This window comes from Grampus griseus (genome assembly GCF_964374135.1).
Source record: "Grampus griseus genome assembly, chromosome: 12".
Classification (NCBI taxonomy): domain Eukaryota; kingdom Metazoa; phylum Chordata; class Mammalia; order Artiodactyla; family Delphinidae; genus Grampus; species Grampus griseus.
In genome coordinates, this window is record NC_139006.1 from 28590702 (window position 1) to 29167417 (window position 576716).

Here is a 576716-nt window from a genome sequence, read left to right on the forward strand (position 1 = left end):
AGCATTAATTTAGAGTAGAAGGTTAGGAGATTAGTCCAAAGTGTTTCCATAAGTCTGGTTGATTTCTCATTTTACATGATCTGACTCTAAAAAGCCCTACCGTGCTTCACATGACATATTTTTAAACATCCTTGCTCTTGAAAACATTTCATAGCCCTTCCTTAGAGTTTGAAGCACACAGTTCTCTAAGGATAACCAATGTGGAGGATGAGTTTGCTGCTCTACCTTAGTGCCTCGAATCAAAGGAAAATGAACATGACTAGGTTGGAGCAGATAACTTGTAGGATTCCCTCCAAGCTTTAATGTTCAATGATTTCTACAGTGCACAAAGAGGAAAAATTTCAGTGCTTTAATATCTTGTCTTTTTTTATTGAAGTATAGTTGATTTACAATGTTGTGTTAGTTTCAGGGGTACAGCAAAGTGATTCAGTTATATATATATATTCTTTTTTATATTCTTTTCCATTATGATTTATTACAGGATGTTGACTATACTTCCCTGTGCTATATACAGTAGGTCCTTGTTGGTTATCTCTTTCATATATAGTAGTCTGTATCTGTTAATCCCAAACTCAAAATTTGTCTGTCCCTCCCCCCTCCCCTTCCCCTTTGGTAACCATAAGTTTGTTTCCTATGTCTGTGAGTCTCTTTCTGTTTTGTAAATAAGTTCATTTGTATCATTTTTTAGATTCCACATATAAATGATATCATACGATATTTGCCTTTCTCTGTCTGACTTACTTCACTTAGTATGATAATCTCCAGGTCCATCCCCATTGCTGCAAATGACATTATTTCATTCTTTTTTATGGCTGAGTAATATTCCATTGTGTGTGTGTGTGTGTGTGTGTGTGTGTGTGTGTGTGTACCACATCTTCTTTATCCATTCATCTGTTGATAGGCACTTAGGTTGCTTCCATGTCTTGGCAATTGTAAATAGTGCTGCTATGAACACTGGGGTGCATGTATCTTTTTGAATTAGAGTTTATTAATATCTTTTCTTATTCCCCTTACACAGTCTCATTTTATTTGTCCTTTTCAATATTCTAAGACTCAGAGATCTTAAGTCATTATGGCACATGTGATACCCATAATATCCTTCCAAATCACCTGACTCCATTCTCTTCCTATGAACAAGGGTCTGTGCTGACGGCACACGAAGAGTGAGGCCGACAAGGTCCCTGACATCCGGCAGTCTAGTGGGAGAAAAGGCACGTGATAAACAATGACAAATAATCAATGATTTTGTGCATGATGGGAAAGCACATTCACTTCTCATTTATGAATCAATCTTTCAGCTAAATATTTCTCAGGCTCCTGCCAGGAGGAGACTTGCCTCTTCTTCTTAGGACTTCCCCAGCCCTAAGAAGCATCTCAGCAATGAGTCCCTCCCCACCTCCTCCAGAATGGGAGAGTCACCCCAGAGGGAGCTTGGCGCCCCTTGGATTTCGTACCCAGGCTCTTGAGCGAGAGGCTGAGGAGGTGTGGGGTTAGTTTTTTCCCTAATAGCCTAGATTGGAACCTAAAGCTACTTGTTCCAGAAATATTGTTTTGAATTGGTGGTTAGATTTTGAATTGCGGTAATTTAGTTGTATAATGGATTGACATATCCTGAATGAATTGGCTTATTTATTGCTGTACCTGTAACCCACCTCTTCCAATTCTGGATTTTAAGCACAAATAACTAAAATATAATTAAACTTTTGGAACACATGTAATTTTGCTAATTTGCATTCTTCTCTCAGATGCTTGAAAAAGATTATTCTCAAGGAGAATATTATCACTGATAGAACCGATGTGTTAGTAAATGGATGGATTTATTGTCACGATGGATTTATTGTCATGTCACTGTGATGAAGTGATATTTATTGTCACTTTTAGAATTATGAAAGACCTTTGACATCTTATTTCTCTTTTAAAGCAAAGCGTATACTATGAACGCCTATAAATGTAGCAATATCCCTATTAAATTACTCCTGTGTTTGAAATGGATTCTTCAATGTAATTGACAAAGACTCTGTTCCTTGAAAATGAATTTGTTTTTCTATCATTGAGTAAGTCTGGATGAAAAATGAGCCCCAAATGATCTTTAAAATGTTTGATTTCTTTCTTTTCTGAGTCACATTTAAAGTAAACTCAAAAAGAAACGAGAGCTTGAGAGTCTGCTGCCGTGAACTCTGCCGGGCTCAACAAAGAAGGTCTGTGTGCACGCGGGAGGGGTCTCAGCCCCCCTCCCCATGCCCGCAGCCTTTGGTGGCAGTGACTTATGGGCTTTGAGGTGTTGTGCCCCAAACAAACCAGAAAACTGCTGAGAGCTTGACAGGGCCATCAATCAGGGTGCCCACTCAGTTTGGCACCCTGTTGAGTCACCAGCCTGGATTTAAGCATTGGGTTTTGTTGCCTGTTTTATGGGACTGAGCCAGAAACTTAGTTGTGGGTTTCTTGCTCATAAAGCCTGGGGCCAACTCATGCCCTCGTGGCTTCTACAGTTCCTCTCTCTCTCTCTCTTTCTCCCTCTCTCTCCCATTTGCTCTAAAGCCACAAATGTTGTGACATGAAGATTTTATTTCACAGGTAACGCAGCCCTTCTCTCTTTGTAACTATTCCCTAGAAGGAGAGAAGTGAGGTTTTCAAATGAAAAAAAAAAAAAAAAAAGCAGATTGCCCAATTCCCTCAAAAAGAGAGGGTCTTTTTTAAATCTGCAATCTCTTCCTGTGTCTGTCAGGTTCTGCTGTTAGGGAGGCCCCACAGATTGTTGTCTGGACCGCCCCCCACCAGCACCTCCAGCATCCTCTCACGTTCCAAGTTTGCTCTGCAGGATCCGTCTACACTGCAGTCCCGGTAGGAGCAGCCGTGTGCCCTCATGCAGCAGGCAGGCTGTGCTGGAGCCGGTCCCACCCCCATGGCAGCTGGCTTGACTCCAAAACCCCTTCTCTGGCCTCAGCTGGTACCCAACTGTAGGCGTCTACGCTGCCCCCAATCTGGATGGGAGCTCTAAATGGTGTTTGCGGAGCACCCTGGGTTCCAGTGGACGGGAGGGGGTATTGCCCACCCCTTGCTGATCTGAGCGGCCCACCTGCAGGGCAGCGGGGCAGTTCTGGAAGGCCACCAGCTCCTGGATGCACAGAAAAGGCTGCCTTGAACCGGGTCTGTTTTCTCTGCTCTGTATTGAGGGCCACCTTAGCCAAAGCCTGTCTCCTTCTCACACTCCAAACCCCAGATAAGCACTTATTCTATCAAACCCCCTAAATTTAAGACTCCATCAGTAACATGCACCATGTCACTGTTCACCCACCAACCTTGCCATCGGGGACAGGGGCTGTGGTCCTCACTGAACCTGGCTCTACACCTCTTCCTGTGTGCTCTGATGGTTTCTTGGGGTTAATTCAGCTGGAGGGACCCCTGACGCAGTGGAAAGGGACAAGCAATCAGTGTCAGGAAGCAGGGAGCTCAGGAGCCAGGATTTCATCAGGGATACTGCAGCCACGAGCTGGAGGGGCTGTGGCATAGCCCGGCCCCGTCCTCTGACCCATAACCTGGACGAGAAGGTCCAGGGTAAACACACACCAGCTCATTCTTCAAAAACGGTACCCCACCATGTTACTTTATTTACTCGAGTCCCCTGCAAGTGACCTCTCCACTGCCTCACCCAAGCCCCTCCTTTCCTGCCCTTCAGCCCCCTATTCATTCAGTTTTCACCAAAATCTGGTCCGTGTCCCCTCTCCAGGACCAGCCCGCTCCATCCTGCTGCTGGATTGTCCCACTGACCCCCAGCTGGGGGTGAGCCTGCCTGCCTGCTCTGCATCTTTCTGATGATGACCTGATGCCAGATGCCCCACTACCTCCCTTGGTCCCTCACCATCAGCCTGGATGTGCCTCACCCTCCCCTTCCACGTCCCAACAGCACTGAATCCACAGCAGCCTCGAGGCAGACTGAGTGAGGGGTCACGCCGGCTGCGGGTCACCCATGCCTTCCCTCGGGGAGTCCTAGGTTCCTGGGGGAAAGGGGATGTCTTTGGCACCAGAGACGGATGCTCAAATCGTGGCCATGCCCAGTTACCTGCCCCCTTCCCCTGGGTCACCTCGTCTGTAACCCAGGGGTGGTGGCTCCTTCCCTGCAGAGCTGTCGTTGGGACTAAAATAAGTGACGTAATGCATTTCTGAACATGCGGCTGATACACAGCAAGAGCTCAAAACAGACTGGTCTAACCTTCTATTCCAACAGAGAGCTGACAAGCCCCCCACCAGTGGTCATTCACTCAGCAACTCTTCACTGAGTGCCCACTGTGTGCTGAGCACCCTACTACCTGCTGAGTGCACAGCATCACATAAGACACAGTCTGTCCCCTTGAAGGAGTTTAGGACTGAGTGTGTGTAGGGGCAGGTACAGTCGTATGTAAGAAGGTACACAGTGCAGCTCACAGCGGGGGGGGGGGGGCAGATGGGGGAGGAGGAGGCTGCCCAGCCCACAGTAGGAGCTCAGGGAACATCTCTGAACACAGTGCATGTTACTGATGTGTCTGATTAAAGGAGCAGGATGGGACGCAGGGGGCACCTTGTCTGAGGCTTTGCGGCATTGCTCCCTTAGTGTCTTTTGGGTTCCTTCTTGGGAGCAGCCCAGGTTTTCTATTTTTCAGGCTGGAATGCCTGTTTGATGCTTCCAGGGGGAGTTGCCTGACCTAGACATGGACGAGGTTATTTTAGGACTGATGTTCCAGGGAAAAGGCATCATCACCTGATGGTTCTCTGGAGTTTTATTCAACCTCGCACTGACTTCTGATGGTTTTTGCAGGAGATGTGGGACCGTGGATGGTCTGAGTCATACGGAATCTCTTCAGCTGGCAATCCTGCGAGGCCCATGGAGGAAGGAGGTGAGTAAACTCTGCCAGAACATCCTGAAATGTGCCAAGTGGCATAACCTGAGAAACACAAGCCTTCCAAGAGACACTTAGTATCAACTGTCCTGGATTAGGGAGCACGTTCCAGGGCGTGTCTGGGCCTGGTTTACAAATCCTAAGTTGCTATTACAGGTGTAGTATGTTATGAAGACCATCTGTGTTCCAAGCGCTGAACTTAAAGACGCCCGAAACTCTACGTGATGGAATTTAAGGCTGTTTGGGCGCCCTGCCGCTCTCCCTTGTGGCTCACAGGCCTATAGAGAGGTGTTTGCTTTACATGGGAGTCACCGTGTGATTTTAAAGGCAAGAACAGGCCCAGTGGTGACTACGGAGTTTCCTTTACTTTGCAGATCACTTTAATCCTAGTCAATCAACTTACGTACGACTTTCCATATAAAACATCAGTTGAAGATGGGGTTAGTGTATCAGAGATTAGTGTCTATAGTTGGAATAGATTGAGTGTAGCTATGCTGCATATAGCGCACCCAAGAGATGTTTTCTAGGCATTTCAGTTTTGAAGATTTCTTCCCGCCTCTCTTCCTTCAGCTGGTCACTCATACACCTTCCGAATGTGTCTAGGGCCTTTGGGCGTGAAAGAAGCCAGAGAAGGCATGGGCTGAGAGTCTAGTATCACGATGTACTATAAGGCACATGTGGCTGCACCTTGAACTGAAAGTGGCAGTGGGGTTGGAAGGAGGGAGGTACGGAGGGGTGGACGTACAGAAGGAGAGGCGAGAGCATTGGGCGAAGGGCTGCCCTCTAAGTGAAAAGTACAAGTGGGCCACGCGGCCGGGGATTCAGTGGCCAGCGAGCTGGTGCTTGCTGATTTCTGCGTCTCCTGAGATTTGTTTGTCTTCGATTCCCCCAGAATTTTTCCTTCTGTCATCTTTTCTCATGGCGCAGTCTCCGCCACTTTTGTCCACCCCATCCCTGTGTTTGAAGATGCTCCAGGGAGACTGAATTTGAACTTGATAGTGAGAGCTGTGACTTGGGAAGAGGGAGGTAGGGAGAGAGAGAATACGGGGGGCAGGGGGCGGGGGGAAGAAAAAGGGGATGGAGAATTATGTGAGCATTTTGTAGCCAGGGAACTTCAAAGCTCGGAAGAGCTACTATATATATTCATTGAATTTGCAAATTCATCTGAATTTAATACAATCGTCTCATTGTCATGGTACCGTTTCTCTTTTCTTTGGGAAAAAGTGGGATGAAAATGGTTTGCTGCTTTTCTTTTTGGCTGCGGAAGAGCACAAGACAAACTGCAAAAATATGATGTTAAATACCATAGCTCTGTAATTACCAAACCAAAATCCTAGGTGCCTTCCAAGCTGTGCTGTCACAAAATTGCTGCACAGTTCTCACAAACTCCATAAAAGCTCTTAAGATAATTTTAATCCTTTTAACTTTTTAAAGTTGTGAAAGTCAGAACAAGCTTTCCTTTAGTTATAGACGAGACGTGAAAAGTCTTAAATGTTAGAATCACTTTTAAAATATGGAATATGAAAAGACACAAGCTGTTTAAAAATTAAACGACATTTTGCTTTCACAGCTATTTAAGGGCTAAAAATTCATGGGACATATTTGTCTCCAAGTCTAATCCTATGAGTGGTTTGTCACTTGCACTCAGTGACATTAAAAGGGAATAGCCTGAAATCAGCAAAGCTTTATAAGCATTTTCTTTTTGATGAAAACCATTGTTTTTTCTCTTGTTCTAGAATTATTTACTACTTAAAAAAGATACTTAAAATTTTCACCAACTTTTCAAAAATTTTAAACACAGAAAAAGTTGAAAGGAAAATACAATAAATGCTTACATATATATTACATATATATATAGATAGATACACACACACACACATATATATAGTTGTTATTGTTGCTATTAACCATTTGAAAATATAGATATATGTATTTTGATAATAACCATTTGAAAATAAACTGTAGACATGATGAAACTTCACTCCTAAATAGTTTATCAGGCATCTCCTAAGACCCTCCTTCTACAATATCATTATTGTATCTAACAGAAAAACCTATAATTTAAAAATATTGTCCAATATCCAATCCATATTCAAATTTCCCCCCAAACCCCCAAAATGTCTTTTATAGCTTTTTTTTTAGCAGCGTCTGATCAAAGTTCATGCGTTGCATTTGGTGGTTATGCCTCCCCTTTGTCTTGTAAAATGTTCCACCCACATTTTGAAGGTTCTAGATTTTTGGTCTGAGCACCTAGGTTCCTCATGGTACCACGTAACTCATCCATGCTATCCCTTGAATGTCCTTTAAACTGGAACTCTCGAGGCTTCATTACACTCAGTTTAAACACTTCAAAGCTGACGTTGGGTCCTTCATAGAGCATCACATCAAGAGGCCCATGATGCCAGGGCCTCCCACTGGTGAAATGAAATGTGATGACATGTTTAAGGTGACAGATCATTCCATTTTCCTTCAGCAACTGGCGAATAATCTGCCAGGTGAGGTTCTACAAACATACTGTTTGCCAACAACTTCCTTTCCTCCTTCCACTTAATGGTTTTAGATCCCATTAATGATTCCTGCTCAGATCTCTGCGTGTGTTGCGTGTATGTGCATCAAATTCCATCATTTCTTCTTTATTATTATTTGTATGTTATTATATATAAAGAAACGTGTTCTCTCTAGCCCCCACTTTTTAAATATTAGTATGGACTCATTTATTTATTCAGTGTGTGAAAATCCATTATCGTGATGATTTTTACCAATGCCCAGAATTCCCCAAGTTGACCAGGAAGGGTGTCTTCAAACTGTCTCCGGGGTCATTTTGGCCAGTCCCGTCTTCTGGGAGCCTTTGCTTTCCAGCTCACTTTGCACTTTGCTTATCTCAGACCTGGGCTCAGCCATTTCTTCTCTGAGCCAGGATTCCTTCCAGAGGGAAATGGTTCTTAGAAAGTCAAATATGGACCTAGGGATGCTAACTGCTACAGGGACGTCCTTGTTTCCTGAACTTTTCAGGGGACAAAGCTGTAAAGATGTATTTTTAAAATCATGAGTAAATATGGAGGTTTCCAATTCAAGTTCAGTGTTACTGTTTTTTCTTAAATCATTTTGTATTTGAACCTCTTTTTTTCTTACACAAAACCCCTGATTCCTATGAACATATTCATTCTTTTGGTTTTATCTTTTTATTTATAAGCATAAAATAGTTTCAAGATTACAATACCAATATTGCTGTTAACAATTGCCCACTGAAAAAGTGTGCAGAAATTATAGTTGGAATATTGTGTTTGAGGATTTCTTAAAATGTTCTCTCTCTGTAATTAAGATGTCAATGTAATATAGAATTCAGTTCACTTGTGTTTCAGTGGTAGGATTTTATTTTTATATCTTTTTATGTAATTTTACTTTTTAAGTATAGAAAATATGTACATGTTCCATTTATATATCAAAATTATATTAAAATGTACACTCAGAGAACTCTTGCTCCAATCCAAGCCCGCAGTCTCTGGTTATCCATCCTTTTTTTTTTTACATAAATAAGCAAACACACACACTCACTCAAACACAGACACACACACTTCCTCTCCTCTCTTTCACAAAAGACAGGACACTAAATTAACTGTTCTACCCCCTGTGTTTTTCACTTCACTGTATATACTCTCACCCGTTGTTAAACTGAACTACAGTCTTCTAGAATTGTTTACTAAAATCCAATCTTAAATACAACTTTGAAATACAAATTTAAACAATTTTGGTCTTGTAGAAATTATTTATGTGATAAGTTTGTGTGGTGAAGAATCCAAACAATATAAAATTGATATGTTGAGAATTCCCATTCCCACCCTGTTCTTTCCACCTCCCCTCACACACTTACAGGGACCTTTTATTTGTCCCTGTGAATCATTTTGTTTATTTTATTGTAAATATGACTCTACGTTATTATTTGACTCACTTCTATACACAGAATGGACCATTCTCTGTGTACATCTGCCCTTTGTTTTTTCACTTAACAATATGCATGAGATCCTCCGGATCAGTACATGGAACTCATCCTTATTCTTTTCTTGCAAGTGCATGGTGTTCTTCCTAATATGTATGGGTGACATCAAAACCAAGGTGCAAGCTGGGCTCTATGAGTCCCCAGCCTTCCTCAGATCTTCCCCCCTGCCCACCTGCTTCCCTCCCCTGCCCCCTCCTCCTGAGAGCCCCCCTCGGCCAAGCTCTTGCAGCATAAACCACCCCCCCACAACCCCAACCCCAAGTCTCTGCTCAGCGGGGCCATCATTCTTCCGACAGGCTCTTCTCTCTGCCTGCCCAGGCTCATGCCTGGCTGGAGGTGCATTTCCCAGAGTCCGTGAGTCTGGGGACCTCATGTTTACCTCCTTATCCTTGTGCCAAAACCAACTGTCAAGGGGGACATTCCCTCTAGAAACTGCCTTGCTAATGGGACCAGATATTGATGGTGTATTGATTGAGTCTCCTTTTCTACGGCACGGTGTTTATCTGGTCACAGGGGTGGACTGCTCTGCACTTTCCATACGTTTCTATTCCGTTTAACTAGCACGCTCTTTAGATCTGTTAGCGTCTTCAATCAGGGTAGTGAGGTCATGTTGATTGCGGCTTATCTTGTATATTTAGGGTGACTGCATGTTTCCGGCCTCATCACTTTGGGGTTGATTTTACAGTTAGTTCAAAGGGCAATCGTGCTCCCATCACGGCCAGGCGCCGGGGGAGGATGCTTACATTTGCAGGGACACAGTACCTGGGCGTGAATGTCCCGTCCCACTTCTGGGAGCAAAACTCCATAAACACTTTCATTATCAAGAAATCAGGGAGGAAGACTTTTGTTACAGTACTTACCTTCTGGAAGGTGTGTGTTATTTTCATCTGCTCGTTTACCTACCCCATGTGTGATTTGAGTAATAGTGTTTCTATGCCCAGGAGGTGTGTCTACTTGCAGAGAGGACCTTTCAATCTTTGGCTCTAAGTAAAGAGGCAAGCTAGAAACTTGTCTGGATTCCTTTCTACCTAACTCCCAGGAATGATTTGCAAATTCATGAGATAATGTCTCAGAAGCACTCTGAGCTCTTAAGAAAAAGGAACCAGAGAATGCCACGTATCATCCTTATAGCCGCTGGGTCTGGGGTAACTCCCATGTTTCTGGGAAACAGGCTGAACTGCTCTTTCTTTCCAGCCGTCCTTTGCCCAAGTGGCCAGATCCTCATTTTCCACACAGAAGGTGAGGTGACCGTCCTCTCTGTCCACACTTCACCTTCATTATTTTAACAGAAACAAAAACACACCATTTTAAGTAACTGTCCTGGGTGTTGCAGCTTCCAAGTGCACAAGGTGGGATTTGAAGGTAGATCTATTTAACTTCAAATCCCCTCCACCACCGCACAACACACACTCTTGTTTCTTTTACTGTGGAGGTAAGAGGGGGCTTCCCGGACCGACCCCCTGCTTCCACTGGAAGGAAGGAGGATGGAGACTCTAGAGGAGAGGGGAGGGCTGCAGCGCTGGTTGGCAGTCCCCGCGCTGGCAGGTGTGCTCACCTGTGCTCTGGCTGGGGGCAGGGCGACTTCACTGCACAATGTAGGTTCTGTCCTTCGTGACGATTCTCGGGGCCGGTTGAAGCCCTGCATCCCTGCGCTGCTGGGCGGGTCCAGGATGCGCAGACCATGCGGTGCTGCGGTCCCTGCCAGACCCGAGCCCCGCGGGGGGCGAACCCACGCCTGCACCCTGTGCTCCACCACGAGGGGCCACGCGCCACCGTCCTGGAGAAGACCCGGGTCCTGACTCTGCCCCTCGCTCGCCGTGACACCCGGAGCGGGTCCCACCTGCTCGCAGCCCAGGTGCCACGTGAGCCGGGAAGGGGGATGAAAAGCCCACTTTGGAGGCAAAGGAAAGGGAGGCAGTCACGACCTTCTTACCTGCGCTTCCCCTCAAACGCACAGGGGCACACAGATTGAGAGTATTCGACTCGCTTGCTGGCCAGGGGTTTCTTCTTCCAGCCTCCTCCCGAGCTGCTTTCCAGGTTTCCATCTTATGAGTGGTTGGAACTTGGAACAGAGTTAGATGTCGGGTGAGCCAACACTGAGGACGACACTTGGACACACAGCTGGAGGGAGGGGCTGGGTGGGGGGCCATGGAGGGATGCCCACTCCATGGGGCAGCTATGGGAGGCCCCGCCCGGCAGGGCGCAGCCACTCCCCGCCTCTACTCTCATCCCACTGGAGGACCCGGCACTTGGCGTGATGCTCTGGCTGGACACGTTCGATACTTTTATCTTTGACCTTGTGTTTGGCAAGTGACATCACAGGACAAGCGCGTCATGAGCAGAGGAGGTACACATAATACTCATGTCCACCTGTCCACTGCTCCATTGGCCTTTGACGTTCCTAGTGCCCACGAGCCCCGAATTCCAGCGGACCCCCATGCATGGGAGTGCAAGGTGGGAGTGTTACCTGTGGCCCAGGAAGGGGTGGAGCCTTGGCAGTCCCCAGAGGACATGCTTACAATTTGAACAAGAATCTGTTTCGAAAGAAGGGAGAAGAAAATGACATTGAAAGAACCACCACCCCATCCGTCATACCCTTTCTCACTCATGTCCTTTCCCTGGTTAGCCAAAGCCTTAGGCATAAAGTGATGACACAGAGAGAAAGAGAACAAAGACAAACCTTAGTTCCTTTTCCTCTTGGTCCTTTCTTATCAGCAAATGGAATGCAGAGAGTGTTGGTAGCACGTGAGTGTACCAAGACGTGAAATAAAAGCAGTTGAATTAGTTTTGTGTAGCATGTCAACCGTTTCTCTAAGAACAAAATACAAATGCATATGTAAGCTACAAAATACGAATTGTGTGGCTTCAGTGATTCTGTGTATGAGTTACACGCTTATTTGCATTCAAAGCTGGCACTGCAGAGTACAAAGATTTATGGTTAAATTTGTGCCAATAATGTAAATTGAAATTTTTCTTCACATAAAACTTAAATGGCAAATTAAAACCTGCTATAGCAATTTGAGAGAAAAACCATGGAAGAAAGAGAAAAACTTTATATTTTAGTAACTTAGGAGCACTTTTTTCCTGCTTTTTGAGAAAGAAGTACACATTTTATTTTGCATTGCAACTAGCAACTTGTGTAGCTGGCCCTGGACTCATCCAAGGTGGGTGATCAGTTATCTCGGGGCATCTCAGAAATTGTCCTGTTTTGAGATGTATAACATCAGAAACTTGTATTTTAGAAAAGACATTTTATACCATTTGTGGTTTGTTCCTCTTTAATTTTGTAGCATGTTTGTTTTTAAAATGTCTACTTTTCTCAAGTTTTTTAACAGAATATCAAAAAAGGCATTTTCTCCCCCATTAGGAAGGGAAGGAAAGTCAAACCCTAGGGTAGCTCTGGGGCAGGGGGAGTGAAGACTCCTCTCCACTGAGGAATTCTGACCTGGAAACAAAATCCCTTCGGACTGGGGGAAAGGAGACTGGTGTCTTTTATTTATTTTCGTAAGACGGGCCATTTCCTCATGTCAAAAACAAACAAGCAAAACACTTGTTGGAAGGACCTCAAAGAACCTTGGAAAAACTCATGACGTTTACCGGATCTTTGGACAAGCCAGAGACACTTTCACACTGACCCATGGAGAAACGTGATTGGGCTTTTCAGAGCCAACAACATCCGCTTTGCTTGTTGGCTCACAACCCCCGATGCAGTCCCCCTGCTGAAAAGTCATGGAAAACACGGATAAATCCGGGCCTAAAGAACAGCCTCTTGTGGGCTACAGTATTGCCACAGCCCAGAGAACACATGTAAATATGCTCTTTCTGTATTAAAATTTAAAGGAAGGTAGATTAAACACACACACACCACAAAGTGGGGAAAACCAGGAAGGTCAAGAGGTTGCCCGAGCTGCAAGGACCCAGATCTGGAGAACCCTTGTATTGATTTCCGGGGGCTGCAGTGGACCCACGCGCCCCAGGTTTCGGTGGCTGCTGTCCTTAGCTCTGTAACATGCCTGGGTGTGTCTGTTACTCCATGTGTGCTTAATAAGTGCTTATGACTGTTTCAATTGAATTAAAAAGAAGATAGAAAGGATCTGGATTGGAAACCATGTGATCTCATTAAGCTGCAGAAGCCCCCCCAGGGGATGCAATGAACAGAACAAAGTTCCTGCCTTCACGATGCTTACATTGCGCAGAATCCACAGTCATCCTTCAAAGTGTAACAAGCATCACCTTCTGGAGGAATCTGTGCTCAAACTCCCTGTAAGTGAGCAACGTTCGCCATCACACTCTCCCGTAAGTACCTAATTCTTCTGCTTAGTCCTCTGCACTCGGGCCTGGTTTACTTAATTATTTACAATTATTGATTCATGTCTGTCTTTACCGGATGGTCACTTCATGAAGGCAGCAGCTGTGTTGCTTCTGCACCGCTGTGTTTTTGAGTCTATCAGCATATTGTTGGCTGCAAGAGACATTTGTTTTTGTTTTTAAATTTTTTTTATTCAGCAGGTTCTTATTAGTTATCTATTTTATACATATTAGTGTATATATGTCAATCCCAATCTCCCAATTCATCCCACCACCACCCTACCTCTCTGCTTTCCCCCCTTGGTATCCATACGTTTGTTCTCAAGAGACATTTGTTGATTGTGCCTAATTGCTTGCATTAGGTACTCAATATACTTTTAGCCGAAAGGTGGCACTGCAGGAGAATAAGTGAAGGAGGCTGCAAACTCGCTGACTCAACTGAATGGGATGGGAGAGTCCCAGTCATAGGCTAATGTTAATAACTAGAAAGAGCCAATCCTCAAACTTGTACACATCCCATGCAAATACACATCCGAACGCTCTTAAGAGCAATGAATGAAAATCTCCTAGACTCACCAAGAATATTCATATTTCTAAGACCATTTAAGAGGTCCTGGTGAAGTTCCAAGAAATACAACTGAAATCCAAATCATTCTGAAATGTGGGTTTATTAACTAATAAATGTCTATAGGATACAGACAGGGAGGCTTTTCCTATTTCAGTGGCTCTAGGTAAAGAAAAAAACTTGTGATTTTTTTGTTTAGTAACTTGCTTTGAATGACCACATTTCACTGCTAACCTGTGACCAGAATTCCTGTCCCCTTCTTAAAACTCTTCCCAGAGTTTAAGTGTTTCAGCCTCTTCAAAGGCTTCAGGAGAAACTCTAAAGAAAGCAGCTAGACAACCCCTTGATAAAAAAAATCTGCTCGTGGTGTCAGCTGTGAATAATGCATGGTGATTTCTATGTTTTAGTGTCAGCCATCTGGGCACCTGTGCCCCAGGCAAGTCACCAACCTCCACAGAGCACCTTTCCCATGAATTCATACTCTCTTCCTTTATGTGTGTCTTACAAAAAACAAATAAAACTGTACATGCTCCTTTATTTTCATATGAGATTTTTCTTACGCAGTAATAAATATTTGTGTGTGTGTGTGTATGTGCATATGTGTGTGTGTGTGTGAATAATGGAGCCAAATAAACAGAATACAATTCATTTGGAAACAAGGTTTTGCTATATGGCCTGCTTTACAGTTCGCATTATACACGAAATTTTGTCCATGCCCTGAAAGCCTAGAATCTGATTGAAAAAATAAGGCACACATATAGGTCTGTTGGCTGATTTTTCAAAGTTCTTGATCAACAGACACAAATTCAGCAGTCTGCCTCAGATTCTGAATCCATACGACAGCTCACAAATTGTACTTCGGGCCAAGGTGTAAACTGTCTGTACACTCAGCAGGAAGATGACAGGTAAGGACCAGATGTCACAGATGGTGAAGTGTGGGTACATAGGGATTTCTTGCATTTTCGCTGGAGATGACTGGGGGAAACCGTCTGGGGGAGAACCTCTTTGGCAGAAGTATAGCACGATGATGTCTCCTACAAATTAGTAGAAGTTGTCCAGGTTTTTGGAATTTGGAGACCTTGAAAATACTTCTGCTGTAAACATCAAACTGACAGCTTATAAAAAGGGTAACCACAGAATATATTAGCAAAAAGAAGAAAGGCTTTCATTCTGCTTCCAAGTTTTTCAAGTAAAAGTGCCAAAAACCACGTGGCTCCTAACTAAAATCACTTCTAGACGAATACTGTGACTTATAAATGAAAACACAGAAACGTGTACCTCTGAAAGTATTAACTGAGTACATGTGTAAGGAGAACACGTTACCTATGGGAGAGGACGTCCTCAAGTTGGCGAGAGGCATCACGTTCTCTGCAGGCTCGATGGTGTCTATGGATTTTGGCAGATTTCACTGGGAGTGTCAACTGCCAAGTTGACAACTTTTATATTCCTCTGGGAAACACTGTTTGGTAAAGTTACCAGTTGAGACTGAAAAAGGTTATTAACTCTGTGTTTGCATATTGAGCACGTTAGAGAAAATTAGCATTTGGGACAAGGATGGTGTTTCTGAATGATTTTGTCAATTGGGGTAGCATTAAACCAAGTTCAGAAAAGATAAAAGCTAAAGAGGTGAGATGAAACCCACATAAGCCACAAAGTGACATATTCTTTGCAGCTAAAACTCAAACACTTGTGAGAATGTCTATCACTCGACTGTAGGGCAGTTTTTAAACATGTTACTAAGGGTCAGGGCATCTGACTATCAGAGCAGCTACCGTGTTTCAGCATAACAGCTTCAGAAATGCAGGAACAGTCCTTGTTTTCCAATAATAGCAATAGCAATAGTAATAATTATACTAATAATAGCCACTACTGCTCATTGGATGATGCCTGTGCTCCAGGTTTCTCTGGGTGTTATCTCCATCTGCATAGCACTCCACATGAGGTAGTGTGTATTACTTTCTTCAACTTACAGAAGAGGAATCTGTGGCATTAAAGTCTCAATAATGACCCGAGGAAGCCATTGATTTCCATGTAGATGCAGAGACACCTGGAGTGACCAATGCTTGATCCATCATGTGTGCAAAAGTTGGGGTCATATGCTTTAGGTGCTCATTAAATATCAAAACAATATGTTTATGAGTATTCAATGTAGTTGATTTTCTCCCCAAACCATTTTTATACCTCACGCCAGGTTTCAGGCAAGATCATGCTCAGATGGGGGACAAAGGTGGCTGGCCAAGCAGGGCTCCGACCAAGGGGATCAGTATCCTGTGGGCTGGAAAATCCTTCAAAATCAGCCTGTCTAGATAACAGCTACTGCTTTTCAGATTGGGGAAATTTTAGGGTAAAACAGCCCTTGTAAAGACAATGCCACTGACTATTGCTGTGCAGACCTGTGTAACCCCAGTGTGAAAACACAGCTCCAGAAAGGTGGCTTTGCTTGGGCAATACTAGTTTTGAAAATTAGTGGCCTGTTTCCTGAGTTCTGATGTGTGAATCAGGATGGTGGTTCTCTCCTCCGACTGCCCACCTGAGAACCACCTGACAGCTTTCCCAAGCTCACAGCTTTCCCTGGCTCACAGGCCAGGATCAAGTCAGAATCTCTGCACGTGGAGACCAAGCAGTTTAATTTAATGAAAAGATCCCAGGTGCCTGTAACCTGCAGCCAGAGGGAGCACCCCTTCTAGGTACGATGTAGACAATGGAAACCCCTGGAGCCTATGTGTTCATAGACGAAGAAGTGGGATCCAGGTCTTAGAATCTCTAAAAATCAAACAGCCAAACTGGCACACAGAGTGGCAGAAGAAGCAGGAGGTGGATCAGGTAAGATCACGCATCTCCTAGCCAGGCATCTAAGACAGCGATTTTGAAGACATCTAGACAGTTGTTAGTATGGGAAACCTACAAGGAAAATGACAAAATATTTAGAGTAAACTGAGGATTCATGTGGTGACACAGTGTTACGTAAAATTCAGGAGGGCTTTTGACCTCTTAACTAGGTCCCAAGAACAAGTCGTACCAGAGAGAGCGAGAGAGAGGGAGAGACAGAGGGACAGAGATGACACCACCTAGGAACATCACAGTGCTAGCCCTGACCCTAACTTGGAAAATAGGGGCAGACTGACATCAGGCTTCTACAAAACACAAAGCACCTCCTGGCAGTAGTCACTGATTTGCTGATAATTTAAGTTCCTGTTATCTTCTCTTGCCCTAGTGTGGGGCACGCTGTTTGAGGTTCCGAGGTCCAGGCTTCTCCAGGGCTCCAGGGCACACAGATGGTCTAAATTTCTGGGTGTCTTCACAAGATTTGACTGCTTTGTGGCTTCATAAAAAGGTAATGGTTTGCAGTGTATTTGTCATTCTCAGCAAATTTGTGAAGACACCTGAGCTCAGAACGTAAGCTTACTGTATCTCAAAAAAGGGAGACCTGGTTGATTAACACAGAGAACCAAGGTTTGCATAATTGCCATCAGCAGACTTTTCCATCATGTAAAACCAATTCAAGCCCAGAAGGCTGCTGCGCCGTGGAAGTCAAGTTTTTCCCTCTCTGTCCTCCTGATGAAAATGCCAGTTCTGAACTGTCCTCCCTACGGATCAGATCACCTACTTCAGGTCCCCAGGATTCCCACAGTGCTGAAGCGGGTCTCCCCCACTGCTGGATAATCGAGAGATGTGGGACTCAGACACGCTGTCGTCTCCAAGCTAGAACCAGATCTCTCTAGATCTTACCTAGAGAATGAGAAAAAGGGAGGTTATGAGGAGAGAAGGGAAGCAGTATACTCTCTTCCCAGGGGCCATGAAAAGCAATAAACAAATCCGAGGCGAAAACAAGACTTCTTCAAAATATACAGAGCGGGCGCGCATCTGACCCCTATGCCCATTCTTGGAAAGACTCAGGATTTCCCGGAGCCCAGTCAGAGCTGACACTTCTCAGCAGGTTCTATATGGGCAGGACACTGGTCTGCATTAATTCTGTTTCTACTCAATCCGTGCTAGTGGGCACGCGTGGGCCTGGCACACGTGACAGTCTCACAAAATTGTTCTGTTCTCATGTCGCCCGCGCATGATTCCTGAGCCTTAAAGGACTCCCTCGGCTAGGCTGAGCTCAGGGGCGCGCCCTGTGGACACGATGCTAGGATGGTTCCTTCTGTCTGCAGGACAGGACCCAGAAGTGCTGCGAGTCTGGGGAGCGAGCGCTCCAAGTTCCCCTCTCGGAAGCTCGGGCTCGCCAACACCGGGTTCCGGAGACCCGACCCTGCTCCGGCCTCCAGCCGCCCGGGGGCGGGACCCCGCGCAGCTCCGAGCCGCCCTCCCATTGGCTGGCGCGCACGCCCGTCCGCGAGCGCGGCTTCGAAAGTTTCATTGAAGGTGGAGAAGTGCGCGCCCGCCGGGAGCCCGGGCTGCGCCGCCAGGGCGAGGCTGCGCTACGCGGGGCGGGGGCGCGCTGGCCGCCGGGAGGCGTTCGGTTTTCATTTTATTCGTTTAAGTCGAGGCCGCCGAGGAGCCAGTGGAGCCTGAGCCTCTCGCGCGCTTTCGTCTCGACTTCTGCCCCCACTTGCGTCCCACAGAGGACCCGTCAGCGAGCCCCGCGCTGTCGGGGATGGTTCCTTGCGCCGGGCCGCTCGCGCCCAGCTGTCTCCAGCCCGAAGCCCGGGGGCGCAGAGGCTGAGTCGCGCGCCACTGGGGGAGACGCCGCGGGGCCGCTCGGGGCCGGGGCCGCTCTGGGAGCCCAGGCCGAGGGCCGGGCCGGGCCGGCAGCCCAGGCAACTCGCTTCGGAGGAGGCTCGGTGGAGAAGACTGTCTCCCACCCCCGAGCGACAACCTAGGAGCCGACAGAAGGACAGCACGCCCTTCTCGCCCCTTTCCTCGCCGCACCGCCTCGCGGGACCCTCCTGAAGTGCCCCGTACCCCGCCCCGCTCCGGCCTCCGCCACCCGCTGCAGAAGCCCCCGGCGCCGGATCGGGGAGTCCACACCGGATGGGCCGGCCGTGCGGGGTCGGGCGCCCGGCGAGTGGGCTTCCTAAGGCCTGCTGAGCGGCGGCCGGGAGAGCGGAGAGGGGCGGCCGGGAGTGGAGAACGCGCCCTCGGGGCGCACAGCGCGGCGGCTCTCGCAGAGACGATGCCCGGGCGGCTGGGAGCCGCCGGCCGCAGGTCTTAGGCGGGCATGGGCTTGGCAGCCCAGTCCTAGCGACCCTCTGCTCCGACTCGCCGGACGGACGCGATGGCCTCGGAAGTGGTGTGCGGGCTCATCTTCAGGCTGCTGCTCCCCGTCTGCCTGGCAGTAGGTGAGTGTTTTCCGCTCTCCGAGATTCCAGGGTGAGGGGGCGGGCTTCGGAGCAAACCCGGGTCACTGGCTCGAGTGCCCGGAACCCGGTTCGGAGAACCCGCGCCGCAGTCCCGGTGCCACAGCAGGGCACTGGCACTTTCCGCGTCGGAGCGCACGAGCGGGGTCTCCACGAGCGGGGTCCCTCTCAACGGTCCAGCTGCAGAGTCCGGGCGACCGGGCCCGGCCTGTGCTGGAGACTGTTGAATGTAGTTACACGTGGAATTTTTTTGTGGAGTACTGACTCGTGCACAAAGGATGCGAATCTGGCTGGAAGGCAGTTGTAGACCCCCTTCCCAGGATCGTACAAGAGTCCCCCTCCGCCTGTCCCTAGACGCAGGGCGCACGGTGAACCAGTCAGTTCCTAGGCCACCTCTCCCCTATCCAATATCCCAGCCATTGTGACGGAAGAAGGGAAGGACTCAGGTCGTTCTAAAAAGAACAGGAGGGCGCCAGGAAGCAGTGCCCCGAAGTTGCTTACTTTCTTTTTCTCTCAAAAAAGCCGCTACAACAAAAGTGCTGGTCGCGGAGGCTGCAGACACCAAAACCCATCCCCCACTCCGGCGCCGTCCAGACAGATCTGTCGCCGGTTAGAGAGTCGCACTGGGACTCCGAGACTTAAGGGAGGGCCAGAAGGGAGCCTCGCCAACTCCCAGGCAAGGATCTCACTATTTCTACGCGGTTGGCAGGGCGTGAAAAGCCACTGGGTGTCAGGGCCAAAGACACGGGCCCGGCGGTGGGCTTGGAGTGAGAGTTGCCAAGTTTCTCCTCTAGTAGACCGCGTCTGCTACACTGAACCCCACTCCTAAGGTGACTGTGGGCGCTTAGCTCTCCCCTGTCCCCATCAGAGCTAGAAAAGAGAACACTTCTTACCAAGTAGCAATTGCATTTATAAAGAGAGCCTGACCTGTGCAGAAAAAGCTACCGTTTTCCATTTTGCCAGAGGTGGAGGAATCAAGATCACACCTGTGCTAACTGTTTTCTTTGAGCAGGTAATCGAAAGGGGGCCCTGGAGGGGTTCCTGAGGGTTGATCCCAGCTCCCGGGGGGGATTTTGTAGTCGAGTATTAACACGCAAGACACCTCCGCGGAAAACCGAGAAGGCTTGCGGAGTGGAAACAGCTGGAGGCGAGAGGCCTGATCCTCGGGCAGGAGGAGGGACCAGCACGGATGCCAGCCTCGGCCTCTTTGCCACTTGAATTTCAGGGCAGGACCGTTTTGCAGGGATCTTTGTCCTTGATCATCGCTCCTCTAGGTGAGGAGCGCAGCTCCCACGAAGCTGCTGAGGGCCACTCTCCCCGCCAGTTTGCTTGAGTTTGAAAAGAAAAAAGCCTTTGGGAAAGCGATCTGGGGAAATAGCGCGGCTGCTTCACAGGTCGCGTCCTGTCTGGGGGCCCGCTGACGCTGTGCCTGGCTCATTCCCTATTTGCCGACTGGACGCTGGAGCCAGGGTTAACCAGGGGCTTTCGGTGTGGGGTCGACTCGCGGTTGTCAGTGAGGTGGGGAGTGGCTCCCCCGTCTCGGCGGGGTGGCAGCTCCCGGGGACTGTCGGAAGAGTCAGGCGGATGGTTTCCTGCGGCGCACACCTAGCGGAGCGAAAGGACAGCAGGGATTACCAGCTGATGGCCAGGGACCTCGTGCTGAGTTTGGCGCTCGCAGGACCCAGCTCGCTTGCCCCGATGGTCCGCGGCCGCCGGAGTGGGGGCCGTCTCATTCCGACTCATCATGGGGGTCTACACCGTAAAGTCCTTCTGCAGGATTGTTGAGCTCTGCCCTCCCGAGGGCCGGGGCGCGGCACACTCCCAGGGGCTCCGGGAGGAGCGGCGACCACGGTCGCGTGGTGGGATCCCGCCACCGCCCGGCCCCTTTGCCCCTCCCCCTGGCCTCCTCCCCGCACCCCCGGGCCCCGCGATGTGGTCACCGCCCGAGGAGCGCTGGGTCCCAGCCAGGCTCGCCCGGGGGCGGGATGCGCACGTGCGCCCAGTGGGCCCCCCCACCCCCCGACCTTCCCGGCGGGAGGGCGGCGTCCGGGGACAGAGGAGGGCCGCGTCGCCCGCCGCCCTGCACCGCCTTCCCTTCCAGCTCGTTCCTCTGGATTCCCCCCGCCTTCCGGGTTCAGGGAGGCTAACCTGTGTGTGTGTGAGTGTGTGTGGAAGGGTGCGCGCGGGGTGGGCCGTATCATGTTAGCTCCTGTGGCTCCCCACTCCCGAGAGGAGGAAGGGGAAGGGCTTGGACCTCGGACCTAGCCCCCTGCCTGGATGAGAGCAGAGCTCCTGGCAGGACCAGAGCTCTGACCCCCGACTGACCCCTCACTGGTCGGTGAGGAAAGACAACCCACTTCCGAGGGCTAACTCGCCTTCTAATCTTCGTACTTGACTTGCAGGACGAAGGCGGCTGGGTGGGTGTCGCCTGATTCGGGCATGCAATTCTCTTCTATAGGAAGTGGATGTTTTCAAGGTTATTGGAGGGTTTTCAGGTCCGCCTGCTCCCAAGGTGCTACTAAATCAAATATTCAGGTTTCCCTAATATCCTGGGCATGGAAGAGTGCAGTGATCCGCTTGCCATTAGAATCGATTTTTACGTTTTAGCCGTCTATTTTTATATCTGGCTAAGGCAGCCTTCAAAGCCAAGCATTTGCAGAAGCTCATGCATTTCTCTTTAAAACCACTCCTCCAACATCATTTCAATGGACTGTTGAAATGTTTCTGCACATGGATGCCCTAGTCTCTTCACCTAAGGATGGATGCTAAAAATTAACTGCCATTGTGTTTAATTCGATGTTTGAGTTCTTTCTTTTTCTGTAAAAGAAATTTACAGAGAAATGATAAGTGAAATCAGGCCTCTTTTACACAGGTTAGGTGGCTGTTAAGTGTTTAAAGCAGAACAAAACTGTAGTATAATATAATATAATATGATGTCATATATCACATGATATGATATATATGATATGATATAATATGTTGTTTATCATCCAAAGTGGACATCCAGTGGCAGGTTTTCCTATATCAATAGAGACTGAAAATTTTAAAGATCTCCAAAATTGTCTATGAGTACTTGGGTAGCCACCCTGATTTTTTTTTTCTTTAAACCTTACATGAAAGAGAACCTAGACAAAATCTTCCATAATATTGTGCAATCTTTAATAATTATAATAGTATCTGGTCACTGTTGAGCACTTCGGAAATATTTTTACATTTATTTTCTTTTGGCTTGACTCTACTGTCCCACCCAACTTTAAGTATATGGTTTGAGTCCATTCCTGGGTTGGGAACCAGTTGGCATATTTTTATTCACACGCTGCTGACCGTTCATTTCATCTTGCCTGCTGTTGCTTGGAGTCTCCTAATGTCTTTCCTGGAAGAGCTGACTTATTGTTATTTTGCGGGGAGGAGAGGGGAGCCTGGCTTGGACAGAACAGATTGGTCCAGGAGGGGAAGGAGTCACAAGGCATCGCGAGTTTATGCTTCCCCTAAATGAGGTGACCAGAGCCGAACAGGAGACTGTGTAGATTATGAAAAGAATCAGCCAACCAGCTAGTGCTCTGAGGGCAAGTCACACTTGGATAGTATTGCAAATCCACCAAGAATCTCTAAAATTCCCTTTAGAGATAGCTGGATTAAAATGAGCAAAACTTTGGAGTCACTTTTGGAATATGTACGAGTAAGGCTATATCTAAACGTAATTTCCTCTCTATTGTGTAATGTATTTACCCCTGTAACGCGTGTCATTTTGTAATAACACTTACACGTACTCCAAGAATTACCAATGAGCAGGGCCTAGAGTCTCCCCGGCCTCTGCTGTAGCTGTCAGAGATAGGCAGTCTCAGCTGCTGAAGGATGCATTGGCAGCTTCAATAGCACTTTCTTTTCCATCACACCTTCTCAGCCTTGGACAGGTGTATACTATTTATCACTTTCAGAAAGGACAAGAGTACTAGGGAAAAGGACTGGGAATTTATAGCTTAAATCTAAAATAAACTATTTCGTAAACAGACAGGCAAGATCATTTTGTCACTTGGGCAGTAAAAGCTGGAGCCATGTGTCCACCTCATAGTTTGTCACTGGGTCTGTCCCCCTACAGGCCATGTGTGCCTGCTCATCATTTGGGGAGGAGGGTGCAGTGACTGGGCAATTTAAGAGACCTCCATTCACATCCTGGCTCTGATTGCAGAGTTGGTTTGGCTTGTTTGCTTCTCTTCCTGCACGTTGGAGATATTAATACCTCCTTCCTGCACACCTTGGGTAATGCCTGACACGCAGCAGGTACTCTTAAAGGGAGGGATTATGACTGCTTTTGTGAGTATAGTGGCAGGAAGGCTTGAGGAAAGTCTGTGTAGAAGTTAACAGACTAGCAGGTGGTGACATGAGTCGTAAGGAGCCTGAGTTGAGTAGATGGGATTCGTATGAAAGCAGTTTAGTACTGAAATCTAGAGCTGAATTATGCGATTGAAAGTTGGTTTGTGTGTGGCAGGAGGATTTTTAATGATCAGGATTTTTCTCGACATTTTATTCAATATTCTATGTATCTGCATTGCATTCTAATTAAATAATAGATTCTCCCTAGAACTATACTGACAATGTTTACTTTTGTCTTCCTGACGCTATGCCATCATTTTCATAGTTTTTAATATGATCTTATTTTTCAATTTCTCTGTGTTTATTACATGGATATTTCCCTTTCAGATCCTATGCTACTAATTGTTAATTGTTTATAACGTTGCATAGTTACAGTATAATATTATAATTTTTTCCATAAATGTCCAGGAGAACTTAGAATAATGTAAGTGTAGCTGCATATTTAAGAGCGGTTGATTGAAGAATCATATGATGATACGATGTATAGAATATAAAACAGTAAATTTTGTAAGATTTGTAGATTTACACAGTTGTTTTGAGGACATGCCGTCAGATCAACAAAATAAAGCCAATATCTGATTGAATGGAGGCTAAACACAAGGTTGAATTGGAAAACACTGAAACAATATTTGGCTGTAAGAGATAAACCTTAGAGGAAGCTTATCGCATTCACCAGCCCCTCACTTGGCCTCTTAGACCCATTAGGACATGGCAGGATCAAGAAAATGAGGAGACCCCACGCTAAATATCTGTTCAGAGAGCACATCAGACACAGTTTGTAGCAATTTCATAATTTTTGAACTGTCCAATAACTAGCCAATAGGAATTCAAGAGTGATAACATACAAATTTGCATTTTTCCTATTTATTGATAGATTAAAAAAACTATACATACTATCAATTTAAAAATGTTTTTCCAGGCTCCTGCAGAGCATACAATTTTGGTTTGCTTGTTTTCATCATATGGAATGGTGATGTCTCCTGATTCATAACCTGCTATTTTTGAATTCTTCTTTTCAGCTTTACTGGTAGACACACGTTAGCATTAAACTAGGATATTATGGGGGAATATTTCAACTTTTTTCTATGTGAATTTCAAACTTTCCACACATTTCATAACAAAGAATGGACTGGGTGTATCCGTGTGGTTAGTTCTGTGACAATTTCACCTGTCACCAGGGCGGTGAAGGTTTTGCTGAGACTTTCAGTGCTGTCTTAGGGAGTTATTTTCTCTATGACCCAAACTCAGAGGATTCTCCCCTGGGCACTTTTTCCCTCTCTGAACTGCCCCCCCCCACCGCCACCACCCCCCACCCCCTAAACTTGACTCCATCTATGTCAGGCGTCCTGTCCTCGCCCTGAGCCACCTCCCGTGTGCTCAGAGCAAGCTTTCCTTCCACTCCTGAACCTGCACATTTCTGATGAGACGGTTAGTACCACTGCCCGCAGGTTGGTACCACTGCCCGCAGGTTGGTACCACTGTCCAGGTCACGCCCCGTGTTCATAGATGTCCCCTAGGTTTGTCTTTGCTCTTTGGCCTTGGCTGGCAGAAGTGTTGCCTGGGTTCACATCCTGTGTGTCCTACAGTCTTGGAGGGGCCTCAAACTTCCGTCTTGGACTCTTGGCCTCTGTCCATCCTACCTGTCCGCTGAGCCATGTGCCTTCCCCAGCTTGAAGCCCCTTCCAGAATCTACTCTGCGGTGAGGAGAACGTGGCCCTTCTGCCCATCACATCCCAGCCTCCCCACAGCAAATCTGGGGGAGCCATGTGGCCACGCCCACCTCCACCACGGGGCGTAGCCTCAGCCAGGCAAATGTGCAATCCTGGCCTGGGAGTGAGGAGATTCTTTTCTTTGGGTGACAGATGGCCCTTTCAGCCCGTTCTAAGCAAAGACGAGTCCCCTTTTCAGTGTATGTTCTCAGGGTAATGAGGCTGAGATGAGACGAACTTTATTTCCCTCACGTGGCAGTCGGGTTGCAGTGCGCATGCTCACTGCGCTCTGGGAGGTGGTCCAACGGGGCCGTCAGAGCTCTGCTGTCCCGCCGGAGTTGCATCCATCCCTGTGGCTCAAGTTCGCCGTTCCCACGTCCACGTCCAGCTGGAGGATGGACGGAGGATACACAGAGGGACCCCCTTCCTCACCATCCCAGGACACAACCTGGAGGTCACATGACTCACTCCTACTCACATCCCATTAGCCTGACTTGGATAATGTCATTTACCTACCTGACTGCAAGGGAGGCTGGGAATGTCATCTTCATTTCAGCTGGTCATGGGCTTCTGCTGCAGTGATGAGAATAGAGAAGGGATACTCGTGTACAAATCTCCGTCTGTGTCTCCTGTAGGTGAGGGTGACTTATGTGCCTTGCAGACACCTCTGATTTTTCTACCCCGCCATCCGCCCTTGGCTTCTAGACCCAGGACCAGACTCAAGTCCCAGCAGCTCCCGAATGTGAGGTGCAGAATGTGAGTCTGGAGGAGGTGCACTACCCTCCAGAGAGCTGCCGGAGTTTCCCGATTTATACCGACATCTGAGGACTGTGTAGGAATGGGTGCTGGGGGTGTGGGATAATGTGGAAGAAGCATGAAGCTGGCTCTGGTCGAGCTTATTGTTGTGGAGCCACCAAGCAGCGCTTGTGGATTCTGGACGTGAGGAAAGCCGCAGGCTCAGCTCACCACAGAGCAGCCCACCCTGAGGAGGGACCCCTGTGCTGCCAGCTATGCCTTCTTCTCACTTTTCCCACCACATTTCCTTGAGCCACAGGTCTCTTCATCTAAAGTGTAAATATCTGTGGAAAAATAAGAGGACGGTTTCTCATCCTTGTCCTTGTATAAGTTGGTTCAAATAGCTTGCTTCCCTACTATTGCTTAGTTGGCGCAGGATGGGCAACCAAGCTGAATGGGGGGAGCAGTGTGGGATGGTGGATGTGGAGAAGGTCTAGATGCCAGGGGTATCTTAAGAGGCCAGACTACCACTGAGCATTTAGGGGTTTACTAAGAAGAGTTCTGCTACGAAAAGTAGCACATCTTTCCTAGGACTAGCTCCTTACACAGGAAACAGAACACAAACATTCTTTCTCTTCCTCCTTCTTTTGTTTGTAGTGTATGGTTTCTGACATCCAAGGGGAAATATGCCTCAGCTCTAAAGCCTGGTTGTTTAGATCCCCATCTTGGCCTGTCATACTAGCTGTGTGATGTTGATCAAGGTGCTTAACCTCTCTGTTCTTCAGTGGTTTCACTTGTAAAACGAGTTGTTAGTAATGGTACCTAGCTCAGAGGGCTGCTGATGGTGCTTGGAAAGCCCTTGGTGCAGTGCCTAGCCTGTGGTAAATACTTAATAAAACTTAGGTCTCCTTATGAGTTGAAAACTCAGAATTTAGGCATTATTATTAGTCTGAGGTGAGTCTGAGGACCTGCTCCTTTGGGGCAAGGTAGTTTCCACGGGCAGATAATTTGCAGTTGCAATAACTTCCAAGGAAGCTTCAGAACAAGACCTGATTTGAAGACAGTCTGTGTCCCCCGCCCCCCAACCCCCTAGTCGGACAGGCAGGGAGGCCTCTGTGCCACTGCTCGTTGTTACCTTTGAAACCATGGGACGTCTGCTCACCTTTAATTCTCCTTCCTAGGCAGGCTGAATGGCTTCCTCTGTGTTCACCCGGCACTTTGCTTCATATAATCACGGACTTTTAAATTTTTTTATTGAAGTATAGTTGATTTACAATATTGTGCCAATCTCTGCTGTACAGCAGAGTGACTCAGTTTTACACATATATACATTCTTTTTTTAATATTCTTTTCCATTATGTTTTATCCCAGGAGATTGGATATAGTTCCTCGTGCTATACAGTAGGACCTTGTTGTTTATCCATCCTAAATGTAATAGTTGCATCTGCCAACCCCAAATTCCCAGTCCATCCCTCTCCCTCCCTCTCCCCCTTGGCAACCACAAGTCTGATCTCTATGTCGGAACCACAGAGTTTTGTACTAAGTTATGTGATCCCACTCTTCCTTTCCACATGCCTGCAAGTTCAGGGACCCCATGTGATCCTTTGTCACATCCCCAGCACTAAACTTACTGCATAACACACAGTAGGTAGTAAATAGATATTTCTAGGGTTTTTTAAAACTGTAAAAATTGTATCCCATCATTACCGTTCAGCTGTCCAGGCAGGGCTGTGACCCACAGTGAACACCAAAGAAATATTGCCAGCTGATTGATTAATGAAATCAAGGGCTAAATTTTTTCCCTTGAATATTTCAGAAGTCTGAAAAAAGAGTTAAGTCTAGCGTCTTATAACTATGGGTTTTTACATCTTTGAAAATAAAATTCATGACGGTCTAATTTGAATGTTCTGCAACTTTCCTAAATGTGAATTTTCTCAGTAGGACAATTAATACCTTTTACTTGCTTTGCAGTGAATAGAGAAAGAAAAACCTGCTTGACAGTGGTAAAGCTTGCCCAGAGCATCATCGTTGAAATGCATATGATTTTTTAAAATGTTTTTAGCTCTCCTTGAACCACACAAATCGATCTGTTTTCTGTTGCGGTTCAATTCCCGGAGTCAGCAGTTTTGGCCACAGGTGCAGAAAAGGAGGAGGGATGGAGGACCGTAGCAACTGAGAAGCTGGAGCAGAGCGCCATGGAAACGGGTTATAGATCCACGCAGACCCGAGTTCTTCCTCCTCCTGCTGTCCTGGGACTGTGCCCGCCTGCTGGCAGGTGCTGCTCTGGCATCTTGGCGAGAACACGTCCCCTGCTTGGGGATCCAGGCAGCACGTATTTTCGGAGGCACCCTGGTCTGAAGGTCTAAAGACCAAGTCTCCATCCTGTTAATAGCGAGCTATGGGACTTTGCCAATTCATGGAAACGCTCTGTTCCTCAATTACACTATCTAGAAAATGAGGTGTTAGAGGCTAAGGAATATTTTCCTGATTCTCCAGTAATATTTCTGCACATACTTTCCTTCAGTATTAGAAGGGATGACTAGAAAGCAGTACTTTTTAGCCAACACATCAGAATTCTTTCATCTAAATTGTTCTGGTTTCTTAATAACCATCAGACTTAACGTATTTCACACTCGATCTGTAAGAATTGTTAGGAATTGCTAAGGAAAATAATTTTCTATCATGTTAGGTATTCGATGGAGCATTTTTTAGAACAGTTGGTTATGAAGGAGACACACTCAAGCTGAGGTTTTGCAATCCTCACTTTTTGGTGGTTTTCCCTCACTTGCTGCCAGCACGGTATCACATAGAGCACACACCCTCTGTGATGGTAACAGCGAGAACTCCAAACTGTGTGGTCAAGTGTGCTGTAGAATCGGCTGTGTGTGGCTTTGCAGAAATAAAAGAATTTTACCACCTGCAGTTTATGATCAGACATGTCTATAAAGAAAATCAAACCACATGGAGTTACCAACCGAACTGAAATGAAATTGTCAGGGCGTAGAACTGTATAGACAAGATTTGAATCAGAGAAAGATATTTTGAGTAAAATACTGAATTTTATCACAAAGCATAACGTTTCAGTGACCTCACAGACCTTCTGAGATCTTAGCTGGGCAGTTCTGTTACCCAGAAAAGGAAATGGGAGGTGGCACAAAAATCTCAGGTGTGTGTAGGACAGGTGAGAGTCACAGGTGCTTCTTGCCCTTCAGAGCCTCCCCCTTCCTATTCCTTCCCCTCCTTCCCTCCTCCTCCTACTTGACTCTTGGCCTTGGGGCCTGAACTCAGAGTGGCAGGTGAGCAGTGAAGCATCCTCAGGTAGAGCCAGACCCCCCAACCCTGTTCCCGACAGAGCAGCTGCAGCTCAGGCCTGGGCCGGACCATTTTCAGTCCGGGAAGAGAAGATGAAAGGTCAGATGACGAGGCTGGGGGGAGAGGGATTGCCATAAAATGGGGTTTATTTCTGGAGAGCCAGCATTTTCCAGAAGCCTCCGGCTCCCTAAAACTTCTCATTAACAACCACAAACCCCTTCAGCAGTAATTTTCGAAGCGTCATCACTTTTGCAGTTGCATCACTTTGGAGTCACAGTGCAGCTCTGACCCGCGGTGGCAGGGTTGGCCTGACAACCCTCACCTCCTGCACTGGGCTCAGCTTATAATTACTCTGGGTTATTTTCAAACCTGAAAACCACCCTCAACAATTTCCCACCATCGAGGTTATTAAAAGGGATGTGGCAGCGGCCCCAAACGAATTTCTTAAATTGGGTACCTAAGTACTTTGAGCAGTTATCTTTAGAATAAGGGTATATCTTCCCAAAGTTACTACCTCTAAGGGAACAAATCTCAGATGTTACTTTATCCTTGGGACAGTGATCGGTTACTTATTCCAATATGTCTAGACTCAGGTTTACCTTTTACATCTAGTCCTGGAGAGTGTATTTTAAATGTACTGCTGATCTTCCAAAGAGGGAAAAGATGCTAGTCAAGCAAACTCTGTTTAGAATAACTATGCAACATAATCACATTTTATACATTTGAATATGTATATAATGCATCTTCTTTAAAAAAAGGTATTTGAAGTGTGGTTTTAATGTTCCATTGGTGACTGTGTTTCTTCCCATCACTCTTTAAAATATTCATCTGATTTTGGCCGACTTTTCTTGCCCCTACCCTGTTGTCCATTTCCCAGACTCACTAGAACTCGCAGTGATCCAGGTCTGTCCACGTGCCCAGGCCTTTCTGTCTGAAGGCAGCACTGGCTCTGGTTTACCCCAGTGTCAAAGGAAGCTCATATCTGGTTTTCTGTGGATTTGTGTCTTGTGATCACTTCTGACGTGCTTGCTTTCTAGGTTTCTTTATTGGCTGTTGCCCAAGAGGAGCTTGACAATGTTTAAAAGTCTTATCTTGAAGTTCTCTGAACATCAACATTTACATTTTCCCACCTGTGAATTCCTGGTTCAGCTATCGGCACTTTGTCCATCTCAATTTTCAATAAAAACATAAGATATTCTTTTGTTACCTAATTTCTTCTTTCTACTTAAAAATTAAGCAACACGGGAGGCAAACATAAGAGAGAGATTTTCAGGTTATCTGTGCGGTCTGCAGCTTGGAGCTGTCTGGTCACTAGTTTTCATTCTCCCACCCTCACTAGATCCCTCTGTACCCACTGCGGGTGGTGTGAGGGCCTCAGCCCCTTGGGTTCTTGTTTCCAGGGTGACAACAAGCTACTAGGTGTTCATTCAGGGTCCTTGTGGTTTATTCACTCATTCTCAGTGTGTACTTCACTGTGGTTGCTTCGTAAACACACCCACCATTTAGCATCACTGTTCTTGTGTCTTCTTGGTATTTGTTCCACGATGAACATATGTTTACTTCCTTTTCAACGTTTCTCTCTAGAGGGCATCACAGGTACCCATCTGACAAGTGGCTACGTAAATATAAAGAGTGGCTGTCTCTCGCCAGGTGGAGGTTCAAACTTCATAGACTCTCAGATGTGAGGTACCCCAGACATAGCTCAGCACCCCGCCCCCCACTGTTACCCAGCCAAACCTGGGTCTGCTTGCCCCACATGCAGCAAAGCCGATCTGCTGACACGGTTGTGGTGAAGGAAAGTATAGTGTTTATTGCAGGTGCCGAGCAAAGAGCACGGGCAGCTCGGGCCTAAAAGATCCAAAATCCCCACTCCCCCACATGGCTTTCAGGGAAGGGAGTTTAAAAGCAACGTTAAGGGTGAGGGTCACAGGGTGTGTGATCAGCTCGTGGACCTTCTTCTGATTGGTTGGTTGTGAGGTAACGGGGTGATGTTTTGGGAATCTCAACCTTCTGGTTCCAACCAGTCTGGGGTCTGCATGCTTGTGGTCAGTGTGTAGTCACCATCCTCCACCTGGTGGGGGTCTTAGTTTCTACAGAACATCTTAAAGATATGCATCAGGTTATAACAACCTATATCCCTTCAGGAGGAACTAGGATCATAAGGTGACTTTATTCTCCTAATAATGAACTCCTTGAGCCTGCTCTTTGGAACTTGGGAAACACCAAACAAGAAGTAGGGGACGTTGAGGGGCTGGTACCCAGGAAGAACCCTGCAGGGTTCTGTTTCAGTTTCAGTCCCCCCTTTTCTTTGATTCTCCTCAATCCTTAGGGGAACAGGGATGGGACATAAAGGGAATGAGGTTTTGGACAGATTCATCACACAGTCGTCAGGGGACTCGGTTTTAGGGGGACTCGTTTTCACTCCCCCTCATCTTCCCTCAGTAATAACCAAGTCCTCTCCTCTTCTCCTTCCTCCAGCTTCCAGAACTTTTCCAGGGACATGGGCTTCTAGTCATAGGGCCGGGTCCAGCCTTTGCTGACCTCACTTGTCACTGGTGATGAAGACAAATTTAGGGAATTTCCTGGTGGTCCAGTGGTTAGTACTTGGCGCTTTCACTGCCGACGACTCGGGTTCAATCCCTGTTCGGGAAATTAAGATCCTGCAAGCTGTGAGGTGTGGCCAAAAAAAAAGAGACAAGTTTCAAGGTGGGTGGCTTCCCTGAGCCTCCATTTCCCCATCTGAAAAATGGCAGAACTCACATCTATCTCAAAATGACAGAAAGAAGTAAATGAAATGATGTCAGCCAGGCCCCTGGCTGCACCTGGCTGACAAATTGAGGGCCAACCCACTGCCCTGCCGCTTTTCCTTTCTCTCCCACGTGTGTCTGGGCCTCTCCCCACCGCCTGCCCTCTGAGCACTGTGCGCTGACATTGTCTTGGCTACTCTGACTCAGAGCCTTGAGGATTGGAATGCCTCCCAGGGTACCTGGTGTGAACTGGGCAAAAACCTGTTACCAAAAGGAGGGTGATTCTGAGCGCGGGGATTCAATGACTGATGAGGATAAAATACATCAGTTCTGTTTCCAGCCAGGGTGCTAAAGTACGTTTTCTGAGGAGCTCGTGGTGTTTTAAATTCAGTTATAATTCTTTAAAGTGATCTCTTAGTAAAATACACAAAGTGTAGGAAGGAGGGTGGATTCGTCTTCAACAGCGGTCTGTGTGGACAAAGGTTACTGAGCAGTGAACTGTCTCAGGTTTGCTCTGTGGTGATACAGGTGATAAACTTGTTTTCATTCTTATTAGATTTCAGAGCTGTACAGCGAACTCTGTATTTCTCGGTTGATTTTTTTTTCTTATTGTTATTTCAGACACAGAACTTAATGATCCTAAAATGTCTTATATTTTAAGTTGTGGAAATCTTAACTTTCCTACTGAATTGTGATTTTTGCAATATTTGAATTCTGTGAACATTTTCCCAGTTTGAGATTTAATTGATAACAACCAGATAATTTCATAAGAAATGAGGTGGAGTTGAATGATCTCCTTTGCCCTTAGGACATGGTTCAAGTTGAGTATGTTAGGTGTCAAACTCGGCTCCAAAGTGCAGGTTTTGAGGATTCTTTGAGGATGGCTTACTTAGTTGGATAGATATAACAATTATGGTTTCTTGATTTGAACATTTTTTAAGAATGAAGTAAGGATGAATGATTTTCTGCTAGTTGTTAAGTGAGCCAAGTAGTGAGAATTCAAAAGTGGTACAAGAGACTATCCTATTTTGTGCAATGAAAAAAAATCCCAAAACATGATACAAATGTGAGTCTCTGTGCTTATCTGTAATATAAAAATTAATAATTTTGTAATAAGTGGAAAGACATTAAGCAGAGTAAATAAATACTTTTCAGTGTTTAATTAATTATTTAATCTGATGTCTGAGGATATTCAAAATTCCTTGAGGGTGTTGAGAAAATTTTCATGTAATAATGCCAAAATTCCTGCTCAGAAGAACGTTTTCAATTATGTGTCATGTAAATTTCTAGTACCTTGGGCAGTGGGCTGTGCTATTTTAGCCTGACTCCTGATACAGTTAGAATGAGTTTATGATCATGAGTTATATGAAGTTCTGATTTAATTGCCCCGAGGTTTGAAGCTACCTTTGCAGTTCCACTAGTGTCTTATACAACATATTATGATTTCCACGGCAGAACTTGCAGGCATATTACAAATGTAGGATCCTACTAATTTCTAGGAAGGGATGTTAAGGGATCATAAGCATCAGAGATCTCCTGTGATGTAGCAAAATCCGTGGAAAACTTCCCAAGGGCAGAGTTTGTTCTGAATTTGTTTATTAACATTGGTATATGTGATGGTTATCTACCTGATGTTGGCCAGTTTCCCAACGTGGGGAAGTCACGAGCAAATAAACGAAGTAGAGCTTTGGATGTTTTGTCAGTGTGGGAAACAGCGATTTGTTAATTTAGACCTGATGCCTTCATTATAGTAAGTGATTGACACAACCAGGAAACTCAGAACACCCTTGCAGAAATCATCCATGTCTATCTCGTCATGGCCGTTTCTCTGGATGGTTCCACGGGGAGTCAGCCAAGGCAGTCACCATGTAATGGCTGCTGAGCATCTGCTTCAGAGCTGACCTCGTCTGATCCCAGCTGTGCAGCCTGGATTCTGGGTGACGCTGAGGTGCCCTCTGCACCCCATTTCTCCCCTACACAAAACGCGGTGATTAGAGGACCCATCTAATTGGCCTGCTAAGAGGATTACAATATGCCTGGCATATTTTAAACCTAAATATGTAAAATATCTAGAATTTATTTTATATCTTTTCTGTGAAAAACTTGAAGTACCTGAAATATGGAAAATTCTCCAGAATAGTTGATTGATTTATTCAATTTTTAATAAAATGTAATAAATGACTGCTTTGTGCCCCTGGCTGGGCTGGTAACCCAGGATGCAGAAGAAGCAAGTAGGACCCCTGGTCCCCCATCCCAGGCACCCTGCACTCTCTGCTCCTTGTACTTACAGCTCCCCAAAGTACGTGTTGAATCTTATTTTTTGGAGGAAAATGCTTCCCATGCCTCTGGACAGTCCCTTCCCCACATGCCGGCCACACTGATCGCTTTAACACTTAGATCAGATGTCACTCCTCCGCTTAAAACCTCCAGCACTTTCTTGCTTAGAAAACAAACGCTAAATCCCTAATGCAGCCAGTGGAGCTGTGGCCCCTGCATCTCTGACTGCACTGGGATTATTTTATTTCTCGATGCAGCTGTTTTTGCTATCAGGCCTTTGCCCTGGCTGTTTGCTCCAAGGCACAGCCTTCCCCCAGGGTCCAGCCTAAATGTCACCTGTCAGGTGGCACCTAGACACCCCCCTCCCCCCACTCACTGACACGTCACACCTCCTCATGGTCTCCCCGGTACTTGGCGCTGGCTGGTTCCTTTCACGGCAGTGAGTTTGCCTCTCACCTCCTCAGTTCCCTGCCCCCCGCACCCCGATGCTCCGACTTCAGCATCTCCAGCGGGGCCCTGCCTGTGGCCAGCACACGAGTTCAGTTCATTACGGTAACGCGTACACAACAATGGAAACGGCGTCACACACTCATCCACTCCATCTATGTCTGTCTCAGTTTCCTTACCTGTAAAGTGGAGGGAGGGAGTACCTCCCTCATAGGGTGATTGGAGAATTTTTTTTAAAATTAATGTATTTAAAGTGCTGCTAACATAGTATTTGACACATAGTAAGCGTTTAATAAATAGAATTGTGATGACGTGGATCTCTCATTGGTTCATTCAACAGTCATTGATTGGTCAACCAATACGGCTAGATTCTGGGAAGACAAAACATGAATGAGGCATGGTACCCGCCCTTGGGAACCTCCTTGAACTCTAGGTAGCCCAGATTCGCTGTCTTATGAGGATGACCCACGGAAACATGCTAACTGTGCCCATCAGGTTGTGTACGTTGAGTGATGGGGGAGGGGACCAAGAAACTGACCCCAATGTAGGAAAGTTAGTCCCCAGTGTGTGGACGCGGCTTCTGATAGGCCCCGAGGACACTGAGATGAGTCCCTGCCAGCTGGGAGCCCACGGTCTGCTGCAGGCCAGTGAGATGAGCCTGGGGTGTGTTCAAGGCCGAGGAGAACAAGGTTGCAGGGATCAGCCTGGCTCATAACAGCCCACCCCTTACCACCAAGTCCCACTTTCAGAAAATGATGTAATAAAACTGTGACTGAAGAACACTTTTGTTGACACTTCTGGGAATGTTTACCTTAAAGCAACGGGACAAGGACTTGAGCCAAAGAGACAAATGTCGAGCGTGGAGGTTGAGGGTGGGTGACCTGCTGGAGGCTGCTGTGGGCTTGGATGGAGACGGGGCCTCCAGCCTCTCCTGAGGGCCTCAGGGCAGGGTGGCCGCAGATCCTGGGTGAGTACAGGTGGAAAGCTGGCGTATTGAGGGAATAACTAGAGTCACACATCCTTTAATTTGGGGTGAGGACAGCACCCCATGGGTAAGACCAGATGCACTTCCTGTCAGCTGCATCTTCCCTCTGAAATTGTGTCGTTGCCCTGGAGGTTGAAGCAGCAGCAGATGTGACTTGCTCTGTTCATATCGCTCTTGGCTTATCTTATCTTAGACGAGGCTGGCCGCTTCGTCCAGTCAAGTCGATGAAAAGCCAGTGCTGGCAAAGACATCTAAACACTTCAGAAAATCTGCTCAGAGAAAGGACCCAAAGTTGCTGCCAGCCGGAGCTGGAAGGCTGTCCTTTCCGGAGCTGGCGTCTCTTTTTCTGGCCTAGCGCTTAATCCCAGTGTTGAAGTTTCTTTCTTTCTTTCCTTGTGGTTACAAGAGGACTTTGTAACACCAGAAGGCTCTTTCCTGAAGGGTGGTTCTGTATGTAGGATGGAGCGTGTTATGGTTTCCTCAGACGTCGGGAGGAAATGATGCAGCCCCTTAATGAGCTGTGCTGGCCTTTCAGCTTTAAACACGTGCCTTGTCAGCTAACAGAGCCATCACTGTCTATGTGATGGGAATGACTTATTTCCTTCCTCAAGTATCTTGAAGTAATGGGAGAAGTTGGATTTTAAAAGTATTGAAATGTCAAATTCATCTTGCAAGCGCTGTGGTGATGCTGATGCCTGATAACCATGTTTCTTATCTACAGACATGTCACATTTTATAAAACCATTTCATACACTTTTACACTGTAAGCCCAAGAAAGGCAGGGACTGTGGTTTCCTTTGTCACACAGTGTTCCACCCCCTGGAGCTCTGGGTGCCTGGCAGGTGGAAGACTCACTGTGTGCCTGTGTGGACGGGCCTGTAGGTGTGAATATATGCATGGAAGCAGTCTTTCTCTCTTTTAATACTTGCAAGTGCTCTGTGAAATAGATAGTACTACGTTGATGGTATATATATATGTGTGTGTGTACACACACACACACACACACACTGGAATACTACTCAGCCATAAAAAAAATGAAATAATGGCATTTGCAGAAACATGGATGGACCTAGAGATTGTCATATTAAGTGAAGTAAGCCAGAGAGAGAAAGACAAATATTTAACGTATGATATCACTTATATGTGGAATCTAAAAAAAAAAAAAGATACTAATGAACTTATTTCCAAAAGAGAAAGAGATTCACGGACATAGAAAACAAATTTATGGTTACTGAAGGGGAAAGGGGGAGGGATAAATTAGGAGGTTGGGATTAACATATACATACTACAATATATAAAATAGATAATCAACAAGGACCTACTATATAGCACAGGGAACTATACTCAATATTTTGTAATAACCTATAAGGGAAGACAATCTGAAGAAGAATATATCAATATATATAAATACATATCTATGTATAACTGAATCTCTGTGCTGTACACCTGAAACTAACACGATATTGTAAATGCACTATACTTCAATAACAGAAGAATATTTTAAAAAGAATATGAAAAAGAATATATATATGTATAACTGAATCACTTTGCTTTACACCAGAAACCAACACACCATTGTAAATCAACTATACTCCAATAAAATAAATTTAAAAAAAAGAAATACATGTTACTACATTGAATTGACACTCGAGGAAATGGAAGGCGGAAATAGCTTTTGTGTGAGAAAATGACAACTCAGAAAAATTAAGTAACTTTTGTTGTGTGGTCCAGTGGAGGCCCTCTGTGAAGTGTTAAGTCTAGTCCACACAAAAGTGATTCTCAGTGAGTACTGACTCGCATAAATGCTCCCAGTCTGGATTTTTCCTCCTATTTTCTCCATTTCTGCCAGAGCGATGACCTTTTTAAACTGGACACTGACCGAGTGCAGCCCAGTGCATAAATCGTAGCATTGTTTTTGGATTCAAGGGTGTCATTTATTCTGAGGGGGTGGGTGAAAGGGTGGCTTCCCTGCTGGATTTTCCCGACTCTGCCAACAGGAAGGACTGTGCTGTCACGCCCCTGAGGGTCTCATCCCGGGGACCTGCCCCGAGTCAGTCTTCTGCTGACACCCTGGTGCTCATCCTGGCTGCGGTCGAGAGGGGCCGGTGGAGAGAGGTCCTTGAATCAAGGAGCGAGGTGGAGCTTCCTTGATTCCCCGTCTGCTCTGGAACCCTTGTCCTTAGCTGCTAAGGTGTGAGGCGTCCAGCATTCTGCCCGTTTCATCATGGGACATCTGTGCACCAAGGTGTGTCCTGCAGGTGTTTTCAGTGAGCATTTTTGGATTGTTTTTTTCTATTGCACAGAATTCTAGAATGTTATATTCTGTTGCTGTTCTCTTTCTAGGGCCTGACCCCATAAATGATAACTTGAGTCTCAGAAAATGCAGAGAGGAACTAGGGAGGGAATTCATTAATTCCTTGTCTTCATTTATGCTGGGTCCTCAGGTGGCAGCCTTCATGATCCTCCAGGAATAGAAAGTTGCCGAGTGATCTGGTCCCACGTGTAGGCGAGTGTTGGGGTCTTTCACATGATCCCCTGCAGTCACCCGGAAATGTCCCCATCCGTTTATGCCACAGATACGTGGTGGAGATGCCCACTGTCTGCCAGGCACAGTGCTTGTTTCCTGTGCTAACCTGCGATGATGTGTTTATCTTTACAGTAAAGGAGGTTGCAGGTCTCTGCCTTGTGTAGAGGTGAACCTAAATCAGTTTACATTCTGGAAAATGAAGGGATTCATTCCTCGGCATTCAGTAGTCAGGCTTTAAGCTGATAAGAAGGGGTCTCTACTAATTCACCTCATTTAGTGAAATTTTACTTATCTAGAAATCAAAAAGCTAGAGGCAGATTTTTCTCTCCTGGAATTAGCAAGTCTTCATCTCATTGGAAAGTGTTCATGATGGAAGCACCTCTCTCTCCTGCTCTAAGTTCGTTAGCATTTATTGGATGGGAAAACCAAGTGTCTCAATGAAAGACTGATACTGTGTGTGCTTGCTTTTAAAAAACCCCCACACATTTTATATATTGATCAACTTTAATTTTCAGGAAATTAAATGATTAAGACTTATCTTGTTTGTTTTAAAACTCCAGTATCTAAAGATTTTACAAAAATAAACCACCAGTTTATTAGAATGAGCCTTCTGGCTGCTCTTGGATGAAAAAAATTTTATGCAAGGATCTTGTGGACAAATCTTGCTGAATTCAGGGACAAGCTCTTTGCGGCTTTTCCCTCCTCATTTATGTCACTGATGAGTTTCACCTCATTATTTTTATTAATAGAAAAATCTACTTGTGAATAATTAGTTTGAAAAATTTATTTCAGAACTTGGGTTTGTTTTCTATGCAGTACTGCTCCTAATTCCCATGCTGCTTGTTCTAAGATCAAAGGGGCAGCCATATGAGATGGGAGGTGTGTGTGAATCGTTGTTCTTGGGCTGGAATTTAGAGGAAGGAAAATTATAATTTTAGTTTTTCAGATAAAATTTGTGAAATAAAATTCTCAGTGGTGGCATTCGTTTCCATTTCATGTGGGCTGTAGGAGGCTACCAAACGATTCTTGGCTAATTAAGTCGCGACTTTTAGAAGGTAAATCTTGATAATATCTGTCCAGGGCGCTGCAAAAGTTACAAAAACCTTAAGTGAGACTGAAAGAAGTCTTCTCATTTGATGCATGATTTTATAGTGAAGTTTGTACATTCAATTCACATTATACTTGAGATGGGTGATTGAAGAGAATGAGAATTTATCTACAGATCAATGAGATGGCACCCATGTTTTGGTCGCGGGAATCTACAGAAATGTCCTCTCATTGCTGGATCTAAGGCTGTAATGGAGATGGTGTTTCCTGCTTCACCACATATGGTATCAGAGAAGACTTTGACCTTTCAGTCTGTAAAATCTTCTGGAATGCAAAGGAAAGACCATCCAAGAGAAGTCTGAGAAAGTTTGGGGAAGCAGGAACAGTCACTGAGGAACCCGAATTCCTCAGACCTGTGAGAATGAAACCATCCTCCATCAGCTTTACTGATTCAGGGAAAAAGTAGAGTTGACGTGATGTTTTGCTGAATTTTGTGTGCTTAATATAACTTTATATTTCTTCATAAAGGTGATTTGTTAATTAAATGATTTAATTTGCAAGTATTTGTCATTTAAAAAATATGCAGGTAAATCATGAACAGAAAAGATATATTCTCTCTCTGACCACAGGTCCCCAAGCTATAGATGCCATAGAAATAGGAACATGGCCTTGCAGAGGTAGGTGCTTGATTCATGTTTCCGTGAGTGTCTTCAGAGCCCTGCCGTAGATGATAATGATACAGCATTAGATTTAGGTTTGATTTGGACATCTAGAATTTACGTAAGGTGCTGATAGTTCTTTGAAGCTTTCTTTTTTAAAAAAATTTATTCTTTTTAAGGTTTGGAGTCACAGGCTGCTTGGCAGTCTTTTAAATCGTTGGTGGGGGGAATCAGCTATTTATTTTCCTACCTGGTGATCCTCTCTGCCCTCCTTCCCCCCCCCCCCACTCCCCGCCCCTTCCCCAGCCCAGAGCATCTAGCCTAGTAGGTGCTCAATAAAACGTTTTGTTTTCTTTCTGCTGATTTCCCAGGAGGGAATCATTTGGCATTTCTGGCACTTTCCTGGGTGGGGCAAGCGTTTGTCCTGTTTAAATGGTGAGGGGCCTGGCTTCCCTCAGGATGTGGAGCATGCAGGGAAGAACGTTTAGCTAACAGTGTAAAGCAACAAAACATGTCTTTTCGAGGAGAACCCGTTTTGTGGTAAATATTTTTCATTAAGAGGATGCACTGAACCTGCACTTGGGTTGTGGAGGTGTGGTCTCGTTGGTGCTTTGTAAAAGATGTGAAGTTTAAAAGAGGCTGGGTTATTTAGTAACCAGGTGTGACTTGGTGTAATTCTGGCTCCGTGGTTGACCAGGGATGGGTCTGGACTGCTGACCGTCATGACCCCGATGATGGGGAGATTTAGTGCCCTGTGCACTTCTGACTGGTTCTGTTGGATGTAGTCTGATTATCCTGATTCCAAATTAGAATATGGAGCAAACCTGACCTCCAGACTTACATTTTGATTACCAAAACCACCCCAATTCTATGAAGTATCAACTTGTTAGTAATTTCAGGTCGTGGTTGATTTTTCATTGCATTCAATTTCATACAATTGTTTATTTACTGTTGGAAACTCTGAGATTTTAGTATCTTTTAAGTTATAGACAGGAAGGTTGTTTTGAAACAGTCACCTGCTACATTTACTCCCCCGGCTTGATCTGGAGCCGGCAGGACAAGAGGCAGTGTTCAGTGTGTCTGGCATGGAGAGCTGGGTTCAGCTACACTCAGGTGGTCCAAATGCTGCATTGATGTTCGAGAACCAAGTTCTTATTTTCTGCCTATTCTGCAACTCTGCTACCTTCATATTTCATTGTTAATATAACCCACAGAGGCCAAATTAGCTTTTAGTAGAGAAAGTTGCAAACACAGTTCTTTCAAAACATAATTAGGCAAAGAGAGTCATCAGTTGATGATTTTTTAATTGAGCCGTAACAACTTGGTTTTATTTGTAATCACATGCTAATGTTTGTTCTATTGCTTCCCCCCTACCCCATCCACCCAAATAACTATTCTTTTCATCTTTTTAGTATTGTTATAAATCACTCTCCTGGCTTCCTCCTCACTCCCAGTTAACAGGCTCTACAAGGCAAACTGCAGTTATGTAACTATGTGACATGATACAAGTTTCCCTAGGGATAGATTTATATGGTTCATTTGTGGTCAAGGTGAAGAGTTAAAAATCCTCCTGTAGATCACTGTGTTTCTTGCCCTGGGTCTCACTCTGCCTGCAGTGATATCTATTGATAAGATACTTACTTGAACTGCAGATTCTTCCAACAGAGTTGGATGCTAAAGTCTCTTCTTGATCTGATGGGTGAGTGGTTTTTATTTGACTAATTCTTTTTCTTTTGACTAATTCTTTGTGTTCAAGACTCACTGTGAAACAATGTACCCAGCCTGAATTTGTATCAGTGATTCATCCTTAAGGAACCGTCTTACAATAAAATGAGGGAATGTAAGACATCTGTCATACCTCTCATTCTGATTCTTGATGGTATTTTTTTTTCTTTTTACATTATTTCTGTTATGCAACATTCTGGTGTTGTTTGGCATTTGAATGAGATCCAAAGGTTAGGTGCAATCGATCGCATCTTACTATTTTGTCTGATGTTCTAATGCTGTTTGGGAGAGTTTGTTCTCATCTCAGTCCAACTGGAGATGAATGATGCTACCAAATCTTGGGGTTCTTGCTCCGGCATCTCAATCAATTGTACAGTGAAATAAAAAGGGAACAGGTGTGGAAGAGGACAAGCCTTGGACAGTACCTGCACCCCAGAACCCTAGAGAGGCGGGTTGGACAGTAGTTAAGATTGTGAACTGGGGACCAGAGCATTTGGGTTCATGTCTGGCTGGGTGACGTGGGTACACCTTGCCTCAGATGTGCCCGTTTGCAGTGATGACAGTGCCTGGAGAAATAATTTATACAAGTAGGACGAGCAGACGATGCACTCGCAGAGGTAAAAGGAAATGTCAGTTCTGTGAAATGTGTCAAGAAGTTTATGGGGATTGAAGGAAATATAAAAATTGTTACATGTGTGCTGACAACATAAACTTTTAGCCATGCAGCTGGGAAATAAACAGAAAGCTTAGTATTCTGGGTCAAAGGAGGAGGAGCTGAGATGCTGCTCTTGGGAAAGTCTTTGATTGCAGGCTCTGTATCCCTTGGCGTTGGGGCAGCGGTGTTGAGCACGGATTGCCTGTGGAATTCAGTCTTTTGAAAGCAGAGGCACTGACTTCATGTTCCTCTTGGACCTGGTGATGCTCCTTCTCATGAATACTGACACCTGAAGAAGAAGCCCATTGATCCCACAAACCCTTCCCACCCTTTTTGAAAGGTTAGTTGGGTCTTTCAAGTAGATGCCATGTTTTGATCTCATAGACAAATATCCAAAGGGAAATTTTCTTTCTGTCTCAACTAGAAATACTTAAATTCTTAGACCTTGGAAGCAATTTTAAGACTTAGTGACGTAGGTGATGAGTAAAATGTAGGGAAAGCATTGTAAACAAAACTTGTATTGTTGGAGGATTCCCAAAGATTAAAATGTGCGCTCACCAACCAGGCAGACAAATCCTTTGCGTTGGCTCTTTACAGATCACCCTGTGGACTGGAATAATTATTTGTGGTGCCCTTAGATGGTAACGTGCTCAATACAATCATTAACTCATCTAACTTCAACCAGGTTGAGTCTTTAGGTCAACTTAGCTGATCAGCACCTGTTTCCTCTTGAATTCTCTTGAATTCTGAAGATGTTCACATTTGAAGACCTCCTTGGCTTTTGACCAGAACTCCTTTAACTTTAGGTATCATGTTTTCTTCCACACGGAAAATAATTTGTGATCCAGTACCACGGGGTTGGAAAAGAAGTTTGCAAATTTTATTCATGCACACCCAAGGAACAAGTCAATCAAGCATTACAGATGTGCATTTTCATGCTTTCTGGAAACTGCCTTCTTGAAGTTTCTCTGTACATCCTCTACCAGCGTCTCTGAGGCTCAGAGGAACTTGGCCCTCATGGGAGCCCCACACTCTTGGAAGTTTCTAAAATTGGATACTAAATAGGACACGGAAGGCCACATTGAAGGCATTGCCATACTCTGGACACTAGTCATTTTTTCACTTTCATAATTCTTTTAAAATCTGTTATGATAAATGTTGGAAAATAGCAGTTATTACAGACAGCTGCTGTATTTTCTTTTTTTTTTTTTCGGTATGCGGGCCTCTCACTGTTGTGGCCTCTCCCCGTTGCGGAGCACAGGCTCCGGACGCGCAGGCTCAGCGGCCATGGCTCACGGGCCCAGCCGCTCTGCGGCACGTGGGATCTTCCCGGACCGGGGCACGAACCCGTGTCCCCTGCATCGGCAGGCAGACTCTCAACCACTGTGGCACCAGGGAAGCCCCCAGCTGCTGTATTTTTATAAGGTGCTTTCTTAAGCTTATTATGTTTATTATTCAGCTCTAAGCACAGTGAAAATACTTTTCCTTTCAACCAATCATGTTTCCTCCTAATATAGTTCTGAGAAGTTCATCCCAAACCAATGACAAAGTGAAAATATCTATTGACAGTGCACTCCTTAAAGTATTTTGGAGAGTTACCGGTGGTGTTCTTCATATTCATGTATTTTGTGCATAACTGTGACATAATATGTATGTAAATTTTGCATTCTCCTGTTAGTCTCACATCATAATATATCTATTTTGTCACTTAGTCTTCATAATTATTATTTGGATGTCTGTTTACTGTCATCATGAGTTAAATACCAAGCTTATTTAACATTTCCTTATTTTGGACATTTAGAATGTCTTTAACTATTTTTCACTTAGAACAGTGACAGAAAGCCTTTTTTTTTTTTTTTTTTTTTTTTTTGCGGTACGTGGGCCTCCCGCTGCTGTGGCCTTTCCCGCCGCGGAGCAATAGGCTCCGGACGCGCAGGCTCAGCGTCCATGGCTCACGGGCGCAGCCGCTCCGCAGCATGTGGGATCGTCCCGGACCGGGGCACGAACCCGCGTGCCCTAGTATCGGCAGGCAGACTCCCAACCACTGCGCCACCAGGGAAGCCCTTTCTTTTTTGACCTTAAAGGGGTTTAGGAAGTGCAGCATGGGTAGAGATAAACATAAACAAGGATTCTCATTCTTCTGGGACATTTCCTTAACTTACTCTGTAGACTGATCTAAGCTTAGGAAGCACTTACAGAACTTAATTATCAATTACCAAGTGTGTAATAAGTGAACATACTTTAAAAAATTTCAAACATTTTAAACATGAGCATTTATTTCTGAGTTCCATGTCCTGAAAAGTGCTCATTCAACGGACTGTCAATCTTAAATAACCCAAAACTTCAAAGCCCTTAACCGTTATGTAGAAAACAATTGATGTTTAACCTGGAGAACATTCTCTTTTGTGAGAGACAGAAGGATAAGAGGAAAAGAAGCTGTCTTGATAGTTATGAATTTTTATGTTTACCCATATCAATAACTACATGTAGGTGATATCAAGACTCCTGACCTATTTAGCTCAAGGTCAAGCTAATTGCACCTCTGTTGTTGATTAAATAGCTAAGTCCAAGTTCTGACAGATTTAGAAATGGCCTGTGAGCTTCTTTGAGCTTCTAGCCTTATCTTACTCTTGGTGATAATTTGTGATAATCTGTGAACATTTTTTATGTTCAGTAGGGAACAGTACAGCCCCGTTGTTGGTGGTGGCCAACTTCCTTTTACAGCTAAGTGGAAAAAAAAATAACAACCCCGTTTTGATTGACATTGGACAAAAAACAGACAACGCTGAAGTGGAATGAACCTATTTTAACCAACTGAAGCTACCATGACGAATTGTAACAGGATTTTATTTTATTTCATACAATTTTATATATATATATATATATATATATACACACATACCTATATATACACATAAAATATATATGTATATACATGTACAATATATACATACAATATAAAAATATATATATGTATGTACATGTATGTGTATATATACATACACACACACTTCAGAATTTTGCTGAAGTATTCAACTCAGAATTTTGCTGCTTCAAATATTTTAAAAAGCTCTTGGAGGGGCTTCCCTGGTGGCGCAGTGGTTGAGAGTCCGCCTGCCGATGCAGGGGACACGGGTTCGTGCCCCGGTCCGGGAAGATCCCACATGCCGCGGAGCGGCTAGGCCCGTGAGCCATGGCCGCTGAGCCTGCGCGTCCGGAGCCTGTGCTCCGCAATGGGAGAGGCCACAACAGTGAGAGGCCCGCGTACCGCAAAAAAAAAAAAAAAAAAAAAAAGCTCTTGGAGTTTCTTGACATTTATGAAGACAGCGGGTCTTGACTTTTGAAGCAGCACCATCAGCATCATCTCAGATTTGCTAGAAATGCAAATTCCAAGCCCCGCCTTGGACCCACAGGTCAGAACCTCTGAGGTAGACACCTGAGATTTGCCAAGTGCTCCAGGTGATTTGAGAACCATTGCACTAAGGTAAGCATGGCCAAAGTTTTCTTATGCCAATTGGGAACTTTTAAGATGAGAAAAATTCTTTTTTAAAAAATTGAGATATAATTGACATGTAACATTATGTTTGTTTCAGGTGTACAACATGATGATTTGATATTTGTATATATTTTGAAATGATTGCCACAGTAAGTCTAGTTAACATCCATCACCTCACTTAGTTGCACATTTTTTTCAGGTGATGAGAACTTTTAAGATCCACTTTCTCAACAACTTTCAAATATGCAATACAGTATCATTAACTATGGTCACCATGCTGTGCATTCCAGCCTCAGGACTTATTTTTGTTATAACTGGAAGTTTGCACCTTTTGACTCTCTTTGTCCATTTCACCCACCCCCAGCCCCGCCTCTGGGAACCACCAATCCATTCTCTGTATTGCTTTTTTAAAAATAAATTTATTTATTTTATTTTTGGCTGTGTTGGGTCTTTGTTGCTGCACGTGGGCTTTCTCTAGTTGTGGCGAGCAGGGGCTATTCTTCGTTGCAGTGTGCAGGCTTCTCATTGTGGTGGCTTCTCTTGTTGCGGAGCACGGGCTCTAGGTGTGTGGGCTTCAGTAGTTGCAGCACACGGGCTCAGTAGTTGTGGCTCGTGGGCTCTAGAGCGCAGGCTCAGTAGTTGTGGCGCATGGCCTTAGTTGCTCTCCAGCATGTGGGATCTTCCTGGACCAAGGCTCGAACCCGTGTACCCTGCATTGGCAGGTGGATTCTTAACCACTGCGCCACCAGGGAAGCCCCATTCTCTGTATTGTTAGTTCCTTCTTGTTTTTGTTTTAACTTCCACATATACATGAGGCCATAAGGTATTTTTCTGAGAAAAATGCTTCTAAAGTCATTAGTGTTTCACAATTTCATCAGGGTAAGAGCATTCAGAAACCGTTACTTTAACATGAGATGAGGAAGGAATTTGTGGGAGGCATGCACATAGTTGAGATGGAGTAACAGTAGACAGGGCATTTTTTTCTCACAGAATCTCAGACTCTATGACTTTGGGCACAAAACGCTAATGGGAGGTGATTTGATGTCTATTTAGATACCTATTTTTTGTAATAGTAATAAAAAAATTTCCTTTTAGGGCTTCCCTGGGGGCGCAGTGGTTGAGAGTCCGCCTGCCGATGCAGGGGACGCGGGCTCGTGCCCCGGTCCGGGAAGATCCCACGTGCCGCGGAGAGGCTGGGCCCGTGAGCCATGGCCGCTGAGCCTGCGCGTCCGGAGTCTGTGCTCCGCAACGGGAGAGGCCACAGCAGTGAGAGGCCCGCATACCGCAAAAAAAAAAAAAAAAAAAAAAATTTCCTTTTAACTAGACTTTATTTTTTAGAGCAGTTATAGGTTCACAGCAGAGTTGAGCAGAAAATATGGAGATTTTCCCATGTATCCCTGTCCCCCTACTGTCAGCATCTGGTACTCAAGTGGTACATTTGCTGCAGTTGGGGGACCTACATTGACACATCATTATCACCTAAAGTCCATAGTTTACGTTAGGTCACATTTTAAGAAACTAAATCATATATTAATTGTTAGAATGACTCTTTCTCTATTGTTACTGTATAACATGGTTTTCTAGATAAACTGTACATATTTCCCCCAAGAGAACTCATTTAATCACGTTTTTGTAAAAATTGTTTAGAAAGTAAATCTTCTGAGACCATATAAATTTTGGTAAACTTACCCTCCCCAGCTACAAAAGTTCAATGTGAAAACATCTTTACACCAGTTAGAATATTTTTAGGTCTAAAATATGACTTGGATTTCAGTTTGATAGGAGAGGGATCTGAGGAGCTGGGGTTGTCATGATGCAGTTTGATTTATTTGCCCAACTTTATAAGCAAAAGGTTTGAGTTGTCTATCTCTTACTAGGATTCAATAAAATTTTTATTAATTAATTGGAAACAGTGCTCTGATATATTTCTGTGCCATGTATTTAGAAGGATTAAGTTTTCTGAAATACATTCCAACCACATGTTAAATATTTTCCTGTGCTTCTATGAAAATTCATTTTAATAGTGAATTTTAGAATGAAGTCATTTTATTCCCAATTTAACTTAGTTTTTTCCAATATCAATAGGCCATTTAGTCATTTCATTTTTTTCTCATGGAATTTATGAAGAATAATTAAATGCTTTAATCAGAAACTGAGCCTTCATTCAACACATGAAGTCATAACTTGATAGCATTTCATATTGTGTGGGAGGGTAACTGCATATTTACTAGAATGCCTTTTTCTTTCCAGAGTGTTTTTATAGCATGTTTTTTTTCAATTCCAGATTACTTCAGCAGTACAAAATATTTCTGTCTTGATGTGCTTTTCTTCTCAACAGCCTTCCCTTTTCATAACGTTTCGTATACATTGGCCACCTGCAGTATTTTCTTTTTGATTTCTAGCTATTCTTGTTTATAATGTTGAAAATGTGCTATTATAGAGGCTGCTTTGCATCCTTTTGGGAGGAAGGCAAGGTGCATCTAAACGAACAATAAAAAGACAAGACTAGAGAGGGTAAGCTCAGGGAGCTCTGTACCCGAAGGTCAAGGAGGGGAGCCCTGGGGCTGGAGGAATCAGAGATGCGGTTCCTGCTTCCCTTAGCGTCTGGGCAGATTTAGGGTGGAAAGCAAGGCAGGCACAGGGGAGCTGACTCCGTGATTGCTTCTTAGAAAGAACCCCTGGGATGTGTTTTCTGCCCGTTCCTTTTGAGTGAAACCAACCCCACAGCCCTATCTGAGGAACCAGATCATGATTCCTTCCTGAGCCAAAGACGGTGGTCCACAGGCTGCAACAAAGAGTGAAAAGGGCCCGAGGTGCCCAGGCAGAGTAGGGGTTGGGAGAGAAGCTCCAGAGGGGATGAGCTGGTGACGGTCTGACCTGAAGATGCCCTCTCTTTGGGGGTTTCTGTGAGCTGCACAGAGAGAGGAGGGTCACGTAGTAACAGGTGGCATTCTGAGGGAAGCTGAACTGTGTTTCTGGGTTTTTCACGAGGGCTTCTGGCCTTGGACTCGAGTGTCTGTGGCTCAGATGATCCCTTGTATGCTCTCATATTCTCTGGTAGTTTTAGGAAAATCCCTGGTGCTGGAGATAGTTGCTCATGCCTCTTGGTAATTGTGAGGGGTCCTGGAGTAACACAACTAGGGTGGTTGGCAGATAAGCCTGGAAAGTAGATTGAAAGGAGGTTTGGGTGTCTTGAGTGCAGGCTGAGGGATTTGGACTTTATGTAGAGGAGGAGCCATCACGTTAGTGATAGAATCTCCCTCATCCTAAACATCTTCAGGTGGTATTTTAAGGCCATGTAATGCAGCCAGATGTGTGTAATGACTTATCCAAAGAGGCCCATACTTTGGAAGATTATCAACCTGGGATGGTGTCTGGTTACCTAGTGAAGCCCTTACATTAATGTAGCCGAATCCACTGTATGTCCGCAAAATTGTCATGGACTTGCCTTTGCTGGAGCTGTTGAACCACGTGAATATCTCACAAGAGTCAGGGGAATGGGGTGGTAAATATTGAAAGAGGACGAGGCTAAGAAGTTATGTCTGAGAGGGTTGTGTGGTCGGGAACTCAGCAAGGAAGGCAGGACAACACCCAGCCTCCTGGGCTCTGTCCACTTCAGGCCTTGGGAGCAGGTCAGAGGGGGTGGTCCCAGAAAATGTGCTAAGGACATAACCTGTTTGCTAATATTTGAGTAGATTCTTCAGTGAAATACAAAACCCAATTCAAATTTCAGTAAGGAGAGACGTTATCCCAAGGATGATTGCAGTAGGGAGGATGCTCTGGCCATGAGACCTGCTAGCGTCTCAAAGATCAGGAAGGAAGGGCTTTGCTTTCATAGGGGGTAAACAAATAAGTGGGATGCAGGGCGCAATGGGACAGCCCATCGGTTTTCCCTGAGGTCAGTTTGCTCTCTGGAGCCTCTTAGGGAGGACTGTCCTGCTCCCAGGTGTCATGTCCAGGGCCCCGTGAGGAGGCTGTGACTACAGTTTGGTCAAGTCATGTCAGTGGGTATTTTGTCCTGATTGGTCAATGGGGACAATCAGTTCACTAATAATTTATGAGACAAAGAATAGGAGCGTGGAGGGTCCATGTCTGGCCTTGTCCAAGGTAAACAAGGGGGCAGCCCTGAATCTCATCAAGTACCAGGGAGAGAAGTCTTCTTTGCAGTGAGCTGTTTCCTGGAACACAAAAGGGGGCAGGTTCCCTTCTTTCTTTTCTTCCTTCCTTCCTTCCTTCCTTCCTTCCTTCCTTCCTTCCTTCCTTCCTTCCTTCCTTTCCCTTTCTTTCTTTTCTTTTCTTTTCTTCCTTCCTTCCTTCCTTCCTTCCTTCCTTCTTTCCTTCTTTCTTTCTTTCTTTCTCTTTCTTTCTTTCTTTCTTTCTTTCTTTCTTTCTTTCTTTCTTTCTTTCTTTCTTTCTTTCTTTCTTTCTTTCTTTCCTTCTTTCTTTCCTTCTTTCTTTTATTTTGATAATACAGCTATTTTAATAACATTGCTTTTGACATCTATTTGTACATGTATTTAAAAGTAACTTTCAATCCTGGTGCCATAACAGTTGGGTATTAAACCGACCTGCCAGGAAGTGAGCAAAGCTGTTAACAGCAAACAGCCTACAATCAAAGCTTATTTTACTCATTTTAAAATGGAAAAATGGGAAAAATAACTAAGCGTTTAAATTTTTCATTGGACACCTGTGGATTGGTTTAGATTGAATGGGCTCAAATGAAACAAATACGGAGAGATTTCCTGTATACAGATATTCTACCGTGATAGGTACATCATATCTATTGTGAAAGGATAAAATTATAAAGTTTGACTTTGCGTGCATGACCCGGATCTCTTTCTCATGCCCTTAATCCTGGAGGGTGACCAGGCTCTCAGCACCCTCTCGGGGGTGGTGGTTCCTAACCAGGGCTGTGCTCCAGGGGCTCAGGGCTCAGGTGAAGCTCAGTGCGACCAAAGGTGCGTTTCCGGGATGCCGTGAATCAGCTCTGTCAACAGGTTTTGGTACCTGCGCTGTGCCGGGCACTGGGTTTGGGAGACAAAATGAATGAAGAAAGCATGGTCTCTACGTCCAGATCTGAACCTGGGCATCAGAATGACTCTGTGCAAACCCTGGGGAGACCCAGAGATACAGGGGACCCACAGACAGTGTTGGAGAGGACCCAAGCCCCAGGCCGTTTGAGCCCTGCCTGTCCCCTGTCCTCTGTGGTCCCCTTTCTTCCTGTATGTGCACTGGCTACAGAGGGAGAGCTGGGAAGCTGAATAGGGACCGTGGTGGCTGAACGGTCACGGGGGTGGCCTGTGGATGAACACAGCTGCATGTGAGTTTGGGCCTAAAGCAGTATTTTTCAGATACGTGTAGGCAGATGATCAAAAGACATTTTAAAAGCGTGTTCGTGGTTGACTTTTCCTCCCATGTGCTAAAAAATGAAGCTTGAGCTTTTCACATAACCCAGGCTTTCGGTGCTTTGGAGAAGGACCTCGTGGGTCAGCTGTTCAGGAACACATGTAGTTCATTAGGGGCCCCGGCCCTTCCCGCTGAATCTCACATGGAGGGAGGATCCGTCCAAATGTGTTGCTGGTTGTTGTCCAACATAATTTTGCTTATGTTTTATAACACGGTTTTTATGCAGTTAGGGAGCTTTACAGTCAAACCTCAAGAAGCGCTGGCATTCAGTGAAACGTCCTCCAGCTCGGGCTGCCGCAGGCCCCTCGATGTTGTCATGCCGCTTGCGGCTGCCTTCGGAGCTCTGTGGGATCCTGCGGTAAGACCCAAGCCCTGTGTGGACCGTTATGTCCATTTTGTTCAAACCTCACCCCTAAAGCTTCCTCGGCTTCTGTGAAGCTGAAGAGATGGAGATAAACCAGGCTAGAGAGACTTGCCAAGTGGTGGCTGAAGTGTGGAAGCGTGTTGCTGGGAAGATGTCAAGAGGTAGAACGAGTCTCTGAGTCATTTATTACCTGTCCCTGGAAACACTTTACAGATGGGGCATCTTCTCATTAATTCGAAGAGCTTCGTTTCTGTCTGGTCCACAGGCTAGAGGAAGAACTCTGATCTTCCAGTTTCCTTGTCTCTAGACACTGACTGTCAGACAGGGGATGTGAGTCTATTTTGGTTTGCAGTGTTTTGGCTCAGAGCTATAGTTTTTGGTTGCAAGTTCTGGCAACAAAACAGAATCTTGATTAGAGAAAGTGGGTGATTTATTGACACTTCCTCAATCACGGCAAGGCCTGGGATCCAAATCTCACTTCTTTTTCTCTGTTTCCTGGCCCTGCTTTCTTCTGAATTGGTGTCCTTCTTAGTCAGGCTGCTCTTGCCAAATGATGGCAAATGGTATTTCAACCTAATAAACTAATAAACTTGGCTAATAAACTAATAAACTTGGCTAATAAACTTGGAACTGCTGATCCCCATGAAAGGAACATCTCTGGGATCTTGGCAGGTGAGGAGCTGTCTGGGGAAGGGAAGGTAGCCATGCACGGGGAAGACGGTGAGTGTTGTCTCCAGACCTCTGAAGGCCTCATAACCAAGACGCAGTGGACGTGCCTCCAGAGACACAAATGTGAGACAGAATTAGGAGCAGGTGATTGGAAGAGGGCCAAAGAATTCTGGTTCATAAGAGGAGGAACGTCTTACCATTGAAAGCTCTTCTCAGATGGAATGTTATCTTGGATGATCCGAAGTTCCCTCTTCCCAGTCTGGGGTGTGGAGGGGTTCAGGAATAGGCAGGAAGTTAAGCCAGGGGCCTTTAGGGACCCTTCCATGCTGAGAACGTTGTCTCGCTCGGATCCACGGCAATAGATTAATTACTCAGCTCTATGAATACCTGCCAGGACTTTGCAAGGCTGAAAAAAGCACTTGTATAATGCGTGCCAGGTACAGTACTCTGAAGTCTGTTTCCTGTGACTTGGGCAGCTTATACTCACCAGTGAGCTCGTATTCCAGAGTTTTCTTCCTGGAGCTCCTCTGATGTGGGTCCTGAGAGCCTCCTGTTACAGAAGGAAAGGTGAGAGGATGGGGGACCTGGCATTTTCTGTGACAGGTTGATTGGATTCAGAGCAGTTATATGACTCCAAGTCACAAACCCAGCATGAGTGTTTGGTTTACTTAGATTTTTCTTTTCAATATCCAGAAACATCGTGGGTCACTGATCTCAGAAAATGAGTGTTTGAGGAAAGGGAATCCTGTAACTAGGTGTTGTGGGGGCAGTTACCTGGAGGTTACCTGTTCAGATTTGCATATTGTAGATTGGGGCACAGAGGCTCAGAAGTGAAGAGGCCCACCGGGTTCACCAGCTGGTGGTTCCGGAGTCAAACTGAACTCTCAGCCACCTACAGCCATTGCTGTTCTAACGCCCTGCCCCCGTCATCCGCAAGTAACCACTTAGAGATGTTGCTTCTGGGTCTACTTTCTAAATGACCACGTTGAAAATGACCTCTTTTCACTACTTACCGTTTTGAATCTTAATTACACGTATAGTTCAATGGAAGTGTTTTAGATGTCTCTAGACTGGTGAGGTCATCATGCATATCATTTAAACCCAATTCCCCCTCACTGTTTAGAATAAGAAGACTCTAGGGTTTCATTTTGTCCCACCAGCCCACAGGGATCCTCCTGGTTCTGAGTCACAGCTGTCTAATGCACACTACTTGAGACAAAGAGAAGAAAGTTCTGGAACGTTTGTGTGATTGCAGGAAGATCAGGAATACAGCGGGCATCGGCAGAGTTGGGGCCAGGAATTCCAGTGCCACCAGGATTCCACTTCCACTTTGTGTTGCCCTGGGACCCATCCTCCTTGGCTGGGCCAAGTTGTACTAGGATCGGGGCAGTTACCAGGAAGACACGTTTGGCGAGGGGGCTGAGACGATATTCCCCCAAACAAAAGGAGCTGATTCTAGAAGGTGGGAAGGGAGGTGTGGAAACAAACTACCGATTTCCACTGCGTGGTGTCGTGGGATTGCTCAGCTCTGTGATTTTGGATACACAAGCTATAGATTCTGTAAGCTTCACATTGAGTAATCGTTGCTTAAATTGATTAAATGTACAACCCATTATATTCGGTAACTTTTGAAGGCTTTCTAAGTATGATTTCCAGCCTTGAAAACAGCTTTACTTTAAACATCAAAGAGATTTTTATTTGTCAAGAGTGATACAGACATGAGTTGTAAAGTCCTGACTAAGGATCCATCCACGTGCTTCCCCTGCTAAGCCATTTACAGTCTGAAATTTTAAAAAATCATTTTATTAGGAACATTGTTCCATGTGAGCTCGGCCTAAACCAAATGGAGAAAACATACTGGAGAATGAAAAGCTCAACTCATTTATGATTATCCCTTTATAACAACTGACATCTTCACTTTTTACCGAGAGTTTCCAATATGACAATGATCAGGGTAATCTCTCCATCACTTTTGTGCTGTGAACCTAGAAAAAAATTCTGAGCAGAAATAAGGAAAGCAAAGGATGGGTGTCAAGGAATTTAAAAAGAATGTGGCTTTCATTGAAAATGGCAAATGCTTGACCTATTGTTTATTCACTTTCAAAACACCTTGATGTGTGGTATTATGTCGGATCCCCTATGGTTAGGATGCTAAGTGTGAGAGTTTGTGTGTCCTAGAAAATTTGACTGGAGTACGAGGCCCTCTGCCACATACGGAGGAAAAAGACCAACCCAACTGACCTTAAATATTTTAAGACGTTCTTTGTGAGGATATAAGCACTGAACGTGATCATCTTTTTTTTTTTTTTTGGCCACACTGGCAGGTGAGAAATGGAATTTTATGGGGAAATATATTTTTTTCATTAAAAATTTCAACAACTCTGACACGTATACACTGATGTGTATAAAATGGATGACTAATAGAACCTGCTGTATAAAAAAATAAATAAAATTAAATTAAAAAACAATTTCAACAACTCTAATTATAATGTATTTAAAAAATATTTATTTATTTATTTGGCTGCGTTGAGCCTTAGTTGCGGCACACGGGATCTTTGTTGTGGCATGCAGGATCTTTCACTGCGGTGCACGGCCTTCCCTAGTTGCAGCACATGGGCTTCTCTCTAGTTGTGGCGCGCAGGCTCAGTAGTTGCGGTGCGTGGGCTTAGTTGTCCTGTGGCATGAGGGATCTTAGTTCCCTGACCAGGGATTGAACCTGCGTCCCCTGCATTGGAAGACCACCAGGGAAGTCCCTATAATGTATTTTTAAAAATTATCGGCAGCTTTTTTTTCTACTGGTACATAAAATTGATGTTGTGCTTTATAATTGATGGGCTCCAGTATAAATGGTATATGAAAGAGGGGATTTGCTAGAAACAGACACTTTTACATTTTCCTACAACTTTAAAAAGCCACTTCCATTTCTAATACTGGGCCTCTGAGAGGGGTCCGGGCCAGCAAAGGCTGCATTGGAGAGGAGAGGTGCATGCAGCCGCTCCCAGAGCCTCTGGATCGACTCAGCCCAGTCCCCAGCTCTAGAGAGGACTTAGAAGTCTCGAGGAATGTTCCTGATGATCAGGGAAGGTCAGTAGAGGACGTGGGTTGGCTCAGTCCAGAGGAACCTGTTGCCCTGAAACAAATAGATGCCAGATATTTCTGCAGCAAAGATGGGTTTATTGGGGATCAGCAGAGAATTGCAATTCGGGTCAGTGACACTGGAGAGCCCGTGCGAATCCCCACGTGGTAAGGGAAGGAGATGCTTTTACAGAGGGGAGGAGGTGGGGGGAGGGCTGTCATAAACAGATCCATGGCTTTTCATTGGCTGAGTCCTTCTAGGAAAGAAGAGGAGTCTTTCTTCTTCCTGCTGGGCTCTGCTATGGTCACAGGGCTTGAGAGCTACCCCTTCTGGTCTCCCGACTCTATTTAATTGGAGTTTCTGTTTACACAGTATTAATTTTTTAAAAATTGGGCTGGGGTGTGATGACCCTAACGAAGGGTGGGGACTCCATTCAGCCTTGAGGAAGCTTGTGATGAATCTGAACCAAACCCAGACCCTATGGGACTCCTGGATGCCAGGGATGCCAGGATGGATATACAGTCTCTAAACTGAGTGTCCAGCCAGAAGGTTGTCCCATCCCGAGTGAACTCTTGAATTCACCGTGGCCATGGGAGGTTAAGTGGGTCCTTTGTACCTGCCTTTGCGTGACCCCAGGGTTCCCAGGCATTTGTTGGAGAATTACAAACATGACAATATGGTGAGAATCAAACATGGCGTCACGATATTTAAGGAAACGCCTTTCAAGGCAGTGCAAGTTGAAATTCTCAATGGGCGGGAACAGACTTTTAAACTGCTGTTGTCCTCAGCATTTAGGATGGCAGCTGGCTACCGTCCAGCCAGCTAGATCCTCTAAATTATCACTTTAGTCTCAGTGACATTTGACTCTATTACATGAATGTTTTCGTGATAATTAATTCCACTCCTTTTTAAAAAGCATTCAGATGGAAGGAAAAATCAAATGGAGCAATCATTTGAAACTTCAGTTGTTTTAGCAAGACAATCAAATGATTGTGGATTTAGGACAATGGGTGTATTCAGTTAAAAACCTCATTCTTTTTGAATAATTATGGAAACTCTCTTCCAAGTCCAAACCTTTAAATCTTCCCTGCTGAGCAAGACACAATTTCCTGTTCAGGTCAGTGAGGAGAAACGGTCCAGGTACTGAGGCTTCAACTTCCCAGTTTATCCACGTTTATTGAAAGCTTTATATTGATCCATTTAAAGTACCCTTAATTTTCTTAATATAAAATAATAATGAAAAGGTTTTTTTTAATGATGAAAAACTTCATATACAAGGTATAAAGGCAAATGATATCTGGGGAGAAAATGTTTGTAATGTATATAATTAACAAAGGTTTGCTCTCCATGATGTATTAGAGGATGTAATCATTTGGCTGCAATAAGAGAGAGAGCCTCCAAGAAAGATGGAAAATGATATTTATCAACAACTTACAAAAGAAGTACGTATTATCAAAAAGTTATACAAAGATAAAATCAAACTCACTAATAATAAAAATGTTAAATTAAAATGATAACAAGATCCCATACCTCACCTCCCATACCTCCCATACCTCCCATACCTCACCTGTCGAAAAATAAATGGCCAAATAAATGGACTGATTTGGAATTGCTGAAAGTGCATTTAACAAGGAACTCCTAGATGAAGCACATGCTTTTCGACTTCTTTTGGAGGAAAGTATGGTATTAACTATTGAAATCAGAATAGGCCCATTTTTATCTTCCAAAAAGTTGTTAACCTGCAGAAATACTGGCATAGATGAGCAGATATGTGTTTAAGATTGTTGAATGCAGGACTGAATCCCACAGTCCAGTCATGGGGGACTGATTACATAAATCATGGTGATGATGGCAATTATGCGGTCTTTTAAAAAAGGAGCGCAACACATATGTATGTACTGACATAATAAGTACTTACTTGAAAAGGCAGATTATAGAACATAGTCAATAGTATGTTCTTGCTTTTGTGAAAAAGAAACTGGTTGGAAGAAAACACTGAAATTAACAGTGAGTACCTGAGAGTAATGTAGGGGGTGTGGAACTTCCTTTTTATTTTATGGACTTTTTAATGTTGGAAAATTTTATTAAGAGCATTTATTACTTTGTAAGAAAAAACTTAGAAAATTGGAAAATAAAGAAACACAGGAAGGGAAAAAGGTCACCCAAATTTAATCACCTACATATAATCATTATTAACATTTTGGGATAAATACTTTCATATGTACATTTCCACATATGTGTGTATGTACCTTGTTTTCAAATTTTCCCATGATCAATATTTTTGGAAAATCATGTTAATAATAATTTTGTGATATCCCATCCCAAGGCAGTGTCATAATTAATTAATTATTCCACATTATTGGATATTGTCTCTAATTTTTCAGTATTACAAATACTGCCAAGATTACCACCCTGATACATGAAGTCTTGCCCGCATTTCTGATTATTTTCTTAAAATAAATGCCTGGAAGTTTACTGGATTAAACTACATGAACATTTGTTTAACTACTAATTCAGTTTTTATAATATAATTAGTGTATTTTAATTTAAAAAATCATAGACACAAGACTAGGAGGTGAAAAATAAAAGGCTCACATCTTTCCTTTCTCAGGGACATGTAGAATTTTAAATAAGGACAAAGCACAGAGGTGCACAGACGTCTTCAGGAAACAGCCAAGTGGGTAGACTTTCTGACTGAGGAATATTCATCAGCCATAAAACAGGATTTCCAAACAACTAATAACACAATCATCTTTCTAAATGGGAAACAGAGGTGGTCACGCTGCAAGAATAGAGTTAACATATTTAAATTAAAATGAGCTAAGTGGATTTGGGATGAAGCTAAGAAGCAGAGCAGGGAGGTCGGGTGAAGCAGACTAGCTTGCTGGTGGTTAGTCTGTTTCCCTCAAAGGGTAAGCCCGCCCAGGCCGGCCTGTGTGTTCCGTCAGAGGACCTCTCAGCTCAGTGCCTGCTCTGTACTGAATTCTGGACCTGGTCCCTTGCACCTTTTCTGTGAGGGCTGCGTGGTAAATATTCCAGGCTCTGTTGCAAGCACTCCACTCTGCCCTCCTGGCAAAGAAGCAGCTGGGAGAACATCTGAAAGGATGAGCCTGGCTGTGCAGCCATAGAGTTTATTTACGGATGCTGAGATTTGACTTTTACATAACTTTCACGTTTCATGAAATTTTCTTCTTTTGACTTTTTTTCCCCAATCATTGAACAATGTAAAAACCAATCTCAGCTCAGGGCTTGGCACAGAGGATGTAGTTTGCTGACACCTGTTTGCAGGACGTGGAGCAGGAACTATTTCCGAGGAGAGGATGAAGTTGCCTCTTATAAAGAAGTGTCCTGCCCTGGAGACCTAACTCATTAGCTATTTTTGTCTGACAGCGTCCTGGAGGGAAAGCCCTTCTGACTTTAGATGTTAAATCTTTCTTAGATGAAGCAAGTGGAAATCTCTTGGGGTGGGGACGGCGGGGGGCAGGCGGAAGCAGATTTCCAGTTTTGCCGGCCGTGTGCAGCAGGTAGCATGGGAGAATGACTGCTTCTGTGTCAGATGGCTCTTCCTGTGTTAGTGGGTGACCCACTGTCCCTGCTTTTCAGTTTCAGACACACTTTGTTTGAGTGACAAGAGGTGGGGGGGTGACGAGGGGCAGGAAAGAAGCATCGATTTGAGAAATTACATTTTTTTTTTTTTTTTGTGGTACGCGGGACTCTCACTGTTGCGGCCTCTCCCGTTGCAGAGCACAGGCTCCGGATGTGCAGGCTCAGCGGCCATGGCTCACGGGCCCAGCCATTCTGCAGCATGTGGGATCTTCCCGGACTGGGGCACGAACCCATGTCCCCTGCATCGGCAGGTGGAGTCTCAACCACTGTGCCACCAGGGAAGCCCCAAGAATTACATTTTAAAGGTGGTCCACTTCCTGTTTCCCTCTGAAATCCTTGCTGCAAAGAACTGGAAATGGCCACATGGATGGATTAGTAAAGATCTTCATTTTATCCATGAGGAGGGGCAGTGAGGTATGTGTCTATGGTGGTGGAAGCAGGTCTGCAGCTCAGAAGTCAGGCCCCTGGATGCCTGCTCTGGGCCTCTGCCCCCTTGGACGGGGTTCAGCTTTAAAAACCAAGCAAGCATCAAAGAAGCCAGTGAGGTGGGATTAGGTAGCAGGACTGGAGCCTGGATCCTGGAGCCACAGGCTCTGGTGGACATAGGGTGCCGTAGCCCCTCTCTGTGGCAGCATCCCTTATGCCGTGTGTGCCCAGGAAGGCCCTCAGCTGCCCAGCACTTCTTAGAAGACCTGCTGCTACCCAGGTAACTTGGGGGTTAAAACAAGGAACGAGTAGGCTCGCTGGCTTAGAGGGTGCAAACCATCTCAGGACAAGTCCATTTTTTCTGGCCCTTCATCTTTGGATTTGGTGGCGTGTTGTGTCAGAGCTCCATGGCCCAGCGTTCTTTCATTCAGCTCGAAAACAAGAAAGGCTTTTCAGTGTTGGATTTGGAAGGACTGACATTTCTCCCTCACAGCATCTGAGTTTAATTTATGGTCTCCTATTCCAGCTAACTACAAATAAACTGAAGGCCTACTGAGCAGCTGGGCCAGAGTATTATTTTTGGAAGTGGTGGGGACCAGTGAACGGAAAAGGAGGCCAATTCATCCTATCTCGCTCCGAATCTGCTGCAGGGGATTTCAGCGCTGTTTAGACCAAGTCTTCCAAACTGGTTGACGTCCTGACTCGGGATCCAGAAGTCCTACGAAAGGGGGTTCATGTCGAGGTTATTAGCTTTTATTAACCACACAACAGGATATGCCTATTTCTTTCCCACTGCCATTCGATTCTCTCCTGGTATGACTAAAATAATTTTCACTAGTGTTATATGAGTTTGTTATGTTTTCCATATTGTTCAGAAATATCTTTGACCACATACTGAGTTAATTTTAAAAGCGGAAGGGGGAGCAAAGGTGTGGGATGGAGTGAGTAGGGGCTGAGCTGATCTGACCCCTGGGTGTTTTTTTCTAATTTAGCTACGACCTGGGGCAGGTGACTTAGCCTCCCTGGGTGTCAAGTTCCTCACTTTTAAAGTGAAAACCACGTAGTTCAAACACCAGTGATTCCAAAGCACAGAGCCAGGGCATTTCTTTGTAAGTAGCTTGTACCTCCTGTCTGGCAAGGAAGGGGACTATTATTAATATTTTTTTCTCATTAGGCCCCAGGAGAAAACGGGAAGGGGGCCGGTGTCTAGACCTTTGGGGCTGATTAGGTTCATGGTTCATCCTTTAATTTGTGATCCACACCTGGAAGTGGACTGTGGCTCGTCTGCGAGTCTCCGCTGTGCAGCCATTTCAGCATGACCACAGAGAGTTGCTGGAATCTCTCCCATCAGAGGGGGACAAGCATCCCCTTGGCATGAACCAGAAGTCTTCTCCATAGAGGGCTGAGCAAGGGCAGTGGGCAGGGACCAGAGCATCCGTTTCCACCCTCGAATGTGAGGCCACACACTGATGGCCTCAGACCCCCGTCCGGTGGGGAAGAGCTGACAGGGCTCCTGAGACAGCTTCCAGTCAAGCCATCCCTGTGGTGCTTCACGTGACATTTTAAGTGGGTCTAAATTTGCAGACTAATGTTTATAAGGGAGAGACACATCTATGAGAACCGGACAGTGATCCCAGGTAATCTTTGAAGATATTCTATAATTTATATAGAGTGATCGCCTCTTCATCCAACCCCTATTTTTCTTTCCTGTTCAGAATTTGTACCGAAAAATTGAGAAGGAATGTCTTCACTTTATTAAGAGAAGCAAAAATCCAGCCAGAGTTGGGTAGGAAAGATTGGGGTGCCCGTGGGCCGTGGGTGGTGGTGTCTGTTTTCAGACAGTGATGGGCAGGGCTTCTGGGCACCTGCGGAAGTGACTCGCTGTTGCAGAGTTGCTGGGATGGTGTTGTCACCTCCCGGCTCCTGCAACTGTCTGAGACTCTTGCATTTTGCCACTAGGTCTTTAAGAGAATGAAATTGCTTTACCCACTGAGGCAGCTGGAAAATAGTGGAAAATCACCAATTTGGAGTCACTCAATTCACTAGTCTTGTCCTGCTGTACACGTAACATTCTGTCACTTGATACCCATTTACTGAGTGTTTATGGTGCACTAAGCTCTGTGCCAGGGGCTAAGTGTACGGGTTGGAACAAGAAAGATCCATTATTTACCTTCATGGTACTTACAGTCAGAGAAGCCTTTTATTTAGCCCACCATAGCGCTAAAGATGTAAAACTTTAAACGTTTCTTTTAAGGTAGTTTAAGATGTGGAGGGAATAGATTTGATACCAAAGAGAAAGTCATTTGGAGGCATCTACCCAGAATCTGTAAAGGGAGAATTTTGTACAAGAATATCTGGTGCCCTAAACCTGACTGTCATCTGGTTACATCAAAACAACAAGCTTGTTTTCTTCTTGGTGAACTTATATGAAGTCTTAAAGAGATGAACAAAAAAGATTAAACAGTAATCAGTTATTGTTTGTTCGTTAAATTGTGTGCATGAAGGTGAAGTGATTTTAGAACTCTTTCAGGATCTTCCTGTTGTATCAACTGTTCATCACGAAGGGTGTTGGCTGGGAACCAGCCTGAGTGGTAGGGTTGGGCCATTGCTCCAAACGGCCACCCTGCTCTGTGCAGGTTACCCAGGGTTTCTGGAGATGGCAAGTCACCTTCCAAACCAGGAGAAAAGATACAGTTTCCGCCAGGCTGCCCAACAATCTATTCCAGATTATTATTTTTTCAATGTATCACTGGTAAGCAAAGCTACTGAAGTTAGAATGTTTCCGGAAATCCTCTCTGATTTGAAAATATCCTGGACACCACATGGCCCTGACCTCGGACACATTCAGTATTGAAAGCTCTTGGGCTTGTCAGGCCTTAGGGAAAATAAGGATGGTGGGATTTTAAACACTGTGGACACCTATGAAACCAATTTTTCTGAGAACAGGTTTTGATAGGGAAAGGGCAAGAGAAAAATGTGAGATCTCCTTCTCGCTCAGAGGATGGGTGTGTGGGTACAAGGTTGGAAACGGCAGGCAGGGAGCCCCACGCATCGTAATTTTCTTAGTTCTGACGCTAATGACATAGGCTCCGTTGCTGATGGGTCCAGGCTGAACTCATCTGTGACTCTCTTTCCTGGTTTTACAAAACCCTTTTTGTTCAAATTTCTTCAAGATTCCAAGTTGCATCCAGATTGCCCTGCCCAGTTAAGTTTATTCTTGGTTGTGAAAAAATGTGTCTTAGTTTTTTCATGAGAATTAAAAACAACTTTAATAACTTCTTTTCCGTGTTACAAAAATAATCTGTGTCCATTCTAGAAAATGTAAAAACAGACTGAACTCTGTAGATACAGAATACGAATCAATTGTAATTGCATTACTGAGCGATGACTACTCCTGCTGTCTTTTATGTTTCCTTACCTTAGCTTTTATCAAATGAATATTTACATATCACTTCATATGTTATCTTAATTAAATCCTATGCTATACGTGTTTTCTAATTTGCTGTAATTATTTAACAGTCTCTTGGTAAAAATTCATCATCAGCATGATTTCAGGTGGATGAACAGTATTCCATAATATGGACTTTTAAAAATATTTTAAACTGTTTCTTTTTGTTATTCCCAGTTCTTTGCCTCTGTCACGAGATAATGTGTTTTTGATCTTGGACCAGAATATCCTCCATGAATCTCTATGCTCAGATCTCTTTCTACGGTCAAGTTACCAGACAACCTTTTGAAAGCTGACTTTTCAGCCACATGTGTGAGTGAAATTGACCCTGTATCAAAGACAACATCTGCCCCCCTCGCCAAAGAGTCTTTTATTGGAACCCTGGCTGTGTTTCACTAACAAAACATGGAAACCCGCTGGTCTCTCCTCCCTTGAACTGGTGGCGGGACAGGTCGGCTTTAGCGGCTTGTTGAAGTAGAAGAAGGGCGTCTGAGGAGGGACTCTAACCAGGGAGACCTGCTTTGTACTCCTGAGTTGGGGCCGCCACTGGGGACAAGTGTCCAGTTACTAATCCCCGATCGCGAGAGCTGAATCGAGGATTGGCAATGACAAGTCACAAGTGCCGGGGAGATTTCCAACAACAAGAACATGGTGAACAAGACCAGCCCCTTCTGGGCGTGCTCCTGTCCTAGTTCACCTCCCCTGTCACCCCTGAAAGAAGTACCCTTCTTATCTCTATGCTGTAGATGGGATAGTGGAGCCAGAAGGTTCTCACCAGATGAGTTGTTAGATCATTTTTGCCTTGGAATACGTTTTCAATATAAACATCCCTCTTTAATGCCAGGGCTTAAAGCCTGCCAATCTAGTAATTTTTCTCCACTACACTTATATGTTTATTAGGGGATATTTCTTGTTTACTTTTAAACAGAGACCAGAGAGGCAACATTTCACATGTACTAACACAGGGATCCCTGAAGCTGTATGCTCGTGGATTTCTTAACGAATGGACCTTCCCCGTACGAACGTGTGAGGCTGTTTGAAAGACGACTGTGACTTGTGCAGCCCCTCAGAGGAAGCAGGATGTGTGGCTGGGAAACTCTGATTGGAAAGATAAAATGCTTGTGCATCTATTTTTGCCTTGTATTTATACTTTAAGCTTATTGGGCAGTTTGCCTGGAAGTAATTGACTTCCCTTGCCCTCTCCCCCCACCCAGCCTTTTAGGTCCAGAGTGTTTGGTCAGTGCAGTCAGTGGACACCGTGAAGCCCTTCGACCGTGTGGAATTGGTGCGTCCTTGGAGGGGTCTCACATTCACTTCCATTTGCAAGCTTAAAGCCAAATATAAATACTTACGTTTCATTTTGATTTTAAGGGACAGTTTGTGTTTCTCCCTCCCTCCTCCTTCCCTCTCTCTCCTTTGTCTCCTGGCCATTCAATCGGTAGACCCAACTTGGCAGTCAGCTTATCAGAGGTCAGAGGGGACTTCTGTAGTCTGTTCCAGGAAAAGGGCCCTGTGACAGATGCTCCGAAATGGAGAATCAATAGGAAAGAGAAACCTTGGCCAGTTGGGCTGAACGTGAGGCACAGACCGGCAGAATCAGGGCACTGGGGCCGTTGCTTTCCTGCTGTGCCTTTTCCTCTCGGAAGGGTTCTGCCTGGCTGGTCGCTACCTCGAGGCCCGTTTCCGAATTTCCAGTTAAGCCCTTGTGTGCTCGCCTCTTCCCTGGGATGAGAAGAGGGATGGGAAAATGTTTGACGTCTTCTGTCACAATCGTACGATCCCTCCGAGACCAAATCTCATGAGCTCAGTAGGCTTTCTTCGTAGGACCTGCGATGGTCTGGGCTTTTATCAGAGCCTGAGTAGTGGTGGCCGTGAAGGTCTGGCACAGGAAGCAGAACTCAGAGAGGTTTGCGTTTGAAACACTACTCACCTCCTCAGGCCCTGTGGACAGAAAGGAGGGTCTCCTCTTGTCGAGGGCCTCTGTGAAGACTTCTTGATTGGATGGACTATTTGAAGAGGTAGATGGACCGTCCACCTGTCCACACGCTTTGCCATCAGCTCAACGAACCATGTGCCGGTTCGAAAGCTGTGTGATGGAGTTAACAGAGATTGGCCAGCACCCAGCACACAGCTGCTGTTCTGAAATGCTGGACGGTGGTTATTATTCCTTGGATGAGGAAGGATTCCCTCACCCACGCCCATCATTTAACCTGAAATCCTTGTCTCTTAAAACAAATTTTAGCAGTTTGGGCCATCAAATTATTGTACATCCTTTCCTCGTTATTTTCCAAGTCCTGGGATGGGAAGGTGTTTGGGGAGGTTATGGAGGCCGTCGGTAATTCTTTGCAGACTCACCAGCCATCACTCCTCCATAGTCTTATCTCTTGTTGAGGGAATAATTTCTCAAACTCAGTTATGTCTCTTCTGTTGGAGATGCTCCATCACACCTTGTGTTCTCCTGGGTTAGTTCAATCCAAGGACGGGTTTTAAGTCTTACAAGGCAGGTCCTCAATGTACCCTGTCAAGAATTCTATTGTCGAGATGAGTTCAGGGCTTCCCTGGTGGCACAGTGGTTGAGAGTCCGCCTGCCGATGCAGGGGACATGGGTTCGTGCCCCGGTCCGGGAAGATCCCACATGCCACGGAGCGGCTGGGCCCGTGAGCCATGGCCGCTGAGCCTGCGCGTCCGGAGCCTGTGCTCCGCAGCGGGAGAGGCCACAACAGTGAGAGGCCCGCGTACCGCAAAAAAAACCCAAAAACGAACAAAAGAAAAACAAAGATGAGTTCAGATGATTTTAGCTCTGAGAGCTTATAGGGGTGGTTACCAGCCATTTTGCGCATCTAAGTTGCCTGGAATGCTTTGGAAAAATATAATTGTTGAGGCGCTGGGATTTGGACTCATTGGGTGTGGATGGGACTATCCAGAAGGTTGTGACATGCGGCCTATTGTAAGGATACTGACCAGGGGTACACACAGTGTGCATGTCATGAGCACAGGCAGACTGCAATTGCTAGAACTGATTAAACAGTACAGCAGGGGAGCAGTTTCTGTGATAACTAAATAAAACTCAGCGCTCCTTGTACAGTTACCTGGCTAGTTCCCGTAGGCAGTCCTTTTCTCTGCACTTGTTGGTCTTGGGAGCACCAGTCACTGTTGGATATTTTCGGCTTTTGCTCCTCCAGACCACCAGCCACCCTTGTGTGCACTGAGACGGGTGCACGGATTGCATTACGATGCTTTTCTGCCCTTGCGCTTCTGGGTGGGTTTGGCCAAGGAGAGGCGTTGGCAAGAGATGGGAGGGCGGGAGAGGGGTCGGGTGCAAGGTTCTCCCCTCTGTTGGTGGCCCTCTGCTTCTCTGCTGTCCTTTGAACCTTTTTGAACCCAGACTGTACACCTGGATGTAGTCCTTCATCACCCTATTTGACTGTGCCCCCTGTGTTCTCTGGGACCTTGGTTGACAAGGTCTTCTTTATTTGTAGCTAAGAAATGGCACCTATGATGAGGAAAACAATTGCTACATTGATTACGCGTGGGCTCAAGGAACTAAGGAAATCAGACGGCTATGTGCTCTCTTATGGACGTTCCTTGTTTCTGCCCTGTAGACATGCTGGTTAGGCTAGAAAGCCACAGAGAGTTCTCTGGACTTCTCATTTAAGGACATATCAATGCACTTCATTCCGTCGAGGTTTTCTCAATCAGGCAGCTGTTAGAGAAGCATCAGAACGGGATTTCGGCCTCATCCTGATTGACTTGGAATTCTGCTCCCCTGCGTTCATTTCGGGACCTTCTCTGTTGGGCCCTTGGAGATACAGGAATGCATAGGATGTAGCAGATGCCTCCAGGCACTTAAAATTTTGTGGGGGGAAGTGACTTGTGACGGAATAGTCCAGGATTGTGGGTACACCCAGAGATCTGCATAGGCCCTGTGGGAGCACAGCCAAGGAGGTCCCTTCCTCAGCATCCATCGCTCAAGAGACGGCTTCCTGAAGGTGATACTCAAGCCTAGCAAGAAGGAAACACAGGAAGCAGTGGGTTTTAGTACGAAGGTGAAGAGACAACCAGGAAGGAAGAAGCGGGGGGGGGGGGGGCTGCCGGCAGGCGGTTGCACCTGGGATCCTGAACGGGCACAGAAGGCGGCAGGTAGAAGGGCAGGAGCTGCCGGGCACGTGGTCCCGGATGGCATGCGGAGCCCTCTTATTGCCACACCTGTGTCCAGCACGGAGGAGCCGGGGAGGAGGATGAATACCTGACGGAGACAGACAGGAGCACAGCTGAATTCCTGCTGTGGGAGGTCAAGTGCTCTTGCTGAAGAGTTTGGGGACGAGGGAGGAAGCGGGGAGGCCTGGATCGGAGACCAACATTCTTCTCACCGATCACAGGAAGCACCAGGGCGTCCACTTGGCTTCTTCTCCCTGTCCATTGAGCTTACAGACTCCTTGAGCACCAGCCCCGTGTTATTATTTCTTTGCAGAGGAAAAACACTCTCATTGTCTAGAGTCAGAAAAATATATTTAGATTCTAACGAAGAAAGACCAAGGGTATGGCTTGGGAGAGAGATGCTGTGAGCCCAGAGTTCCGCCTGCAGAGAAGGCAGACTGGCCCCGAGCTATCGTCACCCAGGCTCTGCCGGTGCTCAGGGCTGGAGGTGACACTGAAGAGGATGTGGCCGATTTCCTGACAAGCCACAGGCAGGACTTGCCACTCATTTTTATCCAAAACATACAAGACACGTTATTCCAGGAAAAAAACCTTGGGGATGGAGGTGCAGTTTTGAATCGAAAATTCTGTTTTCTCTTAAATATGACATTTTCAGCTCCTTTACCTCTTTCCATTAAAAAAAAAAAACCCTTGGATTATTTATTTGCTTCATTTTTTAAATTGCAAGATATTTTGGTTGGATGAACAGGCCTCCATTCTCACCACATAATAGTGTTTTCACGTCTGTCACTTCCTTCAGGATACTTACCGGCAAATTTGCAAATTGGTTCTTATTGTTCCGGTATTTATAATAACTTCCTTGTCCTCCTGTTTATTTTTTCCACTTACTTATTGGTCTCACTAACCTGTTATTAAGACTTCCATGTTGAATTTTATCACTAGAATAAGCAAGATGATGTTTTTAAAAGTCAGCTTCACATCAATTTTTATGGCAACTAATAATTTTAATATTTCCCACTTTTGACATATTATCAATTTTCAGAAACTGGTGTATATCATCATAAATATTATTTTCTAGTATGTCACGTCAATCCAGTTCAGTACAACATGTATTTAACCATCTCTCACTCTGTGTTGGGACATCGTACTAAATGCTGGGGGTGCAGGGGACGATTTATAGTCTCTGTCCTGGGTGGTTCAGAGGCTTCAGGTCACCACACTCACCATTAGGGTTTTCACTGTGGGAGGTATGCCTCCCCTCCTCCTCCCCTTCCCTCCCTCCCTCCTTCTTTCCTTCCTTCCCTCCTCTCTCTCTCCCTCCCTCCCTCCCTTCCTTCCTTCCGTCCCTCCTTCCTTCCTTCCCAAAGCAGGATTTTTGTGTGCCAGTAAGCATTCCAATTCAAGTCTGCTTTAAAAAAATGGTTTTTTTATACACTGTGGGCTGGACCCCCGGGCTGTGAATCGTGTGGGCCGCCAGCTGGAGTGGGTCCTGGGCCCACCCTGAGTAGGACTACAGAACAGAGGAGGAGATGTGGCCACAGAGGTGGCTTCTGTGACAGACGCTGACACCTCTGATTCCCAACAAGCTACGAATTGGTTCAATTCAGTGTGTTTTGACATTCCTACATCCTGACTTATGTGTTTGATATAATTTGCTAGGACCGAATTGTGCTTTTTTTCCTTTGAAATGGCCCGATTATTGCAGTCTGGAAGAGGCCTCCGGGAGAGGAGTTTTGGGGGCCCCAGGGGTGTATTTCTAAAGAAAATGAGTAAGAAGAAGAAGGCTGGAGTTTGCTGTCCTTTCCTTTCCAGGTTGTATTTCTGGGCAGTCTGCTTCGAAAATTAACATGTTCCAGATGAGAGCTGAGAAAATACAACAACAGCCAACTTTAGTGCTTTTTCTGAGGAAAAAAATGAGAGTTATCTGCTCTTTAGGATTCATTTGTGCCAAGGAAGGGCCAGTCAACTTAGAAATGCAGAATCACCTCAGAATGGTGTCCTTTCCCAAAGAATATTATCAGCACTTGTGATCTCGATTCCCCTTCCTTTGGCTGCTGGCTACCTGTTCATGTGACGTTTTAGTTCTTACTGATGAGATGGGTGGATGTTACTTGGTTGTTGGCCATGATGTTGTGATTTACGCCAGATCGTTGAATTTGGTTTTGAGAGGTTCCTCCCCATTTTTAACTAAAGGAGAAACGGAAGAAAACACTGGAGGTCCTGAGGGCATGTTGGATTTAAAGGGGTCAACTGGAAACCTTTTGCTCCCAGCCCTTTATCTCCAGACCCAAGGGGGCATCTAGCCTCACCCCTAGATCACGCCTGGTTAGTGCTGTCCCAGCTGGGAGCTGTGCCCCGCCAGCGGAGAAGTGGCCCCAGGATGGCTTAGGACGTCTGCAAAATCCTTTCAGCTCATCCCACCTGTTATTTAAGCACTGCTGATTCACCCAGCCTCTGATAACATTAACAACTTACACCTGGCATAATTCCTTTTCTGTGCCGGGAAGTTGAAGCTCCTTGTATTACTGGATTTGTCCAATGCAGCTCTATTGAGATTCACATTTTGATTTCCTCTTAGTTGCCACCAAGGAGGAGTCAGGCTATGAGGTTCAATTTTTGCTAAAGCTGGACACTGAAAGTGTATTTGCTCATTTTCTTTGTGCGGTATATAAGGTTAATAAATGTCTTTTCACTCCCCAAAGCTGCCCAAAGCCTCATAGAGCTTCTTGTGGGGACGTAGAATTTGCATTGAATCCACTTGTAGGGAAAAAGTGGTTAAGACTTGGAGTTTAACTTCATATACCTTTTTCTTCCAAGAGAAGCTCCCTGAAGTGTGACTTCATTGTGACAGAAAAGGTTCATGATTCAGGAAGCTCTCTTGTTTCTTGCCTCTTCCTGGACGCCTAAGCGGAAGTTATTACCCAAATATTATTTTTCCGACAGATACTTTTGTTTCATCCCTTTTGAATATTGTTGTTGTAGCCATGTCATTATGTGAGCCAGATTGAACATTGCAGAGTCATCTGTTTGGTGAAAACCATTGAATATTTACACCCCTAGTCAGATATGACAGCTTTTCTCAGATCCCTCCATCTCTAAGGGCAACGGAAGTCCCGCCTTTCATTCCTTTCTTCATTCTGCACCATTGTCCTGTGATTGTAATGTGAGAGATACTCTACTAGGCACCCAAAGACACAGCGAAGGCACAGCCCTGCTCTTAGGGGGCTTACGGTCCAGTCAAGAAGGTGACATGTTCACAGGGTGAAGTACTACAAGGCCACGTGGAGCCAAGTCATAAGAGTGATGGAGCCAAAATGTGATGGGTGTTCAGAAATGGAAGAGATTGCTATGCCTTAAATTTGATTTTATTTTAAAATACAAAATGTACACCTTTTATAAGAAAATTTAACATTATTAGATAAAAAGCCCCTGTTTTCCCTCCTTCAGTTCCTCTTCCCAGCAGTTAATGGTCTGATATATTCTTCCAGATGTTTTCTGCGTGCAGAGAGGGCTGGCAGAGTGGAGGGGTTAAATGCCAGTTTCGCCTTGACTTTGGACAAATTATATATCCTTTGTGAGCCTTAGTTTCCTGAAAATGGGAATACTGATTGAATATTGTAAATATCAAGCTCGTAGACCTGTCGTATTGTGTACAGTTCTGTAACCTAGGTTTTGACGGATTGTTTGGTGAACATCTTTCAATGTCCGTGCACATGAGCAGCGGCCATTCTTTGTGAATGTGGCACAGAGTTCCTGGTGTGGCAGTCCTTACTGAATTATTCCCTTATTGCTAGACAAGTGTGCTTTTTTATTCAGAGAAGGTTACATTTTATTGGGTGATGAGGGCATTCTGTGGGAGGAGACAGACGTTCGAGTGAGTTTGAAGGATGCTTCGGGATTTGGGAGGCATGGTTGGGCAGAGGACATTACGGGTTGGCGAAGAAAGAGACAGGGATTTAGTTACTCTTTCAGTGAGTATTTATTGACTGCTTACTATGATTAGAAATGGGCATAGAAACTGGAAATAGAGGAATGAACAGGAGGGAGTCTGTGTTCCGACGTGGCTGAACGTGCACTTGGGGAATGGCTAGTGGTGGGTTTGGGTAAAAGCGGGTGTGTGTCTAAGGACATGCATTGTTGTCTGAGCTGTTCCTGGGCACAGGCCAAGAGTGGAAGGGTTCTGCAACCTCCTTGTCCCCGTGAAAACTGACCGAGTGACCTAGCGATGACATTTGTGGAGGTAACCCAGCCTCGACAGAGTTTTGATAGGAACCATCCAGCTTAGCCTCAAAAGGGCTCACGAGTCATGCCTACTTTTTGGAGATAGACTAGGATAGCAAAACAGTCTCACTTTGAGGACTTTGGGGAAAGTTCTGACACATTATGGGTCATCTAGTAAATCCAGGGCATAGGTCAGGAAAGGTCATCTATGCTTGGAAATTTAGGACATCCAAAACTTCTTCATTTATTGACCAAAAATCAAACGCTCTCTCATGGGTCAAGGCCATGAGCTGATGAAAGCACGTATCGTAAGCTTAAACATATTCCTGGAATAATTAATTCTCCCAATAGAACATCCCACTGGTGTTCTTAAATTACCTTAAATTTATGAGGCGGGAGGATGTAGTGTGTATTGAAAAGAAGGGCAGTGAGAGAGATCAGAAGGCAGAGGCAGCTGGGGATGGGATGAAGCTGGGTGGGATGCCCTGAATGTCCCTGTGGTTGGTCCACCACCAGGAGTGTGTGGTGCCCCACTCCATCCTCAGCTACACGTACTTTGAGTGGGATTAGCATTCAGAATGATGAGGAAAGGACTGAATGCAAAGTCAAAGGCTGTGAGTCTGAGTTACAGCCCAAGCAGATCTGGTGGAGAAGCTGATTTTGAGGTGTGAGTCCAATTCCTCGCTATTTTGGACATTGTTCTGGGAGTGAGGATTTCACACTGTGGTCAGAGGCTGCTCTTCATCACTATGATATCAGAAGCATGAACCCCAGACAGAGCTGAGGGCTGAATTCATGCCATAAGAGGTGTGTCTATTTCTCTGGCACCAGAAATATTTGAAGGCAATAGCGCTGGCTCCATATATGTCAGGGAAGAGGGTGTTCCTAGGACGAAGCAGGCTGGATGTCAAAATAAATTTATCAACCTAAAAACAGTCCTTTTTAATCAGTTTTCAGCCATATTAGTTGTTAAACGAGATACTGTGTGAGGCCGCATTGTGTACTAAGGATGGAAGAAATAGGACTTCATGGTCGGCAGCTGAACCGACTTCTTTTCATGCTAATGCACACACCAGTGCAGGGAGGATGCTGCCAAGAATAATATAGAATATTCTGAAGCCTACAGTGAAAGGCTGCAAAAAAAATCTCATTTTACGGAGTACTTGAAAGAAGGAAACTGTGGCAGCCAGTAAATTAATCCTGTTATTAAAAGCCATGCCGCCTACATGAGCCTACGTACACATGTACATACACATATATTCTCCAGCCCTGGTGTCTCCTTTTCTACAGCTGTCTCAGATTGCTCAGGGACCAGCATGTGGGAGGCCCTTGAGCATCAGGGGATAGAATGGCATTGCAGCAGATTTCTCTTATTTCTGAAATGAAAACGACATTTAGTCTCTACTCGTAATGCAGTCCAGTAAGCCAGTCCCAATTTATTTCAGATTGAATGGTATGAACTCCCTAGTATTTGACTGTTTTTCTTCTATGAAGCCATCAAATTCAATGGTTCATCCGAATAGTTTAGACATACTGAGAGTAACGTAAATGGAGGAGTAACTTTCCAAATTTGAAATCTTGCTGCATCTTGTAGATGGTAAACTTGTGAATCGGACTTGGCATGAAAAATCTAAGTAACCAGGGCTTCCCTGGTGGCGCGGTGGTTGAGAGTCCGCCTGCCGATGCAGGGGACGCGGGTTCGTGCCCCGGTCCGGGAGGATCCCACATGCCGCGGAGCGGCTGGGCCCGTGCGCCATGGCCGCTGAGCCTGCGCGTCCGGAGCCTGTGCTCCGCAACGGGAGAGGCCGCAGCGGTGAGAGGCTCACGTACCGCAAAAAAAAAAAAAAAAAAAATCTAAGTAACCAGAAATCCAGTAAGGAGCTTTGCTGTCTTATTAGGGTTCTAAGCACTTCTCTTCAGTTTTTCAGAGGACCAATCATGTAAAAATCCAACTATAATGAATTGGTAGTCCAATAGAATTTGTATATGTTAGGAAGATAAGTTAACTTTTGGGAAAATTACAGAAAAGTAGTGTTAATTAAAAATGAGATAGAATGAATAAAGTGAAGTTAGTATAAAATTAAACATGAGGGATCATCAGCTCTCTTTAAAAATTTTACTGAGGAGAATAAGTTTTAAATTCTTAAAGATTAATAATTTAATGTTTATAGACTAAATAGATATAATCTTGATAGATTAAATCTTAATTGCAATTAATAATTAAAAAATTAAAAGGTGAATCTACATTCTGCTAGTAATAGTAGAGAGGTATAGTGGTCCAGTTATAAATTGTTGAATTACATAAAAGTGAGTTGAGACTACTAAGTTAAAAGGTACCTTTCTCACATGAGAATAAATGTATATATAAAGCATGATGAGTGATATCTGCAGAAATCAATAAATACAGAGACACAGACCTAAGTGACTCTCGGTGTCCCTGTCCACAAACACTAACTCTCCTCTTCAAGAGATTGAAAAAGAGCTACTATGATGGGTAGGTGAAGAAACAGTTTTAATGCTTGACCATTCTCTGCATTCACTTGCCCAGCCTAATTTCTTATTCATCACAGTAGTAAGAGAGCAAGTTTTATTTTGAGGAAGCGTAGGAGCTATGGATTTAAATGCAGGGCTCTTCATACTCAGGGTGAAATAGATCTGATTTCTAATATAAGTGTTCAGAAAGCTTAAGGAGTGATGTATTAGCACAAAAGCTTTATTTCCTCATTGCAATCACGAGAGACAGTCTGTGCTATTACTCTCTGGATCAGGTCGCCAGGTCAAGCTTGAGCATGGGATTTGCATTTTAAATATGACCACTTTCTATGAATACTTTGTAAAATTGTGAATGACGTATTAAAAGATATTTTTAAAGGAGGAAAGAGCACTGTATTCTTTCTTTAAAATTTATTTTCTGCCAAATGTACAATCAATCAGGATGAGTTTACAAAACTCAAACTTTTAATACTGTTAATAATATTCGATCAGGTATATATTAAATTAATTAAAATAGAAAAGAGAATCCTACCCTTTTAAAATAATTAAAAAGGCAACAAAGTTTTAAACTCATGTGGCTAAAAAAAATTCACACTAGGGCTTCCCTGGTGGCACAGTGGTTGAGAGTCCGCCTGCCGATGCAGGGGACACGGGTTCGTGCCCCGGTCCGGGAAGATCCCGCATGCCACGGAGCGGCTGCGCCCGTGAGCCGTGGCCATTGAGCCTGCGCGTCCAGAGCCTGTGCTCCACTATGGGAGAGGCCACAACAGTGAAAGGCCCACATACCGCAAAAAAAAAAAAAAAAATCACACTAAGGTTTTAGTGACCATCTGGTTCAACCCATATTTTACAGATTGTACCCCAGGTTGTTTGGAAAAAAAGTAGAAAACTCAGACCAAAGGCTTTTATCCTCTACAAATAAGATGCTTTCACCTGATTTTTCCTTAGATTCCTTAAAATGTTTAGTAAACTGAGTAATGGTTATGATTTTCTGCTAAAACAGTTTGATTCTAAGTTCTATTCCCTGTAAAAGTCCTGTTTTCCTGGAGGCTTTACTCTAAAATTACATTCTTTTAACTAACTTCTATAATGAAATTAACACCCAATATATATTTTTCCCAGCTTCATTGAGATACAGTTGACATGTAACATTGTGTAAGTTTATGTATTGATTTGACACATCTGTATATTGCAAAATGATTACCTCTGCAGCTTAGCTAACACCTTCACCACATAATTACCGTTTCTTTTATGTGATGAGAGATTTCTGTTTTTTGAAGTGTCAGAAACACGTGACTGATGGATTCAGTGTTGACTGACAGACTCCCTGGAACAAAGTCAGCTTTCATACATCTCTGGATAAAAAAGTAGTGTTAAGATATAGGGACCGTTTCTATATGTGTGTTTCTTATTTGATGAATATTTCTGTTCTCCTCTGTGTCCCACATGTGTGAACACACTCATGTTGGCGTGGGGAGCATAGGGCAGGCGCTTCATGGTAAGAGTGTGTGGGCAGATGTCTGCCTTTCTGAACTGCAGTGGGAGGGACCATCTGGTGTCCTCTTTCTTGAAGAACTAATTTTTGCAACTTTCTGAAGGGAGCATTTGGCATAGGACCTCCACTGGATATGGAGGTCAGAGATAACAGGAAGAAAGAAGGGAGTAATCTTGTCTTGCCTGTCGGCTGCCTAAAGCATCCCCACGTGAAACATATGTAAGTTTCACCGGATGTAAAACACAGGAGTGTGTCCTGGGGGAAATAATTTACACAGACAATGAGTGAGGTGACTTAGCAGGCTTTCCTGTCTCTCATTTCTTTGTTGGTTTTGCTTCCTTAGGAAAAATCTGCAATTGTTGGGGTTTTTTTTTGTTTCGTTTTTTTTCTGCTGCATTGTAAGTATTTTGCAGCTGCTTCTCTTGTTATTACTATTTTTATAAAAATCACCATCCTTTTAAAAACCATTGATTGATTCAGAGCACAGAAGGAAAGTGTAAACACAAAATAATTCTGGAATCACTGAAACTGACTATCTTGTCTCTTGGTACTGAAGTTGCTTATTCTGAATAATGTGTATCTACTGTTCTGGCAACTGTTAAAATAAATAAAGCATTCTGAGGTCATAAAGAGTGTTTAGAATGTACTTAGTTGAAATGGAGGCTCTAAACATTTAAGCTTTGTTTTTTCGCAGGCCATTCATGGTGAGGGGCTCTTTGGCTTTGCTGAACGGTGTGGAGGAAGTGAGGACACGCTTTTGCTAAAATATTCAGCTCTGAGGGCACTTACCTTTAATAACATAATTAAGATTGTTACCTTCAACTATTATGGAAGTTAAAGGGTGCATAAACCTCTTTGTCATCGTGTAATACATGGGAAACTAGTACACGCGTATCGCAACACAAGTATTTTTATAAATGTTATGCGGCCATCTTAAAATTTCCTATTTGCAAGAGATTTTCCCCTTTCTATATTGATTAAACTCTAAGCTGTCAAAGTCACATCAATCGTTTCTCCAACTTGCAGAGTTTTTCCTAAACTGCCCATCAGTTTTCACCTCTAGAAAATGAAATGTGTTAATGAGATCAGTCCAGTTGTTTACGGTTCACATGGCAGCACGTATGTTTATAATGCTCTTCACTTGATGACTTATCTTGCAGTTTCTAATTGTGAGCTCTCTAGTCCTGGCAAGGTCTTTTGGGGAAATTCCTGTTGTCATCCTTTGAGGGAAATTTCCATATAATTTTGGATGGTTAAAACCAGATAGAAATAGTGGAATAGATAGTGCATTCTTGGCTAAAGTGAAGAACCTTTTTCCTTAGAACACCTTGATCTGCACTGTAAAAAAATTGTAGTGTCGACAATAAAATCCTTGAGGCAGGGGACAGAGGTCCAGGAGCCTGGACGGCCCACGAGAGGCATGGGTACCAGCATCTGATAGCTTTTTATGGGAGCAGGGCTGTGCTCTGGGACTCCAGGTCCTAGACCAAGACAACATTACCCTGGATAAAGGAGCATTGCTCTTTGCCTCCTGAGGCTTTTCTAGCTCGAATGTGCCTTATTGACAAGTTCAAAGGCGTATTTTGCTCTAGGTGGGTAATGCACTTAGATATGGCATTCAGAGTCCCCGTAAGCTCGGGTGGCTCCTGGGCAGCAACTTCACACATAAAACAAAGCCGAAAATTCAGCAATTAGGCCACTGTCATCAATCAAACTGGATAATTTTAGACAAAAATAAACGAAGGTGGATTTTTAGAAGTGGCTTGATTTTTGTGTGTGTGTGTGTGAAAGGTTAGTTATTAGTCATCAGTTGCTGCTTACAAATTACCCAAACATTAAGCAGCTTAAAGCAACAAACCCTGCTGCGGAGTTTCTGGGAGTCGGGAATCCGGGGAGGTTCAGCCCGTGCCTCCAGGTCAGGCTCTCACGGGCTGCAGTTAAGGCCGCTCAGGCTGCCGTCTCTGGGGGACTTGCTTGCAGGCTCACTCGTGTGGCCGTTGGCTGGTGCGGGCTGGCTGCTGGCTGGAGACTGCGGCTCCTTCCCTCCGGGCGTCTCCTCGGGACAACTTGTAGCCTGGTGGCTGGCTCCACTCAGGGACCAAGGGGCACCCACGGTAGAAGCCACCAAGAGCTATCCTGCTACTTTCACTGACTCTGGTCACTGGCAGGGAGCCCCTGGGTCCAGCCCACACTCAGGAGCAGGGGATCACACACGGGGACCATTTGGAGGCTCCCTACCACCCTGGGTCGTCCTTGCTTCTCTTTAAGCATTTGTTATAAATAATGGTAACTAAAGGATCTGCCCTGAGAACCCAAGAGTGGTCTCCCTTCTACCCCCTGCAAAGTTAGTCATTGGGAATTTCCTAAGTTTACACATTTCCAGTGTGCATTATATGAAACCTTACAGAACGAAGTTATAAAACTGAAACAGCGACAGGCATCCTGTGGAGAGAAGGTTCTGGCCCCCTGAGCCCCTGACAGTTACCCGGGGACGGGTCAGGCAGGTGAGGCCGCCAGGCTTCCGGACAGAGGCGCAGGCTCAGGACGAGCTCCCAGGCTCCAATCTCAGCCCGGCCACTTGCTGTGCTTCCTACCCCTGCTGCTTTGTCATGTGTAGAGAGAGAGAGTAAAAACAGGGTCTGTGAAAGGAGGGTGGTGAGAGAGCGAGTTAATGCACAGTTAGGGCTTGACCCGGGGCGGTGTTCCTGTGAGCTGATACCGACATGAACTCACAGCGGACACACGCCCTGGGCACACTCTTTAAAGTGATACCATCATACAAGTAAGCTCTAGTTTTCTCTTTACCCAGAAATACACAGAATTAGGTAATTTTGCTGCACGATGTGCATTAACATTAAAAAGCCCAAGGCTAAAATCAAAGCGACACTCCACTTGATGAAATGTTTATTTGGGGCAGAGCCAGTGGTGGTGTTTTGCTGCTATTGGGAAGGCTGTAGCCTTGTTACCCTGGTTTCCTTTTCAGGCACCCTCGTGGCTTTCATTCCATTTCACTCACTTATTCCTGTCTATTCCTTTTGTGAGCCTGAGAACCTCCTGTCCCCCGGGCCCTGGAGGTAACAGAGATGGTCACAGACACATGGACAAATGCCCGTGACCCTGGTTGAGAAGAGCTCTGGGAGAGGTGCCCCCAGCAGAAGGAAGGCACCTGCTTTGGGGGAGGAAACACTGGAGCAGAGCAGGAACAGGCTGGATGCAGGAAGGTGGTCCAGTGCCTTCGAGGCCTTGAGGCCAGAAGCAGCACAGTGCAGGGCTGTTCAGCCGGGCAGCCGCTTGGAAGGGCAGGATGTGTGTCGGTGGGACAGGGAGCCGCAGGCCCAGGCAGGAGCCAGGCTGCAACCTTGACGGAGGGTGAGATCCATCACTTAGTCGATGTCACAGGGTGGACACTGAGTCCTCTGATCCCTCCTAAGGCCCATGTGACCCGGCCCCATCCAGGACTGCCTGGGCCACTGCGGGCCAGGGGTAGTCAGACAGGCTGGGGGCTTTGCTGCCCTGTGGCCTGCTGCTCATGGGGTGGCTGGTCGCCCCCTCACCGCCTCACCTCAGGGCTTGGATCTCACCTCCTGCGGTGCTCCTAGGGGATGCAGCGGCTGCCTCCTCCACCCCACGGCCCTGTCCCCCTTGCCACTCCCCACCCCCGAGTTCTTGTTTACAGGGTGTTCATCTTCCAGCATGGCTTGCAATCTCCTATTGTGCTTATTGTTCACCATACATCTCCCCTCCTGAAAGTGAAGGGATGCTGGTCAGTCTCAAGGACATAGTATGTGCTCAAAAAATACTTAGTGACTGGATGAATAACCAAATGTCTTTTGGGTTGTTAAGGAACATCAACTCTGGATGAGAAGTAAGAGACAGAAAAAAATAGCTAGATAGACAATCCAAGCATGGGTTCTTGCTCTTTTATTTTGCTTCATTTATACATTTTCCTGTCCAGTGATAGTGTGGAAGTTTCTTCCTGCTTTGGGTCTTTCATAAAGGAGGTTGGGAGTGGCCATGGTGGTAAACAAAGCTACCGTCATGTGCACGACCCCTGCGGGATGAAAAAGCACTTCTATTGATGCCTTCCTCCCCCCACAGCATCCCTCACTGTACCCTGCTTGCCTGTCATTGTCCAAAGGAAGCCACCAGCAGCTGGGACCCCATCTCCTAATGCCATGTGCATCCCACTCTGGTCTGTCCCCAGGTCCCAGGCGCTCTGACTCTGCAGGCAGGAGCACCCAGCCCTTGCCCGTGCTGTGTCTCCCCAGCTCAGCCCTCTCTGGCCTTGTGAGCCCCTGCACAGCCTTCTTGTTTCCTGCTCCTGGTGATGTTCCCCTTGTGCTTCCATCTCTCAACTCCCATCCCCCTGCTGGGTCTGCATCCCTTTCTGGAGGCTGTCCTGGACACCCTCACAGATGATCAAATGACCAGCCCCTCTCTCTGTTGTAGTAAACTTATTCCATGAAAACTTTTCTTGTGAAAATGGACTTCCCCGGTTTTTCTCCTATCTGTCCTCAATTTTCTGCTGACTTTTTCTTCCGTACCTGCCCATTTTCCCTTCCCCATCTCACCCCCCTGGCCCCCCATGTAGGCAGCTGCCTCCCCTTGTTGCTGTGGCCTTCAGAGAGTCCATCCCCTCTTGTCCTGCCTGCTCACCCCTCTGCTCAGGGCCCATCTCCACTTCCCTCTGGGGTCACTGAGCAGCGATCCTGCCCACACTGTCCCTTGACTGTTTCCATCAGGGCTGAGTCCCACGGTTGGATTCCGTGCATGTGTCTAAAGGTAAACTTACCACCTTCTCCTTAAATGTCTTATTTTCCTCCACGGCAGGAATCCTTATCACCGCGGTTGCGATCCTTGGAGTCACTTTTTTGTAATTTCTCTTCACATCTCTCCATATTTATTGTACCAAATGCCTTTTTATTTCACGTACTGCTTCTTAAGTTCTGTTGTTTCTGCACCATTTACACCTTGTTGCTGCAACACTGAAGTTTCCCGGCCCACCAGTCCAGCCCACGTGCAGTCTTAGATTACTCTTTCTGAAATGTTTTCTCCGGATCCAGATGGTCAGGGACTAGTTCTTTCAGCTCCACGTTCTCTCCACTTTCTCTCCGACTAACTTTTTTTTTTTTTTTTTTTTTGCGGTACACGGGCCTCTCACTGCTGTGGCCTCTCCCGTTGCGGAGCACAGGCTCCAGACGCGCAGGCTCAGCGGCCATGGCTCACGGGCCCAGCCGCTCCGCGGCATGTGGGATCCTCCCAGACCGGGGCACGAACCCGTGTCCCCTGCATCAGCAGGTGGACTCTCAACCACTGCGCCACCAGGGAAGCCCCTCCGACTAACTTTTGTTCCAACACTTCTCCATCCTGTGAATCCGTAAAACTGATCTCATCCACACATGCATACTTACTCCTTCTCCCTCCCTCAGCCTTTCTTTATTCATCCAATAAGTTTATTTTTAATTGCTATAAGGCGCTCATTTTCTTTCCACATGGATGCCGCACACCACCCTCTCCCTGTCTGGTAACGAGGATCCTCACCACAGTTGCTCGTGTTTTTGAGGGCTTTCTGGGTCCAAGACTCTGGCCAAGTGTTTAAACCTTCACTCCTCGTCGTAAGCCTCTGAGTCAGAGACGGTTATTAGACCCATTTCATAGATGAGGAAGGGGAGCTTGGGGAGGGAAGGAGCACGTCTCCGACCTGCCGTGCGCCCTTTAAGACGAGATACGCAGAGCAAGAAGCGAAGACTTGGGGCCTGAGTTTAGTTTTGTCTCCGTCACCTCCTCGCTGGGAGCACCCAGGGAGTGGGTGAGTCTCTGGGCCTGGGAGCCTTCCTTATCAGAAGGGGACTAATCAGATAACTGGGGACAGGCCTGGCCGCAGAGCATTTGGCAAATATTTTCTTTTCTTTTCTTCCCCTTCAGTCTCACCTCTTCTTCCATCCACAGCCTTAGGCGAACGCCTCAAGCCCTCACAGCCCCATTGCCTATGTTTCCGTAGCAATTTTAGTTTGCCCAGCTTACTTTGTGACGTGTTTCGGGCCTGCCTTCAATCAGGGACGCCGATGCTGCCCTCTTGGTTGGGTTCTAAGAGCAGGGACCGTGCGTTTTAATTCCCGTTTCTCATCACGCTCCAAGTAATGATGGGCACAGAACGGATGCTCCGTTCTTCCTCCCTACTTGAAGATCTGCTCCAGAGATGCCGCCTGATGCCGTGATGCCTAAGGCTGTCCGTCACTAACGCCTCTCACCTCTTCTCCCCCCGCAGCCTGTGCGTTCCGGTACAATGGGCTCTCCTTCGTCTACCTCATCTACCTTCTGCTCATCCCCCTGTTCTCAGAACCAACCAAAGCCACCATGCAAGGTAAGAGACCTTTGCTACTCGGTACCACAGCTGAGTGTGTCTGGGGGCTCCCCGGGGCTGTCGTTACCTGATGGGAGAGATGCCGGTCCAGTGGGGAGCAGGGTCACACGTGTCAGCAGTAGAGCTGTGTGGCACTTGGTGGTGACGTGTTTTTGTCACTCATACAGCTGTCTTCCCCGTACAGCTTCCCTGGCAGGCCTGTATTTGTAGGTTTGCAGACAGTCTGGAAGGGTTTGGCTGATTAAGAGCAACTCAGTGTGCTGTCATTAAAATGAGGCAGACGGGGTGATAACAGTGGCACAGATTTGTGTATTCTGTCTGCCGGGGAGAAGGAGGTGGCAGGCAGAGAAGGGGTCTCTGAGCCCCGGAGCAGGAGACCTGGGGAGGAAGCCGGGTGCGGTCGTGGCTCCTTCACGTGTCAGCTGAGAGCTGTCACGTGTACCTCCATCAAGGACAGAAAGGGAGAGATTCGAGTTCTCGTTTCTCAAGCGTGTTCCTGCAGACCTTTAGATCCCTCCCCCGTTGCTCTCCAAGCACCTGAAGGCATAGAAGGAAATAGTGCCTCTGTTTCCTGAGGCTCTGATGAGGAAGCCTGGTCTGGTTGGTACATTTACGCATTTGAAGTTCTTCCACAACGATAGAAGTTAAACCGCACTGAGTTAACTTAATTGTTTTTCAAAACAGTGCCATTACAAGAAATAAGGACTGTGCCCAGTGCCTTAGTGAGTGTGATGGCCGTATGTTTACAGGAAGGGATGGAAAGTTGGGTTTGACCTGGGGATGGCCATGGCTCCGGGTTGCCAGCTCACGGTGCTGACTCTTCAGGAAAAGCAGTAGAGACTTGGTAGAAACAGAGCCTAAAATCATGACTTTATCTCTCCCATTCTCCCCCTGACTATTATTACATTGATTGTGGGTCTTTTGATCATTCATCCTAATGGTTAGGACTGCAGATGCTATGTTGATTTTCCTGCCTTAAGAAGAATCTAAATAATAGCTCTTCTAAGTCACTTAAGTCCTTAATACACAAAATTAAGAAGGACTAGAGAAATGTGAGTCTATACAAATCCTCATCAAACCAAAAATATGCTGTTCACGGGACCCCACCCACTCCAGCCTGATTCCTAGAGTCCAGCGTAAGCAAAGATGTTTAAACAGAGTAGCTTCTGGCCTCAGAACCAAGTTGATAACATACAGGTGACTCCTATTTCATGGCTGGGAGCTCACGTTTTAAAGAAAGGAGGTTTCGTACATATTTAGCATTAAGTGCTTTAAAAATGAGTACCTGTTTGTACTCCATTAAATGATCTATTGCTTTTCTATCAGGGTGTCCCCTTGTTTTACCTGGAAACCAGGTCAGTGGGATTCCCCTTCATACTTAATGTGATGATGCCTGGCTTTGCCTTCTTCCCAAACTACCCAGCCCTGCTCTGCCCAGTGGTCTCTGTAGGGGTGATGGTGACCTGGGATGTGCGGCTTAGTCCTCGTGTGTGTCAGTGGCCCATTGTCTGTGCCTGGAGCACAGGGAGTCACACGGTCAGGAAACTCATAGGTGAAACGTGAAATCAGAGGCAAAGAGCGGCTCCTGTGTGTGGGGAGAAATATCCTGAATCACCAAAGTGTCACAAGGTCAGAGCACAGACAGCATCACCGTGCGCAGGTGTCTGCCATGTCTCCCTCCCAGGCGCTGAGAGACGAACAGCTCAAAGGGAGCCCGCAGGCATCTTTCCAGTTGGTACCTGGGGGCAGGGCTGGGACTGTGTGTCCTGTCCTTCCGTCCTTCCTGAGGGGTGTGGCTGAGACCTCATAACCTCATTTATTTGCTGTGTCTGAAAACGCACAGGGACTCGAGGGAGGGAGGCCCCCATATGACTTTTGTGAACATGTAGGACTCCCCATCCGGCGTTTCCACATCTGTGATTCGAGGCACCCAGGCCGGGCGTTTGTGGTGGGGTCCAGGGCTTGGGCCATGTGGTCCAGGATGATGCCTGTGTGGTGTCCATGCAGACGGTGATGGGCCTGGAAGGGTGATGGCTGTGTGGCTTTGCAGGGGGCCTTGGGGGGGTCACACACACTCGGCCTTTCAAGTTCCTGTTGATACTCATTTCTCACAAACAGGAAAGTCCAGTGTCACCTGGGAGAACCCAATGGCATCCGCTCTGCCTGGCGGTGTAGGTCCTCTGCCACACATGCACACACACATACACACTTGGTGCACACACACACACACACACACACAGAGTCACAGGCATGCACACTTGGGGCCCGGAGGAGACGCACCTTGAATCTGCCATCAGTCAGTGTGCAATTCCTCCCTCTCTTCTTTCTCCTTGGATTTCTCAGCAAGAGTCAGATGTTGGTGTAGTGCGTCCCACAGTGCCCAGGGGGTCTCAGCGAAGCCCCTGTCCCTGGGCTGGGAGTCTCTCCACCCAGGCAGCTCTCTCGGCTCCTGGGATGCTCTCCTTGGCCCCTCGGCCTTCCAGGGTCTCACCCGAGGCTGAGCCGAGGCCCCACTTTGATACATTTATTCACTGAGTCGCTTCTAATGCACCCCCTTGAAGATGGCTAAGATTTTGCTGTTTTGTTAACTGCTGCATTTCCAGGCTACGAGACAGCATCTGGTGTGTAGCAGGCAGTCAGTAAATATTTATGGAATGAATGAATGAACGCATTCATTTCTAGAGTCTAGAGCTCTAGGAGCATTTAGGAATGCAGCCCTAGTCCTCTGCGTCCCTCAACCTCCACGAGAGCAAACGTCACAGAACAGTTCATCACCTACACCCGTCTGTCCTCTGGGGACAGAAGCTCGGGCAGGGCGATAGGCTATGGGAGTTTGCTATTTTAGATTTATTGGGGATCAGGGGATATGAAGTAATTGAAGAAATCAAAATGTTCTATGCTTTTCCGTACAACGTTAGGCATTTTGTTTAAGCCTGTGATACTGTAGGAAGGGCAGTAAATCTTTGCTTGCTGTTCAGTTAGCAGTGTGCTTTGCATTTAAATTGAGACTTCACTCCATTAAATAGGAACTAATATATAATTAACTTCAGGTGGTCCAAATATTCCAGGTTGATGAGATATTAAATTCTTTAACCAGACGCATGTTAGGTTTCCTATACCTTATGTGTAATGAGTACCCCCATCGGCCAGTATGGTGGGAGGGTTGGTATTTTCTTTGGATGGAATGTAAGTGGTAAATCGTACGAGATGTGGAAGAAGTCCATATACTGTATATACTCATTACGTACTGGCTCATGACAATACGACTGTTATTTTGAGGCACAACGTTATTACTTTGAACGTCAGAGATTTAGAAATCTCGATCTCATGGCTAGTCCTAACCTCAAGATTTTTCCTTGTGCTCTTTAGATATCAGCTAAGAATTGTGTGATTTCCAGCCTTTCTTGTTAAATAATATTTCTATTAAGTAACCAATTACTAGAGAGCCAGTGGCACTGCCTACTAAGTATGTATTATTATTTACAGGCATCAATTAATTTAATTCCTACAATGACCTTTTGAGGGAGCTGCCATTATTATTAAAAACTATTATCAGAAGTCCTCATGTTACAGACAAAGCCTGAGTTCGGGCGGCGTAAGAACAAGCCCCAGGACACGGGCACTGTGTGGGTGGCCACGCTTTTAACCACTGTGTTGTCTGACTCATGCCCAGGATGGAACACCATTCTCAGGATTTGCAAGGGTGGAGGGAAACCCACTCGCTTAATAAATACTTGTTGGCTGATAGATTACCAGGTCCTGGGCACAAGCGTCTGGAGAGATAATATGGGTGTGTTTAAAGGAGACATTTTCCTTTGCATCAGTGCAGATTGATGACGTACGTGTATGTTATATAGAAAATACATCTTATTAAGTGTGATTGTTTATTTCTTTCAACAAATGTTCATTGAGAGACTGCCCTTCACGGAACACTATGTTTGGGTGTGTGGAGGATAAAAATGAGAAGAAAACATGGTTCTTCACTGGCATGGCCTCCCAAACATGCTGGCTCTTATGTATATCATTGAATGGTAGCTCTTTCAAAGAGGTTGTCTTTGGAAGCCATAGATGTATTCCAGTGACGCTGTCATTGGAACTGACCTCAAATTAGTCCTCTGCAGTTGCCTTTAGAGTTTGCCTTCAATAGGCTCAATGGTGGCAAACCGTTGTCCTTTTAAGGAGGGTCTGATCTCATAGTATTTGGAGTCAAGTTTGATGAGGGAAAAACTGGTGATGAAATCAGTCATGTCAATTTTAGAAAAGAAAAAGACAAAACCCAGAGTATTTAGTATAAAACAAAGTGTCTGAAGGTGACTCCTCATGATTGGTGAGGAGGTTTAAGATTTATTGACATGAGAGCACCTGGTTGATACACATGAATGACGAACACATGGAACATCTTTCCATGATGGGTTTGTGTGGATAGACGAGATCTAGGATATCAGGCAAAATGAGATGCGGAAGCGAGAAGGCAACATCCTGAAGGAGGTGTTGATTAGCTTGATCTACAGGGGAATCTGGACCACAAGAGTCAGGCTGCACCTACCTGGCCCAGACCAGAGGCTCAGAGGGAGTATCTGCAGAGATCCGTGAACTGAGGGTACTAATAGTATGTCACATTTCCTATGTACCAGGAACTGTTGTAAGCACTCCCTGTGTGCTAACTCATTTAATTAGAGGTTAGCAAAATCATGCATTGAAAAGGCAGGACCCCCTCCATTCTGGAATGAAAAGAAAACACACTGGGTTATAAATCCACTTAACCAACTAGGAACACTGCACAGTGAGGGGATAGACTGCTCCATTCCCTGCACCTGACCATACTTTATTAGATTTTGATTTTGTAAATGCTCAGAGTCCCAAGTCTTTTTCAGTTGGTTTCAACAGAAATTTTTACATCCTTGCATGCACTTTGGATAAACGACAGCTCTAACTTTATCAATAAAGTGTCCGGGGTCTGGGGTGAGAGACACACATCTGGCTACAGTGTGAAATCTGGGATTTGCTGGAAATCGCTTGCTTGGTCCTGCCTGCAGCTTGTCTTTGTTCACGTGCCCTCCTGCAGGCTGGGGTGGGTAAGAGGATCTTCTCCATTCTTTTTTGGGGAGAGTCATTTACTAATTGGGGGCTGCTTAAAAAGGAATGCTCCAAATGTCAAGACTACAACACTTGCTGGGCAATATTAGCAGTTGACCTACAGCAAAGATATCTTAGAAGCATCATCATCTAATCAGTTCATGTGTGAAATGTTTATGTCACACACACTCACACACACACACACACACACACACACACACACACACATCAAAGGAGCAGAGATGAGTGTTGTCTAAGGAGGGTAATTATTTCTAACAGCAAAGCTGTCTTCTAGTCCAGGGACTCATACTCACTGGGAGCCTTCTCTGAAATCGGATGACATTAGTAGGTGAGAACAGAACTCCCAGTGGTGGAGGAAAGGGAAGGGCTTTGGGTGCTGGGTGGGTCTTTCTTAATTTAAGCCTCCCTGTTCAGTTACGAAGGCCAGGTCCTCCCGGAGCAGGTGAAACACAGATGTGGGTCCAGCCCTCGGCTGAGGCGGTCACGTTGCCAAAGGAAAACAAAAGGGCGAAACTTTCAGGATTTGCCCTCCAAATATTTTTCAATATGGGGTTTCATGAAGATTTTCTCCTCCCTGTTAGGAAAGGAGTGGGTCTCTGAAATATCTTTTTTTTCTAATTAACTTTGCTCTGTTATTTTGAGCAAGGTAGCAGTTCCTTTTCTGTATTTGCTTGTGTTTACAACTCAAAAGTTTTTAAGAAGGTAGTTTTTCTCGTTTTGGGGATCTCTTTCAACATTTGGGAGGGGGTGGATGGAATTAGACGGGCGGTAATCGAGAGGCTTCACTGTGCTTTGAGGACAATTGTGAGCAAGTGAAATTTTAGCAGGTCAAGTTCACTTTTGTAAACTGTTGCCAAAGTTATTCCAAGATGATAGGGAAGAATATTTTCTCTCCATCTCTGAAAAGGAGTCCTAGTTTAAGAGGAAATTGTAATCATCATGGAGTAGAGTGTGTGTGTGTGTGTGTGTGTGTGTATGTGTGTGTAAAATAATCACCAGAGGGCCTTGCCCTGAGGTTCTGACCCAGGGTACACTTTACCAGAATCACTAAAGACTCCCTGAGAAAAGAAAAATGATGTTCCATTTGCCGACATGAAGAGGCAAAGAGGTCTGTAACTTGTAAAGACGTGTTTAGACGTCAGAGAGGAAATAGTAGCAGATATTTTAAACTGCTTGCATCTGGTTTTTGTTGAAAACACTGTTAATCTTTATACTATTATTATTATACCATAATAAACCATCTGGTTTATTATGTCATCATAAAGCAAAAGGCAAGAAAATATTTAATTGAACAAATTCTTTGGGGTAGGTGTTCTATTACCAATATCAGCTCACAACCAAACAGAAGGCTACCAAAATGACTAGATGCTTGTTTCTTGAACTTTTGAATAAATTAGTGATAGGTCTTTTAGGTTTCTTTATCTGTCCTTTTGAGGGGGCGGTGGTTGTTTTGGATTTGGCAAAAACTATTCAGTGACACAGAAGAACTTTGAGGCAACACATATAATTCTCAGCTCAGGAAACATTGGGTCGTATTATTATGACTAAGGAGAGGTTTTCACAAGTCCTAAACTCTGGCTGTGATAAACCAAATCTGCAGTGTGGCCTCACCTGTTATTTAGATGCTGTCTGTCATGACAGGGAAGGGGGTCACCTGGACTGGATGTCAGTTTGCTGATTCACACTTCAAATCACTTTTCTTTTGTTTACTCACTTGATAAACATTTACTTGTGCCTGGTCAACGCCGTCCTGGGTAGTTGGACGCTGTACAGTGAATGGCACAGTCTCTCTGGCCCCAGGATGTGAATTAACAGCACGATCGTGGGCAGGTTCCTTCGGTTCTCAGAGTCCCGCTTTCCTCCTTGTTGAGTCCTGGTGCTGGTCTTGATCAGAACCTTAAGATGTCTGCCAGTGGGATCAAGTTCATGGACACACCTCCCTGTGCTCTGTGCTGAACAATGGTTAAAGAGCCCAGAGAAGGAGATCATCACTCTTCTCTTACTTTAAAAATTTATTTTCCCTTTGAAAGGGTTCAACTGATTTGATTTGCTTCTGTGTGTATTTGAAGTCAATTTATTGCAGTTTTGAAGCTGACTTACTTCAAAGTCTGGACGAGACTAATTTCTGATGGATTCACTTGTTAGAGTCTAGGCTTTACTTTGTGGGTAACTATTTCTCTTAAACAGACCCACGTGTATTTGCACAGATTCATACAAAAGAACCCTTTGAGATGACAACGTACATTTAGCTTTCAAACAGTGCGAATTATTCATTAGAAGAAAAATAAGTAGATAACACATGCTTGCTCTTTGCGGGGCAGCTCCCCCAAGCTTTCTAGACGGCAACTCCCTGAGTCCTTCTAACACTCCTGTAAGATAGGAATTCGTATTGTTCTGATTTTACAGACAAAGAAGCTGAGAAACACACAGAGGTTCATGAATAATTCCTCAAATGAACATTTTAAAAATTTGATCCAGTGAGTGAAAGCTTCTAATATAAATAATTCAGTTACCGACCGAGGCATTTCCCACCTTTGACTGATTTTATTATAAAATTAATACAGAGTGAAAATAAGTGGAGGGATTTTGCATGTAATCCAGCTGCCTTATGACAGTATAAGAGGACAGTTATTGTACTTTAAACCACCTTTTAGGATATTTGCTCAGCATTAAGCAGAGAAGAGAATCCCAAGGATAATTTTTTTTCTGAATGTTTAAAAATTATTCATTTATTATGTATTGACTAAAAGACCATTCACATTTCTTGATCTCATTCAATAGGTTATGTCGTATGATATTGATACACAGTATGTGTTCGATTTCTTTTGTTCACTGAATGAGCATCACTGCGCATCTGTCGTGGGTGGCTGGCTGGGTGCTGGTGCCCCGGGTGACCGTGACACTGCTCCTTGTGAACGCCCAACTCACCGTTTAGCACACCCTCTCCCTCCATTCTCCTCATCCCCTCTCCTTCCTTCCTCCTTTCCATTCTCACTCCATTTACTTTTTAAGTTAGTTTTGCATAAATATATATCCTGCCTTTCAAGTTGCCAATACTCTGTGCACTTAAGGAATATTTGGGGAAGGCCACTCTCCGCCTCCTCTGCTGGCCTGGCGCCCATGATGCTGGTGACACAGGGTGGGCTGGCCTGGAGCCCCGCCCAGAGCCCCAGACCTGCAGGAGGACGGCCTGGAGTCCGGGCATGTGTGTGTCCTGGAGTGGCCTCTTTTTGTCTGTCCCCCTGCAGCCTGGCCACCCATGACCAGGGTTACAGGGTCCATTGGCAATTGGGTGCAAAGGACTGTTCTCTGCTCCATCATATCAGGTTCCTTTGGATATAACGGCCTCTGCAAGAGGAAGATTGCTCTTCTAAGATTCAGGGGTGCCTGGCAAGCTGGTGCTGCTGCCTGGGTGGGGATGTCCCCGTGCCCCCAACACAGACACACACACAGACACACACACACACACACACACACACACACACACACACACACACACACACACACGCCTCTTTAGGATCAAGGCATTGATTCTCTCCATTGTTTGGCATGATGGTGGCCGAGGGCTCACGGCCCTGTCCGTCCATCTCTGAGAACCGTCCCAAGCTGAGAGGGTCTCTCCAGGTGGTAGATGTGGCCCCCATTTTGATGACTGGTTATGGTGGGGTCTCCTTGCCTTGTTCTGGGACAGTCCTGCTGTCTCAGCTCTGGAGCTTCCTGTGGGGTTGTCTGAGCCTCCGCCATCACCGAGTTGCACCCCAGCCTCTCCCTCTCCCCGGCCTTGCTGCCCTCCCTCCCTCCACAGTCTGTGTCCCTGGCCTGAGTGGGTCATCTAAGACCTGCTGACACAGGGCCCTGGCCAGGAGGGCCCGTGAAGGCTGGATTTTGGCCCCTGTTGTGCTGACCAAAACAACAGGATTGTGTGCTTCTGGGGGAAGGGGTCCCTACTCCAGTACAGGATTGTGTGCTTCCAGGGGAAGGCGTCCCATGGGTGAGCGAAGCTAGCAGTGGCCCTGCAAAAAAAAAAAAAAAAAAGGAGGAGAAAGCACATTTTAGAGCAACACACAATTTTCCTGAAGATGAGCCCCATTTACTCAACATGATCCTGTCAATTCCCCTCCTAACTTCCTCAGCATTCTTGAGAAGTGCGCTGAGTAATTACCCGGCAGCTGTTAGTCTGTAAGGTTCCAGCCTCAGCTTCCCCAGAGGGACCTGGCCATGCAGAGGCTGCAAAGATCCATCACTGCTCCTCTCAGTTGAGAGGCAGAAAGCGAGCAGAGGAAGCGGCTAATAGCAAGGCCGGGTCTGGACGGCGGAGTGATGGGCACCGAAGCCGCAGGACCAGCGTCTTCCGGTCACAGAGGCCTTACTGCCTGCCTCTGCTGTTTCTTTGTTCCACAGTTACTCGCTAGCGGACTGCGTGATAGGTGAGGATTAATTATCTGTTTGCTGCCAGGCTCATTCAACGGCCAGCTTATTGGAAGGCATGATCATGCATGCTGGTCGCGGCTGGCTGCTTGTTCATGGAGACAAGTGTTGGGCAAACACTCGTTCATCTGATGAGCTGACAGTGGTGATGGGGGCTGGTGGGCTGCACCTGTCTTTAAATAGCAGTGACGGGCTCTGTCATTCAACCAGATGCTGCTCATCAAATATTCAGCAGCCAGAGCTTTCACAAAGGCCTTTCATCGGCTCACGTGCAAGCAGAAGGGAGAAAGGAGGCCAAGCTTCTGAAAGCTGGGCTGGGCTAGGCTTTTTTGTTTGGAAATGGGGCAGCGGCTAGTTGGAAAGAGGGATGATTAGAGAATGGTTACCCGGGGAATTTAAACATATTTGTGGTCCGGAGTTTTGCTGTTTTTTGGACTTTGTGTGTAACACCCTAACAGAATCTCAATGAACGAGTCCCCTGCATTAATTCCTGGGATAGTCTGTCACAGAAAGATAGACTTACACTGAGTGGGGGACAGGATGAAGTATTGATTGATTGATTCATTCATTCACTCATTCGTGTCACAAATATTTATGAGGCGTTTACTCTTTGCAAATAATATGTTAAGAACTGGTAATACAACAGAAAGCAAAAGTAAACAACATAGCTCTATAATCCAGAAATTTACTCTCCATTTGGTGATACTAAAGGATAAGTTTAACTTTTCAGACTACATTCTAAAGTCTAAATACAGTTGACCCTCATCATTGGCATATTCTGTATTTGTGAATTAAATTTATTTGTGACCCCAAAATAATAATGGTCACACAGCTTTCATGGTCATTGTCAGACCCAAGCAGAGCAGCAGGGGATTGGAGTTGCTGGCCACTCACGTGCAACCGAGGAAGGTCAAGGCGAGGCTCTCCTTCTGGGTTCAGCTCAGACTGTGAACAAGTGTCCTGTTTACAGTCTAGCTAGTGCCATGTGTGCCACGTTTCTGTTCTTTGTGTTGGTGATGTTGCCGTTTAAAATGGCCCCAAGCGTAGTGCTAAGTGCTGTCCTGTGCTTCTAAGTGCAAGAAGGCTGAACGTGTGATCCTGCAATCCCACTCCTGGGTGTAGAACCGGAAAAGATGAAAACTCTAATTCGACAAGATATATGCACCCCTGTGTTCATAGAAGCACTACTTACAATAGCCAAGACACGAAGCAACCTAAGTGTTCATTGACAGATGAATGGATAAAGAAGATGTGGTATATGTATATGATGGCATACTACTCGGCCATAAAAAAGGAGGAAATAGTGCCATTTGCAGCAACGTGGATGGGCCTAGAGATTATCATACTAAGTAAAGTAAGTCAGAGAGAGACAAATATCACTTATATGTGGAATCTAAAAATGAATTTATTTACAAAACAGAAACAGATTCAAAGACATAGAAAGCAAACTTATGGTTACCAAAGGGGAAAGGTGGGGGATAAATTAGGAGTTTGGGATGAACGTATACACCCTACTATATATAAAACAGATAAACAACAAGGACCTACTGTAGGGCACAGGGAACTCTACTCAATATCTTGTAATAACCTATAATGGAAAAGAATCTGAAAAGGAATATCTATCTATATCTATCTATATCAAGATATAACTGAATCACTGCTGTACTGCTGAAACTAACACAACATTGTAAATAAATTATGCTTCAATTTAAAAAAAAATGAGAAGAAAAAGAAGGCTGGGATGTGCCTTATGGAGAAAGTACGTTTATCAGAGAGACCATGTTCAAGCAGGGCTCACGGTACTGTTGGCCGTGAGTTCACTGTTGATGAATCTATTGAATAAGGTGTCTTTAAACAGGTTATGTATTGATCGGCTGATGAACATGTTGTAACCAGAGGCTCCCAGGAACCTGTATTTCCCCGTACTGTCCATTCAGCTCAGGGCAACGTCATAGAGCATCACTAGTGCAAATAACAAGAGTTAACTGTGTACGTTTTGCGCTAGAATTTGGGGCTTAGGGTTCTAGTGACATAGAGCTTGAAGTAGGAGAGGAGAACTGTCATACTGTTTGCAAGGGGTTTCCTAAAATTGTGGCTCGAATTTTCTTTAAGGTATATTAAGACATCTTGGACAATTGTGTGGTTGAGGAGAGCCTCTGTAAAGTTGTCACAACTTCTTTGGTGAAGTGTTCTCTATATTTGATTTGCAATTAGCTGTGTTTTTTCTGCATTTTTTTCTTTAAGGCCTAGAATTTTAAACCTGGGACACAGATCTACCTCTGGATGTGCTGGGTGTTAGTGTCCTTACAGGAATGGTGCAGAGGAGGGCTGTGGAAGAAGCTTGCACTTTTTAAGCTTTCAGTGTTTAAATGACTCATTAATGTAATAATAATGCTATTTATTTTCACATTTCACAAAGACCTTTTACTTTGATTATTTCTTATAATACAATATCCTAAGAGATAGTATTTTCCCACCTTATAAACGAGGAAGAGGTTTAGGTTAATTTGCCAGATGTTTGTCAGTTTTTATATATATATATATATATATGTATATATATATATAAACATATAATTATACATATGTGTATATATATAACTGTCTCCTACATTTTTGTATCCCCAATTATGGCTCTAATGTATCCTAATTATGAAAGCTATGAAAGGATTGTTATCAGAACTCTTGGATAATGTCAGTACCAACATATTGATGAGACAGTTTTCACTTACAGTAGGATTATTAAAAAAATCAGTAAGCTCTCTGTTGACTTCAGGAAGTATATATAGTTTGGGAGAAAGTGGATACTTTTTCCCCATGAATTTCATGAATTTTTCTTATTCTCATGTCTTGTTTAACCTATAGATTTGTTCTCTCTCTCTCTCAACCTCTCTTCTACACAGAGACAAAATCTCTCTGACAAAATGACAATCAAATTATTTACAGTCCATTCATACATATGTATATGTAATAATTGTGATTACTGGAAAAAATAAAGTGTGGCCAATTTAAATTTCAGATAAGTAACAAATAATTTTTTTGTATAATTTTGTCCCCAATTACATGGAACATACTTATTAAAAATTAAATTATTCATTTTTTTTTGAGATTCAAATTGAACTGGATGTCCTGCATTTTTATTTGCTAAAATCTGGCAGCCCTAATAATAATCATACTTGTGTGTGTGTGTGTGTGTGTGTGTGTGTGTGTGTGTGTGTGTCAGGAAGGAACTATTCACCACCTTTTCAGATGAGATCGGGTGCATTCAGGATGTATGGCTGTAGATGCCCCACCTTTTCAAGTCACCATTTGCTTGGCTCAGTTTGCGCTCCAGGAGACAAGCATTTCTAAACTCTGCTTTTCAGTTTCGTGCAAAATGTTGATCTACCCTATCAGCTATTCATTCATACAAATATGGGATGATAACAGCAAAACGTTGGAAATGGGATCAGGCTGGTCTTCGAGTTAGCTGATTAAACTTGTCTCTAGTATATGCCCCTCTTTTGCCAAAACATTTTTCGCTGAGCTGTTTTGGGATTAGAGCCAGCGTGCTGATAAAACTGAAACCAAAAGTTATCAGCAGAAGAATACACTAAAGAAGTATTTTCTGTGTCTCACTTAACTATACATTTGATTCAACTTAGCAGGTTGGTTGTGGTCCCTGAGTCACTAGCTCAAGGTTCCTAGTGATGGTTTACAATGCATGGCAACTGCTGTGGGTTTTATCTCCTGTATCCCTTTCCTGCCTCCCAAAGAGTATGACACTGCAGTGACGCCCCATCAAACACACCCGTCCAGACTGGCCTGAATGAACACACATGTTATAACTCTTGGGGGAGATGGTTACATGGTGACCCGCACTGCGTTCCTCCTGTGGGACAGTGTGTTTCCTGGAGAGAACATTTGGTCTTTAAGGAGTAGTGTGAAATAGATGTATGGACAGGGGATGCTCGCCTACCAGGGGCTCGGAATATGGCCTTCTTGACCAGGACAGTGGGGACGTGGTTAAAATAGGTGCGTAGACACTCTTTCTGCTCAGTTCCAGGTATAAGTCTTGATGTAGCTGCATTTTGCACAAAGTGTCAATATAGATAGTGCCTGCACAGACGTCACTGTCGGAGAATGAGGTGAAGATGAAACAAGTAGATGGGCTCCTTACAGGATGTTTTACTCAGTTTTCCAAATTATATAAAGTTTATATTTTTTACAAGTGGTATTCAAGCAACAATAATTTGTACTATTTTCCCACGTTAAGAAGATCCATACAATTGACGGAGCGGGAAAATGAACAAATTTAGTCTAAACACAAAAGGACCACAGATGCGGGGCGATAATACTGGAAAATAAACAATGAAGAAATCACGGTTTCCTCCAGTTCGAACTATTTAGTTAAAAACCCACTGACCTTTAGGAACAATGAGAGTGAGTGTCTGGAATGCAGGATGGGTTCTATGTGCTGTTTTGCTCTGAAATCACATCTCTGTCCCTCCCTGGGCTGAGGGCCACGCTGCCCAGTATGCCCCTCCTCCGATCTGTGTGGGCCTTTCACAGCCGCTGGGCTTGGTCTGCAATTATTCTTTCTCCTCCTTCCTGGAGCCTTGTGATTGAATTTGGCGAGCGTGTGAGTAGTGTGGCATCATCTAATCTCCAAGTGTCCACGGGTACCTGCACCTCACCGTTCAGGGTCCCCCTGGCCAGTCACCCCAGAGGGTTAGGGGCAATGATGAGAGCAGTTTAATTGAAGACAGGCCATTCAGTGGTTCAGGATTTTTTTTTCTTTTTGCGGTACGTGGGCCTCTCACTGTTGTGGCCTCTCCCGTTGCGGAGCACAGGCTCCGGGCGCGCAGGCTCAGCGGCCATGGCTCACGGGCCCAGCCGCTTCGCAGCATGTGGGATCTTCCCCGACTGGGGCACGACCCGTGTCCCCTGCATTGGCAGGCGGACTCTCGACCACTGCGCCACCAGGGAAGCCCGGTTCAGGCTTTATTTTCCAGTTTTCCCACCTGCCATGGACCATCCAGATACCAACACCAGACTCCTCCTCCTCGTCCTCACACCTTCAGAAGACACCCCAAGTTCTGGGCTGGGTAATGTGACCCGTCCAGAGACAAGTTTCTGTTTGCACCAGAGGGAGCTGCTTTCTCCAAAACAGCTCCAACGGTGGCATTTCAAGGCCTTTTAGACGGTTCCCACTAACCCCATTTACTTGGCCTCATTTATACTTTTTTTTTCTAGAAAAATAAAGATAATTTAAAGTAACCCTTTATTGTGAGTACTGCTGGAGTTTAAGTTATGAAAAAACAAGAATTTGGGGGAAAGGAGGCTGATGGGATCCAATTTCATGGAAATCAAACGTACTGGAAAGGAAAGCAGCACTAGTGCAAGGACTTAATGATGAGACCAAAATACACTCTTCACCCTGACAATGAGGTTCATTATGGTGGCGGGACCAAAGCGTGGGAGAAAAGATTTCAGAAAGGGAAGTGCCCTACCATAAGTATAAAGTCAGAAAGTAACCCTTATATAAATACATAGATAATATTAGACTAAGTGCATAGATAATATTAGGCTATGCATTTTCTATATGAGTGATACAGTCCTGAACATTACAGAGCATCGCAAGCCCAGTCCTTTCATGCTATCGTTCAGGAATGGCAGCAAAACATCCACTTAGGTACCTGATTGTCCCACAGACACGTGATATAGTTATTCTGTCAATAGTGATGATGACAGTTATGTTCTCGTTATATTCTCAGTATACCCATTACCTCTGAGGTCTTTACTGGAGATTTGCCAAGTTAGGACTCAGGATACAAAGAAATGTAAATAAACCAATGTCTCTAAACTGAAGGAGTTTCCAATCTAATTCTGAGATTATACTTGGAAACCTGAGTCAATGTGTAAGTGTAACATCATGTCAATAATAGGAATAACAGCACAAATAACTAAAGTTTGCTACTATGTAAATAATATGTATAAATGTATATCGTATGTTATGTAACTAAAGAGAATGGGGAGGAGCATTTACCGAAAGCTCTGATTTTAGTTGGGCGTCATTAATACGCAGCCCGTCTTTGAGGCTACGTCTGGCCAATAACTCTATATGTTTTTTTTAAAATTTTTATTTATTTATTTATTTATTTATTATGGCTGTGTTGGGTCTTCGTTTCTGTGCGAGGGCTTTCTCTAGTTGCGGCGAGAGGGGGCCACTCTTCATCACAGTGCGCGGGCCTCTCACTATCGCGGCCTCTTGTTGCGGAGCACAGGCTCCAGACGTGCAGGCTCAGTAATTGTGGCTCACGGGCCTAGTTGCTCCGCGGCATGTGGGATCTTCCCAGACCAGGACTCGAACCCGTGTCCCCTGCATTGGCAGGCAGACTCTCAACCACTGCGTCATCAGGGAAGCCCCTCTGTGTGTTTTTTGAGCCTTCTGAAATGTGCAGGTGGGGCCACGTCACCTGTGACTTTCTGCGCGCAGTTTATCTGAAGCTGTTCTGACTTGTACAGCTCTCGGTTAAAGGGTGCGCGTCTGTTTGTGCCTCTGGAGTGGGCAGGGGGGATGCGGAGGTTAAAGCAGCTGGAGGTTAATGCACCTGTTCGTAATAAAGCATCAGGAAGCGATATCCTTGGGGGATCTTAACATATCAAGCGCTTTAGCATGTTTTTACTAATTTTTGATCCTGAGGGTGGTGATGGAAAGGGGAAGAAAACGTGTGTGTGCATGTGTGGGAGTGTGTTCGTGTGCATTTTAAATGGATCCAACTTAAGAAAGGGGTTCCTTAGGTCCAGGGGATGAGAAGAAAGGGGAGAATGAGTTAGGAGAATTCACAGGGTTTGCCTGAATATTTGCAAGGAGAGAATACTGTAAAATAAAGCCAGACGTGGGGCATCACAGAAACCTTCCCCAAAGCAGCCTGGTTTTCAAGAAATCTGTTAAAACGATGTCTCTACCATATTCTGGAACTTGGCACTGCTTTTTTCCCTCTTTCTGCCTATAGAACGTTTCATTTGTCGGGAAGAAGTCCAGTCAGTGCCCGGGTGTTAAATTCTTCAGAGCGTGTGCTCCTGCCACCTAATCATTGCCCAGCACAGCTCTGCCCCCGGGCTGCATGTGTGCAGACCGCACCTTGCTCTTTATGACTCTTAAGTGTCCAAGTGTATTTCCTTCCCACCCCCTTTCTTTCCCCTCCTCCCTTCCCTCTTCCTTTCTTTTTTTTTTTTTTAACATCTTTATTGGAGTATAATTGCTTTACAGTACTGTGTTAGTTTCTGCTTTACAACAAAGTGAATCAGTTATACATATACATATGTTCCCATATCTCTTCCCTCTTTTCATCCTCACTGTGGAAACCTACAGACAGTGTGAATTTTGTTAGGACCAATTTTGTAAATTAGTCATGCTTTAGGCAATGCCCTTGGGTCCCTTATTTTGTGTAAGGACCCATCAGTTACGTATCTGTGGAAACATGGAAAAAATTGGAAAAATTAATCGTTGCCGTTTATAATTTCTTTTTTAATTTAATTTTCCTTTTATATTTATACAGTTGATATATACAGTTGATTCACAGTGTGTTAGTTTCAGGTGTACACATTGATTCAGTTACACATATGCATATATCCATTCTTTTTCAGATTCTTTTCCCATATAGATTATTACAGAATATTGAGTAGAGTTCCCTGTGCTATATAGCAGGTCCTTGTTGATTATCTATTTTATTTATAGCACTGCACGTTTGTCAATCCCAGTCTCCCAATTTATCCTCTCCCCCACCTTTCCCTTTGGTAACCATAAATTTGTTTCTGAAGTCTATAATTTCTAAAAGCATCCTATGTGATCTAATTTGTCTGTCTCAACTATACTTATGGGTTGCATGGAGCTCAATTCATTTCTTTTCTTCTGCATTTTACCAATGAATAAATTGAATTGAAGAGAAGTTGCATAATTCATCAAAAGCCAAGCAAGAAGTGGCAGAGCCAACAGAGGAGAATTCCACAGTTTGGAATTCTGATTCAGGGCTCTTCCCTAACTACCGTGCTGCTTGATGGCTACGGTGCCATGCCTCCCCCAGAGGTGTGACCTGTCCTCACGCAGGAAGTTTGCGTTCAGGGAACCATATCCCAGAGCTCATGGGTGTTGAAAAATGGTGGGGGGTAAAGGAGAACTGGGATTGGACCTAAAACTTTTGGAATGAATGGAGAGTCTTAAATAAGGGCGTTGGCTTACGCTTGCCAGGGGAATGGTTTCCTTTTAATTTCCTGTCATTGAATAAGTTTGGGTTAAAAATTAGGGAAAGAAAATACACCTTAGAAATAATATTGCTCCGCTCAGCAGTTTGAAGGCTTGTGGCTCTTCTTTGCAAGTAATTTACGTTATCCAAATATAATATGATGAATTCTGTGTGAATAGGTGGTATGATTTTGATGGCTATGTTATTTTATAGTAATTCTGGTGAGTGGGATCTGGAGAAGAAGAAATTTATACGGAAGCTAAGATGCTAAAGTAGTGTTAGGGTGTGCTGAGGACCTCTTACAGTATTTGAGCCAGTGAAAACCGTGTGATACTGTCCGTTGTATTCTTACTTCTCACCCAGTTTTATTTATTTATTTACTTAGTAAATTTAAGTATAGTTGATGTACAATATTTTTGGTGTACAGGAAAGTGATCCAGTTTTATATATATATATATATTCAGATTCTTTTCATTATAGGTTATTACAGGATATTGAATATAGTTTCTTGTGCTATACAATAGGACCTTTTCATCTATTTTATATATAGTAGTGTGTATCTGTTCTGTTAATCCCAAATTCCTAATTTATTCCCTCTCCACTTTCCCCTTTGGTAACTTCTGTGTGAGTTTGTAAATAAGTTCATTTGTATCATTTTTTTAGATTCCACATATAAGCCATATCATATGATATTTGTCTTTCTCTGTCTGACTTCACTGAGTATGATAATCTCTAGGTCCATCCACGTTGCTGCAAATGGCATTATTTCATTCTTTTTTATGGCGGAGCAATATTCCACTGTATATGTGTATCACGTCTTCTTTATCTATTCCTCTGTCGATAGACATTTAGGTTGCTTGCATGTCTTGGCTCTAGTAAATAATGCTGCTATGGATACTGGGGTGCATGTACCTTTTCGAATTATGGTTTTCATCTTTCCAGATATATGCCCAGGAGTTTTTTCCATAGTGGCTATCCTGTTTTCCATAGTGGCTGCACCAGTTTATATTCCCACCAACAGTGTAGGAGGGTTCCCTTTCCTCCACACCCTCTCCAGCATTTATTATTTATAGACTTTTAAATGATGGCCATTCTGACCGGTGTGAGGTGATACCTCATTGTAATTTTGATTTGCATTTCTCCAATGATTAGTGATGTTGAGCATCTTTTCATGCGCCTGTTGGCCATCTGTATGTCTTATTTGGAGAAATGTCTATTTAGGTCCTCTGCCCATTTTTTGATTGTTGTTTTTTTTTTTAATATTGAGCTGTACGAGCTGTTTTTATATTTTGGAAATTAATTTTAATGTTACTTTCTCCCAGTGTATTCCACAGGACAAACTTAATAGGACGATGCTGGTTATACTGGTGAAACCAGCCTTCAATAATTCAGTGCCTTCAGGACTGTCAAAAATTCCATACAAAATACTTATATAATTTTTAATTAAATATATTTGATCTTTTATTTATATCTCTCTTTATTCCAAATAGGATGTAAAATGGCTTATTCTATCCGTCTAATAACATATAGCATGATACATAGCATAGAAAATAGATAAACCCAGGGATAAAATTCCCAAGGTTCTGCAGACTTTAGCAGAGGTGGGTTCATAGGAAACTCCAAGCATTTAAGTAGCCAGGTCAAAGAGGGAAGTAGTTAGCTGAAGAATTCCGAGTCCGTGGGATGAAAACCAGTGGGTTTCTCAGAAGTGGAGCAATTCTTCCCGCTTCAGCTTGGAGTTGGTTCCACGTATTCATCCTCAGGAAGAGGAGGCCGTTAGAGGCTGTGAACCCCACTCTGACAATCGCTTCAGTAAATAAAAGAACCACAGCTATTTCCTTTCTTACCTTATTCGCAAGATAAAAATTCAGATTCTCCAAGGCAACAAAGGGATGCATTTGCTTTTGGCCAAGGTTCTCAGTGCCGTGATCATGTAGAATCACCTGGCAAGCTTGTACCTGGGCTTCCAGGTGGCTCCGACTGTCTGCACCAGGGGCTGCTTTTGACTGTTCCCTCACGTCCCCAGCTCTGCCGGGGCCGAGCCTGTGCTCCGAGGCCCACCTCCAGACGCGGAATTCTCGCTCACAGGCAGGGTAGGAAGGACAGATGCTGAGTTTCTGCCTCTGACAAGTGCCTGTAGCACAGATGTTACTGCTGTTCCTTAGGGGAGAACCCATGGGCTTTTAGGTCGGAGTATCAGTGCTTTGTTAGGAGTTCACTTATTTACAGGTGTGTGTTGCACCTGTGTCGTGCATCCTCCCACAGGTACCGAGTTTTGGGGACATTGATTCCTCATCATTATCTTACTTTTTAACCCTCTGTGGGCCTTTTTCAGGGACAAAACGACTTCCTGTTCATATTGGAGGTCTTTGGTATTCTTTCTACTTCCTAATAATTGGCCTGGAACCTCCCCTCTCTGGGCACCTGCCCAGTGCGCTGTGTCCATTCCAGCCGGAGGAGCCCCAAGCAGCCCTTGGCTCCTCCCTAGCTGTACGCTCTGCAGAGTGACTTGTTCTCTCAGATGAATTGGCTTTCCATGCACTTGAGAACCGGGGTGGAGAAGGTCTTGAGTTTTGTCCTGACTCATTCCTGTCGTTGCTGAGAAAGGAACCTGCTCGGCAGTCAGGAAGGTAGAGCTTGGTGAACACATGACACCCGATTTCAGAATGAGGATGTGGGCTGGATACTCCATCCTGGGAGATTTTTCCCAGCACAGGAAAGCCTGTGGGTTTGTTTCAGCTCCCCTAAGGGGTGGTGAGAGGGTGGGCAGGACTGAGCCCAGACGATGCTGAAAAGGTAGCTCATTTAGTTTATAAATGGACTTTACTCCTCCATTTTACATAGAGAAAATAACGTAGCTCCTGTTTAAAAATAACGTAGCTCCTGTTTAAGTCAGAAGAGAGCAAAGTAAAGCTTTGGGGTCAAATATTTCAGAAGAGAAGAGCAGGCAGTACTTACTACCTTTTGCAGAACGAAGAGAGCAGTGTTGTTTCCAGGTCCCCCCAGGAAGTTGTACGCACAGCTCGGGGTGAGGATATCACTTGAGGAAGCCTGGAGTTTCGGCACTTTTACAAAGTATCAAAATTAAAAATCTTAGCTTTTCTCTCCCATTAGTTTCAACTCATCACAACATTAGATTGTTTAAATTTCTCCATTGTTGAGTTATAACCCAGCCCGGGAAAATCTGCAGGTAGTATTTCGGGGGGGATGTTGGGAAAACTGCTACTTGGTTGGCGTGACCTGTCTTTGCGGGCAGCAATGATGCACCTCATTGCATTGAGCAGCCCAGGGCTGGTGGGTCATGTGCTAGTTTTCAGTCAAACTGTGGCTTCTTCGGGAGGGACTGCTGTGAGAGCAGGGCTTGTGCTCTGGGTACGGCGGGTTCACAGGCATAAAGAGCTTTGTTTCTGGCCTGCACCGTGTGCGTCTGACTCTTGTTAGACTGTTTATGTTTTGAGACTGGCTTTTTCAATGCAATGCAGTTATTTTGACATCAGGCATTGAGACAGTTGCCCGGAGTCAAACATTTGTCAAGGACGTGCCCTTCTTGTGTTCGTAGGTAGTGCTGTCAAAAATCTGGCGAAACATGCGTTTCTCTAAGTCAACATCATGCTAACTCTGATGTCCATCACACTCTAAATGCACATGGTAACAGATGGGACGCATGTGCAGACTCCAGACCACGTCTGTGTTTGGTTGGCGGGAGGGAGGGAAGTCCCCACCCCCACTAGCCAGAGTCGGCCCCAGAATCTAAAATCTCCGTGGCCGTGTGTCCAGACTTGGGAATTACACGAACTTCGAATCAGATCCTGCCTCCCCTGCTGACTGGCTTAGGGTTTGGTAAGCCACTTGGTGCCTCTGCACCTTGGTTTTCTCATCTGTGAAATGCAGGTAAGAATAGTGCCCACCCCAGGGCTGTTGAGAGCATCCCGTGACATGACTGTCGGGCTCAGAGGGGATGCTCAGAGGCTGTCAGCTCTTATACCCTCCCCACCTGTCCTTGTCTGACCAGGCGGAAGAAGGATGGCTGGTGCGCTGGTCACTGGTGCCCCGTCCCCGTGTGCTTGACCTGCAGGGGGAGGAGAGTGGAGAGCTGTCCTGGCTGGGAAGGGTTGGGCATCCTTCTACCCTCTCTTCTGAATCACCAGGACAGTCCTGCTCAGGCCTACTGTGGATTCAGTGTGGCTGACTTAATGGCCAGGCTCCAAAAGGGTTCTTGAATGTCTGGCTTCAAAAGCATCTAGGGGACTTCCTTGGTGGTGCAGTGGTTAAGAATCCGCCTGCCAATGCAGGGGACATGGGTTCGAGCCCTGGTCCGGGAAGATCCCACATGCCGTGGAGCAACTAAGCCCATGAGCCACAACTACTGAGCCTGCGCTCTAGAGCCCGCGAGTCACAACTACTGAGCCCATGTGCCACAACTACTGAAGCCCGCGTGCCTAGAGCCCGTGCTCTGCAACAAGAGAAGCCACTGCAATGAGAAGCCCACGTGCCGCAACAAAGAGTAGACCCCACTCGCCGCAACTAGAGAAAGCCTGTGCACAGCAATGAAGACCTAAGACGGCCAAAAATAAATAAATAAATAAATTTTTAAAAAAAGCATCTAGGGTGAGTGGTCTGCAAGAATAGCCTTTCTCTAGATAACTCGAGGTCTCGGGTGTGTACACTTTCACACACACGCGTGCACGTGTGTACAGATATGTTTCTGCTTGTGTACAGTAATGTTTTCAAATTGAAAGGCACTTGCTTTCTGGCTTTGATCATATTACCCTTTTGAAGGAACACACACCTGTCTTTTTGTTTCAAAATCCTCCCAGCAGCATCTGTGTGTTTTTGCCCTGGTGCTCTTAGACCAGCCAGAGTGGCTGAAGTCCATACGCTTGCTCTGGGCCAGTCCAGGAATAGCTCCCTGCACCAGGACAGCAGGGGCTGACACTCAGCACATCCTATTCCCAGGTGAGGTACAGATGTAATGGGAAGATGCTATTACCTTCTGTCTGCAGACATGGAAATGAATGGGCAGAGCAGGGTAAGTGGAATTTATTCCTTTGCAGAAATCCCTGTGGTCTCGTTAAAAGATCCCTGAGCTTCATTTGTTTCAAATGTAGTCCTCTGTCCTATAGACCATACTGGAGACCTGAAAATCCATGTTGGGACAGAAGGCGCTCAGCCGCTGTGTTCGTTTGGGTTTACATTTCTGCCATTCACAGAAGCTTTTCACTTCATTGGTTTGTTGTTCAAATTAAATAAGATAATTAATGTCAGGTATGCCTGGCATAAGACAGGTCCTCAAAAGTGTAAGTTCTCATGATTATTAATTTTTAAAAAAAAGTTTTTGAAGTATAGTTAATTTACAGTGTTGTGTTAATTTCTGCTGTACAGCAAAGTGACTCAGTTATACATATATACACATTCTTTTTCATTTTATTTTTTTAAATGTATTTATTTGGTTGCACCAGGTCTTAGTTGCAGCAGGCAGGTTCCTTAGTTGTGGCATGTGAACTCTTAGTTGTAGCATGCATGTGGGATCTAGTTCTCTGACCAGGGATTGAACCCAGGCCCCCTGCATTGGGAGCCCAGAGTCTTATCCACTGCACCACCAGGGAAGTCCCTCTTTTTCATATTCTTTTCCATTATGGTTTATCACAGTATGTTGAATATAGTTCCCTGTGCTATATACAGTAAGACCTTGTTGTTTATCCAATTCTATGTATAATAGTTTGCATCTGCTAATCCCAAACTCCCAATCCATCCCTCCCCACCCCCCTCCTCTTTGGCAACCACAGCTCTGTTCCCTATGTCTGTGAATGTGTTTCTGTTTCATAGATAAGCTCATGATTATCATTGTGTCATCGTTAGAGTTGGCTGTAAATATCTGTGTGCATGTGAGAGAGAGAGTTTTGTCTTACATCTGGGAGATGTGATATGAGGATAGAGTCAGGCTGATGTTCAGCTGGGGTGCACCTGTGCAGCCAAACGGATTACAGATTGTATGAAAATACACCCAATAGGTTGATGAACAGCCGCCACCTGAACTTGCCACCCCGCACCCCACCCCCCCCGCGACGCCACACTGCCCCGACGTCCCAGCTCCTCCTCCAGGACCACGACATCACCTTATGATGCAGCGACCAGTGGGTTACACCGGGCTCACCTGATGGCCTTCAGGACCTGCCCCCATGATACAACTGCCGTTGGTTCTGAGTAGTTGCTGTCTGAGTCAGACAGCTGGTCAAATAACTTGAATATTATTTCTGGAAAAATTTAAAAATAGTACAATTTGAATATCATCTTTGTGAAGATGATTAAAATATCAAAATAGTATGATCCCAGAGTTGTAAAACTCAGCTGTGCTTTAAGAAATTACAGGGTAATTTAAAAATTCTAGCAGTTGTTCGTTTCTGTTGTAAAATCGAAGAATTAAGAGCGGAGTATCACTTTAAAAGTCATGATGTATGAAGTTAATTTTTTTGGAGACAAAAAGTGAGCTTACCCAAGATCCTGATGGGCCAGTTAAAAAAATTACAAGAACAAGGTTTCGTTGTGGTGCAGTGGTCTGTTTGAGGTGGCTCCTCAAATTCTGCTAAGCAGAAATGCATTTTGCAGAGTGTCCGGAACTAAGCCCAAGTTAGTAAAAAATGTGATTATTTAATGAAATACCTTTTTCTAGATGCTAGTCTTTATGGAATACTTTCCCATCCCAGTCAGTGAGTCATCTTGAATGTGTGCAGCCTGGACTAGGTCTTGCCAAGTATCTGCAAGTGGCAGCACCAGCCCTGCTTGGTCCTCTCCGTGGACCCAGAGGAGACCCAGGGTTTACAGGTCTTCACTGGGGCTCGAGCCAAGATGACATTACATCCGGGCTTCAGAAACCAGGGCAGAAGTAAAACTTGGCAGAGGTATCAGGTGAATAAATGCTAGAGCTTTCTAACTGACATCAGCCCCTCCCCCACCCAATAGCCATTGGAAGGTTGTCTGATCTTGGGCAGGTCGCATATTTGGGTCCCCGTTCTCTCATCACTGAAGGGAAGGAGGGGGGTCCTTGGGGACCTTCCAGATAATATACGAGAGGTGGTTCCGAAACTAAAGGATGTTTTATGGAGAATAATAAAAAAGCAACAGTGTATTTTCTTGATTCCTGGATACATTTTTCCCTCCATGTGGAATTTTTGACCTTATCAAACGTCTCATAATTGAGGAGTAAATTGCCTGGCAGTTCTCATGCCCATCGAGCCCATGTATCTGACCCTGGGTGGTCAGTATGTCTTCAGACACCTGGCACCTTAGTCGAATTTATTTACATTAACAGCACGACAAGGGGTTGGTTTTTGGCTGAAATTTGGGTGGTAATTTGTTATTAAAAATTCTTCAGAAATAACGTAGTATGAGAAGCATTGAAATGAAAGATTGGATGCAGAACATTGCCTTCTTATATTACTTAAAGGGAGTAAAAATCGCCAAATATTTCAGAGGAGATAAAAATATTTTCTAGCTAGTTAAGGTTGTTCAGACCAGTTCATAGAGCTTGCAGCCTAGTGAGGGAGGCAGACCAGACAACAAACAAGGAAAGTGACAATAACAGAATTGCAAGTCAGGTTGTGTGCTGTGATAAAATGGGGAAGGGGCTGGGGCAGAGGGACCGGGGTGGAGGGTCTGCCGTCATCAGGGGTCGGAGTGGGCAGAGGTGGGGGAGAAGTGTCAAGCACAGTGATGGCAGGTCTGATCTGCTTGTGTGAAAGCTCCATCCGAGGCCGAGAGGGAGGCGTCTGGAGGCTGCGGGAACGAGGAAGGGGCCCGGCCAGCACGGTGGCAGTAGAGATAAGAGATAAAGGGCACACATTCAAAACCTTATTTGGGGTGAAGGAGATGAATTAGGAGTTTGGGATTAATATAAAATAGGTAAACAACAAGGACCTACTGTAGAGCACAGGGAACTCTACTCAATATCTTGTAATAACCTATCATGGAGAAGAATCTGAAAAAAAAATGTGTGTGTGTGTGTGTATGCACATATATATGTGCGTATGTGTATATGAATATATGTGTGTATATATCAATATATGTGTGTGTATATACACACATATATGTATGTGTATATGTGTGTATACACACATATATGTATACGTATATGTGTGTATGTATATGTGTGTGTATATACACACACACATATATGTATAACTGAATCACGTTTCTGTACGTTTGAAACTAATGCAGTATTGTAAATTAACTATACTTCAGTTTAAAAAAGCCTTATTTGGGAGGAAAAATCAACAGGACACTGGGATGGATTTGGTATGAAACGTGCAGGGAGGACCTAAGAAAAGTCCTTGTTTTCACGTATTAGCGACAGCTGAGTGGCGGAGCTTGTTTGCTGGGCTGGAGGGCAGAGCAGCGTCGACAGAGGAAAACCAGAGGTCCCTCTTGGACGTGATATGTTTGGGTTGGCAGGGCGGCCACCCAGCAGTGTTGCCACGTGAGCCCAATCCAGCTATGTTTTCAAATCGAATGTGAAGAAGGCCTAGATGCCATTTTCACTGTGATCGTGGAAATGTAACGGTGAGCTCATGCTATGGTAATTTAATGAGATTTCACAGTTAACGTGTTGGGCCTCCCCCATCCCGCCCTACACACACATTTTGGATGCAAAGTGAAGTGTTCTTTGCCATCTGAGCTGAAGTTTGTTCAACTCTGTCTCCTGTGACACTGAACTTGGTCGTTGATTGGAGGGCCCTTGACGAATCCTTGCTGCAGAAATGAACCAGCAGGCTTTCTGATAAAACACTGAGCACAAGAAAGACCCAAACAGATGTTCTCAGGCCTGTGGCTGACTCAGGGTGGCCACGTGTAGTTCTGAGCCCATGAGATGGTCAGTTCCTTCTCTCTCCAGAATTCGTGAGGATCCATCTGAAGAAACACATTGCTGAAACCGCAGACTTGCAGTGTCCAAGTCCACTTTGGAAAACGTCAAGGACAGACTCGGGAACCAGCCATCACACATCCGCCACCGCACGTAAACTTGAACATCAGACTATAAACCCAAGTACCTACCGCTTGTTCTGCTGTGATGGCACCTGTCACCCTGACCTAACCATGAACCAGTTAGTTCACCCTGAGGACCCAGCAGGTCACCCTGAACTAACCATGAACCTAGTCCCTGCTTCTGTGGTGTCCTTCTCAGACACAGTTTTTGAAGAATTTATCAAAAAAGACCGCACTTTAGTGAAACTCTTTTAGTCTACTTAACAATTATTTTTAAGTCTATTCTAGTGTTAAAAAGAAAAAATAACCATTCTCAAATGGAAAAACCACTTACCGAGTCATAAACTGAAATTTCAGTATCGAACTGAAACTCTAAATGTTATATCAAGATCACTGTTAGTCCTGGAGTTACAGTGAATGGCTATTTTCAATTAATGTTAATGATTTTTACATTTATTTGTACAGCATAATTGTCAAAGTGTACCCAAATGGAACTTAAACCCCACTGAAATCCTGTTCATTCATCAACCAATTACCTAGGACAGATGTTTAAATTAAATTAAAGATACCAACCCTGGTTTCTGAAGAAAACCATACAAATAAATATGAACTTACTGGTGATCCCAGATGACTTTTAGGTATAGCTCTCATGCAAAGCCTGTATTATCTTGAAAATTAAATTTATAATGACATTTCCTGTTTCACTATCAATTTGATTCCTTTTTTTTTTTAACCTCTTGAGCCTCATTACCGGAGCTCCCGGCAGGACCATGACTGCCCGGCAGCCCCTGGGGGCTGCATGGCTGGTGGGGTCCTGCCCATAGTCGAATGGGTGTCTGGAGCTCAGGGTCATGGGCTGCTCCTTCTGTTCCCTCATCTCAAATGCTGTTCCCATTCATCCCTCCAAGTGTCACCCGCACCCCGAGTTCTGTTCAGATTCTGCACCTCCGCCAGCCGCTGGTGAATTCTGTACCAGCTTTAGTTTGTCCCACTCTCTCTCCATCATCAAAGCGTGGCTGGGCTCATGCTGCTTCCCACACAGCCCAGCAGTGACGGCACTGTGATCTTTCATGAGTGTTGTTCTTGTGCCACCAAACACTCTTGGGCAGAGTCAAGTCTAATAACCATAAATCCTGGACAGAACTTGGATGGGGCTCATATCAGCTCAAGGGCTGCCAGAGGCACTTCTGACAGTTACTTCCAGGGCAGAGGTTTTTCCTGTTTCTCTTTCTTGTGTCTGGTTCGGTTCCACACACATTTAACCAATGCCTCCCGCCCCCATCCTGTCTGGGAGCTGAAAATACAGAGCTGAGTGTGTGGTCTCTGTCCTAAGCCTCTTAAGGGTTAGTGGGAGAAACGGATACATTAACAGATAATACATAATATAGCAGCGGGGTTTGGAAGACGGTGTTCGGGAAACAGAAGTTGGGCATCTGAGCCTCCGGGAATTCAGGGGAGGGGTGGGCAGGGCGGGGCAGGGGGCAGCCCTGCAAGGCTGAACCGTGGTTTGTATGCGTCCTTGGCCAGTCCACTCAAACCTTAAATATTTCCTATGAGATAACAAAGGCTGATACTTGCCGTGTTTACCTCCCATAAGATTTGTGAGGATCAAAAATGATAAGAAACATACACAGTGGCTTATTACTTAAAAGACACTGTTTCCAGAATGTCATATATTTTAATTGCAACTGAAAATGACATCTTGGTTGTCATCTCCATTGTACTGATGGGGACCCTGGGCAGAGAGAGCGTGCATTCTCACCACTCTTGAGTAAAGGAGCTGAGACGTGAACTTGGCAGTTGGTGTGGAGTACCCACCCCCCGCCCCCAGACATGCTTCCAGGAGGATGGAGGTCCGAGTCCACAGTGGGTGTGTTCCATATCCACTTGTAGGCAAAAACTGCTGTTGGTGCATTTCTGCTAAGCGAGTATGTCCACTTTGGGTGGTGAAATATCAATAGCTTTTAATACCGTCTGCTTTCTTACTTTTTTACCTCCTGGACTTCTTTGATTTTCTTTTGGGTTTACATTTGTTTTTTTTTTGTTTGTTTGTTTGTTTTTCACTTTGAAAGATAACAAGAACTAGCCTGAAGTGTAAGATGGAAGAATCCAGTAGCAGGATAGTAACTTGCTTCCAAAATGGTGAATTCCAATTATTCTTAAAGCTGCCTGTGAGGCCTGCCTCAGGCTTCAAGAAAGGATTCAATCAGTGAGATCAGTTCATTGTCTAGAAAGAAAGGCCTCACTGTGTGAGATATGAAGTATCATTTCGTCTGTCCCTCTTGCTACCTTCTGTTTAGTGGTCAGCAGACAGCTAGAGACCTGCGATTCTAATGTTTTCAAAACCCCACTCTGCAATTATTGGGCAGTTCGGACGATCTTGCCCACAGCCCCAAGAACTGTGAGAGTTTATTTTTCTAGAAAAATCCAGCAATTCATTAGTACCAGGCACAGACAGGAAAACAGCGGGTCTGCAGATGTGTGAATCAGAAACACATAATTCTGCGTTTTGACTTGAACTAATGATGGGAAATAACTGCACCCCCAGTGCCAGCTCAGTTTCAGCCGAGCAGGAATGTTTCTGCAGGAAACCGCTTGGTGCAGACATTTGAATCATCAGGCTCCCTGGAGGCTTAGCGTCCAGCGGTGATGCTGAGACACTCATGGGGCCCATCAGACAGAGAAGAGTCAAGGGTGACAAACTATGGAATCCCACAGAATATTATTAAAAGTTACACCTAGGGCTTCCCTGGTGGCGCAGTGGTTGAGAGTCTGCCTGCCGATGCAGGGGACGTGGGTTCGTGCCCTGGTCTGGGAAGATCCCACATGCCGCGGAGCGGCTGGGCCCGTGAGCCATGGCCGCTGAGGCTGCGCGTCCAGAGCCTGTGCTCCGCAACGGGAGAGGCCACAACAGTGAGAGGCCCGCATGCCGCAACAAAAAAAAAAAAAAAAAAAAAAAAAGTTACACCTAATCTTTTAACAAGTGACCTCTTCCTGTGTTGTCTTTTCTTGCTGAGGGAAGAATTGTTTTCTGTTTTGTTTTGTTTTAAACCAGTCTCTAAATCCCATACTTTGAAAACTAGGAAATTGAAGTTTTTAACTTGTTTCATAGAAAAGCATTTTTTAAAGAAAGAGTGCAATGTTGGGTCAGATGAAGAATAGATAGACTCGGCCCCCAAGGGAGTTCCTCCACCCCTCTTACCAGTACTTCTTGGGCTCACATCAGGCTGAGATGCCTTCTGCCTTCAAGGAGTCACTTGCTAGTGATTGCAGTAAACAAGGAAATAGGCAAGTAAATAATTCTGTTGCAGATTGTAATTAGTGCTGTGGAGAAAGTAAACAGAGTGGTGAGACGCAAAGTGTATCAGGCAGCTTTTGCTGCATGACAAACATTCAAGACATCTCAGTGACAATCAGAAATTAGTATTTCTTCTCACGAATGTGTCTCAGGCAGGGAAGTAAGGACATTCTGCCCAGTGTGAGGCATGGCAGGGGTATGGATATCAAACGCTGCTCTGGGGAGCCATGAATGGGGCTGTTCCAGGCCCCGAGAGAAAGTGGAAAAATGTTTTACTTGGTCTGGTCTCGGAAGGCCTCTGTGATGAGGAGACATTTAAACGGAAACTTGAGGGGGGAAAAACAAGTCAGGCTGAAAATCAGGGGTTGACTCTGATTCTACACAGGAAGTGCAAAGGCCCCCAGGAGTGAAAGGCTTACCTGTTCTGAGGATGTGAAAGGAAGCTCGTGTGGATGGTGGGGATGGATGTGAGACCCCAGGTGGAGAGCTAGCCGTCAGGGTGTGTAGGCTTGGTAAGGAGTGTTCATTTCATTCTCAGTGCTGTGGGCAGCCTTACAGGGTTTTAAGTCATGGATTATATGACAAGATTCATGTCTTCAAAAGATCTCCGTGGAAAATGCCTGGTCAGGGAGCAAGACAGGTAATGGAGGGAATCCTGGGAAGGCTCGTGCCTCCGTGGTCCTGGACAGAGGTGAGGGGTTGGGTTCGCTGTCAGTGGGGATGGGGTGGGTTGGATTAGTGTACATTCTGGAGGTAAATCAGCAGGCTTTTCTGATGAATTGGGTGTGAACTGTGATGCAGGCAGAAAAATCCATGATTTCTCCCAAGTTTTTGCATCCATCAACTGGAGGGATCATGGTGACATTTACTGAAATGAAATAAAGAGGTCAGGAAGTGTTTGGGGTTAGAATTAAGAGAGTCCATTTAGATATGTTATGTTTAAGATACCCGTTATGAGTTGAACTGTGTCCCTCAAAAAGGTATGCTGAACTCTTACCCCCGCCCCCGCTGTACCTCAGTACATGGCGTTATTTGGAAATGGGAACATTGCAGATGTAATTAAGATGAAGTCATACAGGAGCAGGGTGGACCCTAATCCAGTGTGACTGATGTCCTTATAAGAAGAGAGCAGAGGCATGGAGGTGCAGACAGAGATAGACAGACAGTCACACACACTGGGAGGACACCACACCACGTGATGACTGAGCAGTGACTGCAGTGATGCAGCTGCAGGACAAAGGGCCCTAAGGAGGACTGGCCACCACCAGAAGCTGGAAGAGGGAAGAAACGGTTCTACCCCAGAGCCTTCAGGCAACTGTATTGCAGGCTTCTAGCCTCCACAACTGTGAGGCAGTGCATTTCTGTTTTAAGCCACCCAGCATGTGGTCCTTTGTTACGGAGGCCACAAGACATGCATGCAGTGTCTGAGCAGGTGGTCTCATGCGGGAGTCTGTCTGAGCTCAGAGAAAGGGGCTCAGTCTGAGCATGGAGGATCCATCAGTGCCGAGACCCTGAGGGGGAACATTCCAGGAGGAGTGAAGGGCAGCCCTGCTTGCAACATGAGACTGCTTCATTCATCCCTAGGAGTCATTCTGCCACGCAGCTACTACAAGCACTGGCAGAACAAACAGCTCTGAAGTTTTACAGCGTGTTTTCCATTCCTGGAATGACTGAAATAGATGCTACGTGATTATATCACATCGGATCTCACACACCCAGTGGATGTACATAAAAAGCATTCGTACTCTAACAATGATTGTGTTTACTTGTAATGACATGTATCGTGGTGAGAGGCATTTGCACTTGGTCAGAGTATTGAAAATCCCATCCACATGCAGGGTGGTGGGGACATTGGAGGTCCTCTCTAGAAGAACCCCCTTCCGCCTGCTGCACTTGCCTTCTTGCCTAAACTCTTCTGGTGAGACAAGGGGTCCACCAACTTCCAGGGCAGCCCAGTCATTTGACCTTGAGAAAGGTCCACCTAGAGCAAAAACACATCTTCTGGCAACTCCCTGAGTGGTGTCCCGCCAACAACCTCAGAGTTACGGTCCCTCCCTGTCCCCTGCCCCCTCCTGGGGAGTTTTCTCCGGGCCTGGTCTTCGCGATCCTCCATCTGAGATTGTTTGCTACTCTGTCACCTCTGGTCTCTTGTGCCCTCCCATCTGCTGCCCTTCTGCTTCTCCCGATCCTGCGTTTAAACACCCGCATGTCGGGGTGTCCACATCAGTCAACAGTGGGGGGGACAAGGCAAGGACAAAGGCTCTGAGCCTGACCAGATGAGCCTCTCCCAGCACCGCCTTATGAAGAAGCAGCTAAATAAGCAGATAAGTCTGCATTCGTGTGGACCAGAGCTGGGAGCAGGTGCCCCCGTGGAGATGCATCCTGTCCCCAGTTCAGTTTTACATTAAAAGTGACCTCTTGGTGCCACGTGTCTGCTTCTGCACGTGTGCCTCTGCCTTTCCCAGCGCTGGGCTCGTAAGCCCCGCCCTTCCTCTTCACGTGGGCCTCATGAACACCTGGCTGCCAGTTTTGGTGAACGAACTGCAGTTCTCTGGAGCTGCTGCCCGTGAGGCTTTCGGCTCCAGGCTCCTGCAGAGGCTGCGGGGCTCACTCTCTCCTGCTCCTTGGGCTGCCTGGGCTTCTGTTTGTTTAACGCCCTCTGTCCACATTGTGCGTCTGGGTCTCATCCTTTATCCTCACACAGGGATGATTTACTCTGCCTCACTGTTGTATCCATCCTGATTCTATGATCACATTCACGTCACGCACCCCCCTGCCCCCGTCTGCCCATTCAACCACTTGGCCTCTGTGTCTTTCCTGTGGGATTACAGCTCCCAGAAGAGGAATCAGAGGCTCATTTCCTTCTTCCTGCCCCTGGTGCTGATTACATATGCTGCACTGAGGCATAAACAGAGGTTAATAAAAAGTTTCTGTGGTCCTTGTTGGGTTGGGTGTACAGGAATGATGGGGACAGAGGGAAGAAAGAAGGGAAGGAGTTGAGGTTGGAAGGGAAAAGCAGGGCAGGAGAGGGGAGGAAGGATGCCTCCAGAACTGCCCCATCAGAGGTGTTTCCCACTGATGCAGAGATGATTTTTAGTTACTGAAATAGTGATGGAAACAAAGAAGCATCATAAGATAGTTGGAAAGGTTTCCATTTTCAAAATAATATTTGAAATATGAAGTTGAGCTTACGTGTATCTGAGATCAGTTCTGATTTAAACAGTCAATCGTAAAGGTTTTTAAAAAAATTTTATTCTATTAAAGTGTAGTTGATTTACAATGTTGTATTAATTTCTGCTGTACAGCAAAGTGATTCCGTTATCACATTTGAAAAATCCTTTTTGCCATATGAGGAAACGTATTCTCAGATTCTGGGGATTAGAGTGTGGACGTCTTTGGGGGCCATTATTCTGCCAAGTAACTTTTCAAATGGATAATGAAGAAATAAAAGATTTAATCAGAAAATTTTAGAATATATCAATAACCTAATGTTTTAAAAGAATGCATTGATAACCAACGTAAGGTAAAATCAAGTATTACATTTGTTTACAAACTAATGGATAGAAAAGGATGGCTGTCTACTTTCTGGTTTAAAGATGTTTTCATTTGCATAGTGTTGTATAATGAAGAATATTAAAAAAAAAAATCAACCTAAAACACCACCTGGGCTGTCATCCTGTGGTGTCGGATGAAGATCAGAAATTTACATTTAAACTGCCCACACAAGTATTCACATCTGTTTAATTATTAATAAGAATCAAGCTTAATTAAAAGTTGTTAGACTCTAGAGCCATAATAGGCTTTTCACGGTGTCTGTGGAGATTAGATGTGGGATCCACCAGCACTGACCTCTGTGCTGGGGAAACAGACGACCCCTAGACTCTTAGTTCACTGACCTGTTGTACCTGAAAAAAACCTGCTCAGTAGACACTGTGGGTGGACAGTTTAGCTGATACTTAGATGTCATCATGAAGCACTTAGAAAGTTGAAGAGGATGCTGAAACGATTTTCTAGAGTTCTAAGGAACAATCATTCAGATTTATCCCTTGAAAATATTTTACCTTCAAGAATGGAGGGAAACCCACTTAATGTCTCCCCTAGAACTTCTTTTCTCCTTTTGCAAAAGAACAAGAATAATGAAACCATTGGTCATGAACCCGTTTTCAGTTATGTACATGTTTATGTATATATTTTTGTGAACATAGATATATGAAGGATTGTGGATTTAATTTTTCTTGGGGATGCAAGTCAAAGATCAGCTAACTGCATCTGGAGGGGTGCTGCTCCCCTGAAGGCTGTGGAATGGGCTCCCCAGGCTGTGGATCTTCCTTATGGAGTTATAGCATCTGAATGATAGAAAGTAAATGTGATAGAAAAGAAATATGAATGCCCATCGCAAAGTGTTCAATTCTATTTAAAGTAGAATTCTAGTTCTATTATATAAGAGTATTAAAGCACAGTTATCGAGCACATTTAAAATAAACATTGTCCAAATATATGCAGTAATAAGGAATTTAGTAGCTATGGGAAGGAAATATTTAAATGTACGTAAGTATAAATATGCTGCAAAAGGAAAAGGATTAATGTACATTCATGCTCCGATTTCCATGAAAGAGAAGAATCAGACTCTGTTGTAGTAGATGCCACTGGCCAGGAGAGGTTAGTTTGATACTGATATTTATAACCTTAACTCCGTTACAGTCTTCAATTGTTAGTAATAGAATTGAATTAAGACCCTTTTTAAAAGTACGACTACAGGAAACAAAGATCAAGTGTACACAAATCCTTGTCAAGTAGATGAATGAATAAAGAAATAAAAGATTTAATCTGAAAATTAAAATATCAAAGATAGACAAAAGTGTGGGGTATTTTTTGTTTTTTTGCGGTATGCGGGCCTCTCACTGCTGTGGCCTCTCCTGTTGCGGAGCACAGGCTCCGGACGTGCAGGCTCAGCGGCCATGGCTCACGGGCCCAGCCGCTCCGCGGCATGTGTAATCCTCCCGGACCGGGGCACGAACCCGTGTCCCCTGCATCGGCAGGCGGACTCTCAACCACTGCGCCACCAGGGAAGCCCCAAAAATGTGTTTTAAGCGTTCCAGAGTCCTGCCTACTTGCAGACTATGGGAAGCTCCTGGGATGTTCTGACCACAGGGACGGGATGTAAGGGCTTGTGTTTAGGGCCCTGCTTCTGTTTCCTCATTCTGCATGGTGTGGTGTCTTGTCTGCTGTAGATGTACAATGAATAGATGTTGATCAAAAACATGAATTTAGTGCATTTAAAAAGGAATCTAACCTTTTAGCTGTTGATTCAGTGGGAAGATGTCATACACTAGTGTACTATGCTTTGGGCTTCCTCTTTGGGCCAAGCACTTCTTTGGACCAAGTGTATAAAAAAATAGACGTGGGCCCCACCTGCCACGGCAGTTACCACGAAGGGCAAAATAATGGCCAATGTACTTAGATTCTTGTATTGTTTGATGACACACAGATGTCCATGAATATTTTTGTTTTTCCCCATCTTCCCAGAACCACCTACTCCAAGGTGGTGAGTTTTTCAGCTAAAACAGATCTGGAGCGTAAATGAGGCTTCCTGATTACAGACCTTTGAATCAGTGCCTCACCTCATGTGCGCCTGAGTGAAGTTGCTGCATTTCTGTTCCCGGAGATGTTGTGGGTGGATGTGACGTGTGTGGAGTCAGACTCTCGTTTCCAGAGGATGGTGTGATTAGTGTCTGCAGTCCTGGGTTTCTGCAGCATGTTATCCTTCTCAGAGCATCTTTGGAACTTTAACCATGGTGTCGCAAGTACCCTGGGGAGCAGACAGGCAGCATTCGGAGTGGCTTGATTTTACAACTTTGGAAACCAGAAGAACATAGTGAGGTTCTCCTTAAGGGCCGTTTTTTCCTTCTGGTCTACGTGTTACCCAGAGTCAGGTGGGACCATAGCATTAGCACAGTGCTGGCACCCGGTAGGTATTTGGTTTATTTTTACTGAACTAAGAAGTTAATAAAAACAGTTATTGTTGTATGAGAAGGTTTTCACATGCTGGTTTCCCTATTGAATTAATCAGCTGGAAGATTTATTATTATCCATAGCAGGAGAGCTCCAAAATATTGATAATCGTTTTTTAAGAGCTATTTTTATTTTTTTCTGTGGAATCACTTACATTTTATTTTTTGTTACTTTCTTTATTGAATGAAAAATTCTTTAGATTCTATCCTGCTTTAGAATTTTCAAAAGTTTCACACACATGATTTTGTAACTGGGGTGGGGTGGGCATGCAGCCGTCAATGCTTGATCATTATTGTAAGACCCCGAGCCCAGCGGTTAGAGGCCCCGCTCCACCAATGGTCAGCCTGACTGTGGCCCTCGTGGCAGATAGCACGGAGAAGGCGGATCACACCCTTCTCCCCAGGTCCTCCCGGCCCTCCGGCCTCAGGGCGATCGGGTGAGCTGGGGGCTGGGGACAGGCTGGGGGCTGTGTCCCGCAGAGCCACACAACCCTCGCCGCGGCCACCCACTGGCCGGGCCCAGGCCTTGAAGCAGCGCGAACCTCTCCCCCACCCTCAACCTCCTCCACCTGATGGCGGCCACGGTCACCATCGGTCGCAGTCCGTGGAGTCCTCGGCAACTGGAGTATATGGACACTGCCATTAAGGTAACAGCTTCAGCCAGCTTCAGTCTCTCCGTTGAAGTTTCAAAATTGGTCCAGCTTCGATTAGTTGCCCACCCCTAGGATGTGGCCAGAGGTCAGGGTTAAGTGGCAAGGACATTGCACATCATTACTCAGGTCCTCCTCTGTGGTTGGAGCTGTCCTCAGAGAAGGGCAGTTGTGGTGAGCTGGGAATTAACCTGATTGACATTTGCTACAACAGGTACTCCTACTGATCCGATACAAACGATTCTCTCCAGTTTAAATGAAAAGCCTGAGGGCTGGCTGGGTCCTGGGCGCACGGCTCCCTCAGTGATGACGGCTGGGCAGGGTCTGGGGACCTGACCCTGAGGGCACTGCCCACTGAGATCTGCCTCTTCAGCTGGGCCTGGGCACTGGCGGGAGGACCCAGACTGGCTGCTGGACTAATGCTCCCGGGCAGGGTAACCGGCCCCCGCAGGGACCCCCTCCTCTTAGGCAAGACCTGGACCTCGGAGGGCAAGTGTTGAGCCCTGAGACATTGCCCTTTCTTGTCAGAACAGAGAATAACATTTTTTAGGCGGAGGTTTACAGGACCTGACCTCAAGAACAAAGGATCCAACACCAAGAAGTTTGCAACACCTAACCACACCCCTCACACACCTTTCCTGTAAAAGGGCTTTGCTGAAAGCTTTCGGGGAATTCGGGGTTTTGAAGGCATCAGCCACCCATCTCCTTGCATGGCTCTGCAGTAAACCTTTCTCTGCTCCAAACTCTGATGTTTTGGTATTGCTTGGCCTCACTGTGTGTCAGGCACACGGGCTTGCATTCATTAACGATTTCATAGAATCCCATAATAACTCTTTTTTCCCCTGACTCCTCTATTGCCCCTCCCCCACCCCTCTCAGGGTGCTGGTCCTGGAGGTCCGGCCTTTACTTTTGCTCCCACTTCCCTCCCTCCCACTCCCTCAGGACCCGTGTGGCTGGAGGGGGCTTGGTGGGCAGAGGATCAGGCCCGGGATCTCAGCAAGCTGCCAGGGGCCCAAGTGGGCAGGGGAAACCTGGCCATGCTCCCTTTTGATCCTCTGTCCTCCCAGTGGTCCCACAATTTCCCCCTTCGGGCGTGGGATCCCTTCCCCTCCCCCAGCCACCCCTCAGGGGCGCCAGTCCCCTCCCACCTCCACTTCTCCTCCCCCTTCACTCCCCCCATGCCCCACGTCCTATCCGGTCACTGGGGGTTCCTCCCATCCCCTTAGGTGTCTGTGGTCCCCCACCAGTGCCTGGTAGGTGCCCAAGTTGTGCAGAGATGCGAATTCCACATCCTCCTAGTCCGCCATCTTGACTCCACCCCAATCTGCTTCTTTTTTGTTCTATTCACTAGTTTGTTGATTTTTTAGCTTCCACGTATAAGTGTTACATACAGTATTTGTCTTTCTCTGACTTATTTGAGAATCTTTAATTACTGGTGAAAAACAACACATTTGTTCGAGCCTTAAGCCTCTAGCACAACTTGTCACCTCCTCCGTTACTTAAATCAGTCATCTCGCCCCTCACCCCTTGGGAAACTGTGAGGGCTTCCAGCACAGGGACTGTTTGTTGTTTACCTTTGTCACCATAGCAACCAGTATACTGCTGGCATAAAGCGTGCATCCAGCAAGTGTTAGAATGGATGGGTGGTTGGTGATTAAGGGCTGTGGGAATGATGGAACGCTGAACCACAAAAGCAATTTGGAAACTACATGGTCAGAGCTAGCGGTCCAGAGGTTTCAATTACCAAGGGTCAAACACCAGTGAACCAAAGAGAGACTGGGCCCAGTGGATACGCGAAGACAGATGTGGACCAGCAGGCAGTTCAGGAAGGTCATCATCCGTCATGAAGCGTGGAGGCAGCCAGGAAGGGAAGCCGTCGCAAGAGTTACGTAGCTACTGGTAGAATGACTTGTGTTGGGGAATTGCTGTGACCTCTTCTCGTTGGGCAGATGCCGGTGCCCTGGTGTGGCTGGCCTGTCCCAGTGAGGGGACAGCATTTCAGTGACCAGCACAAGGTCACTGCTGTGGCTGGAACACATTGCAGCCACAGAAGGTAAAGAAAGTTTGGTGGTTTTCTAGCTGATCTGGAGAAAGGATCGCTTTTCTAAAGGGAACATTTCTAAATTCAGGGAGTTTGACGCCTACTCAGTGGTGGGTGGGAAAAGCTGTGGGTAGCAGGAGACCTGGGTTTATATATTCCTCTGTATATACAAGCATTGCCCCCTTGTCAAATGCACACAGTACCTGCCAGGTGAGGAGGAAGGTGTGCCTCTGAAGGCATTCGGGGCCGGGGACTCTGCTGGAGGCGGGAGGTTATGTTCACTCCCATATTTACCATTTCTGTACAATTTGTTCCTTCCTGTAGATCTGAGTTGCCGGTTGTGTGATTTTCCTTCTCTGAAGAACTTCTTTTAGCATTCCTTATAGGGCAAGTCTGTTGGTTGAAAATCCTCTCTGTTTTTGTCCTAAAATGGCTTTATGCTTGCCTTCATTTTTGAAGGACAGCTTCACTAGGTATAGAATTTTGAGTTGAAAATCTTTCTGTTTCAGCACAATGAATATGTCATTTCAACTTCTTCTGGCGTCCATAGTTTTTTGATGATGTCATAAATCATGTCATTATCCACTTTCACATAATGTGTTATTTATCTCTGGCTCTTTTAAACTCTTTCTCTTTTCTTAGACTTTCAGTAGTTTGGCTGTGATGTATCCCAGGGAGATTTCTCTTTGTTTTATTACACTTACGGTTCATTGAGATTCTTAAATCTCTGTAAGGGTGAGAATTGACTGCAAAGGGCAAAAGGAACATTCTGGGTCCTATTGTGGCAGTTTCACAGATGCAAACACCTGCCAAAACTCATTGCACTTTACGCTTAATATCTATGCATTTCACCGTATTCAGCCTAGACAAGTGACTTAAAGCTTTAATGTAAAAAAAAAAGTCACTTATGGAAGCCAGATGTATTGATTTTCCTTAATAAATGAATCTTGAGGACTGAGTCTGAGGATTCAGTTTGCCATATCAGTTCTGAGGACACTTTTAAAATCTCTGCACATATTTTATCTTCTAAATGATATAAGTCCTGGTTAAAATGAAAAAAATAAACCATAAGTAATGCAATTAAAAGAAGATCCTTTAAAATCATTTTTTTAAATCATTAGGGAAGGATCTTCATACTAAGAATATACTCGAGTCAAGTAATCTATGAAACTGAAAGAGAAGCATCTTAAGATCTGTGTATGTGTGTGTGTGTGTGTGTGTGTGTGTGATTGAGAGAGAGCAAGGAAGGGAGGGAGGGAGGGAGGAAGGAAGGAAGGAAGGGAGAGAGGGAGGAAGGGGAAGATGCATGAACCCTGAAGGTGGTGGGAAGGAGGGATGTGTGAGTTTGGCTGCTCTGTTTCATGGCAGATGTCGGGGTGTGGATGCAGGCCAGTAGGCTAATACTAGGTAAATCTTTGAGCTCAAGGAATTGAACTCTGCGGAGACACTTTGTCACCATGGACTAATGTCCTACTCCCCTCAGTCCTTCAGCCTGGCCAAAGTTGAAGATGTTCCACTGTGTCACCCACATGGCTGTGTCAACCACTGTAAGTTAACATATGACTTCTTAGGTCCACCCATGACATTTCCTTCATCCGTTCATTCATTCAACCAATATTTTTTGTGTGCTAACTACCTGCTAAGCACTCTTCTGCACATCGGGAGTACAGTGGCCACAACAGGGCAAACGGGATCCTTGCACTCGTGCGGCTCACATTTGCAAGAGAGAATCAGGTGATAAGAAGAGAAAAACATAAAATAAGGTGATTGCAAGTAGCGCGGTGCACAAAGCAGGGTAATATGACAAGGAACCCCTGGGACGACTGTGTCTGTTGCAGCTTGGATGACCAGGGAAGGTCTAAACTTCACACCTCGGGCCTGAGCCAAAGGGACAGATAGGCATGTACCATCTAAAGAGAGAAATTGCACGGTCTTCTTGCCAGTTTCCAAAGTAAGTGAAAAAGTACTGTTGGAGTCATGACGAAAAATTAATTGAAAACGTTGGTTTTCCAAAGTGTGCTGGGCTCTTTCTGGGAAGAGAAGTTGAAGGCAGTCTGTGCCTCTCCCTGGAGACCCCTTTGTGGATGACTCATTCCCTGGGGCTTTGGAGCACAGAGAGCAAACAGAAGCAGGGCCGGCTGATGGCTGCCGCATGGCCCCACGGCCGGAGAGGGAAGCACGGGGCTGGAGAGATAAACACAGCAGGTCACGAGGCAGTTAGTCACGGTCACCTGGTGTGTGTTCTCCGTGGGAACAAGACGATAGCAGCACAAAGTGTCTCTCCTGCTGGGCCAGCCGGGACAGGAAGATGCCTGGCCAGCTAAGCGGGCATCTCATGCCCACCAAAGGCAGATGGGATGAAGCACGTGGACAGTCACTAGTCGGCACCTGGACCACTCCCAGGTGTGTGGAGACGCCCCAGCACTGAGGCTCAGACTCTCCATCAGTGTGAGGCTGGAGGCTGTGAGTGTTCATGGCTGATGCTCGGTCAATGTGGAACCAAACTGGACTCCCTGGAAAGAGAGGCAAAAGGAAAAAGAACAGGGCAGAGTCGCATGTGGTAGAAGAGGATGAAGTGTAGCTGGACAGGCATTGTTTTCAGATGACATTCAGCATTTTCCTAAAGGGATTGCAGGAGAGCTCGGTGCAGGAGACCTGGAAAGCTAAGGCTGGAAGAATGCTCCACGGGGATCTGCCTGCCTCGAGAGCAATGGACTCCGTCACCTGATGGTTCCCCACTCGTTACCATTTTTAGGTCCCTCACTGCAGAATTCGGCAAACTGGCCTTTTAGTTGAACAAGCAGTAAGAGGTCTTCCTGCTGGCTGTGCAGAACCCACACGTACCGAGATCAGTGCTCAAGGACCAGCTCCTCTCATGCAGTTTTCATTTATTGTTAAGTCCTTTTGGTAACAGTGGATGAGCTGGTTTATGTGCCGAGTGCCGTGCCGACATTCGGGAGTGTCCCGAGAGCTGTCACACTTGGTCCTGCCTTCCCGAGGCTTCCAGTCAATGTAGGACGTGCAGGCATCCACCCCCGGGAGCGACGTATAGCAAAGAGCTCTCATCTGACAAAGGTCCTTGTGCTGAAGGCGGTGAGAGTTTGCAGAAACAGCATGTGGAAGGGCACTTTCCTCCCTCGAACGATGAACTAAGACAACTGAAGTTCTCAGAAATGAGATCCATGAACCTCACAATTTGTTTAAAAAAATTCTCCCTCCTTATTTTGACAACTTGCTTAGCAGAGCAGATTTTTGGTGTGTATTATTTGTTTATTTTGTATTTTCTTCCTTCCATAGCTTTTCTGACTCAACTCCCCAAGGCGGCTGCTAGGTTGGAAATAAACATATGGGCAACAAACCATGCTTCTCATATTTTGAATCATCTTAAAAGCGATCAAGGCTTTTTATTCTCAAGTGGCTACTCTCTGATACAGCTGGGTTCCAGTGCAGTCTCTCTGCGGATCAATGTCGGGGTCCTGAGTAGTCTGAGAAATGTGTGAATCCCAGAACCAGAGGTGGAGTGGGTCAGGGCCTCCAGTCAGGAGCCGTATCTGGTAAACATCGAAGTTATCCCCTCTTTCTGTTTGTTTTTCTCTGGAGTTTGGAGCAGTTCCACTCAGAGGGAAGCAGGGAGCAGCAAGGCTGGCTTCGCACTGCCAGTGCCCAGGGGAGTCACCACTGACAGCCCCTCCCCATGTGCCACATGGAGATCTCGGGAGCTCAGGGCCCGGGCAGGGCATCCCTGCAAAGATGATGTGGGCAGTGGTTGGGTCACACTCCACCCCACCTTCTCAGGCCTGGGCAGAAAAACACGGAAACCATCTGTTGTTTAGGGTCCAAGGGGCAGAAGTCGTAACATGGTTAAAAAAAAAAAAAAGCAAAAGCAACAAAAAATAGTGACTGTCAACCCTCTTCCCTTAGTTCAATAGGTTGTTTACTGAATTGGCCCACAGCCCCAACTTGGAGGTTCCACTTTTATGTGGGAAGTTTTCCCAGTGCGCTGGTAAATGCCATACACGTTCCCGACGCTCCCTGTGTCACGCAGCCTCCGCGGGCTGTCCCGCCCTCCAGGAGGGGGAACAAGGCTCATCATGGGGGAGCTCTGCTCTGCAGAGGGCTGGGCATCTTTCTGACGTCTGCCTTTGAATCTGTTGGCTGAAGCCTGCCCTTGACCTCCTGCAAAGGCCAACGTTGGCCACTCAACGAGGGGCCTCAGAGCTCGTGCACTTGGAAATGCCTTCCTCTGTCTGAGTGGGGCTGGTTAATCAATTGATTCTACTGAAGAAAATTCTTCATATCCATGTTGGATGTTTGTATTGGCCTGTTCTCTGCCAAACCCGCCCATGCAGGGCCATGAGAATGTGCTAGGAAAGCCTTTTTTTGGGTGCTTGAACTTGAGTTATCCAATTTGGCGTCTTTTCCATAGTTCAGCTTTTCAGACTTTAGCAGGAAATTTTCAGTGTGCTTATACAAGGTTCTGTGTGTTTTAATACATTTCTACCTGAATAGCTTTCTTTTTCTCTCTCGTAAAACATCACAACAAAACAACTACCTCATGATATTAAGAATTCAGCATATATTTACAACTGGAGTTCTGATTTTTGGCCTGATTTCCTTCTGGAAATGGTGAAATCAGAGAAAGTGAAAGTGTGTGTGGGGTCTTCTCTGGGGAACGCAGCCATGTGAATGCAAACAGTGAACGCCAGTGTTTACAACCTGGTCAGAATGAGTCAACACCTGCTTTGTTTGTTCCCTATAAATGGGAATGACTCAAACATCGTGGAATCAGTGGAATGCCGGCTAGGAAATTTCTTGAATAGCAAAGCTCAGTCTTTTTTGCTTCTCTAACTTGTGAACATTTTGCTTCAGCTTCTGTGGGTCCACAAACTCTAGCCCAGGGGCCAAATCTGCCTCTACCTACCACAGTTTTTGGATGGCCTGTGAGCTAATTTAAATGACTGAAAAAAATCAAGATTATTTTAAGACATAAGGACATTACATGACTTCAAGTTTCAGTGCCTACAAATAAGGTTTTACTGGAACACAGCCATTACTAATTTGTTCATGTGTTGTCTGTGTGCTTTTGCACGGCAAGGGCAGAATTGTGTCTTTACCTAAGATATTTACTATCTGGTTCTCGGAGCTGGATGACCTAGAATTTCCAATTCAGCTGAAAGCTTTGGCTCCTCCAACCTATCCTCATGCGCCAGAGTATTTATACATGTATTGTTTCTAATTAAACAAAATTCTTACTTCCGATTTCTGTCCAGTTTTTTCCTTACCAATTTTATCTTTACGGTGCATCTGGCATTTCCTCTCTGCTCCTCACCAGCATGTATGATCTCAAGAGTGTGCTGTGTTCTTGTTCTGTGCTAGAGGCTGAAGTCTCAGCAAGATGACTCTCACATAGTAGTCATGAAACAGCTGTTTGTTTATGAATAAATTACCATATAAATGAATAGAAGACAATTCATCAAAATATTTCTTTCCCTGTTTCTGCTACTCTTTTGGAATTCCTAACGCCGTAAGTAGAATTCTCTCAATCCACCCTCCACGTCTCCCATCTGCTGTTCAGTTTCTTCCTTGTTACTTTGTGCCTATTTCTGGGTGAACTCCTCTGTACTGCCATCCACTTAACTAAATTTATCTTTGTCTCTATCCCACCTGCAGCTTAGCTCATCTATTGATGTATTTAACTAATTATACGACTATGTTTTAAATTTCCAAGACATACAGTTGCTTTTTTCAGTGTCATCTGCTTTCCTTCATTTCTGTTTGTAAAAAGTAATTTCTTGTTCACATTTCAGGATTTAACTTATTTATCTTTTTGAGGCTCCCAAGCAACTTAAAGTCATTTTCAGTACGTTTCACAATTTTTAATTTTTGCTTTGGTGAATCCATGTCCCAGTCGTCTTTTCTGCCTTTATGTTTCTCCTTGTAATGAATAAGAAGTTCTTCTTTGTCTCAGCCCCCCTCTCTCTCCTGCTGTCCTTGGAGTTCTTTCTTCACTCCCTGTGCTTATCTTTCCCTCTAATACTCTTGCAGTTTCCCCACCTGGACCCGTGGGGCACTGTGGAGAGTTAAGATGTGTCCTTGGACGATGCTGGGGATTTGGGCTTGCTCAGTAGTCAGACCTACCATCTCCCCCCTCCCTAAGCTCCTTGTAAACCATAGATTCTCTTCCAGCATCCTTTTGAAAACTGGGGAGCTGTAACCCAAACCCCTGTTTTCATCAGTGTTCCCAGCAACAGCCTCCTTGTTGACACTGAGCATGCAATGAAATGCTCATCGGGAAGCCAGCTTTGGTCTCCAGTGTCTGCTTCAAGGCCACCTGCACAAAGCTGTGCATTTCTCTTCCATTTCTAACCTTAGAGATATCTATCTTGTGCTGGTGACTGGGTATGTGTTGCTGGTGACGTGCTCCATATTTTACCTATGATTTCTACATGTTTAGAGCCAAAAAGGTAGCTCACTGTAAGAACTACTCTATCACCTGGAAGCCCCAGGCCCCCAGGGTTTTCTGGAGTTGGAAGACCCACTGCCTTGTGCCCTCAGACCTGCTTTTGCCTTGCAGATATTTAGGCATGAGGTTCCTGTGAAGGCTTCCCTGTGCTGGAAGCAGCCCCTGTGTTCAGGATGCTTATGACCTATCCGAGGTCCATCAATGTCTAGAACCAGATGGCCCAGTGGCCCAGCAGGCCATGACTGTGGCACTTATCCCCTGTGGATATTCCTGACTGTTGACTCTTGACTGCCCACAGCTGAGTTCCTCCCCAGTAACTGTCTTCAATGGTAGGAAGCTGCAAGTTACACCCATCTGTGGGGACAGCCCACATCTAATTTCTGGTCAGTGATGGGGGGTGGGTGAGATACAAAGGCTCAGCCCCCTTGCCTCAATCCTAGACAACTGTGAAGGGCCATTCCAACTCCAGGCTCCCCAAGCACCAGCTGAGGCCCCACCGGAGCTGCATCCCAGGCCAGCCCTGCCCCTTCACCCCCCGTTGGTGTCCTTGCCGAGCACCCTCCTAAGTAACTGTCTGCACAGCAATCTCAACTCAGAGCCTGTTTCCTGGGAACCAACCCAGGACAGCAACTCACATTATGACATACGTATTCCTAAGTGTCAGATACAGACACTATGCAGTGTGGGAGTCAGAAGGAGGTCCCTGTGGTCAAAGCAGTAAGGAAGGATGCAGAAGAAATACGGCCTGGTCACAAGTGGTAAATTTGGAAGCAGGGGAGGAGTAGACACGTGGTGCGGCAGCGTCACTCCCTCCCCTGGCCCCTTAGCCACCATCCCCACACCCTGAGCACTGTTCTTCTCCCTGATTCTATCGGCTTCATTGTGGGGAACATTTTAGAAGCAATTACAACACTTTAAAACTTATTAAGTAATAGTACCTAAAGCCAGGGTAGGGCTTCCCTGGTGGTACAGTGGTTAAGAATCCTCCTGCCAATGCAGGGGACACAGGTTTGAGCCCTGGTCCGGGAAGATCCCACATGCCGTGGAGCAACTAAACCCGTGTGCCACAACTACTGAGCCTGTGCTCTGGAGCCTGTGTGCCACAACTACTGAGCCCATGTGCCACAACTACTGAAGCCTGCATGCCTAGAACCCGTGCTCCGCAAAAAGAGAAGCCACTGCAATGAGAAGCCCACTCACCACAACGAAGAGTAGCCCCCACTTGCCGCACCTAGAGAAAGCCCACGCACAGCAGTGAAGACCCAACACAGCCAAAAATAAATAAGGAAAATAAATAAATTTTAAAAAGCTAGATTAATAAAAACTAGTTATAATAGTATTGAAAAAAAAATAGCCAGGGTTATAAATGATAGGTCCAAATGGGAAGGGAGAGGGGAAAAAGTATTTTTTTGGCTTCAGTAATACGCCAGTAACAAAATTGGAAATAGAAAATGGAGCTTTTGCAAGGGAGGATTAAGAGGTGGGGCACAGGGGGAATTCCAAGTCCCACTTGGAGACATGCCATGGAAGCTTCTAGTCTAGTTGGGAAGAATTTTGGGGGAATAATCTTGTCATGTATTCTTCCATTGGCTTTTGTAGTGTTCCCAGAAAGCCTCTCTATGAGTCATTCTTTTTAGCAAAGAAGGGTTTTGGGCAGTGCTGGAATGATGGCCTCAGTGAGATTTCAACTAGAACATATAGTAGATGTGTATTTCTTCTCTCCATTTATATTAGTTTCATGCCAATGAAATGGCTATTCTTGTAAGTCAAATGGTGAGTATTAGCAACTTCACATAGGCAACCTGAAAGCTTGACTGTTCAGTTTATTTTGCAGTCCCAGCACCGTCTTTCCAGCTAATAGGTGTTTGTATTTAACCTCATTTTGAAGGGAAAACACTCAGTTTTATGTATCAACCTGCTTTTCATTTGTTCTATTGGGAGTCTAAAATTATAGGAAATTCATTAAATATAAATACTTGCTTTCCAAGCTGGTGTTTTTTTTTCTAAATGCCATATATATTGGCTTCATGGTGCTTTTACTAGGCCTTTCTAATTAAATTGTAAATAAATAATAAAAGTATCTTGGGGGAAGACTAAAGGAGACTTTGAAATATATTAAAAAAACTCGTTAAACTCTGTATAAATACAGAGTTTGTATTTGATTCATTAACTTATCTATAAACCCACATCAATGAAATTTTTGCTGTTTCATTTTTACCGCAGAGAATATTACCAAAAGGCTCCGAGCTCTCCTTGGAGAATTGGTAGGATAGGGGAATTCATAGCTTCATGGATCTTGCACGTTAACTGTCACCTTTAAAATCACTTGAAAGCTAGAGTTTGGGAATGTTGACTAAAGCAGCAGCCTCTGAGGGTTCAAGATGGTGGAGTAGAAGGATGTGTGCTCACTACCTCTTGCAAGAGCACCGGAATCACGGCTGACTGCTGAATGATCGTTGACAGGAAGACACTGGAACTCACCAAAAAAGATATCCCACATCCAAAGACAAATGAGAAGCCACGAGGAGATGGTAGGAGGGGCACAATCACAATATAATCAAATCCCATAACCACTGGATGGGTGACTCACAAACTGGAGAACAATTATACCACAGAAGTCCACCCACTGGAGTGAAGGTTCCAAACCTCACATCAGGCTTCCCAACCTGGGGGTCCAGCAACAGGAGGAGGAATTGCCAGAGAATCAGACTTTGAAGACTAGCGGGATTTGATTGCAGCACTTCAACAGGGCTGGGGGAGACAGAGACTCCCCTCTTGGAGGACACACACAAAGTACTGTGTGCATCAGGACCCAGGGGGAAGGAGCAGTGACCCCATAGGAGACCAAACCACCTACCTGCTGGTGTTAGAGGCTCTCCTTCAGAGGCGGGGGGTGACTGTGGCTCACGGTGGGGACAAGGACACTGGCAGCAGAAGTTCTGTGAGGTACTCCATGGCGTGAGCCCTCCCAGAGTCTGCCATTAGCCCCACCAAAGAGCCTGTAGCCTCGAGTGCTGGATCACCTCAGACCAAACAACCATCAGGGAGGGAACTCAGCCCCACTCATCAGCAGACAAGCGGATTAAAGTTTTACTGAGCTCTGCCCACCAGAGCAACACCCAGCTCTACCCACCACCAGTTGCTCCCATCAGGAAGCTTGCACAAGCCTCTTGGATAGCCTCATCCACCAGAGGGCAGACAGCAGGAGCACGAAGAACTACAATCCTGCAGCCTGTGGAATGAAAACCACATTCGCAGAAAGATAGACAAAATGAAAAGACAGAGGACTATGTACCAGATAAAGGAACAAGATTCAAACCCAGAAAAACAATTAAATGAAGTAGAGATAGGAAACCTTCCAGAAAAAGAATTCATAATAATGATAGTGAAGATGATCCAGGACCACGGAAAAAGAATGGAGGTAAAGATCGAGAAGATGCAAGAAATGTTTAACAAAGACCTAGAAGAATTAAAGAACAAACAAACAGAGATGAACAATACAATAACTGAAGTGAAAAATACACTAGAAGGGATCAATAGCAGAATAACTGAGGCAGAGGAACGGATAAGTGACCTGGAAGACAGAATGGTGGAATTCACTGCTGCGTAACAGAATAAAGAAAAAGGAATGAAAAGAAAAGACAGCCTAAGAGACCTCTGGGACAACATTAAATGCACCAACATTCACATTAGGGGGGTCCCAGAAGGAGAAGAGAGAGAGAGAAAGGACCGGAGAAAGTATTTGAAGAGATTATAGTCAAAAACTTCCCTAACACGGGAAAGGAAATAGCCACCCAAGTCCAGGAAGCACAGAGAGTCCCAAGCAGGATAAACCCAAGGAGAAACATGCTGAGACACACAGTAATCAAACTGACAAAAATTAAAGACAAAGAAAAATTATTAAAAGCAACAAGGGAAAAATGACAGATAACATACAAGGGAACTCCCATAAGGTTAACAGCTGATTTCTCAGCAGAAACTCTACAAGCCAGAAGGGAGTGGCATGATATATTCAAAGTCATGAAAGGGAAGAACCTGCAACCAAGATTACTCTATACAGCAAGGATCTTATTCAGATTTGACGGAGAAATCAAAAGCTTTACAGACAAGCAAAAGCTAAGAAAATTCAGCATCACCAAACCAGCTCTACAACAAATGCTAAAGGAACTTCTCTAAGTGGGAAACAAACACAAGAGAAGAAAAGGACATACAAAACCAAACCCAAAACAATTAAGAAAATGGTAATAGGAACATACCTATTGATAATTACCTTACATGTGAATGGATTAAATGCTCCAACCAAAAGACACAGGCTGAATGGATACAAAAGCAAGACCCATATATATGCTGTCTACAAGAGACCCACTTCAGACCTAGGGAAACGTACAGACTGAAAGTGAGGGGATGGAAAAAGATATTCCACGCAAATGGAAATCAAAAGAAAGCTGGAGTAGCCATACTCATATCAGATAAAATAGACTTTAAAATAAAGACTGTTACAAGAGACAAGGAGGGACACTACATAATGATCAAGGGATCAATCCAAGAAGTACATATAACAATTATAAATGTATATGAACCCAACATAGGAGCACCTCAATACATAGGCAAATGGTAACAGCTGTAAAAGAGGAAATTGACAGCCACACAATAATAGTGGGGAACTTTAACACCTCACTTACACCAATGGACACATCATTCAGACAGAAAATAAGGAAACACAAGTTTTAAATGACACAATAGACCAGATAGATTTAATTGATATTTATAGGACATTCCATCCGAAAACAGCAGATTACACTTCTCAAGTGCACAAGGAACATTATCCAGGGTAGATCACATATTGGGTCACAAATCAAGCCTCGGTAAATGTAAGAAAATTGAAATCATATCAAACTTCTTTTCCGACCACAACGCTATGAGATTAGAATTAAATTACAGGGGAAGAAATGTAGAAAACACAACACATGGAGGCTAAACAATACGCTGCTAAATAACTGAGAGATCACTGAAGAAATCAAAGAGGAAATCAAAAAATACCTAGAAACAAATAACAATGAAAACATGACGATCCAAAATCTATGGGATGCAGCAAAAGCAGTTCTAAGAGGGAAGTTTATAGCAATATGATCCTATGTCAAGAAACAAGAAAAACCTCAAATAAACAATCTAAACTTACACCTAAAGGAACTAGAGAAAGAAGAACAAACAAAACCCAAAGTTAGCAGAAGGAAAGAAATCATAAAGATCAGAGCAGAAGTAAATGAAATAGAAACAAAGAAAACAATAGCAAAGATCAATAAAACTAAAAGCTTTTTCTTTGAGAAGATAAACAAAGGGATAAACCTTTAGCCAGACTCATCAAGAAAAAGAGGGAGAGGACTCAAATCAATAAAATTAGAAATGAAAAAGGAGAAGTTACAATGGACACTGCAGAAACACAAAGCACCATAAGAGACTACTAAAAGCAACTCTATGCCAATAAAATGGACAACCTGGAAGAAATGGACAAATACTTAGAAAGGTATATAACCTTGCAAGACTGAACCAGGAAGAAATAGAAAATATGAACCAACCAATCACAAGTAATGAAATTGAAACTGTGATTAAAAACCTTCCAACAAACAAAAGTCCAAGACCAGATGGCTTCACAGGTGAATTCTATCAAACATTTAGAGAAGAGCTAACACCCATCCTTCTCAAACTCTTCCAAAAAATTGCAGAGGAAGGAACACTCCCAAACTCATTCTATGAGGCCACCATCACCCTGACACCAAAAGCAGACAAAGATACTACAAAAAAAGGAAATTACAGGCCAGTGTCACTGATGAATATAGATGCAAAAATCCTCAACAAAATACTAGCAAACAGAATCCAACAACACATTAAAAGGATCATACACCGTGACCAAGTGAGATTTATTCCAGGGATGCAAAGATTCTTCAATATATGCAAATCAATCAATGTGATACACCATATTAACAAACTGAAGAACAAAAATCATATGATCATCTCAATAGATGCAGGAAAAGCTGTTGATAAAATTCAACACCCATTTATGATAAAAACTCTCCAGAAAATGGGCATAGAGGGAACCTACCTCAACATAATATAGGCGATTTATGACAAACCCACAGAAAACATTCTCAATGGTGAGAAACTGAAAGCATTTCCTTTAAGATCAGGAACAAGACAAGGATGTCCACTCGCCACTGTTATTCAACATAGTTTTGGAAGTCCTAGTCACGGCAATCAGAGAAGAAAAAGAAATAAAATGAATACAAATTGGAAAAAAAAGAAGTAAAACTGTCACTGTTTGCAGATGACATGATACTATACAAAGAGAATCCTAAAGATGCCACCAGAAAACTACTACAGCTAATCAATGAATTTGGTAAAGTTGCAGGATACAAAATTAATGCACAGAAATCTCTTGCATCCTATACACTAACAACGAACGATTAGAAAGGGAAATTAAGGAAACAATCCCATTCACCATTGCAACAAAAAGAGTAAAATATCTAGGAATAAACCTACCTAAGGAGGTAAAAGACCTGTACTCAGAAAACTATAAGACACTAATGAAAGAAATCAAAGCTGACACAAGCAGATGGAGAGATATAACGTGTTCTTGGATTGGAAGAATCAATATTGTCAAAATGACTAAACTACCCGAAGCAATCTACAGTTTCAGTGCAATCCCTATCAAATTACCAGTGGCATTTTTTACAGAACTAGAATAAAAAAATCTTAAAATTTGTATGGAGACACAAAAGACCCTGAATAGCCAAAGCAATATGGAGGGAAAAAAACGGAGCTGAAGGAATTAGGCTCCCTGACTTCAGACTATACTACAAAGCTACAGTAACCAAGACAATATGGTACTGGCACAAAAACAGAAACATAGATCAATGGAACAAGATAGAAAGCCCAGCGGTAAACCCATGCACCTATGGTAACTAATCTATGCCAAAGGAGACAAGGATATACAATGGAGAAAAGACAGTCTCTTCAGTAAGTGGTGCTGGGAAAACTGGGCAGCTGCATGTAAAAGAATGAAATTAGAACACTCCCTAATACCGTACAAAAAATAAACGCAAAATGGATTAAAGACCTAAATGTAAGACTGGACACTGTAAAACTCTTAGAGGAAAACATGGGAAGAACACTCTTTGACATAAATCACAGCAAGATCTTTTCTGACCCACCTCCTAGAGTAATGGAAATAAAAACAAAAATAAACAAATGGGACCTAATGAAACTTAAAAGCTTTCACACAGCAAACGAAACTATAAACAAGATGAAAAGACCACCCTCAGAATGGGAGAAAATATTTGCAAATGAATCAATGGACAGAAGATTAATCTCCAAAATTTATAGACAGCTCATGCAGCTCAATATTAAAAAAACAAACAACCCAATCCAAAAATGGGCAGAAGACCTAAATAGACATTTCTCCAAAGAATACATAAAGATGCCCAAGAAGCACATGAAAAGCTGCTCAACATCACTAATTATTAGAGAAATGCAAATCAAAAGTACAGTGAGGTATCATCTCACACCGGTTACAATGGGTATCATCAGAAAATCTACAAACAATAAATGCTGGAGAGGGTGTGGAGAAAAGTGAACCCTCTTGCACTGTTGGTGGGAATGTAAATTGATACAGCCACTGTGGAGAACAGTATGGAGGTTCCTTAAAAACAACTAAAAATGGAATTACCATATGACCCAACAATCCCACTACTGGGCATATACCCAGAGAAAACCATAATTCAAAAAGACACATGCACCGCAGTGTTCATTGCAGCACTGTTTACAATAGCCAGGTCATGGAAGCAACCTCAATGCCCATTGACAGTTCGAATGGATAAAGAAGATGTGGTACATATATATAATGGAATATTACTCAGCCATACAAAGGAATGAAATTTGGTTGTTTGTAGAGACGTGGATGGACCTAGAGACTGTCATAAAGAGTGAAGTAAGTCAGAAAGAGAAAAACAAATATCGTATGTTAATGCATATATGTGGAATCTAGAAGAATGGTACAGATCAACTAGTTTTCAAGGCAGAAATAGAGACACAGATATAGAGGACAAACATATGGACACCAAGTGGTGAAAGCAGGGTTGGGGCATGGTGGTACTGGGATGAATTGGGAGATTGGGATTGACATATATACACCAATATGTATATAATAGATAACTAATAAGAAAATTAGTTGTATAAAACTAATTTTATACAACTGTATAAAAAAATAAAATTCTGTGTAAAAAATAAAATAAAATTCAAAAAATAGCCTCTGAATACTTTCAAAAGTATTATAAATAAGGAGTTAGATTTATACCTATGTTTAAATCCCAGTTCCTGGATGTAATCTACGGGGTAACAGTAGTATTTTTTTTTTTAACTCTATTTGAGGAAATATATTACAGATAAACAAAATCAATGAATAAAACCCAAATTAAAATTGATTGAAAAAACTCTACTTTTTCTCCTTGTTATTTATTCTTTCTGTTAATATTGAATTTCTTCTGCTTAATAACCAGAGAAAAATAGTATATAAGTATGCAGTTTGGTCCCGTGTCATGCTGGCCATAAATTGCCTATTTTGTGAACCTGCTATCTGAGTTACTTTGGGAAATTATCTTGAAGTTAGCCGATATATTTTTAAGTCTTTTAAACATATGCCCCATTTTCTTATGTTTCTAATTATGAGTGATTATTTATTACGTGACATATCCTTGGATGATTTGTATTTCTTGTATAAATAAGACTGACTACTCAAAACTCATGGGCAACATAATACCCTCAATTATTTCTGTGCACACAAAATACTTCCAAAACCAGAAAAACAAAGATCATTTCTAGAAATGCCGTGAATTAATTGGAGCATGGCTGTAATTAGGGGTGTGTGTACGTGAGTGTGAGTGTGTGTGTGTATGAAAACAAATATCTTTTTACCCATTTCTTTCGCTCCTATTCATGACTGAAGTTCCACGTTTTCCTTTAGTATCATTCCCCTTCAGCCTGAACAAGCTATGTTAGCATTTCTTTTAGAGCAGACTTCCTGGTGACAAATACTCTCAGTGTTCCTTAGTCTGAAAATGTCTTCTTTTTGTCTTCATTCCTGAAGGATGTTTTCACAGGATATAGAATCCTGGGTTCATAGTTCTTTCCTTTCATAACTTTAAAGATGCTTTTCCAGCTATTCTGTTCTTCACTGTTTGTGATGAAAAATATGTGGTAATTCAGAGTTGTCCCCCTGTGTGTAATGTGACATTTTTCTCTCTCTGCTTTTGGAGTTTTTCTTTATGTTAGATTTCCAGCCAGTTGGTTATTCTGAGTCTGTTGTGGTTTCTTCAAGTTCATCCTTTTTACATTTGCTGAGTGTATTGAGTGTGTAAATTATGTCTTCAATGAATTTGGGGAATTTTTAGCTATCATCCAAATTTTTTTCTGGACCACTCTCTCTTTCCTCTCTTTTGGTAAGTCTAATGACATAAATGACACAAATGATGGGCCTTGATCCTTTGATATCAGACCTGAGAGCAGATGAATTTTTTCAATCTTTAGCCCTCTGATAGTCAAAGTCCATAATTTCTATTAATCTCTCCAGATTACTGACTCATTTCTTTGTCATCTCTATTCCACTATTGAGTCCATCAAGTGAATGTTAAATTTCAGATGTTGTATTTTTTCAATTCTAAAGTTTTTATTTCTTGCTTGTTTTTTTTTCTCTTTCTATGCTGACAGCTTCGAGCTCTCCATTTCAAGATTATTTACCTTGACCTCGTGGAGTGTGGTTGTAAGGGATGCTTTAAAGTCATTTTCTAATAATTCCAGCATCTGGGTAATTTCAAGGTTGACTTCATTATCTTTTCTCTTGAGAATTGGTCAGATTTTCCTGGTGTTTCCTATGCCAAGTAATTTGGGATTATATCCTGGTCACTTTGAATATTGTGTTATGAATCATTGGGTCATCTCAAAATCCTCTGGATAATGTTGATTTTTTTCCCCTTTGTTTCTGTGGTTTAGCAGGCAGTCTGGTTGGTTTCAGCTCACAAGCTTTGTCTCACTTTCTGTGGCTGCTGGTTCCATGTCAGTTCAGTTCTCAAACCTTTGCTTTTCTATTTGGGTCTGCTTTGTGCACGTACCCCTCAGGGGTCGGTCTGGGACCTGTGTGGTTCTTTGTATCGTAGTTCAGTTCCGAAAGCTCTTTTGGGTCTGTTCCACGCATGTGTAGCTTGGGGGTGAGACCAGGACTTACACTGGTTTATAACAGAATTAGAGGATCCCCCTCTGGGTCTCTTCTCACCAAGATTTCCCGTTCAGTCTTTAGCTCTTGGGACCCCTTCCCCCAGTTCCTCTGGTCAGAGAGATAGAATGGGGTGGAGGAGACTTTAGATGCCTTCAGGGCAGCAGCAGCTTTGCAACCAGGACAGTCTTTGGAAGCAAGATCAGGAGGGAAAAAAAGTTTTTGAAAGAGTATATATCTGATGGTATTACACTCCAACTAATTAATTCAGTCTTATTATTAGTTAGCAAGAAGTTACGGGGTTAGAATAGGATAGATACAACAAGGTCCTACTGTATAGCACAGGGAACTATATTCAGTACTATCTTGTAATAACCTGTAATGGAAAGAATCTTAAAAAGAATATATACAATGTAAAAAATGAATCAACTAATTAACTGTTTTCTATGTTTTTAAAAAAGAATCTTATATTAGGCAAATTTATCCTTCAAAAACACAAAAGAAAGAAGTAACAGGAAATGAGGGAAAAATATGTATGACATACAGGAAAGAAATAGCACAATGACAAAAACATATCCTTATCAGTAGTTATTTTAATATGATTGGATTAAACTCGCCAATGAAAGGTAAAAGGAGTAGAATACATAATAAAACATGGCCCAATTATATGTTGTCTACAGGAGATTCACTTAAAATCGAAAGACAAAGTTGGTTGAAAGTGAAGGGATGGAAAAAGATATTCTATGCTAATAATAACCAAAAAAGTGCTGCGGTGGCTGCATTAGTATTAGACAAAATGTATTTTAAGTAAAAAAACTGTTACAGGGGCTTCCCTGGTGGTGCAGTGGTTGAGAGTCCGCCTGCCAATGTAGGGGACGCGGGTTCGTGCCCCGGTCCGGGAGGATGCCACTTGCCGCGGAGCGGCTGGGCCCGTGCGCCATGGCCGCTGAGCCTGCGCTTCCGGAGCCTGTGCTCCACAACGGGAGAGGCCACAACAGTGAGAGGCCCGCATACCGCAAAAAAAAAAAAAAAAAAAAAAAAAAAAAAAAAACTGTTACAAAGAAGGACATCATATATTGATAAAAGGTCAATTCAAGAAGATGTAACAATTATAAACATCTACTCAGCAAACAACAGAGCCCCAAAATATATGAATCAAACATTGGCAGACTTGAAGGGAGAAATAGACAATTCTACAATAATAATTGGATACTTCAGTAGCCCACTTTCAATACTGGAAAGAACATCTAAATAGAAGAATGATAAGGAAAAAGAAGACTTGAACAAAACTATAAACCAACTAGACCTAACAGATAAGTATGAAATTCTTCACTCAGCAATAGGAGGATACCTATTCTTCTCAAGTTTACATGGAATATGCTCCAGGATAGACCATATGTTAGACCATGGAAAAATTCTCAAGAAATTTGAAAAGATTGAAAGCATATAAAGTATCTTCTCAAAGTACAATAGAAACTAAGACATTAATAACAGAAGGAAAATTGGAAATATGGAAATTAAACAATGCATTCTTAGACACCAGTGGGTCAAAGAGATAATCACAGGGGAAATTAAAGAATACTTAGAGACAAATGGAAGCAAAACATAACATACCAAAACTTATTGGGTGCAGCAAAAGCAGTGATCACAGGGGAATTTATAGCTGTAAACAACTATCAAAAAAGAATGATCTCAAATCAATACCCTAGGTTTACACCTTAAGGAGCTAGAAGGAGAAGGGCAAACTAAACTGCAAACTAGCAGAATGAAGGAAGTAATAGAGGTGAGAACAGAGCTAAATGAAACAGAGAATAGAAAAACAATAGTGAGAATCAACAAAACCAAAAGTTGTTTCTTTGAAAAGATCGACAGAATTGACAAGCCTTGGCTAAACTCATAAATCAAAAGTGAGACAAAATGAGACATTTTAGTTATATTTGTATTTATGTTTATGACATTTTAGACCTTTAAGCTTCATTTTTTAGGGTAATCACCTGTTCTTTTCAGGACTTCCAGCTGATTGAATCAGTTTGCCCAGATTATCAAGAAAAATCTCTTTATTTAGTAAAGTCAGTTCATTACAGACTTTAATCTGATCAGATGTTTGATTAGACTGACACATTGACAAAACCATTTACAATACAGTTTTGGTTGCTAATTTAAGTTGTATCTTGTTTTCTATCTGATGATTGCTAATGCAGAGGAGATATATTTATTTTTGCAAGATGATATTGCATCTGAATCATTTTTGTGTATTTTTTTCTAATAGTTGGTCTGTGGATTCAGTTTGACATTCTATATTGATGATGATGTCATCTGCAAATAATTCCATTTGATCATATTTGTAAATAATTCTAGTTATTACAACTCTTTCTTTTTCTTATAACACTGGCCGGTACAACCAGTGATATAAGTGGCAAGGGTATCAAGTGTCCTTGATGGTTCTCTGATATTAATACAACTATGTCTAAAATTCCACCATAAACAGGATATTTGCTTTAGTTATGGCATAAATTCTTTATTATCTTTTTCTTTTTCTTTTTTGGCTGCATTGGGTCTTCATCGCTGCGCGCGGACTTTCTTTAGTTGCGGCGAGCAGGGGCTACCCTTCGTTGCGGTGCGCAGGCTTCTCATTGCAGTGGCTTCTCTTTGTTGCAGAACACGGGCTCTAGGTGCGTGGGCTTCAGTAGTTGTGGCGTGTGGGCTCAGTAGTTGTGGTTTGTGGGCTCTAGAGTGCAGGCTCAGTAGTTGTGGTGCATGGGCTTAGCTGCTCTGTGGCATGTGGCATCTTCCTGGACCAGAGATTGAACCTGTGTACCCTGCATTAGCAGGCAGATTCTTAACAACTGCACCACCGGGGAAGTCCCAATTCTTTATTATCTTAAGGATATTTCCTTCTATTCCTAGTTTTCTGAGTGTTGTATTATTTTACTGTAAATAGATTTTGAACTTAATGAGATTCTTATTCCATATCCATTAAGAAAATTATCATATCAGCCTACCAGTATATGACTTATCCTTACAGATTTGTTACTATTAAGCCACATTTCTTTCTCGGCAATAAATACTAGCTTATTGTGATGTATTGCATTTTACCTTGCTATTTCAGTTAGTGAGCAAATATTTTTTTCAAATAATTTGTGTCTATATTCATAAGTAAAATGGGCTTATAAATTCCTTTCTTTTTCTAGTTTTATTTAATTTTGAAATTAAACTTACTCTAAATTGTAAAATGTTTTAAGCAACCTTCCTTCTTTTTCTACTCTCTGGAACTGTTTTTACAAGACAGGGATTATCTGTTTCATCAAAGTTGGCAGAACTCCCTTATAAAACTTTCTGGACCAGAGGCTTTCTAGTGGTTCCGTTTTGTGGTAACATATCCTGTGATAAATAGGAAAGCATCTTTCTTTCATGTCGCATTTTTAATCAGTGTTTATGTAATTTTACAAAGGGAATAAGATGCTTTTAGCTTTAGACTAATAATTAAGAGAGTCATTGTTACACGTCATATTCTTTTGAGTCAGTCTACACAATAGGTAATGTAGAAATGTGTTCTACGTGGACTGGTACGAAGGTCAGAATGAGTGAGGTCATCTCAGGATTGCTCATAATCTCTGTGCTTTTCTTCCCAGGACACACAGGACGGTTGTTAAAGTCTCTGTGCTTCACCAGCTTTTCCTTCCTGTTGCTGCATATAATTTTCCACATCACGTTGGCAAGTCTGGAGGCACAGCACCGCATTGCACCTGGTTACAACTGTGAGTATGATGGTGGCTTTTTTTTTTATATTACGTACGTGAATAACAAAGCTATGCGTCATAATGCTTATAGAAATCTAGGCAATGATGACATTACAAAATTTGTGACAATTTTTGGCCGTTTGTCAATCTAATACACTATAAATACATTCAAAGAAATTTATATACCTAGACAATGGGGTAATGTGAACAGCTTAATTCATGCATCTTCAACATATATTAGATATTAGACTGTGATCTGTATGTAAGACATTATGCTTGGGTGTGGTCTAAAAAAAAATCAAAATTTACGTACAGACCCTGGTGCTGCCACTATGGCTGGTGAGATGAGATGTACAATATCTAATAAGATAAATACGAGTACAAACGTCAAATAAATACGACAGTGACTTCAGGCTTATTGTAAAGAATAATGTAAGATTTCGTGCATCTTTATGGGAAAAATGTGAATGACACGATAGTTTCTTTTTCAAACTGGGAGATTTTTTTGCTATTCATAAGGAAATGAATAAGGAAATATACCTTATACACATTATATTTTGAGGTTTTGATCTGAAAACGTCGACACGTATATGCTTTATCTAGGTAGGATCATCTTTCCAGAATTAACCTACCATTGGATAAATTCTACTTCCATTTTTGTAGGCTGTGTGGTTGTCGTTTGAAAGAAACAGAAGCATTTCAAGTAGATGGAATACAATCCACATGTTTTAAGTGAATATTTGAAATAGACTAAAATAATAGTTTTCAAATGGTCAGTTTTTCGCTGAGGAACCCATTTGTAGGTTTGAAATTTCCTGATCTTTCATAAGTGCTAGCACAAGTGAAGTGAAGCAAACCAACCATTCCCTGTAAAATAAAAGCCAGATCAAAATTCTTCATGGATCAAATAGTATTAACATAAATGTAGTGAGAGATTCTTTAGTAAAATCTGTAGTCATAAATTATTCACTATCCCTCACCGTGTAACTTTTAGAGAGCTAAACTTTACAGAACTAAAGTGAGCATTCATTCTGGCCATTTTATTGAGTGCTGAGTTCCTTGGATAATAGTGCCTATCAAAATGATTCTTGATTTAAGATCTGATGATTTAAGATATGGTTATTATTTTTTTAATTGAGATAGAATTCATATACCATAAAGTTCCCCCATTTAAGGAACACAGTTCAGTGGTTTTTGGGTTGTGCAACCATCACCACTATCTAATTCCAAAACCCTTTCATCACCCCAGAAAGAAACCCTGCACCCATGAAGTTATTCTTCTTTCCCTCTCCATGCATCCCTAGGCAACCACTAATTTACTTTCTGCCTCTAGTAGTTATACCTGCTCTGGACATTTCATCCAAACAGAATTAAGTGATACGTGACCTTTTGTATCCAGCTTCTTTCACTCAGTATAATGTTTGCAAGTTTCATCCATGTTGTAGCCTGAGTTAGGACTTCATTCCTTTTCATGGCTGAATAATATCCCATTGTTAAGATGTGGTTTTAATGCTTGATAAAAGTCATATCATTATTAAAAACTCGATAAAATAAAATGTTTAAATAATGGTACTTTCGTTATATTATTATAATGATAAAAAGGATTTATTACATTTGGCCGGATTCAAGTCTCTTTGGACTTAGTAGAAATGTTAGCAATGATAGTTTGTATTGCTTCTTAATCAAAACTCCTTTGGGTAGTTCTTAATCAGGCATTCCTAGGGCCAGAAGGAAGGATTTTTAACCGTAAGTGTTGTCTGGAAGCTTGCCACCTTCCCAAAAATGAAAGCTGAATTTGAAGAAAAATAAATAGGTAGGTATACCAGATGAGACTCCATAACCAACTATATAATGTTATATATATAATAATGTTTTGATGTCAAAATTTTATTTACTTTCTCTTGAGTAAGAATTCATACTACTGCAATGTAGAAAATAAAATATTGTCTTTTGTTTTAAAAAAAGGCTATTTCATGAATAATGAGCTCTCTTTATCACTGAAAGTATTTCATCACAGGATATATTACAACTCATCAGATTTTTCAAATTTGAGCTTATAAACTACAGCTTGCCTGTGTCTGCAGATACTTTTAGGTGCTGAGTGATGCTGTGGAAAGGACTGTGCTGGAGGGGGCTTAAATTAGGGTGTGAGCACATCGTTTCTTCCAATCCACAGTCTATGTCTTTCTATTTTTATTCAAAATAACATTTTCAATAATTCTATAAAGGTGAAAGTAAGAAATGTAATGTGAAATGTTAAGTCCATTTTCCGCATTTACAAACGAATGTACTGTGGAGTCTCTCCTATAAGGCATAGGCAGAGACGGACAGAAAGACATACAAACTTAAAGTACACACACACACACACACCCCACATGTATACACACGCACACACACACCACATATGCAAACACCACACACATACCACACACCCCACATATGCACACACCACACACATGCAGACACACACCACACACACACACACACACAAATCACACCACATATGCACACACACAGAAGCTCATTCTTGAGTTATCTGCTCCTTCCCAGGCAAGAATCCAAATTACTTAGACCCTTTGGATGGAAGATGAAGTCTGTCTTTCTTGGTGGTGAAGGATAGAGACCAGTCAGATCTGGCCTCTTGACATGCCTCTTCCTGGGCATTTCTTGCAACCCAGTCTTGGAGAGCTAGGCCCGCCTTTCCTAACCTCCCAGCCAAATATGTGGGCTTCCAGACACTGTGCTTCCCTAGATCATTTTATTCATGCACAGCTGATCTCCACTGCCCTCTTCACGGTGATGTGTCTTGAACACGTACAAGTCTATTGTACTGCCTTCCTTCCTTTTTTTTTTTCGGTACGCAGGCCTCTCACTGCTGTGGCCTCTCCCGTTGCGGAGCACAGGCTCCAGACGCGCAGGCTCAGCGGCCATGGCTCACGGGCCCAACCGCTCCGCGGCATGTGGGATCTTCCCGGACCGGGGCACGAACCCGTGTCCCCCGCATCGGCAGGCGGACTCTCAACCACTGCGCCACCAGAGAAGCCCCCTTCCTTCCTTTTTGACGTCCCCATATAAAAGCTCTATTCTGTTCCACCCGAGCCAACATAATGAAAATCACAACAGTAAACTTTATTCCTAACAAGTTAAATTCCAATTTGAAATTTATTTCCACAAAAGCGAACGTTCCAATGTGAAGTTCCAATATCTTTGAAGTCACCGCAGAGAAGGGAGACACAAAAGAATGAGTTAGAAAAGGGATTTGAGTGCCATAGTCACCTTGAAGGTGAGCCTACATAGAGAAAGCAGCAGTTTCTTCTAAAAAACGGGTGATGCTGCAACACCATTGGCTCACAAGGTCTCCATACTTTTTTGGTTCAGCTTCATGTGCAGTGTTTCAAAGCAATACATTCTTGAAAAGGGATAAAAAAGCAGAGCAAACAAACTTGAGTTTTGCAAACTAGTTTAGTCCAAGATTGACACAAACCAGGTTTTCAGCCTGGAGCATTTTTTAACGATCAAGTTATATAAACTCTTGAAAAACCCTGTCTGCGTGGTAATGGAAACACTGACTTTTCATTTCTGGCTGACTTCGCCTCACTCGTGTTATTGTTTCTCCAGCATTTGGAGTTTCGATTACACCATCCGAGTTGTAAACACAAACTCCGCTATTTTGATATCCCACATTTGAAGTTTAGCCTTTTTTTTTTTTTTTTTTTGGCAGCTGTAGAGGTAAAGTAGCAAAACTTCAAATAAAAAGACACAAAGTGCCTGGCCGGCTGTGTTGTGCCTTCTGAATGCTTTCTCTGTCTGTGAGACTTTGTCAAATTAAAATGAAGGAATCCAGACAGGTCCGGGTTCCCCATCTTACTCAAGTGGTCTTCAGACTCCGAACCACCAAGCGCTCCTTTATATGAGTTTAATTTGGTTTCCCTAACGACTCCTCTCCCGTTTAAAACTCATATACCCTCACCCAAGTTCTGGCAAAAGCTCCCAGCATCCCTCAGTAATCTGAGACGTGTGTTTGGGGGACAGCAGTAGCATTTATAAACATTGAGCCATTGAAAGTTCTTTCCCCCCAGAGCCCTGTGAATAGTCACTGGCAATAGTGAACGCTGTTTCACACCAGCCCAGTTAGTGCTTGACCAGCTGGCGCGTTTGTTAAAGATGCTGTTGTGCAGAAGGGGGCCCTACCACCCCTCCCCCTTCACTTCCAAAACGGTGCTTTCACAGGTAAGTGAGGTAATCCATGGGGCAGGGGCACCTCTGTGAATTTTCCTCAAACATGTGTTGTGCCGCTTACTAAAATATTTTCATTCTGTCAAAACTATACTGTTTCAATCAATGTAAACCCGGCTTCAATTATGTCACTGCAGAGCCCATAGAAGTAGTCTGTTAGCCTCAGTGGCGGACCTGTGGCACTCTTGGTGGAATTGCAGGCCCAATCTGGATGCTGGGGCTGTGCTGAAGCAGGCTGTTGATTGAAAGAAACTTTTGAGCTCAAAACTATGAAGGGAAGATTTGCGGTGATAGTAGCTACTATGTATAGAGCACCTAGTATCTGTAGGGGCACTGTATCCCTCTTCCGATTAATGACTCCTTTTTTCTTGTTACAAATTGGCTCAATATCCTTTGAGGAGGGCACTCCACACCAGCCCATTCCACTTAGGGTGGGTCGGGCTATGCAGGCAGGGCCTGAGATGAGTGGCCACCCTCTTCCAGGCTGGATCCGGCTGGAGACCGGGACTCATCTTATTCCTCCACGTAGGGCTGTGCCTTCTTACGGTCTCTCTTCTCCAGGGAGTTGCCTTTCTTTTGTATAAATGCAGTGCCCAGTCTGCACTTGGGGTTGAGGCGGGGATGAGGCTGAGGCTGGAGGAGGTGGGGGGAGGGTGGCATTGAGGACAGGGAGGAAAGGTGGGCTCAGAGGGTGAGTGAGTGGCCCGGAGCCACCGCTGGTCTGAGCTGGGATCTTTCCTGCTCTTTCCTCCTCTCTGTGAAACCCCTTATTTATCATCTGTTTAGGATTATTTTCTCCACTGCACTTCCTAAGACTTTGGAGTAGTGCAGTTTCAAAGGGTTTAAATGAGTTTCTGGTATTCAGTCCATGGTTTTCTATTGTTTGGAGATTTGTCCTTATAAAGAATTGTGTCTTTTCTTTGCTTCATTCAATTGCTGGACTCATCATTAGATCTGTTTCTCCCTGAGGGTCAGACCCCTCAAATCAGCAGTTTTCTCCCCCCTGTAGGGGGAGGGGCACCTAGAGTTCCAACTTTTCTCATCCTGAGAGCACAGGAGACTCGGCCCAGGAGCCACTGACCAAGAGGTTATTCTAGGCCTTGATGGTACTTTATTCTACTGCCTTCCTGTCCTCAAAACACTAGGGTTCCAATGTCCAGACCCAGCGTCTGAAACCTCAGCAGGTGACAAGAAGACTCAGGGCCAGGCGTGGGCCTGGCGGGTCGGCACCCCACCCCGATGATGGTGGGGTGGGCGCGCAGTGAGCCCATCCCTAGATGCTCTGCTTTCCAGAGCCCAGGCCTGGGTGGAGAGCACGGCTGAAAGGGAACTCTGGTAACCTGATGCTGATGAGTCAATGTTCCTGGAATGATGAATACAATTAGTTTTTACTGCCCAGGGCAAGGGGGCGAATTGGGATGGGAGCACCATGGGGAAGAGAAACCCCATCAGGGTGAAAGTCTCGTAGGCCAGGGCTGGTTGGTATCTTGATTCACTTGGAGTGATAGTCGTAGAGTGACATATACTTTATCATCATTTTTCCAAGAGTCTCTCATTTTATGGTAGAAACATTTTTCATGAGAATTTTTATACTATCCAATATATGAGTGAATTTAGGATCTCAGGTGACTGTAGGTAAGTTACTCATCTCTGTGCCTGAGTTTCTTTGACTGTAAAATGAAGGTAATGGTGGTCACTGTCTCACAGCGCTGCTGTGAGGGTTGAGTTAATACAGGCCATGCACTTGGCACAGTGCCTGCCCCATAGCAAGTGCTCCATGACTATAAACTATTATTACTGTTGTTGTTAATGTTTCTACTATTATTAGAGGAGTCATATTTCTTGCCTAAAATCACACAAAATCACAGCGACAAGGGGGCAGAAATAACCCAGACCAAGTTATACACAGTCATGTGGGTTAAACTTGGAAATTATGAAATGTGCAAAACTTACATGATACCAAATAATTCTCTGTGACCCCTTTATCTCAGTTTCTTACTAATTCTGTTATTGGGGGGTTTGTTCTGTGCTGTGTGGTTGAGATCCGGGGCAATGGTGAGACGGCTCTAGCTGCAAGGTGGTGTCAGTGACAGGGTCGTAGTGACACTCGCCCTCTGCCAGTACTTTTTTCTCTCCCTCAGTAACTTCCCTACCAGGAACTCACCCCTTCTCCGGGGCTGGGAATCCCATTTCCTCTTCTCCCTGAAAGCTTGTCCTCCACGCCCTGCCCCTCAGCACAGAGGAATATATAATCACTATATTCTTCACTATTTATCACGCTTTCTATATTATAGAATTTTAGAGGCAAGAGACAAAGGATGAAAAGGTAAGGAAAAGAAGAAACTAACATTTGTTGTTGTAAAGTCAACCAGCACTTTGCTCACACGATCTCACTTTAATCCTGACTGGCTCTCACCACCACCCTCCTGATCGGGGGTGAGGACCTGAGGCAGAAAGTGTCTTCCCTTAGGTCACTCAACTAGCAGCAGGATTTCAAATCGAGGTGTCCTTGCTCCACGGGCATCACGCAGCCTCCTAAGGTTACTGGGGAAAACTTTATGGCGAAATCGGGCTTTGGTTGATTAGATTGTGAGGACTAGGTAAGAATAGGATACACAAATTTGGAAGCTGTGCTAGGTGAGCTCCAGGTGAAGTATTCGTGGTTGGCAGTGACTTAGTAACTTCACTTGGTGAGGATATTGGCCTCCCAGAATATCTTTCCCCGTAAGAGTGAGCAATGCGGACATGGCAGGGTCACGTGTGCCGTGGGGAATGCCTGGGTCAGGGCCTTCCAGCTCTCCAGACTCTAAGCATCGGGCATGGAACTTTTCATGCTGAGCTATAATCCCTGATTCTGTCTGTTCTCCCATTAGCCTATGATCAGATTGAGCGGAGGGTTTGTCGTGTGTTACTTTTGTGACCTGAGCATCTACTACAGTGGTCCATGGATAGAATCCTGCCCCCAAATTGTTGGAAGAGTGAATAAGTGAATTAGTAGCGGCAGAAAAGGAAATGAAAGGGTAAAATCAGATGACTCCCTTGTTTGAGGACCGCTTTTCCATGGATCCTCACCTTCCAGTCCGTGAGAGCAGCTCCAGGGCAGGGACGTCCGTCCTCTCTCTGCTGAGCCCGACCCCCCCTGCTCTGGGTGGACTCTGAACATCTTACTCTATGGTTGTTACCATTTCCCTTCTTTTCAATTCATGAGGAATTAGGAGAAAGACATGTTCACCTGAAGGCTTTTATTTCTCTTTAAAAATGATATATCAGGTAAAGTTACCTGGTGTTGATTTCCTTTGCAAAAGGAAACTTGGATTTCCATTTGGATTTGGGGATGTCAGGAGTGAAAATATGAAAGACAAAGCTGGCCTTAGAAGTAGCGAGGAGGGGAGAGGAGGAAACAGCTGGGAGCGGGGTGGGCCTCATTAATAACTAGGTTCAGAGGAGAGACGCCTCCAGTGAATAGCCTTGGGCCCCTCTGCTCCACACCCCATGTCCACCGAGCCTGCTGTAAGATCCAGGAAATATCAGATGATTTGGGATCGACTGTGTTTGCTTAAATAACAATTTCCCTACCCTCAATTTCATGATGCAGCATTTCTAGTGTAAATTATTTACCATAAAAACTCTAAGGCAAATCTCTGTGGTGCGGGAGTAATCTTAACCTCAAAAGGCTAGGCGGACAACATAAAGCTCTAACTGTGTGTTGTCAGAGGCCCGGTATGATGCAAGGACCATTCAAGGGCATTGTGGAGGTAGCACAGCTGGGCCGGGAATAGTCCTGCCATTCCCGAAAGTATTAACTTTATGACACGGTTGAGTTATTCTTCAGACTTACAGAACTGGTGTATATTTAGGGATTAGGTATGTGGATTCATACATAAAACACATTTCTTTCCGTAAACAGAAATTTGGATTTAGAACAATCCTCTTGATTTCATGCATTAAAAATACATTTCAGGGATGTAGAAGGTTGGCAAAGAAGTTGCTGATATAATTTCTCTCTTACATTCATGTTTAGGGACACTTAAACATTTTCTAAGATCCCCATTGCAGGATCTGAGTATATAGATAATATTAAAGATATTACTATAAAATGTTATATTTGTAGACAAATGTTTTAAATATTGCATGTTGATAAATATGGTTTCAAAAGCTTTTCTTTCATTACCTTGCATTGTTACTTCGTTTACAATCTCTAATTTTTAAATGGGTGATCGTTCTTGAAGACCCCAAAACCACGTTAAGAAGCAACGCAGTGGAGTACGGGTTGATGGGTAGTTTCCGAAAGGGTGATAATAAAAACCAAAGCACCCTTGACATATAAACCACAGGAATCAGGAGACGGCACACAGATTTCCTTCTTTTTAGTTTTGCAGAATCAGGAGGATATTTTCATTGCAATCTCATGTTTATTTTTATATGTACTCTTCCAAAAATATTATTCTGTGTTTATTTCCTTAACTGAGAAATTTGAATGTCATATTTAAATCGTAACAATGATAATTACGATATCTTGCATTGTTAATTTTGAAAATGTTTCTCCATAGAGTAGATTCTACAACAGCCACAAAGAAAATTAGTTTCAAGTAATTCAGGTTATTTACAATCCCACAGTCCTGTCACATATGAATTTATGCAATAACTATTTATTAAACGCCTGCTGTGTGCCTGCCCTCACAGGCCTTGCAGTCCACTGGTGGAAGGTGGAGGCGGACGGAGGAGTGAACACCACTAGCAGAGCTGGTATTGAGGATGTAAAAAGATCAGTGGAAATATGCATAATAGGTTCTAGTCTGGCCTGGGATGGGAGACTTCCTGGAGGAAGGGATGTTGAGGCAGAAACCCAAAGGATGAAACTATGTAGCTATCCACAGTAACAACTATGAAAGTGCTGATCTATCATGAAATGCATACACCTCTATCATCTTATGAACTCTAAGATTAGAATTGACTCTGGGGATATAAACATACTCAGGCAAGTTCCTCTTATCAAATTTAAATGGAAATATCCTTGGAAAGAGTCAGTTTACTGTGAGATATTGAACAGCTCTTAAGATTGTAGCATTTACTCTGTGGGCTAAAAGCAACATTTCTGCATCGTTGCCTAGAGTCTATCAGAGAATTTCACCAAATACATGTCAAATTTAAAGTCAAGATCTTGCCTTGATGTATAACATCCAGAAAAAGTTAAAGATGGTTTTCCTCATTAATTGGTTATAGTAGAGGACAATAAGAAAAACATTCCATTTATTTCTACATTTCTCTTCTGTTCCCCCCAAATAGATGGCAGTACTTCTTGATACTGTCATAATTCATGGAAGAATGACAGATAAAAACACCTATAAATTAAGGGTAAGCTGAGTTCCAAAATATATGGTATAATACTACCTTTACGAGAAGCTATTTGTCAGTTTTATGGCTTGGTGTTGAGACATACACTTAGTCTATGTCTTACTCTGAAATGAAGGTGACTGAACGTTATCGATAGATGGCAATTCAGGCTGTTAGCATCTGCATTTTGAAGTCCTCCAAAACCTACATTATCTACTTGCATTTTGGTTTTTCAGACTTATTCAGAATCTTCTCCAAAAAGAACCTTAATTTTCACAACAAAAGAAACAAAAACAAAAACGGACACACACCTGTGATGCATAAAAAACTAATCAAGCAAAATCAGCCATAAAGTTAGGCAGTTTTTTTGTGTGTGGCCACACCAGTGTAACTGCTGCTACTCTATTGCTTCTTCATGTCACTAAGGTATTCTAATAGGCTGTGTCTGTAGGTGACTTTTTTTAGGACTGGAAATGCTACCCTTCATGTTTCTAATTAGTTTTGAGAGTTAGAATAGAGAGAAGCAATAGTATAAAAACAATAGCTTTGGGGCTAGAGAATTCCTACTTCTGTTGTAGAGTCTGGCTGTGTTTCTGAAAAAGATGTTAGAAATTGGACATATAAGAAGTTTTGCTCCTTGCTATCATACAGCTAAATCATTTGAGTTCTCGAGCATTTGGTTGAATAAAACCAATGTTAAATTTAAAGTACATACTATATTGCCTTTTTTTTCAGGTGTACAGCAAAGTGATTCAGTTGTCCATATACATATATCCTTTCTTTTACAGATTCTTTTCCCATACAGGTTATTACAGGATACTGAGTAGAGTTCCCTGTGCTGTACAGTAGGTCCTTACTGATTATCTATATATAGTATTGTGTATATGTTTATCCCAAACTCCTAATTTATCCCTCTCCCCACCTCTTTGCCCTTTGGTAACCGTAAGTTTGTTTTCGAAGGCTGTGAGTCTGTTTCTGTTTTGTAAATGAGTTCATTTGTATCGTTTCTTTAGATCCCACATATAAATGATATCATATGATATTTGTCTTTGTCTGGCTTACTTCACTTAGTGTGATCATCTCTAGGTCCATCCATGTTGCTGCAAATGGCATTATTTCATTCTTTTTAAAGTCTGAGTAATATTCCATTGTATATCTGTACCTCATCTTCTTTATCCATTGATGATGGACATATAGGTTCCTTCCATGTCTTGGCTATAGTGAATAGTGCTGCAGTGAACATTGGGGTGTGTGTATCTTTTCAAATTATGGCTTTCTCCAGATATATGCCCTGGAGTGGGATTGCTGGGTCATATGGTAGCTCTATTTTTAGTTTCATAAGGAACCTCCGTAGTGTTCTCCATAGTGGCTGCGCCATTTACATTCCCACCAACAGTGTAAGAGGGTTCCCTTTTCTCCACACCCTCTCCAGCATTTATTATTTGCAGACTTGTTGATGATGGCCATTCTGACCAGTGTGAGGTGATACCTCACTGTAGTTTTGATTTGCATTTCTCTAATAATTAGCAATGTTGAGCATCTTTTCATGTGCTTTACTATGTTGTTTTGACATTTTTAAGATTTTCTAATTTCAACAAAAAGATGAAAATAGCAACTGCATTTCTTTAAGGTCAAGCTTGGAGCCTCAGGATGTCAAACATTTCAAGGCTGATAAAAAGCTTGATTTAGTTCAATTCGGTAATTTTGGGACTTTTACAAACATTAAAAAGCATCTGTATATAAAATATACTTGAGATTCTCCAAAGCTAGAAATATGGCAGCTTTAACAGTTATTCAGGGAGCAATTAATGCTTGGGAAATGTTACCATCTCTTTATTTCTTTATTATTTCTAAGTACCTTGGATACAATGAATACTTATTAATGTAAAATACTTTGTGATGAGATTAAAGTTTATGTCATTTGTTTGAGTTTATTGAAGGTATACTAAATGAATATTTTACTTAAAAGAAAGGCAGATGCTTGCTGTATTAGAGCTGTCATTGAATCAGAGGCTCTTGTCTAAGTCTGAAAATCTTCTGACTTTCTGCCCTGGATGAGTCACTGTTTCTCAGTGGACTTGTGATTTCATGAAATAAAAAGAGTGGCCGTGGGAGCAGATGAGCTGGACGTCTCACGGGGGGTGTTGGTAAGCACAGGTGGCATCGAGAAGTTGACAGAGTGAGATGCAGAGTCTTCATAATCGATTTGAAGACTTAATTCTTTATATCTGTGTGGATGTGTCACATACATGACATGTCAGTCATACCTGCCGTGTGTTATCTCCATGTGATCTTCTGACATGTTGGCAATGAACTTGGGAATGTGACATTTCCCTCTATCCAAACAATTAAGTCATGCAAAACTTATATTATTATTTAAGAACTCTCCTTTAGATAACTGTAAGCTTAAAATCCAGCCAGGATGGGAAGCCTCTGATGATGTCTCTATAAGATCATTTACCCTTTCTATTCACTTGGATGCAGGTGAGCTCACCGTTTCACCACAAAGACTCTGAAAACAAAGCAAACCAAAACACGTGTTCCATTTAAAACGGCCAAGTCACTAGTTTATACTTAAAATTTTGAATCTGTAGGCTAGTGAAATGCAACAACAGGCATCTCATAAAACTGAATAATCAACGTACCTTTTTTGTCAACAAAATACAATGTATTCAGTGTTTTCTCTCTGTGCTTCAGTTATAGATAGACCTTCTTGTTAACAGTAACTGGCATTTATTTTACTCTTGGAAATATTATTTTTTCTTGGCTTTGAGTCAAAGCAGTAAACATTCTCCATAATGATGTAATTTTCAAATTTATTATGTTTTAGTAACTACACCAGTAAACTTTATACTCGATAATATACAATTCTCATAGAACTGGTATTTTTATTTATGTTTTAAAGTCAGAGGGACTAAATTTATTTCCTAGATTACGTCTACTTTTTTATGGCCTTAACACTTAATTTATCTATTATTTAAAAAAAAATTTTAAATTGAAGTCTGGTTGATATACAATGTTGCTTAACACTTATTTTAAAATGATAGGCTGCCTGAAGTCCATGAATGTGCTTCTGGGAAAAGTAGGCTTTTTGTTTCTACTCGGATGAAACTAAGGGGTATTATTATAAGGATGCTGTGATTGGTTGGGAATCGTGGAACTGGATCATGGTAAGACTCCTCAGTCGGAAACTTACTCCAGGTAGCTGAGTCATCCAAGGCCTCATACACAAATTCCATGAAATCACGACGGACACTTTATTTCAATCCACAGAGGGAGGAGACATCCCCTTCCCCACCCCCAAGGATGTCAGAGTCACGGAAAGACAGCTCAAGTCCTTTCATCCATCCAACAAACAAACATTTCTTAGTCACCCATGTGTGTTAGGCATTGTTCTAGATGCTTGGGATACAGTAGCTTAAAAACAGCACCAACCTAAATCCTAACCCTTGGGGAGCTGATATCCTGTAATGTGGGAGACATATAAATAAGCTTTATAATATTCCAGTGGTAATAATCACTAAGGAGAAAATTAACCCAGGAAGGTAGAAATGAAATATCGAGGTGAGCATGCGTGACATTTCAGGCAGGGAGGCCATGGAGAAACAAAGTGGACACATGGAAGAATGCGGCCACCATCTCCTCCTGCTCACGCCTCTGCTTTAGGGCTCATTTGCTTCCAAGGCGCACACTCTGTATAGTTGTTTACGGAGCTGAAATGTTAAGTAGATTGAAGAATTATTCAAACAAGCCCATCGCATCCTCCTGTGATCAGCAGGGGGTACCCTACCCTCTTGATGTTACAGAGCCTGCCTCCCTACAGCCGTGCTCAGTTTTTGACCTCCTGTGGCCCCGCAGGGCATGCAGCATCCTCATTCCCAGGGTCAGGAGTATTTGTGACTAAGAATCTCTGCCAGTCTGATCTGCTTAGTGTTGTATGTCATGTGTTCAGCCATCTCGTTCTGTTGAGGGCAGGGGATCCCTCTCTCACCAACAGGTGAATAGGAGGTGGTCAAAACAGTATAAAGCCACTGTAATCAAGCCAGTTTGCTACTGGTGAAAAGAGAGACATATACATTAGTGGGGGAGAATAAGAGAGTCCAGAACTAGATCCACACGTACATGGTCAGTTAATTTTCAACAGAGATGCAAAAGCAACTTTGTGGAGACGTAAATAATCGGGTTCCATATTTAAAATCTGTATTTAAATCAATTTTAAAATTCATTCCATCTTAAAATTCATATTAAAAATAAGGACGTCAATCCTTACCTTGTACCATATAGAAAAATTAACTCAAAATGGGTCATAGACCTAAATGTAAAGGTTAAAACCATAAAACTCTTTTAAAAAATAGGATCTTTGTGGCCTTGAGTTGGACAAAGGAGAAGATTTCTTAAATATGACACCAAAAGCATGATTCATAAGGAAAGAAAATTGATTAATTGGACTTCATCAAAATTAAGAACTTCTCAAAATCCAGTAAGACAGTAAAAAGTGAAGCCACAAATTGGAAGACAATATTTGCAAATCACATATCTGAGAAAGGACTTGTATCCAGAATATATGAAGAACCCTCAAAACTCAATATTAAGAAAACGTACATCTCAGTTTTTAAAATGGGCAACAACTTTGAGCAGACACTTCACCAAAGAAGATATACAGATGGCAAATAAACACATGAAAATATACTGTACTTGGTCTTGTTAGTCATTAGGAAAATGAAAATTTAAAACATGAGATTACCAGTATACATCTCTTAGAATGGCGAAAAGGAAGGAAGGAAGGAAGGAGGGAAGGAAAGAAGGAAGGAGGGAAGGAAAGAAGGAAGGAAGGAGGTAGGGAAGGAAGGAAGGAGGGAAGGAACTTCTTATTCAACCCAGAATTACTTATTCAACCCAGAATTCTTACTATTGGATATTTACTCAAGTGAAATGAAAACTTATATTCACACAAAAATCTCTAAGCAAATGTTCATAGTACCTTTATTTGTAATTGCCCCAAACTGGGAAGAAAACCCACATGTCTTTCAGCTGGTGAATAGATCAATAAACTGCAGCCCCTGGTTGGAATATTAGTCAGCAATGAAAAGTACACTGTACTGATCCACAGAGTAACATGCCAACTCTCACATGTATGATGCTGAGTGACAGAAGCCAGACTCAGATGCTCCAGCCTATATGATGACATGGATGATATTCTGGGAAGGATCAAACTCTAAAGACAGAAAATAGGTCAGTGGTCACCAGTGGCTGGGGGACTACAAAAGCCATGGGGCTGATGGAGCTGCTCTATATCTTGGCAGACGTGGTGGTTACATGACCAGATGCATCTGTCAGAACTTGAAAAATTATACACAAAAACTAGTGAGTTTTAGGTTATGTAAATTATGCCTTAATAAGAAAAATGTTTTTCTTAAAAAAGCCACTGACCATTGTTGGAACAAATTGGAGTTTCCCCTCGTTATTTGCTTTGGGACTTTTGTGAAGAGTAGGGCGTCAGAGCAGTAGATTCTTGTTCAACCAGAGATCCTCAAAATTATGATAACTTGTCTCAAGAGCTGTTGTGAAGACCAAATCAGAGGATGGTTTTGAAACAGTTTCCTACCTTATATGTTTCTCATTCATTTATTCAACAAATCTTGATTGAATATATGGGGATTCTGTGTCCCAAGGAGTGTGCCAGACCCAGGGAACCACAGGTAAGTAAGCTATAGCCCCCTTGCTCTGGAGAGTTCCTCACCTAAGGTAAGAGGCAGGCACATAAACAGATCCCTGCAGTAACATACGGTGAAGCCGTCATAGAGATAATTATGAAGTAAAGTCATCCCCCAAAGGATTGAAGAACTCGTCCAGCTGCAGGGCATGGAAAGTGATCCAGGTATTTGTAAGGTCTTGGAGGTCACTTACAGGAATTTAGAATTTAGCCTGTAGGTGGCAAGAGCCACTGAGGGTTTTAAACAGTGGTGGAAACAGGAATAAATGATGCTCTAGAAAGATCATTCTGGCCACCGTGTACATCTTTGCGTGGGTGTGTGTATGTGACTGATGACAGATTGGGGTGATAGAGGCAGAAGGACCAGTCAGCAGACTGTTGGGTGAAAAGCGATGAGAACCTGTACTAAGGAGATTGCAGAGGAATTTTAAACGAGATGCTTCAAGAAAGATGATTTATCGTCTAATTCAGTGCGGAGGAAACAGAAAGACGCTGATTGGGGGGATGGAGGTACCATTTCAACAGTGTAAGGACCGCACAGGAAAGCTCAGATTTGACGTAGGGGAGGGAGAGGGGGGAGGGGAAGGGAGGATGGGTGTCAGTTTGGTGTTTGAAATCCAGATCCATGCGTCTGTGGGGCTGTAAGTGGAAACGTCTGATAGGTTATTGTGTAAATGGATCTATGGTTCAGAAAAGACATCTTGGCAACACAGATGTGGGTGTTATCAGGGTACTGGTCATAGATAAAGTTGCATTTCCAGTAACTTACATGTCCTGCTCCCTAGTTGAAAAAACTGTTGAAGATGTATACAATATTTGGTTGGCGACCTGAGATCTTAGCTGAAATGACAAAATGTCATGAGTTAGTTTTCACAGTGTATTTTCCATTCTTTGTTCAAGCACATTTATGTTTTTTACACTTGCCCCTTCCGTTAGGCTGTGATCTTCAGAGAGCTCACTTCTCTCTTACCTTCAGCTTCAGAAGGTGTCTGGCACACAGTAGACAAGTTTTTTAAGTGACAAAATGACAGGTATACTATTATTAACCTTTCTCATTATAATATAAAGCACATTAATTTGCAACAGAATAAAAGTGGGTTCATCGGTGCTAAGCTGGAGTTCAACTGTAACTCATCATTTAATTTCAATATCAACCCTCATTAAAATATATAGGGTGAAAACAACATTTCTAGAAACTCTTAACAATATAAATCTAGTTCAGTCCCTGGTTCCTCAATTAAAATGATTTGTTTTCTTTTGTTTTCATAAGATGTAATAAAAACCAATACAACTGACTTAACTTGATTTATCCAATAAATTTTTCATGAAATCTTTGAAAATCCACATTTGTCCTTCAAGGACACGATTGGAAAGCATTTGGGTCCAGAGGAAGCTACCTCCTTCTGCTTCTTGGTTCTGTTATCAAGGATTTTGGAGGCCATCAGCTGAGGGACAGAAGAGACAGCTCTTGACCACATGGGTCCCTCCGTCACCTGAATGGGTTTTCCTACCTGTTTTGAAGTCTGTGACGATGCCTTGTTTGAGTCCTGGGAAGAAAAGCCCCTTCTTGGCTACCTCTCAGATGCACTGTGCAAGCTGGCCTTGTTAACGGTATGAAGGTGGTAATTTTCCTGCCACTTGTGGCTGGTGTCCCGGTGACACCCAACCCTCTTCTGAGACCTTCCGTTTCCAGATGGAGCAGGAGGGTTGAGTGCAGGTTCGCTGCTGGACCCCGGGCTGGAAGGCTCCGTGTTCTCTCTGGAGCCTCCCTGCGCTCGTGGACGAAGGGGTGGGAATTGGGTTCTGGAGACTTCTTGGCTGACCTCTAAGAAGAGTGTTGGAGAAGGGACATGTTTAGCCCCAGCCTCCTTTCTTTAAACATTTTTTCAGCATATTCACGTTGGTATTGATGGCATTAGTTTGGTTTTACTTGTTCTTGTAGGATTGCTGATGTGAAGGGCAAAGGTACATGGACTCTCACCCATATCCTGCATTAGTATTGATTCAGGCGGCTACAAAGTGGTAGGAAACGAGAGAAAAAAAAAGTTTCCTATTTCTCCGTCATTAGCCAGTGAAAAAAAATTAAAACTTAGGTTACTGCTTCCTGGGAAATTTTATCTCAAAATAGATCTCACTACCATTTCTGCCAACCAATAAATGATTATCTCTGGGTTAACACTTAAGAGCGCTGTTACACAGCCTTCTTTAAGGACTGTTCGCCTTGCATTGAGATGGACACGTTCCGTCTATTTTCTGGAGCAGGTGGTAGGTGCTGGAATAAAATCAACATGGTTCGAAGAGGCTACCTTTTACAAACAGCCTGCAGTGCCCTCACATATCATGAGAGTGAGTGTGTGCATCTACGTGCATTGATGCAAATCACACTACTTTATTTATTTCATACTTTGTATTTCTGTAACACACACATGAACACACGCATGTGCACACACACACGTTATAAAAGAAAATCTAAGATCAGATTCTCCATAAGTGAAAGTTTTCAGAGAGGATCATATTTTTGTGAATTATTATTGGGAAATGATATGACAATTTGGTTAAAGATTCGACTGGTCTTCTTTTTTTCTTTAAGATTTTTTTTGATGTGGACCATTTTTAAAGTCTTTATTGAATTTGTTACAATATGCTTCTGTTTTGGGTTTTTGGGCCACAAGGCATGTGGGATCTTAGCTCCCCATCCAAGGATCGAACCCGCACCCTCTGCATTGGAAGGGGAGTCCTAACCACTGGACCGCCAGGAAAGTCCCTTGACTAGTCTTTTATAGCTGAATCAGATATTTCCCCTCTTTGGAGTAGTAAATCTTCACACAGTCCCCCCTGCTCTGTGTATTTTCTCGTCTGTACCAAACTGACTCCTTCCATTTCTCACCCTCTCCAACGAACACTCTCTCAGAACCCATTCCAGCCAAGAAGCCAACAAATGTATCAATCTTAGAACATCATCAGTGCCACAATTTGAGGACCAGGTCAGCTTTTATTAGGATTATTTGACATTTGCAGATATTCACAGTTTGCATTTATCAAAAACTATGCATCATAGGATTTCTTGAGAACACAGCTCTTACAGAAAAGTCTTCTAATTTAACAAAATTAATCATAACTCATCAAGAATCTGTGATAAATAAAGAGCTATTGGTCAGAATATCAGAATAGCTCATTTGTGTATGCGGGAGTATTGTTACAGTAATTCTTGGTATGAGATTCTATAAACACTCTATATTTTATTATATATTGAAGTCACGTTTAAGATACAAAGATTAACAATACAAGTAATACACTGCCTGTATCTTAGAAGTCTCAAGTGCGCCCCTCCGCAGTGTTGAGATCATTTACATTCAGTGTGATAATTAGTAGCTTTGAGCTTGTATCTGTCATCCACTATTTTTTTCTATTTATACTATCTTTTCTTCTCCTTTTTATATTTTTCTATCTTACTTTGGATTGAATATTTTTAAATTAAAGTTATCCCAGTTTTTAATTTATTAGCTCCAACTAATAAATTTGTTTTGCTCTTTTAATGCTTTTCTTTTTTCCAGTTTTATTGTGATCTAATTTATATAGAACATTACATTAGTTTTAGGTGTACAACATAATGATTCTATGTTTGTATATATTGCAAAATGGTCGCAATAAGTCTAGTTAACATCCATCACCTCACAGAGTTACATTTTTTTCTTTATATACCTGGTGATTTTTAATTGGATGCCCACCTTGTGAATTTTACCTTGCTGGGTGCTGGATATTTTTTTATTCCTGTAAGTATTCTTAAGCTGTGTTCTGGAATCAAGTTCGGTTATTTGGAACGTTTTGATCTTTTTGGATCTTGTTTGGACGTTTGTTAGGCAGGCCTGGAGCAGCGTTCTGTCTATGGCCAGTTTCTCCCCCACTGAGGCAAGACCGTTTTTTTAAATAGTGATACTTAAATTTTTTTTTGATTAATTAATTTTAAAAATTAAAGTATAGTTGATTTACAATGTTGTGTTTGTTTCATGTGTACAGCACAGTGATATATCTACCTAGCTATCTATCTAGACAGATAGATAGATAGATAGACAGATATTCTTTTTCAGGTTCTTTTCCCAATAGGCTATTAAAAAACATTGTATATAGTTCCCTGTGCTGTACAGTAGGTCCTTGCTGTTTACCTATTTTATATACAGGAGGCAAACTCCTAGAGTTGTTTCCTCATACGCATGTGCTGACCAGGACCTGGCAGAACCCTCAGGCAGAACAGGGTCCTTCTGCTGTCCTGTTCCCCACCCTCAGGGGCCCTTCCCTGGGCAAGGGGCATCCCTGGTCTCCCTGAATTCTCAGCTACATCTTCTTGCTCAGGGGTCCCTGGGCTCTGCCTACTTCCTCCCCTTCCCTGTGCTGCATGCAGACACCCTCTCCTGGCAGAAATCTGGGAGCAGTTGTTGGCTTTGCTGAGTTTTCTTCTGCTCAAGGATCACTGTCTGACGTTGCTTGAGACTGAATGTCTTGAAAACTGTTGTTTCATACACTTGTCTTTGGTATATTGTTTTGTTTTGGGCTGTCTGAGGCGGGAGAGTAAATCTGGTTCCTGTCACTCCGTCTTGGTTGGAAGCAGAACCTCTCTCATAATTTGAAGATATTATTCTACTCACTGTTGCCTCTAACACTATGCTCAGGCTTATTGCTCCTCCTTCGTAGGAAATCTGCTTTTGCTCTCAGGCTGATTTTAAGATAGAGTCTTTGGTGATCTGTTCTTTAACTAAGATATTTATCTGAATAATTTCTTTTTATTTATTCTTGTTTGTGTTTCATTAGATTGTCATAATATAATTCAAGAATTCATATCTTTCATCAGATCTGGAAATCTGTACACATTATCTCTTTGGATGTTATTTCTTTCTTGTTCTTTTAATTCTTTCCTTTTGGAACTCTGATTAGGGGAACCTCTGTCCTTCATGTTGTATTTTGGGTATTTTTAAAAACTTTTTATTCTCTGATCCCCTTGTGCCAAAACTGATGGGTGATAACCTCATCCATTGGGTATTTGTTTCCAGTATTTATGTTTTCATTTCCTTTCTGTTTTTTTTTTAGTTCTTTTTAAAATCCTCTTGTCACTTTAGTCTTTTCTTCCCTACTCACAATTTTAATCTTCATTTTTGTTTATTTAAATGTGTTAAACCAACTCATTTTATATCCCGTATCTTGTAATTCCAACATCTCAACTCTTGACTGTTACTTTTGGCTTTCAAGTCACGATGCTTTGGATTCTTGAGTCTTTTATTCATTTTATTTTCATCTCTTATTCCTGGGAAATTTGTCTTAGAGGAATACTTAGAAGCTTAGTATGAAAATGTATCCCTTTCCAAGAGAATTTGCTTCTGCCAGGCATGTAGGGCGCCCCACCTGCCTGGTATCATCTTAAAATAAATTCACAGGTAGAAGTTTTTCAGACCACATAGGTCATGTGAATCCAGGCAGCACACCTGTGTGTAGACCAGTTTGTAGGTGTGAATTCTCAGGGGAAATGTTTTTTCCCTCTACCTGATAGATACAGGCAAGCTACCTTGCCATTTCCTCCTGAGTTGGGATTATGTCCAGTTAAAATTCACACTGAGGGTGGCCCCATTTAGGGTCCCCCTTTATTCAGATATCTCTTTTGGACTCCCGGCTCTGGGTGGGGCCTGGGGTGGGTCACCACTTCCCAGTGCTCTGTGTGATTAGCCAGTATTACAAGGGAAGGGCGGACACTTCTAGACTGTAAGCCTACTTTTCACTTATTCTTTTGGCTTCCAAGGATTCCTAACTGTCTTTTGGGTTAGTGATGCATTTAAATGTCTTCTAAGATGTTGAACTTACCATTTCTTTTTCAGTTGGGAGAATCGTTTAGGGTATCTAGCTGGCCACACTGCCAAGGATGGAGGTCCCTTATGTTTAGATATTTAAATGTCGAGACAGTTGATATTTTCAAATCAACATGTCAGTGTTGAGAATGGACCCAGGTAAGTTGGTCATGCACAACTCTTACATTATGTTTAGTAAACAGCAACAGACCTTGGTATTTAGAGAAAATTTCGGGCCATGTGTCTTCTTGTATAAACTTGCTTCTGGGTGATGAGGACCCAGACGGGATCTTTTAGTATCTCAGACTGAATTCTTTTAGAGACATTTAGTCAACATTCGTTATCAGCAGGCACAAAAACAGTGATATGTCCTGTCCTCTACTCTACACCAAGTCCCAGTGCCAAATCCTATAAGGGTCTGGAGGACACCTTGCATAAAATGTTCGCTAGAGGAGAACACTGTGATGGTCCCTGGCATTATCTGGATACTGTACTTGCTATTGGCATCGGTGCAGCACTAACCCCGTCAGATCAGGAGCTGGACCCCTCAGGATCGCAGAATCAGCTCTCCCAGCTGAATATGCGCCAGCCCCTGGGGGCGAGGGGGAGGAACTCACTGGGTTCATTTTACTGTTCATTCCAGGGCTCTGCCGTGCGCTTGCCAAGCCACATAGCCCGAGCAATGCCGACTTCACCAAGGACAATTCACCTTAACGTTTATTTTAATAAGTAACAAATCCCTGGGTGAATCAGAGATGAAGGTGGCCACAGCACTAGTAGCCTCCTCTAGGGGTTGGCTTTCTGTTGGAGATGCTGGCTAACAACCCCTGGAGGCTGTGTCTCTGAAGAGGGCAACTGAGGGCCCTGGGGTCTAGATGGGAATCAGGTGACACCCACGCATCTCCCACGGCCTGTGCAGAAGCATCTTTAGCATCAGCTACAGAGCCCTTCCCAAGGACACCCTTCCTGTTACACGGCTGTCACTTTTGTGGTATGTGATGTACATTCTTCTTGGTGTTCACTGTCAGTCTCATCTCTTCTACGGGTGTACTGCACACGCATCCGTGGGAATTAAAGTTTCGCTACAACCTATAATATAATCCTCGCTAAACCTCTTGCATTTTACAGAGACTCCTCTTGAAACTATGTTAAGAATGTAAGTCAGACAGAGAAAGACAAATATATGATATCACTTATATATGGAATCTAAAAAAAGGTTAAAACGAACTTACTTACAAAACAGAAATAGACCCACAGACATAGAAAACAAACTTATGGTTTACTAAAGGGGATAGTGGAGGTAGGAGGGGAGAGATAAAATAGGAGTTTGGGATTAGCAGACGCGCAGTACTGTGTATAAAATAATCAGCAAGGTTCTGCTGTATAGCACAAGGAACTATACTCAGTATGTTGTAATAGCTTTTAATGGAAAAGAATCTGAAAAAGAATATATATATATGTATAACTGAATCACTTTGGTGTACACTTGAAACTAACACAACATTGTAAGTTTACTATACTTCAATTTAAAAAAAAATTTAAAAAAAGAACGTAAACCCACTTTTGAAATGTGAATAACCATTACCCAGCTATCACTTTTGAGTGATGGAAATTTCTTTTTGGAAAATCATCTCCATTTATAAAATGCATTGAATATTCTCCTTTTTCTGGTCAAAAGGAATCTTTCAGTAAGCTTCTTGTTGTCTATTAGAACAATATATTTTATTCATGACACGTGAAGCCTACATAATTGATTTTTAGCATTTTTCTGGAGTTGCTCAATGCTAATTTAACTGGAAGCTAAAAATGTTTAAATCTTTGCTGACTTCCTAAGGAGGCTTCTTAAGGAGACTGTTCGATTTACGGGCCTTTCCTTCCTCTGTCTGGCCCTGGATTTTTGGCACAAGTTAAAGCTTAAAATAGGTGTTCGCCTGTGGTCAGACCTTGCTGCTGTTAATACCTATTAAGTGCCGAATGTTAACTTTTATTCAGTAATTTGCATTTCTGTAGCACTGAGCTCTTTGCAAAGCATTCTTCCCAGTATTATTTCAATTTAATGCTAAGAACCACATGAAGTAAGTATTATTCACCCCATCTTACAGATGAGAAAGCTGAGGCCAAGAACGAATTTCACATAGGCTATGAGTTGAATTAAGATTTAACTGCAGGTCTTCTGATGCCAGGCTTGCTCTTTATGTTACTCCATAGATGCCCTGCTTCCCATTTTGGTCAGTTATAAGGTGGAATTGAATATAAAATGAATATAAAATATAAAATGAGATCTTTATGTGCCATTTCAGATGGCTGAGTCGTTTGCATATTAAAAGCAAAACATGCTTTGTACATATGAGACTTCTTTGACGTTTACCTACGTAATTTCTTACTGAAAGTGTCACATCTCTCTGCTCTGCTTTGCTTCTCTGTAGTCCACTATTTGGGTCCCAACTCATTGAATTAAGGCAGGTTTTGAAAGGAACTCACTCTTATGTGGCTTAATTTACCATTTTCCTGGATAACCACAGCCAGGGCAAAGCCTTTGGGAATAGGAAGCAGAATTCAGGAAATGTCGGGGCGGAAGGTGTGGAACAAGACATCTAGAACATTGTAAATTGCTGAGGAGAGACATGGGCGGGGGCGGGGGTGGGTGGTTAGCTACTTGGAAGGAAGCTCCCTGAATTTGGGAGATGGAACACTAGCAAATGAGAGGAATAAAGAAAACACTCAACTTTGTGGAAATCCAGTTTTGACTCCAGTGCAGGGCTATTTTCAGATTGCTTTCATCCATCACCTGGAGCATAAAGACAGCATGATCATGAGCTAGCTTTGTACATAGGGGAGATAACATATAGAAGTTTAAGCAAATCTGCCAGAATTCCCGATAATCTGAGAGCTTGCCTCAGCCTGGGTGCTCGTGAAGCCTCCTTTCTATGACCTTAAGACTTTCTTTTCCTTTCTTTCTCTTTGAAGAGTGTGTTAAAAAGCAATTTCATGAGAACAAACTCCAGCAGACATTCCAAAGCAAGCTCTACCTTTATAAATCCAATGAAGGTTTATGAGCTGTAAAGTTTGCACTACTTAAAAAAAAAAAAAAAAAAGGAATCGAGACATTGCAATTTCGGAAGTCTGATCCTAAAACCACTCTGACAGAAAGGAGGGTGAGGCCCTCATGCTAAAAGAAAGCAAGCCTCATTTTTAACTCCTGAAAACTGCTGGAGGGCCAATGCCAACTCACAGCACCAAGTCACCTGACAGAACCTTGCTTTTCTTGCTCTGAAAGTGACTGGAATCTGGTGCCTCTGCAGAGACTTCCCAGGTGTCTCCAAGGAGACCAACTCGGGCTATGTGTGGAAGAGAAAGTTTCTAAGGTACCATTTTATTTATTTATTTTAACATCTTTATTGGAGTATAATTGCGTTACAATGGTGTACCGTTTTAAATGAATCACTTCCCATTAGGACATACTGCCAACTCTGTCCTCAAAAGCGATAGGAAAGTTGCGAGTCCTGGGACTGGAATCTCCTTCCACATAAATGTGGGTTGAAAGCTTCACGGGCAGTTGACTGTGACACCCCCCCACACACACCTCCCAATCTAACACAGTCTCTTCCTTTCTTTTACCTCTTAAAACTCGCGGTAATTTTTAATCACTTCTCTGTCTTTGTTGCTTCTCTTCAGCTCTAGATCGTAAACTGCTGACAGGCACAGACACCGGACGCTGTGCTTCCAGGTTTATATTCAGGGCCTGAAATAACACTCAGCTGTAGTAGCTGCTCTGTCCACATTTCCCAAACGCTGAATAAAGTAATGAAGTGCGGTTACTCAGATTCTTTTAAAAAGTTATGCTTATGGTATGTTGAGTGCTTTGAAATGGTTTTTATAGGCAAAAGTGGTCAACTGTCGTCAATTTCATAAGGTTCAACTTGTAAATTATTGTGATTTTGTAGGACATTTCTAGTTATAAGTCTTGAAAGGCATAAACGTGTCCATCATCTTGCTACTTCTTTATTTAAGGAGCTATCTTAGCGTTTGCAAAGGGGTAGCCACCCACAGCCTAAGCGTCCAATCGGAAGAACTGGCTCATGAATCACCACGCATCCCTGCACTGGAAGGCTTGGTGACCACCCAAAATTGTGCTGCTTAAGAGTATACGTTGATAAGACACATTTTACTGCATGAAGTTAAGAAAGGAAGTCTGTTACCTAACAATGTGTGTGATTTCCCAGGCCCCGCCACTCAGAACAAAAAGAAGTCCCAAAGGATATTTACCAACGGATTAACAGTGGTTAGTTTCTGGATGGTGGGATTACTCATGATTCAGATGAATGTACATAAGTTGTGTAGTAAGGAAAAATCCTTTGCAGGTATTACATTCTAGAACCTATTAAAATTATAGATAGATATATGTTTAATAGTTAAATGACAGAAAAATAGAGAAGAGGGAGAGTAGAACTATAATTCTACGTGTTGAGATCTACACGTCAGACCCTACAAATCACACGCAACTAGTATTTAGTTCTGTTACATCCCAGAGTTCCTAATCTTAAGATTGAAGTCTAGAGTAGTGAATGTGAAGTTCTATAATTTAAAATAAGATAGACTTTCTTTATTTTAAACTAAAAGTGTTGAGAAAAATCCAGCGAAACATCCCTGGTGTCCCACTATGGGGCTTTTGGGCAAACAACAGGAGGGAGATTCCCTATAGGGGTAGCCAACACCTCTTTCTTTGAACTTAAGTGCTCTAAGAGAATTATATAAAAATCTTATCTTTAATCGCTCCCTAGATATTTGTTTTCTAAAAACTATTTTAGAGTTATAACTTTATTGTTGTCCAGGTATAGAGAGAACCTCAAAAAGCAGAGATGATCAGATTATGTGGATCCATCCATAACAATGTCACGGGCAGACACTCGACCAGCACCACCAGGGCCTCCTTTGCTCCCAGCTAAGAACCCACAGGAACTTGTAAACCCAAGATCTCCTCTTGGCAAACGTATACACTCTTAACGCTCCATCCATTTACCAAATTGTGGCTAATTCCATTAAAATCCAAAGAAGAGCTTTAAAAATCTATGGGCGGTATATAAAATAGATAACCAACAAGGACCTACAGTGTAGCACTGGGAACTATACTCTGTATTTTGTAATAACCTATAAGGGAAAAGAATCTGAAAAAGAATACATATATATGTATGCATATATAACTGAATCACTGTGCTGTACACCTGAAACTAACACGATATTGTAAATCAACTACACGTCAATAAACTAATCTGTGAGTGGGAGCAGCAGCCGTTTCTATTTTGAGGGCTGGTTGCAAACGGGGCCAAGAAAGGGGTAGGGGCCCTCACCTCTCCCAGCCTGCCAAGGACCCTCTTCTTCCCAGACCCTCAAAGGTAAGATGCGATGTGTGGGCCCCACTCCTTGCCTGTGTCTTGTTTGAAATGGTCCCCAAATGTGAAACTTCTGAAATGCAAAATTATGGTTCACAGTGAGCATTTAGGAAGAGCTGTTCCTTCTTTTGTTCAAACTCTCCAGTCTTCCTTGAAGGTACAGGAAACGGTGTAGGAATCTGGTCAGAATCACTCAGAATTTCTTTGCATCTGGGGCAATTCTGCACCGTTTGGGAATCACTTCAGTGAAGACAGGATGGGGGGGTGTATCCCCGTCACCCCGACGAGGGCGCCAGCATTACCAGTGAGCGTTCCCGGTCCGTATTGCACCGTTCTGGTTTCTTCTGTGGAGGCCCACATTTCAGTGGGGTGCTCAGGCGAGGTGCTCCAGCTCATCACATAAACAAGAATATTTTCTGCGGCTCTGCCTTACGCTGTAGCTGTGGTTAATGCCGGGAGTGTTTACATAAAGCCCGATGCACGGGTACCTTTTCAGCAGCAGTTGGGAGGCCGCAGTTAGCCAAAGCCTCAGCAAAGTTCTGTAAATCTTTTTGAGTCAGCACAAAGACAAACCAAGACTTTATTTTTCTCCCTTTCCGTTAATGCATCCAAATTAAACCATTAAGCAGGGATGAAGGTGAAGTGCTGTAAGTTTTGCACAGATAGGAAGGGGCCACGTTTAGCCCTGAGACGTGGGCACCAGACTTGTATCGCCTTGCATCCCAAATGCTTCCCGGCTGTTTCCTCCACTTTGAACTACAACCCAGGAAGAGACATTCTGGCCTGTGTCATGCAGATGCCCCCATAGGACGGTGGCCCCGAATCTCTTAAGGTCACTAAGAAACAAGGGGATCTCTTGGCTGTTGTCATGCCGGCTCTGTGCACCAGGATGTGATGGCGTTGAGACCATCCATGGACTAAATCACTGACTAAATCACCTGCTCCGTGTTCATCACATTTGTTCATTTACGATACCCCCTTTTCATTGTTTCTGTATAGCGTTTGGCCCCAGGCATGGTTTAAGAACTCAGGATTGAAAAACTAGAACTCTGACTCCTTCCCCTCCCAAGGGGAGTGAGGAGGACATGTGAGGCAGAGGAATCAGGACACAGGGGACCAAGTGGGTGTGTCCATCTCATTCCCCGAGACTTCACGGGCAGTGACGGTCCACGCGGCCCCTGCCCAGCAGTCTGGGCCTCTGCTTCTGTTTCTGTAAGGTTGCTGTCTGTGACCTCGTGCCCTGACAACTTGCGTTTGTCACCCTGCACCCCTGAACCAGAACTCAGCATCCTCCTCTGCATTGTAGACTTTGCATTTTACTTCCAAGTCCTCCTCTCCCTTTCTGTCCAATGGAAACACTGATGTTTGTCTCAAAGCCCAAGGCCTGGGGGGATCCTGTTCCCTTTCCTAACCATCTGTGTTAGAGCCCCGCTCCGTCCCGAGGGAGGTCACCTCTCAGGGGCTGCTTTAGGGACCGAGCCTCCGAGGGAAGGTAGGGCATTGTGAATAAGGAGGGGCTTCTGAATGTCTGGCTCCCCTGGACTAAATATAATACATTAATCCACGTCTAAGTTCTTCAGGGGAATTGGTCGCTTGCCCTTGTCAGAAACATTTTATTCCCCTAAATTGTAGTTTTTATATCTACAATTAGACCTAAAGCAGAGAGAAGACACCATAAAGTGAAAGAAGCCTGTCTGCTAGAGTTATCAGCACCCAGGAAGGCTTCTGTCTGCAACATACAGCGTCCGTCTGGACTCCTGGAAAAGCACAGCGAGAGGGGAATTCTGTCGTGTGTCCAAGAAAGCTTTACCCTTCACGTCAGGTGCCAGTAAATACTTCACATTTGAAAATACTCTATACAGAGCGACTTTTTAAGTCTGGTATTTGCTGCATCTTTAAAAGCATATTGATGGCTTTTCAACTGCTTCAAATTTCAAGCTCAGGGATTCTGCTCTGTGCCAGAAGATTAGTCAGATATTCTTGTATGTGCCTGTAATGTTCACAGTATTTATCAGTAAAAAGCATGATTCTGGAGAAAAGGCTTGGCTGTCCCAGAACTGTTACATCAGCCTCTCTCCATGGCCTGGGGGGAGCGAGGGGACCACCCCCTCCCACCGTCTGCGGCCTGGAAACTCCCCCATAAGTCTCCCCGTCTGACCAAATTCAGGATTCTGTTTGGAGAGAAAAGTCCCCCACAGATGCTTTTTGGGGTCAAGAACCCAAGCTTCAAAGAGTCTCGGTCCAAAAAAGTAAAGAAGAGAAAAGAAAATCCTGACTTCTGAGAGGGTTGAAGGTGAATCCGGTAACAATACTGGGAAACGTGACCCGGTCCTGGAAGCCAACGGAGGATGCTCAGATGAGATGTCCAGGAAGTGTGCGGCCTGCCTTCTCCACTGTGTGTGACCCGGGGACGGATGCAGGCCTGCGGTCCCTGTGCCCGAGGCTGCACAGCGAACTCAGCAATGACATTTTTATTTGTTCTTCCTCAGAAACAGGGTGTGGGTGAGGGCTTTGCTGTCAGACTGCACGGGGACTTGGTTGCTTCCAATAAAACCTCAGGAAAAACAAGGCACACACCTCTGGCGATGGGAATTTGTAGTTAGTGTAAAGGAAGCCACAGCCCGGGTAAGGAACCACAACGCCATGATAGATGCCCGAAGGAGCACCAAAGTGACACCCTCATCCCAGGAGACAGGGCCTCCTCCACCAAAATACTGGCCCAAGTGCTAGAGATAATGGCCAGTGAGAAAACCAAATCGGTTTTCTTCCTCCTTCTCTCAAAAGAATGTAACTACATTTTTCTTGGAAAAAAGATGGTTGTTTGTTAAGACATCTTGTTGGCCAACCTTGAGTTTCATCGTTGCTGCCCTCCCTTTGTGTATGTGTGTGTGTGTGTGTGTGTGTGTGTGTGTGTGTGCGCGTCCTCTGCGTGAGGACGCTGCTCTTTCAGCTTCTGCAGAAATGACAGGGTCCCCGACGTGCGATTCACGTTCTCGTGTGTATTTTTAAGGGACAACCTCATAAACCGCAATCTGAATACTTTTATAAGCTTGTGAAGCTCTTTCTGAAGGACTTAGTTTAAATGAAATTAGTTATGGGCTTAACCTAAATATGCATCTATGCCCTTCCCCTAAGATAATTTTAGGAGGGTTTTGGCAAATATACACTAAACGGAAAAACATATAATGCAACATGGATTAACTGAAACAAAGCACAAGATATAATGACGCTCCAAATTAAAAAGAGAAAAGATGCTAACGTTTATTCCTGGACCTTGTAGTGTGTGCATGTGTGTGAGTGTGTGAGTGTGAGTGTGTAGGGACGAGGGATGGAGAGGGGAAATCGGCTGTGGTATCCTGCACAGTTGATGCTCTCAGCTCCTAGGTGCAGCCTTGTTCGTGTAAAGCACTGGTTGAGAAGCTGGTTGGGGGCCTAATATCAGTAGCGGCTACCAGTATATACCACCTAGTTTGTGCCGGACGCTGTGCAGATGCTCTGAATACACGTCCTCGTTGTATTTGTGTGAAGACGGCTTCAATCCTCATTTCAGAGATGCCTCAACTAAGCTGCAGACCTGGAGCTGGCCATCGTGACATCACACATCATGACATCATAGCTGGGCATGACAAGTCGTGGGGTTGTCATGGGTCAGGGCCAAAGTTAATTTTGCTGCAAAAGCTGAGTTCTTGCCATCTGTCCTGCTGAAATTTGGGGTGCTTCATTTTTGGTTTTCAGAGAAAACTGACACCCTGAAATAGAGGAGAATTAGCACCAGTGGTGTCATCTAGTTGAAGTATGTGAAATCACAAGCTAGCTTAAGAAAGGATAAAAGTTGTGTATCATCGACTCTGAAATGTAAAATTTTATATTTGAGGCCTAGAAAATAAGAACACCTGCGTTACACATTAGCTTATGAAGAAGTGGTGACATAACACCCTCATCAGGGATAGCCTCTGACTTGGTCTCCTGCTAAAATCAGGCCCCCATCTAAGGGGCCATTTGTGAGCTGTCAGACACTGTGCCCACCTGTATCCCCAAAGCTGAGCACCGCCCTAGGTGGACTGCAGACTGCCGATTTTAACACTTTCTGGTGATTTCCCAGTTATTCAGTGATTTTCCTATAGGTCTTTACCTCATTAAATTTCTATATCCAACCACATCATGAAGATCATATAAGAATGAGCAGGATGGCATCTCAGTTAGCTCATTTCTTTTTATAAAAAATCTAATTTTAGTGTCACATACTATTCCACTGTGTATAAACAGTGTATATAAACATTTTCTAATTATTGTGTATGTAGTCCATTTCTAGCACTCAGGATGGGTAGTTGCCAGGGATTTTCAGACCCCAACTATTCCTATAATTTTTCCTATAACTGATGAGGACTATGTGTCCCCAAAAGACAGTGGACCATGGAGGGGTGGTTCCCTTCTTCCCTGCCCATCACTCTCCACACACCCATCCCACCCCACACACGTCCAAACACAAACACAGATATATGCATGCTTAGGCAAACATAAATGCACACACAAACTCTTGGACTGGGGGTGGAAAGGTATTGAAGGCAAGAGGGCAGGGGAAGGCGGGGATGATGATGGTGATGGTGATGATGATGATGATGGTGATGGTGATGGTGATGATGATGGTGATGATAGTGATGGTGATGGTGATGATAGTGATGGTGATGATGATGGTGATGATGATGGTGATGATAGTGATAGTGATGGTGATGGTGATGATAGTGATGGTGATAATGATGATGGTGATGGTGATGATGATGATGGTGTTAGTGATAATGGTGATGATGGTGATGATGGTGATGATGGTGATGGTGATGATGATGGTGATGGTGATGGTGGTGATGATGGTGGTGATGATGATGATGATATTGATGATGATGGTGATGATGTTGGGAGCAAAAGAAAGAGGCATCCTTGGCAGAGAAGGTGCAGTTGCTCACTTTCTGGTTTGTATGGACTTTGTGTTTCTGAACTGGGGCTAATACACTGGGGAAAGAACAAAACATACTTTTATCTCCTTTAAGGCTGCTTTGGTTTCCATGGGAGACATACGCATAGAATCTTACAAGTTGAGTTTCACTATTCAGTTCAGTTAACTAACCTACGTGTGAAAGTTTCTCTGAGATTCTGGAAAATAGATTTATTCTGTGTGTGTGTGTTTCTGTCTTCCAGTGTGTCCGTAGCTATTATAGTGGGAAGTTGGTGGGAGAAGCATCACTGACTGCCAATCAGATCTAATCTTCAACCAGAGATGTTATAGCCAATAATTATGTTTAGAAATCCATTATTTGATGAGGGGGTTAATTATTTAGGATTTACATTTCATTTTAGAGTAATTTGAAAGTAAGTTTTCAAAGTCTTTTAGGATGTTGTTGCATCCTCCACTCATAGAAGAGAGTGTTGCGTAGTTGTGAACAGGCCTTAAGATTTGTGGAGAGGCTTGTCCTAGTCTCTACAAAGAGTGAATACTGGTCATGGGTATTTTTCAGACTGACCAGTCAACTCAGATAATAGCACAAAACATGCACTGTGCTCATCTAAGACCTCCTAGAGTTCAGATATATGGATATTAAAGGATTCATGAAGATCAAAGAAACAATTTAATATTTGTTCTCACCTATTGGGAAGACAAATATGTAAATTAAAAAACTGAAAAGCTAAAATGATAGAAATCAATTAATAATGTAAACATTCATCAGTTCTATTCAGGGAAATACATGATTAATTTTTGAAATTTAATTATGAAATTTTTAATGAAAAGGGCAAATGTATTTGCTGCAGATATGCCACATTTGAGATTATTAGCCCTAATATATAAAGTGTTCTAACAAATCAGTAGGACAAAGACAAACATCTAACAGACAAATGGGCAATGAACGTGAACAGACAATTCAGAAAAGAAAATACTAAAATTGCATACAAACCTAAGAACATTTGTTTAATTTCATTCTTAATTATGAAAATATAAGTTCAAATAAAATGTCTTATAAAAGATAAAAAGATTCATAAAATTGAATTCAATCAAGTATATGTATTTGAATAAAATTTGAGGGTAAAAATTTTTATAGTATTAATCAAAATTTTGCATGTGATGTATCACAATACAATAGTTCTACTTTGAGGAATTTATCTTTAAGTAATAACTAAATAAGTGTTCAAAGATATATGTAAAAGATGTTCAAAATATTGCTATATGTAATAGCAAAAATGTAGATATAATTTGTATAGCACCGGCAATTGGTAAGGAACTTGCATTTTATTAAATTATGTAATACTCTATGTGCATTAAAATGATTAGAGGTCCATATTTATTGGCACAGAAAGAGTTACGTTATATATTATTACGTGATTAAAGCCATGTCATCTGGATACTGATGATCAGAGCCGGGGATGATGGACATTACAAAACAAGAGTATTAGGTAGAGGCGAAAATGATGCTTTAAAAAATATACCTGTATAGGTCTTTTAATATAAAAAGTATTAATTAAGGGATGGTAAAGATTTTTTTCCTTATCCTTATCTTTTACAGTTACTTTTAACTCACTAATGATAAATATCACCTGGGAATTAGGACTCAGAGAATTTTGCAGATCTCACCATTTCACCCAAAATGCTGAAATTGCTCCTTGTCTGGGAAAACTGCATTGCTTGGATACACATCACCCATTAGAGCAGCCATTCCTGGGGTTTGATGGAGTTCAGGTGCAATTCAACACAAGAGCATCTTAACATTTGCAAAGTAAAATATCACTACTAGTCAATTGAGAAGAATCTCTTTTCCTCTTAGAATTTCACATTCTGTCCAACATTCAATGTGTGGTAAAATCTTGACTCTTTGATTGGGTAGGAAAATCTTTTCCTTTAAACAGTTAAAAATAATGTCAATGAAGCTTCTACCAGAAAGCTCCTAAGTGGTAACATTTTCTGGTATTTGACTGTTTCATCACCAATTTCTGTGCCAGGTCCCATGTTCAGCTGCCTGGAAGCCCCTATGATATATGAAAATGCTGCCACTTTTATAGGAGTATGCTGGCAAAAATCTGCCACTCCCATGTATTATTAGTCCTTTTCCATTAATTATTTTGGAAAAAGCAGAGGTGCAGGTCCAAGTTCAACTGACTGTCAATGTCTGTGACACACTTGGTGTAAACCTGTTCAATTAGGAGAAAAATCTGTGCCTCATTTGACCACCAGTTTTCCAACTGCATTATGAAACTTGTAGTTGCATTTTTGTATTAGAAATTGAGCAATAAGTTGATTTTAAAATTATTGATAAAAGTAATCAATGAAGAAACATAACAAAGTGAGTAACCAAGTTACAACATCAAGATAGAAATTTTTGCATGTTGTCTAACATTTATGAAAAAATGAAATTACAAACTGAATGGGAGCTGTGGAAAACCCCTTGGTGTTATAAAGACCCCAGAGTAATTTGTCTAAAAAAAATACAGACGACCAGAGCCGGGCTGGGAGAACAGAGTTGGCTGGTTTCAAGTAACAGTCAAAGCCCTGTGGTTTTAAACCGCGACTACAGAAAAATTAGATGAAATAAAAAATAATCAGCCCTACTCCATCATGTACCAGGTACATATCTACGTGTATTTGTACAGACTGAGCTCCTGCTGGGCGTACTGAGTGTTTCACAAAATTACCGCGGTAGAAGCTCGCAGGTTCCAGAGGAGGGGTTTGATGACACAGCACGTCTGCTCTAGGCACTTCGTGCTTCTTAAGTTAATAACCAGATGCACAAAACTTTGTGGAGCTAAAAATGAAATATTTTGAATCTATATTATAACCAGATCGGGGCAAGAGACAAATGATAGGAAGGAGGAAAAGGAAGAAGGAAGGAGAGACAAGGACAGGACCCCCATGCAGGACAGGGCAGTGAGGGAGGGAGTTAAAGCGCTGGGTCTGCAGTCCCGAATCCCCCACCCCTCAGCTTATCACCCGAAAGAGGGATAATAATAGTACTGACCTCATGGATTAAATTAGCTGATCTGTATAAGTGGGCACCTGGTAAGGGGGTGAGTGTAACCCGGTTTGTTTAATTGAATTATAGTTGATTTACAATGTTGTGTTAGTTTCAGGTGCACAGCAAAGTGATTCGGTTATACATACATACATATATGTATGCATTCTTTTTCAGATTCTTTGCCATTATAGGTTATTACAAGATATTGAATATAGTTCCCTGTGCTATACAGCAGAACATTGCTGATTATCTATTCTATATATAGTAGTGCGTATATGTCAATCCCAATCTCCCAATTTATCCCTTGCCTGCCCCTCTTCCCCCCTGGTAACCATAAGTTTGTTTTCTGTGTCTTTGGATCTATTTGTTGTGTAAATAAATTCATTTGTATCATTTTTTTCAATTCCACATATAAGTGGTACATTGTATTTGTCTTTTCTTTCTGATTTACTTCACTTAGTATGATAATCTCTAGGTCCATCCATCTTGCTGCAAATGGCATTATTTTGTTTTTTTTATGGCCGAGTAATATTACATTGTATATATATACACATATATATTACATCTATATTACATTATATCTACCTGTCTGTCTATCTACCTCACATGTTCTTTATCCATTCACCTGTGGATGGACACTTAGGTTCCTTCCTTGTCTTGGCTTACATGTTTCTATTGCTATGTTAATTTGGGGGAGAATGTCCATTCTCTTAATTTAAAATATGGTTTTAAAAAGCTGGAATTTCTTAAAAATATTTTAATTCCCACCTAAAATTTTGATGCTCAAGGTGTCGTTAAAATCTTATTTTTCTTGTTCATATGCGGTGCTCTTTGAGATACAAATGTCAGACTTGAAACTAGACTTAGCACTGGAGGAAACAACACAGATTTTCCTCTCTTGTAACAGGAGTGGCAGGAAGGTGGGGACACCAAGAACTGCTGGGAACAGACCCTGGGATGCCATCAGCAGCCCCCTCTCCTCTTTCCTGGCTTCCCTCTGCTCAGGACCCCTTTTTTCCTCTTACACAGCGTTCTCCCTGTGGCCATCATATTGGGAACATTGTCAGGGCTGGGCTCACATGACCCTGATTCTCCGACAGGTGAGGAAAAGAGCTTCTTACCTGCCTGGAGAAGGTTCCACTTTGGCCTGACCTAGCCCATCACATGCACATATGGTCACCTGTGACCAGGAGACAGGTGCTGCGAGGATGTCCAGATCCCCTGCCCCCATGGCCAGGGTGGGAGGTAGGATGCCTTGGGGCCCGCAGAAGCAGCTTATTGGCCGGGGCAAAGTAGTTCCCAAAGAAAGGAGGTCTCCAAAACTGCTTTCTGTTGCGGAGAGACAGGAACTTGGAAGCTGCTGAGGCCAGCAGGAGCATGGGATGGAAGAGGGAGGAGAGGGAGGATGGACGCACAGAGCCTGGTTCACCTTGTAAAGGAGTAGCTGTCAATGGATTCGATTCGTTCCAGGAGTAGATGCCCTACTTCTGGGCACGGCACTTCCCACTTGGAGTGTTGGTGCTGAAGGATGTTAAGGGATATTTTGTTACCTGAGACACACATGGATGAGACACTGGAACTTGCCCTGCAGACTGAGTGATATTTAGCCCAGGTTTTGTTTCCAGCTTTTGGACTCGGTTACCCTCCCTCTGCTCCAGATGTCAGCTGTGTCATTGAGATGCCAATGCTATCAAGGGAAATTCTTCTTTTATTTAATTATTTTAGATTTAAATTTATTTTATATTGGAGTATAGTTGATTTACAATGTTGTGTTAGTCTCAGGTGTACAGCAAAGTGATTCAGTTATACATATACATATATCCATTCTTTTTCAGATTCTTTTCCCATATAGGTTATTACAGAATACTGAGTAGAGTTCCTGGTGCTATACAGTAGGACCTTGTTGATTATCTATTGTATATATAGTAGTGTGTATATGTTAATCCCAAACTTCTAATTTATCCCTCCCCTCACCTTCCCCCTTTGGTAACTAATTTTTAAACATGAAGAATGCAATGCATTATTTCTAACTACTTCATCTAACATTGGAAAGGAACAACCCCTCTAGTGAATTATATCCATTTCTCTATGCTATACATTTCCCTTCTTTTCATTGTTGCTGTCCTTTGCTTTCACCTGCAGACTGTAACATGTTCTAGACTTCATATTATAAATCTCATTTAAAAAGTGTTGAATCAAGGAAGTCTGCCAGCAACTTTGTTTTCTCTGCTTTTCTCTGTGTGTTGGACTGCTCTGGCACGGGAGAATCATATTACTTTACCATGTAAAACATGGTGAACGGCTGTAAAAGAATTCCCCAGCAACTGAATAATGGGCTGTCAAAAATATCCTTGGTGCCAAAGGATCTGGATATGTCTGTTCCATTTATTGTGTTTCTCCTTTCCCCATGACTAAGTGCTCACAAAAGACACAAAAACCCAAACCTCTAGAGTATGTGGTATTCGAGGACAGAAACCATATTTGAATATATTCAGTCTCATACCTAATGTATTAAGATGTTTAGTAGAGGATCACCAGCAAACAATGATGAGCACCTATGGTACGTAAGATGCTCAAATTACTAATTAAATTGACTTCTAGTGACAGGAAGGAAGTTATGTTCCCCCATCTCCACTGTGCTTGGTTGAATGGGTTAATAATATCTATTTTAAGGAGTCCTGGAAGTCTTGACCCCAAAACTTTTACCTTGTTCTGCCCTTTTGGAATAAGTTTATTTTTCTCAGAAATATGAAAATGGAACCTATTTCTTAATGAAAGTTCTGTGTTTTAAGAGCCTGAATGTGCAGTCTAGCAAAATCATTTATTTTTATTTTACCTTGATAATAAATGGAGTCTATTTAAAAATCAATTTTAGAACGCGCTGAGAAGATCTGGGGAAAAAATGGAAATGTGGAAAAAGTTAAAAGGTGCTTTGTTTCTCAATGAAAGCAAGAGAAGTCAAGAGAAGTAGCATCTAAATGCCTCCCTACCCCAACCCTCCCCACTGGGTCCGAGCACAGACTGTCTGCTTCTCACTTGGCGTGAGGCTCTTGATCTCTCCCACCTCTGACTTTGGGCCAGACTGTTGCCAGCGGTCCCAGAGTTCAGCGTGGTTTCTGATTCAGGTTATATATTCTTGGGCAGTGTCTTAATTGCTAGTATTCAGGGGCAGGATAACTGTCGTTTAAGAATTCCTGAGATGGGGATTCTCCATTGTTTTGCATGTGACTCACAGGACAGATGACATTCATATGGGGCCCGCTCCCCTGGTTCAGGGGCCATCAGAAATTCCTGGGCTGCTTAACTAAAATTCCAGGTCTTTTCCTCCTACTTAGCAAAGCCTATTGGAATTCAACTGGGCAAGAGTAACTTCGTCCGAGGAGATAAACCTGATCTGCTTTAAATTTATGTGTGTACGCATGTGTGTGTACTTCTGATCCCCAATTTAGTCCTGCATTATTTATAGCAATTATTTAAAACGCTCCATCATAACCGAGTAGTATGAACCCAAGTCCCTTAGTGAAATCACCACATTCATGCTCCCTTGGGACTAGCTTAGTCCTCAGAAAGGGCCCAGGAAACTACTTTGTATAATCTCCTGTCTTTCCAGAAAGTCTGTCTAATGCCTAGGAGGCACTGATAGTCCGCCCGCGAATAAAGCACTGGAGGCAGAGTTCTCAAGAAAGAAACATAAGTGCCATCCTGGCTTACTGTGACTTGAGGAACAGAAGCAGGGTGGCTTTTAACTGCCTCTGGAGACCCAGTGCTGAATTCACCACTTCCTGTTTGCAAGACTAAACTGTACAGAAAGGTAGTGATTATCTGCTGTGATTATTAACGCAACTGGTACATAACACAGCTCATGGATTTAGGGCTGGGGGGGTGGGGTGGGCGGGCAGTGGTGTCTACTTGAACAGTTACTGAAATCAAGATATTGTTGCCACTGACTGGGCATCGGGAAAATGTCAAAGTGTGGGTTAGCAGAACCCTTACCTCTCACGAATGCAGGCTTCTTATTGACATGGTCTTTGATAAAAATGAGCACTTTTCTTTACATTAAGTACTCAGAAAATAGTTATGCTTATAATGGAGGGAAGAATTATTTCATGAAAAAATTGTAGGAAATCATTTTTATACCTAGCTATTCTTCTGTGGACTTGGATACACTATTCGTCAAATTGTGTCACTGGAAACAGCGTTTTCACACTCAGGAGACTTCCAATTAAAATGTTCAGCTTAAAAAATACATGTAAATCCTGTGCTTCAGCATTGAGGAGGTAAAGCCATGGTGTCTAGTGGACTGGAATGTCAAAGTGCCCTCTAGCTTTCCAAATGCCACGTGAAGTTAAAAGTTGAATTTTGGAGAGTGCAGCTTACAATGTGCTACTATTTCATTATTTTTAACAGGAGAGTATTACACATTTTTCTGCTTGGGACACATGTAGACTTTTAGAGAATGATTTATTGGTCTGCTCTGTTACTGGGGGCGGGGGTGGTGGTGGTATGCACTAACCTGGGCTGGTCTCTGAAAGGCCATTTGGGGAGGCAGGGGGGGATGCCTTTGAGGAAAGACAGTCATTCTGCTTAGATGTACAAGCAAATCTCTACCAGGCTGTGCAAAATCAGGGCAAAACTGAATCCTTGTTGTGCATTTAATAACATCTCTTCCTTCTGTTACAGGCTCAACCTGGGAAAAGACATTCCGACAGATCGGCTTTGAAAGGTAAGCAGGGCTTGGTGACTCATGGCCTATTTTATTCCAAGCAGTTCATTGACTATAAATTGGTGGTCTTGCCACCATTACTTCAGTGACTGTGCCCTTGAGTAAGTCATCGTTTTTGAGCCTCAATTTCCTTGTAAAGTAGACCTTTGCTTTATGACATTTTTGCCTGCACACAGAGTGAAAATGTAGATTGAATGGAGCAATTTATGTGAAAATGCTTCTTCAACTGTGAAATAGTGTGAAAGGTAAATTGTAGAATTAGAGCATCACAGAAAAGAGAGTAAACTCTTTCTGATGTCATGTGTTATATTTAGTTCTACAGGTTTAGTACAGAGAAATTTATATTTATATTGATACCTTTGCAATAATTAAAATTGTCCAATCTTATTAGCTCAAAGTGGAAGGCTGAGATCGTGTCACTCTTTGCTAAAAGCATTTCTACACCAGAAGAGAAAAAGCATACTCATTATAACATCAGAAAATGTGGAGGTAAGGTCAATATAGGCCTAATGGCAGCATAAAGGGCATTTAGCATCTCATAGTTTGCAATGTCGATACAGCTATTGAAAGAGAGAAAAGTGATTTTTTTTTTTTACTCTAAAGGTAGCTTTTGACTAGTTCTTTTCATCGTATTGAAAATGTGTTTTTATGTGTATTGATCAAGCTGACAGAGTGCTTAGAGCATATAAAAGGGATAATAAAATACCTTAGAATGCATTATTTCTCCAGTAGCGCGTGAGTACAGCTAGCTCATCACCAGGCTGACTGTGATAGCATTTCTGGTACCATTTTTAATTGACTCAAAGGTTTATTTATTTCTCTCCGTACACTTACATCCTGTCAGCACTGTCACTGTTGATCTCCCAGTGAGCTCCCACAGGTAGTCCTTGAGGTTATCGGAGGAGGTTGGCTTGGGATGGGCAGATCGCATGGATCAACTTAAAAGCTGGAATATCATGTGCGGCCTCACCGTGTGTGAAACCTTTCCCCAAAGCATCTTTCTCTTGATTCTTCTTTTGTGTTCCGAAAAATGTCAACGATAACCAAAGAGGAGAGAAGAGCAAATTGAACATCAGTTATCTGTTGCCCAGCTTCAAGGACACTTTGCCATACTTGCTTTGTCCATTTTTAGCGGGGAGGGGGCTAAAATATTGTAAAGAAAATCTCAGGTATCATGTCAGTTCATCCCTACTTAAGTCAGTATACGTCTCTGAAAAAATGGATGTTTTCTTTCAGAATCATGATGCCGCAGTGGTACCAAATACAAATACCAGTAAGTCCTTAGCACCATTTAATACCCAGTCAATGTTTACATTTCCTGATCATCTCAAAAATGTCATCTTACAGATACTGGTTTGAATCAGCATGCTTCTAAAGCCCACACATTCCATTTTAATTTTTTGGTTTTAAAAAGTTAAAAAAATTTTTTTGACTGAGTTATAATTAACATACAATATATTAGTTTCAGGTGTACAACATAATGATTTGATATTTTTATACATCACGAAATGGTCACCACCATAAGGCCAGTTACCGTGGTCACCACACATTCTGTTCTGTTGTCACATCTCAAGCCTCTGTGTTGGGATCATGTCCCCCGATTCCCTCCCATCTTCGTTGGGTTTCTCTTCACTTTCCTGGCTTCCGAGGAAACCAGCTCAGCTGTCTTGTAGAACCGCTGTCTTGTCTGGATGTGTCTGTTTGTGGCATTGTTTACCTTGTCATTCTACCCTCTGTTTCATGTAAACTCAAATCACTCCCTTTCTGCCATTGGGGGCAACTTTGTGTTGACTTCTTGTCCTTTGATGCAGGCCACCTGGTCCTTTATCGTTTCCGTCCTTCTAGCATAGCTGGAGTTATCAAGCCCACCCAGTATTCTGGACCTGGAGTCAGCCATTTATCCCAAGGGTGGACACGGAGGCGGCTCCCAGCCTTTGGCTCTTACCAGAATACCTTGAAATGAATAACCTTGTGCACACTTGTATTTTTGCCAGATATCCGAGGGATAGGTTGCCAAGTACAATCAAAGAATAAGTTTTTATGGAATTTTGCTAAACATTGCCAAATTTCTCTCCTTAAAATTTCGGCAGTTTGCACCCCCCGCCAGCAGTGGATGAGAGCAGTTGTTTCCCCAGAGCCTCGCCAACAGAACATGCTGTCAAACTTGAGATTTTTTTGCCAATCTGTTAGGTGAGAAATGGTATCTCAGTGTCCTTTTTTTTTTTTGCGGTACGCGGGCCTCTCACTGTTGTGGCCTCTCCCGTTGCGGAGCACAGGCTCCGGACGCACAGGCCCAGCAGCCATGGCCCATGGGCCCAGCCGCTCCGCGGCATGTGGGATCCTCCCAGACCGGGGCACGAACCCGCGTCCCCTGCATCGGCAGGCGGACCCTCAACCACTGCGCCACCAGGGAAGCCCTCAGTGTCCTTTTAATCTGCATTTATCCTGAGTCATTTTTCTGTAGAGCAAAGTGCAGGCTGAGATTCTTTGCTGTCTCCTGAGTGAAGCACTCAGGGCAAGAGCTTCTTCCAAGATGGTTAAGGATTCATCGATCTGCAGAATTTGGCAATTGGAACATACTCTTCCTAGTTTGCATGATCTTAACCTTTTGCTTACTTGAATAACGATTTAATGAAAACAACTGCCGTGCACCAATCATTTCCAGTCCATACAACAATCCCACAGACGAGGGATTGGCAAACTTTTACTCTGCAGGGTGGATAGGCCACATTTCAGGTTCTTCTGTTGTAGCAGAAGGCAGCCACAGACAATGAGCATGGCTGTGTTCCGATAAAACTTTATTTACAGAAACAGGAAGCTGGCCGGATTGGCTACTAGCCGTCCTTTGTGACCCACACTGTAGACTGTGGGCCCCATCTGACAGGGAAGGAAACCGGAAGAAAATCAAGTAGCTACCCAGAGAGTCATAGCCACGTGGGCGTATTGACCTGCATTTAAGCGAAGGTCTGCCTGGCTTTCTACACCCAACCACACTGAATGCTTGAATTATAGCCTTCTTTGGCTTTGTGTTGTTTTATTTTTCTTATCCCTGTAGCTCTGGGGATGTAATCTTTAGTCTCAAGTCTTATCGGCTGTTCTCACTTAATGAACATTTTGAAGAAAGCCAGACAGTATAATTTCCATATTATAATGGCTCTCTAAAATGGGTATGCTTCCAAATAAATGTACAAATAAAAATATTATTAAGGATATGCTGTAGTTTTGAACTGCAGTCCTAGTTTAGAGATCATCCCTGGTTTTAGATGTTATCTTAAAATGTCATCCTGTGTTTTCCCATGTTGTCCAGTGTTGCCTCATTAACGGGCAGGGGAACCGTCTCTGCATTGCATCGAGTGTCTTAAAATACAGAGCAGATATTGATCTATGGGGTTGTTGTGCATTTACAGTTGCAAAGACCGTGTCAAGCCGTGCCGTTAAATATGGCCTTGCTTGATTTCTTCTCAAGTTTATCCTCGTCTTTCTCTTAAAGGGAATTCCACTTATATCCTAAATGAAGCTATCTGCTTCTTTAGAGCCATTGTAGGAGATATTGACCCTTTCAGCACTATGTCCTTTGAAGTTTGCCCATCAGTCTGTTGGCTAGCTGAATACTTTAAAGTGGTCACATGTAAAAACAAAGTGACTGAGTCAGCTAAACCTCAAAGCTTGCTCCAAGAAGAAGAAAGCAAAGGTGTCCCCTGCTGTACATTTTGTAATCCAAGGGAAGATCTAGGGATTGAGCCTGCCTGTAACACGATGAGACAGTGTGCAGCCCTTTCCTCCCCAGAAACCATGCCATTATATACACTGTCTCAGAATAAATACACATTGTCACAGTTTATATGGCTGAATTCATGATCATGTGTTATGTTCACCTTGCAAACAGTTGCTCTCTGTGGGCGATATCAGGAGTTTATTTTTCGATTTCATCAGAGGAGTGCTCGTGACATAGGAAGGATATAGGCTCCTGTAATTTTGGTTAGGGTTAGGGTTAGGGTTAGGGCTCGGGTTAGGGTATAAGATATAGGTTCCTACAACTTTGGTGCCACTCCCAAGACCCCTTTCCACTCCTGGTCCTAGATATTGCTATCTGCATAACACAAGGAGACTCAGTTGTTTTGTTTTTGTTCTCATTATGGAGAAAAATATCTGTGCCTAACATTTTTTATTTCATTCAGAAAGCTCACCTTTCCCTGCAGATTTTCTAAACTTTTGATTATAAATATTTCCAAAGCATAAGTCACTCACTCATCGAGGTAATGGTGATGCAGGTAGGCCTGGCCCTGTCCCTGCACTGATACTCTGCAAGTTCTGAGCAAGTGTATCAGCCAGGGAGTGTCCCAGGTTCCCTGTGGCTTCTTACAACAAATGCTTCTTTCTTGTTTGTGCAAAATCTGATGAGGAGGCAGACAACTTCATGGGGAGGTTGCCTGTGCAAGGTGTGTCACTGTTTGGCTTCAGTCTGTGACACCTCTGTCTTGACATGATGTTTCTGAGTTTGCTTAAGCATGGAAGCAGAATTTGGGGAATTGCGTACTGGATTTTAAGTGTTTCCACCTGGAAGTTGCATCTGTCACCACAAGTCACAGTTCATGGCCCAAAGCAAGTCACTGTGCTGATTTAGGGACCAGGAGCATATCCCTCTGCTGTGTGTGCAGGAGGGGACAGGAAGTGGAGCCACCAGAAAGTGCTAGTGTCCTCACAGGAAGCTGTGAGCGAGGTCTGCACTGGGTCTTCTCTTTCTTAAGCTACACTTTTCACTGGAGAAAAAATATTTCAGCGAGTTAGTGGGCTTGTGCACAGTAACCCGCCAACAGAAATAAGGTTCCTGCTCTCAGGGAAATCCTATCGATGCCTCTTTCAAAGTAACCATCTTCTACTGCTTTCTCACCCCTATTTACTTAAAAAGCAAGGTAGTTATTCTTAATAAATCTCTATAATCAGCACAGCACCTCAAATTACATTAGTATTCACCCTACTGTACATTATTTTATTTGATGCTCTGCTTGGATTGTGGAATGAAATATCTTGCCCCTTCAAAGACTATTTTAAAATATAGATCTCAAAAATAAATTAAATAAATAAAATAAAATAAAATCTCCCTGAAGGCAGCCTGCTCTTATGAAACACAGTTATCCCTAGGATTTTTTCCCTGGTGTAGAGATGGTTCAAGAGGCGTGACTGTGTCTTGGTGGTGCTAGGAGGGCAGCCTCCCACTGCCTGTCTGTTGTTGGCTCTCCTACCCCACTGTGTATTCCATGGGGAGCTCCCCGCCTCCATCAAGTTTTAGACGTCATTGCTTTTGTGAAACCTTGCCTGATGGCTTCCTCTCACCTCTTCTTGTAACACTTTTCACGTGCCTCCTTGATGGTACTGGGTAAATTATGACTGCAGCTGTTCCCCTGTGTTTCTCCCACTCTGGGGCAGGAAGGATGGGTCTGTCTTGATATGCCTGACACATACTGACTGATCAGACGTTTGGTGAAGAGTTGACAGAGTCCTTGATGGGGAAGCACGTGGGCAGAAGGCAGGAAACCAGGGCCCCAGCATCTTCTTATCAGTACATCGCAGCTTGTAGGAGGACGGGGCAGCCTGCAGGTCGAGCTGGCTCAGGCCTCAGAGCAGAGGGGCTTTGAGTGTGTGTCCCTGTGAACAGTTACTTAATTCCCTGACCTTCCGAGTCTCTATCCTCTGACTGCTGAGTCTCCTGCCCTGAGTTGGACACCATGATGGGATCCCAGTACTAGGGTCAAGGGCTCCATGCAATCAAGGCCGTATCCGTCTTGTTCACTGAGGCATCTTGCACCTGACCCACCCAGGTGAGCAAAGTGAAAGGTCGGATAAAGGGAGACAAACTTGAGGACCTGATTCTGTGGCAGCAGAAGCAGGGAGGCTTAGCAGGTGTCTCTGCACCTGTTTCGTTGGTTTTTCCCCCTTTTGTGTCTGTGGTCCCTTCAGGACACAGCAGCTACCGGTACTCTACCTCCACCTCCTCCCGGACCTTCCCCACCGGCTCAGCCACCGCCCTCAGGCTCCCTCCCTGTCTCCTGTCACCTCCTGTAACGAAGCCACCAGGTGTGTTCATGATCTTGTGTGTCTTATATGTCTTATTCTAGACCCTTGCTTCTGAGGGCAGGATGTGTGTCTTACTATTTTATAACCTCTAGTGCCAGCCCAGGGATTGTCAAATAATAGGCATTTAATAAATGTTTGATAAACAAATGGCCTTTTAAATAAATATTAGTGTGTCATTTCTCTGTTGGCCTCACCCCTACTTTCAGGGATTCTGCCCTTCTTGATGCATTTTAATTTCTATTGGCCTTTTCTTTTGGAGCATGAATTAATTACTTGAGAAATTTAAGGCCAATTTTTAAATTCGTTTTTATCCTCCAGCTTTATGTATAATTCATTCACTGTGTAATTGAAATTAATGCTGTTTCTTTAAGTAATATTATGTGAAATATTGAGGAATAATGGAAAGGTAGACTCCAAGGATGGTTTTATGATATGCTTTTCTATTTGAAAACTCACATCCATGAAATGAGATTAAGTGAAATCAAATGAGGTTAAGTGAAATCAATTGTGATAGAAACAAAGATATTAATTTCTATAGTTTCTGCTATATTTTTCTGAATTTTTTTTTTTTTTTTCGGTATGCGGGCCTCTCACTGTTGTGTCCTCTCCTGTTGCGGAGCACAGGCTCCGGACGCTCAGGTTCAACGGCCATGGCTCATGGACCTAGCCGCTCCGCGGCATGTGGGATCTTCCCGGACCGGGGCACGAACCTGTGTCCCCTGCATCAGCAGGCAGACTCTCAACCACTGAGCCACCAGGGAAGCCCTATTTTTCTGAAATTTTTAAGTTCCTAAGTCTGTATGATAAAGTGGATAATATGAATACCTATTAATTTAAAGCAAGACAAGCATTTCTATATATTACTTCTCTGAGAAGCACATAGAAAGGAAAAAACATTAAATTCAAATCATACCATTACTGTAATCTTGTGGTCTACCGAGTTAAACCAGGGAGGTCCTGGTTGGGTTGTAGTTGTGTGTTGTCATACTTGTAGCTTTTAAAATAGCAGTACTTTTGCACACAATGCATGTCTTGTGATTAAAAGATTTACCCTGTTGTTGTGCTAGCTTCCCACAAGATGAACTTCTAAATTATTTAATTTTTTCAGACTGTATATAAATATTTCTAGAAACTTTAGCAGCTATTTGGAAATTGTTACAAAATTTTTGTCAAAATAATCTATATTCAGAAAATGACGGGAAGTAAAGGATATTTCTGTGCTTTGGTGTTTAAAATTAAGCCCAACTTATTTATTTATTCATTTACTTGAACATTTTCAAACCTCTGCTTTGTGCCCACGCCTGGGCTAGATGCACACGTGATGGGAAGGCACTTAGATTTGTTCAAATCTCTCATACGCTGGCCTCGCTCTCCATTAAGTGCTCGTCTGGTTTATGGAATTCTCACAGCATTTCGAGAGTTGGATTCTGCTGGCTTATTCTGGCCAACAACCTTGTATCTCAGTGACTTAGGAGACCAGAGGTTTATTTCTTGCTCATATTAAACATCAGCTGCAAAAGCTGGATCGACTGTGGATCTTCTCCAAGCGCCTTCTTCTTTCTGGGATCCAGGCTGAACCAGGGCCTTCATTAGGTGGATGCCTTGCTTGCGACCGGGGAGAAACTGCTACAGCCACCATGGCTTTTAGAGCCTGTGCCCAGGTGGGACACAGGCCACTTCCGCTACTTTCAAGTGCCTGAGAAGGTCACGTGGCCAACTCCAAGGTCATGGCCAGAGAAGCAGGTTCTTCCTACAGGGGTGCCCTGCAGTCACACGGGAATGGCCAGGATGTACAGTCTTGTTACAGGAAAGGAGAGGGTCTAGTTGGAAGAAGTCATATAATATATGTGTGTACCATCCCCATTTTACAAATGAGTGAAGTAAAACCAGAGTGGTTAAGTATTTTATTCAAGATCACACAGCTAGTGAGTGTCAGAGGCTTGATGAGAACTTAGGTTTATGTGACTCTGCTTCCCATTCATCTACAACCCGCCATGCCAGCACTGATGATGCTTTGGGTCCACACATGTTTGCTGCGCCTGCATTATTATAACTATGCTGGGGGCTGGGGGCAGGGGAATGGGGAGACATGGTCTTGGTCTGATAGAAAATACCAACATGTAAACGTTAAAGATGATATGGTGAGTTCATGCTTCCATTTAGTGCAATCATTTGAGGGTGTTTTTTGAGCACCTACTATGTACCAGATACCATATAATGATAGATGCACAGAAGTGGAGGAGAGCAAGGGTGGGTCATTGTGTATGTGGGGGGTAGGACTGAGATGAAGCCTGGCTACCTAGTTGGGGGAGGGGGGAGCTGTTTGTGGAAGCTTGACCTCAGGGGCTGCCAGGCAGGGTTTTGGAGGATGGCTTCGTTGGAGTACGTCTGTCAGAGGTGGAGCATGAGGCACAAATGAGCGTGGAAATTAAACTGAGGACAGTGAAAACGCATCGGGAAGCACTTTGCGGACAAGACCAGAAGTGTAGCTCTTACCTGGTAGTGCTGGGGAGCCTTTGAAGGATGTAACGCCTGGGGAAGATGTTGGGTGTGCTTCTAGTAATGTCCTGTGGGCAGCGACGCAGACCAGAGGATGAGCCAGAAGACCCTGTAGAAAGCAATGGCAGGAGTTCAGAGGGCGATTACGAGTGTCTGAATGAGACAGTGACATTGAATATGAGAGAGGGTGTGAACCAAGTGTGTTTCAGGAAATACAGTCTGAAATCACAGCTTGGTGAATACTTGGACTTGGTGCATGGGAGAAGATGGATTATGAAACGGGTCTCGTCCAGGTGGCTGAGCCCACCCCACAGCTGCTGTCTCCCCAGCTAGTGCCTGCAGCTCTCTGCTTCTCACCCGGCGGCTTCCTCCTGCCCCTTAGAAATTCGCTCCAGCACAGGCAGTGCTGGAGGGGCCTGAGGGGAAAGGCCCAGAAGCGTTAGTGAGCAGTCATGGGCAAGGGCTGCCGCCTCCCTGCTCAGTCTTGGGGACAACCCAAGGGCATTGCATAGGCTTCTGTCCCTTATGGCAGCGACCTGTAGACAGGACACCTGTCTGGGTGTCTCTCTTCTCCATCCCTCACTGGTCACAACCTCTTGTACTTACCAGAAGGGCTTCCCAAATAAACCTCCACCCTGGGTTTGCCTTCTGAACTAAGAAGCCAGTACTAAACCATCTTAACTGATACTAAACTAAAAAGCTTGGATTCCGATTTTCTCTTTGGCATTGATTTATTCTATGAAAGCCCAAAATAGCACTATTATTATTCATAATATTATTACTTTAATCAACAATTATGATTCTTTAGAAATCCTTGGCTGACAATTTTTTTGGGGGGGGAGAAGGGTTAGTGTCATGTCTCAGATCCTTAGAAAGTCTGATGAAAGTAATAGACTAGCTTTCCAGAAAAATGCACATATGCACATAAAGAAAAAAAACTTTACATGCAGGTTCAGGGGATTCAAAAGTACAACACAGTCCCTGAACCCCACTTTAAAAGCCTTGTTTAGATGAAGACATCGTTGTGTTTCTTTCTCAAATTGTAAAATCGGCAAATAAATGTTCATTCCCATCCCTCAATTACCCAGAAGCAGGTGGGCAGCAAGAGTTAAACTTAGGTCCCAGAATCACACATTCGTGTCTGGGTCATGGAGCTTCTGAGACCCAGAGATACCCTCTCCCTCCTTTTGCACATGGTTATGCGAGACACAGAGAAGTTAAGCAGAAGAACTGGAAATGGGAATTTTAAACTGGAATTTGTCAACATCCAGGTCTGAATGTACACAGTGAGATGGGAATTTATTACTACTGAATTTGTTTTGCCACCATTTGGTGAGAATTATTATATCAGTAATGACAGGAAGAATATTCAAAAAAGCTCAGTAGACAGTGTTGTGTAGGCATCATCTCTGTTAAACTTTCCAACGTTCTGAAGTGGTTATCAGCTCCGTACCAACGAGTGGAACTGGAAACCAAGGCTTGGTACCCTGCCACCCATGGATCATCTTCACATCCGCAGCCTAGTCTAGTGGGATGTGACTATTCAGGATCAAAATTTGCAGGGATGTGGTGACTAGGTGTCCCCTTAGGCACCAGTAGAGAAAGCTGCTGTGTTATGAGTAAGACCAACTGCATGGTTTTATCTTTAGTCCAAATAAAGTTCTGGCTGCCAGCACACACCTGTAGGATGACCAGGATTCTGGCTTAGATTCTATTTAAACCTGTTGTCAGGAGATGGCCATATTTCATTATAGGACAGTAGATGGAGGTCTCATTCATTCTTGCTAAAAATGTATTAAATACTGTCTTAGTCCTTTCAAGCTACAATAACAGCACAAACGGGGGGGCTAAACAACAAACGTTTATTCCTCATAGTTCTGGAGACTGGGAGTCCAAGATCAAGGCTCTGGCAGATCCAGTGTCTGGTGAGGGATTGCTTCCTGGTTCACAGACACCATCTGGTCACTGTGTCCTCATCTGGCAGAAAGAATGCAGGAGAGCTCTGTGGGGTCCCTTTTATAAGGGCACTAATCCCATTCATGGGGGCTCCACCCTCATGACCTAATCACCTCCCAAAGGCCCTCATCTTTTTTTTTTTTTTTTTTTTTTTTCTCGGTACGCGGGCCTCTCACTGTTGTGGCCTCTCCCGTTGCGGAGCGCAGGCTCCGGACGCGCAGGCTCAGCGGTCATGGCTCACGGGCCCAGCCCCTCCGCGTCATGTGGGATCTTCCCGGACCGCGGCACGAACCCGCGTCCCCTGCATCGGCAGACGGACTCTCAACCACGGCGCCACCAGGGAAGCCCAGGCCCTCATCTTTTAATACTGTCACAGCATTAGGATCTGGGGTATTAGGATTAGGGGGGTTAGGATTTCAGCAGCTGAATTTTGAGAGGACACAAACATTCAGTCCATAACAAGTGTCTATAACTCCCACACAATCGAAAGAAAAGTTAGATCTTACATCTGAGGCTTTTACATCCATGTGATATCATATAATCGGTTTCATTAAACTTTACTCATGCAGTTGATCACATTTGCTGTTTTCTTTGATCTGCCAATATATCTTGGGTATACTCAAAACTCAGAGTAAAAGCTATAGATTAATATATGCATACATGTGTGTATGGTCTATGTGTATGTGTGTGTATGAGAGTATGTGTATTATGTGTGTGTATAATAAAAGTAGGTGATTTCCATTTCTTAGTCTGTTGAGAGTTTTACCTAGGACTTTGACTTCCAACTTGGAAAGGAAACTCTTTTTATTTAAGCACAATGACATCATTTAATAAGTATTTGGTGAACAGATCTATTTTTCTTCTAGAAAAAAAAGATGTAATCCTTCATCCTTTTTCCTTCAAAATATTTCTGGAAGAAAAGATTTTCTGACTTGTAATCTCCATCTTCACTAAGTCAGGTCCCTAGGACTTAATATAAACAGTCTTTGACTGAATGAGTGGTAAAGATCAGGTCCTACAGAGAATTTATGAACTGAAACCCGGAATTCCCAGGTGGTAACCTTGGCACCTTGTTCTATACAAAATGCAAGGTACCAGCCGGAACGTTTTAGATTTCATTAATGACACGAGCAAATGAACTGTGTAATAGATCACTGAAAGCTTTCAAGTCTTGGTGCAGACAGCACGATGAATAATAGGAAATTCACGCTGTTTGATAGGGAGATAAAATTTGGATGTTGAGTCTACGGAATGGAATGTTTTGGAGAATCGTGCTAACAGATACTCTCAACCCTTGGTTCAGATTTCTCATTTGCTCTGCATCGCGAGAGTCTGAAATTAGCTCTTAATGTAGCTTTAGCTGCTATAAAATGTCTTTCCCGCAGCCCAGCCAGTCAAACACCTTAGCTAGGGACTGAGACATCCTCGCTTGGATAAAGCAACAGTTTGTATGAGGCATATTTCATAGGAACTGTTTGGGTTTCCCATCAGAATCCTGTCATCCACAATGAACAAAGTGGAAACAGTTCCTCCTGGCTCTTCTTTTTTTTTTTTTTTGCGGTACGCGGGCCTCTCACTGTTGTGGCCTCTCCCGTTGCGGAGCACAGGCTCCGGACGCGCAGGCTCAGCAGCCATGGCTCACGGGCCCAGCCACTCCGCGGCATGTGGGATCTTCCCGGACCGGGGCACGAACCCGTGTCCCCTGCATCGGCAGGCGGACTCTCAACCACTGCGCCACCAGGGAAGCCCCCTCCTGGCTCTTCTTATGCCCTGATCTATTTCTACAAGCTCACAGCCACACAAACCTCTCTAAACATATACAAAATACTGGAAGTAGCTAACAGTGAACATTCGGAGGGTTAAGTGACTTCTTTACACAGGACTAAATGACAGTTAAGTCTTCCTGATTGTAGAGCCTGTGCCTCTTCTTGTTGCTAACCTCTGTGGACGTTGTGAAGGTCTGATTACATACCAGGGGCAATCCTGTTGCCTCAGTTTATCCCATCCCTCAGTGCTGGGGGAGCTTGGGAAGCTGTGGTCAGGCAGGACCCCCACACACACACCAGACTCTCCTATACCCACTGACTTACCCAGACAGAGACTCCTTTTTACCTCTGAGAGGTTCTGATGTCTGTTCCCTCCTTCCACACCCTCCCTGTGGTCACTACTGAGGTTTAGGTCCATCTCACTCTTCCTGGGGATTGTGAGATGGCCTGGTGGCCTGTCATCCACAGAGCAAATGGAAATGCTGGTCAATGAACAAGACAGCAGCCCGGGGACCATAAACACCAGATAAGAAAAGGCGGAGCAGCCTAGGGGACCCTCACGCGCCTGTCGCTGACCCGCCTGCCGCAAAGAGAGGGAAGGTTGTTTCACTTGGTCCTCTCGGGAAATGGGTGTGTTTGAAATCTCTGCTCTCGGCTCTGACCGGCGAAATATATTGACTTAGGAATCCAGGCAGATCACTGGCTTCCATCCTGGAGTGAGTGTTGTTTCGGTGAATGTGCTGGTGTCTTGTGTTGGGATGCTGATGGACATACACTGTGTTCTGGGGGGTGCAGGACCCTGTCCTTAGAAATCTGAGCGGAGCGCTGGCTTTGCCCCAAGTGCGGGTGGACGCCAGCACGTTCCAGAAAACAGGTGTGTAAGTTCTGAAGGAAAATGATGCTGAGATAGGGATGCTGTTCCGTTTGACTCTTCTCTGTCTCTGGATTCCTGGGCTGAGTGGCCAAGTGGTTAGCGTTTGTCCCCTCACTTCCCCCTGTACCCCAGGAAGGCTGTGTATCCTTATCCACAAATTGCCTGAGTGACTTTTAGGGAAAAGAATAAAACCAAAACAGACAAAAGCAAAGCTTCCTCCATTTTTTGCCGGGCACGGGCTCAGAGGGAGTGCTGTCCCTGCCGTGGGGACCTCCTAGGTCAGGCCCCACGATCCCCAGCCCCACTCAGGCCTAGATGCTGCACATTGTTTGACCAACAGCACCACCCCGGCCTGATTCCGTGGCGGCTCCAGAAGGGGTGGAACTGACCCACAAGGTCATGGGCTCTCTCTGCCAGACAAGCCGAGGGAGCCCCAGGCTGCTGGACACATGTTCTCTCTGGACAAACAACAGTCGGCGGAGCCCTGGGCTGGGGAGGAGGAATCAGGTAGAAGCTTGGGCCAGACTCCTTCCTCTTTTAGGGAATTTCCTGTTTATAAGGAGGGGCTGGGATTGTGGAATCCACAGACACAGGACATTAAAACGCCCGTGTACCAGGAGGAAGCTCCAGGGCCCTGGACGTAGTAGGCATTTCATTGAAAGGCTTGTTCGTTCAACTGCCTGGGAGGATGACACCGTCATTCCAGCCTAAACATTAGCCCTTATGGAACATTCAGTCCCACCAAATTTATCAACTATAAAAAATGATGATTTCTTATACAAGTCAATAAAGGGGTATTTATTACATGAAGACCTGGTACCTAGCATTGAGGGAGACATGAAGAGGGTGGAAAGGAAGTGTAAGAAACAGCCCCATCCTGAATTGCTGACCCACTCTCAGCAGACAACCGAAAGCTCAGGGTCAACAGGGACAGCCTTTGTGTCCATCATTATCAGGGAACCACACTATAGGGACCCAGTGTGGGCAGTTGGCTTTGTGGTGGTGAATCAAAGGAGGTCAGTATTTGCACAGGGAGTGGGGAGAGTTTGTGAGGGGTCGTGACAGGGACACGGAAGATGGTGAGCACGAACTTTGTGACCATCCTTGAGAAATCCAGCCCGTCCAGAGCAGGAGACTCGCCTCCCAAGAACAGGGCAGAAACACGCGCTGCCCAGATTTGCAGGCATACAAACCTCAGTGGCCACGACTCACTCTAGGAGTGTTTATTTTGTTTGTTTATTTATAAAAATAACGAATCTATCTTTAGAGGAAAAGTCTCCCAATAACCTAGCTCTAAACCCATAAATCAGTGATTTTGTAATAGGTCTTGAACTGCTCAAACATAATTTCCTAGAATTTCAAGCAAAGGGATTTGCAAAAGAAACCGTTTCCTCTCCATCCCACATTGTTAATTTTATCCCTGCTGTAAATTTTTCTCCTAGGGAAATCCCCTGGGGGAGGCAGCTTCATGGAAATACTGTAGTGAGATGTTCAAGGACCTTTGGGACCACCTTCCTTTTCGGATGTTGATATGTCCCAGGACAATCTCTGCCATTCAGTACATTTTCAACAGTTACTATATCTACAGATGCAGCTGGTTTAAAACATGACATTTGTATCAAGTGCTGGTTAGGTTTGCTTGCCGCTGTTTCTCCTGTTTACATTGTCTCAGATTTGGGGTTTCCCCTCTATTGCCCTTGACACTTCATACTGCTGTTACTCCAGTGCCTCCCCCCATCGCATTTACTAAGGTGTAATTTACAGCCAGTGAAATTCTCCCCTTTTTAGGTGTGTCGTTCTATGAGTTTTACACACATATGCAGTCATGTGATCACCACCATTTCAAGATTTATAATATTTTCATCATCCTAGAAAGCCTCCTTCTGCCCCTTTGTCCTCAGTCCCCCACCTTTGGGCTCATGGACTCACAGTCTGTGGCCTTTTGTGTCTGGCTTCTTTCACTTAACATAATGCTTTTTAGGTTCATCCACTGAGTTGAAAGCATCCTTACTTTCATTGTTAATCGTATTACATTGTATGGATCACCACAATTATCCAGGGTCCAGTTGGTAGATGTTTGGGTTGTTTTCAGCTATTGGTGATTCTGAATAAAGCTGCTCTAAACCTTTGCCTACAGGTCTCTGTGTGGACATATATTTTGATATGTCTATTGATTATGTCCTCTGCTTTTAGTGTGCCTTCAGTCAGTGAATCCTAAATTACTTGAAATGCTTTCTGAAAAAACTTTGAAAACGAAATCACATCTTAACTGCACGGGAAACTATTTAGAGAGATGCTTTGGCAATTCTGTTTGCAGTGTGGGCCAACACGCCATAATTCATGCCTTACAAATTTATATTTTCGTTTCTTGGATTTACGGAACATAGGGTGCATCTTTTGACAGGTAAAAATTCAGAGATTTTTTTCACTCCTTTGATTAATATTTTATTCCTGGAACGATTTTGATTTGTTTTACAGCTTCGTATTTCTAGTTTGTTATGACGCGCTTGAGTAAAGAACCTTATCCCTCGTCTGCAATCTCAAAATCGAAAATGCTCTGAAAACTTGATGTTTTAGCCTCATTTCTTGTTGGCAAAACCTGACCGGAACTGACCTGGGAGCCAAGGGAGACCATTGCATTGAGTGTGAAGGGTCACAGGTGTGTGTGCTTGGGGCGGGACGGGGCGGGAGGGGGGCACTGCCCTCGTGCCTGCTGCCACCATTACATCATCTTGTAAGAGGCGCCTTCCTGACATCTGGAAAAGTATGAATTTTGCAACACATTTGGCTCCGAGAGATTTGAGGAAAGGATTTATGTTATCTTCATCTGTCCTCAACACAACTGCTACCTGTTTGATAGAACAGAGCTGTGCTGGAGAGTGATTTTGAAGCTTTTTTTTTTTTTTTTTTTTTACTGTGACTATACCAGTACACTTTTATGTCATGATCCAATACAACACAGATACCTACAGTTTCAAAAAACAATAGCTGCTCTTACTGCATTAAGTGTGCTCCTGTTTTATTCTACTACGTTTCATGAAAAAGAAAATGCTGGTTTGTGCCACTGCCTTTATTTGATAATAAACTAGTTAGTCGTGGCCTGAAGCTGGGAGAACCCTGAGCTGCACGGTGACGCTCAGCACGGTGGCAGCAAGCGGGGCTGGGGTGGGTGGGGGAGACTGGAAGTTGATTCCAGCCTCACTGGGAGTGGATCCCGCAGTGATGACAAATGCTTACATCGCATGGCCTTTGCAGACGTCACGGTGACATGTGAGGGCTGCTTTGCAGCAGAAACGTGTGCAGATTAGATTCATAATCCTCACGCTTCAGATCCCGCAGAGGAGACCCCGAGACCGTGTGTCTTCCAATTATCTGGAGTAAATCACCCAGCTCCAGAGTGAGGGCTGCAGTTTACACAGGTTAGATTTTCCTCACTTCCCATGTTGCTATCATCCGCAAGGCCTGTGCAAGCTAATTAGAGGATCACCATGGGGGTGGGTCAGTCAGGGTTTGTGGGGAGCCGGTGTGAGGCAAAGAATGTATTTCAGGAGCTAGACTGTGCACAGTTGTGGGCGCTACTGGGGAAGTGAAGGCCCTGGAGGAAAGAAGAGCTGAACCAGTCCATCTAGGAGTTGAAGTGGGACCCTGATGGGAGCTCGGGGAGAGGCCCTGGGGCAGCCCTGTCCCTGTGCAGCTCCGCTTCTGTGGAGCCGCGGTCGAGCATCAGTGCCTGGGCTCCAGAGGTCACCAGAAAACCAAGTATAACCATCTCAGCAGTTCATATTCATTTAAATAATGCTCATTTGACATTTTAATTATTTTATTGGAATTCAATTGACGTTGACCTTCCTACCAACTCTGAACCAAAGGACTCGCTTCCCAAAAGGAATGGCATAAATGAGGTTGTTCTTTTCTAGCTTCTGAAGGTGACGGCGGTTGTGTTTATTCCTGAGTCTGCTTCTTGGCCGTACCTGAAACTCCAATGCTTTTCTTTCTTTGCTCCATCTTCATTTCCCTGCCTCCTTATTTTGAATATTCTGAGTCAGAATGAAACTTGACAGTTGGGACGACCCCAAGAAGTCATTTTGTTGGTGAGAAACTCACAAAAGCAAAGTGGTTTGCCCATGAATATCCACACCTGCCTCACTGCATCCCTGGACTTGGATAGGAGGATGGTAATTGAATTTGATTAATGAGTCGATCAGACCAAATATAATCATGGCCATGACTGCATCAGTTGGTCATTATCTTTCCCAGGCAGATAATTGACTTTGTGTTTTCAAGATGTGTTCTACACGAAGAATTCTAGGCAGTGTGTCTCTTCTGACTTTTAAAAATAATATGAAATATTAAAGATATCCTTTTGTATGTACCAACCAGCTTTCAAGGATCTTAAGAACCTGGGCACCACCAGCACAGGTGATTGAGTCCCTGTCTCCTGACTTTCATGGAGCTCTTTATGGGTGAATCTCTAACTGGTCTATATTCTGTACCTTTGCTAGTTCTTTTGTTTTTTTGCTTAATATTATGTTTGTGAGATGCATCCATATTTATTGATGGAGATGGTCACACGCACATTTGCACTGATGTATTGATTCATAGTATTTTATGGCTCTATTCTCTCTCCTCTTGATGGATATGTGGGTTTTTCCCAATTTCCAGCTTCCTTGACCCCCTTTCAAGAGGGATAATCTCTCTGAACAAATAGGATCAATGTGACTAACCAGATTGGAAAGGAAATGTCTGCCTGTTGAAGAGAACATGATGTTTTAAGTAGTTTAGCATGTGCTTTTCTATATGGAAAATGTAATTGAGCTGAGCCTGGAAAGTCGAGCTATGTAGGATAACGTTTTATGGGGAAATGTATTCATTGATCTCGTTAATTTATTAGCATAGGGCTTCTACCCATAACCTGGTCAGCCTGGTTTCAAATGCAGAATTTATTTGAAATAAAATTTAATTTGTTGTTAAATGCTCTGTAATGCGCACCGACGATCCGTTTATGGAGGCTTCCACAAATATTTACTCTGTGCTGTGCGTGGTCCCTGGACCATCTAATTTACACTGTTGACTTTAGCCAACATATATGAGAAGAAAACTCTCACCTCCACCCTGTCAGTCAAGACTTCCCTCTCAGGCACAAACCCCACGTGGCTTCCAGGGTGACCTGCCACCTCCACACAACACCTCACGCTCATGGAAACACCGCCTCTGGGCACCACTTCTCGAGACCAGTGCACGATTTCCTCTGCAGTCTCAGTTCCGTGATGACAGTAGGGCCTCATTTGCTCTGAACCCTTCAGCCGTTCTGGTTATGTGGATGCTTTGCCAGAAATCCGAGTCCAGTAGGGAGGACCTGGCCATAACCCCTCTTCCTGATTTATCTCTGTGTTTAAGACACTTTCATAACCAACACTCAGTGCCCAGGGACAGTGCCTGGCACGTGCTAGAGGCTCAATAAATATCTTTGGAGTGAATACATAAAAAATCCCACCAAATCAAGCCATTGTTCATTAGCTACAGCACATATTTCTTTTTCTTGAAATGTTTTCTCCAATATATGCATTTAATAAAACTGCATATGTATTCTGAATGGCTTATAATTTCCAATTTTGAAAATTAAATTGTGTCCAAATAATTAAGATGTTACTCATCAACCCCTCGATCTTCAGCTGTTCCCCAGACCACAGTGACGTGTCTTGCCCTTTGTACTTTACCTTCCCCGAGCTAAAGTACGGGGCTCTTTGTGGCAGACAGCAGATCTAATTCTTCAACAGTACTTTGCACAAACTATTGTCATAGGAAGGAAAGAGTAAATATTTGGAGATAACATTAATTCTGCCAGCCTGTACTCAGAGCACACACTGTAACACACACACACACACACACACACACACACACACACACGTAATATGTAAACATATATATATATAGTCCTCCTGGATACAGAGGTTCACAAACAAGTTAGCGACATAAAGTATTAAGTGTACGTAGGCAGTTAGGCATCTAAAGGTGGCAGGTGGTGGACAGGCTTCAAGGTGGAGGTGTGGGAGGTGAGTCTTGACTGATGAGGGCACCCTGGAAGCGTGTGTGAGAAGGGCGTCGTGGTCCAAGGGGGAAGATCGCACACTGACTCGGAGGGACAAACACCTGCCTGTCCTGGTGTATGCGGTCAGCGTGGGTGGAATTTGAGGTCCAAGGAAGTCATAGCAAGAGACAAGGCTGACGGGCCTGCAACACCGAGGGCCTCGCGGGTGTGCTTGGGACTATGGACCTTTCTCGTCAGCAGGGCGGTGGGCGTGCCCAACCTGTGCTTCTAAAAGTTAAGCTTGGGTGCTAATGCGGAGGAGGCCTGCTTAGCAGAGGGGACGCCCTGAGGCAAAGTGACAAGGATGCCGTTCAATAATCCAGAAGCCAAAATAGAGGAGGGTGGGGAAGAGAAACACAGGCATGGAGACAGAATCTCCAGTTTCCTGTGACCGATGGCAGGGCCCAGGTTCTGTCCTGGTTGCTACACTGGTGACAGCGCCATCTTTGAAGGTGAGGAATAAGGGAGGAAGAGCAGATTTTGGGATAGAGATAGCATTTAGTTGTAAGAAGCTGTCGAATACTGAGTGGAGATGTCTAGTAGGAAAATGGGTCTTGGGGACATGCTTGGACTGGGTGTGCAGGTTTGTAAGTCGTCGTGCAGATGCTGAGTGGAGCCTCGGTGGTGAGTGTGTCATTCAGGTCTGCCATGTGGAGTTAGAAAAAATAAGTGAGGACTAGACCTTGCCAACTCATCAACATTTAAGCGGGAGGCAGAGAAGAGGAGCCTGGTGGGCACAGCCCAGCCCCGTACTCCCTTGGGGGATCTCCCAGCAAGGTGAGCCTTTGGGGGTGTCCAGAGGGAGGTGGAGAAGTAGGCAAGAGAGGGAAGGAAAGCAGGGAGAGTGGATCTGGGAGCGGATTTGTCCAGCGCAGCACAGAGGCGGCATGGGATGGGGTTGGAATGGGCCATCGGGCCTTGCGGTGGGAGCAGTGATTGGGGGGAAGCTGCGGCACCAGGTAAAAGCGGGGGCAAGTGCGGTGAGTGGCAGCTCCCAACAAGGGCTCTGCCGCCAGCTGTGCATTTGGTCCAGGCTTCAGCCTACCCTGGGTTGGTTTCTTATTTGCAAGATGAGGAAATGGACTAGATCTTTTCTGGTTTCTTCCAGCTCCATGGCTGCAGTGACTTCCTGAGTGAGTGGGTGGATAGATGGGAGGAGGGCTGAGGGAGAGGAATGAGGTATCACTGACTGCAATTATTAGGGGCTTATTCAAAACCAAATGTATAAAGATTAGCTACACGTTAGTATAGTTTCCAAATTGTCCATTCATTGTGATCAAACCTATAGACCAGTGAGGAGACACTGAGTCAGCATTTTCTAAAGCTTGCGCCGTGAGCACTAGCTCGGCAGAAGGTAATAGGTGTTAGATAAAACTAAGAAATGGTTTGTGGTCAAATAAATTTGGGAAATGGAGGCTTAAGTAAGCTCAGAGTTACTGTTTTACTACAGAACTTCTCAAGTTCTTTACTATAATAATATTCGTTGTGATTTTCTAACACTTATTTGACCAGCAACTGTTTTTTTTCTCCTTTCGTTTTGTCTTGTTTTGCTTTAATTTGCAGCACTTCCTGAGGACTAGCGCTCTGATTAATGTAACTCAGTAGACACTGGTCTAGACAGTGAAGAAGGAGACTTTAGTGATAAGATGGTCCCCACAGGACAGATCGGTTGGACTTGGTCTATTGTCCACGGCCCGTGTTATCGTCTTCTGAAGGCTCGTTGTGTCCGCTGGGCAGTGCCATGAATGTGCTGCTGTGTTAGCTCGGGACCCAAGAGCCGCAGTTAATAGGTTGGCACCTCTGTGGCTGAGTGATTCCATTCTGAGTCGGATTGCAGCCCAGTCCTGGATCCAGGAGCTGCATTCTGTCACAGCAGGTGGAGGATTGCTTTTGCAAGCTGCGTTCATTTACTCCCTTACTGTATGTGGGCTATCGAGTGTCTCTTTGGGGACCAGGAAGCACAAAGCTGGGGCTGTAGCCTCAAAGCCACTGTTTGCAAATGGGGATGCGCCTGCAGAGAACAGGTGGCAGGAGCCCGGTGCTGCTGGCTTTCTGTAAGAACTCTTTCTCCTCCAGTCTGTTGGTGCTTTTCATAAAATGCCGTGGTCAACTCATTTTCCACAAAGGAGCCACAATAATTTATCCCCCCAAATCCACCCGGGAAGGACCCACCAGCTCCCCTGACAGCCCCACACAGGAAACACCCCTACCCCGCCCCAGCCTGGCCTTTGTTTTCTGGCCTCTCTCCGAGTTCTCATTCTGGTGATATTAATTCTCCTTTGCTCTGTCTGATCATGTTAGATGTACTTTAAAAGTAGACAGCAAACCTCTACATTTTTATTATGATGAAATCAATCATCAGGTTTCATCGTTACGATTCTGGATTATAAGTTTCATAAGTAATTATAAAGTTTGGATGAAGTTTTCATAATTGACTTCCTCTTAACCCATATGAAAGGAACTTGCCATCTTTAGAAACCTTTCACACAACCACGTGTGTTTTATTTATGGAAGTAAAGGGATGTCTCATCACTTTCATGTTTCTCTGTTCAGAAGAGTTTAAAGTCATGTGGAAAATCGAAGCTTCTACAGGGGATGCCCTCTTCCAGTCCATTTTTATAAAAAGCCAGTTAGACTGGTCTAAGGAATTCTTCCTAGAAGATCTTGGATTAGAAGACTCTTTACTTAATGAAGATTTAACTTTTATTTATATTATAGTAACAAATGGATGGAAATATTCTAAATGTACAACAGTAGTGGACTAGTTAAGTAAATCCTGTCTGACTGTGAGTGTGGTGAGGCTTAAAACTCTTCAGTGAGTTGTGAAAATGTGAGTGATGTATTAAATGACCAAATCATTGTCGAAATCCATAGGTAAAGTATGAGCCTGGTCTTGTTAACTCTCAGAACGCATGTCCATGCACAGAAGGAAGACTGGAAGGGAAGGCCGTGGGGATACGTACGGAGGATGCAGCGGTTGACAGCATAAACTTTGCACTTACAGGGAGCTCGAGGATAATTCTGTTCTCTCTCTGACTCTCTGTGTGACTTTAGGGAAGTAAGTTTACCTTTTGGAGCCTTACTTTTTTCATATGTAAAAGGAGGCTAAGTAATAATGCCTAACTCCTTAAGGTGATTGGTTGGACTAAATAATATGTACGAAGCTCTGAGCACAAAGCAATTGCTCAGTAAGTGGTAGATATTATTACTAATTTTTAAAAATTTTATTGAAATATAGTCGATTTACAATGTTGTGTCAGTTTCAGGTATACAGCAAAGTGATTCAGTTATATATACATATATATATGTATACACATATATTCTTTTTTAGATTCTTTTCCATTATAGGTTATTACAAAATATTGAGTACAGTTCCCTGTGCTAAACAGTAGGTCCTTGTTGCTTATCTATTTTATGTACCGGTAGTGTGTGTATGTTAATCCCAAATTCCTAATCTATCCCTTCCCCGCCTTTCCCCTTTGGTAACCACAAGTTTGTTTTCAATGTCTGTGAGTCTATTTCTGGTTTGTAAATAAGTTTATTTGTATCATGTTTTTAGAGTCCACATATAAGCGATATCATATGATGTTTTCGTTTACTAAAATGTTAACATGGTTATTTCTAGGTGATGGGGTCTTGCTATTATTATGTTTTTACCAATATATCACATATCCAATGTAAATGACTACAGTATGTATTTCATCACATGAAGTGTATATGGAAAACTATGTATCTTTACATGCATAATTTCCTATCTTCTGCTTCCTGTCCCTAAACAAGTTTTATCTCTGATACACATTGGGTCACTTTCATCTGAGTCCAGTGAGATAAAGAAGACAAACAGTGTTATCTCTTTGGGGCAGAGGAAGGACGCAGGATGTGGGGAAGGCCTCCAGTGAAAGGCAGCTGTCAGGTCCTACTGACACTGGAACCGAATCTTCTGAGTTCTCTGTTAACGATCTTTCTTGGAACAGGATGGAAAACAAAATCAAATCAGTATTCAAAATCATGAAGAGCTCCTATTCAAGGATTGCTTTAACATCTTCTCCGTTTTTCCTTCTAACTTTGATTTACTTCCAAGGCCCAATATCTCGTAGCTGCTTGTGTACATCTAGTATTTAACTGCTCCAGCTAGATTGCAAACACCTGTCTCTGTACTGGACACGTGGTTTATTTAATAACAAGTTAGTTCATTAGCACGTTTTAGGAGTGAGAATTGGTTTAGGGTTCTTTATACTATTTCTAAAACTCCCTGGAAGTTTCCTGAATCTTAGTAGATTACATAAGACCGGGGTTGGTGAAAAGCTTTCTGGTACCTTCTGGGCAGAAACTGAGCATTCTTTATTTTAAATCATTAAGAAGATTTAAGCATACTTTATGATGGTTTAACCATAGCAACATAAAAACAACTAAATTTCCTCTCCACCCCCCGCCCCCTGCTTTTTTCCCCTCCATAGCTTAAAGGGAGCTGATGCTGGCAACGGGATCCGAGTGTTTGTGCCTGACGTCGGCATGTTCATAGCCAGTCTGACCATCTGGCTGGTCTGTAGGAACATCGTTCAGAAACCAGTGACTGAAGAAGCAGCGCAGTATAACCTGGAGTTTGAGAATGAAGAATCGGTAAACGTGACTTTGTGCCTCTTCCTTCTTTGATTTCTGGGGCCTTGACCTTGGTAGGTTGTGACAGTGTAATAGTGAGATATGCACTGTGCTTCATGCCCTCCCGTGCTGGGCGGTTACTTGGCACACCCTCGTGTGGGCATGCTCACCCATGCCTGGGCCACGAGGAGACAAGTTTGGAGACCATGAGGGCTGCCCTGCGAGAGGCATCATCCCCTAAGGGCCTGGGCTTGACCCTGTGTCTCTTCACTGTCATCTGCCCTTAATTCAGATGGGGAACCTTTCAAATTTGTATCATAGCCTATGGTCTAGATACCTTCATTACTGCAATGCTCTTAGAGAAGTAACACCTGGTAGTTGTAAGAGAAAAAAATTAATTCTACCTTGAAGGAGGCTTCCAGTCTGTGCACCTTGCTGTCCCGCGTCAGTGTGTTAACTCCACATGCTTCCATCGAGGTATTTTTAAAGCCCTCCAGAGAAAAAATATATGCATTTGGAAGAGTGTAAGAATGAGTAAAATGTATGTGCATTTTTAGCTAAGTTTTTAGCTGGACCAGGGGACACGTCAGATTTCACTCCGTGGTGAATGGGAGCATTCTGGCGTGAGACAGCTGTCACTCTGTCCCTGACCTGTTTGTTCTAATAACTGCACTTTGTTATGTGAGTCTAGGTGACATTGACTTAAAAAGTAATTGATTTGGTAATTGAAAGATGAAATTTACAGTGAAAAAATTTCCTTAAAAGAATACATTTGGACATTTGACATAAGACACAAGTACCAAATATTTCATTCCTAAGCTTTGGCAAGAAATTAAACCTATAAAACTGAAGTTACTTGAAATTACTTGTATTGAGAATGATAACCACGAAGCCATCAAAGGAAGAAAATTCTCAGTTACAGCAGATGATGTACATGCTTCAAAGAAGCAGCAATTTACCTTGTGTACTTATCAGAAATACAACAACGAAGAAAGAGTGAATATGATTCAATTAACCTCTGCAGACTAGAAATGATGTTATCGCCTAAAATCCTGATGGGTAAAAGATATACAATCACATTACATATCCATATTCTACTGTTTTTAAGACAAATGTTCAAAAAGGTGCATGGTGTAAAAATTAATTATAGCAAGGTAATAACTACCCATCTCTTGTATTCAAGTTTGCAAATTACACAACACTTTTTGGTGTCCTGAAAATAGATAAAACTATGAAGGTGCTTTTTCTTCTGGTTGGCTTTATAATTATATGACAATTTAAATTTTTAAGATCCATTTTTACATTTGAAATTTATTTTATAATATTTACAGTTTTGAAAATCAGCTGGCTTAAATAATGACCCCAAATTTTCCAGGTTCAGTGAAAATAAATCCATTAACTCAAGCTCTCCAGACTTAGGGTTTTTCATTATTATTATTTATAAAGTGAGGTTGATTTTCAGTTATCCTCATATTATAGATGGAGTGTAAAGGATATTTACTGGGAATTGAGTGGACTCTAAAGTCGGACTTGGAAGCCACCTAAGGTGGCTGTGTGATGTTGGAAAAATTGTTTATTCTCTTTTTCTGCAAAGCAGAGATTGTTGTGAGGACTTAATAATAAAGGGCACCCGCTCTCCCTCTGCTCTTCTCCAGTTTGAGAGGCAGTAGAACAATCTCAGAAATTTCAAATTCAGAGTCTTGTAGAATGAAAGAAAGCTAAGTTGGAGGGTGTGTTTGAGGCCATCCCACTTGGTAAAAGAATCCCCTCTGTGCCTTTAGTAACAGACAACCATGACTGAATTATGAAGCTTCCTATAAAAAGGACTTCTGTCTCCAAATTCAAACTCTCTTTTGCCATAAAACTAGGAAAACCTACACTGACCTATGGAAGATAAGGGATGTTAGGTTAAGGTGAAGATCACACATCTGGTGAAGAAGAGATACGATATCATTGACTAATTCTAAAATCATGTTTCCTTCCTGATTCCCCTCGGTTCTCCAAGACAGGCTTATGGTACCTCTCTCCCATTTGAAAGTTGTTTAAATATCTGTGCCCTATATATTATTGATGACATTATTTAACAATAAGGAAAAGAGGGGTAGCTACTCTAAACATTATTTATTGGGGCTTTGAAAATACTAAATATCGTTATTATGAGGTTGATTTCCCTCTCGGTTAAGTTTGTTTGGGTCTAATTTAGATATTAAGTTCCATTGTCTTAGTACATTCCAGCCCCCAGATGGCCCAGGGGAGCAGGCTAGAGTCAATCTTCTGAGATGAATCCAGGAGGAAATCTTACTGGGGAACCATCTAGCTAGAGTCTGAAAAGAATAGAAATACATGGCCAGGAGAAATAAGCAAGACAAGTCGTTTTATTTTGAAGTCCCTAGCATACTTCCTGCTACTTGTAAATCTTGGCGTTTGTGTTCTAGATTGCTTGGTTTTTGAGGATCCTTTGAATTTTTTTTTTTTAATTCCTGGCTTTTTTTTTCTTTTTTTGGCTGCGTGCACGGGCTTTCTCTAGTTGTGGCCAATGGGGACTACTCTTTGTTGTGGTGCGCCGGCTTCTCATTGCATTGGCTTCTTGTTGTAGAGCAAGGGCTCTAGGGCACGTGGGTTTCAGTAGTTGTGGCACATGGGCTCAGTAGTTGTGGCTTGTGGGCTCTAGAGTGCAAGCTCAGTAGTTGCGGCACATGGGCTTAGTTGCTCTGCGGCATGTGGGATCTTCCCAGACCAGGGATCAAACCCGTGTCCCCTGCATTAGCAGGCGGATTCTTCACTGCGCCACCAGGGAAGTCCCAAGGATCCTTTGAAAGGATAGTGTTTGCTGGCGTTCCTTCTTCCTTCATTTATCTCAGTGGAGAAATGGCAGATTAATCAATCCTCTGGTGCCTGGGAGAATTCCTTTTCAAATCTAGCATGGTTTCAAAGTAGCAACTAATTCCTGGAGAAGGCTCAGGAGTCTTCCCTAATCTTCATGGACTTGTTAATGAGGCTCAAGTTTGCTGTTTTAAAGGGCATCACAAACCCAAGAATTCCCCCTAAAAATCCCCAGGGGGCATGGGTGGGAGGCTTTGCCCCTGTTCTTGAATTTTACAGAGAGCAGACCTCAGTCAAGAACCAACTCCCCAAGTGCCATAAAATGTTCTTTTCCAGCTGACGTATCTGTGGTCTTGTTTATTCATTCATATTAATTCGGAAGCAGATCGACAAATCATAACTGGGAAAAAGATTCTGATTCTTAAGCCTTTAAAAAAATGAATTGTGTTATGAAAATTAGATTGTGTAGAAAGGTTATCTGTGTGATAAAACACCAATTACATCAGTAATTTTAGCAAGCTGATAGCATCTGTGTGTTTATATACTTCTAGGTCTTTCTAGCTATTTAACGAGATTTCAGGCCTTATTTTTTTTTGAAACAGATAATAGTTTAATATACTATTGAACTAAATTTATGATAAATCTTTATTCAAGTAGGAATTTTAGTCTCAACTTAGTCTGCTTCAAGAGGCATCTTCTAAATAGTCTGACAAATCAAACATGAAGGATATAAAGAATATTCCAGTATAAATCATTGCCCATCCATTAAAAATTCAGTGATGTAACATTTAGATCCTGATAATGTTATTTGGAAATTCCTTCGGAACCTCAAATCTGCACCCTCCTTTCTAATACCTAACGTTCATTAGTCTACTGTAACATCTGGCCCAGAAAATGACCAGCTGGGCTGCACGTCAAGCTTCAACTTTGAAGCTCAAGTTACTCTTTTTTTAAGAGCAAGAAACAAAGAATGGAAGGAATCAATCTCTTTATTGTCACCTTTTAATTAGGCATCTGCTCAGTTCCCACCTGAGATCTAGTCCAGAGTCACCTGCTTTACATTTTCTAGATCCTGGCTTTCAAGCACAAAGACACGGTCATCCGTCTCTGTTTGTCTTTGGTTACAGTGATTATTACTGACCCTGAACCACCCGTTTTCTTTTATGAGAACCAGCTAAATTTAGCTCTTCTGACTGCTGTGCTCCCTGTAGAAATGAAGAATTCAGGGAGTGATGACAAAAGCCACAGTTCTAAGGGTGCACAGACCCTTCCTGTTGCCTAAAAGTGTCCTGAAAGTTCCAGGACCCGAATAATTACTTGTGATGAACTAAGATGCAAAGAAAATGCATGTCTTTATTATTAAAATGTCAAAAGGTTGAGCAGTGCTGTACCTACCCTGGAACCCACCACTTTCCTTTCCCATCCTCCCATCCATCTGTCTGTTCCTAACTCCAATCAGAACTTTTTTACGGAGCCTGATCTCTGCTTGGAGCACTGTGCCAAGTCTAGGGTGGGATGAGTCTTTAACTCATTTTGAATTTATTTTTGCATACTGTGTGAGAGTAGTTTCATTCTTTTGCATGTAACTGTCCAGTTTTCTCAACACCACTTATTGAAGAGACTGTCTTTTCTCCATTGTATATTCTTGCCTCCCTTGTCATAGATTAATTGACCATAAATGGGTGGGTTTGTTTCTGGGCTCTCTATTGTGTTCCATTGATCTATGTGTATGTTTTGTGCCAGTACCATACTGTTTTGATTTCTCTAGCTTTATAATATAGTTTGAAATCGGGGAGCATGATACCTCTGGCTTTGTTCTTTCTCAAGATTATTTTGGCTATTTGGGGTCTTTTGTGGTTCCATAAAAGTTTTAGGATTCTTTGTTCTAGTTCTGTAAAAAATGCCATTGCTACTTGGTAGGGATTTCATTGAATCTGTATATTGCTTTGGGTAGTATAGACATTTTAACAATACTAATTCTTCCAACCCTTGAGCACAGTATATCTTTCCATTTATTTGTGTCATCTTCAGTTTCTTTCATCAATGTCTTATAGTTTTCAGAGTACAAGTCTTTAACCTCCTTGGTTAAATTTATTCCTAGGTATTTTATTCTTTTTGATGCAGTTGTAAATGGGATTGCTTTCTTAATTTCTCTTTCTGATAGTTTGTTATTAGTGTATAGAAATGCAACCGATTTCTGTATATTAATTTTGTATACTGAAACTTTGCTTAATTTATTAGTACTGATAGTTTTTTGGTGGAGTCTTTAGGGTTTTCTATATATAGTATCATGCCATGGGCAAATAGTGCCAGTTTTACTTCTTTTTAATTTGGATGTCTTTTTTTTTTCCTTGCCTAATTGCTGTGGCTAGGACTTTCAACACTGTGTGTAAAAAAAGTGATGAGAGTGGGCATCCTTATCCTGTTCCTGATCTTAGAGGGAAAGCTTTCAGCTTTTCACTGTTGAGTATGATGCTAGCTGTGGGTTTGTCATATGTGGCTTTTGTTACGTTGAGGTATGTCCCCTCTGTACCCACTTTGTTGAGAGTTTTCACTGTAAACAGACGTTGAGTTGTGTTGAGTGCTTTTTCTGTATCTATTGAGATGATCATATGATTTTTATTCTTTGTTGATTGATCTGTGGATGTTGAACCATCCTTGCATTTCTGGAATAAAACTTACTTGATCATGGTGTGTAATCCTTTTACTGTATTGTTGGATTTGGTTTGCTAATATTTTATTGAATATTTTTGCATCTGTGTTCATTGGAGATATTGGCCTCTAATTTTTTCTTGTGGCCTCTTTGTCTGGTTTTGGTATCAGGGTAATGCTGGCCTTGTAAAATGAGTTTGGAAGCATTCACTCCTCATCAATGTTTTGGAATAGTTTGAGAAACATAAGTATTAACTCTTCTTCAAATGTTTGATAGATTTCCTCTGTGAAGCTCTTTGGTCCTGGACTTTTGTTTGTTGGAAGATTTTTAATTACTAATTCAGTTTCGTTACTATTATTTGGTCTTTTTATATTGTCTGTTTCTTCATGATTCAGTTTTGGAAGGTTATGTGTTTCTAAGAATTTATCCATTTCTTCTAAGTTGTCCAATTTGTTGGCATATAATTGTTCATAGTAATCTCTTATGATCCTTTGTATTTCTGTGGTAACATCTCCTCTTTCATTTATGATTTTATTTATTTAGGCCTGCTCTCTTTTTTTCTTGGTGAGACTGGCTAAAGGTTTAGCACTTGTCTTTATCTTGTCAAAGAACCAGCTCTTGGTTTCACTGATCGTTTCTATTGTTTTTTAGTTTCTATTTCGTTTATTTCCATTCTGATCTTTATTATTTTCTTCATTCTACTAACTTTGGGTTTTGTTTGTTTTTCTCTTTTTAGTTTCTTCAGGTGTGAGGTTAGTTTGTTTAATTGAGATTTTTCTTGTTTACCAGGGTAGTCCTGTATCACTATGAACTTCCCTTTTAGAACGGCTTTTGTTGTGTCCCACAGATTTTGGAAAATTGTTTCCATTTTCACTTGTCTCAGGTATTTTTTTTAATCTCCTCTTCATTTCTTCATTGACCCAGTGATTGCTTAATAATATGTTGTTTAGTCTCCATACGTTTGTGTTTTTTCCAGTTTTCTTCTCATAATTGACTTCCAGTTTCTTACCTTTGTGGTTGGAAAAGATGCTTGATATGATTTCAGTCTTCTTAAATCTATTGAGACTTGTTTTTTGATCTAGCATGTGATCTATCCTGGGGAAAGTTCCATGTGCACTTGAAAAGAATATGTTTTCTGCAGTTTTGGATATCTATTTTCCATCTGGCATAATGTGTCATTGATTTTCTGTCTGGATGATCTATCCATTGAGGCAAATGGGGTATTAAAGTCCCCTACTATTACTGTATTACTGTTAATTTCTTCCTTTATGTCAGTTAATATTTGCTTTATAAATTTACATGATCCTTTGTTGGGTGCATGTTTACAAATGTTATATCCTCTTGTTGTATTGATCCCTTTATCATTATGTAATGCCCTTCTTCTTCTTTTTTACAGTCTCTGTTTTAAAGTGTATTTTATCTAAATATTGCTACTCCAGCTTTTTAAAGAATTTCCATTTGCATGAAATATCTTTTTCTATCCCTTCACTTTCCGCCAGTGCATGTCTTTAGATCTGAAGTGAGTCTTTTGTTTTTTTATCCATTCAGCCACCCTGTATCTTTTGATTGGAGAATTTAGACATTTAAAGTAATGTAAAGTAATTATTGATAGGTATGTTCTGCCATTTTGTTCATTGTTTTCTCATATTTTTTTTTCCCCTTTGGTAAACTTTCTCTGTTCCTTTCTTCTCTTGTTCTCTTCCCTTGTGGTTTTATGATTTTCTTTAGTTATGTTTGGATTCCTTTCCCTTTATTTTTTGTCTATTTATTTAAAGGTTTTGGGTTTTGGTTTCCATGAGGCTCACATATAACAATCTGTATAAAACAATCTATTTTAAGTGGATAGTCACTTAGGTTTGAATACATTCTGACAGCACTACATTTTTACTCCCCTCTCCACATTTTATGCTTTTTATGTTATATTTTACATCTTTTTATTTTGTGTATTCCTTAAATACTCATTGTAGTTACAGTTGATTTTACTACTTTTGCCTTTTAACCTTCATAATAGCTTTAGAAGTGTTTCATCCACTAACTTTACTATATGTTTGCCTTTACCAGAGAGACTTTTCTCTTTCACATGTTTTCTTATTTCTTGTTAAGGCCTTTACTTTTCAGGTTGAAAATCACCCCTTAACATACCTTGTAAGGTTGGTTTAGTGATGAACTCCTTTCGTTTTTGCTTGTCTGAGAAACCCTTTATGTCTCCTTCACTTCTGAGTGATAACCTTGCTGGATAGAGTAATCTTGGTTGTGGTTTTTATTATCAGCACTTTGAATGTATCGTGCTGCTCCCTTCTGGTCTGCAAAGTTTCTGCTGAAATATCCACCAGTAGTCTTATGGGGGTTCCTTTATATGTAACCAGTTGTTTTTCTCTTACTGCTTTTAAAATTCTCTCTTTATCTTTAATTTTGACATTTTGATTATAATGTGTCTTAGTGTGGATCTTGTTGGGTTCATCTTGTTTGGGACTGTGCACTTTCTAGAACTGAGTGTCTGTTTCCTTTCCCAGGTTTGGGAAGTTTTCAGCCATTATTTCTTCAGATAAGTTCTCTGCCCCTTTTTCTCTCTCCTCTCCTTCTGGGACCCCTATAATGTAAATGTTAGTGCACTTGATGTTGTCCCAGATGTCCCTTAAACTATCCTCATTAAAAATTTTTTTTTCTTTTCTTCTGATTGGATGATTTCCACTACCCTGTCTTCCAGATTGCCAATCTGTTCTTCTCTGTCATCGAATCTGCTTTTGATTCCTTCTCATGTATTTTTCATTTCAGTTATTGTATTCTTCAGCACAGATTGGTTCTTTTTTTAATATATTCAGCTCTTTGTTGAAGTTCTCACTGTATTCATCCATTCTTCTCCTGAGGTCAGAGGGCATCTTTATGACCATTGCTTTCAGTTCTTTATCAGGTAAATTACTTATCTCCATATCATTAAGGTCTTTTTCTGAGGTTTTCTCTTGCTTTTTTTTTTTTGGAACATATTTCCTCATTTTGCTGACTGTTTCTATGTAGTAGGCAAAACTACTGCCTCTCAGTCTTGAAGGTGTGGCCTTGCGTAGGGATGACCCTTCTTGTTCAACCCTGCCTTAGCTCTTGGTGGTCTCTCGAATCTTTGTAGTTTTTGATATGGCCCTGTTGTTGAGGGTGTGTCAGGACCTGTCAGTGTTCTGAGGGGAGGACTCTCATTTAGCACTTAGTCTGATTGGAAGCCAGTCTCTCAGGCAACAGCTTCTAAAGTATGCAGATATATACAGTCCTGCGGGGCCACAATTGTAATCCCTGCTGTTCTCCAGATGTGGAGATCTGGATGTGTCCTCTGGGCGACAGTTGCAAAAATCGGGACTCTTGAGGAGTGCACAAGCTCCTTCCTAGGAAGTCTCATTGAGCTGTAGTGAGGCCAAGGGGGTATGAGGCTGTTGTCATTCTGCTTACTTCCCTGGGAACCCTTCCTTAGCCTCTAGGCGCAAAAGAAACCTGAGGCTCCAGGTTCCATGAATGGGCCTTTTTCAAAGGAAGCCAGGGGTTGTGTTTGCCTGCTATACGTGCAGTGCCCTGGGGGTGGTGGCCTGACAAGAGCTCTCTTTCCGATTGCTCCAGTGGAGCTCAGGGTCTCCAGCCCCATTGGCCACCAGGGCCAGGCAATCAAGTTGTGTCTCTATCTGGACTGTATGCTCCTCCTGGCTTCAGCTGGAGAGTGTGGGGGCCAGGCTTGGTCCTTTGCTTTGGGAAGGCAGCAGGAAAATGACTTGACTGTGTGCCCACAGCTTCAGCAATGCAGAGGAGAGTGCCCTGTCTGTGTGCGTGTGTCAGCTTAAAGGCAGGAGCGGGAGGATGCCAAGACCACTTGTGCCCAGCCACCTCAGCCACTGGAGCTCTCCGGCTTCAGCAGGTCGGCAGGGTAGTGCTACAATCGCTCAACCCTGTGTCTGAGCTCACCTGCCTGCTCCAGCAGGTTAGGTGGGGAGCGCAATGGCACCTCTGGCTCTGGGGAGTGTTTCCACCATCCCCCACCCCTCCAGCTGATGCCTTTGGATTTATGAATGACTCTCCTTTACATACAGTCTCAGTACGTGCCACACTGCTGTCATTTCACTGGCTTTAGGGTGAGTGAGACCACATGCCTCCCCTGCCTGTCTGGGTGTGGCCCTTTCTATCCTCTGTTGGGGACCAGGTGTTCAGCTAGTTCTCAGGTTCTTTTCAGGGGAAATTGATCCATGTGTAGCTGCATATTTGTCGTGTCCACGGGAGGAGGTGAGTTCAGGCTCCTCCTTCACCACCACCTTGAACTGCCTTTGACCTGGGAATGTGTAAAGGTCCAGGTGCAGGGCCCATCCCAGACCCATTCGGTCAGAATCTCTGGGAGGCAGGCAAACATACAGTGGTACCAGACCTGATTTTATTAAAGCTCCCCAGGCCTGCAGTCCTGGCTCACCCAGCGGGTCACTGCCTGCTAATTCAGTGTGTCTTTGCTTGTCCCTTATTAAACTTTTATTGCTCTGTAGGAGGTGGTTGAAAGCATACATCTCTATACTCACTTTTCCACATGGAACAAGGAACGATTTAACTGCTCTTATACGTTTGGAAAAATAATCTTCCTAAAACAAGCGCAGAAACAGAATAAACTTTTGGCTTTGTCTGTGCAATGCGGTCACGTTAGGCTTACATAACACACGTGACCCCACACCAGCACGGCTCCCGGGCTCTATCTGGCTGCTTGTGTCCACGAGGATGCTATGGGTGAGACTTGCTCCTCTTCTGCGATGACTCACATCATGGCCTATTCCTTCCTTGGGCTCTTCTGTTGAGATGAACCCACTCTGTGAGATAAACTGTTAACTAAACAACTCTGACATCTTGGAAAAATGTTCCCTTTGCCTCCAGGATCTCGTGGCTCATTATCTGTGACTCTGATACCCTCCCATCAAAATGTCTTTAATAGCTTGGTTTTACCCAAGAGGAAGAGGAAAATGGCTTCCATGGCATGAGAATTTCTGGTCTAACATCTAAAGGTTGGCTGAAATCAGAAAGAGATTCCACAGATAAATTATTTCAATATATTTTCCAATTAATGGAGTCTGCCTAGCATACGACTCAAACACAGTATTTTCAGGTAGGATGAGTTGGTCCAAGGTTGCAGATGTCAGCAAGGGCATGGATTCCAGGCTGGTTGCTTCCAAATCACCTTGTGCAGCTCTTTAATCAGACAGATTCCTGGGATTCACTCCCAGAATTTCTGATGTAGGAAGTTTGAGGTGGAGCTTGGTAATCTGTCCTCTTAAAGATTCCCAGGTGATTCTTGGAATTTAGTCCAACCCAGGCTGAATTGTTTAGTGCTTGGAGATAAGGAAACATGATGTTTGGGTTCTACTGAAAGTAATCGATGGTGTCTTCCTGGTCCAGAATTGAGTGGGAATAACAGCTAATGCTGTGACTGCTGGGGCAGGGCTGCAGGGTGGGACGCAGTGGTGGGGTGAGACTAGGAGGCCCTGTCCAGGCTCGGGGAGCCGTGGCCTCTCACACAGTTGACTCTGTGGCACTGGGCGCATCCTCACGCGAAATGAGATGCTACCTTAGCACATTTGGTGTGTTTCGAAGTCAGGGGCTTTTGAAGAAGATGCATTAAAGCACTTACAATGCTTCAGATAAGTTGTAGACTTCGAGCTGGGCCACACTGATAGGTAATATTTTATTTGGCTTTTTAAACTTTATAAAGGGCCTCTTTGTCTTTCATTACTACGAGAGCTCAGGAACCAGGGGGATAAATCTTTATTTACAGCTGCTCCTTCTTAGCTCCAAGGCCAGAACCAAGTTGGGTTCCGACACAGGGACAGATTACAACTCCAGCGACTAAGGCTGTTCGTTGGTAAATATGGTAGGGTGAGCTGAGGCGCTTCCAGGCCGTCGGGGTTTACACTGCACGTGTGGATTGTTCTGAGGACAAAGCCAGCCTGTTACCAAGCCAGCCTGATGTGGCTAATGGCAGTTCTGGCACCGGCCTGGACGGTAGGGGCTCACTTTCGGCTCCCTCTCAGCTTGGCAGGTTTAAAAAGTGTTTTTTAACTGAAAGCCCCAGGGATTCCGGTACAAAAATGCTGGAAAACCTCAAGTACGCTGGTATGTTTATAAAATCACAGGGGCCCCAGTCCCACCCGAGAGAGGTCAGGGGAATGCATTTGTCTGAGCTCACGAAGGTTCTTGACCAGAGATTTCTATTTGATTTCATCTACATCCGCAGCAATTCCATAACTGAGCAGTCAGTCATTTATTACGAAAGTTAGGAGTGTGTTTCTGACTGGGACCAGGCGCCTCTACCTGTGTTCTCTCTCTCTGTCTCCTCGTTCAAGTATGGGAACTGAAGGTTTTGGACAAACTTCCTTCCTCAAGGAGGGATTTTTAGTGTGTCACCCACCTGTTGTGCGGGAGGTACTAAGCAACAGATGCCCCACGTGGAAGGCTCCGTGAGTGCCATAGCTCCGTGAGTGCCACAGCAACTCAGCTTGGTCCCCACAGCAACTCAGCTTTGGGAGATGGAGAAGCTGAAGGAAGGCTGGCCTGGGAGCCGGGGCCTTGGACACTGGGCAAGGGCTCCCGTGGGGTGGGGACAGCACATCCCAAGGCAAAGAACCTGTGGATTCTGGGTTCTCCATGTGGTTCCCTGCATGTGACGTTTCTGGGCCAAGAGATGAGGATCAGGTTGGAGAGACAGACTGGTCCCAGGTGTGGCAGCTCCGACAGGTGGGCACCTCTATGTTCTCTCCAGGTCACCTCATCAGACCCCTGACTTTGGCAGTGAACCTCAGGTAGACCTCTCCACACTCCAGAATCCTACACTAGCTGCCCCCGTGACACCTTCATCTCAGAACTGGATTCCCCCACCTGCTCCACTCCTGGCTGTCCTGATCTCATCAGCAAAGACAACAACAGCACAGGAACTACCTCTGATTCTCCTCCACCCCTCCTCCCTCCACGTGAAATTTACCAATCAGTTCTGCTGACTCGACCTCCAAGACATTCGGCCAAGACACGAACGCTCTTCAGCTCCATTCCCTGCCCCCTCCTCCATCAGAACAGCCTCCTGGCTGTGGGATCCCCCTGCCCTCCCCCTGCAGCCACTGGAGGCACCCTGTGAAACAGATCTTGTTGTTCCCCTCATTGGGTGGAGTAGTTGGTTATCAAAGTCCTGTTAGAGCGGGTTCAAGTGTCGGGGACGTGCCGCCATGCATCCAGCCAACTCTTGGAGACTTTCACTTTGAAACTCCCAAACGGGTGATGCGGGGCAGGGGAGGGTGGTGGGCTGTCCTTCTCCCAGGTGCCCCAGCACCTGCAGCTCATCCACCGTCCCAGGAGGGGGCCATGAGCACCTGCTGCAGGGGGTGGGCTGGTGCACTGGCTGGGGCTCAGCCCTCTTGTCTCTGTGAGGCAGGACATAGGGGTATCTGCTGACAACGAGGAGAAGGGGGAGGAGGGAGTGGGTCTGGGGACACACCATGGAGGCTCAGCCAGCCCTTGCCACTGCCTGGAAGGCTCTGGCCTAGAATTTTCACATGGCTGGTGACTCTGTGACATTCAGATCTCAGCTGAAATGTCACCTTCTCAGAGAGGCTCTCCCAGACCTCAGAATCTAAAATAGCTGCCCTGACACTCGCAATCACATCACCCTATTTTAATTCTCAGAATAGCATTTATTGCTGTGAGATATTTAGCTGTTAATTTTTTTACTTGTTTACATGTGTGGGGCTCTGTCTCTTACTAGAGACACTGGTACATACTGAGCTCTGAACAGATAGAAAAATCTTAATGCATAAGCCTGAAACATTCTTTCTCCTTCCAGAAAAAGTACAAATGTGCTGTGATGGAATACAGTAGAATGCAAAACCCATTTTGGGTATGTGAACTTGAATTGCCTGGGATTAAATCCCTGTGTGTGTATGTGTGTGTCTGTGTTGTGTGTAGGTATGTGTGTGTTTCTGTATATGTATTGTGTGTTGTGTGTGTATTGTGTATGTGTGTGTCTCTGTGTATTGTGTGTGTACATATGTGTGTTGCGTGTGTGTATCTCTGTGTGTCTTTGTATATGTATGTGTGTGTTGTGTGTGTATTGTGTCTCTGTGTATATGTGTGTCTCTGTGTATGTGTGTGTTGTGTGTGTGGATCGTGTATGTGTGTGTGTGTGTGGACGTATGTGTGTTGTGTGTGTGTGTATGTAGGGGAGGGGATGCATCCTGTAGCCTTGGCTTCATCAACAGCCAATGTAAGTCCCGAGTGGTCTGTACCCACCTGGGCAAACAGCATGTACTGAGCTGTGTACCCGTCTCCTGTGCCTGGCTTCCTGCAGTGAGCTGGTGCACAGATGGAGCTTCAGACACCAGCAGTGAATATTATGTAATATCTGAATTAAGTGTATCAAGAAAGTATATATATATATACCTGAAAAAACCAAAAACACTAATTCGAAAAGATACATGCACCCCAGTGTTCATAGCAGCATTATTTACAATGGCCAAGGTATGGAAGCAACCTAAATGCCCATTGACATAAAGAAGATGTGGATAAAGAAGATGTGGTGTATATATATGCAATGGAATACTATGCAGCCATCAAAAAGAATGAAATAATGCCGTTTGTAGCACCATGAATGGACTTGAAGGGCATTATGCTAGGTGAAATAAGTTAGACAGAGAAAGATAAGTACTGTGTGTTATCATCTATATGTGGAATCTAAAAACTATGACAAACTAGTGAATAAATCGAAAAGAAGCAGACCACACACATATAGAGAACAAGCCAGTGGTTACCAGTGGGAAGAGGGAAGGGGGGAGGGGCAATATAAGGGTGGGGGAAAAGACTTGCTATGGAATTATATGAAACCATGTGCGTGAAACTTTTGAAAGTTGTAAAGCACTATAGAATTTGAAGAATCTTTCATTCAATAAAAAAATTTTAAAAAGAAAGAACCTTTAAAATGGGGAAATGGAGCAGCCAGGCTCCACTCCCTAAGCCTCGGCTCCATGTCTGATCTGGGCTTAAGGATCCTTCTGGCTCTGCAGACAGCTGCGGTCTTTTCAGGGTGAAGCCTGTCAGCCTGGGGTGAATGCAAGCAAAGTTTCATGCGTCTAAAACCGGCTCCTTTTGTCTTAAGGTGATGGTTTATATTTATAATTCCTTTAAAAAAAATCTAATCCTTCCAGGATAAGATTGTAATTAGCCAAAACATTCTTATGTGTTCTTTAAAAACAAACAAAAAGACCCCACAGGATACCCAGTTTAAAATAATCCATGGGGAGGGGGAAGGGTAAGCTGGGAGAAAGTGAGAGAGTGGCATGGACATATATACACTACCAAACGTAAAACAGATAGCTAGTGGGCAGCAGCCGCATAGCACAGGGAGATCAGCTCGGTGCTTCGTGACCACCTAGAGGGGTGGGATAGGGAGGGTGAGAGGGAGCCGCAAGAGGGAGGGGATATGGGGATATATGTACACATATAGCTGATTCACTTTGTTGTACAGCAGAAACTAACACACCATTGTAAAGCAATTATACTCCAATAAAGATGTTTAAAAAATAAAATAAAATAATCCATGGAAGTATGTGTATGTGCTGTACATGTGTTTCCTTCCTGAATCTCTAGTGATGGTCCTGAGGTCCTGAATGGCCTGGGATTGGACTGGTGCACGATTCTCTAAAAGGATAAGATAGGAAGCGACTGTTTATTTAGCCAAGTAGCTGGGACCACTCATCCTCCCACGGGCAGGAAATCCTAAAATAGTGAACAAAAATAAACTCCAGAAAGAAAAGGGATTTCCTAAGTGCTGATTTGGCCCATCCTTTCCGTTTAAGCCATGGACACATTCATCAAACTTCCCATCACCTTGGTGGCAAGCTCGGTAAATTTGAGGAACCATAAGCAGCTAACTTTATGAATGGACAGTTTCTTCTTCTGCCTGTAAAAAATGAGCTCATGTAGGTAAGATGAAATGCCGTTAGGGACCCTATGATTAGCGATGATTCCTGTTTACTTTTTCAGGAAAGATCAAAGTTCCTTGGGCTTTACACAGGGACAACTGGAGACCTGGGGGTGCTTAACGTGGTTGAGTGGTTGTCTGCAATTTTTCCTGATCTGTGAAATTCACCTCATCGACTAGCCCGTATATTGCAAACCATATAATCTGTTGGGTGGATAGACAGAGTTCTGGACTGCAGTGTTTTCTGTTTTTCATTTATTTAGGCTGGAGGAGGAAAAATAGACCCAGAAGAGGCACTGATCTATGAAGAGGATTTAGAGGAAAGAGATGGTGTTGAAGGCGATTTGGAAGAAAGCACGAAATTAAAACTGTTCCGCAGGCTGGCCTCTGTGGCTTCCAAGCTTAAGGAGTTCATTGGCAACATGATAACCACCGCGGGGAAGGTGGTTGTGACGATTTTACTGGGTTCATCAGGTGAGGGTCTCCGACTCCTGGTGGAGCACAAGGAGGGAGCTGGCGAGTAATGAAAGGAAGGGTTGAAGAGAAAACAAAGAAGGAAGCAGTTCTGTTCCGTGGCACCAGAATCATAGCTGTAGCTTTTGTAAAATTGGCCACATGTACAAACACGCACATGTAGCTTTTCCTGTTCAGATCTAGGTTTGATGTTTTTCGATGGTTGCTGTTAACCTCCGTAAAGCAGTCTTCTTCCATAGCTGTTAGGTGACATCATTTTCTATGTGACGATCCGGACAACTGCTGTCCTCCCTCAGAGCCTGTGAATGGTGATCTGGGACAAGGGACAGTTTTCGTGGTCCCGTCCAGAGCTGCACATGTGCTCTCTGAAAGCTTTTCTGTTTACATGGAGTCACTAGCAATCTTAATGTAACTCTCCAGGATAGACTATTTTTCTTCCAGAGTTAGATTGTAATCTTCCAGCACAGACGCTCACTTCCTCTCGCTGTTGGCTGCGGGCTGCTTGTTCCATAAAAACGTTATCTCCATCTTCGCCCCCTTCCCCGTTGCCCCAGAGGTACTGTGAACTTTATTCCATCCTGCTTCGGTGAAATTTCACGAGATGAAACAATTTAACTGTTTTTCCATAGGAAAGTTAAAAAATGGAAAAGTGAATAGTATTTCTCGAGAAATGTAACTCAGGATTTTGATGGGAAGCCATTGCTCCCCCCAAAGTTTTTAAATACCTGTAAAGGAATTACCTCGTTTTACATTTCCCCGTTTAGTGGTAGTGCAAATCAGATTTCATCAGGCAGGGCAAAGGTTTCGTGAGACTTTAGCTGCCACAGAATGTAGTATTATGAATCCTAGTTAACAAACAAACAAAAGCAAATCATTATTTTAAAAAATGTATTGGGGAAAGTTAGAGTGCACATACAGTATTCCTGAAGAATTGGGGGAGAGTAGATAGATGGACACAGGCAAGAAAATAAGCGGATGTTTGCGGGGCCCAAACGCCACAGGTAGGGTTTCTTCATCACTGGTATTTCCCCATATTTACAAATTTCACTTTACATGTGACTTTTTTCATGTTAAGAATAGCATTAATTCTGATTTTTCAATAAAGTGTGATGAATTGTACTAAAAGCATAGGAAGGAAGTTCACTTCATCTCCAATAGTGACGTTTCCTGCGAGGCGCACGGTTTCTGCGTCTACGCGGTGTCTCACTCTAGCGTTTCTCCCTCCTCAGGAATGATGCTGCCCTCTCTGACCTCGTCCGTGTACTTCTTTGTGTTTTTGGGTCTGTGCACCTGGTGGTCCTGGTGCCGAACCTTCGACCCCTTGCTGTTCAGCTGTCTCTGTGTCCTGCTGGCTATCTTCACTGCGGGACACTTGATTGGACTGTATTTGTACCAGTTCCAGTTCTTCCAAGAAGCAGTCCCTCCCAACGACTACTATGCCAGGTAAGAGGAATCAACTGCTAGACATTTCACAGTTCAGTAAGCTAATCCGCGAGCCCTCGGGAGGGCCCCCTTATGACCCTGCCGGGCACTGTGCATCTGCTGGGGCTCTCCTGGATGCCCATTGACGTGTCAAGCCAGGTTTGGCAGGGATGGGGAAGCTGGCTCTGCCTTGAATGTATTGGCTGACACTGTCTAGAGTGAGGAGGTGTCGCTTCAGATGGAGGTGCTGCTGGGACACGGCGGGCAGGGGAAGCTGCTCATTGTAGCAAAGGACAGACAGATGGTCTCAGCCATGGAAAGAGACCCAGGAAGAACATTTTACAGCAAAGGATAATAAGGACATGTCAGAGCATCAGCTGTAAGGAGCTCTCAAGGGCAAACAGAGGACAAACTGAGCATCATTTATCAGCATCGTTAATCAAAAACAAATGATTATAAAAATATAAAAGTAAAAATGCATGAGTCCATGATGTGTGTGTGTATATGAGAGAGAGAGACAGGGAGACAGAGAGAAATATCTAATTTGCTTCAGTTGTCAGTGATTACTGTCCTAAATTCTTACTACGAAATGGGAATTAAAGGTAAAGAACCCAGCATTTACTTCGACTTTTTAGAAGGAACTCCAGGCCATTCTCAGTTAATGAGGGAAAACTCTTCTTGACAGGATGACACCAGCTAATGAAAGGGAAAGGAATACTAGAATTAGAAAATTACCATTTATCAATCAATTTTTAATGAAATACTTAGATCTATTCACAAACTGAAACCACGACTTAAAGAGGTTGCTGGGATGAAGGCTGTTTGCAACAACGACGGAGTATAACCTCACTGATTATTATTTGCTAATTACAAAGGGAAAAGACCTTTGCAATGGTGGTCAACACCTTAACCAATTGATCCAAACTAACATTACCAAGGTGGGATCCCTTGACATTTCAGACTTCTAGGCTTGATGCATTGTGGGGAATATGGCATCATATTGTTAAACCTTTAGACCTAACTTTCGCTTTACAGGAAATATAAAGGATAGAAATATGATTTAAATGACTCCACAGGGAGAAAAGGGAACCCTCATACACTGTTGGTGGGAATGTAAATTGATACAGCCACTATGGAGAACATATGGAGGTTCCTTAAAAAACTAAAAATAGAACTACCATACGACCCAGCAATCCCACTACTGCGCATATACCCTGAGAAAACCATGATTCAAAAAGAGTCATGTACCACAATGTTCATTGCAGCTCTGTTTACAATAGCCCGGAGATGGAAACAACCTAAGTGCCCATCATCGGATGAATGGATAAAGAAGATGTGGCACATATATACAATGGAATATTACTCAGCCATAAAAGGAAACGAAATTGAGTTATTTGTAGTGAGGTGGATGGACCTAGAGTCTGTCATACAGAGTGAAGTAAGTCAGAAAGAGAAACAAATACTGTATGCTAACACATATATATGGAATCTAAAAAAAAAAAAAAAAGGTCATAAAGAACCTAGGGGCAAGACCGGAATAAAGATGCAGACCTACTAGAGAATAGACTTGAGGACATGGGGAGGGGGAAGGGTAAGCTGGGACAAAGTGAGAGAGTGGTAGTGTATATATGGACATACCTACACTACCAAATGTAAAATAGCTAGTGGGAAGCAGTCACATAGCACAGGGAGATCAGCTCGGTGCTTTGTGACCACCTAGGGGGGTGGAATAGGGAGGGTGGGAGGGAGACGCAAGAGGGAAGAGATATGGGGATATATGCATATGTATAGCTGATTCACTTTGTTAAACAGCAGAAACTAACACACCATTGTAAAGCAATTATACTCCAATAAAAACATTAATAAATAAATAAATGACTCCACAGGAAAGCGATCATCAAAGTCCAGAATGTACAACCTGTAAGGGAAACGATCTGGTCTCTTCAAAAATCAGTATCCTGAAAAAGAAATGTATGTGGAGGGAGTTGGGCAGGGACTGTTCTAGTTTAAAGAAGTGAGGAAACCTCACAGACAGATGGGAAGCCTGACCCTGGATTACACCCTTGTTCAACGACAAATCTCTATGAGGCATTCTGAGGTTAAAAGGGGAAATTTCAATAGTCACTGGTTATTAGCTGACAGTATAGAATTCCTGTTAACTCTTAGGTGTGTGATTGTATGTGGATATCCAAGAAAATGTTGTTAATTTAGACATACATGGTGAATTCTTTAGGGATGTCTGCGACTTCCTACTGGTTTAGCAACCATTGTGGGAGAGACCCGCAGACCCACAGAGGGAGATAGAAAGAGAATGAGAGAAAAATAAATAAAATGATCTAAACTAGGTGGTTGGCATGGGGTTATCCATTGTCCTATTTTAACTTTGATTTTTCTGTGGAAAAGTCCAGAATGGAAAGTTCCAGAAAAAAAGAAAGGGGAACGGAAGTGGCAGGAGAGAATTGTGGGTTTGGTGAGAACAGTGTGAGGATTCTCTCCATGCGCCCAGCGAGGTGGTGCAGGTGCTTTTCGTCTTCTTGTTGAAGTGAGATACCTGCATTTTAAAGGAACATGAATAATGTTATCACGCGGACAATAGAGATTTCATCCTTCTTCCAGGAGATCCTAAGATGGTTTTCGTGTGACAGTAAATGTGAAGAAGCGGGGAGTGTGTGCGCGTGTGTGTGTGTGACCCACTCTCCTTACTCACAGTACTTACAAGCTAGTTTGTGGCTATCTCTGTACAATGCTAAAAAAAAAGTGAGTCAAGTCCTAAAACCACTTATAGTCAGATAAAAAAGATATACCCAACACACACACACACACAAACACACACACACACACAGAGTCTACCTAATTCTAAATCCAGTTTGCTTAACCTGGAGGTGTAACAAGCATAATTCCATCTAAAAAGAGAAGAATGTTGCATAGACACAGAACACGGAGGAGACAAGACAATAACCTAGGTGCTTATTGATGGACTGATGGATAAAGAAAGCTTGGTATAAACATATAAGGAATATTACTCGGCCATAAAAAAGAAGGAAGTCCTGCCATTTGCAACAATGTGGGTGGACCTGGAGGGCATTATGCTGAGTGAAATAAGTCAGACAGAGAAAGACAAATACTGTATGATCTCACCCTATATGTGGAATCTAAACAAAAGTCAAACTTATAGAAACAGAGAGTGGAGTGGTGGTTGCCAGGGGCTGGGGGGTGAGGGAAATAGGGAGGGGTGGGTAAAAGGTACAAACTTTCAGGTATAAGATTAGTAAATTCTGAGGATCTATGAACAGCAGGTTAATCACACTGTATTGTAATAACATTGTATTGAAATTTGCTAGGAGAGTAGATCTTAAGCATTCTTACCAAGAAAAAAAAAAAAGAAAGGAAAAGAAAAAGAGTAACTATGTGAGGTGATTGATTGTTAGTTAACTTGACTGAGGTACTACATTTCACAATGTATACTTATATCAAATCATCGTGCTGTCCACTTTAAATATATTACAACTTCACATGTCAGTTGTACCTCAATAAAGCTGGGGGGAAACTGCGAAGCTCTTTTTGTGGTACAGATTTACACAATATTTATTTTAGGCAAGAGTGAATAGATGCAAAATTTCAGTACAGACATTAGTTCTAGATTAAATGAATATTTCAGTTTCTTCTAGACATTTGATTTTTGGTTTATTGAACACATGTAGAAAAAAGTTTTGTACTTTTGGAAGGGCTGACTTTTAGGGGTGGTTTAATTGGAAACGTAAATATCTTCTGTGGGGCCTTAGTCTCCCCATACCCCCCAATTTAAGACTCTTTTCTGCTATCTAGAGACTGATGATAGGAAGTACAAAGGATATTCAGAACCACTTTGAAAACACTTTTTCTGTACAGGATCAGTTAGTACTGTAAATATTTTTGACTTTGCAGGCCTACGGTCTCTGCCGTAATTCTTCCAAGAAGCTATTTTATTGCAAAAGCAGATCTGGATGAGGTTTTAAAGAACGTGTGTGTCTGGGTTCCAGCAAAACTTCGTGGACACCGAACTTTGGATTTCAAACTATTTTCACATTTCATGAAATATTATTTTTCTTTTGATTTTTCCCAACCACTTAAAAATGTAAAAACCATTATTAGCTCACAAGTCCTATCCAAACAGGTGGTGAACCAGACTTCCCAACATATGGTGTGGATAATAGCAGTCCTGATAGTTTAACAACTTACCATATTTATTTGTATTTAGATTGTCTCAAAATTATGACTGTAAGTTATAAACATTTTGAAGATAATTACCTTGAAAAAGTTTAAAAGCTTCATTGCTATAATCTCATAGAGTCATTAGAAGTTGGGTTGCTTATCAGAGTATAGATAGTTTGAGCTAAACAATGCAATATACACACATTTATATATATACGTATATACGTGTATGTGCATGTATATATATATATATCACATATACGTATATACACTGCCTTATTGTAGAGTCTTCCCCCCATTTACTTGGTGACAATAGGACATTGCCTTTTAGCCCTTGAAAGCTTGAAAATTTACATATTTTATACAATAGCTTTTTCTTAAGGCATAATTTCAATGCATTGCTTTCCACCAATGAATTCTGAGTTGGAAGAAAACAAACTGGAAACAAGCAGGAAAAAAAAGTCATCTTGCGTAGGTGTTTGTCCCAAATTTCATAACCACAGAGACTCCAGCTCGTGTGTCCAGGTTCGGATGTGGCTCTCCTCAAAACAATCCAGGTTGTTTTTATCTTCTTGTAAGCTTTCAAATAGGCTTTTTAATGAGAACTATCTTTATTTTTAGAAATATTGAATTGATTTATCGTTAGTATAATACGTGCTTGTTGGTGATTATTTGGAAAAATATAAAGAATCAGGAAAAACACTTGAAAAAAATATAATCCTAACTCCCCAAAATACTGTTCATTTTTGGTCTGTATTCTTCCAGTATTTTTCCTATGCATATATGTGTTTTTTAAAAACAAACTTTGGATCGTGATGCACATGCTGTTTTATAACTTGCTTTATGCAAGTTCTGTATCTTCCCATGTTATGAAATGTTCTTCTAGAGTGTGATTTTCATAGCCTGCAAAGTGTTTGATTGTGTTTGATTGTGTAGCTATCTTATAGCGTAGTCAGTCCCTGATTTCTGACCAGGGAGATTAGGATTACTCATTTTTGCCCTCTTGAGTGACGTTGTAATGAGCACCCAGGTTACTTGTAAATTTAGGTAAAACTCATGATGACCAAGAAGAAAACCCACGGTCCTCAGTTGTAAAGGAGCCTCCACGGGGCTGGTTAGTGCTCTGCCCTGCGGGAGGGTCTGGAGGTTTCCCTGGTCCTGGGCCCACACGATACTACTCCACTGGTCTGTACGCAGGTGTTGTGACCTCAAATCCCGCACCTGTGTGGGGCACACCTCTGTGGGCTCGTGTTTTTCTAGAGTGATGTCTTCTTTCAGCCCAAGGGCCCCAAGAGATCATATGCTCCCTTCCAACTGCACCCGCACTGGGGGTAGTTTTCCATCATTCTAGCCAGGGAAGCACGTGGAGAAGGTGGGCAGGGACCAGCAATGGACGGGGTGAACTGGAGACCCGGGAGGACGTGGAGGAGGGGCAGGGAGGAGGGCTGCCTGGGGAGGAGAGTTAGTGATTCCCTCCCATTTGTGCACAGACCTGGCGTGACCATATTTTCCAAAACAAAATTCAGGGCTCTTTTTTGACAGTTATGAGTGTACCTATGGGAAGGTAAGGTGGAGTGAGAGTAGGATTCTGAAATGCTGGAGCGTATGGTTTTATATGGTTATAACCATAAGAAAATGTAGTGCCCCTTCTTGTGAAGTTGATCCAGCAATATAAAGCTTTAAAACGAATCCACATAACTTATATAAGACAGATAACATACCACTCAACACAGTTTGTTTAATGGAATGGAGCCCAATCCCAACTTACTCTGGCAGGTCTCCCTAAGAAAAATGGCAGACTAAACAAAACTTGGCTTAGCTAGTCCCAACGGTGGCCCCTTCCAAAGGTTTTGTGTTTCCTGGGGAATTTCTGTAGACAGGAAACACCTTATATTTTGAAGGCAAGGAGGCAAGGATTAAGGTGTTGGGCTGGTGTTCAGAGTCCTCACCTGTGTTCCTCCTTGTGAGGTTGGCCAGACTGATGAAGCCACAAGTCCCAGCCAGCTTGTGTCCTGTGGGTTTTCTGCACCGAAAGTGCGGGAGGTGCGCTGGGTGGAGGACGGGACAAAGGCAGGTGGACCTGACTTGCTCTGCAGTGTCCCTGAACGTGAGCAGAAATGCACTGAATACTGTAAACAAATGTCTACTCATCGATGACTTCACGAAAAGCCAGTTTTAACAGTTTGTCAGCTCACTGTTGACTGTTTCCTTGTGAAGATGACACTGCAAGCAATTCTGAGGTGAACTCATCTAAAACAGCCCTGGACCAAAGGCACAGGGTCTTTGTTTTCTCACCTTCAATTATCTGGACAATACAGGTGAAAGTTCTGATGTGGGCCAGGGTGGAGGGCTTGACAGGAGAGTCAAACGTCTACTGTTTTCTTATCATGACATAGAGAATGACGTAGCCAGTACATTTACTTCTCACCCCGAGTCGTGAATGTTTGTGCACGGTGGGCACTGAAATGGGTGTGTGACTGAATAACTCTAAGTCGTGTCTTACCACCTCTTACTGGCTTTCATTACAGCTCTGAACTTGCTCTACAACAGTCACAGGAGTCACGGGTTGGATTTCTTTGCTCAAATTCATTTTGTTGTTTTGCTGCTTTTTTCACCTTAAGTTGTGCAATTTGAAAATGAACGAGAATGTGGGAAGAAATAGGGGAGATTCTCGGGTCATTCCCTATGGAGGCAGCATTTTCTATTAAATAAATACACAACGATTTGTCCTATGTTGCCCTTTCCACGTCCTATTTCAATAAATCACGATAAGAAAATGCATTATGTTTAGTGAAGGAAAACCCTATGTTTATTCCAGTGTTAAAACAATGTAAGAGAGAAAAAGCAAAGCCTCAGACTCCAGCATCACTGTTTAACTATTCTGTGACAAATGAGGAAAATGTGAAAAAACAAACATGACAAGTACAGTAGTATTTATTATATTTACCCTATTTTTATACTAGTCATAAAAATGTCAATAATATGTCAGGAGTCATAACAGCCCTGATGCTGTATGTCTCTGGCTTCTAGTTTGGAGAAGCCAGTGGGTCCTCTAGAAAGTGACACAAGGCAGTCAGCCCTTGGGTGACGTTGGCTGCAGTTGGCTTTGTAAGTGGCTGTCTAATCCAGGTTGTTTAAGCGTGTTTGCAGCCTCACCCAGGATGGCCACGGTGTTGCCTCTCATTAGAGCCATCTGAGCTTTGGTAACACAGACAGCACAGAAAGGCGAAACGGTTCTTAATGGAGGCCAGTTGGCAAGAACCTCCTCTGAAAGCGGTCCAGTGTGGGGATAATTAATGTCAAGTGGGTCATCTTAATGATGAAGAATGTAAATGGACCCACTGGTTAACACTTTCTCTTTTTGTTACCGATGGCACCCCAGGTAATCAGTGGTTGTTTAATTTATCCAGTTGGTAGGTGACGTAACAGTAACCAAACTTTTGGTTTCCTTTTGGAAAGATTCTTATGATTAAGTGACAGGTGTTAGACCCAGTTCATTTGTGCTCATCTAAAAGGCAAAAAATAGGAGCCAAGAGACATGAATTGACTTTCCACAGATAAATGGAAAATCGGTAGAAAGTAAATACTTGAACCCCTGAGTCCGTTTGGGCGATTCCCCACAACCTCGTGGTCACCTGGGGCCATAAGTGGGTGTGGTGTTGACCCAGGATCCCAGGGTGACACCTGGCATTGTGTACAAAGCAGCTACTGCCTCTCACCAGGCAGACGACCCTTGGCACTGGACGTCTGTCCAACCAGAACCTGAAACCTCCCAACCTGGCCTTCCAGAATTCCAGCCTTGACTACCTGTGTCTCACCTTTGCTGTTGAGGGCGTCTACCCAGACAGGAAGGGTCTCTGTCTGGTTTTCAGGGAGGATCCGCCCTGTCCTCTGTGGGACCTGGGTGCCCTGGCTGACCTCACAGGTCAGGCTCATTCTGGAGCCTTCATTTCTGCAGAGCAGCTCACCTGCACAGGTCACCATAGGTCAGGACCTTCTGCCCAAGTGCTGTCCCTGCTCTCAAGGATAAAGTGGGGTCCAGTGAACCTTGCCAAGTAAAAAAATGACTCATTTTACATTTAGTCTATCAAAATATGAAGAGGAACAGAGATTAGGCATAGTTGGCGGTTGTACTTTTTCTAAATTTGCTCCAAATGATTAGTACTAATGAGCATATTACAGATTATCTCTGGATGGTACATTTAGGTGCTTTCAACCTTAAAAATTAATAGCAAATTAAAGATGGTAGAATTTCTTGTGGGAAGAAGGACTGTTCCTTCAAGTTAAGATAACAGCTGATGAAAAATTAAAGTGATCTTTTGAGAAAGGGCATTTTGGAACAAAACAATTATTTTGCTATCAAATGTTTATTGGAAAGTGTGATCATCTTGTTTATTAGAGCTAAGATTCTTATTCATGGTCTGGATTTTAATTCAATGCAGTAACACCTCATTAATTTTTTACACTGTAGATAAGCCAATTTGGCTGACTTGCAAAGTATTTTGAGGATAAATATACTGAATGATGTTACCTCGTAACCGCTTGGCTTTCTGAAGTTCAGAATGTTACTTATGCAGTAACTTCAGCTGTTGTTATCTTCATTTTAGTTCTAAGCAACTGACTCAAGGATAAGAGATTAGCTCTGGAAATGGGAACCAAGAGGCATTGATTTTTCTCTTCAGAGTTTCTTCTAAAGAAGCTTTTTTCTGAGAAAATTTGACAAAGGTTTTCATAAACTTGCTAGTTACTCATTTTTGGTGGAAGTAGTATAATTGTTTTTCTTAACAGCCTTCATGAGGTATAATTGATATGAAATAAACTGCATATATTTAAAGGATACAATTTGATCAGTTTTGACATAAACATACCTGTGAAACCATCACCACAATCAAGGTAATGAACACACCCGTCCATCCCAAGAGTTTCCTCATCACCCCCCCATTTTTTTAATATATGTTAACTTTAAAGATTATTTATTTATTAAAAAATAATTTTGGCCGCACCCCACGGCATGTGGGGCCTTAGTTCCCCGACCAGGGATTGAACCCGCACCCCCTGCATGGGAAGGTGGTGTCTTAACCACTGGACCACCAGGGAAGTCCCTTCTCATCCCCTTTTAATCTCTCCTGCCCTCAGCCTCCTCCCATCCCATCTCCAGGTAACCACTGATGGCTATCTCTAACTCGATTAGATTATATTTTCTAGGATTTTATATAAATGGAATCATATAGTATATACTTTTTAATGTTACTATTATTATTATTGTTATTGTTGATATTATTATTAGCCTGGGTTGGGGCGGGAGGCAGGTCTGATTTCTTTCCCCATGCCTAGTTGTTTTGAGATTTAGCCATGTTGCAGTGTAAGGGTTCATTTCTTTTTCATCCTCTCTTAGTATAGTCAATCTTCTTAAATTTCAGGCATTCTAATCGTTGTGTAGAGGCAATTCATTGCGGTTTTAATTTAATGCATTTCCCTAATGACTAGTGAGGCTGAGAATTTTTTCATGAGCTGATTTTATGCTCATATATCTTTTTGATGAAGTGTCTGTTAAAATACTTTACCCATTTTTAAAAATCTTCTTTGTTTTCTTAACAATTGTGTTCTGAGAGTTGTTTAGAAAATCAGGATACAAATCATTTATCAGATATATATTTTTCCAAATATTTCCCCAGTCTATGGACTATCGTTCTCTTACTAGTGTCTTTGCAAGAGCTGAGTTTTTAGTTTTGATGAAGTGCACTTCATAGTCGTTCTTTTTTGAATCGCACTTCTGGTGTGGTAGTTAAGAAATATTTGCCAAGCCCAAATTCAGAGAGGTTTCTTTTTTGTTTTCTTCTAGAAGTTTTAGTTTGTTTTGTCTTTGATGTCAAATAGTTCAGAATCATTTTTTGAAATGACTGTCCTTTCTTTTGCACCTGTTAAAAATCAAGAGTCCATGTGCATGTGGTTGGGTTTATATATAGACTATTCTGTACCATTGATCTACTCATCTTTATGTCACTGTCTTGATTACCTGTAGCTTGATAATAAGTCTTGAACTTAAGTAATGTTAGTCTTTCTTTTTTTTACATTTGAAGTTGTTTAGGCTATTCTAAGCCCTTTATGTTTCCATATGAATTTTAAATCACTTTGTCAATGTCTACAGCAAAGCCAGCTGGGATTTTGTTTGGGATTGTATTGAATCTGTATGACGGTTTGGGTAGCATCAAGTCTTCTGATATATGAATATGGTATATCGCTCCATTTATTTAGATTTTCAAATTTCTCTCAGCAATACTTTTAAATTTTTAATCACAGGTATTGCACATCTATTGTCAGAGTTATCCCTTAAGTATTTAATAATTTTAATGCCTTTGTAAATGGTAGTTTTTATTTCTGATTTTTACACATAGTACATAAAAATACAATTAATTTTTGTATACTGATCTTGTATTCTGACACCATACCAAACACATGTATTGATTCTATAAGATCTTTTATAGATTCCATCATGTTTTCTACATAGATGGCCATGTCATCTATGAGTAAAAATAGTTTACCTTCATTCTTTTCTATTTGGATATCTTTTACTTCTTTTCCTTTTCTTATCACACTTGCTAAAACTCCAGTTCAGTGTTGAATTAATAAGGAAGAATGGTTATTCTGTCATGTTCTCCCCTGTGGGGAAAAGCCTTTGGTTTTTCATCATTAAATATGATATTGGTTGTAGGTTTTTCATAGGTATAGGTTTTTCATAGTTTTTTTTTTATTAGGTTGACAGAAATCCCCATCTATTCTTAGTCTGCTGAGTTTTAATCCACAATTGATATTAAATTTTGTCAAATGCTTTTTGTGTATCTATTGAGATCTTTTTTATTCTTTTCTAGTCTGTTAATATGGTGAATTGATTTTTGATTATTAAACCACCCTGGTATTCCTAGGATAAATTTCATTTGGTCAAGGGATATTACCCTTTTTATATATTGTTAAGTTTGAATTGATAAAATTTTGTTTAGAATTCTCTCATCTGTGTTCATAATAGATAATGGCTAGTAGTTTTCTTTCATTGGGTTTTGGTATGGAGTAATGATTCAGGTATTTCAAATATTTCCTGCAAGAGTTGTTTTACAATTTGTATTATTTCTTCTTTAAGTTTTTGAAAGAATTCACTTGTGAAACTATATGAGCTTGAAGTTTTCTTTATGGGAAAGTTTTTAAGCACAAATTCAATTTCTTTAATAAATATAAGACTTCTCAGGTTATTTCTACTTGAATGAGTTTCCGTAGTTTGTGTCTTTCAGAGAATTTGCCTTTGCATGGAAGATGTCAAATTTATTGGCATAATGTTGTCAATAATATTTACTTATTTCCTTTTGAATATCTGTAGAATCAGTAATGATGTTGTTTAATTTATTCCAGAGATTAGTAATTTGTACCTTCTTTATTTTTTTTCCTGTTCAGTCCAGCTAAAGATTATCAATTTATCATCTTCTCAAAGAACTAGGCCTTGTTTTTCTCTGTTGATTGATTTCAGCTCAGATTTAATTTCCTTTCTCTTCTTCCTTTGTGTTTATTTGACTTAATTAAATTAAATTAAAATTTGGATTTAATTTACTCTTCTTTTTATGTCTCTTTTCTGTCATTATTCTAAAGGAGGAAATTGAAGTCATTGATTTGAGCTCTTCTTTTCTAATATAGGTGTTTAGAAACAATTCAATTTAAGTCTAAATTTCCACTTAAATACCACATTAGTAACATCCTACAAATTTTGATATGGTATGTTTCATTTTTAATTCAGTTCAAAATATGTTTTAATTTCCATTTGAGTTTCCTCTTCGATCCATTGGCTATTTATATTTGGTTTCCAAACATTTGGGGATTTTCCAGAGATATTTCTCTTTGGATTTAATTTAATTCTGTTGTTGTCAGAGAATATCATTTGTGCTGTAGTCCAGAATGTGGTCTATTTTGGTTAATGTTCCATGTGGTCTTGAAAGAATAATTTTTTTAATGAATTTGCCTTTTAAATCATGTAGAAAATTTCAAAAGTGGATTTAAAACCAAAATTACAATACTACTAGCTTTTATAATTGCCCTTGTACTTACCTTTACTGAGGTCTTTATTTCTTGATGTTACTGTCTAGTGTCCTTTTATTTCACTTGCAGGATTCCCTTCAGCATTTCTTTGCGGGGCAGATCTTGTGGTCATAAACTCCCTCAACTTTTGTTTATCTGGGAATGTCTTAATTTCTCCTGCATTTTTGAAGGATGGTTTTGCCAGATATAGAATTCTTGGTTGACAGCTGTTTTCTTTTAGTACTTTGAATATATCAGGCCACTGCCTTCTGGACTCCAAAGTTTCTGATGAGAAATTAGCTGATAATCTGACTGAGGATTACAAGTATGTGACAAATTGCTTCTCTGTTGCTGCTTTCAAGATTCTTTCTCTGACTTTCAATAGTTTGATTATACTTTGTCTCAGTGGGCATCTTTTTGAGTTTACAAGCTTCTTGAAGATTCATGTCTTTCATCGCTTTTGGGAAATTTTCAGCCATTATTTCTTCAAATATTCTTTCTGCCCCTTTCCCTTTCTCTTCCCCTTCTGGGACTCCTCACAATGCATTTGTTGGTCTACTGGGTGGTGTCCCACAGGTCTCTTAGGCTCTGTTCACTTTACTTCATTCTTTTTTATAAATTTATTTATTTTATTTTTGGCTGCATTGGGTCTTCGTTGCTGTGCACCGGCTTTCTCCAGTTGCAGCGAGAGGGGGCTGCTCCTCATTGCAGTACGTGGGCTTCTCATTGCAGTGGCTTCTCTTGTTGTGGAGCACGGGCTCTAGGTGTGAGGGCTTCAGTAGTTGTGGCACATGGGCTCAGTAGTTGTGACTCGCAGGCTCCAGAGTGCAGGCTCAGTAGTTGTGGCACATGGGCTTAGTTGTTCCGCGGCATGTGGGATCTTCCCGGACCAGGGCTCGAACCCATGTCCCCTGCATTGGCAGGCAGATTCTTAACCACTGCACCACCAGGGAAGCCCTCTTTTTTTCTTTTTGTTCCTCAGACTTGATAATTTTGATTGTCCTATCAAGTTCACCGATTCTTTCTTCTGTTTCCTCAAACCTACTTTCGAATCTCTCTAGTTATTTTCATTTCAGTTATTGTACTTTGCAGCTCCAGAATTTATTTTTGGTTTCTTTTTTTATAATTTCTCTTCATTGATATTATTATTTTGTTCAAACATTTTCTTGCCTTTGTCCATGTCTTTGTTTAGCTCTTTGAGTATCTTTAAGACAATTTTATAAAAATCTTTGTCTAGTAAGTCCAGTGACTGCACATCTTCAGGTATGGTTTCTGTTTATAATTTCTTTTCCTTTGACTAGGTCATATTTACCTGATTTTTTTGTATACCTTATGATATTTTGTTGAAAACTGGACATTTGAATTTTATAATGTATTAACTCTGGAAATCAGACCCAGGGTTTGCCTCAGTTTTTAAAAAATTGTTGTAGAGTCTTGACTGGAGATCAACCTGAAGTGAAAGCTTAAGGTCTTCCCTTTTCTTTTCTGAGTCTACATCTTTTCCTGGGCATTTATGACAGTTTTCTGAATTCCTCCATATACATGGTTGTTCTCGAATGTGTCCCCCCAAAAAAAAGATGTGCCTCCTTTAAATCCCCTGGAAGCTGTTTCAGTCAGTTGAAACAATGATGACCAGCTTTTGTACCTGCACTTCAGTCACCATAAGCAGCAATCTGCAATTCAAATACAAACCCCAGTATTTGGAGGACAAGGTGCTTATTGCCCACCCCAGCTCCACCAAGCCACACCATGAATGCAGGTTGCCAATCCCACTGCTGCCTCTCATGGGGCTGGAGCATGGGGAGTGGGGACCTGCTGCCACACTGAAGGCTGAATTTGGCCAATATTAACTGTAATTTTCCAGCCAAGCTTTTCTCTGGAAACTTCAAGCCTTTAAGTAAACTCCAGAGTTCCAAAATAGTTACTTTAGATAGTTTCTGCAGGTACAATTGTTGTCTGGATCAGAAGACAGATCCTGGTGCTTTCTACTCCATCATCTTCCTTGTTGTCCAATCTCTGCCTTTTAATTGGAGATATTTAGATCGCTTACATTTAATATAACTATTAATATTTTTAAGTTGAGATCTATCATCTCTCTGTTGTCTTCTATTTTCCTATTTATTCTTTCTTCCTCTCTTTTTCTATATAAATTAAAATTTCTTATGATTCCATTTTACCTCTTTTATTGACTTAGTAGTCAACTCTTTGTTTCGGTAAATTGGTGGTTGGTTTAGGGCATCAGTAATTCATATTTAAGTGATATTATACTACCTTTGTATAATATAAGAACTGTTCAATGATAAAATGCAATCTCTCCCTTCCTAGAATTTGTACCATTGTTATCATCCATTTTACTTTTATACTACACTATTATTATATTTGTTTAAAGGGGTCAATTATATTTTAAGGGTTTTTAATTAATAAAAAATTCATATTTACTCAGGTATTATTATTTCTCATGTTCTTCCACACGTCCACATTTCCATCTTTATTATTTTTCTTCTGTGTAAAAGAATTTTTTTCACATTGTTTTTTGTAGTGCAAGTCTACTGGTGATAGTTTTGCTGGATATAGAATTCTAGGGTGACAACTTTTATTTCACTACCTGAAAGATGTTGCCACACTGTCTTCTCACTTGCACTGTGTCTGACAAGAAATCTGAAGTTCTTATTATTGTTACTTTGTATGTTAATATTAATGAAAAATTGTTGTGCTCACCTTCCTGATAACTGCTTCCCTGAATTAAAAAAAAGAAAAAGAAAGAAAGAAACAAACAAAAAAACCAGTCTACCATCCATTCCATGATTCATTGGGTTTGGAACTGGTTAACGTGACCACTAAGCCAGTATTTCACTCTTCTAAACCTTTTAACCCCATCCACACTAACATGTATGACATGAAAGAGTGAATTGTATATTAATTTTATCTCTATGACAGCAAACACAAATAAAAATTGTTTTAGGGCAAATAGACAATTTTTTATTAGACATTTATTGATGGAAGAGGATTTTTTTTCACAAAGATAACCTTTGTCTTTCTTTAAAACTACTTTCAGCTATATTTCCATGATACATGTTCATTAAAATATATTTGTGTTTCCCTAAAATAGAAAATTCCCAAGCATGGTCCATTCAGCTTATAATTTTTGTTGGACCACATTACAAGGACACTTTGTAGAAAGTTGTGGCCATTTCCTATGACATGAACCTGAGAAACTTAGGACTTTATTCCAGAAAAACATAGAAACATTTTTACCTGGACTTACAGGGAGAAGATCTGGGTTTTAGCTAGTCTTCTGCCAATTGTTTCCTTTTCTAGATATGTTTGCTTCTTCCTTGGATAACTTTAGTTTAGTTACAACTTTTCTTACAGAAGATTTCTTGCTTTCCCCTGTTCAAGCATTTCTCCATAAATGGATTATCCAGTCTTTTTCCTTCTATTTCTCTGACCTTTCTGGCACTACATGAAACTCCTTGGTCATTAGCTTGCAGGTTTCTCTTTAGCGCCCTTCATATAAATTAAAATGTAAGAGCAGACAATCAGCTACTCTCTTGGAGAGTGAGATACCCTCCTGTGGGGTCAGTGAGGTGCTCCTGTGCCCTTCAGAGGTAACTCCTGCTGCTCTTGATGCTCAGGAAGAGGTGGTGCAAGTCATCTCTCTGCACCCACCATCTAGTCAAAGCAGTTCTACAGGAGGAAAAGCTTGACAACCACTTTCCTGTGGGTGAACATGTCAGAGCACATTCTCTAAAAGCGTTCCACCGTATTTGAGTAGTATTCCTGCTAGCATGGGTGCTCTGTGATGACAGGGTTAGTATCTTATTTACCTGCATATCCTCAGCACTAACTGTAGTGCCCAAAAGACTCAGGACTCAGCACATAAAAGGACAAATTTAATAAGTGTGTCCTATAGTAGAGCTTTCTGCTGATTAATACCCCTTTCTTAGGGATTCCTGATACTGTTGGGGTTTTCTTATTTTACCACTTACTGCACCTGAGAAATGGGGTGGTGTGATTTGACGCCAGCAGACCTGGATACATAAGCCCCACCACTTAACTACCTTTTGATTCATTTGTGCCTCAAATCTGTATGTATGATGGAACCAAAAGCAGATCCCCACCAGAGCTCGCCTAAGACATTCAACATAGTGCCTGATTCATCCGAGGAACTGTGTGCTTGGCATGGGTCTCCTTCTCTCTGCTTTTGTAACTTCATTCGTTATTAACTATGTAGGGCTTTAAAATGAGGTATTTAAGTCCATGTTTACATTATAGCTACTTAGAGAAAGTTATAGTCGTGGGTAATAGAAGTACCCACATTTTCTGGGTTTTTTTCTTATGCTCCCAGCATGGAAGGCTGCAGGGCTTAGGGCCTGAGCTTGGTTTTGTCATAAGAAGCTGTGCAGGATGACCAACTGGTCCTGGGAGTCCTGGTCCTGACTTATTTCTCACAGTGCTCTCAGAGGTGAAAATATGTTCAGGCACGGGAAGTAGACCATAAATCTACAACATTCAGAGAATATGAATTTTCTCTTATGAACTCAAGATGTGACATCAGAGAAGGGTAGAGGGCCTTAAATAGTGAAATGGGAGGGACCTTCCACATGACCTCAATGTTTCCATCAACTATCCCTGTTCTGAAGACAGCACACCTTGTACCTGGTGCAAAATTGTCCATGGACAGAATGATTTTATTAGAAGGCAGCGTTCTGCACATGTAGGGTTAAGCCCAATTACAGCAAACTGGCAGAATGTTAAGACACACATGTGCCAAAAAGGACTTCAAAGCCGTGATACAGAGCCCGGGGGACTCAATGTAAAGTTTTTCCAAGCTTAAGAAAACAATGTTGTACGGAAATGGTCAGATTCCAATTTCTCAAAAGTGTCTATGAGTTTGGCATGGAAACGTGTTTAAAGTATAAGTAAGAAACTAATGAAAAAAGACGTTAAACATTGGCTGTGTTTTTCATATGATGCAATGCAGGGGGAAAGGGGGTTGGAAGCCAGAGTAGCAAGAACTCATGTGTAAAAGCGGTCTGTCCTCACCCAGATGGGACGCCGTATGGACCGGAGAGCATCTTGCTGGGAGGGTCACTTAGAGGTAGATTCAGTCTCCTTCCAGCGAAGACATTTGTCTAAAGTTGAGGAAATTCCTTAAAAGGGCTGGAAACACAGACCTCCCTTTCTGTGGACATCTGACTGGCCTTGCCTTTTTCACAACTTGTCCTTGCTTTTATTCATGTGTAAAACTGATTCTGTTTTGCCCCCTGCCAGCAGTTAGATTTTTGGCCTTTCCTGGTACTCGCTGCACCGTGGAGTTTTGGATCAGGAGGAGATTCTGACTCCCTCTGCTGGCGGCTCTCGAGCTGTCTTGCTGGCCCAACGTTCTCAAGGATGGTCCCCCACACACACCAGCTCTGCCACCTTGACCCCGTAATGCTGGGGCATTCTGCGGGCAGATGTATCAGAAGGTGGGGGTGGAGGATGAGAGCAGACAAGGTGGGTGCCGTTGAAAAGGTGACCCCAGGAGTTTCTGTTTTGCCCGCTTTGAGGGGACTTCTTTTTCTCCTTGAGGATCACTGAATCCACAGACTCTCCCCGTTCTAGACTTGAAAAGTCATAAGAGCAAAGACAGTAAAGGCTGTTGAAATGAAACCCACCAGAAGCATCAAGTCTGTGTCCCATTACGTCCAGAACAAGACTGCAGCTCACCTCATTCACATTCTCCTTGACTTAGAAAGTAATTGTGGGCCATTCTTTGCAAAGCATCTTTCTCAGTTTAATACAGGAGACATACAGATTGTGGGTGTGTAAGAGTGCACATGTATGAAACACCAGAAGAACCTATGTTTTGCAGAAACCAGTCTACTATTGTCAGTATCCTCAGTGGCCTTCTTCTCTTTCCTTTGATCCCATTACCAGGATGAAGGAAAGAGATTTTTCTTGCTGAATAACCTAATATTAATAAGACAATGTTGTACATTTGCACACCCTCCCTGCCACTCACCCAGACTCTCCCAACCTGTGCCAAATATTCCCACCCTGGAAGAGCTCTGTTCCCTGAGGGGGACTGTGCTTCTACTCCATCTTAAGAAGGACATTATTTACTCTTCTTTGCCAGCAATAACAATATAGTATTAATTAAAAAGCTGTGACTCTGGCATAAACCACATTCATGTCATACTTCATAGTAATAACAACAGTAGTCGTAGAAGCCAGAATTTATTGAGCAGCCGTTACGTGCCAAATTCTGTGGTATTGCTTTATGTGCATTATATCGTATACCTCCTTACCTCTGTCTTGTCATCAGCCACATAGATTTGCCATAATGAAACTGAAAAACAAGCCTGCTAGGACGAAGCTGATCTCCAGGTAACTTACCTGCCTGTCAGAACAAAATTCAACACCCTTTAAAGGAGAACATCACAATCTAGACACTTAATGTGAAAATTACAATGTCCAGCGTCCAGTTGAAAATTATTAGACATATGCAAAACAAGAAAAAATCAATCAATGAAAATCGACCTAGAAATGGCAGACTCTTTGAAGCAGCTCTCTTTTTTTAACATCTTTATTGGAGTATAATTGCTTTACAATGTTGTGTTAGTTTCTGCTGTATAACAAAGTGAATCAGCTGTATGTATACATATATCCCCATATCTCCTCCCTCTTCTGCCTCCCTCCCTCCTTCCCTATCCCACCCCTCTAGGTGGCCACAAAGCACCAAGCTGATTTCCCTGTGGTGTGCAGCTGCTTCCCACTAGCTACCTATTTTACGTTTGGTAGTGTATATACGTCCATGCCACTCTCTCACTTCGTCCCAGCTTACCCTTCCCTCTCCCCGTGTCCTCAAGTCCATCTCTACACCTGCGTCTTTATTCCTGTCCTGCCCTTTTAATTATTTTCAAGATTAAAGAATACAAACATAATGAAGACAAAAACAGAATCTATAAAAAAGAATTGATGGACCAAAAGAACAGATGGAAGTGAGAGCAGTGGGAAAAAAAATACTGTAATTGAAATTTAAAATTCACTAAATGGGCTTAAGAGCAACTTAGACACCACAGAAGAAAAGACCAGTGAACTTAAATATAGGGTCTTAGAAGGTATCCAAATTGAAGCACAGAGAGAAGGGAGATTGAAAAATAATAATAATAAACAGAACCACAGTGACCTGTAGGATAATTTCAAAAGGTTTAACATAAGTGTAATTGGAGTCTTAGAAATGTGTGAATACAAAAAAATATTTTAAGAAGCAATGGCCAAATGTTTCCCTAGTTTGATGAAAAATATAAACCCATAGATCCAAGAAATTCAATCTAAACAAACAACAAAGAAAACCACACCAAGTCACAGTATAATTAAATTCTGAATAACAGTGATAGAGAAAAATAATAAAAGCATCACAATAAAAAGTACCTTATGTTCAAGGGAATGAGAATAAGAATTATCACAGACTACTCACCAGAAATGATGCCAGTCGAAAGACAAGAGGACAACATCTTTCAGTTTCTGCTGAAAGAAAGAGAAGAAAAATCAAGGTATAATTTTATATCCAGGTGGCAGAAATAAAGGTCAAATAAAGACGTTCTCAGACAAAAACAGGGTATGTGGGTATATGGCCAAAAATATTGAAAGTGGGGTCTTGAAAAGGTATTTGTGCATCCATGTTCATGGCAAGTTTATTGATAATCGCCAAAAGGTGAAAGTCTTCATCCTTGGAGAAATGGATAAACAAAATATGGTCCATCCATACAATGGAATATTATTCAGCCTTAAAAAGGAAGGACATTCTGATACCTGCTACCACATGGATGAACCTTGAGGACATTATGCTGTATGAAATAAACCGGTCACTAAAGAACACATACTGTGTGATTCCACTTATAGTCTATAAGGTATGCAGAGTAATCGTCTTTATGGAGACATAAAGTAGGATGGTAGTGGCCTCGAGCTGAGGGAGAGAGAGGGGTGAGGGTTTAGTGTTTAATGGGGACGAGTTTTAGTTTTGCAAGATGACAAGTTTGGGGTTTGGTTGTACAGCAATGTTAATGTAGTTAGTACCCCTTCACTGTACACTTAAAAATGTAAGATGTAAACTTTGTGTTATGTGGATTTTACCACAATTAAATGTTTTAGAGTGGGGTGTTATTTTCAGTATTATGTATTTCTTGCAAATGACTGGGTTTCTGTATTACCGGAGACTGAGCAGATGTGGTCTGGAGTGAACCTGAAAACAAGTGGAGGTTTTGTGAATCTGCCAACATGTGCAAGTAGAAACGAATACGCAACCAAGTCATAGCCACCACGTGCTGTCAAATGTTAGGACTGCTTTGGAAGGAGAGAAAAATCGCAAAGCAAGTGCTCCACGGGAGGTGGAGAGACAGCTGTGCTCCCTGCCAGAGGAGGAGTGGAAGTGATGTGACGAGAGACCCTTCCTGTAGCTGCGGTGCCCACCTTTATCAAAAAGCTTCGGAGTGAAGTGCAGTTGTAGGATCTTGAAGGAATCATTCAGGCTGCTCCATATTTTGTGCCTATTTGATGTTTAAATATTTTATTGCTTCCTAATTATAAACCTGGACTCTCAGGTTTTTTAGAAAAGTTTTTTTTCTGGGGACTTCCCTGGCGACCCAGCGGTTAAGACTCCACGCTTCCACTGCAGGGGACGCGGGTTCAAGCCCTGGTCAGGAAACTGGGATCCTGCATGCTGAGCAGCACGGCCAAAAAAAAAAAAAAAAAAAAAAGTGTTTTTTCTTAACCATATACATGTATTGATTGATCCATCGTGAAGGTAAAGTTCGAGATTCTTTTTGGCGGCCCGTACAGAACAGAAATAACTCTCTGTAATACAGGGCCCAAGCAGACTTCAGTAAGTTACAGTGTTCTCTGGTGCCTTGTTCTGCTCTTATTCTGTGTTCTTATTCCCAGACCGAGCACACTGAAATCATGGAGGTTAGGGTTCTTTATGGACAATGTCTTCCCATCCATTCTTTTTCTTCTTCAAAAGCAAGAACTTGGCCACCCTTTAGTCTCTGTTCCTGCTAGGACTGCAGACGCCTGCTCTCACTTCGTGGTATAACTTTATCCTAGTGTTTTTAATTCAATTAAATAAGCTCACCCCTTTAAAGCCTGCTCTATACTAGGCATGGCCATCAAGGCAAGACGACAGGACCCAAGTCCTTTTTTTGAAGAAATTAGAATCAAACTGGACAGAGAAACAAGCACATAAACGTAATAGAATAAAAACTATGACTACAGATAACGATTGCCGTGGATGCACGGCGCAGGATAAATTGATTTCAATCAGGAGAAATCGTAGGAGGCTTCCTGGAGATGGTGGCAAGGGAGCCAGGCCTTGATGCTGTCGAGAATGCCCAACAACAACGTAGGGAGTATTAACAGAGGGGTCAGGTTTAGACTCTCAGTTGACATTGACTGTAAAGAAAATCTGGACTCAGAGAGGATGAAGAGCTGGTGCCTGCGGCCGTACCCAGTTGTCATAATCAACATCAGGGCCCCAACTGTAGTCCTGGCTGTAATCCAATCCCACCTTCCTGGACTGCTGGTATCCTGGTGACCCCTGCAGTACTGGATGGTTGGGGTACCTAGAAGGGACCCACTGATACGCCTGTATTATGGAGTGTGGTTGTCCTGAGAGACAGCCTACTCTGTGCAGCTATGCCTGGCCTGCTGGACTGGATTTGCGTTACCAAGGAATCGGCAGGGTTCCCGGGTCCTACCCCCCTCATCTGTGACCTCAGAAGAGTCACAGCTACCTCAAAGCACCAGACAAATCAATAAATAGCAAAACCAAAGGGCCTGAGATTTTATGGCAAATCCCAAATGGTCCAGTGAGGCTCAAGTCGTGGTGTCTGGGATCAGGGAGAGGAGGCCAGGGGACACTCAGCTGGGCCATGGGGTTATTCTCCAGGTGGTGGAGGACAGGAAAGAAGGAGACGAAAGTGACGTGCTGAACCCGAGCGCTCTGACGGTAACTCTGGCGACGGTCCCAACGCGGAGGAGGGAGAAATGGAGACCATCATTTGGATTGCCATTGTCCAGGAGGAGATATGGAGAGCTGCCCTGTGGACAAGGATGCTGGTCATGAGCTAGAGAGCCGAGCACAGGCCAGGCGCCCACGCAGGAGCACGTGCCGGCTCCAGTGGGTCTCTGCTGGGAGTGGACCATGACTCGGGACCTGTCTCCAGCCGTCCTCTGAGAAGTGGAAGAGGTGTGAGGTCTTAAGATTCGTCCACATGCTTGCACCCGTCCCCACCCTCTCTCCTGTTAGGTTCCGTAAGGAACTGAAGGTCCAGAGACGGTGAGCCGCCCTCCACGTGCATCTGTGTCCGTCACCGCTAGAACTGGGCTAAAGGGATCTTCCAAATGCATAGAAGAGAAGATCTTTATCTTTCTCCCTGTAAATAAGCAATGACTGGAATGCATTTCTCCATAGTCGTGTCCCTTTAACTTCTCAGGCAAAGAGACATCTCTATGGAGAGATTTAAGATAGTCGTTTTTAAGTTCTTTTAACGATGGATACATTTTAACAACGTAGATATCTTTATTCTATCAGTTTGGACCAGGACCACTGTGAAGACACTAATGGTTAGTGGGAATCATCACAGAAGGAAGTCTGTAAATATCCGATGATGCGTCAATAATGAAATAGATTTTGCTGTCACCATGGCCACTCCCTGACTCCCCACCCCCACCCCAGCCCAGCAGCTCTCAGGATTTCTCTTTTCTCTCACCTACTTATCTACCCTTTTTGGACTGTCCGGACGTCCAGCATTCTTCTGACGACCCCGCCCATCACGCATCCCGGACACCCACAGACAGAAAGGGTCTCTGGAACACCCTGCTCTCACCAGACTCACACATCACAGCGTTACCTTTAGAGTGAGAGTGAGTCCTGGAGGGCGAGGGCTGTGATACCACTTCTCTTGTGTTGTCAATATCGAGACGCAGTCCTGGATCACGGGAGGTCTGCAATAAGAAGATAAGGAAACGAAGTAATAGTTGGATATTGTCTGGCATCCTAGAATCGTAGTGCCAGAGAGGATGTACAGACTTCCTATCTGGTATAGGAATTCTCTCTATAGTATCCAGACTCTTTAAAGAGAGAGAGAGAGATGTTAGGTCTGACAATATTTGCATAGCCCTGTTAGAAAAACTTCCTTACAGGGCAAAATAGTCTTACATGCTATAGCTTCTACCCTTGTTTGTTAGTCTATACACTGCTGGTACAACACGTAAGCCTGATTGCTCAGTTGGAATGAGCTGTACTATCAACGGGAAGGTGTGGTGTTGATGTAATGCAGGGTTTTTTTAAGAGACACATAATTCAGTGTACAAATAAGTGCGGAAATTACCACTAACATTCTGATGGGGAAAACAGGTATTTTTAAACTGACGAATGGTGAGGTTATTTCTATCGTATGTACCAGGTGTGGGGTGAGAAGAGAGAGGATTTAGTAGCTGAAATCTGTCACTTAGGTTAATCCAAAGACTGTCCAGTTTGTTTAATCCTAAATCTAAAAGCTTTCAGTTCTGTGTACTTCATACAAGAAATTTGCATTTTAATGGAGGACTGCAAAACGATTTTTGGAATGTTCCATCATTCTAAGTGGGGCATAACTCTTTTGTTATCAGGACATTTTTCTCTGTAATGCTAACTACAGAAAAAAATCTGCCTGGACCTGGGAGAAAAGATCTATGATAAGAGCAAGTTCTAGTCTAACTCTTTTCTGATAAAATCAAAGAAAGTTACTTTCTGTGTAGCTTTCTGTAAAATCTGTGCTCAGCAGTTCACTAATACTGCCCTGGCCTCGTGATAATAACAGCAGTAGCTCTGAGAGGTTTTACAAGTGGAGAACTCATAGTCCTGGAAAACCTTGTAACAGTAAAGAATGGGATGTAAAAGTTAAAGGAAGTTTGCATGTAAAAGCTACATACAATAGAAAGATGTAAGACTCACTTAACATGTAAACATATCTTTCACTTTGTAGAGTCACTTCTAAGAAAAAATTCACATAAAATGAATTTCTGAATGAATCATATTTACACAATTCCCTATTATATAATCAGAACGTATCTGATTACATAGTAGAAATCAACATTTAAAAAACCTATTTCAGAATTTAACAATTAACGATATATATATATATATATATATATATATATATATATATATTTTTTTTTTTTTTTGCGGTACGCAGGCCTCTCACTGTTGTGGCCTCTCCCATCCCAGAGCACAGGCTCCAGACGCGCAGGCTCAGCGGCCATGGCTCACGGGCCCAGCCGCTCCGCGGCATGTGGGATCTTCCCGGACCGGGGCACGAACCCGTGTCCCCTGCATTGGCAGGCGGACTCTCAACCACTGCACCACCAGGGAAGCCCTAACGATATAATTTTAAGGCTGTGAAAAAATCAAATTGCCCATAAATAAAATTCGACAGAAATATGTCTTACAGAAACTCTAGTATACAATATCTGGCTTTTATGGCTGAATCATAGAACCGTGTCCAATTTTAATACTTACCCAATAATATCAACACTAACTGAATAGCTAGTGCTAGATCCCACCTAAAACAAAGTATGTGCTCATTTAGCTGGACTTAGTAACATGTTACTACATACCTGACACTTCAATAGTGCAGGGTTTTAATAGGGCTGAGTGACAATTCAAACATACATTTCTAATAGGTGTGCAAGGATTTAGTATTAGCTAGATTTTTGAACCAGGGTAAAAACCATCTGGGTAATGCTGGCATGAATTTTATATACACACTAACACACAAGTGTATGATTTTAGGATGCATATATTATGTGTATATTTTATATATATACACACAGATACTATTTAAAGATGTAGTTATATATACAGAAGAGTCATGAAGTATTTAGAGTGGGATGGATCCACCTAGGACTAGCTCATGAACGTGTTAAAACCAGCTGTTTGTGTTCTGTTGACTGGACCCAGATCTTTGTTGCATGTTTAATATTTTTCTTTGTTTTGAAACAGGTTGTTTGGTATCAAATCAGTCATCCAAACAGACTGTTCCAGCACGTGGAAGATCATAGCAAACCCAGACCTGTCATGGTACCACCATGCCAACCCCATCGTCCTGCTGGTGATGTACTACACGCTGGCCACTCTAATCCGAATCTGGCTACAGGAGCCCCTTGTAAGGATCAAAGGTTTTCATGGTCTTGTCTGCAAAGTAGCCTGGAAACTCCAGGGGAAAGTGTTCATTCCTATCAACTGCTGGCTAATTAGTACTATATGCCAAAATAACTATAGTGTTCTTATTATAGTATTTTGCTTCTGCCAAGAGTTCTAACTGAATACAGATACTATCAGGACAAAGACCAGCTTCCCTACGTTAGCATCACCCCTGGCTACTCAGACGGTCTGTGGTGAGGGGAGTGGAAGCGTCGTTTTAATTGAGCACTTACTAAATGCCAGGCCACGTGCTAGGTTGTCTACATACATTATCTCATTCAATCCCCTGCATAACTCTCAAGAATAGGTATTGTATCCATCTTGGAGATGAGGAAAACGAGGTTCGAGAGGTAAATCACACATTTACCAAACAGTAAATATTGGATTCAAGCCTACATTTGCCGACAAAGCTAGGGTCTGTATGACGACACACCCTGTTACCACGGCGACTGGAGTTTCCTAAATCTTCTCAGACCTCCAACCTCCGATGGTGCTGTGGGGATGCCCCCGCTCTCGGCGGTACCATAAGCCCCGGGGGCCCCACCACGGGGCAGGGCTGAGGACTGGGCTGTTCCCTATGGGATTATTAGTAGCATATGGCACTTTGGGAACAGGACCAGGGTGGCTTGTGGCCTCTCTCTTTCCCCTTTCTGTGACAGGAAACTCCAGTCTGCTTTTGCTTCCCCTAAATGACCCTGAGAAGCTCAGCTGTAAGGCAGCTGATCCGCACACAGGGAGGCAGGTGGTGTAGACGGGGCTGCCGCATCTCACCTCATGGCCACGTGCTGGGGAGCAGAGCTCACATTAGACACCAGCCTGGCGCCTGTGATGCAGTCCCTCCAGCTCGGGGGCCCTGGTGCCCCGCCCGCCTCCCCTCTTTGTCTGCTCATCCAGGCTCCATCCACGCAGTCAGCTGGCTAGGCAACCAGTGTTTATCAAGAGCTAGCGTCTCAGACACTGGCCTGGGGCTGGGGGTAGAGCGTCGGTGTGAGGGGGCCCCAGGCGTGAGGCCCCGCTCTGGGGGACTCTACATTGTACAAGAGGAAAAGCAGCCCCCAAAGATGTGAGCAGGCCCAAGTCGGCACAGTGAAACCCTGAGAGGTGTGTTCCATCCATCCCAGCGGGAGTGCCTCCTGCAGGAAGGGGGTCTGCCCACCTCCCTCCTGTGGGAGGAGCACACAGGCGTGCTTGTTTGCAGGGGCCTCATGACTCACCTCTCCCTTGGAGCCAGTGATGGCAGTGACGTGGTGACAGAACGCTCTAAGGGCTCCTGGAGAAGCCCAGTTACCTTCTGTTACCTTTTCCTCCAAGTCTCTTCTAAGATATGAGTGTGCCAGTAGAACCCCTTAGAGTGGTGCTGTGTTCACTTCCGCCACAAACACACAGATGTGGGTATGTGTGTGCACACATAAAACTGTGCAAGAGAGATTAAACTATCTCACGGAAACCATCTCTGAACAATGTCTTAACCAACGACGGAAATGACTTTAAGGCCTTCGGGTTCACAAGAGTTCCAGGTGCCCTTGGCTTTCTCCGTGGTGTGTCAGGCAGGAGCTTGTGCCCAGGTGCTGCTGGGCTGTTACAGCCCCTCAGGCCCAGGAGACACTTGGCCTCCTTAGCCACGGGCCCTCTGGGGTGGACAGTCCACATTCCAGGCCACACAGTTCACAGCAGGTCACAAACCACAGCGTCTGCGGGGGTGTGTGGAGAACAGGGCCTAATCCACAACAGCATCGACCCTCGGGGTCTGTATTTTAAGCGGGGCTGGGACACGGGACTTTCTCACTGAGGTGCAGATGGAGGGCAGGTGCCTGGTTCTATCATGGCTCCAGGTGGCCTGGCACATTTCATGGAAAACATGAGTTCTGTGGTAAAAGTCTACGGTATATGTTTGAGAAAGAGAGAGAGAAGCAGGTGTCTGGAGGTGAATGTAACACACGGCTCCCCGGGGCATCTGGTGCTCCCCGTGGGTGCTCTGTGTGCACTGGGCCCCGGGAATTGGGCAGTGGCACTATGTGCCCTCCCTCTGCCCCCATATCAACATGTGTTAGTGCCTTTTACGGGGCATCTTTGTTGGGAACCATCCTCAACCACCAAGTGCGTTCTGATCCTTTTTTTCTATCAACTCTCCTGGACCAACTGTCTGATTCAGGCCAAGGTCCCATTAGGCAAGGCAGCTGTGTTATGTATCAACTCTCTTTTTGCTTAATATTGAGTGTAAGCTCTAGATGACTCTGCTTTTAGTAAATGTCTTCTTTATTAAAGATTCCCGTGGCTGAGTTCCACAGTCAGGTGTGACTTTTGTGAACCCAGCCCAGCCCCTTCCTCCTGCAGGTTAGAATACACACAGGAGGCTCGGTGACGTAGCGTGAGCGCCTGTTCCTGTATTCCACGGGGCTTAGCAGGGAACAGGAACAAGCGACACTGCTGTGCTTTGCATTTACAGGGTGGCATTTTGGCCATCTTTGAAAGCGTCTGGATAAAAGCCCATGTAGTGTATGCGTTACTTTACAAAATCATCACGTGGGGGTAGAGATGGGCAGCTGTGTCTGGTCTCCCAGGTCGCTGAGGGGCTGCTCCGGGGAGCAGGGCTGTCCTGTGGGTTATTCTGTGTCTCAGGTGCAGGAAGAGAGGACCAAGGAAGAGGACAGAGCCCTGGCCTGCAGCCCCGTCCCCGTCACAGCCGAGAGGAGGCGGAGCCTGTGGTACGCGACCCACTACCCCACGGATGAGAGAAAAGTAAGCCGCAAGGAAAGGGGTTTCTCGTTTATTTTGCTGCTTTTTATTATATTGCTGAATTCAGGTCACATGAGTCCACCTGCAAACCCAGATTGCTCAGTTTACGGGAGCAGTTTGATGAGGAAGTCTTAGTGCCCAACATCTGTTCAGAGAAGGGAACCCAGTGCTTCAAAAGGAAACCCCAGGCTCCATCAGACCCAGACTTTTATAGTTCAGTGCTTCTCCCTGAAGTCTCTTAAGCCTAGAAAGAGAGTGTTCTTAATTTTAAAAAAAATGTTGTATTTAAAACAAACAAAAAACAACAAAGAGACCCCTTGGCCCTGGGCGGTAACAGCTTGGGTGGTGGGATGCACTGCAGAGAGTAATTCCCTGTGTGGGGGTGGCTGCTGCAGTGACGATGACTGCTCACACGGCCTTCGGGACACCGGCCAGTCTGTGTGGACGTGCAGAGCCCCAGCCTCTCGCTGTGTCGGGGCCGCAGTGTGGATGCCAGGGATGGGAGCACAGCTGTGTGATTCTTCATCTTTTCACCATTTGTTCACTATTTTCAACACAACCCAGCCACTGACTTGTTAAAATGGCCCATCTGCAACGTGGTGAAGACAGATACAATTCTCAGACGGGGTCAGCACTTTGCTTCCCAGCACGTTTGGGAATCGAGGAGCAGATTCTCTGATTGACTTGGTGGAAGAGTTTCTCTAAGACACGTGGTCCTAGTTGATGCCTGACTGTCATGGACTGAGAGACAGGGAAACAATGAATGAACTTCTCAGGGAGCTGGCAGCCACGTGGAACAGACGTGGTGCCCGGAGACCTCTGGGGTTTCCGGGGGCCCTTTCCTCCCATCACACGTGTCAGACTGTCCTGCCATGTCACTAAGCCAGAGAGACAGCACAGCAGTTTCCAAAATGAGGTCTGTGGGCCATCCCTGGGGATTCCTGGGACCCTTGCCAGGATCCACAGGCTCGAAACTATTTTTGTAATAATACTTAAGACATTCGCCTTTGGACTATGTTGACAATTGCTCTGATGGTACAAAAGCACCAACCAAGGCAGCAGCACGAACCCCCGCAGCCGTGGTCGTGTCCTTGGAAAATAAGCAGAAAGGCCAGTTCCACTTAAGAATATTCTTGATGAACCAGGAACAGTCATTGCTTTTCTTAAATGTCAACCTTGAGGCACATACCTTTTTAATATTCTGAGTGACACGAGGGGAGGTCCCCCTGAAGTGCTGACCCCTCGAGGAGGAGAAGCACTTGGCAGGTGAGCCGCCCAGGTCGACGTGCAAGAACAGCTGACAGACAGTTGGAGTGGCTCAGGTATGGACATTCAGCAGTTACTGGAAAGTGAATGGAGTGGTCCATCGCTTCAAGGCAAACAACTGACAGCATTTGTTGCCAGTGATAAAATGAGAACTTTTAGTGAAAATTAGAATATTGGAAGACTCGGATTTTGTGCAGTACAGCGTGTCATTATTCAGTGGGGCTGTCTAATCCCTAAAGCACATCACCAGCACGTGCGGTCACAACGTGTGTGTAGGTAAAGGACCCGGTCCGGGTGCAGGATCCTCCAGGGGCTTTACTGATTCCACACACAGCTCACCTTCGGTTACTTCCCCATCTTGAGTTTGGGAGAGGGTCCAAGGAGAGGATCCACAGTCTGGATGGACTCCTGAGATACTTCTTTCTTTTCCAGCTGCATCGCTGGGTGAAGCCAGAGTTCCTTTAACTACTTCAACCAAAACAGTACCTCACAGCAGATTGAATGTGCAAACAGACATGAGAACCCAGACATTAAAGATACTCAAAAGTGTAAAACAACAACACTCTTTTCATTATTTTTTAAAACTATAGCTATTTGAATAAAATTATTTATGTGAACAAGTTTTTTTCCAATTTTTAATGAATTAACAAGTGAATAGTTTTAATGCCTCCATTTTAATTTCTAGCACAATAGGTACTGATGGATAGGACCTGCATAAATAAAAACTCTTTGGGACCTTCAGTGATTTTTAAGAAAGTGAATGAGTTCTGACCCAAAAAAGTGGGAGAACCTTTAGTTCAGCAGTTACTTGTTACTGGGGGGAGCCCCAAACCCCTAGCATTAATAGAGCTAAAAGGCATAATCGTGTCATAATTCTTTTGTTGCAGACAATACACAAATCTTAATCCCAGCCTGCACTGCACATCAAATTTTCTTTATTATGAAACTTCAATTTCTTGAAAAGTCAATACTTTCAGAATTCTGCAGACGTCTCAAAGGGTCCTAGGAATATAAAACCAAGCAGCTAATTCTATTAGAACAAAACACTTGAAAAAACGTAATCATGTGTAACCACATGAAACTTTTGTAGTCATGTGGTTAATGAATGAGTGCTTACTGACTGTCGTGATTAAAAGTTAACATCGGAAACTGGAAAGGGTTATAAAAACAGCACCCTCCAGCTGCGTTATTCATGCCTTTGTATTTTGCATGGCAGTTTTAACACACTAGCATGCAGCTAGCTGAAGGGATGGGTATGTGTGTAGTACAACTTTATCGCTGTGTATAAACATCATGATGCTTTCTGCTCACATATTAACGTGCTGTCCTGCATTGCTTTTTGCAGCTTTTATCCATGACTCAAGATGACTACAAACCATCTGATGTTAGTATATCCTTAGAATCCTCAATTTTGCGCGTGTCAGTGATGTAAAAGAGACATAAATGGAATTAGCCCCTCTGAGTGTATTTTAATGGTCTATAAAATTTCCATACATTTTAAAATAATTTTTTTGCAGAAATTGTATCTGGTTTATTGCTGTTAAAACACTGACTCATAAAACATGAGCTCACGTATAAACATATAAAATGTTTTTAAACTTTTAAAAAGCCACAGTGGAGGGTTTGCCTGTTCCATGATTTGAATAAGAAGTCTTGCATGTCCATGGACACACATATGTATGTGTGCGTGTATATGTTTATATGTATATGCATAAATGAAAAATTGTAAAGCTAAAGAGAGAAAAAAAGCAGGAAATTGTATTTAGTGTACAGAGTGCTGCAACATGGAATTGCAAGCTGCAGCATCAGGTAGAGACCTGTGGGGTTGCTGTCTAACCTGAGAATTTGCTAAGTCCTGGGAGCCGCGCAGGGTGTGGGGCAGGCAGGGGGGCCCGGGCAGTGCTCGGGCTGCAGGCCGGGACCCGGGCGAGTCTGGAGTTCCTGTAGCTGGAGGATGGCTGGGGGGAGGGGCCGTGAGCTGAGGCTGGAGAGGAGACAAGAGCAGGTCCTGAAGCCTCAGCAGCCTTTCCAGGCTTCACACTTCATAGCGAGGACGGAGAGGGGGGCACGGCCTGGGGTGCAGCAGAGGTGGGCAAGGTCAGGTTTACCTTGTCCTGTGATGGCTCTGTGGGGTGTAGGTTTGGAGGGGGTGAGCAAGACTGTCTTGCTAGTGGGCATCACTGCCGACAGTGTTCGGCCCCCCATCGGCTCTGCACCATCCCGTGTGCCCACCTACCAGGAGGGAAGGAGGCAGGTCCGCACTGGGAACCAGAGCTGCCGTCACAGCTGCTTTTGCCCCGCCTCCCTGGCAGGGCCTGTTGGTGACTGTGAATGGCAACCCTGTGGATTACCACACCATCCACCCCAGCCTTCCCCTGGAGAATGGCCCCGCCAAGGCCGACCTGTACTCCACCCCACAGTACCGCTGGGAGCCCGCCGCCGACTCCCCGGGTAAGGAGCCGGGATCTGTCTTTGGTTTATCCTCCCGCAGGAGCTCTGAATCTGTCTTTGGTTTATCCTTCATTGGATTTGGTTCTTTTTCCTTTTTTTTCTAGCAGAGGTTGCTTCCTTCCATGGTCAGTCTGATGAAGCTCATTTCCTTAACTTCTGCCTAGCTTTTGCCCCTCCATCTTGCTCTGTGTGTTCTGTCCTTGGGTAAAAAATAAGTGGCCTAATTGGGGTAAACTTTGAAAAATAAAAGGTAAAAAATTATTTTAAACAAGTCAACTTGTTTCTAGTGTTAAGACTATGTGCATATGTGTGTTTTACTCTTTCTGTAATTTGATGGCATAATCATGGCCAATAGTTCTGCTGGTTAGTGGATGATGTCTTCAGAAAGAGCTCTTTTCGTCTCATAAAAAAACCAAGAGCCCCAAAACGTGGATGAGGCCTTTCTCCCTTTTCTCTCAGTTTATTGTGTTGAAAGAAAGCTGCCCTGTTACTGTAGATGACAAATACATGCTCTGTACTGCTTGGGACGTTTATGTGAAATTCACATATTTGCATAGATTTTTATATAAAATAATCTGTCCCTCTAGAAAAGAAGGAGGGAGAAGATGAGAATGAAGAATTTGAGGAGGAGAAGGCCTACGAGGAGGAAAGGAGTGTCAAAGTCCATGCCATGGTCTCTGTGTTCCAGTTCATCATGAAGCAGAGTTACATCTGTGCCCTTATCGCTATGATGGTGCGTGCCTACGAGAACCCTTAACTTCTGCCTGGATTCTGCCCCTATATCTTGCTCTGTGTCCTGTCCTTGGGCACAGAATTCGTGCTGGAGGGATGGACGGTGCTTGCACCCCGCCGGCTCCAAGCCCCACCACCTCCTCCCGCCAGCACTGATGTCTTCATCTTCCCAATGTCTTGGCGGAGAATGGTCGCTTATGGTAATTTCTCATGGGCCCTTTATATTATAGATTTCAAAACCATGTCCTCTGTGCTACCTAGCCTCCTCCTAAATATTAATACCTTTCTCTCAAATTAGCCTAAGTCAGACTGTCCCCTATTTTGCCGATTTTAAAGGACATATGGGTAGTTTTTCTAAGTGGCATTGAAGGTGTTCACGATTAACAAAGGCCACTTTTATTTCTTTCAGATAATGAGGGTTATAGTCACAGCTTGTCTTAGATTTGAGGCTTTATTCCATTTGAGCTGCAGCAAACGTATACCGATCTAAACGTCAAGCGCCGAGTCCCCGAGGGCTTCTTCTGGTTGTGAGCTCTCAGTTTACCTGCGTTTCTGCTCACCGCTAGGAATATGCTCCATCCCCAGCATCAGAGCTTCAGAAATCGTCCTTGGGACCAGAGACAGGATAGAAAAGAAGGCCAATTTCTGCTCTTCCTAAAAACGAATTTTACTGGGAAAGCTAATTTATTTTGAGAAACTTATTTCACACAAAAGTCTTCAAATTTTGTGGCCAGTAGTGAGATCCCATGGACACCGTAAATGATAAAAAAAAGAAAATATTCTATAATTCTAGGGAAAAAAATCACCTAAAGACAGTTTCCCTAGGCTCTCAGTCCAGAGGTCTCCTGAGAAAACCTGTTTGCACATCAGCTTCAGCTTCTGCAAGGACCATGGCCATGGCTGAGAGCATTGGGAACAGAAAGCTCCTCGAAATTAAAGATGGCTCTTTTGGGGACTGCAAACTCTGTTCTCTAAATAATATGAATTCTGTGCTCTCTGGGTACTTTTTGACAGTTTATAGGTCAATCCCTAATTTACACTACAGCAAAACTCTATTTGAAAGCATCAAATAATTCAGATTCTGAACTCAAAAGAGTATACGTTTCTTTTTCTGTCTCTAAAAAGAAGGCAGAGAAGTTGGTTTCTTTATGTAAAGAAATAGAGCTTAAAAAAAAAAGAAAAACTTGAAATACACATTCAGTTCCTCAGTAGAAAAGAAATCTATTGTAAAAACAACACAGGAGAGCAGATCTCTTGTTAAAGACGTGCTCTCGTCTGGTGCCATTTCAGTTGTTTTCATGGAGCCCCAATATTAATGCTTTAAAAGTGCCTGTCTTCCGTGGAAGTTCCCCCGTGGCAGCAGACTTTTAATCACAGACAGAAAGGAGCACGGTCTGTTAGAACGATAGATGTCTTCGTTCAAAAACACAAAGAGCGGAATCCTCACAATTTCTTTTTCTCCCTCTTTCACCCAAACAAGGATAATGTACAGGGGGAAAAATACGCTGGAATTATAATATCTGCGAAGATTACTTTCTTGGGTCCTCCACAAAAAAATGGCCAGGTCTGATCTGAATTTCATCCTGGGATAAAGGCATTAAATATTACCGACCTTTGATAACACTATTTCCAAGGAATACTATCTTCATGAAAATAATGCAGACTTGGTAATAGTTGTCAGTCACTCACTTAATTTTACTAAAAGCAATTTTAATTTCCAGTTTATAATTACCATATGTTTTAACCAACAGTTTTAAATAACTCTACATTTAAAAAGCTAGCTCTGCTTTCGGACAGATTTGCACATTGCTGCAAGGAAGTATTTGTTTGTTCTGTGCTGACTTTATTCATTTATCTTATTTATCTCAATACTTATCTGCTTTCCAGAAGCAAAACAGACTTGTAAAACATTTCAGACTTTACGAATAACTCTTGGTAATTCGTGATACTCAAGAATATGACTGATTTCAATTAGCTCCAAATAACAGCTAGAAAATATTTTTAAAGACCTTTTCACAGAAATTTGGTATCCGAGATTATGGTATGAGAGGATAGATTTACTGAAGTTAATGGTTCTCATGAGCCTGATTTTCTAGAATGTTCCAGCAGCTGCCCTTTGAGATATCTTCTGGACCTGTGGGAGTTTGGTGTGAGTGGAAGATGTCTTGCCTCTTGCAGGGCGGAAGGGGAGGCCGGCCTCTCCATTAACCTGGCTTTACTGTTTGCGGTGTGCGGACACCTAACACTCTACCTCCTCCTGGAGATTCCCTGGTTCCTATCATGTCTGTCTTCCTGGCGGGTCTGCTAAGGGTGACCCCTGAAGCCAGCTTGTGTGCTGACCCTGTGGTCCCTGCAGCTTCCGTTTCTGAGCCCAGCTTGGCCACACTCACCCAGCACCCTGAAAAAATAGCCGACCCCAAGCTGGTTTGGAAGAATAAAGGAGAAAGCAGGTTGCTTCTCATTCTGCAAAGCAGGGTGAAAAGGAAGACATTCGGGGCTGGAGGGCAAAGGACGTGGAGTGAAGCCCCCTGCCCGACCCTCTTCCTTCCAGGAAGTCGAGGGCAAGTGCTAGCTCACAGAGGCAGCCTTTCTCCTCGCTGTGTCCCCTGCCGCAGCTGGGATGTCCCTCCATGATTTCACCACAACACCCTCCCTCCATAGTGTGAATGTTACTGACCTTTACCTGCTAGATAACGTCTAACTTAGCAGGGTGGGGCCTGTATGTTGTATTGACCGGCACCGTTTTCTCCTCCTTCCTTCCTGGAGGCGTGGAGCATCACGTACCACAGCTGGCTGACGTTCGTGCTGCTGATCTGGTCCTGCACTCTTTGGATGATTCGCAACAGAAGGAAATATGCCATGATCAGCTCTCCATTCATGGTTGTCTACGGAAATCTACTGCTCATATTACAGTACATATGGAGTTTTGAACTCCCTGAAATTAAAAAGGTCCCGGGATTTTTAGAAAAGAAAGAGCCAGGGGAACTTGCCTCAAAGGTAAGTGAACAGCAAAGCAAGAAAACAAAGCATTCAGACAAAACCACGGTAATCAAAACAAACACATCCAAGCAAAAAAGTACAAAAATACGTTCCAAATATTTGCTGCTGCTTGAAATCATAATGTTTTTCCTAGCCCTCAGGAAAATGTTAATATAAACATGTGGGCACTTAGAACAATTCCCCCTTCAGCTTTGGGAGAAGAATGGGAATATTAAGGGGTTCTATTTGCTGGCAAGAAATGTTCTTCTTTCCCATCTGTGGAATTCTTCAAAATAAGGAGCACTGCAGAAGCAACAGGGATCATGGAGAAATACATCATCTTCTGATACTTGTGCTGATGTCAGGGAAGGACAGGAAGTCAAGGACTAGCACCTTGAAGGGGACCACTGGTCCAAGTTGGTTTCCAGCCCAGATTGTCCTGTGCATCTTCCCGGGGCATCCCAGGCATGAATGCACCCTGGCACTGGACGGCATGCCAGCGTCCTCGGGAAAGGAGATTTAAAAGCCAGTGACTTTCAGCTGAAATCAAGTGGGTGCCTGACTCTATCTCAAGTGGAAAGGTTCATGTAATTGCTCCCACTGAAATGCAGAGAAGGCGTAGTAGTTGTTGAAATAGGCTTATGCTTCAAAGACTTGATGCTCGTGTTCCTAATTCTCTCCTTTCAGATCCTTTTCACCATTACGTTTTGGCTGTTGCTGAGACAGCACCTCACAGAGCAAAAAGCTCTCCAAGAAAAGGAAGCTCTTCTGTCTGAGGTCAAAATCGGAAGTCAGGAAAATGAAGAAAAAGGTAATTAGTGCGTGAGGTGTGTGACGGGAGGAAGGGCCCCCGAGGACATCCAGGGCGCTCTGCTCCAGACCAGAAGGAGGCCAGGTGTAGACGTGAGCAGATAAATGACCGTGTCCCGGGGCTAAGTCCCCGTCCACAGGAGCTTCAGAGACCCTGTGTCATTTGATCCTCACAAAAGTGACTCCCACTTCAGGGAAGAGAAACTGAAGCTCAGGGAAGTGCACTGGGTTCTCCACGGTCACATTTACTGAGTGTTAGTACCAAGAAAGTGACTCAAATCTTCCAAATTCGAATCCTCTTCTTTTCAAAGACGAATATACCACAAAGTCAAAAATAGAATCTGGTGTTTTGATGATCGATCACCTCTGTAGTTTTAGACCTGCTATATGGGTAAAATGAGAGCCTCTCACTCCCTACCTGCCTGGATGTACCAATAAATATCATTTAATGTTAGTAGAACGGCTTGGAGACCACTAGTGATGTGTGTAGCCTTGTCTGAAAAGGATGCCATAAAGGTTCACAGAGGTTGGGCTGGTAACCTTAAGACTAACCCGGTAAGGAGGAGAAAACCAACACACACCAACTCATCCTTTTCTTATAGCTTCTCGTTTAGACCTAACCATGGAGTTACTTTTCAGCAACAAAAGTCTATAAGATTTGAATCTTGACTCTTTGACTTTGGATGTGTCTGTTAATAGAGTGATTAAATTCACCAGTTACTTTATATAAAGAATAGTTCATTTAAGATCAGCAGTTGCTCTGACCTCTCACCTCACTTGCATTCCCCTCACTCTGTGGATCTCCTGGTCATTTGAATACATTATTTAGATGTATTTAACAGGTTGCCTTAGTAACACAAAAATGAGTCATATATTAGCATATTTTAAAGTAAGACCAAATATAAGCTTTGCATTGCAGTGCATAAAACTATTTTAAACTTAGGTAAATTACAATTATTCTTCAATTCTAATTTAAATTAAGTGATATTTGGCTTTAACTCTTACTTTCTTAGTTCTCTAAAAGCATACTTTTGGTTAAGATTATTACCATTAACCCAAATCCAGTAAAATACTGCTAGGATTGTCTGGAGTCATGTTAACAGTTGGAATTTGAAGTTGTCGTAGTAGTTTTTATTTGTGTTATTGTTGCCTATGTATTTTTCCTCGATCCTGCAATAGTTACAGCAGGATATTACAAGTGGAATAGGTGTTATAAAAAGATTAGTATAAAAGTATTACCAAATGTATTTCTTTAAAACTATATTTCAAGAATTTTAGGAAAATGGACTATAATTAGTTCCATAAATTCTGGCTTGTTTATTAGAACCATCTAAAATTATTTAACTCATATGGTAATGCACGAAATGTGTGCGCTGTGTGGCACTCCCATCACACCGGGCAGAGTGTGGTTCTGGTCCGGGGACCAGCTCCATTGAACAGCATGGTCTTCTCTTTTGAAGATGACGAACAGGACATACAGGTGGATGGGGAGGCCCAGGAGAAGAAGGAAGAAGAGGAGGCAAAGGAGGAGAAGCAGGAGCAGAAGAAGGAGGAGGACGACGACAATGAGCAGGACATCATGAAGGTGCTGGGTAACCTGGTGGTGGCCTTGTTCATCAAGTACTGGATCTACGTCTGTGGAGGCATGTTCTTCTTCGTCAGCTTCGAGGGCAAAATCGTGATGTACAAGATCATCTACATGGTGCTCTTCCTGTTCTGTGTGGCCCTGTATCAGGTGGGTACACAGCTGTCCCTGTTTTTCAATCCTCACATCTGTCCAGGAACGTACGTGAGCTTCTTTCGACAAGACTCTAAGTTACTGTGACCTCGTGAAAACATTGTGTAAAGGGGTCGATGAGATTCAGACATTACACGCTAGGAATCCTAAAATGAGAAGTAGCTCCCTTCAGCTTGTGCACTGATTTTAAATGTTAGGTTCTTAAAATGGTGGAGAAGTGGTTAGAGTGGGCATCCTTGTCTTATTCCTGGTCTTAGAAATGTCCATCAACAGAGGAATGGATAAAGAAGATGTGGTACATATACACAATAGAATATTACTCAGCCATAAAAAAAGAACGAAATAATGCCATTTGCAGCAACACGGATGGACCTGGAGATTACCATACTAAGTGAAGTGAGTCAGACAGACAAACATAAGTACCATATGATATCACTTACATGTGGAATCTAAAATACCACACAAATGAACTTATTTACAAAACAGAAACAGACCCACAGACGTAGAGAACAAACTTATGGTTACCAAAGGGAAGGGGGGAGAGATAAATTAGGAGTTTGGTATTAACAGATACACACTGCTATATATAAAATAGATAAACAAGGACCTATGGTATAGCGCAGGGCACTATACCCAGTATTTTGTAATGACATATAAAAGAAAAGAATCTGAAAAAATATATATATAGCTAAATCACTTTGCTGTACACCTGAAACCTATACAACATTGTAAATCAACTATACTTCAATAAATAAAATAAACATGACAAAACTGAAGAAAAACAAATGCATGTGTAAAATGAAGTCAGAAAAAATTCATAACTTTTTCAAAAGTTACTAATTAAAAAAATAAGTCTGGGGCTTCCCTGGTGGCGCAGTGGTTGAGAGTCCGCCTGCCGATGCAGGGGACACGGGTTCGTGCCCAGGTCCGGGAAGATCCCACATGCCGCGGAGCGACTGGGCCCGTGAGCCATGGCCGCTGAGCCTGCGCGTCTGGAGCCTGTGCTCCGCAATGGGAGAGGCCGCAACAGTAAGAGGCCCGCGTATCGAAAAAAATAAAAAATAAAAATAAGTCTGTATCATTAGATTACACTTTTGAATAGTAGTGTAAAAACCGTGGCTGGATAATCTAAAATACTGGATAATATTCGGTTCATTTGTATTTCAGAGTTTGGAATCAGAAAATCATGCGCATGTGCGTGTGTGTCTGTTTACAAATGTATGTATAATGCATTGAGTGCTTTAGTATTTCATTAATTAGAACATATGAAATGTTATATTGAAATGAGTTAGCCTCTCCACAAATTCCGTGTGACTGATGACGGGTGGGAACCTGATGATGTACACAAGTGTAACAGTAAACATTCCTGCCGGTAACCAAGAAAACAAGTAAAGCAACCTCGATTAACAAGAGGCGATTACCTGTGGAGATGGAAATGTCTCAACGGAGGTCAATCACACTTTGAAATATCCTTTTGAAATTCCGGGTAGATGTTCCCTAATGAAAACCCGCAGGTTTTTGGTAGAGAGGGATGCCTCCTCTCTGTGGCGGTCTCACATTTGTATTCACATGGCATCACTCTGAATTTCAAAATGGAGGCAAGTTCCCCAGCCATGACCACAAGCACAGAATACACCTCCCTGAAAGCCTCCCGTAGACCAGATATAGACCAGACATCATGCCGAAATAAACATGATTAATGATGATGATACAAACATCATTATTTCATCCTGGGAACAACTGGAAAGTAAGTACTCTTGAGGAGGAAACAAGCTCAGGGTAGCAGCTTTGCCCAAGGACACAGCTCACAGCTTCTGGTGGAACCGGATTCCAATCCACAGCCACCCAACCCTACGAGGAACAGAGCCTCAAAAACTAAATATGAACGTGCCTTTGTTTTCAAACATTCGTAAAGGAATCACCTGTCTTCTTTGAATAAAGCAGGTGTTTTTGTGCGTTTTCCTCTGACCGCTTTTTTTTTCTTATCTGTTGTTCAGGTGCACTATGAGTGGTGGAGACGGATCCTGAAATATTTCTGGATGTCGGTGGTTATCTACACGATGCTGGTGCTCATCTTTATATACACATATCAGTTTGAAAACTTCCCGGGCCTGTGGCAAAACATGACGGGGTTGAAAAAAGAAAAGTAAGTAATTGTGGTGGACAGCGGGATGGAAAATGACAAACAGCATGAGGTTGTGAATGTGTGTCGTTCAAAACATCTTTCTGGGAGGTTTTAGTAAAACATGACATCATCACTGGCTATAAGTTCCTCCAGAACTTATAGCCAGTGATGGCTATAAGTTCTAGAAGAATGGTACAGATGAACCGGTTTGCAGGGCAGAAATTGAGACACAGATGTAGAGAACAAACGTATGGACACCAAGGCGAGAAAGTGACGGGGTGGGGGTGGGGGTGGGATGAATTGGGAGATTGGGATGGACATATATACACTAATATGTATAAAATGGATAACTAATAAGAACCTGCTGTATAAAAAAGTAAATTAAATAATATTCAAAAAAAATAAAGTTTCCTCCAGAAGAGGACTCAGGTCTTGGTCATTTGGGGTTCTCATGACCTTGCCCTGAGCTTTTAGCACATAGTAGGTACTCAATAAATATCAACTGAAAAGTGAATTTTCCGCCCATTATTAATGAAATGGCATTTTCTAGTGTCGGCTTCATGTGAAGCACACCTGCCCGGTTCCTCACTGTCATGCTTCCTCCTTTCTTAGCTGGAGCCCAGTTCCTCATCAGTAGGTTCATAAGGTAACACATCAGCGTCTCCTCACTGATAGAGCAGGTGCTAAGATCTAAGGAGTAGTTGGTACCACAGGAAAAGTGCTCAGAGACTAGTGATGATGAAATCTTTCTTGTGCATGAAATAGATAGGAGTCTAGGCTTTTCTAATTTGCTTCTGTAAACTTCTGAAGTTCGTTTAGAAATCCCACCAGAACTGGGCATAGAACTGAGTATCCTGAGGTGGCCAAGAGGAAAGTTTAAAAGGAGGGTTCACCATGTAACTAGACTAATATATCTTTAAGTCAATGCAGCAAATATTTCTTGAGTGCCTCCCCTGGGCCAGACACTCTTCTGTACCTGAAGATGCAACAGGAAGCAAGAGAGACAGAGTCTGAGCCCTGTGGAGTTTATAGTCCAGGAGAGGAGACAAACCAAAAACCTACGTAGTGTACAAACAAATCAACTGCGACACGTCTGTGAAGGAAACAGAAACAGGTTGAGATACTGAAGAATGGGTGACAGTAACTAGAGATGGAATAGTCAGGGCAGGCTTCCCTGAGGAGGCGTCATTTTTTCTTTTGGCTGCGCCACGCAGCATGCAGGGTCTTAGTTCCCCGAGCAGGGACTGAACCCACGCCCTCGGCAGTGAAAGCGCCGAATCTTAACCACTGGACAGCCAGGGAAGTTCCTGAGGAGGTGTCATTTTAAACTCTTGAAGAATAGGACAGAGCTTGTCTTTAGAAAACTGTGTGAGTTGGGAGCTGGGAGGTGGACGAACATTCCAGAAAAAGAGAGCAGCAAATGCAAAGGGCCTGAGGCAGGGCAAACTTTGGTGTGTGTGTGTGTGTGTGTGTGTGTGTGTGTGTGTGTGTGGAAAGGCAGGAAGTCTGGGCTGTGGGGAGCAAGGGGAGAAGTGGGAAAGGTCAGCTAGGCACCCGGAGGTGCAGGGCTTGTAGGTAGTGATGGTTTGCATCTCATTCATAGTGAAATTTCTAAAAGTCTTTAAAGCACCCTTGACTGGCTGAGGAAAAAGTGATGTGTGTGGAGGCCAAGAATAGACACAGGGACTTCCCTGGTGGCACAGTGGTTGAGAGTCCGCCTGCCGATGCAGGGGACACGGGTTCGTGCCCTGGTCCGGGAGGATCCCACATGCCGCGGAGCGGCTGGGCCCGTGAGCCATGGCCGCTGAGCCTGCGCGTCCGGAGCCTGGGCTCTGCAACGGGAGAGGCCACGGCAGTGAGAGGCCACATACCGCAGGAAAAAAAAAAAAAAAGAATAGACACAACAGCACGGTCAGCCAGCAGTGGGGGGTCCTGCGAGTGAGGATGGCGGCTCCACCTAGAATAGGAGGTACTAGAAATGAAAACGAGGACAGATTCAAGGGTCGAAGGAATGCAGATGGTGGCACCGGAAGGCAAAGAAAGCGTCGGGGGAACGCCCTGATTGGGGCGTTTTGCACGAGGTAGACGGTTGTGCCAGTGAAGAGCAGGGTGGGGATAGAGGGGTGGAGAACAGCTCAGCTGCTTCAGGAAATGGGGAAATCGAGAATGCTGTCTTGAAAACACTCAATATGAAATCACTGTGAAACAGCCAACTTCCAGGAGACGTTCGGGTAGGAGAGCCCACCGGGGAAAGCCGTTTTGTTTTGCAGGCTGGAGGACCTTGGCCTTAAACAGTTCACGGTGGCCGAGCTGTTCACGCGCATATTCATCCCCACGTCCTTCTTGCTGGTGTGCATCCTGCACCTGCACTACTTCCACGACCGCTTCCTGGAACTCACGGACCTGAAGTCCATTCCCAGCAAGGAAGACAGCACCATCTACAGGTGAGCCCGTGCAGGAAGCTCCAAGAAGGCAGCCTGGACCCTCCCAACCATCTCACTTAGAATCTCAGCCCTGAACTTGCCATGAGTATCAGCCTGTAAGTGGGGGAAAAATGAGAAAAAATGCGGAATATTTGACGGCTCTTTGTGAAACAGTTGGTAGTGATTTATGATGGTTCATGCAGTGATCTTGACAGGCACGTGAATTAGTTCAGAGTAGCTGTGTAGACTGGAATTCCTTAGCGGTGGTGATGTGGCTTTTGTGTCCAGGCTGGTGAGGTGTTTTTAGAACATTTACAGAATCTGGCTAATTCGGAGGATGAGTTTCTGTCGCACTAACGGGCAGAGAAGAAGTCGCTGTGAGTGAGAGCGCAGTGCAGAATTCTACCTTCCGTCTTGGAAGGGGAGAACCTTGGCTAAAAGGAGAGAATCTGCCATCTATGAGTAACCAGAATAAGATTTAAGGAAAGAAAGCGAGGGCAGTGTTTTCTTTCATCAGCTCCCTGCTGTGGTCTGCCCATCAGTAAACATAAATTGTTTACAAGTAGCAGATGGATCTGGCTCTCCCTGGCCATGTGTGCTGAAGCCACGGTGGGTCATCACACATGCCTAGATCTGCTCCATCACGGGGAAATTACAAGCACTCGTCTAATGAACCTTGATACTGATTTTCCTCTCTGCTTCACATAATAGCCTGTGATTCAGTTCCTGGAAAAACACTTGTTAAGTAAATAAGGGAGCAAAGTGCTGTATTCAAAGGAGCACAGATGCCACAGTTGAAAATTCCCCTTAGCTCTTTTTCAAGGAAAACAACGTGTCCATCCAAAGAAGATGCAGCAGTATCTCATCACGCACAGTTTATGAAATATCAAACTGTCTGTGTTGTGCTGTGCTAGGGAGTGGAATTATGGAAAACTGAATTTGTTGCACAGAGTTCCTGTTAAGTATGTAGAACCTGATTTAATTATGTAGGTTCTGGAGAAGGACAGCAGCCTATGTCAAGATGTGTTCTCCCTGTTTGCTCTGGTGTCCTGCCAGCCCATAACCCCCTCGCCTGGCAGGACAGGGAAGGAGGCCAAGCAGTCTGTTCAGTCTGAGACTGGAGCTGGCCCTCCTCTGGCCGCAGCTCAGCCTGAGCACCCCCCTTAACTGTTGCTTTTCTAAGAAAATGTAAAAGGGTGAGGCGAGAGTATATAATGGCAGCCACCTGAATGGTCTAGGAATGCAGGATTTCATTTTTGGTTCTGTGAAAAGCAGTTTTCTAGAAACTCGAGGAGTTCAAAGGACTCACTCTAGTTCGGTGTTTTGGGATTTCATGCAAGAGTTTCATGTAAAAGTCCCCCAAGTTTCAACTTGGACCATAAGATACGTATCCCATCTTTTTTGCAGCTCTTTTCCATTGTAGTATTTTCCTTACTAGCAATTTTCACCTCACGGTAGTTTTAGTCCCTAGAACGCTAGTAAATGGCTACATTAAAATGAAAATGATGAAGAAAAACATATTTTTGGGGTTGGGATTGACTGTCCCGCTTTGCCTTCTCTGTTCCTGCCCGCTTAGTAGATGCTGGGGAAAAAAAAAAAAAAAAACTCCCAAATTGGGAATAATCAATGCATTTTATCCCTTAAAGTGATTCCAGTCCTGTTGTTTCTGTGAATAGCCAACTGTCCTTTTTCCTGTTTTGTCTGTCGTTTTTGTGGTTTGTGTAGGCCCTGTAGGCAAATGTCACTTGTGTCTGAAGCAGAATTCATTGTGTTTAGCCTTCCACAATTTATAAAGTTAGCACTATGAAAGTGTTTTATGATATACCTTATGTGAAACTATTATTAGTTCTAGGTAGGCATCCTCAGGAATAGCATTTCCCTTATATACTGATAAAATATATAATAGAACATAATCACAATGTAATTATTATATAATATATACTTAATAAGGTGCTAAGTATCCACTCCTTACTTAAATGTCTGTCACTGCAGTTTGTCCATAATTTATTTTAGAAAGTACTGTGATGCATATAGAAATAGAATGAGTTTTTTCTGTCTTCAGTTTTAGAACACCCCAGAAAACAGTATGTTGACTATGGACATTTAGGAGGATTTTCTTCTTTTAATTCTGGGGAAGGAGCAAGAATTAATGTTTTCCGTGGTATTTTATCTGATAAATGCGTTCTGGACATGTAAACCTTATAGATTCCTGACAAGGTGTGTGACTGGGGGGGAGGGAGGGAGAGACTGTTATCGTCCGGCGATTTCCCGACTCTGATTTCTCTGCTGCCGAATCTCACTGTCTGGACCCTCCTCCAGTGCGTGAAGCATGTCGGTGACACATGTGGTGGTGCAGAGCTTACGGGACATCCACTCCTCCTCTCTGGCTAACACTCTCCTCTTTCTCTCTCCAACTGTCCCCCGCTGCCACCGCCTGCTTCCTTGTGCCCCCGCGTAGCCATGCCAAGGTCAATGGGCGCGTGTATCTGATAATAAATAGGTGGGTACCTCGACGTTTTCTCTCTCGGTTTCCTTTTTGTTAATGGTCTCTGGGGGTGTTAAACGCTTCATTAGCTTGTAAGTGGAAAATGGCATCATCAGACAGTGGGCGTGGCCTGCAGGTGCGCTGGATGTCTTTTGCAAACCCAGCCATTCGGCGTTTGGACCGAACGGTGCTGCCGAGCGGACTTGGAGGTGGCCGCGGGTCTTCAGCTGGCCCTCGGCGTCGGCCTGGCTCAGCCGCCAGCCCCACTGACGTCACCCTCGGTAGCATTGGTTCCCGGCTAGCCTGCGAGCCCACCTCCCTCTTGAACACGTGATGGAGAGTTCAGCTCAAGAACCAGCTCCTCCACAGACCTGCCCAACACTGCCGGCTCCCCGCTGAGCGGAACTGCCCTTGCTCTGAATTCCCGGGGCACTTTCTCATCGCTGTCCCCCGACACTGACCTTCAGCCCCTATCTGTCTGGCTGTCTTGTCTCCCCTGCTCGAGGCCTCCACCCCGCAGGCCCGGAGTCCCTGTAAAATCCATCTCACTTACCGTGGAGGCTCACCCATTAGTGGACCCTCAGTAGGTATTCCTGAATGAAGTGACAGTGGTCACAACAATCTATGGTTAAGAGAAAATTAAAGCATCAGTTTCTTCAAATATACGTCTACTTGAAAGAGCAACGTATTGAAGGACGGTATTTTACATGACCCAACTTCACAATATATTTGCTTTCTGCCAAAAAGGCAAAGCTGGGCAGTACCTTAGAAGCATATCACCCAGCTGGGGAGATAAGCCATGCAGGTAACCACACATAATAAAGAGTGAGCTTTGACATGTGCCGTGTGTAGAGTTATCCTCAAGTGCCCTAAGAGTTCAGAGGAAAGAGCCTTTGGGGTCTGCTTTGCCAAAACTCTTCTTACCTTATCAAGTAGGTGAATTAAAATGCCCACTCCCATAACTTCGTGTCATTAGTAATCAAGTCAGTAATTCAGGTAATAGAAACATGTATTTTGCAAGAAATCCACTTAACAAAATAACCCTGGGAAAGATTTGTTGGTTTTCTAGTCGTTATCTTAAGTAACATCCCAAGGCTGACAACCAAATAGCAAACCCTAGGAGGCAGAACTTCTAGAAGGAGGTGTAAAAACTTAGCGCACCGTGTGCAGATCTCTGCAGAAGAGGAAGGAGGCTGGGCTTTCTCCCTTTGGGGCCAGTTCTGTGGACAGCCTGAGAGAGAAAAGTCAACCTCAGGTTTTTAGCTGCCAGGAAGAGAAGTAAGACAGAGACTCGAACTAGAAATCTCGAGCAGCTGCATCAATCTTATCCCTCTAAACATAAGGAAGCACAATCTCTGTCTCTCTCCCTCAGTGTTTCTCATAAAGTATTGACCATTTGCTTTAAGAGGAGGTGGCTGGGGCACCCAAGAGGTCAGGAATTGGTTTGATGGGCTCTGATGGCTGATACACTTGGCCTTCCGTATCCGCGGGTTCTGCATGCATGGATTCAACCAATTACAGATCAAAAATATGTGAAAAGAAAAAAAATTCCAGAAAGTTCCCCAAAGCAAAACTTGAATTTGCTGTGAGCAAGCTACTATTTGCATGGCATTCACATAGTATTAGGTATTGTAGGTCATCTAGAAATGATTTAAAGTATACAGGAGGATGTGCATAGGTTATATGAAAATACTACACCATTTTATATAAGGGACTTGAGCATCCGTGGATTTTGATATCTTCGGGGGTCCTGGAACCACTCCACCATGGATACCGAGGGACGACTACAAGTTTTGGTCCCCGTTGTCCCCGACTTTTCTCTTGAGAGAAAGCCTATGCCCATTACCCCAAGTCACAAGGCCAGTGAATTCACTCAGGAGTTCTTAGAATGATCTAGATGCAAAGTCATCTAAAATAATTTAAAACTTGAAGCATTCCACCATTAGGTCAGTCTTCTTTCCAGTGGAATCTCTCATTTTTGTCTGAATGCTAACATTTTAAGAAAGGCCAGAGCTCTGCCTTAAGGGACACGTGACCTAACAAACCCGTCCCTCTCTGGATAATGTGTGCCTCTGAAAGGCTGCACGTGAAGTGTGTCCAATGATAGGGTGAACCTTTTATTTAAGTAAATAAGCTTTCCATCTCCCAAAATTTATTTCTGTACGCTCAATGCTGTTTTATAAGGAGAATAATGTGTTTGTAAACATGAGTTCCAGTGAAAGAGGGGACATAGCTACATTTGACTTCTGCGTCGATTACAATTTAGACTTGACCTTACGAGGCGTGAGGTGGCGGGTGTGTTTAGGACAGTGGGTGACTGGTAAAATTTTGATGATGTGAAAAATTGCAGGAAGTTCCAGCTGAATCTGTAAACAGACTGACTTAGAAGATTTTAACAGGAGTAATGATTATTTCTCCCGCATATACACAAACCAGAGCCATTATACCCAATCTTGCCTAGTAGATTATTTTTGGAGGAATGACTACCACACAGAGTTAAGATGTGACATTAAATTGAATTAAATGAAATCAACTGCTCATCTTTGAATACAGTTTTCTCAAAGTGCTTAGGAGTTCCAGAATATAATCTTAAAGAGTTTTAAAACTTCTACTTTAAATATTACTTATAAATAGTACACATTTGCAAGAAAGTTCCTTTTTTCTAATAGTCTAATGAATGGGTTGAGTGCAGTTTACCTTGGAGTAGCTATAAATAAATAGAATTTAGGCCTTAGGGGATTTTAAAGTAGTAGAATTTCCATTTTCTTTTTTGGAAAGTAGCTTAATATGTGGCTTTTCAAAGTCAACTCCTAGTACAGACTTAAACCTCTGCAACTCTCCATAATTTGTTTCTTTGGTTTCAAATTAGAATGCCTCTCCAGTATAGAATTCACTCAGCAAACACTCAGGGAATGATAGTGTACACCAAGCAAAGGGAGGTGAGCAGAGTGAGACTGGATTTCTGTCCTCAAGGAGAGAATAAAATGATGTGGACACAAATTGAGAAATGCACACGTTGACTTACAGAGCTGCGGAAGCATGAAAGAGAGAGGGTGGGTGAATAAACAGACAAAAGTCACCTGCTCTGTTGGAATGCAAGAGGAGAGAACCGTCGTGGCTAAGAAATAGAGGATTAAGCTCAGAGCTTGGATCATCATAAAAGCAAGACCAGAGTTACAGGCGAGGTCAAGAAAATGCAGAAGAGAAGGAAATGGGCTCCCTGAGGGGAAAGACAGGCAAAACGGTGGGATTTAAGGAAGCTGGGGCGGGGTCCGGGAGAATCTGGTTCATCAGCTGGTCGGTTTGGATCCCAAAGTGGAAATCATCCACCAGTGATGGGATAATCCACACGTGAGGATCAGCAGAGAATTACAAGCATCCTAAGTTCCTTTGCTGGAAGTTTCAGGGAATGTTTTTTTCACTAGAGGGTGGTTTTTAATTTAGTCTTTGAAAAATCAGGATCCCTTTTTAAAATTAGTTAGGGGGAGGTACGTATCTAAGTTAAGGTACACAGGCTTTCCTGGGGAATCGATACAGCCGTCCGTGACAGCAAAGGGGCAGCCAGTTCTGCCTCGACCCTGCCCTGGGCAGTCGGACCCCAGCCCTGCAGCAACCCACCCGATCTGGCCACATGGCGGAGGGAGGTGATGGTGGCCATAAGAGGCCCTGGGCATTGAGACTATCTGAGACGGATTCTCGAGGGAGAAACGTTTGCACTGTTCTCTGAATGGCCATTTTAACACACAAGCCATTAAGGAATATGCTGATGACAGAATTAGAGTCCAAATTGAGCGCCCACCCCAGCAACCTGTGCTATGTGGTCCCACACGAAGGTGTGTCCTGATTCTGCCTCTTCCTTAGCATGAACTGATGATGCGGATTATCAAAAAGTATATGCAAATCTGTCATTAGCAGATGGTTCTTTACTCTAAAAATGTTCCTGTGTACTAAGCACCGTGTTAAGCACTTAACGGAAATCACCTCCATTTTCACAACATTCCAGGAAGTGGGCACTGTTATTCCATTTCACAGATCAGCAAACTGAGATTTAAAAGACACGGCAAATATATACTGGGTTGGCCAAACAGTTTGTTCGGGTTTTTCAGTAACATTGGAAAAACCCCAATGAACTGTTTGGCCAACCCAATGTGTATATATACATATATATATATATATATATATATATATATATATATATATATATATATATATGTATGTATGTATATATACATGTATAACTGAATCACTTTGTTGTACACCTGAATCTAACGCAACATTGTAAATCAACTATATTTTAATAAAAAAATTTTAAAAAATAAAATAAAAGACATGGTAAGGAACTTTGCCAAGTCCTCTCGCTAGTAAGATGTCTAGTTGAGGCTTGAATCTAAGTCGTTCTGATTCCAAAGAGCGTGCTTATTGTTCTGGATTGCCTCAAAAAAATGCTACGAGAAAAATGAGAAAAAAATGAAAGTCGAAAGGATTCACACAAGTGTCTTTTTAAAATAGAAACTCCAACCATGCATTGAAAATACTTTCATCTGTACTCATTTTATGCACGCAAATTTTCTCGGTGAAATTTCAGGTGGCAAACGCCTAGGTTGGTAAATTATAGCCTGATACACGCTTTCCCTTTTGTCTTTTCTTTCTTTCTTTCTTTCTTTTTTTTTTTTGTTGGCCCTGTGTTACAAGCTCGGAGGTCAGGCTGCTCCAGAGGGCATCAGTGTCACTGTTTCCTCACGAGGATGATGTCAGAGCGGAGGTAGCAGCATTAGACACAGGAGCTCTCTCCCCTCTCCCCGACACCCCCAGCTCCATCAAGTCCCAGGTCTCCTGTAACTGACAAGTTTCCAGAAGTAGATCTTCCGGACTTACTTCCAAAAGGTTTAGTCTGAGGTTCTTCTGTGATTCCTTCGTTCAACAATCTCCCCTCAATCTGGACAGCACTTTGGGGGTCTCGTGGCTGGAGGACTTTTTGTTACGGAGCCATAGTGGCAACTGCAGAAACAGCCTCATCTCTGGGAGTTTCCCTCCATAAATAGCACTCATTACTGGAAAGTTGTTTTCAGTATCAAGTCGTGGCAGTGCCGAGGTAGATTATATAAGTGGTCATACTTCCACAGTAAAATCCACAAATTTCTGTCATTGTGAAAGTGGCTTCTCACTTGTAAAATGCAACCCCTTGCTTACCCTGAAGAGGACATGGAAACACTGACGTTTGTGTAGCACCTGACTTTCACCTTAATACCCTTTAATACGTAGAGTCCTGATGAAGCAGGGACAGAAAAGAAGTACCCTGAAAGTTGATGCACGGAGCTGGTGTAGGAGATGTGGAACTACAGTTTCCAGAATGGGGAACTTCCCCAAAGGTGGAGGGTCAATTGTCTACCTTAAGAAAATAAGCAAGTGTATATCTGCACAATTTCTTCTACCATCCTCAGAACGTTCTTTGTTCATTAAATGAACAATTCGTTTCTGACACTCTGTCATTTACCTACTTGACACCCTGTTAAAAAGAATGACTTTTGAAGGAGAACCTCTCTAACAGTCTAAGGACGATGCAGATTCATGACCACAGTTATCCAATATCACAGGCGTTTTAAATGTAAAACCAGCAAGTTGCATGTGAGCTTGGATTTTTATGTAGCCAAACTTCCTCATTTTGTAAAACACAAAAAACAAATAAATTCCAGAGAGGTGAAATAATTGACTCAGAGCCCACAACGGTACAGATATAATAACATGATTAAGTGTCCATCCTGTTACAGCCGGGCTGAAATGTATAGATTAATTACTGCAAATGGAGAGGACTATGTGTAATTCCAATAGACCTTTTCCTAATATCTATTGCCCACAAATATTCCTTCAAACATTCATTTGAATATGAATAAAAAGATATACTTTTTTAAAAAATTGAGGAGAAAGATCGTACTTGTTATTATCCACCACAAAATAAGCTGGACCGCCCGAGAGTCTGCTGGGCTCGGTGAGGCTGCAGCTCCCACGAGCTCAGAAGCTCAGCTCCCTCATCCAGCCTCATGCATGTCTTCTCAGGAGAGCTGGTCTAGTAGCTCACCTGGTGCCCAAGGATGGGGCGTGATGCAGGCTTCTTACCCCCAAAAGCATTAGCACCCGCTGCATTCGCTTCAGATGATGGCAGAATGGGGTTGGTCTCTGCAAAGGTTGACTGATGTTACACGTTATTTAAGAATTTTAAAATCCCTGCTTACCATGTGAATGACTTGATTCCTGGGGGATAGTTTGCTGTGTTACTAAAAAAGCATGATCTGATTTGCCTCAGCAGTCTCTGCATTCTGTCCTTTACCACTGCAGTCCCGTCCACTCTCAGATCAGTTGCCAGGCACAGGGTTCCCAAAGCCCGCTGCTGCCGCCATCCTGGAATGCACTTGGCGTTAGGACCCCTGCACCCGGGGTACAGGAATGCAATAGTGGATGATGTATAGCATGATGTGTGATCTCTGACTTTCCTTATAATTCTTCTGTTCTCATCTCCTTTTTTCCCTTTCTATTTCAATTACTTTGAGCAGCATCAAGAAAAAATTACCAATCTACCAAAATGAGTAAGTCCCCCTGTGAAGCCATGAAATGCTTGCTCTACACAATGCCATTTCATGCTTCTCCATCCTAAACTCTGACCATTTTCTCCTGTGGGAAAAATGTCAAGTTTAGGTGTCGCTAGCTCTCATGACCAACTCATCACTAGAACCTGAATTGGAAGAGCTAACCAAACCTGAGTTTACAGTTCGTTGTTAGAAAGAGCTTTAAGAAATAAAAAGCGACCAGATGCTAACAAGCCCACATGCCAGGCTGTGTAGTGACTTCCGTTTTGTTTATCCTCCTTCACGGGCCCCTCACTCGCATCCCCCGGAAGCCTTCCCTCCCCTGATTCGGCTGCTCTCTGCCCACAGACTGGCCCACCCCGAGGGAAGCCTTCCGGACCTCGCCATGATGAAGCCGACCGCCAGCTTGGAGGTGGCGGAAGCCAAGCAGCTGGCGGGACCTGGGGAGGAGAAGCCGGGGGGATGCCCTGCAAAGGCCAAGAAGGGCGAGCTCGGCAAGGACAGTGAGGAAGAGGACGACGAGGAGGAGGAAGAGACGTCAGGTAAGCCACCCGCCCGCCCCAGGAGCTGCTCAGAAGATGCCGGCTCCCAGACGGAGAGAATGAAACACTGGCTTGCTCCAAGTGCATAAAACGAGTATACGCTCGACCCAGGCAGTGAACTAGAGACCAGGGTGTGGTCTTTTGGTTGCTGTAGTCATAGTTTTCCTGTTCCAATTGCCCCAAGGATTTCCCTGTAATTCTGACTTAGAGGAAGATGGCAGATGGCTGGTTGTCTGGGTCCTGCAGGGTCCTGCCCAGTTTCGTTTAGTCTGTTAGTTCCCAGGAAGCATGGAGGAACCAGAGATCACAGCCTTTGGTGGGGGAGGTGACATTCTGAGGCTGTGATGCTGAGATGCTGCCCTTGTTTCTCCTGGTGCTCTGTGCTTTACAAAGTAGAAGATAAAAGGCAGCACCGGGAGGAAGATCCCTCCCAAAGACAAGCTCCCCACAAACTGGCCCCTTCGCCCACTCGTCGCAGAAACCCTAGGAGAGGCCCAGAAATGCTCCCTCCGTATCTGAGCGATGTGCCTTCCTCAGGTGAAGGAAACCAAGCTCTGGGGACCACGGGCTCAGGACTAGGTTGTGTTTTATACTTAAAGGCAGGTTTGAGCTTTACAATAACATCTCACCAAAAACTGGGCTGCAGCTTCCTCTTTACTTGCCCCTGTAGCCTCGAAACTGTGCCCAGGTGTGACCTCAATCTTGTAATGAGTCACCCGAGTCGCTCTGTAAGTAAACATTTTCACACTAACTAAAACCTTCCTTAAACTTTCAGAACCAAGTATATTACCTGTTGCAGACACCCCAGCCAGGTCAGGAAACTACGTACAGAGACCCTGGGTCTTATCTGCCTGGGGCCGTGAGCTTCTGTCTGCAGAGGCGGGGACAGGCTGATTGCGTGAAACAGTCCTGTGAGGACTTTTGTTCAGATTAACCGGGACAGACCACCTTCTAGGCAGAAGCATGACCCTAGTCTGCAAAATGTTATTCCCTAGCACAAGGTGGAAAGTAGAAAATGACGAATTTGATTAAAAATTATGACTGGAATGAGTCTGAGCGCCGCACTTGGTGAACTGTGACTCAGTCGTTCAGCCTCTCAGGTCCATCCTCTGCTGTGACAGGGGTGGGCTCGTCCAGGGCGGCTGGTGGGCTTTGCCCACCCCCTAGTTAAGCCCCGGCAAGGAGACTGGCGCTTAAGGAACCACTGTTTTGGCAAAAAAAAATGTCATGAAGAGGGAGCTCAGCTACTTAATATTCGGGGGAAATCAAGGAATCATAGCTCAGCCCTAAGAGTAAACAAGGTCAAAATTCTTTTTTGCACAAATTTAATGAAAAGGTGGGCAAAAGCAGCCTGTCCTTCGTTCATTCTCGGCGTGTGACGTCGAAGTCATCACCGGACGTGGGATTCTTGGGCCACCTTCCTCCAGGTCGGGGTGTCTTAGATAGAATTCATCCACTCCTCTGATCTTGCAGCGTCTCGTTCCCATGGGAATGATACAAGGTAGGCTTTCAACCGTAATCGCACACACAAGCCCTTTTCGTGCCCTCGGGCACATTCCCTGCCCTGCAGATCTGAGGAACAAGTGGCACCTGGTGATAGACCGCCTCACGGTGCTGTTCCTGAAGTTCCTGGAGTGTTTCCACCAGCTGCAGACGTTCCTGTGGTGGATCCTGGAGCTTCACATCATCAAGATCGTCTCCTCCTACATCATCTGGGTGTCCGTGAAAGAGGCAAGTGACGCCTGTTTATCCTCAGGCCAAACCGAACCAGGTCCCATCGCCACTTTCCTTGGTCAACTGTCCCTGATTTTTTAAGGGTGATTTCCCACGACGTCAGGACACCAAGGTGTGAGACAGGCACATACACTTGACACACAGAAAACCACAGCACAGCTATTCTGAGAAGAGGGAGCGATCTCAGGGCAGAAAGAGCCCCCGGCTTAGTCCCTCAACAGTGTGGTCCTATCACAGAGGTTCCTGATTTTCATCTAGTCTTTAGTGAAGGGTATGAGACAGGATGCTTTTCTGCACTACGCGCGTGGGAATCCACCTCCATAAATTCTCTTTGGGGAAAACAATAACATTCCGGTACATGCTACCAAGGAAACGCAGGTTCCAAAATGTGATAGAATCTTTCTTAGAGCTCAGCCTGTTCACGATTGGAGTTTCTGAGATGAAGCACAAAGTCTTTCAACATTGTAATAGCACTTCTGTTTTCTTACCTGAAAAGAGAAGAGTCATCATTCAGCCAACAATGGTTTGGTGTTTACTGTGAGAAGTTAGCTTTCTTTCAATTTCTTCAACAGATAATTTTCACGTATTTCTAACTTCCCTGTACTCTTTTTGAGTTAGTGACAACTCAAAGAGTCTTTGCCCTCTAAACATTAGGTCAGGAAAGACTGCCTATAATGTTTAAAAAGTTAAGTAATAATATAATATTACAACTACAGTACTATGAACACCAAATGTTTCACGAGTAGGTAACTAAGGGGTAAACCTTACTGTGAGCTCTCCAGTCTAAACTGGGACTTTCTCCCTTTTCATACAAACCATCTGAAGTGGGTGGGTAATCAGGGCCAGGTGGGGACAAAACAGGAGCCACTGTCCCCGTGAGATTTGTGGCAGAAAATGACACATGCTCCGTCGTTAAGTAACCAAGTCTATACATTGATTAGAACTAAAATGTAGCCTAATATATATAGTAATTGAGAATAAAAAAGTTAAAGCATTTTAACTTTACAGGTGAATTGACCAATTCAGACAGAATTTGAGGGTCGGAATATTAAAGAACAATGAAAAAGGATCAGGGGAAACCTGTGGCTAAAAATGAACAAAGTCCGTTTCTGAATTAACCAAGTCTGGTGTGCAGATGATTTCTGATGTGTGGCAGAGTGGGTGCGGGGGCATCGTAAGACAATTGAATGATGGGAGTGGGCTTTTAATGAAAGAGAAATTAGTGTGAGTAGGGCATGGGAGACCCACTCTCTGAATCCATCCTGGCGAGTCCAGAAGGAGAAAGAAAGAGAGGGTTAAATGACACCACTTTCTCATAAATCCTAAATGAAAAGCAGACATATATACATATAATTTCCAATCATCCTGTTGAGTCTTGAGAATGCGTTATTAATAGGCTGTCACATAAATAAAGGATTACGGTCTCTTCACCCTCTTGCACCGTTAGAAAAACGGCCTCTGGTGGCATGCGACCAGTTCCTCCCCTACATTTCACATATTGCACAGACGTCCAAAATTTTCATTCCTGATCCCATCTCTCTCACCTATAACTATAAAACACGTTAAGAGACTCATGAATCGGAGACATTCTTCTCCTCCCACTGCTGGCACTGCTGGAATCCTGGTGCTGTAGGATGGTTTGACCCCCAAGTGTGTCTGGGGAGGTCACTCCACCTGAAGGGTGAGTCACCACGTGGTCCTGGGGGTCAGTGACTCTGAGGCCTCCCCTCTCTGCACTGACTTGGTCCCTGGGCACCATCACCGTGTTCACAGCTGATTCTTATTAATGTCATGGGAGCACTGAGCCATCAGAACACAAGGCATCATTGTAAGAACAACTGAACTTTTCTCCGTGCCCCGAATGCACGACACATTCTGATCATCCTCAGGTAATGGAAAGCCCTGTGGCTACCTTGAATAGCAAGCAAGATCTCAGTTCGTTAATCAGAGTTGTCTAGCCACGGAGAAGAAGCAAACTCTGGTCTCTCACCCAGTGGAAACATGTCCTCTTCCAGCCGCTTCTTTCTTTCTCACACTCACCTCCCTCACCGCCTCCCTGCTCCAATGAACTGACTGGTGTTATGGACTTGGGCAGGGGTGGCGGGGATGTGGGATATTCTGATCTGACTTGTACTGTCCTAGGATGGCCTCACACTGGGCTGAGGATGATCAAATCTACCCTTTTCCTCCCGGAGGCTCTTCTGTGATGGCTCCAGCTGCAGCTCTGGGGCCGTCACCCTGCCCGTGGTTTCCAGCACCCACTCCTCTTGGACCCACAGCCTTGTGGGCGCTCCCCTGAGCTGTGTTCGAACAGCCCCACGTGCATGTCCACAACAGCCCTGGAGCAGTAGGCACGGGGTCCCCGCTCTGCCTCTGGACATGGGTCCCAATGAAGCAATGACCCTGCACTGTCACCAAAGCATCCTCTCTCTCCTTGCTGCTGGATTTTCCGGGTGACATTGGACATCTGTGCCCCAACCCTGTCACCAACTCCAAGGTGCACACACTGAGACTGCTGAGGGGTCCTGCTTGGAGCACCTCCCTCAGGACTTTTGTAGAGAATTGGCATCTCCTTCTACCCTCACCATCTCAGGGTCGAGGGACAGACAGAAGCACCGCCCTACAGAGAATCCCCTTCACACGCCCTCCTGTCGTCTTCACCGTTTTGACCCATTTGTGTCCTCCTGGACCCATTGGCAGATCTCTACATGGTTTCCCGTCGACTGGAAATTTGTACACTTTTGGCCAGAACCTCGTTTTGCAATGTCACACTGACCTGCTCCAACTTGGGTTCTCATGACACTTGGATTTAACATCTCTCTGCACTGACTACAGGTGGGAGGAGAGATAGACGCTGCCTCTTGCATGTAGTTCTCATAAGGAGCCATGTGCCAGCCCAGCGTGGATGTGGCTGAAGTTTGCACCATCTAGGGGCACCGCTCACCTGAGAACGGCCTCCCCGGGCTTGTGCGTTCTGAGGTGCTCACCTCTGCCCGTAGGGGCCTCTTCTGCTTTGAAGGCTCCACTCATCCCCACAGGAGCAGTCCATCAGCAATGACATTTGCTGCGTATATTTGCTGTCCGTAGCTTATTAATTTTGATTAATACAAAAAAATCCTTTCTCAAAAAAAGCCCATCAGTAAATGACAAGATGAGAACAAAGTCCACATCCCCAGTTAAATCTTCAAGATATGTGGCCACACATGTGCTTTGCATTCAAACCATCGTTATCCAAGGCCACCAGCAAGGGTGCTGGTTTTCACAAGCTTACGGGGCCATTTCCCCCACAAATATGAAACTTGCCCCAGGTTATCTTCATGGACGTCTGAGGAGGGAGACCATGGGAAAGAATTCATTACAGAAACCCTTCTGCATCTCTTACTCAGAGCGACACCATTTTGGAAAGACCTAGATTTTTACCATTGTCTTCTCCTTGTTTTATACGCAGCTGTGCTAATTTCAAAAGGTTCCTGGTGAGCTCTGTGAGATCACGTTATTCTTGGAGGAGGGGCCGGTCCTCACTTCTTCAAGTATCTTTAGCGTGTCCCACAGGGCCTGGCCAGTGCAGAAGCTCCGTAAATGTTTACTGACTGAAGGAAGTAAATACAATAACTGTGCAAGTTTGAGATTTTCCCCAGATATCAGTTGATGCTTCATTATTATTATTATTTTCACTCTCACTAAGCATGCATTTAGCCTTTATTATGGACTTACAGTAAATTACAATAAATTGAATGGTTATATGGTGCTAGGTGCTGACACAAAAGCATGGCAGACACGTTTCCTCCCTCAGCTTGCAGTCTGACGGTAGCGGCTGGTAAATAAAACCAAAGTCACTGCCACTGCTGATGGGGGAGGAGCCTCTGGGTGCTCAGGAGGGGGATGTCATGCCGAGGTGGCCCCGTGGAGGTGACATTGAAGCAGAGGGGGCTCTGAGGGAGGGGGACCGGGGATGGGCAAGCGTAATAAGGGTTGTCTGACTGCTTGTTGTATACATGGATGACCAGCTATTTCCCTAGAAATTCTGACTCGTTGGATATTGGTGGGGGCCTAGATATCTGTCATTTTTTTAAAATGTATGTTCCATGAGATTTTTATCATCGGGGACATGAGGAGACCTTTGTCAACCATGATTGCATTGAATGAAGCACCACACTTCTCTGAGTCCCCGTTTTCCTGTTTGTAAAATGATAAGAGGGCTTCCCTGGTGGCGCAGTGGTTGAGAGTCCGCCTGCTGATGCAGGGGACACGGGTTCGTGCCCCGGTCCGGGAAGATCCCACATGCCGCGGAGCAGCTGGGCCCGTGAGCTATGGCCGCTGAGCCTGCACGTCCGGAGGCTGTGCTCCACAACGGGAGAGGCCACAACAGTGAGAGGCCTTCGTACCACAAAAAAATAAAATTAAAATTAAATTTTTTAAAAAAAGATAAGAAACAAAACCGCCCACGTGACAGAGCTTTTCAGTCCTTATTTAACTTGATTCTCCAGGTCGTTGGATCCTGGTGACCATTTCCTTATCCTTGAAGCTCTCCCCACCGTTGTTTTCCAAATCCGAACACTTCCTGGCCTTTCCTCTGTCTCACTCATGGTCCCCGTCCCCTCTCCCCACCAGCTTCTCTCAGGGGCCTGCAGGCTCCATCTGCAGCCCCCTCTACTGACTCCAGACTTTCGGCAGCTGTGTCAGGAGCTCCTGTGCTCCACGTGTCATCTCCATACAATGAGCGGACATCTGTACCTTCAAACCCGTCCTCTCTTTAAACTCCAGACCCGTATCTCCAAGGGACAACTGGACGGGACCTCATTCTTGAGTGTCCCAAAGCCCCTTCCACGAAATATCTCTACAGCTGAGCCCACCACCTCTCCCTCAGCCCCCTTTGAGATTACAGCTGGCCCTCTGTACCCCAGGATGGGGAGCCCGTGGATATGAAAGGCAACTATCCTCTGACCAATTCCCCAAATTGCTCTAATCCTTTCTCCTTCCAATACGTATTCCATTGTGTGGCCAGGGTCTTCTTTCCAGTCTGTAACTAGGATCGTGTTCATCCTCTTCTCGAAAACTTTCAAAGCTCTCTCTCATCCTCACAGTCACTTGATCTGGCCCTGTACCACATCACCATTTCCTGCCCTAGACACTTGAACTGCCGGGTGGGCTGCCGAGTCCTCTGAATGGACTCAGAGCCCACTGCTCTCAAGATGGACCACCTGCGGCTCCGAGGATGGTCACCCCACGCTCCCCTCACCTGTGTGGGCTGACACCTGCAATTCCTCTGTCTGGCCAGCTCCTGTTTGTACCCCCGGCCTCAGTTCAGATCTAACGCCCTCTGGGCCATCTTCTCTAACCCTGGATTAGATGTTCAGCGGTGGCATCAACACCCACAACTCGGCTCAGTGCACCCCCGCCATCAGGTGTCGTGGCTGTCTGTTGCAGTTCTCACTTGCACTACCTGGGTGTTTCTTGAGGTCAGGGAGCTGCACGAGATGTATGACCGTGAACCTAATTCGTTAATTAACTTAATAAAAGGTATCATCTTTTTCTATTACTCAAAAGATTAAAAGTCCTATGTCAATTCATCGTACTGTTTTTGCACTCAATGCCTTAAATACATAATAAAAAAATTAACAGATAGACTTAATTTTATGGGAGCTTGAATAGGATTTGCTTTTTAGCACCCCAATTAGCAGGACACTTGCTGATGACGGAGGAGGAGTCGGCCCCCGTCGGCCGGCCAGTCAGAATATCTTGCTAAAATGTAACTTTTGTTATTTGTTATGTTTGTGACTGTAGTTTACAGGGCACTTCCTTGGACAATATTTCTTTCATCCTCAATTCTGTAAGCAGCTCCTACTGCTGTACTGTTTCAACACTTGACTCTCAGAGAGGTTCCATGCCTTGGACAGTGACAAGTAGTTAAGTAGAAGAGTCGTAGGTAACAAACTGCAGAATTAATATTGTCTTGGTGTCTCCACACTTCTTGTTGTATAGCTTTGTAAGCCCAACAGGTAACCATACCTCTCTGAGTGCTTGGCACTTGGTACCTGTTCAGTTTTATCAATTGCATTCTTGTGGTTATTTCTACCCGATCATACTAAATGTTTCTATGATATCAGTTTAACAATAGTCGGATATTATTTTAACGATATTCAGAATAAGTGAGGATTTTCCATGACTGAATAAGATGGCAGTGCTTCTGTACTGTTCAATGAACTGCAAGCTCTGAAGAAAGGTTAGAAATGAGTGGGCATCTAACCTGATGGAAAAACACACTCATGGTCTCAAAGCAAGTTGAAGTCATTGCCTTCCTGCTTTACACCTGCCCCCACCCCAGATCCTGTCTCGGTTGGGGACTGCCATCCTCTCAGGGCTCTGGCTCCCAAGCCTGAAGCTGGGAGGCATCTCCCACACTTCCTCCGTCGCCCCCCAAACCACTCAAAGCTAATCAGTCTTCAAATCCTGCTAATTTTACTTCCCGCCTCAGACCCCCGACTCCTCCCCGTGTCTGCCCCACTACCCCAGTTTGGGCCCCTGTCATTGTTCTCCTGGACAACTGCAGTGGGTGTGAGCTGGTCCCCTGACCTCTGGCCCAACCCCACTGATGCACCTGCATTCCTCAGCTACACTATCTAAATAAAATGCAATATTTCCCTAGGGTTTCCCAGTGGAAAGCCCTTCAGCGCTCTCTGCTTTCTGCAGGAGGGGTTCATGTACATGGTTGTAAAGGGTCCATCAAAATGTGGCTCCCAGATGCATGTCCAGCCTCCCTTTCTGCTGCTGTTCACCGCTGTTGAGTCCAAAATCTCCAGCTGTTTGGGGTCACCTGCTCCTATCATGCTACTTCATGCTTTGCTGCCTTTGCTTGTATATCCTTTACCTGAAATGCACTTCTCACCTTTCCTGGCCTGGCTGACTTCCTGCATCCTTCAACGCACAGCTCAGGAGTCATCTCTGCCAGGAGATGTTCCTGAAGCTCCAGATTGGGCCAAGGACCCCCTGTGGGTGTTCTCACAGGAGCCTGTTCATCCGTGTAGTTTGCCGCTGCTACGTTATTTGACATCACCTGGTTATACACCTGTCTACCTACAAGGCATGTGTCTTAACATTCAGGGCCATGCCTTGCCCATGCAAGGAACTCAATCAGCCTTTGCTGAACTCAGCAGAACAGGATCAATCAGGTTGCCAGGTTTTGTAGATGTTGTGCCGTGTTGCGTATTTTTGTCCCCATTTCTGATTTTCTGTTTTCAGGTGTCTCTGTTCAACTATGTATTTTTGATTTCTTGGGCTTTTGCTCTGCCGTACGCCAAGCTCCGCCGCCTGGCTTCAAGTGTCTGCACTGTCTGGACATGTGTGATCATTGTCTGCAAAATGTTGTACCAGCTGCAGACCATTAAGCCTGAAAACTTTTCTGTCAACTGTTCCTTGGTGAGCCTCAGACATGGGGTTGGTGGGGCAGGGGGGGCATCTCTTTGCCTGGCCTTCAGGGAAGGGATGCAGATACTGGGGGACACACATCCCCAGAACATCCTGTCTGGCCTTCAGCAGCTCAGCAGGTTGGAGGCATTCTGGCCCCCCATCTCTTCTGATGCTGAGATTTCCCCCGTGAAGTGGGTCTTCTCTCCCCCCAACTGTAGCTGAGGGAGACTACTCTGAACTCTCCTAATCCATGAGGCCATTTCTTACTCCCCTTTCTCTTCTTTTCAGCCAAATGAAAACCAAACGAATATACCCCTGCAGCAGCTGAACAAGTCTCTGCTCTACAGCGCCCCCATTGACCCAGCAGAGTGGGTCGGCCTGAGGAAGTCCTCTCCTTTGCTTGTCTACCTGAGGGTAAAGCCCTTGTCACCCTAAGTTTGTGTGTCTGCCAAGTTAATGTCTGGAGCCCTTTCCCAGGAGATGCTAACTTCAGCTTTGATAGGGGCCTCATCCTCTTACATGGCATTTGCAGTCACCTTCGAAACAGACAACTGAACGTTAAAATCAGTATTGCATTATGCTGAAAAGAAATCGATCGAGTAGTCTGAGATCCATTGAATAACGTATGACAAGTATATTCACTGGAACATTATAAAACCACTCAAAGACAGAGGTAGATTGACACTATCAGACACTGAAAGATGTCCAAAATATACTGTAACGTTGAAAAGAAAAGCAAACTTCCAAACACCATACATAGGATGAAGTCTTTTAGACACAAAGAAAAAATACTGAGTAAATTATACCAAATGGTCAGCAGTGATCGTTTCTGAGAAGTAGGTGACACGTTACAAGAAATATTTGCTATCTAAATTCTACAAATTTAACCAAGGGCGTATGTTATGTTTAGAGGTAGCCAGATAAAAAGAGCATATCTCTGAAAAGGGAATTTTGATTGCAAGTAGTTGTAACAAACATAAGGAAAGCAATATAGTTCAGATTATTCACATTTTATTCTGATGGATAATCTGAGCATTTTACTTTGATGGATTTTGCTGACAATGCACTTAAAACCTTTGTACTCAACTCCCAGAATCTGAAAGTGCGCTCAGCATCTCACTTTGCTTGGTGTAGCTTTCTAGTTTTTTTCTCATATGGCAGGTATCATTTGTAATGTATGAATGATATCTACCATTGAGAGCTGTTGTAAAGATAAAACAAACTTATATTTGAAAAGGGGGATTAGAATAGTGTCTGGCACATAAGTGTTATCATTTTATTAATAATTGTTATCATCACTGTTATTATTTTGTGGTATAATCAGCGTATTTTTCCACCTACTGCTCTCTCTAGCCAGCTTTCAGAGGTGTTCAAAAATCCCCCCTCTAATGCCAGTCCCACTCGGCAGTTCAGTCTGTCTCCTGGGGTCCTTGTAGGACACTGTACAAGGGTTTCTCACTTTCAGTCGCAAAGAAGGTTGGACGACCCTCCCAAAGTAACTGGACAAGGCTTCCAGGTTCAGTGTGTACTTTTTCAGGAACAGGCACGACCATCACCTGTCTTTGGTGTAGAGGTTCCAGATCCTGTTATCATGGAAATTAGCCTGATTTGCATATTGGAGATAACTCCACCCTCGTTCCCATAAAACAGGGAAAATGAGCATTGAATTCAAGACTGTATTTTATAGAGGTGGGATCTGATCATGCACTGTTCTTTTAGACACCCAGAATGGAACGAGATGGTATCTCGTGGGGATTGTTTAAATGACCGCGTGGCATCACATGCAGTTTACTTGCTTTCCAGAACAACCTCCTGATGCTGGCCATTCTGGCCTTTGAGGTCACCATCTACCGCCATCAGGAGTATTATCGCGGTCGGAACAACCTCACAGCCCCCGTGTCTAAAACCATCTTTCACGACATTACGAGACTCCACCTGGATGATGGACTTGTCAGTTGTGCCAAGTACTTCGTCAATTACTTCTTCTACAAGTTTGGTCTGGAGGTGAGTTTCCTTGCTGACCTGTTTTCTTCCTTTCCTGTGAAAATTCCAGTGGCTGCTTTTGGCCAGGTGTCCACTGGGTCTTTGTGGCACGTCTCTGTCCCCTCAGGATCCGGGAGGAGCCTTACTGAAGGGTTAGCCTGGCCTGGTTGAAAGTCTCCAGGACCTGGTGCCAGTCCCCTGCTCTGTGGCAGTGGACATGGCCTCTCGGGATCTCTGGTCTTACAGATGTGTGGATGTCTGTTTTGTGCCTTCCGGATGTGTAACCTTAGCCAAAATGCACTGTTTTGACCTGAATGGTGTGGCAGGCCTGCCCTCGATGGAATGTACTTGGAACAGTGACGTTTCATGGCGAGATCATAACGGTAATTCCCTCCGCCATTTGAAGTGGTTCTTATTGAGAGTGACCTGGTCAGTTTTTCTGTCTTCGTGATGCAAACACCCCAAAGAGGCAGCGCAGGTGAACACCTGCAGGGACCCGGCCCCAGGAATGCAGGTCTCCACCGCCCGCTCGGGGTGGGCCGCTGACACCACTCCCCTTCCCCGTGAAGCCGACTCTCTGCTTCTTTTCATCCTTACACAGACCTGTTTCCTCATGTCAGTTAATGTGATCGGACAGCGGATGGATTTCTACGCCATGATTCATGCCTGCTGGCTGATTGCCGTCTTGTACCGGCGCCGAAGGAAAGCCATCGCGGAGATCTGGCCCAAGTACTGTTGCTTCCTGGCCTGCATCATCACCTTCCAGTACTTCATCTGCATCGGCATCCCTCCCGCCCCGTGCCGAGGTGAATGCCCCCCACCGGGAGCCTGCTCAGGGACAGTGGGGACAAGGGCACGGAGGGGTGCCCTGACCCGGCTCCTCCCGCCTCCACCCTGCAGATTACCCCTGGAGGTTCAAGGGCGCCAGCTTCAACGACAACATCGTCAAGTGGCTGTATTTCCCAGACTTCATCGTGCGGCCCAACCCCGTGTTCCTCGTGTGTAAGTGGGGCCGTTGGGATTCCCACTTGCTCGTCCTTCTCCTGGTGGTGCGTTTGTGGGCCCCCCTACCCCACATACAGTCACAGGCTGGTTTCCACGCATCAGCATCCCAGGCTGCTAGTGGCTTCTGCTGGCCCTGTTACATCTGCAGAGTTAATACATAGCATCGGAAACACCATGTTCGCTTTCATGATTTCACTTCCCAATGCACAACCCCGCTCTCCGCCACCACACACCCACCTTCTAGAAGGTGGACTGCAGGGGGAGGCCTTGTCCTGGGCAAATTGCTTGCTTCTTGCTGCCACCGCAGACATACACCTACAGGTGGGCTGGGGTAGCCGGAAGGACGCAGCCGGACCACAGATGCTCCTGAGTGGGGCTGCAGCCCGAGCCCGTCCAAGGGCGGGTGACCATCCAAAGGTTAAGGTCTGGGCACCCGCCGTAGGGGGTGGAGATTTGGTGCTGCCCACCCACATGCGGGTGTAGATTAAAGACAACGCCTCTGGGAGGGGGAACTGTTCTGGGCAGCCGGCCATGAGGGCAGCTCCGTCGTCTCTACCCGCCCCCACCGGCCACCGTCTTCACCTGCTCTCACCAGCCTCCACGCCCTGTATGTTCTGGTAAGTCTGGTTACCAGTGCAGAGGGGGACGGAGAGGACAAAGAAAGCCAGAACGCCTGCATCTACGGCTTGTGAAGAGATAAAGATGACGGAAAGTGCTCAGTGGCCCCTCAAAGCTTCAGGGGGAGATCAATGCAGGCAAACATTGTCATGTAAGAGATTCGTGAAGACTAGTCATCGCCTGTTGCTTTCACTCACCGACGAGCATACAGCGTCCAGGGACTCTCCCCTGGGAGCCCCGGAGCGTCTGTGGTCCCTCCTGCGTCCCCGTGGTGGGTGGGGGAGGTTGGAATCCAGGAGGAAGTGAACTCCCAGGACGTAACTCAGGTAGCAGATGAGGAGCCGCTGGTACCCCGTGGGGACCCCTCCTCGCATCCCTAGGTGCAGAGGGGGAGCAGGGGGTTTCAGTTCCCGTGTCTGTCTTGCCAGATGACTTCATGCTGCTTCTGTGCGCCTCCCTACAACGGCAGATTTTCGAGGATGAAAACAAGGCCGCCGTGCGGATCATGGCAGGTGACAATGTGGAGATCTGCATGAACCTGGATGCGGCCTCGTTCAGCCAGCACAACCCCGTCCCCGACTTCATCCACTGCAGGTAACGCAGCCGCCCGAGCGCACAGCCCCTGGGAAGGTGCATCCCTGGAATCTGTGCCTCCAGCTCCCCCTGCCTTTCCCGGGGAGCTGACCCGCTGATTGCACCCCCAAAGGCAAGAATCATGGGGCAGGATGGCCCAGTGGTCTGGAAGCCGAGCCTCCCACGTTTCCTCCATCCTCCGTGGACAGCCCTCAGCAGCTCTGGAAAGCAGCTGCCCCTGAACCCCAGGACAGCCCCGGGCCTCACTTGCTGCCCGGGAGCCCCAGAGGCTCCTCCACAGAGCGTGTTGGCTGGTGTTTCCGTGTCCTTCTCACAAGCTTAGTTTTATGATTTCTGAAACTGAAGCAAGTCAGGGCTGAGGAGCGGAGGCCAGGCCTCCTGCAGGAGGAATTAACAGCTGCAGGCAGGGGAGGGATATGTGTGGAAAACATACAGTGTGCTAACGCGCACGTGTTGCACGCGCACACACACACTCAAACACGCCAGCAGCCCAGTTCTACTGACTTCAAGCCACACACATCAGGAGGCCCTGTGGGCGTTCAGATCTCACCCTGGACTGAGTCACTAACATTACCTGTATGATCCTGGGATGCTGAGAAACACCGACATCTTATTCATTCTCCTGTGTGTTAAATCAAGGATGAGTGTAATATATTTTAGGAAAAGAATCATAGAAACATTTAAAAGTGTTGAATGTTTTAGTCTAAGAAGAGTAAAGTTCAAAAGTTCGCTTATGTGACAGTGTTCGTCTAAGGCACAACTTATTCCCTAACGATGCTGGGCAGTGTTGCACGTATTTATCAGAGGTGACTTGTTAACTCCCACAAAATAGCAACTCTTTTATCAAATATCTGACCCACAATTGGTTCTTCTCTGCTTCTTTCCAAATCTGGGAAGAGAAACAACCAAAGCAAAACCTCCAAAACTGAGAGACTGTAATTAAGTGAACGCAGATGGGCCGATGGCCCAGGCCAGGGGAGCCGCGGCAACTACTTTCATTGCGGGAGGATGGAGGCCCGAGCACCTGCCTCCTTCAGGGAGTTATAGTGGAAGAATGGCTGCCCCATGTCAGCTGAGGGAGGTGCAGAGAAACTGTTGGACAGAGCCTGGAAGCTCTGGGTCTGCTTGGGCAGAACTACTTCTCATCTGGAGGAGAGATTTTCACCTCTAGCAAAATCTTTGTATTTATTTTAATCCATTAATTTCCAGTTCATGGAAAGGACTCCCTTTTTAACTATTCTCTTGCTCCAGGAGGCATCTGTATCTTAGAATTTCCTCGGCCTCCTATAGAAAGACAGAGCGGGTTTTGAGTACTCAGGTAGTAGGCAGAAAATGGTGCCACTTGTGGGACGTTTGGCCCAAATTCGATGAAAATAAACATGCACATGGTGTTTTCACAAGGTACCGCTCTGTCCATCACTAACTGGGCGAGGGTTTCCTGTGGACCAGGCAGTGATCGGTGAGAGAGGAACACAGAGCTCCCAGGCTGGCCTGGACAGAGCCTGCAGACAGAGTCAGGAGGAGAGTGTGAATTTGTTCCTTCCTCAACTAGAGTGTCCCGACTTGATCTGTGCTGTCGTTTGTGTCGTCTTTCGGTTCTGTTTTGCAGATCGTACCTGGACATGTCCAAAGTGATCATCTTCAGCTATCTCTTCTGGTTCGTGCTCACAATCATCTTCATCACCGGGACGACCAGGATCAGCATCTTCTGCATGGGTTACCTGGTGGCCTGCTTCTACTTCCTGCTCTTTGGGGGCGATTTGCTGCTAAAGCCCATCAAGAGCATCCTGCGGTACTGGGACTGGCTGATCGCATACAACGTCTTTGTGATCACGATGAAAAACATACTGTCGGTAAGTGGCTCCGCTGTATAACACATTTGTGGTTTCAGCGTCAGAGTCAACGATCCGTTCAGTGGTTATTAAAAGCCCGTGGCCCGTCACACTGCTCTCTTAAAAGCCCCAATAAGATGCTTGCAAACTCAGAATTCAAATGACCATTCATTACTCGTTGTTTTACCACATTAAGAAGAATCCTTTTTGCTCATTTCCAGCCTCTCAAGGACAAGAGGATATGTCTTCATAGGAATAAATTCTAAAATGTATTTTATTAATTCAGATCCATCTCTTCTGAGGAACGATCGGTGATCATTCCTACGACGGGCTGCAGTGTGGCCCTTTTATGAGTTGAATCAGTCATGGGATGTCTTCAAAAATTGGATCATATTGGCTAAAAGCAACTCTTTTACCTAGAAAGGGCTGTGGAAGTGTAAATAGAATGGGCGCGGCTCTCCATGACACCGCTGGGGGTGGGGATGAGGAGGGATGGACCCCTGAAGGCACAGATGTTTTATGAAGCCCTGAGATGAGGGTGGATGCAGTGGAAGCTTTACGGCTGATCTGAGCATCAGCGTCTGGACTAGAAAACAGCTCAGACAGTGGAGGGTTGAGACAAACATCTCCCGTCCACAGAACGTGGCTGCTTCTCTATTAAATATCCATGTTCCAGGGCACATCGTGGCCACTTCCCTGGTAGATAAACTGCCCACGAATCATGCCGGAATCACATGGATTCTTTTAGGCCACAAAGACACCTTTTAAACTATTTATTGTGTCAGGAAATTAAACAACGACCTTTCAGGAGCTGAAGGAGTTAATCCACCCCTACCTCCAGCTTAAAGTGAATCCCAGGGCCTGCTACTCAGCGGCTGTAACTGACAGTGCATTAGAAGAACAGTGATGTACGACTTCCTGCTTCCCCCCTTCCTGGGACTTACAGATGAGCTCACCAGACAATTCTACTGGAAAGCATTTGACTTTTTTATTTGGGCACGTGCACTGCTGTGTTTACAAATCTGGGAAAGCCAAGTCTATGTCACCAGGAGTATGTATTTGAAGAACTTATTTTGTGTCGTGACCATTAGAATGCTAAGTTTCTAGCTGATAGTCAAAATGATTTTTATTCATCCGTTCAACCCCAGCAGTGTGTGTTTGCCTGCGGGGTGGTGTTGAGAGTTGTTGGAAAGGGCATGAGATAGGACAGGAGGTCACCCTTTCATCCTAAAGCCCGTCTGATGGGCAGAGATCTGCGGCTGGAGGCTGATCCCTATGACTGTTCCTGGAAAGTGTGTGGCTGCAGCATCCGCTCATTCATTCATTCGTTCTCTAAACCTGTGTTGCAGACCTGATCTTTGCCAGGCACTGTTTTATATCTTGAAGAACTAGAGGTGAATAGTACGCAGATTTTACCCCTAAGGAACTCACATTCTAAAAGAGAAGATAGACTTTCTTATAAATAATTACAGTACACTCTGTTAATGCTCATTGTGACAGTATTTTAGGAAAGCAGTACAAAACAGGATGCCTAATTTCTGGCCTGGGTAAGTTGGGAAGAGGCTTCCTGGAGACGTTGCCATGTGAGCTCATCAGAAACTTGAATTCAGGGGTGTCCAGGGAGACAGAGGGGGAAGAGATTCCCTGAGGAGGAGGCTATTTTCCCCCCTTGGGATGTGAACTTAACTGTGATAAGACATCACTGTTGTGAGACAACAGTGTGACAGTCAACAAAGAAGGCTCCTTTACTCAGAGAATTGGCTGAAAAAGAATTGGCTCGGGCTTCCCTGGTGGCGCAGTGGTTGAGAGTCTGCCTGCCGATGCAGGGGACACGGGTTCGTGCCCCGGTCTGGGAAGATCCCACGTGCCTCGGAACGGCTGGGCCCGTGAGCCATGGCTGCTGAGCCAGCGCTCTGCAACGGGAGAGGCCACAACAGTGAGAGGCCCGCGTACCAAAAAAGAAAAAAAGAATTGGCTCCAAGCACATCCTCTCTTCCTGCTCTAAGAGCTACACCAGGCAGCTTATGTTTGTGACCATCTCCTGGCAAATAGCGTAGGTTTACTACGTCTAACTCTGTCTGACTCGTGAGAGTCAGAATCCCAGTCCTGGATCCGTGCTCACCCGTTTGCCATCACAGAGCCGGGCTGGTTCCTACGGTGGTCTGAGATTTCCTCTTTGAAAAGAGAGAAGCTTCCAAGTTCAGAAAGCGTCACGCTCAGGGTTCTCCCCTTGCTCCTTGAGTTTAACTCCCTGAGGAAGTGAAGCATCAGGCGCTCTACCCGGTGGGGACTGGATTTGGGGCCCCATCCACCACCAGACTGGGACTTTGGGAATTCTCGCACCTGTTGGGATTGCAAGACATCAGCCTTTTCTCCGGCTATGGAGCTTCAGGATATGCCTTTCCCCTTTGTTTTTCAGATAGGAGCATGCGGCTATATTGAAAAGTTGGTTCAAAATAGTTGCTGGTTGATCCAAGCTTTCAGCCTGGCCTGCACAGTCAAGGGCTACAAAATGCGTAAGTATGAAAAGCAAATTTGGGAACAAAAGCACAAAGAAGGAAGGGCAGTGTATTGTTCTAATTTAGAAACTGGGCCGAAGCCCCTGAAGGGAAGAGGTGAAGGGACGTGAGTCAGCGTCTGCACGGAGCTGTGGGCTTGTGCCACGCTGGGGATCTGTGCTCAGAACACACACCCCCACCGCATCTCTCATCCTCTTCCACAAACGTCCCTGTCCCCCTCCCCGAGCAGGTCTAGGGGGCAGTTGTGGCCTTCAGCAACTCCTTGAACTTCCTTGAGTTACAATGGGAAGGGTCACAGATGCCCACACACACCTGTGGCTGCTGCGGTTGGAATCTCGGTCATCAAGTAGCTCTGCCTCCAGACCCCCCCTCCTCTGAAGCTCAGAGAACCTCCACCGTGGGAAGACAGTTGGGAGCAGCAACAGGGTGTCTGGAGTTAGATTCCCACCTGTACAGAGGCAGGAGTTCCATTTCCGCCCCTCTGTGTCTTGCATCAGAAGCCTGGACAGCACCTCCATCCTCCTTGGCGCCCAGGATGGGGCCTTGAACATGACACCCCTCCCCCAACTCTGCCTTCCAATCCTTACTACACTTTGCAGAGGATGAAGAGGCACTGGAGTTGGTTCTGACTTAGGATCAGATGCTCTGTGCACACCCCTTCTTCCGATAGACCGTACCTGCTCCCCTGGCTACCCCTGGGGGAGCCCATTCCCAGAACATGTGTCTTTTTTGTACCAGAGACTTCCTGTGGCATTGGGACATGCAGATGTTATTTCTCCATGGCCCTTACTGGGTGGGAGGGGTCCCTTTCCATCCTCTGCCTTACACTATCACGAGCTCACTTTGTGGTCAGCCTTGTGAATCAGTGCTGATACTGGATTTGAAGTGTGTGCCCTTGGCTGGGAATAAACCCACTCAGAGGGACTCAGTGCATCGGAAGTTTGCTCTTACGCCTGTGTGATTTCCCAAGTCTGATCATGCCACGAGAGTTTATAAAATAGCAATGAAAATGGGTGTAAGTTTTCATTTTTTTCTTCTTTTTCTTTTTGCCCAGCGGATGATGATTCCTCGTGTAAACTACCGAGCGGGGAAGCAGGGATTATTTGGGACAGCATATGCTTTGCCTTCCTTCTGCTGCAGAGAAGAGTTTTCATGAGTTACTATTTCCTGCACGTCGTGGCGGATATAAAAGCTTCACAGATCCTGGCTTCGAGGTGGGTCAGGCCAAGGAATCCAGGGGTTTCTCTTAAGAAACCTGTCAGGAAGTGATATTGCACTCTTGATTCCTGTCTGAGCTTGCTTGTAGAACCCACAAGAAATTAAGAGATTCCTTCCAGGAAAACTGATCCGAGACGGCTTTAGCCCAAGGCCTTTAAGATCTAAAACAGAAGAGTAACAAGCAAGTCTATGGAGGGAATCACACCTTATGAGGACTGGGACACCCTTGAAGGTTAAAGATGGACTGGTTGTCTGAGCCCCTCGGTCCAGACCTCATCACTGGAGTAGGTCCTCTGGCCTCGGTCAGAACAGGAACATAGGCCACGTTGGTCCAGAGTCTAGTCCGTCTCCCCCCACCCCCCACCCCCACTGGCACCTCCTTTTTAAGAAGAAACTCCTGAAGACAGAGAAAAACATAATCTGTTATTTTTCAGACCGTAGACAGAGGAGCGTGTTACTCCAGCCTCACCCTAAACCCTTCCTGTTTGTCTTTCCTTATCCCCTTCCTTTCAGGCTCTTTTTCCCCAACAATCTGATTTTTTTCTTCTCTGGGCCAGTGGCACTGTTTATTACTTTCTCCTTAGATTCCCCCTTTTTCCATTTTCTGCCCCCAGTCGTATAGGTTTAGGGAAAAGACTGGGAAGAGACCTAGGTACTAAAGAGGAGGCCATTGAGATGGGGGTCAGAGGGCAGCTGCACGATCCCCTAGAGCGAGCTTGTCTCTGAGACCCTGGCCCTACCTCAATCCCATGGGACCCATGGTGCTAAACGACCTTATAAATGCTAGCTTGTATCGTATCAATTACCAGTATTGATCATTCTCATTCTCTCTCTACCACCAGTGTTCCCAGAGCCTATTTCTTCTCTGCCAGGAGAAGCAACATGTGTATTTCAAAGGTCCATTTAAAGGCTGAGAATTCCCAGCCATTGTTAACTAACCTGGAGCCAAATAGGATGAGGACCCAGTCGGGCACCTACGTTTATTTTTTAACATCTTTATTGGAATATAATTGCTTCACAATGGTGTGTTAGTTTCTGCTGTATAACAAAGTGAATCAGCTATACATATACGTATGTTTCCATATCTCTTCCCTCTTGCATCTCCCTCCCTCCCACCCTCCCTATCCCACCCCTCCAGGTGGTCACAAAGCACCGAGCTGATCTCCCTGTGCTATGCGGCTGCTTCACCCTAGCTATCTATTTTACATTTGGTAGTGTATGTATGTCTATGCCACTGTCTCACTTCATCCCAGCTTACCCTTCGGGCACCTACGTTTAATCCGAGGAGCCTTGCTGCACCCTCAGCCCTCACCATGTAGACGGACGCTGACTTCATTTAGGGACAGTAGTTTACCATTACAGTTGTTTTCCTAACGCCTAGGACATCATTTTCAGAGCAGAACATGTCTCATCCCAATAGTAACCTTATTTACTTGTATGTAGCAGCCAGTCCTTTTGCTAGCAAATGCATCTTTCTCACCTTCCCCTAAAATTCTGTCCTTAGACACTCAGGACATAATAGTAAGCCACCATCTTTTTCTCAAAGTTGTCACAGTTATTCACAAAGCATAATCTTCCTGTTATAGAAACTGGTGGCTTTGGTCAGAGTACAGCTCATGCTTGTCCAAAAACAACCATGTCTTAATAAGCACTGAACTCACGATGCAACTTCCAAAGACTAGACTAGACATTCATTCATTCACTCGTTTGCCACCTGCTCTGTTATGAGGAGGTGGATGCTTGCCATGCGTGCCCTCCTAGAGCCTGCAGACGGGCAGGGAGAGGGACCCATCCACAAGCCGCTGCAGGTGGTGGGACACACGTGATGCAGGAGGCATTCGGGAACCTGGGGATTGTAGGCAGGTGTGCAACCAGCCGCGGGGCAGGACCAAGGCAGCCTCCATTCCAAGCTACAGCCTGAGGGATGAACAGGAGTGAGAGGAGGAAGGTGCAGGAGGGAGACAGCCGAGGGAGGTTACCGGGGGGTCGGAGTGGCTGGCACACAGACATGTGAAGATGAAGACAGTAAGTGGAGAGAAATAAGCTGCGGGAAGGCCAGACTATCAGGGGCCTTAGAACCACGTTTATGACTTTAGAAGTGGCTGCACTTGCTTTTCAGTGGGCTGCAGGACAGATGGGGTCTAAGCAGGACCATAAGCGAAGGGACCAGGTAGGTGGCGGCTCTGGTGATTCAGGATGGAGGTGATGGCCGGGACCAGGAAGGGATAAATTAAGATAGTTCAGAGGTGAAACTGGCCCAGGTGGAAATCGATTGGTTGGCAGGGAGGTGGTGATGGGAAGGGAAGAGAGGAGGGCACTGTGCCCAGGATTCTGGCCTCAACAGGTGGTGGGGGGACAGACCCAAAGGTAGAGGGTCTGAGGAGCTCTCAGCCGGGAGCGGAGATGGGCTCCGACTGTGGAGCTGTGGGTCTCATGAGCTTGTGAAACACACGCAGCCTGTCGGGAAGCCCTCGGGCAGCTGAGTGGACGGGTCTGGAGATGTGAGGAGACTTGAGGGTCATCGATACACAGACGGTGTTGGGGCAGTGGAGTGATTGGAGCTGCCCGGAGAGAATGTGGAGGTGAGACAAGGACCCTGGGCAGCAGTCACACCTCAGAGATGGGTGGGGAGTCTGAGCCAGTAGGAGAGCGTGGGCCCGAGGACAGCAGCTTCAGAGCGGAAATTCAGTAGACAAGATACGCAGAGACAAGTCTGAACGCTGAAATCAATGACCTCGACAGGTGGGCTCAGAGCCAAACACCAGCAAGTTCAGGTTGAGGTGACGGCTTGGGGATGGTGCCTGCAGGATATTTGACTGCAGGGACAGTGATGCAAGGCCGTGCGTAGAAACCCGTGCGGTGTGCGTGGTTCTTTTTCTAAGATTAGCAGACCCGAGCATGTTTGCATGCCTGTGCGCAGGATGCAGTGGGGATGGGAAGGTAGAGATGCAGGAAGAGGGGCTGAGAGGGAGGGCCAGGGCCCCTCAGGCTGCGGATGGGGAGGCGCTGGCCATTGGCGTGGGCTGTCACCTTCTCCACGTCACCGCAGGAAAGGCCATCTGAGGTGGGTGGCAGGAGGCTGAGAATCATTGCCTCGTGACTTTGTTCTCTCTGGAAAGCAAGCAGCTGGGTCGTCTGCCAGGAGTGAAAAGCCCTTGACAGAATTCTAGTTTGAGGAAAGTGTAAGGAGCTTGAAACAGCCGCTGTAGAAAAGCAGAATTTCCGTGGCATGGGGGAGGGGGCAGTTCACCAGATCCTCTGCCCAGCCCTGCATTCCTGCACCGCTGCCGCCCCGTCATCAGGCAGCACGGGACCGGCATCCCAACGGGCTCCCGCAGACGGGATGGACCCCAATGGGACAGAGCTGAGGATACGGAGAAGTTGATGAGCTCTAGGGGACCTGGAAGTGGGTTGAAAAGTGAGAAGGAACAGAAGGGAATGGAAGGACAGGGGGAAGAGAATCAAAGGGAAGGGGCTGGACGGCCCATCCCATTGCATTTCCCCTCACGAAGCCCCAGCTTGCTCCACGCCCTTTCCTGCTTACTGAGTAGAAAATGAACCTGAACTCACCCCTCCTTAAATGTCCCCTCATGGGACGACCATAATGAGGGCAGGTCAGGGGCACAGGCTTTAAGAGGCTTGAAGGGGCCTTGACAGTCTCAGAAAACACACACCGTTTTCTTTTCTCTTATCCGCAGGGTTGTGAGCAGCCCCTCCCGCCAGGGGAGGCAGGAGGCGGTGCGTGTCCATCCACAGGGAAGGGACTCCCACTCCCAGCCAGGCAGCTGCCCCCGAAGAATTGTTTTCTAGCCCTTAGTAACCGTTGTCAGGGGAAGGTGGGTAACACCGATAAAAATGCTCATTTGTTCCATGTTTCTGACTTTCTTTCAGGGGGGCTGAACTTTTCCAGGCCACGATTGTAAAGGCTGTAAAGGCAAGAATTGAGGAAGAGAAAAAGTCCATGGACCAGCTTAAGAGGCAGTAAGGATGCTTTCCTTTTATTTGGGGTTTGCCTGGTCCCATTCTGCCAGCTCTCAGCTCCCAGGGAGCCCCAAGCCCTGAGGAATCCGTTTGTGGTAACTTTCACAACTGCCCAGGTGTTTGCTCTGGGTGTTGACTGAAATGGAAATGGTCCAAAGGAGGAGAGCATCGGGGTGGGGGGAAGGGGGCCGCCATGGGCGGTCCTAGTTCAGATGCTTACTCGGGAGCCTTGGGCAGGTCTGTCGAATTCTCTGAATTCCAGTTTCTATTTTTAAATCAGGACTCACAGTTCTACCTGAGTATTGGTAAAGATTAAACAGTTAGTGAATGAGACCGGGTCGTTCCCAGTAATACTCACTTGAAGTCCATCATATCTGTGGGTTAAGTGAACAAATACAGAGTTCTCACTTTGGAAGGATCTTTAGAGATAATGTAATCCAGTCTGCTTGGGAAGAAACTGATGACCCATGTAATAGATGACTTAAAATCCACAACTAGGGCTTCCCTGGTGGCGCAGTGGTTGAGAGTCCGCCTGCCGATGCAGGGGACGCGGGTTCGTGCCCCGGTCTGGGAAGATCCCACATGCCGCGGAGCGGCTAGGCCCGTGAGCCATGGCCACTGAGCCTGCGCGTCCAGAGCCTGTGCTCCGCAACGGGAGAGGCCACACCAGTGAGAGGCCCGCATACTGGTAAAAAAAAGAAAAAAAATCCACAACTAACCAGAGGCAGTACTAGAAATACACCCTGAATTTCCCTGTATCCAGTTCAAGGCCTCCTTTCCCACCACACCATTCTGGAGAACTCAAGTAATGGACTGACTCCACCCAGGAGATCTGAGAATTCTTTCTTTCTTTCTTTTTTTAATTAGCCCACTGAAAATAATTATTCTCTTAGAGTGAAATTTCTAGCAGTAAGTGGAACCTCTGAGGATTGCTAGTGCCTCACATGTTTGGGGCCAGGTTTAACAGCTGATGGCCATAGAATTCAAAACCTAGCCACCTTCTCTAAGGAAATGGAGGTACTCTGTCAGCCCACCAGGAAAATTCCCTGAGTTTGCTAGGACTACTTAATTCCATCCTGACCTCATTTTTCCAGCTTCTTTCCCCGTGCAAAAATATTTGCCAGTAAAAATTACACTATCCCATGGCATGGTTATTTTCACAATCAAAGATATGAGTTATGTAATGAAATAATAATGAAAATACAGTATGGTATAACTATTACTATTGTTGTTTCTAGCTATCTAAATCAGGTGTAGAGAAATAACAAATTTGACCCCACATGTAGAATGTGTTCTGAATTTCCCGTAAGTGAGACCTGTTACTATAATTCATGTCACTGGATTTTTCCATTTTTTTAAGAATGCATCCTCTCAAGTGAGAGGTCAGAATAAAAAAGAATGAAGGCAGTGATCATTGCAAAAGACAAATATTATTTAAGCTGCCCAAAACAGAAATGTCACTTAAATCGGTTTAAAAACTTGGGCAATACATTCAGAATTTTAAGAAACTAAATTAAGAAATGAAATCTTTCACGAGGGCAGATGTGGGAGAAAAAGCTCAGCATTGCGGTTTCTGAATAGACTTCCTGAATAAACAGACAAAAAGCTGCAATTCAGCATTTTTCCAGATCCAATAAGAGATTAGATTTGACATGGAGAAGAGTCGCGGGGTCTGATAGAATACTCGAGAACGTTTGAGGAGCAACTTCCTGTTTACAAAACAGTTCTCACGCGCATACCTCTTTTCACCTGACCTTCACGACAGCTATGTGAGGCAGACAGTATCTAAAAAGATAATGCAAAACCTGGGAGAATAAAGGATTTATATTTCATAATTTACTGTGTTCAGAATGGCTTTGGTACAAGGTATAAGTGGACTTAAAGTATTTAGCATAATTACTATTGATCATATGATTGAGCTAGCACCTGTGTAGCGCAAAATAACATGGGTATAAAAAAAAAAACCAAGGAGACGTGTCGCTAATAAGTAAGCATCCACAAGTCCCAAATGTTGACCACTTTGTCCATGATTTTAGCTGTTTGCATAAAAGTGTACAGGTAACTATGGGTGTGTTCTTGGCATTGCTGCTGCTGTTTTGTTGTACAGGATGGATCGCATCAAGGCCAGGCAACAGAAATACAAAAAGGGTAAGGAGAGGATGCTGAGCTTGACTCAGGAGTCAGGGGAAGGCCAGGACATCCAAAAACTCTCTGAAGAGGATGATGAAAGTATGTTGAAACATTTCCTTCTTAGCCCAGAGTACCTTGATGTTGAGTAAAAGCATGATATTGGGTAGGGCTGTGAAATAATGTTACTTTTCCTTATGCCAGTTTTATCAATGTATCTTTTTAACTCAGCAAGTTTTATGTTCCCATTGTGAGTGGGATGTGTTTGTTTGTTTCATAAAGTACATATTTAATGAGTCTGTGACTTTACAAGTATCCCCCCAGTTCAGCAAGACGACTTTAATATAACCTAGCTTCTGTTTCACGGACGTGTGATTCTGAAGAAAATAGGATGAGTTTGCTTCATTTGTTCCTTTAGGGAAGCTATTTAAGATACGCAGTCTACTGTTGCCTTTGATTTCTATAAATTTTATACAAAAATTAAATATGTAGGTCTCTGAATAATAGTAGTTAAGATATCATTCAATTATGGTCTGTTCCAATGAAACTTAAGATGAAATACATATTTATTATATCTAATTATAGATTTGTTATATCCAGTTAAGTTTAAAAGCTCTTTTTAAAGATGTTTGCATGGCGATTTTCTGTTTGAAAGGAATGGAGAAACAATGCATGGTATTCTGCCAGTGCATAATATCTATTTATCAACAGTAAATTTATATTTTTCCAACCATGCATTAAAATGATCACAAGAGAGATTTCTGGTTATTGGAATTATGCATTTTAACAAATTATTTGCCACTAAATTGTTCTATAATATTTGGGTGATGCTTCTTTTCTGTTAATTCCATGGAAAATTTACTGTGAGATGCATTTTTGACAGATAACCCCTTCATTATTATATTTCTTCATATGCCCTCAATTCCTAGAGAGAAAGTGAAAACGTGGCGTTATGTTAATAGAATACTGAGTATTTACCTTGTGAAATCGGCTGCTGACCCATGGAAACTTTTCAGATTCAGTAGAGTTTCTTTTCCTGACTTCTGATGTACTTTTGCAACTTGTCTAGATTTTGACAATTGAGTTGTTAAAGCGTGGTTTTCAAAGTTTGTTTTCTCACTTTCTAAGAATTAATATTTGGACATATTTTATTTTAGGAGAAGCAGACAAACAGAAAGCCAAGGGCAAAAAAAAGCAGTGGTGGCGGCCTTGGGTTGATCATGCTTCCAGTAGGTTTTCTTGATCCTCTTACAATTTCATCGATTCTAACCCTTATATCCTTGACCAGAATTCAGGCGTCCCCATGACCTGTGTGTCCCATGCATGGTTTGACGCTTGTGACTTGATAGGGGGTCAGAGGGTAGGAAATGTGATCTCTGTGGGTCTCTGAGCCCGACAGACGGAGTCGTCCAGAGCAATCAGCTGATTACCCTGTGGCTTACGTGCTCCCAAGTACCACTTACAGGCTCAGAAAGGGAAGAGGGATTGATTATGTATTATCCAATTCTGAGGTCCAGAGTTCTGCTGAGATGTATTTGTTTCATGGCTGAAAGCCCTTCTTAAAAATGAGTTTCAGCTCTTCCTGGGACTCTGCTTTAAGGAGAACCGCTATATTCGGAGTGTCCGTGACCCTCTTTGTAAGGCACTTGACGTGAATGCCAACGAGCACCAGCGCCCTCCCTCCCCGCCTCCCCATTCCCAGAGCTTTGATTCCATTTGCATGTAAAATTTCTGGGCAATTTATTAAACATAAAGATGAGGACCGTAAAACACATTTACTTTCTCACCCTGCCTCCTTCCCAGTTTCAAAACAGCTCTAAAACTACACTCTAAATTCAATGCCCAACATGTGGCTGGCCTCAGAGGCACCCGCAGCTCAGCCAGGACCAATTCAGAGCAAAGTCAGAAGATGGTTTTGGAAGAGCAGAGCTTCATAGCCACACAGAATTGGAGCATTACCCCGCTGATCACAAGAAAAAAAAAAATGGATGAGGAATCGTGGAACTCAGTGGCTTTATCTGCTCCGCTTGGCAAAGGGCACAGCACTCACTGTTGGCGATGGTATTCTAATGGAACGATCCATTTCAATCTGGCCCTCCTTGAATTTGTTAGACTATTGAATAATTATTAATTATCTTGCAAATTACTCAAAATGTCTTCAGCCGTTTGCGTCTTATGTCTCGATTACTGTAGCTAATGTAATCACGAGTAATATCACCAAGGTCCGTAACATCAGCAGGGTGATATTCAGAATCACTAGAAAATCACAGATCAGAATCCTTTCCCTCACCTAATTCTTACTGTCATTTAGATCTGGTATTGGCCTTTCACCCAAGAAATAATTTCCTAAAATCAGCAAGCCCATTTGAGGAAGTGATATTCAAAATTTGCTCAGGATACCTGGATGTAATCAAACGTAATCCCAAATATTGAATTTTAGCATTATGGTATAAAAAAAATCCATGAGTTCTAAAGAGTTTCATTTTATTTGCTGCTCAAGTCCAAAGACAAAGATTCAAGTTGAAATTCCGTGTGACTCTTATGGTCCACTGGCGTGTCAGTCATGCTAACGATCTCGTAGTGCAGATGCTGTGTGCCGATTTCTATCAAGTCACAAGTAAACTGTGCCGATCTTTCTGTTTTAAAGGGCCCTTTGCTAATTTAGAGAGACCTATCCATTTCAAAATGGTGTCATACTGATGTTTTGTCCTTTCGTCCGGGGTTACATTCCTACTGCAATCGTTGTGGTTCTTTCCTTTGCTCATGTAAACATTGCATTTTGGAAGGAATTGGATATGGTCTTTGATCATCACCTTATGAGTTGGTTATCCTTGAAAGAACTTCTTCTGAAGGTTATTGACTTTAGATTTTCTGATTCATTTCACCCTCATTATATCAAGTTCTTGAAGGCTGGTATTACACTACCTGTGCCTGTTACAAGACTTCCAGTGCAATAATGCTGGGATGTGTGCCACTCATAGTTTGGAATCAGAGTCTGACCGTGGTGTTAAAATTTTTCTACAAAACATATTCCTTTTTACCAGCTGGTGAGGAAAGGAAAGGAATTGACATGAGGTTTATTTTGTAGACTGTGACGATTTCCAGAACTTGCCTGGAAGCACTTTATTGAAAGCCCTTTTTCTGATCTCTCTTGAGTCACTGGGCTTTTACATATTCCTTAGAGGTGGCAAGTGTAAGAATAAGTGTCTTTGGAGTGCCCTTGTGTAAACGCATTGACGACGTAATAATGCTGTTACGTTGTTCATATTATGGGTAAGCATCTGAGATGCTTAACATGGTCTGTAGGGGGCACCCTCTCAGTTCCATATCTATGTGCACACAAACCATTGCATCATTGCTGTTCAATGATACCTTCCATCCTCGTGTAGTGGGTCTCCGTGTCGATTCTGTACAGCCCAAGTCAGTGCCAAGCGTCACTTTATTGTCAAATATCTGAAATAAAGGGCCAAGTTCCTTTGGGATACAGGTGGTGGGATTTTAAAAGTCATTTTCACACTCAGCCGTCAGCATCAGCATTCATGGTACATATATGGACCCAGGCTGGGGCAGGATAGCTATCAGAACCCAGAAACGTATATATAAGAGCTTCTCTACTTGTTATTAGCAGATAGAACTTCAGAAAATAGTCTCTATTTCCTAGTTTTATTTCAATAACAATTTATAAAGGAATTGGAGACTTTTAAAATACTTCCTTCTTTTTTTGATGTGTTAATTGTACTTGTCATGTACAAATTGGCAACATTTTTCAAATAATAAAAATCAGTGTTATGACTGTGATGAAAAATGTTTGGACTCAGTATCCACATGAAAAAAAGTTATTGAAGGTATGATTGAATACAATTGAAGCTATTGTTGATTTTAGAGGCTATAATGAGGGTAAAATGTTCAATATTGGAAATCTTGGTTTTTACCAAATGACCACGTGACGTCAAGTCCATGTGACTTTCCCTCAAATCTCTGAGCTTATCTGAAGCATTACTTTCATGGTCACCCTCACTGTCCAACAGAATGCTGTGACTTTGGTTTGTTCTTGCTTATTCTTACCTTATTTTGAATTGCGTTTATTTCCTCAGGCTTAGGCCCAGTCCTCTGGGCCTGGTTCTTTCTTCAAAATAAAAATAACAAATTACAGTGCTTCTGTTCAAGGATATAAGGCCCAATTCATGCACACTGCATCTTCACGATGGAGCCTTCAGATTTGTCTGAAATCTGGGCAAAATTATTCACTGTTGTGTTTAGTGATATTCAAGCAACTAATTTTCAACAAGCCAAGGTTCCCCATGACCTTACAACGGAGAAGTCCAAAAGATAAATAAAGACATCACGTGATGTCATCCAAAAGACACCTCAGCATTTGAAAACACAAATGTAACTTGAAAATATGAATATGTTTTCCTGCAATGATGGTACAGTTCTTGTAGCATCAGAAATGCACAGGCTGGGTCTCTTTTCTCTGATAAAGTAATGATCAAATTGATAAAGATTCCATTCTCAAACTTCTTTAACTCTCTGAACATTTCAGCTCTCTCTGCTCCCGTGCTTAAGACAGCAGTATGTCCCGGTAGGGACAATGTCAGGCAAGGCAAGGACGATCCATACTGTTTGTGCTTTGGGTCTTATGGTCGGCACAGTTCTCCTCAAATTTCAGTAAGTGACTGAGGGCTCCTGGTTGACCAGAAGCCTCACAGCGCTAAACTGTGTGGACCATGTCTGCCGGACCTCCATCTGTCCCATTCTAGGCGTAGAAACAGCCAGAGTGTGGTGGTGGTGCTCTTTTTTTGATGTTACCTGCCCATTTGCTCCTCATGTCAATGTGTGATTTTTTAAAAAAAACTCTTTCAAATGTCTTGCCATCTGTATTACGGCCCCATGTCTGCACAGTATAAAGTGAAGGAGAAGGCTGGTGACACTGATTCTTGCTCCTGAATCATCCTGATTAGCTTTGCTACAGCAGTTTGGACCCATTCAGACAACAGCAAAGCCTCTGCTTCCCTTTGGCCTTGCCTAAAGGCCCCAAAGTGCTGAATTGTGACACGATGATAGTTTTCAGTCTTTGGCCATCTTGGTAACCAAAGCGGCTGCCGCAGAGCTGATCTGGTGCATCTGTGTAAAATTTGCTATGAAAAAGGAAGAAAACGCCAGATGAATGCAGCTGTGGCCAAGTCTCCTCGGAGGCCTGGACGAGGCCTGGTGCTCTGCAGACCACATAGCACCCCCTCATCTCCTGTTTCCTCCACCCCACCAACGTCTCTTGCTGTGGTCCTTTGAAGGACAATTTGTGTGTCTTTGGGGGCATTTCATTCATACGCCCCCAGTTATCTCATATCTCTTCCAAGAAATAAGTAAATATTTTGTTTTGCTTAGTGGTCAGGAGTGGAGATTACTATTTGTTTGAAACGGACAGTGAAGAGGAGGAAGAGGAAGAATTAAAAAAGGAGGATGAAGAGCCTCCACGAAGGTCAGCTTTCCAGGTAATTACGGGGATGAGGGAATCACGGTCTTTGCTAGTTGAAGAGTTTTTCTTCTTGACAGACCTTGATTGCAGGCCTAGATTTCTTCTGCCGTGTTCATATGTTGTAGCTCCCAGAAGCGTCTGATTTACATCTGAAACAGTGTGTCCCATCCTGCTGCTTGCTGTCAGCGTTGCCATCATTACCGCAAGAGTTCCTGCGGGAGCACTGGTCCAGCCAGGGCTTCGTTCATTTGCATAAAAAATTCTGATGCTCTATCAAAACTAAGGCTTCCTTGGGTGAACTTTCCTTTGCTGGCATTGCTTTGTGTTGTTTGAGTGGACTTCTAGTTCCATAGGTGAAATAGTTGACCATGAAAATAAAAGCCCTGCTTTGTTGTGAACATAAACGGTCATTTCAGTGTTACTTCAAATTTTGAAAATCAGTTCCGTTTGTATTGCTAAAGATTTTAGAATGTATTGAAATCATGAAAACCTCCAGCCCAGTTTTGACGTTCTCAGCTTAACGGCCTTTCTTTTTCAGAGCCTGCTGTATCATTCTTGGCGCTAGGACTCACCAGCCTAGTATCGTGTATCCAGTGAATGTATAGTGCTTGTTAAAGTCAGTAGAGTTACCTATGGGATGAAAACTTGGTATAGATTTCTGTTACAAAGGAGCGTATAGAGGACTCTTCTTTCCCATTTGTTAGACTACAGGGCACACGGAAGGACGTCCATCCAGGCTCATGATGTGTCCATGAGAAGGCCATTGTCAGCTTGCTGGCCAGGTCTTCCCAAGCTGGCAGGTTATCTCCACCCCTGTCTTCCCAGTGAAATTGAAGAACTAAACTATTCACCGGGACACCTTGCTTTGAGGCTTTGTCACCGGCCCCATTACCTCCCGTGTGTGTTTCTTGATGACAGTGTCTATGTGCATGTCTGTAGCTGGCTTATCGAATACTAATAACTTGACTTGTTTATGTTTATTCCAACGAGTTTTCCTCTAACCATCACTCATCATGCAGCAGAGGAGAGAACATGACCATCTTCACCATTTTTACAGATTACATGAACGATAGGCTATTTTCTTTATTCCTAACCTACAAGCAGGGTATATTTGATTCCACGTTCAGTGATGAGCACGTTTTAACTTAGTCGATGTAATTATAGAGACAAACTCATACCAATGTCATATATTAAATGATCAGTTTTTGGTTTTTTTCTACTAATTACTCTTGCTTTGTCCTTCTTTGTAGAGAGCTATTGGGAAGTTTGCGTCAGCCATTTTAGCCTTGCCAAAGTCTGTCATTAAACTTCCCAAAACTATTCTTCAGTATTTAATCAGAGCTGCAAAGGTATTTGATGTTTTACTGATGTGTGGTGTGTGGCCCTCCGCTCTGTAGACCTTTAGACGAGCAGATCCCGTTGCTCCACATCTGTGTTTTCCCTGTTCTATACATCGTATGATGAAGGAATTAGAAGAATTTAAACTATTAGGCAAACTTTTCCAAAAACTGTTCTGAGAAGACAAATTTCTTATTATGTGTTTTTCGGTGGACATCAGAGCCGATTTAAAAAATAGAAAGAGAAAATGCAGATACAGATCTAATTTCTCCCCTTCTCGTAGTTTCGCCTAAGTCACATCTCATGTTAAAAGGTCACATCTGGTTGCATGCATCAGATATGATATGTCAAAGTATGATCATTTTTCTCAGAAAGCTGGTAAAATTAGGAATCAGTAATAAAAGACTCATTTTGCTCCATCTCCTTTCTGGCTCCCTTTTAAGCCTCCACCTTCCTAAACTGGACTCTTCTGGCATCTTCCGCCCTGCGTTCAGCATCTCTCTTCACTGGGCTGAGCTGCCGTGGAGGTCTACGCAGCCGCCACACTCCATGTCGTCAGGGATGCTGCTGTTACAGTTATTTGTTAATTCACCCACTGCACAACAGAAAGTATCCGGCTACCTGTGCTGTGGTCACTAAGTTACTGGAAATCATAAACAATGAATCGCTATTCTTGTACTTTATAGAAAGCCATTTCTCCTGACTTAATCTGGAGTAAGCACTTGAACTAATAAAATGTTCCTCCCGGGTTTAGATAGCGAGGGAGACCTTTGCTTCTCGCCTTTCACCTGGGGGTCTTATTTAAGTGCAGGTTATTTAGATTCAGCAGGTCCAGTGGGACCTGCAATTCTATGTTTTTCTCAAGCTCCCAGGTGAAGTGTAAATGCTGGTTTGCCTTGAGTAGCAGGGTCTCGACCTCTGGGCTCCTTCCCTTTTTAAAATGCCAGGATTCTGACTTTTAGTTTAATATTCCCTGTTGCCACTTCCCTGGGTTTCTTTTCCTCTCCCCTTTTACGACGGCACTATGAGTCTCTCCATTCATATTTACGAATTTATATGGAAGACTGCAATGTGATTATCCCCCATCTTACTGTAAAAAAAAAAAAATTTTTGTTACGGGCAACAAAAAGAAAGGTCTGGATCACAACTGAATTAAAGAACATTTTAGAAAACAACCAATTTCGGTTCAAGATCTACACTTCCATAAAGTTCTCTCCTGTTTCAAACATTAAATGTATTTTGCATAAGAAGTTTTCAGTCAAAGGAATCCCATTTCCCTAACGTTTACAGTGCAATCACTTAGGGCAGAGTCTGAGATGAAGTTAGGCCAGTGGCAGTAGCAGTTGGAGAAGCCGGACGTCATTTATGCACATTTTCATATGTTTTTCTCCTTAGGATTAGTGTGCGTGTGTCTGTTCTCCAGAGACACCGTGACAGTGGGTGATAGTTACCTCTGTGACTTCAGAACTGAGATGTTTCAGAACGAAACTTAGTGTCTCAACTCTGTAAGAATTGGGATGTTTCCTCTTCCTCCTTCATTATCAACTCTTTCCTGAAACAGTTGGCCTGATCCTCTGTCCGATGTTCCTGGAACTGTAAAATATTTGTATTTCCAAACATCGACATAGAGAGCATTTACCTACAAATGAGGCCTTGTCCTAAGAGTCTCTCCGTCCCTCCTTTCCCCTTACTGGCATGATCCAAACTCTCATCTCAATGAGAAAGCACCAACAGGATCAATCATTTAAGGACCACACGTAGCACCAGGAATGCCTTTCCAATAAGGCAACATCTGAGTGGCCCGAGCCCTTTCTACGAGATTCCTTCAGTTCTGTCCTGAACCCACCCTGCTCTCTCCTTCCCACCCTCCCTCCCAGAGGCTTCATTTTTCTTCAGAGCAAAAGACTTGTGCACCTAATACATTCACAAATCCTGAATCACTTTCTTATTTTCTACTTTGGCATTCTTGCTTTATCTAAAACCAGTATCATAATAACACTTTTTTTAAGGAAATGTCACCATATGTATCTGTTAAGCCTGAAAATTTCTCGAGTTTAGCATTTCAGAGTTTTTTTAAAAATCAATATTTTGCCGAAGCAAGTTTGCCTATTAAAATCCTAAACCTCAGAGCTACTCTTAATAGAATTCCCAATTAACACGCTCAATAAACATCGACCGTGAATTCCTTTTTTTGGTGCTTCTCCTTCAAATTCCAGTTCTTCTCACTTTCCAAAATATGTTTTTGGCATAAAATAGGAGGATTTTTGGCCTCCTGTGTTTCTTATTCAGACACTGTACAGATCTTACATGTGTGTGAATTGCCCGTAAGATTCAGATTTCTACCTGTGAAGAAAAAGGAAATGTTCTGTCTTGGTAACCCATGACCTTTCCATTTCCATGTATGGAAAAGTTGAATCCCTCTTTAGTTTTACAATGCCAGTGGTTTGCTTACACTCTGTTTTTCAAAGATTTCAGAAATCTGAAAATAATATAGCATAAAATGAAAGTGTCTGGGTTTTCAAGCGCCCCCAGGAAACACTCCTTTAACTTTATCTTCCTAAGAGAAAACCCAGCTTCCCTGAGACCAGGTGTGTGTGGGTGCACGCAGAGCATGCTGCTCGGCTTCGAGGCTGTGGATGGCTGACTTTGCGTGTCAGGGGTTTCTTTCTGTTCCTTCTGCATGACTTGGGATACGGTTGCTGGGCGGGCTGTTCACAATTGCTCTGTTACGGTTATTGGTTGTACTGTATTAATGCAACTGTTTTTAGCTATTGAACGACAATGACAAAAGGCAACCAGAGGCACCCCAGTTTTCCTTCTGTACCATTCTGGAATAACCCCTTAACCTTCATATCACATTATTTTTCCTCTCCAAATACGAATCAATCTACAAAGCCCTTTCTCAAGTTGCTGGTAATAGCTGTTATTCACAAGAGAGGGTATTGGGAATTCCCTGGTGGTCCAGTGGTTAGGGCTCCGTGCTTCCACTGCAGGGGACACAGGTTCGATCCCTGGTTGGGGAACTAAGATCCTGCAAGCCGAGGGGCACGGCCAAAAAGAAAAAAAAAAACAGAAAAAAAGAAGAGAGAGTATCAAACATGCAAAAGTATTTTCCCAAAGTAAATGAACAAAAGATGTTTGGGGTTTAACTCAAAGTTTATTTGTGCCGGGAGAAAACGAATGACACCTAGCCAGGCTTCCAGCTTGTTCCTAGCGTGTATAATGCAATAGGATCAGGAACTAAGTATCACAGATGGTGGTGGGATGTGGGGATGTGGGAGAAATGGTGGTTTGTAGACCCAAAGTATTTCATGATTGTCTGATACCGAACAAAATATATGCCTACAACATCTGTTTTCACATTTTATTTCATGATAATGGAAATAGCACAGGTCAGCTCAGTGTATTGAGGGATATGTGAAAGAGAAGTTTACTTTGTGTTCAGAGAAAGAAAAGATTCTGAAGGTCAGGAAGCTTGGTATTGGTCCCTTTTCTTTTAATTCAGCTTATTAAAAATCCAGAAAATAATGGCGTTTTCTCCCTTCAGTTTGTTTATCAAGCCTGGATTACTGACCCTAAAACAGCACTCCGACAGAGGCGCAAAGAGAAAAAAAGATCTGCAAGAGAAGAACAGAAAAGAAGGAGAAAAGGATCTGGGGATGGTAAGTGATGAATGCGGCAGCACCCCTGCTTCTGTGACCTTGAACACAAATGAGGAACCGCAAAAGACAAGCTTGGGAGGAATGAAATTCTTGACTACTAAAGAGTGCAAAGAGTTTTACCTACCCTTAATTACTCAGGTCTTGAAATAAAGTAAAACATGAATTTAAGTTAAGGTGCATTTTATAAAGTGAGAAGAGAGAGAGAAGCAAAATAAACCTAAAGAAAGTAGAAGGAAAATAATAATTTTTAGGTGGATATTAAGTTATAGAAAAGAAATATAAGATACAACCTGATTATTAAGTGAAAAGCTGTTCTTGGAAAAAACTAATGATAAAGATGAACCTATGGAAATTTGATCAAGAAAAAAAGGGAAAGCACAATTAAAGTGTAGTCAGGAACCAAAATGGAACATAGCCACCAGTGCCATATTCAACATTATACTGATTCATTTGAAAACATATGATAGGAACACATCTCTAAGGGGGAAAAGAATTCCAAACGACAGTAAGACACACCAAAAGCAAAGTTAAAGAGCAAGTGGGGCAATCAGGAAAAATATTTTCATTATATATCAGACTAAAGACTAGTGTTCCAGATAGATTAAGAACTTCTAAAAATCAGTAAAAGAAAAATTCAACCCAATGAATGAACGGATGTGAAAAACAATTCGAGATCAGAAAATAGAAATGGCCAAAAGGAGCTCAATTTCAGTAGTAGTACAAGAAACACAAACTAAATATTTTTGACATACTGTTTTTTTAACCTATTGGATTGGCAAGAACCTAAACATTTGATAGTATCGCTGTTTGGAGCTAGTGGGAGCCTACGTATTTGTGGTGGTGTAAAGCAGCATATCCACTTTGAAGAGCAGGTGTCAGCATCCATGAAAATTTTAAATGTGTGTCTCCTACCAGAGATCTGTCCCACCTCCAGGTGTACGGCTTAACTTGAATCAATATTTGCACATGAGCACAAGCACACGTGTCCAAGAATATTCATCAAACATTATTTATAACTAACAAAAATTTGGAAACATCCTGAATGCCCACATAAAGAAGAAGAATCAAGTAAATTATGTTACCAATGTATTATGGCATACGACTTAGTAATTTAAAAAATGATATGGGCTACTTTGAACTGACTTGGAGAACAATTCCTGACATATTGTTAAATGAAAAGCATTATGCTGCAAACTGGCATGCACATTATGAAACCATTTATGAAACAAAGGAAACCAGAGTGCCTCCAGACAATGTTTTGCATTTTTAATGGGTACATATAGTCGTGTATAAATGCCAGAGGAAGATCAGGAAGAATACTTAGCAAGTTAATTACAGTGGTGACCTCTGGCAGAGGGTGGGGAGAGACTGAGATTAAGGGGTAGGATTCAAGGGACCTTTAGCCTTGTTATATTTTAGTTCTTTACAAAGAAAATGTATATATAGATTCTTTGTCAAATTTAAAATGTATTCAAAAAAGAAAAGAAAAGGAAAACATAATTTCTAATGGAACTCTAATTGCAAAGCCGTTCTCCTTTCTGACCACTCTGGTCGCTGCTACCTCCCGGTAGCTTTTAGTTTAGTTTAGTTTATTGGTTTAAAAAAGGCAAAATTAAGACACAGGCAATGTAGCAAGTCAAGCAATAAAGAAGTGGATGCGGGCTTCCCTGGTGGCTCAGCGGTTGGGAGTCCGCCTGCCAATGCAGGGGACACGGGTTTGAGCCCTGGTCTAGGAGAATCCCACATGCCGCGGAGCGACTGGGCCCGTGCGCCACAGCTACTGAGCCTGCGCTCTAGAGCCCGCGAGCCACAACTACTGAGCCCGCGTGCTGCAACTACTGAACCCACGTGCCTGGAGCCCGTGCTTCACAGCAGGAGAGGCCACCGCAATGAGAAGCCCGCACGGCGCGACGGAGAGTGGCCCCTGCTTGCCGCAACTATAGAGAAGCCCGCGCGCAGCAACGAAGACCCAACACAGCCAAAAATAAATAAATAAATAAATAAATTAAAAAAAAAAAAAAGAAGTGGATGCACAGTCTGGCCTTGAAAGCTACCCTGAGGCACCAAAGCCTTGCATTGGTTGTGCTCTCTTCCGCCCCTTTCCTGTGATGTACAGGCAGTGTTTCCTTTGTTTCAAAAATGAGTCCATGCCGTCCAAATTCTCCTGTACGTTCATCAGCAATGTATCATGAACACTTCTCCAATTAAGTATTTATAAAACTATGTCATCCTTTTTTTATAGCTGCAAACTATTCTATAATATGGATATGCATAATTTATCCAACTCTTCCATCACTAATGGACATAAGGTTTGCTTCCAGATTTTGCCACAATTAAGAATGCTGTCATAGATATCCTTGCACAGAAGTTCACATGTAGTCGTGTGTGTGTGTATTTACATGCATGGCAAAAAGTCAGGAAGAACACACACTTTCCACAAAATAGATGATCGAAAGTGGGATTTCTGGGTTAAAGTGGGTGCTTTTTTACTTTAATAAATATCGTCCCAAAAGGTTTTAGAAATTTACACTCCTATGTATAAGGTGCAGGAGTGTCTATTCCCCTGTAGCCTTATCCCATAGGCTATTATTACTTTATTGTGTGTCTTTCTCAAGGATGACAAACGGCTTTTATTTTCATTTGAATTTTCCTAACTAATGAGATTGAACATTTCCTATTTCATATTTTCTTAGTATTTTTTACTTTCAAATCTGAGATTTAAAATTTTTATCATGTTCCATACTGTCATTCTATTGGGTTGTTTGTCTTTATTAATTTAGGAAATATTTATATGTTAGGGATATTATCCTTTTTTAAGTGTTACAAGTATCTTTTTTCCAATCCAATGCTTATCTTTTGATTTAGTTTATGGTATATGTTTTCTAAGCAATGTTTAATTTTTTTGTGATGTCAAATAGGTCCGAATTTCTTTTTGCAATTTCTATGTTTTCATCTTGTTTAAGGAAGTCTTCCCCCCGCAATTTTATGCAAATGTTTTCTTATATTTCCTCTTAATTTTATTTACCTTTTAAATTTTTTATTATTCTGTGAAGTAGAGGTCTATTATGCTAAACCTGTTCGGTAATGTCTTCCTTTTTCCACTGAAGTTAAATGCTCCTTTTCTCAATATTAAGCTCCCATTTGTGGTACGGCTCTTAGGTATGTTTCTGGACTCTGTATTCTGATCCACTATCCTACTGTCTAGATCTGAGCCACTGTCCTATATTTTTGAGTCCAGTAGCTAGAGTTAGTTTTAATATTTAGTGTTGCAAACTTCCCTCACGATGCTCCTTTTTTCAAAATTGTATTTGCTACTCTCAGACATTTGTTCTCCCAAAATTATTGGGCCAGTTCTAAAAAACTTTAGTCATCTTGTTAATATCTCATTAATCTGTATCATGAAGATTATTTCATGCATAGATGCACCATCGTTTACCTACAAATCTAGGACAGCAATAATTCAAAGATATTGGGACAGAAATAAATGTTTACTTCTTTAATAAATATTTATTCAGCACCTTCTTGATACAAGGGATCATCCCTTCTTCGTCGGCAGATGAAACAAGTAGCATCTGTCCTTCCAGAGTGCCAGCTGCCTTTGTGCTTTCTGTGCAATAACTCACTCGCCCCTCACTCCCTGCCCTACACTTGGGGATGTGAGGTCCCAAAGAGTGAAGGAACCTGCCCTGGTTACAGCCAGCCAGTGAGTGGTGGGTCTGGAGTTCATAGCAGGTGTCCTGGCTCCAGACCCCTCCACCTTAACCAGTAGGGAACACAAATATAGGGGAAAAAATCCCTGCTGACATAGAAACTGCAAGGTTTCATTTAAAAAATAAGCATACATAGAATAGTGTGGGACCAGGACAAAAGGTGACTTATGACCCAGTGTGCAAAGGAATACAGTTCTTCGTGCAAAAGATAGTCTTTGAGCAGAGCCTGGCAGAAGAAAGCAAGTTCGTGTATGAAAACTAAAGAGCAGGTCAGCTTAGCTACTAAAGACGGGATGTGAAACAGAGCAGCAGAAAAGAGCACAGTAGAAAATAAATTTGGGAAGATTAACTGGAGTCAGGTTGTGAATCGTGTTTAATAGAGTTACCAGATAAAATACATGAACCCCGGTTCTAGCTGAATTTTTTAGAAAAACAACAAATAATCTTTAAGCTTCAGTATAATTTGGACATGTTGCATGGGATTTACTTACACTAAAAAATGATGTGTGGGGGCTTCCCTGGTGGTGCAGTGGTTGAGAGTCCGCCTGCCGATGCAGGGGACACGGGTCCGGGAGGATCCCACATGCCGCGGAGCGGCTGGGCCCGTGAGCCATGGCTACTAAGCCTGTGCGTCCGGAGCCTGTGCTCCGCAATGGGAGAGGCCACAACAGTGAGAGGCCCACGTACCGCAAAAAAAAAGGAAAAAAACGATGTGTTATTTATCTTAAATTCAAATTTAACCGGGTGTCCTATATTCTCATTTGCTATATCTGACAACCTCAGCCTTAAAAGAAGAGACTAAGAAATAAAATGAAACTCTGTGATGTCATTTTAAGGGTGACCCACTAAAATTTATAACATTACCCCAAGGTGTTCAAAATTACAACTTCACAGTGTGTAACAGGAGCCAGCACACTTTTTCTGTAAAGGGCCGGATGGTAAATATTGTAAGCTTTGCAGGCTGTAAACTCCTGCTGCAACGCAACCCTGCCATCTTGGGATGAGAGCAGCCTTGGACGGTATGTCCACAAATGGGTGTAACTGTGTTCCAGTAAAATTTGAATTTCATGTAATTTTCATATGCACAAAATATTATCGTTCTTCAGACTTTTTTCAACGATTAAAAATAGTTGAACTCACAGGCCATTTAACAACAGGAAGCAGGAAAGATTTGGCCAGAGGACTGTAGTTTACCCACCCCCAGTTCCATGGTTCTCATTCTGGAGTGGAGTGAAGAGAATCTGAAAGCTCAGAATTCTTATGACTTTTCCCCAGGAGCTCTTCAAATCGGCAGAATGTCCTAGATTTCATTATAAAATTCCTTTGAATCCAGAAGAGTAGTGTTGGCATTAATTTACCCTAAAAGGATGTAACCCGCATTTCTTGAACAATCTTGCCAGGTCCTGTGGAGTGGGAAGACCGGGAGGATGAACCGATCAAGAAGAAGTCTGATGGACCAGGTAACAAAATAAAGGCTCCCATCGGCGGGGGGCGAGATTGGAATTTGTTTCTTGCCCAGATAGTACGTAATGGAAGGCTGCCTGAAAACAATGAATTAAATCCTGTTGCTGGACTGTGACTTAATAATCAGTGTCCCTTGAAATCTCATCTCTAGTGAAATTGCAAAGGGACTCCCAAAAGTAGACCTGACCTTTACACTGTGGAATGAAATGTTGGATTAGAGTCGGCTTATAAATTCCTTTGTCCAAGTACCTATGAAACGGAGTTTGGAGAGCAACTTGTAAATGTCCCAGGGAAGCCATCAGAGTAGAGGCACAAAAAATATTGGCAATTAATTTAAAGTACATAGAAAAGGAGTGAAGTGAGAAGTAAGTAACTGCGGACCTGAGCGGGCCTCCAGGCTTGGGCCAACCTTCTCGTCTTAGGGAAGAAAACCAAACCCCACTGCGTTTCCTCAGGACTCCACACAGTGGGGGACAGAACCGGTGTGTTCTAACTCCTAGCCCGGTCACGGTGCCGTTTGGGCTTCACGGAGTCCACGATCGGGAGGAAGATTTCTCCATCAGTAAAAAAAGAGGAGAAACAGAAGCCTCCAAATGCAGTGAACCCAGATGCCTCTTGGCTCCACAGACGCTGCTTCGTCTCTCATGGGGCCGGCATTCCTGTAAGCATCACTTAGCAGCAGGCAAGGTTTTCAGGCTCTTTTGCTCTGGACACAAATACATCCAAGGATGCCATCTGCTGACACAAAATGAGGCTTCCTGAATGCTCTCCAAGCCCTCGGAGGCACAATCCTTGAACCTGGCCTCCACGTCCAGGTAACCGGCTCATGTGTCTGTGGGACCACATACCCCTTTATTGCTGCAAAGCTTTATCACGCTTTGCACGGCACAGCTCCTTTGCCAGGCACTTTTCCATGAGCTTTACACGCATCGACTTGTTCAACCCCCTCAAAACCCTCTTCCCCATTTAACCAAGAAGAAACTGAGTCAGAGAAAAATTAGCCAACTTCTCCAAATCTACACAACCACTTGGGTAGAGTTGGGATTTGGATCCAAGGACTCAGAATCCAGAGTCTGTGCTCTTAACAACTATGCCCTCCGGCCTCTATGGTTAAAAAATAAACAAGAATAAGAATCCTAATTTCCCATGTGAGTCTATGATCACCCCAGTGGGTAAAGTGCACGTTATGTTACACAGGGCTCCAATGTAGTCAGGAACACCATAAGCAAAACCGCAAAATAATTGGGCTTATCTTCACAGCTTCTAACAAAATAATTGTGAATATATGAAAAAAAATAGGTCATCAAAATATTAAGATGCTGCTAAAGTTTGTCAAGTTTAGTCCTTCAGCCTCCAGGGGTCAAACTTGCCTTTGATGTCTACACGAAGAGGCTGTGGGCAGTCAGTATCTGCCAGGTGGGGCTCTCGTGGCTGGTTCCTCTGGGCCTGCTTGACCCGGAGGCTCAAGGCCCCTTCTCACTACATGGTTCCCCCAGCTCCTTTCCCAGAGTCCCAGCTGGCAGCTCCAAGGTTCCTGTGACCTCAGTAGGTAGCACCGTCTACCGCTTCCTTGTGTCTCCCTGACCCACCTGGACCATGTGCGGAGCCCACACTCTAGCTAAGCTTCCCTTGGATGGATTTCCTTTGAAAAGAGCAAAATTTCACCTGAGAGAAGTTCTGCCTTTCTCCTAGGCCACCCAAATGCACAAATAATTTTTTTCCATGACAAAGTCAAACTCTGGTTCATGTTTCAGTCTCTAAATTAGAGAGAGGACAGTGACCAGGGATGGGCCATACACCTGGGCTAGAGGTTGCAAGACTCTACCACTTCTGGGCTAAATCCCACCTGCCACCTGTTCTTCTGTGGCTTGTTAGCTAAGAATGACTTTTACCATGTTTCATGGCTGGAAGAAAATCAAAAGAAGAAAGAGTATTTAATGACATATGAAAACTATGGGATTCAAGTGTCAGTGTCCGTCATTAAAGTTTGGTAACCCAGGCTTGCCCATTGATAAACGATCCACCCACTGTCTACAGCTGCTTTCACACCACCCCAGCCGAGACGACCAAAGACGGCAAGGCTGCAAAGCTGGAAATGTGTACTGTACGGCCCCATCCAGAAGATGACCCCCCCACACAGGAAAGCTTATGTCAGTGAATTTTGTCTTTTTCTACCTGCTGTATTAGTGACCTTAAACTACAACCATTCCAAACTATCATCATTCATCATAAATTCATTACGATCTTACGATGACACTTGAATCTGATTTCCTTTTTCTGGTGAGAGGAAGAGTGAAGGATACAGGTTGTTTTTCTTATTGAGAGTGTTGGTGGTGGTGCTTTGATTTTTTTAAACAATAAGGCAATTCTTAATTCATTGTCCTGTTCACTAAGTATTCCCTTTATTGCAGTCAGTGTTTGAGATAGCTAATAAAACTAATTTTTTAAAAAGCCAAAGTAGAAATATGTACACATGGATGGCGATTTGGTGATGTGTCTTGAAGCGTTCCTTGTATACCAGTTGAAAAAGCACTGATTTACGGGAAGCAATGAGTAAGACAGACAGTTAATATGGGATCTTCCCTCTTTTATTTTGATTCTGACCTAAAATAAGTTATGTCACAGCCGTGACCCAGAGCTCACATTGAATTCCGGGGGTGCCGGAGAGGCACGACATCAGGGACACGGTCGGACCCCAAGTGGAGCTTGTCACACGCGGCCTCCCAGGCGGGTCCCCAGTCACAGCTGAGATGAGAAAGGCAGCCCAGGGTCATCGGGAATCTCGGGGCTCCTGTGTTTTGAAGACGACTGACCCCCACCCACAACCCCCGGGGAAAATTTTGTAGTTAGCACAGCTTAATGTCATTAAATACATATGGACAAGGTAAGTCAGTGGTTTAGATAGACTCTTAGTGTGTGGACTGAATTCCCTACAAAATACCTTTGAGGTGGTTTAACTGCAATCCAGCTGCAGTGAGAAGCATCAGAGTCTTCTGAACCAACAGAATTGTTTCCCACGACAATTGTTACTTAAGAAAAGAAGAAACATACAGGAAAAGTGTTAAAGGGCCCAGTTACCTGGATAGATACAGACTGTTTCTGTCCCTGCGTCAGTAACAAATATCTTTGAGCACAATCTCTACTTTTAATCAAACCTGTTAACTGCATACAGACCTATTCTGACTGATGCTTTGACCCAAGGTTAAAAACTCTATCCGCGGGCTTCCCTGGTGGGGCAGTGGTTGAGAATCTGCCTGCTAATGCAGGGGACATGGGTTCGAGCCCAGGTCTGGGAGGATCCCACATGCCACGGAGCAACTAGGCCCGTGAGCCACAACTACTGACCCTGCGCGTCTGGAGCCTGTGCTCTGCAACGAGAGGCCGCGATAGTGAAAGGCCCACGCACCACGATGAAGAGTGGCCCCCGTTTGCCACAACTAGAGAAAGCCCTCACACAGAAACGAAGACCCAACACAGCAAAAATAAATTAATTAATTAATAAACTCCGACTCCCAACATGTTCAAAAAAAAAAAAAAACACATTAAGTCCCTGGAATTTATTAAAAAGAACTCTATCCGCGTTTGGTTTTGGTGCTTCCGCAGCAGGTGTGGAAAGGTCCGCCCACGGCTTCCTAGCCTGCGGTCCCCACGACGCCCCTGTCCCTCCATGTTGGGGACGAGGGCAAAACCAGGGCTGCCTTTGGTAAAATACCACACACAGCACCGCGGCTGAGGGCACGACGTCCCTTTAAATCGTGTTCTCTTCTTCCTCCTAGATAATATCATCAAGAGGATATTTAATATTCTGAAGTTCACCTGGGTCCTGTTTCTGGCGACCGTGGACAGTTTCACAACGTGGTTGAACTCCATCTCCAGGGAGCACATCGACATCTCCACCGTCCTGAGGATCGAGAGGTGCATGCTGACCAGAGAGATTAAAAAGGTAGCACTACTGGCACGGTTCTGAAAGTCAGTATACAGAGCCCCAAGTAGGATCAGACAAAACCCGTTCTCTCTAGACAGCTTTACATAACCCCTTTGCTTTCTTGTATATTTAAGTCTGTTCCACGCTCAGAATGAAAATAATCAGACGCCACACACACACTCACACAGTCCCGGGATCTCGGCCAGTGGGTCCTTTCTGTCCCCTCCCATCACCACCGTTCGCAGCTGCACAGGCTCTGTCGTGTCTCATACAGGGGCATGTTGTATAGTCTGGCAAGTTTGATGTGAAACTTCTCATAGGGAAAATTAGGATATATGCAGAGCCACAAAATACAGCCACAGATGGTTTACAGATTACATTTGAAAAGAATAGTTCATTGCTGGAAAAGTTACTCTGACTTAGCAAAATTATCTACCTATAAGAAGGGATTTCTTTTTCAATATTTTAATTTTAGTTTTGGAGATGTAAGTGACATATAACATATTAATTTCAGGTTTACAACATAATAATTTGGTATTTGTATATATTGTGAAATGATCACCACAGAAAGTCTAGTTAGCATCCATCACCACACCTTGTTATCAATTTTTTTCTTGTGATGAGGACTTTGAAGATCTGTTCTCTTAGTAACTTTCCAATATGCAATACAGTATTGTTAACTATAGTCCCCATGCTGTACACTGCATCCCCAGGATTGATTTATTTTATAACAGAAAGTTTGTACATTTGACCATCTTCATCCATAAATGAGAACGGGTTTCTGTGCAGCATGACCCAGTCACATCGGGCACCATTAATTCAATGAGTTAATGTCGATCCCCAGCTTGACTAGCTTGGCTTTTCATCCTATTCAAGGTGTGCATGATGGCGGAGGGTTGTCCGTATTGAGCAGTGCCGGGCAGCTGCACAGGCCAGTGCTTCGTGAGGACCGTGACAATGTCTCCTTCTCTGCAGGGCAACGTCCCAACCCGGGAGAGCATCCACATGTACTATCAGAACCACATCATGAACCTTTCCAGAGAGTCGGGACTGGACACCATCGATGACCGTCCTGGCGCCACCGCAGGTATACAGACAGCCCATAGGATGGACAGCTTAGATTCCCACGACAGCATCTCCAGGTACGTCACGTGCTCCACGATGGTGTTGCTTTTGACAAAGGTAACAGAGGTGAGAAATGATGGGTGAGGTGCAGATTAATCAGAATCATGCAGGGTGCCCAGCCATTCCGGGCTGTCTCTGTGGCCACAGCCAAGCAGAGCATTGCCTGTCCCTGGACCGGGCAGATAGAAGCAGGAATCAATAATAATTATTAGCAGGAGCTGTATGATTCACAGCCACAGGACTGGGATTTCCAAGCTGGAGTCAAGTCAGATGGACAAGCCTTCCACATCACAAAACGATGAATTGTATCAAGAGCTGCCTCTTTAATGCCTTTAAAATGCTGCTCCAGAAAGAATCTTCTGTTCTAGAATCTTCTACTATCTTTTGCCATCCTTGATCTTTTTCCTTTCAGAAACGTTACTTTATGGTTCGTAATTTTAGAAATTTGAGAAGTGGTTCTGTCTGCCCCCATCTTCCGCATTGTGTGGTCACAGCCCTACTTCACACAGGCACCTGCGCTGACCCTTCACCTGGGGCTGCACTAAACACTGTGCATGGGTGTCTTCACTTTATCCTTAAAAGACCCTTCGAGATGTACTGTTATCATCCCCATTTGACAGAGACATGAGCCTCTTCTGAAATGTCATGAGGCTATAGACTATTGCCCAAAGGGGGAAACCACACATAATTACAAATTTTTTATGTAGAACTTCAGGGGTTTCACGGGCCTCCGGAATATTATATGTGAGCCTGGCTTAAGAATAGTGGTTCCAGAACCAAACTCTGAACCAAATGGATCAAAGAGAAAATTAGAAAGTGAACTGAAAATCAGCTGTTCATAAAATAAACATACATGATTCGTTATTCCTGAAAGTTACTTATTAGTGACTTTCAGCTGTGTAACCACTGAGACTATGGTCAATGAAGAAAGTAACTAAGTACTGTAAATCACAACTTTAGGAGGTCGACGAAGAAAAAGAAAATAAAGACTGGCCAAAATAAAATCAAGTAACTGCCTTTAAATCTGGTCCAAGATGACAAACAAAGCTGAACCCATAGTCAAAAACTGTGAGGCAGGAGATTTTTAAATCCATCGATTGCTTTTTAACAGAGACTGTCGAGTATCCCAAACATTTTTAAATGGTCAATCCGTCAATACACTTACTAGTAGAAAGCTAATACCTTCAAAATTACTTTTTAATGTTCTTTTACTCTTTATTTGTAACCTAAAGAAAAGGGAGACACAGTAGGTTCATTATGTCATTAGTAACTGAGTGAACATATCTGCCCTTTCCTTAAAGGCTGAGCAGAGCTTCCAGTTTCTTTGTTGAGGAAACTTGCAAATCATGTGTCTGCATTAGAGTCCACAGGAAGCCTTGCCGATTGCTGGGGAGGCAGTGACCTTCTCTGGGAGGGACTCCCAGCATGGAAGCTTGCTCTCCAACACCTGTGCCCTGCGGCAGGGTAGCGTCAGCCCCGGCGGGGACATGGGGACACACACGCTCCATGGGGCCTGGCCCCTTTCCGAGGACCCAGCCTGCGTGGAGCCTTCCTACTCACCCCATCTCAGCCACTTTTCCCTCTGGCAGACAGTAGAGGGGGTCAGGGTGGGAACCTGACAACGGAGTTTGTATTCCCTTTGACTTATTGGAATCGTCCCGATTTCCTTCAAATCCAGTTGGAAAAGAGCGCTTTTTAAAAAAAATGGTTGTTTTATGAAATCGGATATCCTCTACCTTCCCAGAAAATAAATTAGTTTAAGTTCCTTCAGGAAACGGTGACATTCTAAGGAACATTCCTAGATAGGACCAGAGTGGTTAGCATTTGAAGTGTGTGCTGTGTGCCCCTGGGGCATCTCGATGAAGACATCGTCCGATTAGATTTGTCATCTGTTATTGTGAAGCTTCTCCTCTTCCCTTTCCCTTTTAAAACTGTCCTGGCTTGGATGACAAATTGGTCCACTGCAAATAACCCAATAGTCTGGGGTTGTGTGGGGTCCGAAAGTGGGCTGATGTGACAGTACAACTCACCTAAGAATTAACAAGGTTAATAGGACTTTGGAGTCAGAGCAATGATACCTGTGCAGAAAATCGAGCAGGTGAGGGCGCACAGCATCTTTCTGCTGCAAACTCCCAAAAGGCCATGGGCTCCACCTCTGAAAATAGGAAATGACACAAAAGCTCACAGATCCTGTTCCATCATCTCATAAATGATGAAACCGACCCCGAAGAGGGGAAGCGCTTTATCTAAAACCCAGCAGGCAGCCAGTGTCGGTCGGCGTGGCCCAGGCCCAGGCCCACTGTGCTCGTCCACTGCGTTCCTAGTTCATCTCCCCATCATCTCCTCTTTTTGTCCAGGACGGGCTGACATCTAAAGGAGTCAATGTCATTTTTTTAAAATCCTTATTAGAGACTGTTTGGTTGCCTGCGTGTTCCCCCCTCTCATCGCCCAGCCCCCGTGTTGGCCACATGGCTGTAACGTGCAGTCAGGGTGCCCCCTCCAGAGCACTTGGGGCTTGGTGGGGGAGCTGTAACTCCAGGAACCTGAAACCCTTTGATGGTTCCAAGAGAACCTCGAATTCCCTACTCCCACAGGGGACCCCAGAGGTAGCTCCACTGTCCTGAATGGCTTCCGTTTCTGCCCCATGGTCACTGACTGTGGGCGTCTGACTGCAGCCGGCACACAGCAGGTCCCCTAGTGCAGCCACATGTGACATTTATTCAGGAAATCAGCCGTCCAGTATCACAAGGGTCAGCCGGGTCACTCGTACTCAAGCTGAAGATTAGTGCCCCAGGAGCCTCTGTGTCAGGCACTTTGGGGGGTGTGTCCCTCTCTGGGGTTAAACTCTGCATATGAACTGCAGTCACACCTCTGTCTGAGCTCTGTTGGCTGCATCTCCAGTACTGTGATCACCCAGTAGCAGCTCAGCCCTAACTCTGCCGCCCTTCCTCCCTGATTGTCAGGTGACAGGAGCTGAGGATTTCAGCCAATGGGCTCCCGCCCTCATGACATCCGCCAACACCTAAAACGTGATCTGAAGAAAACCATTCATTAGGCTCAATGAACAGTTAACAGACAAAATGGCCCTGCCACTGCTGGATTTCCTTTGTTGTTGCCTTTTACCATTTTGTTTCATTTTTTTGATGTTGGTTTATATCCAGTTGCATATCAAACCAGCATCTCTTCTCCAAGCCATCTAGTTTGGTTCAACTGAATATCACTCAGAAAATGGGATGGAAAATTCAGTTTGTTGTGGTCAGTCCTGAGCTTCCCTCTTTCCCTTTGGAGACTGTGTTTTTAAAAAAAAAAATGACATTTTTATATAAAATTTACATGAGCAGATATTTCTGTGTAACCAGTTCGGCTACAAAATGCTCTCAATGAACTCAGAATTGGGTGGGGGGCTGTGAATAAAACATGTTTCCTTTCATCAAAAAAAAACTCAGTTGTAAAACTATGAATTCTGCTCTGTGAGAGAAAGGTCGGGACTTGTCTTTATTCTAGTTCCCTGTCCCACCCAGAGAGTGACATTTCCTCATGTATCAGCTGTTATATTCTTTTCAGCCCAGTACTGCTGTGTTTTATCTTCCCTTTTCTGTCCCGGAGGCCCCGCTGCGATGGTCGCTGTCCGTGGTGCTGGAGTGGCGCGTGGTTTGCTGCATGGCGGTGTCTGGGTCGCTGACCGTGTGTGACTCATGTTCCAGTGCTGTTTTAACACTGTGTCTCTGTGACTGTTTGCGCTGCTAGCTGCTACACGGAAGCAACCATGCTGTTCTCAAGGCAGTCCACCCTTGATGATTTAGATGGACCAGAAACTGTTCCTAAAACAAGTGAGCGCGCTCGGCCCGGGCTCCGTAAAATGCTCAGCATGGATGTGTCCTCTTCGTCAGCTGAGAGCGCCAGCTTAGCCTCCAGGTGCTCACACGTGCATGCGTTGTCCGTAACCGTGTCACCTCCCCCCTGGGTCATTGCACAAATGAGTTCTTGTGACCTGTGTGTTTTTGTTAATTTTTATTTTAAGAATGTGCATGACTAACCAAAGCATAACCACTGCCCTTCCTGGGATACAACTGGTCGTTCCCAGGACAGCATTCTATTAAACTAACTGCTCTTTGGTTTTTGTCTGTTAGGAGTTTCTTAAAAATCCTACTATAAACATTGTCCTTCATTTTGTAAGTATTTCACACTTTTTATTTCCAAAGGAACAAGCATGTTTCTTCCTCCTTGGTTGAGGGCTCAGGTAGGTGGTCCTCACAGGGAGAAATGGGTCAGGAAGGGCAGGAAACTTTTTCTCACGATTTCATCCAAAGATCCATGAAGTAGGGGAAAAAAAATCCCCAAATCCCATATGTAGTCACATTTGGTTGATACAGGATGAATCTGTCCACGTTTTATATGCATAATTAACATAAAAGTCAGGATATATTTTACCATTGGTTTTTTAAAAAGAATATTATTGTGCAGTAGAATAGATCACCTTTGTAGACCTTAACTTGTTTGGTTTGGAAACGATTACTTTGGGCTTAAGTTTTCTCATTAAATCCTATGATAAAACAACAATCATTTAGAAATGAAATTACTTGCGTAAAAGCCAAAAGCTTTTTTGAATTGCCTTTGAAAAGTCAGCAGGAGCACAGAAGCACGAGCGGCACTGTGCTTATCCCGACACCAAACAACCTACCCAGATAACCCAATCCAAAACTAATGTCAGCGTTGGCAAATCAGGGGGGTGTTAAGTCCTTGTTGCCAGCAGCTCTGTATCTCAGTTCAGAGCTGCAGGAGGCTGGCGCCTGGTGTTTCTGGGAATGCCATGGCCATTTGAGATGTCTTCTGGCTGCCACATGCTATGCCATTCCACTCTGTTGATTCCTGAATGTACCAGGATTTGCTGAATCCCTTTGGGGCCAGACCTCATTTAAAACCACAGAGAGCGTGCCTGTGGTCGCTTACGGTCCCACTGGAAGTTAGACCTGGCGTGGGGCTGGCTCCAGGGGTCTGAAAACTCAAGGGGGTGATCAGTCAGTTTCACGGCCATGTCTAATCAAGGTGAGTCTTAGCCAAAGGCTGGCTGGCTTGGTGTTCCGACAGCCTTCTAACTGATGTGCACGCTTAGAACCAAAGCCCTGGGGACGCTGAAGACCCCTGAGTTAGGATCAAGAGCTCAGACAAATGTGGTTCTCAGTCTCAGGGCTCAGCCAGTCACATTCATTCATTCACTCACTCATATGTGCTCCAGTGTCCGTGACAAGGAGAATGCGCACAGCCTGCGTATTTGAGCATCCCAGTGTTTATGTCCCCAGCTGCGCACACGTGCCCTTCAGATAGCAGCACCTTCTCAGAGTCTAACAGATTATCGCTCTACACCCGGCAGGCTCTGCATCTCTAGATGACTTTGCCCCCTCCCCTTCAGGGCTGGGTGTGTCGAGGTAGACAGTATAGAAAGCACGCTTTGAATTTCACGGCTCTCTGCTGTATTTCATTTCCAGCTTTTCCTGCACGGACCTGGCAGGGAAAGTTAGAAGGACAGGAGGGATGCAAAAGAGAAGAAAAGGAAGCAAAAGTAGAGTGAAGATAATGGCAGAGGAGCTCATGAAAAAGGAAGCTGGAAGGGGAGCTGGTAGCGTCGTTGGGAGGAGAGAGAGCAGGAGGGCAGCCCGAGCTGGGGACTCAGCCCTGGGGAGAGACCCTCAGGGCAGAGAGTGGTGGGTGGGGCTTCCACATGCCAGGCGGTGGGGAGCCAGGGACGGGGAGGTGGTGAGCATTCAGTCAGATGTAAGAGGCACCAGTGAGAAAAGGCAAAGGATGGAAACACAGGGAGAAGCAAGCATGCAGGAAGTGCGCCGTGTGTTATAAAGCATGCCATTGTCTTGCCAACGGTCCATCATTCCCGTCCTCCCCTTATGGATCTGGGTTCCACTGAGAGTAGAGTGTATCTTGGCTAAGACCTGCGGACCCAGCCAGCTGAGTCTTCTCGTTTCCGTGAGCACCTTTCTTTAAAATCCATACACTGGGAGGTGAGCTGTGCTCACTGTGTCTTGATTGGAAATAACCACCAGGCCCCGTGGCTGGGAAGCTTGATGGGATTGAAAACCTCTGCTCAGGAGGCTTTAGCACCCTGGGAGCCGTAGCCCAGCCCACCATCTCTGCGGACCAGACAGATTATCCAGACGGAGCAAAGCCGGTGGAACACGGGGGAGCGAGGGGGCGTTTCCCCCCACGTGCCTGGATGCGTGGCTGTGGGTGCCCTCGGGAGGGCGGGGAGTGGGATGCTGAGACCAGGCGGTGCCCGTCCCTGTGTCCCGACAGTGAGCCCACGCAGTGCACGATGCTGTACTCGCGCCAGGGGACCACAGAGACCATAGAGGAGGTGGAGGCCGAGCAGGATGAGGAGGTGCCTGAGGACACCCAGTTCCCGCAGGACCCCATGAAGGACGGCGAAGTGGAGGCCCCGCCATCCTACAGCAAGGCCGTCAGCTTGGAGCGCCTGTCTTTTGACTCCCGGGACGACTCGGGGGGCCAGACCCACATGGCGGTCAGCCCCGACGACAGCCGCTCAGACCGCCTGGAGGCCAGTATCCTGCCACCCCTGACCCATGAGCTGACGGCCAGCGAGCTACTGCTGAACAAGTAAGAGCCTCGGCCACAGCGAAGGCCACAGCCGGGAGTATCCCTTAGTGCCCGCTGGGCTGCTGGGCGCAGAGACCCACGTGCAGAACGTCCACTCGGACGTTTAGAGGCAACGTGCTGCTTTCAGTACTTCCTGCACCGCAAGTAGGAGCCAGCTTGGTGCTTCTACCACTGAATCGTACAACCAGCAAAGCGTCTGTAACAGACGTGAGTGCTCACGTCTCTCTTTTATTTATTTATTTATTTTTGGCTGCATTGGGTCTTCATTGCTCCATGTGGGCTTTCTCTAGCTGCGGCGAGTGGGGGCCACTCTTCTTTGCGGTGCACGGGCTTCTCATTGTGGTGGCTTCTCTTGTTGCAGAGCACAGGCTCTAGGCGTGTGGGCTTCAGTAGTTGTGGCTCACGAGCTTAGTTGCTCCGCGGCATGTGGGATCTTCCCGGACCAGGGCTCGGACCCGTGTCCCCTGCATTGGCAGGCGGATTCTTAACCACTGTGCCACCAGGGAAGCGTCTCACGTCTCTTTCTGTAGCACAATATGAGGTTGACGCCACAAGACACCTGGGGACCCGGGAAGCAGGGAGGGACACCAGGGTCACACCAAGAGGAAGTCAGTCATCTGGGGGAATTAAGACCCACGTAGTGTCACGCTGCTTATTCTAACAGGATGTTCCATGACGATGAGCTGGAAGAGTCGGAGAAGTTCTACGTTGGGCAGCCCCGCTTCCTGCTGCTGTTCTACGCCATGTACAACACGCTGGTGGCCCGCTCGGAGATGGTGTGCTACTTCGTCATCATCCTCAACCACATGGTCTCTGCCTCCGTCATCACACTCGTGCTGCCCATCCTGATCTTCCTCTGGGCCATGCTGTCCGTCCCCCGGCCCAGCAGACGCTTCTGGATGATGGCCATCGTCTACACAGAGGTAGGCCTCGGGCGGAACTGGCCTGCCCGTCACAGGGCGTCACTCTGGGTGGGCCTGCCCGGCTCCAGACAATTTCACATAAACAGTCAGTGAAACTGATATTCTTAGGTGGACACATGATTATAACCAACAGTTACCTGGTGCCGGTAATTATATTTATCATTTCACACCTCACACCGCATAGGGGCTAATATCATTCCATCTAACAGATAAGGAAATAGCCTCAGTGAGGTTAAATAATTGCCCCGAAGTTACCCAACTAGCGAGTGGTGGGGGAGGCCTTTGAGGTCTGGTGTCTGCCCTGTGGTTTCAGCCACCAGGACGGTAAGTGAAAGGCAGACACAAGCGCGGCCCAGGGGCCGGTGCACAGTCAGTGATGGACACTGCATCAGACAGTACAGTGAGCACCTTGAACAGTTTGACGCAGCATGCGTTTCTCCCATTTTTAAACCTAAAGGCAATTTGCACACATCAAAACACAAAGTCACATACCCACCTCCTTAAAAGTCTGAATAACAGAAAAGGAGAATTGCCACCCTGTTTTCATCACCCGTGAGGGGACAAGAGGCACTCTGCCCAAATATATGAACCTGCCTTTCTGCCCTGCCCTGTTGTGTACGTAGCAGTTCACAAATTCCCATGGCAACCGTAAAACTGGGAGTAGAAGGGAGGCTCTTAAGGACATTGCTCCTCGGGCCATCACGGTTCTTTGTCATCTTAGATTTGTGAAGAAGCCCCATTTTCTTACCTGGCTCAGAAGGAAAGTTTTCACTAACAGTGGAGCTGTAATTGCTTCTTCAAGGATAGTACTCATCATGGTGTAGAGTTAGAGTCTAGAAATTTTATAGGTGTACAAGTAATTCAACAGCAAAATTAAAACAAAGTTATGTATTAAATCATCTCCAAAGTATTCATTTTAAAGTATTGCTATCATGCATCTTATTTCCATAATAAAAATAAAAGATGTGAAGCCAAATACATACCCATGACTTTAATTAGTCTGTCTAAATAATGGCTCTTAAATATTACTTCCATTGCATAACTTGGTGATCGGGGCATAAGTGACTCCCTGTTTGGGGCCTGGAGATTCTCCCCAGCGCCTCTGCAGGAGGAGCTTCTTACCTGACTTGAGGTAAGGGCAGGTTCTAGGAATGTGGAGAAGGGAGAAAGAGCCGCTGGTGCACAGCTTTTGTCTTGAAATGAGATCTTCCCGATTCAAAGTGGGGCTCTCCATTTTCTCTGTCACACTGAGGCGTTGTTGATGTTAATTCCCTCCACAACCCAGACTTTGGGCCACAGCTGGGGGCTATGCTGGGCAAGAGGAAACAACAGAAAGTTTTAAAAAAATGGTCGTTCCTGTTTCTCAGTGGTTGCAGGTTCCTGTAGCGAACTGATGAGTGTAAACGGAGAATTGCCTACAGTTCAAAACCACACGGCATGGGTGGGCACTGGTGCAGAGCGCGGCAGGCGTGTGGCCTCTTGTAGCCGGGGTGGGGGGACTCGTCAGCACAAGGGGGTACGTGGGAAGGAGAGAAGTTCGGCAAAGGACGAAAGCAAAGTGAGTCCAGTCCTTGCGAAGAAACGAAGGCGTAAGACAGCCCGGCGAGCGCAGGACGGACGGGCCGTGATGGGGCTGCAAGGAGGCTGGAGGGGCGGGCAGCAGAGGCGCCCAGGGATGCCTGTCCACGGGGTGTGAGCTCAGCACTCGGTCCCTTGGGTTGAAGGAGTTGAATGGGACATGACTCCGGCAAGTGTGTGTTTTAGCAAGTTTTCATAAAGTGGAGGCTTGGAAAACAGCCGGGGTGAGAAATATCACGGTCCGGACCAATGTCACCGCATGGGGGGCTGAGAGGAGGGGGCAGAGGAGCAGGTTCAGGAAGGGACACTGGGTGGGGTGCAAGGGGGGTGTGGCTGGACTCTGGCTTCTGTGTGGGTACCCAGCGCTGGGTGCAAGCACCAGGGTAAGGGACGCAGGGCTGCTCTTCACAGAGGCTCGACTTTGGGAAGAAGTGTGAGAGGAGGAGGGCTGAAGGGGGACTCTAGGTCAATGGAGGACTTGTAAAACTATTTTTATGGATGGATTATGTGTAATGAATTAACCCCTGATGACGCAGACGTTGGACGATGTTTCAGTGTCCATCTCTGCAAACATCTCCACGTTTGCACCGTGAGCTAGTTACCAGCACAATTGGCAAGATTTTGTTTCATTCACTTTTATTTCTTGAGCACTTCCAATGAGCAATAAAATGGTGAGAAGAGAGAGATGAGAATAAAGTAATACCGTGTACAGCGAGCCTGTGTGGTTTGCTCCTAAAGATTCCAAATTAAAGCAATACCCTAAAGTATAAAGATAAAGGTCTTCCTGTTCTTGTTGGTTCTAATTACCATAGTTAATAGCTGAATACTTGTGTAAATATCCAATTGAATCAGTAGAAATTAGCCAATTCCTCAACAGTAGCAGAAGTCATTTAAGCCGAGTCAGAAGTAACATAAATGGCCCTGATGTATCCGTAGTCACAGGCCCTGGAGGTGGGCTTCCCTGGTGGCGCAGTGGTTGAGAGTCCGCCTGCCGATGCAGGGGACACGGGTTCGTGCCCCGGTCCGGGAAGATCCCACATGCCGCGGAGCGGCTGGGCCCGTGAGCCATGGCCGCTGAGCCTGTGCTCCGCAATGGGAGAGGCCACAGCAGTGAGAGGCCCACGTACCGCAAAAAAAAAGGCCCTGGAGGTGAGATTCTGCGCTTGTCCTAAAGTCAGAGTCTGAGAATGAGAATTTGTTATTCCACATGGTGTGTGCATTCCCAGCAACAAAACTGAGACTTTTTCCCCTTAATTTTTTTGTGTCACTGTTTCTCCTATAGAACTATTCTTAAAAGGACTCGTTTTTTAAAAATTTCTATCATCTGTGTGCAGGTGGCAATTGTGGTCAAGTATTTCTTCCAGTTTGGGTTCTTTCCCTGGAACAAGAATGTGGAATTGAACAAAGACAAGCCTTACCACCCACCCAATATCATCGGGGTGGAGAAGAAGGAGGGCTACGTTCTCTACGACCTCATCCAGCTGCTGGCCCTCTTCTTCCACCGGTCCATCCTGAAGGTACTGCCCGTTCACAGCCCCTGAAAGATTCCCGAGAACCCGAGCATTGCGATCGCATGGGGACGAGGGTCCATGGGGTGGGGTCTGTGTGTGTGCTCTTTTTTTCCTTGTTAACAGACAGTTGTGTTCATTTCATTCATTTTCTCCAACACTGTGTGCTCAATAATGGAGTTTGTAATAAATCAAGGTGAAATTTTCCCGTCTCTACCCTGGGTTGAACACAGCCTAATTAACCCAACACCCGAACGGTGAGCAGTTCTTACCTCCTGATCCACGGCAGATCATCAGGGAGCTGCAGTTTGGGGTCTCCTCTCCATCCTGACCTCGGCCCGCCCCCTTCTAGTAGCATTGCTTCTCTTGTAGTTTCTTGTCGTGAAACCACCGGCTTTAGTGAGAGACCATCTACGTGATGGGCCTGGGAAGGCCAGGGCTGTGCTCCCAGAGAGCACAGGCTGAGAAAGCCATTCCCTCGTTGCTCTGGGAAGACCTGTCTACAGAGTGACCTTCTCGGGATCAGTAACTCCTGTCATCCCACTGAGAGTCTGTGGGGCTTTCTCTTCTCACACACTGTGAATTATAAGCTAAACTTGTAATATGCCACTCAACTCTAAAAATTAGATATTGATGTGCCTGTGGTCACAGTCTTACTTTCCTTCTCTTATTTTAACCTTGTCTCGTATAACGTATTTTAAATTCATTTTATCAAGTAGTATCTTTATTCGTTCCTTTTGAGAACAAGCTTGGCCTCAGTTAATGCGTACACACACACACACGCACACGTACATGTAACAGTATGTTCAACTTCTGTCCTATTCAGTGGGCTGTTTCAAACAGGCTTTCATTGGTGTACCATGACCAAGACCTTTACTCTGCCTTTTGTCACCTTGCAAACTGCAAGTCCCTAACCCTTCACTTGGCGGGGGGTGGCTTACCTGAGTCATTGGGGTGTGGTGAGTTTGCAAAGGTATTTATCCACAGGCACCCATTAGCCAAAATAAAATTTGCTTAATTTTTCCAGTTCTTCTGATGAATATGGTAATTACCTGAATGTAGCCAATTTACTAATTCTTGACGAACATATTAATAGATGTTTAACCTTATCTTTTTAGTTCTAGAAATTAAAGTTTTAAATTTCAGCATTTAGTATAATTTTGGCCGCTTCCAGTTTCTCTTGCAAATTCTGAATCCTTTTGCGTGTCATTTTAAGAAAATTATAAAACTTTAGATACTTTTATTACTTTTTCATCAACATTCAGATGGTTTAACAGCTATGATTTTATATTTAAAGCACACAATAAATGAAATTTTGGTGTTTCATATTGGTACACTTACTCTGATTTCTTCTTTGAAAATGTCTTATATACAGTGAATATATTTGAGGTACTGTAATGCTGAAATTTTGGCTAATGGTATGAAAAATGCTTTTTGTAATGATAAATCCTTTCATAAAAAGACAAAACTATCCTACAGCTTTTGAAAAAATCATTTTTTTCAACCTTTTAACAATGCTGCTTTGAAATCCAAACAATTAAAAACTATGTGCAAATTTCAAAAGTGGTTAAAATTATCCTATTTCTATGAATAACTATAATTTTATAAATAATTGGAAGAATTAACAAACCTAAATAAATATGCTACTGAGAAAGCAGTGAAAGAATCCAAATACGTTAATAAAATGTTAACAAAAGACAAAGCCACTTTCAAAATGATTTGAAAGAAATCAGTATAAACTGAAAAATCCCATTACGAGCATCTAAAATGTCTGTTATAAGAATACATTCATTGAATGTGTTTAAGAAATATATATCTATACATAAATATTTAAGAAAAATCTGTAAATTACGTGACTCTGTCTTTGGATGAACGGATCGTTCTCCGAGTTGGTTTGGCAAATGGGCCTGGAGCTCTTATTCTCTACAGAGTCAGACGGAGGACTGGACGGGGTCCTGGGGATAAATGCTAGCCTGGCAGCCAGGGCGCTCAGGGGGCGGACAGCTCACTGGGCAACTTCGTCCAAGGTCAACACCAGGGCGACTTGTGGTCCACGTAGCATCTCATTCCAGGAAAGTCCTGCTTCCTCAGCCCTCTCTTCTGCAATCCTCCCTCCTGTCCTTACCGGCCCCCTTTATCCCACTTCCTTGAAGCAAAAACCAGGCTCTGCAGGATGCGTCACAGACTCTCACACGTGGGCCGGCATTGTTGGAGTAGAGGATTTGCAGGTCTGTTCCTGGGTCAGCCGTGGTGATCCCAGGTGATCCCAGGATTCAGGTCTTGTGGTGCAGGCTGGGGGAGGAGCAGCACCGTAATTCCAGTACAGATATTTGGTGAGCACGGGGCGGGGATCAGTTCACCCATGGTCACTTCAGCTCGGTACTGCCGGTGCACGCTGTGAGCACAGCAGTGTGTGCTGGAAAGCACTTCCGCTCAGGGAACCAGCTGCGTTGATTCTGTTTGACCTCCACCCCATCATCTGTCTGCATCTCCACTGAAGAGCCAAATGCTATGGTCTATGCCCACCGCCTCCACTCTGCTGGGACCGTTGGAAAATTATAGATGATGCTCTTTCTTAGAATCCTTTGCACTGCTTTGGGTTTCTAATCTTTTTTTAAATTTCAGTTTTATTGACGTATAATGGATGTATAATTGACAAAGTTTTATTGACGTATAATTGACAAATGAAATTGTAAGGTATTCAAGGTGTACATGCAGTGATTCGATAAACGTATACATGGAGCAAAGGCTCTCTCCCTCTGGTTAATTAGTGCATCCAACACCTCCTCACCTGCCTCTCTGTCTGTTTGGTGACAGCATTTAAGTTGCACTCTCCTAGCCAGTTTCCGCTGTACAACAGTGTTGTCAGCTACAGTCGCCCTGTTTTACGTTTATCCTGAGGGACGCTCTGGTGGCTGGGATGTCATAGGGCAGAATCCCAGCCCCCTCCCCGGAACGGCGGGCTGAGCTGTCCCTTCCTTGCCTTCTCAGTGCCACGGCCTGTGGGACGAAGATGACATCGCAGACAGTGGCTCTGACGAGGTGGGCTCGGACGACGCGCTGTCCCTCAGCCACGGTAGGAGGGGTTCCTCCGACTCCCTGAAGTCCATCAACCTGGCCGCGTCCGTGGAGTCGGTGCACGTGACCTTCCCCGAGCAGCCGGCCGCCATCAGGAGGAAGCGCTCCAGCAGCGGCTCCCAGACGTCCCAGGACTCCAGCTTTTCCTCCAATAGGTCCAAGAGAGGTATCTGTCACACGGTGTCCCCAGGCTGAACCATTTCCCTCGTTCCAGTGGGTCCGGGGCAGGGGAGTTTTTTGGGTGCTGTCGAGGAGACAGATATTGTGATGTGAAAAGAATGTACTTTGCAACCAGACAGACGGAATTCCGAGTCTGGGCTGAGCTGTTTGTGTGGCCCGGGGCGATCACATCACTGTCCAGGGTGTCTGTCTGAGTCGTCCCCGGGACGAGGATTCCAGGTCGTGGAGAAAAGTGGCCAGCACGCCGCCTCGTACCTAGTGGATGTTGGATACAGGGTAGTTATAAATCATATCCAGAGATTCTGCTGAGTATACATCACGATTTATTTTGAAAATACATTTTAATCAATGGGAACTTTTAGCCAAACCTTCTTAGTTATTTCCTAAGCTAGTTATTAATTTCTTACTCAACAGCCAGTAGTAGGAAAGTACATATGCGTTCCAGTTGCCCCTCTTGGGGTAAGTGGGCTTTTGTGTTGGTAGTGCTTCTGTCTGAAGCCTTCCAGACACTCTGTATTCATCAGCAGAAGACATTTTTCAGGCAAGCACTGGCAGGTCGTCTCCTATTTGTTTTACAGTTACAGACATTTGGACCTGAAAAAAGGCATGGGTCCTGGACCCAATCTAGAAAACCCGCAACAAAAACCTGGGACCCCACTGAGCACGATAAAAACTGTTCTATGGTCTACTTCCTCCTGGGACAGAGGTCCCACCGCGGCCGAGGAAAGAGCCAGCAGTGGGTGTGAAAACCCACGGATGCCTTTGGCTATGGAAGCAGAGTTGAGGCTGCAGATTCCAAGTTCTCCGCCTCTGTTCTTACGGGCATCTGTGTGTCTCACCTTCTAAACAGCTTCAGACCATCCTCTGTCCTGGGGGCGGCGGGGCTTCTGCAATATTTACGTCGACAAACCTGCAACTCACGGTGCATCTCGGTTTCTTTTTACTTTCAGGCAGCACAAGCACCCGAAACAGCAGCCAGAAAGGAAGCAGTGTTGTGAGCGGCAAGCAAAAAAGCAGACGGGAACTTTATGTGGAGAAGCTTCGAGAACACTTAATCAAAGCAAAAGCGTTTACCATAAAGAAGTGAGTGCGTGAGAACGCCTTGGGGCTGGGGAGCTGGTGTCACTCCACATCAGCCAGAGGTGACGAGTGAAGTGACTTGTCCCACCACAAACATCATCTGCTTCAGGCAGAACGAAATAGCCCATCGTGATACTGCTTTTAAAAATCACTTTCCAATAAGGATGATTTATTTTTACATCCACTGCATTTCTAAACAGACTTTTTCTATTTGAACACGGGCTCACCGTGTGTATTTCCAGGCATATGAAAGAGTCCAACCAGACAGAGAGGGAATGAAGTCAAAGCTGGAAGGTTCTTAGAGATACACTTACCCCATAGAGGGAAACCGAGGTGCACGCGGGAAGTGGTTGGTCTGTCCTGCCGCCCAAGTTCACCAGCTGAGTTCACAGGCCCCTCCCCCAGGTGACAGGGATGCAGAGACAGGAGTGGAAACGGGGGAGGTGCAACAGGGCTGGCCCTGAGTCTGGGCTCTGAGACCGAGGGCGCTGCTCACCTGAACGTGGCCTTGAACTGAAGGTGGAACCCAGAGCACAGTGAAGATGGGGGGACAGGGGCTGGGCAGACAAGCCAGGGCCAGGGCACAGGGCCATGAAGGATGGAGCGAGGTGAGCTCCAAAGCCCAGGGCGCTGCCCGGGACCCGGGGGACACACGGGGTCGGAAACGGGAGGAGCAGGGGCTGCGTGGCATTTCCTGGGTCTCAGGCAGGACCACAGGCCCCGTTTGCTCTCACCGCAGCCCAGGCCTCCCGCCTCATTACTTATCACACCTTTTACAGAAGCGCAGAGGGCTGGGTAGCAGGATCAGGGCCTCACAGGTGGAGAGTAATCGAATCAGGGGATAAACCGGCCCCTCATTTCTGGGGCTACCGCTCCATTATGCTTCAAGGAGAGAAGCGGTCTGTGGTCCCGTCGGCCATGAACTAGTGCACAGTCTCTGCTGGGGCAGGAGCTCCCTTCCCCCAGCAGACTGTCCTGAGGTCGGGGGCAGGGGCTGAGAGCTGGTGGGAGGAGGGAAGCGGAGGATGGAATGCTCTGATCACTGTACCCAGTGGCCCCTGCGCCCCCTCCGGGTGTCTGTCTGGCAGGACCCTGCGGCTCTACGTGCCCATCAGACAGTTCTTTTACGACCTCATCCACCCCGACTACAGCGCCGTGACCGACGTGTACGTGCTCATGTTCCTGGCAGACACCGTCGACTTCGTCATCATCGTCTTTGGCTTCTGGGCCTTTGGGGTAGGTCGGGGACCAAGGCCACGGCACACCAGGGACTAGCGCTGCTGTCCCGTGGGTGCCACCGGGCCTGAACCTGTGGTCTCCCCCCCCAGAAACATTCAGCCGCGGCCGACATCACCTCCTCGCTGTCGGAGGACCAGGTGCCGGGGCCCTTCTTGGTGATGGTCCTCATTCAGTTCGGCACCATGGTGGTGGACCGGGCACTGTACCTCAGGAAGACGGTGCTGGGGAAGGTCATCTTCCAGGTCATCCTGGTGTTTGGGATTCACTTCTGGATGTTCTTCATCTTGCCTGGGGTGACTGAGAGGTAAGGCCTTCGGAAGCTAGAGCCGTGCGGGCCGCGTTCACGCAGACATTTTCATAAGGATCGGCCCGTAGGAGAAGGGAAAGTCGGGGGGTTTAATCAGTGCTAAACTCAGCGTGAAGCCAGGGCGTGAGCTGATTCCTCAGAAACGTCATCACTGCGTTTTATACGCATTCGCAGACCTAGTGCTCTCAGCTAGGGAGGGGACGGGCTGAGCGGTCAGCGCACACCTGGGGTCCTCGCGCTGTGACCTGAGCAGTTAGAGAGACGGACTGGAGTGCGGTGTTAGCAGCGTAAGGGGATGAGAGGACGCAAAAGTGTGTCACATGAGAAGTGGATGAAAAGAACGGAGTCTGTTCAACTGGTAGAGAAAGGGGTGCAGGTGACGAGGGGTCTGCCTCCCTGGGTCCTTCTGAGGGGTAAACACAGCAGCCCCCGTGCCGCCGCTGCTGCAGTTAATACAGCTATTGCTGTGAAGGGGCCTTGGAGGCCGAGGACTTGGGTAGGGAAGGGCTGGCGCTGTCCCAGGAGGGGGCTGGAGGCCGTCTGTCCCTTGAGCCCCCAGCTCTGGCCATGCTGACCCTCCTCGGTGCCTCCTGACAGCCTCTCCTCTCCCCTGGCAGGGCTCCCCTCCCCAAGGTCAGATCTCAGACCAGAGGGCACGCCTCCACCCAGAACGGTGCTGGGGCCAAGTTGGTGCTTCACGCATGAGCAGATGAGTGAGTCAGTCCAGGAAAGAAAAACCAGGGAGACCCCTATCAACAGGAAATGCAGGCAGACCTTGGGGATACGGCGGGTTCGGTTCTGACCACCACAACGAATCAGGTGGCAGGAATTTTCTGGTTTCCCGATGCCTATAAAAGTTACGTTTACACCAAACTGTAGTCTATTAAGTGTACAATAGCATTATGTATTAAAAACACAATGTTTATACCTTAATCTAAAAATACTTAATTGCTAAAAAATGCTACCCATCACCTGGGCGTTCAGTGAGTTATAGTAGTAACATCAAAGATCACTGACCACAGGTCACCACAACAAATACAATCGTAATGAAAAAGCCTGAACTATTGCAACAATTACCTAATTGTGACACAGAGACACGAAGGGAGCAAATGCTGTTGGAAAAATGGTGCTGACAGACTTGCTGGACGCAGGGTGGCCACAAACTTTCCATTTGTAAAAATCACAGTATCTGTGAAGCGCGGTAAAAGGAGGTGTGCCTGGTATCGGCTCTGGTAGACGATGAAAGCAAAGGGTCTGCAGAAGGGGAGCAGGGAACTGTCCATATAACATGAGAGGAGTGACCTTTTTAAGAACATGTCATGAAAAGGGCTTCATGTGTACCATCAGTTTGATCTCTTTATCAGACCTCATGAGTCATTCACAGCCAAGCCTTAGGAATAACCTGTCCGTCAAGCTGGTGAGCACCGTTTCTGGAGTAACAAGTAATGAAAATGGATTTTCCTAATGCTGTTCAGAAACCGACTCAAATGTAATTCTCCACGAGGAAACCAAGTCTCTTCTACCAGTGGCTAGACTGACGTCTGCCCCCACCTGAACATTCAGGCTGACTTTCTGACCTCAGTCTAGGGAGTCATTGCTTTGTGATAATAAATGGTGGCAATGAAAATATTTTAAAAGGAAAATTGGAATTAGGATCATCTTTCCTGAGTCTAAAGTAGAACTAACTATATAAAGGGTTGTTACTCAGAAGATACCCAATAGCTCCGTAAGCCTTCCATTCCACGCCGCAAACTAGGGGAGGAAATGTAGCTCACATGGTAAAGATAATTCAGAATAGGGCAAGCCGTTTGTAAACATATTAGAATTTGGTCATGAGAACATTGTGAATCTTATTTTTTTTAAAGAGTTTTTTTTTTAATTTATTTATGGCTGCGTTGGGTCTTCGTTGCTACGCGTAGGCCTTTTCTAGTTGCAGCGAGCGGGGGCGACTCTTCGTTGCGGTGCGCGGGCTTCTCATTGCGGTGGCTTCTCTTGTTGTGGATCATGGGCTCTAGGTGCGTGGGCTTCCGTAGTTGTGGCACATGGGCTCTGTAGTTGTGGCACACGGGATTAGTTGCTCTGTGGCTTGTGGGATCTTCCCAGACCAGGGCTAGAACCCGTGTCCCCAGCATTGGCAGGCGGATTCTTAACCACTACGCCACCAGGGAAGTCCCTTATTTGTTAGTCTTTAAAATAGAATAAGTACAATTTTCTCTGTAAATATTTAATTATAGCTATATCTCAAAGCAGAGAAATAGGCCAAATTTAACACCCAGGATAGCTGGATGGTGAATTTTGGTAATTTGTCTGATTTTTAAAAGCATCAAGGAGGCATGCTCCAGCAGCTCTCATTGAAATTCTTAATTTCAGAGAAGAAAAGACCTTAAAAAGCTTTCTAGACCTACTGTCTAATTTTCCAGATGAAGACAGGTGAGCCCATATGGAAGTGTGACCTCCCCAGAGTCACTCAGCCAATTACTGGAGGGACCAACCCCCAACCCCAGGGCTCTTGGCCCTACTGTGTGCTGCAGCTACTGTATACTGCAGCTACTGTATACTGCACCTAGGGTATATATACCTACTGTATACTGCACCTACCGTATACTGCACCTACTGTATATTGCACTCCTGCCTCCATGGGAAGCATCCCGTACTTGCTTCCAGGAAGATTTTTTTTTTTTAGGTAACACAACCTATTATTTCACTCTGCAGTGTGAAAAGGATTTGATTATTCCAGCCAGTCCCAAGAGAGAGTTCCAGAGCCCTTGAGCCTAAATCTTTGCCATGTCCTGACAGGGGGTCCAGCAGAGACCAGAGCTCCCAGAAATACTGCAACAGTGAAGCCACTGAGAGTCCTTTTAGCATTTTAGTCCTTTTAGGTCAAATCGGCAAATGGTTTGGTTATTTCTGCTTGTGTTGGTGTCCTGTTGCTGCCGTAACAAATCACTACAAAGTTAGAGTTTAAAGCAATGCAGGTGTGTCGTCTTGCAGTTCTGCAGGTCAGGGGGCAGACCCAGGTCTCACTGGACTGATTCATGTGTGTGGGCAGGGCTGTGGTTCTTTCTGGGGGCTCCAGGGGAGCATCCCCCTCCCGCCCAGCTTCTAGAGATGCCCATGCTCTGCACCTCTCCTCCTCCATCTTCAAACCCAGCCTCTGTTCCCCTGCCGCGTCTCCCTCCACCCATGGCTGAGCAAGGCTCTCTCCCGCTAAGGACTCACTGACTGAGGCCACCTGGACAGCCCCGGTTGCTCCGCCTCTCCAGGTCCCCGACCTTAACACGTCTGTCAAGTCCTCTTTGCCATGGGAGGTCACACGTTCCCAGGTTCTGGGGACTAGGACGTGCATGTCTTTGGGTGGGGGCTGGGGGCATTCTTCTGGCGACCACGTTGTCCTGCCAGGCTTTTGAGGAGGTCAACGGCCTAGCGACAACGCCTGCCAACCAGACACGGCTGAAACATCTGCTATAAGGACCGAATGAATGAGAGCTTCTCTGGCGTGTCTTACAAATCGTGCATATTCAGTTCAAGTTCACGTTTATCGAGCACCTCTTAGGTCCAGGGCAGCAGACCAGGAGAAAAGGGCTGTGACACCCACGTGAGTAAAGCAAGGACCTGTCGGCCTTTCACGGCCTTTCACACACGGGGCTCCCAGGCTCCCGACACTGTGAGAGTCACCAAACTATGGCCACACAGGTCCTTTCTTCTCCTGGGATCTCACCTTCGGGTCTCACCTAATGGCCATCCCTAGTGCGACAGACTAATCTGTCTTTGGTTTTGGATCTTTCATTCAAGATATATTAGGATTAGTGAGTCTCTGGCATCACTGCCGGCATGTCAGTGACAACATAATTTCTTGACATTTCAAACTGTGCTGCTACTTTTTTTTTTTTTTTTTTTTTTTGCGGTACGCGGGCCTCTCACTGCTGTGGCCTCTCCCGTTGTGGAGCACAGGCTCCGGACGCGCAGGCTCAGCGGCCATGGCTCACAGGCCCGGCCGCTCCGCGGCACGTGGGATCTTCCCGGACCGGGGCACGAACCCGTGTCCCCTGCATCGGCAGGCGGACTCTCAACCACTGCGCCACCAGGGAAGCCCTGCTGCTACTCTTTAACCTCCAAAATTCATTTTTCTTCCTTCAAATTTACTGAAAATTTCATTCATTGTTTAAAGAGAAACCATTGATTAATAGTCATATTGTCTAAATCCTTTCCAGACAAGGAAAGCGTAAGGGGAGAAATAGATTAGGAGTCTTTTAAGCCCTACAGAAGAAAATTAGGGCTACCGGTCATAACATTGAGGACAAGGAAGCTCGGATATCTTGAATAATTTATCTGATAAATGGCTTTTTCTGTGTGCATCACACCATATAGCCCACAGATATCCAAGGGTTCCCTACAGTCTACACAGCTCTGCACGGTAGGTGCCGAGGGAGACGGGGAGGGCGTGACTCCAGCCTCCGGGAATAAACCATGCAGAGACACCACAGACAAACGCTTCCCAGTACAGGACAACCTCAGTGTCCCTAATTACGGTTAACGTGATTGCTTCAGGATCTGTAGGTTAACTAGTACTTATTCCAAGTTGACCCACTTTAACATCATCATAGAAAGGGAATTTTAACATCATAGAAAGGGAATTTTTTTTAGTAGGTAAAACAGGGGTTGGACCTTTTATAAAGAATAGAAGGCAACACAGTTTTAAGTCTTTGATTATAATTTTGATAAATATAGAAGAATTCTTTCCCATGTAGTTTTTATATCAAGTATCTGTAAAATCAAAGGGCATTTTCCTGGAGAGATTAAAAAAAATGTGATTTCCTAAAGTTCTACCAATATGGACAGTTCCTAGAAAGACGAGGAACTGGATAGTTGATGGGGGCTCTCCGTAAAGTATCTGATATCTTACTGGTAACTTGTCAAGCGCCCACCATGGTCAAATGCAGTTAAAGTAATTCATTAGGTCCTGAAATACCGAGGCTGGGTTTCTCCACAGCAGAGACACTCAAAAGCAACATTTCTGAGATCTTTAGCTGCTGACATCCACGTGGAGGCCTCTAGGCCCCCAGACACATAGGCCCACATGCTCCTGGCTTGTTCTTAGATCTTGTCAACTAAAGAATAGCTGTTCTCAATGAAAAAATAGTACATGTTTTCTTCTGATAACAAAATTGAAAATTAATAAGACAAATCCAGGATACAACGTAAAGAGTAATACACTGCTTTGTCTAAAAAACTTAAAAGTATCGCTCTTAATTTTAAACACAGGGAAGATTATACTTAAGTCTTACTGAGTTGAAAGTCGGATTCATTTTTAAAAATTTGTACTAATCATGTTTAAGACTCACAGGATGCCGCGTTTATCCAAAGTTAAAAATGATCCTATAGGTCATCATTCTTTGAAAATGTGTTCTAATTTTTTTTCCAGTGTGAAATTTAGTTCCACTAAGTTTTTGCTCAGACTTACGCTAGCATTCATGAACTGTTCAACACTATGGGCCTCTTCATTAACTGTCCACCAGGAGAAGGAACTACCATCTCTAGCTCTGAGGATGTCATTAGAAAAAGGCAAGTTAGTAGATCAGAGAGTCATGGATTTTTAGAGCAAGGGAAACTTTTCATATAGACATTGATGTTTAGAAAAATGATGGCTTGAGGAACAAACTCCATAGCAAACAGAACTGGAACCAAAATCCAGGTGTCAAAAATGTATTAATCCCTGACCTGTCTTATGTACGTATAGCAAAAGAAAAAAAAATGGGGGTTCATTTGTCAGAATTCTTTCTCCTACATCTTCCAAATTATACATCTTGTCAAGTAAAAACCACATTTTGGTTTTTTCTTTGTTGAGCTTCAATCTGGACCATGATAGCGGCACCATCAAAGTCCTGAGAAAATGTTTACTAGTAAATCCACTTAACAGTCATTTATTTTAATTATGGCTGAAACAACTGAATAATGCTCTAATAAATTGGGGGCACATTCAGAGCAATTTTTTTTAATCATTAGATTTTCTGACCCCACCTCTTGCCTTTTGAAGAGATCCACTATGTAGAGAGAATTTACTGAACTGTCTTTAAGTGCCAGATGGGCAATTAGGCTTTTTTAAATTTATGCCAAACTGGTGTCCTTTTGTTCCAGAAGAGTATTCCATCCTCCACTTTTCTGTGTTTTCACATCTCAGGAAATTCAGCCAGAACCTGGTCGCCCAGCTTTGGTACTTCGTGAAATGCGTGTATTTCGGGTTGTCCGCCTACCAGATCCGCTGCGGCTACCCAACGCGGGTCCTCGGAAACTTCCTCACCAAGAGCTACAACTACGTCAATCTCTTCTTGTTTCAAGGGTGAGACGCTCTGTGCTGTCACAGCCACTCACAGAGCGGGGCTGGCCGCGGGACGGCATTGTGTCCCCTCCCTGGGAGGGAGTGGAGAAGAAGCTGGTGACCTCAGCATGTGGGTCCCTGCAGGGCTCCTACAGTGTTTGACAGGAGAGCATGTGTGGCCCTTGAAACGCCTTTCTGTGTGTGGTTCCACCCACCTGGCCAGGATGCTGCTCTAAAGTCAGCCGCGTGGGTTCGTTTTCTATTTCTGTATCGTGTATAATTACACTGATAATATTTCAGGATGAAAAATTGGGGTCCATGATCCTAAGTATTAATATATTCTGGGCACAGTGCAACAGAATATTTGGAATCTGGAGTGTTCCAAAATGCCTCTGGAATTTTGCTTGTGCAACAAGCCATCCATGGGAGGGGCATTGATTCCACTAATGTCACCTAATGTCAACCTGAATGCCACGCGACTTGCCTGTTCCTGGTAGGAAGTTATTAACACTCACACGGACATGTTCGTTCTTCTGTGTGAGGGTTTCAGTGTGAGCATCCCCTCCCGGTTCCCATGGAGATTATACCACAGGGTGAAGGGTCAGGCTGCTGGGGCACTGCTGGCCCCTGGAGCATTGCTGGCCCCTGGAGCACCAGACTTGGGGACTGGGGACTCAGTCATGGAGGAGTGTTGAGTGTGCTCGGATGTTGAGAACCACCACGCATGTCAGAGTTTCACTGCATGCTGCCCCGTGTGGGGAGGGGGCCTGACACGTCTTCAAGGGGGTGGAATAGCACTCCCTTCAAAGCTGAGGAGCTCAGGGGAGAAATCCGGGTGGCAACCCAAGCTGCTGGGAGGGTCTGGGATGAGCCCCAGCCTGGAAGGAGCTCTGTGTCGGTCAAGAAACAAGGACCAAACCCAGACCCCAGAGGAGCCCAGGCCATCCCACTTCCAGCTGAAATACAAGGGACTGAGCCAGGGTCTCGATAGCCTCAGTCACCTAGTAGGTCCCCCAGCCGTGGGCCCTGCTGTGCCCCCGATGACGTGGCCACGCCTGATGACTTTTCTCACCTCTCCTCATCTTTCCCCGACCAAGAGTATAACCTTCCCTAGCTCATTCGACAGCAAAGCCCCCATAATTCAATAATCCTACGACCAGCAGATTCTCATAGCAGAAGCAAATGTTTAAAATGAACTTATTTACAAAACAGAAACAGACTCACAGACTTAAAGAATGAACTTATGGTTACCAGTGGGGAAGGGATAGTTAGGGAGTTTGGGATTGAAATGTACACACTGCTATATTTAAAATGGATAACAAACAAGAACCTACTGTATAGCACAGGGAACTCTGCTCAATATTCTTTAACAACCTAAATGGGAAAGGAATTTGAAAAAGAATATATACATGTATGTGTATAACTGAATCACTTTGCTGTACACCTGAAACTAACGCAACATTGTAAATCAGCTATACTCCAATATAAAATAAAATTTAAAAAACAAAAAATGTTGAGTGAAAGAAGGGCACCAAAATAAGAAGAAAAAAAATGAGAAAAGAAAAAAAACAAAATCAGCAACTTGAAAAAATAAAAAAGTAAAATTGTGTTTGCAGATGATATGACCTTTTTAAAAATTTTTTTTAACTGAAGTATCGTTGATTTACAGTGTCGTGTTACTTTCTGCTGTACAGCAAAGTGATTCTGGTATACACACACACACACACACACACACACATACACACATAACCTTATAGGTTATTACAAAATACTGAGTATGGTTCCCTGTGCTATACAGTAGGTCCTTGTTGGTTAGCTATTTTATATATAGTAGTGCGTAGATGTTAATTCCAACCTCCTAATTTATCCCTCCCCCCATATGATCTTTATATAGAGAAAATCCTAAAGACTCACTCAAAACCTGTTGGAACTAATCAACATTTTCATTCAGTGAAGTTGCAGGATATAAAATCAACATATAGAAATCAGTTGTATGTTAAATTTAGCCAAAGATAAATGTAGCCAAAGAAGTGAAAGATTTGTACCATGAAAACCATGACTTTAATGAAAGAAACTGAAGACCCTTCAAACTTATTTGAAAAGGGAATTCCAGTTTGTTAAGACCATTAGCAAAAAAAAAAAAAAAAAGAAAAAAATTAATCTTAAGAATGAAAAAGACCTTTTTCAAAAAGGTATTTTTGTCAAAAGACAAAAATCCTTTATTGGACTTACAATGAAAAGCAGTTGTATTCCAAGTTGGATTTGACCATAATGGTCACCTTGAGAATTTTTTCTAAGTTGTAAGGGCTGAAACAATCAGGACCTCCATGAGCCCTCGGGGTTGGCCAGGTGATGGGGGCCCATCCCACAACTGTCCCTGTAACAAGACATGGTTCCTGCTAGGTTCCGCCTCGTCCCTTTTCTGACGGAGCTGAGGGCCGTGATGGACTGGGTGTGGACAGACACGACCCTGAGCCTGTCCAGCTGGATCTGTGTGGAGGACATCTATGCTCACATATTCATCCTCAAGTGTTGGCGGGAGTCGGAAAAAGTAAGCCAATAATGATGCCTTAGCCCTATTTGTTTCTCTTAGATACAGGCTGTTATTAATAGGAACTTCTGCAAATTTTCCGGCCAAATAAATGAAGCAGAAACTACTAGGACCTATAAATGCCCCATTGATTTCACCCCACGCGAGTTAGGAATCTTGGACCTGCTGTTGCCTTAGTGAGAATAGCATCCAGATTTGTTCTTCTTCTGGCAGCTGGATATTGTGGTTAAGAAGAAGGTGTATTGCTGTACAACCCAATAATTCTGAAGTGGCTCATTTGAGAGCAAGAGGGAATGAGATGTGCTGGAGAAAAGTGGGGTCAGGTGGCTGGGAATCAGGGTCAGCCTCTGATTACTCTTTGATGAGGGACAGACAATGTAACATCCTGTGCAAAGGAAATTGAAGTGCAAATATTTGCATATTCTGCTAGGTTGGATATTAAGGTTGACATATGGATAGAATTACTGTTATTTAAGGGATGTAGTCCAGCCTCCTGAGTAGCCCTGAAGGGAAACAGGTCCTGGAGAAGCAGCAGCTAAGCAAGGAACAGGCCTGTAGACCGAGCGGTTTCCACAACACGTGGCAAAGCTGGGCCCTCCACCGCCCGCAGCCTGAGCTTGGGGCTGGGGAGCCCTTGATGCAGCAAACAGAGGTGATTCCAGCTTGGACAGCGTGGTCCTGACGTGTGTCATGAATGAAGTTAAAATGTTTTCCGCCCACCATGCTGGGGAGGAGCCCGTTGAAAGGCACAGGTTTTGAATATTCAGGAATTTAAAATATCCTTATCTCGCCTGATCCCTTAAAACCAGAGGTTTATTCAGCAGAGGCTTTGGTCCCTTGGTCCATAGGTCAGCCCCCAGCAAACCCACACAGCCCTGTTAAGGAGAAAGCCGCTCAGGCCGTGACGGACCCTGTGTTCCGTGTAGCGGGATCCTCGCAGCCCTGCATCACTGCCTGCCTTGTTCCCGGGTTGGGACAGAGTGGATTCAGAGCAGATTCAGGACCCAATCCAGGGCGGACCCCGTGGTTAGAGCGCCCGCCCTTCCCCCACCCGCTTCTCCCCGGGGACCCCGCCTGAGCGCGTGGCCCTTCTGTTGCAGAGGTACCCGCAGCCCCGGGGGCAGAAGAAGAAGAAGGTGGTCAAGTACGGGATGGGGGGGATGATCATCGTCCTGCTCATCTGTATTGTCTGGTTCCCTCTGCTCTTCATGTCTCTGGTCAAATCTGTCGCCGGGGTCATCAACCAGCCCCTGGACGTCTCGGTCACAATTACCCTGGGCGGGTACCAGGTAACCGCGCCTCCCTCCGGGGTCTCCCCCCTCCCCCGGCCCCTGCCAGTGCCTTGCCCAGCCGTGCTTTTCCCCGATAACCACCCAGAGGACTTACTTAGGTTTTGCGGACATATTTTCTGTCTGAATTTTGACTGTTCTGCAAATATGTGATATGTGAGCTAAGGTGCAGAAGACCGTGACGGGAGAGTTCTGTTCTAGTTGTGGGTGATACACGACCTAATATTTTTCTTAGAACCCAGGATGCAGAGAAGTGCTTTGGAATAGTAACCATCCTGTGTGTCTTTGTTTTCCAGCCTATTTTCACAATGAGTGCCCAGCAAAGCCAGCTGAAAGTTATGGACCAGCCAAAATTTAATAAATTTATTAAAGCTTTTTCTAAGGACACTGTAAGTAAATGCATGGAGTCGGTCTCGATGAACACCTGTCATATCGACCAGCTGACTGTTGTCACCTTATTTATTCACCACTTTACCATGGCCTGAGCCGGTGGGCAGGACTTTCTGGGGGTTATTAGTCACACACAGCAGGTTCCTGGCCACTGGCCGCTTTGATCATCTAAGATGTTATGTCTATATTATCAGACATGTGATAATAAACATATTTCTAATTCAGAGTATTTTCATGATAAGCACAACAGGTGTTGATCCTTTATAAATTTTTTAAATTGTGGTAGATATTGATCCCTTTAACTGGTAGGGAATCTATCCTAAGGAAATCATTCAAAATATGGAAAAGCTCCAAGAGGTGCCTGTTTGTGGTGGCACGCTCCGCCTTAGTAAGAACTAGAGGCAATTTGGGATTCAACAAGTAGGGAATGAGTGAATCAATTACAGCAGATTTTTCAGGCAACTTCCTTTGTAATAAGATAATCATTATAAAGATTTCATGGCACGAAAATTTCTCAAAATGAAACATAACTTTTAAAAGACACTTATTTTTAAATGATTTAAAAAATGAAGATATGCATCCTCTACTGTATAAAACAGGGATGATGTTCTGGTGACAGAGCTGTGGTGGACATCATCCTTTTCTCTACATTCCATGCTTTTAATAAGATGGTAGCATGATTCTTCATAATTAAAATTGGCTTTACAGATGATGCTTTTTATTTAAATAAAGTGATTAGGCAAACAGATGCTGTTCTCTTTTGTAAAATGATCGGCCTGTAAGTGCACACTGTCAAAAGTAATCTTGAGGAGTGCACAGCTGTGAGGAAGGGCCCCGATGTCCTGGGTGGATTAAATTTGACTCTCTCATGAGATGGACGTTCCCCAATAGCTGATAAATGTCTTTCTTTAGTGGGAAGGAAAAAAATGACACTAAATCATCTGATTTTTCTTTACTGTTTCATTGGAATGATTCCATGGCCGTGGGTGTGGCAACATCACCACTGGGGTTTGGTGATGTGACTGGAGCTGACAGTGTCAGAACACACCAGGCAACCCATTGTAGGGAGGTGCCTTTCAGAGGAAGAGATTCCCCCTGGATACGGTCAGTTAAAGGGAAGAGTAGTTACTTTCTTACACATCCTCAAGTATGTATCTGTTTATGCAAGTGTATTTGTGTGCACACAGGGTGCTATGCAATTTCTGGAAAATTATGAAAAAGAAGACATAACAGTAGCAGAACTGGAAGGAAACTCAAATTCTTTGTGGACCATCAGCCCTCCCAGTAAGCAGAAAATGATACACGAGCTCATGGATCCCAATAGTAGCTTCTCTGTTGTTTTTTCATGGAGTGTGCAGAGGTAGTTACTGTATTTCCATGCATAATTCCCCCTTCCCCAACCTGAACTCGGGGCGGGGGTTGGGGGGTGTGGAAGGATACACACCTCAGATTAATTCTGATCTTGGTTCACATTACTTCCTGGGAACATTCATTCGATGCTACAGCTAACATTTTTGTTTCTTAAATAATGATTTGCCTGGGAATCATTGACAAAACGAAGAACTTCTTAGTTTTCCTTTTTTCTACTAACTTCAGCTTTAAAGAGGCTGGCAGTGAGATCTGTGACCAAGAGAGAAAGGTGGAGAGAAAAGAAAGAGGGCGATGACTCATAACATGAAACTGAGTCAGGTGAAGTGCAACATCTCCCTGAGCTTGGGGGTCTGGTCTTAATCACAAAGGACTTGCAGCGCTGGGAACCCCGATTCTCCCTTGCCGGCCTCCAGCACTTGGGGAGCCCCAGCACCTCTTTTCTCCGAGCCTGAGCTGGGAGAGCCTCTGGGCAGTCCCAGGACGGGAGAGCAGGGAGATTCCTTCCCACCCCATCTGAGCCTCTGGCCAGCCTGCGGCCACCACGCAGCACGTCTCGCAAAACGTTCTTGCCTCCGAAAGCCCGACGTGTCCGGGGGGCCGTTGGGGGGCCTGGACGTAATACCCGGTCTGATTAGCTCAGTTTCCTTCATGACAGGCTGTGACTCAGGACGCTGGGCAGTCCCGTGATAGGTTTGTTGGGTCCACAATACCAGCTTCTTGGTTGGAATTAAGAAAGAATCATGATAAGGAAGGAAGAAAGCCTTCTAGAATCTGACTTCACAAGGAAGTAGTAAGAAGTCTTTTGAAGGAGGCCGCTCAGAATTTAAAGAACTCCTTCTTTAATCTTATTTTCTCCTTTTAAATGTCCCAAAGTCCTCACGTGGAATTCTGTACTGGCAAAAATGCACTTCCTAGCCCTTCCTTTGAAGAGCCACCAAAAGAAATTAAACATCAATTTCTGATTGAACATTCTGCTTTTGATTGAGATATAATTGACATGTAGCATTATTTTAGTTGCAGGGGTGCAACATAATGATTTGATATTTGTATACGTTTCAGAATGATCACAAGAAGTCTAGTTAACATCCATCACCACACAGTTACCAAAAATTTTTTCCCTGTGAGAACTTTTAAGATCTACTCGTTTAGCAACTTTCACGTATACAGTACAGTATTATTAACTACAGTCACCATGCTGTACATCACACCCCCAGGACTTACTCATGTTATATCTGGAATTTGTGCCCTTTGACCCCCTTCACCCACTTCATTCACCACCACCCCACCTCTGGGAACCACCAATTCATTCTCTGTATCTATGAGTTCAGGTTTTGTGCTTTTATTTTTAGATTCCACATACAAACGAGATTATATAGTATTTCTGACTTATTTCACTTAACCTGGATGAAACCTGATGGCATTAGGCTATCACAAATAGCAAGATTTCATTCTTTTTTTATGGCTGAATATTCCTGTGTGTGTGTGTGTGACATCTTCTTTATTCATTTATCTGTCAATGTACTTAGGTTGCTTCTGTATCTTGGCTATTGTAAATAATGCTGCAGTGAACATGGGGGTGCAGATGTCTTTTCAAGTTAGTGTTTTCATTTGCTTTGGAAAAATACCCAGAAGTGGGATTGCTCAGTTACATGGTAGCTCTATTTCTAACTTTTTGAGGAACCTCCAAACTGTTCTCCATAGTGGCTGCAGCAACTTACATTCCCACCAACAGTGCACAAGGGTCCCCTTTTCTCCTCACCAAGAGCACTTGGTAACTCTTGTCTTTTTAATGATGGGCATCGTGCCATTCTGACAGGTGTGAGGTGATATCTCATTGTGAACTTTCTTTTTAAAACATAGATTCTCTGAGTCCCCATGGAGACTAACGTCACTGGGTTAACATAAAGTGTTTCAGAATCCCTGTTAGATCATCAGGGATTTCTCTTGTGTCCCCACACTCTCCTCCTCACCTGTATCTGTGTTAAAGGTGTCTGAGGCCTCCCTGGATGTCTAAGAGGCTGGCTGTAAAGGTGAGGAGGACAGGTTGAGGTTGACAATTGTGGACACAGTGAAACTTGGTGAGATTAATAGTTCAGTGAGTTTTTAACCTCTCCTGCAGACTTCTGAATAACCACTGACATTGAGCTCTTTTTTTTTCCTTCACAGAAACATGAGTCTGGGTGCAAAAGCCGAAATAGCAACAGATAAGCTTTCTTTTCCTCTTAAAAATACGACACGAGAGCACATTGCTAAAATGATAGCTGGCAACAACACAGAAAGTTCCAAAACGCCAGTGTAAGTTGATTGTCATTTTTAATACAGTGTTAGAAGGTGTGTGTATCTGGTCCAAATCTCCTCTACAAATACGTGTGTGCAAGAAACGCCATTTCTTCCTTCTTTGGTAACTCAAGTGAGCCCGAACTTAAGAGTCCTTGATGGGCTGGATCAAAGCGCATCTGCTCTCCTCCCGCCCCCCCTGCCCAGCTCGTCCGGGGACGACTGACCTCTTCTCTGGGGAGCAAACCTTGCTCTCATCTGACCGTAATCACCAAAAGCCAGGGAAAGGCCCTGGGAGACCCTTTTCTACTATTACTCCTGTCCCTGGGGCACCAAATGCCTGGCTAACAAGTGGGCATGAGAAGAAGGCGAGGGGGTGGGTGGAAGTTTGAGGGAAAAACTGTCTCTTAATATATTATCCTGCCACACAATACTCCACTCCAAACATCTGAGCTGTGACGTTTAGATTCTAACATGAGAACCAGCAGGAGAAAAACACTGCCATTGGTCCAAAACTGCTAAGTATTCCAGACGCCCACCAGCCGCAGCCCAGCTCTGTCCCGTCTGTCCCAGCCCCAGGTCAAAGTGCTGAGTGTGAGGACTGCCACGATGCAGCCCTCAGACATGGTCCCTAAAGCACCCCTTGTCAATCACTAAACACTAAGGGCCCCTGAGAACCGTCGGATCCTCCCCCATCACTTCCTGGATGAGAAAACAGCCCTGGAAAGATGGAGTGGCCCGTGCGCAGGGTGGGCTAAGGGCTAGGATGCCAGTCCTCTGCCCCCCCGCCCCTCACTCCCGTCTCTGGATCTGCTCGGGCAGCCCACTTCACTAGACAGAGTTTTGGAATCCCAAAAATTAAAATTGGAAGAGTGGTAGGATCCTAGCAAGAAAGACAGCCCCTGGCTTCAGAAAAGTCACAGATGTGGGAAAATCTCTGCAGCAGTTTTTAAGCCATTAACCAGCTTGTGTACAGAGTTGGCATGAGTGTCTGGTTAGAACCTGGTGAATTTATTCGGCTTCAGAGACTTCTCATTTTAATGGAAACCGATAAACTATGATGACTGCACATCGCGTAGTTATAGGAAGACTCTCCCCATTACTTGTTTGAGATGAGGTCAAAAATAGCAACAAGAACAACAAAAAAACAATTTTGCATGGGTAAAACAACTAAAACCTAATTATCCTTTTTTCTCTTAATGCCCAGGACCATAGAAAGGATTTACCCATACTACGTGAAAGCACCCAGTGACTCTAACTCCAAACCCATAAAGCAACTTTTATCTGGTAAGAATGAGAAGGAATTGTTTCAGAACGTTTCTTAATCTTTCTTTTATTCAATGTCTGTAGTTTGCCTTTTCAGCCTTTATCAAGCTCCTTTCCAGTTTTCTTCCCCGTGACATGGTTTGCAAGAAGCATAAGGCTCTGAGCTGTGTCCACCAGCAAGAAGGGATCATTTACTCACCTGGGGGCGTGTTCTTCATCTTCCTTTGTTCATTGATACAGAACTTGATTGACTTAAATCCACGTTCAGTGACATGTTAACTGATTCATCAGAATCTGTTTGTTTCTATTAGCAGCCGTATCTTGGGCAGAAAACTGCCTAATACAGCGTTAACTCTGAAGGCCCCACGATAAGAATAAAAAGATGGCAGGAAATGGACTTGATTCAGCCCGAGGGTGACTGAGTACCAGTAGTAGGGCTCCATCTATTAAAGCTCTCAGCCAGCAAAAAAGTCACCTCCTCTGGGAAGTCCTCAGGGATCATACCACCCAGAAGTGGTCGCCCCCAGCTAACAGACCTTGTCAGTGCCGGGGGTTGCCACGTGCCCATAAATAGTGCTTGTGTGCATGGCCTTTCCCATTGAACCAGGCTGCGTGCAACCTGGTGACCCCTTAGCACCTCCTGGAGCACCTTCCTCCTGGAAGGCACTCAGTAAACGGTGGTAACATGAAGGAATCCATCAGTTCCATCAACAGTCAGCTACTGGGGTTTTTAAATGTCTAATTAGTTGTTTGGAATTGTCAGCCAAGATGCTCCGGTGATGGGTCTCCATTCACCCTGTGACTTTGCTGCTGTCTCACGTAGCAACAGGACTGGCCTCTTAGAGAAAGAGAGAGACCCCCACGGCCAGGCCCCCTCCTCCTTTTCCTCTCACAGAGCCGATGTGCCCGTGTGTCCCCATCCTGGAACCAGATGCCATGGGTACCAACCAGGCCATCCTGGTTCATCTGAGAATGAAGTGCATTAAATCCATAAACTCTCCTGCTAATTTGATTTCATGTTTCTCCTTCTCCAGAAAATAATTTCATGAACATCACCATTATTCTGTCCAGAGACAATACAACTAAATCCAACAGTGAGTGGTGGGTTCTCAACTTGACTGGGAATAGAATCTACAACCAGCATGCGCAGGCCCTGGAGCTGGTGGTCTTCAATGACAAGGTCAGCCCCCCAAGCCTGGGGTTCCTGGCCGGCTACGGGTAAGGAACCATTTCACCATTAACAGTTACGAGATCCCACTTATGTATCACACCAAGTTGAGGATGGCAAGTCTTTTATCTTCTTAGAATTCTAAAATTCTATAGCTGCATTATTAGAATTCACAGATCCTTGGCCCTTCATTTTATTTTATTTATTTTTAAATTTTATTGAAGTCTAGTTGATTTACAGTGTTGTGTTAATTTCTTCTGTACAGCAAAGTGACTCAGTTATTCATATATATATATATATTTTTTTTCTTTCCATTATGGTTTGTCACAGGGCCCTTCGTTCTAAAAACTGAGGAACCAGAGTCCCAAAGAAGTCAAAAATGCCTTGTGTGAGTCCCACCACCAAGCATAGGACCAGAAGCCATATTTCCAGCTTCTTAACTATTCCTTCCTGTTACAGCACAGTTTAGTGCAATTCAGGGCTTAAACTAGAAATAGGCAGAGTTCTCTCTTTTCTGCTAACATTGCCTTCTGACCTGAACAGATGGAGAGTCAGGTAGAAATCACAGTTTGGGACATGCCCGATGTTACCACTTCTCCATGTTCTGACACTTCAACCCTAGGACAGGCACACCCCCTACAAGATGCTAGTACAAAGTTTTCTTCTTCCCAGAATGAGCCTCTTAAGAAATCACTGTCTATCCAGAATTTTATTATAAACATGAATCCCTGAGAAAGTCCTGGATACAGAAAAGTGTATAAAATAATTGCATTTCTATCACATATATATATTTTTAACATCTTTATTGCATTATAATTGCTTTATAATGGTATGTTAGTTTCTGCCTTATAACAAAGTGAATCAGCTATACATATACATATATCCCCATATCTCCTCCCTCTTGCGTCTCCCTCCCACCCCCCCATCCCACCCCTCTATCTACCAGATATGTTACGTAGCTTATGCATATAATATACGCAGTAAAACCACCAGAAGTTCATACACGAAACTATTAACATTGGTTGTTTCCAGAATGTAAGATTTCAAAGGACTTTCATTTTTCAAGTCCCACAATTCTGTAATGTGTAATTTCTTTTAAAAAAAGCATGCATTACCCTTTAATCAGCAGAAAGGTCAATGTTTTCACCAAGGGGAAACAAGCCTTGGTAAGTCTATCACGTCTTTTATGGCATTTGAGGGAAAATGTTCAATTTTTTTTTCTTTTAGGCATGTTCTCTTAACCATATGTAACGGCCAGATACATTTCTACCTCATTTTTTTTTTTTCAGTATCATGGGCCTCTACGCTTCAGTGGTCCTGGTGATTGGGAAGTTTGTCCGTGAATTCTTCAGCGGGATTTCTCACTCCATCATGTTTGAAGAGCTTCCGAATGTGGATCGGATTTTGAAGTTATGCACAGATATTTTTTTAGTTCGAGAGACCGGGGAGCTGGAACTGGAGGAGGACCTCTATGCCAAATTAATATTCCTGTACCGTTCGCCAGAAACCATGATCAAATGGACCAGGGAGAAAACAAACTGACGCCCCAGGCCACAGACCACAAGCCAAGTTCACATTGGAATTTTCCAAAGAAAAAAAGAAAAGCACAATACTCTCCTAAGAGCTAAGCATTTCTAATTCGGTGGAAACGGTCTCTCTTCTGACTGCTGCAGAAGGACTGGGCTTCCTTTTGCCCTCAGAGCTACGAGCAGAGGTACTCTCGAAAAGTCCTTTGTAATTCCATTCCTCTGAAATCAGGGCTACTCGCTTTATGTTTTAGTGCCGGTGTCTTGCAGTCTGATGGACTACGTGTTGGAGTCACTGATGGGTCTCGTCCCTCAGAGGAACAGAACAGGAGGAGGAGAAGGAAGGAGAGGCCTTCTCCTGTGAGGGGCGGCGCCCTCCGAAGAGACGCTACAATGCAACGCAATGCACGGGGCTCTGCGGCCAAGGGGACACTGCCGTGAGGAGGACGGGGGCCCTGCACCCCGAATACGCAACAGAACGGGGACTGAAAACTCCTACCCGTATGTCTAGAGGGGAAACAGGGAGGGGGCCGGTGACCCGTGGCGATGCCAGTGGAAGGATAAGCCTCATCCTAAGCAAAAACATAACATTAGTGACACTTACTGCCTTACCTTAACTGAAGACTAGTGAGACGTCTTTCCATTAAACACCAGTGACCTCTCAGGAAAAAACAGCAGCAAAACAAATACGTGGACATGGTGTTGCTGAGGCCCAGGTGGTGGGTGACTCACTCTGACCTGGTGGTTTTCTGGTTCAGAGAGTTACTGCTCTCCGTGAAACACCGACGCCCAGCTGGAGGCGGGGTCCTTGGACGTTGTCACCTTTACTGACTGAGGTCTGAGCTCTCCTCTGCCCAACCCCCACGCTTCCTCCCATTTCCATGATTCACGGCAGTGGTTTTTCCAGTATGTGACATTTTTTCCCCCTGTTTTTCAGGTCTATCAACAGTTTACATATTCCAATTCACATTTTTACATCTGAGACGGGTTTTTTTAAGTTCAAAATTATGGAAGAAATATGTATATTGAGCTTGGGGAAATAAACAAATGGCCTTTTCTTAAATTATTATTATGGGTCATACAACCTCTTCATGAAATAACAATGTAGCATGAAAAACTGATGACTGAAATGTAGTTTTCATTCCATATTAAAAGACAGTTTCTGAGAAGAATCATCGAATGGACTAGACTATGTCCCCCCCCCCAAAAAATGATCCTCTGTAGTTTGGGTTCAGGACTGACAAAATAAAGCACATCCTGCAAAGTCACCTCAAGAATCCTCTTCATTCTGCCCTACTGCGTGAACGAGGAAAGGCGACTTCTCTGTACTGTGTACCGGGAGCTAGAAAAATCAGCTAAGAATCCACTTCTTGTTGGTTGCATTGTGGGTTTTCTCATGTGGGTGCTCTATGGGAATAATAAAAGCAGGAAACAACTGGTGAGAAATTAACTTCCCAGAAGGAAACCATTACAGTGAATATGGATCTTTTAAAACATATCAGAGTTCAACTGATGCCCCGTGTCTTCTAGGGAATCAGTGCAAACCTGTGCTTCAGCTGTGAAAGCCGCGTGCCTCCCCCCTGCTTAGAGAAATGCTTGTCATCTTAGCAATAAACTCAGAGCACTCAGGGAGCTCTTCAGCCCACACATGATTTCCCAACAGCAGGAAGCGTCTTCCTGCACGTTCCTGGTTGTGAATTCTTTCTTTTAAAAATGTCAGCAAGGGACCTCGAGAGAGCACATTACAGCATATTTAGGAAGAGAAGGAATAGGAATCCTTCTAACAGGCGTAGAGGTAAAGGATGCCAGGATGGTAAACAAGTCCCATGGTTCAAGAAAAAGCCTCAGGTGTGGAGGAGGGAGGACACAGAACGACACAGAGAGATGTAGAAGGACCAGCCCTGCCGAGGCCTGTGTTGGAGTGGGACTCCCCAGAGAAGGAGGTGCCTCTGCTGGGACCCCCGGCCAGCCCGTCACGACCCTTTTCAGCCCAATTATCTGACAACGTGAAGGGATCAGCAAGCTGTAAACCGGCTTAATCCTCAGCCTCAAATGAGGCCGGACCAGGCCCAGAGATGAGGGACACACGTCCCCTTAGAATATGTTCTCTGGAGACAGCTCTGAGAGGGGCCGTCCCCAAGGACCTGGGGGGGGGGGCGGTCTGGCCAGCGAGGAGGGAGGACCAGGCAGAGGGACGTGGGGCTTCACCCAGACCTGGGGGTGCTGGTGAGCTGGGGCCGCCCTTCCAGGTCCTGAGCAAAGGCCCAGCATCTGGGTGCTTTATGCATAATTGCCAACATCTTGGAAGCAACAAAGATGTCCTTCGGTAGGTGAATGGATAAATAAATAAAACTGTGTTAGAATCTAGACAATGGAATAGTATTCTGCAGTAAAAAGAAATGAGCTCTCAAGACATGAAAAGACATGGGGGAAACATAAATGCATTTTACTCAGTGAAAGAAGCCAATCTGAAAAGGCTACATACTGTATGATTCCAAATATATTACGTTCTGGAAAAGGCAAAACTATCCAGACAGTAAGAGATCAATGGTTGTCAGGGGTTAAGGCGGAAGGAAGGGAAGAGGCAGAGCTCAGAGGATTGTAGGGCAGTGAAAATACTCTGTATGAAACTGTAATGATGGATACATGTCATAAAATACATTTGTCCAGACCCATAGACTGTACACCACCAAGAGTGAACTGTAATGTAAACTATGGCCTTTGGGTGACAATGATGTGTCAATGTCAGGTCCTCATTTGTAACAAACGTCCCATCTGGCGGGGGATGCTGATAATGGGGGAGACTGTGCATGTGTGGGTCCGGAAGTCTATGGGAAATCTGTGTACCTTCCTCTCAATTTTGCTGTGAACCCAAAACTGCTCTAAAAAAATTGTTTCAATAAAAAAAAAAGCCACCTGTAATATTGATAAATATTGATAAAACTCAGCGGGGGGAATGAATATGAAAGTGGGGAGAGACCAGGAATATTACAGTGATGCTATTCTTCCCCATGGAAAAACCCACGCAGAATAGGGGAGAAAAAGTCCTCCCAGATCTTCTCCCAGATCTTCTTCTTTAAACCCCTTAATCATTAGTCCCTTATTAGCCAAGTATGTGGCCATCCCCCCTGGAGGAAGGAAGCCAGCCTGGGGACCCTCTAACTCCCCTGAGCCCACATCGAATCCACCCTCCATCACCAACATCATGGGACCTCCAGTGGTCAGTTTAGATTTTGTCCCCAGAAGGCTCTGAAATGGCTCAGAAACTCCATCAATTAAGTGATTTCTATACCACTCCACACCTAAGACCAAACTTTTAGTTCTTATTCAATTTCCCATCACAAACTATGGTCCAGGCACTTGGTCCAATGTCACCTCTGTGAGGATGTGCAGAGAAATAAAATGACATCCCTAAGATACGTCAAAATAAAATGCTAACATGGAAATACTTCAACCTTAAATGCAAGCCTCCTTTCACAATTTTTCAGGGAGAAACGAAAGTTAAAATAGTAAATCAAGTTAATGTCCAAGGATTAAAGAAGATGGATTAAATTCTCTTACCTTCATGAGTTCATAGTCGAAGACAGTAGAGCCGTGTCCCCATTCTTGGGAGGAACAGAGGCCACTTCAGGGAAGAAGCTCGTGGCATCTTCACAGGGCCTTTTGGTACTTCAGATGTTCATTCCACTCAACACCAAGTTTCTGATTGTGCCTCATTTTTAAGAGTCCCAAAATCAGTAAGACCCACAGAACTTGCTCATAATGACCAATTTCAAAAGCATTTGAGACAAGTCCCTGCCTGCCCAGCTGTCCAAGGCCAATGCGTGTCTCAGAAGCATAAAGGGTATTTGCCAAAACCCAGAGCAGAAGCTCAACGGAAGCCTGGTGGAGTCACGTGGGTCCGAGACTGGCTGGGAAGCCTGTCTGTCGAGTCAGGTGAGCAGAATCCAAAACCCTGACCGTGACCTTCACCCAGTGCAGGGCTGCATCCTGGTGCGTGGTGACCTCTGGCTGCTGCGTCTGTCTTTGGGAGAGATACCCCCATTGCACCCCACCCCCTCTCCCAGAGGCACAGCTGGAGGAGCCGGGGCTGCCCACGGGACGCAGCTGCCCTGCAGGTCCAAAGCAATGGTCTTTAGGGTTAGATTTAGGGGAGATTTAATAGGTTGCAGGGAGACTTGCCCCAAAGCCGCTTTTCCCCAACGTTTATGCGCACGTGCCCGCATTTGTTCTTTCAGGCAGAGCAGGTGAGGAGCGCCAGCCAGGTGGCCGAGGAAACGGGGAGCTGCCAGGCGTGATTGAGGCGCCCACTCGACCCTTGGCCGGAGGAAGGACAGAAAGGAAACGTCCTGGAGAGCGACAGCGGGAGGATGGAAACGGCAGGCGGCAATCAAGCAGCTCTGGGCCCCCATCTCCCTGCCTCTGCATCCACCGCAGTCTGGGAAAGGACTTCTGAAAGGCCACAGACACCCAGGAGACTGTGAGATACCCAAGCGTCCAGGAGAGCGGGGGGGTGTGTGTGGGGGTGGGGGTGGAGGAAGGGGCTGGGGACCAGGCTGGAGGCCCAGGCCGGGTGAGCAGAGCGCACAGGGACTGGAGCCATTCGCATCCAGGGCTGAACATGTGGCCACAGCCGCAGAGCCTGGCCCATCCTTGGTTAGCACCCAGGATGCCCCTCACACACCCCGCATCCCCGCCCTGTCCTCCCAGGGTCTCCGCTTCCCGCCAGGTCCCGCCCATCGTCCTCCCAGCCCCTGGTGGGTGCAGCCATCCTCCTTCTCCAGGTTCAGGTTCAGGGCCAGTTGCTATTCCGGAGGGAGAGAGGGGGAAGGGCTGGGAAAAGGCCAAGGGCTGGGAAAAGGCCAAGGAAGCGGGGTTTTCAGGATAGAGGGGGAGGGGTTAAGGTTGGTGTGATCTGACCTCCAGGTAGAAACCCTAAAGGTGGCGGGACTGTCCCCCGGGAGGCCCCACGTCTCACAGGCACAGCCCCTGCGTCTCTCACACAAACGTGTACGTCTCCTTCCCAGTGAACGTCGTCCAATGCCAGGAGGAAGTGCCTCTAGGCTGATTGGTGTCACCTTGGGCGTCAGGGGGATACCAGCCAGTCTCCCAACCCGAGGGAGGGGTTCAGACGCTCGGAACAGCCCGGAAGAGCTTCGGGGCCCTGGAAGGAATAGGCGGCCCGGCTCTCAGCAGAGGGTCCTCATCGTAACCCCTGCCCTGCAGGCAAGACGTCATCCAATGGGGCACAGAGTCTTCCTTTCAAAAGTGCCTAAAATCAGCTCCGAAAGCTTTCCTAGGAGCCCTCTTCCTCCTGGTGGTTCTGTCTCTCTCACCAAGCTCGCTTCTGGGTGACAAACGTCACCATCAATGAGGGATGTCATCCGGACTGAATGCCCGTCCAGGCAGGCGCTCTACACTGATTTCCTTCCTCGGCGTCTGTCTTGCCTTTTACCCACTGCTCAGATGGATCCTAGGTGAATCCACAGGCACCTCACATTCACATTCAGGACCAAAACCAAAATCATGATTTTCACCCCAACGCTCTCTCTCTTTCCTGTCTTCTATTTGTTAATACTCATTCACTGGGGCGGAGGGGCTCAGAGGGTCTGGGACTCGCTCAGGCCATGAAGTCAACAGATACCTGTTTGGTCGACTCCCCTAAACCCCTGCCCCTCCAGTCCGGAGCCCCGCTCCTGCCCTGTGCAAGCCATTCTTACTGCTCATTACAGCAGTGGGCTTGCAGCCCTGGTCTCCATCCCCTGTGGTCCTGGAATTTCATCAGAACCAACAGAAGAGCTTTGAAAAACCATAGGTTCCAGAACCCTACAAGACTCACCGATCAGATCATACGGATCTAGGGCCCAGAAATACCTCGTTTCATCAGCGTCCCAGCTCTTGTCATGGATCTGTGTTTGGGGACAGGATGTCTAATCCATGCGCTCCTAACACAGACTAATCATCAGAATCACCCCCAGTTCTTGTTAAAAAATACAGACTTCTAGACTTCACATGGTCCCACAACTCTGACCTGGGGTCCGGGGTCCAAGAATCTACCACATTTAAACCATCCAGGTGATTCTGACATCAGCCAGGTTGGAGGACACTCCCTTCCCGTCCTGCTTCCCAGGGATGCTCTGGAGATGCACACAGAGCTGGAGTCTTGATTCCAGGCGAAGACGCTTGGGAAATGTTGACCCTTGCCTTCTAGCCAAGAGGTCGTCTACCCTGCCTGGATCCAAAATTTCATTCCCCCATCCCTACGAAAGGGGCGTCTAAAGCAATTGAGAAACTAAAGCTCAGAGAAGGAAGGTCCGTATCCACGTGCCTCACATTCCCCTCCTGATCACTTAACACTTTCTCGGCTGCTGGTCAAAGGCCTGATGGGAAAACTAGGTCAAGTTTATGGAGAAAAGTGAAGAATTTTTGCAGCCTTATAAAAATGATGGCTGACAAGGGACGTCTCTAGGCTTGGAACTAAGTAGCCAATCACTGAAAATGTCTGGGCTGCCTCATTAATAAATGATAATAAGTGAGGCTTAGTCGGTGGCTCCAAGCCTGGGCTCAACCCTAGAGGGGGCAGTGAGTCAGTCACCCACTTGGTCTGGGTTCAGTATCACTAAGGAGCCTCTCAGACCTCCCATGAAATCACTCCCCACCCACTGGATTAGATTATTTTGCAAAGACAAACTACATTTGCTGTTCTGCGCTAGAGAGAAGTCCCAAATGGAGCAGCCCCAGGGCAGGGGGCATGTTGCCTTGAACTTACACGAAGGGTGGATGGTGTCCAGAGGACAGTGGGAAATAGGAAAGGGAGGGCCTGGAGGGGACAGGAGTCACTGGCGAAGGACACCGCCTGGGATAGAGCCCAGAACACCTGGACCAACCGACCCGATGCCTGCACTGCTGGGCCTGCCCCGATGCAGCCGCAGGACCCAGGCCCTCACTCACTTCCCAGGACGCAGACCTCCAAGTGTGCCAGTGTAGGCACTTAAAATCCTACTAAATAAAACCGGTTTCCATCTTCTAACTGTTTTCCCTGATGCGTTCATCTGTTTAGATTTTTGGTACCACCTCCATCACAGCAAGTTTCTTCCAGGGAAAAATTCACATACGGGAATGTTGTTCCATCTCCACGTAGGAAGACTTTATGAAAACAGAGGCCAACTGAGCCGTGGAGAGTTCTGGGGTAACCTCTCTGGATTCCCGGTGCCGTTGGCTGGCTGGTGGCTCGGCCCCGAGGGGCTGCCCAGAGCCTGACCGGGAGGCTGCCAGCACAAACGCTGAGCGCTCCAGGGCTGGGCCTTCCTAAAACGCTAACCACACATTAAAGAACCACACAGCTCTACGAAATCATGAGCGATGTTGCTCCGGGGCATCTGGCTGATGCAAGGTGTGAAATATTAATGAGCCTTGCAGATGGTTCATTGTTCAGCGCTGCCCGGAGCCCCAGAGGCTGATGACAAGCACCTCTGCCCTGCACGGCCCTTGGGGCATGAAACCCAGAAAGCATAACAAAAAAACCCCCCAAAACCAAAAAATCAGAAAATATAAAATAACCAGAAAACAGAGGAGAGACCCTGTGGTGTCAGTACTGAAAATGTACTGAATGTACATTTGTACTAAAAACAAAGTCTTCTTGCAGAAGGGCCGAGGGGGGCCCTTGCAGACCTCAGTCATCGTGGGAGCCTGGCCGGGCCGCCTCCCATGCTGGGGTCTGGCCAGAGACAGCGCCAGGCTCAGGCAGGCTCCATGGAGACACCAAGGGGGATGGGGGGGTCACGAGGTCACGAGGAAGGTGTTTGGGCTCAGCACTGCTTTGTGGGACCCCTGATGAGAATGACCCAGGAAATGAACTACAGAAAAGGGAATACATTCAGGGAAGGAATCAGAAGGAAGAAGGTTACAGACCAGGGACCCCCACACACACGCCACCCCACCCCACCCACACCCCACCCCACACAGCTTGTATCCCTTTGTCCCTCTTGGTCCTGGTGTTGCCAAGCCCCACTCTGCGCTAGGCGCTGACGATGTACCGATGAACGACGGACACATCACCTGCCCTCAGGTAACTGCCCTGCAACTTGGCAGAGTGGCAAGACACAGTTTGAACAGCTTGTTTCCATAGTACGAGTATTTGCACACACAGAACCACCAAAACAGCTGCTGGGGAAAATGGGTCTTTCATGGTTGTTTTGGCCTCAAACAGCAGTTTGTCTTTTCTGAGAGCAGCATGGGTGGAGGAAGGAACTGGGCCTTTGAGGATCTGGTCTGGGATCTGTGTTCAGGAATAAATCAATAATATTGCAATGGCCTTACAGCCGGGCTGGGAGGATAAATGAAATCCTGGCCATATGCTGTAGTGACAACTAGCACCAGTTAGTAGTGAATTAGAGAAGATGGCCAGTATATGAGCCCTCTTGATCAGTATTTTTATCATTTTTGGTAAAAATTAGGGGTGCAGATCAAAAGCATACAGTAATCAAACCTAACCATGTCACCTTCGAAATACATGGACATAAGTGCAAGGAGAAACTGATGGAATCAAAGTCATGGCCATGGTGAGAGATTAGAAGAGTCTTCTTGCAGAATCTCACAGATCAAGGTGAATAATTATTCGAACAACTCAGCTCAGAAGTCTGATATGTCCACTTTTTACAGAGCCCAACCCTCTACAAATAGAGAATACATAAACTCTAGGGTACACGGAACATTTACGAAACTTGACCAGGTTAAATTTAAAAAGTATCAACAAATTGCAACCAAAAGTCCTCATACTGCGCTGTTTACCCCACACAGCTCTCCCCTCTTCCAGGCACGTAGCAGGACTGCATTTCCCACCTCTGCCCCTTGTGATCGGGTAGGGCTTTGTGATGAGTTCTGTCCCTAGTGGCCTGGAGCTTTCAGACATTCTTTCCTCCTCTCTCCTGGAACCGCTCACACAGCAACTGGTAACAGGGTGCCCAGGTAACTACCAAACTTTGATGGTCCCATAGTGTAGGTGAGATTAAAATTGTGCTGTTTTAAGCCACAGGGATTCAGGGGTTATTCATTCTGGCAGCATGATCTAGCCTGTCTTGACTCACATGTTCTTAAACCAAGATTGAAAAATTACTAATGACTAAGCAAAAATAATTTTAAAATCATGGTAGGAAAATGTAAATTCCTAAATAGTTCATGAGTTTAAAAAAATGGAATGCAAAATTGTTTAATTCATCAAAAGAAAATGACTACATTTCAAAATTTGTAAAATGTAAGTAAGGTGCACTAATCAATGAGACTGAAAATAGATGAATTAAGCTTTTAATTCAAGATGGAAGAGAGAATAGATAGAATGAAACAGATAATAATAAACATAAATAATAGATAAAGGAAGTCAAAGGTAAGAATATTTGTAAGAGAGAAAATACAAGAAAAAATGCAAGAGAGTAACACTAAAATCAAGTTGTTTCTGAAGAAAATAAATTCAAACAAAGCTCTACCAAGGCTGACAAAAGAAAAAAAGGGAAAAGAAAAAGAGAAAGACAAAGCATAAATTTAAAAACAACCACAAGGAAATATTATAAACAATTATGTACTAATATACTTGAAAACTTAGATCAAATAGAAAATTTTCTTAAAATGTATATGTAAATGATAAAATTCAACTCAAGAAGAAATAGAAAAATACAAATGGAATAAAGCAATAAATACTGATTTGAGAGCCAGAAGCTGAGGGACATCACTCCAGATTTTCCAGACATTAAAAGGATGATGAGGTTATATATTATGAACAAGTGTAGGTCAATAAATTTTACAACTTAAACAAAATGGAAAAATTCCATGAAAGGCATGTATTGCAAAAACTGACTCAAAAGAAAATTTTCAAAGAAACAGAATAGTCCTATGCCAATTAAGGAAACTGAATTCATAATTGAAAACTTTCCCAGAAAAAAAAACTCCAGGCAAGATGAATTCATTTTTGAATTCTGGCAAAAATGTAAAGAGAAATACCAATCCTTCCATGAACTCTCTTAGAAAGCACAGGAGAAAGGAATGCTTCTCAGCTCATTTGCTAAGGCCACGGTTACCCTGGTGCCAAAATCATCAAAGACGTTTCAAGATAAGGAACTTAAAGAAAGATAGCCCCCATGAGCACAGACACAGAAATCCTTAACAAAGCATCAGCAAATCCATTTCAGCAGTACACTAAAAAAAATTCATCATGATCAAGTGGGTTTAACATCAGAAAACATGTCATTGTAATTCATCATGTTAACAGAATTACAAGTGCAAGTTCAGGAGCTGCTGGGAGACCCTGGCCCCTCTTCCACCTGCTCACAGAACATGAGTTGTCTTCTCTGGAAGGACCAACGGACCAGGGAAAAGACCTTCAGCTCCTCAGCATCCTGGGATCCCCAAAAGAAACTTCCAAACACGTGTACAAATCACCCTGCATCACAGCCCTTCACCCATAACCCCGCCCACAAACAGCCTCCCGGCAACCCCGGGTAGCTTTTAGTGCCTCCCTCTCAAAGGTAAAGAGTCACAGAGAATCACCAGACACTTGGGAGTGCCTTCAACACAAAGACAGAGGCCAAAATGCATCTCAGGGGCAGAATTTGAAAAGCAGGATAATCGGCATTTTCCAAAAGATAATACATGATATTGGGTTCAGGAAATAAGAATAGTTTATGTTAGGAGTGGAAAAAGGAACAATTAGAAAATGAGGTAAGAAGGAAGAGCTCAGTGCAAATTAAAAATCTGAGACCTTAAGTGGAAATGAATGGAAGGTTTGAAAGATAAAATTGAGAAAATGTGTAAAAGATGAAAAATAGGAGAGAAGAGGTAATAACATTAGAGGATTGAATCGGGCAGTGCAACACACCACTAATAGGAAATTTAAGAAGAGAAAACTGAAGAGTGGAAATTACTTTTAAAAATAAAGAAATGAAGAGATTTTCCCAGCATAATCAATGCAAAGAATCACTCCAGGGCACATCTGGTGAAATTTCAGAGCACATCCGAGGTAATTTCAGAGAGAGGAGAACTATCAAACGGGCAATGGACTTGGACATGGAGCTAGAAGGTAATGGAGCAATGCTTTCGAATCCCTGAGGGAAGAGGATTTCCAGCCAAGGCACAAACATCACGGTGACACAGTGCAGACAGCCAACAGCTCAAAACAGTCCCTCTGGCCCCATTTTCTGGGAAATTCCTGGAAGACGTGCTCCACTGAAATGAGGGAATAAACAAGGAAGAGGAAGATGGGAACCAGGAAGCAGGACCCTGGGGAGAGGGAGGGGCACAGAGACCCCTGCGTGGGGAGGGCGTCTGCACACAGCTGCTCACAATGCTGGACACCAGGGAGGCTGGGGGCTGGAGGAGGGCCCACGTGATGTATTACTGCAACATGGAGAGTGTGCAGAGGGGTTAAAAGCCCTTTGGGAATTTTGAAAAGGATCAATTATAATTATATAGAAATACAGGCAAGTAAAAAAGTGAGGCTATGATTAATTCCAGGCAATTATTAATTTGGGGAAAAAACAAAGGATGAACAAGAAAGAATACATAATTGTGGCTCTCTATTTTCTCAGATTTATTCACTTAGCAAGGATCTAATGTGTAACGATTTCAAGCCAGGCACGGTTCTAGGCCCTGGGGATAAGACTAAGTCCCTGGGTTGTATTCTTGAAGGGAGGAAAGACAAGAAAAGACGATGGAAAAAAAAAATCAGGGTAAGGAAGGTGGAGAAAGCCTTTGGATGTTCAGGGAAAACCTCTATGCTAGTTACGGAAAAATCTGATAAGCAATAGATGTTACTTATATATGTAAAATATGAAAACGTAAGGCACTAATCAATCAAAACTGTATTAGCTGAGGCAGGGGCTGCAAAAAGTCCTAGGAGAAATCTCAACCTTCACCAAAGGAACTTATTCAACACTTTCTAAAATCTAAAAACCAAGGAAGAACATTATAAACATGTTATGTTATATTATAAACATGTTATTTAGAAGTATACATAAAAGAAAGAGAAAATGTGAATTTGGTCATCACCAGAAAATTGGATTGGGGTTTGGGGGAGTGTAGGCGGAGTGTATTTGACCCTTAGGTTATGTGCATATATTACTTTGATGAAAATAAATTCATTTAGAATTAAATATTCCTGAAACGATGGCACATTTGACTATACAACCTGCACCGTGAATATATAAACCCCATGTAGAATTATCAACACCCAGCTTAGTCCAGGGTGGGAGCCCCGGGACACAGGAAGAGTCAGGTGCATCGGGCGGAACGTCCACATACACACAAGGGGAAGGGCTGGTTGGCTCAGATTCCTCCCATGCAGTTTTCACGGCCAGGAGTAAAGCAATATTAACAAGTTTCTGAGGGGGGAAGGTGTCACCCATAAGTGTTCTACTTAGCCAAGTTGTACATAAAGTAAAAAGACACAAGGCAGATGCTGTCATGTAGGCAGTAATTCAAGAAATCCATGAGCTTTTCTTGGAAAAAGAGAAATGGTGAAATTTAGCCAATCAAGGGATGAGTCAAAATCATTTTTTTTAAAAAAAGGAAAAATAATGGTTAAAAACTGGTGCTGGTGAGCTCTAAACCCATTTAAATATAAATTTAAGATTAAGTTTTTAAGACTAAAAAACCTGAGGGATTGTGGTTAAAGAACAAGATGTAAATGTTACAAACCTTGAAAATGGGAAAATTAATAACAAAAAAAATCAGAACACATTAGGAAAAAACAATCCAAGGGGGTTTCCCTGGTGGCGCAGTGGTTGAGAGTCCGCCTGCCGATGCAGGGGACACAGGTTCGTGCCCCGGTCCGGGAAGATCCCACATGCCGTGGAGCAGCTAGGCCCGTGAGCCATGGCCGCTGAGCCTGCGCGTCCAGAGCCTGTGCTCCGCGACGGGAGAGGCCACAACAGTGAGATCCCGTGTACCGCAAAAAAAAAAAAAAAAGTATAGGAGTTGTAGAAATAAAGTGGTGATTTGCCAGACTTTTAATCATGCACGACCTGTGCAGTTCTACGACTGATAAAAAATGTTGATAAAACACTGACAAAAAATGTTAAAGATCCTCCTAAGAAACTGGGCATTTCAGGCAGAGTCACAAACCTGCTTGTTATTAAACAAGCCAAAAAGGGGGGGGAGGAGGGAGACAGCCCACAGATAAAGGCCATCAACTGGGGGGGGGGAAAAAGCACAACCTAAAAGTTGAGAATTATGTTTTACTCAGCAGACTTTCTAAGAACTTCAAGTCGGGAGGCAGCCTCTCAGATACCTGTGAGGGACTGCTCTGAAGAGGTAAGGGAGAAGCCAGGATACAGAGAGGGTTTTGCAACAAACCCCAGGTAGATGGGACATCAAAGATCACTTAATTAAAGAAAACCAGACATCCGCTTTTCTGTGTATGGGAAAACGCCCCAGTCCGGGCTCACTGAGATCACTCCTCTGACGTGCACCTCAGCTCTCTGGCGCAGCATCCTGTGCTTCCCCGTCCTGAGGAGCGGGATGGCTGCAGTGGCTGAGGGCCACTGGTTTACCCCCCACCCTCAGCAGCCTTCCCACTGGTTCTGGGGCGTCTCCACTGCAGACTGAAGAGTCTGGGTTTCTTTAAACCTCTGATCCCCTCCCCCCACCCCAGGGGGGCCTCCCAGCTTAGTAGTAATTCAAGGAGGCTGGCTTAGTACCAGCAGGAGAAATGCCATTTGTTCCCTGGGCAGTAAAGGGCCTGAGAGGCCGGAGGGCTTCTGGGCTGAAGGATCAAATCCATCCACCCTCCTGCAATGGAGCCCGGAACTAGACCCCCAGGGCCTGGGGGAGCTGCCCCAGGCTGGAGTCACGTCCATGGTAGGGTGCACATCCAAACAGGAAACTGCTGCTGCGGAAGGAGCACGTTTACACCTGCACCCAGGCCGTCCGCCGGCTGCCCTGCAGTGGGGCCCGGCCCAGACAACCCTGCTTCCGGCGATCTCTGCAGTGGCACAGGGCCCGCAGAACCCAGAGGGGCCATCCCTGAGGTCACCTGGAGTTTAAGAATTTTGCCTTTGGGTTTGTGTTTTGTAAGCGAAGTGCTATGGGGCGGTGGGGGATGTGCTGGGGCTTGGAGCCTTAGATGTTGGGGGGCCCCCCGCCCCTGTGGCAACCTCTGGGCCGAGTTGCTGGCAGGGCCGATGCCCCCATGAGGTGCTCTCCCCAAGGACTGGCCCTGAAGACAAAGGCGGGGCAGGGCGGGGCAGGCAGAGGGACACAGAGGAGGGGAAGAAGGCTTTCTGCCTGAGTTTGGAACAAAGGGCCCTCCATTTTCATTTTGCCCTGGGCCCCGAAAATCATGAAGCTGGCCCTGGCTGAAGCGCGCCTCCAAGCCCATCACTGCTGCCGGAGTTGGGCGTGGGTCGCGCGTGGACACCCTCGGGGAACAGGGTCTGTGCACCTCCTAGACGATGATGCCTGCAGCTCAGAGACGACACATTCCTCTGGGTGCCCAGGGTCAGTCTGACCCCCATGAGATGCAGTGACTTCTGTCACCCAGTCCCCAACCTGACATGAATTTACGGTAAGCAGTATGTGCCCGTGACCGATTCCTGCACTGTCCATGGGCCCAACGGGATGAGGGGCAGGGCCAGGGCCACAGCCACCACTCTCTGGGGCCACGTGGCTCTGACTCAACCCACGGTCATCGGGTGAATAGGGCCTGAGGGTGTATGGATCCTCCACCGGCCGTGCAGGCGACAGTGCTCACTGCCGAGGTCTTCAGGGCAGACCGCTGCCCTGCTCCACGCAGGAAGCCCACCCAAGAGGGGCTGGCGACGGGCTCTAGGGAGGAGTCATGGACAAGCTCTAAGTGCCAACAGGGCAGGTCGAACAAACTCTGTTTCTGATTTCTCCTTCTCTCCCGACCACCACGCTGCCCATGTATCACCTCTGGGAAATCACAGCCCGAGCCCAGCTTAGCTTCAATCAACTTTATGGTTTGGCTCCGACATTCCGACACCTGGAAACCTGGAGGCCAACAATCACCCGAGACAGCGTGGCTGGATCCTGGGGGGCAGGGACTCATATGCTTCTTGAAACCTGAGGTGTGGGGTACACTCAGCCCCTCTAAGTGAGGTGTGGAGGGTGGGCGAAACCACTCCGTAAGGTACAGTACGTTTCCGTGGACTTAGCAATGTTACATCCATTTGGTTTGAAAGGTGCTAGATAACGGTGGTAACACAGAGTGACAGAGCCTGACGAGGGGCCGGCCAACTTCAATGAACAGAGCCACCTCCGTTGAGCGCTTCTGTATTTGTTAATACTGGCTCAACGTCCGGAGACTTGCTGCCCGGGAGAGAATCAAGGCGCCCCCTGGCGGAGGTCACATTCATTCACATTTACAAACAATACACACAAGATTTACTGTACGTATACAAGTTAGCTAAGTGCTTACTGAGATTTTGAAAGCTAAGTTTTAAAACGGCCCTACTTAGGCCTCTTGAAAGCTTTGGGAGAATCAGAAATAAAAGATTTATAAATATAATTTAAAATGTTCTACCTTAAATTCGAAGGGGATTTAGTTCACCTAGTTTGTAAGTGGGGCTATTTTTTAGGGGAATTTTAATCAGTACCACTGACTGTTATTAAAAGCCATGTAAGTTCTTTCCATGGGCAAAGGCCCCTTGACCATTTAAAAAAACACTCAAATGGAAAAGGGTTGCTCTCCTTTTTCGAAAGGGATGTTTGCCTCAGTCCTTTTTTCCTTCAAGACATTTTTTATGTCCTTAAATTTAGTATCAAATTAAAGTCGGTGACGAGCCTTTTCTTGATACCAACCTAATGAAAACATGGGGGCGGGGACAGAGGGAGACAGAGGGAGACGGCTTCTGTTGTCTTTCCCAGCTGACCCGTCTTCACAAACGCCAGGGGGACCACAAGGCCACTCAGAACACGCCAAGGTGTCCTGAGGGAAACCAAAATCGCATTGCACCCAAGCCCCTCCGTCCCCTGCATTCTCTCCACCTCTTACTCCAACTTCCACCAAATCCTGGTGTCAAATCCTACTACCGATCCCCATTCCCCAGAGGACAGGCCAGCATTACACAGCACTCACTCAATAAACGTGTGATTAATTTTAGTAAATCCGCTGGTAACTAAGGTGTCAACTATGTATAAATGCAAACAATGCCATTTCAGTTTTCTCACCTCCTGGGTATTTTTCTCTCACTTAACTCGATGAAAGAATTACTCTCTTGGAAGGTGTGCTGAAGCCTCCCACCTCACCAAGGCCAGAGAGCACAGTGTGACAGTAGCAGGATGACTGGCACCTTAAAAAGCTCCACGCATTAGAAGTAACCCCCAGAGGGACTTAACTGACTCCCGGCATAAGGCACAACTTACAAGAACAGACGAAATATTGTTCTTGTCCAGCACGGCTGGGATCATGTAAATAGCTGAAGATGTATCTTTGGAAAAAAAGGGAAATAAACCAAGCAAAATGAATAATAATAAAAAGAATGATCATACTTATAGAGTTTCAGATTTTATTTTCATAATTATATCCTATAGAAGCAATAACCTGCATTTCCATATCACATTTGATATTATTCATCAGAGCTGGAAATAAGAGGAATAAAGCAGTTTCCATACACAAATACCATACTCTGCATATGTACAAATAAATTCGATATATTACCTAGACTTTGTAGCCTGCTTCGCTTACAACACAACAGAACGCTGACGGCTGGATCCTGAGCACACCCATGCAGACAGACGCCCACTTTGGTAAAGTGATGACATGAGCTCTGGAGACACCTCTTCCTGCTGTGAACACCAGTTCCCCACTTCTGAGTGTCCCCTCAGGGTAAAGGCTTCTATGAGGGGAAAACGAGATGCTCCTCACTAGACACCACGCAGAACAGCCGTGACGTCAGAGACACCCACACGCCCCGCACACGAGTTCTGACATGAAGGCCAAGAAGGGGCTGGTGTGGAGGACGCCCCAGCTCAAGCCTCCTGTGCTGTGAGGCCCAGTCCCACAGCTGCTACAGGACCCTTCGACTCAGCCCTCATTTTTGTTTAATATGTAAGAAAAGAGAAATAAAAGCTTTTTTCCAAAGCCGTAATGGATAATATGGTCTACAGGAAACGGTCTAAAATACCTTTTAAGTGTTGCCGAATCTGTTGATAGGGATTGTTAAGTAGCTCAAATGCACATCAGCATAAGACTCCTGAAGTGTGACTGGATCTGGAGGGCACAGCAGGAGGACGGGGCCTCAGAACTCTTAACACGTCATTAACCACAAACGCCTAAACATGGCTTTACTGAGACCACCACTCAGTGTCTCCAAACAGTGACTGGAAGTGCGCAGAGCCACGCAGGCAACAGGGGGACTGGAGAGATTGCGTGGATTAGTGTTCTGCACCAGACTTCTGATAAGAGTCCATCCCACTGCCCAACCACTCCGGCACACGGGCCCCGAGAGGACGTTCCCCGAACCCGCCACAGAGCCCAGCGTGGCTGCGACCACTCATGATGACCCACCCCAGGATCCCAGGGAGGCCAGCAGATCCGAGCCCGGGAAGCCAGGCGGGCAGCGTCTCCTGCAGAGCGCACTGTGGTGTCTGGGCCTCTTTCCAGTCAGGGGACAGGGAGATGGCTCTGTGCACAGGGAGAGGAACGCCTCGAAAATGACCCGTCAGGAAAGACCCAGAAAGCACTAGACAGCGGCAGCCCAGCCCTTGAAACTCAGCCCCCGCCTTTCAGCCACATGCAGGAGGTTTACAGACAGCACCTCCTGAGTCAAGCTGCTGTCCTGTCACAGCCCTGGACGACGCAGAGGGAAGCCACGTATGCACCCCAGCCTGATGGAAACCACCACACTGTGCAAACTCAGGACAAAGGTCCTCATTAGTCCCAGTCGGTCAACAACCTGGTGGGTTCAGAGACCATCACTATGTGTTTCAGGTGGAAAAATACCCATATTCCAGAGACAACTGAAGACATTTACAGAATCACTGTAATGTGCCACCCTTCAAAATGTTCAAACTTACACATGAGACTTCAGATGCATCTTGTATTGAGATAAGTAACATTGTAAGGCTCAAAACAGCTTCCTGTCCCAATCTCGCCTCTGAAGATTGAACAATTTAAATGCCTCTGATTATCACGGGGGATAAATTTCCTTCTGAAGGCATAACAAATGTTTAAAATACTATTTTGTTTAACCAGTAAACATCACTTTTAACAGCAATTATTAAATAAAATGCAAAAAAAACTTCTCTAACAATAAATTACAAGAGCCCAAGAGAAAAGGCTATCTAAGACTATCTATGCCTATTACCTTTGTTTACAATAGATCTGTCTAGAATTTGGTTTGCCAATTTTAAAGTCAACTGTCCTAAAATGCGACAGTACATTTCTCTGTTAATGCCTGCTGGTGTCTGAGAAGAGCTCTTATCATGGAAAGAAAAAAATGCTTCACAGGCAGTGGGCAGGACGGGTGGTCCAGGAAATGGGAGCTAAGACTTTGTCTTTACCAGCATCAGAGCCAGGATGGCGTGAGGTCTGGCCGCGCCCCGGGCCGTGCGGCGACATCCGGGCCATGTGGGGTCTGTGAGGGGACAAGTGCCTAGCACAGCCCCCCTGCATACTCGTCCTCCTCGTCCTCAGCGGCGGGGGCGGCGTGGCCTTTGGGCGTGGCCTGCGGGGGGGCCGCCGCCTTCTTCTTGACTCCCCCTCCTGGGACCAGCAGGCTCAGGCCCAGCTTCGCGTACTGTCAACGACAAAGCACTGCTCAGACTGGACACTCAGGCCTGACCCGCGACGCCTCCCCGGAGTCACCTGTGAGACGAGCCTGCTCTCCGTCCCCAAAAACCCCGGATACCACTCAGACGGAAAGACCACCATAAAACCCAACGCTGCTCAGCCATCGGGGCTTGTGACCAGGGTGGGGCAGGGGCACGACAAGGAAAACCTCAATTCTACGGCACACTGAGGAATCAGATAACCGGACACACGAGCTGAGGGACGCTTCTGGTCCTTACGAAATAACCATCTGCTGAGTCAGTGTTGAAAACACAAACTTACAAAAGCTGATGCCAGAATTTACCTAGAAAAGCACTGGTTCCTCCAAGTACATCATTTTATTAAGAAAAAAACAAACTACCAAGGTCTTACACTGATCTGATACCATCACAAGACTAAAGCCACCAGACCAAATGCAATGAGCAGGCGCTCATGAATCTACTGAACAGGGAAACTGGGAAGAAGAGAAGCCTGATCACAGCGGGCGTCCCACTGTGGGGGGACAGGCCCCTCCCGACTCATCCACTTGTCACCACAGGCAGCAAGACGGGGGCCAGCTGCCCCACGTTTACAGATGAGTAAACTGAGCTTCAGACCGTCAGCCACCACCCTGCACCCCACAGCGGGTGCTCTCAGAAGTGGGATTCCAACAGGCCTGCCGACCCACAAAGGCCACGCACCATGGGCCCTGAGACCGTGAGCCTGAGAGAAACTCACTAACCCAGCACCCTGGAGGGAGGCCAGCAGACGGAGGAGGAGCGGGCGTCGCCCACGGCAAACCCCCCAGCAGCCGGCCAGCCAGGCAACGCGCACCCGTTGTGAGCCTCCTCTCTGAGCAGCAGCTCCAGGCGAACAGCAGAGGGAGAAACCTTACGAGCGCATGGGAGAGGGAGGGAGGGCCGAGAGGAGGCACTCACGTCATTGTCCATGTACTTGAACAGGGGCGAGTTGCAGACCTCGGCCACCTGGTCCTGGTCCTGCTGGTCGTAGCCCTCGAGCAGCTGCTCCAGGGCGGTGCAGTCCTCACTGCCGTTGAAGCCAGGGATGCTGCGGGGAGCACACGGCACGTCTGCGTCCGGCCCTCGGCGCACCCACCCACACCGGACGGCCGACAGCGGAGAACCCGGGGCCCCGGAGCCAGGGTGCCTGGCCTCAGGCTGCTCGGTTTAAACATGGCCAAGGAGAAAACCCCTTATAGCCTGACCTTCCTGTAACATACAACCTGAAGACTTTTCTTTCTCTTGTTATTTTTTTCTTAGATGGCAAATATCACAAAATCACTCAATTCCACGGAAGCCCCCAGGAGAAAAACACAGGAAAGAACACAACTCATAAAAATTCTGCTGCAGAAGCTGAAATTCTAGCCACGCACTCATATTGCTCTGAACTATATTAAAAACAAAAAAACAGAAAACAAAAACCCCGTTCCACAGCCAGGACTGCCTACCTAGGCAGTGAGCTGGGGCGGAGAAGCAGCCGTGCACTGGCAGGTCTTACCTGTAGCTCTCCCGGACGCAGCGCTCTGCGGCCACGTAGTCATTTCTGTGCAGATGCACTAAGACTTGGGCAATTGTTTTCTAAAACAAAAGAGGTGATTAGGCCAAGATCATATCCCTGCAGAAGTCAATTTCCTGACACCTGGAATTTGACTCGGTTTGCACCTGGAGAGACTCGTGAATTCTGCAGCCACCTCCACAGGACACTGGGGGGAGAACACCCCAGAACACTGCACCTCAAACTCCAATGCGCACACCCCACCCGGGGGTCTTGCTGGAGACGGTGGAGCTGGTGGTGGGGAAGCCTGAGAGTCCACTGCTCCTCACCGGCTCCCAGGTGGTCGTGGTCCCGCCAGTCTGAGGGCCACACTTGGAGAAACAAAGCCCCAGAACACAGCCACTGCACAATTTACAGAAAATTCCCTCTAAATGCTTATATAGGTTTCATTTTGAAAAGGGAACAAGAAGCAGGGGGCATAACTCTGCAATTCTACTTTGGAATTCTTCAAGAGATACGAGGAAAAGATAAATGAATGGAAACTTCATGTAACAGAAATAGACACTATTTATAAGCCAACAAAAGGACTGAGACCACAGACACAACTGATAAGATCTTATCGGCAAAAGAGCTCTTCACGAAGTATTTTTCAATCTTTTTTATATCTATTTTTTCAGACAACTTTTATTGATCTTTTGTCATCTCCGTTTTCAGATTAAGCCCATCTGCTTATTTTATTTATATAAAAGCCCATCCGGTATTTTATTTCAGACACTGCTTTTTCAGTTCTAAAATTCTCATTTAGTTCATTTATAGTTTCTATTAAAAAAATAAAAATCAGTCCTTTTGTCCATTATTTCGCCCATGTTCACCTCTGCCCCATGGAGCAGCTGTGACAGCTGCTTCCTGGTCCTGACCTGGTGACTCCAACATCCGGGTCCCCTCTGTGGTCCTTCCTCCTGACAACGGTCACACTTTCCTGACCCGTTCTATGTTGAGTCACCTGGGACTGCCCCCTGGACACTGCAGGGCCCTCCCACGATCTCAGGCTCAGGCTGCACGTTCTGTCTGCTTTCTGGGCAGTGGCTCTAGTCTTAGTTCAGCCACCTGCTCCGCTGCTCTGGGTGTGCCCTGCACACGCAGCTGGAGTGCCCCCCCCCACTCACAGCCACACACACGCACACGCGCGTGTACTGGGGGGGGCGGGGAGGGCCCACTTCCAGCCCTCCTCTCTGGGCTCTTCTCCTGGCTCTCTGAGCTCATCTTCCCAGCTCCTCCGACTGGGGCAGACAGTGTTTCATCCGCCTGCACCACCATCCCAGCTGCAACTCCACGACCAGGGCTCAGCTGCAGAGGAGCCGAGGGAGAAGGAGCAGGAGACGTGGGGCCTCTCCTCTGAGCCCCTCTGGTTAGACAGATGGGGCGGGGGGCCCTCGGGGAGGAAAGCCGCCCTGTGCTCCCTGCCCTCCAGCCCTCTTGGCTGCTCACTTTTCAGGGTCCGAGGGGCACAGCCTTCTGTTTTGCCTAGCAGTGTTAGCTGTGATCAGGAGAGAGGTGATAGTGGGCTTACTCCATCTTGGCCAAAAATAGAGGCCCATAAGGTATTATTTTAAAAATAAACAAACATTCAGGGAACCCGGTCTTAGGTACACAGTTACACCAATATGAAAAATGATCTAAGGAAAAGCCAAATATAAGCACTTTCAAAGCATACCTTATAACAAGTTGGATAATTCTCAATTTCCTTATAAATATTTTTTTCTTTCTGAATAGAGAGTGCCGCCTCATCAAACCTAAAGACAAAATAAGAAACGCAGAACAAGGCGGGTCTAAGTGATCCACAGCAGAGGTCCTATAATGTACTTGATGTTACAGGTTTTAGAGAAGTAAAGACCACATCAGGCACTGTAACGACTGCTCCATAACCCGTGTTTCCGTAAGCTCTGCTCACTCGGCTTGCCTTCTAAATGTCAGACTCGCCCTTCTAAGACACCAAGCAGACAGGGCGAAAGAACTCAAGGACAGGCCGCTTCATATGCGGAGTTTTAGGTCTGGTAAGGACCATCCATTAATGAGCACCCAGCAAGTCCAACAAACCGCTCTGTGAGCATCTGTGAGACGTGCCGGAGCCCAGCCCTGACTCAGTCACCGCGGATCCCTTTCCCTCACTGAAAGGCCGTGCAGACGCCCCAAGAGCACTGGCTCCCAGGAACCAGGACCCCCACCGGGCCCTCACACGCCCACCGCGGCCTTCATGACCCCGACAGCTCCTGGGGCCAGAACGCGCAGCAGGGGAGAGTAGACAGGGAGAGGCGAAACAAGGTCCTTCTTGCCACTTTGACCCTCAACAGTCTTCTTCCATCTACTCTCACATATTTTCCTTTGCAGAATTTTATTAATAAGGGAGATTGTTTACTAAGCTTAAGTTGAAGTAAAACACAAAAGGAAAATCCATAGGATTCTAGGTTTCTGGGGTCCGGCTATTTGTGCCATAGGTCCTAAGTGTGAAGGAGAAAAAATCAGTACCCTGTCGAACGACGCTATTTGGCTGTCGTAACCTGTCAATTTTCCTGGGTGAGCACTTAGGGCATCTTGTCACTTAGCTCATACGGATACTTGTCCTTGAGAGGCATCACCACCCACCCAGACAACAGAACAAGACAACTGCCCCCTCCCAAGTTGCTGAGTCAGGGCTTAGCCAACAAGAGCACAACGCACGATACATTTTGGGATGACACTTTAGAGAAGCGGCAGATCTTTCAAAATTTAATCCAACGTGCTGCTGTCTTGTAGCCTGGTGTGCCCATGGTTACACCAAAAGATTAACAAGCCTGTCCCTGTGGCCAGAAGGTCACAGGGACACAGGAGCACAGCTCTATGACACGTACCTGCGCCCTCGCACCAGCAGCCTGGAGGCCTTTCCTAGTAATTCAACTGCCTGTCGTAAGCGCTCTTCATTCTGCAGGAATCCAAGAGAAGGGAGTGTTGGCTGCTTCAATGTAGGAATCTTTTTCTTCCCCTAACAATTTCTGATAAAAAAGTAATGGCACTGGGGACTTCCCTGGTGGTCCAGTGGTAAAGAATCTGCCTTACAATGCAGGGGACGTAGGTTCGAACCCTGGTCAGGGAACTAAGATCCCACAAGCCGTGGAGCAACTAAGCCCACACGCCACAACTACAGAGCCCACACGCCCTGGAGACCGCACGCCACAACGAGAGAGAGAAAGCCCATGTGCCACAACGAAGAGCCCGCACCGCCACGAAAGATCCTGCACACCACAACTAAGACTTGATGCAGCCAAAAATAAATAAAATAAATAATAAATAAATCTTAAAAAAAAAAGGTAATAGCACTGGATCGGGGGGTGGGGTGGGGGTGGGAATTCCTCCAAAGCTGCTAAGCCATCTCACTACTAACAGAAGAAAACAAGAGTTCAGCTGTGAGCACAGAAAAGTTTTCAAAGCAGCCACTGCATTTCTCTGTTTTCCTATATATCATGAACATAAAATTCTATATACTCAAAGAAAAAAAAATTCAAACTTACTTCAAACACATTAGCTGTCTGCTGATATAACTGCACAGCCTTTTCTGGATCCACGTTTTCTATAAGCCTGAATTAGACAAGAAAATCTGACTTACATGAGAAATAGAAAACTTGTTTTACAAAGGACTTTATTAAAACAAAAAGACTTCCACGCAGAGACCTGTGTCCACACACTCACTTTCCAGCCCGCTCCAAGGCCATGGCTGCTGTGTCCGGGGTGCCGTTCTCCAGGTACATCATGCTAGCTTTCTCAATCAGCTGAACAGCCTCCGGGAGTTTCTGCATCTCCTTTAGGCAAACAATACAGCATGGACCAGTAAGTGCAATAACTTAAATACAGAATTAACAATCTGAAATTCAAGAAAGCAAAGGACCCAAAACATAATACAATAATAAACATATTGAAAATGAAATGCGTTCACATGGTCACTCTCTCCATCAAGCTTCATTCTGCTAAACCAAAAACGCATCAGTTGATTTCTGCAGAGTTCATCCCTTCACAGAGTTTCAGGGAAACTACACACACAGCAGAAACCAAAATACTTGCTCTTCACAGTTTTCTAAGCATTTACAATTCCTGGAATACTTATGAGCTCCTACTACATACAAGGCCTGTGCCAAAGGCTGCAAACTGGCAGCCCAAGGGCTGTGTGTCATTTCCGAGGATGGCTTGCTTCAACCCTCCATATCTTAAAGTCAGATACTTTCACAGGAGGTCTGTTCTGTGGCTTCGCATTTTAAACATGTCATAGGCTACGGCATCTGCAGGCTTGCGCCCCACATGGCACTGGCGAGTGGGGCTGTGCAGCAGCCGGCCTCCTCCAGGGGCGTGTTTCTCCCCACTTCCTGCACACCCAGGCCGGCCTCCTCCATCTCAGCAAGCCCTGCGTTCACCTGCGCTTGCAGCCCTCTTACTCTGAGCGCCATCAACAGAGTAACCCTACGTATCTTATTAGTAAACTCCAAGTCTCAGCATCATGTGCTCCTTATGTCTAATATCTCCAATTCAAAACTTTTTTTAAAAACTGAAGAAAAATCATGTAAAAGCTAGATGTAAAGATTTTAGGTATTATCTATTTAGGGTTGACATACTGTATCTCCGTGCTGACCTTGCACAGGTTGTTTTCAAGTCTGTCCTTCACTAAGTTAACAAATTCTTTAGGATACAAAACTTGCTGGTCTTGTTCTTATGGGAACTTCAAACTGTAACTCATTTTACCTATAGAGCAGCTGTGACACAACGGTACTGACCTTCAGCATCATGCCGGCTTGTTCATAAGCTCTGCAGAGAGAATATAAGTTCTCAGATGAGATCTTGATGAGATGGGGGAAGAGAAGCTTTCTACCACAGACATGAGAAGCTTCATCAATTAAAACTGGCTCAGACAACACATACTTACTTTAGGCTCTCATTACAACACAACGTAATTTTTCTTCCTTTTATTTACGTGGGCAATAATGCCTTGGAAACAACAGACATCTGAGGTAAAGGGATTTCACTTTGCAGATGCAAAGTTAAGTAAAGGTCAGAGAGGTTAAATGACTTTCTACTGTACTTGACAAACCTAAATCCAAGTTTTGAAACAAGTAAGTGTTTTTCTCCACAAAAGCAAAAGAAAGCTTCCTGCTTCTCTCCACAGGCACCATTAACTATTAAAAAAGAGGGAAAAAAAGAGATTCTAACTCGTTTTTTCATAGGTTATTGAACAAAACGGTCCTAAAAATATGATGGTGATTTAACTTAAACACTGAATTATCTTAGGAGTGACTTCATTTTTAAGGTTCAGGTGAAGACTGAAACAAATGGAAATGACTATTTTATTTAAATCAATACAAATTAATTCACTATTTCTGAATTTATAACTTAGGAAAAATTTACTGACCTAAGAAAAAGCAACATTTAAAACATAATAATCTACAAATACATGAACACATGGAGAATATTTACTTACTTGGCAGCATGAAAAAGACTGAATAGATGTAACAAAGTCAAAATTAAGGAAAAAAAAGCAAATCAATAGTTTCTAAAGATCTACTATTTAAAAAACAAGGTTAACTAAATCACTGTCCCAGTTTGTTTGAAAAGACGAACCCTACAAATCAGGAAAAGAAGAAAAATTTATCACCTGTAGCTGTCTCCTAAAAACTATGTAATTCACAAAAACACTGACAAAACACATCGATTTTTAAGCTACTTCCATGATGCATTAACTTGAAGTTTTACTAAAATGCAAGGTTATTATATCCATAATCTGCAAGTGAGGTAAAATAAACATTTTTTAGTTGATAAGATTATAAAATACCTCAGGAAAATTTGTTTTAAACTACTTAAAAATTTTATTTCAAATATCAGAGGAAAACTACATTTTTAAAATATTTATAGAGCAGTTAACATGTCTCTAATACCCGCGCCACTTCTTCATTCTTCAGCACCTGTCTCTATATCTCCCTCACTTCATCCCAAGTAAAACCATCATGAAGCAAATCCAGAAACAACAGAAATAAACTCTCAAACGCAGCTCTGCAAAGCAGTGTGGACCTTATGACCAAGTCTCTATAAATGCACTTTCAGAGTTTAGACATGCAGTATTTTTCTAAGTGGCTTCTAATTTAATAGCACTGTACTCCACATGCAGCAAATTTATAACAATCTCTAAAGGCTGAAAAGATACGCCCTGTTATTCTCGTGGGCGACAGCTTCTCTCAGGCAGGCGTCTTTTGCTTGTTCAAACTGTTTGGCATTTTTAAAAGCAACAGCTGAAAGAGAGAAAAAATATATAGACTGTCTATTTCCATCATTTAAAGAAACCTCAAATAAATCCTTACCAAAATGTGCATGACATGTGAAGTATCAGAAAATAAACTTAACACTTATTTTAATCAAATACTTAGGAAATTTCATAAAACTATAAATACTACTTTTTTCTAAGCCATTTTCTTACAACTTTTTTGATTATCAATAACTTACAAGTATTTTCAAAAGGTTTTTTTTTTCTTAATTGTACACTATTGGCAATAAATCAGTACTCCTTCCACTCAAGCCCAAGTCTTTCTAACACCACCATCTAAGCTTGGGAAACTAAGACGGCATCAGTCAAACCAACACACCCAAACTACAGGCACTGTCACTAAAACAGCACCTTACCTCACCAGCTTTACATTTAATAATAGAAACAGTGCTTTAGTTATGGCTTATTCTATCTTTTAAATTATTCTGAAACTGAAGTCTAATAAACACACTCAATATTTTTATAATAAATCTTCCTTTTTGGCACAATCTTTAAATACGATCTTACAGACTTTGGAAAACTTACAAAGTGTTGCTTACAAATAAATGAAAAGGATACTGCTTTAAGAAAACATTGTTTGTTAAAAACACACTCTTAGGGCTTCCCTGGTGGCGCAGTGGTTGAGAGTCCGCCTGCCGATGCAGGGGACACAGGTTCGTGCCCTGGTCCGGGAAGATCCCACATGCCACGGAGCAGCTAGGCCCGTGAGCCATGGCCGCTGAGCCTCTGCGTCCGGAGCCTGTGCTCCGCAATGGGAGAGGCTACAACAGTGAGAGGCCCGCGTACCACAAAAAACAAAACAAAACAAAACAAAAAAACCACCCACACTCTTAAAATTACATTTAACAAAATGTAGAAAATAAACAAATGACAAACTATTTTCATCCCTGCATTTCTACATTTTTCTCTTTGAAAAATTTACTGATGAAATGTATCTTGCATAACCCCTTAACGAAAATAAACAAAAGATGTTTTCATGGGAAAATCTGACTTGAAATATTCATTTCTGAAAGCAGCTCATGGTCACAGATACATACATAACAACTCTGTGTTAAATTTCCCTCATGGAGGATACTTGCAAAATGTTGTGCCCTCCAGTTAAAGGTGTTCTTGTACAAGGTGTCCATAAAATCCATGTAAAATTTGAACTTCTAATAATTTTCTTTCTAAATATGAGGTACAGTAATTTCCATAATGCAACAGAGAATTTACTCAAGACTTAAATAAAAGCGCTAAAGATTAATTTGTTGTCATTTCTTTTATTATCTAGAAAATACATCCTACATTATGCTTATTAGTTTCAATTTACTGACTTCTTTCTTCTTGGTGACATACTAGAACTAAAGTTTGCCAAAAGCACATTTCCTAGGTGATTTCTACAAATGTGATCAGGGCTACTGCTGAAACACACAGTAAAATGTGTCCAGGGTATTTCAAAATCGTATTATGCTTTATAACCAAAATAATCACGGATATGTTGAAAACTATCATTCCATAACTTAAAATGCTAAATTTTTAACAAATTCCCTTTCTGTTGCAAATTTCAGGTTGTTTTTATCTCATATGCAGATAAAGGCAATAAAACATGCATATGAGCTTAACTCTTCATGAACACATATCAGTGCATCTCCACAGGAGGGTCATCAAGAGCGAGAGCCAAACACGCTCCGTGCGCATGCGGAAGATAAGCCTAAGGTTTTAAAAAGCCAACGAGAAAAATCTTTATTCAGTAATAGGTAGTAAAAAATATGACCGAACTCCCAGAAGTAGTATCAACTGAGTGAAGTTCAAGAACATATGAACGATGTTAAAAGCCTGCAGGGGCACCCGCCGTGCCATCTGCACTCGTGGGAGAGGGAGAGGCGGCTGGGTCTACAGCTCAGAACTGGACATCTGAAAACAGGAAGTGGAAAAGCGCAGGGTTTAACAATGCAAATACTGTATAGGAAGCATTAAGAGTGAGAACTATGCCGAGATGAAGTTACCAGCCTGCTTCAAGATTACACACTGCAGGGACAGGGCTACAGTCAAACGTACCTGCTTTTCCATACTCAGAAGCGGCACTGTCATAATCTGGCTTCCATTTTAAAAAACCAGTTTTCAGGCTAAAATGAAAGAGAGACACATTTAACAGAAGTTACCAACCACACTCCTAAGTCAGAACCCTGCTTATAAGGATCTTGTAGGTCATTAAAAAGGGAGGGGGGGACCATCAGGTACACAGTCCCCATCTCGCCCACCTCCATCCAAACTTACTGACAATTACAAACAACCTCACCACTTTCCCTCCCACTGTCATAGACATGGTTTCCCCCTTTTGAAATGTCTGTATAGCATCCAAGGGGAGTGGAGGTTCTCAAGGCCTGATCCCCAGATGAGCAGCATCACGCAGAAGTGCGCTAGAAATGTATGAAGTGCTGAGCGCCAGCCCAGCCCTGCTGAACCAGGACCCCGGGAGTGGCAGCAGCAGCAATCCAGGGTGTAACAAGCCCTGAGACGCACAGAAGCTTGAGGTAGGCTGAAGCACAGCAATAAGCAGGTGGACTCGTGAGACTGCAGCTCAGGAAAGGCCGGAGATTACCAGAATCATCAGCACCTGTCACACCCGTGAAGACCCGCAGGGAGACTGGAGAGAGAGGCCAGAAAGACTACAGAACCAAACACTCAGAGAGACACAGGGAATCAGCAAAAAAGACTGCAGTTAACCACCAGTGAACAGGAAGGACAACCAGAGACAGGATGACGGGAAAGCACGACAAACTGCTTTCCAGGATCCCAGGATCACACGGCATCTTAGACACCGCACCAAAGGACAATCAATTGAGTCCCTATCTAATTTGCCCTTTCTGAAACTCTTTTTAAAATTTTATGATAATTTCACATTGTCAAACTTGGGTGTGCATAAGAACCGCTAAATAAACACCATCTTAAATTCTACATTTGAATTCAGTTAGTGAAAGCCTGCTTACATGTAACAATGTTACCTTCCAAAGAATCAGGGAAGCCCCAGAGCCTGCAGAAGTACACCTTTCATTTTGTTCCTTTTAATTTTCTGCCAATTAAATTTATTTAACATTTGTGTTTGTCTAATACTGTTATAAGATTCAAATTTGTAAACAGTTCTCAAGCTTACCAAAAACATTATTGTTCGGAAAAATAAAATCCTTAAATTGCAACCTGTCTACTCTAATCCACCAACTGAGGAAGTGCTGCAATAAAGCAAAATTCTAATCCACCACCTCTACCCCAAAGCCCTCATTATATTCTGTATCTTAACATAATTTTTAAAAACCCCACCAAAAACAAGATACAATCTCTCAATTGTCTTATGTGCTACATACACATGGGAAAAACTAAAGATTTTTAAATACAGTTGGGCCTGGAAGCCGCCCAACGCGCCGGGAAGCACCGGCATCCCAACTGCCGACGCGGAGAGCCGTGCCCGCGACAACGGCGGCGCCCCCACGGCCCCAGGCAAGACGACTTCTGACGTCCGACGGCAGCGCTTCCGGGGCGCGGCGACCCCACCACGCCCGCCCGGCCCGGCCCCCCCCCGCCCCAGCACCCCCCACCCGGTGCTGACTCAGACCGGCCTCGGAGGGGCCCGGTCCAGGCGCCTACCCAGGGCAGCGCTGGGCCTCTCACTCACCATTTCTCTGCTTTGGCCAGGTGCTCCAGCCCCTCGTTTATCTTCTGAGCCGCCATCTCCGCGGCGCGGCCCTGACGTGAAGGCCGAGAGCCCGCCGAATGGACGTGGGAACGCCGAAGAGGAGGCCGGTACTGCGCCGCAGCCGCGCTACCAGGGCCCGTAAGGCTCAAACCTAGTGCAGCGAAGCGGCCCAGGAGCCGCGCAGGCGCCGCACAGGCAGATGTTGCGCAGGCGCAGAGCGCCCGGGCTGGCCTCAAGCGTGGCCCAGTGCGCAGGCGCAGTGGGTAGTAAAGGGGTTCGCGATTCCATTCGCCAGTGGAACGCAGTTTTGTTGAGCACGTTTTATGTATCAGGCGCTGTTCTAACCACTGGCAGGTCGGCAGGGAGTGCGACAGACCGAACCCTAGCTCCGATAATTCGATAACTGTTCACCTTCAACAGAACTCCCGCCTTTTGCCGTCCCTCTACCCCTATTCACCCGTCCCTCTTTACCCAGCGTGGGTTCCGTGCTCCATCACTTTAGCTTCCCATCTGCGTGTCCTCGAAACACCCCGGGTTCTCTGTGCCTCTTTTCTCCTTGTTTGGGGAAACCGCAGCTCTCCACCGACTCCGGAACTGCTCAGAGCAGGTGAAGGGGGCTGGAGGAAAACAAAGCAGCTGCTGACATGACTCGTTACTCGAATTAATGCTCACAGACATCCAGGAGGCCTCTGTGCTGCTGAGCGACTGTACATTTTCCCGGTCAGATAACGCACCCACTCGCTGGGATGGCTGTCCACACCCACTTCCCTTCAGAACTCCAACACAATCTCCCTGCCTCCCCGCCTGACTGCCGACTCTTCCTGTTTAATAGAAAATAGCAATTAAAAGAGACCTTCCTTTCGGGCCCACCACCCTGTCTCCCAATCTACCTGCATCTTTTGCAGATGTGCTGCGCTTCCTCTGGTGTCTGGGTGAAGTGGCCTCGGCCCTTCCCCGTCCATCCTCACGTCCTTTAGGCTCTTGGGTACAGTCATACCCCGGCAGGAGGCCTCCCGTCGTCCTGTCCTCTGGCCACAGCAATCCTAGAGGGGCCAGTGGAAGCTGGGCCTCAGCTCCTGGGACCAAGTCCACTCCACTTCTGCCCATTTTATTGGTCAAAGCAAGTCGCAAGGCAAGACCAGATTCAAGAGGTGGGGACACAGGAGCTGTGAAATGTGGTGGCCATGACTGCCTGTCCACCGCCGCTCTGGGGTGACTGGGGAAGTACAGGAGGACCGTCTCTGATGTCTTTGTCCAGAAACAGAAAACCTTACGTCTTTGAGTGAAATCACACTTAACTAAACACCCAATGTGGTCAACCTGTAAAACCAAAGGGTGAAAGGGTGCAGAGTTCTTCTAAAGGATTTACACTCAGAGTCTGTAGCCTCCTCCTCGTTGGCCCTTGTTCACACATTCCTTTATTAATATTTCCTGTAACTACTCTGAATGGGCTCTGTTCCTACACACGCAGGACACAGTGGTGAGCGTGGAACCAGATGTGCCTTCTGGTGCCCATCTCCTTATGGGACTCCCATGTCACCTGAAACGTCTATTCAATGAATTTGTATGCTTTTCTCCTGTTAATCTGTCATTGTCTGTTTCATGTTCAGACCCAGCCAGGGATGCTAAGAGGGTTGAGGCTTAAAATAGAGCTTGCTACCCCAAATGGCTCTCCAGGGGTGGGCTGCCATCTGGGAGAGTTCTCAGCGTCCCCAGACTCCTTGCAACCACAAACTTGCCCCACCCCAGTCTGGTCTGATGCCTGGAAGCAAGATTCCTAGACCCACCTCCCTCTGCTGATGTTCAATGAAATGAAGGGTCTTTGTCGTCACTTGGGGAAAGAGTTTGGTTGATGAACTCTGGCTGTTTCAGCCCACAGATCATAACTGGGGAAACACAGGAGCTCCTATATCAAGTTGTGTGTTTTGTTTAATTCCTAGTACGTTTGCAGTGTTATCGTTTACTGTTTTGTTGTTTCCAAGTATACTGCTACTTTATAGATGAGATACACTTCTGAGATTGGCCCAAGAGTATAACCATAAGTCATAAAATCATTTCTCTAGGAAAATATATTCTGAGCTACAAAAAAAAACCCAACCTTGCAACGAAACGTTTAGAACAAATCCTATTATAATTTGATGGGTCCGTCTCCTTGTAATAGGATTTTAGAAAATTATCCCTGGCTTTTTGGGGGAGAAGATGATAGATGCCATTATGATCTATATATATTTTTTCTTTGTAAAGTCTTAGTGATAAAAAAATCATCTCTAGGTCTCTGTGAGATTGATGTAGAGAATGACTTCTCCAGACAGGTGCAGTGTGTGCTCAGAAGTCTAAAGACTCACACATAACCTATCAGAATGTGAGCTCCCTGTGCTCCCCAGATCTGCTTCTCCTCACCCACGCTGGTTGATAGCGACTCAGCCTGCTTGCTGCCCAAACACGTGTGAGGACACCGAGGAGGCTCAGAGAAGCTAAGAAACTTGCCTGATGCCTCACAGCCAATCAGTGGGAGCCCAGAGCCATTTGACTCCAAAGTCTACACTTGAGCCACTATAATGGACTGAAAAATCTTCTCTGTTTCGTAGTAAAGTTGACCCTTGAACAACGTGGTGGTTAGGGGTCCCAGCCCCGCCAGGCAGTCAAAACTCCACATGAAACATTTGACTCCCCCAGAACTCAACCACTAATAACTCACTGTTGACTGGAGGCGTTACCGGTAACATAAACTGTTGATTAACACATATTTTGTATGTTGTATGTACTATATATTCTATTCTTACAATAAAATGAGCTAGAGAAAAGAAAATATTATTAAGAAAATCATAAGGAAGAGAAAACACACTTACAGTACTGTGCTGTACTTATTGACGTCATAACTTTACATGGTCTGTTCACAAGATGAATCATCAGTACCTACATCAAAATTGTCTCGTGATACAAAACACTGTAGGTGTTATATGTATTACTAACACTAGACGTCAAAGATTAAAAGATAATGTGAAAAGTAAATTCATATTTATTTACAGGTGTAATGATTCAGGCATTGATAACAAAGAAGCAGCAATGTGATTGCTTTATGGTCACCTAGTGTCATCCATACGGTTGCCTCTTGGTAGCCCAGCCTATATACTCATGAGTGAATCAATATATAAAAATTTTATGGCACACAGTATTATGGCATATTCATAATACAGTATTGGACACACTGTTACACTTTTTAAAAAACACTTATCTGTTGATGATAGGCTGATAGGCAGTTCCTCCAATTACAAGAGAGAGAGTTCTACCGTACAGTAATGTAATTTTCTGAAAGTAAAGTTATGAAGCAGTTAGAAAACGAACGTTATTAATTTTATATTACATATCAGTCACCTTATGCTTATGTAAGGAGAGACCAGTGTCTACATATATCTTATGCATTCATGACATACCTTTTAATTTTTTTCGATATTTCTCAGCTTTGTGGTTCATCTGTGTGTTTTTCAAATTGTTGACAATCCCCCCCAATTTTCCAATATATTTACTAAAAAACCCGCATATAAGCGGACCCACACAGTTCAAACCAGTGTTGTTCAAGGGGTCAACTGTAGTTTAATAAACAACTCACACATTACCCCCACTAAGGTGCATGGACCAATTATAGATTTCCAAATGTTTTTAAAGAAAAACATCACAGTGCACTTTACTACGTATGGTACTTATTTGAAATTTCACTAATAATTTAAAAGTTGGGGTTGAGAGTTTATTACGTGTGACCGAAGTGAGCTGCCAGGTGACTGTTCCTCCCACGTGTGGCGCTGGGGCTCCGGAGCCCGGGGCCGGTGGGCTCTGCGTCCTGCAGTTCCCCTTGAAAGCGCCAGGGGGCACCACCTGCATGTACTTTTATAGCCACCAGGCATCCAAACAAGAGTGGTGATGACTTTGGATAACAGTCAGGTTCGGTTTTGCTTTCATACTGTACTTTCCACATGACAGCGATGCCCTTCACTATTTTGTTGGCAAGTTAAACAGTGCCGCCCAAGGGCTCCGAGTGCAGTAGAGCTGGAAAGGTCTGCAGCATTGATGTTCAACAGCACGTGTGTTTCACATGAACTTGAACCAACACAATCGTCTTGATGAGCATCACTTTTAAGAGGACAGAGATATATGTATAGCTGATTCACTTTGTTATAAAGCAGAAACTAACACACCATTGTAAAGCAATTATACTCCAATAAAGATGTTAAAAAAAAAAAAGACAGAGAAAAAGATGTAGAACGTTGCTCGTTCTCTTTGAATGAAAGATAAAACCAGCCTACTGACTTGGCTTGGAGGAGTCCTACTCTGTATTTTGTTGCACTGCTTGGAGATGACCTATTCCACCCTGCAAATGGTCTCTTTTTAAAACCATATCCCATAGGTGTATTTGTAAAGAGAGCTTTAGCCTCACATTGTAATAATTTAATTCTCTTGCAAGGAGAATATATTCACGTGGTTATATTTTGTGCAAACGACAATTAGGAAACTTGAAATAATACAACTTAAAATATTAAGAACGCTTGACTCTTTTCTATGAAGTTTTAAAAAATAACATGCATCTTCCAAACAAAAAATTCCTCCAGAAGTGCACAATTTGAAGCTATCGGGAAGAAGCAGGTGTGACCTGGGTTTATCTTGTTCACTCTTTAGGCATTTACTCAGCAAATCTTTGTGGAGTGGGTTCTCCATGCCAGGCACTGCTCCAGGCTGTACCCCACCCCCGGGGATGGACGGGAACGGTGAGGGAGTAGGAGGCAGGCAGGAAACACGCTAAATAAACCAGTGTAGACGGGATGCTAGATGGATCCCTGCTTCGGGGAAAATAAGAGGAGCGGCTGGGACAGTGGGTGGTGAGGGTGGGCGCAGTTACCTCCCTGGGCAGGTGACCGTAGGTGACTGTTGAGTAAAGACCTGCCCGAATGAAGGCCTGAGCCAGGGTCTGTCTGGCCCAGGAGCACTGCTGATAAAGTGCGGCAGCATGTTGGTGACGCCGGGGTGCCTGGCCCCTTCCAGGAGCACAAGGAACCACTGAACCAACACACCTTCCTGAGTCAAGATCTGTCTGGAATCAGGCAAAGTTTGAAGTATGCTTGAAAATCTTCAGGAAAACATCTCTCACTTAAATATAACTTCCTTCTGCTTGTGTGATTAGAAATTAATACATGTTAATAGAGAAGCTTAGAAAGTACTCATAGTCTATGTATGATAGGAAGTTTACTCAAATGTGAAAATTTCAAGCCCACAATGGCACTGGGATTGCAACAGCATCTGTAAGACCCTTCTTCTCGAGATTCTCGGTAGCTGAGGAGATAGAATAACAGCAGTATGGTAAGGCACATGCTAGAAAAAGAGAAAAGATCCAGAGAGGGACCGTGGCCATGTCAATCCCCCAAGCTCCCCCGCCAGCTCCCCGGGCCTGCCTTTCCCCATCTGTCCGCTGAGCGGCGCTCCTGGCCTGCAGCTCCTCCCGGGAGGCCAGGAAGCAGGAAGACCACGGATGAGCAAGGATTCAGTACTGCTAGAATGTGAAGGGTCCTCCCAGATTCGGAAAAAGGAAGAAAACCCCCACCCTTCCCAACCCCCAATGAAATCAGAGATGAAAGAAGATGGTTTTAGCCTGGCAAATAAGAAAATAAACAAGTGCTTGAGTGGCTAAGTTTTTCCTTTTAAATTTGTTTTTGCAAAGGGTTTTTCTTCCCTGAAAAACAAAATACTAAAATAGCAAGTTATGTTTTCATTTACAAATCCTTCTCAAGAGGAAATGTAATAATAACAAGGGGTTCCCGTTGGATCCCAGCTTGTCTCATAATGTAAATACACGTCTCTTCTCTGGGGAAAGAAACCTACCCTAGGCCAGGTAGCTCTCATCTAAATTGGTGATTTTATTCATTTGGGTTTTTTCCTCCTCTTTTACCTTGAACAACCTCTCAAACAGAACAGAAATTCTAGATTCTACGGCTGAATATCAGACGGAAGGGGCCTCTTCGGCGAGGGATACACCGTATAAAGGATGGTGGCGAAATGATTTGCTGTGCTCGCTATGCTTTATTCCAAATCCTGTGCAAAGCTGGTTTGCCCCTCACCAAGTCTCACCTTGAGCCAAACGTTCACAGGATGAGAGAGCAGGGCTGTGTCCTGGGAAGAAGAGGCTTAGGGTTCATCATCCTTTCCGACCTCAGCTCTGTTTCTTATAAGACAGAAATCATTGGGGTTCTTGAGCCTCGGTTTCCTTTCCTATAAAATGGGGATAATAATACTGCGGTGGATTGAAAGTGGTGGTCAAATCTCAGACGCCCGTCCCACTGAGAGGTGGGGTCTGTGTCCCCTGCCTTGCACCCGGGTGGGTCTGTGACTGTTTGAACAATAGAACTTGGAGGAAGCGATGTTCCAGGGCCCAGGCCTTCGGGCAAGGCGACTCCCACTTCCCGGCGCTCTGGGCGCCCTGACCAGTCTAAGCCCAAGCTCACGGTGAGAGGTCCGCCTATGTGGAGGGAAGGATGCCCAGCTCTGCCAGCATCGGAGGTCCCAGCCACCACGAAGCGGACACGGGGCCCCTGACTGTGCTCCATCCAAAGTCCAGTCCACACAGTCTCAGGATACATTCATGACATTTTGTTTTCAGCCCCAAGCTTCGGGACTGTTTGCTAAGCAGCGGTAGATAAGCCCACCGAGTGCCTGTCCTGTGAGCCATTGTCGATTTCACAGGTGACTGTCCAAAGCACGTGGCCCGGAGCTCAGTACACAGCAGCCGTCATCATTCCTGTCGTTTCTAGGTTCTTTCACGCACAGCTTTTCAGAAACGTAGGCCGAGAATCCTCCCCCAGCTCACAGAGGACGTGGAAGTCCCTCGCAGCCGAACCACAGGGGCAGCCTCGGGCTTCGGGGCTGCAAATCCTCGGAAAACACTGAGGTTACCACGGCTTCAGCAGGTCCCCACTGGCAGAAGAAAATGTAGCAACTCCAGGGGCTGGGAACCCACCGCCTGGTCCAGGTCCCGAGTCTGCCCCCACCTGCTCTGCTGATAGCTCAGCAGATGCTTTGCCACCCCAGAGAGGAAGGGGGATGAAGGCGATGATGGTACCTTCATCCCAGCTCACAGAGGACGAAGCAGAGGAACCCGGCCTGGAGGGGAAGGGAGGGGAGGGGTGGGTCTTTTGCTTGAGGACATCACATTTCTCACAATCCACCTCTGGGTCCTGACCTGGGAACCTCCAGAGCAGTTAAAGTCATCACGACTGGGACACGTAACTGTAGATGACGTGCTTTCCCCATGGTTCTTTGGAACTTCTTGGAAAAGGGACGAATAGGTAAAAGCAAAGGTAAAAAAGCAAAAAGAGGGAGGAGAGGGACTTCCATCCACGACTCCCTCCATCCCCTGCCAAGCTGGGACCTGGCCCTTTAGCTCTTGTGCTGACACCTCCAAATGCCTCTGCTCCCCAGAGGTGCAGGCAGGGCTGCCACAAGCCCCGGGGCCTCTGCATCCCCACTCAGACACCAAGCTCCCAGCTCCTGCTCTGCCCACGCCCTTTTCTGGTTTTCCATGCTTCCGGTTTCCCCTGTTTCCAGCTCCTCCCTCAGGGTCTCAGCCCACAGCTCCGACATCCCCACAGGCCCAACCCTGCCCTCGGTGTTGACCTGCTTCCAGGCCCAGCTCCCCTCTGTCCACTACACCCCCACCCCCACCCCGCCGCTGGCCTCGTTGCCTCTTCAAGGACACTCCCTGGGTGGCCTCTTTTTGCCCTTGGTTGGCTTTCTGCCACCCACCAAGGATTGTCCTGGGGACAGAAGGACAAGTGAGCTGGCCATTCCATCCAGCAGGCTGTGCTGAGCGCCGACACGGTCAGATGGGACCATCGCGAGGACGGACCGTGTGTGTGGACGGTTCTAGGAAGAGTCTCTACGTTAGCAATGATTTACTCTGCCCCCATTTCCAGGGGTCGGGGCTGATCCTAGGTGAGCACAGAAAGATCCCACCCCCAAGGCGTGCTGTGAAGAGCCCACAGGGATGCGTCTGAACAGAGAGACCCCCTGGAGCAGCCCTGACGCTTCGGCTCCGGAGCCCCTCTTCAGAAGCTGCGGCACGTGCTGTCGTAGGACTTTAATTTTGTGGCTTTGACTCTTAAGTCCAAGACGGGACCTATAATTTAGTTAAGCATCGACCGGCAGGCAACGTCTAGTTTAAACTACAGGGCACAGCTTTGATATTCAAAATAGACTCTCAAATCAACCTTCTTACTGACTTACAACCTTCTGTATCTTATTTATTTAAAAATATAGCAACTTTAGCTTTTCCCTTATCAGTTTATCAACTGATAAACTGTCCTGCCCTGTCCCGTCCCTCCTGCCCTGTCCCCGGCTTCCCCCCACCCCCACCCCCGCTCCACCCCTCCGCGGCCCGACCCCAGGACTACCCTCCGGTCAAGTTTGGCAGAGTGGGTGCTCTCAGCTCCCAGGGCCCAGCTGTGGCCACCCTGCTCTTCAGGCACCCACCAGAAAAGACGGAGATCTTCACACGTGTTGCTAGGACTATCTGTGTGTAATTTTTTTCCCAGGCAAGATTCTCTTTTCTGCCTCCTGTGTGAAAGGTTCCCTCTCTGTTTCTCAGGCAAGCACTGGATGTCTGTGTAGCGGGGCCCTTACGGTTCCAGTGCTTGCCTGAGAAACAGGCCTTTAACTCGCAACAGGAGGCAGAAAAGAGAATCAAAAAAAAGTGTGGATGTTTTATATACAGAACCAAACATTCTGAATTGAATCAAAAGACAGATTTTTGAAGCCAGGGTTCTGCTGATTGCCAGGGCTATGATGAAATCTCTTTACTCAATGTTCAAACTTTGTAATATTCTGTAACTTAGAATTCTGTCTGGAGCAGTTTTGAATAAAGCCAGGCTTTACAGTGGGTGGGAGAAACCAGATGGCACATTCAACGTTTACTTCTTCATCCATCACGTGTTTGCAAAGTACTGGGAACCCGGATGTGGACACAGCACGGGCAAGGACGGCATGGACACTTCCCTCGAGGGGAGCACTTGGGAGCAGAAGTGTCAGCTATCACACAACGCTTTAAAAAATTACAAATATGGGAAGTGCTACCAAGGAGATAGAACCTGCCGGGGCTGGGGTGTGGGGTGAGTTACGGGGCTGTGGGCGTGGGTGTAATCTCAAATAGCTCGGGGAAGCGTTAGGGAGACGAGGTCCTCAGGACTAGCATACATCAATGGGTAAGGGAGCTTCTGGGACGGGGACCCCGGTGCCGTGAGCGCCACCTGTGCTTCAGGTGTGCGTGTGGACCAGACACTCAACGTTCATCAACTGAGCAGGTGATTCTTCGTCAGGATGGTGCGGGTTATATCTGAATCCCGAAAAGTTAGCAGAAAAGGTTGAGGAATAATAACAATATAATAACAATTAGGAGGAAAGAAACATTCAGGTAACTGGTATTTTTCCCATTTGAAGTTTGTGCTTCAGACCGGTGTTTGAACGCTGGCTGATTTGTGTGTGTACAGAGTGATGGGTCCTTGTAAGTACAAAGATGAAGTGAGGAAACACTTTTATTGGGAGAAGGAAATGGAGGGGGGATGACTGGAAATAGAGAAAGAGGCTAATCTGGGTTAACTCTCGGATTGTAAGCAATTCCAGGGAAGACCGAATGCTTCCTAATACTGCAAAAAACACACAGGCCCATCGTTCAGTGCCATGCCTGCCGCTAGGGATGAACACCGCCCCAGCTCAGGCAGGCGCAGAACGGGGGGAGGACGTGTAGATGCTCTTTTAAATTCACTTTGAACTCATTTAGAGCCCACTGCCTTCTCCTGTCTGGGAACCGGCTGGGACCCAGCCAAGAAGGAATCTCCCAATAAAGCCAGGACATGGATGGACCTAGAGATTATCATACTCAGTGAAGTAAGTCAGACAGAGAAAGACAAATCTCCCAAAAAGCCCAGCTTTTTCTTTGTAAGACAAAGAAAAAGCTTTGTGATGCAAAACACACACACACACACACACACACACACACACACACACACAAGTACATACACACGTCTCTTAGGGAGAGCAGGGATTTCCCAGAGAAGAAATTGGCCTGCATGGAGGACTTAAAAAAACCCTCTGCAAGGAAACAAGGAAGAATTGCAGAAAGAGGGAGAAGATGGGAGAGACAGGGTACCTCCTGGGGTCAGATCCAGGAGGCTGTCAATGACAGGGTGGTACAAGGGAGTGATTTGGGACCACATGAACTAAAAATTCTCTCCTTGGTGTTTCTGATCTTATACCATGGCTCTGAGAGCCAGCGGACTCTTCCGAAAGAAACACCACCCAGGGTTGATGTAATTTATCAGGGGTGGACTGTCCAGGTGGATAGCATCCTGAAAAAAGGAAGATTCTCCACTGCCAACCATCTTATGAGAGAGCTGGGGTGAAGGATGCAGACTGACTTGGGTGGAGAGGGGAGACCCTCGGGGCTGGCCACATCAGACCCTCCAGTGGTGTGGACAGTGGGATGAACTCCCTGATCGCCACTCCACTCCACTCTCCCCTCCACAGCGCTCTAAGCTAAGAACATCTTTGGATATATGAAAAAAAGCAGGGACCCTTTCCCAATGAGGTTGTATAAGTGTTTTTGCTCTAAGGATTTGAACTTGGATAAGCTTAGCAGAGCATACTCTGCATGCACGTGTTTGGGTGTTTATTGACACACCTGATAATAGGATCCCATAATTACGGAACCCTCTGGGGACAGATCATTAAGACTCTTTGATGGGAACCAACCTTGTGTTTACGACTTGAGTTACTAGGAGACAGTCTGCCTTTCATTAGCACACAGTAACATCTCACTTTTATGGGCCATTCCTTCAGTTCCTTTTCTTCATTAGATTTAACTGAAGGATGAAAGTCCAAGGTTGCTCCACAAAGCCCAGGAAGGAAGATCCCTGTGTTTCACGCACTAATTGAATATGAAAGCCACAGACTTCAAAGGTGCACACAAATAAGAAAATTATGTTTTCTAAAGATACCTGGACCAGTGAAGGGTAATTTCAGAGGGACCCAGGGTTTCAAATTTAAGAGAAAATGTCCATATTGGGACTAGACGTGGGTGCAACACAGGCACCATTATGCATCTTCTAAAAGATGCACAAAACAGCACCCAACAGCACGCAGCTCAGCAGGTAGCGTGCAAGATTATGGAGCGTCCAAATTCCTGAATAGAAATGAGTGTGCTAGCCAAACTGAGGAATAAGTAGGTGGAGTCTTCTTTACCAAAGACGTTTCCCAAGGAGAATCTCTCTCTGCTTTCAGAAATAGTTGCTCTTTTTCCTGAGCAATTAATTTGTTCAAGTCATATGAAATTTTAAGTCATGTTACCTCTTTGGCTTCTAGAAAGCCTGACATTAACTATGTATGGCTCCCCTCTAGGGAGGGGCCAAGGTTTACCAGCACATCCTGAGAACACCCAGGTCACATCTGGCTTGTTCTTATTTTTGTAGCCTTTGATTTTGTTTGCCCAGATGCACTCAGCTATTTTTATATTCCACTTGGTCTCTTGAATTGTAGGTATTTCCGTAAGCTGCCTTGAATCATTTTTGGAATAAAGTGGGATAAAAATAAGTAACTAAAGAAATATTGATTGCAAGTTAAAAAACTGAAACTATTTAACCGTGCTAAACTACTGCCGTAAGATCTAAACTAATGCAGTAAGAGCAAAGCCAAGAATATACATTTTCAAAAGCATAAACAATAAAGAACTGATAAGCAAAATACAAGTTTAGAACCACTCCTCTATGCTAAATACAACCACTTGCTATCAGACCAAGGTCATGTTCCCTATTTGATCTTCCCCCCGGAAAAGATGTCAAATTCTTGAAGCTTCTTGGTTCCACATGGAAACAAAACCCAGAGGTCATGCCAAACACACCCTAACATCTTGCCCTGCGGACTGACCTGGTTCTTTCATTGCAATTAAGTATCTTCTGTGAGTTTTGATAAGCAGTGAATCTGTCAAAGGTAAAATATTTTAACAAGTATCTTCACGCAGCATCTGTTATTTTGTGGATTATATATGATGCATGCCTTGGATACCAGACACGAGGTGGGGAAAGCTGATGTTGCATTGGAATAGCTTCTAGATAGACGCAACCAATACGTACCTAAATTATTTCCTTATTAAAAAATATCTGATTCTTCTCAAGTTTCTTTTAGCAATGGTTTGTTGAGTCCCGACATTTCTATGCCATGCAACATAAAATTTTAACTTCTAAATATTTAAGGACACCAGTGCCAAAAATGAATGTCTTCTTTTTAAAACTATAATTTATTGATTCCACCAGAGTTGGTCTAGAATAGGGGAAGTAGTGGTAATAATATTATTTTCATTGGTCCATCTATATCTATGATATTTTATTCAGTATTTTAAGAGAACTGTTAATTTTCCAAACTGAAGCTTAACTAAATAAGAAAGAATGGAGCAATGATTTGCAGTACCGGATGCAAATCGTATTAGGAAAGTGTGAAAAAACTTTACCAAAGAAAAGAATTGGGGAGAACAGTTATTTGGAAGTCTGTCAAGTGGAGAAAGAGTCTAATTTCTTCTGACAGAACTAGGGTCTTGGGTGGAACTAGGGTCTAATATTCATCCCAATATTAGAAAGAATTTTTAAAGAATTACAAGTGTTCAGAAATGGAATGACATGCCTTGGAGGTTTCAGCAATGTTTCTGGAAATGTTCAAGCTGACCCTGGATGGCTTCGTGAGTTTCAGCACCGAGGGGGTCACTGCACTGGGTATGTGATAGAACTAGATAGATCTAAATTTTCTTTGAGTGTAAAGTCCTCTATTTGTTGCGACATAATTGTTATTCCGAGATGGTGGAAGGGCATAGCCTAACGATTGGTTTACTTCATGTTGGTCATGTTAAAATAAGTGAAGAATAATCAAAATAAACATTTGAACCTTAGAGTAATTTATGTAAGTCATGCCACCTAGGATTAGCTAAGCTGCCTGCACCACTGTGCTGTGTAGCATGACTCCTGGTAAAAAGCAGCTGGGCTGTGTAATCGGCCTGGAGGAAGATGCTGGGACTTCACAGACTTTACAATAACAGGTTGAATAACTGTTTTTATTTTATTTTATTTTTTATTTTGTATTGGAGCCGAGTTGATTAACAATGTTGTGTTAGTTTCAGGTGTACAGCATGAGTAACTTTTTAAACTTGTTCGCTCATAGACGTTTGCACGTGTGGCCAAATTTTGCACAGAGTTCCTGTGAATTTTTATCACCACCATTTTCTCCAATATCCCGACGCTCTTTGAGTGAACTGTAACGGAGAAGATAACTTACTGGCTCTCCGTGGTCTGGAAAAATTATGAGACACAAGGCACCAGTGAACAAGTGGGCGAAGTACCATGGTGTTAAGGCCTCCATCACTCCTGGGGAGAAAGGTTACTCCAGAAACAGAAAGCATGGTTTGTTTTATTTCCAATCAGGCCGCTCATGGGAATTCATATTCTCTGCTTTATTATGCTGAAAATGACACGCGACTTCTGCCTATCTCTGGATCAATCATCACTTTGATGTTTTATTTATTGATGCACAAAAGGACTTGCCTTTCAAGTTTGTAATCTCTCATTTCAATGGAATTTTTCAAAGTATTAAGAGACTAGCTCTACAGGACTGTCTACCCAGTTGGAAATTGGCACAAGATTCTGAAGTGTTATTGGTGCCCCTGGGTGTTTCCTGCCATTTAGTTTCAAGCTAATAAGGAAATGCAGAGGTTGGCTGGAGTTTTCTATGAATACTGTAGGTAGACATTTGTGCTGGAACAAACTCAAAGAAGGTTCTTTAGAGAATGCATTTTATCGTACCAGGGACTTTGTTTCCTTGGCTATTGAAATGACTCTTGTTTGGAAATCAGAGCTATTTCTCATCTTTGACCAGCTCTTTTGTAAAGTCTGCACTTCCATGTTTATACCATTCATTAATGACATCATCCAGTTGTTTCCACAGCAAAAATAGTCAGAGAAGAGAAAACAGAACTTTTTTTTTTTGAGAAATGTCTATTCAAATCCTTTGACCATTTTTTAAAGCAAGTTATTTGGGGGGCTTTTGGGGTTTTTTTTTTTTTTGCTGCTGCTGCTATTGAGTTGTAGGAGTTCCTTATGTATTTTGGAGATTAACCCTTATCAGATATATGGTTTGCCATATTTTCTCTCATTCCATGGGTTGCTTTTTCCCTGTGTTGATTTTTTTCTTTGCTGTGAAGAAGCTTTTTTTTTTTTTTTTTTTGCGGTATGCGGGCCTCTCACTGTTGTGGCCTCTCCCGTTGAGGAGCACAGGCTCCGGATGCACAGGCTCAGCGGCCATGGCTCACGGGCCCAGCCGCTCCGCGGCATGTGGGATCCTACCGGATCGGGGCACGAACCCGTGTCCCCTGCATCGGCAGGCAGACCCTCAACCACTGCGCCACCAGGGAAGCCCTGTGAAGAAGCTTTTTGGTTTGACATAATCCATTCGTTTATTTTTGCTTTTGTTGCCTATGCTTTTAGAATCATATCCATGAAATCACTGTCAAGACCAATGTCATGAAACTTTTCCCTTATGTTTTCTTCTTAGGAGTTTAACAGTTTTGGGTCTTATGTTTAAGCCTTGAATCCATTTTGACTTTGTGTTTTGCTTTGTTTTGTTTTGTCTATGGTGTAAGGGCCCAATTTCACTCTTTTGCATGTGAATATCCAGCCTTTCCAACACCATTCGTTGAAGAGACTCTTCTTGTGTATTCCTGGCACCCTTGTCAAGAGACCAGGTGACTGTGTGTCTGGCTTTGTGTCAGTACCCCACAGGACTGTGGGTTTGCAATAAATTCTGAAATCAGGAAATGTGATGCCTCCAGGTTTGCTCTTTCTCAAGATAGCTTTGGCTACTCAGGGTCCTTTCTGGTTCCACATACATTTTAGGGTTGTTTTTTCTATTTCTGAAAAAAATGCCATTGAGATTTTGATAGGAATTGCATTGAATCTGCAGCTCTCTTCGGGTAGTATGGCCATTTTAACAATGTTATTTCTTCCAATCCATGACCATGGATGTCTTCCCATTTATGTGTGCCTCCCTTAGTTTCTTTCATCAATGTTTTATAGTTTTCAACGTACAAGTCTTTTACTTCCTTAGTTAAGATTATTCATATAATGAAAAGATAACCTATGAATTGGAGAAAACATTTTTAAACCATGTATCTAATAAAGGGTTAATAGCCAAAATATAGAAGGAACTCCTACAACCCAACAGCAAAAAAGCCCACACACAGTCACCCCTCACACACAACAGACTGCACCATGTGGCTCTCTGAGCCCACGAACCCTTGCCCCTCTGAATTCCAACGTAACAGCTACATGGGATTCCTTAAATGAAGGGGGATGGGATTCCTTAAATGAAGGGGGATGGGATTCCTTAAATGAAGGGGGATGGGATTTCTGGGTGGTATTCTCCAGGGCATAGGGGCCACAGTGGTGGCTGTACAACAAATGGCAGACACTAAGAGACCCAAATGCATCCATGGAAACCATGGCCTTGCTCTTTGAATGAGAGGCACTAGTTAGACCCTGAGACTCGCTTTCCAGTGGGCAGTGAGCTTGAGTAAAGGAGATGTATTTGTCCGGCCTCACACCGTTGGTGGCTGACAACTAGGTGTCAGTTCAGTCTCCCCCAGAGGGATGCTGCCGTATTAAGTGTCGGCTCCGTCACATCTTAGCCAATGAGAAGTTGGAGGTCATGACTTGGCCAATATTCTTCCTTGTGATAGTGTTAATTCTGCCTAACGACACCAAGGAAATGGGGTTGCGATAAAACAGGGGCTCCAAATACATCAGCAATTGTCTACCCTGTGAGCCAGAAACACTCTTGGACCATCATAGGGATTTGAATAATTCAATTGGTATTTTAGGACATGTGATTCTCCTACTGGTATGAAAAGAATGCTTATGCATTTTCTCCAGAACCTAGAAATCAGTGGGAAACATTTATTATCCAGCTGCCTTTATTTGCTCTTATTTGCAGTTGTATCCTAATGAAGGCTGTTTGGGTTCATGAACCCTCAGATGTGTCAAGAAGGCCAGAAAATTCTGTGCGGGGGAGAAAAGAGAGGACCTGCTCTCCCTGTCCCACCCACCACCCCTTCTCCCCCACCCCAACTCAGGTGGTCCAGCATCTCCCTTTGAGGACAGTGTCCTGAAATACCTAATTACATGCTGTCTGTTGGCTTCTGTAGTCCACTGCCAGGGACCCAGTATGTGTTACAGGGATGGGCTGTACCATTTAAAATAAAACATCGTGATGTTTCTGTGGACGGCTGTGAACATCATCTTTGTTTTCAAGAATATATTTAAAGAGTTGGTGGACTAGAGAACAGCGCTCTTACTATCGTAAAGCTTTTCCTTCAACCAGGAACCACAAGACTCTTACACTCAAGTTGTTTCCATCAGGTGTGGGTATGAGGCCCCACCAAGGATGCCCTGGGCTGCCAGCTCCTCTAACAGGGATCCTTCGTGTTGAGCAGCACAGAGAGTCACCCTGGTGGGCTGCACAGCACGGGAACCCGGAGACGGACTACTTAGGATGGACGGTGCCCGGCAGTTCCAGATGCTGGACATGATGGGCGATGTTCCTCTAGGACAGACGGCTGGGCTTGTCCTGTCTGAACAAACTCCCTTCGTTCTGTACAGGAGACACTGGGACCCTAGGAAACTCCTTCCTGAGTCCAGGGTCAACTGGATTTTATAGAGTCTGAAGCCTAGATCACAACCAAATTGCATTGTTGCCCAAGGTTCAACTTTCTGACCCTGTGCCTGACCGGCCTGCTTCTGGGGACGAGAAGTCTAGTCCCCAGAGGCCAACGACACCTAGCAGAGTTGTCCTATATTCACTCCCTACCTCCCCCAAATCTCGGAGTTACAGGAACCACCCACTTCTAACTTAGGGGTAGACTTGCCAGGGCCCGAGTGCCTGTCATGGAGTATTTTCTGCTTGTCATGGAATATTCTAGAGTCACCCATTCCTTCCTCAGAGATAGCATCTTGGTCTTGAGTTAAAATTTCCAGCTCTCAAACCTTAGAGATTGGTCATTATGTTTCTTCAAGGTGACGGGAAACCACTTAAAATGAAGATCTTCATAGGCTGCACAGGCGGTTTAGTTTTAGGACGTGATGTATGTGGTGAGATGGTAAGTAACAGCCATAAATCCAACTGACAATAATCTGTGAATAAACTATACTGGTCATTCTCTGTAGTGGATCAGAAAGTGAATTTCATGTCATCCCTAAGACACATATACATATAGTCACACACTGTACACACGTTAATGCCTATATATTTGGGTATATGTACCTATGTGTGTGTATACATAGGTGGAGTGTACGTTTAAACAGTGTGAATAGCTAAGTCCAGGTGAGTGGCTGCGAATTACGTGGCTATAAACCTATCACTTTTATGGTAAATCACTGAAGTATTCTCTAGCAGTGATCATCGTTTTTTACATAATTTTATTATATTCTTTAAAGATAGCATTAGTATTAATTAAATAGACCCACAGGTAAAATGTGTATTGTGGGAGTATTTTTGACATCTCTGTTTATAAACTTGGCAGACATTAAGTTAGTACTTCCATTTGAATAAACCCCCTCAACCACAACGTCAAATATCATCTAGAGGTAAAGCACTGTGGTCCTCCATGCCCCACTTATAACTTAACATCACAGCATCTCGTAAGGGTAACTCTTAAATATAGGTGTGACTCTAGACCTTGACCGTGGTTTCCACACTGGTCTTTAGTTATGTCCAGGCTTTCTGTCGTTTGCTCACCATTTCCCTCCATCGGTCTCCCCTGGCAACCACCTTTGGCGTCCTGAGCGCACCATTCGTAATAATCCAAAGTGACATGCAGATGTCACTCATGCACCCTCACAGACTCTGTAGAAGGTGGCCTGAGACCCTCTGCAGTGACACAGCCGGGTCGGGCCGGCCCGTCCAGTGAGGAGGGTGGATGGTCTCGCGGGGCAGCTGGCTAGGATCCCCCCACCGCCTTCTCTGCACAGCCAGGCCCGTGGCGCCCACGCATGGCCTCTGAGTCTTGGTCTTTGAAGTGACAGAGATGACAGAGTGAAGCTCCAGACACGACGTGAGCCGGGATGGGGTCCCACGGAGATGAGGCCAGACCGAATGGGCACTGCGTCACTCGGGTCACCATCACGCACCGTCACCCTCCCTGCACTGCTGCTCCTGTCCGTCTGTAGCGGGACAGCCTCCATCTGACACATACTCCACCACCCTGTCCCCCGGGCAGGTAAGAGCAGCATGCATCCTGCAGCCACCCAGAGACCAGCATCAACATCTCCCAACAAGTTAAAACAACCAACGTTTAAATGACTCTGAAACTTTAATTACAGATACTTTTCAACATTTGAAAGTGTGGATTTGCTCTCTTTTTGCATAAAGCTGTCAAGGTGGTTCCGTTACACCAGTGTCTTTTCCTGCACCCCTATCTCTTCTTTATTTCATCAAAGGTGTCTGGATCGCAGTCCCAAACCAACTCTGCACTGCATTCCAGGTTGGAAAACTCGGAGAGTGAAACGGGCTCAAAGGAGCAGAAAGCAACCGCAGTGAAGCAGCAGGAAAAGCTGAAGCTGCTGTTTGTTTCTCCTCAGTCCCCCCCGAAATGCAATAATCACGAAGAGGAAGAAAAGAAGATGGAGCGCTTACCCTGCTCCCCCTGCCAACACGCTCGCCTGAACCTCTCTGTGGTCTTAAAGTGCAATTATATGGTGAGGACGCCCAGGCCTGGGATCCGACTGGATGCAGTTCAAAGCCAAAACTTCAAACAGCTCATGACTCAGGCCAGGCGGGCGGGGGCCAGGCGGGGGAGGAGGACTGTTCTCAGCCGCTCAAGTGCATCCGAGGAAGAAGTGTCTTTTCTTTCTGTAAAGAAAATCTGTAAATTGTAAGGCATCCTGGTTTGGAAAAATCAAACTCTGTAAGCGCTTCTATCCAAGACTGTGCCAGGGCTGCAGAGTCCAAAGGCCAGTGAGCCCAGCCAGCAGCAGGGGACACGGGCCGCTCCCGGGTGCCCGGCTCCGGTGCTGATGCTGCCCGGAGTCCTCAGAGAAGTCCTCAGCCCTGGGCGCCGAGGAGGCACACTGGACCAAGGGCATCTGGTAGGATGTGGCTCTCTTCTCGGGTCTGTCCGGGCTGGAGCCGTCGCTGGGCCTCTGGCCGTTGAAGAGCAGGTAGCGGCCGCGGGCATCCTGCTCCATCTTGAAGATCTCATATTCCGTGTGAGGTAGTTTGATGCCCAGTGCCACACAGCCATTGGTATGGGTCACGTCCTGCTGGACACCCACCTGCCAGGAGCCCTCGGCCCCGCACTCGTTCCCGTTGAAGACATTGAGGAGCGAGGCAGTGGCTGCGTCCATGGGGGTGACCTTCATGTGGTTCACTGCCAAGGACACAGGACAGCTCCGTGATTCAAGGATGCCGGGGGCACCAAGCCTCATAGGCTTCTGCTCTCAAACCCAGCCTGCAGACCAACCCACCAAACCGTAGCCCACAGAAAAGACCCTCAGATGGAAAAGGTTCCATGTCTGGACGTGACCGGTGGCCACACCAAGCACCCTGAAGGCGCCACAGGAAAAGTCCAGCCCATCTGGCAGTAAATGCTGAGCCCAGACTACAGCTGACCAAGCCCGTTCCTGTGAAGACACTGCTCTTTGGGATGGACACAGTATTCAACGAAAACTGGCATTTGTTTTTACGAATAGGTTTTGAGGTTTTTAAATAGTTTTGGTGTCAGACACCTATATTAGTGAGCAGTCTATACTGGCCCGTACATCACAACTAAAATAAATAAGGTTGCAAGCAAGGAAAATCTGCTCCAATCTGCTCAAAGGAAATCCCAGCCCTTGTAGAGGACGCTTCTGAGGCTCTCCCAGGGGCCCATATCCTGCGTACACGTGAGGGCTTTGGAGGGGACTGAGACCCAGACAGCTGTTCTCTGGGCGACAGCTACCAAAGGCCCTTTGTCCCTAGAGCCAATCTTCCTCCCTAAGGTGGGGGGGGCAGTAAAATGCCCCAGGGCTTATCTGGGTTGGCAGAAATACTTCATATTAAATGGACTGAATCACAGGATGCTATCCTGGGAGGGGTATCTAGGCCAACCCTCTTATTTGTCCATGACAGGGTTGACACCTTCCTAAAAAGATGCACAAGCTTAAAAAAAGTCTAGAAATAGAGATCACAAGGCCCCCACCACCCCTTGCTCACAGCCTTGCAGCCTGGAGAATGTCACCCTTTACCTGCCTTACTTAGGTGATCACCAGGCATACCGCCCGCCCGCCTGCAAGCACGTGGCATCTTCTCAAGGGCACGACGCGCACACTCTGCGCACCTGGGCGTCACTAACGCCAGCTCCGAGGCTGCAGAGAACGATGCAGGCAGGCAGTCCACTCCCCAACATCCCTAGCAGAGAAGATGCCCTTTGCCCCTGGCTCCGCCTCCACAAACACGTCCCCACGTGCCGTGACCTCGGGGTATGGGGTGTGGGGCAGGAGCCCTACCTTTGAACACAAACTCCGTGCCGCCCATGACCCTGGCGGAGTGCACGCCGCGGCTGTAGCGACCCTTGGCGTAGATGGTGAAGGTGGGATGCTTGCACACGGGGTCGGAGTAGTGGTAGTAGTGCCCCTCCCAGGTGTGGTTGTTGTCGTGGAAGATGAAGTGGCGCGTGAGGAAGAGGACCTCGGGCCGCACCTCGCAGCGCTGGCTCACCCACTCGCCGTGCAGGCCCACCGTCAGGTCCGCCTTGGGGGGCAGCAGGGGTGGCCGGTGCTCGTCCGACCGGTGGATGATGCGGCAGGCAATGCAGGCGTGGTCGTGGTTCTGGAGCCAAAACACAAACACGGGGGGAAAAAAACGTCTCCATGAGAGCAGTGCGCATGCGCTGCGTTCGACGGGGCTCACGGCAGAGGCGCCGGCAGCCCCTGAGGCACCGCCACCAGTAACCTGGGAACCCCAGGGGCAACTGGAGCCACAGACCGGGTGTGTGTGCCTGCGTGTGCTCACAAGTACATAGTGTGTTTGGCTAACAGTAGAGCCTTGCCTAAATATTTCAGCTGTGATCTGGACCCCCTTTAGAATCCTGTTACATTTTCAGACCATTTGTCCCGGACACTTGATTTCAAAAAGAAAGGCTGGCATCACCTCACCCCAATTAGGATGGCTACTATCAGAACGAGCAAAAAATGACAGCATTGGCGGGGCCGTGGAGAAACTGGAACTCTCGTGCACTGCTGGTAGGAACGTAAAGGGGCGCAGCTGCTGTGGAAAAGGATCACCTTAGGACCCAGCAACCCCACTTCTGGTTTATACCCCAAAGCACTGAAATCAGGGTCTCAAAGAGGTATTTGTTCACCCACGTTCACAGCAGCACGATTTGCAATAACCTAAAAACGGAAACAACACAATGTACATCGATGGCTGAATGGATCATCAAAACGTGGTCTAGACACACACTGGACTATGGTTCAGCCTCACAAAAGGACGGGAATCCTGACACACATGTTGTTACAAGGATGAACCGTGAGGGCATCATTCTGAGTGAAATAAGCCAGTCACAGAAGGACAAATTCTGTGCGATCCCACTTATAGGAGGGACCTCAAGTCATCAAATCCATGGAGACAGAAAGCAGAATAGAGTTACCAGGGGCTGGGGTGGGGAGTTCGTGGCCAGATGGAGATGAAGATCGTATGACAATGTGAATGTCCTTGACGTCACTGAACTGACGCCTAAACATGGCTAAGATGGTAAATTTTATGTGACGCGTATTTTACAACTAGATTCTTCCATTAAAAATAAGTATGAGACACAAAAGAAAAAAAAGGACAGTACTCCAGTTGCCGTGGGTGACACAGGGCACTGTGTAGTGAGGGCAGAGGTCCCCATGAAGGAGGCATGAAGGACACAGCCCCAAAGGAGGCAAGAGCAGAGGCCCGGAGAGGCCGTGGGCACTCCTGTCCCTACCTGCGTCTGCTGGCCTGAGGCCTGGATGGTTTATGGGCTCTGAATGCTTCCTGCTTTACAGCTTCACACCATCTAATCAGTGCAAGAGAGTGGCCGCCCCGTCTTTCGGGAGCGCCTCTCTGGCCGGGCCTGCTTATAGCACCAACATGGACCTGGCACAAGGGCTGTCTAGGGTTGCCACTTAGAAAACCTCCTCCGAGTAGAGTAGGGGGGCCCGACACTGTCAGCCACGTAGATGCTGTTTGCCTGGAGGGCTCGGGGCTCACACAAAAAGCCAGGTCTGGAGACACAGGAGCTAGCTCCTTGCCCAGACTGCCATCCACTGTTGGACCCAAGTCACCAGAGGCCCATGCGCCAGGGCTGCCTCCACAGAAGGGGCATCTCCACTAGTGGGCATCTCCACTACTCCCCCTCCCATGCAGGTCTGTAAAGCCTCCCGGGCTGCCAGACACCAGCCACACTAGAGGCCCACGTGAATGTGCCCGGCGCTGTGGCAGGAGGGCGACACTGGCCCTGCCCCTGCCCGGGGCCCACTGTGCAGCAGCTCCTGGTCCAGCAGCTCCTGGCCTGTAGACAGGGACTGACAGGTGGCCACTCGGGCAGGCAGGCACTTGTTTTCTGGGCAGAAATCCAAACCTCCAGGCCTTTCCATCGCCGGCACTGACGGCATGCAGGGCTACAGCGGTTCTTTGGTTGAAGGCTGGGTTGCCTGGGAGAGTAGGTGAGAATTGCAGGGGGCCAGGGTTCCCCAGCCGCCCCTTCCACACTCTCCTCCCAGGACAGCTCAGCGCCCGCGGACAGTCCCTGTGCTCATCAGCTGAGCCTGGAGTTGTTATTTACGGGAGAGGAGGTCTGTTCGGGGCCTGCGGACAATGAGATCAAACAGGCAGTGCAGAGGCCTCGCTGTCCCGGGGCCCATGCGTCTGTGGGCCTACAGTTTCCTACCAAGGCCTCTGGGACACACGGGAGAAAGTGCCCTGCAGCCCGTGGTCAGCAGTGAGCCATCTGCAAGCTACAGCAAGGAAACAGACAGGAAGGACACGTGTACACAGCCCACGAGGCCTGCACTTAACTGCACAGAAAGAGATGGTTCCGGCCTTGGCAGGAGATCCACAGGCCAGCGACTGCAGCTGGGGACCCTGGGCCTAAATACCATAAGAAATGAGGATTAGACTAAGGTGGGTCCCACTCGGGCTCCCAGAACCACCATGAGGAGAAGTTTCTCGGCATGGGGTTGCACGTGCGCATGGCACTCAGTGGGAAGACCAAACAAATGGCACGGCTCCTGCTATATGTGCCACTATCTTTCAAATGCATAACAGGGTGAAAAAGACACAAATTTAGTTAAAAAAAAGCATCACTGAATTCAGTAATTTTGCCACTATGTATTTTCTTGTAAACTACTAGGAAGCGAAGGTTCCAATTTTTTACCCCAAAAGGGGGTTTTTACTGAAAGTCTGGGATGGAAAGTTAATGTGATTTCTGTGACATCATATTAACTCCCACACCCAGGAAGTAGCCCCTTCCTTAATGGCTAACAAGCGTTATCACGATCAGCACCTTGATCAAACTGTACCTGCTGCCCCTGCTCCCATGCCCCAGCCCCACATGGTCTGTGTGAAACCAGCCCTGTACTCAGACTCAAGTCTCTGAGATTTCACAGACAGGACGGGGGAGGGGGAAATCTGGTGCCGGTACCTGTTAGCCAGCACACTGAGTGGTGCAGGAGACGGCCCTGGAAAGAGAGAGGAACCTCTGAGAACATACGCCAGGCAGCTTCCAAAACACCCACGAGGAGTGATGGCTCAGCTACTCCACTGGGAGCTCGCCAGCTGGAAGCTTGCTGACTGCCCCCCCCCCCAACACTCACTCACTGAGCAGATCCTATGCAGCCCACGTGCACTGCAGGTCCCTACACGCCGACCCAGCCTCCATCCCCTTCTTTCTGTTCCCCACCACTCGGTTCGCTATATGTGATTTGGGAATTTAAAAACATCAGTTGTGACCACTTCATTTCTGACCATTCCAGGAAGACACGAGCCTCAATCCCTGAAAAGATTTGTTTTCTCAAATACCAATATCATTCAGGAAGTACCCAGAAAGCTTCTTAGATTGAGCAGGCGGGGCAGGAACAAGGGGTCTTAGTTCTTGCAAGAGCCACTGCTCGGACGACACCAGGGATCAACTGCTCTTCAGAAAAGGAACCGGCTCGGAGGGGAGGGGGCACCAACGTGGGGCCCAGGCTGTTCCATGCCCAACACGCTGGAGTTTGGTGTTTTTCTTTAAGAATGACAGGGCACGGGTCCTGAGCTCTGAGATGAGTATCTGGCTGGGCTGTGGTCCTTCAGGCGAGAGATGGTCCCGGCTGAAGGGTTTCTGGTCGGCAGCAGAGAAAGGCAGGCCGGGTAGTTTCAGGGAAGCTTGTCACCCATCGGTAGGGAAGGAGTGGGAGGAAGCTGCCCTTTGGGTATTGGTCTCACCAAATTCCTGAACTAGCTACTTTACTTCATTGTGGTCAAACGTACATAACATGAAACTTCCCTAAGTAATTCACACTGTCGTTCAACCACCCCCACCATCATCTCCAGAACTTTTTCATCTTCCCCAACTGAAACTCGATCCCCATTGAATACAACTCTCCATCCCACCCCCCATCGTAGCCCTTGACAACCACCATCCTACTTTCTGTGTCTATGGATCTGACTACTAGAGGGCCCACATATAAGTGGGATCATACAGTATTTGTCCTTCTTGTAACTGGCTTATTTCTCGTAACATAATGTCTTCAAGGTTCATCCATGTTGTAGCATGTGTCAGAATTTCCCTCCTTTTTAAGGCTGAAGAGTTTTCCACTGTATGGATGGACCACATTTCGTTTATGCATTCATCTGTCAATGGACACCTGGGTTGCTTTCACTTTTTGGCTATTGTGAATAATGCTGCCATGAACATGGGTGCCCAATCTATTTGAGAACATGCTTTCAATTCTTTTGGGTATATACCTAGAAGTGGAATTGCTAGATTATATGGTGATTCTATGTTCAATATTTTTTGAGAACCTGCCATATTGTTTTCCACAGCAGCTGCACCATTGTATAGTCTCACCAGCAAAGCACGACGGTTCCAATTTCTCTACACCCTCACCAGCAGTTGTTATTATTATTATTTTTTTTGATAACAGCCAATCTAATAAGTGTGATGTGCTACCTCACTGAAGTTTTGACTTGCACTTCCCTCATGATTAGAAATGCTGAGCATCTTTTCATGTGCTTATGGCCTATGTGTACATCTGCTTTGGAGAAATGTCTATTCAAGTCCTTTGCCCATCTTTTAATCGGGTTGCTTTTTGCTGTTGTTGAGTTGACTAGTTACCATTTTAACCAACTCTCTGGCTGGCATTAAGGAAACAAAGATGTCATAAGTCAGTGTGGGAGGTTTGCCCTCTCTGTGGATGCTGTCAACAAGGGGACAGTTTCAGCCAACGTTGGATAAAGGGAACACCTTTCTGTCTTGTGGACAGATTTTTTTTTTTTTTTTTTTTTTTTTGCGGTATGCGGGCCTCTCACTGCTGTGGCCTCCCCCGCCGCAGAGCACAGGCTCCGGACGCGCAGGCCCAGCGGCCATGGCTCACAGGCCCAGCCGCTCCGCGGCACGTGGGATCTTCCCGGACCGGGGCACGAACCCGTGTCCCCTGCATTGGCAGGCGGACCCTCAACCACTGCGCCACCAGGGAAGCCCATGTGGACAGATTTTTTAAAAATCTGATTTCTGCTCTTAATTACCACTCTCTTTGGCTTGAATAAAACCCCAAAGACCTACAGGAACAACCATGGAGAAGCAGAAATTAAGGCCTAGATATCACACTGGCTCTAAAGTTTCTCTTTTCCAAGACGCTTTTCTCAAACAGCGGCCATTCACAATGACGAAAGGGGAAGAGTTTTTCAACATGAAGAGTGATTTGTACCATGAAATCTCATTTGCTTCATGAAGTTACTCTGTTTGGTCCATGCTCTGATCCATGGGTCTCATCTGAGAAGCCGTCTTTCCCAGGCTCTCCCGTTAGGCTTCACATCGCTCCCTCCCTTGCATCTCAGATAGGCTATTTTAACGTCAGGGTTCCTGTACACAAGAAGCTGAGGGCTAGAGCCGAGGGACCAGAACGTGTTCCTTGCTGCTATTCTTTACACCAACTATAAAAAGCTTTCATTCCTGGGTGGGGGTGGGGAATCCCTATACCATTATTAATCTCTTAAGAAAGAAATCAAGCTTATTCTAAAACATCACATTTTATCAGTGAGCAATGTCCTAGGCAGAGGGGGCTTTTCCCACTGTGCTTCCTGATCCTGGCCCGGCCCTGGGAACAGTTAAATAACACAGTTTGCATGTACAGGGCGTTTGATGCTGGGGAAGTTCAAGTACATCGTCTCTTACGCTTCTCAGTCTCCCAAAGAGACCACAGTACACGTCACAGATGAGGCCACCGAAGCACAGAGAGAGAACGACATGGTTCGGAGGGATCTGGGACAGAACTCGGCTGTGGGGCTTGCAGAGTGCTCCCTTCCGGCCCCAGGCTGCCCCTTAGGCTGGGGTCTGCAAGGAACACACGTCTCCCTACCAAGGGCTCTGGTCCCTTGAAAAGGTCCTGTCTGGCCGATGACTGACACGGTTCTCTAGGCTTTGCCCTGTTCCCCGCCAACATTTATTTCTGGAGAGCTGGTTTGTCAGCATTTGCTGACGGATCCACTTGTTTCCCAGCATCTTCCCAGAATGGAAAAAGTTACTTGACGTGATCTTGTCGTGAATAAGTCAACTAGAGAAGCAGCCTGCATGAGACATTTCTTGGGCTAAATGTTCTGTTTGAGGAGGAGAAATGGGGATAGATGATGAAATGCCCCTTCCTAGAGTTCTGCTCCCCCGGGTCACGTTTCTCAGGAAGAAACCTCCACGGATGGCCAAGGATGATGCTGAAAGCGGTCTTCCCGAGTGCCGTTCACCACGTGTGTGACTGAACTGCAGACGCCCTACGGTAGGGCTTTCTACACGGACATCCTTCCCGGCTCCTCTCCGTGACATGGTAGGTATTTGAGGCCAAGACCAGCGCCCTCCCGTTTTCCTACGTCCCACGACACCTAGGAGAATACAGCAGGTGTGATACAGGTTCATGGCTCAGGGGCTCATGGATGGTTAGAAAGTTGTCCTCGGATACGCAACAAGATGAACAGAGCAGCCAGCATTCATCACAACCGTGAGTGCTGCCCGTCTTGTGGGAGGGGCCTCTTGGGGTGCCTTTCAGAGGTGGGATCCTGGAATGTTGTGGACTCGGGCTCATTCTGACCTCCCAAAGGAGCCGTGATGATTCCCCTTTCAGAAGAAAGTAGGGGAAATGGCCGTGGCCACACAGGTTGGGTCTCTGTAACTGCAGCCTTGGGGCCACACCCAGAGGCTGGCAGTGTGTCTGGCCAGGCCGGCGCAGCCAATGCCACATGCACACGGCAGCGCTCGGACCCCCTCAGCCTGGCCACCGCCTGCCAGGAGCAGGTGGCAGGCGTTGAGGACAGAAGGACTTAGCCTCACAAGGACTCTGCACAGCAACCCTGTAGCTGTGATGCAACCACCACAGAGGGGCCCGGGCTGGAAGGACGATGGAAAAGGGTAAGAGAGGCATGGCCGGTTCCTCGGGGCCTGCGTTTGGCTGCCAGGTCTTCTGCGAGCGGAACCGACAGAACACCGCTTCCTGGAGGGAAAAAGGAGCATCGGTGGGTGCCCGGGAGCAGCACTGCATTTTCTAGAAATGGGATTTCCGTGAAGTTTAGACTCTGAGATGTGAGCTCCCAAAGGCCTTTCCGGTAAATCACATAAAAGATAATTTCATCTCCACCTTGCCTGTACATACACACTTTGCACAGAGCCCAGAGCTCGATAAAAGGACCATGAGAAGGTGGTTCTTCAATACAAATGACTATAAGAATGGTTTCAGAAGAAAATGCTGATTAAGTTTTACTTGTTTGATTGTTTCTTCCCCTCCTATTAATTTAAACGTATTTAAAGAGTTGAAGGAGACTCATCTTCATAATCACACTGGCTGTAAAGGCAGCAGACCCCACGTTTGGCCCCCTTCTCCCCTGCCCTCTGCCCACGGTGGCCAATGCCCCGCACACAGGACTTGACCCAGACTCTCCAATGGTCGATTTCCTGCCGCCCAGGTGTTCACGCTGTCCTCTCAGCTTCTGGACTTTTAAGGGATGAAATGTTTACCACTTGCATTGTCCCTGACAACGACTTCCTGGTCTGCTGACTCCTTAAATAAAAATCTTGCACTCAGGAATCAGGAAAAATAATGAACTGTTTCTGCACTCACAGCAGAGGCCAGCAGCTGTGCAGTGTGGCAATCGTGTGACTCTTCATATCTCGACCCAAACAAAATGTCCACGTGAGCAAGCCTTTCGGAGGCCAGAACCCATCACCCGACCCCCATCGCCGGCTCTTTTTTCATCCTGCGGGCAGCACGTGCGGCCTGGCAGTGAATGCCCGGGCTGGGGGCAGGGTCACGGTTTTCTGCAAGGGGCATACTGATTGAACATAAGGTGGGCTTCTGGCACTGTCTCGGTCATGACTCCTTGAAGGCCCCGGTCCTCTACCACCTCTTCTGAGTACCGTCACCTCCGCAAAACCCTCTTCTCTTTGCCCTGCACTGACAGAAAGAGCAGGGACAGGGATTCCTCCGTGAGCTTCTGGATCCTTCTACTCGTGCACCTGTGACACCCACTTACCCACCCCGCCGGGAGCCACACCAGCCACATGCCTAAGGAGAGACCCCTTCCTGCTGCAGAGCTGCCTCCTGGAGCTGGGCGGAAACTCCAATGTCCACAGCCACGTGGTCCAAAGTCCCTCAGATGTCACAGATGTCACCATAAATCTGTATTTCTCACATGCTCTGAGGAGGCTAGGAAAGACAAGCTCCCTCAAAAACAAACGACTGTTCACAGTCCAGAGGCCTGCAGGGAACTTAGGAGAGAAAGCACACGAGTACCCCTGCTTCCTCCCAGCGGTCCGGCACCCCAAAACACTGCTGTGTTTCCGCCTCCGACGGGCAGCCCCACCCACTATCGGTGTTCCAGGCAGGCTCTCTCAGAGACGTGGCTTGGGGAGAGCGGTCTGGTTTGCAGGCAAGCCCTTTGATTTACGGCCCTGTGGCCTCATCAGTGCAGGGTTTTGGAAAAAGACCAATTCTGCTTGCTTGCAAGTATGATCCTGAGGCCCTGGCGTTTCCAATGACCCCAGCAATCATTTGCTCTTAATTACTTTTGATTCTGCCAAGGAAAGAGGGCACCTGGCTAACCCTCCACCACACAGGAATCCAGGCAGAGGGTAAGGGCTGCCCTGATGCTAAACTCGATTCGAGCAAAGCATCTTCTTTCAGGGTTATTTTAGGGGGTCCTGTTTTTTTTAATGAAGAGTAGCCAACTTCATCCTGAAAGAATCCTCGCAGCTCACCTGATTCTCTTCAAACATCATTTTTTTTTTGCCGAAGGGCTCTGAACCTCACAGCAAAGCTGTATAAAGCCTAGAAAATCAAGTTGATTTAAAATCTCTATTTTTACATGGTGTCCCATTTCCAGAGGGGCTGAGACTAGTCGTTTTAAACTCAATTTAGCATTTAAACTAATTTTCAGCCAGGTCTCTATGGACCGGCGATTAGGGAAGGTGAAGGGTTCAGAGGGGTTGGCGAGGCCTGTGGTCTGTCCGGATGCGCCCCCAGCCCTCCTCCTTCCCGGGGGGCGGGTGGTCTGCAGGAGCCCAGCGGGCAGGCAGCACCTGGGGCTTTGGAAAGGCACCAGCGGCCAAGTCCACTGATCCCTTCTCCTAGCCGTCCTGGGGAGGGATCTCAAAACTTCCTGACTGCTTGCTCACTGCAGGCCAGGATGCACACGCCAGGGACAACAGGAGAAGAACGGGTCCTTTCAGCTCCCAGAGCCACGCGGACCTGGGCCGGCTTTCGGGGGAGAGCACAGGCCAGGTCCTGGACGCCGGCCTGCGTCCGCCCAGCCTCTTCATCGGCTTCCTCTGTGGCCACAGCGTTCCTCCGAGCCTCAGAATCCTGCCTTTTTGGAATCTGTTTTGAGCGTGGTGATGGAGTTTGGGTAGTATAAGATCACAGCACAAGTCACAGCAGGGACAGAAACGTTCACGGTGACAAGTATCTTTCCCCCAGCCACACTGTCCCCCTCCTCTGAGGCCATCGCTGTTCCACTGCAGAAACACTGGCTCCCGGTTCAGCTTACCTTCTTCTTCTATTACTAGCTTTACACATGGCACCACACTGTTCATGCTATTCTGTACCTTCCTTTAAAACAAAAAAGCTTAACAGTGTGTCCTGGATAATCTCCAAGATCCAAGGTTCTTTCCACCCTTAATATTTCTTGAATGAGGGATTGTGGCCTAGGGTTTAAAGAGTTTACTTCTTAAGAATCTGGGGAGACGGTCCCACAACTGCCCCTGCAGAGGAGGGAAGAGAGAATGGGAGTGAGAGGAGTGGCAGAGACGGAGGTAAGACAAGAAAGGTGGTTGTGGGTACTCCTTTCTTTTCCAGGCCTAAGGAGAGCTCAAGAGATCAAAGAGCCCACGTGGGCATCCGCAGGTGAGGAAACGGAGTCTGGACCCGACAACGTGCACCAACAGCCCAAGGTCAGGTTCAGAGTGGTAGCCAGTTGGTCCAGGCTGTCTGCTGCTTCCTCTGGGCAGGGGGCCTCCATCCAGCCTCCTCTCTCCTTCCTGGGCCCTGGCCACCCTACTCACCAGCATCCTCGCTGGAAGGTGAGCAGGGATGAAGGCTTTGCTCCTGGGAGGATCCTCCCACAGGCTCAGGCCAGGCTGGGTCAGGGCTCTGGCTCCCATGGGGTTTCTGGATGAGCTGCAGACCGTTTTCACTCACGACACCCCTACTCCCGGAGATAATGTGAATGTTGGCTCGACTGTGCTCATAGAAAGCCAGATGCATGTCTGAAAATCCCGTTCTCGCTGCCACCTGACACCAGGAGTTTGCAGAGAAGCGTCGTTAAGCTGCAGTGTCTGGATAAGGCGGCCACCTGCAAAGGTCCCTCGACGGTTCCTCCGTTTCCCAGAAGCCGGGCCCTCGCCCTGGAGGGCCCTAGGCAGAGTCCCATCTCGGTGCCTCTGCATCGGCTGTGAAGCAGGCAGAGCCCACTGCCCGCCCGCTCCCTGAGAGGACGCCTGAGGTCCCCGGGGCAGGAGGGCCGCCCTCTCCCTCGCAGCCCTGCCTCACCTGGCACCTCTAGAACGCGCAGGGCACAGCACAGCAGACCTGGCCGGGGTCTGCGCGGAGCCCAGCGTCCCCTCAGCACGGGGAGGGGATGTCCCTGAGATGCGCATCCAGAGGAAGCCTCCCTGCCCGCTCGGCCTCCTGGCAGACGCCCCACAGTCATCATAAAGGCAACTTTCACGACACAAGCTCGCGGTAACAGACAGAAAGAAGACAACCGAGTGGTCCGGCGGGGGCAGTACCAGCAGGACCCTCACCAGGCATGAGCGCGCTCCAAGGACTGAGAAGAAAACAGATGCTTTAAAAACAAATAAACCACCAAACAAAAGTTGGACAAGCCCTGCAACTGGAGAGTTGCTGTTCTAGAAAGGAGTCCAGAAAAGCCTGTCTGATGGTGGGCCGGTCTGATGGTGGGAGAAAGCCGCTGCCCCCCAGGCCCCCTTCCTGCCTCCCCAGCTTCTGCGGTGGTAATGACCCTGTTACGTGCAGACACGGACTCTGAGCCCGTGGGAAGGAAATGCCTGGAGAATTCCAAGTGTAATTACAGGGACTATCATTTAAGAAAAGAACATTAGAAGGTTTTAATTGTTTCCTGCCCCCTCCATCCTCCCCTCGGGTCACAGTGATTTCTCACTTAGTCCGATGGGAAGAGTGTGGGATTTGGGGAAATAGTCCAGTGGGGTCTGGGGAAAGGTTTGGGGGCAAGTTCCAGCCCTGAAACTCACCAAGCAGTGACCTTGGGCAGGAGACCACCCCTCGCACCTCAGCTGCCCCCTCTTCTGCTAAGAGGTGGTCGTCACTGCCTCACAGGGTCGTTGTGGAGACGAAACAGGAGGTTCTAAGGGTCCACAGCCCCAGGCCAGCAGCACTGTCCCTGCCCCCGGCCCCAGGGCCAGGATCCCTGCTGGGCATCTTCCCAGGTAGGTTAAACATCTCCACGTTTCCTGCAAGCTTTCCTCTTAGACTCACAGAAGAAGTTCCCAGAGGGTCAGGGCAGAAGGGAGCCTTAGGAATTTTCGAGGACGACCACCAAGGCTGTTCTGCATCACCAGTCCTAGGACCACCACCCTCATCAAATAGGAAAACCGAGGCCCCATCACAGAGCAAGGCGGTGGCCCACCCAGGCCTCCTGACTGGGCTACGTGTCCCCCCACCCAACCTGCAGCCCTCCCGCCCCCGTCCCCCTCAACAGCCCCTCCATGATGCAGAGCCCCGCCCCACCAGGGGCTATGCAGGGTGTGAGGGGTACCTTGGCATTCTGCAGCGGGGGCTGGTAGCTGGACGGCCTGTAGAACATCCTCTGGGAGGCGTCAGTGTGGATGTCACCCAGGAAGAGCTCCTCCACCAGGCGGTCCAGGTTGTGCTGCAGGTACTGCTTCTCCACGCGGACCAGCTGCAGCTCGTGCATGGCAAAGTTCACGGCCCGGGTGCACTCGCGGCCGCCCTCCTCCCGCCACAGGTCATAGGGCACGTCCTGCACCCAGGGACCCCCAGCGGGCATGAAGCCAGGGCACGTGCGGTTGACCAGCTGGCCGAGCCGCTCCGCCACAGCCTCTGAGTGGCACACGACCTGCACGCGGTGCAGCTGGTAGTCAGCCTCGGTGCCGCCACGGATGATCCAGGAGGCCTGGCGCAGGCGGATCTTGCCGCGGACCACCAGAGTGTAGGTGGGGCTGGTGCAGCGGTTGCCACCGTAGTAGAACTGGTAGGCCTTGAACGTGTTGTTGTGGTAGAACCGGTAGGACCTGGTGATGAACTCGGGGCCCGACCGCACCTCACAGCTGCAGAAAAGGGGGAGGAAGACGCCTGTGAGCCCAAAGCCATGAGGAGGAGGCTCATCACAGTGCCAGGAGATCACGGTAATGATAACAGGATGGTACTCCGGGCAGTTCATGGAACCCGCACAGAAACCTATGAGCTGGGGGATGGGGGGTATTATTATTATTATTATTTACATCCCAAGGATCATTTTATTCTCTATTTTTTTTGTTGTTGAAGTATAGTTGATTTGCAATGTTTCAGGTATATAGCAGAATGATTCAGTTTTGTTCTTTTTCAGAGTCTTTTCCATTATAGGTTATTACAAGATATTGAGTACAGTTCCCTGTGCTATAAGGGTGGGTATTATTACTGTCCTGTTTTACAGATAGGGAAACTGAGGCATAAGAGCTGAGGCAATGTGTCCAAGGTCCCCTCACCAGCCAGCACTGGAGCCAGATGTGAGCCCGGGGGAGCCTGGCCCAGCACCCGTGCTCCCGGTCACTCTACACCGGGGTTGTCCTCCTTTCACTTTATGGACAAGACAGAAGGGCAGGAACCTGCCGTCCTCAGCGCCCCCCCTTGGCCTCGCTCCCAGGCGGGAAGGAGGAAGGAGGGTGCGGGGCTGGCCTAGGAAAGATGCTCCCTGTGTTGTCAGAGATGTTGATTTCCTGACCACTTCCATCATCTGGACCGTGTCCACAGCAGCCAGGTGCCAGGTGTCTGTTGTCCTGGAACGGAATCTAGTCTCAGGGAGGCACCCCTTGGAGGCCACTGGAAATTCATCTCTTACCCCGTCCAGTCAAAATTAGTTTTCCCTCTAGCAGAAAATAAAGAGGCAGGTAGGGCTCCTTCGGTTGTGCTGCCGACAGTGGCAGAATGTTTTCTTTTTTTTTTAATATTAATATCTTTTTAAAATATTATTTATTTATTTATTTTTGGTTGCATTGGGTATTCGTTGTTGCACGCGGGCTTTCTCTAGTTGCGGCGAGCGGGGGCTACTCTTTGTTGCGGTGCGCGGGCTTCTCATTGCAGTGGCTTCTCTTGTTGCGGAGCACAGGCTCTAGGAGTGCAGGCTTCAGTAGTTGTGGCACGTGGGCTCAGCAGTTGTGGCTTGTGGGCTCTAGAGTGCAGGCTCAGTAGTTGTGGCGCATGGGCTTAGTTGCTCCGCGGCATGTGGGATCTTCCCGGACCAGGGATCGAACCTGTATTCCCTGCATTGGCAGGCAGATTCTTAACCACTGTGCCACCAGGGAAGTCTGCAAAATGTTTTCTGCTGTGGCATCAGGTAAAGGCTGGATGCCTAGGCCAGAAACACCTGGATGGGACCTTCCTCATCTGGTCTAACTGTAATCAATTTTTACAACTGCAGCACGGCCCACATCAGGAAATGAGGGGGTTTCCTTCCTTGCATTGGGCAAAGAATCTGTCCACTCGTCACCTTTAATCAGATCCTAGTCTCAGTGACATTGAGACTTCAGTCTTATCAGTCTTGGCCGTATAACCCTGCTTGTGTCTATTATTTATATATAAACTTATTAGATACAGTAGTTCTGGTTTGAGCTGAGTGGCGAAATCAAGCAGTGGGACTGAAATTCCAAAGGCCAGTGGTTCTCAAAACTACTATTAGTTTACAAACTGATGAATGGGTCACTTAGAAGTGGGTACCATGAGCTCAGTAAAGACTGTCACCTGCCGCAGATACCACCAGACAGCAGCCAGAGGTGCTCTGGGCATCCGTCTCTGTGACAGGAGGGAGAGGAAGCCCATGTTCCTTCCCAGGGACAGAGGAGTCCTTCCGTGTGAGCAGCGATTCATGTCTGTTGCAGTTCAGACAGGAGGATCGCCGACTTCTAACACTTCATCTCAGCTTGAGAATCTGTTGATTTGGTCCCAAGCTCAAGCCCACTCACTTCTCCATCGCCCCATCCCCGACGCCCCTCACCCAGGCCTTGGTCATCTCCAGCTGGGACTGTTGAGTCTTTTAATTGGTCATCCCCAAGTTGAAACAATTTGGGACCTGGGACCCTTTTGCTGCAGTGCTTGTACCTGAACACTCGTCTCCTCGGGCAACAAAATACAAAGAAACTATAAGAGACTAAAAATAACTGCGCGCATGCTCAGTTGGGGCAAATTATGGATAACAAGATACAAAGAGACCAAAAAGCCAACTGCCACTTCTGAAGAGTCAGGAGCAAAGCAGGGTACTGCACCTGCCCCCTGCACTCAACATCACCAAGGGGTGGGCAGACCGCCTGAGCCACGCCTCCGGCCCCACCCCTGGAACTGCCCCCACCCTCACCCCATACAAGGAACCAGCTCGCCCTTCCTTGGGAAGCAAGCAAGGGAACCTGTTGTTTGTTCTTGCTCCCCCTTGCTGCACCAGGGGCCCCAATAAAGCCTGGCCTGAATTTCTTGTCTGGCCTCTTATCAACTTCTATGGATTAAGGAGGCCAAGAACCCTGGCTGTCCCCAAGTCACTCTTCCCACCACCCACTTGCAGCCAGAGCGCCCTTCAGTCATGCTGAATCAGGTTTGAGCACAGCCCTTGCTGAAATCTCTTCAATGACGTCCCAGTTCTCTTAGATTAAAAGCCAAACTCGAAGAGACAAGGCGTGCAGGGGGCCCTGGGGGCTGGCCCCGCCTCCTCCTTGACCTGCCTGGGGCTGTTCCCCACCCCCAGAACAAGGGCTCCTGTCCGTGCTTCTCCGGTCCAGCCTCTGCTAGTCCTCCCACAGGGAAAGCTCTTCCCTGGTCTTGCACAGCCAAGGACATCTCAGCTCAAGTGTCCTCTTCTTGGTAGCCCTTCCTACCCCACCCTGTCCTAAAATAGGGGCCCTGGTATTCTCCTTGAGCACCTGTTGTTTCTTCCCTCTTCGTAACACTTCTTTGTGTATTTGTAAAATTCCCGAAGACAGGGGCCATGTCTGTTTGGTTCGCTGCTATACACACAAAATCTAGAACAGTGCTCACATGCGGTAAATATTTGTGAGCTCCAGAAATATTTGTTGAACAAAATGATAAATTATTTAAAAGTACGTCGCGTTAAGATTGTTTGTGCCAATACTGACCATGCGGTTATTTCGAGAAACTCCATTTTTAGGAAAAAACCAAAAACCAAAAACCGCTAGGTCTTCCTCGTAAGATTTCTTTTTTCTCTTCTCTGGATGCCTGTGATTCCTCCCCAAGGTACCTGGAGGAGTGGTCTGCACAGAAGTGATCAGATCCCACCGTTAGCCTTGTGAATTTGCAACAATTTAATGCGCAGGAAAGAGATTGCAGGTCTGCCTCTGGGCTATTTTTAAAAGCTCTAATGGAAGATAAGCAAGAGCTCAAACTGGGATAAATCTCAGCTCCACCGCCTGGAAAAGAAGCCAAGAGCTGCACCCTGGCTGGTTGAGGTAGCATGGGTACCTTTTAACTTACTCTCAGACCCTGAAGCTGTATATTAAATTACCAGAATATGGCTAGAATATTTAGACCATCAGAAGCTTGCAAGTCGTGTTTCAGGGTTGGTGAAACACAGACTCCTAATTTCACTTGCTAATGGTTTCTTTTCATACAGGAGTGGTCCTACGGGGTTCAATAAACAAGGACATATTCACTCCCATGTGGGATACAGTGGTACCGTATCACCGCTGCTGAGGCTAAGATTTCAACAGGACTGAGCTCTGTTTCTTCACCAACCCGAGTTTCAAAGCGTCGCTTGGCTGTGAGTTAGAACTCAGACAACCCCAGAATCACTGTAAATTCTAGAAAGTCTCTGTGCACCTGAGAAACCCTAAGAAGGCTCTGCATAGCAGTGCGCTCTCCAGGACCTCCCGGGACCCCCGCCCCAGCCTCTTACCCGGTAGACACCCAGTGGCCCTCGATGGCAGGCGGCATCTGCACAGTGATCCTGGCACCATTGTGGAGATGTTTGAGCATGTGGTGACACTGGGATTCCTTGAAAGCCCTCCAGGCACTTTTCTCCAAGGACCTAGGGTGGGACCTGCTGTCCGGATGAAGGAGGGCAGAGCCCTCTCCCAGCCCTGAAACAGATACACGCAAGGCAGGTGTCAGGGGAGCTGCAGAGACGTGAGGCCAGCTGAGGAGCTGTCCCCGAGGCGGGGACATCCCGCAGGTGGGAAATGCCAGGTTTTATCACTGTCTTTGCTCTCCTAGAATTCACATTCTACAGTGTCCCAGGAGATCCTCTCCCAGGTGAGAAAACTGGGGTCTGTGGAGATAACGAATGTGATTTGCATGAGGTCGCTTGGCGAGCTCCTGGCAAAGCCTGAGCTCAAACCCAGGTCCATGAAACTGCAAACAAGGCCGTGCATCCCACGAGCAGCTGTGCAGGGCTGCAGGGGACAGAACTGTGTGCTCCAGAGTCATCAAGGCTGGAGATGGGGCTGAGGGGACAGGTAGAAAAGGTAGTCAGGAAGGGTGGTCAGGTGCAGTGACACACAGACAGGAAGGCAGAGAGCCAGCAGCTTCAGTGAAGGGTGAATGGAGACGGGGAGAAAGGCCCAGGGAACAGCTAGGAGGCGCCCCACAGTGGGGACTCCCTTCTGCCCGCACCACCTCATGCACCTCGGGGTCTCTCAATCCCCAAACGGACGCCCTCTGGAGGGGGTGCAAGTCCTACGCCCGCCCTATAAGGGCTCAGGTGTGGCATTTCCCCCAGTGATCTTCCAAGGCTGCCCCTTAGAGTTGGTGACAAACAAACACATGTTACAGGGTTGATTGCACATCTGTATTTTCCACGGGTAAAGGGACAGTAGGACTAAGTTTATCTTCACGTCGTCCGGGTTGGCCAAAATTTACACATGCAAAAGTACCACCAGCCTCGTGTGCAGAAAAACGCAAGGAAAACAGATGGAGTTATCATCTGAAAGCCCACGTTTCCTCTGAGATTCACTCCTGAAGTGACTCACAATCTGAGAGGTCTTTATTGTGGACCTACTAGGAATTCAGCACTGTGTTAGCAAAAAAAAAAAAAAAAACGACACTAGTTAGACAAACGTACAACAATAAAAGATGGATGCTAATGAAACTGCGGTAATCGTTTTGCAATGAATGTTAAACGCAACCTCACCAGCAACCCCATTCAGCCAAACCAGGTGAGTCACGCCTGAGCTAGAACAAGGGTGACACTAAAACTCAGAAATCTGTGTCAGGTGGAGTAGACATTAATGCTCAGGGCTGTTAAGCGAGGACCCCCTCCGTGGCCTCGAGCTCCCACCCCAGGGAAGGCACTTCCACTGAAACAGTGGTCCTGGGTGCTCCGTCCCTGACCCTCCCCAGAGAGAAGAAGGAAACAAGCCTGCTAACTGGGCTATTTTTCTCTGTTTCTTTGCAAAACCAGCCTGTTTTCAAAATACATAAAATATATGCATTTTGATCAGCCCCCTCCCACCCCCATAGTAAGGACCCTTCAGTGGTTGGGCTGTGGCACTGAGCCAGGTGGAAAGTCTGGAAAATGCAGGGGTGACCTGTTGGCAATCCTACATGGACATCCACCTGTACTGTGACTTCTGATGGGGTATTTATCCCAATTCCAGCATTTTAATCCCCATTTGTCTGGCACTTGTGCTGATCTCTCTCAGTTAGCTTTAAACTAGAGGACGGGGGGATACCTCCATCAACCCCAAGATTTGTGGTCATCTTGTTGATAGGAAGCACTTCCTGAATTCCCTGTCAGGAATGAAATCAAACAGTACAACTTGCCATCTGGTGGGCCAATTGGATGATAAATTGTAACGTGGCAAAGATACATATCTTAACTCGTCACAAAGCACTGGGAGTTGCGGAAGAGTCTTCTTGAAAGATGACACCCAGCATTCAGTAAAGAGGTCATGCTCTCACGATCAACCAAGCTATGTACTAAAAATTGATTTATAAACCCCTTTACACCCTGCAAATGTTTTCCCGTAAAGCTAAGGAGAGCCGGGAGGGGAGCGGATATCGGTGAAATTCTGGAGCTGGGCTGCTTGGGTTTGAAACTAGATCAGCCGCTTAAAGGATTTCATCAAATCCAAGATTTCAATGATTAAGATGCATCATTATTTTATTATCAGCGACAAAAACACTTGCATTTAAACGATGACACCTGCCTTAGCAGCAGTCCCAACACCCTCGGAGCACGCACAGGGCCTCCAACTGCTTTCTCTCTCCAAAGAGAACTGGCACCGTGTCTGGCCTTCAGCTGCAACGCTTCACTCAGGACAGGTAGTCGGTTTGCTCTGCACGAATCTTGGCAACAAGGCTGAAACACAGCCTTATCTTTTTGTGGCATCTTTCTTTCCAAATAACTTTCTCGGTGAGAAAATATGTAAGTGCAGTTACTACCCCCCTCACCGTGATAAATACTCGCCCCACTGATGTTACACGGACACCCCTGGCTCTGTTACTGGGCTGCCTGATTTCCACACTGTTTTTCTTTTCGGCGCTGAGAGTGGAGTTTACAAGTGAATTCTAACACTTGGCTGCAGTGTTTACTCTATTTTCAAAACCAACCTATTGGCAACTAAACCATAGATCGAGAGTAACAAGGACACACACAGAGGAAGTGACATGAGGACAGTATGGGTCCAGGTTCACACAGGCGATGACAGGTCTGCCGCATGACTGCCACCTGCAGGCTCACAGGGGCCAGAGGCCCCACCCACCGGAGATGCACACACACTGCCCAGACCTTATACATGAAAAACTGTAAATCCTACAATCGATGAAACACATGATCAGCACTGTGACCATAAACAAGTCACTTAAGTCCCCCAAGCCTTAGTGTGCTCATCTGTACGGAGCGGGTGACAGCACTGCCGTCACCTGGAGTTGGTCTCAGGATCCACTGAGATCATTTCCTTTAGCACATGGTTCATGGTTCTTGTTAGACGTTAGTTACTATTATTTTAAATGATGAGTAAGGCTCTTGGAGGTCCTGAGGAAGGCCTTCCTAACTAACAGAATGGCTAGAATAATGGTAAGAGTCTCCTGGAGCCCAGCTCACTCTGCGCTCTGGAGGGACAGTGTGCACAGAGCGAGGCCCGGGCTTCTGGCAGCCAACTAACTGGTGACCTGAATGGAGAGCAGGGGTGGTGACAAGCTCTACTCGGTTTAACAAATAACTACACGCTGACACTCTGTGTAGCTTAGGGGCTGGAAGCATAAAGAAGATGGAAGATAAGTTTTTCTGACCCGGAGGCTCTTAAGGTCTCACTTGGACTGCATGTCCAAGGACTAGGGTGGGATGGTGGGGTCTGGGCAGGAGGTGGGTTCAGAGGCAAAGGAAGGGGCCGTGGTGCTCAGGACCTGCACGGTTGTGCAGGAGGCTGGAGCCGACAGTCAGCTTTTTAACCAGGGGGTGGGGAAGACATAAAATCCCAGAACCACCCATTTGCACATCATTAGAAAGCAGGCAGAAGATTACGTCACTCAGGGTTTCCAGAGACCAAGCTCCGTCTTGCTACTGCTCCTGTCAAACAGGAGCCAACGTCAGGGACCTGGCAAGGCCGTCGGCCCAGGAGGCCAGCAGGATAGCCAGATGGAGGACTCGACAGCCAGCCCCTCCCCAGGACACAGTGGCTGAGGGCTCACTCGCGAGGGTGGGACTGAATTTTTAGGATGGGAAAATAGGGTTGGAATTTATTCTCTTTTTATCTTTTTCCTTTGAAATACCCACCACCTCAATGACCCTTAGGGAGCAAAATTAAAAGGGTCAAGTGACAGCAGGCGTTGCTGTCAGGCAAGAGAAGCCGTCTCTTAGGGTCAAGTATGGACAGGGGTCACCAACGCTTATTGGCTTATTTGGTGTGGGACGTGGATTACACCCCCCCCCCCGCCCCCATGTGAGGCCTCCTTCTAGTAAATGGCTGGGAATGAAAAGGCCCCTTGAAGCACCTAGTTCAGCCACAGGGGAGGCCATGTGGAACGCTCTCACCTTACATCCCACGACTTCCTTCTCAGCATCAGCCATGGGTGCCCTCCAAGGAGACCAGCCTTAGACTTCTGGTCAACCCAGGGATCCCCATGTTCCTGCATCGCCAGAACTATGTCAGCTCCAAATCTGAGACTGAAACTAGCAACTCACTCATTCAAACAATCAGAAAGGACTCTCTGCAGGGCCAGGCACTGTGCAGGCACAGAAGCTACAAACATTATGCCCCAAGGAATCGTCAGTTGGGGAAGAAATCAGAATCCCAATGGACTTATAAAGGGACTCAGAAGGACGGAGGGAGCAGGCAGCTATGCCTTGAAGACTGAACAGAAGTGGTCCAGGCAGGGTTTATACAGCACATGCCCAACGTAAGGAGGGGCGGGAGATTCGTGCAGGGAGGATGGAGAGGCCTTAGGGAGGAGAGATTGCAGGGTGGCCCAGGAGGGAACAGTGGCAAAACAGAGGCCAGGCTGTGATCAAGAGCTGTGAGTGCGTCATCCTGAGCATGGACTGGGCTGAAACAGGGAAGAGGAACCACCCAAAGCTTGTAAGCAATGTAACGCAGGATAAGGATTCCATTTTGAAAAGACTGCTTTTCCCTTTTTTTGGAGGGCTAAGAAGCAGGAAGATCAATTATGAAGCTTCTGCCATGGTTCAGTGCATCATTTTTGCCTGAATAAATGAGAAAGATAAGAGAAGGGAACTGCTTTCAACAAAGCAGTAAATCTTTTTGGTGGTCCCGGAGAGGCACGGACCATCTTTGGCATGTTGTGGGAAAAGGTATTACCAGAAAGTTATTTGAAAAGAGAGGAAAGAAGGAAGGGAGGGAGGGAAAGACAGAGAGAGGAAAGTAAGGGTCTGTACTAATTTAGCACTATATCCGGAAAAAAAACTTTTGCAAAATACTTATATGTCCACTTTCATACATCTTCAATTGTATAAATAAACATCCAACTTAAGGGTGGTGACTAGCTGTAATAACAGTTCCTGCCTGAGTGTACTTATTAGTTATAATAATAAATGTGCTTATTATATATAATAACTTTAAAAACCTTCACTTGATTGGATTATCTGTATAATCAGAAGTATTGACTAACCACAATATTTGGTTGTCGATAATTCTGCTGTTCAACGTTGAGTGCAGTGGACATTATGATCTTCCAGGCTCTTAAGGCAGATCACAGTGAGGTAATCGTTAGGAACATCAGTGCCTGTGGGATGTTGCTTTGGATACCGAGCTAGTGGGGTGGACAGGTGACAACCCTATTTAGTCCAAGAGAGGGTTTTTCCCCTTGTGTTTCTTATACGAGTGAGGAGGCACACACAAATAACATCAAGACTTTGACGAACTGAGGATTCTAGATATTTTGGTCAGTTGCAAAGACTGGTTCATTGGGCTCCATCCATTAAGATTTTTGCTGTAAATGAATCCAAGGAAAAGAGCATCTCGAAGGGTTAAACAACATCAGTGCAGTAAGAAAGGGACTGAGTTTTCAGGCTTCAAGGTGACTTTGGCTAAGTCATCGGATAGATGCCTTTCGTTCCCCTGTACAAAGTGAACATTACAGTAATGGGGATAATAACTAATGTTTCTAAAACACTCGAAGGCTCACTTCACGCCTATATTATCTCATGTATCAAATTCCAGTTACTACACGGGAACAGAAGGGAGTGGGTGGAGAACCAGCCTTCAACGTCAAGGGTTCTACGAACAGCCAGGCCCCGATACCAGCGCCAGTGGGAGCCACCACAGCACCGCCCCGACCAGTGGCGTTCTGATGAAGCAGGTTATCCAAGTGGCTTCACTACAAAATGGTCTCCAATATCTGGGGTCCCATGGCCTGGGCCCAGATCAAATGGTTATGACAAGGGGGCAGCTTCTTTCAAGTACGGGTGGGAGAAAAATGTAGACCCTGGAAGGAAATTGTTCTCCTGTTGAAAACAAATTAATTCCCGAAGGCTTTAGGGGACAATTTTATAGATGACCATTTGCAGAGAACTACATGAGCTCCTTGGGTTCTGGAGGGTGTATCACATGTGCGGGTGTGTGTGTGTGTAAGAGTTTTTCACTTCCATGGATGAAATCACTCACAACAGAAATCCTAAATGACTCCAGAATGATCTTTACTACTACCATGATTGCCAGTCTACTGTTCAGAGAGTGAAAACACCCAGAGATAGCAAATAAAAAACCAGATTTCCCCAAATAGAGGAAGCACAGGATTAACCATTTACATGGGCATCTGTACCCTAAGTTCAAGGCCCGTGAGGCCAGGTGACTGTTGGCATCACCCAAGTCACCAGACTCCGCACACAGAAAGCAGCCCTGAGCACAGGCTTCAAAGCGAACAAATGCAGTATTTCTCCGCCGCCTACAGCAACGCTTATTCCTGAGCCCTCGAGCCAGGCCACCAATAGGGACCAGGCAGAAGACAAAGGGCATGGGGCGGGGGATGGAGCAGAGACCCTGAGTCGTCCCTTCAGCAGGTGGCTGAGGGCCTACTGCGTGTGAGGTCGTCTCCAAGGCCTGCCCCATCGCTGACACGTGAAGGGAAAAGTGAGGGAGGACCACAGCGTGTGGCCAAGTCCCTGGGAGAATCCTCTTGATGTGCTTAGCAGCTTTTCACCTGTCTCTCTAGATCGAGAACCCAAAGCACCAAACCACTTTACACACAATAACATGTGAACTGAGTTCGGAAGGAGACACTTTTCAGGCACACTTGGGAATGAATTCATCTTTGATCGGGTTAGTCACTGCATAGGTACTTTAATGCTTAAAAAAATAAAATCAAAACGGCCAAATAAATATAATGTCAAGACATTCACAATGGTGGTCTCTGAGAGGGTCTCTGAAAGGCCCTTTCCCGCTCACTTTGCACGTTTCTGTCCTTGATACAACGTGACCTGCGTCAATCCCACACCAGAGTGAGGAAGCATCTCACGGTGGAACTGGTGCGATGCAGAAAAACACGCAGCAGAGAAAACGGGAGCGATGAGGGGAAATGCAGGTGATGACTTTGCCGTGAAATCGCCCAGCCCCGGTAAGAGAGCCATCATCACTGTAATGTGGGCTGTGAAGTCGAGGCGGCTACGTGACCGCCTGCACAGCTTCCATGTTTTGGAACAAAAGCTGCCGTTCACTCCCAGGTGGGCACCTACACTCACCAAGCGCTTGCTTTTATTTCCATGTTGTTGGAGATCAAAGCTGAGAGAGCTGCTTTTGCCAAGCTTTAAACCTTATCTAAAAGCACTTTCCCTTTATGAGAAATACAGTAAAGTCAAGATTTCAGATTCCTGGCTTCATTTAACTTTTGATGAAAATGAGGTAATTTTCTAAGTCGTTTTCTTCTAAGGCCATGGTCACCGGGCCAGACACTGGGGTCCAACCACAGACAGCATGGTTTTCCTGCTGGGCCTGGAGCTGATGGCTGCCGCCATAGCTGTGCTCTTCACACAGTCGTGTGTGTGTGTGTGTGTGTGTGTGTGTGTGTGTGTGTGTGTGTGTGTATGCGTATGTGTGTGTGCATGGTGTGTGTGTCTGTGTATGGCGTGTCTGACTACGTGCATGGTATGTGTGTGTTTGTGTGTCTGGTGTGTGCTTGATGTGTGTGGGGTGTGCGTGTGTGTGTTGAGTGCTGGGATTCCCAGCAGGGAAGAACACCGCAGTCAAGGGCGGTGTGCCAGGCTCCCACCTCTGGGCTCTCCAATAAGCTCTTCTCATCCTGCCAGGTATTCTCAGGCCTCCTCAGGAAGGGGGGCTGCCCCTCCTCACAGCCCTGTCCTCAGCCGGCAGTGACACAGGCACGCAGGAGGCCCTCTTAATGTACCTGTCGACCGAATGGTTGGCTGAAGGAATGAAGCTAGAAAACCCTTCGAGAACAGATGAGCCTCAGTCACTACAGGGTGACACCACATCCTTACTCTGACCTAGATCCCTATCACATGACATTCCAAAATAACTTTACTCCCAATATGAACCCAAATTGAAAAGAACTCAATGGTCTGTGCACATAACATCTGGACACAGCAAGAGCTCATGCTCGGACGGTGGCAGGTTCTTCCTGAGCTTTTCCTTGGGATCGCTTCAATGCCGCGCACAGGCCACGTGCTGCCATGTCAGCTTTCCACAGGTGTACGAGATCACTAATGAGTCCTTTCATATTTCCAGTCCTAAAAGTTTTATGCTTCCCTTTAATTGATTCTATCAAATTGTCATCAGTCTGACCCTAAACGGTAGGTATTTACACAGTCCTATCATCCGCTGGTGTTGAGTTCTTTAATCCTTTAGGGAGAAAAAGAAGGACCACGGCTATGACGGGACGGCTCAGCCACGTGCTTGAAGATAGTCAGTTTCTCTCAAAAGAGAATATTTACCATCTGTCTGAGACCCTTGCTCCCTGCTATGAGCAGATGAGTAATATTTCTTTTCAAGATTACATTTTATGACTAAGGGGGAAAAAGTGCAGGAAAGGCAATGTTTTCTTGGTCACAAAAACTGCCTCCAGTAAAATGATATTTCAAAGATTCTACTTTACCCTACTGTAATGTTTCCTCACATTTTGTTGGTTAAGCAGTCATTCGGTAATCCACAGTTTGTTTGTTTGTTCAGTTTTAGTAGAATACACTCAAGTGAAAGGTGATAGCTCAGAAGTGTCTTCCCATTTCAGAAAAGTTGATGAATTCTACACAAGTAAATGGCGATGGAAGAACATCTCCCCAACAACGGCTCCAAAACTTAAAGTCAAATGTTTCCATTAATAAAGAGAATGAGCACTTTGGGGCACATTAAAGCACCACTTTTTCTGAAATATCTCATGTTAATCTGGTTTCTGGAACAGAATGATTTTCGTGGCTTTTCATCTAAGCAAATAAAACAGTGACAAGGGACATACCCCAGCTGCATACCTTCATGACATTCAATAGGTTTTACTTGGATTAAGAAATGCAATTGTTCTCAGACGCTGGAGGACAGGAAAGTAAGACCAACATGTATACTTTTATGCCGTCACATTTTGAACTTGGGTCTCCCACTACATTTACAGTTTTAAAACACAGCAAAAAATAAACAATGGACTCCAGTCTTTCCAGACCCTAATTTACTCACCAATAGAACCTAGGGGTGATTTATAACTTGCCTGAGTTGAAATAAAAGTAACCAAAAAAACTGAACAAAGATCGGATGGCAAACACAATAAAGAGTTTCTACAGCATCTTCACCCAGAATCTTCCTGAAGGCCTTGTGCGCTTGTTAATCTTATTAATGAGACTTGTTAGTGTAACAAATAATCTATAAATGATGTCTGGAACTAAATTTCGTAAAGTTGGTCCCAAGTACATTCATAACCATAGAAAATATGTTTTTACCTACCTAATTGCTGTCATAAATATACAAGTAGCAAAATAAAAATGCCTCTGTATCAGGAAAAAAATCATGAAGCCATTCTAAAAGAGTACAGGTAATGTCCTTCAGACGGACGACTTCTATTAAGATACATAATCAAGCTCCATCTGTTACAACGGAATTTCTAAATACTTGCAAAGCCCCTGACTACAGAGTAGGACACACTCTCAAGTCATTCCCATGGGTTAGGTTGATTAATACCCATTTCCCATTAAAACTACTTCAACCAAGTAAAAATCAGACAGAAAAGAGAGAATACCCAATTTCTTCTTGGTGCTTTACATTATCCTAAGGAATCGTGACAAGCCTCTCTCAAATCGCAGAGATTTATACCCAGAAGGACCACTCCCTCGGTTTCTCCTCTGTGCTGGAGTCCCATGCGCCCTGAACGAGTGCAGTTGCTCTGTGGGCAACAGCAGTGTGAATAACTCTGCCACTGCAGGTTCACTTTGAAATGGGGTGACTTTTTGCAGGGTTATCCCCGTCATCCCATTAAACTTGGCAAACCTCCTTTTTTATTTTACATACTCTTCGTCATATGCACATGTGCACACACACGTGCACACGTGCACGGGGTCTGGCCCCACCGGCTTATTCCCCCCTTCCTTACTCCCTCCCTGCACACTGTGGATCTGGGTGAACCCCTGACCTCAAGGAGCTCAGGCTGACTCCAGCTGGAATTTGGAAATCTGGGGCTATACTTGAACCTCACTGAGGATATACTTGGGCTCCCCTTACCAGCCGTTACCGCACTGTGGTGCAGGAAGTATGGTTACAACTTCCAGCTCTCAAAACAAGGAAGAAAAGTTCAGGGTGGGTTGGCCCAGGCTGTGTTTCTGAGCATGGCTTTTGTAGTCCGAAAGGCAAACGGCTTTATGAAAAAACAATTCTGTTCATGCCAAATTGTCAAGTACTTTTGCATTTTAAAGGCACTTGCCCATAGGACCATCTTCCTGCACAGATGCGACAGGAGACTTTTAGGGGACACGCTCCCCTGTGTCTCTCTCTCTGCCTGTTTCTGGTGTGGGTGGCAGCTGTTGTTTGATCTGCCCATTGGCTCTGATGTGTTTCATGTTTCAGCCAAAGATGAAAACGGCTCTGTAATTCTAAGCAGATGGGCCTAGGAGTACAACCCTGTAATTACACCTTCTCTCTCTGGCCCTCGAACTGCCAGCCTTCCATCCTGACTTGGAAAGTCTGGGATCACTGGGGCTCCGGGCACACCTTGGCCATCAGGCAGGTCTGGCCCAGCCCAACTTGTGTGCAGGGCCTGTGGACCTGCGCTACCCATACTGCCAGCCCCAGCAGGGTGACAAAGAATACAGCTGCACAGGGCTCCCGGGTTGCTGTCTCCTCACCTTCCTAGATGGTGTGGGAGTCACCCCTGACCTTCAGCGCTGGCCAAATGCCTTCTGAAGCTGGATCAGAAACCTAGAGGCCATGAGGGTGCTGACCTGATGACCCGATGTACAGAGGTTTGGGGTGCCCGTGGTGGGTGTGGAGGCAGGAGAGTCCTGCTCCTGGCGGACACTCTGCTGAACAGTCAGGTGTCCACCGTTAGGAAAAGCTGGCCCAGGACATCTAGATCAGCACGTGTTCTGCAGCCACCTGTCCCCATGATCGCCACAGATCTCCCACAAAATCTGCCTTCCCACCCCCGGTGCAATGCTATCTTATTTTCCTCAGTGCAATTCCTGGAACTCTTTTAAAGCCTGCTGTTCTCTGGCTGAGGGTTTACTAGAGCTGCTGACGACATGTGACACATGAAACAGAAACAAAACGACCCAGAAGAGCGGGAGGAAACAAGCTCAGGTCCCGGAGAACTTAGGGGACTGGTTTTAATTACTGCACCTTGGCTGCTAGGAGGCCCCTGCTCCCTGAAAGTCCGTCCAGAGAACCTACCGGTCCACCTGGGAGAGACCCCTCCCCAGCCCCTCAACACACTCGTCCTCCGAGGGGCGAACACAAACACCCCGAGCTGCTTTTTCCCTGAAATGATCACAGTTCTCTGCACAGTGCCCCCAAAGCTTGGACCCCAGCAAGAGCCTTGCCTGCGCTCTGACACTCTGTAAAGGGTCGCATAGCCTGCGGTTCCATGACCGCCTATAGTCTGAAACCCCGCAGAGTGGACACAAGTGTCCGGGGACTTGGACATAAAGTCTGTGTGCGCGCCCTTCCAGAGAGAGCGCGGCCGGCGCCCGGGAAGGCGAGCCTCTTCCAGGGTGCCCAGGAAGGGGCTGCACCCGGCCGCGCGGTCCCCTCGGTTCCGGGGTGTCCACTCGGCTCCCGGCACCCCCAGACTCACCGTGAAGCAGGAGGGCCGGGAACAGGGATGTGAGCAGGAGGCGGCGCACACAGGACATCTCCAGGCCTCCTCCGGGGCCGCCCGCGCGCGCCGCACCGCCCGCCGTCCGGGGACCCAGCTTCCCGGGACCCGCCTGCAGCCCGGGCGGCGCGGCCCGGCCGCGCGGGGACAGGGCCAGGCCCGCGCTTCAGGCGGCCGCGGCGCGCCCCATGCCCGGCCCGGCCCCTCCGCTCCCGGCCTCCCGTCCCGCGCCCGGCCCTGCGCGCCCGGCCGCCCCGTGCTCGCCCGGCCGCCGCCGCCGCCGCTCCGCGCTGCACTGGCCACAGCCGCCGCAACCGCCGCAGCTCCTCTTCATATTTCCAGGGCGCCGCCGCGGGAAAGGGGCGGGCGGGGGCGGGGCCTGGACGGGGCGGAGCGATGTGGGGCGGGACGGGCCGTGGCCTGGACTGGGGCGGGACGGGGCCTGGACGGTGGGCGGGGCGATGTGGGGGGAGAGGCCTGGATCGGGCGGGGCGAGGCCTGGATGGGGGCGGGGAGGGCGGGGTCTGAACGGGGAGGGGCTATGCGGGGGCTGGGCTGGGTGGGGCGAGGTGATATGGGCGTGGGCGGGGCCTGGACCGGGCTGGGGATCCTCCCGGGACCCGGCTCAGGACTTGAAGGGTGCTGGGCACCGCCGCCCCTGGCCCGGCGCCCTCTGCACTTCTTCGCCCCCTGGCCCTCCCCTCCCCCTCCGGTGCCTCTGCTCTCTTCTTCCACTCCCCTCGCTGCCCTGCCCCGCCCTCCACTAGCCTCATCCCCTCTTAGCCTCCGGCTCCGGCCCCGTTCCTCCCCTCCTCCTCGGCCGCTCACTCTAGGACAGCTCCTCCTGCGAGGGGCTCACAGACCTACGCCCGGGCCCCCGCCGCCAAAGGAGGAAAAAGTGCCCTTCACCCTCTCTGCACCCACCCGGGGCAGCTCTGGACCCCTGTCTTCCCTCCACTCACAGGGGAGGATTCCCCACTTGTAAAAGGCGTTCCAAAAGGGGTGGGGACGCTGCAAGGCCCAGGTCTCCAGCGGGTCGGAGAGAGGTCCGCGTGCCAAGCTTGGGGCGTGTGTGTGTGGCCCGCGCGCACGTGAGAACGAGGGAAAGGAGAGGAGAGAAGAGACGGCAGAAAAGAGAAGAGGTTTCCACCGCACGGGTGGGGATGCTGAGCGCCGCGTCCTGACGCCGGGTTCCCGAGCGCAGGAGCCCGACCGCAGGCCCCAGCTGACCCAGGAAGGGGTGCAGGGCCCCCTCCACCCTCCCCTTCCAGGAGGCAGGACTCGTTGGGACACGGGAGAAATCTCAGAGGCCCCCTTCCCCGATCCCTCCTCCCTCCCAGCCCAAAGCTTGGTTCTGTTTAAGGTTTGTCAGTCTTGGGGAGTTCAGTTTTACATGGGCGTTGAAGACCCAAAGGCAGGGACAGTCTCCATCAGTCCATTCCAGGCGCTGGTTTCAGTCAAGGCGCCTCCCCTGCTGACGGAGGTGCCCGGCGCGCTCCGATGAATCTGGAGGGCTCTCCTCCAGGAGGGTTTGTCAGTAGGGAAGGCTGAATGTCACCTCCTCACGCTGGCTGAGGAGCAGCCAGGGACCACGTGGAATCAGGAGAACATTTCTGTACTCTGCTGGTGTTTTTCATAAATAAAATACTTAAAAAAGAATGCCTGATTTCCAAGAGAGTTTTCTGTCCCTTTGAACAATGTAGTAATTGAACTCTTTGTGCTGTAGACTTTCAAAACTAGCTGGACATTAGCATCTGCGTAAAACAGTAAAATGGATGAGAATACATGTGACAGTTGCCCTTTTTTTTTTTTCCTGAGAAAGCCACAGGTGTTTTGATGGGATGGTGCTGACACTGTTCGAGGTGCTTTAGTTTTTATTACCATCAGTATCATCTTTCCATCTTTAATATGAGGGATTGCAACATGCACCACCTGCCTACCTCACAAGGATGCTGTGAGGATTACGGGCTGATGTTTGCAAATCTGGCAGATGAAAGACTCCGTGTGTGAGAGAAGGGACGGTTGGTGTCATAAAACCTAGGAGCAGGAGAGTATCTGAGTTGGGCTTGCTGTGCAGCATCTCTCCGGACCAACTCTTCCCAATCACATGCTTGCCTCTTACTAGGTTTGGGTATCAGATTATGACCTGTGGGATTTGAATGTTGCCCAAGGGTCAGTTGGGTTTAAAGCAGGAACTTGAATTTCTCGTGAATGCTGGGCAGTTGGGAATGATGTAAACAGCATATTTGGCTGCTTAAACAGAACTTAGCCTTGTCACCAAGAACATCTAGTGGGCGATGTCTACTTTTCTATGCGTTTCGTCATTGGATGCCTTTTAGTCTATCAGGGAATATTTGAAACAAACAAATAACACGAGAGAGTGCTGGGGTGGTGTGTTTATGTACAAGCAACTGGGCCGATCGTCACTGAAATGTGAAGGTCATTCATCACATGTTAGCAGAACAATTAGGTAATACACTTACATAAATGATTATTTGATCTTGTTATTTAAAAGAAGAAGAAAACCAACAGGCCCGCCATAATTTGGTGTCAGCTTGACAATTAAGTTGATTCCATTTTTGTTTTTCCAACTGGTTTTACTGGTGTAGTAGAAACAGAGCCAGAATGATGTCACCAGTTTGAAATTTGTTTTGCCAGTTTATTTTCCACACGTGGTGTCATAGCTTTAAATGCTCGACCCTCAACATCCAGCCAGAGTCACGGCTCTCAGAAATTCCTTCACTGCCTTGTGCCTGTCTGGAAGGGGAGACTCGTTCTCGATATAGGTTTCACTTTCTGCATTATATTTTATGTTTGCTGTTAGTGTACTCACTTCTGGAAGAGAATAGTGGAAAAAAAAACCAAAACAGTTTAAGTTTGTCTTAGAGTGATTACATGTGGATACATGCTTAGAGTAGCAGAATTGGGAGGACGGCATTCCCAGGCAGGAAGTAAGGTGGTTATGAGCTGCTCAGAATCTGGCCCCCTGAAACCGGCACAAGGAACTTCCCTGGGCCACTTGTAAGGACCAAGTCTTGAGCAGGTCCTGGTGATGATAGGAGAGTCCCAGGCAGGGGTAGCTGGACAAGATGCCCTTAGCAGCATCGGCAAGCATGCTAGACTATACGGAGCCACTGGTAAATAAATTTTGTCATGTTGATGGGGAAGGAGAAACACAAAGGGGCTGATTCCCAGCCACAAAGCAAATCAGAGGCACACTTGGAACCCCATGATTGTTCAGTCACCAGCTCACAAGGCTGCTCACATGGTTACCAAGTTGTCTTTTCCCATGAACACTGCAGATCCTAAGAGCCTCTATAATTGGCTCAGTCTTTGAGAACCAGTCCTTTGCTCTCCCCCAGTAACTCTGGATCATGAGGAAATTTTCTGGGATGTATTGTGCTGGGCACAGAGCTCGGGTGCTCACCTTGGCTTGATTTTCTTGGAAGGGTGTCTTGATTTTTAGGGAGCACAGAGCAGTAGACAACCTCGATTTCACCATTATCTTGAGAGACACAAGGACCAAAGTCCTTTAAAACCTGTGCTGCAATTTGGTTTCCTAGTGCAGCCTGTGAAATTGATCTAAGGGCGTGCAATCCTGCAAGCCATTTGGAATTTCAGAGATCCCAGGGCTTTTGGTTCGTGAACAAAATGATAGTTTTAAGAAGGGTCAGAGGAATTAAAACATCAATTCCAAAATGTGTCCAACTGTGAATATGGTTGAAAGCATTATCCTGCCTCTGTGTCCTCAGAGGATGGGCAATGGCACCGGGAGAAGACTTTTCTCAAAACTTGGTAGATGTCAGCTCCAAGCCCGTGACACCATGGTGATTCCTTGGGACGGTAAGGGTCTGCAGGACAGGAACGGTGCTGGGTCACCTCTCCACTGCTTTCAGCACCTGACCCAGTGCTTCCAGTATATTGCTCACAGCAGGGCTTAAGTAAATGATAAAGACATTAAATTTGAAAAATCCTATACAGCTTCCTCAGAGGCAGAACTAATAAAATTATCCTGAGGAGTCCTTAGAAAGGGATGTCCTCTGGGTTATATTTTTAAAATACATTAATTAGAACAACTCTATTTTGAAAATAACATGCAGTTTAGATGCATCTGTGAGTGGCACGGTCTTCTGAGCTTAAGAAATTAAAGGTTACATTCCATTTTATACTCATGGTGGTTATCAGAGAAAACCAGTCAAATGTTTGTGAGCTTAGTGTCTGTTCATTCCTCCATCCATCCATCCATCCATCCATCCATCAACATGTACTAACCAACTGCCAAGTGGATACTTATGTACAATGTCTGAAAATAGGGACAGATGTGGATGAGGGTGATTCAGTCTAACCAAGTTTGTTTGGGGAGCTGGTGACAAGACTGAGAGCCCTTCCCACTGAAAGAAAATACGAGCTCACCCAGGGGCAGGAGACAATAAATGACTTCAGTAGCGTTTTTGTCTGTACTTTTATGTCCTCTTATAATATTTTTTCCTGTAGGGCTGCTTGCCTTGTATGTCCAACTGCTTTATCTGCTTCACTAGATCATTTGCCTCTTTGAGGGCAGGAAGAAAATTGGGTATTATGTTACATCTCCTCCCCCGGCCCCTTCACAAGTCTTTCCATAAAGGGCATTTGTTGGGCTGGTCTATGAGGCAGGATAAGATCAGAGCATCAAGAAAGAGTCTCTATGAGGCTGACACCACCCTCCACCACTGCAGCACACAACGACAGAAACAGGGGGACACAGAAGGGCTGGCATTCAACCCCGGCGCGCCTGAGGTTGTCAGTGCGCTCGTAGCAGTGCTCAGACATGCTTGACAAATGAGAGACAGGATGGTGCTCTGGTCAAATCCCTACAGGAACTTGGGCAAGCTACTTAACACGGCTGTGAGATGGAAGTAATAGGAGCATGAACCTGCACACCGTCCAGCGCTGTGTAAGCGTGCCCTAAAAATAACCCTCCGACACCGAGCACTGTAGGCTGGACCACCCGGCACAACTGCCCCCCAAAATCTGTTTTTGGTGGGGGAGGGTGTTAAAAAGACTCAGCTACTACAATGGCTTGTGGCCCTCCAAAGGGTGAGATGTGCATCACAGGTGAACTGTATATCCACATTACCTACAACTTAACGGGGGAGGAGGGGGCAATTAGGAATAAATGTCTAAGAAAGCCCCTGGGGGGGCAACACTGTTTGAGAAACACTGTGTGAAAACAATAAATTATAAGATGACTCCTATTATAATTAATCATATATCAAATATGTACAATAACATCATTTCTTTAATTCACTAGGTATGTTTTGATTATATGAAACCAAATATATTTCATTTCAACTGGCCATCTGGAGTGGCCTTTTCCCATCTGGTTACATCATCATAACATCACATTCAATGTTGTTTATCTTTGATTTAAATACTTCAGCTATTACTAATCTCTTTTTACAGAGGGGAAAACTAAGGCCAAAGAAATTCAGTCATTTGCCTAAAAGTCACACAACTTTATAGGGGTAGAGTCAGTAGGTTTTCAACTCCCAGGAAGGTACTGTTTTCAGCTCTAAGCCTGTGCTGTAAATAAACACATACGTACATATATACATGCATACATACATTTTACCTCTCAGAAGTAGATTTATTTCTACGAGTTCTGAGACATTCAAGCTCAAAGGTAAGGCTAGACAGGCTATCTGGACATTTATTGCAGTTGGTATCTGGGTGCTTGGGTCTGCGGTTTACTGTTTTATGTGTAAAATATCCAAGCAGCTTAGTTTTTAGAGCAGATTGTTGCAATGTGTAAAACAGGCAGGTTGACCAGATGGTCACTGAAAGGCTGCCCGCTGCTATGAGTCTCCAAATGTAGAAGGTACATGTCTGTGTTGTCGTGGCTTTGGTTGTGTGTGTCAGAGTGACGAGCTGTGTAGGCCTGGCCACGTGCAATCACATTCCATCTACCTGAAACCCAGCTCTCCAAGGCAGGGCTGAGCTGAAACAAAACATTCCTGTGGTCCCCAAGTTCAGCATTGCCAAGTCCACGGTGGTGCTTAATCTCCACATTTGTGTAACACGTTGTAATTCTCAAAAGACTTTCAAAGGCACAGTCTCCTTTTGATCTTCATGCAGTTTTGTGAAGGCCAGAGGACAGCCAGGGCTGTTCTGACTTAGACACGTGAACTGGAGATTGGAGAGGTTTACCGTGTCTGTGCTAATATCTCCCACTGACACTCAACACTCGGCAATGTTACCTCCCTGCACATGGACACTGTGTATTTTATTCATGTTGGACCACATCAGGCCCTAACTTCGAGTCTGTTTTCTTGTACAGATTTTAGTGTCTTTGCTGCCTCTATCCTTACAAAGACAGCAGGGGGGGGAAACTTTTATAAACAGACACAAGCGTTCACAAAGGCCCCAGAGTTCAGTCAAAAATAAATTAACCATATCCACCTAGGAAAACTACCTGTGTATACAGTTTGTTTTCTCAGATCTTGTCTCTAGATTTTTCATCTGCTTCAGCCCAGTGCCTGAGTTAGTAGCTCTTCACTGACTCCCAACTGGTGGGGTGAAACAAAATGTTCTACTGTAAAGGACTCCTAGAGTTCCGTAAAGAGCCTCCAATACTCCGGCAAATCAGGGTGGAAAATAGACAGAGTTAAGTGTACCAACCAGGCTCACAGAACAAGAAGCCAATGTGATGCTAAGCTCACCCAGAACAAAGGGGCAGGCGTGTTTAGGACGATTCTCCGGGTGTAAGAGTCTGACGCTCTTGGTTGGCTGACCCTTCATCAGTGGGGGTGGCCTTAGGGCTGCGGGGCAGGATTGCTTGCACCTCGAGGACAGCTGCAAGGTCACTGTGACACGAGCATCTGCAGGCGCTCCCGAGATGAAGCAGGGGGTCGGGACCATGGTGGGGCTGTCGGCATCTAGGCCAGACCTCGCTTCTCTCATCTTGGAACGCAAGCAGGGTGGACAGCTCCAAAGCTGTCAGAAGTGAAACGACTGACCATAAAGCGGGTGGGAGAAACGCCAGGCGGGTCCTCTTACCCTCGGGGGGTGGCATCTACCCCTGATGGGTTCAGAGCTATGAGGAGACCGAGGCCCCTTGAAGTCAGACTTTCCCAATTTCCCAAGAGCTGGGGACAAGACCCCAGGTCCCCCCACCTCGTTTCAGAGTATCCTCACTTCCACTCTGTGTTTCAGAACCATGCTTCCTGTCTCGGAGTGATTCAAAACTCGGAAAGCAGGACTTATGAGGCATTATGTTTGTTAAGTTAATTGTAGTTTGGCTTTCCTCTTAAATTTATATCCTGCATCACTACTTTCCTTCATTGCATCACTTCTGCCCTTGCTGCTTCCGGAGATACGTTAGGTTCTCCTGCCCTTGTATCCAAATATTTTCTACTTGAGAGCAAGCTCCTGGTTTACAATCACTTTATCAATATTTCCCTCCTTTGGCACGAGAGAATGACATTTTAATTCAGCCTCTTTCAGTTCAGAATCAAGGACGTCCACAGCTAGGGCATGCCCATGAGCTACGGAAAATGTATAACCCAAGGCGACAGCGGTTGGTTGCTTGTTTAATGCCCATCATGCCTTTGATTTGGCTTCAGCAACATTTTATTTGGGGGGGAAATTTGACCAGCCAAAACACCCCACTTCCCAGTGTCCTGGCAGAGAGGAGGGCGAGGAGACTTCAGTCCACAGCAGGCTAAGGTCTGGGACCCCCCCTCTGTCCCTGTTCTCGTTCCTCTGAGTGCTGAGCTCCAGCCGCACTGAATTAACTCACCCAAGTCTTATAACTGGTGAGCGGTGAGCAGTTAACCATCCCTACCTGCCCCACAAAGAAACTGAGTACCACGGGTGTTAACTGCCCAGGTTGGGAGGCTGCAAAGAGGCTGACCCAGGATTCGGATCCAGGCGTTCCTGATCCCAGATCTTACGCTCCCGACTACACCCTGTGCTGGGCTCAACTACTGATGCAGAGAATAAGCAGGGAGAGGGGAGAGCCTCGTCACGGGGGTGTGAGAGGAGCGGGGCCTCAGAGGACAGGAGCCTTTGACAGGTGTGCTCTTCCAGGAGATGCAGTACATACACACCTGCTAGCAGGGCGGCGAGGACCAGCAGAGCCCACGGGAGGTGAGGTGTGTGGAAACAGGTGGCCACTACCGGACACCCGGGAGAACAGTGCTCACACTGTGGGTTGGCCCCCAGCGCCCCGAGATCCTCCCACGTGCTGTGAACGCACAGTGCAAGGGAGGGGGATCACAGATGAGACACGCGTGGTCCCAAAGGCACGGAGCCTTTGCTCTTTCTGCTACCCTCTTCACACACAGACAGCAACACACATGCCCCACACACGCACACACACACTCCAAATATACGCAGCTTTGAGAATATTTCTGAAAATTAAAATCTCTGCAGTTACAAGTATAATCAAACGTGTATAGGAGTGATGGCTGGCAGATACCCTCCTGGTTTCCTAAAATTTCCCGGGAGGGTCCGCTCAGCTCTATCCAGGACCCTCCTAAACAAGTGTGGTGAGAGGAGAGAGATCCACAGGGATCACTGCTAGTGATTTTCACGTTTTCAACGATGACAGAGGCAGCGTGGCCTCGTGTCTGGGGCAAAGGTCTCAGGTTCTGTCAGAGCAGGTTTAATTTCTGCCTCCACCACCTACTGTCTGTGAGTCCTGGTGGAGCCCCAGCCTCAGGTTTCTCATCTGTGAATTGGCCATAATAGTGAACTTGTTACCTCTTGGGGCTGGAGGGTGGATTAGGGGTGTGAACTAGGTGAAGCACGAGCCTGGAGATCCTGGGAGGACCCCCATGGATGTTAAGGGCTAGGAAGCTGCAGGGGGCCTGAGGGGTCGCAGCTTGGCTTTCCTCCTTTACGTCCCCTGAATTCTGGGCCTCCTGTTACGACTATTACTGGGAGCAGAACCCACAGGCCAAGGGACAGCCTTCGTGTCCACTTTAAGTCATTTATTCATTAATATGCATTTAGTTAGAACCCACGGTGTTTCAGGCACTGTCTGCACAAGTGCACCACTATTTTCACCAGAAGAACACAGACAGGCCCCGGATTAGGTGAGGGATCCTCATAAGGATTCATTTCCTGCCTCCCTCTCCCTGGGGCTGCCCTGCTCAGCTCCCATCTGACTGGGCTTCCTTCCTTCACCCCCTCCTCAAAGACCCTCCTGTCCTCTGCCCTTCGTCCTTACCAAACAAGACTTGATCTCACAAAAGCATTCATACTAGACCATAAATAACAAGGCTAAAGAGCTAGCATTTAAGGTGCAGTTGACACCCAGCGCTGGATGGAAACGGGAAAGGCGGAATTTCCGGGCTGGGTTGGAAGCAACCACCTAGAGCCCGGGGCACCTCGTGAGCCTCTGTGCTTGTGTGGACAGGGCCACTCGCTCCCCTCGGGGGTGCGGGCGACAGGGTGGCGGGACTTGGCTTTGCTGTGTTTATTTTGAAATCCGGGGAAGCCAGATTTCTCTTTCATTTATGTTATGGCTCTGGTTGTTTTATTTATGATTTTTAGCTGGGGGTGGAGAATTTGGTAACACCAACGGGAGTGTCATTTTTGGGTTCTGGTCTGACTTGTCAAGGTTATCTAGTTCTGTTCTGTTTTCCAGCTTATGTAATAGAAATTCAGCACCTGAATTATCTGAGCCATGAATCAGGTTGCAAAGCCCTCGCCTTTCCCACATGAGAGCAGAGGAAGAGAGGGACATGGCTCAGGTCTTTAGATTTGTGGGATGGTGGCTTCTCACACGAGCTGCCATGTTATCTTCTACAAGGTCCCGCTGGGGAACAGACCTGATGGACAGGGCGGCCCCCAAAAGCTCTGCCTGCTTTTCATTCCGTGCTTTGTCCTCTTGTCGTATCTTCCATTTCCTGGTGGCAATTTCTCCGTCGTCAGCAAGCTGGGGACCTGGAACTCCTGGTCTCTCTTCGCTGCTGGTCAGAGGCCTCACCCATGAGGCCTCCTATAATACGTGGGAAGTTGATGCATTTCAAGAGCTGGACCATGATCCCGTAATTGAATACACTGACGGCCTTTGTGTTGTCCAAGGACACTTCATGAAGTGGGAAATGCTGATGCCACCTAACAGTGGCACTTTGGGTCAAGATGGACTTGGCAGGCGGTCCTCAAGGTGGGTCAACCACACTGCACGTGGGTATGGCGGCCCAAGACTGAAGAAAACTACTCTATTTCAGTACTACCTAAGGAAAATAGAAAGAGTCTATTTTTACATCTGGGACTTGGTACGATGAGTGTCAGCTCTCACAAACTTATTTATAGCTCATTATGAAAATCAGTGTACCTGGCTTAAATGAATACACAAATAGGACAGAGTCTAACAGACACCTTACGATAGCTTCTTTCCCTGATGGGAAGAGGTTTGCTGTTGGCAGGTGAGAGCAGAGGCATTTTCTTACCAGAGTTCCAAAGTGATTTTTCCCAATTTCTATTCCTTTTGGATACAAAACTCTTTGAAGCTAAAATAAATAGAAATAAAAGGACAGAAAACAAACTGTAAAACTAAAACCATTTCCCTGGGCTGCAGTAAGCTTTGTGACTCCTTAAGAAATAGGAAATGCACAGAAAAGTTTAGTCCCACCGAGAGGTAGGCTATCCGTGTTTATTTAAGATATTCCCTTTGTTTATCTTCTTCTTTCAAAGTAGAACAACTTCTTCTCATAATATGAAGATGCAGCGTCTTCAGCTTATTCAGTTAATTTTATTTCAAGTGGAGACGGAAGTTGTTACAAAGGAGAAATGAAATAATTTAGCTTTAACGCGTTTGCCTTTGGGGGCCGTGTAGTTTAACTTAAAGTTCATGAAGTATACGAAATGGCTAAAAACCAGCCTGCAATTACACACAATAATAACAGTATTAAACACCATAGTTCTTACTGCACAATGAAGTCATCCTCAGGCAGCTGCTAAACAACCAAGCTCTGTGTGTGTGTGTGTGTGTGTGTGTGTGTGTGTGTGTGTGTGTGTTGCCTGCTTCCCACATTCACAGAATACACTCGGTAATATGAACAAAGTGGGGAAAAACAAACCAGTACTGGGCCAAGTGAATACTGCCAGCCAGCTGACAGTCTTCCGGGAGCATTCTGACACGGGCATTCATACAAAAAGGGAAAATATTAAAACCATATCGTGCAGAACCGGCTAGTCTTATGAAGTGTGGATGGTGTCATTGGTTAGACAACACGGTTCTGTAAAACCAAACCAAGCCATGTGCTGGACAAGCCCAGGGCCAGGGAGGCGGGACTGGGGCTGGTGTCTGCGCTCAATGAGCTTTCAGTGCCCTGACCTTCTGTGTCCCAACTCCATGGTGGCATCGCCCAGCCTCGAGACAGATGACAAGTGACATGCTGCATTAGGTAGCACCGATGTGAGCTAGACTGCCCGGGAGGCTGTTGACCAGACGCTGAGGAGGATTCTGAGTGTCTCCTGGTGAGCATTCCTGAGATAAGACACCGGTGGCCTTAGTCACGACACGCTCCCGGGGGAGAGCCCCACAGACTCGAAGGGTGGAAACAGGCTTCTCTTCTGTTACTTAAGGCCATTCCTCAGGGCCGATGGTAACCGTTCGCCTTGACCTTGAAATCACCTCTTTGAACTAATTGTACGAGCGAGGGTTCTCAGCTGGGAAGCAACACAGACCAACTTTAGCTGATTTCAACAGAAAGCACGGACTGCTCTGGTAAAGTCATGGCCACTTGCTGTCACGGGACCAGACAGTGCAGACGGCCCCGTGGACGCCAGGACCCTGGACTCTGGGAACGGCCGCTGGAGCAGCTGCCCGACATACCTGAAGGGGGACTGCCAGCCCTGCGGCCCCACCACTCCACAGTGCTCTCCCAGGGGACCCATGTCACCAGGTGCTGCAGCTACAAACCCAGGGTGGGTGGGTTGGATTGGCGTCCCTGAGACTCTTGAACTTCCTCTTGGGGAAGGATGGGCGTGTCTGCTACGATTCTGCCCCGGGGATCAGGGATCAGAGGATTCCAGCACCGGGATCTGGGGCTCAAGGAGCAGGAGTGTTTGAGGACCGCGGGTGGCTGGACTCTGATATTCTGGCCGATCTACCTGGAACGGTCTCTGCCTTCCCGGAACTGGGTGGGTGTGTGTGTGGGGGAGGGGGTCTCCTTGTAGAAGCAGTTGGGGGTTAAACGAGGGAACACACATTGGTAATAGAAAGCCATGTGGGGTGTGAACAAGGAAGACGCCCCTGGGTGTTGGGGAGAGAGGATCCTGGGAGAACTGGCTTCATCCCGAGTGGGGCCGGCAGCCTGGTCGCTGAGAGGTCAGCTCAGAACACGTGGTTCCGGTCCCGTGGCTCCAGCATCCCTAGGCCCCAACCCTGGGGGCTGCTGAGGGTTGAGGAAGCTCCTCGTGCCACCACCCCCCGCCTCCCGTGCTCATGGAACGTCTGCTCCTGCAGAAGCCCAGGGAGGCCCAGAAAGGCCAAGCATTTTCCCTGTCCCCGGGCCCATGACGCACAGAGGAAAGAGTTTCCAACCTCAACAGTCTCGGATGTAACTGGCACGTGTGGATTTTACATCCCACCGCGTGGCGATGCCTCTCCCCAGACCTGAGATCGGAGACAGGAGGATGGACACATGAACACGGTTGGGAAAAACACTCAGAGTGTACGTGTGCCCCCCCATTGCCCTCGGGGGGCAGGAAGAAAACAGCGGCATTTCTGCCTACTTTTGTTTTTATGTTAGATTTTCAAAGAAGCATAGTCCATCATGAAGCAAAAAGATACTGTTTATGCCATTAATAATGTTCAGGATTGTTTAGTTTATCCTCTCTTCATCCTTTAAAAAATCATAGTCTTGGGGCTTCCTTGGTGGCGCAGTGGTTAAGAATCCACCTGCCAATGCAGGGGACACGGGTTCGAGCCCTGGTCCAGGAAGATCCCACGTGCCGCGGAGCAACTAAGCCCGTGCACCACAACTACTGAGCCTGCACTCCAGAGCCCACGAGCCACAACTACTGAGCCTGCTTGCCACAACTACTGAAGCCCACGTGCCTAGAGCCCGAGCTCCGCAACAAGAGCCACCACAATGAGAAGTCCGTGCACCGCAACGAAGAGCAGCCCCCGCTCGCTGCAGCTAAAGAAAGCCTGTGTGCAGCACCGAAGACCCAACGCTGCCAAAAATAAATAAATTAAATAAATAAATTTATAAAAAAAGAGAAAAAAATCATAGTCTTTGTGTATGTTTTATTAAGGATAGAGTGATTTTTTTTTTAACAATGAGGGGTATGTGATCAAAAATGTTGAGCCCTCAGCTCTAGATGTTTTATAAAATCGGAAGAAATTGGATCCCTTCCTTCAGGCAAGGAAAATGGAAGATGAGCCTCTCTCCATTGGGTAGAGGCTGCTTTCTTTGCACCATATAAAGCTGAATTTAAAACCTCGAGGGGATTACTGAACTTTGCTAATTTTGTCTCAGATAAAAAGTTAAGGACAGAGGTTAAAGTATTAACTAGAGAAAGTGTGTATAATGTCACCTGTTGAACTCTTCATAAATATATTGACTATTAAGTTTTTTAAAAACATTACCTGAAAAGCAGGTGTCAAAAATAGCTGGTAGCAGTAAATTAATAATTATGAAACCGAAACTGTTGACCAATTGAATATAGTAAAAGGAATTCTAGCCTGTTTCATTTAATTTCTATGTCTCTTAAATGACTCATTTTCAGCTTCTAATTTGGATACATTTTCCATAAGGGTTTACTAAATAATGTCAGAGCTTTGTGGGGTTTTTTAAGGATTCTTATAAATGATATGCTCTAAAGTGGAAGTTTGGGGAATGTTTATGCCACATTAACTTTATCACAAAGATTCATGTATTCTACATGACCAGTGAAATCTGGTTATTTTAATTTAGCGTTTTATGAGTAACGTTTTACTTGATTTTAAATAAAGAATGCTACGGAGCCAGTGATACAGCAGCATTTGGGTCTTTTGCCTATTTACCTGCTCACTTTTGATCCATCAACACATTGTCACTTCCAGCTAGTTTTTCGTGAATCACCACTCATATCAATACGTTCTTTTCACATCATGACTCTGAATATAGCTGAACTGGAGAGGCATGAAATATTTGGTCTGTTCAACTCCTCCGCACAAAGTTAAATTAAAAAGGAATGCAATGCAAGATAATACAGTAATTTACAGTTGTTACTGAACAATTCCTGAAATATCCAATCATCTGTAATGAGCCCACCACCGTTTCAGTAATGAACAAATAAGTAAATGAATAAGTGAAATTGCTCATCTGATGCATTGTAAATATAGAACATGTTCTGCGTGAACTATAGTGTAGGTAATCACTTGACTGTATATGGGTTTATTTTGTGTCTATCCAGCAAAATGGCACAGATCAGCTATTTCAACAAATATGATCAACAAAGATCAGTTACAGTGAACAGATTCCAAACAAAATCCCAAACTTCATTATTAATGGCTTGAAGATAATTTAAAAATGCACTTTCCTACTTATTGACTTAAAACTCTTCTACTTAATTTTGACTCTAAATTTTGCGAGTCCTTCAGAATCCCAGGGCCCTGGCATGGGGTCTGCTTCCTACTGAGTGTCGGGGACGTCTTGCCCCAATTGCTTCCAGACGTCTTCCCTCACTCACACCAGCAACTCGCCAACATGTGCACTTCTTTTGGGCGGGGCGTAATCCTTTTTGAATCAGAGTTTGTTTTTTCAATATTCAGGGTATGAAACTGGACTACGAAAACTTGCATTTGACGTTGTCCAAATCCCATCTCTTCGTATGTATCTGATGAACGTTAATGATTTGTTTTAGATTTTCTTCCAATGATTTACTTTAAGAAAGCTTCTCAAATGCATGCTCTTTCAAGACAATACTGTATAAAACATACATCTGAAATGTCACATGTGGCTTGCTGAAAACAATTATGTTTCTTCATTGGAAGTTTTTTTCTTTTTCCATAGTTTCACTGACTCTTAAAATGTCAAGGAAAAATTCTGGGAAAAAAAATCAGTTAAATTACATTCACATGAACAATAACAAGCTGTCTCGGAAGGCAGAATGATTTGACCACAACATATACATACGGGTATCCATGTAAATGCACACACACACACACGTGTACAGCTGTGTGTGCTCAGATCTCTGTCTTCAGGCACCCACCAACGGCAATCATAAACTTTGAAGATTAAGTCTATTTCAAAAACACAAAAAGAAAAAAAAACTATAAAGGAGAAGAAAGCTTTGAAACATGTCTGTAAACCATGTGAAATGCATTTAGGTTTTTCAAAGAGAACTGAAGGCTTTCAATTTCAACAGAAGTAAATTGCTGTCATTATTAATAGCAGGCATGTGGCGGTGGTTTTAATTGAGACCAAAAGTATACAAAGACAGTGTGGGCTCAGAGGCTGTAAAATATTCAAAATCAATTTTTAGTCCCCTAGAGGGTTTTTTTTTTTTTAATGTCTAAAACTTCAATGTGTAGCCTTAGAGCTCAAGGGATAAGATATTGTGAAAAGTAGTGATAATCCTTTGATCACAAAAAGAATGTCTATCATTATGATTAAATGAGGGGAGATAAGACCCATGGCTTTTAATGAGAATTAGGGCAAAATTCACTCTTACAGACGCTTCCGGGCGTCGTGTGGACACCTGCGCCTTTGTCATTTTCCCACATTCTTTCCCCAGGGATTACACACTTCTCTGCAACGTGGTTTGACTTAGGAAACTAAATATAATTTAATAAGTCTGCTGCCTTAATAAAAGAGTTAATAAAACTGCCAAGGACTTATAAATATAAACTGATATTACCTGGAGAGTAGTAGAAAGTGGCAATGCTGTCTTCAAAGAACTTCTCGGCTGAGAAGGTAGATTTCTGCCAATAATTGCACTCGAGTGTCATGAGTTGATATTAAAAACGCGGCCAGGGACTTCCCTGGTGGCGCAGTGGTTAAGAATCCGCCTGCCAATGCAGGGGACATGGGTTCGATCCCTGGTCCGGGAAGATCCCACATGTCACCGAGCAAATAAGCCCATGTGCCACAACTACTGAGCCTGTTCTCTAGAGCCCGTGAGCCACAACTACGGAGTGTGTATGCCACAACTACTGAAGCCCACGTGCCTAGAGCTTGTGCTCTGCAACAAGAGAAGCCACCGCAGTGAGAAGCCTGTGCACCACAACAAAGAGTAGTCCCCACTCGCCGCAACTAGAGAAAGCCCGCATGCAGCAACGAAGACCCAACGCAGCCAAAAATAAATAAATAAATAGAATAACATTTAAAAAAAAAAAAAAAAAACGTGGCCAGGCTCAAAGTAAGGCAGACATCGCAGGGGGTTGGCGAGGCTGCTGGAGAGGGGTCCCTGCTCAGGGAGGGTTTCTGGGGCACTGGTTCTCACCCTTCAGGTCCATCAGAATCCCTGGGGGGCTTGTCATAACACAGATTTCTGAATCAGTAGGTCTGGGGTGGGGTCCAAGGATTCCTATTTCTGACAAGGTCCCAGGGGATGCTAAAGCTGATGGTTGTAGCCCACCCTTTGAGAGGGTGCCCACCTGCCATCCCAGGGGATGAGATGTGGGCTGGGTTTTGTAGGAGGAGAAAGAGGACCATTCTCAGCTCATACAATACGAGCGGTGACAGCCCAGAGGGAGTTTTCAGGGAGCTGTACATAGTGGTAGGGAGACCAGTCGTCCTGGTTTTGCAGGGACTGAAAGTTCCCCGGGAAGCACAACTAAAACAGGACAGTCCTGGGCGAACCTGACAGGTTGTTCACCTGGGAAACGCAGGGGATACGGCCAGAGAGGTGGGCGTCATTCACCCCTGGTCAAGAGGCTATAACTGACCAGGAAGCCACGAGCAGCCATCAGAGGGGCTTCAGCAGAGGAGGAGCATCATAAGGTTACATTTTAGGAAAATGACTCTGAAAATCGTGTGGATGACAGACAAGCAGAGGGAGAAACGCAGGCGGGGGATTCAATGAATTCAGGGAGAAAGGCAAGGTGTTTGCGGTGTGACGTGCGAGGAGGCAAAGATGCATGTGTGCTAAGACACAGAGTCCGTCGGACTCGGTGACCCTGAAGAAATTCTCAAATGCTTGATATGGTGTTTCTTAACGTCCTCATTGCTGGTGGTAGCAGTGTCTGTGCTGCGGTCTTTGTAGGAGCCTTGATGAGAAGCTGTTTGCAGCAGCTGTGCCCAGAGCATCTGTTTGGTCTCCGACTTCCCTCAAGGAGGGAACGTCCTGCCTCGTGTCAGGGGTCGAACATGATCTGTTCTATTTCGTTCATGGCTTTTTCCCCTCCCTGGTCCTGGGCACGCCCGTTCTCTCTGGTCTTTGCTCCGGATTCCGCATCAGTAAGGCCAGCTGCATTCCTGGCCTCTGCCCGTCTTCGGGGGTACACTACGGTGACTAATTATGATTTTTAAATGAATGTGTGTTGCTCGAAATTAATCCCTTCTCCCTTTTTGGCTCCACTGAGAGATAGCACCTCCAAACTCCATCTCTGTGAGCTGTGCTGACCAGGGGGTGTTTCCAGGCAGGATGAGCAGCACCTTCTCCTAAACATCTCTGCTGATTGGACATAATTCCCAAGTTTCAGCATGAATCAGCCAGCCTGATAAGAGCTCGGTGCCATTTCTAAACGACTGCTGTGCAAACAGGGGCCAAGCAGGCTTTCGGCTTTTCTCTAGGGTTAACGGGTGTAAAACGCAGGAAGAGGGGAGTGTCTTGGAAATGGCTGTGTGCAGGGTGACCAGCACGGGGACAGCCCCTTCCCCTCCTCAAGAGGAGACCAGACACTTGCTACCCAAACAGACATTTCCGGCGGCTCTTGGGCACTTTGCTTGGCTTATTGCAAGAGGTGTGTCCTGCAGCTTCCCTGGGAAAAGGCTGCTGGAGATTGGGCAAAGGGTGGAGATTGGCAGGCTCATCTTTAGGGCTTAATTATCCTCTGCCCCTCTCCTTTCAAGGCCATGCTGCTCCTCACCCCAGTGGAGACAGACGCCTCCTGCTGCCCCCAGGCTGTGATGGGAGCCCTCCCATGCTAGCCCACCTCACACGTGCCTGATATTTCAGCCTTATCACTACACTCCTCAGGGGCCAAAATCAGTGAGTTGAGCCCATGACGTGAGCCAGGGGCCTTTCAGAGGAGCGTTTGGCAAAAATTTCTCACCTGAAGGAAATTACTCGTAGGGTCCCCATCTCCACCTTATCCTTCCATCCCTCTGTCCCTTAGTTCTTTTTTTATTTTAATTTTATTGGAGCATAGTTGATTTACGATGTTGTGTTAGTTTCAGGTGTACAGCAAAGTGATTCAGCTATACATATAGCCATTCTTTTTCAGATTCTTTTGTCATATAGTTTATCACAGAGCATTGAGTAGAGTTCCCTGTGCTCTACAGTAGGTCCCTGTTGGTTATCCTCTGCCCCTTAGCTCTTCATTGACATCTGTTCTCAAACTGACCTCCTTTTGTGTGATACTCAAGCTTTGGGGCCTCCAGTTTGCAAAGACCTGCTCCCTGGCCAATGCTGCTTCCACCCCCATCTCTGCTCCCTCGCATTCTCAACCTCCCAGTGTCCCCAGCCCCAGGCTCCTCCGACCTCGGTACTGCTGCCCCTCGCTCAGTACAGGTGCCAGCCCACCTCTGCCATCCCTCTGGGCTTGGTGTTTCAGCCACCAGCAATTTGAAACAAGATTTGATAAATGAATCCAAGTGGATGTAACCATAGTTGATAATTCAAAGGGATGACAATTTTGGACAAGCTGGTGGCTTTTTGTGTCCTTCAAATCTCACCATGTCTGCTTGTCTGTGGGTCTAGTCCTGCGCCTGTGGGAGCAGCTTTCAAGTCGACTATCAGAGTATACAGCCTTCTCCCTCCTGATCCACCAATTTTTCACCTCCTGAAGCCAATTTTTTTTCCTTTAAGAATAACTACTTTATACTTTTTGTGAAAATGATTGATAATCGTTGTAAAAAGTCACACAATGCAGAAAAATACAAAGAGAGGAAAAAAATCACCCCAAACCTTGTCACAAAGAATTAGGTGTCATTATCATTATGTGAATACATTTCCAGCCATATTTCCATGAATAGATACCAATGAAAACATAGGCCGACTTAACAGTATCGTCTTATAAACATGGTATCGTGCTGTGCATCCTACTTTTAAAAAAATAATTTAATTTTCCCTAAATTAAGCAGAAATCTATGTAAAACGGAGGGATTTTGGGAATTCAGATCAATGTTTTTTTCTCCACAAAAGATTCTTCATAATTAACGAAAAAGATCAGGAAAACGTTGTGGTAGGAGGCGTTAGTTGTTATAAAGAACGTTTCATTTTTAGGTAGGGTCGATCCACTTTTGTGAAAAATGGGACATGAATACTTTTACTATCCCCCTCCTCCTCTTTCATGTCGTTTTGTGATTCTAAGTTTTAGAACATTTATATTTCATGTTGTAACCATGGGTTGTTGAGCACAGCTCTCTTTGTAAACAATTTCTTTCTCACCGTTAGTTCTTTTACTATTCCTTGTTCTATTCCTTGTTTCTTTATTTTGATTTATCCCTTGGTTGGCTGGATTTCATTCTCAAATGCTTGAAAGGAAAACTTGGCTGGATATCATATTCCTGGATCACTTTCCCTTAGAATCCGTAAACATCGCTCCACTATTTTCTGGCACGAAATGTTAGACCTCAGTTTCTCTGTTTATGCCTTGGTTGCATCAATACATAGTTTTTCAAGAAGGACTCTAGGGTGCTGTATTCCTCTGGTCCTTTCATGTTGGGGACGTTTTAGACTTGAATGCATCTCGGTTGGGTGTAACATCCTTGGATCACGTTAGCTTCCCCTTATAACATTGCTCCACTGTTTTTTGGCTTTAATATTGCTGTGGACAAGCCTGAGGCTGGCCAGATGCTCCCTAGAAGATTCTCTACTTGGACAACTGACGAATTATTGATTTTCTCCAGGAAAGTTAATAACAACCAGGATAAGTCTCAATAGTCATAATTTTTGTATTGATTCTCTGAAAAATATGCCACCATGATCCGGAGTTTCTCTTCTCCCTGCATTTCAGGAAAATGCTTTTCATGATATGTTTTTGAGTGCCTTTTAGTTTTTCACTGGCTGACCTTTTTCTTAAGGACACTAACTTTTATCTATTACATTGTTCTTGTTGTAAGTGATTTGTCTTTTTCCTTTGCATTTACTCTGATAATATGAAACCATTCTTTAATGTTAGTAATTGATTTCTGACCTTAAGTATTTTGTTTCTTGCTGTTTCTAATCTATTTCTTGGTTCCGTAATGGTATTATTTCCATGCTCAATTTATTTCTGCAGCTTTACAATTCTATAATCCTCTATCTGTGTTCTTTTTCAAATCCTATCTTGCTTATTATTTTATGGAGCGCTTTTCAATGTTAAAGCAGTGATTTTATGTGCAGAGAAGATGATTTATGAGTTGTTTGGCTTCACATGAATATCTGACTGATTCAAATGGCAAATGTTAAAATCAAATTTCAAGACTTCAGATGTAACGCACACATCTTATCATTCTGTTTATAAATGTAAATCAACACAAATAATTAATCTTATAAGTTTGACTCAGTTTATCTCTATATTTATTTTTAATGTTTTGTCTTTTTTAAAATTTAATTTATTTATTTATTTATTTTTGGCTGCATTGGGTCTTTTGTTGCTGCGCGTGGGCTTTCTCTAGTTGCGGTGAGTGGGGGCTACTCTTCTTTGTGATGCACAGACTTCTCATTGCGGTGGCTTCTCTTGTTGTGGAGCATGGGCTCCAGGCATGCAGGCCTCAGCTGTTGTGTCACATGGGCTCAGTAGTTGTGGCGCATGGGCTTAGTTGCTCCACAGCATGTGGGATCTTCCCAGACCAGGGCTCAAACCCGTGTCCCCTGCATTGGCAGCTGGATTCTTAACCACTGCGCCACCAGGGAAGTCCCTATATTTATTTTTATTTATTTATTTATTTTTATTTTTTGCGGTACGCGGGCCTCTCACTGTTGCGGCCTCTCCCGTTGCAGAGCACAGGCTCCAGACGCGCAGGCTCAGCAGCCATGGCTCACGGGCCCAACCGCTCCGCGGCATGTGGGATCTTCCCGGACCGAGGCACGAACCCGTATCCCCTGCATCGGCAGGTGGACTCTCAACCACTGCGCCACCAGGGAAGCCCCCTATATTAATTTTTAGAAGCCCATGTATTGATACATTTCCATATTGAACAAGAAGGAGTGGTTTTGCCTCCTTGGGTGGACTGGGGTTTTCTGGACAAAAACTCCTAGGGCATCAGTGCAGTTATTCATCAAAGGGGGATCTGCACCCAGAACTCAGGATCTGGGGCTACACACCTGCAGGATGAGTCTGTCCAAGTGAAGAAGCAGGGACGGTTGTGCAGATTGTGTCCTGCACTGGGCACTATGGGAGCCGAAATCCAACCTGCACTCCACCGAGCCGTGGCCCCAGCAAGGATGGGGAAGGAAGGGCACTGTGCTGACCGCTGTGCCCAGAGAGCATGCCGTTTGCTGACTGGTCCAGCCAGAAGAGCATCTTTTTATTCACCCACTTATTCTCCTAGAGCTTGTGCCTTTTTCTAATCTGTACCAAGGTGGCTTCCACGCTCAAGTGTTATTGGTAGCCCTGAGCCCTGGATAGATACGCTCACCTTCCTGACAGTCAGGGTTAGGGCAGCCGAAAACCCAAACCCTCACTTCTAGGAGGTTTAGTTTCACAACCGGCTCATCCTGTGCTTACTGCCCAGGCTTCTGGGACTGCTGTCCTCTAGGTGTTAATCTCTGACTGGGACACACAGCATTCTGCTCGGAGCTCATGTTACTGTCGATTTACTTTGTGACATGATGCTTTCAATTAACCTCTCTCCTGCCTCAGTGGATACAGCATTATTTTACATTTTTTTTTTTTTTTGGCTATATCACAGCCACATGCTATAATCATTTATTAACATGTGTTTTCAAAATTCTATAGTGTAAAGCACTCTGGGAATTTCTTCTTTTCCTCAAGTTATATTTGAACTTCTTCCATTTCTTAAGTTATGCGTTCTTCCTAATTGGGTCCTTTGTCATTCAGTGCTCCTTTCCTTTTCCTCCCTTCCTTCCTTGCTTCCTTCTTTTTTTCTCTCTCCCCTTTCTTTTTATTTTGCAGCAGATTTGTGTACTGGCTAAGAGGAGGCTTTTGTTCTTATTTAAAACAGGGTTTTTTTTAGCTGTTTAGGATTACAGAAAACATTGAGGGAAAAGTACAGAGAGTTCCCACATACCCTCGACTCCCCCCCCCATTTCTCCTATTACGAACATCTTGCCTGGGTGTGGTACATTTGTCACAATTGATGAGCCAATATTCATATATTATTATTAAACTAAGGGCCACAGTCTGTAGTAGGGTTCACTCTTTGTGTTGTACTTCCTCTGGGTTTTGACAAATGTACAGTGACATATGACTGTCACTACAGTGTCACGCAGAAGAGGTTCACTGCCCTAACAAGCCCCTGTGTTCCACCTCTTCCTCAGGGAAAGCCTTTTCATCTGTGCTAGTTTGGGTACCCTGCTGATTGTACCAGATGTTCACTGAGTCCTTCACAGTTCTACAAACTGTGAAGAAGTGCTGACTCCTGAGGATTAATAATAATCTCCAAATATCAACCCCTCTGTTCAGTGATGTAGGTAAGAAGGGGGCCGACTGGTGTAGATGTAGTGATTTCCCCAGGATGAAAATCGTAGGTTCCTTTACCATGGTCCCCACTTAAATGTCAACACCCCGGGCTTCCCGGGTGGCGCAGTGGTTCAGAATCTGCCTGCCAATGCAGGGGACACGGGTTCGAGCCCTGGTTTGGGAAGATCCCTCATGCCGCAGAGCAACTGGGCCCGTGAGCCACAACTACTGAGCCTGCACATCTGGCGCCTGTGCTCCGCAACAGGAGAGGCCGCGACAGTGAGAGGCCCGCGCACCGCGATGAAGAGTGGCCCCTGCCCGTCGCAACCAGAGAAAGCCCTCGCACAGAAACGAAGACCCAACGCAGCCAAATAAATAAATAAAACGAATTTATTTTAAAAAAAAAATGTCAACACCCCACTCAAGTCCTGGTAAAGCCAAGGTGACGGAAATAAAGTTGGTCTACAACACGTTTCCTGAGTAGAAGTTGCAGCAAAATATTTAACTGAAAAGAAACGGTTCATGCACAAGTACCATTCACCTGCCCTTATTTATTGACACGATGGGAAGTTTGTTAAAATCTACTAGAAATGTCTGAGGGGGAAGGAAATCCACCTTTGGAGCCTTTTTTCCCATGATTTCAATAACACGATTCATAAAACCCAAGAATTGAAGATAGGATTTTGACACCACTACAGGCAACGTTACTGACAATATCCTACAAAAACACGTGAGAAGTGCCAGACGTCTGGAGTTGTGAAGAAAATGGCCTCAACTTTCAAAAGAGGGGGTAGGGCTTCCCTGGTGGCGCAGTGGTTGCGAGTCCGCCTGCCGATGAAGGGGACACGGGTTCGTGCCCCGGTCCGGGAAGATCCCACATGCCGCGGAGCAGCTGGGCCCGTGAGCCATGGCCGCTGAGCCTGCGTGTCCGGAGCCTGTGCTCCGCAACGGGAGAGGCCACAACAGTGAGATGCCCGCGTACAGAAAAAAAAAAAAATAAAGAGGGGAGAAAGGCTGATAGGAAGACTCCACAGCAAATGATTGGAGTCAGGTTGTGAGTAGTCCTTAAACAAGGGCAGTGGCAGTTCTGTGGTCCCTCAGATGTGTGGGGAGGTCTCCTGGCATCCAAAGCATCTTCAGGAAGGAGGCACGTCCTTACTCTCCAAGGCATGAAAGCCTCCTCTTGACCCTAAGAAGAAGGTGACACCTTGTTATAGGGCATACGAGGCCACAGAGGAAGGACAGTTTACATTACCCGTTTAGCTCTGATGTCAGATTGACCTGTTTTGCCAGTTACCGGTTGTGTGACCAAGGGCGAGTTAATTAATATCTAACTCTCAGTTTTCTTATCTATAAAATGCAGAAATCAGTAGTTCCTCTTTAGTAAGTTTGTTTTGAAGGGTAACCGAGGACACATTCAAAGCTCTTAGCGCAGGACAGTTACTCTGCCCACAACAAACGCAGCTGTGTACAGGTTGGTTAAAGGCTGATTACAGTCACGCCCCGGACTCCTCCTCAGCTGGAAAGCCCCAACCTTCAAAGGTTTTAGCACATCCTGCCAGTGATATCTTAGAGAGAATTCCTGGGCTGGATGTTGGGCTGGATGATCTAATAATCTCTTCCAGCTCTAAGATTCCACAATCCTTTAGCTTTGACAAAACCACAATTTCCAGGCACAGCCGAAACGGTACTGGGCCACAGAATGATTCCTTTTTCACTCCCTTGGGAGACTCGTGTTGCCATGGCTGCCTCTTGTCTGGTTAGCACTGCGACTCTTCTATGCCAGTGGGTGTCGTGCCACAGTAGATGGTCACAGAGTCTGTCCCCTAGAAAGCAGAGAACGAATGCAGCCTGCATTCGTGTATTAATTCATCCAGTAAAAATGTACGTGTATCTTCCAGCTCACCACCCCCATTGCCGCAAAGGAAAACCCTCAGGGGGGCAGGACCACAGATCACAGTTGTCGTGGGGAACAGAAATGCCCAGAGTGTCCTGCCCGGGGTCAGGCTCAGTGGAGATGTGTGGCCTCAACCGAGCAGGAGTCAGTGCTGATCGTGGGTTTGGGGGCCTGGCGAATGCCAGGAAGGCCTCCTGTTGCCATTTCTGAATCTGGAAAATGCGGTCGTCTGCATCACCATTTTCCTGAGTTGGGAAGAAGTTGTATCAAATGAAAGATATTCACCCCTCGAATTCTGAGAAGCTGGGTGTTTCCCAGGCCTCGAGACCAGAGGAGACGGGGTCGTCAGAAATGCAGTCAGGCTGCACGGAGGCTGTGACCGTGGGTCTGATCGTGTGTTTTGTGACCACACCTGTTTACAACAGTAGGGTTTCAGCAGAACAATCATTTCAGCTGTTTAAGCCGGTGATGCTCGTGTCTTGGCTTATAAAGTGTACTTTACCCTCAAACCTCATTTTCAACCCAAATTTCAGAAAAAAAAGAGATCAGAGAAATTTCCACTGCAGTCATCTGGTTAAGAGCCCTGGCTTGGCACAGGTGGAAGTGAGACCATCCCAGGTCCGCATCAGGGGTGCTGGCAGAGGTCACCACCCAGGACGGAGAAATCAAAGGAGCAGCCTGGGGTGATCCTGCCAGGATATATCCTTCCAGGGACATAAAACTGGAACAAATGGGTCCATTGGCTTAGTAACGAAATGCACACGGCTTTTAGAGTGTGCTGTCTTTTCTGGAACATTTATGAGTTCTGAACGTGTGTGTTCATTTGTGGGTTTACCATCCAAGAGCGAGTCCCTTCTGAGCCCACACGGCTGTCCTTGTGGTTTCTGGCACGTTTCCTAATCTGCAGTGGAATCGGCATGCAGCGGGGATCAAAGGGCAGGCCCACCAGCCTCCCCCATGCCCTCGGCCCCCCGGGGCCTCTCAGCTTTAGGCTGAGAACATCGCTTTTCTCTGAAACTGAACTTCAATTTGAAGTCGGCCCACTATCTGACCTCCACTTACATCTCCTTCTAGAAGTCCTCTCATATCACTGCTTAGGAGAGTTCCCTAGCACGCCCACTTTTGAGAAGATAAAAAATAAAGCATTAAGGGCATCGCTAGTGTTACCGCCTCTGTCTCCCTTCCTCCCTAGACCTATTTACTGAGGACAGACTGTGTGGCTAGAGCTGGCACCGTGGACATATGTGACCAAAGCCACCGAGAAGGGGGATCAAAGGTAAGATCAGGGCTTCCCTGGTGACGCAGTGGTTGGGAGTCCGCCTGCCGATGCAGGGGACACAGGTTCGTGCCCCGGTCTGGGAGGATCCCACGTGCCGCGGAGCGGCTGGGCCCGTGAGCCATGGCCGCTGAGCGTGCGCGTCTGGAGCCTGTGCTCCGCAACGGGAGAGGCCACAACAGTGAGAGGCCCGCGTACCGCAAAAAAAAAAAAAAAAAAAAAAAAAGGTAAGATCAAGGCCACTCTTGGGTGGCCCCCCTCCTCCCCAGGGCTGGCTGCAGGGTTGCAGGGCTCTGGGCACACATGTTTTGTGAGGCCCCTCTCTCTACAGTTTGACTTTAACATGTGTGACAGAACTCCTGGGTCCGTGAGAGGCAATAGAGTGATTTTCGATAAAGATTTAGAATAATGAAGGGGAAGAGGTATGACCTCACTGGTTTGTCGTTCTGACAGCGAAGGTGTTTCACAGGGTCCGGCGTCACCTCCTCGTGTTCTTTATTATTGAGTCACTATTTCTGGCTAAAGTCAGAGCCCCTGGTTTAGGAAAAAGTCGCCGCACCGGGGGTGGAGGCGGCGGTGGGCGGCGTGAGGTGCAGGGGATGATGCAGCTGGCACAGAGCCAAGGACCCTGACCTCTGGGCAGGGAGGGGCGCTGTGCTAGGCGCACTTGGGCCACTTCCTGGGGACATGCTGTCGGCTGGAGCCCATTCCGTGGGACTGGAAACCTGAGCAACTTTCCAAGCGCACGGCCCATTTTCCTCAACCAAGACCCCCTCCAAGAGGAGCTGCGTTTTACATCATCACCCAGTCCTCCCAAGCCCGTCCCAGGACAATCCGTACCCTGGCCACAGGCCATCTTCTCCTGTTCTATCCTGCCCTGCCCTAGCCTATGCTCTCCGATCCTAGCCCCTCCCACCCTTCCAAAGGCTGGCCTGAGATGTATCCTATGGCTCAAGGGATTCCTCCACATTTGCCCACTCTCCACACTCTCCTGTCCTGTTCCCCCAATCTGGGCTCCCTGGTGCCTGCCTTTCCCAGCCCGACTCCTCCTGTGGAAGGACGGCCCCACGCTTGCTTTGGTTTCTACTTAGGAGTTTTCTCTTGCCTGTTGCCTTGTCTCTTAGCATCAGAGCCCAGAGGCAAGGCCTGCCCGATGCCACACCCCCCACCCCCCCCACCCCCCCCACCCACCCCCGCTCAGGTGCAGTGCCCCAGGTCCTGCCGTGTGGGAGGGAGGCTCCTGCAGCGAGTGACGAGGCTCAGGGGCTGATGATAGGGGTGGAGGCAGGGGGGCACACATACTGAGTCAGGCAAGCGGGCGCTGAGACCCTGAGCACCGCGGCTGCTTGTGGGGGAGCCGGGAGACGCAAGGAGCCAAAGGTAAGGGCGCACAAGCACCTCCGCGTGACCCAGGGGAACTGGCCACCTTGCCGTCTGAGCCAGTCCATGGCCTTCCTTGGTTTGGGGTTTTCATGCTGCCTGTCTGTCCTGCTCAGCTCTTCCTCTGGGACAGTATTGATCCCCAGCTGCTTGGACTTTTTAATTTACTATTCATGTACTGTATGCAAAGCCGCCACAGAGGCAGGTGTAGCTCTTACATGGCTCAGTGCACACTTACTAAGTCAGAGGTGACCCCTCTCCCCCAGGGGCCTGGGGGCTCTTCCAAACCACCTACCGAGATTGTACGTGGGAAACCTGGTGTTTCTTGTCCCTTCCCTTAAACCTAGAAAAGGATATCAGACATTAGTGGTCCAGATTCGTCTCTGAATGTTTAAAAGAACCCTCTCTGAGTTCTAGGGCTTACCTCGTATTAACCAATGAGTTTATTAATTCCAGTGTGTATCCAGCCGTTTCCCTTTGACCTTGGAATTCCCTCTTGGGATTATCATCTCATGAAATGCCTTTCCTCTGTGCAGAAGACCTCAGATCTGCAGGTCAACATCTTTGAGACGAATGTGAGGAAACACACTGCTCTGCAATGTAACTGGCCCCCTGGGCACAATGCTCTCCACACACAAACCCACTCTGCCAGGCAGGGGTCCAGCCTTTCAGGGGCATCACTAACTCGCGGGGGCGGGGCTGGCTCAGGTCAGCGGGTAGGCTGTCTTCCTTGGAGAGGAAATGGTGTCACGTACGTGGTGTCAGCACCGGGACCCGGTTTATGACCCGCTGATGGCTGAGCGCTGTTTGAGTTTTAAAAGCTCAAAAGACAACACTTTAACGGATGCAGTTTCTTCTCAGGTGATCAGAGACTCACACAGGGGAGGAGAAGCGATTGTTCGGACAGAAGCTGTGAGTCAGACACCAGGCTTCATCCTGGCTCTGCACTAACTCTTGGACCCTGGGCAGTTCACAATCTTCCGGGCTGTACTTTCTTCTCTGCAAGGAAAAGGGTGGGATTGGAGTCAGTGTCTTCAAACTGTAGGTTATAAACCGTTAGTGGGTTGTGAAACCATTAGGTGAGCTAGGCTGGCCTTTTGAAGCATGTACTAGAATAGAAGAGAACAAAGATACAGGAGAATATTATTGGTGGTAATGGTACAGATGGTTCTGTGAATCATCCATTCCAGTCTGTATGGGAATGAGTACAGGTTATGATCCAAGATGTGATTCTTACCGCGGGTCTTGGTCAGATAAAAAGGATTCAAAAACCCTCTGAGCTAGAGAGGCGATCCTGCTTCCTTTCAGTTCTGATTGTATGTTCAGTGATAATTTAAGACCTGAAAATTACTTTTCCCTTAGTTATCAATACTTATAGGATCAAAATACCTCTTGGGTCCCCAAGGATGAGTGGCACAGGGAAAGGAATGGATTTTTGTCATGGAGGCATGTTTTGTTTTTCAAATGGCAAAGGCATTGGGCCTCCAGTAGGAAACCCTAAGGAATAGAATGGTTGTCTTAAGACCTGAAGACAAAAACCTTGTCCTCATGACCATGTCCTTGGAACGTATATTCCATTTCTGAGTTCAAGTGGGCAGTGATCTTATGCAATTGAATTTGAAAGGTGAGTTTTCACGTGTGAACAGGAGAGTGTCACATTCCTACAAGTTTGCCAGTAAATAATTGTCTCCATGTTGGGAGTGTTATGTGCACTGAAATTTGGGGTGAAAATACTCAGAGTGTTCTATATATTCATTCATTTTTCACAAGACAGTACCCATGTGTATACCTCTGAGACCATCCTTGACTCTAAGGGCATATTGTCCTGTTTTCACAGAGCTGACGTTCCAGTGGGGGAGAGAGAGAGAGAATAGTAACCAAAAGAAGGAAGCAGCGTGTAGGGTCACGTGTACGGCAAGGAATGTAGAAGGGCGTGGAGACCTGGTAGCTGGTTTAGCAGAAGATCAGGAAAGCCTCTCTGATGGGCTAACATCAGCTGAGGTGTGACGATCAGGGAAGATGAGTTAAGATTTGTAAATGTTGCCACAAATTCCTTGCTATATTAGTGGGTTTTTAAAAAAATTTATTTTGTTGACGTATAGATGATTTACATTGTTGTGTTAGTTTCTGCTGTACAGCAAAGTGACTCAGTTATACATATATATATTCTTTTCCATATGATTTTTCACAGGATATTGAATATAGTTCCCTGTGCTATACAGTAGGACCCTGTTGTTTATCCATAGTATATACAATAGTTTGCATCTGCTAATCCCAAACTCCCAACTCATCCCTCCCCCACCCCCTTGCTATATTAGTGTTGATTAAATAAATTAAAAGGAAATAAAGTCTGGGAGAAAAGGATTGCATGTGGAAGGAGCAGTAAATTAAAGCTCTGAGCTGAGGACTCGCTGGGCAGGTTCAAAGAGAAGCTGGGCCTCCTGGGGAGAGAAGAGCCTGGGGGCAGCAGGACTTGGTAAATCAGGGCGGGGCATGCACTGTGCTCTGAAAGTGGTCTGGAGGCCATGTGGGGCGTGAGACAACACGTGTTGGGAGAGGGGCCCTGGCTGCCAGTGGAGAGAAGCTTCTGGAGATGCCCCGTTAGAGCAGGGAGGTGGCCTGGCTCACGAGGAAGAAGTGCGTGCCTGCAACAGCCAGACGGCAGCTGTTCCGGCTCTGGGCCGTCAGGCGCCCTTTCTCGGCCTGGTCTCCGTGGACATCTTTTGGATGCTTCATCTCTGGAGTATCCATGGTGTAACATTCAGAAAGAGAAAGCAGAAGCCCATTGCCTTCGGGGAACTCAAACTGTCTGGTATCGAAGGGACAACACCTTTGAGAGAAACCTGAGAAGGTCAAGGGCACCAGCAGCTTAACAAAGGCCAGGGCAGCACCTGTACCCCAGGACGTGGGGCCGGAGCACGGAGCCCGCAGCGGCCACTCACACGCGTGCAGAGCTGCTGACCAGCCTGCACGGGTGACGCCCAGACACAGCAGCCGTTTGCACCTAAATAACCAGTTTTGTGCCATTTCCAAGATGCTTCTGAATGCTGTTACCTTCAAAGAACCTACTTCCCCATTGGAAAATGGGTATTTGATGTCTGCCCAACTACAACTCCATCAGGCACAGAATGTTCTAGACATTTCCAGATGAACGTTCTCCAAGGACCAGAACTCACTGAGGGCGTGTAGGCTCCTCCAAAAGTGGCACGGCTCAGAGATGAATGCTAGCCTCACAGAGTTGTCACTCATCTTTGCCCCAGCAGAGTCATCACTGGGGACAGAAGGGGCTGGTGGTTGGCGCGTGGGGAAGGAGGGCAGAGCCCTGCAGGGTGGCCTCGGAGAATCAGGAGGACGTTCTGAACTCAGGAGGACCACGAGACTTCAGGAGGCTTGTGCGGGCAGCCTGGCCCTTTTAAGTTGTAGGAAGGGATCCCATCACTAGCAAACTCCAACGGTGTCCTCCTAAGGTGAAGGTGAAGGAAAGCTTTCTCAGCCTTTCTTATGAATCAGAAGGACAGGCTCGAGGTGGGACTTCCTGGGGCTGGGTCTGGAGTGAGAGGTTTCCACCCCTTGCTGTGACGCTTGGTTTCTGCCAGCACATTTCACATAGCATAGGGGGGCAGAGGGGCACCCCCAAGAATGAGGTGCTGGGTTACCCAAGGTCGTTGGGCAAGGGTGCCCTGCCCACACAGCGATACCCCAAGGGCACGCACACGGGAAGGTTCATAAGGAACGCGGGATCACCAAGTCTGAACACAGCAGCTGGGTTCTTGGCTCAGGGCTGCTGGGTCTTGATTCCAGCCCCAGAGGAGCTGGGGAGGCTGGCAGGCTTCCTGCCTCACCCAGGGAATTGCCGGGCTGCCAGCAGTTTTTCACCTTCTGCCCACGTGACACCGTCTTTGCAGAGGATGTATGGACACGTTTGTGACTTTGAATCCACCGTGTCAGTTGGCAAGACAGAGAAGAGTTGGGGTAGTGATGGGGAGCAGCAGGTAAGCCCAGTGAAGGCAGTGGGGTCTTCCGTTTGGCCTGTCCTCCTACTTCTGTGGATTCACGCGAGGAGATGGGTCTTCAGAAGGAGAAGCTAACGTGTGCTCAGGAGAGAGGTGGGGAGCTGCTTCCTGCGAGGCTGGACACGTGGAGGGAACCAGAGCTGTTTGCAGACGTTGACAATTGTTCAGCAGAAGGGGGTGGGGCCCGTTTCCTATCACTAAATAGTCACCGAGGTGAGAAGTGGGGCGACTACAAAAAAGGTTTCACTCAACATACGTGTTTTCTGATGATCATGACAGTGAAAGGAAAGAGTATGGTTTCCAGGTTGGGACGCCCAGAGTTCAAATCCCTGGGCTGTGACGGACCAGCTCCAAGACCTTGGGCAAGTTAGACAACTACTCTGCATTTGATTTCTCTAATTAGTTCAACCGTTTCTTCTTGAGCTCCACCTACATGCCACGTTCCAGAAATGGGCAACCCAAGAGTGGGGAAGAGAGGAAAAAATAAGCCCACAGTTTGCGTTCTAGAGAAGAAGAAAGAGTCCAAAACCAAGTAACATGTACACAAGGCCACGTAGTGATAAGTATAGAGAGAAAGGTGAGGCAGAGGAAGGACAGAGGAGTGGGTGTGGGTGTGCATGTGGGAGTGTTGGTGGGAAAAGTCTCTGCCTCCTAAGGCATTAGGATTGGATGAGAAAACATGCATCTAAGGCCCTCAACTCGCAGCGAAGAGTGCACACCCGCCCCTTCCCTGGCCATCCCCCCAGCGATGGACCAGCAGTGACGCCCTGCCCCTCCAGTTACTGTGCGACCCCGGCAGCTACTTCTCTCATCTCTGAAATGTCTCCCAAGGAGGGAACAAGCTGGTGTGGATGAGCTCAGGGTGGAACCCAGGCCCTGACGAGGACCCGTGTGCCCATGGTGCAGAAAGCCAAACTCTGACAGCGAGTGTCTGCGGCAAAGTAAGGGTTTATTTGCAGGGTGTCAAGCAAGGAGAACAGGCAGCTCATTCTCAAAAGACCCAAGCTCCCTGACGGCTGTCAGGCAAGGGTTTTTAAAGACAGTGTTAGGGGAGAGGGTGGAAGGATACATTAACAGCTTGTGGACCTTCTGATGGGTTGGCTGTGAGGTAACGGGGTGATGTTTTGGGAATCTCAACCTTCTGGTTCCAACCAGTCTGGGGTCTGCATGCTTGTGGTCAGCGTGTAGTCACCATCCTCCACCTGGTGGGGGTCTTAGTTTCTACAGAACATCTTAAAGATATGCATCAGGTTATAACAACCTATATCCCTTCAGGAGGGACTAGGATCATAAGGTGACTTTATTCTCCTGATCATGAACTACTCGAGCCTGCTCTTTGGAATCTGGGGAAGGCCTAGGAGACGAAAGCCTTTTTTTCCTACAAACACAAAACAGGGGACACGGAGGTGCTTTTCCATCTGGGAAGTCCTTCCCAACACCCTCACGTCACCTTGAACCGCACTCTCTCATGACCTTGAAAGCTCTAAGACATCACCTTCATGCAGGTAGATAGTTCTGAGGGTATTTGAGATGATTTTAATTTCCCCCTATTTTGCACAAGTCATTTATGTTTTTTCTTAGTTTATTCCTGGTGGGGGGGGGTCGTATTTGGAATGAGAAGGGCCAGGTCTGAACCGTGAGCTTACTCTTAATATGTACAGCATCAGAAATATTGAAACAATTCACCTTGCCACAGAAAATGAAATGGTTTCCTCACGGTGCTACCTGGACGGGTCTTTGTCATTCAGAGACGATTTTTGTCAGATTCATGATGGTGATCGTGGTACCGTAGAGGTGCTGAAATTTGTTAGTGACGTCGCGAGAGTGCACAGGTGGGGGTGACGTGTTTACTTCCCAAGTTCATTTCTTCATGTACTTATTTAAACACTATTAGGGAACTTTATAGAGATCCATCTCATCTCCAAGTCGGTTATGTGATCCGGTCCATAGAACTGGATTTGGACATGGGTTCCAGGAAAGCTAAAACCCCAGAGCTGACGCTGGAGCGTGCTTCGCGTGAGCACTCACGTGCCCTTGTTCATCGATCCACTTTACAAGACTGTTTTCTTGCATCAGTTCAGGGCATAACAATTCCTGGTCACGCCTGGCCTGCTGAAAGCGCACGTCAGCTGCCCGGGGCTGAGGAGGAAGGAAAGCGGGCGGAGGGCAGGCAGGGAAGTTGAGGGGGGCGTTTGAGGGCTTCTGGGAAAGCCCCTCCTTTCCTCTGGAGGTTTAAACATGGATTCCGAGTTTACTTTACCAACGATGGGCTGCGGCCTGGTGAGCATCCTGGCTGAAGAAGGCACCCAGCTGGGCTACTTCCAAGCAGAGCCCTTGATGTCAGGGCTGAGCGGGGCATCCCCACCTTGGGGAGGTTTCCTGTGGGGAGGAGGAGACACGGCCACGACGGCTACGGGGACTCGGGGGTCCCTCCCAGGCAGGGGGCAGCAGACGTGCAACGAAACAGGCTTGGGTTGGTGGGGAACTTGCGCTTGAACAAGCTGTAGGTGATGGTGGGGTCGCTCTCGCTGGGGCAGACATTTCCACAAGTGCCAGGTGGCTGCCCCTCTGTGGAGCTCCCGACCAGCGTTTCCTGGCCCCATCCCCACACAGGTCTCTGATGCCAGCTGGCAAGGAAGCCCTTGATAAGGAGCCCAGCCTCCTCTCTCTCTGTGTCTCTGTCTCTCTCTCTCTCTCACATGCTCGGAGCTTGCATTTTTTTGGCACAGAGGGTGGAAGAGCATTTGTCTTACCCTCCTGACCAGCTGAGGAGGGGGACATCTGGTTCCCTTCCCCATCCGTGTCCCCAAGGGAGCGTGTGCACACCTGTCTGTTGCTCACAGGTAGAGGCCAGCACGATCCGATGGGTGCAGCTTCTGTTTCTGTGGGGTGATGGAGGGGCAAGGGGCTGTCCCCACAGCACAGAAGCCAGCTCACTGCCAGAGGTAGGAAAGTACACTCTGAGCACAAATGTCTGAGGCTTGAATGTCAGAAACCAGGGGCGGATCCACATGAAGAATAGCTATCCTATGGAAAGGGGGTGCCTGGCCCAGGTTGGCGGGCAGCCCTCTCTGTGAATGGCGGGGTCTTGGAGGCCCCTCCGTCAATGGCTTATTAGGGTTAGGGTACCACAGGCAGTGTCTGTGGGAAAGACTTTTCTTTAGAGTCACACTGCTTTGGGGGCCCTTTCTCAGAGAGGAGGTTCTTGTGTACGTTTTCCCTTTGTAGATAACAACCTGCCAAAAACCTGGCTTCCTGGCTGCGACACAAACCTTCTGAGTGTCGTTGAAGATACACGTCAGCTTAGACCTGGGCCGTACTTTTTCTCACATGTGTGAGAGCTAAATTTCTTATCTTTAGGTGATTCAAGAAGTATTGCCAAAGCCAGTGCATTTAAGGGACACACAGCAGGTCCAGCACTTGTCTCCTTGTCACCGTCACCAGGAACTCGTTTTCATTTACATCCCTTTCTTCATTAAGTATTTCCTGTTCGTTTTGATTTCAAACGTTCTCCGCCCTCAGTTGATCACTGGTAATGAATTTGGTAGAACATAATGGACCCATATAAAGGATGAGGCGATTTAATGTTTTCCAGATGGCAGCTGTCAGGGAAACCGTGCGAGGCTGGGGGCCCTGGAACCCCACGCCCACGTGACCAGGGCTCTGGGTCCAGCTCTGATTTCCAGAATCCACTTTCAAACCACAGGATGGGGGTGAGATGAGGCGGATGATCGCAAGCGTCTGTGAGGTTCCACAACGACGTTGTCAAGTTTTAGTCAAACCTCCTAGTTAAAAATAATACCGTGCTCTGTGTGTCACAATGCTGAATGTTCCATTGGGATCAAAAGTATGGTCACAGAATTGACAGGTGAGGGTGAGTGTTTACAGATGTGAAGAATGGAATGAAATAGCACACTTGATAACCATGTGCAATTAATATCACCACACAAATTCAGCCATCTTTAGCTTCCAAAATTCACTTTTCCTGAATAAATGAGAAATCATCTTATATTTAAAATTTGTTTCTGAGCCAGGGGATGGTGTGGAAAGATCATACATCTCAGGTATAAGCAGCCTCTAACTGTTCAACTGGTTCTAATATTGCAACATATGAAGTTTGACTTTGCTTTGAGTCATAAAAATGCCAATTTGAAAATTAATGGTACTTGAAATCACATTTAAAGGTGCTTTTGAATCTTGACATGTTTTTAAGCCCTTTTTCCTAGTTATCAGGTCTGTGAGCACATGGAGGGTTGGAAGACTGGTGACCCTGCACCATTCAGAACTAGAATCAAAACTTAGCCTCTTCGTTTTGCTAACTTGCCACTAGAATTGGTGACGAGAGAAAGGAATACATACTTACCCCTTTCAAATCTGTGAATCCCCTGTTCGATTTTCCCTTCCTCGACTCCTGCAGTTTGCTTTCAGCTTCTCTCTTCATTGGATATTTAATCTTCTTAGGGCCCCATTCTCTCGGGTTGCCCCTAACCTCCAGGAGCAGAGGAAGGAATGGCTCTGATCAAACCGATTGGCTGGAAGACCGGCTCCGCCTCGTCCTGCTCAGGACTCCTCACTCGGAGAAAAGGCCTGGAGACACAGTAGGGGTCTTTCAGGCACCAAGCTGGGGGCAGAGACTTGGAGCTGGGCCTTCCCGCTCCCTGCAGGAGCCAGGCCAGCCAGGGGGGGCGAGCTCGGAAGCCACTCTCCGGCTGGAATGAGATACTCTTACAGGGCTTTTCAGAAACTTGACTTCAAGGCAATGGGCTTCAGGGATGCGGATTTCTTGAGCATCCCTTTTATTTGATTTTATTTCGAGTACGTCAGAGTGCTTTGGAGTTAGTTCCTTGGGTGGATGGGAGGATAGGCAGGGCGATTAGGACTTTGGTGGGTGGAGTACAACGGCCCCTTCAAAGCCGCAGGAAAGGAAACCCAGGCAGTAAATTAGCCGCAGGCTCAAAGGCCCGCTCAGCCAGCTATTCACAGCACCCCCTGTGTCACGTGTCCTAGCTGCTCTTTTCTCTGCCCTCCATGTAATCCCTGGAAAAAATAGAAGCCTTTTTGTGTGCTGGGGACGGCATGGGGGTGGGGACCGCCGAGCAAATGCCCCTGCGTGGATGAGAAACCGACGGAGTTGCCAGGGAGTTTTTTCAGCCTTTGTGGAAATTCAGGGGCTCCTGGAGGGGGCTTATCCTCCATTGATGGGGAGTTTGAGTGGACAATGGGGCTGGGTGGCACGGGATTACCCAGCCAGTCACAAAACGCAACAGGAACTTTAAATCTGGAAATCAAATGTATGCACCCAGCGACCCCACAGTCAAGGAGGGCTCCATGCTACATGAAGGAACCTTTTTTTTTTTTTCCACGATGGCAAATCTCTCTCAGTGTGGAAATACAGCTGTGAGGCTTCTGACGTTTCACCAGCCTTTTCAGAACCCTGGCTGCGTAATTACATCCCCTCAGGACCCTGGGAGGGTTAGTTCATATCATTAGGAGTTGTGGGTACTGCCCTCCGATGCGCCCCTGGCCTGGGATGCCAGAGGGGAGGGAGGCGGGTTCATCTCAGAGGGACGGTGGGTCCCTGGGGAACATCCACCTTCCCCAGATACGTTGGTTCCTTTGAGGGATGTGTGGGGATTCGGTTTTTTCACCCGTTCACTTCTGTCCCGTTTTGTTTCTTTCATCTCAAGGTGCTTATGCGCTGGGGAGGCCAAGCCATCATAGCACAGCTGGGAAGAAGAGTAAACTGTATTTGATGTGTCTGCGAGATGTGCAAATTCCTGCTGAGTGGTTGGCTAGGATTTAGGCCTTCCTGCACCCTTCTGCGCGCGTGGATGAGAGTGTTTTTGCAAGTCAGGAAAGTATTAGATCTTACCAACGTTCACCTGAGGGAGGCATTGAGCCTTGGACCTCTTAGGAGATGACCGTTGCTTTGAAGTCGCCCTTTGGTCATCAGGGTACAAGGATGCAGCCCTCCGCGCGCCTGCAGGCTGGACGTCTCCAGGACTGTCCCAGAGCGTGACCGAGGCAGCGCCGGCAGAGTGGAGAGAAGCTCGTGGGCCTGACGGTGGGCGTTTAGAAGTTTGGTTTTCAAGGCTGTGGGGAGGCTGCTCCTGCTTTGCGAATAAACAGGGTTCTGCTGAGCAGATGGAGGCTGATCCAGGTACCACCCTGACACCCAGAGAAATGTGGCAAGTGAGCCTCTGTGCGCAAAGTCCACAGGAATGCCCCGGGGAACAGAGTTTCCTTTTAAGAGGCTGGTTCTGAGTTCCTGCCCCAGGAACTGCTGTGGATATGTCTCCAAAGTCAGCACCCCTTGTTCTGTTCTCTCTCGGTCCCCTGGAAGACCCACTGAAGGCTGATGTCATCAGGGAGAGCAGGAGGCTGTGGGCAGTGCCCTCGGGAGGGGCTGAGTCTGCCTGAGCCCCTTCCTGCCCCACCTGAGGGTCCTGAGGGGCCCCGAGGGATGAGGAGGGCACAGGACAGGCAGCCCAAGCAGGACACCTGAGGTTGGGGAGGTGACACAGGATGGCCGTCCTTCCCGTTGGCTGTCTTGTGGTGGAATCTGACGTCGTACCCGGGGGCTGACTCCAATTTTCATAAAAGGACCAAAAGCTCAGTGGTTTAAGTGACCTTCTGCACGATGGAGGCCCCAGAGGTGTGAGCCCAGAGTTCTGCCTTCGGCTTTCTTGACCTCATTATTGAAACTGTGAATTAAATGGGTAGGTGGGCACTTGTTTCTCAAATCACAGACCCTACGATGAAGCCATACCATCGTGTCCTAAGAAATGGGACATTTTTGTTCAAATAAAAGAAAAAACTGATGGTAATAAATTTATCTAACTTATTAGGCCAAGAGTGGTTTCAGCAAATTCTAGGTCCTCTCCTCCCCGCCCTCTCGTTCCCCCTCCCCCTCCTTCCCATCCCCCTCCCTCCCCTGCCCCCTCCCTCCCCACCGAGTGGATGCCTGTGTTGGATCTGGACAACTTTTCCGGAGGAGTTCAGATGAAGGTTCCGAATTCTCAGTGCCGCATCCCAGGCAGCTGTTTCCAATGTTGCAAGTTAGCCCTCCCCCACCTCAAATGGCAAATCCACTTTAATTTTGGAAAATGTACTTGTTTAATTTTTGGTTAGAGCACACATTACCATGGCTCACAAAGCAGAAAATATTTTAAAATGAGGGCCAACATCTCCTTCCAGCACATTCCCCAGTTTCTCCTTCCCCAGAATAGAACAAAGCAACAGGTCACCATGACTCTTGGCTTCCCGTGTATCCTCTCAGACTGTCTTCACACTTGCATAAGCAAATAGAAATAAACATTCCTCCCCCTTTAAAATGTGACCTGTACTGTCTGCACCTAATGGAACAATATATCATATAGATTTTCCTCGATTCCTCCCGTAGTCACATCCCAGGGCCCTGCCTGCACTGTGATCTAGTTCATATAACAGGTGAGTGAGGGCACCAACCCCGACTAAGGGACGTTTGGGTGTTTTACCCTCTTTGCAGTTACAATGATGCACTAAATAATTGTGTACGTATGTTATTTCCCACATCAACCTATATATGGGGAGGATGCATTCCTGGAAGTGGAATTTCTGGGTCAAAGGACGGATGTACTTATCATTTACTAGATGTTTCCCAATAGCCATCCCCACTGATTGGTGTTTACACACCTGCCAATTCTATGTGAAAACGCCCCTTTCCCTCAGCCACATGCTGTTTTATCACAGTTTTTATTATTATCAAACTGCTAATCAGAAATGGTATCTTAGTGAGGTTTTATTTGGCATTTCTCTTACTATGAATGAAACTGAGCGTTTTTTCTTATGTTTAAGATGCATGTTTATTTCCTTGTTGTGTTATCTCAACTTTTAACTCATTGGTGGGTGGTGGGTAATGTGCCGCCTGGAGAAGTAGGATGTTCTGGGGTCACACATGCCTCCCTCATGTGTCCCCAGGACTTAGTGTTGTGGGTCATGAGTGTGACGGGTCCCATTTTCAGAGGGAAGGGCGCTCTGAGCTGAAGGCGTGGCGAGCAAAGATGCAGCGTCGCTGGTCCCTGACTTGTTTGGAAATAGACCACGTCTGTAAGACATGAGGTGACAGATGGGACTGGACAGCTGCCTGCAGGGCCTTGAATGCCGGGGCGAGGACGGCCTGGTTTGTTCTCCCCACCGCGAGCAGCAACAGTAAGTTACTGAGTAGAAAATCCATATCTCAACTAGTATATATAGGATGGATAAACAATAAGGTCCTACTGTATAGCACAGGGAATTATATTCAATATCCTGTAATAAATCATAATGGAAGAGAATATGAAAAAGAATATATATATGTATAATTGAGTAACTTTGCTGTACAGCAGAAATTAACATAAAATTGTAAATCAACTATACTTCTATAAAATTTTTAATAATAAAAAAAAGAAAAGATAAAAGAAAAGACAGGCCCCAGCTGCTAGCGCTACGTGCACTGCTGTGTCCTAAACACAACATAAATTTATATGAACATGCAGATCATATTAAAAGTCAGTCACTCCTACTAGAGAATGGACTTGAGGATATGGGGAGGGGGAAGGGTAAGCTGTGACAAAGTGAGACAGTGGCATGGACATATATACACTACCAAACGTAAAATAGATAGCTAGTGGGAAGCAGCCGCATAGCACAGGGAGATCAGCTCAGTGCTTTGTGACCACCTAGAGGGGTGGGATAGGGAGGGTGGGAGGGAGGGAGATGCAAGAGGGAAGAGATATGGAGACATATGTATATGTATAACTGATTCACTTTGTTATAAAGCAGAAACTAACACACCCTTGTAAAGCAATTATACTCCAATAAAGATGTTAAAAAAAAATAGTCAGTCACTGAAAATAACATTAGTTGCAGGGAGTCCTGGCTAGTCACCAGTGGTGTGTGGCTTACAGCAGTCCACAGCGCTGTGGTCCAATTTTGATATCTTAGCAGTCCTCCCAGGCACCAGCGCTTGTCCGGGGTCCCAGGTCCTACCTCCATCCCCATCACAGTCTGAAAGAGAATCCTTTCTGGGTAGAGTCTGACCACAGGGGACATGGAACTGCTGTCACCCCCAACCTGGGAGCCGAGAGGACTGAGAGGTTGACTCTAAAGCACATTTCTTCCTAGAAATGGTTTTACTACATCAGAGGGAAAAGGAAAGAGGAGAAGGAGAAATTAGGCCAACTGGATCCAATTCAGGATTCAGGTGTCGAGATTTTCACTTCCTCCTCATCCTTACGTAGATGGAGTCCAAAATTCATTGATATTTCCTAGCTTCACAGATACGCGGAGTATGTCACTAAGAAATGTAATGGCTGTCCTTAAATATATTTCAAACCTAAGTATACATTGATTTTCAATTGGCTATTGCTTTGAGGGATTTTCGCGTTGCATCCTCTTCTTAGCATGAGTAGCCCAAGCTGAGAAGCGGCACTAACGTCCTCCCGTCCCGTCGGCACAGCGCGGAGGAGGGGAGGGGCCCTTACTCTTTCTGGAAGCCCACAGATCCATCCACTGCACCTCCAGCAGAAGTCTGCTCTCCCCTCTCTGCTCGACCACCCTCTCTCACCGTCAGGAGGCAGATGGTGTGCAGCCCCTCCTTTGCCAGGAGCAACTCTCAGAGCTCCCGATGGTGAGGTCTCCCTGGGTGGAGGAGTCTGTGAGAAGTTGGCTTTCAATATCCAAATAATGAATAGGCTTTAATGTGATTCTAAAAAATCATTCAACCAGAAAAAGTTGGCTCAGATGCGCAAAGCACTTCCCGAGAGCCTCATTTACATACGATCTTCCAACTGCGTTTTCTTAGGAACCCAGGGATGCCGGTGGCTGGCTCAGTAACTGAATTAAAAACTATTCCCTAGTTAATTTCAGGTACTCTGCACCAAACAAATACTAGTCTTCCTATGTTTTATAATTTTCTCCAAGGCCATAATCTCAAATTATCAGATGAAAACAAAATCAGGGACTTGGCTATTCTACCACCGTGAACTTCTTAACCCTTAATAATCACACTCCAAATAGTAACCTACACTTATGTTAGTTTATAGAATGCAGAAGATTCTGCAAATACGTCACTTGCCCCTCATATTAACCCTACGAACCAGATGACAAAACAATCCTGGAACTGTTTTTGAGTTTCCCATGTTTCCGTAGCAACAAGCGCATCTTGTCTGAATCACACATTTGCTGTGGTGCGTGCTATACCTTCGTGCAAAATTTTAAGCTAGACAGGACCCCAACTCTACATTTTTCTTGCATGCGTTTTATTCCTAGTACACACAGTGCTCTTTTGTACAGAGTACACAGTTTTTTGGGGTTTTTTTACATCTTTATTGGAGTATAATTGCTTTACAAGGGTGTGTTAGTTTCTGCTTTATAACACAGTGAATCAGTTATACATATACATATGTTCCCATATCTCTTCCCTGTTGCATCTCCCTCCCTCCCACCCTCCCTATCCCACCCCTCTAGGTGGTCACAAAGCACTGAGCTGATCTCCCTGTGCTATGCGGCTGCTTCCCACTAGCTATCTATTTTTCATTTGGTAGGTACACAGTTTTATTAATGTTCAGAGCAATCAAAGGACAAATTTATGTCTGTTTTTGCGTGAGAATCTAAAAGTCCATCTTCCCAACTCTTAGCATCATTGAGATCATTTTCCCAGTGGGCCTGGCACCCCTTACACAGCAGTGCACAAGTGCCCACTGGCTTTTATTCTAAAGGTCTTCTTCCTTCTTTTTTGTTTTTTGTTTTTTTTAAAGCAGAAGCCTGTACAAATCCAAATACTCTCTATAAAAGACAAGAGAGTTAGCATTTAGTCATTTTTTTCTGGGTTTTATTAAAATGAAATATGTAGATGATGACAAAGTTGTATCCAACCCGGACCCGCAAGTATGAACTCACTCACCTCCTCTTCAGAGAACTACCATCACAGATTCAGTGAGTGTCCCTCTAGTTTATATTTTTTACATTTTAATTACATATATATTCATAAGCAATAGATAATACTGTTCTGTGTTTTAAAATTATGTATATATGGTATCATCTTAGAAAACAACTTCATTTTTTAAACTCAGCATAGCATTTTCAAAATCTATTGATATTTCCATTTACATAATCAGCATGTAGCTGGATTTTAAAATTCCATCTCTCTTTTAACATGTAAGTTAAAAATTTATGGTTGTGATTACTGGATATATTTGTACTTATTTCTGCAATTGTATATACATTTTCCTTTGACTATGTTTTTTGAGACACATTCTAACTTCAATTTATTGCATTTGTTTAAAGCTGTAAGTTGGCTAAAAGTGCATTCCTGTATGTATGTTCATGTCATCCTTGGACAGCCGTCCTGCTCTCATCTTTATCACCCCTGAGGCCCTTCCTCATGTGTGATCCTGGGCATGGTTCTTACTCTCTAACTCTCCTCATCCAGTTGGTGTGGTTCCATGACCAGGAGTTTTTCCCACATGCTGGTCATCTTTAATAGCAACAATAACCCCAGCAGTAATGACAGCTGTCATTTATTGACAGGCTGCTGTATTTTCTATATTTATTGAGAGATACATTCTTGGAAAATAATAAGCTCTTGGTAAATACCAGGTTCTGAGCCAGTTGCAAAGTAGACCCGAAAGTCAGAGATGGTTTCCCTCTCGGCTGGATTAAGAATGTGTTGGGACCATCATCTCAAATGAAACTTCTCATTCCTTCCTTTTAAGTTTAGGTAAGAAATAAAAGCAAACACACAATCACATGGAGAATCTCTGGCCTATGAGATGGTGAACGCCCTTGAAACTGCCGTCCCTCATAGAAGGTACAGACCTTACGATAGGTCCCACTCTCAATTCACGCTCATTCTGTTACTGTGCTGAGTTCTTGAATTCATCACTTGCACCTCCTTATCACTGGCAAGGTTCAGCCGTGGAGATGATACTCTGAGCTGATGTCTCTTCAAATATCTAAACAAATCACCAAGTAGAAACCAAATCATAATCAATCTTTCTATCTTTGTTCGCTTAGGATCCAGAACATTCTGGCAAAACCAATCTATTGTTTGTTCAGCTATGATAAACTGTAAGCGAAAAAATTCCCAAGAGATTAGTGAGCAGGATTATGAGATGGAATAATATCTCTTGAATATGTGGGGCTTATAAGAACGAGAAATGCACAAATGTTGTAATTTCTGCTTCAAAATCAAATGTCATTTAAAAACTCGAGAGGAGAAGAAAAATCCATTTATCCATATTTTTGCTTTTTCCACGTTCTTTCATCCTTCATGATGTTCCCAAGATTCCTTCTTTTATCCTTTCCTTTCAGTTTCAAGAACTTCCATAAGCCATTCTTACAGGGTGGATCTGCTAGTGACAAATTCTCTTACTTGTCCTTCATCTGAGACTGTGTAGGCTTCCCTTTCATGCCTGAAGAATATTTTTGCTGGGTATAGGATTCCAGGTTGACAGTTCTTTTCTTTCAGCTCTTGAAAAACTTAGGATACTTCCTTCTGTCTTCCCCAGGGTTCTGATGAGAAATTCATCTTCATTCAGATTGTCACCCTTATAGGTACAGTGTCATTTCTCTTTTGCTGCTCTCAAGATATTTTTCTTTTTTTTTTTTTTTTAATATGTTGGGGGTAGGAGTTTTTTTTATTAATTAATTAATTAATTTTTGCTGTGTTGGGTCTTCGTTTCTGCGCGAGGGCTTTCTCTAGTTGTGGCAAGTGGGGGCCACTCTTCATCGCGGTGCGCGGGCCTCCCACTATCGCGGCCTTTCTTGTTGCGAAGCACAGGCTCCAGACGCGCAGGCTCAGTAGTTGTGGCTCACGGGCCAAGTCGCTCCGCGGCACATGGGATCCTCCCAGACCAAGGCTCGAACCCGTGTCCCCTGCATTAGCAGGCAGACTCCCAACCACTGCGCCACCAGGGAAGCCCCAAGATATTTTTCTTGTTTTAAGTTTTCAGAAGTTTGATTATGTTGAGTCTTGGCATGAATTTCTTTGTTTTTTTATTATTTTTAACTTTTTATTTTATATTGGAGTATAGCCAATTAAGCTTTTCATTGTTTTTTATTGTTCACTCAGTTTCTTGAATCTTTAAGCTTATGCCTTTTGCCAAATTTGGGATATTGTAGTCATTACTTCTTTGAATGTCTTTTCAGCCCCACTCTCTCTTCTCTTCTTCTGGGACTTCATGACACAAGTATTAGATATTTTGTTATAGTACCACAAATCCCTGAGGCTCTGTTCATTTTGTTTTTTCAAAACAAAAAGTTTTTTCCCCATTGTTAGAACTGGGTGATTTGTATTGTTCTAGCTCCAAGTTCAGTGATTCTTCTTCTGTCTCTCTGTTCTTCTGCTGAACCCATCTACAGAGTTTTTAATTTCAGTTATTATATATATGTTACAAAATTTCCATCTGCTTCTTCTTTATTTCTTGGTACTTCTTCTATTTCTTTGCCAAGACTTTGTATTTTTCATTTGTTTCAAACATGTTCAAAATTTCCTGTTGAAGCGTTTTTATGACAGCTGCTGTAAAATCCTTGTGAGATAATTTCAGCATCTGTGTCACCTCAGCGTTGGCCTCTGTTAATTGTCTTTTCTCATTCAAGTTGAGATTTTCCTGATTCATGGTATGATGAGCAGTTTTCAATTAGATCCTGGAAATTTGGGTATTATGTTATAAGATTCTGGATCTTATTTAAGTCTTTTGTTATAGGAAACGTGTGTGTGTGTGTATGTGTGCGCGCATGTGTGTGTGTGCAATGCTATGGTTGTCATTCAGTTTATTTCTATGTATGTCATAAGCTTCACATTGTTAATAGTTTTGCTTTGGATATTCAATTCCCTTTTAAAGATATTAAAAGTAAGGAAAGTGTCTATTATATATAACATTATTTTTATTATTTCCATCACACTTCTTTTCTTTGTGTACAAACACATTTCCATCTGCTATCCTATTCTTTCTTCCTGAAAAACTTTCTTCAATATTTCTTGGCAGTGAATTCTTTTGGCTTTTGTTAAAAAGCCTTTGTTCTGTCTTCATTTCTGTAAGGTATTTTCACTGGACACAGAACGCTGGGCTTATTGAGTTTTCTTTCAATACTTTAAAGACATCTCTTGATTTTAATTAGGCTTGATGAATTTCTGATGAGAAATTGGCTATCATTTCTTTTTCTCTGTGTAAGTTGTCTTCATTCTCCTGCTGCCGTCAAGATTTTCTGTTTTCTCTTTGGTTTTCTGCAGTTTGATTATGATGTGCTTAGGTATGTTTTTCTTTTTATTTATCCCATTTCAGTTTCCCTGAGCTTCTTGAATCTGTACTTTGTTGACTCTCTAATTTAAAAAATTCTCAGCCATTGTCTCTTCACATGTTTCCTCTGCCTGACCTCTTTCCCTGGCCACTCCAATTATATGTATTCCATATTGTCCTACAGCTCTTACATGTTTTGCTTTATTATTTTTGTCCTACAGCTCTTACGTGTTTTGCTTTATTATTTTTTCTCTTTGTTCTTTGTGTTTCACTTGGTTTAATTTCTATTTACCTATCTGCATTCACAAATATTTTTCATTCTGATGTGTCCAGTTTGGTGATAAGCTCACTGAAGGAGTTCTTCTCTGATATCATGTTTTTTATTACTAGCATTGCCATTTGACTCTTTTTATAGTTCTGTCTCTCTGCCAAAATTCCCCATCTGTTCATGCATGTTGTCCATCTGTTGCACTAGATTCTCTAACACATTTGACATCTTTATTGAAATACTTATTTAATTAAATATTTATTTATTTAAATATTTAACATATTTAACATCTCATTGATAGTGCCAATATCTGGCTCATTTCTGGATCAGGTTCTGTTGACTGCTTATTATCATTGCTACAGCTGAACCTGGTACTGTAGGTGCTGGTCATCATTAGAAAGAAAGGAAGAAAGAAAGACAGAGAGAAAGGAAGGAAGAAATAAAGAAAGAAGAAAGAAAGAAAGCAAGCAAGCAAGAAAGAAAGAAAGAAGGAAGGAAGGAAGGAAGGAAGGAAGGGAGGGAGGGAGGGAGGGAGGGAGGGAGGAAGGAAGGAGAGGCAGTGTAATAATTGAAAGGGAAGACATAAGCATATCATTATTTTCAGACACCGTGATCTGAAAATGAAAGAGAAAATTCAACAAAATCCAACAGAAGCAGTGAGAGTTTAGCAAAGTCAAATTTCAAAATTCAATAGCGCTTTTTGAGCTAATCAACTAGAAAACAGAAAAAAATAAGATGCCATTCACTCTTGTAACACTATCTGTGCAGCATCAGAAATTAACAAATCATGAATAAAAGCTGTTCAGAAAAAATGTTAAAATCTAATTAAATTTCGTAAAATAGAATTTGAGTAAATGGAAAATTAATCATGTTCCTGGATGGAATGACTAATTTTTGAGGACATTAATTCTCCCAACAACGTTCTATAATTTTAACCAACCTCAATCAAATGTCAGACATGTATTTTAAGGTACTTGGTAAATTGGTTCTGAAATGTACATGGCATAATATTCTAATATTTAATGGCCTATGAAAAGTTAAGAGGAGTGGAAAAAGATGAGTGGAATTTTGTTCTGTGAGCTATTAAGATATGCTTCACAGGCACAGTCATAAAAAACAGGACTGTACAGGTCAAAGAACAGATAAATAGGCCAACGAAATGGCATAGAGAGCTCAGACACAGACCCCTGTATTTTGGGAACTTAATATACAATAAATTGGCAGAAAAGGTCAATGGAGAAAAGATGATTAAGTAAACCAATTAAGGGTATACTGGTAAACCAGCTCTTTAAGAGAAGAAAGACCTGTGTTATAGAATTTGCTGATTCCCATGGTATAAGTACTCCATCAAAGCCAACTTCAAACTCTCTCCAATGCTCAGCAGACATGCCTGTTTAGACCTGCTCTTGTGGAGGGCAAACCGTGCAGCACTGGGGTCCACTATGACCATGGGCTCAAGTCCCCCAAATTCATATTTTGAAACTCTAACCCCATGGAGTTGTTTTAAGAGATAAATTAAAAGTAAGTACCTTTGGGAGGTAATTAGAACATGGTGGGGGGGTGGCCTCATGATGGGATTGGTGCCCTTATAAGAGGAAACAGGGGAGCCTCTCTCTCTTTCTTCTCTCTCTGCTACATGTGGTCTGCTGGCACCTCGATCTTGGACTCCCCGCGTCCAGAACTGTGAGAAATAATTGGTTGTTGTTTAAGACGCCCAGTCTGTGGTATTTGTTAAAGCAGCCAGAGCAGAATCAGGCAGTCTCGTTAAGAGAAGTGAGGGCTGTGCCAGCGTGGAGGGGGTGGGGCAGGTGCTACAGGGGTTCTCAAGCAGTTAGAGGAGAGAAAAGAGTCTCAAAGTAACAGGGAAGGCATACTTGAAGAATGTGGAATACCATCCACATTTAGAGCAATGTGCAAGAATAGCTCCATGACGTGTGATGAATTTGTACACGTCCCAGCAGCTGGAAGCCCTTGGCTCTGGGTAGGACAAGGAAAGGAAAATAGGTCATCTTCTGAGGTTCCACTGCAAGTTTGGGGGCTCTTCTCAAGGAGAAGAATACAAGATTATGAGTTCCGACTTGCTGAGCTCTTCCTCAGGCCCTGGAAAGGGCTTACTCTGGGTGTGCAGTTTAGAAGCTGTGTGATCCAGCATGATCACTTATCCTCTCTGAGACTCAAGTCTCCAGGTAAATGAGGAGACCACACCCACCCTCAGGAATGGGTGTCCTTGAGCCAATGTTCAACCTCGTTGGAATCGTGGTGAGATGGTCTAAGTCACTTAACATGGAAAGGATGAGAAATCAACCGTGGGAAATAGATGAATCAGGTGATAGATGGTGGTCTGAGGGGCACGGCTTATGGAGACAAATGCTGAAATTTAAACGTGGCTGAGAACAGACACCCCAGAGGCAAATAAGAGCAGTGCATATTGGGGTCTAAGGGAGAGACACTCAAAGGTGTAACGAGGTCGGGGAAGGGCAGCGGCTCCCCCAGGAGTGACCCTGCTGCCCAGAGAGAAAGGTTCGTGGCAGGTTTGGGATGACTGAGCTGAGAGCCACAGGTGGGAGGAGAGACAGAATGCCCATCCCAGGGAGGAGCCATTGAGAGCATCTCGCGGAGGAAACAGGCGGCCCCGGTGCTGAGAAGGTCACACGGGATTCTAAGAGAATAAATCAGATGTTTGGAACCAAAGCACACTGGGAAGCCTTATGCTCATTCAGCTGGGCTTCCATTGACCAAACTTCCATTTTGGAGAAGTCTTTAGACCCTAACGTAGGTTCTGTCAAGTGCCCAAAGTAATGGCAAGTCTTTGTTAATGGTGTCGAGATTTGTGTATAAAATAAAATCATTTTGAGCCGAGTCTAGTGACAAACGTAGGTGATCAATCTGGGTAACATTTTGGGCAAAAAATGAGGAGTAAGTCTAAAGTAATAAGACAGCTCTTTTCTTTGGTGGCTAATATACTAGCTGTGATGCTATTTCCCAGAAAGAACAGAGGGAAACTGTTAGACATCAGCCAGCTCCTCTAGGAGGTCCCCTCAGTTGAATGAAGAATTTCTGGTGTTTCCTTGAAAAGGGAAATAACGTGACATTCAGTGAGTTGTGGAGCTATGCTAATGCTCCAGGTCCTCGTATGGGATGCGAGGTTAATGCTATCCGCTCACGAGGTTGTCATGAAGCTGGAATGATGGAACATGGGTAAGCCACTGAGCACCGCATCTGTGATGCATTAAGTGCTGCAGAAAGGTCAGCCGAGAGCGGTCGGTATTCAGAACCTTCCCTTCTCAAGACCCTCTACTGGGAGCATCTAAACAGTATTTTATTCAAAGCTGATCATCGCCCTAAAATTTAGGGATTTTCAAACTGAAAAGCCTAAGTCTCGGGGACATTAACTAAAGCCTGCCAGCTACCAGGAGTGAGTAAGTGGTGAGTAGCGGGATTCCAGCCCAGGTTACCGTGGGGTCCACACTCTCCCCGCTCCCCACAAATCTCATCTATGCTTCCGAGTTACACAGGGCTTTGGTCCACACCGTTCTGCAGGTGCGGGCAGGCTGGGTGTTCCTCTCTTGTGAACAGAGGGGGAATTTAACTAGATGACCCTTGCCCAGTGAACCGGGGAATCTAAGCTTGGACCCATGTTCACTGCCTTGCAGTCATGAGTTCTTTCTAAACAAGAGTACACCCTCTCTCTCACAACAAGTTGACGAACAAGCCTAATCTTATATCTCCATCTGAGGATCATAATTTACCGTCCTCACTTATCTCCTGAAACGTGGCCCTGAGCACCACACAATAACAGAGGATGCATGAAATATGATTTACTGGAAAAATCTTTGTGATGAGCAGTGAGGGATCTGACAAGACCACATCATCAGGAATCTGTCATAAAATATTTGTGGAAAATGAGTGAACTTCTCTTTAGAGAAGATCAGCCAGTATCATCTGCTGCTCTTGCTACAACTTCGTATTTCAAATTTCTATTTTTCTGTAAGAATCCAGAGTCGTGTCAGCTCCGTAGGAAATGATTGTTGTTGGATGAAATCCTGAAATTCTTACACACGAGGCGGTCTTTCATGGAGTCACTATGTGTGCCCATCGCAGGGTCTCCGTGACTGAACTTAAACTGTCATTTGCAACCCGTGGGTTATGCCATCACCATGGACCACAAACCATGGCACGTTTCCTGCTGTTACTGTGGTGATGCAAATTTTAAAATCACTGCTCATTTTTAAATCCCTGTAGAAAGGTCCTAGTGTGTGACGCTTCTGGTGTTTAGACTATTGGGCAAATGGTCTTTTACTCTGTTTTCTTTTGGAGTCTGGAGTATCATTTGGTAAAAATGACCCTCAGGTTTCCCTGGTGGCGCAGTGGTTGAGAGTCCGCCTGCCGATGCAGGGGACACGGGTTCGTGCCCCGGTCTGGGAGGATCCCACATGCCGCAGAGCGGCTGGGCCCCGTGAGCCATGGCCGCTGAGCCTGCGCGTCCGGAGCCTGTGCTCCGCAACGGGAGAGGCCACAACAGTGAGAGGCCCGCGTACCGCAAAAAAAAAAAAAAAAAAAATTGACCCTCGTAACCACCCTTGGCTCCCCAGTGACTGGTGTGCCATTGGATTAACAAGGGCCCAGCCCTCTGATTGTTCCTGTGCTTCTAAGAGGGATGGGTGGACAGTGGTCACTTTATGCTGTGGGATTGTGCCCCGTGGGAGTTTCCCATTAAACTCTGGGCTCAATCTGTGCTGTGTGCCCACCGGACACCTTTATACTTCTAACGACCTCTACTCCCGGCTTCCCTGGAAGGTGCTGCGACTTCGGATTTGTTACCAGTAATTTCTGTAGCTAAGAATGAAGACAAATGTGGGCTCTGTTTTTTGTTTAATTGGTTAAGGTGTAAAACAACTGGGCTTAGCTATTTGCGTTGAAAAAAGGGGTCTGTTTGGCTATTCAGTGCTTGGTGAGTGCATTCATTAGTAAGCAAATATTTACGTTAGTTTCAGTAAAAACACATTTGTTTGTACAAATATGGAGCAGAGTAGGAAAATGTTTACAGCATCCCCACTTGCCAACTCAGAAAGGGCTCGTCCTGCAGATGCACTGAAGAATCAAACCTCACCCCCATCTCCGCGCCATCGGCAGGGCAAGCAGCCCGGACTCTGCAGGGAGAAGTCGCCTCTTCACAAGGACCCCCGGTCGCTCTGTTTACCCCTCCCAAATTGGAGGCAGCTCCTCCAGCATCCTTGACAGGTGCTTCTGCAGCTCTTCCTGAACAAGTTCAAAGACAGGATCCTTTCCTCCTTAGAGAACGATCATTGTTTGTCTAAACAACTCTGTTAGAATGTTCTTTTGCTATTGATTCAAAGTCTGGATCCTTGTAACTTCTTCCTGTCTGTTCTAATTCTATCCTCTGGAGCCAAACAAAATAACGCTCTTTCCTCCTCCAAACAGTAGTGCTTCAAACATTTGAAGGAAATTCTGTCATCTATGCACTGTGTTTTGTCTCCAGTAAACATCTAGCTCTTGAAGCATTCCTTTTAAGACATGGTTTCTAGTTCTTTCTTTTGCCATCCGGGGTCCCGCCCTGCCCTTGGGTTTGACCTGGAACAGAGGTGAGGACACTCCCTCCCCTTGAATCTCGTTCACGCTCCCACCCTGGCTTTGGGTTTCCTCTGACAGATTGTAAGAGCCCAGCCAGTGATCAAAGTCAGAAAGTAATTGTTCTTGAACATCGTGTTTTTGCTGGAAGGTCACGGAAATGTATCTGACCTTCTGGTTCTGATCCATCAGCGGTTGGGGTAGAGCTGTGGATTCTGACGCTGTGTATGCCTTATGTACCATCACTTCTCTTCTCTTGCAGAGGTGGCGTTTCCCTGGGGCAGAGGTTCTTGGGGAGCAGAGGGAACAGGCCAGATGCCCCATCTCTCCAGAGGGGTGGAGGGTAAGAGAAGTTTGCAAAAGCCTTCCAGGGACTTTGACAGTCCCGTGTTGCTTCCTGGGACTGAGAACACTGCCCCAAGGACCAGGCCACCCTTTGAAGGAACACACTTGCTATGTCCCTCCTGGTTCCACAGAGGAATTCCTACTCACCAGCCCAAGGGAGTCTGCTTATATCCGCTGCTCTACTTTCTCAGAATCTGCAGGGGAGAAAAAAGTTATCTATGGGTTCTGCAGCTGATTCGGGACTGATGTCCACACACAAACTATCTGTGAAGAGCATCGCATCCCCCAGGGAAGCCCAGCGCCTGGCGGCCGTGTTCTCACTCAGCAGGCCTGGGTGGGTTCCCTCCCAGGAGCCCTGCCAACCTCTCCCTTGATGTTTTAAGGGGGCCCAAGGGCTGTCCAGACCCAAGAGCAGAAGGGATTACAGTCAGAGATCATGTTGAAGTTTAATATCTTGGAACATTTTTCTTTCAAATCTGTTATTTTAAGCACACATTGTGATTTAATGACTCTTTTGGGGAGTTCATTTTGTGGTTGAGGCCTGGGCCCTGAGGAATGCATGTTTAATTTTTTTCATCCTATAACCAGTATTTCATCTTAGACTAAATAGATGCACATTTTAGAAATCCCACAGAATCACTGAGAGAAACACTGCTGTTTATATAAATGCTTGCATGTTTGAGCGAATTTAACTAAAGGAAACAGTCAGAGCTGGTTCCAAAGGCTTTGTGCGGCTCCCTTCATTCTCCACTGGCCCCGTTCCTCCTTCAGCTGCGTCCTCACAGGACTTACGCACATGCCCGGCACTGTAACTTGTCTGTGTGCTGTGGTCCCTCCACTGATTCTGGTCCCCCCACTGATTCTGGTCTTTGCGACCATAAAGTTACCAGGTCTTGTGCGTCTGCACCCAGCACCCAGCACAAGGGCAGCTCCCTCGCTGCACCGGGTGGAACTCCGGCTGAGTTTGGACATGTGGAATTTTCATCCTCTCTGAAGATACGGTGAAAGGAATTGGATGGATAAACGGAAAGAAAGCTTTGCAGTGGGAACTGTGACAGTCGGAAGCCTCGTCTTTCCCCCAGAAGACAGGAGACAAACGGATCACCTTGCCAGTTCCCTTCCAGTCTTGACCAACACCAGGCTGTGGCTTCACTTGGATAAAAGTCTCCAACACCAGAAGGGTGGAGAACTGGTGGCCACACAGGAAAGAATTGTCTGAAAGCTTCTCTCTCTTCTATTGGCTGTTCTCAGGGGAATGTGTTTCCAGAAAACAAATCCACACCTTATTCAACTCAGGATCCACTGTCCAGAACACGACAGCCCCGATAGCTGCGCAAAGTACACTGGATTTTAACAAACAGAAGAGCCAAGGACCGAATGCTCAGGCAGGGATAGAAAACACAAGAAATGCTCCACAGGACCTCTCAGCTGCTTGAGTAAAACATCACTGCCTAGGTGATACGCACATGCTTTCCCAGTCACACGCCCGGGCGTCCTGGGACCAATGACTGCTATGCCCGCTCCTGGACACAAATATGCAAAAAGTGGCAGCGTCACCCAGAGATGAGGAATGTGTACAGAAAGGGAGGCGTGACAGATAAACAGACTGTAGCTCCAACACTGGTTCCCAAAGCCGGATACAGACACACAAAGGGATCGTTTTTAAAAGAATCGGTGAATTGAACGTCTGGAGAGTTTTCCAAGTTGGGTGAATTCTGTGACAATCAGAGAACAAATGTATCTGTTGGCAGAATTCTGGAGTGAGCGTAGGTGGGGAAAGAGGGTCACTCTCGGGCCCAGCAGCTGGCAGGGGATCCCGAGCCTTTTATGCAGCGAGGGCAGCCGTCGGGGTTTCCCGGAATTTTAATCATCGTGCAGTCAGAGTTAGCCGCTTCCATTCCACTCCTGCTGCCAGCTGGCCACACGTGGACCACCGAGGATGCGTGGCCCCCAAAACCCAGGAGGGCGGGTCCTCTGCCCCCAAGTTCTGCCTACCCCACGGCCACTCGCTGCCCAAATTCCACCACCAGAGTGTCATGCCTTCCACCAAAATTTGTCCCCAGTTCAAATAGTATTTCAAACGTGTGTTATTCCTTTCAAACTGCCTTCTGCTTATGAATGGGCTTGAGAACCCGCTTAGAAAATAGGCCTTGGTCAGGGGGAAAAGGGAAGGGGAGAGACGCCCTGGTCGGGACCCCTGCTGACAGTGTTTCCCCCTCCCTCCTCATCCTTTCTCCCCCCTACATCGTCACTCTGCAGCATCATTTTCTCCCTCCTGCAGATGAGAAAGCTGAGACATGGGGGGTTAAGTGACCTGACCCTGCGGAGTTAAGGGCCCAGCAGACCTTTTCTGTCGGGGAGCAGATGGTGAGTAGCTCAGGCTTTGCGGGTCCGCGGCACCTTTGTCACCGGTCAGCTCTGCCCTGGTGGTGTGAGCGCAGCTGCAGACAACACCCGAGAAACACAGACACCGCATTTCACAGAATTCTCGTGCGGAGAATTAATATTCCTTTGGTTGTTTTCAACCAGTTAAAAAGGGAAAACCATCCTGAGCTCACAGGCTGCACGCGGTGGGCAGCAGGCAGGGCTCACCAGCTCCTGAGGGGAGCAGCAGGGAGTGGATTCAAACCTAGGTGACCTGGCAGCTGACGGGGAGACCGAACGCCTCTGCAGAGCGCGGCTGTTCTCGGGTGCGGCCTCGATGCGGCCTCGACGCCGCTTCACGAGCTCCTGGAGAAACAGATGAACAGCAAGGGGACGGCCGGCCCACTCTGGGGATGGCGTCAGGCCTAGCGCACGAACCACTGACCCTTCACTCGCAGTTCTCCTGGCATGCTCTGGGCTGACCGTGTGTGTGTGTGCATGTCTGTACGCATGCATGTGTGCATGTCTGTACACATACACGTGCGTGTGAGTAAGTGCTGAAGCTGGACTTCGCGAAGTGCTAGCGCATCGTGACAGATGCTGTATGAGAGGCAGGTACACGCTGCTGTCATCACCTCCACGTTGCCGAGGAGGCCGAGGCTGGGAGGGATTCAGCCGCTTGTTCCAACTCACTCCGGATGGGAAGCCAAAATTCCAGTGCCGGTCTGCCGGCTCCAGAGCCAGCACCTCCCACCCCCACCCCCCACCCCCGCTCCGCACTCTCCTGGGCCGAGGCCACCCCCGCTGCCCGCGCACCCCCGCCGGCCACCAGCTCCCCTGAATCACTCTCCGCCTTGGCTGTCCCGCCGGAGCCAAACAGGACGATAAACAGTCACGACAAGAGAAAAAGGAGCAGTACGGACGCTTAAAGTGACGAGTGGAAGGCAAATTCTTAGAAGACAGTTCTCACAGGCCGTTGTGTGTTTGAAGTTCTGATGTCGTCCCCTGATGGTTTGATTCCCGTGAAGGAGGCTGATCCGAAGCAATTGTTTCACAGACCAACAGGCCCTGCAGCCCGCGGTTCACCCACGAGACCAGCCACGTGCCCTTCTGACCCTGGAACACTCCGCAGCCTTCCCTCAGAACAAACGCACCGGCTTCGCGCACCTGCTTGTCCAAAGTGTTCTCCACCTTGGAAGGGTCCGCGTCCCCTCTGGGCTGTTCCTGACCCGCCCATCCCTGGGCCACTGGGCCCAGAACCAAAGCTCAGGTGTGATGGCCCCTCCTGCCGCCCCTTGTTTCCCATTAACAAAGCATAAAACACACCAACTTGTTCACTTTCTAGGTTCTTCTCTCCCGTGAGCAATACCTTTAAATAGACATGCGCCTGTGCTATACAGTAGCGTTCGGAAGCCCTAGTCTCTATTTCCCGCACACCTTCTGGTCAGCCTTGTGGATTTGGACCAGACGTTTCAATTTCTGAGGCTGGCTTCTTTCCCTGTAGAACGATGGTTGTGGTCATATTTGTGAAAGCATTTAAAAAATTCTCAAGGCCCGTGAGTAGGTAAGCAAAAATTACATTAAACTCACAAAGGGTCCGTAGCTCAACTTGCGACAGCACTCACCTGCCAGGAAGGCTATCCCCAGACTGAATCTGGTCGGAGTAAAGTCTCAAAAGCAGCAGCTGGCCCTCTGATCCCCGGGCATGCAGTCCCCCAGCCCGCACCCCTGCTACGGAACCCCACCGCCACTCCCGTGGGCGCTCCTCTGCTTATATCGTTCCCATCCTCTAAATGCCTCCGATGGCAACACATGCAACGTCCTCAAAACTGTAGCCACCGCCTCTTTACTGCATCCACAGCATCACTGACTCTGCCTAATGTACTGAAAACAAAAAGCAAAGGGAGTTATAAAATACAGCATGCAATCAACACATGAAAGCTAAGAGGTCATGCACTTCTGCTCTTTGTCTTTCAAAACTGTTTGATTAGTCAAAAACATATGACTCAACTAATGAAGTAACAATGAAATGTATATTTATATTTTCTTTCGGACCCTCTTTTCTCTGAGGGTTCTGGCAGCCGCACAGTTTGTCCATGCAATACACCAGGTGGTATGGGGCTGGATCACGAAAGATCGTACCCTCATAAACTATTTGAAGTCATGAAGGGTTATTGAAAGACTTAACACACTGGGTTAATGCGGACTTGTCTGCATCTCAGGAAATTACTCAGGCAGTGGAGTACAGGATGGTCCGAGGGGAAAGAGAAAGTCAGTGATAAAGCTGCTTCAATTATGCGACAGAGGAAACATGACTGTTTAAACCAGGATGGCCTGCCCAGGAAAGGGGGAGCCAGTTTTCAGGGGGTAGCAGAAGCCACGGACTCGAATGAGATCACCCAGGAAGACTGGGTATTGAGGAGACAGGCTGCGGTGAAGCCGTGATGAATCCCAACATGTATGATGTGGACACAGGAAGGGAAGAGCGTGATGAGGCCTGAGGAGCTGTGAGCAGGAAAATGCCAGGCTCCAGGCCAGAGCAGCTCCACTGGCGTCAAGGGAAGCCGGAGGTCAACTTAGGGACTCCCAGGAGTGTCAAATATTGGAGAAGGTGTTAAAAAGTAAGGATCAAAATGTGCCTGTTGCAACTTGCCATCCCGAAGGTAAGCACAACTTGGTGACAGTAGATTCACTTGAGAATAAATTACCTCTAGGCTCTCGTTCACGCTGAGATTCTGCATCTGTGATGGGCAGAGGCCAGTTCACAAGGCCCCGTTTTGGAAAGAAGTTGAAGATTAGAGTTCTATATATTTCTTTTTCATAGAAATATGTATTTTTTAAAATTCCTAAATTCTTCCTTTTCTAGCCCAGGTATGTTCCAGTTTAATATTATTGAGGATTATTTGCTTTTTTACTTTCTACCAAATTGAAGGGGGGTTAAAATTGGTGCCGCACATGTGAAACGAGGGTCCATCATGTCTGGGAACTAGACTCGGCTCTAAATGTCCACTAGGGTTTGTTGAAATCCTGATGTCAGTTCCGGTTTCCCATTCAGAGACATGGCAGTGAACTTGGCTTCCTCGGTATCTGTGTGGTCGGTCCAATGCCCGTCCCCCAGGAAACAGCAGCTCTCCCACTGCTGGTTGAAACGGCCCCACGTCCTGGGATTGGGGGCGAGGATGTAGGAAAGAGGAAGCAGTGATTTCATGTGTTTCTACAAGTTACAGAAAATGTGCCAGGTTCCTCCTCGGGATCTCGTGTCAAGAGGTGGGAACCCAGCTGTGACAGGTGGAGCTCTTCCCGTTCAGTTGCCCTGGGTAATCAGTGTAACGCATGGAATGAACAAAATCCCCGAGATGTGTACACGCAGAGGAGTATTAATAGGTCAAAATTTTAAATTTCATTATGTTCCTTTTTAAACACAGCTCAGTATGGCCTCTGGAGAAGGAGTGGGAGTTATTAGAGAATGTGGCGAATGAAACACGCACAGCCCGCGGATAAAGACCGTTAGCTAACGTTCCCAGCACTGGGGAGACTGGAGCTTCGTGAGCTGGAATAAGTGATGTGTTATGATGATAATTCTATTGCAAATTCTTCACTAACTACTAGACTCTTTCCTGCTACCTAAACTATTTCTCAAGCAAGTTCACTTTATATTGTTCCAAAGAGAAAGAAAAGTTCTATAGTCAAAGATCCCTTCAGGTGCATTTGTTTACTTCTGAGGTAAACTGGGGAGACGTGCCTGGACTTTTATGACACTCACACAGGCTGCAGTTACCTTAAATCAATTCAGGTCATTGTAAGTCATAATGGTTTGGGGACAACTTTGTAACTAGAAGTAAAAATCTCATGACTCTCCTTAAAAACTTTTTTTTAAGCTCTGGAAAATTTTGTTTCAAAATTAGTTGTGTAACTTAGCTTCCACTCTGAGAATTTGAGAGCCCACATGAAAAAAAGTTGCCGGAGCTGAGCTTCCTGAGTTTAAAGCCGTCTTGCTCCCGCCTGGGGCTGCACCCACGCCAGGCACAGGCCCCACTGACTCACTCCCCCTGAACTTGAACTACAGGACTCTGAAGTTTAACTGATCATCTGGGTTTTTTTGCCCACAGTCAATTTTCATTTGTTAGGAGAGGAATAATTCCTTTTTATCTCTGTTTTTTGTTGACTAATTCAATTAAATCAGCACTCAAACATACCGTGGGATTAGTGTGGGCATATAGCTTTTATTCTTGGATGACGTAGCTCTAACTTTCTAATTTCTAATAAAAATGTCTCTTCTTTTTTGTGTGAAAGCTTGCCTGTGACTTCTTGATAATTGAAAGAAAAATCAGATATTGTAACTCATAGTAATTCACACAGAGCTTAAAGGACTGTAAGATTCACTCCCAAAGGAAAATCTTGGCTATAAATGAGTCGATGGATGTACTGATCAAAACCTTGTCAGAATCAGACTCAGAAAAGTCAGACCAACCTTTGGGATTTTAAAAGTGTAACAAAAATTAGTCAGTGGGTTTTGTCTTCCACCTTAGTGCAAACGTCTTCCTCAGGCGGTTGTGCTTCTCATAGGTGAGGATCCCAGTCTGGGGGGCGCGTTTGGCAGGGCTGGCACGCTCCTGACGAGGAGGGCGAGGTCTTCCCTCCACGGGCCGCCAGCCCATCTTCCCAAATCCTGAGAGGATGTGAACACTGGGGTCCCTTTGGCTTCAGGGGCCACCTGGGGCAGGAGTGCTAACAGGTGAGGAGCAGAATCTGTAGAATGAAGGTGCTTCATCCCCAGCGCTCACCAGACACAGAGGGCATGTGGCCTGGAGCCAGGGATGCACCTACGTCCTCTCTGAGGCCTGGAAGGACCCAACTGAGGCCGTGGGCCTGCAGCACCGGCTTTGGGTTAAAAACCCCTCGGAGACTCAGGAAACACAGCAGCACAATGCACGGACACCTGATGGCGAGAAGTGACAAAAATCAACCCGCGAGCAGGCAGGATCCCACATCACAAAGGACTTTGCGCGGCTTCTGGAACAGCTCATGCCTCACTTCCCATCAAATCTGGATTAGCCGCGGCAAAGGAGGAAAGAGAACAAATAAAGGAAATCCACAGATAATCCCCAAACCTCCACTTGCGCTAACAGTTTAAATTCCTCTGTGCCCAGTCAAACCTCCTTTCTGTTTACCAGGGTTGATAATGAGGGACAGAATTAACAGCCCTCCTGGCAGCTGCGTCCTGTGCATGCACACGGGAAACGGACAAGGGCTAGGGTGACCCTCGATTTGGACAGATCTGCAGCCACACTCTGGGGGGACTTGGGAAGGAGACCTGGCCGCAGGGTGGGGAGCAGAGGAGGATGCGGGCCACTGGCCGTGCTGGGGTGGTCGTGGAGGGATACGCTGGCGGGGTGAGTGACAGGGGACCCAGCCACGGAGCCAAGTGGTCAGGAGCCGCTGAACGTGGCCTGAGCAGAGGCCAGGAAGGGCAACGTACTGAGAAAGTGAGCCACGGGGAGCTTGACGGCATGAGGCAGGGGTCTCACTATTTCTCCCTTGGACGCCCCCTCGATTAAAACCACAGGACTGGGGTCATGACATCAGCCCCTGATTAAAGCTGACACTCGTGTCACTGCACCTGCCGTGGGCCTGAAGCCCTGAGCTCAACACCCGGGCACGTGGAGGATGCTTTCTTCATGTTTTCAGACATGGAGCCTCCTTGTGAGACAACGTCACCTGCTTCCTCTTGCCTGCTCGGGGCATCTCTTCCTGATAGAGCAGCGCCAGGGCTGCGGGCCTGGGCCCTCAGCCGGCTGTGTCCCCAAGGAATGTGGTCACCTCGGGTAAGTCCCTCTTCTGCTCCGGGTCCCTCTTGCCTCATCTTACCTCAGCTCACGGGGCTGATGCAACCGGAGCGACTTACCTCCCATTTGATAAACAGACTCGGAGAACACGGCTTGGGGACTTTTTCTCCTTCCTTCCTTCCTTCCTTCCTTCCTCCCTCCCTTCCTTCCTTCCTTCCTCCCTTCCTTCCTTCCTCCCTCCCTTCCTTCCTTCCTTCCTCCCTTCCTTCCTTCCTTCCTCCCTTCCTTCCTTCCTTTCCTTCCTTCCTTCCTATACATTTTTCCTTTTCCTTTTTCATTTTCTCACTTTGGAAGTACCTCTGGAAGAATGCCCAGCATCGCCGTATTGATCTTCTGCTGCTTTTTACCTCTTTTCCATTTGGTAATAATTTTATAAATGCGTTCTGGAAACATTTTTTAAAGATTAAATGATATAAAAGACAGTGAAACAGTGGACAGAGAAGTCTTTTGAACACTAACAACATTCTACCAACAGAAGCTGATAAGTTATTATTGAAGAACTGGCCTTCCGGGAGCACAGCACATACCAAGGTCAGACTGGGCCTCAGAATCCAAGTCGTTTCAACAGGGTGAGTTCCCACCCAAATTCCTTCTGGAAAGTGGAGCAGCCCTGGAAGGGCGTTTAGAACCACCTCAGGCTTCCCTCCTTTTGGTGTCTGAAGTGCTGTAGCCTAAAAAGGGCCCCAGTGGGCCTCTTGCCAGTGGTCGATAATCCAGGATTTTAGGTCAGCATCGCCTGTCTTTCTTCTGAGAAGAGAACAATCCGGCCTAGTTCTGTTAAGCCCTTAAGTGCTCCTGGTTCAGTCAGCTCACCCTGCCCTGTTGTCCTCACTCTGAGGACAGAAAATGGGCCTGGCCCGTCCTCAACCTTCCAGATCCCCCAGCACAGCCCCTACCCGCCAGGCCCAAACCTGGGCAGGAGGCAGCGGGGCCGGTTCCTCCTCCAGGAAAGAAAGGGCCCCCACGTCTCAGGCATCAGTGGGGCTGGGTGGCCACCTCCACATCCCCCCCACCAGCGTGGGGACATCCTCCAGCTGGCCCTGTCACCTTCCCAGTCATCCTCTCAGAGCCCCAGGCTCCAGGGGCCCCAGGGCACGTGGCTGGAGGCCTGGACTCACCCGGCTTCTCCTAAGGGGGCAGCAACACTCCAGGGGACACACAGCATTGGGGCTTCCTGAGGGTGCCCCAGAGGACATCGCACATCAGACATGGGCACAGGAACGTGGGTTTGGGGAGCAGCACCTCCCCAAGAGCGTTTAGGCAGCTGCCCTGATATCCAGGTCCCCGGGCCTCCCCTTCGCTCCTCTCCTCCCTCCCCTCCCCTCCCCTCCCCTCTCCCAGCTTCTCTTCTCTTTTTTGTGTTAGGACACTGGGTGCAGCATATCCGCAGAATTAACATGAAACTGTTGTCATTATTGTTACTCAGTTGTTTTGGAGAAACATGATCCTGAACCTCGCTAGTGTGTCACTGTCCTCACGTGTCACCAGGAGACTCACGCAAGCGATCACCCAGACAAAGACGGAACCGCCCCAAGTCCCCAGCAGAGGCTCCCGGGGTTTTGAGCACACCTCTGTGATCTTCGGGGTCCTTGCCTGGCCTCGGCCGCCTGGTGTCCCTGGAAGGACTTTTCATGCAACGTGAGACACCTTCCACGGGAGGCACTTGAAATCCAACCATTTTTTAAGTTGCAAAAGAAATTCTCTTTTGCAGACCATCTGTTACTTAGTAATGTGCAAATTACCAATAAATAATTCCAGATTCTTCTTTGCAAACCCAGCTATAAACAATTGCTCTACAGGCCGAAATGGAAGTCGTTTCCCTTTGAGGACTCCTTAAGTTTTGCATGATTGGAAGAGATCAGGGCGGGGTGGGGGGAACTTCCCAGCAGATGTCCGGAGCATTGGGTCCACACACAAATAACAACAGGAAGCCAAACCTGGGCATGTCTCTGGACTTGCCCTTTTCTTTACTTGGACCCTCTCCTCGCCAGGTACCTTTGTTCCGGGCAGTCACCACGCAGTGCGTATGTGTGCCTGTGAAACCCCTAAGGCTGGTTTATGTGGACTGGTCTTATTTGTTCTTTTAGCCATTGGAAACATTGGCAAACATAAGATCCTCTCCTACAAAACAATAGAACATCACACATAAAAATTGCATCTGACCTATTTGTTCCCAAGATATTGTTGGGAAACCATATTTCCTAAATGCTTCACTAACCCCGGCACTGCCATTTCATAGGATGCTCTGATCATGTTCCTGCTGAAATGGTTCTCAAGGGACGGTTATGGGAAGTAGGAGAAAAATAAGGAGGAGGGAAGTCCTAGCTGAGCAGATTGCAACGCTCACCACAGTTAACTGTTTATTCTCCTGCAGCAAAACCAAACTCCAGGGTCAGCATTCAGGCAGCATTAGGGCAGGGGTCAAGTTCCGAACCGACTCTGTGTTTCTTTTCTGAGGGGTGCCTGTTGGACCTCCAATTCTCTTATACTCTCAAGGTCAACAAGGCTGAAAACAAATTTTAGTTTTACCTTCTTTTCACTAAGGATTCTTTTTCTATTGAAAAAGAGCTTGATTCTAGACAGCCCAGGTAAACATGGATGTATTGAAAGTTAGTTTTGTCTTCTAGTAACGACTAGAAGTTTAGCCGGATGAGCACTCCTACAGATAACATACAAAATCTGCACAAAATGCTGCCAAAAGAAAAGAAAAGTCACAACTAGAAGCTACTGGAAAGCTACCAAAAGTAGGCAGAAACAGCAGGAACTTTGACCTTTGAAAGATGAGAACTGAATGCGGTAAACATATGCATTCATTTTCTATTTCGGCAAACTAAATCACCATAAATTTATTAGCTCCTAGCTTCTGTAGGTGAGGCGTCTGTGCACCTGCTAGCTGGATCCTCCACATTGTGGGGAGAGCCATGAGGCCCTCGGACCCGAGCACTTCATTCCTACAGCTTGAAGCAGCCGACTTCTGCCAACAACCCGTGAGCTGGCAGAGGACCCCAGGCTTCAGACAAGACTGCAGCCCTGGCCGTCACCCTGACTGCAGCCTGTTGAGGCCCGGAGCGTAGGACACAGTCGCAGTGCTTAACTCTTTCTCGTCTGTAGATATTATCCTACCATCATCCAGCACCCCAGCCGTGTAAAAGAAAATCTCTGCTGCAATTCTGGTTCTTTATACTTTGCAAATAAATAATTTTCCCGTCTGGAAGTTTGTCATATATTCTATTTTTCCTCAGCGTAAGATACGCCTAGGTGTATGCTTTTTCCCATTCAAACTGCCTGGAACTCAGTGAGTATGTGCAATTTGAACTGTTAAATACTTTATTTGTGATTATTGCATGTAGGTCCATAAATGAATTTAGCCTATTATTTTGTGGTCTTTTTTGGATTGTGGTATCAAGATACTAACTTTGTAAAACAAATTTCCTATCTTCTGGAGCAACATATTTTAGCATGGGGTCTAACAACTCTGGAATGATTAATAGACTTTATGTTGATCTAAATATAACACTAGCAAGCAGATAACATTAAATCCTAGATACATAAGAATATTTAATAACATTTATTTAAATTTCATAAAATATAAACTTAACACATTTGATTTAGAATATTAGCATTTATTAATGACAACTAATTATAATTTGTATCTTATTTTAGATTTTAATGAATCATTTTGAATATTTTAGAAAAAATAACTTGGGAAAATATATATGAAATAACTTCACAATTTTTTTTCATTTACCTTAATTTATGTACACACATATATTGATGAAAATAACTCATATTTGAAAACAATTACATTTTAACCCTTCGTATTAGGTAAGAGGAAATGAGTACAAATAGAGGTCATAATGGAAATAAAAATGCAAAAGTAGAGCTCAGAGAGAAAAAAAAGAAAAGAATAAAGAACAGTTTCAAAAACATAATCTGCTTAAATGTTTAAAAACTGGAAAGAATAAAAATAAGCAGATTTCTGTTAAACATGACTCATAAAATATGGACAAAACGTTAGACGTTTTTAATTTGTGAATATTTAATTTTGTATTAAAACAACAAACATGAGAAATAAAATTATCCTCATCAAATTCACAAGTTGATAAAATGAAATCCCTATGACTTCATCATCTTCCTAAATGAAGATGCAATTACTGATTTTGAATGACACACAAAAAAGTCAACCTGAAGGCAATAATTACAACTTTGACCTGTTGTAATCATTGAGATTAAAAACTGGCGTATTAGAATGGAGAGCTGGGGTCTGAGGAGCTTTACAGTATTTATTGAATGATGATCCTGGATAACGGCCATTAAATCCGCCTGACAGTGTGAGAATGCTTCCAGCAAAATACAGTCCACTCAGATTAATTATGACTTTCCATTGGTTGGACATGGAAGAAATTTTAGGATTTCCATTTGTACCAAAATTTCTTAAGTGGAGGGGGAAAAATGTAGTTTTTATATGGTAGGTTCAAAGAAAGCATTTTATAGCCTCAGTCAAAATGTTTTATAGCCAGTTGGGGTGGGGGGGGGCTGAGGTTCAAATGAGTGAAAGCAGCCGGAAAAGCATAAACTTCCAGTTATAGAATAAGTCAGTCCTGGGGGTGTAATGTACATCATGGTGACCATACTTAACAATATCATCGTATGTTTGAAAGTTGCTAAGAGAGTAGATCTTAAAAGTCCTCATCGGGCTTCCCTGGTGACGCAGTGGTTGCGAGTCCGCCTGCCGATGCAGGGGACACGGGTTCGTGCCCCGGTCCGGGAAGATCCCACATGCCGCGGAGCGGCTGAGCCCGTGAGCCATGGCCGCTGAGCCTGTGCGTCCGGAGCCTGTGCTCCGCAACGGGAGAGGCCACAACAGTGAGAGGCCCGCGTACCGCAAAAAAAAAAAAAAAGTCCTCATCACAAGGAAAAAAATTTTTTGGTAACTTTGTATGGTGACAGATGTTAACTAAACTTATTGCGGTGATCATTTCACAATATATACAAACATTGAATCATTATGTTGTACACCTGAAATTTATATAATGTTATATGCCAACTGTATCTCAATAAAAAATGTTTTAGAACCAATCTTCAGGATTAATCTTTGGTTAATCATTGTATTTGTACTGGAAAAACTTAGATTCTTGATTAAAATCGCATGAAATGTCATTTTTATAACAAAAGAAATTGCACATGCCATACATATAATTTTTTAATAAAGCTGATTAAGGAGTAAACAAGAGTATTCAACAATGACAAGAAAACAGTAGCAGAGAACACTGGTGTGGTATCTTAGGAAATACTGTGTCCAGTATTTAACCAAGTGTAACATTGGTTTTTTGTTTTTTAAATCTTTTTTGGAGTATAATTGATTTACAATGGTGTGTTAGTTTCTGCTTTATAACAAAGTGAATCAGCTATACATACACATATATCCCCATATCTCCTCCCTCTTGGCGTCTCCCTCCCACGCTCCCTATCCCACCCCTCTAGGTGGTCACAAAGCACCGAGCTGATCTCCCTGTGCTATGCGGCTGCTTCCCACTAGCTATCTATTTTACATTTGGTAGTGTATATATGTCCATGGCACTCTCTCACTTTGTCCCAGCTTACCCTTTCCCCTCCCCATGTCCTCGAATCCATTCTCTATGTCTGCATCTTTATTCCTGACCTGCCCCTAGGTTCTTCAGAACCTTTTTTTTTTTTTTTTTAGATTCCATATATATATGTATATATGTATTTGTTTTTCTCTTTCTGACTTACTTCACTCTGTATGACAGACTCTAGGTGCATCCACCTCACTATAAATAACTGTTTCGTTTCTTTTTGTGGTTGACTAATATTCCATTGCATATATGTGCCACATCTTCTCTATCCATTCATTTGTCAATGGAAACTTAGGCTGCTTCCATGTCCTGGCTATTGTAAATAGAGCTGCAATGAATATTGTGGTACATGACTCTTTTTGAATTATGGTTTTCTCAGGGTATATGCCCCGTAGTGGGATTGCTGGGTCGTATGGTAGTTCTATTTTTAGTTTTTTAAGGAACCTCCATACTGTTCTCCATAGTGGCTGTATCACTTTACATTCCCACCAATAGTGCAAGAGGGTTCCCTTTTCTCCACACCCTCTCCAGCATTTATTGTTTGTAGATTTTTTGATGATGACCATTCTGACTGGAGTGAGGTGATACCTCATTGTAGTTTTGATTTGCATTTCTCTAATGATTAGTGATGTTGAGCATCCTTTCATGTGTTTGTTGGCAATCTGTATATCTTCTTTGGAGAAATGTCTATTTAGGTCTTCTGCCCATTTTTGGATTGGGTTTTTTTTTTTTTTTTTTTTTTGCTATTGAGCTGCATGAGCTGCTTGTAAATTTTGGAGATTAATCCTTTGTCACTTGCTTCATTTGCAAATATTTTCTCCCATTCTGAGGGTTGTCTTTTCATCTTGTTTATGTTTTCCTTTGCTGTGCAAAAGCTTTGAAGTTTCATTAGGTCCCATTTGTTTACTTTTGTTTTTATTTCCATTTCTCTAGGAGGAGGGTCAAAAAGGATCTTGTGATTTATTTCACAGAGTGTTCTGCCTATGTTTTCCTCTAAGAGTTTTATAGTGTCTGGCCTTACATTTAGGTCTTTAATCCATTTTGAGTTTATTTTTGTGTATGGTGTTAGGGAGTGTTCTAATTTCATTCTTTTACATGTAGCTGTCCAGTTTTCCCAGCACCACTTACTGAGGGGGCTGTCTTTTCTCCATGTATACTCTTGCCTTCTTTATCAAAAATACAGTGACTATATGTGTGTGGGTTTATCTCTGGGCTTTCTATCCTGTTCCATTGATCTATATTTCTGGTTTTGTGCAAGTACCATACTGTCTTGATTACTGTAGCTTTGTAGTATAGTCTGAAGTCCAAGAGCCCAATTCTTCCAGCTGCGTTTTTCTTTCTCAAGATTGCTTTGGCTATTCGGGGTCTTTTGTGTTTCCATACAAATTGTGAAATTTTTTGTTCTAGTTCTGTGAAAAATGCCATTGGTAGTTTGATAGGGATTGCATTGAATCTGTAGATTACTCTGGGTATTATAGTCATGTAACATTGCTTTTTAAGGCATTAACAGCACACTATTTAAATAATATAATAAGGCATTTACAGATTTAGTAGGAGCAACTTCAGAACTTGATTCTAGAATGGTAAACATGAAAGACAGATAAAAATAATAAAACAAATGATGAATCTGTAGGAGGGAGAATTCAAAATAAGATTAGTAATTTAAGGAGTGATAAAGTGAAAGAAAAAAACATGCATAATAATAAGAAAATTACGGATTACTCGTTTCAACTAGGTTGTATCTGAGAAAAAGTCACATTGAACAACTAATATTTATTACACATGTTGAACTGCCAGCAGAACAAAAACAAGGAAATTGGGATTTGTGAGCAGCTCGCTGGTTTTAGACCTGTTATAGGAAGTACAGGCTTGACTTAAATCAGTAACTGAAAACATAACTTCTAATATTAAGTACTGATTTGAAACCCTTTCTAGGAGAGCCTGTGGGGATGAGGAGTCACAGGTTGGTAAAGGAAAAGGTGTAACCAGAATTCTGACCAGAAATCCAAAAGGATTCTTGTGCCAGTACAAGAGGTCTAGCATGAATTTGAACTAAGGGGCTGTGGCCTCAACTGTGAGGGTGTTAATGTCATTCTTCAGATACACACACTGATTATCTATGAGACTTTTTTGCATCTTCCCCGAAAGGAACATTCCTATGAAACACATAAAATATGACCGTATGGCCACTTTGGGGTACATGATGGGAATGCCAATGGAATGCTTTAAAAATTAGATTTCATTGAGAAATGACATGGCACACACTAGAAGAGTTAAGAAAATAATAGAATACCATCAAAGAGAAAGCTCATTGTGATCTTTGGATAAAATGAATTGAATTTTAAATCGTGATACTCACAGTTATAATTACTGTGAAGGTGAACCATTTCCTACTATGAATATAATGTTATCTTAACAGATTTAGCTTTAGCTATTGATATTTCACTTTTAGAAGTAGTGAAACTTAATTTTTGGAGAAAATATGTTCTTAAAATCCCAGGAAATTTCATGTGATGAAGTATTTAGGGGAAATGTTTTGATAGCCATAATTTATAATGCATCAGAAAGAAGATGAATTACTGTATGTATAAGTGGGTGAACAGATGGATGGATGAAGAAATGACAGTAAAATGTCAAAGGTAGAGACCAGGTGGTAGGTATAAGGTGTCTACTGGAAAGTCTTTCAGATTTGCTGTCTCTGAAGCTATTCATGATAAATTGCTGGAAAAAAAGAAATTTCATGTGAAATCTGCAATAAGAGTGGAATTCCAATAAACTATAAGAGAGATTTTTAAGTCACTAAAAAGGAAAAGATTCACATAGAAAGAATCCCAAACCCAATTTCTATAGAGACAATATTCTGGCCATTAAAGACCAAAAGCTACAATACGATCTTAATTAAGGAGATTTAAAGAAATTGAGCAGTATAACAGCTATTTTCAACTTTCTTCATAATAACCTAGAATTTTAAAATTTGGAAGAAGCAAAGTTGAAATACTGTGTGGATATCAGTGGTGAAAATCATAACATAAATTATAGCAATTTATATAATAAAGTTAAAATATTTCGTAAGATTTTCTGTGATGAAGACAATTTTTTTCAAATAACCCGTTATGATGTATACATCATGATATATCACATTTCCAGTTCATCTGAATCTAAGAATCTCTCTAATATTTTTGTTGACATTCCAGTTGCTATTCTCTTGGCAAAATAGTTTCTCCAAATTGAAATTAAAGTCAGTGTAATAACCACAATGACTTAAGAAAGTTTGCTTCATTTAGCATTAGTGACAACAGAACACAAATTACATAAAAATTTCAATTATGAAGACATAGCTAGTGACTCCATTAGAAGGAAGGCAAGGAAATAAATTTCAGGAAATAAATGTATAATGATTTATTAATTACATGAGTCTTTATTGTTTCGCTCTGGCAAACATCACCAGCCCATCAACAGATCACTCAGACAATTGCGCTAATAATTAAATTCAGTTATCTTTGATATCTTGCCAACCTTCACTTTACACATATTTTTCAACTTAGATAATAGGACTTGAAAAATACCACTTGCCAAAAGCAGATTCTAGAAGCAGTAGAAAACCAGAATAGTACTATTTTTAGTAAAGAACTTGAATTTGTAATTAAACACATTCCCCAAATCTCCAGGCCCAGGCGGATTTACTGGCATATTCTTCTCATCAATCTTACGTAAACTTTTCCAGAAAATATAAAGAGGGACCTACTTCCTAGCTCACTTCATGAACCCAGAAGAACTAATAACAAAACCTGACAAGCACACTAAAAAGAAAGAAAATTTTAGGCCAGTCATCCTCATAAGCAAAGATGCAAAAACCCTAAATAAAGTGTTAGTGGTTACGTTAAATCATGTATGTTTACGGTATACGGAATACTTTGAAATCTGTAATGAATATTAGCAATGTATAAAAATGTTCATCCACCAAAAACAATTGGCGTTTGTTCTGGGAAGCAGGGTTGGTTCAACATTTGAAAATGAATCAGTCATTCACTACATCAATAGACTAAAAGAGAAAAAACCACGATCATATCAATAGATGTATAAAATACATTTTAAAAAGTTCATTACCAGTCTGTGAAAAAAATATATATAACTCTTTGCAAATTAGAAATGGAAAAGTAATGCAGCATTGTCAGTGCTTTACCCTTACCCCAACTGTGACCCTCCCTCTAGGGTTCTTTTTCCTACCCTGGGAGGAGAGTAAATCAGAGATGCTGGAGGGTTGATGTTTACGAAGCAGCCCTAGCCCCTGGTGGATGGGGAGAATCCAGGAATACTCTGGATTCCTAGCCCCTCTGACCAGGGAAACTCTGAGGTGTGCCCTCCACGTCTCTCAAATTCCCCAGGGCGAGGAGCTCCGGCTGCCCCTGTGCTAACTGGCTGACCCTGTAGCCGGGATTGTTCTCTGTCCGTGCAGCTCCCTCCTCCCCCAGATTCTGCTCCATCAACTCCAGCCAGCCTGTCTCGCTCTGGCTGCTCCGCTCTGGGCACCTCCGGCGTCCACCGAGGTGCCCTCCCGGAGCTGTGGCCTGGAACGTCTGCAGGCAGTGAGCTGGGTGGTCACAGGCTCACCTCACCATTCCCCTATGTGGAAATCAGTGAAGACCACCAAAGGAGAACCAGCAAACGCCCTGCCTCGGGGCTGCGGGCGTGGGACGCAGCAGGCAAGCTCTCTAGGACCGGACTGTGCTGTCTGGTTGGTTAGGAGAACATCACTGCCTTCCTCTGCATGGTCCTAAGCTGGAGGTGAAAATTAGGGAAACTGTCAGTTATTAACCAAGTCCTGGACATTTGGGGCCAAGTGTCATAGGGATTATGGTTTGGCCCCCTGGACTGGTTGCTAGAGGGGGTGTCTTACTCCCCGGGCTGGTGCCTGCAGGACGTGGGCTGGAGTTCTGTTTTCATACATAGACAGGCCCTGGTCTGTTCGTATATCCCGTCTCTCGCCTCTCAGTGCTGCCTCTGGAGTAATGTCTGAATACCGTCATTTCGGATGTTTTGCTCAGTGTTTTAAGGTTTTCTGCAGGGCATGAACCCCAGCTCTGCTGGTCTACCTTGGCTGGAAGCAGCAGTGTCGGCCTTCCCGAGGGAGTTTGGGATCATCGTCGCTCTGTCATCTGCCTGTTTGCTTTACCTGCGTCGTCCTCTCCCATGTCCTCAGCCTCTTGGTTTAGACCTTTGTCTCCTTCGCTTTTTGTCACTGGTCCATGGCAGCCAGACATCCCTCCATACCCCGCAGTCTCTGTTTGGGATCCTGTCACGGCTAGAAGGAGCTCCTGCAGATGACACAGCAGCACACGCTGCACCAGCCACGCCAGGAACTTCTCACCACCGTCTGACCTTTGCCCCAATCCTAAGGCTCTGATCTGGCCCTGAACCACGGCAGGATTCCTGCTGCTTTGATTGGACTCACCTGGGCATCCATCCAGGGCAGCTTCTGTACCAGGTGAGATGCCCCCAACCCTTCATCTTGGTGAGAAGAACTCTGCCCAGGGTCAGACGCCCCTCCCCAGGTGGAAGGTGGTTTTTGGGGGGACGATCTTCAGAGCCTGGGAACATGTCTGTTTCCCTTGTATACAGTCATATGTTGGATTGAGTCATTCGATTTTTAAAAGTGTTTTTAGCTTTCTGATGATACAATTCATTGAATTTTCACTAATGGAACACACCTATGTAGCCAACACTGAAATCAAAAACAGAACAGAACTGAAATTGTATTTTCTTCATATCTTACTTGGCAGTCTCTGCTCTCAGCTGTCGGAAGCTCCCTGAGGGCAGGACCACATCTTGTTCCTCACTTCTGAGTCTTCAGGGTCCCGTCGAGTGCCAGCCCCACACGAGGGGCCCGGTTTGTTGAATACATTTGCAGACTGCAGTGGGGGATGTGGAGCCGTGCTCTTATTGGAAAGAAATCGAACCACATCTGTAAAAGATGAAATTCCTTCTCCTTGGCTGTTACTAATCTCTTTCTCCCACGTATGTTAATACACAACAGAGCTCAGCACAATTACTGCAAGTAAATTGAAAGTTATTGAAAGCGAGTTCAAATAACATGACACAAACAACACAGCATCTTTCTCTGCACGGTACCTGTGAGCAGAGCCGTCCGACCCCTCCCGCTCTGGCAGACGTCGGCAGGTAGTCAGGATGGTGTGAACAGCTGTGTGGGTTGGCAGATGTGTTCGGGGCAGAAAAGGCACTGAGGCTGGCAATACCCACTGCTGTCTGACAAGCCGAGTGACGAGAATCTGATTCCGTTGCTCTTGGACCAGCCGGCGAGGGGCCGTTAGAGCCTGGGCACCCCCTCACCCTGGGTCTGGGTCCCTGTGAACGTGGTGCAGCCTGGTCAAGCCAGGCGCTCATGACCTTGGGTTTATCTTTGAGAGACGTAAACGTGCAGAACCTGTGGCCTCTTCGCTCACCTGCAAACCTGGGAAAGTGTGCTGGGTGATGATATTATCCCAAGGGCTGGACACACACCAGGTGATCAGAGCTGGAAGTGGGTGAGTATCCCCTTTGCTGCAGAGAAGAAGGATGAGAAGTGGCCCGAGGGCAGGGCCCTGCACTCTCTTACAGAGGAGAAGGGACTCGGAAAAGTAACCAGCCTTCCCGCCATCGCCTGGTCACTGCAGCAGCTGCCGGGTCCTGTCCTTTCTTTTCCTTTTTTAAAAGTTTTATTGAAGTATAGATGATTTACAACGTGGGGTTAACTTCTGCTGTACAGCAAAGTGATTCAGTTATGCATATTCTTTTTCATATTCCTTTCCATTATGGTTTATCCCAGGACATTGAATACAGTTCCCTGTACTACACAGTAGGACCTTGTTGTTTATGCATCCTATATACACTAGTTTGCATCTGCTAACCCCAAACTCCCAATCCACCCCTCCCCCGCAACCCCCACCCCCACCCCCGCCGAGTCCTTTCCTTTCATAAAGGCTGTCCTAGTTCATGCTCTCAGGAGGAAGAACCCAGATAGAACCTGGTTTATCTTGTGAAGGAGACACAGAAAGCCTGTCACAGGTGAGAAGCAGCAACACCCCTTTATTAACTCAGGAGATGGGGCGGAGGGCCTCCAAAGGGCACCCCACTGGATGTGAGGGCGCGTGGAGGTGGGGCGGAGGGGTGGGCAGTTGCGTGATGTGTGAGTCGTTCCAATCCCTTCGAGCTTCCTGCCAGGGCCCTGGAATCCCGGGCTCGTTGTGAAATTTGGATCAGGGACAATTTGCTCTAAAGGGGGTCTGGCATAAATCAGTCATTATTATTAACAAACACTTGGTGAATGCCAACTGTATGCTTAATGCTGAAAGAAAGCTGTTCTTTGCTTCTCTTTCTCTTAGGTTAAATTACCAAGTCAAAGGGAAGGTCCTCAGCTCCATGTTACTCAGAGGAGGCCCTTTCCTAGTCCTCTTGGCCCTACACTTAGGTCTTTGAAGCCCTGGGAGCATTTTCCAAGGGTCTTTTCTCTTTTAAGAGAACATTCCAGAATATCGCTAAGTGCCGACTTTAAACTCTTCACCCATTTCATTAGCGAAAGAATGGATTTCAGAGAGGAATGCAAGTGTCTTCGGATGCAGCCTTAGTCCAACCTGCTCTTAGGGGATGACTAACTGCGGAGCTGCCAGGCCTTCATGCTATGTGGCCTCCAGCAGGTCTGCTTCTAAATGATGGCCCTTGAATTACATGGACGAATCTTTAAAATATAGAGTAGAAAGAGCTGTGTTTATTTTAGTAGGTTTCTCCCCATAATGTCCATCTGCCTGTTTCCCTGTCTGTACACTTGATCTCATATGGGAAGCAAGGAAAAATGTGGCTTCTCGAAGGAAAACGTGCAAAAGAGTTTTGAAAAAGGCCCCTTCCTTTATTTCCCATACAAGAATTGGCATTGAAAACAAGACATGACTATTTTTTAAGCAATAAGTGGGTCTTTCACACGACAGTGACCCCCATTGAAGAAGATGGGGTCAGGGTTGGAAAGAGCATCAGAGGCGCCCACCCCAGAAAGAGGAGGGGTATCAAGAGCTTCCAGCGTCTTCATGATGATTTTCATCTCAGGATCTGTAAACACCTTGTAAACAGATGTTCAACGGAGACTTAGCTGCCAGTGTACAAAATAGAGGCCAGAGGCAACTGGAGAGTTCTAGGGACTCTGGCCGCGAGACACCCCCATTTCTCTCGCTGCCCCCGGGCACATCAGCCTGTCCCTAACCTCAGGCTGCGGGCATTGCCCCCTCTTGATGTAACGTAAGGCATCAGCTCAGATGCCTTCCTGGCCAGCCTAGCAAGGTGCTGGAAAGTTTACCATCAAATAATTGTTTATTTACTCGTTCCTTTGTTGAACAAATCCTTCCTCTGTGCCTGTATCAGGTGCTAGAGCAGAACGGCCCGACCTCAGCCCGTACCGCCGTACCGCGTGAGTTGCTGGTACATCTCATCTCCCGAGGTCACATCCAACATCACTAACAGGTCATCTGCGGTTTCTTGGAGACCCAAGGTGCTGGCAGCCTCCCCAGATACCACCACCACGTTAATGTCACTACCCCGCTGGGAATTCCTCAAGACCTTCCCTCTCTTGAGATGAAGGTTGTGGTCTCTAGTGTGGCCCCAGAGCCCCAGGGCCTGGCCCTGCCCCCTCCCACGCCCTCAGAGCAGCTGCCCTTTGCTCTCTGCCCCCAGCCGCGTGAACTTTCCTCCAGCTCCCGCGCAAAGTTCCAAGTTCCTTCTGACTAGGATCTTCAGACTCGCTGTCCCTCTGACTCGAATCGTCCCTGCTTGTCCCATCACACCCTTTACCTGGTTAAGACCCCTTTGTTCCTGAGATCTCCGCGCAGATGCCACTTCCTCCAGAAGCTCCCCCGCGCGTCAGTCCCCCGCCTGGCCCAGGCCAAGCATCCTTTCTCCTCAGCTTCCTGGGAGACCGTCCTGTCCCTCCAGCACCGAGTATGGTTGACAATCACGTTCACGTCTGTGGTCTGTGCTATCGGCACCTGTCCCCCACAGACCCTCACGTTGCATTGCCTCATCATGTTATCTGGGAGCAGAGTTGGGTGCCCGGCGCTTAGTAGGTGCTCGATCAAAACGGATTGAATACGTGAGTGAGAATGAACAGACACAGGAGAAAATCTGTTCCTCCCCGTTTTCCAGGCTGAGCATTAGGAGTAAAAAGTGAAATACAGTAGCAAGAGCAAAACCTCTGGAGTCAGATGGGGAAGAGACAGGGCCCTCGCTTCACCCACCAGCCGTGTGACCCTGGCTGGGGACCCGTCATCCACAAAGCGAGCCGCGCGCCGGGAACGAGGGGGGCATTTCACACGTGGTCTCTCAACGGACCCTCACGACGATACTGTCATTTGATGTTGTTTCCATTCTGCAGACAAGCACAGTGAGAGATTAAGAAAGAGTCCGAGTAGCTGACTTGATTAGTGGCAGAGAAAGGAGTCAGGCTTGCGTCTCTCCGGCGACAGTGCCCGGGTTCTTGAACATTCCTGTTGTTGTTCAAGGACGTCGAGCTTTGTTTTCCTGGCTTTGCAGTGAGATGACGCTCTTGTACGTGACTCGACCACAAGCACGTGCCTCACCAACTTCTGTTCCCGTTAGGTCTCTGCACCCACATCACCACCATCAGCTAATCCCAGGGCTCGGCCAGGGCGAACACTTCCTAGCGTTTGCTGCGGTGCAATCGTAAATTTGTCACGTTCACCATTTTCCCATTAAAGTCCGCGGGCCTTTCCTGCACCACCAAGCAGCCCAAACACGGTGGCTGAAAACAACAGTTATTCACTGTTTCTCATGATTCTGTGGTCAGCAGGCGGCTTCTTGGCCGTGTCACCTGGGTTCACCATTCTGCACTGGGAGGTTGGACTAGCTGGAGGGTCCCAGGGGACCTTACACAGATGCCTGGCCAGCAGTGCTGGCTGGGGGCTGGGAACCTTCGATCTCGGCCCTCCAGGGCACTGGAGGTGGGAGCAGAGGGGCTGGGCTTCCTGGAGCCCTGGAGTCTCCTGGCATCACCTCCACCACCTCCTCCTACCAGTCCCAAGGCAGCCCGAATTCCCGGGGAATAAAATAGATGTCTACCCAGCCCCTTGAAGGGGGAGGGCCACAGTCTCACTGCAAAGGAGGGGGAGAAATTGTTGTGAACATCTTTCGAAAAAAAACCCTCACAACATACAATGGAATGCGACACAGCGACTAAAAGTAACATTTACAGGGCCCTTGCCATCAGTATAAGAAAAACCTTATGAAAAATAGGGCATGATGGTATGTAGTATTATCATAGCAAAGCTTAGAAGGAACAAAAATGTACAGCCTGATGTGCAAAATAAAAGCAAACAGATCGGAGAGGAAGCGGCCAGAGCATGACCTTGAAGGCACCTCCAGGGTCTGAAGTGGGCGGGCAGGTATGGGGCGCCTCCTGGGGCTGCCATGGGGGTGGCAGCCCACAGGCTGGGCGTGGAGACCCCTGAGGTCCCAGCAGCAGGACTGGAAGAAAGTGAGCCTGAGAGTGTGGGTGAGGACCTCTCAGCGGGAGGGGCTTCTCCCTTGGATGGGAACCCAGATCTCAGCTTAATAAAAAGGCGACTAATGCCTTTCAGGCTCTCTGGGGGCAATTGTTCTCTAATGAAATGAAGACCTTCTTTAGGGCCTCTGTTCCAGGCTTATCCTGTCTTTGCAGCATCTTTGGGCTTTAGCGCCGAGAATACCAGCCACCACTGTGCTCACAGCATCCCACCCCAGGGCCTGGGCCAAGGGGGCTCTGCTTTAACCAGAACTTTTCACTGAATATAGGACATATTTTTTCGAAAGGTCATACTTTGGCTTTAATACTTTTGTAAATTTGACATTCTACTCTTTCATAACTCTGATTGCTTTAATGAAATAATAATATTTTCCGTTTCTACCAAATAATGACTTTCCAGGAAGACCATTTAGTGTATTCCTTAGTGTCTTCACATACCCCCAAGCTTGAGTATCCGGGGCTGAGAAACACAGATACAGCAGAATCTCTGGTTTGACGGGTGAGGGACCGAGGCGACGAGGTCGGGTGACTGTCCTCAGTCTGGGAGTGACCCAGCGACCCTGGGCTGGACGTCCCACCCTCACAGACGCTGGTGCTGGGGTCCCGCTCAGCCTCGGACTGGGGTTTGGTTTGGAGAAAGGAGGCAAGTGGTAATATCTTCCAGATGTCAAGAAGATGACGTTACCTCTGCAAGTTAATTGCTCGTAATAATGAAGGGGTTGGGAGAGGCAGGGAGTAATTAAAGATTCTGAGTGAAGCAGAAATTCAGGTTTAGCAAGTTAATGACATTGGCAGCGCGGAGGACAGGGAACTCCAAAGCCTCCACCACCTACTATTTTTGAGAAGAATGTGGTTATGGTGACTGTATTTTATAAACCAAAAATATGGCCTGACGAAGGAATCAAAAACATGCTTAGAAAAACACCACTCTTGATTTTGGAATTTATTTTTTATAAGTCTTAGCAAAGGGAAGAAATAACTATATACTTACACATTTTTAACGGCCTTTGGAAAGGAATAAAAGTACCAATGTTTGGGACTCTCCCAAAACTCTGACTTATATATATGCCTGCAGAGAGAAAAATGATTTTTTTTGCTGGGCTGTATACCTGAATTTGTGCGTTTTAGAAGTTTCCATTTGGCTACATACTTGCTCCCTCAATCAAATCACTGAACGCCCGTGGGTCAGTTCTCGTGTCCACAAAATGATAGAATTACAGAAATTGCTATGGACCTTTTGAAATTCTATGACTCTATACCTGCCTCGAGCATTTCGTTTCAAAGGTGCTTGTCATATTTTATTTAACAAATTGGTTTAGTGGTTGCTAGAAGAGCGGCTGGAGAGACAGGTGTTTGCACCTCCGCTCGCTATGGCCCCTGACAACATCATCTGGTGACGGCAGAGCCTAGTGCCTTGTGCTCCCAGCTGGGTTCTCCGTGACTAGAGGGGGGATAGCTATTGGATGGCTGGATGGATGGATGTGTCCATACCTCTTGTTATGTATGTTCATTCAGGAAATGTTTTTTTCTTTTCTGGAAGAACATATCATTTTATTAAAATACTTTGTAAAGTTTTCAAACTGGACAGTAATAAACACCCTTACAGGGTGAAATTTATACAACAGACTAGCATACGCTGATATTCATTTCAACATAAAGTGATAAAATAAAGTTTCAAAGAAAATATGGAATTTATTTTGTGAAATCTGGGTAGGCCACTAACTGAACTATTTTAAACAGCTTTATTGATTCACACATCGTAAAGTTCACCCAATTAAAGTGTACAATTCAATGGTCTTTAATAGATTTACAGAGTGGCTCAAACATCACGATAATTTCAGAACATTTTTTCACTCTAACAAGAAAGTTTTTGCCCATTAGCAGTCATTTTCCTTCTCTCCTCACCTTCCAGCCCAACTCCCCAGTCCTAGGCAATCGCTAATCTACTTTCTTTCTCTATAAATTTACCTACTCTGAGCATTTCATGTAAAGCAGAATTGAAAAAAAAAAACTTATAGTAGCATAATCTCAATTTTGATATATCCAATCTATCCTTGTGGGTGTTTATACCTATCTCCACCATGAAGGAAGGAAGCAGACCTAAATATTAAAGTTGATTGTCTTCGATCATTCTACTTATCTTTATTTTCCAGTTTTCTGCCTGATAATGTGTTAGTTCTCTATCAAAAGTTGGTTCTTCTGAATTTTTAAAGTTTTTAGAACATTTAGGTCACGTTAATGATGCTACGAATGATTGTAAAGGGCACATAGGAACCCATTTCTATGAGGGAATGAAGTATGAGAATCAGGTCAAAATGTTTCAACCTAACAATGAACAGTTTTCAAATGAGCAGTTTTGACTTTTAGGCTGTAGTTTTCCCAACCTTGTATTATCAGTTTTCTTTCAGCTTATGGACAATATGGTTTGTGAGAGGCTTTGAAATCCTCTCTGGAGTGAAGCCCAATATAAACATATTGGCTAATAACATAAGGTCTGATGAATTTAACGCCGACGCGTTAGCTAGAGACGGACGGGAGAGGAAAACCACCAGGAATTGAAATCCATGGTGAGATACATCCTCTTGCCTTTTCCGATTTGCTAACAAGGAGAAACGCACACTGATTTGGACTCTACTTTCTTTTCTTGCTTCCCTTGGGATGCTCCTTGTATGTAAGGAAACGTGTCAAATTTGGGAACTAGACAAACTATATCAGAGTTATGCACAGTGTTTATTAAAAATGTGAGTTTTACTGGATCAAAAGCTCTAGGGGCAACATCTGGGAATTTATCCAGAACTGCTCCCCTAGGTACCCCGAGTGGACGCAGAAGCTCAGAGCCCCAGACAAAAGCCGAGGAGAGAGCAGGGGCCTTAGAGTCTGGTAGACACAGTGCCCCCCAGCCACTTTCCCCAGGAGGAGACTCAGGTGGACCGATCACTGCAACTTGGCAATCGAGAGCTTCTAGACTGTTCCTGGAGAGGCTGCCCTGTCCCTCAGCCAGGACCCACCCCTATAATTGCCTCCCCTTCCCCCCACCACGAGCTCAAAGCCCGAAGAAGGGGGCCCCAGGGACTGGGATTTTACCAACATGGATAAAGTGTTCTTGTGTGAAAACCCACCAAGAGACTGCAAACCTACTTCATGGCCCAGGTCCCTGGTGGGGCTACTCGGAGGCCAGAGCAACTTTCTCTCTGAGGTTTACTTTCCCAGGAAGGCCGTCCTCTGCACCAGCTTGCATCTAACTGGAGTCACCTTTCTGCCACAGATGAGGTCTCACCAAGAACACCATTTCAAGGATTTCCCTTGTCTCAGGCTTGGTCTTGGAGAGAAATATTTTATTCCCAGGTGCAAACGCAGAACACAGGTTAACATAAATTGTTTGCAAAAGTGAAAAATGTGAGCTTGGACATTCCTTACGATATGGTTTATATTCAGTGTACGTTTTCTGATAAAATTATGGTTAAAGGGGAAAATAATTTGAACTACAATAGGTAATTTGGTACCTTCCATCCCTCTCTTAGGTTTGTGCATCCAGAAAAAAAACAATAGCTTCTTTATCAAGAGAAAGAAATCAGGCTTCCCTGGTGGCGCAGTGGTTGAGAGTCCGCCTGCCGATGCAGGGGACACGGGTTCGTGCCCCAGTCTGGGAAGATCCCACATGCTGCGGAGCGGCTGGGCCCGTGAGCCATGGCCGCTGAGCCTGCGCGTCCGGAGCCTGTCCTCTGCAACGGGAGAGGCCACAACAGTGAGAGGTCCGCGTACCGCAAAAAAAAAAAAAAGAGAAAGAAATCTGAGGGCAATCTCGGATTACAAATTCATGAGTGAGTAGTGTGTGTGCGTGTGTGTGATTCCAAAGATTCTTTCTCACTCTCATACTTTCCACAACCCATCAATGACTAGATTATCAACAGGGTTTCCCTTCTGTTTTCATAAAAAAATACGTTTTATGCCAAGCAGATACGATTTATCCTCCTCGAGGTACAGAAAACAAAGAGGCTTCAGGATGATTCTTTGCTATGCTGATACCCTCCCATCTCCAGAAACACCCTTCTCCCCTGCAAACAGACCATTTATTCTGTTCATGGCAGTGAAGACAGTTAGTGTGAGCTGTGTGTCTGTGTGGTGTGTGTGTGTTCTATAAGCATCCTAAAATTAATAAGTTCTAGGAAACCAAGATTTCTGGGGTCTTCCAGGACCCGGGCGCTGACTCAGATGGCACCCGAGTTAGTCAGTCTTTCTAATCCACTCTTGGGCGGCGGCAGCCAAGGGAGTTGGAAGAAACGGGCTGTGGTCTAGTCACGCACCCAGTGCCCGGAGATGGGGTCCCCCAGCCAGTCCCCCACAGCTGGTGCTGCCGGACCCCCGATTGGCAGATCCCTTTGGAGCCACAAGCCCTGCGTCACCTCTGAAGGTCTGACCTGTCACATCCAGCCACATAACCTTGGGCCCGCGACATAACAGGGTTACCCTGGGGCCCAGACTGTTCATTCCCAGGAGAAATTCCGTGTGTCCCCACCTCCCGCCCTACACAGGGGTGCTGTTCCCACTGCTGTGGATAAAACTTAACAGAGGAAGAAGTTCTCACATTGACAGAAGGATTTACTGGAAGGAATTCCTAAGTGTTTGATCCATTTTCAAACTGGTCTGCCTGCCGAGCCTGTGACACGTACCTCGAGAGGGGATCCAGCCCAGCCAAAGCGACGCAGCATCCCTCCTCCTCCAGTCCTCTTCCCCAGCATTTCGACATCCTCAGACTCACCTGCCATTGATGCAACTGCCCATCAATGGCAGGTTACAGCCTCACTGGCAGCATATTTCCATTCTTTACAAAACATACAATGCCAGTGTGTCTTTCATCCCCGTGAAAGATGACGGAATCTTAGCTTTGATAAAAATTGTGCCGCAGTGACTTATTCAAAGCTTCGTATCTCAGAAGTCCAGGCGTGGGCTTTGAGGGGGCGCTGGCTCCTCTGGAAGGGAGATTTCTCTGCTCCTGGTCAGAAGGACTCAGATCCAGCAGAGGACAGGCAGGCAGCCGAGGCGGGTGCGGTGCTGGTGAGGAATGCCCGGCTGCTGACCCCAGGCCTCACCGTCATCCATACTCACAGATTCCCGGGGGGCAGGGGCCCAGCCTGCAGCTCTGGGTGCACCCCAGGGCCCCCCCACCCCGCTGGCCTGGCAGACGGTCACGCGGCATCGTGTGTCCGTGTCCTCAGGATTCCCTGGCATGGGGTCTGTGCTCAGCCAGCGGGGATCATTTCTTTGAGTCTTGAAGTAGCCCTTTGAGGAATGTACTCCCAGCACTTCCTTTCATAGACCAGAGAGCGGAGCCTTCAGAACTCAAGATCTACCTGCAATGGCCATCCCTCGAGGGATGGAGGGATGCTGTGAGCCACGGTGCCACCCGGGCCCGCGCTGCTGTTCCGAGTCTTCGGAGGCCGTGGACACTAACAAGCTGACCGGGCAGGGGCCTCAGCCCAGTCTCGAGGGTGCCTGGGGCGCCGTCTCACCCCCAGCCTCCCTCTGTGCTGTGAAATCCCCACCACTTAGGGCAGGGCAGCCCTGAGAAAGAATCCGAGTAAATGAACTCACCCTAAATCATGGGCAACTTTGGGCACTTTAGCCCGGAGTGCTCCACATTAGTTAGCCTCTGAAGAGTTGTGAGTGGGCGTAAGGAGAAGAGAGGATCCAGGGCAAAAGGGTGGGCTTGCTGTGGGCGATAGGGTAGGGCTCCCGGGTGGGTGACCTCGGGTGCCAGGGCCGGGCGGGTCCCTGTCACCTCTGTCCACTGGCCTGGGTTGTTTCCTAACACGTGCCCCGTGGCCCTTTCCAGTCAGTGGGTGCAGAGCCAACCTGCGATCTCACGGAGCCAGTGCCCTGGGACAGGGGGACACTCACGATCCTCGCCACAGAGGCGTCCGCACTGGTGTCTCCAAAGGGCAGCTGAAGGAGACCCAGGCCGAGGATTCTCTCCACTCAGACACTTGCAAGAGGGCGGCTCCCCGGCACGCACTGCTTCACCACTTCCTTTTCGTACTGGGAATAACCACCCCCTACCTCGGACTCTCTTTGCCGCAGCAGAGCTAGCAGCCAAGTCCTTCACTGGGGGCCCTTGTCCCCGGGCGGGCGCGCGAGGCAGGACGGAGCGGGGAGCGGAGGCCGGGCTCCCGAGAAACCCTTAGTGTTGTGCGCGCCGGGCTGGGATGCGGCTGCAGCGGTAATGAGCTTAAGAGTGGGAACTGCAGCTCCCAAGGGTTCCCTCCCCCCGGGAGTGACCACCTCCTTGTCTTTTCCTCACCATCCCCCCACATCCGGGACATTTTCCTTTTCTGAGAACCAGGGTGAACGCGTTCACGTTTGCCTTCATTCTCCCTGAAGTACGGCCCTCTCTGTAACAGGCCCACGGGGACAGGCCCATGGGGACCCCGACATCTCGCCTGTGCTCTTTACCCCAACGGACTGGCCTCCCCGTCGGTGGTCTGTCGGCTGGGTCTGTCGACTGGGTCTGTCCTTCCAGCCGTCCTGACTCAGCAGCTGTCACCCCGGGCCACCCTGCTGACACCTCCACCTCCCCCAGTTCTTCTCCTCAGCTCTACCCTCCCCGGGGACCGTGTCATTATTTGACAAGATTTACTTGAGTTATTTATATTGCCACTAAAATGTAGGTTCCACAAGGGCTCCAAGTTGTTCCTGTTCTGTTCATCACTGTCGGCAGTGCCTGGCAAGAAACGACGTGCGTGGACGAGTTAGAAATGATAACACGCCTGGTTGTAAGCGTGCCCTTGGTGTATCAGCGCCAACGTTCACGCTTCTGTCCTGCGCCAGATCCTTCCGGAGTCGCCCGTTTACCCATGTTCCATAGGCGAACATGCTGAGCACAGGTCCCCGGTATGCTCAGCCAGGAGAGCAGGAGGCGGCACAGGGGCAGCTCTCTGTGGCCCGAGGACCCCAGATCTCGTCCAGGAGGGGCAGGGGAGCCACGTGCAACCTGGAGATGGTCAGTGAGGCCGCCCGCCAAGCCGCAAGGATGAAGGATGCGTCCTGTGCTTACGGGAGGGAAGAAAGGTCCTCCGGCGGAGGCCAAGGCGTGGGTCCCCTGAAAGATGCCATTGGAATGACTCGGGCAGGAGAAGATGAGAGAGAGGATGGGGGGTGGGGACCAGCCGCATACGAGGGCCACGGAGAGTGACAACCACAGGATGGGAGGGGGAAACCGGGAAGGAAAAGCACGAAAAAACATGACTCCACAGACCCTCACTGTGACAGCGGAGTCGGTGACAGCGGCATCCCTGAGACAGGAGGTACAGGAGATGGGGTGGTTTGGGAGGAGAGAAGGTCATTTCTGACCTGGACACCCTGAGTTGGTGAGGTGAGCAGGCCCCCTCTGGGGGTGGCAGGTGGGCACTGGAGATGGAGACCTAGCTCAAGAGAAGGGTCTGCGCTGGAGCCGGGAGTTGGGGCTTTGAACTTGTAAATGGCAGCTGGAGGCTGGGGATCGCGTGGGAGGCCCAACAGTGTCTGCAGCCGAGGGGAAGCGGACGGCGGGAGAGTAGGGGTTGGGGGATCATGGGATGGACAGCGGGGAGCTGACAGGGAACAGGGCAGCCTGGGGGCGCGGGAAGGGGCCAGACTGCAGAAACACAGAGAAAAGAGAGAAGATTTAGTGACGGCAGCAGACCCACGAGGGGGTAGGCGAGTGGCTGAGGCCCCACCGGCCCCTCTGCTCCGCAGTGACTCCTGAACGTTTCGTCTCTGTCTGTCCCCCATCAGCTCACGGGTGGCGGCTCACTGGGCACCTGCGTGTTGTCACAGAGTGACGGGCTGGGCACCCGTGTGGCTGGGCAGGTGTGGGCAGTGGTCCTCGGCTGTGGACGGGGTCACGTGCCCAGGGCCCCCTTGTCTGCAGACAGCATCCCCGAGCTGTGTGGTGGTCACAGTTCTGGCCTCTGTGAACCCACCGTACGGACCAGGTGGTCCTGAGAAATCCCCATCTGAGGACAGTCTCTTAGTGACCTAGCGGCCACCATGCTCACATCCTCCCTGGGGCCTCCAGGGGCCACGGCCGGGTCCTCCCTGGGTCCTTCTGAGCACCTGGCACATCTGCTGTGGCCTGTGCAGCTAAGCAAAGGCCCCGGGCTTCCTGGCTTACGGGGCTGATTTTCTTGGCATTTTCTTTGTTATTTCTTCCTCTTCGTTCCCAGGGGAAGGCTGGGAACTGGCACGGGCTCCCTGGCACCCACACAGCTGCTGCCCCAGAACCTGAGCCAGGGACGGAGGTTCAGCTCCAGGTCAGGTGCGAACTAAGTTCCCATCCTGGATGCCGGCTGAAAGGAAGACCTTTTCCAGCCCTCACTCCCTGCCTGCCTTGTACCTCCATTCCGTTCCCTGTAAAGCGAGCGAGGCCGTTTCTACAGGCGCGTCCAGCTCTGGGCCGGCTGGTGCTGCCCTGGGACAGGGTCCCGAGACAAGCCCGACGTCGTGTGTGATCCCAAGGGGGCGCCTTCCTAAAAGCTCACCCTAGAAAGGGTCTCTGTGCCGCCTACTTTATCCCATAACTCTTCTCTCAAGTGCCTCTTGGGGAGACACGGGATGCTGGATAGAAATTCAATGAAGAACAAGAAACTTTTACAGTCAGGAGGAGATGGGACAGTGTGACTGACATCCTGGCGGGAGAGGCCCCCCTGCCGTCCTCGGCCCTGGTTTCAGATTCCCACCGGCCACCACCTGGCTGTGCGGCCAGGCTCATTACTAATCTCTGGAACAACCGCTTCTGAGAATACCTTCCAGGGCTGCTATGAGGGTCAGCGACCCTGTGTGCAAAGTGACTCCATGCATGTGAATACACTGTTCTTCCCTGGACATCCATCGTCACCGCCAGGACCCAGACATGCCCCCTAAAATGTGACCTGGGAATATTCGAGTGGATGATGGACACGAGGACTGACACGAGCCCTCATTCTTCCCGCTTGTCCACTCACCTCCCTGTCCCCTGCTCCTCGGTGCCCGGCCTTTCCTGGCCCCGCCCCGTTGTGACCACTTATCCCAGTGGTAACCAGTGTGAGGCCCATCAATTCTCTTCCTACGTCTGTCCTGGCTCGTAGGTGTGACGGGGCTGTTGACCAACCAGGAGCGAGGGCCAGGGGACAAGAATAGGAATTCTTTCTCAACATCCTCTTAAAAATTCTCTAACACAAGTAATTTTTCTAGATTAACACTGAAATAAAAGTAGACTTAAAAAAAAATTCTCACAGGGCTTCCCTGGTGGCGCAGTGGTTGAGAGTCCACCTGCCGATGCAGGGGACACGGGTTCGTGCCCCGGTCCAGGATGATCCCACATGCCGTGGAGCCGCTAGGCCCGTGAGCCATGGCCGCTGAGCCTGCACGTCCGGAGCCTGTGCTCCGCAACGGGAGAGGCCACAACAGTGAGAGGCCCGCATACCGCAAAAAAAAAAAAAAAAAAAAATTCTCACAGAACAGAACTATTCTGCCCGAGAATAGTTTCATATCTTGAGAAGCCCAGAGAATTTAGGTAAATGTATTGTTTCTACCAGGAGGGTTTTCCTTCTCTCTCTGTAGATGGAGATGCTTCCACATCCTCCCGACAGCGGTAGAGCTGGATGGAGCCATGCTGCTGTTGCTCAGAGAGCTTATGCCCTCCAGGGAGTGCATCTCCCTTCCCGGGGAGCCGGGCCACCCGCGCCAACCTGCCCCTCCACCTTCCACATTTTCTCCATCCCGTTGACTCATCTGGTAAGAACATCTTTCTCTAGATTGGTCCATGTGTTGGTGAGTTGAACTAGAATCCAACTGCTTATCACATTGGCCTTGGAGATATGCCTTTCCTCCACTTTGATATCATATTCAGGTTCTTGGCAGGGTGGTGCGGAGACCCCAGCCAACATCCTATAGTTCACGCGGTTTATAACCCCGTTGCATACACAAGGCGTATGCAAACACCACTTGTATCCCTACTGTCTGTAGAGAGCGTGGATCTCTTACACACTCATATTTCATGAATCCTCCCTCGCGAGAACCTTGTAGATGGTGGGACCTGGCATTTGCTTTTCCCCCCTGTGTGTCACTCGCTTTAGCTGCTTCACAGTTTTCATCTCATCTAATCCTCACTCAGTCCTGCAAGGGCTATATAATTTTCCTGGCTAACGTTACAGAAGTGCTAGAAGTCACCAAGGCTTAGCAAAAGCCAGACAGGTGCTGACAGCCTAATTCAAAGTTCGGTGAAACACCAACACTTCCAACTCCGAGTTCAGAGATTTCCAGCTACTCTCATGAAAACAGAACTAACAAATCCAGACAATACGTGAACAGGCCAGTGAGGCAGCACATCAGAGCTGGGAAGGTTGGGCCATGTACAGGGAATCAAACCAAAACAAAGTTCAACAAAGAGACTGTGATGATAAAAATTATCAATGCAGTGACTGGTATTTTAATGGTCCTATTACATCCCTTTTCCACATAAGTATCTAGAAGGAGCTGAAATGGAAATGTTCATTTTGGGTATATGTGGATTTGCCTGTTGGGTCCCTTTAACCAGTGACATTGTCTTAATTAATATTCCATTTTCTTCAAACCAAACTTCATTTGAATTAGACAAAAATCAAATTCATTAGCATGAACTGGCCCTTCTGTGTCTCTCTGAGCCCAATTTAATTTTGCCATTGGCCTGTGATCCCACGTTTCTGAGGTCGGAAACGCAGCCTCTTTCTCCCACAGTAAACCCGGGGCGTCTAGAGGACAATGGCTCATTCCGCCGTCAGTGAGCAATGCCCAGGTCTTTCTCCCAGGCCCAGGGGCGCCCAGGTGGGGTCTGTCCCTATTATGCCGCTCGCCTGGTGTGGCCTGGTCTGCCCGTAATCGGGGAAACTCCGGGAAGCCTTTCAACTCTACCCGGGATTTGCAAGGACGGCTGATGGGATGCGAGGGCGACCCTGTGGACAGTTAAGGAGATGAAAGACAGCCGCTCGGATTAAATGAGATTTAGGAAATAAAAGGATTAACAGGACACAAAAGCTAGATTTACGGTTTTATTTAGGCAGCACAGTGTGGCATGCGGGATGCGGGACATCCAGAAAGAGATAAAAGAGACTAACTCGTGGGGTCGCAGGGCAGCAAGGATGAGCAGGGTTCCCCCCTACCGAAAGCCTGCTAAATCTTCTGATAATTGAAAACGGGCCAGAAAGGGATACTTCCCCATGGCTAAGTCTGGCTCCTCCCCCAAGTAATAAGAAGAGATACAATGACCAGCCATCTCCCCGACTGGGGGGTCAGGCCTCAAAGAAGCTTAGGATGCAGGAAGCTCATTTTATGGCAAAGTCGAATTCACAAATTGTTTCTATCAAGAGCAACAAAGCAAGTTTAAAACTGGGGGAGGTGGGAGACTTAATATCATTTGTGGGGAGAAAAATCTCAAAGGTCCCCTCCGCTGTTGATTATCTTTGCTCAGCATTTCTCTTCTCCCAAATTGTGGAAGCAGAAATCCTGAAGCTAAGAGGGGCGCGGCACATCTGGTCTAACCCCTCTGTGAGTGGGGTGCTCTGTCCAGCACCCTGACAGACGGCTGTCCCACGGGCAGGGACCCTGCCGGCCGTGGGTCACCTTATGCTTACGGACAACTGCCCTGCAAGGCGGAGTTTCTCCATCGTTCTCCTTTCATTTACCAAACTTCACCACCACTGGTCCCTGCTCTGCAAGACGGTGAAACTGAGAGCAAATCCTCTGCCTCACTTACACAACTGCCACTCAGACATCTGAAATTAGCCAGTAGGATGTCCCTAAATACCCGCTTCCTTGGTCGATCTCGCCTCCCTTGGTAATGCCGACGATTTGATTCCTGGCTCCTTCGTTGGGAGAGTGCAAGGGAGGAGGGTGTTGCCGTGAGCCTCCTGCACCCCATTCTCCATGCTGTGCCCAGAATCACTGGGAGGATTTATCTTCCCGATCGGGTGTCTTCTAATGCCTGGATCACTGTGCCTGATAAAAACAATCCCCTGAAGTTATCCACACAGGGTCCCGTCCAGTGTGAGGCTACGAAACCCGACATTGGGAACTGACCTGAAGAGCTGTCATTAGTAGACGTGACCACATCTACTCATTTGGTGATCACTGGACGTTGACAGGGCACCTGCTGGCTACCTCGTGTCTACCTGGTACTGGGAGGGGCTGATCCAGACACGGTCACGGCCCTGAAGGAGCTCACAGTTCAGGACAGGGAATCAACACCAGCAGTCAGAATTAAATGTGATACAAGCTATACGAGAGGGAAGTTCCGGAGATGGAATACCCGAATGCTCACAGGTAAACGATGAGGATGAAACTCTCTCAGGAGGAGGGGGCATGCGTGTAAGGTCATGAAGGCGGGTAGGAACTTGGCATATTCAGGAAACCACAAGTGAAGTCAGACGCTTGTAACCCAGAGTGAAGTGATGTGAGGAGAGACGGAGGGAGGAGTAAAAATGACCTCCTGCCCTGGGCATGGAGACCTGATGACACGTTTACCTGAGACTAGAGACTGGATATAGGATGAAGAACAGGTTTAGAGCAGGTGGCAGGCGGGAGGGAGTGTCGTGCGTTACCTGCTCTAACGGTGATAAAGGCCGCTTTGTATATCACTGCTTCACAACTCCTGTGTGCCCACTTGTTGAACTCATTTCCTTCGGATCATATTTTTGAAGTTATAAAATATATATATATATATATTCCTTCCTAAACAGAAGTAGACTGAGTGAAAGGACATCTGAGATGAAAGAAATCCCGTGATTACTTAGTGATTTTCAAATAAAAATAGAGCCGAGGCCCCTGGTCACCGGACTGAGCAGCAGGTGTTGGGGAGCCCTTGCCTGGGGGGCGAGGAGGGCCCCCCCCCCCGCCCATTGTCAGGACGGCAGCCCAGCACTGTCCTTCCACAGAGAAGGAAACCAGCCCAGGGAACAGAGGCCCAGGGAAGAGAGAAGCGGGAAGGCCGGTGGTGGCAGAGGCACAAACTCAGGGTCGGCCAACACATATTACCCTGTCCTGACTGGGGTCTGGTGGCCGGGGCTATGGAAGCAGGTAGACCTGGGTTTGGCCCCTGACCCTGCCACGCACAGCTATGTGACCTTTGGCAGATCACCTGACCTCTTGATTTTCATTCCCCTTACCTGTAAAATGGGGCTCATTATAGGACCTGCCCGACAGGGTGGCGGTGCTGAGCTTGGCACAGCGCCTGGCAGGCGGCAGCTCCTTGGGAATGTCAGCTACTCTCCATCCTTCGAGGGACAGAGAAGAAGGGTATTATCTCATTTAGCTTAAACTCTCGAAGCTTTGTAAGGCGAGGACGTTCTCATCCTGCGCGGGAGTTTGCTCCCGTGATCTCCCATGTGAGAAGCAGCTCTGCTGCGTGGTCTCATCCCCACAAACAGATGAGAGGCAGGCGCTCCCCCTAGGGCACCACTCACCCCCGATCGCCTGGCTCCGAGTGTGTATTAATCCCAAGACCCCCATCCACCCACACAGATCAATGGTGCAAAAGCAGACAGAGCAAGAAGCTGGGGCTGATGGTAAAGGCGAGGGCAAGAGATTTAGGTAAGGGGAGGGAAACGTGAGCTGACATGCACAGGAAAGGGGTCCAGGCCCCAACCCGGGTGGAAAAAGAGGAAAGGATTTGTGTAGACAGAGGGGAAGGTCCAGTTCCAAGCCCTAAACCTCAGTCAGAAGAGCACCTCGTGTTTGCTCGGAGACAAAGTCCTGCTTTGGCAGACGACCTGCCAGCCGTCCTCTGCTGTTAAGTGGTGTCGGGAGACTTCCCTGGTGGTCCAGCGACTAAGATTCTGCGCTCCCAGTGCAGGGTCCCTGGGTTTGATCCCTGGTCAGGGAACCAGATCCCATGTGCCACAACTAAGATCCGGCTCAGGCAAATCAATAAATATTAAAGAAAAAAAAGAAGTGGTGGTGGGTTGATGAAGTGGCCAAATCTTTCCTGAAATAAAGCAGCCAAGTAACACAGCTGACCAGCATACCAGGAAGGACAGGAATATTCATAAAATACTGAAGCTAGAAGGAGGCTCGGTTTTCCTTCCCACTTCCCTTATTTTATAACTGAGGAAACCGAGGCTCAGGAGAGAAAAATGACATGTCCAAGGTCTCGGGTAAATAGCGAGGCTTCCTCAAAGCTAGAATTTGGTTTTCCGGTGCTTAATCCAGCTCACAGCTAGCTCAGACTTGATGACATAAAAATAATCTGGAGAGCTTGTTCAAAATGCAGGCATTTCAGGCCTCACCCCAAATATTTTAATTTAGTATAACTGGGGTGGAGTTCCAGAATCTTCATTCACTTTGCGAAAAACAACGTGAGCTCACCTTTGGAAAGGACCCTTGTCTCCTGCGTGAAAGGATGTGGTGCCTTTCTAAGTCCCAAGAAAACCTCCTCACGGATGCAAGGAAGCATGAGGTGCACATGTGAACAACACATTAAAAAGAGCAAATGTTATTGATTTACTTTTTGAGCGGACGTTTTCTTCGTGGCCCTCTGGACAGGCTTTGGCCCGTCCGAGGTTCTGGCCCTTCTGCTGCCGGCAAAGCCATCGCAGTGACGGATTCAAACGTCCAAGGGCCTAGGGCTCCGACATCGCTGGTCCCTTATGCTCAGAGGCTGTTACTCACAGTCTGGGTTGAAACAGGCAACTCCTACTGTTGTAACTCAAGCCACAGGGTCCTACTGCTAATCCGGCTTCGTTGTTCTGGATTTTGTTGTTCTGGCTGTGGTTGAATTCTTCTCTAACAACGGTTCTATGTTCCTAGGCCCCTGGTGCCGTCTCCCTGGTGCTGCCTTCCGGGTACTGACCGTAGCATCCAACACCCCACAGATGGGGCGCAGAAAACACGGTGCCTGTTTGCAATCCCAACGCAAAACCTACAGTTAGGGGAATGCTGTTAATGTCTCGGGGAGCATTTATGGTAAACTGTAAGTTTCGAACCAGAGCTGAGCTATGCTGCAAACCCAACTTCACGAGCGTTTGGGAACCTCAGCCAAGCGTCGTTCACTGGAAACGGTGCATTGTCGTAAATTCTTCAAACGGTTTAACACAAAGCTAGAACAATAAATGCGACCCTAAATTTTATTTTTAGAAAGTGATATAGCTGAATTGATTTTTGAGAGACTCTAAAAGAAAGGACCTAAGTCTTGGGAACTGATAGGGCTAAGTTATTTACCATTTTGACTGTTCAATTTCCGCCGATAGAAACAGGAAGGAAGCTGTAAAGCGCCTGTCTATTGAAAAGAGACCAAAGTAAGAATGCAAATAAATACTGGGCCCAGTGGTTATGGTAACTGATGAACTCCGAGGGTTTTCACATCCTCTCCGGGGAAAAGAATGTTTTACGCTAATTTTTCAATGGTGATTGATGGCGTTTAACCTAATACGTAGATCCCAATGAGAAAATAAAAATTTCTTCGCAGAAAATATTTTTCTGCTCCGATGCCAGTTCCAAGGCCTCAGCAGCTTAAAAAGGCAGAAATATTTTTGTTCCAGTCAAACTTGATTGAGTCTTAAATCATTATAATGAGATTTTCAGCGGTAACAGCCTGTTCTCTGCTTCTATTTTCCTTGCATCTGAGGCCTCCATGCAAGGCTGCTTGTGGGGAGAACGTGACCGTGTTATTTCCTCTGGGACAGACACTGAGATGCCCTGGAGTCTTGGCCTTGTTGAATGTGTGCTTTGTTAATCAACGTTGAGTGTCCACGGGACACCAACAGAAGCCCCGTGGGAAGGAAGGGATGGTGCGTGGACGGGTCTGTCATGTCAGGCCAGCGTGACCATGCCATCCAAGACAGCTGTTCCTGTTTGGCTTCTGACTTCAAAGCCTCTCACTTTCCTGAACATGCATCCCGAGTTTTATTTTCCAGGGCTGCAAACCATGCCATCCCCAAGGGCACAAAAGGTCAAGCTTTCATCCACGGCCGAAAGGAATATGTACTTGGATCCTTTCCTTTTTTGTTTTCCTTTGGGGAAGTCATAAAAACCGCTTTGATAATTAGTAAACAGACAGCATGTTCCCAACCCTCATAAAACATAAAGGCGACGTGAAAACCCAGCCCTGCTTTCAAGTCTCACGCAGGCTCCTGTTCCTGGGGCCCACGTCCTTCTCCTGAGTGCAAGCAAATTGTTCAAGCCGCACTGCTGTGTCTATCCACACCGCCTGGCTAGCCCTGGAAGGAGTGGGACCAGGGTCAAGTTCTGTCCCGGCTTCTCGAGGTAAATCCATTGAAGGTGAAGGAGAACCAGCCTGATCTGTGATGGATCGGAGGCTAGAGGCACACCCTGGAGGCCGAGAAAGTTATTTAACTTTTCATTAGATATGGGAGCTCCATAGATAGATAGATAGATAGATAGTTAGATAGATAGATAGATTTTTTTTTTCTCTTTCTGGTAAACTCAGTAAAATCACTCAGAGCACAGAAGAGAATTTTTAAGCTGTTTTGAGTTACTTTAAAATTCTCAACCCAGGTTCTTCATTAACTCAAGGAAATGAAAATATTAGGGGCCATATTTGAATCCTTAATATGTGGTCGCCTGATGCCACATCACAAGAACTAGCAAACTGATCGCCTGCCTGTCCACTCAGCCTGATGACTCTGCAACGAACAGAAAATCTGCTACAGCCTCGTCTGAGCGACACTCCTGTTTCAGCTAAGAAGGTCTGTGGCCGTGCAAAGCAGGCCACGGATGGGGCCATTCTATGAAGAATTTACATGTAGATTAAAACAAACTGCAAGGAGGTAGGAAACTACAACAGAATGATGTGTGGGCATTGTTTTCTTTCTTAATATGTTTACAATATTATTCTTACAAAAAAATTAAGGTGTCCTTGGTTGAATATGCAAGAATAGGGCCTTGACGTGGCACCATCGTGACGTGAAATAATCCCCCTGCGCGCTCAGCCCCAGCGTTGACGCAGGGTCCCCTCCACGTGGTCCCACCGCTCCCACTGCCAACCCAACAACGGTTCCCCTGGAACCCGCTGAACTGCATTTACCTCAAGAATTCACTTCACTTTGGCAAATACCTATCAACACAGTCCTGTGGTCTTTAACCCCGTAGGCAAGTCACTCACAATCTAAGTGCAGAATTCTAGTAACATGAAATCTGGGGCTTTGTTCTGTCTTGATTTCATTGAGATATAATTGACAAATAAATTGTATTCATTTCAGGTGTAAGACATAAAGGTTTGGCATCTGTATACGTTACAAAATGAGCACCACAGTAAGTTTAGTGAACGTCCATCACCACACATAGCTTTGAAAAAGTTTCTTTCTTGCGATGAGAACTTTTAAGATTTACCCTGGTAGCAACTATAGTCACCCCGTTGTACGTTAGGTCCTCAGGACTTATTCATCTTATAACTGGAAGTTTGTGCCCTTTGACCCCCATCACCCATTTCACCCACTCCCACCCGCCACCTCTGGAAACCACCAATCTGTTCCCTGTGTGTAACAGTGCAGTTTTTGTTTTTTAGGTTCCACAGATGAGAGGTATCATACGGTGTTCGTCTTTCTCTGTCTGACTTACTTCACTTATTATGACTATCTCTAGGTCCATCCATGTTGTCACAAACGGCAGGATTTCTTTCTTTTTTTTTTTTTTTTTAGATGTTGGGGGTAAGAGTTTTAGTAATTTATTTATTTATTTTTGCTGTGTTGGGTCTTCGTTTCTGTGCGAGGGAGTTGCGGCGAGTGGGGACCACTCTTCATCGCGATGCGCGGGCTTCTCACTATCGCGGCCTCTCTTGTTGCGGAGCACAGGCTCCAGACGCACAGGTTCAGTAGTTGTGGCTCACAGGCCTAGTTGCTCCGTGGCATGTGGGATCCTCCCAGACCAGGGCTCGAACCCGTGTCCCCTGCATTAGCAGGCAGATTCTCAACCACTGCGCCACCAAGGAAGCCCGGATTTCATTCTTTTTATGGCTGGATAGTATTCTGATAGTAATATATATAAAATCACAACTTTTTATCCATTCATTCATTGATGGACACTTAGGTTGTTTCCATGTAGTGGAAATGATGGAAATATTGTAAATAATGCTGCAGTGAACATGGACATGCAGATAACTTTTTGAGACGGTGATGTCATTCCCTTCAGATAAATATCTGTAAATGGACCTTTGGTGATCCCAGATCGCAGGGCAGCTCCGGTTTTAAGTTTCTGAGAAGGCTCCGTACTGTTTTCTTCAGTGGCTGCACTGATTTCCATTCCCATGAAAAATATGAAATTTTGTTTTTAAAAACCGACTGAGACAGTAGCCTCTGAATCAGAGGACATGGTTTACCTCAAAACGTAGAAAATGGACAATGTTTCAAGCCATTTACATTTTCCAAAGGAAGCGAAGAATACTGTAATAACCAGTGTTTTCATATCAGATAATCAATGGAATCTCCAGCTGGTGCTCACCACCGTCAGGGTGCTCACATGCAGCCTCCAGCCTCCTTTTCAAGGACATTGACCATTTGACTAACTACAGCCTCCAGAATGTGACCAGCAGTGAGGTGTCATGTCCAGCCTGGGGAGACGAAGTGTCCAGTACGACTTCTCTGTGGCTTCTTGCCCTGTCCACGTGGCTGGGAGTGAAGGGGTGTGAGGTTGCAAAGCACATGTTGGGGGAACACAGATCCCTGAGTCACTGTGTGGAGGAGAGCTGTCCGGCCCAGCTACCCAGATCCCATCAGACTCTGGGTGAGAACTGAGCTCTAATTGTGCTAATAACCTCTTTGGGGTTATTTGTCACAACAGCTAGCCTTTGTCACCCTTCTAAATCGTGACAAGCTCTGGGAGATCTGTCTGTGGAAACTCCTCACTCACTCTGTCTGATTAGATCTCTGTTTTCGTCATGGATTAAACCCTGTGTCCCTTTGGAAGACACTGATTCTATTTCTCAATCTCAGTTCTTATGTCTGCAGTGGAAAGAGAAACCATAAGATTCTCCAAAGTATTGAAAACAACACATGGCCTAATACGCTTGTGTTGCCAACTTCATGTTGTCTGTGAAAACCCAAAGAGCTCTAACTAGATTCCAAATGGCCTCTTAGTTTGGAATTTTGTTTTCCCTCATGGTGTTCCCTTTGCCCGAAATATCTTTCCCCTCCTCTCTGCCTGGCACAAGCCACACGCTTCAGGCCCCCTCAAGTGTCCAGTCTTCTCTGCAGTGTCTCTGGGCCACTCATGCGGGATACATCCTCCCCTCCTCTGCCCCGGCCAAGCTCAGCCGTGACTTCCCAACCAGCAGAGCAAAGTCTTCTTTTCAGTCTATATCCTATTTGCCTCTTTAGCATTTGTTAGTATTGAAAATTCCTCCTTTATTCAAAAAATATATATCTCTCTTCTCTTAGTTTGAGAGCTTCTCCTCCCTCTGGATTCCCTGCCTACCTTTTTACTATCCTTCTCATCTCCTGACCTGATCCATCCCTGCCCCTCGTACATATTAATGTCTTCAGGATCATCTCTCCTCACTTCACCAACTCGCTGAAGACACGTCCTCTCCCTTGGTTTCTGTAACAAGCAGTAAGCCAGTGACTTCAAAGGCTGGATCTCCAGCTGACCTCTCCCCTGGCCCCCAGCCCCTACATCCAACCATCCACCAGAAATCTCTACCTAGACCTCCCGGCACTGCACACACAGCCTAACCTCCTTCCTCCCCAAGCCCACCCTGCCCCCTGCCACCCTGCCCTCCATCTGCACCGTCCCCAGCCGATTGCTACCCAAGCCGGTGACCTCCAGATTCCTCCTCTACTCTCCCTCCTCCGCATCTTCCACGTACAAGTTACCACCAACTCCCATTAAAATTTCCTTTACGTAAAGCAAAGAACGTGGATGAGTTTCGGCATCAGAGACCTAAGCCCAAATCTTGACTCACTCACTTCCTAGTCATAGGACTTGGATCACATTACCTAATCTCGCTGAGCTTCTACTTTCTTATCTGTAAAATAGGGATAATAATTAATGTGAACTTCTCATGAGTGTTGCAAACAGTTAAGTGAGAAACCTAGGGAAAATGTGTAGTGAAGGCAGGCCAGATACCCACAAGTTTTGGTTTCTTGTTTCCTAAAAGCCCACGTTCCCGCTGCCTTGTCTCAGGACTTCGCCGCCTCTCACCTGGGTTACTGTGGTGGCCCACAGACAGCCTTTCTGCCCTCTTCTCTGCCCTGCCCCTCCCCCAAGTGTTGTTTTTTTTTTTTTAAATGCTGCAGGTTGTGACTTTCTGACTCACAAATCAGTCCCGTCACCCCCCAGCTTCAATCTTTTCCCATATCCTAGAGATAAAACTGCTTATCCCCCACTCCTATCACCCCACCTTTCTCTGACCACGTCCTGCCTGTCCTGGTCAGAGCTCTCGGATTGCAAAGTTCAGATACTCAAACCAGCTTAAGAGAAGGGGGCGTTTCTGCAAGGACGCCAACAGCTCTTGGACCGGCAATGACCTTGGACCGAGTCCAGGCCTAAGTAGACTTCCAAACCCCTCCTTCTGGCCCCAAAATATAGAACGTGGGGAAATGTAATAAAATAGCTTTTTTGGTCTCTATACATGTTTAACGCTAAGGGAGGAATCCCTAGGTGCCGGGAATAGGAGCTCAGATTCAGAGCAGCCAGTAGGAGATGAAGCTTCAGCCCAGAAGCTTCCAGGGCTCTGCTGCCTGCAGGACAGGTGTGGGGCTGGGACCAGCCGCACGGGGGAAGTGGGACCTGCCTGCCTACATGAAGCTCCTGACCCGGGTCGTAAAACACTGAAAAAGAAGGACAAAATCCTCCCAGAGAGGCCAGCCACTCACCCAGTTTCTGGAGGAAGGTCCCCTGGTGGAAGCAGAGCTCAGGACCTGCCAGGGGTGCCCGGAACCCAAACTCTGACTTCACAGGACACGGGCCGGAGACCAGGCAGGAGTGAGTACAGCGCCTTCCTCTGGGGCCGTGTGTGACGCCTGGGTCGCCTGCGTGTCCCGCAGACACAGCACCTGCCAGAGACGCATCCTCTGGGACGATAACACGAGGGCCATGACTACCGGTTACCCGGGTGCCTCCTTTCTGGGCCACGAGCTACTCCAGGGCAGACTGTCCCATCTGTCCTGTGTCCCCAGTGCCCAGCCCATCCGTACCACATGGGCGGGACTCAGAGGGGCCCTCCCTTGACCTGTGAGTCCAGCCTTCCACCAAGTCTGTCCCCATGAGTGATCCCACAGGGGTCCCCTGACGCAGGGTCCCAACTTCCTCAACTGATGGAGAAACTGAGGTCCAGCTGGTGAGGGAGACCAACCAGGTCAGGGCCCTGGGTGGGAAGGACGTGTCCTCCCTACCATCAAGCAGGTAGGACGATTCCAATCATGTTGCTGCTTCCTCCAAAGCACAGAGCTGGAGAGGACTCCCAGCCCCCAGGCGCTCGTGCACAAGGGACCGGGCATCCCCACGTGTGCCATCCACTGTGGAGGAATGAACGTTCCCAGGCCCACCACTGCTCGAGACCCTCTTGTTCTTTATTGCATCTCCCTCAGTGCAAACTGGGCCCCCTGGGAAAGGTCCAGCCCCCTGGGCTTTGAAGTTTTTATCTGAGACCCTCCTGGCCCCGGTGACATGGACAGGGAAAAGACAGCATCTCCTGGCCCTGCAGAGACAGCCCAGCTACAACTCTGCCCTCCCAGAGCCCGTCCACGATGCTGGGCCAGGCCGGGCACACACAGGAAGCTCTGCGTATCACTCGGGCAGGAACCTGCAAAGCCCTTCCTACGACTGATAAACACTGTTTGGTTTGGATCCAGAGGAAAAATAACAGAGGCGGTTGGGGAAAGCACAGGGACTCCAAAATGAGAGAGCAAAGGAAGATCATTGCTTTGAACCAGTGCTGGGGGAACGCCCCTAGGAAAGTGAGCCAGGGAGCAGGGACATGGGAACTGCCAGCCTCCCTCCACCGGGCCTGGGGACGGGCAGGCGCTGGGCGGTGGCTGCAGGAGGACCACCAGGGCAGGTCAAGAAATCAGGCCCCCTTAGGGCTTGGAGGACCTTGGGCGGCTGCTCCCAGGGACAGGTCCCCCCTCCCAGCGTGAGTGACAACAGGACAACGTCTGAGAGGAAGAAGGAGCAGATGCGTAGCCGTGCTTTAAACGTTAACCCTCCCTAACAACAGGGTGATGGGAGTATTTGTTTTGGGGGTGGTGGGTGGTGGAGAGCCCCCCGTCCCCAGGGATGCATGTTGGACCGATTCTGGGAGACTCTGTTTTGCTGAGTGAGGGGCGCAGTTGAGAAAGAAAGCAAAGCTGCTGAGGATGTTAGGAGGGATTTTCAGGGCCAGGCCAGGGCCAAGTAAGAGAAGAAACAGCTGGCAGGAGAAGTTTTGGGGGATTAAAGAAATGTCTGATGGGGAGTTTAATTTACTCCGGGCCATGGCTGTGATTTCTCCTCTCTGCCTCTCCAAGAAGCTTTCCTGAAGTTTTCAGGAAAATATGCATTTCTTCCTCAGGCTCTGTGAGATGGGCTTTGCTTGATGGGATGCTGATTTTGGAAGCATTTGGGTGTGGGGGACAGCTGACTTCTCTGTGGCCTGCCCAGCTGGGTTATACTTTTAAATAAATTGTTTCTGTGGAACTTCCCATGCCAGGCCTTGGACAAAAGTGCCAAATTGGCATGAATAAAGGAAAATGATTTCTTCCCTTATCTCCACTCCCAGAACTCTGCAATTGTAGTTAAAGCTCGATGATTTATTAATAATTTAATGCAGTATGGTACTTATTGAGAAATTTTGTACTTTGTTTTTCATGGTGGCAGACTCATTAGGGAAGAATAGAGCTAAAAAACAAACAAACAAACAAACAGAAGTTGCTAGGCAGGACCTAAGGAAATGAAAAACAAAATAGACTTTTTTTATCCTCAAGTTCTAGGCTCACTGAGAATAATTAATCCAGAGTGTCCCAGAGTAGATGTGGATAAAGTCTGGGTAGTTCAAGGGCAGAAGGAGGACAGTTTAAGGACTAACAGAGGAGCAGGAAAGAAATGGGGCAAGGGTACGAGGTGGCTGCTGAGTGTGGGCATCAGAGCTGGATGGCTGGGCTGTCGTGGTCAGGATGCGTCAGGTTATGCTGCATTAACAAATGCTCCCTGAAACTCAAGGCCTCACACGGCAGCGGATCTGTGAGTCAAGCTGCTGTAAGTTAGCAGCTTTCTGGGCTGTTGGCTTCCACGCAGTGACCCAGGGACCCAGGCCGCCTCTGTCTTGGAACCATGCCTTCTAGAACACAGGACTTCCAAGGTCACTCCCAAGGGTAGTGAGAGGACAGATCTGTAATGCCCAGTATGGCAACCACTAGCCTCATGTGGCTACTTAAGTTTCAATTAATTAGAATTAAATAAAATTTTAAATTCAGGCCCTCAGTCCCAGGAGGCCAGTGGCTAGCACAGTGGTCAGTGCAGATATGGAAGGTTTCTGTCCGGGCGGAAGGTTCTGGTGGACAGAGCTGAAGTCAAGGATCACAGGGCAGGGGCTCTGTGGCCACTCTGGCAGGTGACCTACATCACTTCTGCCACAGCCTACCAGCTGGAACCCATCCCTAACCCCAGCCTCACAGCCACACAAGCTGGGAAGAGAAAGCGGGGTTGGTGGGTACATAGTCTCTCCCACATGGGCTGAGAGGGGACCCCTGGTCCAGCGAGGAGTGACCACCCCAGGTGGACCAGGGACTCAGGTGAAGCGGTACAGCAGAACAAGGCCAGATACCTGATCCTCTCCATTTATTTGATTTAGAAAAATAAAGAAAGAGAGCGTTTTTTCCACGTCTGCTTTGAGCACCTTTTATCTGAAAGCGGATGAGGAACCACACACAAGGCCAAGGGCGAGCGCTGGAACCTCTGAGGGGCCCTCAGCACCCGCTTCTGCTGCCGGAAACCCCAGCATCCTCCCTGGAGGTGGTGGGGGGTGAGAGGGGAGCACAGATGTTGAAATCCAACGGCTCTGACTGCGCATCCTGGAAGGAGGGTCGGGTCCCAGGAGCAGGGCTGGGAAGTGTGCTACCACACGTGGCGTCCTCACCGTGACCATGACGGGGAAGGAACACAGGGCGACACAGGGACGCAGAACCAAGCCAGGGTCAAGCGGCAGCAAGACCACAAGAAGGGAAAGCCGTTCAGGAGGTCAGAAGCCGGGAGGATGGGGAAAGTTCCGGAAGCTCCGTGCAAGGCAGTTCAGGGCAGAGGGTTCACAATGGATTCTGCAGCGTCACCAGGGTCTCAGACAGCAGGCTCTTGGGACACCGGCCAGGAGGCCCGGGCAGGACCAGGCCTTGGGCCACCTCCACGTCTCCAAGTCCGTGTCCCCACCTTGACTGGTGGAAAGGATCACTCCCAACTCCGAGGGTTGCAGTACAGCTAGGAAACCCCTCACAAATTCTCTTTCTCTGATCTTCTCTTATTGGTTTATTTTCTACCCTATCTTTTAAGACAGCATTAAAACCCTGCCCCCTTCATGAAGCTCATGACATTTTCTCCTCTAAAAATGTTGAGAATTTTTCCAAATTATTTTGAATTTCATAAAATTACAGCCCAGTTTTGTAAGTCTCTCCCAATTATATCACCGTGTAGACATGTATTGTTTTGCTCACGACTTTTTTCTGGGGTGCATGTGTATATATCGTCCCTCTAACTAGAATAAGAAATTGTTATAAGCAGGGACCTCTCTTAGAGTAGATTTATCGTAGGTCCTCCATGAGTTATGCTGCTAACTTGGACGGGCTCGGGTCCCCAGCTTGTGCCGTGTGAGGTCTGTTTTGGTCTGCATATAATTGGAATGAATTTTCACTGATAACCCAGACATAACCCTGGGTCACAGGAAATTATTCTTCTGAAACAATGACTCTCAACAAAACCAGGGCTTGTTTCTAGAATACTGTAATTCTGTCCACAAGTCTCAAGGAGAACATTTAATAGAAAAGTCCAGAGAGGAATGAGTGAGCAAGTGATCCCTGGTCTCAGGGAGAGAGGGCTTCCATCATGGGGATGGACCCCTCTGCTGCAAAGAAGCTTCAAGACCAAAGGATGAAGGTGCCAGGGAAAGGCCTAGCTCTGCCTCAAAATCTCGGAACGCTGAGCTGAAGCACAGACCCCTTAGAGTTTGAGGGAGGTCGTCCTGGTGACAAATAGAAGGAAATATTGTTTACTACAGTAGGTTATAAACATATGGGGCGAATTATGCTGAGAATGTCAGGGGAAATTGTAAATAGACTCAAAATGGATTCAGATACATGTGTGCATAATAGACCTTATTAACAGGGTCTTGAGGGAAAGTTGGGCAGATTCTGTGGACGTCATTAGTCCTTTCAGACCAACGAGAAAGGAATAGGAACATTACAATATTAAAACTCTAATATTCAAGCAACACACATCTCCCCGCATCCAGGTCAGAGACAAGCACAGGTATGGGGGATTACTGGCCTGACATTCCATGGCATTTATTAGGTTCTTATCTTTTAATACCTTAGAGTCAAGAGCCTTGGGGTATGTCTATACTGAATGGGATTAAGTGAACTTAAAGGCAATGGAAGTATTGGTTGAAAAATGGTTGACGTTTCTGGGAGAAAAGTTACCTTTGCGATACTAAATAATTTGTGAATACAGCCAACCTCCCCCATTCCAAAGAACCCAGTTAAATCAATCCTGGCATCTATTCAACCCCTAAAGCAGTACATATGGCCTCGGAGTGTTCCAGTGAGATGTGTATTAGTACCCGCCATCAGAAGCTTATCTTGCCCCAGAGACAGGAGGAAGGCCATGTTTTAAACCCCACTTAAGTAGAAATGCCAGCAAGAAAAGAGCAGAGGGGGCTGCTGTCCTTAGACACAAAGAGGAGCATTTACTTGACTAGAGACGGTGGAGGTGCACTTCCAATGGTCTGGGGTAGACCCACCCCCTGTCTGTGGCTTGGACAAGAGGTCCCAGGAGGGACGATGACCTGGGAGGACACACAGCAAGGGGTGTGAGGGTGGGGACCAGGTCTGCCCCTGCCTCCCATCCAGGCCACCCAACACTAAACTGTGTTCATGTTCTCCCAATTAGCTTGAGTCCGCGATAAAGGATTATAATCTGAAATTGAGGCTTTTTATTCCAGGATTTTGTTGGAAATGCTAACATTAAATAAAAGGCTGTAGGTTTAAAAACAGTTTGAAGGAAGTTTGGGCATGCTGGCGTGTGGAGCCATGCGTTCAAGGACACATCGGAAAGCAGTTGACTGATGACCAAGGTGGCGAGTGACAGTACTTGCCTCGAGAAAACAAAGGATGAGTTCGCCCCTGCCCCACAGAAGGCTTACCCCCAGGTGGAGGGGACACCTGCCCGTGTGCCCCGCTCTGAACTGTTAACGGTTTCTGTTTCCATGGACAGCAGACTTCTGACCATCACCATCTTTCTCCCTGATTTTGCTCAGAGGATTTGGAGGAATGAAGTACAAAATTAACATACCGTTTGTCTGAAATTTTTAAAACCTGGCACTTGTGATTTATATGCAATTAAAGACCAATCAACCACCTCCACCAAGGAACCTGTTGCCAACCCAGTGAAGTTTCAACTTGGTTTGACCCTGACCTACAGCAAGAACCACATTTTATGTCACAACCCAGGACACACACCGACACTCAGACACACAACTGAAATGCAAGTTCCCTGAAATAATACTCAGCCTCACTACCCGAAAGCCACGCAGATATTCTCTATTCTAGTGACTTATTTTGGTAAACTCTGGTCATCCTGTTCTCAGTGCTTTGATGACCCACAAGTGGTTCGTGACCTGCAGGGGAAGGACCTGGGTAAGTATGAGTCCCGGACTAGGACCCGCCGAGGCTTTGGGCCGAGTTCAAAGTGTACTACCTGTGTGCTCACTGCTGGGGATGCCGGCGAGACTGTGTGGTTTTGAACGCTGAGGTTTCACGTTGGAAAGATAATGAGAACCCTCATTAGTTTGGAATGAGACGCATAAAATGCACTGGTGGGACCTCCCCCTGGGGACCAAGAGAGGGAAGTGGATCCGGCATCTTCCGCGACAGCCCGGGTCCCCGTGAAGCACGTTTCTTTAGATTCTGATTTTCCAGCTCTTTTCTGAGAAATGCCGTTTCCCTCTGAGTCTCACGACCACGGAGATGGGGTGACAGGCAGTGGGAAGGGGCAACGACTGGTGCCACGAAGTCATTGTTCCGAATGAAAGGTTTGCTGTTGGATAAGCGGCAATGGGGAAAAAGAGGCCAAAAAGAGCAAAACCTCGATTTTTCTAGATGCTACCAAAAGAAAACCAGACAAGCGTTTGGTTTGGGCCTGTGGGAGCCCAGAAAACCAGGTGAGACATTTAAAATCCATGTGTGTAACTATTTTGAATTCGTGATGCTGAACGACGAGCTTGTCTGGCATTTCCCCCCCAAAACCTCACGGAGAACAAAAGTCTTATCTCCACACCGTGCAGACACGTTGGAGATTTCCTCTGACAGCATCTTTTTTGGGGACTTTCATGGTGGAAAGTAAACTGTGCTCCATAACTTCAAAAATGCTGATCTTAAAGAACTGTCTTTTTTTGGTATGACTCCCAGGTACAACTTCACATATTCCCTGTTCTTAAAGAAGTTTCTGAATTCACGGTGCGGCCAGTCGAAATTGGTGGTCTTCATTCGCGGGTGTTTTTGTTCAAAAGGAAACTGACCCGTGGAGAAGGCCAGGGTCAGGCTCTGATTTGGGTGAGGCGGTAGCTGCAGGGAAGCAGAAGCCCCACTCACCAGCTAAGCCCCCTCTCCACGTTTATCTGACTCCCCCTGGTGCCACCGTGAGGGAGGGGACCGCTCCTTCTGGGTGAGAATCAGGAGGGGGGGTGAGGTTGGCGCTGCTCTCCAGGGAGTGAAGAAAGTCAGACAGTCGTGCTCATCTTCAAAGTCGTAATGCCGCCTTTCCAAGCCATAGAAATGGTCAGAAACAAAACTCTGGCATTATTAATACATTAGGAAAAGAATGGAAAACCATCAGTTGTTTGCAAACCTAGTTCTGGTTTACTCCCCCCAAGTTCATTGATAAATGCACTGGTTCCTGCGCGGCTTCCCGATGTACCCTTAGAGGGTGTTACCAACCAGCAGATTAGCGCTGGGACCACCATCAAAGAACACTGTCCAGGTGACTGCAGTTGGATGGAATCAGGTTCCTTTGGTTAGGAAGCACCTCTGCAAACTCTGTCCTTACTCTTTGCAGGCACTTCTGCAGCTGACTGGGGACATCCATGCAGGCCCCTGGTGGTCACCTCTGACCTTGAGGGCAGCGCCCTTCCACCCTGAAGGCGCAACCCCCCCCACACACACACACACACACACAACCCCATGAGAACCTCCCTCGCTCAGGCCAATCACTTCCTCTGCTGGAAGGAGAAAGACCAGAACTGCTCTTTCTATGGGGCGGCCGAAGAGGGGCAGAAACACTGCACCATTTACAGCCTGTGCGTCACGTGATCCCATCTCGACGTTTCCTTGGCATTCAGAGGACAGAATCTTAGCCCCTCCAGCCAGCATGGCTTTTGCAAGATGTATCAGAAATGCAGCCAAGATTTCATCCCTCTGCCAAATTCCTAAGCTATAGTTGTCAGGGACAGGAGATGGTTTTGAAATTGGTGCAGAAGAGAGAGGAGTTTCACAATTTTATTTCTATGCTATATCTAAATATCTGTTTACTTTTATTAATACATGCACGCTCTCAATGTAGATTTTTTGCAGTTGGAATATACTTTAGTCTCTGAAAATCCAGAGCAGTTCTACTCTAGCAAAGCTGGACATGTCCTAGGAGGGCGGAAGCATGACCATGAACATGAGCCCTCCTTAGACTGTTGCTGTAAGGATCGGTGGAGCCCGCAGGCACAGGCCAAGAGGGAGGACCGGCTGGCCTCCAAGACCAGGGCTTCATGACGCTATGTGGGGCTTGTCATGACCTGTCACAAAACTGAAAGTCTGTCTGCAGCTTCACTCCCAAGCAGGAAGCAATGCTTGCTACAAACAAGACCTAGAATGTCCCCGTGGCTAAGGAAAAGGAGAAGGCAGAAGCTGGCCCCAGATGCCACAGAGGGCACAGCTGGAAAAAGACAAACAGTACACGACCTGGAGAACTTCAGTTTGAGGGGCAAGGAGCTGAAGCTGTATCCCCAGGGGCTCTGCTCTCACGGTCTGGGGCGGGACCCAAGCTCTGGCATGTGTTAAAATCTCCCCAGGTAACTCCTGTGTGCAGCCAGGCTGAGAACCGCCAGTTCAGAGAAAGGTAGTCAATCAAATAGAGTTCCTACCAGGGTGAGACCCAGTCACTCTTAACGAACCATTTTGCTGCTTTCAAAGGGCCCTGAGCTCCTCATTCTTAATACGAGAAAATTAAATCCAAACTGTTCCAAATTATCATTCCTCATCAGCTTGGCAAATGTCCAAAGATTTGGAAAAAAAATGGGACGCTCATATACCGAGGGTGAAAATGTAATGGTGACACAACTCCATGCAGGGCAGTTTGGAAATATCTAGTAAAATTTCAAGCGCACCTACTCTTTGACCTGGCAATTCTTCTGGGAATGTATCCTTCAGAAAGAATTGCACACATACAAGATGGCATATTTATAAAGTTATTCATTGCAGCATTGTTTGCAATGACAGAAAACTGGAAACACCCCAAGTGTCCCTCTGCTGGAGGTGAGGTGAATAAATTATGATGCTCTACACAATGGAATACTATGCAGCAATGAAAAACAATGGGGACACGATCTGAAGAGAGGTGTGGAAAGAAGTCAGAGACAAGTGGAAAAGGGAAGGTGTAGGGGAGGGGTGGGCAAACGGGTGAAGGGGTCAGAGGTACAAACTTCCTGGGGATATAACATCTAGCATGGTGACTGTAGTTAATAATACTGGATTGCAAATTTGAAAGTTGCTAAGAGAGTAGATCTTAAATGTTCTCATTATTAGAAAAAAATCTGTGGCTATGTGAGGTGATGGATGTTAACTAAACATTGTGGTGATCGTTTCACAATACATACAAATATCAAATTATGCTGCACACCTAAACTAACAGAATGTTATATGTTGATTGTATCTCAATACAAAAATAAAAATAAATTTTGAAAAAGGAAAGGTGCAGATGATATAAGAAGAATTGGGGGAGGGTAAGAATATATTTGCTTATATTTACATAAAGAAACACTGGAATAGTATATAAGAAGCAAATAAAAGTGGTTACTTTTAGGCAGGAAGTAATGAGATAACGAGAACAGGGTGGGAAGAAAGGGAAAAGTCAGACTTTCAATCTAGGACTTTTTATACTTTATTATACTTTTTATACTTTTGAATCAGGTAACTCTATTGATCCTTCCAGAAGAATTAAATTGAAAAAAAAAAAAGAAAGATCCTGAATTACACACACACACACACACACACACACACACACACACACACACTGGGCGAACAATTATGGATATTGGAACTGGATGAGTCTTACTTGATGATTTAGGGTCAAGATTCTGGTGCCCAGAAAATACAATTAATGCCCCTTCAGAACTTTGACAAACACTGATTTTCTTTTTTGGGTTGGTGTGCTTTAAGTCCAGAATTTTTTAAAAGGAATAGAATCGGTAAGAGTCATAAGAAGCTTAACTGTTGAAGAAATTTAGAAATAAATTATCCTATCCTTCTCTTTCAGGGAAGGACCCTCAGGTTCAGAAGACTCAGTCCACAGTCAATGTCACACAGTCAGAGGCAGAGACAGAGGCAGCTCTGGGCCCTCGGCCACCACTCTGTGCCCCTGTGTCACCACCCCACCCCCAGGTCCCACTGCAAGATGGCAGGTGGCCTCTGAGACTGCCCAGGAGGTGCTGTCGGTTCTGGACCACGGCCCCTTGAGGAAAGATGAGGTAAGGAACCGACATGGCTTCAGTCTGGAGGGGAGAAAGGCAAACTTTAATAAAAGCGAATCTTGAGTCATATCTAGGCAGTTGGAAAGGGAGCAGCTGGTCTCTGTCTTTAGTGAAGAGCAAACTAGAATTAACACCACCACATGAGGCAGGAGATTCAAGGAGGAAAGTCCTAATCTGGTTAGAGAGGAAGATGCCACAAAGGGGGCAGTGGCAGTGCCTCGTGGGGGTCTTTAGTCAGGTTTCTTTCTCTGCAGCAGTTCTTCCCAGCAGGTGTCATTATACACATCTGCACAGTTTGAGGAGAAGCTCCGCTAGGGCACCGCTGCGCCCGTGTCCCCCACAGAGGCTGGGTCCACGGGGCAGGGGACGCGCTGAGCCTGGAGCGGCTCCCCCAGTCTCTGACGAGGCCGTGGTCGGAGGTCAGGTACAGCGGGCTGTGGGCTGGTCCAGGTCCCCTGGTCCCACTCCCAGCCCTGCCTGTGAAGTCGTTACCTGCGAACCTGACAGGTGACCAGAGCCCTCTGCACGGCGTGGATGCCACGCAAACCCACCGCCCTGGCACTGCACCTGCCTCCCTGTAACCTTTCCAGAAACATATTTTGTACCCCGATTCCTTGTTTGGCCCACAGCTGGACTGTCCCAGCGTGTCCCGAGGCCTGGAGGTCAAGTAGGCTGAGTTCTGACCAGTGGGAAGGGGTGGATGGACGTGTGGCCCTGGGCCTGGCTCTTTAAGACTTCCTGCCCCTCTTCCTCCAAGCTCTTCCCCCACCAGACTTGATGCAGAAGAGCCCAGAGGACTCAACAGTCAGGCAGTAAGGGTGACAGCACCATACGAGGAAAAGAGAAGAAAAGAGCCGCGCTTTGAACCACTGCTTGGAGAAGAGCTAGTCACTGGCCAGGAACACCTGTTTAGGTGTTAGGACTTTTGCATGAGAGACAAGCAGACTTCATGCCACTGGGCCACTGGCATCACAACGATGTGAGGTCACAGCAGCTGGCGTCACAGAGGACCATTAAGGACAGGGACTTGGGGCTGGCCAGCTTCTTCAGTCTGGCACGAATTCATGACTCTTTCCAGGCTCCAGAGTGGACACTGAAACCACTGGCCGTTTTCCACATGGCATCAGCCTTGCTAAAGTAACATGTGGTACCCCCGAGCAGCACAGAAAAAATTCCCCTGTTGGAAGTAAATATTTGCTGAGTGAATGACTGAACTTCATGCCAACTCTTGTAGATGTGAAAGGCTAGGATTCATTATTTTATGAATAATCTACATTGTTTGCTACGTATTTTACTTGTATTAGACACTAAATTGAATCAGATAGTGTTTCTTTCCCTGTGCACCATTGGCACAGGATATTATTGAATTAACGTGAAACACTATATGTCAGCGTGGACAAAGAAGTTGGTGTATTGAGCCCATTCACTAGCCACCAATTTCCCGATCATTTGAGCATCCTCATCTCTCAGGCAAGGACAGAAGATGGGAGAATAACTCCCCTTTGGTTCCTTCTCCACATGCCTCCTTCACAATCGTGTGTCAGCCCCATGGGAAACTCACACTGGTCATCACTTTGATGCCCCAGCAGCTCACCCATCATGGGCCTTTTTCAGCTTCAAGCCAGCTTTTGTCTTAATGTTGGACATGCGAGTCACGTGCTGAGCCCTCGTGCTGCGTTTGGGAATCTTTGTCCTGTTCCCTTGAAGTCCAGCTCTTCCGTGAATGTGTCATGCTCTATTTCCTGTCAGTAAGAGGGTCACTTCTAACTTCCTGTGGAGCACATTTTTCTAAGACTAATTCAAAGATACCCTGCAAAACCCTCTCCTGATGAAGAAATAAGTAATTGGATGGATGGCTAGGTGGGTGGGTGGATGGGTGGATAGATGGCTAGGTAGGGGGATAGATGGCTAGGTAGGGGGATAGATGGCTAGGTAGGGGGATAGATGGCTAGGTAGGGGGATAGATGGCTAGGTAGGGGGATAGATGGCTAGGTGGGTGGAATGGATAGAAGGATGCTGGTCGTCCGCAGCCTCTACACTTATACGTCAGAACCGTAGAAACCTCAGAATCTTTGTGGGTCTCTAGATATCATGCCTCGGGAGTTTAGAATTGAGACCAGTTGGCCCTCCAAATGGTCAGCTGTGCTCCCTGGCCAACATCCCAAGGAACCCTATTGAGAACTTTATGTTACCCAGGCACAAGCTACCTTCTCATAAATATGGAAGTATCAGGGGAAAAAAATCAAATAACAGGTGATCTCATGCAACATTTGCCTTTTCCCTTGAAAAATTTTGCAAAGTCTAACTTGAAATTTAGTTCAGTTAGGTTTTATCTGCATCTTGAGTCTGAGATAATATTTTCATGGAAGGTACCATTTTTTCTCTATTTTTCTCTCTCTTCTGACGTGATGTTGGACACTTTGCCCGGCTTGTCCAGCTTACAGACATCGCCTGCTTGGCACCATTTAGGACTGGTCTGCAGTTGGTTGAGAAAATGCCTGCGTGGGTTTCTCAAAGGCAGCAGCATTTGAAGTCAGAATGACAGCCTATGCTCATTCAAGCAGGAAACCCAGCCAATTGGCAATGACCCCCTGACAATAAAATATTAATACGAAGAAACAATCTTTTTATCGTCTAAGGTACTTGTAGCAGATCCTCTGAGAAACTTTCTTCCCTGCCTTATTCATTCATACTGTGTGGAATACACTGGATTCCATCTGCTTATAGCCCTGTGGGGGGATATCGTGGTGGCTTACATCCAGCGAGTCTTGGCAGGCACCCGCTGTACGTTCGTCGTTATTTGATGAAGGATTTGGCATATGTGCCGAGGTAAGCCTTTTTGAGGTGTTCTCCAGAACGGGCTTCCTAGTTAAAGGCCCTCCCCTCAAAGACTCTTCCCAAAGAGGCTGCCGCAGAGCTTTTCCGTGGGTAGAAATTGCACAGGTAACCTGCTTACTTTATTTCATGGACGTGGTAGAATTCCACTAACCCTTCCAGGATTTCTTAAAGTGGGGTTGGACCTCCTGGATGTGAGGGCGGGAGAATCCACAGAGGTCCTGCAGAAGCCAGAGAGCTGTTTTGTGGCAGCTGGTGCCGGTAGCAATAGACAGTAGAAGAGCCTGTGGGAAGAAGCAGAAATTCTGTATCTGCTGGGCCTCCTCCTTCCCCAGTCTGCCTGGATTTCAGATTGGCCATCACGATGGGAGGAAGACCAGAGGAAGAGTGACCTGACCAGCTTCTGGCCATGACGAGGGGCCTTTGGGGAAGCAGAGGGCTCTTGAGTGACACACAAGGTCAAGGGGGTTCTGCCTAAAAGAGCACAGTAAGCTTTCAGGACTCTGCCGGTTCCAGAGGCCGTCAAGCCATTCCAGAGGACTGATCATCCTCCAGGAGCCCCGAGTGCTGGGGAGGGCACCAGCTTCCCTGAGCAAGACCCTTGAAGAGCTTGGGCCAGAAGACGGACCTCAGGTCCGGGCCTGAGACTCCACGGGCCCAGCTCCACTTCCTGCCCAGGTCCACCTTTACTGCATGATGCCCAAAGTGTCTCCTCCGTTTCATCAAGACGGGAGCTCCCAGAAGGTAGGCATCATTGGAAACTATCTTTAGGGTCAGGGATGAACTTCCCTTCTGCAAATGAAGGCTTAGTGGGATAGCAAAGCGCTCACAAGCATCTCAGCCCACGGGGATCTGAGTGGAGGAACCACACTTCCCAGAATATAAGAACTCCCTGGGCGGAGTTTTCCAAAGCCTAATATCACTTTTCATTCCCCAGGTTAGTGAGGTCAGAAACACCCTCCTCTACCATGGGAAGGAGATCCCCCCCCCCCAACCCCTGGCTATGACTCACCCTTCCCCACCACCCCTGGCTGTCCTATGGTTACTCTAGAGCAGACCGTGGTCCTGGCTGCGGGTAGGGCTCCTGGCTGGAAGGTTCACCGCTGGCCTTGCCTTTCGACTCCGCAGGAGCTGGAGAGAGAAAACAAACACTGCATTTAAAATGCTCTGGTGGATTTTTTTTTTTAATTTTTTAATTTACTTTTGCTCTCTTAGTGCCATCTCCCTCACACCCTGGTAAAGGAGACAGGAAAGAGGCAAAAATCATCTTCTGAAATTGCGTTTATGAATTTCTGTCCTTGAACAAGGATGTTTTCAAACTCTGCACAGATGGTTCAAGCTTCCAAAATCTCTACACTTACACCAGCTCTATTTTTAGAGCCACGTTGGAAGTAGCTGGCAGGGAGAAAGAATGGTTGAAATCAGGGAGATCCCAGAAAATCCAGGTTGTATGGTCCAAAAAAATCTCTGCTTCTTGTAGCAGTGAGTGCCGGTATCGGTCGGCGAGGGCCTGGGGAACAGGAACTTTCTTTGCACCTGTCTCAGGGCTCCGAGGACCACTTCCCTCCAACCATCTGTGCGTCTCTCTCTAGATTCCTGCTTCTGCCTTTCCCTGGATTCTCTGTCCCGTGGAATTTTTTTCAAGTTAAATGGCTTAACTTTATCCTTTTTTAAATGGAGGTATAATCGACATGTGTTATATTAGTTTCTGGTGCACAACATAATGATTCAGTATTTGTGTATTTTGCAAAACGATCACCATACTAGTCTAGTTAACGCCCATCACCTCACATATTTATGGAACTTCTTTTCCTTGTGATAAAAACTTTAAAAATCTACTCTCTGGGCAACTTTCAAATATGCAAAAACGGTATCACTAACTATAATCACCATGATGTACATTACATCCCCAGGACATACTTACTTTATCACTGCAAGTTTGTACTTTTTGACCTCCTTCCTTTTACCCACCCCCGACTCCAGCCTCTGGCCACCACCAATCAACATGAATGAGATTTTTTTTTCCTTTTTTAGGTTCCACATATAAGTGGTATTTGTCTTTCTCTGACTTATTTCACTTAGCATAAGGCCCTTAAGGTCCATCCATGTTGCTGCAAATGGCAGGGTTTTGTTCTTTTATACGGCTGAATAATATTCCACTGTATATGTATACTACAATTTCTTTATCCACTTCATCCATCAATGGACACTTCAATTGTTTCCATGTCTTGGTTATTGTAAATCATGCTGCTATGAACATGGGGGTGCAGATATCTTTTTGAGTTTGTGTTTCCATTTTCTCCTGATAAATACCCAGAAGTGGAATTGCTGGATCATATGGTAGTTCTACTTTTAATGACTGCCACAGTTTAAACAGTGCACAAGGGTTCTCCCTTTTCTCCACATCCTCACCAACACTTGTTAACTCTTGTCTTTTTTATAATAGCCATTCTGACAGGCGCGAGGTGGTATCTCATTGCTGTTCTGGCTTGCATTTCCCTGGTGATTAGTGACGTTGCACATCTTTTCATGTACCTGTTGGTCATCTGTATGTTTTCTTTGGAAAAATATCTATTCAGATCTTCTGCCCATTTTTTAATTGGATTGTTTAGTCTTTTGCTGTTGAGACGTATGAGTTCTTCATATTTTTGGATATTAACACCTTATGAGAAATACGATTTACAAATATTTTCTTCCATTCAGTAGGCTGCCTTTTCATGTTGTTGATGGTTTCCTTTCCTGTGCAGAAGCTTTGTAGTTTGTTATGGTCCCGCTTGTTGAATTTTGAAGTTTTGGAAGTGTGGCCTCAACCACTGAGCAGCCAGTGACTTGGTGCATTTTACCTAAATTCTCCAAACCTTTGCTTCCCTGGCACGTCTGAAATTAGCTAATAAAGGCGGGCATAGATCCCATTTAATGGACAGGCAGAATATGTGCCTGGACACAGGTGACGCAGGTGACACCAGGGGCCCCAGGGTCATCAAGCCACAGGTGGAGTCTCCACGCCACCTTCCCAAAGGGCACGTTTCTCATTTGGCATCTCTGAGCCCCTAAACTTCACTGCACAGAGCTTGCACTTTTTTCCTTGGTTGGTTTTTCTCTTTCAGAACAAAACGTCCTTCAAAGGACTGCACTCCCCACCAGGAGAAAGATTCCCAAGGGCTCTCAGCTCTGAAAAACAGAAAATGCTCAAAAAGCCCCACTGTTAAGCTGCTGACAGCTTCTGCTCAGGGTGGGAGGGGGCGTGGAGGGCGGGCAAGGGCCGGGGGCGCCTTCAAAGGACATCCCATCTGGAAAGGGCAGTGCAGGGGGTGCTTGGACAACCCTGGGCACAGGAAATGTGAATTCTTCTAAAACAAACAAAAACAAGCCAAACAACGAAAGGAAACTGCATTAGGATCCAAAGTGATCTGAATGGAACCACATGTGTCTTCCGGGGGGAAACAGAGCCTGGGCCTGTGTTTGTACACAGGACGAGCCCTCTCCGTCCTGGACTCACGCAGCCAGCTCTGGGCAGACACCCCCCCCGCCCCTCCCATCAACGCCCCAGGGCCACAGCCCTCTGTCCTCTGCGGGGCTCGCTCCCTCCCCCGGGCCCCTCAAAGCTGACCTGCTGGGGGAGTTTCCCCACCAACAGCTGGGTCACTCAGAAAGCTCTAAGCCAGAGGAGGATGTGGACTGGAGAGGGAGGGGCAGATGGTGGGCATCGGCCCCCATTTGTGCGCAGCCAGCCGGCGAGGCCGGCCGCTCCCAGCCTGCGTGGGAAGGGCCTGCAGGGCGCCGTCTGTGGACCGCTCTCTGCAGTCAGCCCCCTTCCCCAGGCCCAGCTGCCTCCGAATTTAGCGACAACTTGTATTTGCTGGGGCGGGAGGTGGTGGGGAGGAAAGGGAAAAGCTAACTCAGCGTTGGCGCCTGGGCCAGGAGAATGAACGGTAGGGTTACAGACCGTTCACTGGCAGGGACCTTGGAACTTGCACAGCCCGGCCTGGCCACCTTACAGATAGGCAGTCTGACTCTCAGGGGACCCTGACTCAGGTCCTGTCATCCTGACTCTCCCAGGCCTCTCCTGGCAGCTCTGATGGGCTGTTACTCTCCGTTCTGTGCATAATGTTCGTAGCATTGAAACGGTGCCCGTGGGTCCCTCCTGGTTGGGTGTGAGGTCACCCAGGTCCTCTGCACACAGCATATAATAAATAATAAACGTGACTTAAGTGGCAGACGCTACACCACCAGGCAAGACCTGCCCTTCTTGGCAAACCTTCTCTCCAAACCCTTAAAAGCATCCTGCGACGCTCCGCAGATGACCCATGCGAGGAGCCAGGAGAACCGAGCCCCGGGGGGCAGGGGCGGGGCGGGGTGGGGGGAAGCGGAGGCCAGAGGCGCCAGCCACAAGCCTCAGGCCTCAGAACTATCTTTGCTCGCTGGCCAAGGGAGAGTTTCTGGAATTTGGTCACAGGGAGGGCAAGTCAGCGCAGTTCATGGAAAAAATATTTTAAGGAGAAGAGTGTTTGGCAACTTCCCTTAGCTGTAAACCAGTCAAGAGAAATTAAACAGGGGACCCCAGGGGCACGTACCAGCACGCCGGGGTCAGCTACATCCTCGTGTTCTGAATCTCAGGAAAGCATCCGTCCAGAGTGAAGGATGACCACGTGGTGACCACAGGAAGGAGTTTCAGAAGGTAGTTCGCATGGAGCTTAACCTTTCTTAAGATAACCTTCTAAAAAACCTAGACTACTGGCAGCTCATAAGGAATCGTGAGATATAAAAAAGCACAGGGCTGCGGTGACCTAGGGGAGGCCCGTCCCAGCTGGGGGACTGTTTCTGAATGAAAGCTTCCCCACCCCCGGCCTGTCCTCAGAACCCACTGGAAAAGGCCTGGACTCGGGAGACAAAAGGCCAGGTCTGGCCGCAAGCCACCCACCTCTCTGTCACCTGAGGGTGATTCTCTCTCTCACCTGTGCAGCACCACGTGCCCCGGCTGGCTCGCTGGGCTACCGTGGGAGACAGGTGAGGATGTTCAAGGAGATGAAAGATAATAACATGTCAGGCAACACAGTTGTGGGCGACTGGGTCCCTGATTGGAAAAAGTGGTGAAAGTCGTGCTCACCTTACATGAAAAAATGCTGAACTCTCTGTGGGTCAGCCTCCGTGAGACAGGCACACACCCCCTGGCCTGCCACACCCCATGCAGGAACCACGTTAGGTGTTTCGAGCAGGAAGGATTTAACTCGGGAAACTGGGTGCTTGCAGGCTGTCGGGAGGGCTAAGGGTGCTCGGCTGGGTGTGCGGGAGAGAATTCCAGGACATCATCTAAATGACACAGGAGGATGAGCTTCTACCCGGGGCCCCCCTGGAGCTGTGATGCCCCAGCACGGCCAGCTCTGGGCACACAGGACACAGAGCAGAAGCAGAGCAGGTGCTCTCCCACAAACAGACGGAATCTGGTCTCCACACTCTGTGCCGTTACACAGCTAGAGGGGGCAGGAAGCTGCTTCTGCCCCACTCCTGCGTCCCGAATCCCCACCAGCACAGTAATTCATAGAGCGTAGCTCACGCCCATCCCCTCAGCTACAGGGCGTCGTAGGAAGTGTGGTTGTAACCGTCCTCTCCAGCTCGGGGGAAAATGGGGGACAGCGCGCCAACCCTGGGACCTTTCCCAGCCCCTCCACATACACAGACCTTGTTTTACTGGGAGAAGTTTGAAAACTAGAGACTTCCTGAAGCTAAGGTTAATTTCTGTATTATCAGGGCAGAGGCTACGGTACTCTCCCAAACAGTAGCTTTTTACTCTCTCTTTTATTAGTCTTCACAGTAGGTAGGTCACAAAGTCCCCCTCGGCCCAGGTTCCTCTGACGAAGTTCTCCACTGTCCCCTGGGCAAGGGGTATGCGTGTGTGCATGTGTGTGTATGTGTGCGTGCATGTGCATGTGTGTTTGTGTATGTGCACGTGTGCACGTGTGTGCGTGTACCTGTGTACGTGTGTGTACGCCTATGTGTGCATGCTCACACCGTGTATCCCTTCAGCGGTCTGATAAAGGTGATGGATCCCATCTTAGAATAACGTTTTTACATGCATGAAATTAAACTCGTAAGATTACAAAAGAAACCAATTATATTGGTACCTGTACTTCAATGTAATTGATTTCCCTTGTAATCTTTAATAAACACATTAAATAACCAGGTCCCCCCAGCAGACCTCATGTCAGTTATAACTTTGAGGACAAGATGAGTGTAAATATTTCAGGACATTTGCAAAAACGGAACCGCCATATGAAATTACCTTATTTCTACTGATGGTAAAAATCACAGATTCTGCTAACAGCAGTCATCTGTTGCCTACATCCGAGAATAAAGGAGATGCTAGATGTCAGACAGGGATTAGTGAAAGTCAAGCTGCATCCCTGCCCTCCGAGTTCACGAGCCCCAAAGGGAGGTGGACCGAGTTAGGAGCCCCCCACTTGCGTGCCATACCCCTCTGCATACATGGCTGGCCATCCCCCTGTGCCCCAGCCCCCCAGAGAGGGGGCGGAAGCAGGATCAAGAGGCTCCTTTCGGGGTGACTGCACATGGTACACATCACTCCCACTGCCCCCCTGAGAGGTGATCACAGCTCACCCCGAGGAGTCTGCATCTAGGCGGCCGGATGCCCAGAACAAGCTCAGAGAGCACTGTCCCTAAGAGAGCAAAGGGGAGAGCGGACCTCAGGGGCCAGGGGGCGGTTTCTGCCACACTCCCTCAGTCACGCAAGTGCACACGATGAAAAGTTCAAATTAGCTGAACTCCTCTGCCTGGCCTTAAGGCAATTTGCTTTCTTTGTTTGGAAAATACTTGCTGCTAGTATTTCTCAAGCATTCTTCAAACTTACTAATTATTGAAATAGATCTCCGTGTCTCTAGAAGCCACAGAATAAAGCTCTATTGTGGATACAGGAGAAGCCAGCAGCGGCCTCACTGGGTTTTCCCATCCACTGACGGCCTCTCTGAGCTGAGATCATGCTGTTCCCTGTTGCCTGGACCCCGGAGTCCCAATCCTCATTTTACCTCATGATTTTTACATCGTAGCTTGTGGCAAAGCTTTCAAACCCTTTTTTTCCAGTTTCCCCAGAGGAGAAATGCCCTTTTCGTGGACTGAGGAAACTCAGAGCAAAGCCGTGAAAGTCTTGAGGAAACTGCCTGTTCCCCCCACCCCTTTCCACGTACCCTTCCATCACAGCTACACGTTGGGTCACCACGTGTGTAGGGCAACTCCATACACTCTGGGCCACTCCTTGTGAAGTGGTTGCTCTTTGGGGGGCTCTGATACGAGCATGCTCACCCCTTTGTTGGGTGGAAGGTCTTCCTGAAGGAGGGTGCTGCCCTTTCCGGAGCCAGTTGTGTGTTATCTTCTAGTCTCTTCCATCACCCCTCAACTTGAACAGAGTCTTAAGAAGCATTACACCTTGTTCTCCACCACACCCCTGGCAATTAGGAGGGCATCTGTGTCCATATTCCTGAAGAGGAAAGCAAGAGGTGTTCGCATTCCTAAGGCCATGACGTGACCAGCGCACCGAGGAGAGAGACAGTCAAGGGCAGGTGAATCTTGGAGACATGACCTCTGACCGCCCTTCACAGCCAACTTGGAGGACCTGGGAGAGGCTTTACTAAGATAACCTAAAGATTTTCACATAAACTTCAATCATAATTTTAGCTTATCTCAAAAACCAATGGGTTTCGGAGGATTATATATTCATTTCTACTGTCTCTTGTCACTGTGGAGATTGGAATGACTCTACCTTACCTCCTGGCTGTGGACAGCACCCACCGTAAGCTCTAAAACCCTACGAACAGAACTGGGTCACATAGTAGATGTGCCAAGACATTTCACCGAGCAGAATTCTTCTAATTTAATTAGAATGCCGAGCAACTACCCGGCTCAGCCTCTGGTTTTGCGTGGCCCTTCTCCTCATCCCACGCCTCTGCCATGGATTCCCGTAAGGGAAATTCTTCCCATGCTTCACAAAGGATTCCTGCCAAAGATCCAAGCTTTCATTCTGTGAGGTCCGGCTCTGTCCCCAGAGTTTGATCTCTGAGTTGACCGGGAATGTGTGGTTTGAAGTGCAGTGTAAGTGGCCTTTGTGCCTCGTCTGGAAGTCGCTGCTAAAAATGCTAAACAGTGTTTTTCCAGCACCACCTCCCCAAGGGGGCTCTGCCAGTGAGCCCCTTGGAATCGGTCAAGCACATTTTCAAGATGCTGGATGTCAGAATCAAGATCTAGGATTGAGGCTTAGAGAAGGCAAGATTTTAGATGACTAGCTGGCTTCATTTTTAAGAACCCTACTGGGGAAAGCTATTCATTCCCGGCTCAAACCACCTAATGACAATTCCTTGGGTGATAATAGTAATACCGCTACCACTGTTTATTAAGTACTTCTTCTTGTGCTAGACATCTTATGTGCTTTGTATCAATGAATGCTCATAGCTACCCTAAGACAGGAGCACTATTATGTCCATTTTATAGATGAGAAAACTAAGGCTTAGAGTGTAAGTGGTTTACCTGGGGTTTCATAGCTGATTAGTGCCAGAGCCAGGATTCCCATCCGGTCCTCAGTCTAAGGCTTTTGTTGTAAGCGTTTTCTGTATACACCTCGTAGGTATTTGCGCCAAACCCTCTGTAGGTTGATGGTTTGCAAATTCAGAGGGCGGCCGAGGTCAGTCCTGGCCAAACACAGTGGGGCCGTTTCCCTTCTGCCTGGTTGACGGTGACATCGACAAGACGTCTCTGGAGGTCGGGGGCAAATGAGGCAAGTGTGCTTTGCCTTAACCCAGATTAAGTCAGCATGCAGCAGAAGAGACGTGATTGTTTTATTGGTCACATTATCATTCCCTCCTCCACAGCACCCCCAATTCCAACCAGGGCCGTTTGTAAGGAAGCCTGGCCCACGGCGAACAGCACACAACTACCCACGCTCTCCTCGGACCTTTGCTTTCTGCCTCTCACTGCTGCCAGGAGCCAACACGTCAAGGTCCCAAGGCACCAGGTTGAATTCTAGCGGGCTGGTGAGAGATTTCCACGATCCAGAGTCACGGGAGAATGGAGAAACGGGCAGTTTTGCCTTTGGCATCCCTGCCTCCTGCCTCTTGCCCAGGTGACACCCAGGTTCTCGGAGCTGGTGGGGCTGAGCTGGGGACAGGGGTGGTGGCTCTTACCAGGCCATTGGAAATGGTCCCTGTGGGGATCGGCCTATCGAGTTAAAGCTGACGTCCAATTCCAAAACCACTTTTTATGGGAAATAGAAACTGTAGGAAAGAGGAAATACAGAGGATATCTTTTAAAGGTAGTAGCTAAGTCATTCGGCATGAAAATATGGGATAAGTGATGAAAATCAGAGTCCAACGGGTATTCTCTCAGCTCCCGTCTCTCTCTCTCTCTCTCTCTCTTTTCTTTCTCTTTCCTCCTGTCTATGGAACGAAGAAAAGAGCAGAGCTAGCCAGGCCTTGTAAAGTGCAGCGTGCATGCAGCTGTGTCCTAAAGGACCTGCTAGAGCTAAACGACTGAGAAGCAATTGACATGCTATTGACTTAACAGGAACCAACTGTGTTGTTTTTATGAACAAGTCTAAATCAGGCCAGAGACTTCAAGGCCGGTTTGGGGGCCCCCAGACCCAGTCCTCTTATGGAGCTGTGTGTTTCCACATGCCCAAGGCCATCCTGCACATGGCTGCCACTGGTGTCTCCCGGGAAGCAACACCAGGCTCACATTAAATGGCCCCCTGAGTGTCACCCAGCACATTTGATTACTTTGTTCCTCTGGGAAAAGAATGCAGATCTGCATCTCCGCATTTACTGCGGTGTTGGGTGGGTTGGAGCTGCAGAAACTGGACCAGGTTAGCCCTTGTTTGTAGGATGTGTCCCCCGATACACAGAACCCACGGGGTACAGCTGGCTGTGCCCGCAGATGCTGGGTCAGGGCCGCCACGAGCCCTGCGACATCTGGGCCCCACAGCAGCAAACAGAAGGGAGTTAACGTGAGGGTCCCTGCAGTGCTGACTTTCTCGGATCACCCACAGCACCTGGGGTAGGGGCCAAAGGGCGTGCAGGGAGGGGCATCTGTGCAGAAAGGATAAAATTGAAGACCCAGGAAAAGGTCTTGTTTCCTCTGAGAACTTCAGGAAGACCTGGAGAAAATTTGATTTCCAAGGCTGACACCAGAGTGGAGGCGTGGTTTTCACTTCAGGCAGGAACGGGGTGGGCTTGAAACAATCTCGATGGTGTCCTCATGGGGAGGACAGGACCCTGCCACCTGGCTGCACCGGGAGGTCAAGTACCCAGAAAGCCCCCTCTCGCCCAGGGCACCCGTCTGGCCACAAGTCCCAGGGACCCTTCACAGGCATCTCCCTGGTCCAGGGTGGACCAGCCCATGTGGCGGGTGCAGAGCACTTGCTTACAAAACCATCTGAGCACGGCCCGATGTGGGCGCACGGCCAGCTTTTACATAATTCAGGCTTGGCTCTGCTCAAGATGGTACACTTAAAGGAGCGCTGGAAGTTGTGCTTGCATCTCCTCCTCAGCCTTCCCACCTCCCTGCGTCCTTCCCCGCATCCTGGCAGCAAGCACATGGTGGCATTTTATCATGTGAGCTGGACATCAGTGCATGGGGTACAGAGGACCAGACCAGCGTTTCCCAACGTCCCCACATTGTCCCCCTCCCCGGAGCTGTCACGCACATCTCCCCTCCCACCCCCCGAGCTGTCAGCTCTCGGATGCCCAGATGGGAAGCTCAGGAATGTGAGAGGGGGGACGTGGAGCCCAGCACAGTGGGAGCAGATCCGTTTTATTCCCGTCATCAAAAGCCATCTTTCATAATTTAAAGTCGCTCTTCTCATGTAGGAAGATCAAAGCCCTGCGCTGAGCCCCGTTCGGGGCGGGGTGGGGGAGGGCGGACACATTCATCCTTCAAGTCGGGGCTGAGAAGGGACTTTCCCACTGACGGAGGGGGTCACAGGTTCCGGAAATTTTAACTTCAGTTTCACATAGTCGTTGGAGGGAGTGCGTTACACAGCCCTCCACGAGGATTCAAACTGTGCGTGCTTTTGTCATCTGCATTGGATCTGAGAGGGCAGGGGGAGCGCAGCTTGACTCAGAGACACAGGCTGGAGCCCATGTGCTCAGGGAGCTGTGGGGGCAGCAGAATCACTCTGTCTCTCTGTCTCTCTCTCTCTCTGTGTCTGTCTGTCTCTTTCTCTCACACACACAAACACACACACACGCACACACTCGCACACACACTACAGTTGGCTCATCCTCTCCCGGTTAGAATGTCAAAAACCCAATAGATATTTCATATAAAATAAAAATTAAATTCAAAAAATTTTAAATGCACTGGGAAACCTATAAAAAACCCAGTGGATGTTTCCACTTTCCCTCCTCACTGAATTCCTCCAACTGGGTGTGTCCAGAGGACCCGCAGCCCACACGTGAGAATCAGAGTGTGCAGCGCCCCTGGCGTCGCATTGCATCAGGGAAGACAGGCTTCAAACGGGAATACAGAGTCAGCGTTTGCGAGCAATCTCTGGGCACCTTACACCGGCCGTGAAGTTTTCTCAGAGTTACCTCACTACTGATAAATAATTGGGCTGACAAGGAACCATGATGGTTTCCCTCAGTTTAACCAAGATTAAAAGCAGCTCTTGGGCTTCCCTGGTGGCGCAGTGGTTGAGACCGCCTGCCGATGCACGGGACGCGGGTTCGTGCCCCGGTCCGGGAGGATTCCACATGCCGCCGAGCGGCTGGGCCCATGAGCCATGGCCGCTGAGCCTGCGCGTCCGGAGCCTGTGCTCCGCAACGGGAGAGGCCACAGCGGTGAGAGGCCCGCGTACCGCAAAAAAAAACAAAAAACAAACAAACAAAAAACACAGCTCTTTACTGTCACAAAACCCACACACATTTTAAGGAACTGAAAAATGTCCAGAAAGATTTTCTCTTGGTCTGTGTTTTGCAGCGCGTGTATCTGAATGTCTGTTCCTCTAAGGGGCCTAGAAGCAGGATTTCTGGACTGACCTGCAGCAGGAAGGCTGAGAACCAACCTCAGGGCCTGGGTTCAGCCCGATTTTGCAGACCAGTTTCTGACCATGTGCAATGAGATGTGTTTAAACCCAGTATAATTCCATCACTGATGTCAACCGTGCCCAGCAAACAAAAGAGAAGGGGAAACCATGATTTTGTCCAGAAGCCTGTCTGCAGACTGGCCTTGATTAGACCTTTGGTTGCCATATTGAAAAAGCGAAATGGCCATTCCATGAGGAGAAAAACATTTCCTTGGTCAAATGTGAACTGTTCACAGATTCCGATTCACCCACGACAGGGCCCATGGCCACGAGCAGACACTAGGATAAGGCATTGCACACGCGTAGGGCAGCCCAGGGAAGTGGGTATGGTCATTCCCCATCCTTAATGCCGCCTCGAAAGCCCGGCAGCCTCCTCTGGCACAGGTGTGTGTGTCCCCACGATCAGGGGCCCTGCTTTCTGACTCCACCTCTTGTCTCTCCAAAATCATTTCTCAGGGAAGCATTAGGGAAATTCCAAACTTCTCCAGATGTGGTGGCGATTTTTCCATTATCTCTCTTCGCACGATTCTCCTTGAAGGAAGAGTTCAGCCTTGATTCCCTGCTTGGATCACGCCTGATTTAATCCTGGGTTAACCTGGGGAGGAAGGCTGAAATACAGCCTCCTTGAGAGAAAACGCGGACTCCCTTTTTGACAGAAGCAGCATTTGAATGAAGACACTTAAGCCTCTGTGACGACGTCCTGAGAGAAGCATCCACGTGGGGGAGGAGCTGGGGCCCAGAACCACCACCTTCTCACGGTGCCACCTCCACCCGAGACCTCCAGCTCTCTCCCCTGGAGTGACGTCAACCCCTGGACAGTTAAGGTATGCGATGTTCCTGGCTCACAGGAAACAATCAATAAATGGTGACTTTTATCATCCTCTGTTTTTAAATATTGGAGGCAGCGGTATGTTCTGGTTCCTTGACTTTGGGGTTAAGTTTGTTTTAACCAGAAAAGTTCTAGTTGTTTCCCTCGTCCACATGGAAGATTTCTAAAACGTACGCAGACCCTTATTTTCCTGCAGCAGAACTGCACACAGTTGAATTTTTCCGTGATGATTAAGGATCTCGCTGTGCCCTGGGCGGCAATTCCAAGAGCGAGGACTTCTCAGCGTTCGGCTCTGAGATGCAGATGTGGAAAGCCGCGCAGACCCAGCCATGCGCATCTAAGTTGGCGTTTGTTTTCAATCAGTCTCTGGTATCGGAGCCCATCCCTGGGGTTTGCCTTCCACTTACCAAAGCAGACTGGGAAGTCTGTCGGGGCTGGCGGTGCTCCCCGTGGAAGGTTGGCTTCTAGTGAGTCCAAGTTTTGTTTACTTCTCATTTGGGATGCACATTCGACTTTCCCAAGCAGAGGAAAGTCGGGTCAATGGCAGACGCCCAAGTTCAGCTGAACCCAAGATCAGGCTGGACCTTTGTAATCAGACCGAAGTCAGAACTCTGTACAGTCGTCTGTCTCCACAGATCTACGTGTAACGCTGAGCACTTTCTAAGGGAGAGGGAAGCACGGAGGTGGGAGGTGGGAAGGGAGCCCATGTTGTTCTTATTAAGCCCTTAGGAGGGTTTAGAGGGGATCAGTCACAAATTCTAGGGAAGGAGAAACACATTTACTTTGGCCCCAGACAGTGAAGTTCAGAGGGGAGGAGACGTGGTCTGAAGCAAGGTGAGTAGCTGCCATGCATCCCATACCCGATGAAGCTCAGTGACAGCCACCTTGGGCCCCCTGGACGTCACCGGACTTCACCCGACGGCAGACTGATGAGTTAAGTGTAAATGAGAAACATACGGATTACGTTTCCCTGAGAAAATAGATCACTTGAATAATGAAGGGCCAAAGTGCTTGGGAAAATGCATTACGGATTTGGTCGAGGCCAGAAAGGATGTCGACTCTTCAGATATTCTCTAAAGGCCCAAAGTGAGCAAGCATTTACAGGCACGCGCTCTCCGGGGGTGCGTAGGGCATCTGATCCTGCAAACCTCCCGCTCGGGAACTTGACCAGAAAGATGGGCATCCGTGCGTCTTCAAAGGCCTGGAAAGTGGGTTTCGCAAACAGTTGAAAAGAATACACACAGATGAGACAATGATGCCGACCTTGGCCCAACAGGGGACTTGGAGCTGACCTCAGAGTCTTTGGTGAGAAAGCCATTCCCACCCCACTTGTTTTTTGCATTTTCTGAGTTGAAAACTAGCAAATGCGAGAATCAGTGCAAAGGTTTGTTGTGTGATTTTGGCAATCAACAAACAAGCGGACAAAAATGCTTAAGAGTGCGTGGCTGTGAATGGATTCTGCTTGAATCAGGCCACGTTTTCTAACAGTGGTTGTGCAGATGGATGAGAGAGACGCAGAGAGGGGCTCTGCGCAACCAGGTGGCCGGGTGACAGACTGCTGGCAGAGCCCAGGGCCTGCGCCCCCCATCTACCCCCTCACTGGGCCCACACCACCGCCCGGACCAGGGCTCCGAGCAGCAAGGAAAGGCTCACTCTCTACCCACAGCCCTTCAGCGTCTTCCGAGCAATGAGTCGCCCGCATCTTTGTAGATGGAATAGGAAAGTATGAAAATCTGGGAGGACACAGCGGGTGGGCAGGAGAGCTCCGGGCACCGTCAGCCCGCCTTCCGGCCTCCACGTCCCCAAACCCACCCAGGCGGGTTCTTTGTAGTTATTGCCTTGGTTCCCCCAAAAGTCTGATTTCTCTCCCTCTCTCTCTCTTCCTCTTCCTCCCTCTTTGTCGCTCTCTGTCTCTATCTCTATCTGTATCTCTCTCTATCTCTGTCTGTAACCCTGTCCCTCTCTCTCTGCATCTCTGTCTATTTTTGTCTCTGTCTCTCTCTCTTTATCCCTGTCTCTCTATGTCTCTATCTCTCACCACTTCTCTCTGAGCCCCTGCGTCTCTCTGTCTCCCCATCCCACTCGTCTCTCCAGGTGTTCTCTTCTCCCGAGAATGTCTTCCTCTTTCTCCGAGTCCCTGTCCCTAAGTCTGCTTCTCTGTTTTTTCCTGCTTCCATCTCTGGCTCAGCCGCCCTCCATCTGGAGCCTCTAGAGGGGCCATTGGGAGAAGGGCTGCCCTCATTCCTCCTTGTTTTCCTCTGTTTGACAGGATCCCCGTGAGTGAGACACACGTGCCCCTCCCCAGGGGAAACCAGCTTTGTCACAAGCCACAGGGACCTCTCAGCAGGTCCCCAAGCCTCCCTTCTCAATTGGCTCAGAAATTGGGCTGGAACGAGGGTGGCATTCGTCAGCCCCAAAGGCCCCTGAGTCCTTATACCCCGATGTCTTGACCTCACGCCCCCAACTGCTCCTGGGCCCCCCACTGAAGTTTGCAACCTCTCTTCCCCCGTGTGCCCCCTCTTTCTATTTTGTGGCAACCGTTACTTTTGTTCACTGATAACCAGTTCCCTCTCGGGCCTCGGGCTTCTGTTGTCTGATAAAAGTGAAAAAGGGGACAGGTGCTCTGGAGGGTCACCCAGACCTCAGGGGATTTCTGTGCAAGAGAAAGAAACCTGTCTGGTTTGAAGGCCCTGAGATCAGCGGGCTGTTTGTTACCACAGCATAACCGGTCCCATCCTGACAGATACACGTTCCTCGCCCACCTCACTCCACCCATGTTTCTGTGTCTCAGCCTTGGGGTCATGTTTTTAATCCCACGTCTCCACTTACTGTCCTTTTCTTCCTCCCCCACCCAGCTCACCTGGATTCCTTCTATATTTTGTCCTTTATCACAGACCTGGATTTATATTGCTATCTACAGCTCATAGAAATAGATTGGCTTGTATTTTCAGCAAAGATGAGAGAAGATGGTTTGAAGAAGGGAATATTCCACATAGATATGAGAGAAATGCCTTAAGCCTAACGGTCTGAAATGCTTTAGGTGCAGAACAAATACAGGGAAGGAATGTGCATTTGATCATCTGAGGACTCAGAAGGGAAGGGTGTTTCCAACGGCTTAGTAAGTCTGAAATGAAAGCCCACGTCAGAGAAGAATGGACAGACTTCTTTGCACAAATTGGAAAGAAAAGACCAAGCCACGTGTGGCCTTGAACACTTAAGCCCCTCAGCATTAAGGATAGAAACAGGTGAGAGCATGTGGCATCACAGGGGTTATTTGGAAAGTCAGCTCTTCCCATCGAAAACTGCACAGCTCAGAGGCAAGTGAGAAATTACCAGGAAAAAAAACCCCACATGCCTCCCACCCCACCCTCCCTCTCAATGCAATAACCCTAAAGTCCCAGCAGGACACAAACCACATGTTGCTGCTGTGGATAAATTCTGAAAAGCATCCGAGGGTAAGTGTTTAATTATACTTAGCAAGGCTGCACCTTTCCCTCTCAAGACAGGAAATCCCCATGGATTAATTGCATTCAGCCTTGAAAGTCCTGCCGGGAGCCTCTCAGGACAGTGGGAACGAGTTCACGTCATCCATTTCAGGGCAACAGGAGGGTCTGAATCCAGAGACCTTATGACGTGGTTCCACGCAGTCAGGGGCCAGGTGGACACCCCCTCCGCTGTCCTCAGGGGCACTAAATAAAATAATTAAATCTGTTCCAGGCCAAGCCACCCGGCATCGGCCTGGGAGAGTGTAAGTCAACTCGGTAAATGAGACGGGCTGGGCCAAGCTTTCTCCTGATGCCCTGAGATCATCTCTGGAATAACCCTCTGGTCTCTGAGTGAGAGGGAGGCGATGGCAACGTGGGTCCAGCCCCAGGCAGAGTCGGAGAAGCCAGAATGAGGCATCCCAGCTTCTTTTGAACGCCTGCTTCCTGTGGAGGAGGCAGCATCTCATACGTTCCTTTAAGGTTTATTAAATAGCAAAACATTTCGTGACTAAAAACCTATATGAACTGTTAGATGTTATCTGACTCCCCCTCTTTGAGAATCACTGAGCTGGAATTTGTAGCCCCTTTTTATTAATGGTTTTTACCCTACCTCTTTTCAACGCATATCCATCCATCCTAGACCTGTTTATTCATTCAGCAAGTATTTGTCAAGGACCTATTGCCCACTAAGCTGGGTACTGGTAGGAGGGAGGTAAAGTAGAATAAACCATGGTCCTCGCTCTGGAGGAAGACGGACAGACGGCTTTAATAGACTGCAGCACTTCTGAGGTGAAGCACATGCTGGGGGAGAGTCAGGGGCCCACTTACCCCAAAGGTGAGGGGTGGGCTGTCAGGGAAGATTTCCCCTCTCTCCACCTCCCATCCAGACCCACGTACCAACCCTTCATTCGGATGAAGATAAAAATCACAGAGTCCCACAAAATCATTGAATTTTAAGCATCTTGATTGTTTAGTCCAGTTTTACCCAAATTCACGATACAGAAAATTGAGGTCAGTGAAGATCGGCCGCTTGTCCTGGGTCACCGTCGCTCAGTGACAGAAGACGGACAACTGAGAGCTGGTCCCAAACACTGACGTGAGAGCTCCCCCTTGCAGGTCACCATTTCTGCAAAACGAGCCACCCTGAAACAGCAATCCTGGATTTAGTCCCGAGTCTGCCCTGGGCGTGGCAAGGATGGTTCACCCCGATCCACAGGCTTCAGCTGGGGTGACTCGAGGCACCTGGAAGACGTGCCCTCACTGTTGGCTGGTACCCACCCGCACCCACCCTCCCCTCGCCTCCACAGGGCTCCTGGGGCTTCCTTACATGGCCACAGAGTTCCTAAAGCATTCCGAGAGATGCAAGGGGAAGCTGCCGATTCCCTAAGACCTGATCCTAGAGACTGGCACAGTCCATCTTCTGCTGCATCTGTTCTTCCAAAATTCAAGGCGGTGGGGTCGGCAGGGGGAGAGAGAGACCCTACCTCTCAGTGGGTAGAAAGGCAGAGAATTTTGGACCATCTCCTAATTCACTCCATCTGCCTAAGTTAGTTTGCATTTTCATAGGCTTCAAAGACTCAGTTAAAAGAAATAAAAGCAAAGTGCAAAAATAATGGGGGTAGCTGGTCAGGGGCCTCTGGTGCGCAGGCTGCCGTCAGCTCCTCTGAGGGGCTTCCAGGCACCAGCTGCTGGTGAAGGCAAAAGTGGAGAGACTGAAAAAGATGGAATTTCCCAGTCAATGACGTGACCCTCAGAGCCACGGTGCTCACACTTTACTGTGTGTTACAATAACCCGGACCCCTCATGAAAATACAAATTCCCAGCACCATCTCAGATCAATTAAATTGCAATTCCCACAGGTGTTCAGGGAGCTATTTTTAAGGAAGTCCCCAGACGATGATGAGGCAGCTCTTGGGTCACGACCTGTTTGCAAATTCAGACTCAAGACCCTGTTCTCAGGACCACTGGCTCTTGGTTGAGGGAGAGCCCTGCTTGTTTTTATAGATGTTTTTAAGTGATGAGACTGAAGTCCACTCACCGCCCCCCTCACTATGAATTCCACTTTGGCTGTGAAAAGTAGTCTGAAGATAAGACAACAAACTGAGGGAAAAGCACAGCTGTTTCTGGGCCAAGAGCTCAGCCCTGGGAAATACCCGGACCACTGAGGCCGGAGGATGGGGTCGGAGGGACCCGGCTTCCACTTGGGCTTCAACACCACTCTCTGAGATCCATTCACGCTGCTGCACACGCCAACGATTCATTCTCTTCTGTTGCTGAGTGTGTTCCGTGGTCTGGATAGACAACAGTTTGCTTATCCATCCACCTGCGGGTAGGGTTGAGGATACAAATAGGGCCAAGAGAAAGACCCTCTGGACCAATAGAAGAACAGAGAACACACCTCATTATGGAGCAAAGATCAACAGATTTACATGCAGGTAAGGCGGCCTGAAGATGACTACAAAGTTAGGGGGAAACCCAACATATTTCTGTAGCAAAAGAGAAGAAAGATCAATCAGTGTCTCTTCTCTTCCAGCTCCGTGCCACATCTCCTGTGAGGGAGCCTGGCGCTAATTCCTGAGTCCGTCCACACGGCCAGAGAAACACCTTTACGTTGTAAGCCTGGAGCCCGGGCTCGGTCCTGGAGAGACGGACCTGTATTCCAAACAGAGCAAGGACACAGATGCACTGCGTCTCACAGAAAACACTCTGAGAAAGGGAACATGGTCTTTGGGGCCTTTATAAATGGAGAAAATGATTCTCATTTACCCTTACAGTGAGCACTTGCGTCGTTTCCTGTTTTGGCTACTTCAAACAAAGCTGCAAAGAACAGTCACATCCTGGACATAACGTGTCTCTGGAGTAACTTGACTCAGGAGTGGAAAGGCTGGGCTGGACCATAGACAGGTATATGTTTAGCCTTTAAAGGAACTGCCCGCATGTCTCCCAGAGCACTGGACCGTGTTACATCCCCACCAGCAAGTTACTCCTCATCTTCCCCAACACTTGGCATGCTCACTGTTTTTAATTGCAGCCAATGCCATGAGCGCGGTGGTATCTTATTGTCCATTTCATTCATCTTTCCCTGATACAGATTACGTTGAGCATCACTTCATGCGTTTTGCCAGACATTCGGGGAGCTTCTTTGTAAGCATCTGAGCCTTTGGCCCAGTTTTTCACTGGGTTGTCTGTAATCGAGTTGTACGAGTTCCTAATACAGTGTCCCTACAAATCCTTCAATGTTTCCTCCCGGTCTGAGGCCTGCTTCTTCATGTTCTTACGATATCTTTGAAAAAGCAAAAATTTTAATTTTGATGAACTCCAATTAACAAGAAGTAAAACTGATCTCAGATTTCTGGCTCCAGAGAAAATTCCAGAACTGGGAGAGAAAACGTTTCTGTTGGTTTAAGCCCCCAACTGTGTGGAGATTTTTACAGCAGCCCCAGGAAGCTAATGCTCCCATGATGCTGTTTGGGGCCTGGCCTTTGCACAGGTGGTTCAGGGGTTAGGCTGAGACCTGTGTGGATTTACACATAGAATTAGGGGGTCCCCTCCGGGATTCTCTGCACCCTTCTCCTAGCTCCTCTGGCAAGCAGGATGGAGTTTCTATTAACGTTCTCAGCATCCCACGATGGGGACCAGTGGTTGTGTGCAATCATCTCTCCAAGTTTGAGTCGGTTCCACAATCTGCCTGCTTTGTGTGCTCTTCACAGCCCTCAGATAGTTGTTTTTGTGGTTTTCCCAGAGTTTTGAGTTGTAGTTAGTGAGTGGGAAGGGTGGGTGGGCTTCTCTGCACAGGGGAACGAGACCGGGGCCCGCATCAGGAGCCAGAGCTGGGACAGGAGAGAGCCTACTCGGGACCCACGCGGTTCTGGTGGCTCAGCTCCGAGGCCCGTCTGCATATTCTCAGCCTTGGGGTGGGGTGTAGAGCAGGTGGGCAAAGTCTCAGGTTCACAGGTGAGCCCTTTGCTGCTTGCATCGATACGCAGTGCACAAAATCAGTTCTGCTCCCAATCAACTCACCTGTCATTCCCCGTGGTGAGTGGCTACAGGAAACGGTCTAGAAGCAGAGAGGAGGGGCAGGTAAATTCTTACAGCGTTTGAGGGGTTGGGGAGGATCCCTAGTGAGGTGACACTGGAGCTGAACCCGAAGGACGTTCAGATTTAACAAATGGAGGGTCAGCCAGGGCGTCCCAGGCAGAGCGAACGCTGTGAGCCAGGCTCCGGGTGGGAGGGTCCAGGCTCGGGGGACGAGACCAGGGTCAGGCAGGGCCACACGGACCCCAGAAGGTGGCAGCAAGAGACATGGTGGTAGGGACCTGATGGGGCCCAGTCACAGCAAGGTCCCATCTGAGGCAGGGACAGGTGTGGTCCCCCAATGGTGCCAGCCCCCCTTTTCCTTCCATGCTGGGGTCAGAAGGGCAGGACGCAAGCCCGGCTCTGTCGTGACAGAAATAAAGGGAATTTTCCAGGGACAGAGCTCCGGTCATTCCTGTCTCGCCCTTCCCGCCTTCCGTTTCCTATTTCCCAAGTCTTTCAGCTGCATAAGCTGGGGCAGGAGTTCCCACACATGGTAATTCATCCCTCAGGGAAAATGTTTCCCTGTGACAAAGAGAAAATGGCATGTGAGGGGCCCAAGCGTCAGCCCGTGTTTCAAAATAACAGTAAAAGCTGTTTGCAGGCATCCACCCAAGGCCAAGACAAGCCTCGAGCCTGGGGCGATTCACGGTCTCAGGGTGAATGCCCAGCTGTGCACCCCCGGGCTTATTCTCAGGCACGGTCTCCCATGGGATAGCGTCGCCAGCGCGTCCATAAAAGTAACAACAGCTCACAACACGCGGCCATACCTTCTGGTGTACACATACTTGCATATTTATAATATATATGTATACATAAATGCATACTTACACTTGGAGAATATATAAATTGTTTCCTCTGTTCCTTAGGAGATGTTTTTAGTAGTGATGGCAAAAGGCATTTTCAATTCTGAATTAAATGTACTTATTTCTTAGAAAACTCTTACAGGCTTTGACATGAGTTTGCTGCTGGTGATCCGTTTGTTCTTGGTTGGCTTTTAGTTCATAAGTTCACTCACTCGTTCATTTCAATTATTCATGAACAACAAACTTCTTGGCTTCCTTCATTAAGTCTTAGTCTAGCAAAGCCCATCCAGGTGGTTTCAATATAGACACCGGGTAAGGAAGACTCTCTGTGACCTTGGAAATGGACATCCGGGGATTCTGAAGAGGCACATCTGACTCGGGCAGGACGGTGAACACACACGTAGTGGGTGGAGTCCTGTTGATGCCGCCCCCTCCCCAGTTGTAAAGTTGATTTCAGTATCTCAGACTTTCTTTCTTTCTTTTCTACAGCGGTGGGATGGGAAGGAGAGATGGAGGCTGAGGGCCTGGCCGGAACCAGTCCCCTCTCCCTTCAGCTGTGAGTCTGGGAAGGTCAGACACACGGCAAGGATCCCAGCTCCTCACATTCAGCGTTTAACTGTATCTGAAAGTTGGCAAAGTGCCAGGGTCCAGTGTAACTCTGCTAAGGCAGAAGTGCAGAGCATAAAAGATGAGGATGTCTGGACCTGAGGATACACCTCGGACCTGACAATATGTGGAAACTTTTTATTGGTTCCATACACAGAGTTGTCACGGCTCTATCAGGTGAATTGTTAGAGAAGACAGACACGTCACACAGAGAGAACGGATGTACAGAGTGGTCCAAGTCTCTCCTGCCACCTTGCTCCCATGTTGGTATTTCCTTCGGTGGGCCTTAATTAATCAAACTGAAAGAGTATGTGTTTTGTTTCTCTGCTAAACTAAGCGAAATGATTACTGAGGTGATTATAGTTCCCAAAAGGCTTCTCATAATGGACCTTTCTAAACTGATATGTATGAAAGGAAATCTGGTTGGTTTGCTCTTAAAATGTTTATGTGCCCTTAGTGAACTCTGCTTGCTTTATTACGATTTTTGTTTGTTTCCAAAGAATGCCTAGGGCCCTGGATAAGAAGGGGCAATAGAATAAGAGCAGGAAAGTAAGTTGTGGCCTCCTGGGCTCACCACTTGCTGATCACTTCTCACTGAAGCCCGCTCAGGGACCTGAGAATCGGTCATTTGGGTCGAAGTCTTCTTAATGGTTTGTGACAGTTGGAAATAATAGGAACTACCCTTGAAATTCTAATTCACTGGTTGAGACATTAGTCCCTACATTTTGTTGCCACCGTTGGAATCCACCTTCCTCTCTTCCCACGTGGGCAACCTCTCCCCGGCAAAGACAGAATGACTGGAGCCCAATATTCAGAACCCTTCATTTAGCAGAGAGAAGATGTGGGTGGGAGCAGAAGGTGAGAGCAGGAGTTCCTGCTCCAGGGCACTTATGTTTTCTAGAGGGGCTGCATCCATTCACGCCAACAGCAAACGTGTAGGAAACACCAGTGTGTACGGTGGACCACGGCGCTGGGAAGCAAGCCTGTGCCTTAGGTTGTAGCCATGTAGACAGACACGGAGGGCCCCAACCACATGGAGGCGTGGAGTAAGCGCAGGGCTTGTCCAGGGGAAGCAGAGACTAGCTCTGCCAGGAGACTTGCACCATATCAAATCAGGCAACGGGTTTCTTTTTTTTAATCCTCTACATTTGAGACTGCATGAGCAACCAGCTGGAAAACGCAGGATAAGCCTCTGGTCCCACCCAGGCAGAGTTAATCCGAGGGTCTCCCCCTCCTGGCACTTTGTTCTTTTCGTTCAGCAGAGCCCTATTGCATCGTGTAACAGGAAGCGGGGCCGTCTGCTCCCTGTTCCCGCCTCACAGGACCGAACTCCTGCTCGGGCTGTAACGCCCACCTCTCTGGCATGAAATGAACCAGCCAGTAAATGAGCGCTGCCTGTTTCCTGGGTGTTTCTCTCTGAGCACAAGTGTGGAAGGAGCTTGTTTAAATCAGTGCCTTCCCTCCATCCCCACCCTCACTCCTGATCTAGAAGCTCAGAGGCTCAGTCTGAGTCTTGTGCCTCTTTCTCTCCTGGTAGTGATTTACTACAAGAGAGCAAGGCCCTGCAAGGTCATTTGTAAATTTTGGCAACTTGATTGACAGATGGAACACGTCAGGATGCTACTCGGACACCCAGTGGGAAACAAACAGAAGACGTATATAAAATGGGAGCTTGAAATAAGTGTTTGAATATCTGTATGAATATAGATTTCTCTAAAACTGTTTACATTATTCAAGATGAGCTAAAGGGGATCCTTTGAGGCATTAGTTTTTTGAGTTTTTCCCAAACATTTCTATGTTCCCTTTTCTTTTCATCGAGGCATTAGTTTCCCACCTTTGGAACAAGATTAAAAAGCCCTGGTGGTCCTGCTTCTTTCTGTGTGTACAGAACAAACAGCGACTCATTGTGTGGCTTACGTGTCCGGACAAAATTTGAAGAGAGATCAGGTAGGGCCGTGTGTGTGTGCGTGTGCGCGCGCGTGTGTGCACTTCATCTGTATGCATTTGTGGGCCAATTCAGACAATTAACATTCTTTCTCCTGCTATAAAAAATGAATATTACTTATATCTTTAACCATTTACTTCCCAGAAAGGCTAAAGATAAAGAAAATAAACTCTTTGCTAAGACTATGTTGGTGGGGTGTGTTGGGAGATGTAAATTAGCCTTCTTCACTTCATCCTTTGGAGAATATAATTAATAAAACTGAGATTATTGTAATAAAGAATTATCCCTCTGATTTCTCCTACTATTTGAACTACATCAAATAATCCATAGTTTGGGGCTTCGTGGTTATTTTCGTTGCATTTGTTTCTTCATACGTATATTGTTTTGCTAATATTTTGACATATTTGTTTTTGTAGACGCTAGTTTGTCTTTGCTCACTATTCTGAACGATCCATTTAAGTGACACTGATGGTGACAAGGATAACGTTGGGAATAGTAAGAGCCAGGCAAGGTGTCACACCTGGAAATGACAAGTATCTGACGTGGGTTTTATTATTCTCCTTTTTACAGAGGGGGAAGAGCAACTCCGAGAAGCTCAATGACTTTCTCAAAGTCACCTGAAAAGCTGGGTTCCATCCTGAGCTGCCACTGTCCTCACTTCATCTAGTGGGGCTGAGAAAACTCATCCACATCCCATGGTTTCAGCATCTACAAAATTATGCTGGTGACTTGAGCCTGGGTAACTCTGCAAACTTCAGACATGTATATCTAACAACGGCCAACTGGATGTCTCCTCCTGCTTATGGCAAAGCTCTGGGTTCGTCACCAACACGATGACTTTTCCTTCGTAATCTCTGTTTATTGACGTCCCCACCTTAAGCCCAGGGACAAAGATTGTCAGATTCAGAAAATATATATATTTATAAGTTTGCATCAAATATTGCATGGCACATCCTTATACTAAAAAACATACATTCCTTGTTTATCTTAAATGCAGGCGTCACTGGGTGTCTTCCATCTGACCCGACAGCTCCACTGGAGTGCCCACCTTGAATTCTCCCTCATCCTCACGTCCTCAGCATCAGTCAAACTCTGCTGATCTCACCTCCTGGATGTTTCTCGAAACCACCTCCTCCTGTCTGTCTTCACTCCTACAGCTGCCACCCCACTTCAGGCCCCACCATCTCCAGTGTGGACGATCGTCTCCAACATGTTTTTCCTGCTTCTTACGCCGCTGGTTCCTCCACACTTCTGCCAGAAAGGCCCTTCCCCATCACAGAGCGACTGAGCCAGGCCCTTTATCGAAAGCTCTTCAGTGCCCGACACCCGACCCCCGACCCCTGCAGCTACACACACATCAGTCACCCAGTTTCAAAAACAGATGACAACACGGCCAGGACCCAGTCCAATTCAGTCAGGACCTTTTGTCGTGGGACCTGCACACTGATCCATCTGTAAAGCTCCCTGGGGTGACTCTAACGTGGAACAGATCTGGTGCTGTACAGATCCCTCCATCCCCGGGCCTGAAGCCCCCACCAGCCCCTGCCCTGGCTGCCCACCCAGAGTTTACACCACAGGACAGGCTTAACTCTGGTTCTTCCAACTCACGGGCTGGTCCTCCTCCCTATTCCCTTTCCCTCTGCCTGGAACGTCCCACCTTCCTAGGGCCTCCTAACTTTCATTCAGGTATAAAACTCAGCTCAGAGGTCATTTCCTCTATGAAAACCTTCCATGCCACGGACGCCACCACCTGCCCTCGGATCAGCTCGGGAGAAACCCTTGTTCTGTGCGATCCACACACTCTGCTCCCAGCCTGGCCTGCCTTTGGCACCAGTGTCTGTGTCTTTGCTCGTTTCTGTGTGTCCGAGGCGTTGCCTGACAATATATTTGAGTGAATGAATGAACAAACAAACAGCATGGCAGAGCCGGGATTCTAACCCAGTTTTTTAACCTCAAAACCTGGGCATCCTCAGACAACGTAGTAAAAGGTGGTTTACCTTCTAATGAGCTGGGGTTCCACACTTTTATCTACAATAGAGAACACAGATGGCTTTCAGAAGCATGACTCCGAAGCCAGTGCCCGGACACACCAGGCCCCTTCCCGCCTTCACACCGACGCACGCACAGTTTGCTCTCAGCCACAGATGCCCTTCTCTCTGCCCTCCCTACAGATGTTCCAGGCATCCTTCAGCATTCAGCCAAAATACTGTCATCTTGGGGAAGAGTTTGAGGTTTCCCCACCCCTCTAAACCGTCACCAGTCCCGTGCTCTCTATTTCAGTAACGTTTTGTACACACTTTAACCGCAGTCCTGATCGTTTGGGACTGAGATTGTTCAAAGGTCTGTCTCCCCACTGGACCAGAACCTCTCCGGGGTCTTGTACAACTTTTACACAAAGCACAACGTGGGTGCCCAGTAGATTTTTGTTTCTAAATTATTATCTTCCATAGAATTTTGTTAAAGAAATTTCTACTATTTTAATTCTTTGAAAAATTAGTCAGATTACCCCATTCCATGAGACCGTTAAACGACTAAGAATTTATAGTACTTTGATCTCTGCTTTTTTTACTTTAAGCAGTTTTAACGGTTTGGTCAGAGATTCTTTCACCTCCAGTGAAAGTGGTAAGAACTTCCTATAAAGGAGCCTCTGCAGCCCGCCACCTGCCCACCTGTGACCAGTTGCAAGGACTGGACGAAGCTAGGATAACAGTTTTTGTCCTGCAAAACGGGATCCCCCAGTGGTCCGGCCACGGTTAATTTCACACAGGCCGAGAAGCATGCGGCGGAGGCCGGAGTCAGGAAGGAGCCAGCACACCTCCCTGCCCCTCTTTGATGTGCAGCCTTGGCTCTGCTCCACCCCTACCCGGATGGGAGCCGCAGCTGGCCACCACGTGCAGCGGCCAGCGTGGGGTGGGGGGAGCCCGCCTTCCCCGGAGCCAAGTGAGGATCCCACACCCAGTGGAAAATCCACATCCTCGGTCTGATCAGCGGGCAGCCCCGGCATCGGAGCAGTAAGTCAGCCCCAGGTAAACGCAAAATTCCGGGTTTGAATCCTCGCTCTGCCACCTGTTAGCAATGATCCCGAGCAAGTTCCCGGGTTCTCTTGGAGGGGAGCTGCACCGCAGAGCCAATTCCTGTGGCTCGAGGGTTGCAGTGAGGACATAGGACTGAGCGACACGGAAAATTCCCGCGAGACAAAATCCCACAGGCACCGACCAAGTTAGCAGCCCGTCTGCTACCTGCTCGTCCGGCAGGAATGAGGAAAGCAACACGCAATTAACGAAGGCCTCTTCCACACCAGGTGCCCCACAAGCAGCTTCCTGCTCAGTGAATAATATCTGTCCCCTCCACATCTGAGAGCAATTACCCCCCCAACCCCTGAGCAGAGTTTGCCAGGACAGAGAGGCCCTGAGGAGGCCTGGGAAGTGGGACCCTCAGGGCGCCTGGCTGCCGCCGCAACCCCCACCCCTCACCCCAGCCCTGCACATCCAGACCAACAGCAGGACGTTCAGCCACAGCCCCCAACATCAAACAAGTCCCTCCGGGCTTTGTGCTAAGTGACTTCAGGAGCCCGGACGTTTCTGGAAGAGAATCTTCTGACCCGTCCTTTCCAGGTTCTGACTCGCCTGGCGATCGTCTGGGTAACGCACGGCCCTTAAAGGCGGGGCGGGGGTTGCATCTGGGGCACAGGGACGGGTCAGGTCTGGGCAAAGCAGCGTGAAAGGACGGCCTCTTCCACCCCTTCCCCATCTCTCGGCAACAGGGTCTCCCGCGTGGCAGCTGCTGCCGCAGCATTGGAAATACTGGTCCTTCGCGACCCTCGGGGTCTCTGGGGAGAGTGAAATCCAGACCTTTCAACACAGGATATTCTCGCTAATCTCTAGGCCTAATCCACTTAGAGCATCGCTTTTAAGTCCCATTTGCAGCGACACAGAGGCCGGGACTATGGCAGATAAGCCCTTCCCACTTGGAGGGGCTCAACCGACCAGCCCAGGGCCGACCCCTCCAAGGCGCGTCCGTTACACCACTTGTCACGTTGTGATTTATGTTTTATCACTGGGCGGGGTGGGATGCAGCCCAGAGAACTGCAACCCTGGGAGGTGGGGTCCTCTGGCTTTCCTGCCAGCCCCCGGGAACCAGGGGGCACTAAAGTGCTACCGGCCACCGTGGCTCCATCAGGAACAGCTCAGAGGCCCTGCAGGTGACAGAAGAAAGTCCTAGTGAGGGCGTTCTGGTCCTTTCCCACTGATGAGGATCCAAGAGTGTCTCAGGCTGACTGGGGCACATGGGCAGAAAATAACGACCACACTCTAAAAACAAATAGATGGCCCTGGGCTGCGAGTTTCGGCCAGATGTTCATTCAGGCGCAGAAGGCAAACAATACTCTCCGCACAGCCCTTCCGGACAGGCCCAGGCCCGGTCCCCCTGCGGCCAGACAGGGCCGCCAAAAGATAACTTGATAAATAAATAAAAGGAAAATAAACCTCCAGAGTTATTATTTCCAAAGACATAATAGAACACGGACAACGGAGACATTAACTCACAGGGAAGAGAGATGGATATTTAAGTCATTTCCTCTCTGTCCCACCTGACTTTTAAATTGCTCTCCACTTTATTTTAAGAACTTGAGTAGTTTTAAGAAAACGTAATTAATATTTCAGACACTTCAAGTGAACAGAGGGCTTGGCTTCCCTTCTAAGGATGTGAGAGTTGGTGTCAACACTTCTTTTCCCAATTTCCCTTTCCTTTGCAAAAATAAAGTGCACGCGCGTTTGCGTTTGTGCTTGTGCACGTCTGTGCACGCAGCTGTGTATCTTTTCTCCTACCATGAAGTCTGTAAATTGCTGGCCTTACTCCATCTCCTGAAATGAAGCAGAAAGGCCAATGTGTCATCACCATGTACAGAGTTGGGTCTACATGCAAACATGTCCCGCTTTACACACAACCCAGATGTCGCTACAGCTGCTGTGTGATGCTGAGAAAGACTTTAACCTCTCTGGGCCCCCGTTTCCTCATCCACAAAACAAGCCCATTGCAGGAGACCATCTTGAAATCTGCTCACCTGTGGAGTTCTATGAGGCTGGAAAAGTGCTGATTTACCAAACATTTACAGTCAGGGTTCATTTCCAAAAAATTCGCAGTCACGGCCACATCCCAGCACTTGTATGGGTTAATGATTCAATCTCCCAAAACTCCACTCACACTTACGTTTTTAGGAGCATGTGGATGGCAGAACCTTGTGAGAACCATCTAGACTCCCCAGAAGAAGAAAGTCAGATCAATCAACATTTTAAATGGAGGTTTGTTTATAAATATGAGACCCCAGAACTTTTCTGCTTGCCTGTTTCCCCAGCTCAGCACCTGCGTCCAAGAGACATTTGGGGAGATGTTTATGGTTGATGTGAGGCCGCTCCTGAGGCCCAGGTGAGAAACAGACAAAGCAAGTATCCACTCACCCAACTCTCAGCTGGCTGGTGCCCCTTCCTGAGAGTTCATTGCTCTTTGCAGGGGATTAAAGCATTTTGTATAAATCCTGTTTATGTTTTCCCAAGAGTGTGTTTAAAGTGTTCAGACACAAGTCAGTGTGCCCGGACTCCTAATCTTACAGCGGGAGATAAAAGGAACGTTGTCTTTTGAAGTGAGTGGGGCAGCAGCTCCGTCATCCTTCTGAGTCTCCCTGGAGGGGCCGACGGAGCACAGGAGGAGGAACCAGGTCAGGAAGACCGCACCTCTGCCTCCCTGAGGCCCCCCTGCTTCAGCCGCCCTGGGGTCTGACGGCCTCTTTGCGGGATTCTGTGGGGCTCTGGGTCAGGACCCACAGAGGACACCCAGGGCTGGACTCCCTAGAAACCTGCCAAGGCCGGTCAGGCACCATCCTTCTCCACAAACACCCCCTGTCTGGGGCCCCCAAAGGCCCAAATCCCGGTGCTGGGAACCCACTCATTTATGTTTGCATCAAGGTGTAAATTACAGCTGAGGGCTGTCATTTTGACAGAAGAACTCGGCGAAGAAAACTCCCCAGCGGAGGCCAGCCCTGCGGAAGGGCAGCCTCGACGTGACAGCCATAGAGGCCACTGACCTTCCAACTCTGCTCCCTCCGGAAGGCCCTCCAGGGAACCCCACTGGAGCCGAGGGTTCAGAAAGGCCATGCGTCTCCAACCTCATACAATGAGGAGCGTGTGAGGACACGGCCACCTCCCCTGGGGACACCTCTGTCCTCTGCTCAGCGCCCAGGCTGGAGAGGTTCCAAATGCCTGAGGTTAGGGCAGGTTTGTTCAGTACTCGCTGCTCCAATACAGCAAACCGTTTCTTGTGTGTTTTCCTGACAGAGCGAAAACAAAACCGTGTCTGCACACCTGCTGCTTTTTCCCCTGGAGCAGACCTAGGAGAACAGCCGTGTCACCAGCGGCCTCCACATGGGACGGCTGGTCCCCACGGCTGGTCTGAAGCACGGTCACCGGGTGATTTTTCAAGTGACCAACACATTCCCCACACCTGTGAGCTCTACCTGCTTCCCTGCTTGGGGGCCAAGAAAACATCACCATCTTCACCCCAACTCCCTCCCTACCTGGGGCTGCAAGTCTCATGTGTGCTCTCCGGGGAGAATCCTGAGTTCTCTACATAAATGTAACCCAGGAATAAAGGAAATGAGTTTTCCCCAATATTCAGACAACTGACTAAAACACCGTGCCAACCTGGCCATCTGTGCAGGTCACAACGGGGAAACTGGCTCTGAGCTGTGGCTCTCCCAGCATCCGGGGAGACTGACCACCTAACTCCTGGCTGTACTCAGCGCTCACCTGATTCCCTTGTTTTCTGTGGTTCCCAGTCATTTTCTTTGAAGCTTCATGGTGACTCTGAATACTTCTGAGCATGGTAACTCAGATTCTTTCCTCTGAACCTCGCTTCCATCACTTTCTAGAGTTAATTGCCTAATAAGCGCTAAATCCTTGTGATGTTATTAGTATTTACTGACAGATCAAATATCTTCCTGGAGATATTGAGGGGCCGTGCACACATGATACACGGGATGTGTTTTGCTTCTTCAAAAACCAAAATAGAAAAACCCCGCCTAGGACACAGCCTGGATCAGGGTTTGTAGCAGGAGGTTGTTTCAAAGAACTTATTAGAAATAAAAACGTATCTGGAATTAGCATTGGAGTTTGCTACTCCATGCCCTGCTTTATGGAAAAAGAGAAGATGGCTGGTCCTGGAGGAGACTGGGGCATTCAGCGTCTCCACTGACTTGCTGGAGTCAGACCTCAGCCACCCCTCCTTCACACTAGAGGCCTGAAGGTGTTTTTCTCACCCTGTGTACCTCGCCCCTCAGCTCCTTCTGGAAAAATATGATGACTGATATGGTGACTTACAGTTTTTCTTCTTGCTAGAATATTGCCTCACTGACTGGAGGGTTCAACAGAGAAGCCCACGTCTTATCAAGCGCCCAGCGAGGAATACCGTCCCCGCGACACCCAAGACCAAGTCAGGAAAGGATGCTCATCCCTTTCATCTTGTTGTAGCAGTGAAAGTGAGCTTAGGATGAAAAGTGGACGCAGAGCCGGAACGTGTGACACTGTGAAGGTCACGTGTGAAGATCTGTCTGTAAAAGTGCCGCAGAGCAGCCGGGGGTCCCGTCAGAAATCAGCCAGCTGCCTGCTCGTGTGAGGGTCTGCGCTCCACTCACTCTGTCCACACCTCCTCTCCCACATGTCAGCTGACTCCAGAGCAGGGAAGGAAATGGCCTGATTCTGCACCAGGCGTGGGCCCTGGAAACGCCGGGCCACTGTCCCGGGAGGCCCCAGGGCAGCCGGCGGGAGGGCACGTGGCAGTGCTGTTTTGGATCCAGTCCTCAAGCGCCCATCAGACGTGGGGAAGGCCCAGTCACCGGCTTTAGCACGGTATCCAGGGGATATCTGCTCCCCGCTACAGTCACCTCGTAGGCTGGTGGCAGGGCTGTTCCTGGGCAACCGCCCAGTTGTCCCCCAAGATACTGGGACAGAATAACCAGACAGATGACGGCTCCTTGAGCGTAGTGAGGCTTGAACACAAAAGGCAGGAGTTCCCGACCTTTCCAAGCCTGAAGGTCCCACTTGAACAACCAACCGGTAAGTTCTGCATGGCGGCAGCTGTGTCTCTGGGACGCTGATTGGGAAAATATGTGACGACAGTCATGCCAGAGAGCTGCCACGTATTCAGTAATGCTTCACTGGACTTGTAGCTATCAATTACAACAGTGTCAGCACACCTTTGAGATAAAGTACGAGAAATATCACTTGTTACATCCCCAAATGAAGGCAGTAGACACAAGGATTCATTCCCCCCACCCTACGCCCACTGCTCACACGGGGGTCCCTCGCCTGGTTGTTTTGGACTCTACAGAGTTCTGGTTATTTCAGAGAATCCAATGTGGCATTCACACTTTCTTTAAACTCTACACACTTGCATGCACTTGCACACGCACGCACACACACGTACACCCATTAGACCAGAGCCGACCTGTGCTGATTAAAGGATGTGCCGGGAGGTGGAGAACCAAAGGCACCTCGTCCCCCCTCAGACACCTTCGAACTGTTCCTCAGCCCCCAGCCACTCTGGGGCGTGTCTGTATTTGCAGAAGGAGGCTCACTCCTCCGGGGCTACCAGCTCCACTGCTTTCACCGTTCAAGGGACAACCTGCTCTCACCTGGTCACATTTGTCACATTCGGGGTGTTTGCATGAAGAGAACTGCCCTCCACATGACAGAGGGACAGGGGACCCTCTAAGAGAGAAACACCTTAGAAGCTCATTATATCTTAGAGGCTGTTTTGAGTGCTTTGTTCCTTCTGACGTGAAGGTTTGTCCTGCTGGAGATTAATATGAGAATGGCCACCTTTGTTTGCTTTTTCAAATACAAAAGATACTCCTAATGTATTTCCATTAGGAATTGGACACCGGCCAGGCGAGATGACCGAAGTGTTACCGTGACTCCTCCTGCAAGAACGAACATTAGTAAATGGGGACCAACATGGGCCATAGTGCGACCAGAGCAGAGCTGGCACGTCACACAGGAAACAGTGGCAGATGTAGTCAAACAGCCAAATACCGTTCACTAACAGTGTCAGGCCGAGTTTACTCAACGATGACTGAATCGGGAAGCGCTCAGTAATACGATCGGGCCCAGGGAGACCCTGCAGCGACGGCCACCGCGCTCGGGGGCACGGCTGCACCTGGATTCAGGGGGCTCCTACCTGGCTGATTCGCATCACAACCAGGAAAATCTAAAAACCTGTTGCAACAGATGGAGGGCAACTCTCTCATTAGAAGCGCCCGGATGACGCAGGGTGAGAACGGGTTTTCCTTTGTAAGGTGAATGCGGTGGAGCTGGGGACCCAGAAGGAGTGACTCTTCTGCAAACACAGACATGTGGAGCATGGCTGGGGCCACGGGAGGAGCCCAGGACCCCCAGCAGAGACCAGCGGCTGACACTCTGCCCTAGTCCCAGGTCTAAAAGCACGTAGCTGCTGGGCCCAGGGGAGTCCTTGCCCTTCCCCACCTTATGCAGGGGAGGGGCCTCTCCTGATATGAGGACAGGGGTCGCATCTGCAGTTCGGGCTCGCTCAGTGCCCTGGACCCACCCAGACCCCTGCAGAGTGGTGCTGGCGCCCGAAAGCACAGAGCTTCAGCGTTAGGACAGCACTGAGGCCAGGGGCTTTGGGCTTGGTGGCCTAAGAGCAAAAGGTGACAGTGAGAGAGGAGAGAAGAATGATTCTCCCACCCTTGGTGGGGGCCAAGACCCCTGAAGTGGGAGGGAGGAGTCCTCACACTTCTGGGGGTTACCTTGACGATGCCGTGCACACCTGAGCTCCAGGGCAGCCATGCGGGGACCACAGCACCTGCTCACCCCGGGGGAGCCGCGCAAGAGCAGGGCTGCTGAGACGACATGGGGAGGGCAGGAGGATGCTCTTAGCAACTGTGAAGGAGTCGGTCCCAGAGGTGCCAGCCCCGCTCAGGGGCCCTGGGCCAGCCCGGGGTGACGGCTACTCCAGGAGAAGCAGACCATACCCCACGGAGATGGGACCGAAGACCCAAACTCCGAGAAAATCTGCTTTAAATCTCACACGACTTCTCCAGACCTGGAACTCTGTTCCCAGCACCAGCGGTGGCTGACAATCGGGCATGTTTTCAGCAGTCAGACCCATGCTAC

The 576716-nt window shown here is 45.9% G+C and overlaps 3 protein-coding genes across 7 annotated transcripts; 1 reads left to right on the forward strand and 2 right to left on the reverse strand.

The window, feature by feature from the left end:
* Positions 1-18965: 18965 nt before the first annotated feature.
* Positions 18966-353838, forward strand: PIEZO2 (piezo type mechanosensitive ion channel component 2; the record flags this gene model as incomplete). 4 transcript variants are annotated; one of them, XM_082668432.1, is made up of 56 exons in its annotated part: positions 18966-19029; positions 81373-81468; positions 140554-140679; positions 179840-179882; positions 203598-203760; positions 219446-219656; positions 220886-221099; positions 246355-246517; positions 249175-249294; positions 251903-251941; positions 252870-253008; positions 253596-253741; positions 256507-256737; positions 257407-257530; positions 258990-259264; positions 261265-261413; positions 263663-263836; positions 266274-266315; positions 272849-272881; positions 273230-273423; positions 274994-275154; positions 282397-282573; positions 282853-282978; positions 284368-284568; positions 285149-285353; positions 285448-285549; positions 286599-286764; positions 288374-288617; positions 291016-291112; positions 292170-292329; positions 296225-296314; positions 298422-298543; positions 299599-299670; positions 303827-303933; positions 305168-305266; positions 308803-308917; positions 314028-314087; positions 317868-318034; positions 318992-319158; positions 322889-323056; positions 325448-325768; positions 326433-326691; positions 329604-329786; positions 332769-333021; positions 333986-334118; positions 335204-335351; positions 335444-335658; positions 341840-341998; positions 344381-344528; positions 345629-345817; positions 346114-346206; positions 347395-347567; positions 349745-349873; positions 351063-351142; positions 352156-352339; positions 353579-353838. In XM_082668432.1, the coding sequence occupies 56 exons, from the start codon at positions 18966-18968 to the stop codon at positions 353829-353831; spliced, it is 8472 nt and encodes a 2823-aa protein (XP_082524558.1). In that variant the 3' UTR covers positions 353832-353838. The 4 variants fall into 4 exon arrangements, with proteins under 4 accessions (XP_082524558.1, XP_082524560.1, XP_082524559.1 ...); XM_082668434.1 differs by lacking the exons at positions 305168-305266; positions 322889-323056; XM_082668433.1 differs by lacking the exons at positions 272849-272881; positions 305168-305266.
* A 16483-nt stretch (positions 353839-370321) lies between these two features.
* On the reverse strand, positions 370322-384200 carry NAPG (NSF attachment protein gamma). Its single transcript, XM_082668178.1, has 12 exons — positions 384071-384200; positions 382459-382526; positions 380305-380389; positions 379585-379602; positions 378884-378914; positions 377811-377920; positions 377633-377699; positions 376976-377046; positions 375802-375880; positions 374091-374170; positions 373511-373640; positions 370322-372561 (listed from the first exon to the last, which is right to left on the reverse strand). Exons 1-12 carry the CDS (start codon positions 384124-384126, stop codon positions 372418-372420), a joined length of 939 nt encoding a protein of 312 aa, XP_082524304.1. The 5' UTR covers positions 384127-384200; the 3' UTR covers positions 370322-372417.
* A 17078-nt stretch (positions 384201-401278) lies between these two features.
* APCDD1 (APC down-regulated 1) lies at positions 401279-433021 on the reverse strand (the record flags this gene model as incomplete). Of its 2 annotated transcripts, XM_082668475.1 has the most annotated exons (5): positions 401279-403580; positions 404698-405019; positions 416690-417221; positions 421046-421229; positions 432826-433021. In XM_082668475.1, the coding sequence occupies 5 exons, from the start codon at positions 432881-432883 to the stop codon at positions 403129-403131; spliced, it is 1548 nt and encodes a 515-aa protein (XP_082524601.1). In that variant the 3' UTR covers positions 401279-403128. The 2 variants fall into 2 exon arrangements, with proteins under 2 accessions (XP_082524601.1, XP_082524600.1); XM_082668474.1 differs by lacking the exon at positions 432826-433021 and having other exon boundaries at positions 421046-421314.
* Between the last annotated feature and the right edge of the window lie 143695 nt (positions 433022-576716).

Coding starts and splice junctions, on each gene's coding strand:
- NAPG (XM_082668178.1), bottom strand. CDS start 384,126: ATGGCGGCTCAGAAGATAAACGAGGGGCTGGAGCACCTGGCCAAAGCA. Junction 375,881..376,975: donor CTGCTGGTGCGAGGGCGCAG/GTACGTGTCATA, acceptor TTTTGTCTTTAG/GTTTGATGAGGCGGCACTCT. Junction 373,641..374,090: donor TGCGTCCGGGAGAGCTACAG/GTAAGACCTGCC, acceptor TGCTCCCCGCAG/CATCCCTGGCTTCAACGGCA.